Genomic DNA, 576,716 nt, shown 5'->3' on the forward strand with positions numbered 1-576,716 from the left:
TTCTCCCTAAGACTTTATCTGGGCTGTTGACTTTTTTGTGGAATTTCCCTTTGAGCTAGTGCTAGCAAATCAAAGAGCCCTAGTGCAAACAGAGATCCTGTGGCCATCACAGCTTCAGGAATTTTATATCTACTGGTAAACACAATGCTGAAAGTGGTGTCAGCTGCAGCGATTCTGTCTACATGGCGGCTCTTCACATTCTAGCTCCTGTTCAACAGACCCAATATATATGAGAGTGGGGAAATTTTCACCCAGCATAAAGAAGGTCTAATGGGCTGAAGAAAAATCATAGCTCCAGTCCCCTCCCTGTCCCTGGAATATGGGAATGTTCAGATTCAGACTTTGCTACTCTGACCTCTTCCTTATGGACACTTTAGGGTAGTAGGGTTAAACAGGCACAATGTAATCACTTTGTTTCTTCTCACACTTCATATCATATTAGCTTTTATTGCTGTTGACTTCACTATTTGCCTGCTGCTTGAATTTTGAAGGAATTGGACTCTGGTTCAAAGCCCATAATGTCAATGGGAGTTTTTCTACTGACTACAATGAGCATTGGAATAGGCCTTTGAACTGCATAAACATCTAATGTTCCTTTTGTCTGCATGTAGTTGTATTACATGTGACAATATCAGCCCTTCAGGCACTTGCTCATCCCTGGTGACCTCTCTTCTTCCAGATATTTATTCATCTTTGTTCTCATTTTATTGAAACCTAACTTTAATCTTTATATTATTTCCGTAGTTGGGATGTATCCTTGTTTGGAATTTAACTCTAGCTCAGGAGTGGGCAAATACCAGCCTACAAGTTAGATCTGGTCTGCCAGGGTTAGCCCCTGACGGGCCACCACCTCTATATTTATCTGTGCGTCCGCAGGTACCAATGATTGCAGCTCCCCTTGGCAAAGGATCTCCATTTCTGTGTCCCATTCCACATCACTTCCCACAGCTCCCATAGGCCAGGAACACAATCTGCAGCCAATGGAAGCTGCAATCGCTGGTACCTGGGGAGGCACAGGTAAATATAGCAGCAGCCCACCAGAGGCTAACTCTGGCAAACCACTGCTTTTTAATTTCCCACCCCTGCTGTAGCTTGTGTTTCTAAGGCCCTGCCTGCTGTCCTGGAATGGAAGAAACAGGACCAAGTACAGTGATCCCCACTTCCTGCTGCCTCCCACCCCAAGCCTCAAGAAATCATGAATTATATTTCCAAAAGGAGTGTTTCAGATAAGTGACTCTGACAAGGTGCCTTCTCTGACTTCCTACATGCAAAAGAGACAAGCTGCTTAGGGTGACACATAGCTAGGGGTAACAGGATGAAAACGAGGAAAATAATGGCTGAACTTTTCAGAAAATTTTGCAGTACTGACTGCAAAATGCTTTCTGAGTAGAAGTTATGGGAGACCCATTATATGAAACAATCCGATCTAGACTGGGAAGAACACTGAACCATGCACTGCAGGGGAGAAGTGCCCTTTGGCATGGATGACATAGATGACTTTGTATCTGTGGTTCTGGGTCCTACCAGTGCAGGGGTCTCTTAAAGCCCTGACACTCTGGCATGCTGCTGAACCTGAAGTTAAAATGTCCCCCTTCACCTTTATAAAGTAGAAGGGTGGTGAAAGGAAGTTGTGTTCTCTCTGCATCTAGTTGCTCCTGCCTCAGCAGGAAAAGCACATGCAACAGTGTCCACCTGGTAGGGAAAGAAGACTCTGCAAATGTTCAGGAAATGGCTTTGCAAGAGAATGTAAGGCTGAAAGTACAGGCAGTCCCCGACTTACGCGGATCCGACTTACGTCGGATCCGCAGATACGAACAGGGCTGCCCCAGAGTACACGGACTGCGGGACCTCGCGGTCCTGCTGCCCGTGTACTCTGGGGCTTTCTCTGCGTCTCCCTGGTCTGCAGACCAGGAAGACGCAGAGCAAAGCCGCGGAGGGGCTCGGGCAGCCCAGGGGTGCCTGGGCTGCCCGAGCCCCCCTCCCCCACCCCCCCCACGGCTTTGCAAAGCCGCGGGGAAGCCGGCAGCGGGACAGCCCAGACGCCCCGTGGCTGTCCCGCTGCCGGCGTCCTCAGAGGCTTTGCTCCCCATCTCCCTGGTCTGCTGGTCTCCAGCAGACCAGGGAGACTGGGAGCAAAGCCGCGGAGGACCCAGGCGGCGGGACCGCGGTGCGTCTCGGTCCGCCGCCCGTGTCTTCCTGGTCTGCTGGGGTGGGAGGGGGGGGCGCAGCTAGTACGCCCCCCCCCAGCAGACTAGGCTTTTCTCTGGACACCTGTGGCAGAGCAGCTGGGGTGCTGCCGGTTGGTCCCGCAGTGCCGCTCTGGGCGCTACTGGTCCAACCCAGGAGCACCCCAGCTGCTCTGGTCCTGATTCAGCCACTGCTGGTCAGTTTCAGCAGCGGCTGAATCAGGACGCCTGGGGCAGAGCAGATGGGGTGCTGCTGGGTTGGTCCAGTAGTGCCGAGGAGCGGCGCTACTGGAGCAACCTAGCAGCACCCCAGCTGCTCTGCCCCAGGCATCTTGATTTAGCCGCTGCTGAAACTGACCAGCGCTGACTACAGGAAGCCCGAGGCAGAGTTGCTCTACCCCGGGCTTCCTGGAATCAGCTGCTGATCAGTTTCAGCAGCAGCTGACTTGGGGACGCTTGGGGTTCTTAAGTTGATTCTGTATGTAAGTCAGAACTGGCGGTCAGTTTCAGCAGCGGCTGAATCTGGACGCCAGTTCCGACTTACATACAGATTCAACTTAAGAACAAACCTACAGTCCCTATCTTGTACGTAACCCGGGGACTGCCTGTACATGGAAGGCAATGACAGACAGATGAGGATAAGGAAAGAAGGGATGTGGAAAAGACTGCAGAATGGGAATCAGCGCTCTGGGTTAGTTCCAGTCACTGGGTCATCCTTCTTCTCTGTTTGCTTCTGCTTCTAGCTAATGGATGTAAGGTCAGATTTTAAAAGGTATTTAAACCCTAAAGAGGCAGATAAGTTTTTAGTGGGAATAAAATCAGTAGGAGTTCGTCACTTCTGGCAATCCTTGTAAGCATTTGTAGGTTTTAAATACCTTTAAAATATAGTCCTGTATTCAAGTGTTACAATTCTATGCTTGACACTAGGGCTGCGTCTAGACTGGCATGATTTTCCGCAAATGCTTTCAACGGAAAAGTTTTTCCGTTAAAAGCATTTGCAGAAAAGAGCATCTAGATTGGCTCGGATGCTTTTGTGCAAAAGCATTTTTTGCGGAAAAGCGTCCATGCCAATCTAGACACGGTTTTGCGCAAGAAAGGCTCTGATCGCCATTTTCACCATCGGGGCTTTTTTGCACAAAACAGTTTTTACCTGTCTACACTGGCCCTCCTGTGCAAAAGCATTTGCGCAAGAGGGCTTATCCCTGAGCGGGAGCATCATACTATTTGCGCAAGAACACTGACAATCTTACATTAGACCGTCAGTGTTCTTGCGCAAATTCAAGTGTCCAGTGTAGACAGCTGGCAAGTTTTTCCGCCAAAGCAGTCACTTTTGCGGAAAAACTTACCAGTCTAGACACAGCCTAGAAGTCTGATAACAGCCAACCAATAAGCTGTTCTTTTCAAACCCTTTCACTGCTGGATGTGCATATGCCTCAGAATAACTCATTAAACATGCTGTCCTTGTCTAATGTTTGTCTCTCGGCTGGTGAGAGGTGGCAGGCTGTTTAGTATCTTGTAGTCCCGGGTTGGTTACAGAAGAGTTTCAGCAGTAATGAAAGTTTCTCTCCTCCCACCATAGTGCTTCAAACATAGACTGATGGCACTTCCCTTGGTGAGAGAAAGTTATCTGTTCTCCATGGTTCATTTAATGCTTGGCCTCTCAGCATGATTGTCACCAGGGATGCAATGTGCATACACATATGTATATCCAAAGGAAAATGTACTCAGACCACCAATAGCATTGTACACAGCACACAGAAATTTTCTCTACTAATCAAACAATATGAATTTACAGTCAATGTTGAGCTGAGGTGGAGTTAAATCTAACAGCAAATGGCTGTATACCCACTTTGCCATCCAGTCATTTACGAAATAATATTTTCATAAAAAAACACACAAGAAAGCATGCTCTGAAGTTTCAAAACAGTGAATTCAAGACCTCTGGAGAACAGGAATAAGGAAAGTTCCCATTTTGTTGTGCACAGAACTTTAGTGGTACCACAACAATAATATGCGCAACAGCTTTGTGCTCTTGAGGTTACAAAAGGCGTGGGTGTGGGAGAATGAGATTTCATTGAAACATTACATCTTAAAATATAGTACACATAAAAAGGAATTTTATAACATAATTACATTCCCATTAATATGTTAATCTTTCATACACAGACAGAGAGAAGCAAATACATTATTTTAAATAATTAACTCTAGTGAGGCTTTATTGCCGGAAAAGGAGATTTCTCTACGGCGGGGTATTTAACATTTTAATTAAACTCTTTTTGATAGATGTTTACTGTTGCTTCTACTTCTGCTTAAAACAAACCCCTACGATTAAAAGGAAGTATAATTCTATCATGAGAAAGAAACTCTTTTTTTGGGAAGGGCTGGGAAGCCACAGTGAACTTTCTTCGGTCTGCTGTGTAGATCACTGTGCACAACGTCACTGCTTACTTTGAGATACCTATTTTTCCCATCCAAAGGCTCCAGAGGGCTTTCTTTACATATTTTTATATGCTTTTAGTGACACGGCTTGCTTGACTGTCCTTTGAAAGAGGCAGGACTGTGCCACAGAAAAAGTAGCAGCAAAGACCCCCCTGCTAGAAATAAGGAGGGGAATCACACGAGATGCAGAGGTGTGAACATTGCTAGTTCATTAATGTCTTCAGACTGGTGAGGGGAGCCCACAAGAGTATACAAGCTGCCCCTTCAGGACAGGGAAGGACAAGGACTTAACTAAGTACAGGGGACAAAAATGGGGCAAACAGACAAGGGGTGATGAGCATGACTATGAAACAAGGGATCCAGAGGAGGATACTGAGCAGAGAACTCTGGAGAACACCTGGGCTGTCTACATTGGCGGGTTCTTGCACAAGAACAGCCATTCTTGTGCAAGAACTTGCAGAGTGTCCACACTGCCCGCCCGCTCTTGCGCAAGATGATTTACAGTACGGCATCAGAAGACAGGGCTTCTTGCACAAGAGCTATGCTCTTTTCTAACAAGTGTGAGCCCTCGTGCACAAGAGCTCTTGCACAAGAGGGCAGTGTGGACATGTAGCAGGGTTTCTTGCGCAAGAAAGCCCTATGGTTAAAATGGCCACCAGAGCTTTCTTGCACAAGAGAGCATCCACACTGCCATGGATGCTCTTGCACAAAAGAACATGGCAGTGTGGACATGTTCTTGTGCAAGAGTTCTTGCACAAGAATCCTTGCACAAAATGTTCTTGCACAAGAACCTGCCAGTGTAGACATAACCCTGGTGTTCTGAGAGGAAGTCCAAGAAGTGATCAGATTCTGTTCAACAGGTAAATTGACAAAAGAACAGGCTTGGAGATTGACATCTGCTGTACAGCTACAAAATAGATGCAGCTGAGCAAACTTCCTCTACTGCTGCTCCTGATGTAATGTGCAGGGATGATCCCTAGGAGTGAGAAAGAAATGTGTGGTCTCCACAGACCTTTCAGTCATCAGCCTTTCTGATGAGGCTGCCAAATGGGGTGTCAGCTAGGATGATTGTTTTTGTCCCATTAGGAAGTGTACTAAGAGCCAGCCGTTCATTTCATATAGGCTTCAGAATAGCCTATGATGCTGGCAGACCAAGTGCCAACTTATGCCACAGTCCCCTTACCTCATGTGGACCCTGACAAATACATAGCTAGAATTAATGTGGCTTACCCATGTTACTATTGCTAAAGTCCATATTTGTGTTATAAAAATGTGCCTAGCATTAAGACTTTATTGAATACTTGTAAACTGCTGTGTGTGTTAATCGCATAACATCTGTATCCCATAGTGTAAGGCAATATTTAAGCATTTGCATTGTAAGCCTCTATAGCTGTGTAAATCACCAGACAGGAGAGAAACATTAATTGTGAGAAATGATGGCCTTCAACAAAAAGTGTTATGTCCTTCCCGATAGGGAAGGCCTATCAACACTAGGTGAACTATTGTGGAACATCAGAGGGCAAAAGATTTTGTTGACTGCTTTTCTCCCCTACATGCCTGAAGAAGAAGAGTGATGCAAATAAATTATCCCCATCAGCTGAGCTGTCAGCTCAGAGAAGGGGGAAAAATAATAGAAATTCACAAGAAGAAGAATCTATATCTCTGTACTGCTTGTACTTTCAAGGGCAAGATTTTCTAGGCATAAGCAAGAAATCCCCCAGGCTATGTCTACACTGCAGACTTCTTGCGCAAGAACTGTTTTGTGCAAGAGTTCTTGCGCAAAAAGTCTTGTGCAAGAGCGTGTCCACATTGCCACATGTTTTTGTGCAAGAGCGTCCATGATAGTGTGGACACTCCCTTGTGCAAGAAAGCTCTGATGGCCATTTTAGCCATAGGGATTTCTTGCACAAGAAACCCCTGTTACCCATCCACACTGCCTTCTTGCGCAAGAGGGCTTATTCCTCGTGGGGAGAGGAATAACTCTTGAGCAAGAAACCCTCTGTTCTGACACTTTACTGAAAATTTACTTGCTCAAGAATGCACATGCAGTGTAGATGCTCTGCAAGTGAAGACGGCCATTCTTGCGCAAGAAACCTGCAGTGTATGTAGCCCCATAGTTTAGCCTGGGTTGTTCCTAGGGAACATGCAGTGCTTGCTTATTATAGAAGCTTCGGCACCAACAGCCCTTTGTTTTGTCAAGGGACAGACGGCCAAACACCGAGAAAAGGCAGGTGGGACTTATACCACATCCCCTAAACTGCAGGATGGAAGGCAGAACAGGTGTCTGGGACCCAGGAGTGGGACTGACCCTGTCACACCACATTGTTCATGGGGTATGGATTTTTCACACCCTTGAGTGAAATAAATATATATATACACACACACACCTTGGTTTCTGTTATTTCCACACCAGCTCATCTGAAGAAGTGGGTTTTGCCCATGAAAGCGCATGATAATAGATATATTTTTGTTATTTTTATCTCTCTAAGGTGCCACAGGACTACTTGTTGTTTTTAAAGTTACAGACTAACATGGCCACCCCTCTGAGACTTTTTAGAAGGCATGCTCTGGTATCAATAGAGTGACTGGTACAATTACTCTATGGATACTTCACTGGGAAAATATTTCTTTAATAGTCTCAAAGTCCTGTAAATAAGAAATACAAGACTCCCCCACTCTGGGAGCAATCTAGACAAATGCATACACAAAATCTGTGATGAATAATGTATATGGGAGCTCTCAGTTCCATTCAGACACTGGGAACAGCTGTGGGCTTTATTCAACAGCAGTTAGAGACAAGCACTTACACTGGGGCTATTTGCCTAAAAATGTGTTAAATAAATAAATATGAGAAAGTTGAGCTAAACAGACATGAAAAAAAAGGCTTCACTCTGGCTATGTCTACACTCGCGGATTCTTGCGCGAGTAATATGCAAATGAGGCTAAGGGTGGAATATCACCGAGCCTCATTTGCATACCTAATGAGCCACCATTTTTTTTCAGAAGAGGCTCTTGCGCCAGAAGGAGTGTCTACACTGCCCCTTCTTGCACAAGAAAACCCTCTTGCGCAATGCCGTTACACCTATAACCTTTCAGGAAGAACGGCATTGAGCAAGAGGATTTTTCTTGTTTCTACTTTGCATTTAGCTCTCTGTACCTTTCCCAGACCTGACAAAGATCTTTATGTGGGTTAAAAGTTTGTCTTTCTTGCCGATAGAAGTCAATCCAATAATAGATATCACCCCACCCACTTTATCTCTCTAAGGGTATGTCTACACTACCACCCTAGTTCGAACTAGGGTGGTTAATGTAGGCAACCGGAGTTGCAAATGAAGCCTGGGATTTGAATTTCCCGGGCTTCATTTGCATGTTGCCGGGCGCCGCCATTTTTAAATGTCTGCTAGTTCGGACTCTGTGCCCGCAGCAACACGCGGCACGAACTAGGTAGTTCGGATTAGGCTTCCTATTCCGAACTACCGTTACTCCTCGTGGAACGAGGTGTACCGGTAGTTCGGAATAGGAAGCCTAACCCGAACTACCTAGTTCGTGCCGCATGTAGCCGCGGGCACGGAGTCCGAACTAGCGGATATTTAAAAATGGCGGCGCCCGGCAACATGCAAATGAAGCCCGGGAAATTCAAATCCCAGGCTTCATTTGCAACTCCGGTTGCCTACATTAACCACCCTAGTTCGAACTAGGGTGGTAGTGTAGACATACCCTAATATCCTGGGACTGGCATGGCTACATATATACTGTACAGACAGTACGTTGGCAGGTGTTATTCTGGGTCCTATTAAAGAAACTGATCTTGGAGTCCATTAAGATAGGGAGAGGAGGTAGAGGGAAGTCACAAGATGCAGGAGCAGGGGGAAGAGGCCATTGCTGGTTTACCTGAGGTCTCAGTCTGTTGAACTGGTAGATTTGAGTGAGAAGTTTAAGGAGGACTTTGCTCCCACAGACTTTCTCCCGCAGAAACTTATAAGACAGACAAAGGATCTCCTTATTCTTGGAACAGGCACTGGGCAGTGCATCTCAGACATTGACTTCAGTTTAATAGGTAGTCTCCTGGGGACATATATTCCCCTTGAGTTTGGAAATCACAGAAGTTGATTACCACAGCACTTCATGCTTTGTATCATCTGTCATCATATCTATCTCCATCTGATGCAGCAGCGATGTCATCCTACGACTGCAGAAGCATTGCTGCAAGCCAGATTGGCACCGTGGAAAGTTCCTGTGCCATAAACGAGTCCTTTTCTTGTGTTGCACTGCAGACAGGGAGTATATCCTGAGGGAGTGAGCTTCAGTCATGGATATTGAGCACTTGTTCACTGGCTTAAATAAACCAGTTTCCAGGGTAAGATGTTTCCTTGTGACAAAAGGTCAAGTATTTTTATCTGCCTCTCAATCTTCTCCTGACTCCTTGCACATTGTCTATCTTCATTTGCTCCTCAGTCATATCAGGGTCCATTTCAATACTGCCTTCTGGGTGGTGAAACCTCCATGCACCTGCTTCAGCCAACTTCACAGATATTGTCTCCCTCTGCTCTCCTCTTGCTCATATGGGCCAAATCCTAGCATCTTCATTCAAGTTAAGTTGTTCCTCAGGTAGTCCTGTTAATTTTAATGATGTTACTGATTGAGTAAGGGGCAACTCATCCTAGGAATGAGTAGTAGAATCTAGTCCTTTGAATCAATTTTCTTTCTGTCCTTCCCGCAATTTCACTTCTATTGGTATGAGAGCCTTCTTCTCTGCAGCTTTTTCCACGTGGAACAGCCTCCTTGTAGTTCTCTACACCTTTACATTATTATACTATAGTAGTTCTATTTCAGTAGTGATCATCGCATTCAGATCAGGCTCCCCTTGTGCTAAAACACGTTGACAGAGGCAGTCTGATCCGAAGTGTACAATCTAATCTGAGGCAAGAGGTACAACAACTGAATTGCCACAGGACCTTTGCATGTTCTTGTGGTAATGTTACAACCCCCTAACTGTGCGAGGGTACTTAAAATGAGTTGTCTGCCATTTCATAGTAATAACATACATTAAAATGAAATATGTGGCACATCTTAATGAAAAAATAAATTTTCCTGATGTTAATATTGAACCTTCAGCAATAATACTGAGCAGCAGGTCCAACAGCTACCAGGGCCTGAGGTCAAGGTGTGAGTGTGTGTGGGGGGGGGGAGTGGGGGTTGAGCTCTGCACCCTTGGAAAGGGTGGAACCAAGGGCAGAAGGGGTGGGACCAAGAGCGTGGTGCTGGGCCCTCCCTCCAGCTCTCAGAGCTCTGCAAAGGGACCCAGGGTATGGCAGCAGTGGTTGGGAGCTCCAGGCCCCTTTGAAACACCAGCCCCCTGTGCAACTGTCTCCTTTGCTCCTCCTCCCCATCAGTAGGCCTGATACCAGCCTCTTAAGTAGCATTTTCCATCAATAGATCTCAGATGTCAGTATCATTGTCCTTATTTGTAAAATGGAAAAAAAAACTGAGCCACAGAGAAGGGCAGTAACTCATTCAAGAACAGCAGTGGCAGAGCTCGGACTTGAATGCATGCCTCCTAAGTCTCATTCCAGCAGCCAATCCACCAGCCCACACATTGCTGTTGTTTAACCCCATTGCTTTAAAAAAAAGGGTAACAAGAACCCATTTATAATTGGGGGTGGGATGACAAGGTATTCGAGCTGTTTCCAGCTCTGATATGGTTTTGCCAGGTGAATTGGGTCAACTAATAAAAAAAATCTCTCTGCCTCAGTTTCTTTATCTGTGAAATGGGGATGAAATGATACCTCAAGCATTTTAGTAAAATTGAATGAATGTTCATGAAGTTCTTTGAGCTTTTCAGATGAAAGACACTACTGAAATCTAAAGCTCCTTCATGCTTATATTTATTAACGTTTAAATATCCTTCCTTTGAATTTAACCTGTAGAGAACTTACACAATGGAAAATATTTAGAAGATGGATTCACTGTCTTTCTTGCTTGGTGGTTCTTTGTGTGTGTGCGTATGTCAATTTTCCTCCCTGTTTCTTCCAAGTGTCATTGCTACTTCATTGGGTTTAGACAAATGTTAACTCAAGCATGCAGTGAAGCCTTAATGCTGAACAGGCAGTACCATAACCTTTCAGGAGACATGAATACATGAACCAAAAGCTGTATGAGATGCTTCCTGATTGGCCCAGAAGACCGTGCCTGAGCCAGAAAATATATGTAATAGGACAAAAAAGAAGTGTTTAAAAATTCATAAATACATACCTAAGTGGATTCAAAATATTCATGTGCAGAAGCCAGAACACGATATTCTTACTGAGAATAGGTCATCTCCTGGGCAAGCATTGCATGTTTTGTAACCTTCTGTGGATTGTTTGGTTTTGCTTTAGGAATAAACATGAAACTCAGTGGGGGAAAAAAAATCTACATTTCATCGAAATATAAGCAGCAGCACTGAAGCCTTGATGCAAACTGACAAAAGCCACGACATTACAAGTCCTCTTGCCACACACTCACTCACTCCTTAGCTCATGTGTCTAATGATAGCACGAATCCATGTGACAACAGACAAAATGTGGCAGGTGAGCTGTAAAACTCTGATTTTACCCAGATATATTGTTAGATTGAATGTTGCTTTGCAACATAAGCTGCTAGATCCGAAGTACTGCAGTTGGACACCCAAGTGTAAAACAATCATGTATATGAATCTAATATTATCACTGGGGCTAAGAAGCCCCAGTCATGAGCCAGGGACCCACATTATGCTAGATAACAGATCATGGTGTATGCAACAATGAGGACTTTGATGGCTGCTAAGTCCAATGTACAGGCAACAATCCCATAGGTAGGACATACCCATGCACTAGCAATGCTCTGAATCCAAGTAGCAAATTCTTTTCTCCTCTGACATCGATCATCATAAAGATCGATCTAGTCTAAGAGATTGAGTCTTAAAAGATTGATGCCACATTCAATCTGGAGGTTGACTCCACCAACTAGAGCAGCAGCCCTTTTCCAATAATCCACAAACATCCCAAAGGGTACAAAATAATCTTTGTAAGCATCCTGAAATCCGTGCAGCAGTCTGCCTCTCCTTCTAGACACTTTGGCTATGTCTACACAGCACAGTTATTTCCAAATAAGCTATTCCGGAATAGTTATTCCGAAATACCTTATTTTGAAATAGAACATCTACACTGCAGGGAAGCCTCAAAATTAGTCCGAGGCAGCCTTCCCTAATGTAAATGTGATATTTCGATTCAGAGCCCCAGGAGGAATAACTTAGAATGGCCCTGGTGAGGGACTATTTCGAAATAGCAGAAGTGGAGTGTCTATACAACCCCTATTCCAAAATAACTATTTTGGAATAGGCATTATTTTTCATAGAATGAGGTTTACAGAGGTTGGAATAAGCTGTCCATTATTTTGAAATTATTACAAAATAATGGAATTGCTGTGTAGATGCTCGCATAGTTATTTTGGAATAACTTTGCTGTGTAGACACACCCTTTGTGAGCTCAGTATAACATACTCTTTGGGATCCTGTAATCCATCATTCTCTTGAGCTGCCCAAACCATCTGAATCTTTTCTTACTAATCAACATTCCAAAGAATATGACATACCACCACAACTTAATATTCCACATTTGCCTCACTGTCAGGCCATGTTGGTCAAATAATTTTACACAAGCATTTGATTTGAAAATTGTTCAGTTTTTTGGGTGTTTGGCATAAGTTGTCTGTGTTTCTGAGTCATGCAGAAGAGTGGATTAAACACGTCTTATAATTACAGATTTTCACTTTCGTTGCCATTTTGTTATTGTTTAAAGCTCTATCTTACAAAAGGCCAAAGTGCATGCCTGTTCTGCTGATTCTACTATTAAACTCAGCCTTGAGATCTATGTTGCTATAACAGTAAAGCCAAGGTAGCAAAACTGGTCAATATCTAGATTAAATTGATTTTTGCAATTGGTTCTGAAGAGACTTGATGCATAATAACAGTCTACTTCAAGCATATTGCTAGTGCAAAGATATTGAATGAATTAGAAAACTGGATAATAAGATATTGTAGGGTATCAACACTATGTGCCACAAGGGCTGTATCATCTGTAAACAAGAAGTCCCTTATGATGATCTCCTTCACCTTCATCTTAGCTTGGAATCTTGCAGCGTTAAACAAATCTCCGTCATGTCTAATGCTAAGACAGACAAACTCACAAACATTTGGTTCCTGCTTCAACATAATTTCTGTGAAGTAAATATTAAATAGGTCAAGAACCAATGTGCAATTTGCTTCCCTCTATGGTTGATGTGAAATGAGTCTGATCTTGGTTTTTATACATTACAGTTGCCTTCATGCCATTGTGAATGGATTTCACAAGGTTTAGCAATATTGGTGGCCAATCAAGCTTCCTCAGAACAATATAAAACTCTGACAAGTTAAGTGTGTCAAAGATTTTTGTTAATCCATAAAAGTCATATACATTGGAATATGCTTCTCTCTGCACTTTTCCTGGGGTTTACTTATAAAGACCATGGCTATGACGGAGCTTCCTGAGCAGAAGTCACCCAAAGATGCTTCTTTCAGCTGAAGTTTGATGTCTAATTAAAAGAATACAACTTAAAATTTTCCCCATAATGGTAAGAAGAAAGATACTTCTGTAGTTATTACAATCATTTTGTTTTTATAGAATTGGATGAAATAAGCATCCTTAAAATCTTGAGGAACAGTTGCTTCCTTCCAATAGAATAGCAATACCTCTGGCATTCTTTGTAACAAATCTTTGCACATTTGTAGATTTCAGCAATAGTCAGATCCTGAAGCTTTGTTGCTGGGAATCTTTTTGATGTTTTGTTCAACTTTCTCCATTGTGGGTTAGGCATCCAGCACCCAACAAAGGCATAATTTCAAATTCACGCAATTTGTCTGACACACATTGGTCTACTACAGACTCCCTTGATTATATTATTCCATAGTCTTCAGTGCACCTCTCCAGTTCGTTTCTTCTTATCAGTTATTATATTGCCATAAAGATCTTTCCATGGAGCTGTCTTGTTCATTATCAGTCCAATGGCCTTTCTGTTGCTCTTGTGCACCATCTATTGTCACCGGATTCAGCTACCTGTTGGATGCTGTTGCAGACACCCAGCCAAAATTTTTGAGCACAAAAAGCTATTTGACCAACCTTCTGAGCTTCTCTCTTGGAGTACGAGGAAAAATATCGACTGGTTCATAGACCATTCTGACATACTGCTGCCACTCATTGGGAGGAAAAGAGCCACCCTGATCACCTACAAATCTACTCCTAGTAGGCAAGGTACCATCAAGGCTCTCCAAGACAAGTGCTTTTAGGAATCAGTGAGTTAAGTCTGACAATACCCTTGTCATTTTGAAGTGTTGGGTTAGCTGTGTTGGTCTCAGAGTGTTAGTGAGACAAAGTGAGTGAGGTAAAATCTTTTACTGGACCAATTTCTGTTGACAAAAGAAACAAGCTTTCAAGCTATGCAAAGTTGTGTAGCTACAATGCTTGTCTTTTTTCACCACCAGCAATTCATCCAACACAAGATATCATCACACCCAGCTTGTCTCTCTAGCACCCTGCTGAGGTAACTATGATTATTTCTCCCATTTTACAGATGAGAAAAACAAGACACAGAGAGACTGAAGGTAACACTTTCAAAAGTATCCAGTCTATCTGGGTGCTCAATTTCAAGTGGCAGCTGATTTTCAGATGTGGAAAGTATGCACTGCTACTATTGACTTCAGTAAATAAGGGCATTCAGCATTTCTGAAAGGACAGATTCCAGCAAAAGAATTCATCTCTGTGCCGGTATTATGAACTTAAGGGAGCAACTCGTGCCTTCCCTATGTAGGGGCTGCTGGTTCAGTCCATGGCGCAGGCAGAAGTAGCCAGAGATGGCCTAGCTCAGTGGTCCCCAATGCGGTGCCTGAAGGCGCCATGGCGCCCACCGTGGCATTTATGTGCACCTGCCAAGTGATCAGGGGCGGCCCAAGCCATTCTTGTGCCCCAGACCCCAAGCACGTGGCACATGCGTGGCCCCACCCCTGGATGTGCAGAGCATGTGCGGCCCCACCCCCCAGGCGCCCGGCAGCTCCAGAAGGTTGGGGACCACTGGCCTAGCTTATGCCTCTAGCTGCCATGAAACTGACATGATACAAGAGTGCCCTGGCCTCATTGTGCTAATCACCATCTAGATCCATAGTAAAATGCCATAAGAAAGGGTACACAATCCCTATACTAGGCAACACAAGCTTAATGATCTTTTGTAGACTTTGTCAGTCCCACTCTGTAATACCTGTGGGAAGTGTCAGAATTGGTTGGAAGAGCTAAAAAGGGAAGAACACAAAACAAGGTAACAGAGCGGTGCTCCAGGCTTCAGCTCCTGAGACACACCTGGCTGCAGTTAACAGCTTCTTGGATGACTACTGCCTGGCAGTTTCCTTCCTTCTGAGGCTTTCTTGTTATGCTTTCTAGAATGACCAGGAAGCTGAAAATGACTCCTTGTGCATCCTCTGTACTTCAGGAGCCCAAAGTAAAAACAGGGATATCAAGTTTAAGCCAGAACTCTCTTTATTAAATACTTGATAAGATGGCTTCTATAGACTCTGAACAAGTATACTCTGGATGTGTCTGCTCCAGACACCTGTATCACCTGTAATACCATTAACTCACAAACATCCCACTCTCCCTACCTTTAATATCAGCAATTCACAGACACTTACCTTCCTTCCTCCCCCTTCCCACCCCCCCGCATCCCCCTTCTGTTCTGCAATGTGATTTGTCCTTTTCATATTTGTTCATTTTTTTTAATTGTATCCTTTGGTATATATGGTTGTGACTACTTTCTTCCACTATTTGATCTGAGGAAGTGGGTCTGGCCCACGAAAGCTCATCATCTAATAAACCATCTTGTTAGTCTTTAAAGTGCTACATTGTCCTGCATTTTGCTTCAACTACCCCAGACTAACACGGCTACATTTCTATCACTATTCTGCTCCATGTGAGAGAACCCTCTTAATGGGAGGACTTCTGGTTACCACCACACATGATTGAAGAGACAGTACTAGCTCGGTCACTCTGGTGATTTACCAGGGCTCTCTGAAGAAAGAGAGCCCTACCATGCACCTGTGAGAGTTCATTGCTTTGTATGTTTGCTAATGGCCTTAGAAAGGTTGACCTATCTGGGATTCAGCTTGAGGGCTTAGCCACTTATGATTGTGATGGAGTGGCTGGATGTTACAGACCAGAAGCAGGAGAGTGCGTAGGCCTGCCTTGACCCTTGGGAAGATGAATACTGTGATATGCTTACAAATTTAGTTTAAGATGAGATGTAGCAGGTGGGTGAAACACAAATAGAGTGAGCTGGGGGGAAGGAAAAGGATAGGGTAAGACTATTATGAGCATTTTTATAGACAGGTTGTGCACCTAATTTGTGGGTAGAGAGGGATTTTTTTAGAGGGTAGGATAAGTGGGTAGGTGAGTAGCAGCAGTCAGCTCTCTGCTTGCCTCGCTATTTTTAGCTGGCAGTGTTCTCCGGCCATCACACTAGTCATGGACTTTAAGGAAGCTATGGTAGTGGTTTTACTGATCTTTTTTCAGGGTATTTCATATGTGAATCAGGAGGGTGGGGAAGGGTTTTTGAGAGAGCCTGTGCTCCTGCTGTTTGTGTCCTAGCTACAAAGAGGCCTTCACTCTCCAAGCTGACAGTCTCATTTCACTAGCACCAGATTAACTTAAAGCAAAGAAACCATCTAAGAAAAGAAGTTAGGATTTATGATGAGCAGATTTCCATCTCTGGTGTAAAATAAGACTTTATAAAAAAAATCCGAGTTCCATAGGTGAAGCTGAGAGCTGACTGACACTGGCTTCTGGCAGCACATCAGAGATGCTTTTGGATAACATGAAAGCTTGGCAGACAGGCCAGAAGAACAAATAGGACTGAGGAAATGATTTAAGCTGCCTGGAAAGGTTTTTGATCCTCTTAAGGATCAGCAGTAGAAATGAACAGACTATTCAGGAAGAGACTATTTTCTAGTGGGTTTTTATTTAGCAAGTATTACACGTTTCACCACCCCGTGATGGAGCCTGAAGGCAAAACTGTACCTGCCCTCAGTGACCACCAAACTGAAGAGCTTGAAGGTGGCACTGCTGCCTGGATCTCAGAGACAGGAATTGGTTTGTTAGGGGCCCTTGGAGTGACAGGCACAGTGAAGAGTGGATTCTGACTCCTCAGTTGCTTCTTCCACTGACATAATTCCCCAGTTAAGGCCCTCATCCAGCTAAGTATTTAAAAACACGAGCAGCTTATCGACCCACTGGAATCAATAGAACTACTCAGTAGAGTCAGGCTTAGTACTTTTGCCCCTATGCCTGCAGAGAAAAAAAATGGACATGTATGTTTTTAATAAAAAATGTTTGAGGTTTTGGGGAAACAGCAAAGCTCTTGAAACTAAATGTTCTGCAAAAATGTCTAGTGTTGACGAAAATGCTATTTTTTTGTTAAAAATGAACATTTTGAATTAAAAATGTTGAGCAGCCCCACTACTGGTGTGCTTAAAGGACTTTGTTGGATCTGTGCCTAACTGGGCCTGGAATGCAAATCTCTTCTGCTTATTTAATACTATATCACTGCCTAGAGACCCTCCTGAGATCAGGGTTCCGTTATGGTATACACTGTATAGGATCATATTGAAAGACAGTCCTTCCATGAACAGTTTACAAACCAAGACAGACAGAGAAAGGAAGTATGATTTCCCCCACATTACAGATGGGGAATTGAGGGACCATGAGAAAATGACTCACCCCAGGTCCCACATAAAAACTGTGGAAGAGCTGGGAACTAGACACAGATCTCCTGAGTCCCAAGTTTCTTAACCACCATTATTTCCATTGATCACCTTAAGTTCTCTTTCCCTACTACAGATGCCTTATGTCCACCTGTCCCGCTGTCTATTCATATATTGCTGCTTCCCGATGGATCATCTCTGCCTCGTAGAGTGTTTATCATGCTGCTGACAAAGTCACATTCATTGATCTTGGATTCTTTCCAGGACAACTGGAGCAGATCTTCATGACACCAGGTCAAACCACTATAACTGGTAATTAGAGGTATGAAAGTAGACAGATAAGTGTTGCTTGTGTTCTTATGCAATATTACCGACCTCCCCTGCTTAGCCCTCAAAAGATCTACTTTGCTAAAAGCACCTTCTAAATAAGAAGTGGAATTCTGATCCTGCGTAGCAGAATCAAATATTCAAGAAAAATATCCATTGATAGCTGGCTTTGGATGTACACATTGAACCAAATGTGTTTAACCAAAACCTAGGTCAAGATATCCCAGAAATGCAGGTTGAGATTTGGATTTTGTGGGTTAGCCCCATTGTTTTCTAGCAGATAAAATAGCAAGACCTAGAGCCTGGGCCTGCAACTATTATGTCAATGAAAACCCATCTATCTAAAATAATGAAGTTTACAGGCCAAGTCCTCAGCAGTTGTACATCAGATAGCACTGCTGAAGTCAATAGAGCTAGGCTGATTTATACCAGTGGAGGATCAGCCCCTCCACTTTTATTTGTAATCCCTTTTCTTTAAGCTGTTAAATCTGAGAAGCCAACAATATGCTTTAATTAAATACTTGCTCTTGTCCTTGATAGAAAGCAAAACCATCACAGTCTGTACTGGAGCTGTAAAGTAATAAGTACCAGCTCAGTTAACATTTACAGTGCTAAGCAGGCACAATGTAAGAGCAGATTGTTTCTGCTATGTGGATTTATATAGTCTATGGAAATTGGGCAGCACTTAGTAATAACTGCCAAATCAATTGGCCTTCCTTGGTATTCAAGGTAATGTTATTAATCATGGTGAATTCTTTTTTTGATGCCTCCATGGATATAATAAGCAGCTGTGGAGGAAATACATTCCTCTTTAGCATTCATTAACGTTCCAGCCTCGGTGTAATACAGGGGCAGTTCTGTGCTGACAGGCCACCACAAATACAAATAGTTTCTAGTCATGCAGAGAGTCAGGATGATAGTCAATGTTGCAGGATAGGGCAAGGTAAAAATAATAAAAGCAAACTCACTTTGCTTGAGGGGAGAGATGAGGAAAATTCACATTGCATTGCATTTCCCAGCAAGAGAGTGGATTTTTTTTAATATTTATTTTTAGATATAAAGAAATCCAGGCAAATAAGCATTGTATATGCAGATCTATCCTTTGAAATGCAGTGTCACACCATATCCTGTCCTAAATGATGCACATGCATTAATGCACCGTTTCAAAAGCCATGAAAATGGAGGGACCTGCAATTCATCACTACAACTGAATAAAGATGTTCACCGATAGTACGTCATCCAGATCTGAAACCCTGAGGCAACTCACAAAGACGATAAAAACAACAACTCTGTCTTCCGCTTTGGTCCCATATGAGGAGAGATTAAAGAGACTAGGACTTTTCAACTTGGAAAAGAGGAGACTAAGGGGGGATATGATACAGGCAGGGCCAGATTAAGGGGGGGGGAACTAACCAGACAGCTGCCCAAGGCGCCAACCTATGGGGGTGCCTGATGGCAGCTGCAAGGGGCGCCACGCACCCAGCTGCACGGCGCCCCTTAGAGCTGCCATCAGACATCGCACGCCCGATTGCAGCTGTAAGGTGTGCAGCCCGCCGGGGGGCAGGGCTGTGCATGCGTCGCATGCCCGCTGCTGGGGCACAGGAATGGCTCAAGCTGGCCCTGGATAGAGGTCTATAAAATCATGAGTGGTGTGGAGAAAGTGAATAAAGAAAAGTTATTTACTTCTTCCCATAATACAAGAACTAGGGGCCACCAAATGAAACTAATGGGCTGCAGGTTTAAAACAAATAAAAGGAAGTTCTTCACACAGCGCATAGTCAACATGAGGAGGTTACAAAGACTAGGACTATATCAGGGTATAAAAAAGAGCTAGATAAATTCATGGAGGTTAAGTCCATTAATGGCTATTAGCCAGTATGGGTAAAGAATGGTGTCCCTACCCTCTGTTTGTCAGAGGGTGGAGCTGGATGTCAGGAGAGAGATCGCTTGATCATTACCTGTTCGATTCACTCCCTCTGGGGCATCTGACATTGGCCACTGTCAGCAGACAGGATACTGGGCTGGATGGACCCAGTATCTGACCCAGTATGGCCATTCTTATGTTCTTATGTCTGAAGCAACTAATACTGGCTATGGGCAGAGGTAAGATGATGGACAGACTGATTCATGATCTGATCCTGTATGGACAGTCCTAACTTCACATCAGTACTGTAAAAGAATTCTGGTGTCTACTGAGCTTGACATCTTTATTCACTGTAGATGTTCACCCCCATGCTGAAGACTAACCCAACGTCTATGAACTAGAAATGTTCAAAAAATGAACTTTGGAGGTGAGGGTGGTGGAGGAATTGTTTTGGGTTGGGCCAAAACCAAGAACTGTTTGTGAATTAACCAACTGGAAAGAAGGTTCATTTCAGGTTCAACACAATGTCTCATTTTGACAAAATCAAATGTTTCATTTCCATTCTGATCACGTTTAACATTTCTGATTTTAACAACATGAAAGGAAATTCTGTAACAAAGTTGTTTCAAATGGAAAACATCAAACTTTTTTTCAAATATTCTGCATCCCCTCCCCAAATCATCATGTCAATGAAACCACCACAAATTCACAGAAAGTTTGTGTCACCACATCTGCATTTTTGTTTTGTTTTTTTCTGAAAAAATTTTTGGTCAGACAGTTTTGGTCAGATCTAGTATACTCCATGGACACCCAAAAGAGGGCTTAAGAAGAGTGTGAGTACTGCTTAGGCCTTGTGTGAGACCTCTGCACAGAGATGAGTTTCACCCTTAGATCTCTAGCTCTTACCAGCTTTGCCTAAATGTGTCTGATACTGCATTATATATAGGCTTTTAATACTGGCTATTATCAGTATCTGAATGCCCCTCATCAAATCTTGTTATCCTATTTAGCAGGACAATAGTCCTCAGTAAGAGCTATTCATCTACACAGTTTCAAACATCCAACCTCAGCAGTGTTAGCCTCATCTGAAAAAATAAGTTTAGATTTATTCATTTATTTTATTTTAAAATGGGCTATATGACCTCTTTTTCCTCCCTTGTGCGGACAGTTTGAAATGGCTGAATAGATTGTGTTGGAACCTTCTAAAACTTCCCTTTTGGACTTAGACAAACTATGAAACATTTCTTTCCACAGGTGGAATTTCTCAGAAAATTATCAGCACACAAAATCTGGGGCTTATAACAAAAAATCTTTTTATAAACTTTATGATAGTGTTTGCCATCAGACTAATTCTGTAATAAAAAAGTGGGTTTAAGACTGTGAAGCCTGATCAAAGCTGATATGCAGTTACTTACTCAAGCTATCCCGTTGATTTTAATGGCACTGAATGTATGAGTAACTGGATGTTATCTTGAGCAGGGGTCATAGTCTGGCCCAGTATTAACATACAAAAGGCTCTCTAAGAGGTTTTATGCTAACATATTCAACACCACCACTTCTAGGGTAAAAACCGGTTCCCATCAGAGACTAGGACTATGCATCAATGGGAAGGGGGAATTTTGGTCAAGGAAATATACATTTCTGAAATATGTCATAGGATCTTTAATACTGAAAATAAATTTATTAGCACCTACAAAAGTTTCTTACTGTGTAATAAGCAAAATGGCAACCAATAATAATACTTCCTAGAATCTTAAAGCATGTTAAAAGTATTGTTAATTAAATTAGACGTCCAACATTTCTGTATGATAGGGTATGTCTACACAGCCGTTATTTCAAAATAACTTTACCAGCATCTTCACAGCTAAACCACTATTTCAAAATTAAATCAAAATAGCGGAGGGCTTATTTAGAACTTGGTAAACCTCATTCCATAAGGAATAGCACCAATTTTGAAATTTCTATTTCGAAATAAGAACTGTGTAGACGCTTATTTTGAACTAGGGGGCCTCCAGCCCTTCCTAGGGTGCCCTGGTGGCCACTCTGGGTACAACTGGGAAAACTGCCCTCCCTCTCCCTCTCTCCAGAGCCCTTAAAGGGGTAGACTCTGGCCACAGTGCCTGTGCCAGCTCCAATCCTGCCAGCCCAGAGCCAGCAGTCACTGCACCTGACCCAGTGGCCCCAGCATGAGCCAGGCAGCCAGTCCCAGCCAGTCCTCCACCGCTACCCAGGACCAGTCTGCCAGCTCTCAGGAGCCTGCCAGGGGCCGGAAAAGGCAGGCACCTGCCTGGTCCAGTGCAGAGATCAGGAACCTAATTCAGGTTTGAGGGGATGTCTCCAATGTCCATGATTTCCACACTAAATGGAGGAACACAACTGTCTACAGGTGGATAGCTGCCACCCTGGCCACCAAAGGCCACATGCGAACCCAGGAGCAGGTTCACATGAAAATAAAGAAGCTGTGGCAGGATTATGCCAGGGCCACAGGGGGCAGCTCCCAACCAGGGGCAGGCCCAGATCCCTGCCCCTATTGTGATGCTGTGGACCACATCTTGGGAGGAAGGATGGTCCATGCCCCCAGGTGTCATTGACCCTGGGGCAGAACTTGCTGCGTCCTGCTGCTCCAGCCCCTGCTGCCTCCCCAGCTACCGCTCCTCCTCCCACTCTTTCTCCCACTCCCACTTCTTTCTCCCCACCCTCCCAACACCCCCAGGGATGCTGAGGCCCCCGCACCCATGGTGCTGGGAGACAGGTGGGCCAGAGAGACCCCCATCCTGAGCCTTGAGCTTCTCCTCCCCCTTTCTCCCCTTGCTCCCCCTGCCAGCTCCCTCATCCCAGGTTTCCCCCTCTCCTCTCCCCCCTGCCTCCTCCCCCCTCCCACCTTCTTTCCCCAGTCTCACCTCAGTTTCGTCCTCCTCCCACCCCAGTTTTGTTCAATACAGAGGCTTTATTGTAATGAACACGTGTCTTTTATTGTACAGCAGGAAGGGGGGTTAGGGAGGGGTAAGTAGAAGGATGTGAGGGAGGAATGAGGTACAATGTGCCCAATGGGGCACACCAGGGAGATTATTACTACCTGCAGAATATGCTGCCAGGCTTGTAGCAACACATCCAGGAGCAGCACCACAGTGCCATGGGGCAGCTCCAGCTCCATGCTGCAGAGTGCTGTGGTATCCTGAGTGAGGGCAACCAGAGTATACAGAGAAAAAAAATGCTTTGTTGTCCCTCAGTGAGGTAGGCAAGCAAGCAGGGAAACCTTGGAACTGGCTGTCCGGTGGGGGGGGAGGGGTCCTTTAAGCACAGGTATCAGATAGCCTCAGGCAGCAGCCACACAAAGTAAGTCCTGACCTGAGGCCCTGCCAGAACCAGTTCTGGCCGGCCTTAAATGAGATTCAGCGTCCTATCAGTGTGGATGCGCTATTTCGAAATAGCAAAATGCTGTTTCAAAATGTATTTTGTGTCTAGACATGTTATTTCGAAATAACGCTGTAGCGTAGATATATCCATAGAGTAAAACACATGTACACTATGGGTATGTCTAGACTACATGGCTCTGTTGATGGAGCCATGTAAAGTAGTTTACTCGAAATAGTCAAAGAAGCGGGGATTTAAATAATCCTCGCTTCATTAAAATAAAAATGGCCACCACGCTGTGTCGACGATCAGCTGATCTGCACAGCACGGCAGTCTAGATGTGGCACGGTCGACAAGGGAAGCCTTTGTCAACCGCTCCGGTAAACCTCGTTTCACAAGGCATACCGGAGCAGTTGACAAAGGGTTCCTTTGTCGATCACGCCACGTCTAGACTGCCGTGCTGTGCTAGATCAGCTGATCATCAGCACAGCGTGGTGGTCATTTTTATTTTAATGAAGCGAGGATTATTTAAATCCTTCTTTCTTTGACTATGCCGAGTAAACTACTTTACATGGCTCCGTCGATTGAGCAATGTAGTCTAGACTTACCCTATATCTGCTAGTAGAGTACAGACAGAGAAACAAAGTCACAGATCCTCCAAGGAATTTAGAAGCCTAAGTCCCATTGATTTCAGTGGTAGGTAGGCACCTAACTGGACTAGAAAAATTAAGTGAGTCACCCCACATCATGAGCTTCAGGGGACAGCCGAGTTAGTCTGTTACAGAAAAAACAGCAAATGGTCTGGTAGCACTTTATAGACTAACAAAACATGTAGATGGTATCATGAGCTTTCGTGGTCATCTGAAGAAGTGGGCTATGCCCACGAAAGCTCATGATACTATCTACTTGCTTCGTTAGTCTATAAAATGCTACCAGACCATTTGTTGTTTTTACCCCACATCATGATTAACTGATAGACACAAGAGTATGTAAAGCCCGAATAGTGGATAGACACCAGGTGAGAAAACATCAATTGAGGGATTATCCTTATTTATGAGGGATCCAGTCCAGCAAGAAACTGACCCAAGAAGTTTTTCATCTTAAAGTAGTAGTGCTACCTACTGAGCTGAAGAAGCAGCTCTTTATGTGAAATCGTTAAGAGCAAACACAGAGAAGCAACAAAACTTGGACCTCCAGCTATTCACAGCTGGTCGTTCATCCAAAATGCTAAGAGGACCAAACCTGCTTAGCCATTTACACTGAGATGAAATCTGGTACATTCAAGTTGCTTGCTCTCTCACAACCAAATCTATTTCTGTTTCTTGGTCATGGCCCCTTGCATGCGACCGACATTATGCAGACCAACGGGTAACTCACCCATGGCACAAGGATGGAGATGGCAAGTTGTGATTCTCTTTATCAGGGCCAATTCAGCCTCTAGGACAGGCTAGGACACCCCTGAGTGTAACCCTAATTCTCACCTAATTGAAATAACACTTAGATACCAGCAGTGCAAAATGACTGGGGTGTAAGAACACCAGAATTGTCCCTAGTGTTAGCTTTGCACTGGCTACAAGTCTCCGGTGCTGGGGATATTTCCTGAGAGTGGAGCTTATGCCTGCCTTATGGCCAATTTGTTCCAGCTCAGGCCTGCTGATGGGGCAGGGGGTGGAACAGCAAAGGGAGCAATTTCCCCAGGGCCCAGTGATTCAAAGGGGCCCAGCACTCCAATTGTCGCAGTAGCAGTGGTAGCAGCCAGAGCCCTGGGCCCTTTAAATTGCCACTGGAACACTGTGCTGGAGCACCAGGCTGCACTCTCTGGGCAAAGCTGAGGGCCAGTCGCCTATGGCCCCACCCCTTCTGGGAGCATGGAGCTGCCCTCCCACATCTTGCTCAGAGGCCTGTTGAGCCTGTTGGCTTCACAGTGCCAGCCTAGCTGATGCAAGGTGGCTGTAGGCCAATGATGAATCTATCCCTGAATGCACACCTGGCATATATAAAATGGCCAAATTGATAGAATAAGCATAGATCCAAATCCTGTGTTTCTTACTTAGGCAAAGTGTTTATTCAAATCAGGACTCTTGTCAACGGGGGTATCATCTGACTGTAGACTGTACACATTAGAATTGTATTGTAATAGTGTGTGTGTCATAGTACCTATTAATAATTGGCAAATAGAGAAGATAAGGTATTAGCTGCTGTTCCCACTCTGGAGAGGTTTATTTTAGCTCTGGAAGCAGAAGCCCATAGTTTTTGGAGCTAAAGGACCAGGGTTTTTGTCCATGTTCCCCAGAAGCGTGTTATTTATCAGGTAATTGTAGCACAGATTTGTTACAATGTGTTTGAACTCTATTTGTGTCCAAATAAGGACTTGAACTTCCAAATACTGAGTGTCCTCAATTCCCATTGAGTTTATTTAAAGGTTTATTAAAACTTATACTTGCTATTTCATGTAGTTTGTGAATCACCATGTATTCATACTATGCCATAGAAATAGGATTGGAAGAGTTCGATGTTTTAAATAATTTCAATGTACATAATTTGATAGCATCAGAGTAGAGCAAAGTGTGTGATTTTACATTTTTACAGCTGCAAGAAATTATGGAGGGTCAAATTGCTAACATATACAAAATACAAAGTAAATAGTTTTTAATCAAACTCTAAGTTCTCTGGCAACATTTTTCTGACATTGCCTATCACTACATTTTAATCTACAGTGAAAGCTTTGTTATCCGGCACTCTGTTATCCAGAAAACTTAGTTAACAGGCATTACCCCAAGCCACAGCATCTCCATGTCTTCTGGCATGCTTGCCTGATTACGCCTGTCAAGCCTGCTGTTGTGGGGATTCTGACAGCAGCATGGCCGACTGTCATCATCAGCTGGTGCCTCCTTCCCTCTCGGCCAGCCTCTAACTGCCAGAAGTCAGATCTCCCGGAAGGAGCAGAGCAATAATCTTTGTTATCCAGCACATTCAATTAACCAGCAACCCCCATTCCCCATGAGTGGCAGATAACAAAGCTTTCACTGTATTATCAATGGAAATATTTCCCCATCAGTTTACGTGTTTGGTGAAATTGACTTATCTAATCCTTCCAATCCTACATCTCAGTAATAATTATTGTATTATTTGCAGGGCTGCCTGTTATTAAAGTTTCTTGACGTTTGCCATAAGTTCATTATAACTTTGTCAAATAGCAGCCATTCTAGCTGAAATTTTCCATGCCAGGTGTTGGCCTCAGGCTGAATCTCTGGAAAATTTCAGCCAAAACAGTTTGAGAGTCTCATAATGCATATACTGAAGAAGGTCAAATTAAGGCTGCATTGGCATTCTAATTCTGACATTTATTAACTGCTGGGTACTTGAATTTGCAGCCTTAATAATGTATTTGTCTGTTTTCATGTAATTCTATGAAGTGTTATTTTCAATAAGAGCTGCGTGAAGCAGCAGCCGGCTGTTCTGGAAAGAATAGTGGATGTCTAAACAGCACCTTTTTGTTCAGAGACTCCAAAGCTTTCCATAAAGTATGCAAAAGGGACACAAAATCCACTTTATAGAGAGGTATCACACCGTCACTGAAATGCATCTGCCTCTTAGATGGAACACTGTGATGGTGAAACAGAATACAGAAACACCATACAATAATTGGTGCAAGTGAAAAAAGCATAACCAGCTGAACGTACGTGGGAATTTTTGGTACCGAAAGGCAGGATGTCACTGTCCAATTAGAATTTAGTCAGAAAAGCAGAATTAATGCTCCTACTCCATGGGCGGTGATGTGCTAGCAGGCCGTGAGATGGTTTTGTTTGTTGAGCATTTGCAGGCACAGGCCCCCGTAGCCACAAGGGCCCATGATTCCTGCTCAATGGTAGCTATGGGAAGTGGTGGCCAGCACATCCTGAAGGCCTGCACTGCTTCCCACAGTTCCCATTGTCCAGGAACCATGAACCACAGCTCACACTGGCCACGGAGACCCGTGCCTGCAGATGCTCAGTATAAACAAACTGTCTCAAAGCCTGCCCTCAGATAACCCTAACAGGCTGCGAGCAAGGCTTCACGACACCTGCCCTACTCTAACAAAAAGTGTCCCATGTCTTTAACGGCCAAAAGTGGCTATAGCCTTGCATTTATAATTCTTTGAAAAGACAGCACCCCAACAGCATACCGGTTGCCCACACACTTCTGGAGCATTGGTTTGATACTGATTCGGCTGGAAGATTGTCTATTGAGTCACCAGCACTGCTTCCCACAGTGCCTTGAGGTCTCCCATGTAAGCATCAATTCTGCTCAGTTTAGGCTGGCTGACAAAAATCACAGGCAGGAGGGTAGTATAGCTGCAAGCAAACAGCTGGCTGAGCCACAGCTGAGTTGTTTCCCAGTTAAATCTTAAATAATAAGGGGAGGGGGGAGAGGAAGCACAAACAATCCAGTAAGAAGGAATATTGCAGGGAGCCATAAAAATAAACAGAGCTGAGTTAAAAAGAGTCATTTGCAGAGTAAAATGAAATATCAAAAGTCAAATTGCAGGAATGATTTTAAGGTAATCATAAAGGAGTTTTCAGATCTATTTGTCGTTGAGAGCTACAGATAGCAAGAGAGAAAATTGGACCACTTTAAAAATAATAATAGTGGGGAATTGGAAACGAAATGTAGAAACAGCAGATCTATTAAACAGGCTTTTTCTTCTACTTTTGCTCATCATGAGGAGACAGGTACGCAAGACTAAGGTCAGATGTCATTGTCTGATAAGCTAAGATTCTGAGACTGTGTAGAAAATTAATGCCACGGGGTAGAAGAAAAGTGGAGTCCCTTAAGGAGAGACAAGGATACATTGCCAAGCTCTCTAACAGCCAAAATCTCTAGGTTTCTTAATGATGTGTCCCTTTGGCTAATTAGGAACATACAAAATTGATGGAGCAGCCACACCAGTCTCTTGTTTCTGCCTCTGGCCAATGTCAAGAAATAGGACATCAGAGGCATAAACCTCACATAATGGACCAAATTTATGAATGACCCCAAGTGGAGTGGTGCAAGGACCAAGAAGAAGGGGCAAAGATAACTTGACATGGCCTTTTTTCTTCCCTACATAGGAATTGCCAGAAGCTGGTTCAGACCCCATCTCTACTTGTGTCTGATTGTTAATGGCCCTTATAGAATGTCACAGTCACTGGTGTGGCTGCTCCATCAATTTTATATGTTCCTAATTAGCCAAAGGGACACATCATTAAGAAACCTAGAGATTTTGGCTGTTAGAGAGCTAGTGCATAGGGATTCTCTGCTATGCCTTTGCCCACTGAAGAATACCCCATGGGAGAGGCAAGTCAGTTTTAAAGGGTGACTCTGGCCTTGTGTGTCTAATCCAGCAGTGCTATCTTGGAGTAGGCCTACACTTTAAATTCTGCATTGGCACAGCTGCACTACTGCGGTGCTCAAGTGAAGGCCATCCTATACCAAAGAAAGAGCTTCTCCTGTCAGTGTAGTTAATCCATCTCCAGGAGACGTGGCAGCTACATTGACTGGAAAAGCTCTCCCACCAACATAGTACTGCCTACCCCAGGGGGTAGATTGGTTTACATACATCACTAGAGTATGGATTTTTCATACTGCCAAGCAACACAGCTGTATGGGTAATCCATACCGGAGATCTGACCTTGTTGAAGAAAATTACTTCCTGGTCCCTGCTGATGATTGGTTTATGCCCAAAAGTATGAAGATTCCTCTGCCTGCATTAAATCTGAATAAATGGGCTCCTTTCAGGAAATTAAAGTAATACCCCAATACAGCTTCTGCAGACACAGTTCCTGCTTCTCCAAGGAGAGTGGTTTCTGGCTCCAGGATCCATTTGTCCTCTTTCAGCTTGCTATACCTCAGCACTAGCTTATTTTGGGCTGGCGAGTAGCTTACTCTGCACAGTGAAGAGTGCAGTCCTATTCCAGTGACGTGCCCTTTTCATATGACTGTAACTCAGGGGAAGGAATGAGGCAATGTCCAAGTTTTTCCAGGACAAGACTATCTTTCTTATCCACTGTTTCAGGTTATTGGAGTTCATGATGTAATCTTTTATTTAACAGGAAATTACTCTCCAAGAAATTGCACATTAAGCTCACCAAGCTGTCCTGGAGCCACTCAACACTGTGAGTATCCACCTCTGGGCAGACTGCTAGGAACCAAGGTAAAACCTCCATGATGGCAGTGAGTTCTATACTCAGCGTAGGCCTACACTTAAAACACTGCAGCAGCTATAGCATTTCAGTGAAGGTGTGATCTATGTTGCTGGAAGGGCTCCTCCTGTTGGCATAGGGGCTTCATCTCCCCAAGAGGTGGTAGTGAGGTTGATGGGAGAATTCTCCCATCAGCTTAGCTCTGTCTACACTGGGGACGAGGTCATTTTAACTGCATTAATTTTTTTCATACCCATGAACAGGGCTCGACAAATAATACAATCTACTCGCCCATGACAAGTAGATTGCAACCCGGAAGAGCCGGGTTCAGGCGATCTGCGCATGCGCAGATCGCCGGACAGTGCGCCTGGCGAGTGGAGCTCGCCGTGGTTTGGCAAGCCCTGCCCATGAACAATGTATTTATAGGGTGTGTCAAGACTACATGGCTCCGTCGATGGAGCCATGTAGATGAGTGTACTCGGCAAAGGGAAATGAAGCGGCGATTTAAATAATCACCGCTTCATTTACATCAAAATGCCCCCCGCACTATGCCGATCAGCTGATTGTCGGCACAGCGCAGTAGTCTAGGCAGGAATCAGCCAACCCCAGAACCCTTTGTCCTCAGATCCTGTAAGCCTCATTTCAAGCCTCTTAAGTTAGTTGTAATGGGATAAGAGGGAAGGTCCTCTCATGGACTGATAACTTGTTAGAAGACGAGAAGCAAAGGGTAGGAATAAATTATAAGTTTTCAGAATGGAGAGAGGTAATTACTGGTGTTCCCCAAGGGGGTCCATACTGGGACCAATCCTATTCAACCTATTTATAAATGATCTGGAGAAAGGGGTAAACAGTGAGATGGCAAATTTGCAGATGATACTAAACTGCTCAGGATAGTTAAGACCAAAGCAGACTGTGAAGAGCTTCAAAAAGATCTCATCAAACTAAATGAATGGGCAACAAAATGGCAAATGAAATGTAATGTTGATAAATGTAAAGTAATGCACACTGGAAAAAATAATCCCAACCACACATGCAATACGATGGGGACTAATTTAGCTATAACTACTCAAGAGAGAGATCATGGAGTCATTGTGGATAGTTCTCAGAAAACATCCACTCAATGTTCATTAGCAGTCAAAAAAGCAAACAGAATGTTAGGAATCATTTAAAAGGGGATAAAGGAGTAAGACAGAGAATATCTTATTGCCTCTATATAAATCTGTGGTATGCCCACATCTTGAATACTGCATACAGATATGGTCACCTTATCTCAAAAAAGATATATTGGCACTGGAAAATGTTCAGAAAAGGGCAATAAAATGATTAGGGATTTTGAACGGATGACATATGAAGAGAGATTAAAAAGCCTGAGACTTTTCGTCTTAGAAAAGAGGTTACTAAGGAAGGATATAATAGAGATCTTTAAAATCATGATTGGTGTGGAAAAAGCGAATAAGGAAAAGTTATTTACTTGTTCCCATAACGTAAGAACTAGGGGTCACCAAATGAAATTAATGGGTAGCAGGTTTAAAACAAACAAAAGGAAGTTTTTCTTCGTGCAGCGCATGGTCGGCCTGTGGAACTCCTTGCCAGAGATTTTGTGAAGACTAGGACTTTATCAGGGTTCAAAAAAGAACTAGATAAATTCATGGAGGTTAGGTCCATCAATGGCTATTAGCCAGGATGGGTAGGAAAAGTCTATTTGTCAGAGGCTGGAAAAGGATGACAAGAGAGGCATCACTTGATGATTACCTGTTCTATTCACTCTGTCTGGGGCATCTGGCATTGGGCACTGTTGAAAGACAAGATTCTGAACTAGATGGACCTTTGGTCTGACCCAATATGGCTATTCTTATATTCTTATGTAACACTAACATACAAGTGACCCAGACTGATTTCCTGCTATGTGTTTGTCAATGTTTAGTAGAAACATCTTGGGAACTTGGGCTTGTGCTGGAAAGTGGTCCACTGGCATCACATAGCCTATTTTAACTTTTCTTCCTTTCTGTCTTTCGGAGAGAATGTAAAAGCAGCAATTAGACAACTTCTAGTGGCTATACAAAGAATTATAAATGTGCTTTACAACTCAAGATACCCCTCAGGGGATTGAGAGCTTCATGGGCATGGAAGCTGGAACATTTATCTACCTGTTTCCTCCAGTTCTTTCTCTTATACTCTGTCGTTTCAATAGATTTTGTGTCTAGAAAGAAGAATTCTAAAAGTGTAGCCTGACCTGCTGCATAAGACAGGTTAGAGAATTTTTCCAAGCAATTCCTGCTGAGAAGGGAGTTATTCAATTAGGCTACATAAGCGAACATGCTAAAACCCAGTCATTTGTGTTTACTTTTTTTTTATGGCCACAGAAATAGAAGCAGCATGGTGGAATATTAATGTAAAGGGTTAATTTTCCTCCAACATGCTACAGTGGGAAAATTCACACTGTATTCTAGGAGAAATTAGGACTAGCGGTCCATCTAGTCTCGTATTCTATCCCTGACTAATAGCACGTGCTTTGTTGGCAGGTGCGAACAACCCAAATTCAATAATTAGGACCTGATCCACTGGAGGGTCCCATTGGCTTTGAATCAGGCCATTATAAAATAACCTTTTCACAGGGTTTATTCTCCAGAGATTAGCAACATTTACCCCTTAGCCAAAGTCAGTTTTCCAAAAGACTAGTTGAAATCTCAGTTTTCACCAGTGAAAATTCAAGCTTTGCTCATCTGGTCATAATATATATACCTAACTGACCAATTTTGCGTGCAGCTGCTTATACCAGCACGGAGTGTGGAAAATGTTGCTAATGTGTTGCTTTGTAGCACAGAAGCTTGTTGCTCCCCTGCCTTTGCTTCCCCCAGCCCTCTCTCCCCCTTTTCCAATCCAGGTAATTTAAAAAAAGTATCAAAGGAAAGTACCACTGTCTCATTACATTCCTCATTTATGCCAGACTATGTTTGGAAATGATTTCAAGCACAAATGAAATAGAAAGACTAGTTTAGCTGAGGTTCAGGCCAGCACTGCAACTCAGTAGATAACAGAATTGAGACCTAACTCTTAATTAACTCTAAAAGAAAAGCACCCCCTCCCCCCACCAAAGCCAGTAACATTAATGAAAATAAACAATTCCAATAATGGATGTTACATATATTGTTGCAACTAACATTCTGTGCAACTTATTTTTACTGTAGGTATAAATTAAGGTCCCTAATCGTATAGACGTTTTATAATGGCTTACACTTTGCTGTACTTCGGATCAGAGTCTTGTCCTAGTAATTACTCATTTGTCAATGTTAAGTGAATTCATTTAACAACGCCTGTGTCAAATTAGTAGTTTTCATTTTGTTAATGTAAAAAGGAAACTTATTATCAGCTTGCCAGCACTTGTTGCCCAAAAATGTGTGTTACTTAATGCAATAAAGTGGAAGCACTAACAGCAAGGAAAAAGGTATGGTGTAAGAAAATTATATAGTTTCACAACTAGAGGAGAAAGTTTAATCTCTGCTACTGACTAGCTGTGTGATTTGGGGCATTTTACATTTCTGTACCTCTATTTCTCCATTTGTAAAATCAGAAAAACAGTCTTTTCAATGCAAAGTGAAATACTTGCAGCAAAAAGCAACTGTACTGCAAATGGGAATGAATGTGCTTAACTTTATTCCTATAAGAATCACCATGAAATCAATGAGTTGCCACATATGTGTACAGTTAAGTAGGCAGGTAAGCATTTGCAGGATATGGACCAAAATTGCAAAAATAACTTTTTGAATTGCAAAATGGAGATTTTTCACTCAAATCTCTTCTTTTTTAGCAGGAAACGTTGAATATCCCCTCCCCCCCCCCCAAAAAAAATATTTTTTTTTTTTGCCAATGGTCAGTTTTCACATTGAAATACACAAAATAGATTAAAGTGAAATTTTCACTTCAGAAAAACAAAAGGTCAGTTCTTTAGCTGGTGTAAATCTACTTAAATGGGACAACACTAGTTTATACCACGTGCAGATCTGGCCCTGAAAATTTGTGGCTATAAAGTAGTTTGGAAGAAAACATAATAATTGGAAAAGAGATTGGGCTGTGCAAAATTGGCATTTATCTACCTCATAGAGTTGGGAAAGGCTGTGACATTAGGCTTCTTAAAAATGTTATATTTAATTGTATTAAAAGTAGCATCTAAAGTAATGAAACAAAAAGCTCTGAAGAGATTACAATCTGCATAGAGACTAATATTAACTGGAAAGGCTTTCATGAAGACAGTCTGTTAGATTTATATATATATAATACTCCCATATATCCAAAACTCTATCTATTATCCAAACCCGCACGTTATCTGAATCCCTTTCTTATCCCCCTACCATTAGATGCATGCCCTCTGCAGTATAGATCTCATGCTGAGAGCTGAGCCGAGCCAGCACTTGGCGTAAGCAGATTAAGCAACTGCTTAGGGACCCAAGCAGCTCAAGATGGTCTCCACTTGTTTTCTTAGTATGTGTTGTGTGTGGGAGGGAATGGAGGCAAAAATATTGCTGATCTGGGCCCCCGCTGAGCTAGCACTGCCCCTGGAGACAAGAAAGGGATTTGGATAATACAGAAGTTCAGATAATAGAGCAGAAGACTGCGAAAAGGAGAACAAGCCCCCAGCCATGGGGGAGGCCGTCCTGCTACCGAATGGCTTCCTGTGTTGCACTGCCACTGACATAGGGTAACCAAGGTTTGGTTTTCAAATGGAACACCTGCTTGAAAAGGAGCCCTGGCATTTCCAGTCCTCATTGCCAGTCAGGCTGTTTAAAGTCTGGTCAGAGATGCTGCAAGGCTAAGGCAGGGCTAAGGCAGGCACTGCACTGTACCCAGGAAGCATCCAGCATCTGGCTCCTGGATGGGGTTCCATGGGGCTCCACATGCTGCCCCTGTGTTGAACACTGACTCTGTACTTCCAGTGGCTGGTTCCCAGCCCATGGAAGCTGCGGGGCAGTGCCTATGGTTTCTATGCCTCCTAAACCCCTTGATACCTAGGTGCAGGACCTGCTGGACACTGCTGGGGTGCAGTACAGAGCCAGGACAGGCAAGGAGCCTGCCTTAATCTCACTGCACGGATGACCGGGAGCCACCAAAAATAAGTCCATGCCCTAACCCTGAGCCACAACCTCCTGCCCTGGACTTCCTAGGCAACTTGTGGTAATACCCAGGAGGTGTACTGCCCCTCTATGTCCCTGCCAAACTTTTGATTGGTGAATGGGTTTCTCCTTCATGCCCCCTGCCTAATTCTTTGGGTGGCCATCTCTGGGACAAGTAGCCTAGGCCAGAGCACCCTCCTGCATCCCAAATCCCTCATCTCTATCTCACCTCAGAGCGCACAACCCCCCTGCATCCCAATCCTCTGCCTTAACCCACAGCCCCCTCCTGCATGCAGAATCCTTCAGCCTGGAGCCCCCCCCCCCCCAACCTGTACCACAATTGCCTTTTCTCCAGCCCACCCCAGAGCCAGTACCCCAGCCCAGGACCTCACCCCCTTCTGTACTCCAACCCTTGCCTCAGCCCAGTGTTAGTGAGAGAGGGTGGGGAAGAGTGAGCCACCAGGGAAGGGGGAATGTAGGGGAAGGAGCCTTGGAAAAGTGGTGGAGCTAGAGTGTTCAGTTTTGTGCTGTTACAAAGTTAACAACCCAACACCTGATACCTGCTGTCCTTGTGGGGCAGAGCGGAGTCCTGGTTGGATTTGTCAGCACCACCTCTCCAGGACTGCAGCCCCTCCCCACTTCAGTAGCTTGCACCTGCAGGGCCTGGGTATAATCAGCCCTGTGGGAGCACTGGGAGCCCTCTGCAAACCCACGGTCACAAGAGTGAGTGAGCAGGGCCCATGGAGACAGATTGGGGGGGCAGACCCCTCCCCCATTTATTATTGAACATAAGGCCAAAATTGGGGCAGAGAGGAGTGACTGGACCTTAGGGGACAGGTGATGTGAGGGACAAGAATCTTGAGAGACATGGGGAGCTAGGGCCATGGCTCAGAGACCATATACTTTTAGGATACATCTGCTACTCCTAAATAGGCCAGAGCCAGAGACGTGAGCTGGAGTGCAAGAAGGAGAATGCACCTCTGGCCAAGGGTTAGTCACTCAGCAGCTAAATGGTTTAGTTCTTTATTATCCAAATAAAATTAATTTCCCCCATACTATGTGGATAATTGGGAGTATATTGTATCCCTCTTCTGTGCTTACAGCCCCAGTAATGCAAAACTACTACAGGACGGGCAATCCAGATAGCTAGATCCATTGGCCCATTTTCATTGCCGGTATGGAAGGCATTTGACACAGTCTCACATGACCACCTTATCAATAAACTAGGGAAATACAATTTAGATAGGGCTACTATAAGGTGGTTGCATAACTGGCTGGATAACCATTCTGAGAGAGTGTTTATTAACGGTTCACAGTCATACCGGAAGGGCATAAGAAATAGAGTTCCACGGAGGTCTATGATGGGGCCAGTTCTGTTCAATATCTTCATCAATGATTTAGATCAGTGTTTCTTAAACTTTTTAAGGCTGAGGAACACCAAACAAAAAATTTTTTGATGCGGAACGCCAAGGATTTTTTGTTGAGCAAAAAAAAAAAAGTTGCCTGCCCTTTAAGAGTGGCCATTTTGAACTCTGTTCTCTGCAGCACACCTCTGACTGCCATGGAACACAGTTTAAGAAACACTGATTTAGATGATGGCATAGAGAGTATGATTATTAAGTTTGCAGATGATACCAAGCTGGGGAAGGCAGGGTTGCAACTGCTTTGGAGGCTAGGATCAAAATTCAAAATGATCTTTAAAACTAGAGAAATTGTCTGGGATAAACAGGATGAAGTTTAATAAGGATAAATGCAAAGTACTCCACTTAGGAAGGAACAATCAGTTTCACACATACAGAATGGGAAGTGACTGTCTAGGAAGGAGTACTGCAGAAAGAGATTTAGGGGTCATAGAGGATGACAAGTTAACATGAGTCAACAGTGTGACACTGTTTCAAAAAAAGCCAACATCATTCTGGGATGCATTAATAGGCATGTTGTGAGCAAGACACGAGAAGTCATTCTTCCGCTGTACTCTGCTCTGGTTAGGCCTCAATTGGAGTATTCTGTTCAGTTCCAGGCATCACATTTCAAGAAAGATGTGGAGAAATTGGAGAAGGTCTAGAGAAGAGCAACACTGGAATAAATTGCCTGGGGTGGGAGGGTTGGAATCTCCATCTCTGGAAATATTTAAGAGCAGGTTAGACAGACACCTGTCAGGGATGGTCTAGACAGTGCTTGGTCCTGCCGTGAGGGCAGGGGACTGGACTCTATGACCTCTCGAGGTCCCTTCCAGTTTGAGTGTTCTATGATTCTATGGAAAGTTAAAGACAACACTGATAACAGACATGGCGAATAATCAGTGAATTTTCAAATCCTGTCACAGGTCAAAAGTTCTGTACCATGGATATAAGAGCTGCAGAGATAGTTTAAGGTAATATTTTAAGAAACTTCCATAGTCTAGATAAAAGTGCTACCTATAATAAAACTACTATATAAAATCCCTGGCCATATAGGAAGTAGATGGTTGACACTAGGCTGCATGACATGATCCCTCAGAATTTAATGGCAAGAGTGAGACTAGAACTCACTCTTCCTGCTCTAAAAGAATGAGCATGCACCACTTGTTGCAAGCAGTCTAGAGATTAAGGCTCACTGTTCTGATTCCAGAACAACATTACAACAGAGCAATGGGACACATACATACAACTTACTTCATCACACTCTTTGTATGGTAGAAATCACCAAGAGTGTGGGGGAAAGAGAAGACACAATATTATGATATTGCTTGACACTGTGCTTTTCCTATATTAAATTATAAAACAAATCTCACTGAGAAAAACATAACATCCTCAATGTGGTTATTAGGAAACGGTTGCTGCCTCTGAGACAGTGAAGGATGGACTGTCCAAACCAGAGTGCTGCAGTGGTTGGTAAAGTCTTTCTCAAATCCTTTAAGCACATGCTGCTAAACAAGCCATTAATTACAATGTGACAGGGTGTATGCAGGGCCATTCCCGTACCTTTCTGAATAGCGAAAGAAGTCCGATTTTCTGCTTTGCCAGCTAACAGCTCCCTGCAGGTTGCCTAGACACCTTCAAAGGAATTATGGGTGGGAATAGTGGTAGATGCTGCATTGTGGCCTCATTAGTGTTTGCTGGGAAACTTTTATACTGGTTGAGAGACAAAAGAGTGATGCTGTCCTCCATCAGCCATGGGGCATGCAAAACTAATGTGCTTAGATAGCATGTGTCTGGTAAGAGAAGTGAGGCACAGGGAACAAAAAAATGACTAATGCAGTGAGGGTGGATGACAACATTAATCCAGGTGAGAAGAGTGATTACTTACGTTGCTGCCTGAAAGTCATTTGCTGGTAGTCTTGGAAGATGAGACAAGCAATACAATGTAGTCAGCTTCTGGAATTTACAGGACCAGGTGGGACAGTATTATGACCTGTTATCCAGTTACAGGTAGGCATTTTTGAGTAGCTATTTTACTGTGATGACCTGCTCTTCCACCCTTAACATAGTAACATTTCCTGAAGCCACTCAAAGATACTGACACACCTACTAATATACCAAATTGCTTTCTTTTAACTAATTTTTGTGCTGGAGCTGGAGCAATGCCAGTGACATTAATTTAAGTTTAAGGACCCACTGATATAGACACTATATGGAAATTCTGTAAATAGACAGTCCCCGGCCCAGTTTAGGTTATGACAGAAGGTAATAGGTGGTTCTGAAGTGGATAAAAGAGGAGAGAGAAAAAATGTATCCCAAGGACAAACTGTAGAGACATGGATAAAACACAGTCAAGCTTGGATACCATTTTGGAACTGTGGCAAGACTAAGGGTATATCTAGACTACAGAGTTTTTTCGAAAAAACTGCCCTTTTTTCAAAAAAACTTCACCTGAGTCCAGACTACAGTTGTGTTCTTTTGAAAGTAAATCAAAAGAACGCAGTGCTTCTTTCAAAATTAGTAAACCTCTTTTTTATGAGGAAGAACTCCTTTTTCGAAAGAAGTCTTTCGAAAATAGGAGTGTGTGGACATTGGGGAGGCAGGTTTTTTTTTTTTTTTTTTTTTTTTTTTTTAAAGGCCTGTCAGAAGTGGTTCCGGGTACCCTTTTTGCAAGAGAGCGTCCTAGCAGTCTGGACGCTCTCTTTCGAAAAAGCGGATCACTTTTTTGATCCACTTTTGTAGTCTGGACACACTCTTTTGAAAGAAGATTTTTTTGAAAAATCTCTTTTGAAAAAGCTTCTTTCGAAAGAAGCTTGTAGTCTAGACTTACCCTATATAAACACAATAGGGCTGTGTCTAGACTGGCAAGTTTTCCCGCAAAATCATCTGCTTTTGCGGAAAAACTTGCCAGCCGTCTACACTGGCCACTTGAATTTCCGCAAAAGCACTGACGATCTCATGTAAGATTGCCAGTGCTTTTGTGGAAATACTACACTGCCGAAAGTTTCCGAAAGTTTCCAAAAAACTTTTGCGCAAAAGGGCCAGAGTAGACAGCAGAGATTTGTTTTCCGCAAAAAAGCCCTGATCGCGAAAATGGCGATCAGGGCTTTTTTGCGGAAAAGCACGTCTAGATTGGCCACGGACGCTTTTCCGGAAAAGCATCCTGCCAATCTAGATGCGCTTTTCCAAAAATGCTTTTAACGGAAAACTTTTCCGTTAGAAGAATTTCTGGAAAGTCATGCCAGTGTAGACTTAGCCCATGGGTCAAATTCTCTGCTGATGCAAATGGAATAGCTTTAATTAAAGTCAATGGAGTCACAACATAATTTGTTTTCCTTTTGTTTTAACAATTTATATTAGAGAGAATGGATGAAGTAAGTACATTTGACTCTCCAGTCACCAGCTATGTTTGCTCAGTTGTGCCACATGTTCTTAAAGGAAAAGAACCAAATGGTGGTTTTCTGGCCAAATAAAAAAGATACAATTCAGGTCAAACAATGTTTTCTGTGCCCTTAAATAAAACACTGTGGGGAGGGGAAAACAGTTAAACATTTATGTGGGGTTTTAGTTAAATTTAGGGAAATTTTAAAACAAAACACGTTTCTGAAATTAACAGTGTTTCAATTTTTTTCAGAAATAGCCAAATGAACCACTTTGAAGCTTACAATTTTTTTGACTGAATAGTCAAAAATAGTTTTCTTTCCGCTGACAAAGGCAGATTTGGGGTGATCAGAATGAATTGTAAGTTTGAGTTGATTTGGGGAAATAAACTATTTTCACAAAAAAGGTTGCCTCTCTCTACCAAGCTGTACCCAGCAACCAACTCTGCATAAACAGTCTAATTCACTCTGGCAAGGGATGGTGCACAGCAGACTTTAAAGAAAGAAATGTGCTGTGTACTTGAAATGATGTGGTCCCTGATCCTATCCAAGAGGAGACAGATTGATTTCTGCCTGACACTTAAGCTCCTTGTGATCTTTTACAACTGTCTTGACAAGAGTTATTTCACGCACAGCAAATTGTGCCAGCCAGAGTTAACAGGGATGATTCTCCTCTCGTTTACACTGGTATAAATCAGGAGTAAATGTACTAACATCAGTGGAGTCACAGAGCATTGTAAAATGAGTGAAGAGAATCAGGCTTAGTGTTACTATCACCTCACCCAGTGCAACTGCGTGTTGAAGCTTAAGCAGGAGTTGGTAAATAGGGCACAGGCAGAGTTGATTGCCAACAGACTCGGCCTAGGAGGGTTTGTGCTCAGGACCTGTTTAACTGCAGTGTAGATGTTTCAGCCTAGGTTTGAGGATGATGGGAGGGCCCCAGAGCTTGGACGGTAGCCCGAGCCCCAGTATTTACACTGCAATTAAACAGCCTCATGTGCCCGAGTCAGCTGGCACTGGGCTGCTGTGGATTTTTAATTGTAGCATAGACATATCCTCTGGGGCTAGTGTGCAGTTGTATTGTGAAGTGTCTGTAAAACTGGCACCTTCTCACGAGTGCATCTGCTCCCTCTGAGTAATCAGTCAGTTCTAATTACTTTAATGGCAAAAATAAGACATTGTCCCGGCCATTAAAGGAAAACAGCCAAGACACTAGGAGTGTGGTTTAATTGAGCAATAATCTTACTATGTAACACATCAGGGACCTTTCTGGCAATAACTTGTCCAGAGCAGATGATTCTTTCTTTATAATCTGGGTTACCGGGCTAAGGGTTCAGTTTGGCCCTCACCCTACTAGCCTAGTCCTGGCACCAGTGGTTGGAGCCTACCAGTGTCCCTTTCTACAGAGGTGAAAAGGGAGAGGAAGGGTGTGGTCTCTTTGCTGTATCAGACACAAGGAATCCCAGCCCCCTTCCTCACCTTCTTTAGCTGATGGTTTCTCCTGATCTGTTCCTGTTCTGGTTTATCAGGGAACTGGACCCCTACTGAATGGATTACCTGTGTACTCATGCAGTGGAGGCATAAGCAGTTTGCTTGGCTGTCTCCCTCCAACCTCAAATTGTTAGCCATTCCTTCCCTAACAGTGGCCAGAATCATATCCACCTCCCAGTCAGAGAAATGTACCTGCCCCTCTTGTTTGATATCCAGGTGCTTTGGATATGCAATTTCTTGATAAACATTTGCTAGCCTTTCCTACTGATATAATTTTAGCTGCTAATCAACTTACCTCTCTTCTGACGTTGCCCAGGCATCATGACCCAGCAGTTCTCCTGTCAGACAATGCCACATCTAAGGCCAGGTTACAGTTACCCCTGGGAAGACCTGACTCCACCCCTATTCTTTGTCCTACTGCTCCATTAAATTCCTAAATTGTTTTTCCCTAGCTGCACACAGATCCATTCATATGTCCTTCCCTTTCCAATAAACTCAGGAAGGGTATCTGTTGACCTCAGAGCTTGCCCCCCATCCATGCCCGCTCTAGAATTGCTTAAACATCAATGTCCAACAATGAAATTCTCTGGGGAATGGGCCTGCTATATATATACCCAGTGCACAATATTGTGCTTGCACATTGTTGCCAATCCCTGTGATCCATCCATATGATCTTGAAGGATGAGATCAACAGGAAGAAGTTGGCTCTTTCATACACTGAATTATCTTCCTAACAGGAGACTCTAGATTTTGTATGCATTCAGATGGTACCTTTGGGCTGCTATTCCAAACTATGTTGTGGATTTGACCACTGCAATTCTAGATCCCATTCCACCACAAATACCTCAACAATACATGCTCTTTGACACCACCATGAGTTGAAATGTCCTTTTCTGAGGTAGCGCTCTTCGCTATGAGTAGATGTGGTCAGCAGCCATCAGCTTCCACTAAGCAGGTCTTCACTTCTCTGACTGGATCAATTGTAGTCTTCCTCCCACTCACCATCCTTTAATTATTTGTTGACATTCTAAAAGTCCAGATTTTCGATTTCTTCCCCTTCACCCCCCCTCTGACCTGAAACTCTAAAACCCCATCTAAATCCTCTCTTGTTGACCCCTTATTCTGCTGACAGAAACTGTCCCTCTAGTAGACTAAGGCCAACCACCTCTGCTACTGCAGGAATGGTGGCAGCCTGAGCCCTGTGTCCTTTAAATTATCATCAGAGTGCTGTGTGGCATGCTCCATTGGCTTTCAGGGCTAGCTGAGGGGTAAGAGGGGGTCCAGCATGGCACACCCTGTGTGTTGTGTTCAGCCCTGTTCCTTCTGCTCAAGGCCCTGCCCCTTCCAGGAGCATAGAGCTATCCCACCCTCCACCTGGCCCAGGGGCCTGGCAAGTCCATCAGCCTCCCTGCCCACAACAACTACACAAATAATTCTATATACTCTACAATGAGTAGACAAATAAAAGGGCCAAAAGGTACTAGGTACCTGTAGTTCTAACCCATCTCTGAGGATGTGGGAATCGTATCTTATTTCAGGTGCATTGGCACTGTTAATTTTCATATTTTCATTATGCAAACTGCGTGGCTAGTGTAACTCCTGGCCTCATTGGTGATAGATCTGCACATCTGCTTGCTTGTCTAGCTGTGATCTCTCACTTTCCACTTTTTTTCTCCAGTCTGTATACACTGAGGGTGTGTCTAGACTACATGCCTCCTTCGACGGAGGCATGTAGATTAGCCAGATCGGAAGAGGGAAATGAAGCCGCGATTAAAATAATCGCGGCTTCATTTAAATTTAAATGGCTGCCCCGATCTGCCGATCAGCTGTTTGTCGGCAGATCGGGGCAGTCTGGATGCGACGCGCCGACAAAGAAGCCTTTCTTCATCGGCACAGGTAAGCCTCGTGAAACCAGGTTTACCTGTGCCGATGAAGAAAGGCTTCTTTGTCGGCGCATCGCGTCCAGACTGCCCCGATCTGCCGACAAACAGCTGATCGGCAGATCGGGGCAGCCATTTAAATTTAAATGAAGCCGCGATTATTTTAATCGCGGCTTCATTTCCCTCTTCCGATCTGGCTAATCTACATGTCTCCGTCGAAGGAGGCATGTAGTCTAGACACACCCTGAGTTTTCAATCTGTGTATTGAAACATAGGTGTGGCCATCTCAAGCTTCACAATTGTCACTGTTGAATTGTCACTGTTGTACACAGCCCCATGGCAATTCCCAGTTTTGCTGCAGGGCTAGAGTTCAGTTCTTCCTCCTGTTTAAGCACAAGTATCTAAAAGAGATTTTCCATTAGCTGTTAGCAATGTAGGACTTCTGACATCCTGTTAAGCAGTTACCATGCCAAGACCATCTGTTTGCAGTCTCACCTTAAGCAAGTTGTTTGATTTTTCAGTGTCATTTTGTGCATTGTGAAAGTAGAAAGAATTATACTGTAAGAGAAAGATGAATTGTGCTGTAATAATTGAATAAGTTGAAGGAATTCTGTTTGTCTTTTAAAAGGAAGAAGAAAAGTATGTTAATGTTGATTGTAGGTATGCAGATCAAGGTGCTAGCCAGATGGGCCTAAGTTTAACAGGAAAAGGAACATTAGGTGTTAGGCAGAAAGCAATTCCAGATAATCAGGGAGATATAGACAGGAGATTGCTGTGTGCTTGATATTGAAATGAAGATACTTAACCACACTGATAATGTGAAGTTTTGCCCCTCTTTTGATCCTGTTAACTTGGCCTTTTGACTGTATAAATCAAGGGGTTTGAACCTTGTATGGTGCTCACATTTTCTGGATGCATTTTAGCAGAGCTTTGCTGAAATAAACAGAGCGGTCTGACAAATCTGTGAGTCCTGTCTGACTTTGACAGCATCTACAAAATGGGTTCATTGGTACCTCCTTTGGTCAAGCCCTCAAGTGAAAGTCACTATGGGTATGTCTACATTGCATTCCTCTTTTGAGAGAGGAATGCAAATGCAGCTGAGCGAAATTGCAAATGAAATGCGGATTTGAATTTCCCATGCTTCATTTCCATAATCGCATCTGGGAGCTATTTCAAAATACCCTGTTTTGAAAAAAGAAACGCTGTCTAGACGCGGTTATTTTGAAAGAAAACCCTTCTTTCGAAATTACACTTAAACCTCATTTTATAAGGAGTAAGGGTAATTTCGAAAGAAGGATTTTCCTTCAAAATAACTGCATCTAGACAGCATTTCTTTTTTCGAAATAGGGTATTTCGAAATAGCGCCCGGACGCGATTATGCAAATGAAGTGTGGGAAATTCAAATCCGCGCTTCATTTGCAATTTCATTCACCTGAATTTGCATTCCTTTCTCAAAAGAGGAATACAGCGTAGACATACCCTATGACCTAGACCATCAAAGTTTAGATGCCAAAATATCTTTGAGGATCTGGGCCCATACAAAAATCACAGCCTGCGCAATGGGAAAATTTTACAGGGACTTTTGCCTCTAAGTTGGTTTTTAATTATATCCAGACCGTCCCTTGCCTCCAACATTTTTTTCCCCAAGTACTTCATTTCTCACAAAAACTGTGCAGCGAGTGGTGTGGAGGAGAGAAGTCCAATAAAGCACACAGGTGCCAAAGGACTGGATATTGACTGATAAAAGTAGTAATTCATTCACTGCGGGACAGTTTTATGGATGACAAACACTATCAGTGCAATTCATTACTTGTTAACCCTCATGTCTTTCGAGAGGTAGGAGGCCTTCTTTGCAAGTGGCACTTTCAATCATGAAGAATCAATATTTGGACAACATACAAAAATACCTTTCAATATGCTTAAAGGAAAAAAAACTAATTGATTTACAGATGCACCCTGCATAACTGCACAATTTGCAGCCACCACAAGTCATGCTCTAGTCATCTGCTTTTTGCTTAGGTTTCTAGGGGGTTGAGTGGCTAGCTCTTTGAGCCTTTCTAAATGGAGTTGTTTAATCCATCCGTCCCATCCCTCCACAATTAGAACAAAATATCTCCCTCTTTTTATCCAGACTTCTCTCTATAGTATTTGTCCATCCTTGTAGTGCTCCAACTTCGGAGCAAAAGAACTTGCAACCCACCCTGGACACACGCGATCAGAAAGAGAGCTATGCTCTGGCGTATGTGACCTTTAAAATACCTCAGGGTCAGAATTTCTTCTGATGATTGGCATGTTTATCACCAGACAACTAACCACAACTGTGAGTGGAATGTTTGTTGAAGTGGCATCTGAGGTGAGTTTTACCCTTTGTGTAATGAAATGCCTCCACTTGGAGGAGCAGGGTCATACAAGGTTTGTGGGAGAGTACAGTCAAACAATTGGTCAGACTAATCCCTGGTGCGGAGTCTATGGATTTAGCTCTCACATAGCTTCATAATGTGTATGGGATATATGGGGGGGGGGTATTCAGGAATGGTCATACCTCTGTCAGAGGAACACAATGTGCTTATTAGGGTGTAGTTCATTGGCTTTAGTTCCCAGCTGCACCCAGCTCTCACCTACAACTGTTTGCATGTGACAGCAGCCACACCCCAGGAAACGAGTTAAATGAGCAGGGAAAACCAGATGAGGGTGCCTGATGGATCTTTTACCCATGGCAAGATAAGGAAATTGTCTTTCTCTAGGATGCAAAGACTGTTCTGGTGGACTGGGAGGAGGAAATCAATTTGTGATTGAGGCCATGAGGGTGGTTCAGCAGTATGCTGTGGGGTGCGCAGAGCATGAGGAGGCATCGACGCCAAGGCAGTCCCCAACCATACCACTGACATTAGGCTTCCACAGCAGAGTGGAACTGCACCTGTGAAATAGCTTTCTCACTCAGAAATTTCCCACCCAGGCTTTCCCACAAATCTTGCCCCATTAATGATGACAAGATTGGATGAGAGGATATTAACATCATAGCATTAATATCCAAGTCCTGCAGTGGAGGGAGCATGGTGAAGCAACAGGGAGACCACCACTAGCAGTTGTAGCCCCAGTCCTGCACTTAGGCAGCTAGTGGCCATTCAACTCCATCCCCAGGGGAGCAGAGAGGTTTGGCAGCATACCAAATGACTGAGCAGCCATTTTACTCACTCTTTTTAAGGGAAAGGGCTAGAAAAAGTGTCCTAAAAATTGCCTGGCCCGTAATATAGCTACAAGATTCAAGAAGGTTCATACAAATCACCTGTCTGTTCCACAGCCACCAAGCTCTCCAGTGGTGACTCTTGCGACTTATTCAGAATCTCAAATGCCAGGCTGCATACTTGCTTTAGTGCTGTTCAGTTTGTTCATTGTCTGTGTCCCCATTCAGGCAACAAGAGACTTCCATCATAGCCTTTACATCTGCTACCCATTCAGGGGCTCCATCTTTGATCTCCAAATACTCAGCGCTAAGACTAAGATGCTGGAGAGACTTCTTGTTGAGGAACATTTTGCAGATGACTGTTTTGATGGCTTGTGCGACTATGTGACATGTTTGCTGAAGCATCCTAGCTCTTTGGCCTCACCCTCGGTCTCTGGAAGGCCAAAATCTTGTTCCAACCTGTACCTTATTCACTGCCTCAGTTCCAGCCGTCATCATCCAAGGCATACAGCTGATCAATGTGGATTTGTTCAAGTGTTTGGGCAGTACCATCTTGAATGACAATTCTCTTGATAAGGTAATTGCTTCTAGAATCAGTAAAGCCAGCCAGGTCTTTGGCTGACTCAGAACAAAAGTCCTTAATGAACACAACACCATTACCTCTCCACCAAATGGAAGATCCATAGTTCAATGGTCCTAACATCTCTCCTGTATCGATCTGAGGCATGGACTCTATAGATGGCAAATTAAGCAGCTTGAGCAATTTCACATATGCTTCCTCTGCTCAATAATGAGCTTTTGCTGGCAGGACACAATGACCAATATTAAGGTCCTTGAGAGAGCCAACACAATCATCATTGAGGAAGTGCTAGTGAAAGCACATTTTAGATGGACCAGACATTTCATCAGAACTGGAGAGCATTATCTCCCCAAACAGATCGTGTGTGGGTAGCTGAGGCAGGGCAAAAAAAAGATGGGTTGTCAGCACAAACACTTCAAAGATAATCTGATGAGCAGTCTCCAGTAGGTTGTCATGAGTCTCAAAGAACTTGAGCAAATGGGTCAGAATAGCACTGTTGGGAGGTCTCTGACAAGATTAGCGTACAACAAGTTTGAGTGAGATTAATGAAATTTTCTGCAGGCTGCATGTGAAAGGTGCCACTGGGTTGCAACATCAACATTGTAGATACAGGCTTTCAATGTCCTCGGTGCAGCCAGCTCCGTGCATCAGTGTTCTGACTTCAGAGTGATATTATGTGCAGCTATCAAAGGGCACATCTACACTAGGAAATGATTTCAAAATAACTTATTTCGAAATAATAACTCCCAAAATAATAATTTTGAATAGCATGTCCAGACTATGGGGAAGCCTCAAAATTACTCCAAGGCAGAGTCTGTTAATATGGATGTGCTACCTTGACTTACAGCCCCAGGAAGCACTAGGGAGTAATTACTTCGAATTACTCTGGGGAGTAGTTATTTCAAAATAGCTGAACTGGAGCATCCACACGAATGCCATTTTGAAATAACTATTTTGAAATAATCATTATTCCTTGTGGAAAGCAGGAGTTATTATTTCAAAATAACCAGCCTGTTATTTCAAAATAACGGACATGGTAGGATACATCTACACTGCATCCTTACCTCGAAATAAGCTATGCAACTTGCGCTAAGCAAATTGTAGCTTATTTTGAAATAGCTTATTTCGAAGCTTAGTGTACACAGTGCCAAATTTCAAAATAAAGCGCTATTCTGAAACATCTCTTACCTCTCGCGGAACAAGGGCTACAGGGATGCCGGAATAGCGCACCTGTTATTTTGAAATCTATTTCAAAATAATGGACAGAAAGACACAGAATAGCTATTTCGGGATTGTGACAGGGCGTTCGCCCTGCACTGGCCCTTTAAGAGCAAACCCCGGCCCGAAGCAGGGTCTGGGAGTTTGGCCCCAGCTGAGGCCATGTTAGATGATTGGGGCCCAGCTGAGAACCATATAAAATGATGGGCTGCTGCTCCAGTGGGGGGAGGCAGTGAGAGCCTGGCTGCTGAGGGAGGAGGCGGCTCTCTGGAGCCAAGGCAAGGCAAGGCAAGGCAAGGCAAGGCAAGGCAAGGCAAGGCAAGGCAAGGCAAGGGGAGCTCTGGCTAAACAAAACCCCAGACTGCTGGGCCTGAAGAAAGGCCCGCTGAGGAAACAACCACCCCCGGAAGGGGGGCTCAGAGACTGCTGTGGGCACTGCCGGAGGGCGGTGTCCTGAAGAGGACGCTGCGGCTTGAAAGAAAGAGGGGAAACACTGCTGGAGGGAAGGTGCCCTGACACCGGAAGGAGCTAATTCTGTGGACGGACTGCCAGGGGTGCTATGGTGGTGAGTGGACCCCCTCACAGGGATACTCCCAGTATCCCAAAATAGCTCTGCAGTGTAGATGGAGCCCTAGTGTGGATGCTCTGCTTGTTATTTCAAAATAACTCCCCAGGGTAGATATGCCCAGAGATAATTGTGTTATTGTTATAGTCAGGGATGGACTATCAACAGATTCATAAGCTACAAGGCCAGAGGGGATCATTATGATTATCTAGTCTAGCCTCCTTTATAGGCCATAGAACAGTGGTCCCCAACCTTCTGGGGCTGCCGGGCACCTGGGGGCGGGGCCACTCATGCGCCAGGCACCCAGGGGCAGGGCTGCACACATGCCCAGAGGCAGGGCTGTGCATGCAGGGCCACCCATGCACCATGTGCCTGGTGCTGGCGTCACCCATGCACCGCACTGCTGGGTCCGGCACCGCTCCTATGCTGCACGCCATGAAGTGGGGCTGCCCATACGCCACATACCCGGGGCCGGTGCCGCTCCTGTGCTGCGCACCCGGGGGCGGGAATACCCATACGCCGCATGCCCAGGAGCTGGCAGCGCCCATGCGCTGCACATCGGGGGCTGGCGCTGCTTCTGTGCCGCGTGCCCAGGGGCTGGCACAGCCCTTATGCTGCGGGGCCGGGGCCACTCCATGTTGCGCACCCGGAGCCGGCACAGCCCTTGTACCATGTACCTGGGGGTGGGGCCGCCCATACGCTGCACACCCAGGGGCTGGCACCGCTCACACGCCCGGGGGTAGGGCCGGCCCAGATACCTAGGCGGGTGCACAAAAATGGCCCGGCAGGCACCACGTTGGGACCACTGCCATAGAACTTCCCCAAAATAATTCCTAGAGCATCTATTTTAGAAAAACATCCAATTGTAATTTAAAAATTGTGCATGATGGAGAATCCACCACGGCCCTCGGTAAATTGTTTCAATGGCTAATTACCATGAAGATTAGAAATGTCTGCCTTTTTTCCAGTCTACATTTGTTTAGCTTCAACTTCTAGCCACTGGACGGTGATATACTGTGCTAGATTGAAGAGCCCTATATTAAATATTGATTCCCTTATTAGACTGTAAGCTAATCACCCCTTAACCTTCTGTTTGTGAAACTAAATAGACTGAGCTCTCTGTATCTTTCACTGTAAAGCATGTTTTCTAATCCTTTAATCATTTGCAAGAATCTTCTCTGAACCACTCCAATTTATCAATATTCTCTGGAACTGGGAGCCCCAGACATGATTTCAGTATTCCTGCTGTGGTCGCACCAGTGCCAACATCAAAGTTAAAGTAACCTCTCTTCGTATACTTGAGATTAATGTGTCTATGCATCAAATGATTGAATTAGCCCTCTTGGCTATAGTATTGTCCTGGGATGTACAGTCCTGATTCTCAGCTCTTCAGCACTCTGATTTCCAGCTCTGTGGAGTCCTACAGAACACGACATAGAGGTAAAACTCCCATTAGCTTAAATGGGATTGCAGGATTGTAGGGGAGGTTCTTAAAGTGACAGTATATTGAGTCACATTAATCTGGATATCGTATTAAGTAAAAATGCACCCAGTACAATGTTCATGTGCACAGTTATCTGTACTCAGTGCAAACTAAAATGCAACACGAAAAGATGCCTTTGAAGTGAAAATATCATTTTTCCAGAAAAATCAAAATAAGAAGCACATTCTATTCTCAAGAGAAACACTGGGTGACTGGGCTTCATTTGGATTTGCTTATTGATAGAGGTCTGCACTGAAGGCAAAAAGAATGAGCGGAAGCACTTCTGGGCTGTCTTGCCATGCTAATATTGTCTGCGGTGACTAATATCTGTTGTCACATATTCCCACAAGGAATAGCATCCAAGTCAGTGAACTCAGAACGTGCCAGGAATACTTTGGCACTTTTCTTATTCAAACAGAGTTTGGTTTGTTTCTGAACTAGCAAGCAAATAAAACATCCCCTGCATCTCATTTCTCCCCAGTCTAGAAATAATAAAACAAGGCCACAGTGGCCATTAATTCCCCGTCCTGTGAATCTCCCTTTTCCCTGACTAGTGGAGGATTTGTTAATAGTTCTGTCCCCTAAAAGCTGCAGAGAGCTGTTGCCACTCTATGGTTTGTTTGTTTGTTTGTTTTGGGGAGTTGTTTTTGTTAGTGGATATATATTTTTAGGTGTTCAGCTGCAACTGAGTGGCTAATGGGACTTTTGCTGACCAGGGTAAATCTTGCACCCAGCCTGAGTCATGGTGCTGCAAAGGTTTATAATCCAAAGAAGAGGTGATGGGCTGTAATGAATTTCAGAATTAACTGTTTTCTTTGAGTTTCAGAGGGATAGCCGTGCTAGTTTATAACTTTAAAACCGAGTGGTCCTCTAGCACTTTGAAGACTGAGGCTATGTCTACACTACCAGGTTATTTCAAAGTGAGTTATTTCAGAATAATAACTATTTCAAAGTAAGCTTAATCTTCTTCACAAGCAGGAGTTGTTATTTTGAAACAACAAGACCATTATTTCAAACTAAAAAGCTTGGTAGTATGGACACTTGCCTTGTTATTTTGAAATAAGACATGTACTTACTAACTAACTAGCTAACTAACTAACTATATTCTTGAAAGCTCATGATTCTCTTTTTCTATCTATCTATCTATCTATCTATCTATCTATCTATCTATCTATCTATCTATCTATCTATCTATCTTGTGACAGACCAGACCAGCTAGCTGTCTGCCACTCACTGGTGGAAGGAATACATGCTGGAGCTTGGGTGAACAGCTTTCTCTTTCCTGAGTGGAAAAAAATGTCTAAGCCTAAGTCCAGTATAATCAGGGAGGCACGTGGAGTCAATTAGAACTTGCTAGAAGCCACAGGCTGATTAGACACCTGCAGCCAGTTAAGGTCTGTGGTGCTTCCTGGCCCAGGCAAGGAAGGAGGAAAAGAAAAGAGTGAAAGACTGGAAGGAGGATGTATGGTATAGAAGAGCTGTGTGGGTGTGAGTGGAGGACTGATGAACAGGTGCCAAAGGAAAGGTGCAGGAAGGGATAGTTTGGGGAAGTGGCCCAGGGAAAAGCTGCCAGATTGAGAGGGGCAGTAACATTGCCTGTTGCTGCTGCCTTGGGGCCCCTAAGCTGGAACCTCCTCAGTAGGAGTAACAGTAACCTCATTGCAGGAGGAGAAATGGTTGTTTGAATGAGGAGCTTTAATTCGAATTACCTAGCCCATGCCGCATGTAGCCACGGGCAGGTAGTTCGAACTATGGGGCATTTAAAAATGGCGGCGCCTGGGAACATGCAAATAAAGCCCAGAATATTTAAATCCTGGGCTTCATTTGCAAGTTCGAATGACTACATTAGCCACCCTAGTTCTAACTAGGGTGGCAGTGTAGACATACCCCCAGAGTGCTCCACTGTGACCGTTCTGGAGAGGACTTTTAGCTCTGCTGCATGGTTGGAAGGGCTCACCTCATATTGCAGTCAGCATTTAAAAATGAGGGACAGTACTGACTGTTTGTTTCCTTTCCACCCCAACACAGTGATGCTTTTATAACAATCAGACTGTTTGCAGATCTTTTATGGTGATGCCCATCCTTAAACACCATCCAAGTTGCTAATGGGAAAGGACGTGTGCTCATGCTTCATGGCCTTACTTAGCATGGCTGGCAGCAAAACGACTCTTACAGTAGCCAGCATCTCTGCTTACATTGTTCTTTCATGGAAGTGCATTGCCTGTTTCCTTTATAAAAAAAAGATTTAACCTTGTACCAGAAACAGTGTAAGCACTATCAGTGCTACCCTTGTGCTTTGTATTCTTTACAGCTGAAATCTTGTTCGTGGGCACATCCTCCACAACAGGACAGAGACTTTCCAAGATAAAAGGCAGAAAGTAGAAAACAGAGTTGAATGAGTTACGAGAGTGCTGAGCTGGAGCTCAGTGCTTGGAAGATTGCACTGAGAGCCTGCACTGTGACCGCAAGGACAGGAGAACACACAGGGAACATGAGCATGACCTGCAGGTTGAGATGGTGGTTGAGGCTCAAGAAAGACAGCTGGATGCTAGAGTCCTGCTGTAGCACTGGTTGAACCAGCTGCCATCATCGCTAAGTTCCACATCCTACTTTCCCAGTTGTCCAGGATGCAGGGGAGAGAAGACTCCGGTATCCCTTGTACTCCGGAGGAGAGTACAAGAAGCAGAAGGCTCCCATTCCAACACCTTTCATTGTTGTTGCAGTGCAATTGGAAGCAAGCTGTCCTTGTTTCCCCACCTCCACAGTGCCATCAGCCCTTTAGCCCCGAGTTAGTCTGTACAGGATAAACTTAAAAAATAACAAATAGTTTGATAGCATTTTATAGACTAACAAAACATACAGATGGTATCATGAGCTTTTGTGGGCACAGCCCACTTCTTCAGATGACCATAGTATTTAGTTTAGGATGTCCAGACCCAAAATAAATAGGGGAGAAGGGAGAGGGGGGAAAAAATGGAAGGGGGCGGGGAAACAAGAAGCAGAAGGTATGTAAATATCAAAGGGAAAACCAAAAAGGCAAAATTGCAAACCACTTTTTTTTCGGAAGAGGCTTTTTTGAAATGTGGCCCGTCTACACAGGGCTGGCCTGAACCATTCGGGCGCCCCAGACCCTGGGAGTGCGGCGCCGCCCCCGGGAGTGTGATGCATGTGCGGCCCTGCCCCCGGGCACCTGGCACATGTGTGGCCCCACCCCGGGCGCGTGGAGCATGCATGGTGCCACCCCTGCCCGGCCTGGCAGCCCCACGCGGTGCCCCCTACAATGGGGCACTCTGGGCGGTAGCCCAGCTGGCCCATACCTTGGGCCGGCTCTGTGTCTACATGGGGCCAAATTTCAGAAAAACCTCTTTCAGCACATCACTTATTTCTCATACAATGCCTCCAGTATCCCAGAAAAGCTCTGCTGTGTAGACATAGCATGAGGCCTCCCACCAGTGGAATCATCCTTACTGAATTTCATTCACACATTTAAAACCCATCAAGTATTCCCTACTCCATTTGTCTAATTTTACACACAAGAACGATACATACACCAAAAGTAGGAATAAGAGATCCTCCGGAAAAGGGCTTTATTCCGGAGGATCGGGCCAGTCGAGACGCTTTTTTCCGGCTTTTCCCCAAGCCGGAAAAAAGCGGCGGACATGTTTATTTAAATCCCCCGCGGATTTCCCTATTCTGAAGTTGAAAATTAGCATGCCCCTTTTGGAAAAGGGGCCAGTGTAGACGTAGCCATCCAGTGGATGAAGACATGAAGATTGATCGGTTACATGAATCAGTGTGTCCAAAGCATCTTTGAGTTATGTATATTTGTGTCCAGAAGTCCATTTCATAAAGCATGCGAGGTGGATGGGGGCAGTCCATCACCAGGACAATTACCCAATAATCTATCACTTATTAGCACTAGACTAGCAGCTAACATCCCTTTCCCCAATTGGGCCTCACAAAGACTGTTGCCTAGGCCTCTAGGATCCTGTGTTCAGACTATTTCTTCCCCAGTTTGGCCTATGCTCCCTGACTGATCTTCCCAATTCCCTCACAGGACTACTCTGACTGCTACCTGTTTAATAATATTACCCTGCAGTTAGTTAGATTTGATGAACAGATAACGGAGCTCCGCCTCTTGAAAGGCACAGCACCACTATTAACGAAGGAGAATTGTCACAGATCAGCCCCTCAATCTTTCAGTTAGGCCAAGCATACATCCAGGGTTACCAGGTGTTCATATTTGTTTTTCACAACACAATTGATTCTGCTTTATGATATTTGCCGCATCTCACTGAGATACTGTTTCAGTGCCATCTGATACCATGGATATGGGTATATACTATCTTTACAGATAACATTTCCTTTATCATCACTTTGATACTCTGTGGACTCAAATAGCACAGTGTGATTAGGCTGTATTGTCACATTGAAACGCTGGAAACAAGCTCAGGATACAGTTTCATCTGGTTGTGCTTCTGTGATCATCTTGTTAATTTCAGGCAGGTGACAATTTTCCTTCTGTGGAGTTAACTCTGTGTTCCTCTCCCTTTATTTTTCCCCTTCCCCCCCACACAACAGAAAAAGGTCATCCTTCCTTAAAACCTATAAAACATTTATATAGCACTGTAACATTTACACAGAACTTTCCACTGCTAAGACACTCCCTTTCCTGGAGCTCTAAGTCAAGGCAAATGCACAGAAGAAAAGGCATGATTGTTGAGTACTGCTTGAAGAGGTTTTAAGGGGGGATTTGAAGGAAGAGTGGAGGAGGAATTAATTTTTTTACATCATGCATAAGGTGCAGCATCATGCCAGGTATGAAGCTGAGCTTGGGGAAAGGAGATGAAGGTTCAATTAATTCCATATGCCAACAAGACCAGGCTGATGAAAGAGCAGGCGGCATAACAAAGCAATGTAAACTGGGGAGCACCAGATGTCTAATTAGCCTAATACATTTTTAGTGCACAGCCATTTATAATGTCCCAGAAGAAATGGGATCTGTTTACTGGGCACCATTACTTGTTAATATAGCAGAGTCATTGTGTTTAGAGATAATAGGGGTCTGTTTCACTTCTTGGGTACACTCATGTAAATCAGTTGAAACCAGCAGAGGACACAGTGTAAAAACAGTGTGAGAAGAGAACCAGGCTCTAGGTCTGGGCTGCTTTGAGGCTGGATGTTTTCCTCTGTTTGAGCCTTACACTGATGAAGATCATAGCTTCCGCTGTGTGCAGTCCCATAATACAACAGCAAGATCTTTCGGTGATATTAAGAATAGATGCATGAAGAGTAAAGTATAGCTTGTTCATAGATTGGTGGTTAATAACAATTAAGATTAATGATTAACATTGATTAATCTATTACATCATAGTGGTCAATCAAGTTTCAGCCTTCTGAAGGCTACAGGATCAGAAATGCTATCTGTATTATTAGATTAAGAGACCCTAGAAGCACATGAGAAACAATTGCAATGGATCACAAGTCCCTTTATTAACAATCCATTAAACAGATTAACAGTGCCAAAAAAATTGAAATACAAGAGCTGACAGCAATAGTCTAGGGTTTATCCAGCTGACTGGCATCACACCTCTCATGCTGGGTGACATGGATAAGCGTCCATCATTATCACCCAGGTTTGTCATTTCCCCCTTCCAACACACTGGCCAGGCAACACCTTTTTATCCTGAGTGATACTTTAGCCTGCCGGGGCTCAGATATATGGAGGAGGGTTCCAACTCCTTTTTCTTTATCCACACTTCCACACTCCACTAATTTGGGGATGCCCCATTTCTCACTGCGTAGATCTTTAGTTTCCTTTTATTCTCATTAACATTTCTGTCAAATAGTTACCATAGCAGCTTGTGGTCATGTTAAAATTCCTCACGTTTTCTTGAGGGAAAACGTGGTCATCTTGTGATATTAACTGCAGTGTGTTTTTCAAGTCTCTTGCTGTGTAGTTTCCAGTTAATCAGCATCTAATACATCTTGTACTGTCATCTTATTCTTTAGTGGTACAGGGTTATCTCTCAGTTAGCTAATCTTGCCAACCTGTTTCAAGCCTAAGGCCCTTCTGTGACTAAGCTGAGTACCTGACCAGCCTGAAGTCTGTAGGCCCTGCATTACAACATTAACAAATTCTTATAGTTCATCTGTATTTGCTAAATATATATAACTAGCCAATTAGCCCGTCATAAGACGGGATTTTCAGATCTCTTCTCCACCTTGGTCTTCTCTCCTGAACCTCCGGTCTCTCGTGCCATCTCTCTCTCTCTCTCTCTCTCTCTCCTCCTACTGCCTCCCCCTCTCTGTCTCAGCTCTCCTCTGCCTCCTGCCTCTGTCGCCTTCTGCCTCTCTCTCCATCTCTTTCTTTCTCTTCTCCCCCTCCTACCTCTCACTCTCCCTTTCTCTTCTCCTCCTCCTCCTGCCTCTCTCTCCCTTCCATCTCTCCCTGCCTTCTTTCCCCTTCCCCTTTCCCTTCCCCTTCCCCTCCCGCCGTGGCGCTTGGCTGAGTGCTGCCTGCTCAGCAGGGCTGCTGCGAGGGAGGGGGGCGGAGTGGTAACGTACATGGCCAGGAGGCAGGGCCGTGTACATCACCACCCCACCCCCCCTTCCCCTCCCGCCATGGGAGAGCCCAAATGGCCCCTTGCACCGCTGGTTCCCCCGCGGCGGCTATGCTGAGGGGCGCAGCACACAGCTGAGCACCACAGCGAGAGAGGAAGGGGGGGCGGTGACGTACACGGCCCCAACCCCTGGCCGGTTACATCACCGCCCTGCCCCCTTCTCCGCCCTCTGTGGCGGCTCGGCTGAGTGTTGCGTGCTCAGCTGGGCCGCCACAGGGGAGGAGAAGCAGGTAGGATTGCCAGGTGTCTGGTATTGTACCAGACAGTCTGGTATTTGCATGCTCTGTCCGGTAAAAAAAAAAATCAGAAAATACCGGACATGTGCAATGTCGGGTATTTTCTGATTTTTCCATCTGTGCACTGGACGGAAGCCTGGCGTGGGAGGGGAGAGCGGCTGGGAGTCCCAGCTGGAAGGCGGGGCCACGATTGCCACTGGGATCCCTCAGTCAGTTGAGTGTGAGGAGGAGGGGAAGCCCCCTCCTCGCTCGTGCGTCACCGGGACCCTGCGTGGGACAGGCAGCAAGTGCCCAGGTCAGTCCCGCTCCCCGCCAGCCAATTTGCTCACCCCCCCTTCCTGGCCAGCCAGTTCTCCCTCACTTCCCCGGCCAGCCCTCCTGGACCTTCCCCCCCCAGCTCTGCTTCCCGCCGGCCTGTTCCTCTTCCTGATCTCCCCGGCCAACGCCGCTGCACCTCTCCCCACCCCCCCTTCCTCCCAGCCACCCTCGCTGCCCCCGATTTCCCCCAGCTGTGCTTCCCACTCCCCCTTACTCTCGGCCAGCCCCACCCCCTCCAGGCCGGTGGTCTCCCCCCCCCCCCGATATCCTGCAGCCAGCCCCGTTCTGCCCAACCCCCCCCATTACCAGCCCTCCTTCCCATTGGCCCCCCATCTCTCCCAGCCAGCCCCATTGGCCCCCCCCCCCATTAGCTGTTTCCAGGCCTCCCCCCTTCCTGGTTAGCGCCGCTCCCTTCCTGGCCAGTCCCCCGATGAAGCGGGTTGCTGCAGGGGAGGAGAAGGGGGATGGGGCACTGATGTACACGGCTAGGGGGCGTGGCCGTGGATGTCACCGCCCTGCCTCCCTTCTCCTCCCGCCGTGGCGCTCAGCTGAGTGCTACTTGCTCAGCTGGGCCACCATGGGGGAGCCCAAATGCGGGCCCCAAATGGCCGCTTGCTGCTGCTTGCTCCCGCACCGTGGCCCAGCTGAGTGGCGCAGCACTCAGCCGAACCACCACGGAGGGAGTGGAAAGGGGGCAGAGCGCTAATGTGCACAGCCGGGGGCTTGTCCATGCACATCAGCGTTACAGACTCTCAGACACTGGGCTACTATATATATGATAGCTGCAAGACTGCAAGAACACATTTCCACGCAGCTTGTAATAAGTTTGTGGAGTTCTCAGTCCCAAGAGATATTAGAGTCAAACATGGAGGTCTAGAAAGTAAAAGGGCTGAATAATATTATACCCAGTAACTTTTGCAGCTATACATTTTAAGCTAAGGATTAGGTGTAATCAATTCACATGCTTCAGGACGCTAACACATCTCCTCTGGGTGTCAAGCAGGATCCAGCAAACAGCATTACACAACTGTCTAGGTATAATATAGGAAGACTTACTTTTCTGTCGACCACAACTTATGATGTATTAAGTGCCCAAAAGCACACTAAGGGCATGTCTGTACTAGGAAACTATTTCAAAATAACTAAAATTGATTTAATAACTCCTCAAATAATAAAATTGAAATAGCATGTCCTCACTACAGGGAAGCCTAGAAATCAGTCCAAGGCATGCTCTGTTAATGTGGGCGTGGTACCTTGATTTAGAAACCCATTGAAGCACCGAGGAGTAATTAGTTTGAATTACTCTGGGGAGTAGTTATTTTGAAATAGCGGCATCAACACATCCACACTATCACTGTTTCTAAATAACTATTGGGAAATTAGTGTTCCTTCTTAAGAAAAGCTGGAGTTCAGATTTCAAAGTAAGTGGCCCATTATTTTCAAATAATGGGTTTGATAGTGTGGACGCTCCATTTATTAATTCAACCTAAGAGTTTTTTTTTTTCAAAATATAGTCCTAGTGCAGACCAGGGCTAGGTGTCCTGCAAACAAATAGAAGAGATGCCTTGCTCTGCAGCATGGGATGGGGGTCACTTGTTAGATTCGTCGGAGTATGTCTCACTTGTATCATTTCCTGCCTTTGGAAAAACCTGGGGCATTGCTTTTCCTCTCTCCCTTCTCTTCTGTTTGGCTATGTCTGCACTGCAGGCTTTTGCCAGCAGAGAGTATGCAAATGAAGCGCTGATTAGCATTTTATTGCACTTCATTTGCATAATCTATTCGAGCCATTTTTGCACAAAAACAAGCAGTGTATATGTTTTCTTTTTGCCAAAAAAAGCCTTTTGCGCAAAAAGAAGACGTCCAGGGATAAGGACCTTGCACAAAAAGGGCTTTTTGTGCAAAAAGGAAATGTCCACACTTCTTGGTTTTGCGCAAAAACTCTGCGCAAAAAAGGCTCAAATAGATTATACAAATGAAGCACAACAAAATGCTAATCAGCCCTTCACTTGTATACTCTCTGCTGGCAAAAGCTGGCAGTGTAGACAAATCCTAAGTGGCATACAATAATTGGGTCTGCTAAGGACTATAATACCTTTGACCTAATTCTGATTGTTGATTAGGTGGTGTTTCATGCCTGTGTTACACAGAAGGTCAGACAAGTCCCAGCTTGACAAAGCCCTGACTGGGATGATTTAGTTAGGGTTGGTCCTGCTTTGGGCAGGGGGGCTGGACTCGATGACCTCCTGAGGTCTCTTCCAGCCCTATGATTCTATGATTTGGTGGTCTCTTCTTGCCATAAAATCTATAAATCTATTTGTTGCATCAACGAGCTTACAATTTATGTATTAGGCTATGTCTACACTACAAAGATAAATCAGAAAAAGAAACGTATATTTTTCTGATTTACTTCCATAAAAGGCTTTTCCAAAAATTGGCCTGTCTACATGGGACCAAACTGCAGAAAAAAAAACCCTACTTTGGAACATCCCTTCTTCCTTGTAAAATGAAGTTTATAGGGATGCCGACAAAACACATCTGCTTTTCTGACTTTTTTTTTGAAAAAGTAGATATGTCCCTTGGACATGGCAGAACTTTTCCGGGATACCGGAGGTATCGCGGAAAAGCTCTGCAGCCTAGACATACCCTAAGGAACAAACATACCAAGACAAGGAAGAAGTGGAGTTGGGGAGGATAGACAAGGGTTCCAAACATAAGCTCGTAGAATTATAGAGTTGGAGGAGACCCCTTGAGGTTATTGAGTCCAACCCCCTGACCAAAACAGGACCAATCCCAACTAAATCATCCCAACCAGGATTTTGTCAAGCTGGGACTTAAAAACCTCTAGGGATGGAGATTCCACCATCTCCCCAGGTAACTCATTCCAGTGCTTCACCACTCTTTTAGTGAAATATTTTTTCCGAATATCCAGCTTAGACCTCCCCCACTGCAACTTGAGACTACTGTGCCTCATTCTGCCATCTGTTACCACAAAGAACAGCCTTTCAGCCTCTCCATCCTCTTTGGAACCCCCCCTTTAGGTAGTTGAAAGCTGCTATCAAATCCTCCCTTACTGGTCTCTTCTGTAGACTAAATAAGCCCAAATCCCTCAGTCTCTCCTTGTAAGTCATGTGCTCCAGCTCCCTAATCATTTTTGTTGTTCTCCACTGGACTTTCTCCAGGGCATCCACGTTCTTTTTGTTATGGGGGTTGAGGGGTGGGCAGAATTGGACACAATACTCCATATGTGGGCTCACCAGTGTCAAATATGTGGTTACATTGGTTTATGCTCATGTCTTGCTGGTTCATTTTATGTTTCTATAGAAACATTTTTAAGACTGACATAACTGTGGTATCTAGAGCCATCTGAAACATCAGGTATTGCCCCACTGCTTGTGGCAGGATGGAGCAATGGTCTGACCCAGTATGACAAGCATTATTTGTCTATAAGAGATGGAATGCAAGTGATGAGCTGTTTGTGCCATAGGCCCATGTGAACAGCATTTTAAGCATTAGTAGCATGCAGCAGGAGGCGACGTGCCATCCATCAATTGGATTTTGTTGGCTGAGTTTCCTAGACATGTTTGTTTCTTGTGCTAAATATCATCTACTCTGTCTTCTTCCTTGCCCTTGAAGTACAGTAAAACTCTGCAGGAAGCAATACATGAAACCGGCAGTGCAGCACTGAAAGTGCAGTCCTAGGCTGTACCTGAGGAGCAGAGGTCCCACGTGAGGTGAAACCACAGGAATCCGGGCGTTCCCAGCCACTGTTTTTTCATTCACTTGTCCTCTGAAGAGGGCATCTCTAGGGACTATTATGCTACCTTTTAAGAGCTTCAGTTTCATTTCGAACTACATGTTCAGTGTATCAGCCGGACTGCATTGAATTGGCTCAGAGATGTTATTTAAAGTAAAAAAGGCAAAACATTCGCAGGATTCTCAGCCTAAGGAGACATTAGATAAAACTCAAAATACTACTCCTGTTTTCACAAACCTCTGCTCTTTCAGAGCTAAATTCATCACCTAAATTGAATGTTGCTACCCCAGGAATGAATCTGCCCCTGGTTTCCACATAGCCAAAATCCCACAAAGCAAACTTCTGTCAGAGACACCATCTTTACTAAGCTGCCAGCTGCCTTGATCCATAAGCAAACAGTCAAGATATCCCCAGAGAAGCAGGAGGGTGAGGTAATATCTTTTATTGGACAAGTTTATCTCTCTCACCAACAGAAGCTGTTAGTCCAATAAAAGATATCACCTCACCCGCCTTGTCTCTAACATCCTGGGACTGATACAGTTACAATGATACTGCATGCACAATATGCTTAAGCAGCTGATGTCATCAGAGAACCTGCATTAAGTGATTACCTCTCCAGTGGGATCAAAACTGGCCCAAATGAGTCATCCCCCTCTCCTGCAGGTCTGAGCACTTTAGACTTCAAGGCCTGAACTAGTTCACTCCTTGTAACCAGGGATGTCCCCTTAGAGAGTTAGAAAATATCTAGAACTGCACATCAGTCTCTTGTAATAGGCTATTATCATGGCACTGGGCATAATAATCCACAATTCCAGAATTAGGTGCCCAAATTCCACCACCCACCTTACAGCTTTTAGTCCATGTACTTTAGTACTTGCCTGGGATGAGTGAGATCTTGAGTTTATTAACAGTTAGTAGCTAATTTCTATTAATGACTATTAATTAACTATCTAAACTATTTCTCCCCCTTTTTTCCTTCTTCCCCCATCCCCTGTTTATTTAGAAACTAGACCTTTAATAACTCCATTCATCTGAAGAAATGGGTTGTGCCCACAAGCTCACAATACCATCTACATGTTTTGTTCGCCTCTAAGAGCATTTGTTTTTATTACATTATGGGGTTTTGAAATAATGTTCCCAGTCACCCCTGAATAAGATAGTGTTAGTTGTACAATGGAATAGCTGCTCTCTGCATCAGTGCAAGTTGGTTAGTGAGGTTGCACATCACTCACATAAGGAGCGTACTGTGGACACACAAAGAGATTTAATAAATGCTGCAGCTGTGTGGAAACATCACTTAAGTAGGATGACCCTATGTCCTGACTGTTTTGGTAAAACTGGGCATTTGTCCCTTTTCCTCTTGCCAACTGAGCATCGGGTGGCAAAAGCAAATGGGAGAAATACCCAATTTTGCCCAAAAAGTGGGATGCATCCCCTAAGGGATGCAGAGGAATATTTTGGGATACATGGTCACCCTAAACTTAGGTGAACATACATTGTAGCATGGACTTCCTCTTACTGAGCAGATTCCTGTGGCTGTACCTTACAGCTGTTAAAATTCTGTTTAAAGCTCCCAATGTATCCCAGAAGCAAAGTTTAAAAAAGGAGAGGGAGGCTGATTCTCTACTGTTATGTGCAGTCATTTGTACCAGTGCAGCATGCTCATGATGCAACATACTCTAGTCACCCGCCTTGCACAGGTGTGTGTGGCTGCTGTGAAGCTCAGAGATAATTTATCCAGCTTCGGTGTGTCTCTGAGCTTATCTGAGTCTGGAGATTCTTGGAAATGGATACATTTGGCAAGAGAGCTAGAGAGGGGTGCTACAGCCTGGTAGAAGGTGGGTTATTTATTTGTGAGTGTTATCTGAATTGCCACTCTCCCCATTTATTAGCATTTAATAGCACAGTGGTTCGCCGTGTTTCCTTTTCTCTTTGGATTTCTGGGAAGTCTTTTTATTATCTTTGATCAAATGCCCAAGAGTAAATGAAGTACGAAAGAGGAAAACAGGAGATGTTTTATCTCCTGCATATATCTTTGTGCTGCATGGCTACCTCATGGGAGGGATTTTTAATCAATGTCAGTGGTGATTGCTAGCTGGACGATAACATGTTGTTTTTATTTGCATTTCAAGAGGAGGAGTGGATGTCTCAGGCAATATTAATGGGATAGAAAGTCTCTCTTTTCTGGGCCCTTATCTGCACTACAGGTTACTTCAGAACACCTTATGCCACTCAGCGGTGTGAATGACCCACATGCCCTAGCAAAATAAATGATAATGACATAAGCACTGGTACAGACAGCACTATGTCTCAGGAAAGTCTCTCCTGATGACATAGCTACTGCCTCTCATGAACGCAAGAGTTGTTAAGCTGATGGGAAAGCTTTCTCCCAATGGCATGGAGCGTCTCCACCACAAGCCCAAGGGTGGTACAACTGCAAGTTCTGTAATGTAGATATAGACGAGGTCATTTAATAAAGTTAGTGTGATGAAAAGTGTCACCTTATTTGGGGGTTTTGGAAAAAATGAGTTGATGGTGTCAGTAGTTGTTGGAAGGGCAGTGTGGCTTAGTGCCTAGCACAGTGGACTAGAACTTAGGACACATAGGCTATGTCTACACTGGCGCGATCTTGCGCCAGAGCTATGCAAATGAGGCTAAGCGTGGAATATCGCCAAGCCTCATTTGCATATCGAATGACCCTCCATTTTTGCGCAATGCTGCTATGCTGACTATTTTCAGGAATAACGGCATTGCACAAGAGGGTTTTTCTTGCTCAAGAAGGGGCAGTGTAGACGGTTCCTTGCGCAAGAGCCTCTTCTGCAAAACTGGTGGCTCATTAGATATGCGAATGATGCTTGGCGATATTCCACACTTAGCCTCATTTGCATAGCTCTGGTGCAAGATCGCACCAGTGTAGACTTAGCCGTGTTGTAATCTTGGCTCTGGCCTTGACCTGGTGGGTGACCTTGGGCAAGTCACTTCACCACTATGTGCCTCAGTTTTCCCATCTGTAAAAGGACTAATGATGTTTACTTATATTGTAAAGCACTTTGCATTCTCTGGATGGAAAGAGCTATATATAAGAGCTGGGTATTACATTTATTATTAAGCAGCAAAACTGACATGATTTGTGGCAGACTCAGCAGGAGCCAAGGATTAAAGACAGAGCACTCCTTTGCCACTAGGTGGGATGGGTCAGATTCATCCCTAGGGTTATTCCACTCTTCAGTGATGATTTTGGCCTTGTTCATTCAGGTCAGTTTGAAGCAAATTGGCATGACAGTGTCTATGATGTGGAGGACACTTTTATTGCTCCTCCTGGTGTCCATATCTCTTTTGCCATTGTAACACCAACAAAACAGATAACACTTTCCTCAAACTACTTGATTGTCTGTCATTTCCTGCAACCTGGTCATGTGACCATGTTATTTAAAGTGGCAGCACATTAGCTTATTCAGACAGATTGCATCTTTCATCACATATGCAGTGCTTGTGAGTCAGCAGGCTAGTGGCTGAACAGTGGTACCAACGGGTGGTCACATAATTAGACCTAGAGGCTAGGAAGGTGTCTTTGCATTCCTGGGGCCAGTTTCCCATTCTGGCCTCATGGCAGCCACTCTTGCTCCATGCCCACCTGTAGACTGGTGGGGTCATCCCTCTGCATCTGTGTGGGAGCCTCCTTGTGACTGCTAGAACCATCTTGGATGAGAACAAGAGGGGGCAATTAGCAACAACAAGGGGAGACAACTTCAAGCGGGGCAGGCGGTACGCACTGTGGACTCTGACTGGTAACCAGAGCAAAGATCAGCTGTCTATCCATCCAGCCCTTAGGCAGTGTGGGCTGCTACCAGTTAATATTGGGCCTGCAGTCTGGATGAGCTGCGATAGGCTAATTCCACAGTCTTTAAATGGGGTGAGGAAATAATCAGTTAGGCAATTGCACAGGCCTCCTGGCCTATAGACAGGGAGTACTGCCATCCCAGAGTGGGATGGCAGGGGGGAATATGGGCCCACCCACCTCCACTATGTCCCAACCCAGAGCCCTATCCATGGTGGAGCAGTCTGCCACTGAGTGAACAGAGATCTGCTTGCAACACTCTGAACTGGTTTCAGGCTTGCTCTCTCCCAGCCCACTGCCTGGTCCTCCTGGATTGCTTCCTTCTCCTCCCTCTCGAGTGTGCTCAACCTCCTGGCTACACAGCCAATGGTAATGTTAGAAGCTCCTCTGTGCTGAGATTTCTTAGAAGCTTCTGGTGGTTCCTGGGGCCAGTGTTTTCCCTAGGAATTGAAATTGGGGGAGGGGGCGGTCAAATTTACAGTCGGGGAGTGTCAGGGCCTATGAGGGGTGATACCATGAGGGCTAAGATGGGCTGTATGGCACTATAGTAAAAACTGAAAAATGTTTCATGACCATTTTATTAGATTTAACTCATGTTTTAAAATCACACAAATTAAAGTTGGCTACTCAAGCCTTCTATGAAGCACTATGTCTACATCCTTCTTGATTTCTTGTTATAATTTTGCACAACTCTGTTAATGAACTTCTCGAATGCAATGCATTCATCTTTGGTGGCTTCTCATGTGTCTGATACTTCCATTCCTTCAATTGATATGCTCATTAGTTCATTTACATGATCAGGCAGAAGGCAACTTCTTTCAGAACACAGAATTCTATTCAATGATGAAAAAGGATGCTCAACTGTAGCTGTTGTGACTGGGAGTAGCAAGAGATGAATTCCTACTTCTTTCATCCCAGGAAACATCGCACAAAGATCCGGTCGAGCCACTAGTGATGATAAAAAAGAAGTTGAAGTCAAATCTTCATTCATTTGTCGTATGATATTCCACTCTGGCTATGTCTACACTGCACCCCTTTTCCGGAAAAGGGATGCAGATTAGACACTTCGGAATTGCAAATCCATGGGGGATTTAAATATCTCCCGCGGCATTTGCATTTACATGGCTGCCGCTTTCAAGTAGGAATAAGAAATCCTCCAGAAAAGGGCTTATTTTCCGGAAAATCGTGTCTAGACTGGCGCTTTTCTCCGTCTTATCCCCAAGCTGGAAAAAAGCGGCAGCCATGTCAATGCAAATGCCGCGGGGGATATTTAAATCCCCAACGGATTTGCAATTCTGACTCGTCTCATTAGCATCCCTTTTCCGGAAAGGGATGTCAATGTAGACGTAGCCTCTGTGTTCAAATTCTCTATTCTGTCCTGAGCACATGGCAGCCCCACTTCTGGTAGTGCCTCACTCCACTCAACTGTCGGTGTTTTATAGGACAGGCATCTGTAAAAGCTACGTAGAGGTTGAGTAGAATCTAGACGTCGCTGTTGTCGATTTTTAAGAATCAAGTCTGTGTACTTTTTCAGTTGTCTTAACAAACACTTCTTGTCCTCTTCACTTAAGGATTCAATAAATAAATGCCTTCATTAGTCAACTTCTGGACTGAAATCTTTGCTTCTTCCAGGACTTTTTCAATGGATAGCTCTCTGATTGAGCCAAATGTAGCTTCTATTGCTAGATAAAGATCTACTATTGTTGTTTCAACAGTAGATTTATGAGAGAGAGAATGGTAATAGTCTTCTCTGAACGTAGTAGCAAAGTAATCAACCAGACTCACTACTTAGATCCATCCCATCTTGGTAGATACTGTCCAAAGCCAGTAATAATGGCTGTAGTAATTTTAAGACAACAGCCAAGGATCGCTCATGAGAAAGCCAGTGGGTTTTCCCAGGTTGGACTAATTTTAACTTCAGGCCCAGTGTATCTTCTATAATTTCCAAGATATTCAGTCTTTTTGAATGCTTGCTGAAAAAAGAATATAATGAAGACATTAAATGTATAGCTTTTTAAATGTCTTTTGAAGATTCTGCAGCTCGTACTAGTACTAGTTGGAGTAGATGGCCTCTGCGGTGTGTATAGGAAAGATTAGGGTTACACTTTTCTCTGAGCAAAGCTTGTACTCCACCATGTCTTCCAGAGAAGTTTGCAGCTCCATCAAATGCACAAGCAACCATCTGACTGGGGTCCAATTGACAAGCATTTAACTCTTCTAAGATGTGGGTTGTCACAGATGCAGCTGATGTGTTTTCTATAACTTAAACATCTAGAAACGAATCTACTGGACTATCACTGACATCAAGATAATAACGTACACAATGACTTAATACTTTGATGACCATTTTCATCGGTACATTCATCAGCCATGTATGCAAATTTTTTGAATGTGGTGAGAGTTCTTCACTCAGTGATTTCAGCTGAGCTCTCAGTGGGGGAACCTTGCTGCTAGTTCAGTCTGGGCTGTCTCTTACACAAAAACACTGTACCCACAGGAACACTAACCACTTAGACCTGATTATAAGCAACATCAGCTGTAGTGGTCACTTAACAAAACAAAAGGCTATATATGGAGCCTAATAGCACTGTCTTTAAACAGTGGAGAGGGGCAGGTCAAATAGTACTTGTGACTCAGACAGACCATCAAGCAAAACATCTGTCCCCACCCTCTCTCTTGATGCCCTCCATCAGTACAGGTTAAGTACAGTTCTATTGCCCTTTACTCATACAATAAGAACAACAATATTTCACCCTCCCCCCCCCCCCCCCTCAACATCTATGACCTCAAGCAGCTTCCTTCCAGCTGGGATGGCCTTTTATAGTTACTCTTGTGCAGCCAACATGCAGGTGTGGCCCTCCTGGCTCCTCCCACCAGGTGGCTTGTGGCATTCCATCTGCACCCAAAAGGGCCACACCTCAGGACACAATAATCAAAATATTTCCCTGTAGAAGACACTCTGCAAATGACAAATGCTGTACCCTCCCTGCTTTTTCTAAACCTCCCCTCTACACGTTTTGATCAGTTTGGGATACCTGCTGCAGGACTGTAAGTCCAGGGGAACCCCATTGCTACCAGTGGAGGTGCTCAGACTATACAGCCTTGTTACATGATCAGAAGCTGCTACAATCAGTGTAAATTCTGCTCAGTGGCACAGGAGTTTAGTGCACCAACCTTTGACACAGATCTGAGTTTATAGCTCGGGTTGGATCAGATGCAGTAATAGCCATAGGGCTTTCCTTCGGGCTCCCATCACATCACAGCTAATACAGTTTAGTGCATCTATCACTCTGCTCAGGAGAGGCCCGTATTTGGAACAGCAATGGTTGTCATAGGTCACAACTGAGGTTTGTTGGCAGGGTTGCGAAGGGTCTCACCTCAGGAGTGGGAGTGAATTCTGCATGTGAGGTTCTTTGGCAGAGCTGGCTGGGGTCAAGGACTGGAGCAGCTGATGGGCAGCACAATTGAGTCCTACATTATACCTTGAGGAGATAGGAGTTATACCCTATGGGCCTGTGACGATAATTCAGCAAATGTAACCCCAGCCTCCACACAGACAGGGGTCCTGAAATACCCTAAGATCCTAAAGGTCCTGGGAATTGTTTTGAAATTAAAATCCATTTTTACTGGAGAACAGTGGTTTTATAATAGCTCTTTATAATGGCTTTAGCTGCCAGCTGGGAGCCTAACACAGTGTACACTTAGTGGAGTGTTTCCAATGCTAATCTGCTTTCCCTGTTTTCTGCCAGGGAACATTGGGTGAAAAGACCCTACCCTCATATCATTCACATGCAATTTTGGAAAAACCCCTCTTTTGGAAGAGCATTTCTTCCTCATGGGAGGATAAAGACAAGGCTTCCAAAAGAGCACATCTGCTCTTCTGCAAAAAAAAAAAGTCTAGACATAGCCTCTAACAGTAGCCTGCACCAGATTCTTCAGGAGAACCTATAAGAAAATTTGCATTAGGCAAATTTGGGATAATCTGCCTCCTATGAAAGTTTCATCCTAATCCCCAATAGTTAGAGGTTGTCTTAAACCTGAATCAGGAAACTTTATATCCATTCCAATATTATTTTTTATCATTAACTATTATAACTCTGGATATTCTTATTATCCCTATATATGTCAAATAACTCTTTGAATCTTGGTAAATTTTTGGCCTCAATGGCATCATGTGGCATTGAGTTCCACAGTCAAACAATGTGTTTTGTGAACAAATATTTCCTCTGCCATTTCTCATTTTCCACAGATCACCCCTTGTTCTTGTAGGATGAGCCTAGGAGCATCCAGCCTACCTTCTCTAGAGCATTCATCTATCATTTATTGATCATGTTCCTTTTATTAATCTCTTTTCTAAGGTAAACCATCCCAATCACTGTCATATGAGAATGTTTGCCAAACTCTTGATTGTGCTTGGCATTCTTCTCTGAATCCCCTCGAGTTTAGTAGCCTCTTTGACAAAGAATGACCAGTACTGTACAGAGTGTTCCAGATAAGGTCTCAGTATCGATTGCTGTAGCAAGTTCTTCATGTGATTTAAGACCTCATTGTCTGTATAAAATAAAGAAAGGGACATTTAGAGATGGATCTGACCCTGAATGTTGAGTCCAAGTTCTATTACACTCAGGATAATTTGGATTCGTATCAAAGCTTTCTGCCTCATGCTTGTAGTGTAGTCAGCAGTTCCCTGCCTAACTGCTGAGACTTTTCAAGGATTGACCAGTGGGACCTTGCGTGACTGCTGTAATCTGCCCTGGAAGAGTGCCCAGTCCTGAGCTGGCCAAGGATTAAGGAGCTGAGAAGGTTACTTAAAGTCACCCTTATCACCCTAGCACAGCCTGTAGCACAGCTCAGCCACACCAGAGAAGCCATCTATTTGTATTGGCTTCATGCTTGCATGGTGCAGTGGCTACACCTCTCATGGCTAGCCGCTCCCCTCCATAACCAGTTTCGAGGGGTGGAAGGGATTTAATCATTCATAAGCTTTGGGTCTTACTGTTAATCCCCTCTGCACCAGTGTCCAATTTAAACTGCATGTAACAATTCTCCCCTGCCTTGCAATGTGTGTCATCCTCCGCACCTGTGTGAAGTGGGGAGGCAACACGATCATTCTGTTGTTTTACACCTGCTCTGTACAGGCATAAATGGCTGTCAGATTTCAGGGCAGGGAGAAGCAGAACCAGACTGAACAAACAAATGTACATGTGATGAGCTGAAGGTCAAACCTATTCTATTTGTTCACGGTGGAGCCCATCCTGCACTGAGGCCTAGTAAGCCAACCTTTGATTTCACTGATCAGAGACTTCGTGAACAGAGTGTGTTGCCTGCTCATAAATCTGATCTTGTGCTTACTTCTCATGTACAGTGGTTTGTATATTTTGGACTGGCTTCTCCACTGGCACAGGCATGTACTGATAATGAACAGGGCTTGTTGGGGGCAGAGGTTCTGCTTGCCTGTTGCTCATGCAGGGTTGAGGTTTAAGCACATTGCTATTGAAATGCATACTTAGCCTTTGGTGGGCAGAGGGAGTGTTTTAGGAGGATGGTTATGGAGGTCTGTCCTAAGCATTTCCTGTTCTCGCTGACCCAGCCAGATTTGTGTCATCCACAGTCTCCCTCCTCTTAGCCCTGTCCAGAGGCAGATTAAGGTTTTGTGGGGCCATGGGGCAGAGGAGGCCCAATTCTGTTCTGTTCCTTCCCCTTGTGGCTCTGTCGTCCACCCATGGTCTGCCCTATTCCAACCTGCCCCCACCCCACATACTCCAGTCCCACAAACCCCTTTGCTCCTTTCTGCCCCCCACAATCCCAAGATCAGAGAAGCTCTTTCCACTCCATCATGGCCCCAGGGCCGCAGTGGGGAATGAGAGCTCCCCCAGCCATGGGTCACGGCAGAGAGCCAGAGCTCCGCTACTCCTGTGGTCTTGGCAAGGGTCTCTGGGTGTGTGGGTCTCCCTGGCTGCACCTGGCTTTCCTAGCAGGAGTGGGATCAGAGCATGGGGGCATCTCTCACATTGTTCCACCTGCTTGATGCTTCTGCCAGTGAGTAGGTCTGGACATGAGGACACCCAATTTTTCAGGGCCTCCAAATTGGCCAAGGCCCCGTAGCAGACCAGGCCAGTAAGCAGATTAGCATAAGAGTAGAAAAGAAGTGCTTGTGCAGGCCCGTACACAGGGCAGTGTGTGTGCCCGTGTGTGTCAAGGTTGCAAATGCACCCCTCCATGCATCCTTCATGGTCTGCCATGGGGCCGATTCCAGCTGACCTAGGGAAGGCAGAGGTGGCTCGTTGCCCCAGCCTCCCTCGCCTGTGCTCCAACCGGCTGGAGGAAAGCTGGGAGGTGCACTGCCCCCGTGCTCCAGCCATCCGGGGAAGGCTGGGGCTGATTCCCCCCTTCCTCACCCAGAAGTGACACTAGGGGTGGGGGCTGGGCCGTGATGGGGGGGAGGCACCACCAACCCCTCCCATGGCTCGCCCCCCCTGAAATTTCTGCATACTGGCCCGTTGTGTCATGTCTCCCATCCAGTAAAATCAGAAAAAAATCCTTCCTTGCCCCCTACTTGTTGATTATTTATAATGCGGTGTGTGTGTGTGCAGCTGCTGGAGGTGACAAAGGGTGACAAAGGGTATCAAAGGCTATCTGGTGCTATCACAGGCTTCCAGTATGACCTGAGCCAAGTCACTGTAATCTCTGTGCCCCAGTTTTCCCATCCACAAAACAAGGATAATGATACTTTCTTGCCTTACGCAGGAGTAAGGCTACACACATTCCTGTATGATTGTAAAGTACTCAGACATAACAGGGATGAGAGCTTGTGATAATAGAGTATATGCCTCACAGCATTACTCAAAGGGTTAAAGGGAACCTCAGAACTCAATCAACATTCCTTTTGATACCTGGAGGGGTGGTAAGTAGGTCCAGCTGAAAAGGAGTCTAGTTTCCTTAACAAGACACAAGCTCAGTTAGGAGGAGCCCTAGGGGAAAGGAGGTAAGTTCTTGCTCTCAGAGAGATGTAAGAAGTTGTGTATTAGGAAGGCTTGTGAAGGACTGAAGTGAAAGTCCCTGAAGGCTAAAGTGGTTTAAACTTGTGATTTTGTTTTGGAAATTTGTTGGCAAGCTCTAGGAGAAAAATCTTGATAGAGATGGCCCAGAGGGCGGGATGAAGCCTGAAACCTGTGAGACCCTGCCTGAAATAGACATATTGGGTCTAGGAGGGAACTGTGGGAAAGGGCTGTTTTGCAAGCTGAGGGAAAAAAATTAAGGAGGCAGCAAAGAGAGGGTCTAAACATATGCACCTTGCCTGTTTTTACAGAGATATCTACAATGGAATCCAGAGGAGAAGGAGAGTCTTGCTCCCCCTACTAGCCACTAAGGAACGTGGTAAGAAACCCCTCGGTGGGGAGGAGATAAGGGCTTCAAAAGCCAGGGGATGAAAGTGTGTAAGCAATCATGGAGTCCAGACTCAGAGACCAAAACCTGAGGAAAGGGCTCTGGACTTCCTGTTGCCCTGAAAGGAGTAAAAACAAAATGTGTTCTGGGATGAGGCATGAGAAGAGGCAGACACTGCAGGACTAGAGTGACCCTTGTCATGGTGCATGGGAGGAGAGAGCCTGCAATACTGCTGCTGTCTGTGATGAGACATACCTGTGGTGAGTCTACTTTTTCTACAGGGCTATAAAAATATTAAAGCAGAGAGAAAGTGCTATGCCTGTGGGATTTAGATATGTGCCTTGCACAATAATCTTGCTCTACAATCAGTTTCAAATTGTCATTGTCTGAGACTCTGCCATGTGGGTTAATTAAAACACTAGGGGCTTGCTCTGTTCCTATTGAAAATACAAGCCTGGACAGCAGGGGAAGAAAAAATTCTTTGTTCCAGCTAATGTCCCAGTGGTGTTTGGTGCCCAAAATAACTGATACCTGCAACCTCACAATTTTTTTCCCCTCTCTCCCTCCAAGTTTTTATTTTCAAAGTAGAAACTGGGACACTAATTATGGGGTGTCACTGTCAAGCATGGGGGGGAATGACAGGAAGTCTGTAGATCATATCCTTTTCTGCCACCTCTAGAAAGAAAAAGTGGGACCAAAAATAGCAGGGTTCGGGAGAAGAGAGGGGGAAATCGGTCATCCCTCTGTAACCTTTCACAGTTTGCTACTAATCCCAAATTCTCCCCCTGTAATTTAGCTCTTATCCTGCTCATTTTCCTCTGCCACTGTGTGTGTCTCAAACATAGTCAGTCATTAACAAATTGACCTGCTTGTTTGCTATACTCAATGCTATTTTGCTCTGTTTTCCAATCAAATTCATTTTCCCCCCTCCCAACTTGGAGGCTCCCAGTCCCAACCCTCCTCAACTCCCTCCAACTCCAACCCCATCTTCTCAGGTTCATTCTTAGCATTGCCAGACCCAAGAGTTTAAAAACCAGGAGTCGAGCCCCCAAGCTTGTGGAACGGTCTTAACCCTAAAAAAATCCCACATTTAAAAAATACTGTTTCCCTTTGGAGTTTTTATTTTTTTTGTCAGCTCCGGGGATTAGAGAATGTTTTCATGAAATCTCACAATTCTGGGAGCTGAGACATTTAAGGAAAACACACTCAATATTACAAGATTCACAATAAAACTGTCAGTTAGGAAGCCAATCCTTCCCCTCCAACACCCAGGTCCCCCTGCCCCTAAGGCAGTGAACCACTCCTCTTCCAACTGCATCTCCATAACTCAGCCTCCCCAGCCCCTTAGCCCTCTCATATCTTACACTGCCAGGCTTAGGGTCTGCTACCTCCACTGTGCTCTCTTCTGGTCTCAGAATTCTCACCTTTGCTAGCTAACAATGACTTTGCTCAGAGGTAGTCCTCCTAACTGTCTCGCCCCTACCACATAATTGGTTCTGTAGCTCTAAAACACTGGAGCAGAGGCCATAAAGACTATTCACAAACTTCCCTATGGGTGTGTCTAGACTACATGCCTCCTTCGACGGAGGCATGTAGATTAGCGAGATCGGAAGAGGGAAATGAAGCCGCGATTAAAATAATCGCGGCTTCATTTACATTTAAATGGCTGCCCCGATCTGCCGATCAGCTGTTTGTCGGCAGATCGGGGCAGTCTGGACGCGATGCGCCGACAAAGAAGCCTTTCTTCATCGGCACAGGTAAGCCTCGTGAAACGAGGCTTACCTGTGCCGATGAAGAAAGGCTTCTTTGTCGGCGCATCGCGTCCAGACTGCCCCGATCTGCCGACAAACAGCTGATCGGCAGATCGGGGCAGCCATTTAAATGTAAATGAAGCCGCGATTATTTTAATCGCGGCTTCATTTCCCTCTTCCGATCTCGCTAATCTACATGCCTCCGTCGAAGGAGGCATGTAGTCTAGACACACCCTATATGCTGCCTCTGTGGGAATGGCCACATCAAAGCCTACTCTTTCCCATCTCCTCAGTCCATGGGCCAGCAGTCTGCATCCTACACAACTAAAAGTACCTCAGTGGCTGCAAAGCGTATGAGAGGTGGAGCTGCTCCAGCCTTGTTAGTGGCAGCAGATCCTGGTGTGTTCCGCAGTACTTCTGCTTGTGGTATTATTTGTGGGGTTAGGGTCCCAGAGACCTTAATAACTAGCTGCAAGTGCCTGGCCAGGGCTGTATTTAGGCATCCACAACATATGCAGCTGTGTAGAACACCCCTGAAAATTTGGGGCACCAGTGGGATAGCTGGTAAGCGAGGGCTGGCTCCCACACACCCAGTGTGCACTGCAGTTTCCTTAGGTGGGGTCATATTCACAGAGCCAAATGTGCGGGCACAGTGCATTCTGCGTGAGGGAGAAGGTGTGGAGATCTCTGTGGCGGGCTGGGTGATATCCTTTGCTGCCTCCTCTAAACCCCCTTGCCCCTGGGCTGTGAGCCTGGGCTGTCACAATGTCTACTCCATACAAAGCTCTGTGTTATATCAGCAATGTGAGGTTTCTTCTGGGGATGCCAGTTTAATCATACTGAGTAGGGCCCCATAAATCCTAAGGATAGCCCTATGTCTGCTTGTACTCCTGCTACACGCAGCAGGGTGTGTTGAATTGTTGACATAGGGCATGTCTACTCTACCTGCTGGATTGATGCAGAGCAATTGATCCAGCAGGGTGAAGACCCAATTAATCAACTGTCGAGTGCTCTCCCATTGACTCCTGCTCCACCAGAACAAGAAGCATAGGCGGAGTCAATGGGAGAGCATCTGCCATCAATTCACCATAGTAAGTAGATCTAAATACATCAGCGTCAGCTACATTGTTCGTGTAGCTGAAGTTGTGTAATTTAGATCCATGCCTGTGGATGTGTAGGCCAGGTCTGAGAGAGATTGGGAATAGCTGGCTTTTTTTGCTGGGTACACTGTTGCTTTGGTCGTGAAATACCCAGGAATCTTTCTGTGCTTAATTAAAAGCTGGGTGCATCTTGGAAAAATGCTTTATTTGATTGTTGGTGAAGGGGGGGGGAGGGTTCCCCCTTAACCCTCTTCTGGATTGGTTTTAAAAGTCAGGGAGGCACTGTTGAATTTAGAAATGTCCAGGCTAGATGTTAAGCATAGATGTCAAAGGTTATAGCCCTTAAACCACTGGGCTCAGTATCCCCAGTACAAACAATCAGCATGAAATTCACTCTTGCTCTGCAAAGTCGAGTATGTTGAAAAATAGAGTGGAATTGACTTTCCTCCATACAAACAGGTAGGGCTTTGAAGAGAGCCACATAATGTAAACCTACAAATAGGTCTCCGTAGTTGAAACTCTACCCTTATCCCAACCCACAAGGCCAAAAAAATCCATCTAAACTGCCTTGCCAGGATTTAGAGTAAATCTAATTCTGCAAGTACATAGATCCTATCTAAGTAGCTTTTAAAATATTAAAAAAAAATCCAGATCACACCTTTCATCAGAGGATCACCAAGAGCTCTCCAAATAGGAATGAAAATAATTCCTTCAATATTCCCATTGGGTATCCTTGTTTTCAGAAAGGGAGACTGAGATAAGCAGATGTTGGGGAACTTGCTGCAGGTAGCACAGTGAGTCAGTGGGAGAGTTAGGCATAGAACCCCCACTTCCTGGTCCTTTGCACTAACTACTGCTTTAATAAGGGAACTTTGAAATGTAGTCTCTTGGGTAAGTGACTGCCATTGCTCTGTTTGATTTCCCTTGTATGTAACTAAGTACTAACTTGCAATGTAACCATTCCCAAAGAATAGCATTTCATACATGTTAAACTTGTACTTCCAACTTTTGAGTGTTGGCTAAATACTTCAGATGAATAACTTTGAACTGTGGTCTGGGGGAGAAGGGGGATAGCTGCAAAAATAATGAGGAGTCCTGTGGCATCTTACAGTCAAACATTTATTTGGGCATAAGATTTTGGGGATAAAAACCACATTGTCAGATTATGGGTTATCCAAGAGCTTCTCATTTTCGCTAGTTAGTATTTGGAATCTCTAGTCACGTGGTGGTGTTTCCAGTCCCTGATTGGCTGACAGATTTTTTTTTTTTTTTTAAGAAATCAAAATTAGTAGTGAATGATAAATAATGCATTATTCATAGGGACTTTTGGAGGAACCAAGGGTCATATTTTGAAATGTCTGAAGCTTTTGGGGGTTTGCAAACATTTTTCAAAAGTCCTCCACTCTCATCTGGATGCTTGTGAATAATTTATCGTGAACCAAATTCATTGCTTGTGTATGTTTACTATTCAACCAACTGTCCTATTTTCTAGGATAAAAATGATAATCATGCTCAGGATTCATAGTTTAGGATTGCAGCTGGTCAACTTTGGCAGGGGGGAGAGTAGTCTGGAAAACATTTCCCATTCTCCCCCTATGTAGTCTTATGGCTTTTTCTGAAGAATTCAGTGTTGGCTGCCAGACACAAGTTTCTATACTAGATGGACTGTTTGTTTGTTCTCACATTGCAGTTCCTATATTCAGTGTACTACTTTTCTAGTCCCCCATCCTTCCTCATTTCCTCACTCTCACATACTTTGTGGCTTTGCATTGGTTGTTTCTCAGACCACTCAATGAACACAAAATGAAAATTCTTTCGAGTGCTCTGAAGATGAGCACTCCAAGAACGGGGCTCCTTCGGGCTGGCTGTAATGTGTCACAATGGACGGACACTTCTGCCAGATTGGACTTTGACGGTAGGGTATTGAAACTTACTTAGTATAACTGATGACAGCAGGAGGAGAGTTAGATGAGTACTGAGTGCTTCTGACAAGTGAACCCTAAATGTTCAGAATGATCCAATTGTAATGTAACTGGGGCAAGAAAACAATCTCAGCCTGCAATACAAGTCTACCATCACCCATTTGCTAAGTAAAAAATGAATTACTTTAAAATTCTCTGCAAACATGTTGATGCTTCCAATACATAATGGTGTTTGTTAAACACCAGGCAGAACTTGGGAAGGGCAGTTGGGTGGGTGTAGGCAGTTCAGTGACTCCTTTTCAGTGATTCAGAAGCAATCCTTTTGTATTTCATGATGCACTGCTTTGCTGAGTAAAGGGGAAAATAAACTTATATGGTTGTTTTTAGTTATTTTGCCAGTCTCTGACAACACAGCCAAAGAGTGGGTGACAGTAATCTCTCTGCTTATTATATTCAGAGAAATTCTGCAGTGCTATGTGGCCTCGTTATGCCAAGGGTACTTAAAGCATTTAAACAACTACAACACACCTTCCTGGGAATTCTCCCACTATAGGAAGTGTTCTAGAGTAGCGTTTCTCAAAGTGGTCCATGAAACCACTCCTGAGAAACCTGCTAACTGGCTGCTCCAGTGTGTTTATTTACCAGTTCCATGGCCACAGAGCTTTGTGGCTCCCATTGACTCTGGTTCACCATTTACAGCCAAGGGGAGCTGTGGGAAGTGGCGTGGGCAAGTTCTACCTTCAGTTAGCTGGTTTCTCTGAAGTTTTGTGGCCCACTTTGAGAAACACTGTTCTAGAGGCATGGTTGGGAGGTTTCCATGCCCCAGGTATTCTACTTTGCTCCCCTGAGTTACCTATTTATCTAAGGTGGCTGTAAGCCCTCACTACTGTGGTATCTGAACACCACAGAACCTCCCTATGAAGTAGGAAGGTAGTGTTCTCCTTGTTTTACAGATGGATGAACTGTGGCACAGAGACAAGGGCTTGGTGTCTAGCTAAATATCCATGGACTCGAACATGGGTCTAAGGGCTGTAACCACTGGAATATTCATTAGGCCAGAGGGACTCAATACTCAAGTTGTGGAACAGTTTCAGCAGGACAGATTGTGAGCTCCCAAAATGGTTAGAGCATTCAGCTGGGGTCTGGGCTAGGGTCTCTGCTCTGAGGCATAGTGAGGAACTGAACCTGGTTCGCTCACATCGGGTGAGAGCCCGAAGCAATGGGTTGTTAGATATAAAGGTGACAGTGGTTTTCATTTCTGTGAAGAATGACTGACGGGGGCTGTCATAGATGCCTATCTCAAGCAGAAGGTTCAAAGACATGAATACTGAGTGGACTTAGGTGCCAAACTTCCGTTGAGGGGTGGTATTTAAACAACACCTCTCTCCTTGGCATTTCACATGGCTTGTCTGCACAGTGCAGCAATGTGCATTACAGGGGGATAATTTCTAAATGCACATAATTTGGTCTGTTTATACTATATACCAACTAAAGTTCCTCAGCAGGGTCAACAGAGACCAAATAGTGTGCAGCATTTCAATGTGCAGGGCTAGACCATAGAGACAAGCCATTACTGGCTAGTTTAGTTTTTCTGGCTTCTATGAATCCCTCTGAGTTAAGTGTCTAACTCTCTCCATGCAATGTATAGGGAGCCCAGGTGTCTGACATAGTGAGCCTGAATTCTACAAGGTGGTCAGGTGCCAAGCATTGTAATGACTTGAAGGCCTCCCTAACCGGACCCAGGAGCTTACATATCCCCACCAGTTCTTTCTTTTTGCTCCTTGTGCAGGGATGAATTGAGACCATAGTGCCTGTCATTTCAGAGAATCCATGAAAGGTCTCACAAATGGAAAAAAATGATGCACTACGTATGCCCTAATGATGCACTTCATCCTCCACTGAGTTGCATCCACTTCTGGCACAGAATGCAACTGATGATTAGATGCCCTAAACCTTTACGTATTTGATGTATGCACTGTTAAAGGACTATGCCCCCTCCCCCCCTAGCAAGCACAAAGAGCTCTCTGAAGCTACCCTGTCAATGGCAGGTAGTGTTGTTCTAATCTAATACAGTTTGGTGGAACCATTTCTGTTTAGTGGCATGTGTGTAATGAGTGGCTAGTATGTCAGTCTAGTCTGCATTGCTCTTTTTGTGATGTGTATACCTCTCGGCTACCACAGCTGCTGCTAATTGTTCCTCTGTAAATAGCATCAGCAAAATAACTAAGGAATGAACAGGCTTTAGAAACTAAGCTCCTTTTTCTGCTCTGGAAACATTTTTTTTTTTTCTGGTCATGGCTGAGGCAAATGGGCTTGATGCGATTTTGAGTAAGTTCCTTCTCATTGTACTGCACCTTCCTTGTGGATAAATAGGGATTAACTCTGCAGGGATGGCTATTTGGCACTATAAACCATCCCTGAATTCTCTCCAGTGTGTGTTTTTAAACATTCTATTACTTATTCTTAATTGAACCCAAGACTCTGCAACATTTGCTTCCTTGTGTGTGAATTTTAAAGCCTTCCCTGGAAGCTTCATATACATACAAGGAAATGAGCATTAAACATTTGTGCATTGAGCAATTAAGCAATGTTTGTGATAGCTAAGAGGCTCACATGTTACAGCTATGTTGCAGAGGGGCACGGTGTTAGGTGGGTCCTTTAATGACCAATTGTCCATCATTCACATGTCTCATGAGCTGTCAATAGTAAGTGGCAGCAACAGAACTTTGGTCTTTGCTAGCAAAAATTAATACTGTTTAACTTAATGTGTGGGGGTGTTTTTTTGTTAAGGCTTAACTCAATTTGATAGTGGAAGCTAGTAAGAGCTGTGTGTGTGTGTGTGTGTGTGTGTGTGTGTGTGTGTACCTGTGCAAACCAGGTGAGAATGCCTCAAGTATCTTTTCAAGACGCTTTTTTGAATATTAAGTGTCTATTATGCAAAATGCAGCCTTTGCTTATTCAATTATAACAGAGTTCATCTGAAAAGGAACAATTCACTCACTTTAAAAGATTTAAAAATAGTCATCTTAACTTTACTGGGGGTGGGGTGGGGAAGAGACCTGAAATATTGACTGCTGACAGATTGCATTTAAAAGAAATCTGCCCTTGTGACAGGGTGGACTAGGTCCCGAAGGAACCTGTTGGAAGCAACTTGCACTCAGCAGGGGGCGGGGGCATTCCTGTGAGGTAAGTGCCACCCTATTACAACCCCCCCAAACTCCATTCAGTGGTACAAACTTAAATTAAAAGGGCTGGCCACACAGCCATGGAGAACAACGCATACTATTTAACTACAGCAGAGCTATAGGGAAGGCAGCAGCAAGAGTAACTTCCTTAATGCGACTTAAGGGAATAGTTCTCAGCAAGTAACACATTGGATGAATGAAACCTTCTCCTGCAGAAAACTCAGGAGCAGATATCATGGTTTCCTTGAATTTATTCTCTGGATCAACCTTGACCAGTTCTCTGCAAGGACTTGATACTTGCTACTCGATCTATGTTGATCATTCTGGTTGGTGTTTTCTGCCTCTTGTTTCTGATTGAAACAGTTGTATCCATGTCTTTGAAGTTCACTTGGAACAATTATCTGTGCCAGTAAAACCTGGTTGAAAGAAAGTGCCTCACAATTTGAGGCTGAGACAGGTCAAAGGGAATTCAATAAAAGTACAAGTGGGTAGTTGCAATTGCAAATGGAAAGATCTGTATGAAATCAATAGGCATTGTGTAGACATTCAGTACATATAATTCCTGGGGGATGTAGGGGAAAGAAAATCACCCAATAGAGGTCAGTAGCAGTGCTGTCTTCTCCTATTGAATTCTATAGGATAGTTTGAAAAGCCTACAGAAGGATTATTAATTTCTATTAAAATCTGTAGAGCTAAACTTATCTGGAGTTCACACTCTAAATTGAAGCGGGAAAGTTCAATCTTCTTTATCCAAAATGGACCAATAAAAGATATTGCCTCACCCAGTCTATCTCCTTAATATACTGGGACCAACATGGCTGCAACACAGAGGCAAAAGTAAGGCCATCACATCCCCAACTTGACTCCTTTACTACCCCACATCTCCAGCACTCTGTCCAGACTTCTGCACCCCCTCCACCCTAACCCTCTTCGCTGAGTACCCCACACTTAAATGTCTTCCAAATCCTGTTGTATCGCAGCGCCATCACCCCCTGCCTTGAGGGCTCCCCAAGGAAGGGGGGTGCAAATAGCATTTCGACTAAATGAAAGCTTTTGTAGTGGGGGGGGGCGAGAGATCAGTTTTCATCAAATCTTCAGACTGGAAAAAAAACTATTTTTGTTTTATTTGGGGGAGGGGAGGTGGTGTTTTATCAATCTTTACAATTTTGAAAGTTGACAGGGGTTTTTTTCCCCCCATGGGGAATAACTTTCCCAACCATTTGTAGTATTGAGGTATTTAACTGAGAACCAGTTCCTAAAGAAATGGACCAAGTCACTGATGGCTCTTATGAGAGAACTAGCCAATTAGTCCGTCATAAGATGGGATTTTTAGGTCTCTCCTCCACGTCGGTCTTCTCTCCTGAGCCTCCGGTCTCTTGCTCCATCTCTCTCTCTCTCTCTCCTCCTCCTCCTCCTACTGCCTCCCCCCACACCCTTCTCAGCTCTCCTCCACCTCCTGCCTCTTACTCTGTCTCTCTCTTTCTCTTCTCCTCCCACTCCTGCCTCTCACTTGGGGGACCGCGGAGCCCAAATGGTTGCTTGCCCCACTTGCTACCATGCGGCATCCTGGCTGAGCAGCACAGAAGTCAACCGAGCACCACGGCGGGAGGTGAAGGGGGGCGGGGTGGTGATATTCACGGCCAGGGGGCGGGGCCTGGAGCCTCTGTCATGCCACACGTCACTGCCATGCCCCTCTTTCTCTCCCGCCGTGGCACTCGGCTGACTTCTGTGCTGCTCAGCCGGGCTGCCACGGGGGAGCAAGCGGTGCAAGCGGCTGTTTGGGCCCCGCACTCCCCATGCAGCATGGGCTGCCCAGAGGGAACAGTCAGCATTTCAGCGTTACAGATTCACAGACACTGGGCTACTATATATATATATATATATATATGAAATGACATGATTTCAGTTTAAAGGCCTGCGTCTAAAGTCTAGTATGCCAGAATATGCATCTCCCCATTGGCTTCAGATTAATTTGTTAATGTTCAGCATGACCATAGCTCAAGCTTTGTGTTAAGTTGGGTGAGTAAAATCACAAGCCACTTTTCCAAATTCTGACCTTAAATGCGTATTGTTTTGCATATGTGGTGCTACAATCTGTCTCTTCTTTGTAAAGATGGGGATGGCTTGAAAAATCTGCCAGTAGTTCTGGAGTGCAATATTTTAGAGAGGTGCAGATTGAAGCTTTTGGCTCATGTGCAGAGTTACAGGTCAGCCATATAGTTCAGCTTTGGACTTGAGCATGTATCAACTTTTTAACCAAAAATTAAGGGATATTTAGATGTTGGCATTTCTTATGGGCCAACTTCTATATTAAAATAAAAATCTTGAACTTTTTAAAGTTCTAAAACCATTTAGAGTCTGGCTTTGGAGGGAGGGATAAAGTTTTAGAAATGCTGTTAATCTAGATTTGTTTCTTCTAGTGGATTCTGAGCACAGCCCAAGTTCATAGTCCCATTGTATGTCTTTCTTCATGTGAGTGGTGTTCCAGTTAAATTTCCAGTTACAGTAGAAGTAATCTACAGAGGAATGGAATGTGAGAATTGTCAGACTGGTTCAGACCCTGGTCTAGCTAGCTCAGAATCCAGTTTCTCACAATGACCAGCAGCAGCTGCTTCAGAGGAAGTTAAGGAATATCCTGCCCCCAGGAAAAGCTTCCTGTGAATCCTATTAATTAATGTCTGGCTTATGTTCTGAACCATGGGCCTTTTTCTTTCAAAACTCTTGTTTATATTTTTAATATTTGCTATTCTAATTCTGGGTGTTCTGATTGATATCAATGTCTAATTATTTTTTTAATCCTGCTAAGCTATTGGCTTCAGTGATATCTTATGGCAATGAATTCCACCTGCATTATGTGGAAAATATTCTGTCAAGGGGTGGCAGGATTCTTGAAGGAGAGATGTGACTTGCTTCTCTTGCCTCCCTAGGTATTGAGAATGAAGAATATCTCATGACCTACCTGTCACGTGACTCAGTAGGTTTCTGGGGTATAGAAAAGAGGCCCGTGGAAAAGATTGCAGGAAGGGGAGTCATCAGGCAGGTGGTCAAGCCAGGATAGGGCTATGTGTGACGAAGGCTTGACTTGTCTCCTGGGGTGGGATGTCAACTTTCTAATTGCACAAAACCTTTCTCTGCACTTTCTCCAAGGACCCAGGTCCACTCACTCCATACCCCCTTCTTAACTTTCCCATTTTCACTGAGCTGGGGAAGAGGATTGGGTTGAGGCAGGGAATAAGGTTCTGGCTGGGGGTGCAGGCTCTGGAATAGGAGATGAGGGGTTTGGGGTGCAGGAGAGGGCTCTGGGATAGGTGGTGGTGCCGAGGGGTTCAGAATGTGGGAGGGTGCTTAGGGTTGGGGTAGAGGTGAGAGATGCAGGTTTCTGGCAGTACTTTCCTCAAGTGGCACTTAAGAGATGGACAGACATGCTGGCCAGTTCCCAGGGGTAGGAACGCAGCAGGGCCAGTGTTTGCGGGGAGAGGGGGTGGGAATCACACAACCCCCTTCCCCCTGTTACCAGACTTGCCCAATACTCTGGGGTATGCTCATTTATCAGGGTTACCCTTATGGGACTGGGGGAAAGTTAACAATTCTATCAGTGTGCTGTTGGTGCTTACTTGTGCTCTCATATGGAGCTGAATTCTCCCTGCTGCCAATTCCCCCTCCTACTGGGGCTCTCCTGCAGGAACTAGGTTCCTCAGGATGGGGTTCTTGCCACCTTGGCAACACACACAGACACTCACCCACTAACAGAGCACGTCTGAGAGGACTGGGTACTCAGCACTCACAAGCTGACCCCCTCATATGTCCCTGGACTCAGCTGGCTGGGTTTCACAGCAATGCCACACTGCACCCTCATATGCCTTTGGACTCCGTGGGCTGGATTAAACAGCACTTTAAGGTGCCATCCTCATAAGCCCCCAGGTTCAGCACCCCCTATCGCCACTTTCACACCACAGTCATTCACTGGTAAACCACACGATGAGCAAACCCCACAGGATTTTGGGCACTACAGGGATCTTTTGCTTGGGTACAAGAAGCGTTGTTGCAGAGCAAATGGGGAAGCCAAAACAACACCCCTTAAGGAAGAGTGAGCAAAAGAGAAAGAAAGAGAGAGAAGCAACCAGCTTAACAATGGAAGTGATTTATTTCTAAGTAGTGAATAGATATCAAAGTTACAATATTAAATCTAAATTGAAACTGATTACAAATGTTAGGTAGGGAGAGAGGGAGGGAGAGGGAGAGCTCTCTCTCTCTCTCTCTCTCTCTCTCTCTCACCATGAAGCTTGCACTGATCAGGGTTCCCAGATGATGATGGTAGCTGGGGGTCCAGAGGGCAGGAGACAAGCAGGACAGAGCCCCCAGCATGATCAGACAGGTGATGATGAAGTCTCAATGGAACTGATGCAGTTTAAGTCCTGGTATCAGAACAGTTTTCTTGGGGCAAGGATAGGAGTTTTTATAGGGATAGTTCAAAAAGAAAGAGGTGAGACAATAGAGACTGATCACCCCTGGTTATGGGTGATGTTCCTTGAACGAGCTCACAATGCAACTAGGCAGTTTCAGTATTTTAGATGTCAATAGGATCGTTACTAGAATTGGTCTGATAATGACTAATTTGGGTGTGAGCAGGCCTAGGTTCATTAGCATCTGGAGCAGGGATTTCCCATCAGGCAGTGCTTCTCTGCTTTCGGTGTCCCATAGTTCACTGCGGTTCTTGCCTTGAAAGAGCTGCTCTCCATTCTGCATGCTAATGAGATGTCCCTCTGTTCCATCTTTAATGCAAATGAGGCTGGGGTGTTTCCTTAATTGTATCACCCTTGTCTGAAGCCATTTAGGTGTGTCTTCCCTGGCCTTTTCATTGCTTTGTCTGATTCCAGCAAAGGCTAAGGGGGGGGGGGGGGGGGGGGCAGGCGATGGTTTTCCATGAATGTCACTCCCTGGCTCCCAAAAGCACAGGGCTGGTAGGTAACACCCCCTATGGCTGCTCATATATCTAGGGGCTGGAGGAATGTGCTAGCTGCTTCCTGAGACCCACTCAGAGCCAGGTAGGGAGCCTACCCAGCCCTGTGCCAACTGGACTTTTTAACAGCCCAGTATGAAGGGATGCCAACTCTCCCACTCTCACTGGGAGTCTCCCAGCATGACACCCTGTCTCCCAGAGGCTACTGCAGCCAATCCCGGAGATTTTGAAGGCTAACAGTTCAGCAGTGCAGTGGTGCTCATGCAGACTCTTACCTGCCTTGACTCTGCACCACTCCTAGAAGCAACTATAGCACCATACATGCATCCCTATGTGGCGGGGGGAGGAGGGGCGGGCCTCTGTGCTGTCCCCACCCTAAGCACTGATTCTGCAGCTCCCATTGGCTGGGAACTGCTGCCAATGGTAGCTGCAGTGGCAGTGCTTTGGACAGCAACATACATTGACTCCTCCCTCTCCCTGCCTAGGAGCAGCAGGATGGGGGGAGCAAGCAATAAAGGGAGGAAGAGTGGAGCAAGGAATTTTGGGTTTGCATGATTAGGAATGTGGCAACTATAGAGGGCAATAGGCAGTGCTTGCTGAACCTGCCATGTCCCTCTTCAACCAAATGTTCTGGTAAAAAAACTGGATACCTGGCCACTGTCCTCCTGGGAGAAGCCATAGGCTCCATGTAGAAAGCCATGGGAGGTGCTGTTGGGTTAATAAGCAGATAAATCCTCAAGGAATGTGACTCGGACACAGGTGCCAGAACCTTTGTGCAATGAGGAGAGTGGGGGAACCAAAGCCAAAGTGACCCCTCCCTCTGGCTGCTCTGGAGTCTAACCAGCTGGTTTCTCTTGTGGCACAGCAGCCCTTGGTGGGCAAAAGGTGTAATTGCAGAGCCTTGCCAGCAGAATTTATTATTCTGCTGGCAGCAGAGGAAATCTGTGGGAGACATGAATTCTGTGCTGCTTTCCTTTGTTAAAAAGGGATGTGCGTGTAACCTGTCCTGTTCTGGTTGGCTCAGAGAGTGTCTATTCTGAGGGTTTAAAGAGGGCCCCTTAACTGACAGGAGAAACCACATTTAGACAGATGAACTTTATTTTGTGGTAACTGATGGTATTTGGAACTCTGTGGCTACGTCTACACTGCAGTGCTATTTTGGGATACCAGTGGTATCTCGAAATAACTATTCCACGTCTTTTGAGCACGCTCATTATTTCAAAATATAATGGGCTTGCTATTCTAATGTCTCTGTAAACCTCCTTCCATGAGGAGTAAAGGATGTTTCGGAATAGTGATTTATTTTGAAATAAGTGCTGTATAGACGGTGCCAAATTTCAAAATAAGATCAAAATGAGAGATGCAATTTGAGCTGTGCAAATTGTCTATCCCATTTCGACCTACAGTGCAGTATAGATGCACCCTGAAGGACATAGTCAGCCAGGTCACCAAAGACAGTATGTCTGTATTTTGAACTTTATTTAATAAACCAGCCCCCGAAAGGGAGGTATTAGAGCCTTTGTGGGATTAATGAGCCCAAAGGAGGAAACTGAGGTAGCAAGAGGCCTTCTGATCACACCTTGTGATGAATTCTGTTTGTCAGTCTTCAATTTTTCATCTTTTAAGCTTCACTCAATATCCCCTTGTTTTTGTATTATGAGATCAGGGTGAACTGAATTTTCTGATCAGGTTTTCTACGGCACTCATTATTTTGTATGCATTTGTCACTTCTCCTTTCTAAACTCTACTATCTTTTCCTTTTCTCTTCAAATAAGTGCATGTAGTCTGTACATCACAATACACGTTTTGCGTAGTGATGGGCTCCATCTCTCACTATGCCAACTCAGAATTTCCCCAAAGCTTGGGGTCATTCTGATGCAAGGATAATTGGGGGGATAATTGTTTTCTGTTAAACAGCAGAAGCAGAGACAATTACACCCCACTTTGATTTGTGCAATGTTTACAGATACTTGGAGCATCATTGAGGGCAAAATGTACCCCCAAAATATTCTGGCTTTAGTTTTTTCCCCAGTATTATGGTTGGATACTTTCTCTTTTAAAAAAAAAAAAAAAAAAAAATCTTACACCAGACCCCCATATCAACCCTCTAATGCTTATCCATATATCCTATTCTCATAGTTAGAATAGAATTGCTCACCCTGCTGGATTCTGTCCTCTCTAACTCTGTGAATCATGTACTATTGCCCAGTTTGCCCTGCTGCACGTTCCTCCAGGTAAAGTGCATCAATCAATCCTGTTAGCACAATACCACCTGTGTCTCTGGCCAATTGATCTAGCTGCTTTAAGCAATCAAAAGTTATGGTGCTGTTTCTTCATCTCCTCCAGCTCCACTTTCCCTTGGTCTGCCAGTTTAATGCATTGACCCAATATGCTTCACATACAAGCTGTTAGTCAGATCACAAAACAGCAATTCTTTGCAAAGATGTCATGTTTTGCCATGAGCCACTTCTTTGCCATAGGCTGGGCTTTTCAGGGCTCTGGCAATTAGACATGGAAAAGGTCATGTTGCTCAACATAGTCCTCCACAAGCAAAGCGTGCCTGTAGGCATTGGCATTATAATCAGCAATTGGTGAGTGTGAGAAAAGTCTGCAGAGGTTGACATCCTAAAGGGCAACCCCTTGCAGCAGCAGCAATATGCTGTAACTAACAAGGAAAGCACAAAAGCTCAAGAGGAAATGGCTGTTTTAAGTCAGTACTGCAGGGCACATACATGATACTGATATACATGGTGACTGCATTGCTTGGTGAATGCAGCTTAAATAATATCCCTGAATACTCCTCTACAGAGACAGCAAGAGAGAGGCGAGCAACAGTGTGGAGCTATAGCTCCAAACCAACAGCTTTTTGGCTGATGTTACCTTTTAAAATAGTTCTGCTTGCAGGCAGCCCTTGGCACGGAGAAGGGTTTTGGAGACAATGCTGGAGGAAAAGCACTAAGGAGACTCCTGAAGGAACTATGTGCTGAAAAAAGACATGTAAACCTTAAGAGTCTGCTGTAGCTGTGACAATGTCTAGTGTGACTGTACATATACCCAATAGCCAACACTAATGTGCCTTGAAGGTATTCATCATGCATATTGTATGGGCTATTTATTTATAGGAATCTGCCACTCACTACATAAGTGATGTGTGCCAAACAGATAGCGGATCTCAGCCCCCAAGGCACAATACAGAAAATGCAGTATAATATACATTGCTTAAAGAATATTAGCTTCTCCCTCTCCCTCCCCCCTGCCCTCCCCGAATATGTCTACACAGAAAAGTTATTTCGAAATAACAGCCATTATTTGAAATAGCGGAGGGCTTATTTTGAACTTGGTAGGCACTATTTCTCGTGGAATGAGGTTTATTTCAAAATTGCTGTTTTGAAATAAGCTCTGTGTAGATGCGGAATAGGGGCTAATTCGAAATAGGGGGGCTTCCAGCCCTTCCCAGGGTGCCCTGCTGGCCACTCTGGTCCCAACCAGGAAAACTCCTCTCCTTCCCCCCTCTCCTGTGCCCCCCCCCCCCCGCCCGGAGCCCTTAAAGGGGTAGAGTCTGGCCACAGTGCCTGTGCCAGCTCCAGGACTGCCAGCTCAGAGCCAGTATTCACTGCCCCAAACCAGTGGCCCCAGAATGAGCCAGGCAGCCAGTGCCAGCCAGCCCTCCACCACTCCCCAGGACCAGTCTGCCAGGTCCCAGGAGCCTGACAGGGGCCGGAGAAGGCAGGTGCCTTCCTGGTCCCGTGCGGAGATCAGCTTGTGACTAGATATTGTCCTGTATCATACACTCTTGTCCTCTTTGTACAAGGTTTAGGCTTTATAAAGTCGCATTTGAAAACCCATAACTTGCTGGCCAGTATCATCTCGATAATATATGTGGCAACTTTGCACGTGAATTTGTAAGCTTTCCCTGTATATTAACCAGAATTCCAAATTCACGCAGCCTTGCCCATATAGATGCTGGCCAACAAGTCTGTCCTAAACAAATGAGTGCTTGTCTTAATTTGCATTTCAGAAGTAAACAAATTGGGGAGGGGGGAGATTTCAAACAGGTCACAGAAACAGAAGGACAAACCTTGCATAGAAACTCTTTAGCTGATAGGTCTCAGCTGGAAATAGCTTGCCCCCCTCTTGAAAACCATCTAAAAAAGAGGGAGACACACTCTAGAGTGTGCACACCTCTCTCCCCCTCCATATCCCTGCCCTTTGCAGGACAAAAGGAAGCAGCTATTGGATTGGGGCAGGAGAGGTCATGACCTGAAAAACTTGGTCCATGACCTTACAGGAAACATGGTGAGAGCTTTCTTTCGACGAAGGTGCTTTCGTTAGTAGATTTTTTTTTTTTTTTTTTTTTTTACTAAAATCATCTGTCTCTTTCTTGAAACCATTTCTGATTCTTATGCTTCATTGACTACAAAGAGATGGATTTTGAATATAAATAAAGTTTTACCATTTTTATCTAATTCGTTTTTTTTAAATTGAAATGTCTGGAAAACTGGATAGTAATAAATTGGTATATTCTATTAAAGGAGGGGGGTGGGCACTACCGGATATTCCTGGGGAAATTTTGAGATTGTGGATATGTTGGGGTCACCTAGTAATATCACCAAGCCCAGGTTGGTGAAGGTTAAGATCTAGCTGGCAGTCTGCTACTACACATAGGGTGTAGCTTGCATGCTGGAAGGCTGTATGTGGGTAGACCTAGTGGAAGCCATTATGGGCAAAGCACTGTAAAGGACCCAAGACTGCAGCGCCAAGGTGACATAGTCGCTCTTCCCCTAGTCTGGATTGTGCCCCAATATGTTGTAGCTTCATTGTCTTCCACAAAGCTGCGCTGATCTACAGCATCTGGCCCATAGGCATCAAAAGTGGGCAAAGGAGACGGGAGTGGGGAATGTGAGTGGCAGCAGGCCTGTAGGTCGGTGAGCTTTGAGTCAAAAATATACAGGGAGGAGAAATGCCCTAGAGTAAAAAGGGGGAGAGGCTAGCGGTTAGGATACCTGAGTTAGTTTTTATCCTCCTTATTCTTGTTTACTTCTGAAGTTCTTTCCATTTGGACTATGAAACTGCACTGGCCATTTTCAGTGTCCCTGTCCTTGTTACACGGGGTGCATATTGGCATAAGATTCATATGCTTATTGTTGATGTGCAGTAAATTCAAGCTTTTTTTTTTAACTTTTACTTGCACTGGTAAATAAAGGGATTTTATGAAACTGCTGGGAAAATCCGTATTGGTTTCCTTCTGTTTTTAAATGCCTCTTAACACATCTTCTTTTCTTAGACTCTTTTCCCCCTACAAGGCTGAGTAATGGAACAATGGGAAATATTTCATTGTGATATATGAATAAAATTTTTTGTTTGGATATTTACTACTCCCTAGCAGTTGATAAGAAAAAGAAAAGTATGTTTTACGGCTGTCAAGCGATTAAAAAAAATGTGATCACGATTAACCGCGTGCAACTCCCCTTTGAAATACTGCAGCGGTGTTTCAATGGGGAGCGCTGCATGGAGCCCGTGATCAGCTGGAGTCCCCACTAAGGCACTGGAGCAGCATGTCAAAAGGGCAGCGCAAGCCGAAGTGTTGTTTTGGTGCTTTAAAGAGGCAGTGCATTCAGCCTGCAATTAACCGTTAATTTTTTTAACGCATTAATCCTGTCCTGTGTGAATTGCAGGCATTAATGCAGGTCAACTGACAGCCCTAGTATGTTTCATTGAAAACATGCAAAAGAAATGAACTTTTTAGTTTGGTTTGTTGGAAACGTATACTCTTGTGGTGGGGGGTTTTTTCCTCAAAACTATTTTTTTCTGAAAATTTAACTTTAGTGGTAGAACAGATCCTGCCCTCCCCTCTGAAAGCAAACTTTTTGGAAAAACTTTGATCAAAAGGAATTTTTTATCAAGGAAAAAAAGTGAGAAATATTTGTGACCATTTCTGCTCTCCAGACAAAGCCTGTTTCTATGCACTGCCATTGGGCAATGGCGCATACAAAGTGATGACGGTCACTTGTGGATGACCTTTCTTTGGAATTAATGACCACCTGAGGGAGATGACCACAGCTGATCTGAACTTTGGATGGTTCCCTTGTTGACATGCTCAGGAGAGGAACCAAGGATTGAATGAACCATGACTGGATTGCATCCCACGCTAGATTTGGCTGTTTGTCAGAACTGAGGCAAACTGGTAGGGAGCCTCTGTGGTCATGATGCTCTGGTCTGTGGGGCTGTCAATCAGCCCTTTCTCTGTAGCACTGTGTTAAAATTCATATTAAAAACCAAATTGAGGGGAAGATGATGGAATATGTGGGAAGACAAACACAAACAGATTTTGTCCAGAAACAACAGTCACGCTTATATAGTCAGAGCAAATGCCTGCAGAGAAGGTTAGAGAAGCTTGAAGAAAGCAGCATGAAATAGTTGACAGCTTGGGTCAGCTGTCCATACCTGAAGTTTAAAAAGACAAAACCAGAAAGGAAGCAGGTGGAGGAAAGAGAAAAGGAGACTAGGGCACAATACATGGAGTATAATAGCCCATCATACTAGAATCTAGGCACAATAGATGACAATTGAAACGGGGTTCCATTGTTTTTGTTCTTTTGCAGACCAATCCCTGAAAGCTGCATGACATGAGCAATGCAGTCCCAGTGTTCGTTAGTGTGCACATCTGTTGTGTGTTTATACTTCTTTCAGCAGGAGCTGCTTTAGTGATCCTGGATTATTCTTTCAAAGTCCACAGTCATATCTGAGACTAGCTTTTTTTAATTCAAGGGGAAAAATAATTACAAATTAGGGCCTGGTCCATACGAAAAGGGGGAGTTCACTTCATCTACATTAATTATGTAGCTGGAGCCGACATACCTTAAATCATGTTTTTGGGCCGTCCATGCAGCAGATTGACAGGAGCAAATACTCCTTTCGACTTTCCTTTTTCCTTGTGATTAGCAGGACAACCATTGACGACGGGGGCACCCTCTCAGTTCAAATTAGCGGGTCTTCACTAGCCCCATTAATTTGAATGCTAGAAGGTTGGCCTCTGGAGGGTTGATCTTCTCCATAGTGTAGACAAGCCCTAGAGAGTGCAAGGGCAAGGTCAGCAAGCACCTAATTTGACTGAAGATCAAATTCCATTCTTATTTACATCTTTATGAATTTGGAGTTACTCCACTGAAGGCAGTCTGGATTTGAGCTGTTGCAAGTGAGAACAGATTCTGAACCTTAGTTCTGTGTCTAAAATGTGGCCCAATACACTGGACGTAGGGGTCACTTTTTGTTAGAATATCACATAGGTCCTTGCATTCTTAAGTAATTTGAATATGATTTCCAAATCTTACCTACCTGGAAATGAGGTAAAAAGCATCTGCAGTATTACCAGCACATTCATTTCTCCTTTTCTGCTGCCTGCTACAGTCATTTGGGGTCTCGAAATTTTTTTGTGATCAGAATTGTCATATAACTTCTGTCCTGGAAAGGGGAATACACCTGTTCAAGTTTCAGCCAGATGGTAGTTGGCATGTGCTGTAGTATAATGTGGGGCTAATTTAGGGATACCTGCATTTGTGCCAAACTTTGGTGCTTTCTTATAGCACCCAGAGATCATGTTAGGCCTGACACAAACTATAAAAGCTCTAACCCCAAAGTACTTGGATTGTATGTATAAGATGAGACAATAGGCGAGCATTTTTTTTTAAAAACCTTTTTCTGTGAATGCAGTTTACAGTTGTAATTAAAGTTAGGTATAGTATTGGTGGCCCTCTGCATGTTTCCTCTACACAGCTCTGTTAATAATTCTCAAACCTGACCTGCAACCCCCTTTTGCTGTGTCGACTTTAACCCCCACAAATCTGACAATGGTCCTCACTTATATCCTGCAGTACCCCTGCTATTTCAGAGTGCATGATTCTGCAAGTGAGTTTCAGTCCCGGCTGCAAAGCATCCTTTGCTGTGCCAATCTAAGCCTCCAACCCATTGCAACATCTCAGCTCAGCCCTTTGTCCTTTCCCCTAATTTCTCTGATTAACTCTGCCTGTGTCTCAGACCTGAACAATATCAATCTTAGCTCTCTTGTACTCTACTAAATGCACATTTCAAACTTTTTTTAGAATGTAAATACTTCCTATAACACTGCCACCATTGTGATGCATGATACTTCATGCAGGTGTGACAGCACTAAATAGATGCAAATGCCTATATAAGGCTAAAATGACCCTCTTAGAATTTGATCCCATCTTGCTCTCTGGATGGACACCAATCTGTTGGGATGAGATCCAGCCACTGTATCCCCTGAGTCTGTGTGGCAGCTGGTCACTGTTCCTACCTCTAAGTCTGTCAGCTGCATTTCCAGGTGCAGAGTTTGACCCTCCTCGTGGGCGGTGAAACCCTGCAACCTCACTTCTGTAAACTCAGAATATCCTGGGACCAACAGGGCTGGCTACAGCAATACTGCAGTCAGCAAAGAGTCACTCTCAGTTGATGGCACTCTCATTAGCATTCTCACAGCTGTCCCCCATCCTGAGCATTTAAGTTGCTACCCCTCCTGCTTCACAAGGAGTCCCCCAGAATCATGCTTTATCTCCTGAAGGCTGTTGCAGCCAACCAAGGAGATTTTCAGCACTAACAGCACGGCAGAGGTACTGCAAGCTTCCTGTCCAACTTCACTCCACACCGATCCCCGGGCAGCTGTCACCACATCCTTATGGCCTATGGAGGGTGTGTGGGGGAGGGTCTCTGTGCTGCCTCTGACCTGTGTGCTGATTCCACAGCTCCCATTGGCTGGGAGCTGGTTGGGGGGGATAGTGCCGGCAGGCAGCAACATGCTGAGACCCCAGTACTCCACCTAGGAGCTGCTGCCACAGGGGTTTGCTGGTCATTTTCAGGAGCTGCCTGAGAGAGCAGCACCTGGCCAGAGACTGGATCTTTCACCACCACCTCCATGATAGCCTTCGCCCAGAGCCTGCACTCCACACCCCCTCCTGCACTCCAATGCCTTGCTGTAATCTGGTGAAAGTCACTGAATGTGTGTGAGGGGGTGAATAGAGTAAGTGTGTGGGGGGACGACAGGGCATTAGAGAAGAAGTGGGCTGGGGGCATGGCAAGAGTCTATGGGTCAGTGCGATTTGACAATTGGCAACTCTATTTAGCATTAGCATTGTATCCAGAAAAGACTGTCCTTGTTACCACCTGACAGGTTTCCAACCCCACGTGGATGTTTGAACTCAGGGTGAATAAATGAAGTTTACAGGGATGCTTACATTCAAAACAGCATTCACCGAGCAAAATGGAATGTTCAGTTCGGCACAGACACTAAACTAAACCAGGCTCTCCTATTATAAATCCTCCTTCTCGGTTATTCACCAGCAGGCTGTTACTGTTTGCTTTCCAAAAGGGGGGAAACACTGAATTTTAGCAAGATTTTCCCACTCCCCCCACACTCCTGCCAAAAAAAGACATGGGTGGGGTTGAACAACAGGAACACAGAAGTGAGACTGCAGAGTTTTGTGCGGAGCTTTTGCCCTTGGTACCTTTTGGCAGATGTTTGCCCTTCTTGAGAATTAATCAGTCTCATTTTGGAAAACACATGAACTGATCCCCATGCCATTACACTGATTAAATGCCATTGGTGTGACACTGATACAATTCTGCAGGGAATTCCGGGTCCAGTTCAATGAAGTAGTAGTATTACATGTAGTGTTTGATGTTAATATCCTCAGTGAGAATGGTGACTTTAAAAAGTCTATGAGATTCTTCTGAAGGGGACCAGAGCCATGGCTTTGTGCATGCTTGTACTGATTTAGTTAAAGATGTGTTTTTAGACTGGTTCTTTATGGCTATAGACAAAGTTTTATATTCTCTGTCCCTTTTATTTAAAAAAAAAAAAAAGGGCAACTCTCGCCTTCGTGCCAAGAGGCTAAATGTAGTATTCTTCCCCCGCTCTGCCCCACCACCATTTTAGGAAACATGAGGAATAATAGCCAGTTGTTCAAGGTCATAGCTCTGGTGTTACTAATGGGTTTCCCCTATGGATTTTTTTTTAAAATATAGTTCTACCAAAATCTCTCACAATATGTTTTGTTTAGTGTGAAACTTAGCAGGTGTGATTGAGTAAAATGTATTGCAGTCTTCCATTTTATTAGTCACTTCTAAGCTTTTGCAGTCTATACAATCGTGGTTGAGGGGAGCTGGGAGGAAGACAATTTGGGAGGGAATGGGAAGAAGCATCAGTATTAGCACAATGGCTCTTGATTACTTCTGTTGGTGCCTTTTCCTTCATTCTTGCCTCAGACCCTTGCTCAGTTGGACTGATAAAATGCACTTAAGCACACAAACATACAAAATGTGCTGAACAGGCCAATGATAACTATAATCATAGTCTCTGGATGATCAATAGGATCCAAGTAATAACACTTCAAACAGGCAAGGAAGAGCTGCAAAAAGGTAACTGATTGGCATCCTAGTTAGTTTCCCTCTGAATGCACATCCGTGTGTAAATCCCTCTTATGCCTGCTAGGAATTCCGGGCCATACTGAAGTCAGAGTTTGGCCACTGGGCAAAGCTACTGGGGCAGGATTTTTCTTTAATGAAGGAGTAATTGTCTAGGATCCATTGCTATAAAGCCAGAACATTTTAAAATGTATCTAAAACCGTGGTGTGGAAATTGCAGGAGATTAAACAATCATTATGTTAAAAACTAATTGGCTACGTCTAGACTGGCATGATTTCCGTTGAAAGCATTTGCAGAAAAGAGCATCTAGATTGGCACGGATGCTTTTTCGCAAAAAATGCTTTTTGCGGAAAAGCGTCCGTGCCAATCTAGACGTGCTTTTCTGCAAAAAAGCCCCGATCGCCATTTTTGCGATCGGGGCTTTTTTGCGCAAAACAACTCTGAGCTATCTACACTGGCCCTTCTGCGCAAAAGCTTTGCGCAAAAGGACTTTTGCCCGAACGGGAGCAGCATAGTATTTCCACAAGAAGCACTGATTTCAGACAGTAGGAAGTCAGTGTTCTTGCAGAAATTCAAGCGGCCAGTGTAGACAGCTGGCAAGTTTTTCCACAAAAGCAGCTGCTTTTGCGGAAAAACTTGCCAGTCTAGACACAGCCATGGTGTATTATCCACATACAACCAAGTCTAATTCCTCATGCTATGTTTGTTTCTTTAGTGCTTTAAAGTGGCCATGTTTTAAATCTCAGCTCATGGTCAGTACAGCAAGAAATCACTTGAGGATTTTTAGTATATGCCTACATATGTATTGACAGGAGACAGTTGTAAAGTGCCTCCCAAAAGGCTGCCACAGCTAATTCAACCTTTAATATGCTTTTTAAAAACTAATTATAAATGCACATTATTCATCTGATAAACCATGGAAAGAAATGCTCTTGTCACACATGAATAAAACCTGCTAATTGTAAATATTGTTTGGATGAAGAAACACTCAGCACCCAGGATTGTTAAAGAAAATCCTGCTGGCTCAGGTCATTGCATGAGACATTCCGCGATAGATCTACACTGCAATTAAAAAAACCACAGCTGGCTCAGGGGCTGTGCTGGGAATCCTCCCACCTCATGCTCCCTCACACTCCAATCTGTTATCCAGCCCATCAAAGTTCTCAAGATTCTGCCAGGCCTTGCTTGCTTTACAGCTAATTTGGTGCCTCCTATTCTTGAGCCCCTTAGGGACTGGGTGCTGCAAAGGGATGCAACATCTACACTATAGTTAAACAGCCCCTTAATCTGAGTCCCTCCAGCCTGAGTCAGCTGGCACGAGTCATCCGCAGGTTTTAATGGCACCGTAGATACTCCCTAGGCTAGATTCAGAGGGATTTTGTGGGATTTGTTTATAGTATTTCAACAGGGATTTGTGTGTGACCCCTGGAGGCTGAAAGAAATGTAACGGAGGGTACAAAAGGGGATCAGTGGTAAAATAGAGCCATTCATTAGCATGTAAAGTTAATCATTAGACTGTGCTATTGAAGCAATAAATTCAGCTTGCTGTGAAAGAGACAGTGCAGCACAGTTTGGTTCTTTTCATGGGCTCATGATTACTGAATAACTAATAGCAAGAGATGTAGGTTTTTTTTTTTTTAAATTAAATTGAGTATGAGCATAGATTACAGTCAAGATTGAGTCATTTAAGTGTCTAGTACTTGCCTTGCAAACTAGTGCTTGGAAATGGTGTTTGTTTACTTCTTCAGGCAGTTGCATAGTTCAGTTAAAAACATTTTCCCTTGTCAAAAAGCATTTTATGAACGTTAAGAAATTAGCTCAAAGTAGTGATTAACTTTGCCTGTCATCAGTAGCTTGTACGTGAGACATTTTCTTGGGGCATACAATACTGCGTGTGTGCGTGCGCTTGGGGTGTATGTGTGCACTCGCTCATGCCTGCTGAGCTGAATCTTCTCCCTCAGACTCTAATCTGTTAGCCAGCCCCTCAAACTCTGCAGGGCTCTACCAGGCCTTGCCTTGCAGATAACTGTCAGTGCTCTCTATTTCTGCGCCCTTGGGGGCTGAACACTGCAGAGGGATACTCTTCTATCAGTGGATACTCACAGGAAATACCAAGTCTCTTGTTTCAAATGCACCCCAGCCTGCTGGCTCTGCTGAGCATATACCCCTCACGTAACTATTGCAGCACTGAGCTGACTTTATAATCAAACAAGAATACATTTTAATAAATAGAGATTTAAATGATCCTGAGACAAAGCAAAATGACCATGCTTTCTAGTGACTAGCCCTTGACATGTTACAATCCTAGTCTAAGATAGCTTTAAGTAAGAAATTTACTTCTCAGCATCACCAGCCCTTGTAACTAGGAACCCACCATTCCTCAATGCAAAAAGCATTTATTCGCTTTGTTCCCTCAGCAGTGGATAACAAGGTCTTCTGTTGTTTATACTTCCCAAAGTTCACTGGCATTGTCTCAAGAATCAGAGTGGCTGTCTGGAGTTCAGTCTGCAAAATGTTCTCCAGGGTGCTGATGCCATGCTGTTTCCTCATTATCCTGAGAACTGGTGTTTAGCGTAGGTGCACACGAACTGTCCATCTGTCTTTGGCTCCATTCTGCTCAATTATGAACTTAGAACTTATTTCAGTGTAATTTTTATGTTGCTCAGGCGTGTGACTCATCCACACATCTCAGTGATGTAAATTATATTGCCCTGAGCACCGATGGAGATAGCAATTTGTTGGTGGGGGCTAAGTTGGCAGGAGAAACCCAGTCCCCTTTTGTGGGACGTGGAGGAACTGAAGTTGTTGGTTTAGAGTGTTCATCAGGAGCAGCACAGCTGCTGTCCCTGGAGCACTTGTAGTGTAGCCCTAGACACAGATGAGGCAACATTTCTTTCTCTAAGACAAACTTGTTTATCCAGTCTGCCCCACAACGCATTCTCAAAAACATATTTCCAGCACACACACATACTTTTTTACACTCCAGCCATAGATGTCACACGATATTAATGACCAATGTGTTCCCAGCTTTTATTTGATACTACACACAACACTCTTTACAGACAAATACTATGACAGCAGTGTGGTGGCTGTACTGAGAACTCATAGCAAGGAGCACAGTAAACACATCTCATTTGGCACCAAGGGGCTCTTGGGGTCATAGTGTATAGATATGAATTTTTCACTGACATTTTTTTAATGTCATAGGGTATGTCTACGCAGCGAAGTTATTTAGAAATACACAGCCAAACCACTACTTTGAAATTAAATCGAAATAACGGAGGGCTTTTCAAAATTGGTAAACCTCATTCCACGAAGAATAGCGCCCATTTCGAAATTGCTATTTTGAAATAAGCTCTGTGTAGACACATCGAAATAGGGGTCCTCCAGCCATTCCCAGGGTGCCCTGGTGGCCACTCTGGGCACAACCAAGAAAACTCCTCTCACTCCCCAGAGCCCTTAAAGGGGTAGACTCTGGCCACAGTACCTATGCCAGCTCCAAGCCTGCCAGCCCAGAGCCAGCAGTCGCTGCACCTGACTCAGTGGCCCCAGAATGAGCCCGGCAGCCAGCCCTAGCCAGCCCTCCACTGCTCCCCAGGACCAGTCTGCCAGCTCTAAGGAGCTTGCCAGGGGCCGGAAAAGGCAGGCACCTGCCTGCTCCAGTGGGGAGATCAGACCTAATTCAGGTTTGGGGGGATGCTTCCAATGTCCATGATTTCCTCACTAAATGGAGGAATGCAACCATCTACAGGTGGATGACTGCCAGCCTGGTGACCAAAGGCCACATGCAAACCCAGGAGCAGGTTCGCATGCAAATAAAGGAGCTGCAGCAGGCATACGCCAGGGCCACATGGGGCAGCTCCCAACCAGGGGCAGACCCAGATCCCTGCCCCTATTTTGATGCCATGGACCACATCCTGGGGGGCAGGATGGTCCATGTCCCCCAGGTGTCATTGACCCTGGGGCAGAGCTTGCTGCCTCCTGCTGCTCCAGCCCCTGCTGCCTCCCCAGCTACCGCTCCTCCTCCCACTCCTTCTCCCCCTCCTGCTTCTTCCTCCCCACACCCCCAGGGATGCTGAGGCCCCTGCGGTGCTGAGAGAAAGGTGGGCCGGCGAGACCCCCAACCCTGAACCCTGAGCTTCTCCTCCCTCTTCATTACCTTGCCTCCCCCTGCCAACTCCCTCCTCCCAGGTTTCCCCCTCCCCTCCCCTCTCCCACCTTCTTTCCCCAGTCTCACTTGGTTTCATTCTCCCCCCACCCCAGTTTTGTTCAGTAAGGAGGCTTTGTTGTAATGAACACATGTCTTTTATTGTACAGCAGGAGGGGGGTTAGGGAGGGGTAAGTGGAAGGATGTGAGGGAGGAATGAGGCACAATGTGCCAAGTGGGACACATCAGGGAGACTGTTACTGCCTGCAGAATGTGCTGCCAGGCTTACAGCAACACATCCAGGAGAAGCACCAGAGTGCCCGGGGCGACTCCGGCTCCATGCTGCAGAGTGCTGTAATGTCCTGAGTGAGGGCAACCAGAGCACTCAGAGGAAAAAAATGCTTTGCCGTCCTTCAGCGAGGTAGGCAAACAAGCCGGGAAACCTTAGAATTGGCTGTCGGGTTGGGGGGGGGGGGGGGGGGTGTTCCCTTTAAGCACAGGTCTCAGGTACCTTGTGTGACTTCTGCCTGAGGCTAACTCCTGACCCGATGCCCTGCCAGAACCGGTTCTGGCCGGCCTTAAATGTGATTCAGTATCAGTGTGGACGTGCTGTTTCGAAATAGCAAAACACTATTTCGAAATGCATTTTGTGTCTAGACGTGTTATTTCGAAATAAGCTATTTTGAAATAACACTGTAGTGTAGACATGCCCATAGTGATCTATTGGGCCAAAGTGATGAGAAATCTCATCAACATATGGAAAATTACCACAGGACAAATTTTGTGTTTACTGTTGGCCTCATAAATTGATCTTTGTTTCCCGATTCCCACTCCAATGTTGTAGCAAGAAAACCATTTTTTCTCCCAAGTGATTTCCATACAGGTAATGAACAAAGAGAAGATCCTTATCTTTCTCTCTCATATAACATGCATACACAGACCCACCTTTCAGAGTTTCCCTAGAAATAATAACCAGTGGCTCTCATATAATATGCATACACAGACCCACCTTTCAGAGTTTCCCTAGAAATAATAACCAGTGGCTCTCATATAATATGCATACACAGACCCACCTTTCAGAGTTTCCCTAGAAATAATAACCAGTGGCTCTCATATAATATGCATACACAGACCCACCTTTCAGAGTTTCCCTAGAAATAATAACCAGTGGCTCTCATATAATATGCATACACAGACCCACCTTTCAGAGTTTCCCTAGAAATAATAACCAGTGGCTATCTAACCCATATTTAGTCTAATGCCAGAATATAGCATCCAACTGATCTATATTCCTAAGCCTGAAAATACTTCAAGTCCCACTTATTTTCCACTTATACAAAATCTTAAAAGATTTCCACCTATCCATGAGCTGAATCAGAACAAGGGGGATATTCTTCAAGGGTCAAATGGAAATTGGATGCTTAATTCTCACTGATTCCCAGTAGAAGTAGGTGTTTAATTTCTATTGGGACCTTTGCAAATCTCCCCTGGAGTTTGTGTGGCTAATTTCACTTATTGGAAGGAACTCACTTTCTAAGATACAGTACATCTCTACATTGGAGAATGTAGAAATGTACTCTAAGCTATAATCCTTCTTAGGAGGAGGAGGGATGAATAGGATGACTTAATAGGTTATTTTCTTTCTTAATTTCTACAATACCATGATGATCTGATTCTGTCTGAGGACTGCTATGTATAGCAAAGTATCACTGATATTTTTTTTAGTCCATAATAGCATAGTCATGTATTTTTCATAAGCAAGTTAGGGTGTGTCTAGACTATAGGGTTTTGTCAACAAAAGTGGACTTTTGTCGACAAAACTATACCTGCGTCTACACTGCTGCTGAGTTCTGTCGACATAACGTTGACAGAACTCAGCAGTTTTGTCGATGGCGGTAAACCTCATTCTACGAGGAATAACGCCTTTTGTCGACAGAGTTGTCGACAGAAGGCGTTATTGCATCTACACTGTCCTTTGAGTCTAGACTCTCATGTCGACAAAGCGGCTTGCTTTGTCGACAGTATCAGTCAACAAAAATTCTGTCAACAAAAGCCTGTAGTCTAGACGTACCCCTCAGTTAAAAAATGCTGTAAAGGTGAGTCCTGAAGCCACTCCTGTACAGGCAGTCCCCGGGTTACGTACAAGATAGGGACTGTAGGTTTGTTCTTAAGTTGAATTTGTATGTAAGTCGGACTGGTACATATTGTAGGGGAAACTCTAGCCAAACATTTCTCCAGAGCTCAGTTTTATTCTCCCACACCTCACTTCCCTCAGTCCTTTATTCTCAAGCTGAGGTGTCTGCTGAGAAAAGCCGCTCCGCGTCTCCCTGGTCTGCTGGGGGGAAGCAGCTAGTGCGGGGTTGCCTCACCCCGTTTGTAAGTAGGGATCTGATGTAAGTCGGATCCATGTAACCCGGGGACTGCCTGTACTGTAAATTTCTGAACCTTCCATTAGTTTGAGTTTTATCACAGAAATCCCACTTTTAAACCCTGCATGTAATAAAAAATGCCTAGATATCTTCACACGGTGAGACATATACCACAACATAGGAGATGCACATACATGGAAAAATTCAGCTGCTTAGCTTCCTGGTACTTTTTGTACATGCATGCTGGCTCTAGCTGTAAGAGCACCTGGACTTGTCGGTTGCTGTTCCCTCTCCTCAAATGCCACCATGCAGTGAGTCAGTTCTCCACAAGAAATGGCTGGCAAGATACAGAATGTCACATTAGACAGGCTTAGCATTTCTCTATTTTACAAAGACATGGTAACTTTCTACCTTGATCAATCAGCCATGGATGATTATCTCAGCAGTAAGGTTAAGGTCTGATTTAAAAACAAGCTATCAGCTCCCTCCATCTATTAGGTTTACCACTTTCATTTTGTTTTCAAACTCTGAAATCTCTTCTCTCCCCTTCCGAATTAATAAGGAGGGACGCTATACTTACAGCACTTTGCACCTGTTCTGTTCCTACATAAATGAAAGCCTATAAAATGATAAAATGATAAGAGCCATAAAGCAGATCTCAGAGAGACTGGGTGAAGTTTCTAATGCTTCTGCAGTCAAGAATGGAGCCCACAACTTAAGCATGCATGACAATATACAGACTGTGATTCTGGCAAGCCAGGTGCCAACTCTTGCCTGAGCTGCAAGTGTTAGCTAAGAGCTAACAAATTCATAACTGGGGACTTAGTTCTCCTGTGCTAATTTTGCTCAAAATAGGTATTAGTATTATAAGAATGTATGTAATGTTTAGATCTATTAAATCTATGTTGCTGCATGTTTTAATCTCACTTGTACTATTGGTATTCCATGCTAAAGAAAATAGGAAAGGTTTTTTTTTTTTTTTTGCTTTGAAAAATCTGAGGGGTAGCCGTGTTAATCTGTAACTTTAAAAAACAACAAGTAGTTCTGTGGCACCTTAGGCAATACAATACAGCAGCATTATTTTGGAATAACTAATGTTATTCCAAAATGACACAGTCTGCATCCATACAGGAAGCAGTTGTTTCGATATAATGTTGAGCTGGAGGATTGCTTACTCTGACTCCTGTAACCCTCATTTTACGAAGAATAAGGAAAGTCAGAGGAAGAGTGCTCTTTCACAGACTTCCTGCTGTGTAGTCAGCACCAAAAGCTGAAATAAACTATTTCCGTTTAAGCTATGCAATTGACGTAGCTCAAGTTGCATAGCTCATTTTTCCTTTAGCCCTGCTGTGTAGACATGCCCTTGACTAACCAAAATATATAGAATCATGAGCTTTTTGTGGGCAAAACCCACTTCATCTGATGAACTGGAGTTTTCAAAATGCTTTGCTATGACCTTGTGAACCCAGGCATGGGACTCATCCCGCCCACTCCCCCCAGTCCAGAAGGACTATCATAGCCAGATCATAAAAAATGACCACAATACAAAGGATTGGGTAATGGCCCTATTGCACCTTGGAAATGCTAGCTACATGCAAGAAAACATGACCTATGGACTTGGAAGCTGAACTAAGAAATAAAACACAATCCCAGGAAATGTTTCCCTCTGTTTGGTAGTTTGAACTTTCTCAGGGCTATAGACACCAAACTGAAGCCACATCTCCAGGGACTACTTCCAGCTCCTCCCTGAAAGACTTTGAAATTAAATGAGAGATCATTACAACTCTCTCACTCTTAGGAATTAGCTATCTGGTAACTCACTTGTGTGCATGGTTGTTTCTTTTAATCTATAAATAACTTATTTCCTTTTCACAGGTAAACTGTTAATTACAGGCTTGGCTACTGGCTTTGCTTGTGGTGTAGGATCTAGGGTCAGGTTGATCTGGGGAATGTAAGGCTATGTCTATACTACATGGTTATTTTGAAATACCTCCTGAAATAAGTCCTGCTTGTGAAGAGGAATAAGCTTATTCAAAATAGTTATTATTTTGAAATAACAGGCTTGGTAGTGTGGACACTTGGCTTGTTTTGAAATAAGGGGAATTATTTAGAAATAACTCCCCAAAGTAGACCTGCCCTAACTGATCTCTTGGGACAGGAAATAATTTGAATGTGGAGTGATTTTAGTTAGCTGTAGGGACCATTTAGCACTAAAGCCAGTTTTGGATGGCAAGATAGACAGGAGAATCTAAGAAGACAGCCTCTGACTCCCTTAAGACTTGTTCAGTGTTCCAGGAGTTCCCATTTTGTTACTTGCTCAGTGAAATCCAGTTATAGAACACCTCATTTGGAGTGTCTGTCCTTTTTTTGACATTCTGCTCTGAGGTAGGGATGTTGTGGTTAACTGACGGACAGGCCGGAGCAGGCCCTAGTCCCATGGCAGGCCCGGCTCGGCCCGGCCGGAGCATCCTCCCTCTCCTCTCCCTTTCAAATGTTTAACCTGCTAAACATGTTTAACCTGTTAACTGGCTAAGTGGGATTTTACATCATACCCTGAAGTAGGCACTCACTGTTATGAACCAGACAGCCTGGCATCCACATGCATCACACTGAGAGCCAGAGTGTGATTCCCTTACTCATGGTGGGTACTGCCTTACTCTACAAGTTATCTTAGTGTCTTTAGTGGGAATGATGATGGGGTAAGATATTGTACGATGTAAGGCTATTACGGTCCAAGTCCTAAGTATTTTTGTTCCTTATTCTCTTCTGTCTACTGCATTCCCAGTGCAATCCTCCCCTAAATCTGGAATAAAAAGCAGCGAGAAGAAGACACCAGTGTTGGGAAATCCTGTAGTGGCCACATAGCTAGAGCAGTTCTATATGGAGACTACATCTGCCTTACTGCAATAGTCTGGGGTTTGGCTTGTTGTTGTTGGGGGTTTTTTGGGGGGGGGAGGAGAGGGTTGGGTTTTTTTAATGTGTGGCAGGTGTGTGTTCTGTTGGTTTTTTATAAGCTTATTTAAGCTTATTGTAAACTAATTCAGGCAAGCAGAGGTACCTACAGTTGTCAGGTGTCCGGTATTGTACCGGACAGTCCGGTATTTGCACTCTCTGTGATAAAAAAAATTAGATAATACCGGACATGTTCAATGTCCAGTATTTTCTGATTTTTTCCGGCTGCGCACTGGACAGAAGCCTGGCATGAGCAAGGGGAGAGGCTGGGAGTCCCAGTTGGGAGATGGGGCTGCGATTGCCACCAGGAGCCCTCAGTTGGTTGAGTGTAAGGAGAAGGAGGGGAAGCCTCCTCCTCGCTCATGCATCACCGGGACCCTGCACGGGACAGGCAGCTCCCCGGGATCTCCATGTGTCCGAGTCAGTCCCGCTCCATGCCGGCCAATTTGCTCATGTCCCCCCCTCCCTTCCTGGCCAGCCGGTTCTCCCCCACGTCCCCTCCTGATCTTCCCTGGCCAGACCCCCTGCACCACCCCCAGCTCTGCTTCCCACTAGCCTGTTCCTCTTCCTGATCTCCCCTGGCCAGCCCCACTTCCCCTCCTGATCTTCCCTGGCCAACCTCTCCTCCCCCGCCAGCTATGCTTCCCTCCCCCCCGTTCCTCCCGGCCAGCCCCACAGCCCCCCCCCCCACTCTGCTTTGCGTCCCCCCCTTCCTCCTGGCCAGCCCCGACCCCTTCCCGACTGGTCCCCCCCCCACTGCCCACGATCAAGTGTCTGGTTTTTTTGGGGGGGTCCACCTGGTAACCCTATTTGGTAGTGTTCACACAGTGTACAGAATAGGTACGTATGGCAAATCCAACACACCCCAGCTCTGGGCATATGTGTGTTTGTGTTCTGTTTATTTGTATCTCAAGCACCACACCTTCAGGAGGGGTGAAGGTACTAAGCCTCCAGACGTATTTGTTTTGGTGTTTCCCCCCTATTCTTTCACATGTGGGAGACAACTCCACTTTAGTGGGGAAATGGAACTGATGTCCTCTTAGGCTTTTTTAAATCTCTAATTCCTAGGGATAAGGTCCCAGAGTGTAGAGAAGGTGTAAATAATTCCTTTAAGTGTGCATTTACATGTTTCAAATGCACCTCATTAGATGCTGTCAGAGCGGAGCGGGAGTGTGATAAGCCTAGGCATTCAGAGGGTCAGCTTGCTTTCTCGCTTGATTTATCCCAATAGCGGAGGCCAAAGGAAAAACCTAAGGAGAATTATCTCCATTTGAGTAATGTGAAAAGCATCCTGAAGAGTTTAACATAGCAATGCTGCATTTCTATAGCAGTTCCCATCAGAGGCTGTCAAAGTTTCAAAGATACACCTACACTGATCTACACCAGTTGAGGATCTGGCCCTTTGTGTGTGTGTTTGTCTTCCCAAACACTCAGCATTTGTTTTAAATCTATACTGGAAGGGAAGGCCGAGCAGCATACTGAAGCTTTCCAGACTATATTTATCACTCCTGTGGCTAACTAAATCTTCACTTCCTTGCCTTATTAATGTGGCACTTTTCACCAACACTAAATTCACTGGAAGAAAGAATCACTAACGCAGCACGAAACAGATGAATGCAGGGTAGGTCTGATATATAAAAAAACTGGGGGTGTTTTTTTCACACCTCTACCATAAACACAGTTTTAGATGCAGTAACTATGAAGATCATTGAAATTTCTTTTAATTCTTTCTTTGTTCCCTGTCCTCTTTCTCCTCACTCTCTCCTGCAGGTGCATGCCAGGTGCACAGCACAACACCACCCTAGCCAGTTTGGGCATAAAGACACTGTAAGGCCACAGTATAAATCTGTATAAATAGAAACATCTCTGAGGTCAGACCGCATTAGTAGAATATCATAGGTCAAAACTGAACTATTTTGCTATGTAGGGTTGGGTGTAATGTTAATAAATGGTTTCACCTTTGTGCTTGCTTTTTTTTTTTTGTCTTAAATATACTTCAGCAACTCTCTAGCTGCTTTTCCAATTGAATAGACTGTTTCTTCCAGAGGTTTTTTGTAACAAGAGTTGTGGATAAGTAGGTTCTTCTGGTTCACAGGACCTGCAACCCCACAAGTTTAGTTTCTGACTATACACTGTAAAAGTCAAAGTGAAATGTAGTGGCAGCCATCAAGATTTGTGCTTCTGGGGTTGAAAACAAAGAAATCCTTGTAGTCCTTTCAAAATGCTGTTCACAGCTGTTGGAAACTCAAGTCAGAGAAGCCATTTTTTACAGACCCTAGGACAGTGGTTCCCAACCTTTTTTATACTGTGGACCGGCAAACCCATTCACAAACTTTTGGTGGACCGGTAACATCTATTTGCATATTCATTAAGCAAATAATGAGTACTCAAATATGAAAATAAAATGTTACCTGTCCGCCAATCCACTTACTCACTGAACCCGTATTGTTACTGCACATCCCTCTACCTCTGATCCCATCCAGCCAAACCTGGTACTCTGTATCTCTGTATTACTGGACCTGCCAAACACATCATCTGATATCCCCAATATCCCACTAATCCCTAGCCCCAACCCACCACTTACTCCCCAGTGCCTAACATCCTTTAACCCCCACCTTATGCCCCATGCCCTTTGATCCTTTAACCTCTGACCCCTGCAGCCCATGCCAACACCCTCTTGCCCTGTGACCCCACTACGCCATCACCCAACACCCCTTTTCCATTTGACCCCCCATCACACCACCACACTCCCCAGAGCGAGACTGCCCATTCTAGGGAGCATGGTGGCTACTGCCACATGGGCAAGGGGAGCAGCCATTGGCAGTGCTTGTGCTCCCTCCTTCACGCCCCCTCCATGCCAAAGCACATCTTGTGCTCCCATGGGTATTGGTGAGGGGAAGCATGGAGTCCTGGCTGGGCCACCATTGTACCTGGGTGGGAGAAGGGAGGAGGAAGGAAGGTGCCTTATGTTCCACCTCCTCCTGCTGCCTCAGAACCAGTGCTGCCGCTGGGCAAAATCAGCCGCCACAGCTGCTGGAGTTGAAGCCGGCTGCTGTGCAGTGGCTCAGGGGGCTGGAGTTAGCCTTGGCTCCCAGAGCTACTGCAAGCAGCTAGCTTCAGCTCCAGCAGCTGCCATGGCCTGGCAGCCAGTGGTTCATGGCCCGGCACTAGTCTGCAGACCGGCGGTTGGGAACCGCTGCCCTAGGATACCTCTACCCTGCAGTTAACCCAAGCTGCAGGTCTCTAAGGGTACATCTACACTACAACGTTAATTCGAATTAGCTTAGTTCGAATTAGCTTAGTTCGAATGAACAGATCCAGACTAAAAAACTAGTTCGAATTAGCACTTTGCTAATTCGAACTAGCATGTCCGCATTAAGTGGACCCTGAACCAGGCTTAAGGATGGCCGGAAGCAGTGCCGGCAGGGCATCAGAGGAGGACTTAGAGCGTGGAGATGCTGTGTCAGGCTAGCCAAGGGCTGTGCTTAAAGGGTCCCGACCCCCACCCCGGACAGACAGTTCTCAGGGGAGCCCCGCTTGCAAAGCAGTCCTGGCTTGGATTGCCCGGAGTACCCACACTGGGCACATCACAGCACTCTGCCATCAGACTGGCTGCACTTGCCGCAGGCTGCCATCTGGGGAGAGGGGGCAATTGAGGGGCTGCAGGAGAGCTTCCACCCCAAAAGCCCGCAGAGCCAGCCCAGTCCTCCCCATCAGGGGCGCATACCCCATTCCTCCCTCACCTCCTTCCACTTACCCCTCCCTAGCCCCTCTTCTTGATGTACAAAATAAAGGACAATTGTGTTCAAAAATGGAATCTGTCTTTATTGAACAAAACTGGGGGAGACTGGGAAAAGGAGATGGGAGAGGGGAAGAGAGAGGCTGGGAGAGGGGAGGGCAACTAAAATGATCAGGGGTTGGGAACAGGTCCCATATGAAGAGAGGCTAAAGAGACTGGGACTTTTCAGCTTAGAAAAGAGGAGACGGAGGGGGGACAGGATAGAGGTCTCTAAAAGCAGGAGTTGGGTGGAGAGGGTGCATACAGAAAAGTTCTTCATTAGTTCCCATAAAGAAGGACTAGAGGACACCAAAGGAAAGGAATGGGTAGCAGGCTTCAAACTAGTAACAGAAAGTTGTTCTTCACAAAGCAAAGAGTCAACCTGTGGAACTCCTTGCTGCAGGAGGCTGTGAAGGCTACAACTAGAACAGAGTTTAAAGGGATGTGAGATCAAGTCATGGAGGTTGGGTCCATGGAGTGGTATTAGCCAGGGGGTAGGAGTGGTGTCCCTGCCCAAGGTTTGTGGAAGGCTGGAGAGGGATGGCACGAGACACATGGCTTGGTCACTGTCTTCGGTCCATCCCCTCCATGGTCCCTAGGGTTGGCCGCTGTCGGCAGACAGGCTACTGGGCTAGATGGACCTTTGGTCTGACCCAGTACGGCCATTGTAAGCTCAGGGCTCAGGGTCGGGGGTCTCAGTGGACCACCTTGATTTTCATGCACACTTGCTCCTGGGTGGCCAGGCTGGCAGCTCTCCTGCCCTAGCTGGCCACTTTCCTGTGCCTAGTGTGGAGGTCGTGGACGAGGTCCACGATGTCCGCACTAGCCCAGGCAGGTGCCCGCCTCTTGCGGTCCCGGGCAAGCTCCCGGGAGCCGCCAGCCTGGTCCCGGGAAGAGGGGAAGGGCTGGGGGGCATTGGGTGGGTGGCTCGATCCGTGCCAGGTGCAGGGTCTGCTGGCTGGGTGCTGGCAGGCTTGCACCTGGCACGGGCACCGTAGCCAGCCCGTGCCCCTTTAAGGAGTCCGGGGCTGGGAGGGGGGCAGTAGAGTTTCCCTGGTGTTGGCCAGAGTGGCCACCAGGGAAACCTGGGGAGGGCTAGCCTCCCGCTAGTTCGAATTAAGGGTCTACACAGCCCTTAATTCGTACTAGTAAGTTCGAACTAGGCTTAATCCTCGTGGAATGAGGATTACCTAGTTCGAACTAAGCGCTCCGTTAGTTCGAATTTAATTTGAACTAACAGAGCGCTAGTGTAGCACCTATGAAAGTTAGTTCGAACTAACGTCTGTTAGTTCGAACTAACTTTGTAGTGTAGACATATCCTAAGGGACTGTTTAATTGTGGTGTAGACATTAATGCTCTGGCTGCAGCCTGAGCTCTGTGACCCTCCCACCTTACAGAATACTAGAGATCAGGCTTCAGGCCCAAATGTCTACAGTCACAATTAACCCCCGAACCTCAGTTAGCTGGCATGGGCCAGCCCATGGATTTTTAATTGCAGGGTAGACATACCCAGTGCATACTTTAAATGATACTCTGACCATTCCCTATAGTCATTGTCACAATCCCAATTTCAAAGGCAAAACTAAAAGAAATGGTTCAACGTTTAAAATGAAGAATGAGCTCCAGGCCCGGTGTGGTCACAGTTGAGTAACATAACCATGCAAAAGAGATTTTAGCACTTAAACTCTTGTACAGAAGCTCATCTCCATGGGGCATTTTTGTAGCATTTGAGGAAATGAGGAATCACGGATTGCAGCAAAATGGTTTTTTTATTTAACCGTTACATCAACAGCATAATGGATAACCAAATTCAGTTTCTTACCCAGGAAAAGCCCTAACCTCTGTCTCCATTAGGGTGGCCTGGTGTCCTTTTTTTTTTTTTTTTTTTTTATATCAGAATGCCTGGTCAAACAGACAGTGGTGGGCCCAGTTGGCAACACCAAAGGGGCCACTCAGTTGGCAGTGCAGCAGAGATCCATGGCTAAGGAAAGTGCCCTAGCTATCGTGGGTCCCTGCTGCCCCCAGAAGCAGCTGCCAGAACCCATTGGCCCGTAGGTGCTGGGGTGTCCTGGGCCTGGGAGGCTTTCCCTGCTGGTCTTGCCCCAAGTGCCAGTTCTACATCTCCCATTGGCTGCAAAGCACAACCAATAGGAGTTGCGGGGTTTGTATTTGGGGGTGGAGGCTGAAGGTGCAAGGACCATGTGTGAAGCCTCCCTGGCTGCCCATTTACTTAGAGGCCATCAGGGCCTCGGGGTTGTTCCCTAGGAGCTGTGGTAAGTGTCGATCTGGCACTGCAGCTCAGAGTCCTCTCGTCCACCTCAAACACCCCATCTCTGTCTGTCCCAGAGGCTATACCCTCAAATGGAGCCTACACTCCCTCCCACACTCTGAACCTCTTGGCTCCAGCCTTGAGCCCCTCCTTGTGCCCCAAATCCCCAGCCTTGTCCCATAACCTTGACCCATAAGCCCTCATTTCTGGCCCTGATGGAGCCTGCACTCTCAGCCCAGAGCATGGACTTCTTCCTGTTCCCCAGCCCTCTGCCCAGCGAATGAGGGAGGGGAAGAGCAAGCAATGGGGGAAGGGATGGAACGTGCGGTGGGGGGGAGGGGGAGTCCTTTCAGAAAGTCAGGGCAATGGTGGAAACTCAGAGCAGGGTTTTCAGTTTTGTGTGATTAGAAAGTTGGCAACCTTGGTCTTCATGTTTCTCTCTGTGTCTAGTCTACTTCCTGTTAAACAGGACTAAGGTCTACAGGATGGCCGACTGTTACAGTTCTCCTGACTCCAAAACCTAATCACTATCACGTCTCCTGTGTAAATTACTGATCCATTTCATCGGCTGGGTGGTCCCAGCGTGAAGCTAGAAATAACTGCAACATACAAAGCAGCTGGATGTGCTTTAAAGGTAGCAGGGATTTTTGTCCCACATGTCTACCCTCACTTTTCCTCCTACACAGGAGTTTGTGTAACACACACGCAGTTACACAAGTTACGGATCCTTGGTCATGTTGGACAAAATATATGGGTCTAAAACTTTTCTGTTTTGCTGAGTTAAATCTGAAGTGAAGAGGGAACTTGGCTCATTATCCTAAAATGTATATAGATTCTAGATAATCACTGTTACACTATTCAAAAACCTCTCTCAGCTGAGTTGAGATTTGTGAAATCCACAGTAGTAGGATTATCTCTTACAGTGCTAGCTCAAATAGCCAAACCCTGGCTAATCAAAATTATTGTGTCCCCATAACACATGTATCCTTCAACGTCAGTTAAAAATCAGAGGTACTAGCAATGGGGCTCCATCTACATACTTAGAAGGGTACTGCCCCTAAGGAATTTCCCAAGAGTTCCTAGAATTTGGAATTTTCTCCCCTTGTTGGTTTGCCAGAGTCTAAGTTTGTTAATCTTTTTAGGCATGCTGGAAAGTGTCCCCAGTCTTTAGGGTAGGGGGTTGTAAGAGGAGTTTTATAGAAGAGAGAGAACTGTGCATATGTGACTATATGTAGCTAATATAAATAGTGCCATTCACTATGGAACTTTGTGGAGCCAAATGTTGCTATGGTACTCTGTGAATGGTTCTGGATTACATAGGTCTTAACAGAGATGGACTGAGGGCTGAACGAGTTTGGGTTTATTTTATTATGTTTACTGAAGCTGGTGTTCAGGTGGAATGAGCAGACCCTTATACTATATTGCTACCTGTACTGTGTATTTCAACTTAAATAACGGGGTGGGGAGGACTGCTGCCTATAGAAGTTTTAGAAATAGAAGAAGAGAGAGAAACACAAATTTCAAATTGCCTAAAATGTTAGTTAGAAATAATTCCCAGATATGACAAGATCAAAGTAAAGAATCTGACACTGGATCTGTTCTGATACAAAACAAAAGCGCTTTTTTTTGGGGGGGGGGGAGTAGGGGGAAAGAGGGATTTGCACCTGGCTAGTTAGCTATGATGTTCTGGTGGCAATCTTTTTGATTTGTAAATAGTCTACATTTTGTATCACTTTCCCCCCTCTTGACTTGTATTTTATAGGTTGGATAACCAGCTCTTTTGGGCAGGGACTGAGTCTTACTAATATTTGTACAGGGCCTAGAACAACAGAACACTGATGTTGGTTGGCCTTTAGTTTCCCACGCTATAGCAACTGGAAAAGAAATACCTTTTTCAGCATTCAGTAACCATGCAACAACCTCCAAGCAGTAGATGATTTTGGTCTCCAATCATAAATCCGACTCATTAAATCTCATTGAAACCTGTTTATTCTGAGTTAGAAACAAAAATGTTGTATAGGCCTAATGTTCTTGAAGTCCAATCCTTCATTCCTTATGAATTTTGGGTACAGAAGAAAAGCAGGTTATAATCCTTAAACAATACCATTTTTCTGTAGCTTGAAGTCATCTGGCATACCTTGCGCCTGTATGGATACATGTTTTTGGCACAAATTGAAAGCATTTATGCTGATTTAGCTTTAAATTAGAGAAGGGTCAGAAAAATAGTTTATTGGCTCATTCTCCATGCTTTTTATAATTGATAATGCTCGACAACCAGCTTTGGCCTTCTAGTTAATAAGAAAGCTTTGCAGTTCATTACTTCCATATAAGTTAGACTTGTCTGTTGTGACAAATTGTTACCTTAGAAAAGTATCTGCTGTGTTTGCACAGAATAATCTTTGTCAACTGATGGCCAGGCACTAGAGCAGCTTTTATGCATTAAGAACTCCTGTCTGCAGCCATTGCTCCACAGGTGATGACGACTGTGTAAAATCTTACAAGCATACAGGCAGTCCCGGGGTTACGTACAAGATAGGGACTGTAGGTTTGTTCTTAAGTTGAATCTGTATGTAAGTCGGAACTGGCGTCCAGATTCAGCCGCTGCTGAAACTGACCGCCAGTTCTGACTTACATACAGATTCAACTTAAGAACCCCAAGCTTCCCCAAGTCAGCTGCTGCTGAAACTGATCAGCGGCTGATTCCAGGAAGCCTGGGGCAGAGCAACTCTGCCTCGGGCTTCCTGTAGTCAGCGCTGGTCAGTTTCAGCAGCGGCTGACTTGGGGACGCCTGGGGCAGAGCAGCTGGGGTGCTGCTGGATTGCTCCAGTAGCACCGCTCCTTGCTTCTTGGCGCTACTGGACAAACCCAGCAGCACCCCAGCTGCTCTGCCCCAAGCGTCCTGATTCAGCTACTGCTGAAACTGACCAGCAGCGGCTGAATCAGGACCTGGGGCAGAGCAGCTGGGGTGCTGCCAGGTTGGTCCAGTAGTGCCCAGAGCAGCGCTGCAGGACCAATCGGCAGCGCCCCAGCTGCTCTGCCCCAGGGTCCGCAACAAAAGCCTGGTCTACTGGGCGGGGGGGCCACACTAGCTGCGCCCCCCCCCCAGCAGACCAGGGACACGGGGAGGAGAGCCGCAGCGGCAGCGGGGTGCTGCGCCTCTGAGGCTTTGTTCTGGCAAAGTCTCAGAGGCGCGGGACCCCGCCGCGGCTGCGGCTTCAGTCCCGGTGCCCCTGGTCTGCTGAGGACCGTCTCCAGCAGACCAGGGGCACCGGGAGCAGCTTACGAACGGGGCTTTCTCGCCCCGGAGCTCGCAGGCAGCAATCCGCCACCTCAACCTCCGGGGCGAGAGAGCCCCGTTCGTAAGTGCGGATCCGACATAAGTCGGATCCGCGTAAGTCGGGGACTGCCTGTACTTGGAGACAATCAAGCAGAGTCCAGATTCTACATCAGGTAGGTTTGGAATTGGCACTCTTCCATTGGAAGGGTATACACAGCCCTATCTCTTTCTATCTGCTTTTTTTATAAACAACGAGAAGTCCTGTGGCACCTTATAGCCTAACAGATAGCGACGTGCATCTGACAAAGTGGGTCTGTTAGGCTATAAGGTGCCACAGGACTTCTCGTTGTTTATGCAGATTCAGACTAACATGGCTACCCATCTGATCCTTTTTTTATATAGTTACTTGTGGTGCTCTGAGAGACAGATGAAGGTTTATTGAGGCCCTGAACACAATGGATGTTGGGGCCCCCTATACTCCAGGAGCACTGGAAGTAGAGGGAATGGTGGGGGGGTGGGAAGGAGATGGCTTGCAGACTTTGTAACGTGGGTGTCGTAGCCTCAGGCAGTTGCAAAGTGGTGGCAGTGGGGGCTGCGCTTTGTGGTAGGGGAGCAGATAAGGTGATCAGCTCCCCCACTGTGAAGTGCACCCTCTCCTAGCAATGCCAGCCTTTTCCCAGAAGGGGGAGTTGACATGGGCCTTTCCTCCTTCTCTCCTTGTTTCACACATACAGAATGGGAAGCGATTGTCTAGGAAGGAGCACTGCTGAAGGGGATTTAGGGGTCATAGTGGACCACAAGCTAAATACTAGTCGTCAATGTGACACTGTTGGAAAAAAACATGATTTGGGGATGCATTAGCAGGCGTGTTGAGAGCTAGACACGAAAAGTCATTCTTCCGCTCTACTCTGCACTGATTAGGCCCCAATTGGAGTATTGTATCCAGTTCTGGGCACCACATTTCAAGAATGATGTGGAGAAATTGGAGAAGGTCCAGTGAAGAGAAGTAAAAAATAATGAATGGTCTAGAAAACATGGCCTATGAGGGAAGACTAGAATAAATGGGCTTTTTTAGTTTAGAAAAGAGAAGGCTGAGAGGGGACATGATAGCAGTTTTCAGGTATCTAAAAGGGTGTTACAAGGAGGAGGGAGGAAAAATTGTTCTCCTTGGCCTCTGATGATAGAACAAGAAACAATGGGCTTAAATTGCAGCAAGGGAGGTTTCGGTTGGATATTAGGAAAAAGCTTCTAACTGTCAGGTTGGTTAAACACTGGAATAAGTTGCCTAGGGAGATTGTGGAATCTCCATCACTAGAGATATTTAAGAGCAGGTTAGATAGACATCTATCAGGGATGGTCTAGATAATACCAGGTCCTGTCATGAGGGCAGGAGACTGGACTCGATGACCTCTTGAGGTCCCTTCCAGTTCTAGTATTCTATGATTCTGCCCAAAGCCCCATTCCCTGGCCACGCTGGAAGCTGAAGCTGGACAATACTAAGAGCTGCACATACAACCCAGGCCATTGTGGGGAGCCTCAGGCTCTCCATCCACAGGCCAGGGGCTGCTCTTAGGCAACTCTCTCCACCTCTGCCCCTCAACTCAGGGCAGGAGGAGAATCTGGGAATCTCCACAGCGGCCCAGCTCTAGTTTCTGAAGTAGCCAGGGGCAGAGCCCTAGGAAAGAGGAGTAAGAGGTGGTGGGAGCACAGTGACAGTGGCACCCCCATTTCTACACAAGTTCTGGTGCCCCTCTTGGGGTGCACACATTGGCTAGCATCCTTGCGCATGGATCCTGTAAGCCTGTGCACTAATCCACCACTGGTTGCTCTGTCCAAAGCGCACACAAGTCCATGTATTTGCATATATATTAGCTAGAACACCATAATTCAAGTTCATTTGCAATAATCCAGGGCTCTGTTCTCTAGTGAAAGATGGCCTTTAATAATTCTGTGCAAACGGTCTGAAATATTTTGTCATTCTGTTGTGGCAGGTTACAATTTCTGTGGCTGCTTCATTTGTCATGTTTAAAAATGGTGGTAATGAATTAATAGTTATTGTTCATTTTTATATATGCGGTAGAGTAGTTCCAGTTTGGTTTGTCCTTATCAACTTCATTTTTTTTTACCATGACTCCACATTTCCCTTTGCTGTTCTATGTTTTTTATACTGAGAACTCCTGCCCAGCACTTACATGTTGTCAGGAGAAAAACTGGAGTTTTGGGCCCCGAGCTGGGAGAACTTCTTCTGGTCTCTGAGAAGGCAATTTGGGTATTCTAGATGATGGCATTTGCGGATATGTCTTCTAAAAAGAAAGATAATTAATAAGTTGCATTTAAATTTCAGCATCATAGAGTGAGGTAGTCCAAACCTTCTAAGCATTATTGTTTCATGATATTCACAGACTCCAGTGGATGATACTGTTTGGTTACACTCCGCTCATGTTATCAAGGTTTTCTTCACAGCTCTGAAATTAACAGAATAATACATTTGGTTTGAAATGAAAGCTTTGATTTCCGCCTCCCTTCCCCTCCCCCCCCCCCGGAAACACATTTTTCTAGGTAAGGGTTGTATTTCTCTTTAAATCCTATGACTGTTAGATTGTGCAATAGAGGGCTATAGTTCTCAGTGGTCTCCTGTCTATTTAAAGTAATATAATCATTATTGCTTAGCAATTGGATGGCATAATTTCCATGTACAGAGGGTTTTTTTTAATGCTGAAATAACTGAAGCCACATTGTGGGCATTTATCTTTTCAAAAATAGCATGTGAATTGCAGGTATGAAGATAAAACCAAAAAAAAAAAAATCTTTCAAAGAAAGTGCACTGTATGAGCATAAGCATGCAATTTGTAAAGGAAATTATGCTTACCCGATGGCTAAGCATTACAAATTATATGATCATGGTAATGTGAGTATTTTGAGATCTATGGTTATAGGAAAAAGTTGCTAAGGAGCAAGAGAATGTAATAAACATAATAATATAACATTGTTGCAGGAAGAATCCACTTTGGTTTTTAAAATTAAACATTTCAGTACCTAAGGGTCTAAATGTGTCTGTGGCTCTTTCATTTCCTGTAATGATGTTGCCATTTTAATTTGTGTTAGTAACTGATGAGCACTTCTGAAAATGTGGGCGGGTCTGTTTGTGTTGTGGAGGCAGATTTGCCAAGTATGTGCAAAATGAGGCTTTTCTAGCAAAGGAATAAAATACTTGGTAACAGGCTTAAACATGAAATGGTCCAGTTCAGCTTTCACTATGGTTTAGAATGTTTTTTAGGTGATAAGTGCCCCTGGGCAAGACCCTGTCGTTGTGGTATGGTACTGTGGTATTGTACTAATAAAAGGTTACAGTGACACTGTGTTATTGCGCCCTCCCCTTCCTCAATCTTTTCTCAGTCTTCATTCAGTCAAAATTCCCATCCCAACAAAGAGTTTTGCAGAGGAATTGCTAATATGTCCCTTTGTTACTTTTAGGGTTGACAGATGGTTTCAACAAAAATACCAGACACGCTTGACATTACATCTTTTTAGGAAAAAAAAAGGACATTTCTATTTTCTCAATTTGTTTCCCGAACAGAAAGCTCAAATACTGGACTGTCCGGTTCAAAACCGGATACCTGGCAACTCTAGTTACTTTCTGCATGTCTCCAGGACATTATCACAGCAGAGACTTAGACTGGATCCTTCCTAGTGGCCTATAGACATCTGCCAGTGAGGCAAAAGGAAACCCCTCTGACCCAGGGTACGTCTACACTACAACGTTAATTCGAACTAACTTATTTCGAATTAGTTAATTCGAACTAAGCTAATTCGAACTAACGCGTCTAGAACTAAAAACTAGTTCGAATTAGCGTTTTGCTAATTTGAACTAGCATGTCCACATTAAGTGGACCCTGAACCGGGCTTAAGGATGGCCGGAAGCAGTGCCGGCAGGGCATCAGAGGAGGACTTAGAGCGTGGAGATGCTGTCTCAGGCTAGCTGAGGGCTGCGCTTAAAGGGACCCGACCCCCACCCCGGACAGACAGTTCAGGGTGCCCCGCTTGCAAAGCAGTCCTGGCTTGGAGTGCCCTGAGTGCCCACACTGGGCACATCACAGCACTCGGCCATCAGACCGGCTGCACTTGCCACAGGCTGCCATCTGGGGAGAGGGGGCAATTGGGGGGCTGCAGGAGAACTTCCACCCCCAGAAGCCCGCAGAGCCAGCCCAGTCCTCCCCATCAGGGGCTCGTACCCCATTCCTTCCTCACCTCCTTCCACTTACCCTTCCCTAGCCCCTTTTCTTGATGTACAAAATAAAGGACAATTGTGTTCAAAAATGGAATCTGTCTTTATTGAACAAAACTGGGGGAGACTGGGAAAAGGAGGTGGGAGAGGGGAAGAGAGAGGCTGGGAGAGGGGAGGGCAACTACAATGATCAGGGATTGGGAACAGGTCCCATATGAAGAGAGGCTAAAGAGACTGGGACTTTTCAGATTAGAAAAGAGGAGACAGAGGGAAGACAGGATAGAGGTCTCTAAAAGCAGGAGTTGGGTGGAGAGGGTGCATACAGAAAAGTTCTTCATTAGTTCCCATACTAGAAGGACTAGAGGACACCAAAGGAAAGGAATGGGTAGCAGGCTTCAAAGTAGTAACAGAAAGTTGTTCTTCACAAAGCAAAGAGTCAACCTGTGGAACTCCTTGCTGCAGGAGGCTGTGAAGGCTACAACTAGAACAGAGTTGAAAGGGAAGTGAGATCAAGTCATGGAGGTTGGGTCCATGGAGTGGTATTAGCCAGGGGGTAGGAGTGGTGTCCCTGCCCAAGGTTTGTGGAAGGCTGGAGAGGGATGGCACGAGACAAATGGCTTGATCACTGTCTTCGGTCCATCCCCTCCAAGGTCCCTAGGGTTGGCCGCTGTCGGCAGACAGGCTACTGGGCTAGATGGACCTTTGGTCTGACCCAGGATGGCCATTGTAAGCTCAGGGTCGGGGGTCTCAGTGGACCCCCTTGATTTTCATGCACACCTGCTCCTGGGTGGCCAGGCTGGCAGCTCTCCTGCCCTAGACGGCCACTTTCCTGTGCCTAGTGTGGAGATCGTGGACGAGGTCCATGATGTCCGCACTAGCTCAGGCGGGTGCCCGCCTCTTGCGGTCCCGGGCAAGCTCCCGGGAGCCGCCAGCCTGGTCCCGGAAAGAGGGGGAGGGCTGGGGGGCATCGGGTGGCTGGTTCGAGTCGTGCCAGGTGCAGGGTCTGCTAGTTGGGTGCTGGCAGGCTTGCACCTGGCACGGGCACCGTAGCCAGCCCGTGCCCCTTTAAGGGGTCCGGGCCCGGGAGGGGGGCAGACGAGTTTCCCTGGTGTTGGCCAGAGTGGCCACCAGGGAAACCTGGGGAGGGCTAGCCTCCCACTAGTTCGAATTAAGGGGCTACACACCCCTTAATTCGAACTAGCTAGTTCGAACTAGGCTTAATCCTCGTAAAATGAGGTTTTCCTAGTTCGAACTAAGCGCTCCGCTAGTTCGAATTAAGTTCAAACTAGCGGAGCGCTAGTGTAGCACCTATGAAAGTTAGTTCGAACTAACGTCCATTAGTTCGAACTAACTCTGTAGTGTAGACATACCCACAGTCAGTAGAAGCTGTGTTGAGCCTCTTTCAACTAGAAGTCTCCTTGCATGATAGTTTTGGCCAACTGTGATTAAACAGTTCCAGGTAGCTAGCATCTAGTTTTGATTTTTCTACTTTTTCCAGTTTGAAACAATTGTATGTAATTAAAATTAAATGTACACTGTTCTAATAGCTTGAGCAAAGGGGATGGGCCAGCAGGGTAAACCATAGAATTAAAAACATATATTTTTTAAGGTCATTTTCATTGTGAATTTTTTTTAATTGCAAAAATATACCTTCAGGTACCAGAGCAATGAAACTACAATTGTGATTCTGATCACTCACACTAGTATGACATGGTGTAATTTCACAGATTTAAAGTTATTTCAATAAGAAAATCAGATCTTAGATGTTTTCTTTTATTATTGCACTAGCAATGGGTTTGAACCAATTCCAGAGCTGAAGCTATTCAGTGTTTTGAAGTCGAGGGGTGGTTGATATGGCTATATGTCCAAATTTTACCAATGGCTAATATTATTTCAATGAGCTGAAACACATCCGAGATCTGAAATTTCACAAAGTTTTGCATGTTCAAAATTTACATTTGCAGTTGCAGCCCTCTCTTCCTGGAGAAAACAATTCCATAACAGAGCTGGTTGGAAGATCAGGGGCTTTGTTCATTCTCACCAATATCAGCGATAAAGCTCTAATAGACATCAGTCTTCAAAATCAGGCTTATAGTGAGGTTCATATCTGTCCCTCTTACAGGTTGTGTGCGAGCCCTCTAGTCATTGTGTGCATGTCTAGACTACATGGCTCTGTCAACGGAGCCATGTAGATGAGTTTACTAGACATAGGAAAATGAAGGGGTGATTTAAATAATCACTGCTTCATTTACATCAAAATGGCTGCTGCGCTGAGCTGATCAGCTGTTTGGTGGCACAGCGGGGCAGTCTGGACGCTCTGCAGTTGACAACGGAAGCCTTTGTCGACTGCTTCAGTAAACCTCATTCCACAAGGCATAACGGAGCAGTCAACAAAGGCTTCTGTTGTCGACTACGGAGCATCCAGACTGCCCCACTGTACCGCCAAACAGCTGATCGGCACAGCGCGGCAGCCATTTTGATGTAAATGAAGCAACGATTATTTAAATTGCTGCTTCATTTTCCTATGTCTAGTAAACTCAGCTACATGGCTCTGTTGACGGAGCCCTGTAGTCTAGACATAGCAGTTTGGGGCAATTGGCAAATACTCAAAGCTGCCTGATGTTGTAGTAGCAGTCTCTAGGAAGCTCTTTTCTCCTCTTTGTCTGCTGAAGAAAATGCAACCATTTCACTGGATACTAGGTTTATTATCATAGTTCATGTGTTTGTCATTTAAGACTAGATTATTACAGCATGCTCTACATACCTTGAAACAACCTGAGAAATCAAGTTGGTTCAGGAAGCAGCAGCTGGCTTGCTAAACAGTGTGTCTTTTTTACAGCACATACCCTCAGTGCACCAGTATCTGTACTGGGGCAGTTGCTTTCCATGTGCAGTATTTTAGTCCGGAATGAGACCATTCACGTGGAGATTTAACATATCTCAAGTTACTCTTAGTGATTTTCATACTTTTAGTTGATTTGCCTTAGCTTTCTTAGGTGTCTGAATGTCGACAAGTTCTTAGATGTCCTCGATCAGCAATCTCAAACTCCTGGCCCATGGGTCATTCCTAGCCGGAGTTCTTGCACAAACTGGCCCAGGATTCCCAGTGGACTGGGGAGAGAGGGCTGTCCGTTACTTGCCCCCAAGTCCTGCCCCTTCTCACCATTGCTTCACCCTCTCACCTCATGCTGAGGATGTGGCTTTGGGGATTACTGGGGGCTCTTTACATATGATTGCCTAGATATTGAGGTGTCCCAGCATTGGAAACATGCTTGATGACTTTCCTTTGCACATTTAGAAACCATAAACCATTCCGTACTCCATGTGTCTAACTTTGCACACAATGATACATACACCAAAATAAGATATTCAGACCCAGCAGATTAAGACATGACAATTGATAGGTTACATGAGGCAATTTGTCCCAAGCATCTTCAAGTTATGCATATTCGTGTGCATGAGTCCATTTCAGAAAGCATGGGGTGGGGGGCGGGGTCTATCACACACTCACTCTGCTGCGCTCCACTTCCCTGCATCTTCTGCCACCATGGGGAGTTGCAGGGGTGGGGGGTAGGTGAGTGACCATTACCTCCACACAGTGCCAGCCCCTTCTCAGTGATCTCCAAAGCCACATTCTTGGGAACAGGGTACCTTGGGGGAGAGGGTGGGGTAATGGCAGTAGGGAGTTGGGCTTAGGGCCTGGTAACAGACAGGCCCTCGGCCTGCCAGGAGACCTGGGATAGATTGCACAAATGCTCCCGCTGGCAATTATCCTGTGGGCTGGGAGTCTGAGTTCCCATATCCTAGAAGATTCAGGATCACATCCTCGTGTGGTCTACTTATCTTTTCATCTTCCTAGTATAGGTGCAACCACTTATGTGTATGGTGATTCTGGGTAGCACACCCCTAAATGTAAGTTTGCTAGCAGAAAGGGTTGGGAGGAAATTCAAGATGGGATATTTTTACAGAAAGGAACAAAGACTCTGCTTGCTTTCCTTGAGGCCTTATTGTTGTATTTTCCTTATTCTACCATAAGCAATTAGAATAAAAGAATGTGTTTTGTTCTTTGTATGTGGAACACACATCCGAGAGGACAATGGGACATGCCATCCTCTGCCACATCTCAGATTTTTACTTGCTTCTTGTTCTCCCCCTTCAGTGCCGCTAGAGATGTCATTCTTTCCCTCCCCCCTACATCTAGTGTCACCCCATAGTAGGAGTAGAATTGGTAGCAAATGCTATTTTTCACCCAGTGCTCCAAAATCTAGAAGTTTTTGACCTTAATGTCCTGATTTAAAAAAATATATATGAGAAATTAAAGCCAAGCATTTTTGGAATCCAGTTTTTGGTTTCCCCTCCTTTCCCCCCTGCTACATGTTGTTGCTTGAAAAGGGAGGCAGGAGATGGGGAAGAATAACTGAAAAATCAAATGTCTTTTTTTTCTTTGTTGTGAAATTTGGATTTTTTTTTTTTGGCTAGGCCATTTTTACCTAAAAATAAATAAATAAATAAATTTTGAATAAAAATCCTCATCTAGGGCTACACAAGAATGTTATTTCCTTGCCTGGGCACATGACTGTCAGATCACAGATCATATTTATAAAGCCACAAAGCACCACAGTGATCATGGAGTCTGACCTCTTGGGGAACACTGCTCATAAAACTCTTCTGAACTAATTCTTATTGGAAGCAAACCATTTCTTCTAGAATAACATCCAGTTTTGGTTTAAAAGTGGCCAAGCATGGAGAATCTACCACAATCTTTATTACATGTCAAGAGGTCAGGATTTCCAGTTGATGCTGCTACTTCCCCAGTTTTCAGAATATTTTTAGCATGCTTCTACAGAGAGTCTTTGAGTGGTGTTCAGTTGGCTTGTGGGTGGGTTCGTTCAGTTAGACCGGAGAAACTGAACTCTTGATCATTCTTTGTTCTTAAGTTCTGTGGCATTAGGTGTAAAAGCAGGTGTTTGCTGTGGTGCCTTTGTCCAAAAATGCAGCCTTCCCAATCCTCAATCTTCCAACTAAATCATCCCAGCCAGGGCTTTATCAAACTGGGACTTAAAAAAATCTCTAGGGATGGAGATATCCCTCCAGATGAGGGTGGGGTGGACTGAAGGAGTACTTCTATTTCTTAATGTAACTGTGTGTTGTACTTCTCCTTGCTAGTAGATATTTATCTTTGAGTTTCCTGCAATATAATTGTCACACCTCTCATGCTTTATGAAAATTGGCTTATGAATATACATAACTCGAAGACACTTTAGACAAATACCTCAGTAACATCAATTTTAAAGGTACAGGCTGCTGAATGTGTGTATCCTATTTTGGTGGGTGTATTTTTCTGAGATGTGAAGTTAGAAATATTAAGTGTGAATCTGGTCTTAATTCTAACTGTGCTAATGAGGGCCAGTCAGGCTATTTTTAGGATTTCAATGAGTCAGTATTCAAACAGAGGACTGTGAATAGGCTTGTTTGTCCAGTAAACCCAAACTGTGGTAGGTCCTAGAAAGACACGTGACCAGGCCACCTGATGGTGAGACTCATTTTGCATCTTGTACTTTTCTAGTTGAGGTGAGAAGTTTGAGCTGAGCACAAAGAACTTTCACCTTGGGCAGAAGGGATATATAGTGGGGGAAGGGAGAAGGAATGACCAATAGGGACAATTGCTGGACACCAACCTCCTCCCTCCCCTTTACCACCTAAGATGCCTGCTGAACTGAACAGAGGGAAGGATCAGGTCCAAGCTAGGAGGCTGCTTAACTTGTGAATGAGAGATTTGGAATAACTGTTTAGGGTAACTATTTTTCAAGTGTCCTTTTCCCTACACACACTATGGTTACAGTATTCTGGACACACTCTAAAATACTTAGACACAAACATGCAGTGATTCTAATAGGTGTTTTGTATCAGAAAAGCACAACTGATTGTCTATGATGGCAAATTTAATGATACTGTACGTCAAAATTATGGCTTTCCTGTCTCATGGTTATAACCTTGTAAATTACATCCTGGATCTGTAGCATGCTCTCAGCATGGTAAATGGATGTTTAAATTGTTGTGTACCTATGGCTAGGCATGGTAAATCATCTGTAAATGCTAGTTAATTAGATGTGAGTTTGCCTTGCAAATTGTCCAACACATGTTAGTAGTTACACCCAAATACCTAGCTTAAAAGTACATAGAAGCCATGTCAGGTCTTGAGCTGCATGAGATAAAAATGAAATAAGCATCACTACCTTTATGTACAGAGCTGTTGTTCCTTGACGCACTTGAGCAGCAATAAGCCACAGCACCAGGAGCAACTGATGAGGAAGGATGCAAGAGGGGCATCAGCTGCATGACTGCCCCCCTCACATGACTCTTTCCGGCACCGCCACCTCCACACCAGGTTCTGCTCTGCCTTTGTCCCCCAAGCTCCCTGCCCCAGCGATACACTCTGGGGGACTAGTGGGGTGGCCTGGTCAGTCCCCCTGCACTCGCTGGTGCCAGCAGGGAGAAGTGGAGAGACACAGCCCTAGTGAGATCTGCTCCCACAGCTCCTGGCCATATTACTGCCCTTCCTGCTGGTGAATGCTGGGGGGAGGGAGGGGAAGGGGCGAGAGAAGACAGCTGCCCCTTCCCCGAGTGACACGGATGGGAGCCTGGGGCGCGGAGCCACATTGCTTCTGGTGAGTGCGGGGGGAGGGAGGAAGGGAACCCAATCCCTTCTGCAGATGCCAGGTACCTATTGCTAGTCCCTCACGCCACCCTCTGGGCCCTTGCTCCTCCCACCCATGGCATTTGGGGGGCATGTGCCCCCTTATCTCCCCCCACTCGTCACTCCTGCTCGAGTGCACTCATAGCTTTCTCATGACATTGGTGTAAGTTATTCCTGTTAATCTATGGCCCCTTCATTTTGACGTGTGCAGTGTGTCTACTGTGGAAAGTAGCTCACAGTGGAACTGAAGGTAATCAATTTCTACTCATTCACATGTGTGAAAGTCCCACAGGCATTGCCTGAGTAAGAACTTCAGGATGTGGCCCATTATTACTTAGATATCTCCAGAGATGGGCATGCCACTTGAAAGAGGGGAAAATAAGAGAAGAAACGTGATAATGAGTAAAGAGAAGAAAGCATAAGAGGCAGAGATCACTGGAGAGAGACACAAGCTGGGCTGAGACAGGAAGGCAAAGTAGCTGGCACTTCAAAAGGAGCAAGGGGAAGTGATCGCGTCTCCTGGCAGGCCCTCTGGTTTTTTTTCCCCCTACCATTGTGCTTTCTCCAGTTCCCTTGCGTTTTATTATAAGGACCAACCCTCTTATTTCCCCTCCCTCTCATGACACTCACCCAAGGCCTGACAGGCTGCTGCTGCTCAAGGTCCAGCCAGGAGAAGCTCTCTACCATCAGAGTCAACTTGTTGCCTGCCAGGTGTGGGGGCTGCCATGCGCTTCCTCCCTCTACAGGCAGAACAGCCACCTGAGCGTGTCCCCGGCCAGTGAGGCAGTGCAGAGCCACAGGAAGCAGCCATTGGCTGCACAAGCAGGGTTGGGAGCAGTGCTCAGGGGAGGCACGTGGAGCAGCAGGTGGGGCTAGGGGAAAGACCTGATCCCAAACATTGGTAGAGCCAGGCCCCTGAGCCCAGAATATTCCTGGAGCCTGGGCATCACAGGCCCATACAGCTGCTAGGGTGAGAACCTTACCCATAGGAGCCCACCACTTGATTGGCAAGTCTTACTCCTGGGAACCTTAACCCTGTCTCTCTCACTTACCAGAGGAATGCATACCTAGATAGGAGAGTCCTGCCCATAGGAACCTAGCCCTGGCTCCAGGATCGCCAGCGATAGGAATGCTAACCTTAGAGCAGCGAGCCCTATAACGATGTACTCTATCCTTTGATCCAAGTTCCCAGCCCATGAAACCCCACCCTAGCTACAAACACAACTTGTAGGAACCCTAACTCTTTTCTCTTGTCTGTTAACCCTGAAGACTCCCACCCTAGGTCAGATGGCCCTACCTATGGGAACTCCAACTGTGTGGTTATCCCTAATTGTAGGGACACTAATTGTGACTGCAAGTAGCCTAGCCATGGGAAACTTAACATTAGCTCCAAATCCCCTGCCTATATGAACCCGAACCCTAGAAGAGCCTCACCTCTTCCCTTCCTCTCCCCCTGAGAGCACCCTGTGCCCTCCGGAACACCACAGATCAGCTGTTCACAATGATACAGAAGTGCTGGGAGGCTGTGGGAGGTCTGGAGTAGGACAGTGGGGCCACCAGTAGGCAAGAGGCATGAAGGGGGCAGCTTGGCTTCATGCTCAGCACCCACTAATTTTTCCCAGAGGGTGTTCCAGCCCTGGAGCTCCCACAGAGTCAGTGCCTATGGCAGCAGCAGGCACAAGGAAAGATTACAAGGTTGCGGAATCTCCTCCTGCCTCCTCCATCACAAAGGGAGCTTCGATCCCTTCCTCACCCCGATTTGGAAGCACAGCATCTGTTGTCTCCTTGTGGCCATCTCAGCCAGGGGGACCTTCTTGTGAGCATCGGGGCCAATAGTGGGGGTCTTAACTCACTAAGGTGGTCTCAGAGATGCTTGGGAAAGTGGTTATCTTTCTGGCATCAGTGGCTGCTGCCCAAAAGGTGGCAAAGAAAGGCCTTTCAGTGAGGGGTCTTAACATCTCCCTTGAGCCTCTGGGAGACCTGGGTGTTGTCTTTCCCAATGTTACCCTCTTGATTCCCTTCTCCTAGCTGGGGAAGCTGATTTTTGCCATCAGTCCTCTCCCACTGGGTTGGAAGGACTCTCCCCCTACCACATCCTTTCATTCTGCCACTGCTGGCATATGGTGGGAAGTGCCTGAAGAGGTCCTTCCTAGTGGCCTTCCAGGAACATTACTCTATGGGGGACACCTGATGTTTCCTCTGTTGCACTGTGGAGCATGTCCTGAGGAACTGTCCCTTGACCAGCAAGGAGAATGACATTGGGGGTGTTATGCTTATAAAAAGCACACGGGATCTTTTTAGGGGGAAAGGCAAGACCCCAACCTTTATAAAGAATACAATATCAAAGCAGCTAGCATATGTTTAATAAAGACAAGCGCACGCACACACGTACATGTACACGTGTTCTACAGATGGTGTATAGTTTTCAGTCTGTCGTGGCTCAAGTCAATCTTATTGGCTAAGTATGGTTGTGCATGAGTGAGGAGTCGGGGTCTATGTTTTCTGTAAGCTGAATGCTTATACAGGTGCCCAGGAGAGATTCAATTTTGCCCTGCTGATTAGCAGAGCACCACAGTGCCAGGAGCCAGTAGCATGTGTTTCTAATGGTGGTGTACATCTGCACATGTCTTGGTGCACATAAAAATATTCCACACATGGATGGAAAAATTTAGAAGGAACATTGGGCAAAGTTTATTGATCACAATTTGAGGCTCCTCGGAGACTTGGCTTGCAGGACCAAACTGAGAGTCGAATGGCAAAAGCTCCCATTTTAGATTCAAATGGGAACTTACATGTATACATGTTTTGCAGTGTCATGCTGCCATCATTCATCCTTAAATGGTGTTAACTGTGGGAAATCCTGAGATTATCTTTTGATGCTATTGTCTGGCTCCCCATCATTATCTTGTTTATGTCTTGCTCTTGGGAGTCTACCTGTCTCCAGGATTCTATCGATTCTACTAACTTAAATCAGCCTCAAGCACAATGGATGTTTCCTGGTTCTCTTCAAGGTTCCCACTTCTTCTTGACCAGCTGGGCATTTAGACAAGCCCTACCACTGATGCCAGCTTTTCGATCAGCCTCATGGAGCAAGGAGGTGTTGGGATATTTCCAGGCCTGGGAGAGGCCCTCTTAGAGTTACAAAGAACATTCCCCCCCGCCCCCCCCCAGGTCATGGTTAAGCCTGGGGCCAGTAGGCATAGCTGGGCTGGGTTAAAGTTACAAAGAGTAGGGTTCCCTGAGCTAGGATTAAGGCTATAAATAGAAATCCCTTTGCTATCGTGAGAGGTACAAAGCTGCGCATTCTCATGACTTTGTTAGTTACAAAGGGCAGAGGCCCCAGACTTGGGTTAGATTTTAGGGTAGCAGGGCATTGTAGGCTAGAGTTAGGGTTGGAAAAATATAGGGTTACTTTAACAATGGATATTCTCTGGGCTAATGTTACGCCTGCATCCAGTAGGTATCCCTAGGCTAGAGTTAGGGTTAGGGCAGAGGTCCTGGGACTAAGATTAGGACTGGGCCTCAGGGTTCCCCAGAATGTAGGTAGTGTTGCAGAGGCCAAGGTTCTCTGTGCCAGAGTTGGTCATGAGGCCATTAGGGATGCATGACCTAGGGCAATAATTATAAAGGGTAATCCTGCTTAGTGTTAGTGTTAAAATGATAGGGCTCCCTGTGCTGGGGTTAAAGCTACAAAGGCGTGTAGGTCCTATGGCTTGGGTTATGAGCAGGGTTTCCCCAGAATTATAAATGGTAGGATTCCCTGAGATACAGTTAGAATTAGGGCTGGTAGGGCTCCCTGGGCTACTGTATAGTTACAAAGGGTAGGGCTGCCTGGGTCTGTGGGGACCTTGGACAAGGGTTAGAAAGGGTAAGGATCCCCGGGTTTGGGATAATTCAGGGGTCATTAAGGTTCCCTGCATTATGTTTTGGGCTCTCTAGTCTAAGGCTGGGGCTATACGATTGGACTCCCTTGGCAAGGGTAGGGATCCCCCAAGGCTACAAAGAGTAAGATTCCCTGGCTAGGTTTATGGTTACGAAGGTAGGGCTTCCTGGTCTAGGATTGCTTATATTGTAGATGCTTTTAGAGAACCAATTTGAGAACAGAGGGTGAACTAAGAATGGTGCTAACTCAAGTGCATCTTGAAGTACTTTGTAGCCCAACCTCTCCAGTTCATCGCTTGTTTCTAAAATGATTGTGGATCGTAGGGTCTCCATCTGCTCTTCTGTGTGTCTGAGATGACCATTTGGGTACCAGATCCGCGTGCCGATTTCAAACACCCCAAGTGTTGTGGAGGTTGGGGGTTCACGCTCATCTGTGTTGCAGGCATTTTATTTGTTTTTTTTAAGGCTCAGTTCTGTATGTAGCCTCCTACCAAGGAGTGTGAAGCAATATTTTTCTTAAAGCTGCAAATACCATTTGGAGATGGGGGACACCTTAAGTTTCCATTGAAGCCAATGTGATTTGGGAATGCTCAACTCCTTGTAGGGCCTGGGCTTGGAAAGCTCAGCATGAAATAGTTTTGTTCTGAAAGGGTGAATGATCCCTGCTACTGTGGAGTGGAGCCACCAACAGAGTAGAAAATTATACTTTTATATTCCCTTGTGTCTGGCTTCCTGTGGATACATAATAATCTTTACTTCCTGACCAAAGTTCTTCTGTAGTACTGCTATGCACTGTTGATAGCCTCCAGGGGTGAGGAAAATAGTTCTTTATATAGAAAATGGTTTTATGGCACTATTTCTAGATTAAATGGTCTATAGAATTGTAAGGTATTTTTATTATCTGACCTGACTCCATCATTAATTATGATCTAGAAAGAGCTACTTCCAGATAATTGAAGATTGCCAAGTGCACAGAGAATTAGAAATATTGCTTTCACTCTTTAAAAAGCCCAGTAGCCTTTCTCTTTTAATTAGTGTTTTAAAATCTATTGTCAGTTGTGCTTTCTGAAAATGAGGTCACAAGACAAGTCCAGCTTATCACTTGTGACCACTTGATATTTATTTAATAGACCCCTTAGCCATGGCATGAATTATGTCTCACAATATAAGTCAAGGCTGTCCAGCTTTATCTTAAAGATTAATATGTAAAAGTTAGAGACTGGAAGTGTTTGAGCATTGAGTGCCAGCTGCATATTTAATAGTTTATCTGTAATTCAAAAGCCTGCCTCACTGTTATAAATCCTGCAGGGTTAAGTCTGTTCTGAAATCTAAAAGTGCCATGCCAATTGATTCTTTTCCAGTGGAAGTGTATCTCCCAGGGTACTATTCTAAACTCAGTGAATCAGTCCATCCCTTTACATATCTGGCAGGCAGTCCTTGGCCAAAAGTTGGTGGAATACTTGCCACCCTTGCATGATTTTCTTGTTCCTTCTATGTCCACCTTTCCATCACCTGAGCTGCTCTTGGAATTATAACAATCCTGGCTTTCAGTTTTTCAGTATGGATCTGAAATGAGGACATAACAAGTCCCCAAAATGGTATCTGCCCTTATGTTCACCCAGGATCCTTCTGCCTGATTCTCTTGTTCATTATAACAGAGATCTCTGAAGGACTTGGTGTATGGGAGCTTCCCTAGTCAGGCTGAGAATTTCAAAGCCATCCAAGGGGACACATCCACCATTAAAATTCCCTAAATGGATTTGAAAATCTCAGGCAGAGCATATTGTGGCTGTGCACATTTCTCTGCTCCCTTCAGTAATAGGCAAATGATGAGGAGATATGTTGGGGCAACACGACATGAGAAGAACTCATTAGAATCTAGTCCTCTTGCTTCAGATTTTCTGAATATTCATTCTCCCTGGACCTTCCCGCATCCCTTCCTCAGAGCTCTTAGCTTGCCTCCATTCAGCAGACAGGGATAGAATACTCACTCCTCCAGCAGTTAACATTTCTTTCTGGGGGCTCTGGTTGTTGCGTTGAAAATATTCAGAAAAGGCCTCTTGTTGGATGAATGAACTGGAAATATCCTATTGGGTAGCACATGCGTCTCCAGGGACAGGTGTTTATGCAGACTTTAAGATCATTAAGGGGAAAGAGACTTGTAAGGAATGCTGAAAATCTATCTTCATGTTAATTCACTAAAATTAGGGACAGGCAGATGTCAGATCTTTAATTTGCATAAATCAGCATAACTCCATTGATTTCATTGAGGCTAGGCTGGTTGATACCATTCAAGCATCTGGCTGCAATTGCAGGCTGTAGACAGAGGTATCCTAATTTTTAGACACTATAGTACCTCTTTCCTCATTTGGGGTTTATAAATAATGATATTTTTATCCTTTAATATTTTGTTTGATTTAGTGCTCCTCTGGACTGAATGCTGTGCAAGCCAAATAAAAGCCACCTTTATTACGAATAAAATGAGGGAAGGTCACACAGCTACATAAAGTAGGGAGAATGACTATCAGATATTGACTGTAACTGCCAGAAATTAATATCTGTTTGCTGACAGAAAGGTATAAATGGGAACTGAAGTCAGAGCATAGAAGCTGGGCAGAAAATATCTTTATTCTGAAACCTACTCCACTGTAACCAAAACAATCACATTTGCCTAAAAAGAAGGTAGTTTAGATGTCAAAAAGGAGAATAAGATTTATCTATCAGGTTGTGCCAAGCAAAATGAAGAGTCAGAAAAGGTAAAAATTCTTTTTTTCGTACTAGTAATAACTAGGGTTTGGAAATAACACTTTTTCCTGCCTCTGCAAGCAACTCATCTGAAGGCGCAGAATTCCCCTGACATGCATGTGCACGTGTGGTAATGCAAGACCTGTCCCAAACAAAAAAAAGTTTTCCTTTTTTTTTTTTTTTGCCTGCATCAATCACGTTTATTAATATTTTGTTTTACAGCTCATGTCATCCATAATTTACAAACAGAGGTAACCATAATGGAACATGGGAAGTGGGCAAAACAGAAATATCAAATCAAGACCAATATAAAAAATGCCACTGTTTGGAATGTGAACTTCTTGCATATCAGCAATTGTGATTTTGAAGGTGAACACTGCCCTGAGATGCATGTAAAAAAGAAAGCTGAATGGGCATATCCAAAATAAAAAAAAAATTGGTCAGTTGCTTTTAAAAAAACAAATGTAAAATAGTGCATTACAGCCTCAATTTTTCAAAGGGACTAGTGATTTTTGGGTGCCTGTACATTTAGATGGCCAAACTCAAGATGCCTTCAAAAGGCCTGATTATTAAGTACTCTCTGAAAATCTGGCCCCTTTCAGACATCTCAAGATGGACATCCAAAATCACAAATCACTTTAGCAAACTTAAATGGAATTGATACAAACAAACCTAGAGCTCTAAGTATATTTCTAGATATTTAGATTATGTTGGAAATAATCCAGGACAGTCTGGATGGAGGTGAAAACAAGCGGAGGATTTATTATACACCAGCTGATGGGGTGACATGCAGGAGTTACCCTGGTGAACACTGGTTAATTAACACAATACAATAGGTTATATAGTCAGCAGGTGGACGGAGGAAAAATGATTTGATAGGTCTATCAGCAAGACGAAATGAGCACATAAGCCATTAGAACTACTAAAGATTACATAATATCTCCGCTCATTGCAAAGTAACAACTCATTAATTAATATACAGGTGGTTATTGTTCAAATGCCAAAACATGTCAGCAAAACAGTAATGACATTTTAGTCTGCATAGATAATGATGTTTCTATAGCAGGTGGGTATGGCCTTGAGTTGGTGCAGCGTTTGGTTCTCAGGCTTATTATCTAGGAGTGAAGCAAGACAGTTTAAGCAAATTTTATGAATGTTATCTTAAGCAAAATGTGTTACGTTACCAACTGGGACCCTGTCTGAGTGTTTTAGAATGTGGTTGCTTTGGTGTCCAGGGTCTTTTACTGCCTGCAGCTCTTATCCTTACTGTGGTGTTCTCAGGCTTGATCCCAGGATGGAGTCATGCTGTTTAGAGGCCTACTAGAACATTTAGGGCTGCCTCAGTTTACCCTACAGATTACTACATTTTTGTTGCTTATATTGCACACCTAGCTGTTCCAGCAATAATAATTTACTATATATTTGAAAGAGTCTGCAAACTCATCTGTTCAAGGACTCCTCCTAGCTGGGAAGAGCTAGGACCAACAAATTTGGTATGTAGCTTCCTCCTATCATTGCTTAAAGCAAGGTCAGGGTTTGGTTGTGCCAGGAAAATGCAATATGCCTAGAATGGGATTGTTTCTCATAAAACCATTTTAAAAGAGACAGACTCACCGGACAGATGAAAGGGGCTAGCTGGGAGAAATTGGTAGTCTATATTCTCTTTATAAACAAATAAAATCACACCAAAGTTCTGTGTCTCTGAATGTAGAAGGAATCAATTATCAGGAAACAGTTTCTGTTCCTCACAGCACCAAGAGCACCTTTTAACCTACAATCCTGTTCAAAAAACTTCTTCCCATGTTTCTTGCAGGGTCAACCACTATTTTTTCAGTTGTCCTTTCAACCTGTTCCCCCTTCTCTGTTTTTGTGTCTCTTCCCTTGCTTGCCCACCACAACCCTACTCAAAACAATACTTAGAAGAGATGTGTGCCTTTTGTTTTAGGTAGGGGGATGTCCCAGCTGGGGATTACTCTCTCTGGGTCAATGCTCATCATTGTGGGCGGACCTATACTATTTTCGGCCGCCGCCCACCCTCTTTGCCCATCGCCAATGTCTCTATGTGCTCCCCACAAATCCCGTACCCACACAGTTAAGTCTCAAGTCTCTTGGACAGAGTCAATAGTCCACAATATTGCCATGGTGCTTTTGTAGGGGTGTCAGGGGGACTGGTCCCACCCCTTCTCCAGTCCTCAACCCAGGACCCTAAGAGCAGGGAAACCGATCCACAGCTCAGTTGGTGGGGACTCATCCCACAACGCACCAACCCGTGGGGGGGTCAACAAGGCCTTACCTGTGACCTGACGTCCATTTCCGCCCGTCCTGCATTGCTTCCTACTCCCTTCGCCATGGTGCTCCATCTTTAGACTGATGGAAGCGTTTCATCTCTCGTGAGGGAGTTGCTGGTCAGCTGCCCATCTCTCCACTCCGTACTGCCCCTGTCCTGCTGAGGCCGGTGATTCGCAATCCTCACCTCCTCTCCCTTGGCTGCCAGGGCCGGTCTCTTTTCAAAGCCTGCACCATCACTTTGGGACTCTGGTGCAGGTGCCGTCCTGCTGGCCTACGAGCCAGCCCCAAGCACTTCTGCAGATGCACCAGTGGCAGCCACAGAAGAGCCCCGGCACAGCTGCGCGGGAGTAACTCTGAGAGCCCAGAGCGCCCCCGCCCCCTGCTTGCTAGTGTGGGATTCGAGGAGCTTTGCCACGTGCGGTTCTGACACCCGTTACAGGGGGTAAAGTTTACAGTTTTGTTAATTGAAATCAGAGTTCATACATATCCATTTCAATGAGGTCTTAACTCATCCCTTAATAAGGTTTCACCTAACTCATTGAAGTACTGTGACTTTACATATTGCTTTTCATCTGTAGATATCAAAGCACTTACATTGGAGGGTTCCTCCTTTGTTATCACATTTCCCCCTTTTGGTTTCTTTTTCTTTTTTGCAGCAGCACCCAGAGGTCCTAATGAGATCAGGACTCCACTGTGTATGGGACTGTACAAATTCACATGTGTGTGTACATAGTCCCTGCTCCAAAGGGTTCTCCATCTCTTGCAGTGTTTAAATGAGGAATATATGTCTTTCAGAAAATATGGTCCAGCTCTAATGGAGTCTCTGGGACTGGCCAAGACTTTCTATTGCCCAGGGCCAAAGCAAAAACCCCAAATCCACTACCCAAGGCCAAGCCTGAGAGCTTCAGCCTGGGCAGTGGGGCTTGTATTACAAGCCCCCTGCCTGGAGCTGAAGCCCTTGGGTTCTGGTTTTGTCTCTGCCATCTCGGGCAGAATGGCATGGTCAGGCTCAGGCTTCAGTCCTCCAAGTCATCTTTATTTTTATGTACATACTAGAAAACTTACCTGGCACTGCTCAGGTCCTTAACTCCAATGAAGAAAACCAAAAATTAATTAAATTATTGCTCTGAGTGGGTTTGGGGTTCAGTATGCAGCCTGGCCTAGGCAGAGAGGACTGTAACAGCCCTGTCTTGCCACAGCAGCTTGGGGCTTGGTGAGAAGTGTCTGTCCATGTCTGCTGCAGCTCCAGAGGCCACAGCCAGTGGAGGCGTGCATATCCCCTGGCTGTGGCAGGTCCTGGTTTGTTTGCCCTCTGCACTCCCCAGCCAGAGTGAAGAATGGAGCAAACTGTGCACTTCCCCTCACGCCCTGACAAAGGGGAACAGCCAGCAATGTCCTCATATGAATCAGGAGATGGAGTATCTTTTCCCCCCAGTCCTCCCTAAAGAGGGCCTAGCTAGTGGTAGGCTTGGGGCTGGGGCAGTCCCAGATGGTGGGTGGGTGCCCCCACCTAGACCCTTTCACCTACCTGGTGCTTGTCTCTTTACTGTATGGTTTTATGAGTAGGTTGCCAGGTGTCCCATTTTCACCCAGACAGTCCAGTATTTGTGGAATCCATCCAGTAAAAAAAAAAACAGGAAATACCGGACATGTGCAACATCCAGTATTTCCTGTTTCCTTGGGACAGAAGCCTGGCAGGAACAATGTCCCCCTGCAGCATCTGGAGGGGGTGGGGAGAGAGGAGCGTGACAGAGTCTAGCGAAGGGGGCAGTTGCCAGGCACCACGCCGGGAGGCGCTGGGCTGGGGTGGGAGTGGAGCACACGCTGCTCTGGCTCACATGACCAGCAGAGACCAGGAGCTGGCCACATGATGCGCCTCTCTCTCTACAATGTGAGCCAAGGCAGCCGGGCCGGGCACCAGGAGCAGCCACTTTAAAAGTCAGATTGTTCCTCTGTGCCTGGCTCTGCAGGGGGGGAAGGGGAGGAGGGGTGGAGATTTCATTGAAGTGGGGGCTCCCGACACTGGGGATGCCTGCCTTAGGGGGAGGGGGGAGTGCACTGGGATGGGGGGGGGCACAAGGGACTCTCGGGTCTGAGGCAGGGGTGAGTGCATTGAGATGGGGGGGCACTATGGGGACCTGGGTCTGAGGCAGGGGTGAGTGCATTGAGATGGGGGGGCACTATGGGGACCTGGGTCTGAGGCAGGGGTGAGTGCATTGAGATGGGGGGGGCACTAAGGTGACCTGGTTCTGAGGCAGGGGTGAGTGCATTGGGATAGGGATTCTGGGGGGCCTGACTCAGGGAGAAGGGTGGGTGCATGGGTGGTTAGTGTGTGGTCCCAAACTGGAGGGAATAGTGCAACTTTTGCTTAACAACTTTGGTCTCCCCCCCCCCTTTTTTTTTCCTCCACAGAATTTTTTCCCGGTGCTTTTTTGAGGGGCAGAGGGGGAGGGTTTTCAGTATTTTTGGTTAAACCATCTGGCAACCCTATTTATGAGAAGCAAACCCATTCCAGGCACATCCTATTTTCCAGGCACAACCAACCCCCGGCCTTGCTTGAAGTTATGATGAGAGGAAACTGTATACCGCATTTGGTGTTCCTAGCTCTTATTGTTTAAAAGTTCTTGAACAGACAGATGGACACACAAGACAACTCTCTCAAATGTATAGTAGCTTCAGAGGGGTAGCTGAGTTAGTCTGTAACTGGAAAAACTTAAAAAGCAACAAATAGTCTTGCAGCACCCTAAAGCCTTACAAAATGTGTAGATGGTATCATGAGCTTTCGTGGGCACACCCCACTTCCTCTGAAGAAGTGGGGTGTGCCCACGAAAGCTCATGATACCATCTACACATTTTGTAAGGCTTTAGGGTGCTGCAAGACTATTTATTGTTTGTTTTTTCTAAATATATAGTAGATTAGGGCTGATTGATAACCTTAAAATGAAACTGTTACCTGTAGGAAAATGCAGATTCATTAAAAGTGACAGTTTATCTTCTGAAAAGATCAATTTTGTCAATTTTTCATCAGGAAAATCGAAGCAGTTTTTCAGTACAGGTCAACACTGATGTCTGCCTGAGCTGCTGCAGTGACTGCTGAGAGTTGTTCTGAGCCTCTCATGTCCTCCATAGCTATTATAGGCCTTCCTCTCCAGTCAGACAGTGCATCATAAAAGATGTTATGTATGATCTCCTCTTGTGGCTAAGCCAACAGCAAGAATCTTGGGCCTCTGAGGAAAACAAAATTCTGTTTAAAAACAAAACCAAACAGCTTCTTGTCCAGATTCAAGATAACAAATGTCAAAATATCTGAATTTCCCATGGGATGGAAATTGTCTTTTGATATGTACTAATGTTACCCAGAGCCAGAAAGGTCTAAGCAATTTGCAAACTAATTGACCTAGGTGCAACTTTTAGTGACATATTGATAATGTTTGTTTTTCTGTGTGCGCAAATATATATTTAGGAGGTAATCAAACAGTTCCTGTCTTTTGCTCTATTCCATTCAGAGATCAAAGGAAGATATTAACATTCAAATAAACTGTAAATATAGCAATATCACTATCTTGAATTTACTTTGAAGTATATAGCAAATCACCTGCAACTGGTGGGGAATAGGCAATTGCCTAATGTTAATCCAAGTAGCTAATTACTGATGATGCTTAGGAAACAGATTACTTCAAAAGCATATTTTTCACCCAAGGACTGGTAAGGTCAAGAGGCTGCAAAAAAATCTATATAGAAACTCTTGGAACCTGATGCTTTCATCTCAGAACTACTTAAGTTTTATTCAGGGAAAGATTGAGTCATAAAACTGATATCTCCAGTCCTGTCTGGACCATCCTGATATTGAATATTTGGACTGTAATGAATTCTTTGCTTCTCCGGCCTTTATAATCCTGTGGTGGAGAGGGAAAGGAAGGGAACTCTGGACCTTTTTTCATGCCCTGTGAATACTAAAGGGATGTAATTCAGCTTTAGACTTCTGATAGTTGAGGTCCTCTTAATGATATGCATGTGAATTGAATGTATATTCAGCACACAGTCAGCATGGTGGAAACAATCAATACATATTAACACAGTTTGCATATAAAATCTTAAAATATAGAAAGGCAGGGGAAAGGACACAGCATGATTCAGCACCATACTGGTATCTTCACCACTTGAAATAAGTTATAATAGAGGAACCCACTGCTTTAAGTTAATTCAATTGATTTAATGAGCAACTCAATTGACTGAAGTGGAATTACAGAGCATAGCAGTGCAGCCTGATTTACTAAGCTGCCCCACCTGCCATGATATTGTAGCAGTGTTGTGGGCTCTTTCCTCAGTGAAGTTCTGATTTCCAGTAGTTTTTGTTTTCTGAGAAATTTTTGTGCCCTCTTCTTCATCTTCAGTATCTGCTCTTTTGGTTGTAGCAACATAATAACAGAGCCCAGTTTCATTCATTCTCAAGTACTGTGAAGGACGATCCTCAAAAGGATCAGAGATCAGACTCAGGTGAGATAAAAACCCAAAAGTTCAACTACTTAAGCTTATCTGAACTTCAGATTTTTAGTTCCTGAGAACTGGGATTGATTTCTTCAGAGGTAGGGAACCTTTTTTGAGTCAGGGGCTACTGAAAAATCAGTTGGGGGCTGCACACAAATGAGAAGCAAAAAAACCCCCAAACACAAAAACCAAATCCTCACTGCATGGCCTCTGACTGAGAAGGAAAAAGGCACTCCCCCACTCATATTCTCACCCATGTTCCCTTGGTACATCAGTAGATTGTAAGTTTTAGCCCCACAGGAGGATGGCAGAGGCTGGACTGGAAGACACCCACATGGGGGGCCACATCTGACACACACTGGGAGTTGAGGTCCCTGCATTTCTTTGTAGCAACACCAGCTTATACCAACTGAGAACTTTGCTTCCTGAGTCTGCTGACTTGGCATGATAATGTTACCAAAGTAGGCTTCCTCATAATAATCTGATGCACCCAATTTTCTATAGAGGGTTTATAAAATATGAAGGACAATAGATAACTTTTCTGCACCTCCGGAATTAAGGGACGTCTTATTTCAACAGTGGGTAAACTCGTCTCTGTGTTGTTTTGCCAAACTTTTTTGTCACTCAATCAGGACAAATATTTGAACCCAAAGTTCCATATTTTCTCTAACTTACTTTGCATAGAAGTAAACTCTTAAATGTACCTTCTGATTGAAGACATCTGCTTGCCTCACGCTAACTAGTTAGACATCACTACAATGCTGTGGGGACAGAGGGTTTATTATCTCTGTCATACAGACAGGAAATTGAGGCATGGAGTGCTTAAGTAATTCAAACGAAGAAAGTAAGTGAAAAAACAGAGATGCAGTTAGAATTTAGATCTTCTGACTCCTAAACCTGATCTTTCACTGTCCAACCCTCTTTCATTTTACTATGTAGATGTTTCTATTGGGAACAAATCTGCCTTAGCCAAGGGGTGTCTCCTATGAAATACATTTTCTTTTCTATTCTTACCAGAACAATATTTCCCCCCTCATTAAAAAATAGCACTTCCTGAAGAAAATAAGGGGCTCATATACTGAGATAAATTAGTGGTGCTTTTTTTTTTAATTCCAGCAAGTCCGTTTCTGGACGAACAGTTCAATATGGGTATGTCTACACTACCCCGCTAGTTCGAACTAACAGGGGTAATGTAGTCATCTGCAATTGCAAATGAAGCCCGGGATTTGAATTTCCCGGGCTTCATTTGCATAAAGCCAGCCAGCGCCATTTTTAAATGCCGGCTAGTTCGAACCCCGTGCCGTGCGGCTACACGCGGCACAGAGTAGCTAGTTCGGATTAGGCTTCTAATCCGAACTAGCTGTACTCCTTGTGGAATGAGGAATACAGCTAGTTCGGATTAGGAAGCCTAATCCGAACTAGCTACTCCGTGCCGCGTGTAGCCGCGCAGCACGGGGTTCGAACTAGCCGGCATTTAAAAATGGCGCCAGCCGGCTTTATGCAAATGAAGCCCAGGAAATTCAAATCCCGGGCTTCATTTGCAATTGTGGATGACTACATTACCCCCGCTAGTTCGAACTAGCGGGGTAGTGTAGACATACCCTATGTGAGTTTGGATGAACTTGGGAGCAAGATTGAACTGAGTAATAATGTTAACTTCCAGGATTCTCTCATTGGGGCCTACTGCCTTAAGTAGTTGTTGTTAAAAATTATCTGCATCCATGCTGTCTGGGTGTAAGACACTTTTGATCTCTTATCATAGAAAGCCTTGCCAGGATAAAATGAATTGCAATTGTGCCATGCTGATGTTTGCTATTTTAGGTGGCTGGAGTGCTCTGCACTAGGCTGTTAGCTGTGCAATGAAGGCATATGCTTAATGTATTTGTAGCTGTTGTTTAATGTAATGTAGTTACTGGAAACAAGCAGGTGGAACCAGCACCATGTGATCAAGCAGCTCTCTCAGACACTAACAGGAGCTCACTGGGAATTATTTAGTCCTGGATGGGCAGCAGTTTGAGACCTTGTCTCCTAGGGAGGCCGTCTCTCTGTCTTCTACTGTTTTTCTCAGCAGGGTCTTTTTACTTTGAGGCCAGGCAGATATGTAAATGCATTAGCTGTGGGCAGCTCTGATGTTAGGAAGCATAAATGTACAATGTTTCGTAACTGGAAATGATTTGTGTTTCACGCAGCAGTGATGTAGCTAGAAGGGGCCCCAATTTCAAGAGGGTGGGCAATGATGGGGGGATAGGCATAAGCCCCAACAACTCAACCTTGCTACTCAGCCACTGAACTGGGTGGAACAGGGCAAGCCCTGGCACCCAGGTCCCTCTCCCTGGCTGCAGCACGGGGCGGAACAGGCTAGGATAAGCCACCACTGCTGCGCCAGGCAGAGCAGGCCAGGATCAGCCCTGGTGCCTTGGCCCCACTTCCTGTTTGGAGCTCCGGGTGGGCTGGTGGGAGAAAGGTGGGCCTGGATACACAGTGAACGGGAAACAGCCCATCTGTGACTATGCTGCAGCAGCCAGGTGATGTCTTTAGCTCAATTCTGAGGACTTATCACAGATTGAAGTGTCACTAGAGGAGGTTTTGGAATTAATTGATAAACTCAACAGTAACAAGTCACCGGGACCAGATGGCATTCACCCAAGAGTTCTGAAAGAACTCAAATGTGAAATTGCGGAGCTATTAAATATGTTTGTAACCTAGGGTATGTCTACACTACCCTCCTAATTCGAAATAGGAGGGTAATGTAGGCATACCGCAATTGCAAATGAAGCCCGGGATTTGAATTTCTCGGGCTTCATTTGCATAAGCGGGGCTCAGCCATTTTTAAATCCCCGCTCGTTCGAACCCCGTGCTTCCTAGCACGAACTACCTAGTTCGTGCCCCGTGTAGCCGCGTGGCACGGGGTTCGAACGAGCGGGGATTTAAAAATGGCGGAGCCCCGCTTATGCAAATGAAGCCCGGCAAATTCAAATCCCGGGCTTCATTTGCAATTACGGTATGCCTACATTACCCTCCTATTTTGAATTAGGAGGGTAGTGTAGACCTACCCCTATTGTTTAAATCAGCTTCTGTACCCAATGTTGGGAAGATAGCTAATGTAACGCCAATATTTAAAAAGGGCTCTAGAGGCGATCCCAGCAATTACAGACCAGTAAGTCTAACGTCAGTACCGGGCAAATTAGTTCATACCATAGTAAAGAATAAAATTGTCAGATACATAGAAAATGTAATTAATTGGGCAAAAGTCAACATGGTTTCTGTAAAGGGAAATCATGTCTTACTAATCTATTAGAGTTCTTTGAAGAGGTCAACAAACATGCAGACAAGGGGGATCCGGTAGATATAGTGTACTTAGATTTCCAGAAAGCCTTTGACAAGATCCCTCACCAAAGGCTCTTATGTAAATTAAGTTGTCATGGGATAAGAGGGAAGATCCTTTCATGGACTGAGAACTGATTAAAAGACAGGAAACAAAGGGTAGGAATAAATGGTAAATTTTCAGAATGGAGAAGTATATCTAGTGGTGTTCCCCAAGGGTCAGTCCTAGGACCAATCCTATTCAACTTATTTATAAATGATCTGGAGAAAGGCATAAACTGCTTCATTTCCCTAGGTCTAGAAACCTCATCAACATGGCTCTTGTCGACGGAGCCAGGTAGTCTAGACATACCCATAGTTATTACAAAGGTCATGCTCACAGCAAATTGGTACCTACATATTAAGAACATAAGAACGGCCGTACTGGGTCAGACCAAAGGTCCATGTAGCCCAGTATCCTGTCTGCCAACAGTGGCCAGCACCAGGTGCCCCAGAGAGGGTGGACTGAAGACAACGATCAAGCGATTTGTCTCCTGCCATCCCTCTCCAGCCTCTGACAAACAGAGGCCAAGGACACCATTTTATCCCCTGGCTAATAGCCTTTTATGGACCTAACCTCCATGAAATTATCTAGCTTCTCTATAAACTCTATTATAGTCCTAGCCTTCACAGCCTGCTGTGGCAAGGAGTTCCACAGGTTGACTACACGCTGTGTGAAGAAGAACTTTCTTTTATTAGTTTTAAACCTGCTACCCATTAATTTAATTTGGTGTCCTCTAGTTCTTCTATTTAGGGAACTAATAAATAACTTTATCGGCCCTCTCCACACCACTCATAATTTTATATACCTCTAGCATATCCCCCCTTAGTCTCCTCTTTTCTAAACTGAAAAGTCCCAGTCACTTTAACCTCTCCTCATATGGGACCCCTTCCAAATCCCTATTAAGACCCCTGGCCAAAGTTTGAACCACCTAAATTGTCAGATATTTGAGAGAATTCTTTAAGGTTGAAAAAAACAATGCTTATGTTTTTTGATAGAGTTCGGGAAAGCTATTTGTCTGTTTCCCTGAATTTTCTGATTTCAGCTGAATCTGAAGTAACATGAGCAATGCTTTTCTTATTATATTCCTGATCTAGTTTGAATGTGTACATATTAAACTATTTTTCTTTTATTCAGTGTGAAATATTTGCAAAGAAATTCAAAGAGGCTCAAAATGTGTTAATTTGGGGTTACATTGCAAATTCCCACTGGTCCCATTTTTACTTTCTAGCAGAACTGCTTTCATTGTGAAAAGCAAGTCCAGAGTTTCATACATTTTATAACCAAATTACAGTTCTCAAAAACTTTCATATGAAAGGGAAATTTTAAAATGGTGAAAAATGTCACAACGCTCATTTTATGTTGTTTCACAGGCTGATTTTCACACCACAGAAGTTAAATTAAGCTTTATATTAGCATCTAAAACAAAATTGGACATTTCCCCCCCCCCAATCTTCTTCAGGTCAGCAAGTGCTGCTGATAATTACACAGGGCTTGTGAAATAACTCACACCACACATACCGCTTATATTGCTAATCAGACAATGACCCAATACTGCAAATTATATTATACAAACCCAGTGCTGTATGTGTTCTTGATTAATCAGAAGTTTGAGCAAGGAAAGACCCTTTGCTGGGAAGTAATTAAATTGAAATTGAGGTCAAAGAGGACCTGTAGGAATAGCATTTGGTGAGAGGGCATTAAGCAAACAGGGTGAAAAGAAAAACTTCAGAAAGGCCAATAATCACATTATGATTGAAATTTAACCTCCAGAGTTTCATCCCTTCTGCTATTAACTTGTGCCAGAGTTTGAATCCTGCTCAGGAATATCAGACCATACACCAATATAAACGGATGTGAGAGAGTATTTTTTCCCCTTTATTGCTCCCTGAGCTCAGAGAGAACCTAGAATGATTACTGGCAACAGTACGAGGAATTGGAGGAAGAGGGATGCTTCATTTCAAAATTCTATAAGTACCAGTATAATATACCCACAGTCCTTTAAAAAGATACAAACAACCCTTTGTTGCATTTGTTTGCTTACAAAAAAATTGATCGGTTCTGTGTTCTTGCCACAGATCTTCTGCTGTAATAGTGTTTTTCCACAAAGCCGGCATAGCAGCCATCAGAATAAAAAAGGCAATTTGGAGGAAAACAAGACTGTGTTTGGGTATATTTTAAAATTAGAAGAGAAGTCCAAAGGGAAATCTAGTCAAATGAATGTGGCTGGATGCCAAGAGAGTGCTTTGGAGGGGGTAGTGTGTAAATTCAGGAGGCAACCACAAGTACAAACTTTCTAATAAAACTGAAGCAAAGTCCTTATCATAGGCAAGAAATCAGAGGATGTTCAGCTCATGAGCCACCTTAGAAAGGTAGGGTTTCTTACCACCTTAGTTTTCTAAATGTTCCACTATTTTCACTGCCCACAAATGCAATGAATAGACACAGTTTGCTATAGACACAGTAGGTCTGTACAGAGACCCCATCAGAAGTGGTGGAAGCATCATTGATTCAGTCATTTAAAACTCCACTGACAACACACTGGGAAACACACTAAGGTGAACAGACCTGGACTGATAGAGGGAGAGAGAAGACTGAGCTGACAGCCCAGTCCATCTCCACTTTCCATGTACAGACAAGTTTAGAATGACTAGAATGCAGACCTCTCAGATGGCAGAACCAATGTGATTTTCCTGTGCAAGGAGTGTGAGATGGCTTGCCTATGGAGTGTGCATGGTGAACTAGAAAACCCAGCTCTGAGAGAGACACTTTTGGGACAACCTAAAGGCAGCACAAGGGAACAGGCCAGGTCAAGTATAGATGGGACCACCACTACATAAATACCTCAGACTTACCTATCAAAGGGGCTGCAAGGCCTTCCACAGCTGTTGAGCTTTCAGGAGTCCAATACTCGGACTGGCAGAGTTTGGTCTTGCCTCCGAGACACAGCCTAAGACCAGAGAGACTGATATTGCCTGGCCAACTGAGGAAGCCTGCCTGTACCAGGACTGGTGAGCATAAGACTGTGTCCTTAGCATGTGTATTCTGCTTGTTTGGGAAATGTCAATAAATAGATGATAAATAGATAAGGATATTACTGTGTAAGGCTCTTTCAGTGGCTAAAGATCCTGCCAACCCATAGGAATATGTGCCCTGAACCATAGGAATTGGGTAAGGGTAGATGTGTAAATTAACAGGGATGTGTGTCCCTACAGTGTGGAAGGGATAGAGAAATTTGTGTGGGTAACAGAGCTGGAGGAGACCCTGTGCAGCCCCACAGTACATATTTTTCATGGGTTGAGTTGGGGGAGGGGGGATGAGGGCGGTTTTCTGCATTGTCCCCTTGCACATATACTCAAAATGCAGCAAACATACTTGGACTAACTGCTGGGTGGAGGATTGTAGCAGGGATATGTATTGTAGGTCAATAGCTTTTGTGTGTATATTGTGTGTCTGTGGGGTAGGGGTGTGTGCATACCTGTGCGCACATCTGTATACTGAGAACTGCAGCAGTGTCTAAATCAAACAGCATAGCTAGGTACTCTCTGTGGCTGAAATGCACCCCATGAACAAGATCAACACAAGGCCTATGTGCTGCTTGAGCTTTGTTGCAAGGACATACCCTCTTCTGGGTCCAAGATAAAGTTACAGGGCAGACTGACGTAGGCAAACGTCTACATAGAATCTAATGAGGCAGTTCTTCACACCACCTTGAACAAGGGATGCCTACAATAGTGTCATTAGGCCCTTCAGGCCTGTCCCAGGAAGCCTCTGCATATACTCTCTTTATTATACAGTTAAGAAAGAGTCCTGTGAAGAAAACTCACTGATTCTATGCAAGGTCTGCTTTCCTCCACAGAGTCCTGGCAGTCAGCAATCTCTGCAAAGGAGCTTCAATTATCCTTTTCTCAAGAAACAGGACACCCTCTCTCCCTCAACAGTCAGCTCGCTATGGAGCCAACTATCCCTTTCCCTTGTTTTCTGCCCCTTCTTTATCAGACAGTGAGCACAGGGGTAGCAAGGCAGCACTAAGTGGGCCAAAAGCACTCATTAACCCTTGCTGGGCAAGGGTGGAGCTAGCAAACTCCAACACAGAAAGCTCAAACAGTACATAGGCTCTCTGCATAGTGAGGGGGAATTTTATCCTATAAAGATAAACTTGACAGGGAGTTTGGAGTGTTGCCAGCATCTGCTGCAGTTGGATTATGAACCAATTGAGTCATTCTATCAACATGTATTACAATTATTTTTGTGTATCCTATTTATGGAGTAACTGGCAACCAAATGTAATAAAAAAAAACACACACCCTCTCTCACATTGCTAAAGAAGCAAAAGCAGACCATATGTTAAGTCTGATTTTCATGACATTTCCTGTGCTTGTCGATTTTAGTAGGATCTAGGGAACACATTTGATTTGAACTTTATTAGACCTTATATTCAATTTTTGTTGTCACTCCCAATATAGTTCTATTGCACTCATAGAAAAATGTCCTCTCTCTCACTCTATTTGTAAAAGCTAATGCCAAATGTTGTGCAGTAGATAAAGTGCCTGTTTTATATGCAGAACTAACTGGGACTTGTTAAAAAACATAGATTGTTACCGTCAGACTAGCTTGAAATCAGAGTGAGGCAGAACAATGGCTCTCAGTCCTTTTTCCTATTGAAGAATCTATACTACAGCTTAACCCTTCAGTAACTGAACATTTGTCGCAAACTCAATATCATCTGTCAATGGAAGGAACACTGTAGGAATTTGTATTCCTTTTGTTTTTTGTTTTGTTTTTTTGGTGTTTTCACAGTTGTTTGCCTTTGCTTTCATGGAACCATTTGGGCTCCTGATACAATGATTACATACTGATTTCAGCTGTTCATTTAAAACCCATGGGCTGTGTCTACACTGGCATGAATTTCTGGAAATGCTTAAAACAGAATAGTTTTCGTTATAAGTATTTTGGGAAAAAGAGCGTCTACATTGGCAGGATGCTTTTCCAGAAAAGCCCTTTTTCCGGAAAAGCCTCTGTGGCCAATGTAGACGCGCTTTTCCGGAAAAGAGCCCCGATCGTCATTTCCGCGATTGGGGCTTTTTTCTGGAAAAGACTACTGGGCTGTCTACACTGGCCCTTTTCCGGAACAGTGTTCCGGAATAAGGACTTATGCCCGAGCGGGAGCAGAATACTTTTTCGGAATAGCGGCTGATTTTGTACAGTAGAGCGTCGTTGCTTTTCTGGAAATTCAAAGGCCAGTGTAGACAGCTCACAGCTTATTCCGGAAAAGCGGCTGATTTTCCGGAATAAGTGGCCCAGCGTAGACACAGCCCATATGCAGTCTGGAAGATGAAGAGCCTGAAATGTTTTAAAAGCTATGCCGTTCATTTAAAATGATAATTTCCAGGATTCCTTTCTCCTTTGCAACCACATCCCTATACACTAGCAAATAGAGCACCATATCTTCAACACTAAATTATCCAAAATGTATGCTAGCTTTATTTATTGGCTAAGTCAGAAAAATCATGAGAACAGCCTCTTTCATGACACAGAAACCAACCATGGTCCCTCAGGACTGTACAGTTCTGGCTCTGCTGCTTGCAAGAGTCCCCCAGATCATTGTGGCAACAGCAGGGATAAAACTCAGAACTCTTTGCTCCCACAAACACAGGTCTCATCATGTGTAGGAGAGGAGAATCGCCATGAATTGGTAGCATTAGAGAACAGATTCCATGCGCAGGGAGCAGAACAACAGGTTTTTGGTCAGTTCTACTTCCAGTCCCCAGATGAAAGCAGGTGAGCACTTGCATTTCAAATGGAAAAATTCCTGGCCCCACAAAAATGTTGCATTGTTCCATCTACAAAAGGAGCTCTTCAGGGTAGTGTGAAGGCTGGGCAATACCCAGCTACAATAAAATACAGAAAATCACGTGCAAGTGAGGGACAGAAAATGAACTGCTCATCAGAGGGAAAGAGCTCAAATATTCTCTGAGTTTCTCATTGATACCAGGGGCCATATCCTTGTAGTTCACAGTCAAGCTATACTCAGCTCCTCCTTGGCTGTGCGGTGGATGGGGGGGGGGGGTGCAAAAGCATCTTCCCCCTCCTTGCATCCTAAGTAGGGACCAGGGCACAATTATAGCCTCCACAATGGAGAGGCATCAGCCAGCCTGCAACAGTCCAGGAAGAAGCAGAGTCATGGCCCCTGCCTATAAGGGTGGCTGCAGCAGGTGCCTATCCCTACTGCATGCTAGAGAGCTCCAGCAGGCACCATCGCGCCACAACACAGACGCCTCAGGGAAATATGTTCAAAGCCACAATATTGCGGTGACCTATACATATTCCATGAAAACATTCAATTGAGAAGCTTTATGTATTTGTGGGAGAGGAGGTTAAGAACATAAGCACAGAAGAACGGCCATACTGGGTCAGACCAAAGGTCCATCCAGCCCAGTACCCTGTCTGCCGACAGTGGCCAATGCTCACAGAGCCTAGGGACACCATTCCTTGTCGACCGTGGAGGGTCCAGACTACCGTGCTGTGCCACCAAACAGCTGATTGGCACAGCGTGGCAGCCATTTTGATGTAAATGACGTGGTGATTATTTAAATCACCGCTTCATTTCCCTATGTCTAGAAACCTCGTCCACATGGCTCCGTAGACAGAGCCATGTAGTCCAGACATATCCTGAGAGTGGGATCCACAAAGGGATTTAGACTTTGGGATGCTGAATGTCACAGCACCTAACTTATAAGTGCCTAGAAAATCATAGGATCAACATTGTGATCCATAATGCTGAGTTAGATGCTGAGATTTCCTATACAATGATGGGGTGAAATAAGCACCATAGTGATCTTTCTGAGTCACACAAGCCTGCACATGAGCCCAGAAGCTACCTAACTTTGCCAGTGGAAGATGCTGGTGAGAGGGGTATGTTATAGAGTCTGTATTTCTCTTGGAGATAGGTGCCCCCCTGCAGCTCAGACTTAGGAGCGCATCTCTGCTAGGGATCTGTGAATGGGAACTTGCTGCTTGCAGTCAGGCAGCTTAGGTGATTTCCTGTGGAAATGAGTCAATGCCTGCCTTGCTCCATACAAAACGGAGGGTGGAGGAGATGGTGTTATTACCCACCTTATACATTTTAGCACCATAGTTAAAGTGATCATCCAGGATGTTGGAGACTGAGGTTCAAATACCCTTGTTCTGCCAGAGTAGGGTTTCTCACCTCTCAGGAGGGGGTTCCAACCACTGAGCTATAGGAGAGACTCATGTGGGGGCTACCTCCAGTTTCACCTGTGGAGGTGTTTTCCTGTGGATAAATAATGGAGTGATCAGAATAGGGGGACTGAACTCAGGGTCTCCCACCTCCCAGGGGAGTGTCTTAGGCACTGGACTACTGAGTTATTTGCGCTTGCCTGCTCTCTGGCCCACTGACTGTTCCACGCTGGATTAATAAAAGTCATTATTTATCCTCAGCAGAACAGCTTCAATAGGAGAGGCTGAGCACCCTGCAACTGAATATTTTGTACTTCAATGGTTAAAGCTCTTTCCTAAGAGGTGGAAAATTATGTTCAAATTTGTTTAAAGAACTCCAGACCCACATGCAAAGCCATGCATTGGAATTCCCCACCCCCGAAAACTTAGAGATTTACAATGCCATCTCTGAGCTTTAGGTGTCTAAATAGCTTTGTAAATCTGGTCTGTTCTGCCTGATTTTCAGAGGTGCCAAGGACCCCCTGCAAAAACTAAGCAGAAGGGTTGTCAATTTGACCACCCAGAAATTCAGGCATGAAGATCTAGTGACAATTTCTGAAAATATTGACTATATTCTATGAAGCTGAGGCTAAATTGAATTGTAGTGGAAATGAAAATAGTATAAAGTACAATAGATAAGAAGGGATTGGGGGGAATGACAAGATACCTATAGTTATAAATTAGGGATGTTAAAGTGCATGTAATTAAGTAGATGTGTAACCACTGGAAAATTTCAGTGGTTACATGCCTGGAAGGGGCAGGGTGGGAAGGCCGGTACATGCTGGGGTCCAGCTTTTAAGCAGTCTCCCCGCACGTACCAAAAGCCTGCATTTAAAGGTGAAGGTTAACCGATGAGCCTGAGCTCATTGGTTAACTGTGTACATGTTTACACTTTTGCATCTAGACAATTAGCCTGTCATAAACTAGATAATTAGCCCGTCATAAGACGGGATTTTCAGGTCTCTCCTCCAGGTCGGTCTTCTCTCCTGAGCCTCCGGTCTCTCACTCAGTGTCTTTATGGGTATGTCTACACTACAAAGTGAATTCGAACTAACAGCCGTTAGTTTGAATTAACTTTAATACGGGCTACACATACAAACCGCTAGTTCAAATTTAAATTGAACTAGTGGAGCGCTTAATTCGAACTAGGTAAACCTCATTCTACAAGGACTAACACCCAGTTGAAATTAAGTAGTTTGAATTAAGGGCTGTGTAGCCACTTAATTCGAACTAGTTGGAGGCTGCCCTTCCCAACTTGCCCTGGTGGCCACTCTGGGCACAACCAGGGAAACTCTTCTGCCCCTCTCCTGGCCCCGGAGCCCTTAAAGGGGCATGGTCTGGCTACAGTACTTGTGCCAGTTGCAAGCCTGCCAGCCCCCAGTCAGCAGACCCTGCACCTGGCACGGCATGAGCCAGCGACCTGCTGCCACCCAGCCCTCCGCCTCTTCCCAGGGCCAGGCTGGCAGCTCCCAGGAGCCTGCCTGGGCTGCAAGAGGTGGGTGCCCACCTGGTCGTCTGCGGAGGTTGTGGATCTCATAGAGGTTTTGTGGGGAGGCCTCCAACGTCCACGATCTCCACGCTAAGCACAGGAATGCGGCCGTCTAGGGCAGGATAGCTGCCAGCCTGGCCGCCAAAGGCCACATGCAAATCCTGGAGCTGGTCTGCATGAAAATCAAGTTGGTCCAGTGAGACCCCCGACCCTAAGGCCTGAGCTTAGAACATCAGAACATAAGAACGGCCATACTGGGTCAGACCAAAGGTCCATCTATCCCAGTAGCCTGTCTGCCGACAGCGGCCCTCACTAAGTACCCCGGAGGGGATGGACCGAAGACAATGACCAAGCGATTTGTCTCATGCTATCCATCTCCAGCCTTCCACAAACAGAGGCCAGGGACACCATTCCTACCCCTGGGCTAATAGCACTCCATGGACCCAACCTCCATGAATTTATCTAATTTCTCTTTAAACTCTGTTATAGTTCTAGCCTTCACAGCCTGCTGTGGCAAGGAGTTCCACAGGTTGACTATGGACTGTTTGAAGAACTTTTGCTTATTAGTTTAAAACCTGCTGCCCATTAATTTCATTTGGTGTCCTCTAGTCCTTATATTATGGGAACTAATGAATAACTTTTCTTTATTCATCCTCTCCACATCACTCATGATTTTATAGACCTCTATCATATCCCCCCTCAGTCTCCTCTTTTCTAAGCTGAAAAGTCCCAGTGTCTTTACCCTCTCTTCATATGGGACCTGTTCCAAACCCCTAATCATTTTAGTTGCCCTTTTCTGAACCCTTTCCAAGACCAAAATATCTTTTTTGAGGTGAGGAGACCACATCTGTACACAGAACTGAAGATATGGTGTACCATAGTTTTATTCTTCCTCTCCTCCTTCTTCCCCTGGCTTCCCCCTTCCAGCTCCCTCCTCCCAGGTTTCCCCCTTCCCTCTCCCACTTCCTTTTCCCAGTCTCCCCAGAGGTTAATCCCTCCCCCTCCACCTCCCCCCCCCCAGGTTTGTTAAATAGCGTCTATTTTTGAACACACACGTCCTTTATTTTTTACATCGGGAAGGGGGGTTAGGGAGAGGTAAGTGGAAGGAGGTAAGGGAGGACTGGGGCATGAGCCCCCGATGGGGAGGACTGGGGTGGCTCTGCAGGCTCCTCGGGGTGGAAGCTCTCCTTCAGGACCTCCTGGATCTTGACAGCCCCCCAATTGACCCCCCCGGATGGCAGCCTGCAGCAAGTGCAGACAGGCTGATGGCCGAGTGCTGTGATGTGCCGAGTGTGGGCACTCCAAAACATGACTGCTTTGCTATCCCTCATCGAGTTAGACAAGCAAGTGGGGAACCCTGAGAACTGTTTGTCCAGGGTGGGGGTCGGGTCCCTTTAAGCACAGCCGTTGGCTAGCCTGAGGCAGCAGTTCCACACTCTAAGTCCTAACCAGATGCCCTGCTGGCACTGGTTCCGGCCAGCCTTAACTTCGGTTCAGGATCCACTCAATGTGGACATGCTATTTTGAATTGGCAAAATGCTAATTTGAATTAGTTTTTAGGTCTAGATGCACTAATTCAAATTAGCTTATTTTGAGTTAACTAATTCGAATTAAGTTAGTTCGAATTAGTGCTGTAGTGTAGACATACCCTCTCTCTCTCTCACTCTCGCTCTCTCGATCTCTCTCTCCTCCGCCTCCTGCCTCTCACTCGGTGGACCGCGGAGCCCAAACAGCCGCTTGGGCATGGTGCTGCATGGGGAGCACAGAGCCCAAATGGTCGCTTGCACCACTTGCGCCCACACGTCGGCCCAGCTGAACGGTGCAGAAGTCAGCTGAGCTGCACTGCAGGAGGTGGGGCGGTGATGTTTATGACCGGGGACGGGGCCTGGAGCCGCTGTCACGCCGCACATCACTGCCCCATCCGCCTTAGCCTCCTGCTGTGGTGCTAAGCTGACTTCTGCACCGCTCAGGTGGGCCGCCAAGGGGGAGCAAGTGGAGCAAGTGACCGTTTGGGCTCCCTCTCGGCAGCCCGGCTGAGCGGCACAGAAGTCAGCTGAGTGCCATGGCGAGAGGCAAAGGAGGGCACAAAGGGGGGCGGGGCAGTGACGTACATAGCCAGGCCCCGCCCCCTGGCCATGTACGTCACTGCCCCTTCCCCTTCCCCTCCCGCTTTGGTGCTCAGCTGACTTCTGCGCCGCTCCGCTGGGCTGCCACAGGGGAGCAAGCAGCACAAGTGGCCGTTTGGGCCCTGTGATCCTCATGCAGCACCCCCATGCTGCATGAGGACCATGGCACCCAAACGGCGGATTGCACCGCTTGCTCCCCTGCAGCGGCATGGCTGAGTGGCACAGAAGTCAGCTGAGTACATAGGCAGGAGGCAAAGGACGTGACTCAGGCAACAGCGCCGCCCAGAGGGAACAGCCAGCATTTACAGAGTCACAGACATTGGGCTACTATATATGATATCTACGGTTCTGGGAAGCGTTTTAAGATATACAGTAAAACTCCAATGGTCCAGCACTCCTGATGGTCCGGCACCATCAGGAACCCGGAACTGCTCTGGGCAGCCGGACCATTGGAGCTGCTCTGCCCCCAGCTTCCCCGATTCAGCTGCTGCTAAAACTGACCAGCGGCTGAATCGGGACACCTAGGGCAGAGCAGCTGGAGTGCTGCCGGGTTGGTCCCGTAGCGCTGCCCCTCGGAGCTGCGGGACCCAACCCGGCAGCACCCCAGCTGTCCCCCATTCAGCCGCTGCTGAAACTGACCAGCGACTGACTTCAGGAAGCCCAAGGCAGAGCTGCTCTACCCCGGCTTCCTGGAATCAGCCCCTGATCAGTTTCAGCAGCGGCTGACTTGGGGACATCTGGGGCCGAGCAGCTGGGGGGCTGCTGGGTTGGTCCGGTAGCACTGAGGGGTGGCGCTACCGGACCAACCCAGCAGCACTCCAGCTGCTCTGCCCTAGGCGTCCCAGATTCAGCCGCTGCTGGTCAATCGGAAGGGGGGGGGCTATGAGGAGTCTGGGGTGGCATCCCCCCATCCCACCCCAGACCCTTCATAGCCCCCCCTTCCGATGGTCAGGCAAATCTGATAATCCGGCACCCCCTGGGTCCTAAAGGTGCTGAATTATCGGAAGTTTACAGTACTTGCATCATAAGAGAAATAGCACGTCATCATAATGCTAGGTAGGCATTACGATACAGACAGGGTGCAGATTTGTAACTTCACTTTGTCACGAGGTCATGCATAAGCTGATACAAACATTCCCTTCCCGGTGTACCCTTTGTTCTAGTCTGATGTCTTTGTAGTAATTTGTGCTGCTGGCCTAAATCAGTAACAAATGATAGCATCCTCCAGGGCAGCTCACTTTTGCTGCTTAATGCATCATGGGAGTGGACATAAGGCTCCACCCATTCCCGTTGTTTTGATGCACAACCATGTACTACTACACGTGGAAACAAGGTCCACGTAACCAACCCAATAGAGTGAGATCAGATGCCCTGTGTGGGCATCTAGGCCAAATCGCAATGTAGACCCTCATGTTTCTGAATAACAATTTTGGAAAGGAGTGTCTGTAGGACTCAGAGCTATCATAGTCACATACTCGCATGTCTTGGCCCAGCCCTGAAAATTTCCTGTAGAATTGTGCAGACCTTTTTCAGTGCTAATATTCTTTGAGCAAGAATGCCATGCTCTTTAGCCAGTGCCGGTGCTTGGCATCAGTGCAGTGCCTGGTACCATGCATAGGCACGGTGGGCAGGAATGGGTAGACCTAATTATTACACTAAAGAAGTGATAGGGCTGCTTGGGGAAATCCAGAATTAAAATCTGCTTTTCCAATTTTAGCATTTGTGTTTTCCTCAGGCATATTTAGGAATGGCATGTTGGATCAAAAGAAATGCATTGCATGGAAAAAAAACAACCCTTAAAATCTCTCTTGTGACTACATGCCCAAGAAACGCACCTACACAGTATGCAAACAGAAATAATTTCTAGCTTGATGGTGCATCAGGCCCCCAGTGTACGTTCTTATCTGACCTGTAGGAAACATTCTGGATTTACTACCAAGGGGGATTTTTGTCTTTAATTTTGTTTAGTAAGGGGAATGCTTTGAATTCCATTAAGTATAATTTCTCACTAAAATATCATTTTGAATGCCGGGGCACAGAAAATGCATTAAAATAAAATTTCACTTTCCCAGCTCTCCTAATCTCTGGCAATGATTTTAAAGGACTCATCTTTCCCAATTACCTCTGGTTGGTTCCTGTAGCACAGACTGGCTTTGTTATATTTATTGTTCAGAAGCACCTATGATGGGTTCTAGACACCTATGCCAAAATACAAGACTGAGGGAATGAATCCAAACTGATGGCTTGTTCAGTCCCCTCTCAGAAGTGGCCTCTCTTGTCTGAGCACACCATAGCCATCAGCTCAGCCCACACTTGTAGCCCTGTAATATGACCATGGCTTGAGCTAACCCTCTGAGAGTAGAGTTATTCCAGCTCCAAAGTTGAGGGGGGTTGCCAGACAGGAACCCCCCCGTAACATCCATCTTTGCTTGCCTGGAAGCATGCAGGCCACACAGAGCAGTAAGATCCTTGACAGAAAGCCTGGATATGCAGGCTGCTGTGACCCTGGATGGCTGTAAACAGAGATACGCCAATTGCTGACCAAGAGGCTGCCAAGGAGTGCCCTTGACTGAAACCTATATTGATACAAACACACACTGTCCGGGGGGACAAATCTCCCGCCCAGTAAAAAATGTCCAGTACTCACAATTTAGTTATCTCTCTTGCAAGTGTAAATTAAGTTGAAACTCACTTGTAAGAACGCGCATCACAAAGACGGACCAACATAATTTGGCATCTTAGATAAGAAAGAGAATACGGGCCCCTATGGGTATAAAGATGGGTCCAGCAGCACATTTTCTCTGAGTGTCAATCTACCATCTATCTACTGGTTGGGCTAGGTGATTGGCCTCCCGAGGTTCCACAGGGACGCCCACCTCGTATTCATCTTTCCTAGGAATTGAGGGACCGGCCCTGGCCTGATATGCTGGAGTCGAGAGGCACAGAAGGGGGTAAAAATTGTACCTGGATGTGTCCTTTGTCTTAAGTGTACACATAGACTTAGAGCTCTTTAAAGATTAAGCTGTCACTTGGTACCATTATTTCTATTTTCTATCTTTATTTTCTTTGTAACCATTTTTAAGATCTAAATTTGCTAGCAGTTAAGAAATAGAGCAATAGCCACTGTAACCATATGATTTATAAGCTTCTTTAATAAACCTGTAACTGTTTAAGCTTTAACCTGACTCCTTCAGTTGCTGTAACAAAACCAAGCACAATTTAAAAGAACTTCAGCCAGTCATAAGGGACAGATATAGGAAGAGCTGGGGCATTTGGATTGTGTCACTTCCAGAGGGCAGATCCGTAGGGGCATCTCTCAGTCTTCCCTAGGTTGCCCGCTGCGAAGGGATCCTGTATCCTAGCAGTTAAAATCTGAGATGTAATAAGCTCTTCCTATAAACTCTGGGGCGTCTGTCAGCCTGTTGGCTGCCCTCCGCAAAGGGATCCCGATCCTAGCGGACAAAGACACGGACGTTAAACTCCTCGGGGTGCCCGTCAGTCTCTCCTAGACTGCCCACTGCGACGGGACCTTGTGTCCCAGCAGTTGAAGACTCGGGTGTAACACACACACACACTACCCTGACCATCGGCTGACGGGGACAGGAAGCTGGCTCTGCAGATGCTTTTTGCCCCCTGCTGTCTCCTTTTCCTGGTTCTCCTCAAGTTCTTCACACCTTCCTTATTCTGTTTTCCTCACTCTGACTCTCCCTGTCCTTCCCCTGTATATTCCCCTTGTCTCCTTTCCCATTACTTAACCCCGAGTCCTTCCACCTATACTTCAAATTCTCACTTCCGTTTGGCTCCCAGCTTCACTGGAGTTCCCCCTCGACTCAGTCTGATTTCCCCCATAGTCCCCTTTCTTTCTACCCTTGCACGTGTGTCTGTCTGTCTGTTGTTTTCTTTTTTGCTTCCTTTTTCATTTTCCACCACCCCAGGAACTTGTATTGAACTATGGAATGCACTTTGGGAGTCTCTTCCTTATACTTTTTCATGCATGTGGGACCTGAATTTAGGTTCTCTTTCTCAACTATTTCTCTCCGTGGTGGTGGCTGCCTGTACAGCTTGCTGTTTCATTGTTCTCGAGTGACTCTCAAGGGGAACGCAGAGAGGGACACAGCTCTGGGCACTGCTGGCCTTGCCTTTTCTAAACTGCCACCTTCCTTCTGACTCCTCTAGTGGGCGGACAGTTCTGTAGTGCAGAGAGGGGAAGAGCAGTAGGGATGGCTGCCTCTGTCTTACATCCAGACTGCTATGCAGTGACAGCAATTTTGCTGGGAAATAAAAATGGGACCAGTGTGAGTTTTCAACTCATGGGGTGAATGTGTGAGCTGGAATCAGCGATCCCTCCTGAAAGGTGCCCTGCCTCCCAGAGCATGCCACACAGTGCTCTGGCAGTGATTTCTAAGTCCTGGGGCTCTGGCTGTCACTGCTGCTCCAGAAGCAACAGCCAGGAACTCTGGGACCTTTTGTATCACTAGGCCCCAGGGCAGTTGCCCCGTTGTTCCCCCATTGGTGGGCTTGTCGGTGCTGTAGTTCTAGGGTCTGACTGTAGGGAGGCATACCTGAGCTTGCTTTAATCTGATGCTTCCATGACAGCATGAGCTTCAACAGCAGCCTGTACAAACCTGCTGGGAACCCTGGGTAATTAGTCAGAGGGCTGATCCTGCCAGTGTTTCAGTGCTCCAGGACTAGGGATGTTAAATATCCATTAACTGAATAGTTGATTAACCTCATGAATTGTTATTGGTTACTCAACTATTTTATGGTCCCCATAGGGTGGGGACAGCAGCCAGTGCGCTCTGACCCCACTCCTGAGGAGCCCCTTGACACTCTGCGCTGCTGTCTCTGTACCAGAGGCAGCAGCATGGGGTGCCAGATGGGAGCTGCTCCATGACGGGAGCCATTTTAAAAACCAGCTATCCTCGTGGACTGGCTGCCTATCGCCCCATGCTGCTACCTCTGATACAGAGGCAGCAACTTGGGGTGGCAGCAGCCCTTTCCAGGAGAGGGAGCTGGGCTTCTGAACCCAGCATGAGCTAGGACTGAGCTATGCTGCTGGCCAGCCTGCTAAAAAATGTACTAGCAGGGGGCCGGGGGAGGGGTAGAGGGACGAGAGAGAATGCTTGTAGTCTATAGCAGTAACCTATAAGCTTTTGCTTATTGGTTAATCAGTTAATCAACTACAGTATTACATCCCTATCCAGGTCTGGAGCTAGCTAGACAAAACTTAGATCTCTATGTCTGTTCAAGTTGTAATAATATCCTGTGAGTACAACATAGATACACTCTGAGTGGTGGCTAGTGCCTAAAGCACAGAAACCCAATGTAGTGCATTATCTGAGCAAAGCACTGCTTACTGAGGGCCTGATCTGCCGGGCTTTGAACTGAATGGAAAGACTCCCACTGACTTCAGTTGGCACTGGATCAGGCCCTGTGTGGCAAATATGTTCTGCTTTAACTTCAGTTTCTAGTGGTCTCTGTTGATCCCTGGAGCCTTGTATCTCTTTGCTCCCAGAGCTACCATATTGATGGAAAAGACCATTAAAACATGTAATCACCTTAATCAATAGACACTGTAGAATTAATTGTTCTCTAGTATGAGCTGACTTTGTCCATTCCAGCCCTCCTTTGGGAGAACATTACATGGCCTTAATTAACATCATAGTTTAAACATCTCCAGAGTAAATATTTCATTTGGCTTAATTTCTTACAATAATTCCTAACTCCCTTCTTCAATCCCTCTATCGGTGCCTCTCCATCCTTGATGTTTACACCATTCAGATGCTTGTGTACACCACTATCTTACCCCCATCATTTGGGGAAAGCCATAGGGTAATCCACTGGTCAATGTGTATCCTGTAACACACATTGAACATTATGACACACGGAGACTTAATTCTAGTAATAACTCTTCATGAGTTAAGCGCTGGAGGCCTCTTGTTCAATCTTCAATCATAGATAAAAGATGGTCACCAAATACCTTTTCATATAAATTAATCCCTCCGGTCCCTTGGTTGCTGTTGTAGCCCCTTCATACCATTCTTGTTTGACTTTTGGCTAATATTTGTCTGTGCTGTTGCTTCAAACCCAGGTTGTCCTCCTTTCCCTACTATTACAGCCTCAACGTCCTTCCTCAAGTCCCAGACTTTTTCAGGAGGCTGCCTCCCCAAAATGTCACTGTGCTGTGGAGACCATGTCCAGTCAGTAATCAAACCAAATCCTTTTTTATTTTATTATTTCTTTACCCTGACCTGAGGAATGAACTTGGAAGGAACAGTATTAGATACGTATGAAATCTTCAGAGATAGTTCAGAGAGTAGCAGGATAGGTAGAACAAGGGAGGGCTCTGTGATCTTAGACGAATGACAGTACAAGCAGCTCATTTAATTTGCCTTCCTGTATTTCTTTATAAGACATTAGCTATTCATAGCTGTGTCAATCAACTTTATTCAGTCCCGCGCTCCAGGGAGTAGTGATTGTCCTAGTGTTGTCAATGTTTGGATGAGAGATTGAGGCGGGGAAACAGAGAGGCTCATCCCTGAGCTCCCAGCCTCTTATGAATAAACATTAATGTGGGGTGAAGAGTGGGAGGGAAGCAGAGAATCAAAATAACATGCTGATGCTTTCAACCATTTATTTTAAAAGCTGAGTCTCTAGGGTCTTCGTATTGGATATGACAATATTGAAGTATTGAAACCAGGCCTGTTATTCAGCAACCACGCATGTTTTGTGATATGGACTCCTTAAATGGCTTCTTTGGAACCTGTGAGCAAAACTATGCAATAGATAGAAATCTCAGGCTTGATAGTGAAATGGGCTCAGTACCCATAAGTCCCACTGGATATATCTACTCTGCTTGCCCAGGTCAGACTCAGAATGATGGAGCCCCGCTCCACCATACAGTGCCCACATGAAAATCTTTTCACTTAGGTCCTGAGGGATTACTGACCTGAGCCCTGGGACCTATCAGAGCCAGAGTCCAACTGTGCCTGAGGCCTGATGAAGTTTCCACTTGGGTCCCTAGAACCTGAAAGGTCTGTTTTCAGTATGGATGTGTCCATATGCATGTGAGACCTGGATCCAGCATTTGTAAACTTGGGTTTACACTATAGTATAGACCTACCCACTGAGGTCAATTGAAAACTGAGAGCACTGAAGAAGGTATTAAGTATCTCTTAGGATCAGACTCACGATGTACTGTGGTTGTCCTTAGAATACAAGTGTGCTACTTTACCATGTTCTTGAGAAGAATGATGGACTTCTAGTTTAGGCTGTGCCCTAGTAATCTGATTTTATTCTTGGGTCTGTAAAAGGCTGCCACTGTCAGCCTGGTCAGCTACTTAATGTGTCAGTGACACTGTTTACTGTCAGTAAAATGGTTATAATCCTTCCTTTCTTTCATTGCTGGGTCTTGTCTGTTAAGACTGTAGGCTCTCTGGGACCAACAGTCTCTCTTACAATGTTTGTACATAGCCTTGCTCGGTGGGGTCCTCACTTCAATTAGAGTCTCACTGCTAATGATAATCTGAAGTGCCTTACTATTTCCCTCTTCAGACAAGAAATGAATTGTGCCATGTAATGGTAGCTTTTGGTCTTTCCTGCTAATCCTCATGGTCCAATGGCTTTCCTCATGTCACTGCTGATGACAGTCCATATTTAGGTTAGTGGCTTGTGTCAACTGAAATTTCCAGAAGCAGTAGCATTTTCTGTCTCATGTCTCTTCCAAGAAATAAGATGTAGACATGTTTCCACCTCATTCTTGATCCTGGGATGGAGAGGAGGGAAGGAGCAGCTTGTTCTAGTCCCAAACGTGCTGCTGTGTGCAACAGAACACTCTGGGACAGACTAGTTTGAGTGGAGACAAGAGCACAGCTCAGCAGCTAAGTGGAGGGAGTACCAGACTCTTTCAGCAGAGAAGATGGAGGAGAGAATGCAGATGGCCTCCTATTGGTTGGAATCTCAAGAAGTAGGGAAGAGCATCCCATGTTCATCCAGGCTTGGAGCACAGAGCCGAGGCAGAGGACTCCCATCAGCTGCTCTCCCAGTGGTGGGGAGGACTCAACTGCTGAGAGGCACCCTCTTCTTAGGAGACTGGGTCTAATGGAGGGTGGGGGGAATAGATAGCATGGAGGGGAGACAAGGTGATACAGAACTTAGGAAGAAACTGGGTGGGGTGTCAGAACAGAGGGAATGGTAGAGGGGGTATAGAACCCCAAGTGAAGATCCAGAGGATGGAGAGAAACTGAGAAGTGAGGAACAATACTGTGGCCGAGTTTACATTAGGGGCAAAGTCAAACTAAAGTACGCAACTCCAGCTACGTGACCAGCGTAAACTCTCCCATTGACTCTCCTTACTCCTTGTGACCTAGTGGAATACCAGAGTCAACAGGAGCATGATCAGCGATTGATTTAGTGCAGCCTTACTAGACCCGCTAAATTAACCCCCAGGAGATCAATCTTCATGGTATCAGTCTCCCAGTAAGTGTAGACAAGACCTAAGAGGACACAGCACTATACATGCACACAGGTGCATAGACTTGTAAATGCTGTTCTGTAGAACCAACCTATTCCTGCACCCACCCACAACTTTGAAGCAAAATTACTCATTTGTCCCCTAAACCACCTTTTCATAGTATTTTGTCATAAATTCTAAGAACGTTATGGTCACTTAGTCTGAACTTCTGCATAACACAGGACACAGAACTTCACCCAATCATTTCTACATGGAGCTTGTAACTTATATTTGAACTAGAGCATATTGGGATGGGGAATTTTATATTTATGGGAATACACTTATGCATATGACATAATTGGAACATGCTTTATGCAACATACTTCATGTGAGATCTCATTGGAAAGGTTGTAATCTACTGAATATGATTATCCCACTTGTATGCATGTTTCATTTTTGGAGATCAAGTTAGGAATATTGAACTGTGTATCTGTAATGGCATATTCACTACTTTGGGTCACTCTCACTGATTACACTTCAGGGCTCTTATGGCCAATTAGCAAGAAACAATGGATCTTAACCTTCCTACAGACAGGTGGGTCACACAATGAAGTATGGAGACGGGGCTTTGCAGAGATATGTGACCATGTCACCTGATACTGGAATCCATCATAAACCCTATACTTTTCCATGAGAAGTTGGGAGGGGTTAAACTGAAAAAAAAAGGACTCCTGTCTTTTGTAAATCCTATTTTAAGATTGAGAAATGAGGTAATCCTGATCATCAGTTCTTCCTGGGTACCCCACCCAAGATTACTCCTGAAAACAGTTAATATTTGAAGCGGGGGAAGGAACAAGGCCCAGGCTAGAAAGATGTCTGATTTGTGAAGACATTTATGAGAATACTGTTCAGGGTTAGATATTACATGTAACTAGTTTCTTTAGTGTATTATGCACAGTTTACATGTTTTGTTTTATTTTGCTTAGTAACCTACTTTGTGCTGTGTGCTATCTCTTATGATTATTTAAATCCTATCTTTTATACTTAATACAATCACTTTTGCTTATTAATAAACCCAATGTAAGTCACTGTTACCTGGGGGAAGGAGGGAGTGCAAAGAGTTTGTGCATATCTCTCTTCTCATTGAGAGGGGGCAAATTTCATGAACTGTATAGAGTTCTATAGTATATAGAGCTCTATATGGCATAAGACAGATTTTTATAGGGTTCAGCTCCCAGAGGCACTGTGTATTTGGTGCTGGGAAAAGGTCTCACACTGCACTGCATTCAGTATATGACTGTAGCCTTGGGAGTTTGACCCTGTCCCAGGCTGTGTCTAGACTACACCACTCTGTCGACAGAGAGATGTAGATGAGGCACGTCAAAATTGCTAATGAAGCACGGATTTAAACATCCCGCACTTCATTAGCGTAAACATGGCTGCCACTTTTTTCAAAATGGAGCTTTTTCGAAAAAAAAGGCAGTCTAGATGTGGATCTGTCACAAATAAACCCTTTTTCAACAGATCAGTATTCCTCAAAAGGGTTTATTTTCGACAGATCCACGTCTAGACAGCCGTTTTTTCGAAAAATCTCCATTTCAAAAAAAGTGACAGCCATGTTTATGCTAATGAAACACGGGATATTTAAATCCCTGCTTCATTAGCAATTTTGACGTGCTTGATTTGCATCCCTCTGTTGACAGAGGTATGCAGTCTAGATGTAGCCCCAGTGTCTTTTTTGAAGCAGGTGGAAGAGCTGGGCTCAATAAGACAGGGCTACAGCTCATCTGAACTGTAAAGGAAAGCAGGCTCAGTGGGGTCTCAGCACATCAGGTGATAGTCCCAGGAGGGTAAACGACCCATCACACACAGGCCACTTCTTCACTAAATGGAAGATCAACGCTGCTGCAGTCGATCTTCTGGAGTTCAATTTAGCAAGTGTAATTAAAACTCACGAAATTGAACTCAGAGGGCGCCCCCGCCCCCCCTCCGTGTTTGGTATTCCTGCTTCTGTCAGGAGTAAGGGAGGCCAACAGAAGTGTTTGCTGTTGTGAGGATGGTGGGTAAACTCAAAACAAGGTACATCAGCTCCAGCTACGTAGCTTCAGTTGAGTATCTTGGTTCCCCCCCCCCTTCCCTTTTAGTGTATACCTGAGCATACAAGTAACGGAAAACACTAAAACAGGGTGGCGGACAAAATCCATTCAACAAAAGACTTTGAGGTTTCAAACTCTAGTCTTGTTCTGAATGGGAATGAAGAGCAAAATTTTTAAGTCCTTCAAAAGAAATCCCCCCCCCCCATTGTTTTTCTCTGAGAAACTTAACATTTCATTTTGATTTCTACTTCTATTTTCTAATAGTGTGTAATACAATACAAAAATATTTTCAAAAGGAATATAGTTGTTTTTGAACAGAAAATCAGTTTCATTCTAACAGTGTTGAACATCCGTTTCAATATTGTTATGCTCCGTATTTTGGGTTTTTTCCTAAGTAACATTCCAGAAAAATCTACTTGATTTCACAAGATGTTTAGATTTCAGTGGAACTGTATATTCTAATGGAATATGTCTGTCAAAGTTTCACCACTCACCTCTAGAGAATCCATCATATGCCTAGGTAAGTTGTTCCAATGAATAATTACTCTAGACTATGTCTACACTGCTGTCTTTTACCAGCAGAGAGTATGTTAATGAAGAGCTCATTAGCATTTGTCGCACTGTCATTAGCATATTCTCTGCCCGAGGCTTTTTGCACAAGTGGTTTTTGGGCAAAAACAAGCAGTGTAGATGGATCTGTTTTGCACAAAAACTCCCTTTAGCGCAAGATCTGTATACTTCCTTTTTTGAGGCAAAAGGATTTTGAGCTAAAGGAAGTTTTTGTGTAAAATGGATCCATTTACACTGCTTGTTTTTGCGCAAAATACCTCTTGCACAAAAAGCCTTGGGTAGAGAATATACAAAAGCTGGCAGTGTAGACATAGCCTAAAAGTTTTAAAAAAATCCTTATTTCTAGTCTGAATTTTATTCATAATGGCCTATGACTAAGGTGCTACATTAATTAAGGTGTTACATTTTTAGTCTGACATTGTCTTTCTTCAGCTTTCAGCCTTTTGAATTTGTTATGCTCTTTGTCCGTTAGACTAAAAGTATTATGCTATCAGGAATTTTCTTAAGTAGATATTTATAGAGTATAAACAGGACACTTCTTAAACTTTTCTTAGTTAAACTACTTTCAGGTAGATTACCTGAAGGTAGATTTTTCCAAATGTCAAATCGTTTGTGTAGCTCTTTTCAGAACCCTTTAAAAGGATGTGCGCAAATGGGAAAAATGTGCATTTCAGAACGGGACAGTGTTCTAGTAACTTGTTTCTCTAATGCCATTAGAACAGCCATAATATCTCCCTATTTAGACTTGGTATTCCTTTCAATGACTGCATCTCTGCAAATGTTTGTCTTCTTTTCAAGGATGTATGGCAATGGCTTTACCTTGAAAATAATCTGAGACTCGGATGATCTCATGAAAAGCAAGGTTTATCAATAATATATAGAGAAAAACAGATTAAAAAAAGAAAGCCATGGATGACAAATCGAACCTTAAGCTCTGAAAAAGCTATTCTAGATAGACTCTGTTCATGTGGTTTCCAGAGGAATAAGCCATCCTTTTGGAATATCTGTCCTTTTTCTCCAGCTTGTCCCTTTTGTCCCTTACTATTGTTTATGATATAATGTCTAACAGCATCTAGCATCATATTATCCCTCTTTTTCATACATTCCTTTATAGTCTGTTACCCTTTTTGATATTAGAGGTGTGATTGAATTCATTACGGAGTCAGGTATGCAGGTATAAGTTGCATCAGTTTGCAGAAATGGGATGTTTGATCAGGTGTAGATGGAAAGAGATTTGATAGGGCTTTCTTCTGCACAATAACCATTTCCTCTGCCATCTGCTAAAACCTCCCCATTTAGATCTGTTATTTCCCAAATTCCCTTCTCAAAACCAAATACTTCAAAGGTGTCTTTGAGTTTGCTTTCACTACAATCAGTCTACGTGCCAGTACCTAGTCTGTACTCTCTAGTAATTTACAGTCCTTTGGAAGGTGCAGCCACACAAATATTTATTTTCTAGCTTATCCAGGCATCCCCTATTCTAAAACTGCTTGCTCTTTTGTTTGAACCTAATGACTAAAATTTTGCACATTAGGTGCACTAGACAGGGCTTATATTATGTTGGTGTAACACTTACAATTAATCTCAAAGAAATATAAATTGACAGATAAATTCTGGTCTCTCACAATCAGATATTGTGGAAGGGTAACTGCTGGCAAATGTTGATTTGTCAGTCATGGCTGTTGTAGTTTTGGTTCAACAACTAAGGGGTTTTTTTAAGTGGAAAATTTAGCCATTCCTTTTTGGGCAGAAAACACAAATGCAGCTGTCTTTGGAATAGTGCCTGAGTATTGAAAAGTGAAATAGATCATCAGCAGGAAGTAGCTGCAGAATTAACAGGTCAAAATGTTGCTAAAGATCGCACCCTGTGACTAGATGGGAACTGTTGCTAACAGTGGATCCTCCTGCCGGGTGACAGGTATATGTACCCTTTGCAACATTGACCTATTTGGAGTAACTAGGGCCAGGGAATAAAAATGAGTCTATTAGCCATGCTTGTGCCTGCCCACTGGGTGCTGAGCACCATGTGTAAAGATAGTTGAGGGCAATGAAAGTCTTAGACTGTAAACAAGATGGGGGCAAATTCCTGTTCTCTGCCTGTCAGAATGTAGAATGTCATTGCCTCCTGCTGTGAAGAAAAGTAGGTGTTTCTCCAAGAAATGACAGGAATTGAAGTGCTGCCAAAGATGCTCTCCAGTTTGATTAACACACCTGTGCAGAAAAGGTGGCCATTATTAAAAGCCTTTCAAGCAAATAAATTGTGCTGGTGTCAAAATGCACTCTTACTCCATGGTAAAACAACTCCATGTGTCTTGGAGCAACACCCACTTTTTCTTCTCTCCACATTTGCTGGGCAGAGAAATCCAAATACAATAATCACAGTTAGCACTCTGGGCTTTTCTGGGCAATTTGCTAGAACTTCTTCTTCAACAAAATAAGGTGAGGATTTTTAACAGAGAGGGTAATGAACCATTGGCACAATTGCCAATAGAAAGGGGTGAATTCTCCCTCAGAAATCTTTAAGTCAAGACTGGATGGGTTTGGTGCAGGAGTCACTGGATACATTTATATGGTCCATATTATGCAGGGGGGTGGGCAGGTTTATTTGACTACCATGATCCCTACTGGACTTTAAGCCTATTACTCAAATAGCATTACATTTCACCCATTGATCTGGGCATGTGACTGTGTGAATGGAAACACATACATCCTCCTGTTCGTAAGGTCTGGCCGAAGAGAGAGAGAACCTGGAGAGAATACCTTGAGGATAAAAACAAGGCATGCTGTTTCTTGCAGAGCATCTGAGAAGGTGTTTTGGAGCCTTCTAATTTGATCATAAACATCTTAGTTATTTGAAATTAAAGGAACCCTTGGGTTGTTAATGTTTAGTTGATTACAGAATGATTGTTTGTCTCTGCAAACTGCATACTTGAAAAACTCTTGGTATTCAACTTCAGGACCATCCTTAGAATATATGGGGTTCTACACACACCCTCCCCTCACCCACGTGGCTTGTTTCTGCCCTCCAGCCCAGGGCTCCCTGCAGTCCTCCCTCCCCTCCAGATGGGATGTTTCCTCGGAAAGTCCAGCAGGGAGGGGATTAAATGCTTCATTTGGCTGTTGCAGAGATTGTCACTCAGCTCCATAGCTTGCTGAGAATTAGATGGTTCCAGCAAGTGAGGAGCTAGGCTCGGGGGAGCAAAAGGACAGCTGCCTCAGGTCTGGCCATTCAAAAGGGTCTGGAGCTTCCGGCCATCGCTGATGGTAGTTGCCAGAGTCTCAGACCCTTTAAATGACCCATGGAGCACCGGGTAGCACAAGCCAGGTGGTGCTGAAAGGGCGGCTGGGAGCAACTAGTCCCCGGCCCTGCCACTTCTGAGATCAGAAGCTGCCCGCTCTCCTTTGCCCAGGAACTTGGCAGTTCCATATAGAGCCCTGAGCTCAGGCAGCCTGGAATGGCAATGAGGTAACTCTTCCCTTCCCTCCCTCCCTGGACCCTGTGCACTCTCACGCTGCCAACACTTGCCATAATCTGGGGCACCACTAGGATATCAGGTGAGAGCAGGTTGGCTCCTGGACATGCACATCGGGAGCTAATCTACTTTTGCCTGCTATCCCTGTGAAACTCCAAATTTTTGGGTACCTTACACAGCTGCATTTTCCATGTATGCTTAGGGACAATTGCATGCTACATTTTTTCATCTTTGCCATCCTGGATTTCAAGTACTTCAACCAATCAAAGAAGTCCTCAGTTCTATTTAGCACACCAAACTATCCATATTTCTGAAGTGATGTGACCTTTTTAATGCTGTGAACCCTGCATCTGGCAAAGGCAACAAGCCATGATTTGTTACTAACAAGAAAAACACATTGCAACAACCTACTAAGGTCATAACTGGAGACTAAACATGGAACCCTTAGGCACAAATCCCTACCAAAAGTGTTAAAGGAGAAGTCTGATACCGGTGAACAAGTAAAGTCTGTTAAAGGCTCTGGGGCCAGCTTGAGGGTGTTACTATCACAGTGAAACACAGTAAATGCCAATGATTAAAGATACCAGGTTAGCATAAGTTATTTGGGATAGGGGCTGTCTCTTTTGGTTCTGTGTTTGCACTGTTCCTAATAGAATGGGGCCCTGATTCATGACTGAGATACCTAGGTACTCTGATAAGACAATATGGGAAAGTTGAACTCCATTTTAGAGCTCTTAGCTGCAGAGGATGATTCCTTGAAGCATGGGTCTGTGCCCATGATATTGCCTGTGAACGTGCACACTTCTCTTTAGATATACCATGGTTTGTTTTAAGCAAGAGGAAGAAGAGAATAGTGTTAGGGGAATCTCTCAGAAATCTTGAAATTTGGGGTCAATCCACCTCAGGAGCAAAATGATCTGGGACCAGATTCTCAATTTGTTTTCATCTTTACAGCTCAGTTGAATTCAGTGGAGCTGGAACAATCTGTCAGCTGATGATCTGTCCCTGATCATTTTGTTTAGCATTTGTTCTGTAGGGTTAGGCTGGAAATATTGCAAGAAGCTTTCTTGAATAACTTTGGACATGGTGGCTTCAGTTCTGGTTGGAACCCAAATAAGCTTGCCCAATCAAGCAAATATGGGCAAAAATCTGATCCCGGTCTCATTTAAATAGATGGTAAGTTTGCCATTGGTTTCACTGAGAGCAGGAGGAGGCCTGTGAGAAATGAAAAAGTTGTCTTTACCTTTCAGAGCTTCAGTATAAGGTTTTTCTGGAACCGACACAGCTTTAGGGGGCAAAGAGAGGTATCTTTATCTAATCAGAAAGTTGGAGCAAATTCTTAGCACAGAATTTTTGTCCAAGTAGCTGGTCAAGGTGCTAGGGACATACCTTCCCCTGCATATCTTGTTGCTTCTGCTCTTCAACCAAACCTGATGAGTGACTGCAGAACTTTACTTTGGCAGCCATGCATAAAATGACTCCGCATCACATGCCTTTCCAGATTCCCCCTGTGTAAGGAAGATTCATGCAAGATCCTGGAAAACTCATGTAACAGTGACTCTTCTGTCTCTGGCCCTGCACTGCCTGTGTCTCACTGACACTTTCCTTGTGCAGCTGAGCTCTCTGTGCCCTGTTCCCTGTAATAAAGTCCCTTCCATTGCACGGTGGAACTGGTACTTGCTCTGTGTTGAACAACTTTGACTGCAGGCTGGAGGACTGGATTTTCCTCCAAATGAATTGCCAAGAAGAGAGAGGTGTGGATGGACAGCATCCCATCGCCCTTGTGAGGCTTGAGGTAGTGCTGTAGGCACCCTGCCCATAGTTCCTTGCAATGCCTCACTCTTAGGCTGGAACACTTCAACAAGTAGAGGCTTATTTTACTGAGTCTCTTCCAAAACATTCATTCCGGCCTCACTCTTCTTTAATCAGGAGTCCCACTGCCTTCCTTCCTGTGGTCTGTAGTTTGGATTCACTGCAGCCTTAAACTGGCTTCTTCTCACCTAGCTCAGCTCCTTTTCTCTCTGAGGTGAGAGAGGCCAGTGCACTCTTTGGACAGGAGAAAGAAGACAGCATATATGCTGCCTTTCTTGCTGGGGCTCATCCTGGTTAGCTAAAAGGCGAAGCTTTATCTCCATGGTGTACTTCAAGGATCCAGGTCCTGGGCCCTTAAAGAAATGGCAGTGAAGGTCCTTTCTCTCAACCCCAAAAAGCACTAACTGTTCCCCCAGGACCATCTTTCTTTCTCTCACCATCTGCCTCTGCCCTTCCCTTTGGTCCTCACGGAGCAGGTGAAGACACCCTGATGGGGACACACTGCTATCCTTAAAAGGGACAGTCACCCTGTTAAAGAATGACATGTTCAGTTTTGTGCTCAGACTCATGTGCTGTTTAAAACCCTAGGAGAAAAATGTTATCCAGATGTGCACACAACTCTCTCAATGGTTCATACATTGCTCAGGTGCGTGTTGTCCAAGTAATTTGTAATCTCTACTAGTATCTCCCATATTCTGATAGTAGATGGGTTTATTTTTATACCAACCATCTAGTTAGTTCTGTCAACACAGCCATTGGTGGGCTGTCTTTGGACCAGGGCCGGATTAAAGGGGGGGCTAGCGGAGCGCCTGATGGCAGCTGTAAGGGGCACCGTGCGGCTGGGTGTGCAGCGCCTCTTAGAGATGCCATCAGGCACTGCGCGCCTGAGGCCCGGGGCTGCACGGCGCCCCTTAGAGCTGCAAACAGGCGCCACGTGCCCGATTGCAGCTGTAAGGTGTGCAGCACGCCGGGGGGTGGGGCTGCGCATGCGCCGTGCACCCAGAGGTGGAGCTGTGCATACATCGCGCGCCCACTGCCCGGGGCGCAGGAATGGCTCAAGCCGGCCCTGCTTTGGACCAGTCCCCCAATAAATAAAGTAGTTTGGCAAACATTGATTTAACACCCACTTCAAATCTATGAAGATGAATACTACAGTTTGGGTTTGGTTTTTCTTGGGGTTGGGAGAAGGAAGTGGAACTGCATGGTCTCCAGATGTCCATAGCAGATTGCACTGTCAGTCACAGTGACAAAGACATCTGCACATGTTAGCTGCATGGTCATGAAGATGAGTGATGTTTGCAGCAGATGGAATCATCTGGGTGGCTGCAAATGTATCTTGTTTGTTTTGCCCTGATATAATCTAATTCAAACCTCCATTGGGTGTCGACCCCAGATGTGGCATTGCACATCAAAAAAGAAACCTTCCTCTTACCAAAGTTCAATGTCCAGCTAACTTCTTTTGGTTCATCACTGTTGTATAAATCAACTTGTATAAAAGTATTTTTCCTTTAGGGATCAGCTTGGCCGTAGTTGGTAGCTGGTGAGAGATTGGTAGGGACTGTACAGATTTCTGGCATTGCAGGGACACTTTACTTTCAAATCCGACACTAAGACATTAGTCACATAGATTCTGGCATCATCAAGAGAAGTGGCTTCTGTCAGTGCTTCCCCACATGGGTACGTCTAGACTGCAGGCTTCTTTCAGAAGAAGCTTTTCTGGAAGAGATCTTCCGAAAAAACTTCTTCCGAAAGACAGCGTCCATACTGCCAAAGTGCATCAAAAAAGAGATCTGCTTTTTAGAAAGATTGTGTCCATTCAGTGTGGATGCTATCTCACATTTAAGCTCTGATTCCTATGGGCAGAGTGGCCACCAGGGTACCTGTGCTTTTTCCTCTTTCCTCTTGTTTTGAAATAACTCCCTCTTCCCTGTTTCCACCCGCCTTTTTCCAAAAGAGCTCTTTCAGAAAAGGGGCTCTTCCTCATAGAAAGAGGTTTACCAATGTTGGAAAAACCCCTTTGTTCTTTCGATTTTTTTTTCTTTCGAAAGAAGGCAATAGCAGTGTGGATGTAAGTGAAGTTTTTTCAGAAAAACAGCCATTTTTCCAAAAAAACCCTGCAGTCTTGATGCACCCACCGAATCTTTTGTAGGAACCATATATGATTAGGGCTTGGGTTTAACTTTTTTTCCATTTGAAACATGTGAGCTGAGATTTTTCAGAAACTGGTGTCTATTAGATGCTTAAATCCATGTTGTAGGGATATAAATAAGTAGCTTGATTTTCCCCTTCCCACCACCAACCCCAACCCCAAAGAACTGAGCAATGACTTCTCAGCATCCTTAAAATGTCAGGTCACTGACTTAGATGGTTGTAGGTATGATACCCATTATTGAAAATCTTGGTGTTGGTTCTCTGCAGAGCCCCTCAGTGTTGTTTTTAGAAGGTGTCTGAGGGAGGAAAGGGGATGCAGGGAGGGGACGTGAGCAGGCACCCTCTTTAGCAATTACAATTTTGGAGGAGTCATAGCAGGGCTTTGCACCACAAGGTAAGGGGCGTGGGGGAAGGACAGGAGGAATGGATATAGCCACACAACAGATGGAAGATGGTTGAGCCCATGGTCTTAGCATGTTTCCACTTTGCTGCTGCTATCTAGATCAAGTCAAAATTTATGACAGAACAATTTTCCATCAGAAAATGCTAATTAGATTAAATATAAATGTTTTGCAAGAACATATTACATGTGTTGATCTTTTTGATGACAAACTATCAAAATGTCTTGTTTTGATATGCCCGATTTATCATTCTGACTTTGATGTTGTCAGTATAAGAAAATGTATGATTTACTATTAATATCATATTATGAAAAAATATAGAATTTACTATTAATATAATGCTGAGGCTTGCCTCCCCCAGCCCTACCAAATTTGCAACCATTAAAAATGTATCACAGAGCATGAAATCTAATCTCCCCCCCTTTTGAAATCTTGTCTTTTGTGTGCTATTACCCTATACTGTATACAGATTTTATGGTGGAGACCAGCATTTCTCAAATTGCAGGTCCTGACCCAAAAGGGATTTATAGCGGTGTTGCAAGGTTATTTTAGAGGCAGTTGTCACACACACTTTTTTGCTGCCTTCAGAGCTGGGCAGCCAGAGAGTGGCAGCTGCTGACTTTGTGCCCAACGTGGCAGGCAGCAATGCAGAAATCAGCGTGGCAGTGCCATACCATCCTTACTTCTGCATTGCTGCTGGCGATGACTCTGCCTTCTGAGTTGGGCGCTCAGCCAGCAGCCACTGCTTTCCAGCTGCCCAGCTGTGAATTCAGTGCTGTTGCCAGCAGCTGCACAGAAGCATGGGTAGCAGTACCACAATTCGCCTCCCCTCCCACACATAATAACCTTGCAACTCCCACATGACTTCTTATTGGGTCAGGACCCTTACAGCTACAACACCATGACATTTCAGATTTAAATAGCTGATATGATGAAATTTACTATTTTTAAAATCCTGTGATATTGACTAAAATGGACTGTAAGTTTAGCAGGGCCATGTGTATCATACAAAGAACTCCCCTGTGTGGAAACTGCATGGTGTCTGCTATGATCACCTTTTGTGTAGAAAGGGCTCCCCCAGGAAGTCAGGAGAAGAAAAGGCTATTTGGGTTTAAACTGGTGTAACTCCACTCAATAAGAACAAATTCAGACCTTGTGTGCTATCAGAATGGGAGAAGGTGGTTATTCTCCAGAGCATAAGCAGCCACCTTCTTAGTGGGGGTTATAGAGAAACGTTTTGCATTTTCTGTAAAGCATATGGTACTGGCCACAGTTGGAGACAGGGTACTGGGCTAAGTGGACCCTGGATTTGATCCATCACGTGATTCTTATTTAAGATGCCATTTCAAGTCTGTGCTTAGCCCTTTCGCAAAAGAAAGACTATAAATCAACCTTCTTCTCCCTAGCTCCTGTTATAATCTAGCATTCTGCTTTCTTTGAGATCCTTCAGAGAGACTTCCCTAGATGGTGGAGCAGAAGAAAGATAATTCATGATTGCGGTTTAGGGGGAAATCGATTGGCTAGTTGAAAGGGCCATCCAACCCCCCACATGATGATGGTGATGATATTTGGACATTCCTGTGCCATTTAGTACAAAGGAGGATCTACTTGCAGCCAGCAGCATGCAAAATAAACTAAAATAATCCCTGTGTGTATTCCTTTTGTTGGCACCAAAGCTACCTACATATATCCAGGAAAGATTCTTCCTCTTTGTATTAAACAATGTGACTGGAACTGGCAGTGCTATTAGATTATATTGTAACTACCTTGGTAGTAGTGTTTTTGGCACAGCTGCCATTCAACAGCCCTTTGCAGCCTGTGTCTGACTCTGAAATGTCACCTCTCCCCCCACCCGGCCGGAGAATTGACATGCTTTCTGCCAACAAATGTTGAATGTTGCTTCTGAGGATTTAGCATGTCAGGCAGTGTCTGCACAGCTTAGGATTCTATTATTATGCAATGGCTTAGGAAGGCAGTGTGTTGCCACATAATTACAGAGCCAATCTGTGTCAGGAGCAGGGGCTTGGGTGCACTTTTGGCACCAAGTCATCTTTGCCCCTCTCCCCCACCCAAGATCCCCCATTACACTTTATTTTCGAGGAGTTTATTTTTAGCATGTATTTTTTCCATTTTTTTTCTCCATTGGACATTTTGTTATTTCAGAAGTAGTAGGAGCATATTGACTTGTGTCTGCCAGGGTTCCTATGCAGCATAAAGCAGTGGCTGTATGCTACATCATCAGAAGAGGCAAGAATTCCTGAAGCTGCTTGCTAGGGTGGCGTGTGTGGATTATTACTTTTTTTTTTTTCCACACGGCTTGTCTTACAAGCTGTGCAGGCTCTGCCATCTAGAGCACTTTGTGAGATCACTCCAGTTTGCTGTTTTTCCTTTTTCCAGCTCTGCGTGTGTGTGTATCCCTCTTGCTCGCCCCCCTGTCCTGCCCCCTCTCCCCCAGTGCATACACATACACACACACACACAAGATGAGCTTGCTAATATGAACGTGAAGATTTGTACTGCCAAAATGCATGTGGTACTTTGAGATGCACTGGGATCAGAATCCTTGAAAAGCCTGAAGACTGATTAGCCCTCCAAGACTGAGGTTTTTAAATCAAGCAAGAAGCAGCAAGTTGGGCACTTCTGTACATATATATATATATATTTGGTGTGTATGTAAGTGTGCTTTGGATTTTACTGAATAAGGAGTCTCAGGGATTCACTCACTTGGACTTCACTGAATCAGGTTCCAGCTGCCAGCAATGCTATTCTGCGATTTGGGAAGCTGAAGATCAGCTCAGGATTTGTCTGATATTATCTCCTCTTGAAAAAGGATGCGTGGCATAGAAAGAGAGTCTAAGTGCCTATCTGAAATTATTGTATCGAACCAGGGATAAATGTTACTTCTCAAAGGTAAGTGCTAAGTTGTTTGTTTATCTACATAGATACACATTCATATATCTTTATAGACATAGCCATACCTCTGATGTTAGGGAACCCTTCTATGATGGATTTTAAAGACATTAGAGAAATGTATAACTTTATGGTTAGCCTAGATGACAACATTTCTGTGGAAAAATGAACCTCAGTTTGGTTTTTGCTTCCCCTCCCGGTATGGAAAGAGAGTCCAAAGGAATCTTTTTAGTGGTAATGACAAATTTTTGTTTTAAATCTCCAGTGTGATTCAAATTGAAAGAGGTTTAGAGGGAAGAAGAATAATGTGGTTTAGATGTGAGGCAAAACTCAAAAACGGAGTAAGATGTCAGTCACTTAAGCTTCCCGGAGGAATAATAAATCCTGTAAAGCTAAGGAGGAACTTTGCTGGACAGATCAACTCTGTGTATAAAAACATAGAGTACAAGAACAGGGACCTCAGCAAATGTCATAGAAAGAAATGGAAGAAACAGATGGGGGAGAATAGGAGGGAGAGAGGGGGGGAAGCTGGAACCAGATTCAGTGTCTTGTCTTTCAGTGCTTGGTGGTGCCACCATTGCCAGGCATCCAAGATTGGCAAGGTGGACAGGTGGGGGATGGGTACTCTGGCAGGCATATGCCATGTCATGTTGGTCCGATGTCATCAGATATTTCTGACTCCCCGCAAGAACTGGCAAGCTGGGAATTTTGAGAGGCACGTACGTGATACGGAGGAGCAATACCAAGCTCACACATATGTAACACCACTAACTGCCATGCTAGAATTTAAAAATAAACAAGTGGATATCAGCCATATAGTCAGCAGGCTGAAACAGAAAGAATGGACACACTGAAACACTTGTTCTTTTTTAAGTTCTGGAACTCAGTGTGAATCTCAGCTGCTTCACACCCAAACCAAAGAACACTGTTTTGCAGCAAGAATCATTTTTGACAGGGGCTCATCTCACCTCTTTTCCAGGGAGGTGCCAAAAAGGCACCATGTATAACAAGGCTATTTTCCATACTCTATGGTAAATACAGAGGGTAACTTTACACTGTACTTAAAGAGGTGACAAGCTTGAGAAGACATAATATTAGTAGCTTAAGATTTGGTGCAGTTCAACAAATGCATTGGTTTTTTTTTTGTTTGTTTGTTTGGTTTTTTTTTTGTCTACAAGGAATTAACTTTATAATACAGTCACCATCGCAAAGTCAACACTTGCCAGCAGGTATCACACAATTACCACAGCCGTTTCCTATCCCTAGGGGGAAACCATGCCCCCTCAAATACTTCTGTGCTGTAGGTGTTGACTTTCCAGTGGAGACCATTATATGCAGAGACTGCCGTAATGAAGACTTGAGGGGACGGTGAAGGAGGGAGAGGCTGGTAATTACTTTTACTCACCTCCTGTCTGGGGTTTGTTATGGTTTCACTGTCATCGCTCCTCCTGTTTGGGTGATTAGTTTGCTGTGCTTACAAATTGCCACATACATGGTCTGTGTCATTTGCACATACTCTGTGTTTACCTAGTTTCATCACAGTATTGTTTTTTTGTTTTTTTGTTTTTTCATCACAATAGTGCAAGGCAAAAGCAGCTTCAAACCTCATCCAAATTAGCCAGCAGTTTGTGGGAAAAGAAGTATTGCAGTAAGATTGTGGGAAGGGAAGGAGATCATTGCTTGCTCCTCTGACACTTTCTATATTAATCCAGTTTATGTAATCTGCAAAGTCTATATGATATATATAATTCATGTATGCTGTGCTATTTTCTTTTCTCTAGTACAACTATTTTCTCCTGCATCTTAATGCTGTACAGTCTAGCTATGTGCTGCTTAACATGCCAGTATATCCAGGGAAGGATGCAATAGAATCAATCCTCAAACTCACCATTTGCTGCTTTGTTCCCACCCTCTCCTACTGTTTAGAAGAGCATTAGTGATTCTTGTTTACATTAAAATATGGAGTATAAGCCTTTTGTTTCCCCCCTCTGGGAAATATAAACAACACATTTCGCATTGCTGCACCAACATCCGTTTTCCCTGCTCTTCAGAGATGGGATCAGAACTGACAGCTCTCTGCCAGTTTCTCACAAGTCCTATCTGTCTGTCTGTCTGCAAAGTGTGTGGTCTGTCTGTCGACTGAAGTTTGAAATGCAGCAGGGGGAGATCCATTTTGGAGAATGTGCCAAAAAGAAAGATTTGTGCTTCATGATGAATTTTGTATTTATACAAAGACCATATGTCCCTGTGAGTGGAGAAGCTGCCCTGAGAAGCTAACTAAAATAATCGCTTTTTAGTAGGCATAGGCAGGATTTTTTTATATTTTAAAGTGAATTAATATTGAGAAAAGTACCCAATTCACAGCCTTGGAGGCTGATTTTTGCCATTTATCCTCCCAAAAGACACAATATGGGCATTGGCAGTGCAATCCCCTCTCCTTACTGTGTCAGTCCTGACTTCAAGGATCATGTAGAGGAATAGAAAGGCAATTCAATCCTCATTCAGTCCACTTGTTTGGTTCTCTGCTGAGACTTTAAGGATGTCACCGTAGGTTAGTTTCAAGTGATTGCGTGTGTGTATTTGTTTTGTCTGTGTATTGTGGGCACCTATTCAGTAGGACTAGGTTGAAAAGCAGCAACACATATCTCAAAGACCACCAAGAAGCCACCAAATGGTAGCACCTTTTAGCTGCACCTATTAACTTGAACCGGTGACCTAAAACCAAAAAGCCCATCACTGCTGTATCCCCTTACTTCTTCCCCAAGCCTTCTAAGGTTTGACTACTTATTAGACTCAACTGGATATTGTATCCAGTTCTGGATGCCAAACTTCAGGAAAGATGTGGAAAAATTGGATAAAGTTCAGAGAAGAGCAAAAAAATGATTAAAGGTCAAGAAATGCAATTTATGAGAGATGATTGAGAAAAATGTTGCAACAAGGAGAGAGAGAAAAAATGTTGTTCTTAACCTCTGAGGACAAGAAGCAATGTGCTTAACTTGCATCAAAGGCAATTTAGGTTTGACATTAAGAAAATATTCCTAACTATAAGGGTGGTTAAGCACCAAAATAAATTGCCTAGGGAACTAGCAGATTTTTAAGAGCAGGTTAGATAAATACCTGTCAAGGAAGGTCTAGATCAGTGTTTCTCAACCAATAGTATGAATACTTTTAGGGGTACTTGAGTGAAGTCTGGGGGGCACATCAACACAACTAAAATTTGGAGAAAACTAAATTTTTGTTTTAAGTTTTACAGCACTTTATTTTTTTTACTTTTTACACCCAAAAATATCATCGCCTGCCTGGCTACAATTAAGTTGTTTAAACAAATGTGTTGCAATGGTAGAAAAAAATGGTGTGTTTGAAAAATGTAGGTACTGGGGGTACTTATAATTTTTTTTAAAAGGGGTACTTTATAAAAAAAAAAAAAAGGTTAAGAAACTGGTCTAGATGGCCCTTAGCTCTGCCCTGAGTACTGATACTGGACTAGATAACCTTTCATAGTCCCTTCCAGTCCTATGATTCTGTGATCGTCATAACCACAGCTCTAGACTCAACTATCTGGATTTATATCTTTGTAGCCCAGATAGATAAATAATGGCAAAGTACTAATCAGCTTTTACTATACAATGTTAGTTTTCTCTGAAACAGGGTGGGCTAGCAGAACAGGGCTGTGTAATAATAGTAAAAATCAAGTCAACCTCAGTGTGACAAAAAACTTTTTCTGGCACCAGCTGTCACTTTTCCATATAGCTTGCCTCCAGATTCAGTGGAGAGTGGGGGGACTATGGTAGATTCTTCTGATTCTAAAACCCAAATTACCTTCTGTTTGGGAGGTTGCCAGGGCCCTGCATGATACTAGCAGATGTAAACATGTCATTAAAAATCCTACAGTGAGGCTGCACAGAAACCTGAAAAAATGTCTTTTAGAGACATCTTTGCTTCTCCAGGAGCATCTCTTTCCTCCCCCTCTGTCTGCATGGAAATGGGATTTTAAAAATACTACTTCACAATCAAATCTCTTCCTGCTGCCTTATTTCCCACCTAAATGTTTATGACAACATCTGCATCTCTGCTCTCACTGACAGAGGGTTTGGTCTTCAGGTCGGAAGTGAGTAGTAGCCCAAACAAACGAACCTGTGCCAAACAAGCAGCATCTTCCCATACAACGTGTCTATAAAAGCCAGAAGAAGAGACCCACAGAAAAGTGATAGAGTGCACAGGCTGCTGCCACTGACTTTAGAAGGAGGTGAGCGAGGAGGCTTGGCACAGGATCAGGGCCTCAAAGCAGAATTGTCTTGCCAAAGTTCTCTGTGGAGTGTCAGTGGCTCGTGGAGTTTTCCTTCAGAATGCTGGCTTCAGCTAGGCATAACTGGTTGTGTGTGCTAAGTGCCACTAGATCAGCTGAAGGGGTGACTTGTATGGATGCTAGGATTCTGGATGTAGTAACTATGGCTACAGTAAAGGCTATAATAGGGTGTTTACAAGGCCTCTGGGCATGACTTCTCGGATAGGAGCTGGCTTCTAATCCTCCCAGCAGGTGTTTGTGCTGGCACAGTGGTTGTGATGGGCTGGGGCAAGATAAGGAAACAGACAGATACTGGAATAGCAGTCAAAACCAGAGGCATGGATTCTAGTTGGTTACAACGTAAGAGGCTGGACTGATGCATCCCAGTCCATGTCAGTGTAGTGCCTAACAAGAAGGAAAAGCTGGATTAAAGATGAGGTCAGTAGAAAGTAAATGATGGCTAAGAGCTGCAACTGCGTTTCAGTTGTTGTTTAATGTTGCGCCAAAAAGCTGCTTTGAAAAAGTATGTGAAAGCTCCTTGCAAGATAATATTGGTTCCAATCTTTCTCTTGATGCCCAGGGAGTTATATCAGCACTTAATATAGTCTCTTTATGTGCAAAGCTGGATTGAGATCCTGCAATGTTCCATTTAGATATGTGTAAGGAACTTGTCTGAGCCCTTTGATTTTCACACAGTTAGGTAAAGGATAGATTTCTAAATGCAGCAATAAGCTCTCCCACTATGTGGACTGGGGTGAGAGGCACTGGAGAAGTGGCCATTTGACACATGGCCAACCTATAGGAAGTGATTTGATCTTTCACCCTTTGCATCTGTGTTTGCATTCATCTCCTCTGACAGGAGAAAGTCCAGACTAGCCTCAGATATGCAAATTCCCTACCTGTTCTCTAGCCATGCTTGTCAGAAGAGGTTAAATAGACAACGTATCAAGAAGAAGTAATAATCCTCCCTTTGTGGCTGCCTGCTAATGAGAATGAGGAATGGGAAACAGGGAGACAACTTCAAACATAATCATCTGTGGCAAAGGAAGAGGTGGGATCTAGTATTGGTGGGTGGATAGTGTCTGTATGTTGAGGAGGAGATACTCATTGTGCTGTAAGTGATTTCACCTGTCAACATGTAGATTTAATAATAGGTCCAGTAAAGGTCCTTCAGGTGCTGAATGAAAACAAGGAACAATTAAGTGGCAAAGGGAGAAACTGAAACATCCTGTGTCATGGTTCTTTCAGTGTGCTCTATCCGGTTTGCAAACAACCCGTAACCAACATCTGCTGCCTCAGAGATACAAACCAAAACCTTCCCAAATATTTCGATAAACTTTGATCCTTTCCTTCCATGCTTATTGATGAAGGTAGGATTATATGTCTGATGTCTGGCATTTGTGTACATTCTATGCTAGGGGTTGGCAATAATTTTTGATTGGGGTCACTCCAAGATTTTGGTAAGTGGTCAACTGCTGCACGTTTCTATGGGAGGGGGCAGGGTATGGGATGGAGGTTGGGTGCAGAAAGGAGCTCAGAGTAGGGGACTGGGTGCAGGAGAGTGTGTGGGCTGATCTGGGGGCTAGGATTAGGGTGCAGAGTGTGGGAAAGGGTCTGGGTACAGGAAAGAATTTTGGTCTAAGGGAGAGGTATAAGGGGGAGGCAGCTTCTGGGAGAGATTCGTGACTTCAGGGAGAAGGGTCCAGAGAGCTTGAGTGGTGACCTGTGATAGAGAGTTGGGTTGTGGATGGGCTGGGGTGCCAGAGGCAGGCTCTGGCTGGGAGCCACTTACCTAGAAATGCAGGCTCTCTGCCTGCTGCAACCCCAGGCTATTCAAATTGACTAAAAGCTCCTTGTGGCTCTCTGTTCCAGGTGCTGGGGTGGACTGAGGGAGGGGGAGGAGGCTTGGCTTCACTTCACATGCTGCCATCAGCCCTGTCTCTCAGCTCCTATTGGCCTCCCCCTTTCTCCCCAGCACCCAAAGCAGAGAGCCATAGGGAGCAGTGAGCTGCTTAAAGTGGTGTGAGACTACTCTGTACCTGAGGGTGCTGGCGGGGAAGCCCACAGGGGCTGTATCTTGCCCACCCCCATTCTATACTCTAAACGCATGTCTCAGAAAGATACATACAGAAAAAATCATATTGACAGAGCATAAATTACTAGGATGGAGACAATTTTGATAGGTTTCTTAAACTGACTGCTGACTGGCATTGTGGTTGAGTTAGCTCCGATGCAAGTGAACATCGCTGCTGCCTGATATTTACTGTATATTGGTTTTTAAATTACAATACAGCATTGTTTCTTTGCTCTGAATGCTTAGCAGACTCCCACCAGTCAGGTCAGGTGACTTATCTGTGCTAGAAGTGTATAGCTAAAAAAAGAGCCCATCATCTCTTGAGGAACTGAAATCCTCCTTACGATAATTAGGTTTTGCAGGCTCCCTATGACCCAAAGATGTGTGCTTATTGCTCAAACAATCTCAGTGCTCAAGGAAAAACTGTAGGTATTTTATAATCTCACATGACCAAATAGCAGCCATGAATACTTGTGTTCACTTATACTTGTCAAGTCCAAGACAACTTTTTCTTTTGGGGGTGAGGGACCTCGTCACAGTATTCAGATCTGCTGTCTCTCACCTCTAATTTAGATTACTTCAGGGTAGTCATCGTCAGGGTGGACCTGATTGATGACCATTCAGCCATGGCAGAATGTGGCCATGGCTCTCAGATAGATGAGTTTCTCCCCTTCCCACCCTGAGACCAGATGACATCTGTGCTTTGTGATCTGAAAGTTGCTGATTGCCTTCAAGTCAGTGGAGTTGAAGGTGCTAGCATGTCTTGGGAGATATGCAGCTCTTTGTGGGCTGGGGGCCTTTGTATTGAGTCATGCATGTGCCAGTTGGCATAGTGGAGCCATGATGCCATAGATGCTCTGGAGAAGAGAAAGCCAGCTTGGTAGTTGCTCAGAAAAGCAAGAGAGTCAATCATGGGTTAGAGATGTGAACGGGATTGGAGGACAGACTAAAAAAGAAATGGGAATAGGACGGGGGAAGAAAGTTATATGGCCCTTATCACCAGCATCTGAGCACTCGGCTAAGCCAATGAAGGACTTAGGACCTCCCTTTTTATTAGTTGCATTATTTTGTGCATCGCTCATCCCTGAGGCTTGTTTTATGTGTCCCTTTTGCGTAAGTTTGTTTACAAACATGATGAATGCCTTTTAATGCGTTGTGTGTTCTCCTTTATTCCCAGCCTTTCCATCTTTCCTTCCCCTGATTCAGTAAGAGGAATGAATGGGATTATTTATTTCCCTTCTCTGGACATAAAGGGTTTTTATCATCAGGACTCAGATGAGTCACTGGTTAATAATGCCCATTTTTTAAAAAAGTCCTCAATCCCAGTAAAACAGGGTTCCAAGTTAACAGGAGACAGGTCCTTCAAAACATGGCAGGCCCATCTATATACAGTGTCTTGTGTCTGTGCTTTTCCGGGCAGAGTGACAGTGACAGGCTTATAACTGCTAGCAATCAAATACCTTGAATATGTGCACGCTGCATTTAAAAAACAATCCTTCTCCTGCCTAATTCTGCAAATGGTGTAACAAGGGCCCATGAGTCTGGCTGTGTCAACTGCCACAGGATGCCTTCCCACTAACCTCACAGGCTCTCCAAAGGTGCAATTCACAACACCACAGAGGACCAGTATGAGTTCTACCTGTACTCTCAAAACAGAGATCAAGTGTCGCATAGGCCTGCTGGGGGCTTTCTGCACAATAAGCAATTTCTCCCCCTTTCAGTCCTCTTCTCCTCCCACACCCCCTGCACCCCGCCTCTGCAGGATGAAACTGTTCAGGTAGCAATTACTAGCTCAATTTTAAGATTTAAAGAAATAAACCCCAAACTCTTATCACCCAAGTCAAAATGTCTGCTGCATGCATTCCAGTGGGGCTCGCTGGTCAGTTCCTAACACCCTGCATTGTGGTAGGGCAACATGATGATTTATATCTATTGCTGATTGCTTCTTAGTGATCTAGCTGATAATGACAGGGACAATTGTGCTAGGCACTGTAGAAACACAATTAAAGATTGGGCCTCAGCTGGGGTTGGTGACAGAGCTGAGAGCACAACTCGTAGCTTCTGATTTCTAGTCCACTATTCTCTAGAACCTACTGTTTTTCTGACCCTTCCTGACTGAGATTTTAATTGTTGCCTTTAATCTAACATTGTTTGAGGAAAATATTGTCACTGCTTTCTTAATGCCATATGCTGTACTACCGTAGGACTGCAATACCATTTTACTGGTCTAAAAATGAAATTATTTCATAAAAGTTTTTGTTATATAAATCATAAGGCTGCTATTTAAAAATAAAGAACGTTAGTATGTGTAGTAGGTCTGTCTATCTGCTTTTATTGATCTATAATATTAAAAACCAATGAATTCTACTGCCAGCTATTCTTCCCAAGCATGACTTGCAGTACCTACTTTGGGAATGGTGAACTTTTGGCCTTAAAAAACTTTGATTACCATACTTCTGCAGAATATGTAAAGTCCTGGAAACTTAGATTCCTCTTCAAAAGTCTCTTTCCTGATTCGTATTGTTGCAAGGAGGGAATCAACAATGTAAAAGTCCAAATGTGCCATGTTTTGTTTGCAGAATCTTTATTATAGGTTGTGATGTTACTGAAAAGAAGAGAACACAGCTTGATCTGTTTTTTTTTCTTTTTCTTTAGATTCTCAGTTTATTGAGCTGGCAGTTTGAAAAATTAACTTTTGGCTTTTAAATTGAGTGCCATTATTTTTCATTTGGCATATGCCATCTGGTCAAGCTAAGCAAAACAAAAAATGCTGCTCTGTAAGAATAGATACAGAATCACACAACATCCCCTTGAAAATCACTCTTCTGATTGTAATCATGCACTAGCATTTTTTTAACAAAACATGTTTAACATTTTCTAACTGCTGAATAATATATCAGTAGCCAGGGTCCTGGAACAACGTGCACAGTGAGATGCAGGGAACCACTGAACCAAACTGTAAGCCCTGTATATCATGGAAACTATTTAGCATCTATGCTAATATTCTAGGGGTACATCTCTGGTGTCTGAGCATTGTTGTATTCTCACTTGGAACAAGATAGAGTTGTTCACCTTTGCTTCACAGGGTCCTTTGGACTCAACAGGGCTCCTGATATGACTAATGTTTAAGGTGAAAACAGACACTGAGTGCAGATATAGTAAGTTTTGAACTACAAGTCATAGTCGCATCACCATTGATGAGTGGGCTAATTAGGGAGGGAAATAGGGTTGCCAGATGGTTTAAGCAAAAATACCGAAAACCCGCTTCCCCTCCCCCCCCAAAAAAAAACCTGGGGAAAAAAATCTGTTGAGAAACAAAAAAGGAGGAGACCAAAGTTGTTGAGCCAAAAAAAAAAAAAAAGTACATTTAAAAACAAAACAAAACAGCATGGCCCCTTTAACAAATGCTTTTAAGACTTTTTGGCCCTAACAGGCTGTCTGCCATCTTGTCTTCCAGCTCTGGGCTAGACACCTCCCCTGCGGAACCAGGTAAGCACCTGATATTTTCACCTCCTGGCCAGGAAAAAATCAGAAAATACTGGACATTTTAGGTGTCTGGTATTTTCTGATTTTTTTTACAGGACAGGAGGTGAAAATACTGGACTGTTCAGGTCAATACCGGACACCTGGCAACCCTAAACCCTAGAGGGAGAAAAGTTATGCATAATTATTTGAAGGCAGCAGACAGCCAAAAACAGGCTACTTGTGAAGGGTGGAGCAAAGGGGATATAACTAGGGTACAATTTAGTACAAGTTGCACCTCTATAGTCAAGGCATTCCTGAGGGGGTGTGTGGGGCCTAGGGTAAACCCTCCCAGTGCTCCAGACATGGAGACCGGGGCAACCTCCACCCGGTCACTGACCCTGCCCCCACCCCACCTTTTCCCCAAACCCCACCCCTGTTCCACCTCTGCTATGTCTCTTTGCTCCTGCCTCCAAACAACATGGCCCAGGGGGTTACCTCGCCCTAGCATGGTGGCAACAGTCCCCCCCCGCCCCACCACCACATGGGCAGCAGGAACAGTTGGTGGGGTTTTATCACTTCCTGCCGCCATGGAGAAGCCGAGTGCAATGGGATGGACAGGCTGCTGGGCCACTCTGACTTCTTCTATCTGCATGGTGAGTACAGGGGAGAGACCCCAGCTGCTGCCACCACACCAACCTCTTACCTCTGTATTTTGCCAGTTTCCTCACATCCATAAGGTGGTTGGGGGGGGCCACTGCGGGGTCCCCAAAAGCACAGGGCCTGAGGCAGCCGGCCCAATTTGTCCTATGAATGGGATGGCTCTGTCTATAGTTGGGACTTTCATAGTCCAACAACATCTGTGGTTTGGCATCCCTGTGGATGCTCTTGGGCTGGAGCACTCATGGGGAAAAGCCTCCATACTTAATAACTTCTCCCCCTCCCTTCCAGAGCTTCTGGAGCACTGCATGTAGCTCATTTGCAGTGCTCAAGTTCCAGGAGGTAGAGGGAGGATCAAGGACTGAGGTGGGAGTGCTTGGGAGGAGAGGCAGGGTGGCTGTGAAGCCCCGTGGCTAAGGGCCAGGAGCACTGCCCTACAACCATGGAGTTTGGTGCCCTCCTGCAGGCTCCTCTTCTGGCTCCCGGACATGGGGCTCCACAGCCACCCTGCCTCTTTCCCCTCAGTCCCTGCTCAGTCAGTGCTGGACCCTCTGCTACCTCCAGAGCAGAACCCCACAGCCAGCGTCAGTAGAAGGACCTAGGTTGACCTCCCCGGTTCAACACATTGCTGGTTCAGGACCAGTCTGGTCTCAAAGGTGTTAGGACCAGGGAGGCACAACCTGTAGTGCAAATTAGCAGTGCTGTTTAAATAAGTCCTGATCTAATTCCATTGAAATCAATGGGAGTCTTTCCTTTGGGTCAGGTCCATATTAAAACAAATCAAGAAAACGATCAAAAAATTCATGTGCATTTTTTGTGAATTAAAAGCAGCATGTCTGGTTCACTATGATTCATAACTTATCTTCTTTGTCATCCAGATGACTGAGCTCCTTTATCAAACCACTTGTGAATCTCAAAAGCTTCAAGAACTCTTGCCCTGTGGTTATTAGCCTGAAAATGTGTTCCAAAAGTGATCACTTCCTTTTTTGAGAGGCGGGGCAGAGTGGGGGAGTTATTTTTTCCTGTTGTCAGAGGCATCAGTCATTTAGTCAGGAAACAGAAACATTATACCTTGTGATGTCGCGGAGAAACTAATCTAAGAAAAGCAAATCCTGACCCATAATAATAATAATGTCCTGCTCTTATATAACACTTTTCAACAGTAGCTGTTAGAGTACTTCACAATATGCCAAAACCATGCTGAAAACTATTTTTAAAACTATTTGACAAATAATTATGACCAGTTGATATGTATAACCGAATTGGAAAAAAATCACAAATCATTTGTTATACAAATACAGTAAAGGCTAAAGTAATAATGAATATTGATTGAAATCAATGGCTTTGACAAATACTAAACATTAAGCAAAAGGCTGTACAGAAAGAAACTTATCTTAACAATGAGATCCATTAAACTGTGGAGTAATCTCCAAAGGAAAGGGCTGGCAATGCCATCTTGTGGGATATTTTGAGACAGATGAGAGAGAGAAGGATGGCTTTGTGGATAAGGCTCATGCCTGGGACTCTTTAAACACCACATCTTGGTTAATGTTCTGATGTTGCAAAATGTGTAGTCTTCCTGTGTAGTCTTAGGGAAGTAGTTTAATTACTGAAAGTCTCCATTTCCCACCTGTAACTGGGGATAATTCTTAAAACACTCTCCAGTAAAGAATTAATATATCAGCATCTTCAAGATCCTTGAATATTAATATAGACATATAGAAATAAATAAAATATACAAAAGGAACTATTATGTGCTCACAGGGAGATGAACACAACTACCTAATAAATAATACTGGTAAACATTTTTTTTTCAACCAAATAATGCTCCTGATTTAGAAAATGTGTTAGAAATTGACACTTTGCAATTAGAGAATGTCAGTTTCATCAACAATGTTTTTTATCAAAAAGTTTGAAACAATGTTTTGTTTGGAATGAACATTTCCCCACGTAAATGTTTTTGAACTTGTTTTGTTGCCATGATTATCACTATTTCATCTCTGTCCTGTTTTGGCAGCAATTTTGAAATACCGGAATATCCCATGGGATAGAAATTCTGATTTGGAACTGCACTGCTAATAATCTAACATAGCCAAAACGCTTCCCCCAACTCCTGCTCAAATTCAACTCTGATCTGAACAGTCTCCATGCTGGTTTGGGGAATATCAGTCATACACAAAGATTCTTATTCCACCTGTGTATTTTATTCCATCCGTCTCATTCTTCTTGCCTTAGTGAATCTGTTCCCTGTGCATGGTTATGCACAGAGAGGAATATAAAGCTTAACTAGTTCTCCACGTTGTAAAAATACTGCTGAGGTTGCTTTATGGCTGAGAGGGCTACTGAGTGGAAATGGCTGCTATGAGTTTGGGTCCCTTCTGTCAAGGCAAGAGAGGCTGGTGATGGTCCTTTCTAGCCTCTGGGGAATTCTGCCCTTTGAAATCTACCTGTACTGAGGTGGAGAGAATGATGAGCAAGGAACTTCAAAGTGCAGACACAGGGCTGAATAGCTGGCTCTGCTGTGTGGATGGATCAGAGCTGGAGAAGATTGCTGGATGCAGTCCTTCCTGAACCTCAAGAATTTAGCAGCCTCTATATTAAAAAAGCATGTCTGGGGCATTATCCTGCAATTGAAACAAGAATGTCAATCCCAGTGCTATCCCATTTTAAATGTACCAGGGGGCATCTTTAGCAACTAACACAGGTGATTCCATCCCTCTCAGCCAATGGAAATGGAGAACCAGCTGCTGTAGACTAAGCTGCCCAACCCAAAATCTCCACAGCATGAAGGGCTTTTCTGGATTAATGTTGAGACATGACACCAGCACCATATTGCAGTGATGACACTTCACGCTCCTGGGACATCTGCTACTGAAGGCTCCCAAGGTGCTTAACAAATATTGGTGAATTAATCTTCAGTAAACTCCCTTTGAGAGAGGTCAATATCATTGTTCCCATTGTAGAGGAGGGAAATGGAGGCCAAGAAGTTAAGTAACTTCCCAAAGTCATACATTGCATGTATGGTGGAGCTAGTAATCTGGTCTCCCTACAGAGTTTTATACTAAGCTATGCTTCTGTCCCACTGCTTAACCTTAATGCTTGGTGCTCTAGTTTCAACCTAGCAAAGTAGGAGCTTCTTTGGATGATGAGGGCACACTTTCCCAAATAGTAACTAGAAATGACACACACACCCGCTGCCTGCCAAATGCAACCCCTAAGAGCTATATTTCAGTCACATTGCACCGGATGTTATAGGCGTGCCACATAGTCATAGAGTTTTATGGCCTGAAGCATCCACCAGATGATTCGGGAAGTTTCACTGAAGTCAGCTTGAACTGCATTTGTGAAGCACGTGCAGAGTTTGGCATGCTAGTACTTCGCTCTTGAAAAATTGTGATCCATATTGGTGATACATAGAATTTGTATAAAATTTGTACCTGCATCCATGGCTGTATCTGCAAAAATGAGCTGTGGATATCCACATCCATATCTGCAGATAAAGTGCAGATAACTCATGATGTTCTGAACTCTACATATCACAAAGCTTTGAGCTGCTATTTTATTCTTTACAGCCCAAGCTTATACCTCTATCTGGTCACCTAATTCTGGTCACCTCGTTCTGTAGTATTTTTTTAACTTCCCCTGTCTCCAGAGAGGAAGAGAAGTTGGTGAAAAAGCAGCAAGATAAAATTTACATTGAAAATCAGAAGAAAACACTTCCCAAATAAAATCTACTAGGTTGTAGAACAGACTAAAGAAAAGTGGTGGGAGTCCCATCATCTGAGTTACTTTAAAATGTCACTAGATACTGTACTTGACAACATACTATAGGACACCCTCTTGCACTGGCAGACAGATGATGTCCAACTGGATCCATAGTTGGGTTAGGTTACATTACTTTGATCTTCTTGCTTAAGAGACTGCAGCAGTTACTGCATTCAGTCCCTGCAAGTTGGCTTTGTGTTGCTTCTAAGGTGAAATTAATCTAATAATACACGCTACAAAGGAGTTGCTTATCTGTTTCCCAGACACATGCTCACATGTAAACTTTCTATAGAAAGGAAAAAAGTTCAAGACTCCGAGCTAAATTCTACCGTCTAATACCAATACATGTACACAAATTTTCTAAACTGCAGCAGCAACACACTCAAATTTCCAAATTGCAGACAGGACAGTTGTGCAGGCATTCATCTGAATTATGAGGATTAGAAATCAGTCTCCAGTGATGCAGTATACATGGCAACCTCAATTATTCACTCAAAGCAGGATCTTGTCCCTTAATGTCTATTAGTTGCATTGATAATTCACTTACTTACTCAAATATATTGAGTGTTCTGCCTGACATTCAGGTAAATAAAACTGCAGGCTGGAAAGCCTCCCATTTCTGACCCCTCTGCTCTCAGTTTCCTGGACTTGGCATGTAGCCAACAAAATGTCTTGTTTTCTCGATTTTTTTTTTTCCAAAGGCTGCTAATAATGAACAATAGTAAAGATGAGAAGCAACTATAAATCTCCTAAGACAACCACTGTGATTAGTATATGCAGTCCATAAGAGAAAACAAGTATAGTAGTAATAAAATATAGAAGATTTATCCTTGATACTATCAATACAGGGTAATTTGTGAATCTCTGGGGTCTGTTATATCATTCATTCATGACTTCATTTAGTTTCCTGTGTGACTTAACAAGACTTGTGGACGGGAAGTAATTTTGATGAGTAATTGGCAATTCACAATGTAATCATTAGTGTTGTAATTAGTCATACAAACTAGAGATGGAAAAATGTCTTTGTGTTATCAGGTCTATCTCCCTGGGCCAATGCAGGAGTGACACTGGCCACATGCTTCCTGGTTTTCTTTCCAGTCTAGTTTTTAAAAAAAAACTTTCCAGCAAAGATTTTGCCTGCTGATTTTTTTTTTTTTAAACTTACAATATGTAAGCAATGTCCCCTAGTGGAAAGAGCACTGCGCTGGGACTCCTACCTGGCTTCTATTTCTGGCTCTGCCACTGGCCTCACTCATAGACTTTGGGCGAGTTTCCTCCCTCTGTACCTCAGTTAGTTTCTCTATAGGCAGAATGTGCATAATGATACTGTGGAAAGAAGAGGTTGACTAGCTGATCAGAGTTATTTATTTAATTAATTAAGTCTTTAATAGTCACACAGGAGCCCTCACACACTTGGGCATGCTGGCATCTTCGTTCTTTGTAGGCACTCCCTGCTGTGTTGTGTACTTTGGGTTGTAAATGTTTTACGTCCGGAAATATTTCATTAGTCTCAGCACCCTTTGAGTTGTGATATGCAAATAATGACAGATGGTTTACTCATGACAGCAAAATAACTAATTTTACTGCGTGACTGGGCATCCTATCCTTTTCCCAGTTTTCACAGGGCAGCCCGTTTGGGCATTGAAGGTAAAAGGCTTAACTTCAATGCTCATAGGGTATGTCTACACTACCCCGCTAGTTCGAACTAGCGGGGTAATGTATGCATACCGCACTTGCTAATGAAGCCCGGGATTTGAATTTCCCGGGCTTCATTAGCATAAGCGGGGAGCCGCCATTTTTAAATCCCCGCTGCTTCGAACCCCGTGTAGCGCGGCTACACGGGGCTCGAACTAGGTAGTTCGGACTAGGGTCCTATTCCGAACTACCGTTACTCCTCGTGAAACGAGGTGTACCGGTAGTTCGGAATAGGCACCCTAGTCCGAACTACCTAGTTCGAGCCCCGTGTAGCCGCGCTACACGGGGTTCGAAGCAGCGGGGATTTAAAAATGGCGGCTCCCCGCTTATGCTAATGAAGCCCGGGAAATTCAAATCCCGGGCTTCATTAGCAAGTGCGGTATGCATACATTACCCTCCTAGTTCGAACTAGGAGGGTAGTGTAGACATACCCATATTGATGCTATTAATAAAAGCAAGTGATTTGTGAATCTCTTCTGGCTTGACTCAAGATATCAAGTTTACTCCAGGACTGCCCCTGTTGATATTTAGTTCCACTCCTAGCAGGACACATTCTGAATCTGGTGTTTAGAAAGAATGGCACTGCGTTGGGGAAGCCATAGTTAAATACGTTGTCCTGGGCATGAGACAGAAACCAGTTTCAGTAGCATTGGGCAGTGGAAATATCAGTACTAATTTGACTAGCTTTAGCAGCATCATTGATCATGAGCTGGTATTGACATTAACATGCTCTGTGGATGGAGTGGATAATAAGTCCTTTTATGGATTCACTCTTTTTTTTTTTTTAGATGGAAGTTATACTCCCCAGGTACTTGTTTCTCTATAAACTCCTATTTGACTTACCAGGCTGGTAAGTGCTTAAATCCCTTTAGACAAAGAAGCTTAGAGTTGTAAGCTGGTTAGGCATTTCGACGTTGAGCTCAGCAATGCCTAACTTACCTTTAAAAATCTGGGCCAAAGTCTTTTGTTTCTTTAGCAACTTCCATCCAAGGATCAGAAAAAACTTCACAAACATTAATGAATTCAGCCTTTCAACTTCAAGGGCATGACAATATCCTTTATTAAGATAAATTTTAAAGATACTTTCCCAAGATAACCAAGAAAGCCTGGCAAAGTTGTGAATGGATAACAGGTCTCCTGACTTCCAACCTTTGTGCTTTAACTATAATCTTTTACTCTCCTGTTATGAGGTTGGACATTAGAAAAACGTTCCTAACCATCAGGGTAGTCAAACACTGGAATAAATTGCCCAGGGAGGTTGTGGAATCTCCATCTCTGGAGATATTTAAGAGTAGGTTAGATAAATGTCTATCAGGGATGGTCTAGGCAGTATTTGGTCCTGCCATGAGGGCAGGGGACTGGATGATTTCTCGAGGTCCCTTCCAGCCCTAGTATTCTATGATTCTATGAGACTTGTAGGTAAATAAGAAATGAAAAATAATAGCAGACATATATATTTACCCATGATCCGAATGGTTCTGATATACAAATATAATTGAAAATGCTGTGTCATTAGACTACTTCTCTTCCCAATAATTCCATGGATAAGTCTCTCCCTCATTAGGTTTCATAACTCTTCAGCTGTTGTTTATTTACTGTACAAAACCAAGCAAAGACCAAGTCATGCTATGTGTGCTCCTAGGAACCAAGAGGGAATTTCTTAGCCTATGAACTGTAATGTCTTGTGGCTGACTTGAAGTTCTTTGAAAGAACTGAAGCATGCACACAGGGGAGCTGGCCTGTGATTAGACACAGGGTGTTAACCATCACATCTTGACCTTGAGCATGTGAATGTTGGAAGGATTGGCTCTACTGCCTTCTGTTTCCTGGGGGCACCAAGTGTGACCTCTAAGGGTATGTCTACACTAGAGCATTATTTTGAAATAGTTAATTCGAAATAAGTTATTTCAAAACAATGCATCTACATACAAAATGCATTTTGGAATAGCGTTTTGCTATTTTGAAATAGCGCGTCCACACTGAGTGGACGCTGAATCGTATTTAAGGCTGGCCGGAACCAGGTCCAGCCCGGGCATCAGGTCAGGAGTTACTTTGTGTGGCTACTGCCTGAGGCTATCTGAGGCCTGTGCTTAAAGGGATGCCCCCGGGCAGCCGGTTCTCAGGTTTCCCTGATTGCTTGCCTACCTTGATGAGGGACAGCAAAGCATTTTGTCTCTGGTTGCTCTCACTCAGGACACCACAGCACTCTGCAACATGGAGCCAAAGCTGCCCCTGGGCACTCTGGTGCTTCTCGTAGACACGTTGCTGCAAGCCTGGCTGCACTTGATGCAGGCTGCATCTGAGAGGTACATCGGGGGGCTGTCAGTATCCAGGAGGCCCTGCGGGAGAACTTCCACCCTGCGGAGCACTAAGAGCCTCCCTGGTTTGCCCCACTGGGGGCTTGTGCCTCATTACTCCCTCACGTCCTTCCACTTACCCCTCCCTAACTCCCCTTCCTGATGTAAAATAAAATACACATATTTTCATGAACACAAACTCTATTTAACAAAACAGGGGGCGGGGGGATGATACTCTGGTGAGAATTGGGAAAGTAGGTGGGAGAGGGGAGAAGAGAACATAAGAATGGCCGTGCTGGGTCAGACCAAAGGTCCATCTAGCCCAGTAGCCTGTCTGCTGACAGTGGCCAGCACCAAGTGCCCCAGAGGGGGTGGACCAAAGACCATGATTAAGCAATTTGTCTCGTGCCATCCATCTCCAGCCTCTGACAAACAGAGGCCAGGGACACCATTTCAATCTTCTGGCTAATAGCCTTTTATGGACCTAACCTCCATGAAATTATCTAGCTTCTCTTTAAACTCTGTTATATTCTATAAGAGAGGGTGGGAGAGGGGAGGAGGAAACCTGGGAGGATGGAGCTGGAAGGGGGAAGCAAGAGGAAGAAGGGGGAGGAGGGGATCTGGGTTGGGAGTCTCGCTGGATCAACTTGATTTTTATGCAAACCTGCTCCTGGGCTTGCATGTGGCCTTTGGTGGCCAGATTGGCAGCTATCCTGCCATAGACGACTGCGTTCCTCCGTCTAGTGCAGAGATCATGGACATTGGGGGCATCCCCCCCAAACCTGAATAAGGTCCATGATCTCCACCCTGGACCCGAAAGGTGCCCGCCTTCTCGAGCCCCTGTCAGGCTCCTGGGAGCTGGCAGACTGCTCCTTGGGAATGGTGGAGAGCTGGCTGCCAGTGGTTTGCTGGCTCATGTTTTGGGGCCACTGGGTCGGGGCAGTGACTGCTGGCTCTGCAGTGGCAGTCTTGGAGCTGGCACAGGCACTGTGGCCACAGTAAACCCCTTTAAGGGCTCCGGGGAGGGGGGAGGGAGAGGAGTGTTCTTGGTTGAGGCTTGAGTGGCCACCAGGGCACCCTGGGAAGGCTGGAGGCCCCCTATTTTGATATGTGTCTATACAGCACTTATTTCGAAATAGCTATTTCAAATTTGGCATTCTTCCTCATGGAATGAGGTTTACCAAATTCAAAATAAGCGCTCCACTATTTCGAATTAATTTCGAAATAGCGGTTTGGCTGTGTAGATGCTAGGAAAGTTATTTAAAAATAACTTTGCTGTATAGACATACCCTAACTCTCTTGATATATCTCCAAGCAAGATCAGGGACTTGTTTTAGACTCTTTTGTAATTAGGTGTCAAAAACCTCATGGTGCTCCACAAGCCGCCTGTGCTGTATCTCTTATTAATAGGACTATCTAAAGAAGTGTTGATGCCCCCTAGAAAACACAGACCTAGAGTTCTGCTTAGAGACAATAACACTGAGGCATCTGGTACAGTTTTATCTTATTTTCCTGAAAAATCTAAGGGACAGAAACACAAGCTTTAGGCTGAATATCAGGAAAGATTTTCTGACTGAAATTTAATAGGCAGTGGAAGAGTTTTCCAAGGGTGCTGGTGGAAACCCCATTGCTTGGGACTTTCAAAGCGGACTGGTAGATAATCACTAGAAAATGTGCCTCAGGGCAAAACCTTGCATTAATAGAGACTGAGAAATGGGCTAGATGGCCTGATTGGGCTCTCTTTTTATATCTAGTGTCTACCAATGTGTCCATGGAAACAGGAGCATTATTGATTAGCAGTTCACCAGCTTGCTATGCTTATAAGAACATAAGACCAGCCACACTAAATCAGACCAAAGGTATATCTAGCCCAGTATCCTGTCTGCCGACAGTGGCCAATGTCAGATGTCCCAGAAGGTATGAACAGAAACAGGTAATCATCACGGGATCACTCCCCTGTCACCCATTTCCAGCCCCTGACAAACACAGGCTAAGTACACCATTCCTACCTATTTTGGCTAATAAGTATTGATGGACCTAACCTCCATACATTTATTTAGTTCTTTCTTGAACTCTGTTAAAGGCCTGGTCTTCACAACCTCCTCTGGCAAGGATTTCCACAAGTTGACTGTGCGCTGCATGAAGAAAAACTTGCTTTTGTTTGTTTTAAACCTGCTACCTACTCATTTTATCTTGTTCTTCCCTCCCCTCCCCCCCCCCCCCCCCCCCGTTCTTATGTTACGGAAAAAAATAATTTTTCTTTATTCACTTTCTCCATGCCTGTCATGATCTTATATATTTCTATCATTCCCCAGTCCCCCCACCTTAGTCTCCTCTTTTTTGAGCAGAAAAGTCCTAGTCTTTTTTAATTTCTCTTCATATGGGACCTACTCCAAACCCCTAATCATTTTGTTGCCCTTTTCAGAACCTTTTCCAAAGCCAATATATCTTTTTTGAGATGAGTCAACCACATCTGTATGCAGTATTCAAGATGTGGGCATACCATGGATTTATATAGGGGCAATAAGATATTCTCTCTCTTATTCTCTATCCCTTTTTTAATGATTCCTAGCATTCTGTTTGCTTTTTTGACTGCTGCTTCACATAGAGTGGATGTTTTCAAAGAATTATCCACAGTGACTCTAAGCTCTCTCTCTTGAGTGGTTATAGCTAAATTAGTTTTGTATGAGTAGTTGGGATTATTTTTTCCAGTGTGCAATACTTTGCATTTATCAACATTAATATTCATTTGCCATTTTGTTGCCCAATCACCTAGCTTTTTGAGATCCATTTGAAGCTCTTCAGTCTGCTTTGTTCTCAACTGTCTTGGTGGGGGACACCACTAATTCTCTCTCCAATCTGAAAATTGACCATTTATTCCTATCCTTTGTTTCCTGTCTTTCAACAAGTTATCAGTCTATGAGCGGACCTTCCTTCTTATCCAATGACAGCTAAGTTTACTTAAGAGCCTTTGGTGAGGGACCTTGTCAAAGGCTTTCTGGAAATCTAAGTATATAATATCCACTGGATCCCCCTTGTGCACATGCTTGTTGACCTCCTCAAAGAACTCTAAGAGATTAGTAAGGCATGATTTCTCTTTACAGAATCCATGTTGATTTTTTCCCAACAAATTATGTTCATCTATGTGAGTGACAATTATATTCTTGACTATAGTTTCAACTAAATTGCTCGGTGCTGATGTTAGACCTACCAGTCTCCAATTGCCAGGATCCCCTTTGGAGTCCTCTTAAAATATTGGCATCACATTAGCTATCTTTTATTCATTAGGTACAGAAACTGATTTAAAGGATACATTTTAAAGTACTGTTAATAGTTCTGCAATTTCACATTTGAGTTCTTTCAGAACTCTTGGGTGAATGCTATCTGGTCCCAGTGACTTCTTACTGTTAAGTTTACAAATTTGTTTCAGAACCTCCTCTAATGACACCTCAATCTGAGACAGTTCCTCTGATTTGTCATCTAAAAAGAATGGCTCAGGTTTGGGAATTTTCCTAATAGTCTCAGCCGTGAAGACCAAAGCAAATAAGACTGAGGGGGAAAAACAGCTGAGGAGAGTTGACTGTTTTTCAAAGGGACATTGTTAAGGGCCCAAAAGCAAGCTATTCCGCTATGTCAGAAAGAAAGAAAATATGGCAAAAGACCATCTTGGCTTAACCACGAAATCTTGCATGATCTAAAAATAAAAAAGGAGTCTTATAAAAAATGGAAACTAGGACAAAATACAAAGAATGAATATAGGCAAACAACACAGGAATGCAGGGGCAAGATTAAATATCCTGGATATACCCTCATATTTAAACAGGATACCAGGATATTTAAGGTGTCAAGAATCTTTATCCCTGCATCCCGTCCTGAGGAGAGGTGTACCCAGTCAATATGGGAATAGTTGAAATCTCCCATTATTAATAAGGTTTATTTTATGTTTATAGTCTCTCTAATCTCCCTGAGCATTTCATAGTCCCTATCTCTATCCCAATCAAGTGGTTGGTAATAGATCCCTACTGCTATATTCTTATTATTAGAGCATGGAATTACTATCCATAGAGATTCTATGGAACATTTTGGTTCATTTAAGATTTTTACTTCTTTTGATTTTACATTTTCTTTCACATGTAGTGCCACTCCCCCACCAGTTCTGTCCTTTCACTATATTTTGTACCTTGGTATGACTGTGCTCCATTGAATGTCCTTATTCCACCAAGTTTCCATGATGCCTATTATATCAAAATCCTGTTTAAATATGAGGCACTCTAGTCCACCCATTGTATTTTTTAGACTTCGTGCGCGCGCACGTGTGTGTGTGTATAAGCACTTTAAAATTTTGTCATTATTTAGCTGTCTGCCATTTCCTGATGTGTTTGAATGGTACTCTTTTTCATTTGTTTCTCATCTGATCTTAGCCATATTTTATTATCTTTCTTCTTTTCCTTACTAGAACATAGAGAATCTCTATTAATAGACTCTCCCCCTAAGAGATGTCTCGGTCCGATTCATGTGCTCCTCTGCACCTGTTGGCTTTCCACTAGCCCCTAGTTTAAAAACTGCTCTACAACCTTTTTAACTTTAAGTGCCAGCAGATTGGTTCCATTTGATTTAGGTGGAGCCCATCCTTCCTGTATAGGTTCACCCATCCCAAAAGTTTCTCCAGTTCCTTATAAATCTAAACCCCTCCTCCCTATACCATCATTTTATCCATGCATTGAGACTCTATATTTCTGCCTGCCCACCTGGCCCTGTGTGTGGAACTGGAAGCATTTCAGAGAATGCTACCATTGAGGTTCTGGATTTCAGTCTCTTTCCTAGCAGCCTACATTTAGCTTCCAGGATCTCTCTCCTACCCTTCTCTGTCATTGGTACATATATGTACCACAACCACCAGCTCCTCCCCAACACTACACATAAGTCTGTCTAGATGTCTCAAGAGAGCCGCAACCTTCGCACAAGGCAGCCAAGTCACCATGCAGTCCTTCTGGTCATCACAAACCCAGGTGTTTTTCTTTCAATGATCGAATCCCCCATTACTAACACTTGACTTTTCCTAATAATTGGAGTTCCCTCCCTCAGAGAGGTATCATCAGTGCGAGAGGATACTACATCATCTGGAAGGAGGGTCTCAACTAAGGGATCATTTCCCTCTGCTCCACTTGAATATTCTCCTTCCCTGAGCCTTTTGCCCTCCTCAACAGCATAGAGGCTATCTGACCAGAGGTGGGACAGTTCTACAGTGTCCCAGAAAGCCTCATCTATATACTTCTCTGTCTCCCTTGGCTCCTCCAATTCAGCCTCTCTGGCTTCCAAAGTCTGTATGCAGTCTCTGAGGGCCAGGAGCTCCTTGCACCAAATGCACATGTATGCCACCTGCCCATAGGGTGAGTAATCATACATGCTACATTGGGTGCAATAAACAAGATAACACCCACTGTGCTGCTGGGCTTCTGCCTGCATTTTCTCCTACAAACAATTAGATTCTTGATAGAGTTTTTATTATAATCAAGTAGTTTGGATTTATTTCAGTTTAAAAGAAGTTTTTAAAAGTGCCAAGTGTATCTAGCCTGCTTCCAACTCCCCCTCTAAACTCCCTCATGAAAATCCCAGTTAGCTGCTCCTGTTCAATAGGCTTCCTGGTCGCTTCCTAGCAGACTTTATATAGCCCTTGTCTGTCTGATAGCCCCACTCCCTGGTTATACAGGTTGAACCTCACTAGTCTGGCACTTTCTGGACCTGACCGGTGCTGAACCAGAGAATTTCCCAAACCACAGGAGGTCAATATTGTCTAGCAGCATTACCAACACTTTCACTGCTTACTGGGCTCTTGGAAGACATTTAGGGGTAAATTAGAGCTAAATAAAAGCACAGAACACTGAGAGCCAGGACTGGTGGCTGTAAACAAACTTTATGGGACTGCAGGAAACTTGACCACACTCATAGGAAGGGGACATCTGTCTAACTAAAATCATGCCAGACCCTGGATGTTGCTAGACCAGGGAGTTTCAACCTGTATCATATTACAAATGGGAAAATCCCAGTTATTGCATTATGCCACCTGCTAAAGAAAGGAGTCATTATAGCATGCAAGAGGAGAAACCTGAGAACTAAGGAACCAGCTGCCCCTTTGCTAATACTCATGAGCTGTTTTGGACTGGTTTCAAGGCACTTGTGCCTTATCCCAAGTATATAATTCAGTGGGCAGCATGTCATGTCATGTGTTCCATGTCATGACACAACATGTTGACTTCATTAGTGGTGATATAAAACTTGTACCTATGGGGTGATATCCTGGCCCCATGGAAGCTGATAGGAGCTGAGTCAGAACTTCACTGGGGGGGCCAAGATTTCACCCATGTTGCTTAAATACAGCATTGTCTTTGGCTGCTTGGTTTGGTCAGCCTTATTGCTATTGTTAGTTGAAGTCATGATTGTCATTGTCCACCTTGTCCTAAAAATAGACCAAAGGGTTTAGAAATGGCTGACTCAAAGCAAACTCTGAGATCACATGTAAAGGCAAGAGGAAGTGAGCAAGTGAGTGTCACTTCAAGAGCAAGTAAGTTTCAAAGCAACAAAGTGCTTCAGTGGGAGTTGCTTTGGGAGATAGCTAGAGGCCCTAGAGCGTACACGCATATCTCTGGACTAAGGTCGATCCTAAGGTATGATTTTTTTTCAGAGTTGTATAGCATCTCCCCATGAATGTAAAGTTAATGGACACTTGAAGAGCAGCACTGCTGAAAATATGGCCCAGTTTGTGGGCAATTCCTGCAGTTGAGACTTTTAGCTGCAGATGGCTGTTGCTGTGCTGACCTGACTATGATTTATAATGCAAAGAACTTTCTGCTTGAGTCAGAAAATATGTGCCATGTAACTAAATTTGCTCCTAAATACCCTTTTTTTTCCCCTTCAAAATACTCCAAGGAGTGTCAGTGGTGCTTTGAGGAATATTTTCAATGCTTATAACCTCTGCTAATGAGGTGATGATACTGCTTCAATTATGTGCTGCAGGGAAAGAAGATGATGTTAAGTGCCATTCAGTTTTAAAATTATCGCTGTAACTTTAAAGTAGCTTCCCTTCCTTTCTCTTTAAGTGAATTCATCCCATCTCCTTTGACAAGCCAATGCTGCCATCAACAGCTAGGAATGACCTCCTTGTGATGATCGCTTCCTTCATGGAGCTTCTTTGCTTCTTTGCTTGATATGCGAATCAAGCTGGCTTAATTCACCTGGCTTGTACTGTTTGGTGGCTACTTTCCATCTTTGTTTGTCATGAATGATTAGGAGTCTCAAAAGCTCAATCTTTTGCCTTGGGTGTGCACTATTTCTAAAAAAGCCAGCACTGACTAGACCTGTTTGTGTGTTTCTGCATGAGATGTGTCTCACTAAATGGAGAGGGAAAAGATGCATCTCATCCCTGAGACTAGGATTTTGAACAGTTTGTCCCAAAGTGATTATAAATTAATTTCAGCAAAGTACTGCTTTGCTGGCGCTACCCCTCTGCACTGAGGGGAAACAGACTGCTACAGCACTTCATAATGTGCAGCATGCTTCTTCCCTTGGGTCCCACTAGCTCCAATAGCTAGCAAGCAGAGATAAGAGGGAGGGAGCTATTCCCCAACCTACCTTCTGGCCCTCTTTGCCCACATTCTCCCTTGTGGATGGCACATTGGTCATGCTCTACTTCTAGAACCTAAGGCTTTACAACCAGGCATTATAAAATTGAGTTTGGCTTACACAGCATGATTTGTTTTTGCAAAATAATACATTTTAGGCTCATTTTATTAGGTTTCTCAGCCTTTTGGGTGCACATAGATAATGTTTTTAAGCTTTTCCTCCTGTAATGGAATGTTAAACTGTGTAATACTTCTGCTAGGTGGTGCTGTGTAACATACACTACTTTAATGCGCTGCTAGCTATGGCTGAGGTTCATTTAAGGATCTTACAATGTACCCATCTGGTGTGTAATAAGCAAGCTCTGTGACCAGTCTCTGTCTAATAAAGAGGAACATAATGTCTCCCTATCCATGAGGGCTAAACTGTTACTTTAAAAAAAATGAAACCTGAGATTCTCTCTTACTTACACAAATCCAGGAACTGTGGCTTCAAGAAAAAAAACAACTAAATATCATGAGACTCAGGATAAAAACCACGAGTTGACAACACTGATTTTGTTGTCTGCAGTCCCTCTGCACCTATGCTGACGGCAAATGAAAACAAGCTAGGAAGTCTTGCTATTTTTCAATTTTCACTCTATTTAAAATTCAAATAAACATTCTCTTTGTTTTAGTAGCACAGAGCAAATCTGAATGCAGGTTAAGTTGAATGAGTGAAACTTTATTAAACTCTGTGCAGTGCTCTATCCATGTGGCTGAGTTACTTCCAGAGTAATGCCACTCCTTGTTTTCCTGGCATCCTGTTAATAACAGCCCCTCACGGGAACATGGGCCATCTGAATCTAGTTTCACTCACCATGGGCTTCATTTGCAACTTTGAATGACTACATTAACCAGCCTAGTTCGAACTAGGGTGGTAGTGTAGACATACCCATGGAGATTGTGGAGAATCACTCCAACAAAACATCTTCAGTATATTGTAAGTTACAAAATTCTGGTTTTCTTCTTTTCAATACATAATATCTACAGCTTTGTGTTTTCTTAGATATCAAATGGGCTTTGCTAATGACACCAACCAGTGCATGTGTGTTGGGAACACTGTAACATTCAATAAATATACCCTGGGTAACTAATTGGTATTTATTCACCATCCTAGTAAATTTCCATGAAATGAGTGGCTAAGTGCAGTGATAACAGTACCTGATTGGTTTAATATGGGAGGTTGTTAGTACATAACTCAAGATGATTGTGACCCTCCTGCGCTTAAGGTAGTTTGGTCTGGAATGCCTTATTTCTGATGTTTGCACCAATCCTCCCAGGATTACTTCAAAAAGTTTTATTGCTAAGCAGTAAACCGAATTGGGAAGAAAATGGGGAGGGGGATCTTGAATTTTGCTGCTTGTCAATCTACTAATCTGTACTGCACATGTCATAACTTTAACTTACGAGACCTGATTATCATTTCACAGAGAAGCCCTGTACTTGGTGGTACTGCAACTATAACGAATATTATCCAAAAAACAGTGATGCATCCAGTCTCCCCATGTATCATTCAGTGATTATTGCTATTAAAAGTGGTTTTTGTTTATTCCATTGAAGGTTTCAAATGAAAAGAGAGATCCCTGGAGGCATGAGGTCCTCCTGGTAAAGAATAGAGTAATGGATACAAGTTTCTTTTTCTCACCCAAACTCACTGGATACTCCTTAGTTTGTGATCAGTCCTCATTGGCATTCTTTAGTGTTCACTTCATGCATAGAGGAACATGCCGATACCTTGCGGCAATGTTTGTAGTCAGCTCTCAATGCCAGGATCATTACACGATGCCCCTTCTAATTATTAGAAGCCTCTAGATTTATGTCAAAGTCAGAGAGAAGCCAGAAAAAGCTGTCAGATTAATGATTAGTAGTAGCTTTAGGAAAGCATCTACTCTACAGAAAACAACACTATCAGCTGACTGTAACAGAGTTAGACATATTGAACTATCAACAGTAATTTACAAACAACTTCTACAAGCAGGTTTTCTGAATTGTCCCTCCATCCATAGGAAAAAATCTCCTTTGTGCCGTGTCAGTTTCCCCATCAAAGCCATTCTCTCATCTCATCCTTTTTTCTGGTCATCAGGGAGCCCCTTTTAAATGTTGTCTTTTTTAGGGAAAAAAAATTGAATTCACGGTAAGGCTTTGACTACCCTTCTCCCCATCTAGACAAATGCTTGCTGTAGGTGAAATTCACCCTGGTGTAGAGGGAGAGTGTAAATTGGGTTTAATTTCTTCATAGATCTTGAGCTCTCCCTCTGCATGTATCAAAAAGTATCTAAAAAAGTGTTACTATTTTTCATTATCTTTAGTTTTCAAAAGCTGCTACACATCCTGCCTACTAATGAGGCCAAAAGGCAGGTGCTGAAATCTCACGAAACAAGTTACTTTCTTGGTATCTTAAAGTCAAGAAGCAAATACTAAAAATGACACCATCCAGAATGTCCATCCTGCAGGAAATTTCACATTTATTACTTTTTTTTTAACCTTCACAATTTGACCAATGTACAAAAAATGTGATATTTTTCTTTTTCTCCCACAGGACTGAAAATTTATGAAACTTTCATTTGCAAAGAACCAAAATAGAAGTTTTTGTTTTTGTTTTAAATCAGGACAGGAATCCAACTGATACAAGCAGCCCAAAGAGCTGGTCAGATCGTTGTCTGGCCAGCAATGGAGCTGGCTGCATGGGGATTTGATTAGTCTATGAGAGCCTTCCTGGTTTGGGTCAAAATGTTGTAGGTAGAATTGGCATGTTTTCAAGAAAAAAACAACTCTTCCCCTGTTTGTCTTATGATGTGGTGATTACCTGGAGAAAAAGCCTGTTCTTGTCAAGAGTCAAACTCTGCTGCAGTCCCAGGTGGTTCAGATGAGCAGTCGAAATTGTAGATTGATGCTTAAAGTGAACTGTCTTATTGCTGCTGGTTTGTGTGTGTGTTGGCATGCACACCACTGCTTCTGCTGACAAGGTTCAGAACTGCCCAGGTAACTCTTGTCCCTCTTTATCCCAGACACCCTAATTCTTCTGAGTCAGGTGTGCTATTCTTTGTGTTCCACTTCTGTGGGTTTAGCAGATGCCCATGCTGCCTGAGTAGGGATGAGGCTGCAGATTTATTGTTGCGCCACTTTTGTGACTGTTTTTTGTGCAAGGCACACATGTCTCCAAGGTACTGACCAGTGAACAGAGGGTAGCAATCTCTGCTACCTGGGAAAGATTCTGGCCAAGGTTCCATCAGGGTTCCAATCCCTTGCCGAAGCTGGATCTTTCAAACTCAATGATCAACAATTCTGATAATGCAAAACATGTTTATAATAATTGTGGATACAAGGGACAGCCAATAAAGGTGTCGGGAGTCGTTCTCTTTTTTTAGGTAGGAAGAGAAAACGACACCTATATTGTAATAAAACTGTGACCACCATAGTGGTTACCATTCTGAATGCCATCGTGGCTCAGAGTTTCAGGACAACAGCAAGGAAAAAAACATAGGGCCTCCTGCATATAAACAGAGCCCCTCACTATCTGGTGTAAAGGAGAATCACCATTTGCTGGTAGCTGTGTAATGCCAACGAAATCTGCTTTCGTGGTTTTGGTTACATCCAGAACAGAGTAGTGGTGTCAAACACACACATTCACCAGCTTATTCCAATATGTAACCAGTAGGTAGATATTGTATGTACAAAGCTGTTAAAAGTACTTGGTGATCCTTCAGGATGAAAAGTAAGCTGCTATTATGAATGTACGATATTAGTGTTAATCTGCATGAGGTTTGCCATACCTTTCATTCCATACCTGTCATTATCTCTCTCTGTCTTCCCTGCAAGGCTTCAGTAATGCAATATTAGGAACACTCAAATTATGATACCACCTGACCTGATAAATGGGGAGTTAATAGCTTGTTTACTGTCCTCTCTGCTCTGTAGGTCAGTACACTTCTGAAACTCAGCTAAGGCATGTGGAGTTGAGTGGCAGGTCCAGTTCCTATACATCTCATGCTGTAATAAACAATTGTATGAGAGCCATGAGTCTGGTTTCCCTACGGGCCTTTCTGCGATATGGCTAAGTCAATGTAACCTACATTTCTCAGGGTTGTGGAAAAAAAAACCCACACACCCCCGGCGATGAAGGTTACATCAACTTAATGTGGTGTCCACACAAAGCTAAATTGGCAGGAAATGCTCTCTGACTGAAATAATTCCACTTCTCCTTGGGGAAGGAGGTGAAACAATTGGGGTGAAACAATTATGCTAATGGTAGAGTGCTCTTTGTGTCTTTAGCAGATGTACAGCAGCAGCATCAGTGCAGCTACGCTGGTGTAGCATGATAGTATAGACTAGCCCGCTGACTGTCAATGTCTTATGTTTCTGGACTATTTGTAAACATAGAAGAAATCTGGAGTTGCAAATGACTGGCTCGTTATGAAAGGGAAAGAAAGGCCCCACCCAATTTCCCCTTTCAGAGTAGGTGTTGGAATTGTATAGATTCAAATAAATGTGCTGGCAAGCATCCAATCTCAATTACCTGCCTCTAAGCCACTGCAGTGAGACCCCAGAACTTATCCAAAAGAGCCAAGTCAACAAAATAAGTGTAGCTTTCCACCTCCCCACAGCACGTTAAGCTCACTGACTGAGAACGAAGGGAAAAAGTTTCCCATGAAAAGCAGGTGATTATAATATTTTCATCTTTAACATCTTCCTCACCAGACATTACCATGCTCATGGTATAAGATAATTGATTCCTGAGGGAAAAGAGAGGAGTTGGACATGCAACCCATTGAAAGAACTGGGCTTGTTTAGTTTAGGAAAGAGAAGACTGAGAGGAGACACGATAGTGGTTTTCAAGGATTTATAAGGGCGTTAAAAGGAAGAGGGAGAAAAATTGTTCTCCTTGGCCTCTGATGATGGGACAAGAAGCAATGGGCTTCAATTGCATCAAGGGAGGTTTAGGTTGGATATTAGGAAAAACTTCTGTCAGGGTGGTTAAACACTGGAATAAATTGCCTAAGGAAGTTGTAATCTCTATCACTGGAGATATTTAAGAGCAGGTTAGACAGACATCTATCTGGGATGGTCTAGACCAGGGGTCTCCAAACTTTTCTGCCCGAGGGCCGCATTAACTATCAAACAGCAGTTCGGGGGCCGACTACACACTTGAGGTCCAAATAAAAAACAATCAAAACATGGATGTTGTTTTTAATTATTTATTTAATATTATTTTATTCAGTTATTATTTAATAACACATTGATACACTACACATGAACACCTGTATTAGTGTGAATGGTGAAATTGTTTCCTGGATGCCAAAATAGAGCCCAGCCCACTAGTGACCTCATGAGAGAGCTAGCCAATAGGATAAGAACGCACTGGCCAATAGGGAGCAATTGTCCACGCCAAGTCCCAACCCCTCTTGCTGTGAGGGACGCACAGAGCCCGGGCTCGGCCGTCGGTCCGCAGGGCGTGTGGCCGTCCGTTGGCGGCTCCGATCCCCCGCACCCCCGGCCGGGGAGTCTCGCTACCCAGGGCAAGGGCTGCGCGGGTCCAGAGTCCCTCCTCCGTCCCGCTGGCTCCTCCGGCTTCCCTCTCCTGGCTGCCTGCCCAAAAGAAAGTGAGTGCCGGCCGCCCCTGTCCTTCCGGCCCCTCCCCCTTTTGAGCCGGCACGCACGGGGCGTGCCGCTCACCCTGGCGTCCCTGCCCCTTCTCCTCCTGGGTCCTGCCGCCTTCCTCGCCTGCCGCGCCTGCGGCTGTGCGCCCTCGCTCCCCTCCCCGTGGGCTTTCCCCTGGGCTCCGCTGCGCTGCGCCGCTCGGCGCTTCTCCGGGGGAGGGGCTGTTAGTGCGGGGAGTTTCTTCCCCGTCACAGTCTCCACGGGCCGGATGAGAGGGCCTCGCGGGCCGCATCCGGCCCGCGGGCCGTAGTTTGGAGACCCCTGGTCTAGACAGTGCTTGGTCCTGACGTGAGGGCAGGGAACAGGACTCAATGACCTCTCAAGGTACAGTTCTGTTATTCAGTGATTGCATATTGACCTGATATGGCAAACTGGATTTGCCAGAACTGAACTGCATGCAACCTACTCTTCTTCCTGCCTCCTATTTGTGAACATTTGATCCTTATCTTCAGCACTGCAGGAAGCATTGTAACGTGAGGCTGTATTTGAAGTTATTTGCAATCCAAGTTTGGTTTCTGTAATAGGTGTTCTAATGTATATTGCCTTATTCTCCTCCAAAGTGCTTTGAGATACACTGGAATATAGCATCCAGAGTTGCTTGTCTGTTTTCCATCAGCAAAGAGAGGAAGAATGGACCAGCTGGTAGGAGTTGGGAGACAAGGGTTCAATTCTGTGCTCTGTCACCTACTTCTTGAGTGACCTTGAGCAAATCACTTAGCCTCTTTGTGTCACAGTTCCCACATATAAAATGGAGCCAATAGCAGTGCATCACTTGGGTGTTGTAAAGATAAACATATTACATATTGCAAAGCACTTTGGGATCTACTGACAAAAAGGTGTTATAAAATTATTTATTACAGGTTGAATGTCTCTAGTCTAGCACTCTCTGGTCTGGCAACATCCCATGGTCTAGCATGAATTAATTAGCTGGATTTCCACTTATTATGGGTGTGACCAAGTTTCCCATGGTCCCATAAAGTTTGTTTTTATAGCCACCAGTCCTGGTTCTCAGTGTTCTGTGCTGTTATTTAACTCTAATTTTCCCCTAATTGTCTTCTAAGAGCCCAGTAAGCAGTGGAAGTGTTTGTAATGCTGCTAGAAAATTTTGTCCCCTCATGGTCCAGCAAATTCTCAGGTTTGGCACCAGGCAGGTCCCCAGGGTGCTGGACTAGAGAGTTTCAGTTCGTACTAAATTCGTAAAATGTTTTAAAATAGCTGGACAGGGGGGGGGGGGGGGGCGGTGAGGCACAGATAATGGCTATTTTAAATAATACACATGATCTAGAATAGAACATCATTATTCAACGCATTATCCTATTTCCTATCAGTCACAGTCTCAAAAGAGGTTTTGTAAGTGCAGAAAACCTGCACTTATGGTAAATAATGTTTTTTTTCTGAGAGCTTTAATGCATGAGATCTAGAATACAAATTGTTCAATCAATGTCTATTTTCAACTAAGGTAACTTACTCTGTTTGCTAATGATACATTGTTGTTTCAGCTTGATAAGACATAAAATAGCTTGGTTTTGGTTTTTGTAAATAAATGGGAGAGAAGACTCATTCAGGGGAGAGGTAAAATAGCCTGACCCCCATTTAAAATCTCATTGAAGTGAACCCAAACCTTCAATTATGGCTTGACAGTGGTTGGATAAATGCTTCCCTTCTCTTTTGCTGATTTCCAATGGACAGTCCTACCTCTGCTGAAAATCACCCCTCGACCTCAGCAGAGCTACAATCTAAGCTAATATGTTTGTCACCTAATCTCATGATCAGAAGGCAGGGAAGAGACGAGTGTTTACTGAGTGTGGTGTGTCTGACAATTGGAAACTCCAGAGGATGTGAGGGTTGATTTGGAGAAGCGAGGTAGGCAGAGTCCAACAAAGAAGAAATTTTGGCCATTTAATCCTTTCCTCCCCCCACCCATACGCACAATGTGATTGCATTATGAGGAAGAGATGTGCAAAATGCCAGAGGAGAAAAGGATCTGAGTTAAGCATCAGGGGACTTGTTAAGGACAGAAAGACCTGAAAAGTCAGAAGTGTTGCTGAGAGCAGAGGGTGAAATTCAGCATCTTGCAGAGGACCCACACATGATGTTTCTGTCCCAGCCCACAAGTGAAAGGTGTCAAAGTGATGTTCACCAGCCTTGTTACTCCTTGCAGGATGACACCAACAGTTCTTCCAGCCTTATGTGTCCCAAATCTGTGTCTTCTGACTTCTTAACTACCAGATATTTGGATTGTTCTTCTCTGGTTTGTTCCACACTGGCACCCTGACAGTGTGAAACCAGCTCACTAGTTATTAGTTAACCTTGGTGCACACACTCCACACAGTTTGCAGCACAGAGACCTACGTGAAACAAAAGATAAACCAAAAGTGTACCAAAAGATACACCACATCTAATTCTTAAGCATTCCCAAGGCTGATTAGATATGCATAGCAAACTTACCAGTGGATTTAATGGATTCCCTGACTCTTCTCTCTTTTCTGACAATTATTTTCCATGGTATAAAACAGGCAATTTACACTCATTTGCTTGAAGATGCTCATTTCCAGACGTGGAGGCACCGTATTAGGGTAATAAATTTTGGCTGCTGTGCATCTGTATGGGAAGAAACACTGCTTTAAAAAAGTATGCCACTTTGCTCTTGTTTTAAAGAACCATTTTGCCATTAACTAAAGCAAATGCTGCACAAACTTTCAGCTATAAGGGCTTTTACTGTGATTTAGCAGATGGATGTGCTTGTTTTTAATAGGGTTGTTTTGCTTAGAGTGTCTGCATTGTATCACTTCTGGTTGAGCACAAGCGGACTGGCAAGCAAGTAGATACATGTCAATGTGGCCCACCTGCAGGTAGGAGTATGCTTCTCAATACTACTACAGTAGGCACTAGTGTGATTTGTCTGACTGTACTGAATCATAACAATTGTGCCTGAGCCTCACAGCCATGGGGAAATGCCGGACATAATGCACCTGCCCCTAGCTAATGCTACAGTGCAAGCGATAAGGGGTACTGCAGTGGCAGCATGCTCGCAATCTTCAGCTGCGACATTAACCAAGGTCGGCTTCTGTCTTTCACTGCTACCTGTCTAGGTGGAAGCCGACACTCTGTGAAGAGTTGAGGATAACCCCAGGTTTCTGGTGACAGGTCCCTTTCTCAGTAAAATGGCTGATAGTGCCTGAGGCTGCATGTGAGTGATTCCTGAGTACAGAATGGCTGCTGCATTTGCCAGCCACACTTGTCAGGGTGCCAGCGTGACTCATCGCTGTCTATGGAGCTGTGACATATCATGAACACCACTCTACAAAGCCAAAAGGCGTTGGGGACTCCTTGGACTCCAATGAACAGTGTGTAGCTGTGCTTTTTGTGGAGTTCTCTGCAGCACTGGGTTGGGGGGGGGGGGGGAGACTCCTCCTCCTCAGTCTGTGGAGTAACAGCAGAGCTGCTCCAATGGACCTCCAGGAGATCCCGGAGTTCTTTTGTTTCTGTTCTGCAATGGGTAGTGGCTAGTGGATACATAGAGCATCCGATCCCATTGTCTCTGCCCTGGCTTTGCCTATGCCTCACCCTCCAAACCCCACTGCATGGGATGCAGAAGTGAGTTCCATAGCATGCAGCCTTGTTGGGCCTCCACGAGGGGCCCTGCTCTGTGCCCCTGGAAGGGGCAGGGCCTTGAGCAGAAGGGGCAGGGCTGAGCCAGGCAGCCCTCAGAACTGGCCAGAGAGTGCCGTGCTTGCCCTAGGCAGCCCTCAGAGCGTGCAGTGCTCTGGTAGCAATTTAAAGGGCCTGGCATTCTGGGCCCTTTTGTATCACCGAGCCTCAGGGCACCCCCCTCTCTTGGCAGGACTGCAGGAGGGACACCGCCTTTGTACGGGATCCACAAATCCACAGTGGAACAGTGCAACTGTGCAGAGTCTAGGGAACCTTGAGGTTCACAGAATAGTAAAAAGGATTTGCCCCAAAAGGCAATGGCTCTGAGTAGTGCACAGTTATGCTGGTCACCCATCCTGTGCAATCAACCCCTCGCAGTGGCACTGGAACAATTTTTATAGTGGGAGCACCATTGAACCAAACTGTAATCCTTGTATAAGATAGACGCCACTTCAAGCCAGGAGGTACTGCAGCACCCCTTAGGGTTGCCAGGTATCTGGTTTTGAACCAGACAATCCAGTATTTGAGCTTTCTGTTTGGGAAACAAATTGAGAAAATAGAAATGTCTGGTATTTTCTAAATAAGATGTAATGTAGATTGTGATGTCATGTCAAGTGTGTCCGGTATTTTTGTTGAAACCATCTGGCAACCCTAGCACTCCTCAATCCAGCACCCCATACCATCTCTGCATCTGAGCAACAAGGGGGGACAGTGTGAAGGGGGTGATATCTGGAAAGGAATCAGAACCCTGCACCAAGAGATTTACAAACTGTGCTGGCATCCCTTCTCGCCATTTAACAGAGCAACAGCAGCCCTGGCTGAATATAGCTTTACACTGAAGTTGTTACGGCAATGTGGCTGGGACTCTGAGGTAGGGAAAGGGCCATGGGATTTTTTAATGACCACAAGCAGCCAGGTTGTTAGGTGTAGGTCTCCTACCGAATAGGGCATTGTCAGTAACTCTGCACCTCCGAATGCTATGCTGGAGCATTAGTTCAGTGCTGAGTCTGACATAGCTACACCATCAGCAGGAACACTTGCTTTTCCATACTAATCATGGTGTGGGTCACACAGATGCTATGCACTATGAGACAGGAGTGCAATTCACAGGTAAGGGTAACCTTTCTACCTTGCACCCTCGGGTTACAATCACTTAGCAGTTCTCATGCTGCAGTCACTGGTGCACCTGTCAGATAAATCTTCCTCAAGGCTTGATACGATATCTCTTTTGCCACTTAAACAGGGGACTTGGTGACTGAGGGCTATAGTAATGTGATACTTAGACTTTCACCTCTCGTGCATATATGCCTGACTCTAGGCTGGTGAACGACCATTATGCTATATTAAAGAAGCGGGTTGTTCCAATTCAGTCTCTAAGAAGAGTGTCCATATCTCTCAATCATCTGCCACAACTGGTACTGATTTGCATCTCTTTGGCTATTTCAGCACTAAGGGCAAAGAGATAAAATGGGCCTTTGAGAACGTATCTAGCTAATTGAGTGGCATTAGATACCAATCTTCTGGCCTGCTTAGGATATTTAACTGGTCTTCATGAAAGACTGAATCTGCACTATTCCAATTTCTTTTCTTTTTTCCTTAAGAGTGAGTTCTTAGTCCATGTTATTGCAAGAAAATCTTCAATGGAGTTTTACCTGCAAAAGAAATGGAGTAAAACAGTAGTGAATTGGGCCTTGGGGTGCTATTGTGTACCTAAGTTACAGTTCATTGCAACTTTATCTGCATGTAGCTGCCTATGAAAATTGCCTAATGAGAAGGGGCTGGCGATGATGGTCCCAACATTTCTTGGATCATTTATGGGGGATGCCGAATGCCATAGTAATTTTATCACCTAAGCCCCAGTCACGACCTGAGATTCACTAGCTCATGATCAAGGCATATAAGTCTAGTCAGTTTATAAGGACCATTCTACCCTTGGTCTATGTGTAGGCCTCCTATGGTTATCCATGGAAGCTTTACTGTGGACGGAAGGAGTACGCAGGCCTTACTTGGCCCAGGACCTGAGTTGCTGATCACCCACAAATCCAGGTGAAGTGCATATAAGCTGAACTCACTCGGCATTTTTGAAAATCAGATGCACAGCCCACGGAACTGACTTAAATATGGAAACTGGCCCTCTTTACAGAACAAGTTTATTCCCCTTTCTATAAGCTGCCTATTGCAGATAAACCATTTGCAGGGCACAAAAAGAACTTTTAATAGTCCAAAGGGCCAGCGCAAGAACAATGCTACATATACTTGAGCTCAATTTACTGACACTTTAGCTAGTAAATATTTGAATATATACAGACAGTGCTTGTGTATAGGATACTCCTGCAATGCCTAATATTATTGGGTCTAAACCCCCTGGCAGTTTTCACCCACCAGAGGGTCCTTTCATATCATGGTGGAGGAACATTGGTGGTGTAATATGTGGGAGGCTTGCTGTACCATAGCCTGTAATGTCACTATTCTGAGACTACATTGAGAGCTTCCGTCTCCAAGACAGTCCGGTATCTTTACCGACAATAACTTTACTTGAAAAATAAATTATAGCAAAGTTTTGTGTGTGTGTGTGTGTGTGTGTGTGTGTGTGTGTGTGTGTGTGTGTGTATTTTTTTAATTCCAAAGTCAAAATGAAAGTGAAAGAGCAAAGGACTGCAAAAGCTTGTGCCCATCGTCCCGATGTAATCAGGGAGGGTTTTTCTCTTTGTGTTGTTATATTTTTGCTGTAAGGAGCCTGGGGAAACTAGCTAATGCTCTCATTAAGGGAGAGGTCCCTCTGCCCTGTGGAATATCTTGAGGTAGTGTCTTTCTCTTATTATTCAAACCAACGGATTCTGTGTGTTCAATCATCTTGTCCATTGGTGAGTGACAGGTGCCACTCACCTGTGAAGAGCTTAAATTGGGCTCTGGGCATCTTATAGACTCTGTAGCAGTGAGAAGCTGCCTCAGCGGGGTTTTATATTAGCAATAGCTCACTGAATAAAGCTCTTGTTAATGTCTTTATTTTTGTTTCTTTCTGCTGGACAGAATGAAAACTAATTAACGTTCCAGGCTCTTTTGAGTTTAATCGGAACCTTTTCTTTTAATCTTGTATCTGTCCAAATAGAGGCGACTTGCTCACTTAACAGGTTGTGAGACTATCTCATTTCAGTTTAGTGCTGAGAAATAAAATCCCCATTTTTCCCCTCCCTAAGTCTCCTTTTTCCCATCTGCTGCAGCCATCTCTGGGCTGACCACTAATCTAGACAGATGCTGTCTGTCTAGCTCTCCTCTGTCATGCAGCAGAATATTAATAGTTGCTTCTTTCCACTGTATGCGATAGCTCATAACAGCACAATTAGAGGAATGCCGCTGCTTATTATTTAAGTGAGGGGTCTGTTTTGGGGAAGCTTTGTGACCTAATGGTTAAAGCAGACGATGGTGACTCAAGGCAGTCTAGCATGCATTTTCCATCTCTTTGCCTGACTCACATTGGCTATGTCTATACTGAAGAGTTTCTGAAATTCTCCCAACATTGATTTCGTACCTTCTAACCCTCTTCCAGTTCACTCACAGAACCACTGGTGGCTCCATGCCCCAAAGTAAGTAAGACTGTTCCATCTAATTTTTCTATTCATGAGTGGAATGAATTTTAGGTACATTAAGGCATGTGTAGATGTGACCCACCGATAGAATCACATGCTGTTGGCTGTAGGTGCTCTGCTAATCAGGTGGGTGGCATTTGAATATCTCCTGGGAGGCTGCCCAAGTGTTTCACTTAGAGGGAACCCTGAGCCTGGACAGTATTGGTATCTAGCCATAGCCACAACCACTGGTGTCTGGCTGTCACAACAGGTCTGTCAGAGGACTGAATTCTGCTCCTCTTAAAAAGAAGTCAGATGCTTGTCAGTGTGTTTCCCCAGATGCACATAGATACACTTTGCCTGCTTGGTGCTCCAAAAATTGGAAGACCAAATGGCTCCAGGATCTGCTGGGGGATGATGTAGGCTGCCGTTCCTGCTTCCACAATGCAGTGCGAAACGTTTAGAAAATCCTTTGGAATGAATGAGTTCACATGAGAGGCATTGCTGCTTTTTGGTGAGTAAGGAAAGAGAAAACTTTAGATGTTCAATTGACTGAGCCTCATGGAAAACTTTCTTTGGCTGAGCTCTGCTGATTTGACTTGTCATATTGGAAAGTCAGGTGGATTAAAGGATCAGGTCACCTTCGGCCTCAAGAAAATAGCTGAAATCCTCAATAGCAGCTGCAAGGAGTTCTCTGGCCGGGGCAGCTGGCTGAGATTTGTACCAGTAAGGGGGAGGGAAGGTTTCAAAGCTGGTGTGTGCTGCAGATCAAGCTGAAAACACTCTTTCAGACATGGCTTGTGAGGGGGAGCATGTCTTGCTCTCAGAGATTTTCATCTCATTAACTATGTTTGATGCTGCCATGGCAAGACAAAGCCAAGCATGATCGGTTTAAAGTGTTACTAGGGTGCAACATAGAGAGAAAATGCCAAAGAGGTTTGTCTGCAGTGGGACTTTTGAGGTGTGAATGTGTTGCTTGTGAAGGGGTGTGTTTGGTAAGGATCTTGACCTAAGTCACGCATGCATGCAAGCGGATGATGAGCGGGAAGAGGGGAAGAGGTTTGCTGTACCTGCACACTGTTCTGCCAATCCACAGTTCTGTCTGCTTCTCTTTTCCCCCTTACCTCTGACTGTTTTGCTCATGCAACTCAGTCCTTACTTGCAGTGGCCCTGATTTCCCACTCCTGATGGCTATCCCTGCATTTGCCCCTCCAATGTTTTCTTACTGTGTGTTCATCATGAACCTCGTCCCCTCTTGCTCTAGTCCTGGACTCCCCATGCTGCTAATGCACTTCAGCCCTGAACTCCCAAGAATTTCTGCTCTGCTTGTTACTCCCAGCTGCATAGGTTCACCTCCGTGTTCTGTGCTAAAGCATCTCATTTGTAAGCTACCTTCTCTCTTGTTGATCTACCCTCCCCTCCCCACACACCCACACTGCCGTTCCAGCCCCAGATTCCCCTCATGCTATTCAGTGTTCTTCAGTCTAAAACTGCAACATCCCCTGTTACTGCATCCCTGAGATTGGGGGGAGGGGGTCTTTTTAAGGGAAGAGCAGTCTCCTGCAAGCCTGGAATTTGCCAAAGTTGTCAGGGGCAGGACAGGGGCTTATGATCTCTTGGAGTGGCTTGAGGTGTCTGATCTTCCTCCTTTCCAAATGTTCCTAATACGTTTTCTCTGATCTTCCTCTCCCCTTGCGTTCCAAATGAAAGTTACAAAAATCAGTGTGTCATCTCTCACCAGCCTCTCTACTTATTCTGTTCTAGAGGGTTTATGGTCTATTTTAAAAGGCAGTATGTAAATTGCTTTATAAACAAGAGGCAATCCAAAGGGGAAAAGGAATGAATACTTTGGGGGTAAAAATAGACACAGTTTGTGCCTAGTCTTCAGAAGTACTGGTCACTTTCAGTTCTCAGACAGTGGGAGATTTGGGTGTTAAGCATCTTGAAAATCAGAACTTTTGATGTAAACTAGTAACCCAGTGTGGCTAATGTCAAATGCAGAATTTGGCACATTCCCTTGTCAAAGGACACACTCTGCTTTGCAGAATAAGGTAATCATTTCCATCTTTACTGTGTCTTATCTACGATTTAACTCAGCTTTTAGGGTTATGGTTGGTTTAGGGGATGGAATAATCCCCTGAAATAGAATATAACAAAGTGCAGTGTTTTTCTAGGGCAGAAATGCCCCAATTCCTTGTGTCTCAGTGTGCAGGTATCTGTGGCCATTCCATTGTATACTACAGGAAGGATGAAAATGTGCATATCTACAGCACCTGTCTTTCAAGGATTTAAATACTTCATAAGCATTTAATGGATTAGGCTTCACAGTTGCTTCTATGGAATAGGTCAGCATTATAATCCTTGTTCTAATTTCCTGTTATGCAGATCAGGAAACTCAAGGCCTAGTTCTGTCCAAATCAAATTTAATTCCTTTGAAATCATGGGAGTCAACCAATGAATAATTGGTATAAGTAAGAAACGAATCAGAACTTGAGGCACAGAGAGGCTGGTGGCCAAATTTCAAAACTGTGCCAACCAAAAATACAAGCCACTCCTGAAAACTGAAGCCTATATGACTTTCCAGCACTAACACGGTGAGCCATGGTGGAACTAGAAACAAAAGAGCTGAACTACAATAAGGTAAAAAGTCTCTGAGGGGTAGCTATATGGAACAATAAGGTAGACTGCTCTGGGGGTGTTACAGGCTCAAAGGGAAGCCAGAAATAGCTGAAACCTCATGAGAGAGTCTTCTCGCGAGATGTCCATTCCAGTTTTGCAGAGCGAAGAGGAGTTGGCAACATTTGGTATGAAGAGCCAGTCCCCCTCTCTGGCTCTGTGCTGGATTAATGCAGATAGATCATGTGTGGGCTGATAAAGATGATTCCTCTCCATCTATCATGGCTTTCTCATCAGCAGTATATACAATAGGCCAGATCCACCGAAGGTAGTGTCAGGAGGTGTAAATTACAGCTCCCTGGGTACAAGAGAGGCTCATCTGGGCAGGCATGGATTCCATTGTCTCCATTCTCTGGTAATTCTGTCAGGTGCTTTCAGCGCACGCATGCGCGCGCACACACACACACACACACACACGATTATGCCCCACCCCAACTGGCAGTGCTCATTTTAACAGTAATACTAACCCTATATGGGCAACCTGCCAGAGGGGAGATTATACCCACTTTCTACCACACCAGATTCCACCACAACAGACTTGCTGCTACCCATGTAGATGCTGGATCCAATAATGGACATGCCCTTTGAAATAAGCAAGAGGCAGGTCCGAAATGGTTTTACGTTATTTATTAATGCTTTAAAACCACATGCTGCTGCCACTGATGAGTGTATGGGAATCAGCATGAATAGTGTGTACTCTATTCATTCTTATGAATGGGGTGTTAGCTGTCCCTCTAAGCTAGAGGTAAAAAAGACAAAACACTTTTCAAATGGTTTAATATTGCCCTGGGTTTCCTTTTTATAATGAAAATACCATAGTATTTTGTGTTCCCAATAATACAAAAGATCCATGGGCAGCTTGTCAACCCCTCTGGGCTATAATATTCTTTTTCCCGCTACCTTAGGGTAGGTACTGCAAGCCCATTGTCATCAGAATTACAAAGTAGGGAAATACACACGCTCTCCTGGTGGTTGTTGTCAACTGTGGTGTGTAGGGAGACAAGCCACCCAAGAAGAGAGATGTGCCATTTGGTCTTCCCAAAGTGGTGCTGGTGTCTGTAAAAGATGGCATGACATGCCTGGGCCTTTGCGCATCTGGCTTTGTTTCTGGAAATAGGAGTTGTGGCTTGGGAACCAGGGTTCCAAAATATGATACTGCTGCAATCAGCACAACTTGCGAGCATCTCTCAAAAGGTTTTAAGATTTAACGTAGAGCAACATCCGATGTTCATCTTCTGTTTTCATGATCTGGGTTCTTGGTTTGAGATTCCCATGACCAAAGTTTTTCCATGAAATTTTCTGCACAATGATCTCAGCAGCACATCCACTCGTTTCAGATGCATCAGCTACATATTGGCTTAACCTGTGTATGGTTTTATATAGTTGTTGTACACGTGCTCGTGTTAACATTGTCTTAGGAGTAGATTCTGGTACCTTGGCTCATGCTAAACCATGGAGTCAATGGGCTACTCCTCGAGTACAGTATTACTCAGCATCATTAAGTGATGTGGACACTTCCTGCTTCTGGATCCTGGAGGTATTTTGTGTCCCCTTCAGAGCAAAGAACTGAATAGTGAATTCTAACTGTAATGTGACGGGCTTCTCACGATGGTGGCTTGGCTACTGAAGTAAGAGATGGGATTGGGCCAGGGCTAGTAGATTTTATAAGGTTGGGACAGGGCAGAGGTGGGGAGTGTCCAAACTACATGAAATTCTTTACTCCTTAAATGCAGCCTGTAGTAAGTTGTGCAGCTTCGTCCCTCATGTTGTGAAACCTCCCTGGGGCAGCAGGGGGAGGCTCTCGACAGCATGACTCCCCCAGGAAGAGTACTGTTGAGGTACATCAGATTAGCCAGAGCAAGTGACCTCCATGCTGATACCCTGGGGGATGCAACTCCTAGGTTCTTGCACGAAAGGAGGACAGCCATTGTTCTCCCTGTGCAAGAATTCTAAGTACCTGAGTTGGATCTCATGGAGCTTCACTTCCTTACAAAGGAATAACCCATAGAGAGGAATAACTGTCATCCTCAATCCTCGCTCATTGATTTCACCAGGCAGTACTTGAATAAGGATGTGGGCTAGAACTAATAATACACTGCACAAATAGGAGAGGAGCATTGTAACTGGCTAATTTTATAAGACTCCTCCCCAGGCATCAATGAACAATGCATTTTGATTCTTAAGCAAATTAAAAATAAAACTTTTAAGCTTAAATATTTATTATTTATAAATGAAAAATAGATGTAAATTACACTGGCTGCTAATAAATAATAACAACACATAGACAATTATCTGTTGGATATGGATGATCTTTTTAAAATATGGGCAAATATGATTGCTTTAATTTTTCATCATCATAGGTGAGTAAAAGTTCATTGTAGTTTCTCTGTATGTTTGGTGAAGTGGTGAAGGCAAAAGTGAGACTTGACTCAAGAAATGTCTCTGAAATGACCCTGAGTTATACATTGATAGCCATGCCTGGATTGCAGACTCATTCCCATCCACTCCATACACAGTTCAGAGGTGTCGGATCATATCTCATTCCACTGAGCCAAACTAGCAGGGCAGAAGTAACCTCACCAGGGTAAATGGAGTGATGTCAGGTTAGGGCCTGTCGCTGTGGTGCAGCAATGTGTGTAGAAAGGTGGGATTTCTAAAGTGCACTGACTAGCCAGTAAACCTTACTGGTGCAATGCACACATTTTATTCACCCCAGCAGAGGCCACATGGACCAGTTAGTGTGCAACACATTGGTACACTTTAGGAATCACAATCACCCTCGTGTGCATTGCTGTGCTGCATTGAGAGGCTGTGGGGTGACAAAAGAATCAGGCTTCTAGTGTAGTTGAGATCTTCGGTAATACTCTCATACCCGAAGAGAGGAAACTGATATAATAATCCTGTGCTGGGCTATCAGATGTTTCCCTGGTTTAGGAACTCTAGATGATGTTAGTCTACTATATTTACAGCTCTCTTGTAGCCAGACTTGATAGGTTATTTGCCCATGAACTAGAATGATTACAAGCTCTTTAGAAACTGACACATGAGACTGATTCTTGTTTACACTTAGGCCCCCTTTACGCCATTTTGACAGTCTAAAGGGATGTGAGTGTTAATGAGAAATGGATTAGAGCACTTCCTTGTATGAATCAAAACTGGGATGTTGTTCAATTCTCACTGAGGGTTTATTTTCCCTTTTTTGGGTTTTAGTTTGGCAGCTTTGGGTACCTTGTTCTAAAAACAGCCAGTGCTGAAGATGAATAAGCATGGACAGGTTCCTTCTCTGCTTGGAGCAAGAAAAGGAGTATACTTGATACAATTTTCCATTGTGTGGTTTGACCACAGGGTTTACAAAGGTGTATGCTTACGTGCTGCCCAATAGAGAGAGCCTTAATGCCACTTTATAGCTGGTTATATGCACTCAATCATAGGTCTCTCATGGTGTTCTGAACTATGATGAGAGGAAATCTGTCCTGTGGGTATAAGAGAGGTCACACATAACACAGCACTTTTTTCTGAACACTGCTGGCTTTGTTGAAGGTGTAGGTTTATTAGAACCTTTATTAACACGCAGCTCAATGCCTTCCTCTCTCCCAACCACACTCATTTCTCCCTTTTTCCCCACGCCAGAAGCCATCTTTTCATGGCACATTATTTTGCGGGAGGGTGAGCATTCATACAATGGATCAGCATCTTTGAGTTGCTATCTGCATCTGTGCTTTGTTTTAGTTTCTTTCTCAGCACTTATTTAACCTACCCCCACACACATTTTCATTCCCTTCCTCCCTCTCTCTCTCTTATGCCTTTCTTGCTCCGTCCAGTGTACGCACAGATCTAAAAGTATGTGGATCAAGTTTGGTGTAACCCTGGGCAAAACTTGGTCCATACCACTCACTTTTCAATGTTGTCTGTGATATTTTGTCAAGACGAATTTGGCCTGGTAGTTATAAAGATGGTTGAGTGAACCCCCAAGTCAACAGTCTTTTACATTTTAAGCCATCCTCATGATTTGTGATTGGTTAGGGTGTGTTGTTATAGCCATCACATGCCAGTGTTTGGTGCACAGGGCAGACAGTCATTTCGTCCATCTTTCTGTCATTAGCTGCACATTCCATCTTCTGGTTGATGGTGAGATTGACTACTCCATACTCTCTGCTAAGAGTTCTTCTGAAAGTATCTTTTGGGCACCCTCATTTCCTCATGCCAGTTGCTTTGAAGGGAAATCTGTTTGTTATCCTGTGAAGCTCCTGCCCAAACACATACTTTCTGATACTGGTGGAAATGAGCTGCCAAGGGCAATTCGTTGCATCTCTTCCTTGGTGAGGAATCAATATCCAAAATCTTTTAAAAGCACTTATTTTTGAAGGGTTCTTCTTTCATGTTTAACATTTTTGGTAGCTTCCCCTGTCTTGCTGCTGTATGCCAGTTCTGATATCACAATTGGGCAGAAAAATAATCTGTTTTTTTCTTATGCTAGAGATCTTTGATTTGCATACATTGTTTTAGTAAACGCTGTGTATGCTTGTTCTATCTTAAATGTCACATTCTTCTTTGAGGCCTTTAGTGGGCTATGCAATGGTGGCCAGATAGATGAATTATTGTATTTTGCTTGATAGTTTTGCCTTCTAATATGATAGCACACACATCTGCCTTTCGGGGACCTTTGTTTTAGTAGAACCAATATTGAGCCCTACGTGGCCTGCTGTTTTTGCTAGTTTCTGTCTTTAGTTAGGTTAGGTCAGGGTTGGCAATATGTTTTTTATTTGCCAAAAATGTTGAAAGATTTAATTTTCAATTAGATTTTTTTTCAAAACTGTCAACAAATGAAGCTGTCAATCATTTGCACAGCTACCTAAATCGTTTACCTAGAGCAGTGGGGCCTTGATCCCTGATTAGGGTCCTTGGTAACTAACACAATATACATGAATAAGAAGAAATAACTAGTGTTAGTGATTTCAGGGGACAGATTCCAGCTGCCTCAAGCTCCTTAGTAAATGAATACTGTATGGAAGGGATTATTTGTTAGTGTTTTTACATATTTAGTACTAAGCAAACTTTGGAAGTTTTGGGAACTCAGTTCAGTTAAGATGATCTAAATTGAATACCTTATCCAAATAATATCCAAGGTTTAAATTTCTGTAGTCTAATATCTAGGCCAAAATGTTTCTGAGAAAACAGCTTCCCACGAGAATCCCACTGCTGTGAGTCAGAAATCCCACATGATAGTTTTTTCTAGTATAATGTGGGTGTTTCCATTTGTAGGAGAAATGCCTGTTTCCCAGTGGAAGATACTGGGAGTAAATACGATATTCCCCAGCTATGCAAAGAGCACATTGCTGCAGAATACACGGGAAGAAAACACCCACCCCAGCCCTCGCTCAGTGTCTTGAGTAAGCAACAAATAACTCTGCTAATGTATTTTAAATTACTCAGTGAAAGATGTTTTGCTTTCCTAGAACAGATTTATCAGCTAAAACAAGCCTTTGTGGAATGTTTTTTGAACCTGAACTACATAACAGAGGCTAGTAAATACATCCCACCAGCAAGGAAAGATGGGCTGTGGGAGCCATTAGAAATATAAATTATCTGGTTTTACTGCAGTGTTCTGCTGGCAGGTTCTACCTAAGTTGATTTAAAATGAATTCTTCATCCTAACCCTTGTTGCCCGCTATATTCATGTTTTTCTGCCAAAGTCATCAGGAAGGTAAGCCAGGTAAATCAAATGGTTTCTGCAACTCTTTAGCAGTCCACTTGTATTTTTCTACCACTGCAGCAAATGTGTCACATTTATTGGGCATAGTATAGGACTCAGAATTGGAAATCTGGATTTGAAATTTTATCCTAAGACAATAAATACTAATAAAAGGGGAATAGTGATAGAAATGTAGCTGTGTTAGTCTGGGGTAGCTGAAACAAAATACAGGACTATGTAGCACTTTAAAGACTAACAAGATGGTTTATTAGATGATGAGCTTTCGTGGGCCAGACCCACTTCCTCAAATCAGAGGAAGTGGGTCTGGCCCACAAAAGCTCATCATCTAATAAACCATCTTGTTAGTCTTTAAAGTGCTACATAGTCCTGTATTTTGTTTCTAATAAAAGGGGAGTCTGAGTTGACTATATTAATGCTTAGTCCTCAGTGGCTGTCTAATGACACTGACTTGACATTATGCTCTGTGGAGCACCTGAGTTTTTTAAACTAAAATGCTGTTAAATGTTGTTTTTGTTTTAACTCTTGCAAATTATTTACCACATTCTGTCTGATATAATCGAACTTGTGTCATGTGAAAAAATGCCCCTGGCTTTGGAAAGTAAAATATTTATTACAGGTAGAATGAATTACAGAATGGCCTATAATTTAGCTTTACACAGTATTCTTTACACTGACGGGATCCCCAAAGCATTTTTCAAATTAGCAAGTTGGAGACCAACTGGGGCCTGGTTCTAGGTTTTTCTAGTGTAACACAAATGACTTCATTAGACTTGATTCTGCAAGCAAGATCTGAATCATTTAAAGACTATAGGCAAAAACAATAGCTTACGTACTCAGCAGTATTTCATATCCAGTCCGGAATGTTTAAAAAACTATTTTACTGATGGAGAAATGAAGGCCAAAGCAGCATCATATATATAGTAGCCCAGTGTCTGAGAGTCTGTAACACTGAAATGCTGGCTGTTCCCTCTGGGAGGCCCTCGCTGCATGGGGAGTGCAGGATACAAATGACCGCTTCCTCCCCCAAGGCAGCCCGGCTGAGTAGCGCAGAAGTCAGCCGAGTGCCACAGTGGGAGGCAAAGGGGGGCGGGGCGGTGATGTGTGGCATGACAGCGGCTCCATGCCCTGCCCCCCTTCACCTCGCGCCGTGGCGCTCGGCTGACTTCTGCGCTGCTCAGCCAGGCCACCACGTGAGAGCAAGTGGCGCAAGCAACCGTTTGGGCTCCACACCCCTCATGCAGCACAGGGAGTGCGGCACCCAAGCGGCCATTTGGGCTCCGTGGTCCCCCAAGTGAGAGGCAGAAGGGGGAGGAGAAGAGAAAGAGAGAAACAGAGATAGAGGCAGGAGGCAGAGGAGAGCTGAAGGAGAGAGAGGAGGAAGCAGGAGGAGGAGGAGGGGAGAGAGAGAGACACGGAGCGAGAGACCGGAGGCTCAGGAGAGAAGACCGACCGTGGAGGAGAGACCTGAAAATCCTGTCTTATGATGGGCTAATTGGCTAGTAGTTATATAGCAGAGGAATGGAATGATTAGTTTCTACCGGCATAGCAGTTCTGTTCCTGTGCTCCCAGGGCTAACTCTACCAACAGTGCTGCACCTTCACACAGTGGTAGCAATCCAACAGGGATCATTTGCCAACTGTTACCAAATAGCTGTATTTCTCCTGGCGTAAATGCATCTATGCTTGGATTCTGGCCCACATAGCTATATCTGCAAAGAGTCACATTCCTTAATGCCAAAGTAGTTATGTGGTAAAACTTAATTAGAAACCCGGCTTTACTTCCAAATTCGTAAGTGCTGGAGGTGTGCACATTGGATTGTTTTAAGATTGCTGGGCAGCACACACTAACTTCTTGCAGCTGATTACATATCATGAGGCACTGCGGTGTGAGTCAGGACACCTGAACACTCTTCCTGCCTCCGCCACTGAAACAGCATGTATCTATGAGCAGGTCATTTCGCTCTCCTGGGCTTCATGTATCCATAAGTAACCAAGGGGTAAATACAGGCAGTCCCCGACTTACGCGGATCTGACTTATGTCGGATCCGTAGTTACGAACAGGGCTTTTCTCACCCCGGAGGACGTGGGCGGCGGGACCGCCCAGACGCACCGTGGTCCCGCCGCCCACGTCCTCCGGGGCGAGAAAAGCTGCTCCGCGTCTCCCTGGTCTGCTGGGGGGGGGGGGGAACCCGCTGCCCAGGTCCTTCGCGGCTTTGCTCCGCCCAGCAGACCAGGCTTTTCTCGCGACGCCTGGGGCAGAGCAGCTGGGGCACTCCTCGGCGCTACTGGACCAACCCGGCAGCACCCCAGCTGGTCTGCCCCAGGAGTCCGCAAGTCAGCTGCTGCTGAAACTGACCAGCGGCTGACTACAGGAAGCCCGAGGCAGAGTTGCTCTGCCCTGGGCTTCCTGGAATCAGCCGCTGATCAGTTTCAACAGTGGCTGACTTGGGGACACCTGGGGTAGAGCAGCTGGGTGCTGCCGGGTTGGTCCCCGCAGCGCTGAGGTGCTGCACTGTGGGGACCTACCCGGCAGCGCCCCAGCTGCACATCCCAGGCGTCCAGATTCAGCCGCTGTTGAAACTGATCAGCGGCTGATTCCAGGAAGCCCAGGGCAGAGCAGCTCTGCCTCGGGCTTCCTGTAGTCAGCCGCTGGTCAGTTTCAGCAGCGGCTGAATCTGGACGCCAGTTCCAACTTACATACAAATTCAACTTAAGAACAAACCTACAGTCCCTATCTTGTACATAACCCGGGGACTGCCTGTATCAGAAAACAGGAACATTTTTTATTTTAACAGAAAAATTTGAATTTTCAGCAAAATAAAATACTGAAAATTTTCACTTTTCAGAAATGTCTCACAGTGTCTCATGAGAGCTGTATGGATCACTCATTCGGTCAGTTTGCATGGTGGGCCAGACTCCCTTGCCATGCTATATCTCCCAAGATGCACCATGATCTTCTATGTTGGGGTATGTTGACACAGTAGCATTATTTTGAAATAACTGGCATTATTTCAAAATAACATAGTGCACGTCTACACTACAAGGCGTTATTTTGACATAATGTCAACATGGAGGACTTCTTACTCCAACTCCTGTAACTCTCATTTCACAAGCAGTAAGGGAAGTTGTAGGAAGAGTGTTCTTCCTTCAACTTCCTGCTGTGTAGTCAGCACCTATGCCGAGTTAAGCTATTTTGACTTCAGCTATGCAATTGACGTAGCTGAAGTTGCGTATCTTAATTCGACGTTTGCCCTGAAGTGTAGACATGCCTTTGCTGAGCTACTGCAGTGCCTCATAAAACAGTCTAGTTAGGGAATTCAGGCCATATGAAAAAAGAGAACGGGGAGAGGGTGAGGGATGAGACACCTCTATTTATTTATTTATTTATTTTACTGTTTGATGTTTGCTTTTTGACAAATAGTTGAAATTTTTGTAGAAAACAGATGCTAATCTCTAAAAACATTTAGTCAAAATCCAGTTTTTTAAGCAGTTTCAAAGGAAATGTTGACCACCCAAGCGATGACACTTTGTATCTTTTGTGAATTACTTGAAAACTGATGGACAAAAAATACTTATTTAAAAGCTAAGTATCATTACTGCTCCTTATTATTACACATGCTGATAGACCATACTAGTCTGTTTGACCTGTCTTACTACTTAGGTCCATTAGTATGCTCCTCAGCACAATAGCTAAGGTTTGTGTGTAAAAGCTGAGCAGTTCATATTTATTTACTTATTTAGGAAAATAAAGGTGGCCTCCAGAAGCTTCTGTTTTGAAAAACAAACATTGAAAGATTTACTAGCGAAGATGAAACTAGCAAACTGGTAGAAGTGGAAAATCTGTTTGAATTTTGAACCTCTCAAGTTTTCCTGTGCTCCTTTGATTTAGATCTTTTGCATGGCCCACTGGAAAAGGGAATAATCCCACGGTAAGCATCTGATAGATGTGGTAATGGAAATAGACTCTGCTGTTTTGAGCACGGACACAGCAAGACGTTCGGAACATATGCAGCAGTAGAGTGCCCCGGAGTTCATTTACATGAGGTTGGCATTTGGGAATCGATGTACTGTGATCCCCGCTGTTTCTATTGCCTTGCAATATGGATACATTACCATTTAGACCGATAAAAGGTAAAAGGGACAAAAAAAGAACTCTGAGGAATCAGAAACATCGTATGTGTAAGACTCACTGCTACAAGTGTTATCTGAGCGAGGTCACAGCTAGCTATGAGCAAAGCGATCCTAATGAAATAAGACCTGGAAATGTAAGAAACCAGAAGCTCAGAGCTAAACTTCCCAAAACTTTCAGGGCATTTCAAATCAGAACCCAGGTCACGTGCTGAGATTTTTTTTTTAATTTTTGTAATGTATCTGCACTTCCGGGTTCCAGCCAGAGCCAGATCCTGGAGATGCTGTCAGAAAGACATATTTGCAGCGTTAGCAGCCTGCTGAGAAGAAGCCATCATATGACTTCACATGAAAAAGCCTGTTGTGAGAGATCTAGCTGCATTTTGCATGCCTATGAGTTTTGGAGAAATATTGACTATGGGAATGCCGAGCTGTACTGAACCTCTTTTTCATGCATCTCTAGTCACAGCTCATCAAAATACTCATTTGCTGTCCCCTGATTATCCAGGCCTCAATGTTTATTTAGCTAGTTCATAGACAGAGTCAGACTGCACTTGGGCAAGTTGAGGGCCTGTTGCCTTCATGCCTTCAGAGCTCCCAAAATCTACTCAGCTGAAGTTAAACTCCTCATTAAAGCAGGGAAGCATCTATGGATGTTTTTTGAATCTTTGAAAGACTGAGGGAGAAAAACAGAAAATTATAGACTTGAAACAAATAGGAAAGAAAATGTGGGGAACAGCTTTTGACTACAACCCTGAAATTTATGCTACGAGATGACAGGAATTCCATTAGGAGGCAGAATACTTGGCATTTGCTGAGCTAAGCTCTTATCAAAATAATAGGCTTTCATCTCAAACTCTATCACTGTGGCATCTAAAAATGGATGTGTTGCCTCTTTGTTTCTATTTTGTTCTCTCTCTGTCTCCATTTTATCTCAAGGGTCCTTCAGGTCCCAATAGCTTACAGTATTTCAGCACTATTTACGGTGTATGATATATGTTTGTTCACACACCAATGCTGTTATATGGCACCCTCTTTCAATGCCAAGTTGGTTGTGAAAGGCTCTTGAGACAGAATGGACGGTCCCACATCCCTGAAATCTTAGAGTTTTGCTGGTAAGAAGAGTATCTTGTTAATAGGAACTCAGGCTTATCCACTAGATCAGACTACACAATATTAACCTGGCCTAAAAAAACCCGAGTTCAGCCTGTAGGCAGGAAGTTCTGTATGTTACAGATGGATTTTTAAGAGGTTTATCGACATGAGCTGGATATGGTTGCATTATTCACAAGTAAATAAGATAGCTCCCTTCCCCTCCTACTCTCCCCAGATGTGGCTATCCATGAGACTATGTGGTAGGTAGAAGGGGGGCTCCTTAGAACAGATGGTTCAGTCCTGACCATGCCATCTTACTGAAACAGCAATAGTGGCTTTGTCTCTTCTGGCACTTACGTTTCAGGCTTAAGTGAGAAGAATGCTGTCACCACCACAGTGGCACCTCTACATATGGGCAGTTATGCTATGGATCCTACATATGGACCCCTAGACTTTTTTCTACCATATCTCTGATCATAGTACAGTGTTCAAATCAATTCCATGTGAGAACCTGCAGCATTCCCTTTTGCCAACTGTGGTGTTGGGCCTGGCTGTGAAGGAGGAGACCATTCTCTGTGTGGCACAGATCCTCATGTACCTGTCTTGCACAGCCCACCCATCTCCCTGAGCTGTCCTGTCTTGCAGGGCCTAATCTCGAGCTGCAGACGTAAGCCCTTTATCCTCTGTTGCATTGCTCTCAGTGGTTCATCTCCATTTAATCCAGTGTCAGCATAAAACCAGCTTTCTCACTCTGTGCAGAGGCATTCAGCTGCCTCTAGTGGAATTGGCACAGCCAGGCCTCTCGGAAGCATAGATTACATAGTGCCAGAAGACAGCAGGTCTGCAAGTTGAACTTTAAGCCTTTTGAGTAGGGCACCGTGGTGGCAATGCTTTGCATTTCCCATTTCCTTTCACCTGGGGGTATCCAACTGTGCTGAAACATCTCTCTGTCACTCCCCACAACACCGTTGTGAGGCAACACCACTATTGACAGTGCAGTTTTGCAGATGGGGAAGCTGAGTGTTTAAAGGCAAAATTGTCAAAAAAATAGACTGATTTGGAGTTTCTTGTTTTGGGTGCCCAGACTGAAATATTTAGGGCCTGCTTATCAAAAGTGCTGAGCAACTTCAGCTCTCAGGCTATGTCTACACTATGAGGCTTTATCAGAAAAAGATACGCAAATTGCATTCTGCAATTTGCATACCTTTTTTCAATTGTTTTTCTGAAAGAGGCTTTTCTGAAATTTGGCCCTGTCTACACGGGCCAAATTTTGGAAAAACCCCTCTTTCGGTAGAGCCCTTCTTCCTCATGGGAGGAGGAAGACAGGGCTTCCGAAAGAGCGCAGCTTTCAAAAGAGCAAAAAAAGCAGAAGAGCAGATGCGTTCCCTGGAAAACCCCTGTAGTCTAGCAGAGAAAACCCCTGTAGTCTAGACATAGCCTCAGTGTTTTCAACAGGGAGTGTGAGCACTCAGCAAATATAAAAACTGTGCTGCTTTAGTATATCTTAAAGGCTCCAAGTCAGTGGCTATTTTGGAATATGTTGACCTTTGTGATTTTGCTAAAGGTCATCCAATGACCAGAGCTGGGAATAAAACCCAGGAGTCCTGATTCCTACTCCTTTAACCACTAATTCATGTCCTCTCCCAAACTTAGTAAAGGACATATCTGTATCAAACACCACAAAGGAGAATTGTTCTTCATTATAACCAGACTTTGCCACATTTGGGGTACTGGGTGCTTTTGGTGACTACCAATTTGACAGAAGAGTAATGGAGTAGAATAGCCACTAGTGAGCCACTGGGTCATTTGTGTATCCAGTTCAGATAAACATGTGGAAGGTCAAAGCGTTATCAGCAGCTCTTCCGATGTCCTTGGTTGAGAAATCATGAGGCAAGTGTGTTTTCAGGAGTTCTGAACACTCCTATTCAAGTGGCACTCGGAAATATCATGGGGCACCATTTTGTGGGGTGTTTTGGGACTTACACATCCAGTTGTTATCAGGACTTTCAGTGGTGCCAACAAGCCCATTGAGAGAAATTTGGAGGCCTGGTACTTCATGTTTGCTGAGGCTTCGCCCACCCATTTTCCTTTATCTATTCACATGTGTTGGGGATCTCTCTGAGCTCAGGGCCCTACTACAATTGTCCTTCCTTTCCCTCTTCTCATCAGAGCTGGGTGCCAACTTTACATGTAAATAAGTAAATGAAGTGGGCTGCTGTCACTGTTTTGCTCCTTGACACATTTTCCTACTTTGGTTTAGCTTTAGCCAAAGGAGTGGGCTTTTTGTTGATTATTCATTCATCGCCCAAAAGTGTGCTAAGCTCTTTAGACATGTATAGCACCTTACTGCAGCTGACTCCTGTGTGGGGAGAAATGGGGACTCAAAAGGCCTTGTTCCCCTCCCGCCACAGAACTCAGTGAGAAGAAAACTCTATCACAGCTGCTGAGCTGTGGAGAGTACAAAAGCTGCCCTCTCCCTGAGCCAGTGAGAGTTAAACAGAGCAGCAGCAGGCTCTGCAGTCAAGGAGATGGGCAACTAATGGTCAACAAACTGCAGCATCCAAAAAGAAGGTGCCATGTTTGCAGTAACCCCAGGAGGTAGGACAGGGCTGGTGCTTCCTGAGGAGCATCCTTTTTCAGAGCTTTCCATGGGGTAGTATAGTCTGTGTCACTCTTAATGCAGGCATGTGCCACATTCTGGTCCTTCATAAAATAATCTGAGTGTGTTAACTGTGAAAAGAACAAGTTCTGCTAGGTGCTGAGTACCCTCAACACTGTTTGCTCAGTGAGTGGTAAGCAGCATTCAGCACCTAATGCCCTAGGAGAGTCTAGAGATTGTATAGACTTCTGAGAATAGAATCTACTTAGAGATTGTATAGACAATGGAAAAAGCTAGAGGATGGAGGAACAAGCTTTTTGCTTGTTTTTCTTTCTCGTTCTTTTGCCATTTTCCTCCTTAAGCCTACACTTCTGGTTCATTCAGAACCAATTCACTGATAGCTGACTGCTAGGCCTTGTCTACACTTACAAGAGGATCGATGCTCCAGTGATCGATCTTCTAGGTTTTGATTTAATGGGTCTAGCAAATGCTGAGATTGCCCCTTTCGACTGTGGTACTCCTTGCTGTCACAAGAAGTAAGGGAAGTCAGTGGGAATGTTTCTCCTGTTAACCTCTTGCTGTGGGGCCACCCGAGACAAGGTATGTCGACTCCAGCTACACGGTTCACATACCTGTAGTTGCGTATTTCGTACTGATTTTCTTCACCATTGTAGACCTGGCCCAAAAGAACAGTGGTGTCTTTCTCCTTGTGTGAGTGGCAGTTGTTAATATAGTGCACCAGATTGTTATACAGACTATGTCTAGTGCTGTGTTCTCTGTGCTTGACACTGAGGGTACGTCTAGACTACCGCGTTTTGTCGATGGAAGTTTTGTCGACAGATACTGTCGACAAAACTTCTGTCGACAAAGAGCGTCCAGACACATTGAGTTCTGTCGACAAAGCAAGCTGCTTTGTTGACAGAACTCCGTAGTCTGGACGCAACATTACAGGCAATAACACCTTCTGTTGACAGAGTTCTGTCGACAGAAGGTGTTATGCCTCGTAAAATGAGGTATACCAGCGTCGACAAAACTGCTGAGTTCTGTCGACGTTATGTCAACAGAACTCAGCGGTAGTGTAGACGCTGGTATAGTTTTGTCGACAAAAGTCCACTTTTGTCGACAAAACTAGGTAGTCTAGACACACCCTGAATGAGTGTCAATCTTAAAGGCCCAGATTAATGAAATGGTTTCTTTTCCTGTTCTGAAATATGAGAATGCTTTTAATCATAGACAGCTCTTGGGTCCGTACAGGAACATAACGCCATCCCCTGCATATATGGCACAGTTTAGCTTAAAGAACCTCCCAAACTTCTCAGAACCTCAAAGAAATTCTCTGTCACCCAAAGTGGCAGGAATTTTTGACAAAACGTATCTGTTGATCAAACAGATGACTAAACCTGAAATAATAGTGTCATGAAAAGCAGAGATGCCAGGAACCTACTCAGATATCATAGTTTGGGACACTGTAGAAAACCCTAAAATAGATTTAATCTATTCTGTTTCTACCTTCTTCCTTGGGACCATGAAGATTGTTCACTACACTGCATTCTCTAGCACTTCATTCTGTTTCACATACGTGAAATTAAAACTATGAGTAGTCCTGTGGCACCTTAGAAACTAACCACAAATATGTTGGATCATGAGCTTTCATGGGTAAAACCCAGTTCATCAGATAAGTTGGAGTGGAAATAACAAAATCCAAGATATATATAAACAGCAAAAGCAGTTACCTCTCAATTTTAGGACCAATGTTAATGAAGCTAATTAAGCGGGCGGGATGTGTCCCATTCATAACTTTTTATGTGAAAATGTGACTGTCAAAGGCAGGGAAAATTGGCTTTGTAGTACGTTAACCAATTAGTATCTTTATTCAAGCCCAGGGTGACAGAGTCCAATTTGTAAATTAATTCCAGTTCAGCAGTCTCCCTCTGTAATTGGGTAGTAAAATTCCTTTGTACGAGAGTGACTACTTTTAAATCCATGATTGCGTGACCAGGAAGGTTAAAATGTTCCCCTACAGGTTTAGGTGTGTTACCATTCCTGATGTCTGATTTATGTGCCTTTATTCTTTGTCGCAGAGACTGTCCAGTTTGGCCAATATACATGGCAGAGGGGCATGGCTGGCACTTGATGGCATAGATCAAATTAGAGGATGTGAAGTTGTATGAGTCCCTGATGTTGTGACTTATGTGGTTAGGTCCTGTGATGATGTCACTTGTATAAATATGTGGACAGAGTTAGCAATGGGGTTTGTTGCAGGAGTAGGTTCCTGGGTGAATGTGTCTGTGGTGTGATGTGTGGCTGCTGGTAAGTAATTGCTTCATGTTGGGGGATTGGCCTGTCTCTCAAGGCCTGTGAGAGTGAGGGATCATTTTCCCGGATAATTTGTAGATTGTCAATAATGCTCTGGAGGGGTTTAAGCTCCAGTCACACACTGCACCATGCCTCAGATACACTTCACTAAATAGCCCTGTAAGGAGGCAGCATGGCCTTCTGATGACCCAGAGGAGGAAGTTCCCCTAAAGACTCCTTGGTGGATGGTGCCAGAGCACCCCAGCCCTGCCCAATGGAAGCAGAAGGGTGGAGCCAGAAGTATAAGAGAGGGAGCTCCCAGTTTAGTTAGAGCCCAGCAGCCAAGCAGAGAGGAGGCTTGGCTGAAGCTCCAGAGGCAATGGAGAGCCTTACCCCGCCAATCCCAGCGGGATGACTGGGTTGGGCCGCCAGGACCACTGCTGTGCCCTGGGGATTGTTCCAGGCTACCGTGACCCCTGTGGGAGCCCTGTAACTATGAGAGGCTGCAGAGATCCCTGCTAAGGCCTGAGACCTATCCGGGACCCCCAGAATCCAGACCAGGCCCAAAAGAATGGGCTGGACCCCCTGGACCTCTGTCTGAGACACCTCCAGAAACTATGGATACCCTGCTAGCTCCTTTGGCCCCCACAGAGCTTTCCGACCAGATATGAAGCCAAATAGGACCCCAGGGAGAACCAGGAAATAGCCCAGGAGGAGCCAACCTAGTGTCAGCTAAGGACATGGAAATCAGCTGGGCTGTGGGTTGTGGTCCAGACCTCTGCTAGCCCACTGACTGGACTGGCGTGTTGCGGCCAAGATCCCTGCCAACCCATTGGCAGCTGGCACTGCTACTGTTAGGGCCTTAGGCTGGGACATAGTGGAGTGGGTGGGCCTGTGTCATCACCCCCCACCCTATTCTCTTAGGTGTCAGTTTCCCCCTGAAGGGAAAAATCACCTGTGCCTGTCAGCTCTCTGCCAGCAAGGATACCCAGCCCCTGGCTCAGCCTGAAGACAGGCCCATGCCCGGGGAACTTTTTGGATTACTTAACTGTTTGTTTGCCTTGCCCTGATCCCACAACGGGACTCTGAGACTAGTTGTAGGGAGGAAGCGGGCCACCCACAGCCCGAGAGATTACACGCCCTTATCCTAAGGCCCCTTTACACCACTCTGCTCTGACTTTAAGGCTCCTTTCCATTACCCAAACTACGACATCCATTTTAAAGACCTTTACGCTTCCACTGCTATAGTATAGATAAGAACATGACCCATCATGTTTAGTTTCTGGCCAAAGCTTTAAGGAAGGTCAGGTTGAACAAGCTTATATTAAATTAGACCCCCAAATGTCAGCCATAACTTGAACCCTTTTAAGGTTTGAAAAAGTTCAGCTGTTGTTTTAAACTTTTGACATTTCTCCTGTTCTGGGGTTTGGCCTGGACTCAAAATGGAGGTATAAAAAAAAATCACAGTGAAGGCTGCTCACATGAAATCCTCATCCCGGGATGAATGTTGAGTGTTTTGTCGGCACCAAATCTAAGAGCCATTTAAGTGCACCTGATATCATTTTCAGGGTAACTGTTCCAGAGAGCTGAAAGAGATGGAATATTTGGGAGACAAAGGGGGGGGGGGGGGAAGTGCTTCAGAGAAGCAGAAGTGATATTGAAGCTTTTGTTTATTTTAAATAGGCGATTTCAGAGTCTCTCTTACTCACTTGATGAAATGTTTTCTGTTAAATCCCAGAGCATCTGGGAAGTGATGAACTTGTGTATTTACAGCTGGCATTCATGACGAATGCCAGGTCAGGTCAGAAGGCACCAGCTGTTCTGTGATCTCAGTCATTTCTCAGTATGGCTTTTAAAGCCCCAGATTGGAAGTGCAGAAGGAACAGGCAGCTCTAATGCACCTCTTACATTCTCAAAGGCAGGAAACTGATCAGTGGGGAAGTATCAGTGACTGATCCCTGCTCCGCAGGCAGGCCATTTTTTCCTTCCAGTGTCATCTGAGGTGAAAGAGAATCCTTCTTGGCCTCAGATGTGGGAATCCATTTAACCCTGTGCCACAGGGATAGAAATGGCCATAATTAAAGGCCTAATCCCATAATTTCTGACACACAATTGCTATCTAATAATTCTCAATTTCTCCTTGAATTCCAGTTGAATGGATTATACTGGGGGAGGGGGTCTTAATAGAAATTCAAGCTTCATATATATTCATGTCCAAAGGAGTGCAAATGTTTTCAATCAGCCCCACTATCATAGTGTTAATTGATACTCTAACCGGCTTCCCCATCTCCACTAGCTGGAGGGCACTGGGGGATTGTTGGAGAGAGCAGGTGGGGGATGGGAATGGACACACCCAAGATGCTAGAAGCTTGCCAGCTTGTTCACATGGTGGTGGTGGTCCAGGTAGACACTGCTGTGTGTGGACTGTGGCTGCATTAGTGTGTTGTGTTTTTTAGATGTGGTCTCACCTCATTCCTTCAGCTGCCTCCAATTGTTACAATATTTTCCTCAGTGTTTGTGGGAGACAAGTGACCTCCCAAAGGTCTGATGTGCCTGAAGAATTGGATACTGGTCTGAACTAGCGAGTAGTGATGTTAAATATCAGTTAATTAAGTAATTGAACAGTTGATGGAATTTCCATTGAGTACTCAGTTGATAAGGGGCACTCCCGCTGTGGCTCTGCATTTTAAATGTAGTAAGAACCCGCCCACCAGGAGCTAACCCCCCTCCCATTGCCTTTACTCATCGACAAATTGAGTAGTCAATGTGCATTTAAAATGCAGAGCAGCAGCAGGGTTAGCTCCTGCGGGTGGGGTGAGCCGGGATTGAACAGTCCCAGTTTGTGCCACCCCTGGAACCACTGCTGCTCTGCTTCCCCTGCCTCCGCTACATTGCGGAGATGGTGCTGGGGGAGATGGTGTTGGTTCCCCCCAAAACTGGCCCCTACTTCTCCCCCTCCCCTAAGTGGGGGCGGGGGAAGCAACTAGTCGAGTAGTCACTTGACTACCTAATAAGCCTATGCTTATCGGGTAGTCGACTACTCAACTAGTTGCTTACATCCCCTGCTAGAGAGCGGCCTTCTCTTTGGAGGATATGCAGTGAAAGCTTTGTTATCTGGCACTCAGTTAACCAGCATTGCTCACAGCCACAATATCTCTGTGTCTTCAGGCATGCGCTCCAGACTCCCACCTGTTGCAGGGCTTCTGACAGCTGACTTTGACATCATCAGCAGGTGCCTCCCTCCCCCTCAGCCTGTCTCAAGCTATTGGGAGCCAGATCTGCCAGTAGGCAGCAGGGGCAGAGCAGTAAGCTTTGTTACTGGCACATTGACTTAACCAGCAACCCCCGTTCCTCATGATGCTGGAAAACACAGCTTTCACTGTGATAGGTTATAGAAAAGAAAGCAGGTAAGATTCAGTTCTGCAATCAGATCCATATAGGAAGAACCTTGACTTCTGGGCAGCACCAGATAGCTCTGATTGTAGGCTCATGGCCTATGTTCTCTTCTTTCAGCCTAGTGCCTTAACCATTCAAATGGTTATTTGTGAACTTTTAAAATTGTGTATGTAGGGGAAGTATGTGCTTACGGACGACTTGCTACCATGGATTAAGTCCCCAGTAGTTGCTAATGCCTTTTTCCCTGAGCTGTTAGGGCATAGCATATAAATGCCTATTTAGAAAATGATTAAAAGAAATTCTAGTATCAATGGTAAACATTCTCCTAGGTAGCTGTCTCACATGCAGAGTAGCCAACATTAAATAACTCAGCAGTAATACCCCTTCTGTTCCTCCAAAGTGCTCAAAATTATTTCAACTTTTTGCATGACTAATCAAAGAAATTAGCATTTGAAAAAGCCTTTCGATGTTTTATCCCCCTTTCCCTGTGCCTGCCTACCCCACACCATGCCTTTTTAAAAAAACATGCTCTAGATCATAGGCTTGATGCAGAAATCACGGAGTAAGGTTCTATGGTCTGCATTGTCCAGGAAGCCAGACTAGATAATCAGAACAGTGCTTTCTGGCCTTGGAGTCTAAGTGAATGAATTACATTCACCAGCCTTTTATCCAGAGTAGCTTTAAGTGACTTAAGCAAAGGGGGCTGCCAGCATCACTTCCCCTGAGAGTCTATTCGGCAGTCTCATAAACTTCAGTGTTAGGACATCTTCCTTGATATTCATCCTACATTTCCCTTTGTTCAAATTCACCCCATGAATGTCCTCTTGGGCCCTCCTAAACTAATGTTCTCCCTTCTTGTGATTTTAAAACCTCAGATAATTGCAGTCAATTCTCCTTGCCTCCTCATCTTTATCTTCCCCCTTCACCATTATGAGGTGAAATGCACCCTTGTGGTATAAAGGACCAGCATGGCACAGGTCCGTCTCTGTGCCAGTCCACCGAGACGATCGGTTTATTACAGTCTGGAGGTATAGAGCCTTGGTTTTTAGCTCTGACGTCCCCAGTTCAATCCTGGTGAGTTGGCCAGGAGTACAGCTGTCACACCAACACAAGACTTAAGCACCACTTAAATCCACTTAATCCCTGAGGTAACATTTGGCTGGAATTTCTGCTCCGGTGCTCCCATCTGGAGCACTGAAAAGAGGGCAGTGCAGAGCCCACACAAGGGCTTTGTAGACCCTCTGCTTGGAATTGAATTTACCTTTCGATGTATCTTTCAGTCAGCTGAATTTTTTTTAACCAAATCTACCCATGAGTCTTATAGGTGGCAAAAGAGAAAATAGTAAAAACACGGGAAAGGTTTTATAGAAGAGAGTAGAAATAGCTGAACTATATTATCTTTCTGAAACCAGACAACAGAGATTTTCTCCTGGGCTCAGACCTTTCTGTGCCAAATTTCAGCCCGGAGCACAATTTCTCGGACTGTGTATTGTGTTTTTGTTTGGACGGATCTCTTCCAGTATGTCAGCAAGAAAGCAGCCCTTGGGGTTCACATTTGGCTTCATCAACAGTGTCTGAAAGTCTGTTCCCCCTAAACGAGTCTAGAGTAAAGGTTTAAAAACAGCCTGGAGCATTTTAATTATTTTTGTGACATGACAGGGGGGGGGGGGAGGAGAAACAGGATTGGAGAAGGGGCAGAGGGAAGTAACAATCCATAATGTGATATTAAAAAGTGAAGAGAGAACGGGGGAAAGCAATCTAGGCTAGCGAGTGCGTTGCATCAGTTGCCCTTCTTTATCTCAGTGGGCTGCAAGATTGTCATAACCAAAATGGACTCTCGGGATAGGGTAGTTTGCTAACTGCATTTACATACCGAGAATTTGAGGGGTCTGCTGACTGAACTATAGCAGCTCTTGGACTGTATGCAGAGGAAACACGTGGCGCTCTCAATGCTGTGTGCAATCAGTACACACCTCACTACACAGGCTCTTGCTTTATGTGCGTTTCACTTTTGTAATGCCGGCAGGGAAAAAATGTGTTGATGAAAACTAGCAAAATCTGGAAACAGTAAACATAATGTCTCTTAGGCCTCACACAGAACCTCAATGGCCTCATGATGCCCTTAGGCCACAGGTTACCAAATACCGATTTAGACTTTCTGTTGTGCTGATTTTCAAATACTCTAATTGCAACATTTAGGCTATGTCTACACTATAAGGTTTTTGCACCAAAACGTCCATTTTTGCTCAAAAACCAGCAGCACGTCTACACCTCAAGTGCATTTTTGCACAAGAAAATCAACAGAACAGAGGACTTTTGCTGGTAGAGTTATTCCTCTCCCCACAAGGAATAACTCCTTTTTGCTCTACAGCTCTTGCGCAAAAAGGCAGGTGTGGACACTCCAGAGGGGTTTTTTCCACAAGAAACCCCTATCAGAAAAAGCACAGGTGCTCTGATGGCCATTCTGTGAATGGCAATCAGAGCTTTTTTTGTGCAAGAGTGTCTATATCAGTGGTCCCCAACCTTTTCAGGTTGTCGGGCGCCAGGGGGCGTGGCCGTTCGCCCGCCGGGCGCCAGGGGGCGGGGACACTTGCCCGCCCGGGGGCGGCCCCCCCCCAGCCGCATGCCCGGGGGTGGCCCCCCCCAGCCGCGCGCCTGGGGGCGGCGCCCCTCCCATAAGCGCCGCGCGCCCGGGGCCGGCACCCCCCCCGTAAGCGCTGCGCGCCTGGGGGCGGGGCCAAGGCCGGCGCTGGAGCCGGCAAGGGCACGTGCGGCCCCCCCGGGGGCGGGGCCAAGGCCAGGGCCGGAGTCGGCAAGGGCACGCGCGGCGCACCCGGGGGCGGGACCGGCCATGCGCCCGGGGCTGGCACCTGCTGCACGCCCAGGGGCAGGGCCAGCCCAGATTGCTCCGCGGGCGCATGTGAAGAGCCCGGCGGGCGCCATGGCGCCCGCGGGCACCGGGTTGGGGACCACGGGTCTATATAGTGTGGATGCTCTCTTGTGCAAAAGCACATCACTTTTGCGATGCGCTTTGAGGTCTGGATGTGCTTTTGGGCAAGAAGTTTCTGCGCAAGATCTCTTCCGCAAAAGGCTTCTTGTACAAAAATTCTGCAGTATAGACTAAGCCTCAGAGTTAGTCATTTGTAACTTATTTCTACTTAACACATGGCAGAGATAATAAAACACCAATACTGACTTTCTTTGGGAGGAGACATGGCAGTATCAGGAAAGCAGTGCCTGAGAGGGTGGAGGTGGGAAATAGGCCACAGAGTGCAGTCAGTACTTTGCCTGAGAAGTCATATCCACGCTGGCTCTCCAGTCATAATCTTTAACCCTTACCAGCTCGGTGCCTGAGCCACACTCTGTGTTTCTCTAAGTTGTGGGATATTCTGATTGTAGCCCACTCATAGAATCAGCCAGTCCTGGGACTGTTTCAGTCCTCCCACTCCCCTAGCTTTCTTGTGGGCCAATAAGGTTTTTTCAGTGGGATGTTTCAGTCTGATGGGCTTGATGAGGTAGATCAGAATGGGGATCCTCTCAGGCAACGCACAGAATCCTTACCATTCTGAACAGTCTTCTTCCTAGCACAGCCATTAGCTATCAGGGAATGTGGGTAGGTCTGTCCTATTCTCTGTCAGGGCAGGTCTACACTACAGGGCAATATTGACCTAAGGTACACAACTCCAGCTCCGTGAATAGCGTTGCAGGAGTCAACTTACCTTAGGCTGAGTTGACGCAGTGTTTCTGCTGTGGGGTCAACAGGAGAAGCTCTCCCACTGACTTCTCTTATGCTTCTCATTCTGAGGGAGGGCCGGAATCAGCAAGAGAGTGATTGGTGGCCCATTTAGTGGGTCTTTACTAAACATGTAGTTTAACCAGTTAACATTTTAAATGGGATTTTATATCCCTACCGTTTACAAACACCTTTTATACACACCTTTCCTCATCTCTGAGATCCCCCAATTTCTGGTCCGCAGACCCATCCCTCTCGGCCTTTTCACACCTTTTAATTCATTTGCACCCAGCTACTTTCCCTCCTTATTGCAGCCTCCATCATTCCCCCTTATCAATTGCATCTATCCTCCATGGCCATTGTGGTCCACTACAGTAGCTTTCTGACATCCTTCTCCCCTTTATGCTATTTCCCTTGACATCTTCAATCCTTTCCATTTCTCTAGTCTCTTGCACACATTCCCAGTTCCATGCCCTGTACCAAGCAGGAACATTCTTCCCCAGCCTTTATGCATCCTGCCTTAATGGCTACACAGCTTTGCTTCTGCAACAGATCCCCAATCCATGCCCCTCATCCAAGCACACACTATCTCTCCCTATTCTTGCTGCCTGTCACTCCCCAGATTCCCACAGACTTACTAAAGCATCAACAGCGGGCATCCCAAATTAGTGGGCCTGCTAGGGCTCTTCATCAAATAGAGAAGATGCCTGCATAGCAAAACTATTGGCACTGATAAACACTACACTGCAAGTCTCTTTAAATCCTTTTCCTCCCACTCCATGTCCTCTATTGCTGGTAGGGACTGTGATATGTGGGAGAATAATGGAGGGGAAGATTTAGAGTCGAGAGTTTAAAATCAGAAGGGACCACCAGATCATCTGAGATGACCTTCAGTATATTTGAAGCCATCAGCACCATCTAACACGTCCCCCGCCCCCCCCCCCCCCACACACACAGAGACCAAAGTATGGATGTAAAAACTGCCTACAATAGTTAACCAGTTAAAGGATAAGGACCTGAGCCAAAGTCCAGTGAACTCCGTGGAAGTGTTTCCATTAACTTCAAAGGGCTTTGAATCCGTCTCTGTATGTTTTATGGATTGTGTAAGTGTTGATGCAGGAGAACTTTAATATTACCTACCTCCTCCTCACTGTAGGAATCTGAAATGTCTTTATGTACGCCAGCCTAAGGGTGAATTATTTTTCCCATTCTTCAAATTTCACTAACCCGTGGCTTCCTAAAACTTTAGACTGTCCTCTTTGACCTTTGTAAAATTGGGTTCTGTTGAGTATAATGTACTACATAACTCTTGGAGGTGGCTGCTTGTTCTTGGTAAATGGCTTCCAGGGTTTTATTTGTCAGTCGGATGCCCCCTTTCTTAGTTCACAGTTGCACTGTGCTTGTTCAGTAGGAGCCAAGTGTTAGCTTTCTTGCTCTGTCTCACCAGTGATGGTGACCTGCATCATTTGCACACTTTGCATGGCAGCAGGTTAAGATAAGGCAATGCAGACTCTTGGCTGGGGTTTTGGCAGAGGCCCATGAAAGAAAGAGCTCATGGTGTGAAATCAAAGGGCATGGCTTCATTGGGGTTTACTATAAATAATTCTCAGAGAACTCCGCATTAGTGTAGTTCATACAATTGCAGCAGGGTGCCAGAGCCAAGTGTTGGCAGCGTAAATACCCATTCATAATATGACAAAGTCTTGAAAGACCTTCTGCAAGCAGCATTAGTCAGTCCAAGTATTCATTGGGATATATTTGTTACGAAGCTAGTCTTCTTTTTTTATTTAGATGAAATCCATTTGTGTGCAGAAGGCCAGCAGGATTTCCCACTTGAGCCTAATTTTAACATTGGTGGTGCACAAGTCATATGCTTCACTCTCTGCACAGGGATGCATTTCAACCCTTGCAAGTTGTTTGTGACCCAATCCTGATGCTCTTTTGAAAGCAATTGTTACTCCTGGATAATCACCAAAATGCTTGCAGGAACAGTTTCCAGCCTATGGGCTGTTCACTGGGATGAAAGGAGATGCACACATATATTGTTGTTAATAATCTAACTCAAATAATAATTGAGGTCAGTGGGGGGTATTTGAACTTGAACATGATGCTCTTTAGATTGCATAAATCAGAGCCTTTAAAAATATTCACTCTGTGCGTGATTGAGTCATCTGAGATTTGAAAAGCAAATGGGAACCTGCTACAAAATGCTCTGTCATTGACTGGGTTTTCAAAATCCATTTATTTGTCTTTTCTCTCCTTACGTTCTCTTCCCTGAAAGCCTCCATCCACATCACCTAGAATCAGAAAAAGTAAAGGACATGCCTTATGTCTGAACCATGAAGGGTCAGATTCTGCTCTCTGTTTCAGTCATGTAAATATGGAGTGACTTCATTGACTTCAGTGAAATGAGTCTGGATTTGCAATGGTGTATTAGCTGAATTTTCCCCTGTTCCTGAAATTCATAGTGAGTTAAAGCTTAGAAACTCAATGACTTAGCACTGGGGTGGGCAAAATACAGACCCTCTGGGCTGGAGAAAATATCCCATGGTCCGGTAGAGCACTAGGGAGGTTGCCTGCTTGCTGTGGCCACAGCCATGCCATTCCTGGAAGCACCATGCCTGGTTGCTGGGGCAAGCTTGTCTCTGTGTGCCTCTCTTGGGGGTAGGAGGCAGCATGTTTCCGTGTGCTGCCCCCACTCCCAGCACCATTCTTATAAGTTATAGCTCCCATTGGCCAGAAACCAGACATTGGGAGCTGTGGGGGCGGTGCTTGTTGGTGGGGTCAGTGCATGGAGACCCATTGCCCCCCACCCCAAGAGGCACTCAGAGTCACCTTTGCCCCAGAAGTGCAGCAGCTGGCAGCGGTGTGGGGCCACCATGGCATGCAGTCAGAGTGCCTGCCTGAGTGTCTCACTGTGCTGCCAGGCAGGAACTGCCCATGGTAAACTCCTCCTGACCAGGGCCAGAGCCTGCACCTGGCACCCCCTTCCACATTCCAACCTCCTGCCCCAGTCACAATTCCCTCCCAGACGCTGTTTCCCCTCCCATATTCAAGACCCAGGTAAGAACCTTCTCCTGCACCCTAACTCCTTCCCTGACCCCACACCTCCTCCTGCACCCAAAACCCCTGCCCAAAGCTCCCACCTGCACACCAAGTCCAGCCCAGACCCCACACCCATTCCATTAATAGAATAGAAAAGTGCAGCCTATGACACCAAAATTAGAGGACCCCCGCAAAAATTATTGTCCACCCCGATATAGCACATGCTCAGGGCTGTATGCCTTGTCTACAGGAGGCCTTTAAAATGTGATAATTAGCACTCCAATACCATACCTATAAATCCTGGTCTAGAGAATGTCGGAGGCTATTTACAGAATTGTACCATGAAACTCAGTGAAGACTCTACAATACTGTCAATCATATGGATAAGTAGGGAAGGAACATTATTGGGCACTGATTGGATTTCTAAGAAACACTCCAGATCTGAGTATCTCTACCTTTTGCTTCCGTACCTAAAATTGCTTATTTTTGTGCAAATTGTGCAAACCATTTCCTTTTTTAAAAAATCAGAAAATGGTGTCATTTCAGAAGGTTAATGGATTTGCTATGAAGATGTACAAATTCCCCATATTTTTCCTGAGTTCAGTGTAATAACCCCAATTTTGTCAAATTTCACAAAAAAGAGAGATTGTGTAGACACAAAAGAAATTTGCAACAATTTTCATGAATAATGTAAGGACAAATGTTCTGAATTATGCATGGTGTGAAGCACGAAAAGGAGAATTAAAGTGTTTAAGAAATGATTTCTTGCTTTCACATTTTTGCACCTAGTTTTTCTTTTGGTAAAAACCATCATATTTTGTTTACTTTTTTTTTCATTTCTGGGATGTGAAACGATAACATGCAACCGTGACGGCTGCTTGAATTATTTGCTCTGTGAAGTGCCCAAACTCCCCGGATCCTCACAATTATGGAATTATTAACCTTTCTTGGACAAAAGATAAAAAACAAGGCAATAATCTTAGGTCACTTAGGGTGCATGCACACAGCACCCTAAACTCAAAATAAGATATGCAATTTGCGCTATGGAAATTGTGTATCTTATTTCAAATCTATTTCAAAATAGCTTATTTTGAAATGTGGCACGTCTACACAGGGCCAAATTTCAAAATAATACACTATTTCAAGCCATCCCTTATCCCCCCCGTACAATGAGGTTTACCATGATGCCGAAATATCACGCCCATTATTTTGAAAAATACTTCAAAATACTGGGTGGCTTGTGTAGATGTGGGGTAACTATTTCAGGATACCTTCAGTGTCCCGAAATAGCTGCTCAGTGTAGATGTATCCTTATTTCAACCTTCAATTAAAATAAACTTGATCTGTGGTGTGATGCTGTGTGCTTTGACTGTGAGCTACCTTCTGGGATTAATTCCTGCAACACTCTACATACTGCTCAGTTTCTTTACAGGGAAATGACATGTCATATTATGTTGAGGTCAATTGCAGTTACTGTTTATTTTTTTGTTTCAGTGTTGCTCAAATGATCGTTTTCTTCTCCTCCCCTTTCCCAGGGATTTCAAAGATCCCCATCCATCTACTCTTACCTTCACTTTTATCTTGCAGTGTCTCCACAATGAAGGAGCATGTGTGAAGAAAGGGAAGAAATATGAAGTGTCAAAACATTGTGACGTGCATCACAGCACACAGTGCAAATGCTAAGCTCCCGTGCAAGTAGAGTGCTACCCACTCATTCTTGGCAGGGTGTCAGTGCAGCTTAGTCTCTCTTATCCCATGCAGGAGAGAAATAAGTAAATAAATAACCCAATGCTTATTATCAAGCTGTAAAGCGTGTAGCAGCAAAAAGCAAGGGGGAAAGGAAGGTGCTCCTATAGGGTATCTTTGGGAAACAAGGCTGTGTCAGCGACGAGGAGTCCTGGGCACCTTATAGATTAACAGATTTATTGGAGCATAAGCTTTTGTAGGCAGTGACCCACTTCATCAGATGCATGTAGTGGGAATTTCCACTGCATGCATCTGACGAAGTGGGTCGTTGCCTACAAAAGCTTATGCTCCAATAAATCTGTTAGTCTATAAGTTGCCACAGGACGCTTCATCGTTTTTGCAGTTTCAGACTAACACGGCTACCTCTCTGGTACCTGAAAGCTGTGTCAGTTTGCTGGCTAATAATGCTTCATTAAGGGGCCCGAGAAAGTACTGTAAGTGGATTTATCTCCTATATTATAGTTTATGCAGTGAAATTATAAATGAGTCCAAAACTTCCCATTCACTCAGGTTCAGAGTTTAGCCTAATGAATAGGTTGGTTATAGGCATTTGTTGTGTGTATAGAATTGTATCTGAGTAAGGGCTTGTTCACGTGTGGAACTATTCCAGAATAGCTTTCCTGATTTACTCCTTGTATGGATGCTTTCATTTTGGAATAAGAGTTCCTGAAGGTAATTCAGAATAAGGCACCTTAATTTTGCTATGAGTGTCCATGCAGGAAGTTAAACGGGAACAGATATTCTGATTTAAATTCCCATCCTATCTTCATTACAATGAATTTCCCTGTGTAGCAAGTCCATAGTGCATGGATCATGAACCACAGCACTGGTGATAAAGATACTGAGATTGTGATGTGGGAGGAGTTTAATTTGCTAGTTCACAGTTTGTTCAGACAAGACAAGGCCTGTTGTGCTAGTATGGCCAAAGGCAGCTTCCCTTATTGGAACAATTGTAGGATTTCTGAATTCCTGGGGTCCCCTACCTCTGCATAGCTACCTTCACATGGCACACATAACAGGCTGTCTTCTGTGGGGTGCAGTTCTGTCCTCCAGCTGACATTAGTGGTGCCTATGCAAAGCCTGCCATAGTGGCCATCCACTGGGAATGCAGTGGAGTCAGGAGTTCTCTTGAAGCACAATGAGGCCCAGGCAAAAGAATGGGAGTGGTGGCAGCTTACAGCTCAAGAGGGTGGAGGTAGCAATATCCAAGCAAAGATCTTTCTACAAGTCAGGGAGAGGCTGAACCCCTGAAGATTCAGTAGGTTCCCTCAGCATTTTTGAAAACTGGGCCTTCATCAACTCAAACACCCCAGTCAGGACTGGAGCACGTAAAAAGACATGAGCTTCTCCAAAGAGCTTGTAATTTAAGGGCAACATCTGAGTTCCATTGAACTCTATGGGCTTCAGCTGAGACCTGAAGACGACAAGCAACGTATGCAGGGTGGAGAAGATGTAGATGGCTTTGCAAGGTGGAAATTTTGATTCTATCCCTGTTGCCTGGTTTGTGAAGTACATTGGTGCAGCATGTGCTGATTATTTGACTACAACACTCCAAGCAGGAGTTCCTCATGTTAGTTCCTAATAACACAACCCCAGCATTTATTAACAAATGAAATAAGGAATGACTAACAATAGGCTAGGAGGGAAACCTGCTGACTTGACCACCCAACTGCAGATTACGAGTGAGAGCACAGAGCTCTGCTGCTCCTAGGGTAGATGTGTGCGGGAACTGGAGATGTAACTTCTGGCTGTAGTAGATGAACTCAGGCTAGCTGTGATTGAGCTAGCATGCTAAAAATATCAGTGTCACTGTGGCTGTGTGGGCGGTAGCACAGGCTGGCCACCTGAGTACATACATCAGGGTTCAGACAGTATTGTACTTGGGGAAGCTAGCCCATCTCTTGCCCATGCAGCCACAGCTATACCACTCTTTTTGTTGTGCTAGCTCACTTAAAGCTAGCATGGGTCTGCCCAAGCTGAAAATTAGCCCTCTAGTGCCTTGTAGACCTACTGTCAGTGTGCCAGTCTGCATGGCAGACTCCTCGTCTTGGCTGGCTTATGGGAACTAAAGCATTGAGAAATAGGTGAGAGGAAAAGAAAACTCCCCCTGAATAGTCTTGGTTGGTATAAATTCTAGCTCTATGGCTTCGATGGTGCTGTGCCAATTACACCATCTGAGGAACTGTCCCAATGAAAAGAGCATCTCCTCCTTCTCCCTAACTTTAACAGCACTGCTTTTGCAAAGTTAATCCCTCAAAGTAAAAAGTGACTGGGAATTCTTTGGGTCTCCCTTCAAGTCTGTGCCAGACCATTTCTAGCCCCATTAAAAAGAATTGCTTGGTTGATTCTGCGCATTCAGCTGAAATGGAATGATGCTTCATGGAATTTGTCTACTTTGATCAACAGGGGCTGAGGAACCACTGTTATAATTAAAACAAATCACTGCAGTCTTCCTGTAAATATTTGTGTAGCTACCCTGTGCTGGCTGTCCAAACTGGCTTCCTGTTGTAAAATAGCAGTATAATTGGTGCTATGGACAAGACACCTATGCAACCATGCAGAGAGTAAGGAGTCTCCCTCTGCATTGCACAGCCTGTATAAAGGCCAGCAACTGAGTTTCTCAGCCCTAGCAGCAACTTCCTTGAAAGAGAGCAAGGAGTAGGGAGAAGGCAGAGCAGGCCAGCCATACAGGGAGGGTGGAAGTATGTGCACTGCTTAAGTGTGTGTGTGTGGGGGGGGAGAGTGGGTGTAATTGTAGATTGTTCATGCTCCCCTCCCTTCTCACATGCAGCAGGAGAGCTCTTGAAGGCAATGTGCCTTTGAGGCAAAATATCTCCTGATGTTGCTCCACAACGGGTACAGCTTTTTATTGGTCTTTAGAGGAAGGCTGTGTCTAAATGCCATGCGCTAGCCCTCTCTCTGAGGAATAAACAATCTCCATGTGGAAAGTGGAAGTTCTAAACAGCAGCTCAGCATGCAGTACTGTATATAAGAGCAAGAAATATAATAGTCACTTTGCTTTTTGAACATTGACTCACTAAACCACAATAAGTATGTTTTAAAATAATCATTGTTTTAGTCAGAGTGAAATGTCTCGTTGAGTCTACTCTTAAAAGTGCATTTTAAATTCATCTTTTCTCTGAAAGGCATTTATTTGGCTTAATAGGACAACTTGCAAAGTGCTGAGATGCCCAGACTCGGCAGAGAGAAGATAACCTCCCAAATAAACAACAGATGGCCAATGGCCTATTGCTTTGCTTTGGGTGAACATGACAGGGATTTATTTTTTCAACCTGGAGAAGGATCCAGAGAGAGGCTGAAACTTCAGAAATGTATAGCACAGGGGCAGCTTGGGTTTCTCAGAGGGATTGAGTCTAAGCAGATGGTATTAGAACACAGCTATGTTATTAGGCAGCTGTTTCCCATCTTAGATGTAGAAAGCATACGACTTAGAATAAATTCCCTCAGGGATGCTTGTTTGCATGTGCCACTCTGCATAAAGAGATGTCTTCCTTTAAAAACCAGCCAATGGACCATTTTCTGACATTGTTATCAAAGGTGAACATCTGGAGTAACTTTATGGACTTTAGTGGACTTACACCAGTTAGCATCTGGCCCATATTCTCATTTCAGAGCTGGCTGGCCAAGCATAGGATATTTGCTAAGGATTAATACTTTTGTTTTGCTTGAGTGTGTGTGGGGAGGGTCTTCCATGGAGACAAAAATAAGTAGATGAATTATGTGATCCTTGCGACTAAGCACGAGTAATCTTTATAGGAACATAAGAACGGCCATACTGTGTCAGACCAATGGTCCATCTAGCCCAGTATCCTGTCTGCTGACAGTGGCCAATACCAGATGCTCCAGAGGGAGGGAACACAAGAGGTAATCCTCATGTGATCCCTCACCTGTCACCTACCTCCAGAGAAACTGAGGCTAGGGACCTTTATCAGGTTTCCTTTCCTGCTCATCACCTTTGATCTTGTGCTGTGTGACATGAAGCTTTTCATGACAACCTATAGTATTTAGGAGGAGAAGTTCCATTGACTTATGTTTCTACATTTTTCTGGCACTTTTGATACTCACCTCTTATTTTTTCTGGTGCAAAACACTATGAAGATTTTCCATTTTGGCTGGAAAAGTAACTTTTTGTCCCCCAGGGCTAATTCTCTTTTCCCATCTAGCTCATTTGCATTTCCCTAATAGCGAAAAGGTGCTGGAATCTGGCCAGAGCTGCCCTGTGGGAAGGTTCTCATTGAGTACAGCCTGCTTCTCACTCGACAATTCTGCCTCTAATTGCATGCAAGGGATTGGGGGGTGGGGGAAAGAGGGGCATACCACACATCCACTCTGTTCACTCTCCCTTAGTGATTGTATACAACTGACATAAGTGAGAGCAGGCCCAGGTGAGAGCAGGCCCAAGATGGTTGTTACTCGTCTGAGGAGTCTCACAAATTGGTCCACAGAATCCGCGAGCCATTAATAGCTCCCAGAGATCCCTTTCTTACAATATTTTGTGCCATGCAGTTCTCAGTGCAGAAAGGAATCTGCCCTTAAAAGTTTGATAGTGTTGCTGATTCAGCACTGAGTGAGCAATCCCTGTTGTGTATGTAGTGTTACATTATCTTCTCTGGAATATAGAGTAGATTTTGATCAGATCAAAGGAAATAATTTAGCTGCTAATTTGTAATTCTCTAAAGCAGTTTCATACTTGCAAAAGATTCTCTATTAATAAATAAACATTTTGGTTTAACAGGGCTTTCAATTCTAAAAATCTAAGGAACTATACTTTCATCACATTCATTCTTTATCCGTCCGCTGCTTACTGCCTTCCAAAAGGCAAAAATGGGTTATTTGTAGGACTTTGCTGATATCTTTGTTTATGGGATTTATCTTTTGCTTTTTGAATGCAAAATGACCTGGGGTCTCAACCAAATCTGATCACCCCTAATCTGGGGGACGAGGAAGTCCTAAAAATCCAAATATTGATTTAGGAGACTACTTGTCCCTGTTCTAACAATGGGCTGAAAATAAAGACAGGCTCAGAACTATATTTGAATTTTGGAGTGTTTGAACTCTGGATCCAAATTTTGTGGTTGGAATCGATTTCTAATTATTGACTACATAGTGGTTGAAATTCATGTCTCTGAAGTGGGTCAACACAAGGCCTCAGCATCACTTAATGGTTCAATATAGAGCTTACCTGTGATTTAAGGGATCTATAAGCTTTATGCTGCCCCCCTGCACAGGGGGGAATTTCACATTATTCTTTTTTTTGTCTGCATTAGTGCTTTAGGTTAGCTAACTATTGTGCCTGTTTGTCATAGGGGTGAAGGAGATGGGAGCACAATAGCAGCTAAATCACCTTTCAGAATCACTTCCTTTGTAAGGAACATGCATAGATGGTGAGTGGGGGACTGGGTTAGGCAATAAATCTGCTGCAGAGGATGAAATATACTGCCAGTAAAACCAGCTCAGTCCTGGAAAGGTCATAATGTCCAAGACCATTACTAGACTCCAGAGCCCTTCTTACAATTGAAACGTGAGCATTTTTATTTGTTGTGCCAAAAACCATTCAAAGGGGAAAAAAAGGAGGGGGTGGGAGAGATTGTCAAATAAAGCCATTTTCATGAAAGGGGATGTGAAGAGAAGAGAAAATTGCCTCTTTTTCAGCTCAATTGCCTTAAAATTGACCTAATGCCCCATTTTCTAAGCTTAACCTATCATTATCATCCTAAGAAATGGTTTATGTTCCAGGTGCTTTTCTTCTTATAGAAGAAATGTTTAACATTAAGATGATGGTGATTTCTGTTTCCTAGATATTTAAAACTGACTGTTGTTCATCTTCTCACAGCCGCCTACTCTTCTGGAAGACCCTTAAAAGTGCCTCTCTTCTTAGCATTCATACTCCATTAATAGTGTCTCACCATCAGATGATGTTGACAAAGTAGAATGTCTTTACCTTGTTAAGGAGGTGCTGTCAGGTTGGGAAGTGCCCTACTCGTTAAAACAAAATGGGGGGAGGGGAGGAAAGAGAGGGAGTGACAGATGTATTTTTTTAAATGGAGATACTTTCATGAGGTTTTTTTTATTATTATTTCAATGAAAATGGGAGATTTTGAGGGACATAATTCTCTAAGTAGCTGAAATCCAAAAGCACCAGTATGGTGTCAAGTCAGATACCTAGGGCCTAGAACGTGAAACTGCCTAGAAAAAAAAATGGAACAACATGAGTCTAGTTTCTTTGTCCAAACTAGGTGCAATGTGAGTGACAAACCCAGAGGATATGGTAAAAAAAAATCGACTTTCTTTTAAAACTTTCAATTTTAGTAACAGTGGTCTAAATCTTGAAGTATTTTCTCCAGACCTGATCCTGCTTATCCTTGTGAATATCTTGAGAGAAAAGTAGATGAGACTATTCAAGGAAGTAAGATAATCTTTGTTGTTACTCTGCTTCAGTGTTATCAGAAGTGTATAAACAACTGCGTGTGCCATCTGCCTGCAGCTATTATGAAAAGGCCTTGGTTTCAATTTTAGTATTGTCAAATGTATCTCTGTCCCTTGTTACGTGTTTTATGACCTGTCTGCTGCCTTGGGTGTATAACAAGCAGGACCTCAATTCATATTTTAAAATTCATATTTTATATGCTTTATAGGATAAGACACTTTGCCAGGCCTTGGGGGGAGCTAGCTTTGGGCCCCTGGAAGAAATGGGACCAAAGGGGCATGGCTGGGGGTTAGCCACCCCTAGCCAGTCCTTCAGTGCTGCCAGGGCTGCAAAAAGTGCACTGCTGGGGACTCTGGACACTATTTAAAAGGCCTGGGGTTCTGGCCATGGCCAAGGTAGCAACAGTGACAGTGGCCAGGAGTCCTGGGGCCATTTTAAATTGCAAGGTGCTGGGGCAACTGCTCCCTTTGCCCCCTTCCCACCCTGTCAGCGGCCCTGACTCATAGATTCAGAGTTAAGTCCACCAAGGACCATTAGATCATGTCTGATCTTCTATATAGCACAGACTGTTGAATTTCACCCAGTTAGTTCTCTATTGATCCTAGGAACTTGTTTGGCTAAAGACCTATCTTCCAGAAGCACATCCAAGTGCAATCTGAAGATTCCAAAAGAGGGACAATCCATCGCTTCCCTGGTGGTTTGTTCCAATAACTAATTGTAACCCACACACGTTAGGTGTGGTGTACTGTCCCCCCAATGGCAACTGAGAATATTGGTTGTGCTCTACAACCTTTGCTAATAGCCAGCTGGCTTTTAACTCATGCACTAGAGGCTCACGCAGTAAAGTTCCAGAGATTCCAGGTTTGATTCTCCCTGTTGGCATTACATAATCACTGTTAAACATTTGTGCCTCATACCTAGTTTAAGTTTGTCTGGCTTCAAAGTCCAGCCATTGATCCTTGGCTTGCCTTTCTCCTCTAGATTAAAGAGCCTCCAATACCTGTATTTTCTCACTGTAAATGTACTAATACACTTTAAGCAAGTCTCCTCTCCATCCTTTGGATGAAGAGTTCTGTTTTAGTTTCTGTCACACTGGAATACATTTACTCTAGCCTTTAAATTATTTGTATGGCTCTTTCCTGCAACTGCTCCAATTGTTCAACATTTTTTAAAATATGTCCACCAGAACTGGATGCTGCATTCCAGTATCAGTCTCTGTATCTCAAGGTAAAGTCACCTTCCTATTCCTGCTCACTACTGCCCTGAGTATACATCCAAAGATCTGATTAGACCTTTTTTATGCAACATAGCGCTGGGTGTTTGTTTACTAGCTTCTCCATCATGCTTCTCCATTATACTTATCCCTAAGTGCTTTTCAACCTATTGGTTTTTCAGGATACAGTCTCCCATTCTATAGGGAAGATCCTTCTTTATTCTTAAATTAATTTGGCTGCATTAAAACTCACTTGCTAAGGTAGAGCCACTCAAAGAAAGGCTACAGATCACACTGTGACTTCTTTGTCCTCATTATTTCTTAATCTTCCAATTTATGTGTCATCTGCACATTTTATCAGCAGAGATCCTCTATTTACTTCTGACTCACTGATTAAAAAACACTGAATAATATCAATTACCATGACAAGAGGTATCAGAACAATAGAATTAACTCTAGACTTAAGTGTTGTTGGGAAATACAGCATATACTGTGAAATAGGCCTGAGGTGCAAATTTTGCTGTGCCTCAGATTTTTCCAGGAAAGTGGGAGTCAGTAAAGCTGACTGAAAAATGGGAAATTTTTATGAGCATTTCAGGGGGGAAAATGTGAATGTTGAAACTTTTCAGCCACCTGTGGGCACGTCTACACATCAGGGCAAAAGTCAAATTAAGGTACCCATAGTCAGCTATGTTAATTGCGTAGCTGAAGTTGAAATAGCTTAATTCAGCTTTTGGAGCTGTCTATACGACAGGAAGTCGAAGGAAGAAAAAGTCTTCCTTCAACTTCCCTTACTCCTCATGAAATGAGGGTTACCATGAGTCGGAGTAAGAAGTCCTCAAGCTCGACATTATTTTGAAATAAATGCCTGTAGTGTAGATGCGCATTATGTTATTTCCGAAATAGCACTGCTGTGTAGACATACCCTGTAAGTCGTATTTTCAGGACTGCCACTCGCTCACTGTGTGACCCTGTGAAAGTCTCTTTGCCTCTCTGTATTATTGCCCACCGTACATAGCCGTAAATAGGGAAAATACACTAGCTGATGCAGTGAGCATTTTGAGAGCCTAAGGTGCAAAGCGCTGTATACAAATAAATTGTGCATGAAATGTTATAGAATTGAAAAGAATATGATTAAGGTTACAAATTTTGAATGGTCACCACCAGATATGACACCACACTAGTCTGTAGTGGGGGGAAAGAAAACCAATCTGGAAAGAGATTAGAACATTTGAAGAGCCTAGTAGGGATCATTCTTTGTCTGTGCCCCATTGCCTCCCCAATGAAAGCTTTGCAACTGAAAAGGAAAGAGACCTCTTCTCCGCAAGTGTGTTTGCCTTAGTGCCGTGAGTTTCTATTGTTTGTTCATGCTCTCTATAGCAGGGAAGACCTATTTTCCTCTGAAGAGCCTATTTATCCTGCTTTCTAATTTTCCATCTCACTGACTTTATGACTTGTACTTCAGTTTTGCTCCGTTTTCCCCACTAGAGGAATTCTCCTCTGTTCAGCTCAAAGCCACAACTTGAGAACAAAGTCCAATGTAGATCTTAGTTCAGATGAAACTAGGCCAAAGGTACAAAGGATTAATGCATCTTCCCAACTCTTCTGTAGGGCTGGGAAAGTGTTTTCAGCTTCATTTAATGCCTGATGCAGCAGGAATAGGTGGAGAATAGAATGCCTTTCTGTCTTGTCTTCAACATCCAAAATGTAATAAGAGCTGCAGAAAACAATGGATCAATCATTTCCATGTGTGTAAAATTGGGTGTAAATATTACCAGTCTGATGTGGTAGCATTTGGTAGACTTCAAGGTACAGGGCACTGGAGAACCAGGCCTGTTATGCTATGCAAAAATGAAACTATTTCATATGAACACTGGTCCATTTGGTTAACTTTTTAACCCTCATACACCTCAGCTGCGTGGTTTGTGTCTGTATACTGATAGAACAACTCATATTAAACCATTTCTGACTAGAACCATATGAATAACTCGTGGCTCATTCAACAGGACTTAAATTGGAAACAGTGCTCATTTTGAGTGGTTCCGAAACAAAAAACTTTTTTTTTCATTGAACCGAAAGTTGAAAATTCATTTTGAGTTGCATTTTGTTTCATTTTTTAGATTAACTCCACTCCCCCCCAATAAATGTAAGGTGAATTTCACAAGGAAAAATTATTTTGAATTGAAAAAAAAATCAAAATTTAATCCAGAAGATATTCAAATACCAAACGTTTTAGTTCTGAGTCCTCTGGAATCAGGATATGCGAGAAATATTAGAATGAACTCTCTTGCTGGAAGAGGGCCTTCCCACCTTCTAGAACACACAGTACAGATGGTTAAGTCTCAGATGAATCTCTGAACTTATTTTTTCATGATTATCCATTAAACCAGGGGTCTCCAAACTACGGCCCGCGGGCCGGATGCGGCCCGCGAGGCCCTCTCATCCGGCCCGTGGAGACTGTGATGGGGAAGAAACTCCCCGCACTAACAGCCCCTCCCCCGGAGAAGCGCCGAGCGGCGCAGCGCAGCGGAGCCCAGGGGAAAGCCCATGGGGAGGGGAGCGAGGGCGCACAGCCGCAGGCGCGGCAGGCGAGGAAGGCGGCAGGACCCAGGAGGAGAAGGGGCAGGGACGCCAGGGTGAGCGGCACGCCCCGTGCGTGCCGGCTCAAAAGGGGGAGGGGCCGGAAGGACAGGGGCGGCCGGCACTCACTTTCTTTTGGGCAGGCAGCCAGGAGAGGGAAGCCGGAGGAGCCAGCGGGACGGAGGAGGGACTCTGGACCCGCGCAGCCCTTGCCCTGGGCAGCGAGACTCCCCGGCCGGGGGTGCGGGGGATCGGAGCCGCCAACGGACGGCCACACGCCCTGCGGACCGACGGCCGAGCCCGGGCTCTGTGCGTCCCTCACAGCAAGAGGGGTTGGGACTTGGCGTGGACAATTGCTCCCTATTGGCCAGTGCGTTCTTATCCTATTGGCTAGCTCTCTCATGAGGTCACTAGTGGGCTGGGCTCTATTTTGGCATCCAGGAAACAATTTCACCATTCACACTAATACAGGTGTTCATGTGTAGTGTATCAATGTGTTATTAAATAATAACTGAATAAAATAATATTAAATAAATAATTAAAAACAACATCCATGTTTTGATTGTTTTTTATTTGGACCTCAAGTGTGTAGTCGGCCCCCGAACTGCTGTTTGATAGTTAATGCGGCCCTCGGGCAGAAAAGTTTGGAGACCCCTGCATTAAACAAACCTTTGGTTCTTTAGGAGTTGAGCTGATTGTTCAGTATATATCAATAATTGGGGAAAAATCTCTCTCTGAAGTACCAAAAACTTCAAGGGGATAGCCGAGTTAGTCTGTAACAGGAAAAAAAACAATAAATGGTCTGGTATCACTCATGCTACCATCTCCATGTTTTGTTAGTTTATAAAGTGCTACCAGGCCATTTGTTGGTGTTTTCTGAAGTACCAGTCCTTTTATAAAATGGTAGTAATTTGTAGGGCAGGTTTTGAGCTGGTTCAGAACACAGAAGTGTCAGCATTCCCGGAAGACACACGGACCTATTCCTGATCTGCATTACAGAAATGCTCATGGCAGCTTGGAAGGGTAGGGGGAAAAGTATCATTAAGCCACTTTTATGACCTTCCCCCATCATGGGATTAGCCAGCAACCAATTTGGTCTCTGATGTAAAGTAGAGGGGACTAAGGCTTCTCTTCTTGACACTGGTTTCCCAAAGCTCCAAAGGGCTACTCCAGAAGTTAGGGATCACTAGGCATAGAGATGGCCCATCCATGCTCCCTTTCTCCTTATCCTATCCCTTATCCTGGGTGAAGCATGGCTTAGTAACTGGTATGGAAGCTTTACATAACAACTGCTCCATGTGGGAGAATCCTCAGGTTACGAGACCTTGTTCATTGGCTTTCCAGCTGCTCTTCATTGCTAGAGCAGCTGTCTGAATCTATTTTAGAATCATAGGATTGGAAGAGACCTCAGGACATTGAGTCCAACCCCTTGCCCAAAGCAGGACCAGCCCCCAACTAAATCATCCCAGCCAGGGCTTTGTCAAGCCAGGACTTAAAAACCTCTAGGGATGGAGATTCCACCACCTCCCTCGGTAACCCTTTCCAGTGCTTCACCACCCTCCTAGTGAAATAGTTTTTCCTAATATTTAACCTAGACCTCTCCCACTGTAACTTGAGACCATTGCTCCTCGTTCTGTCATCTGTCACTACTAAGAACATCCTCTCTCCATCCACTTTGGAACCTCCCTTTCGGTATTTAAAGGCTGCTATCAAATTTTGCCTTACTCTTCTCTTCTACAAACTAAAAAAGCCCAAATCTCTCAGCATGTCCTCGTAGATCATGTGCTCCAGCCCCCTAATCATTTTATTGCCCTTCGCTGGACCCTCTCCAATGTGTCTACATCCTTTCTGTAATGGGGAGGGAGGCCAGAATTGGATGCAGTACTGCAGATGTGGCCTCTCCAATACCGAATAAAGGGGAATAATCACTTCTCTAGATCTGCTGGCAATGCTCCTCCTAATGCACCCAAATGTTCCATTAGGCTCCAAGTTCACACCGTTGACTCATATCCAGCTTCTCATCCACTGTAATCCCCAGGTCTTTTCCTGCCAAACTGCTGCCTAGCCAGTCAGTCACTATCCTGTAGCAGTGCTTGGGATTCTTCTGTCCCAAGTGCAGGACTCTGCACTTGTCCTTGTTGAACCTCATCAGATTTCTTTTGGCCTAACCCTCCAATTTGTCTGGGTCACTCTGCACCCTATCCCTACCCTCCAGCATATCTACCTTTCCCCCTAGCTTAGTGTCATCTTAGTGAACTTGCTGAGAGTGCAATCCATCCCCTCATCAAGCTCATTAATGAAAATGAGGAACAAAACTAGCCCTAGGACTGATCCTTGGGGCACTCTGCTTGATACTGACTGCCAGCCAGATAATGAGCCGTTGATCACTACCCATTGAGCCTGACAAACTAGCCAGCTTTCTATTCACTTTACAGTCCATTTATCCAATCCATATTTCCTTAACTTGCTGGCGAGAATATTGTGGGAGACCGTATCAAAAGCTTTGCTGAAGTCAAGGTATATCAGATCCACTGACTTCCCATATCCACAGAGCCAGTTACCTCATCATAGAAGATAATCAGATTGGTCAGGCATGACTTGCCCTTTGTGAATCCATGTTGACTACTCCTGATCACTTTCCTCTCTTCCAAGTGCTTCAAAATGGATTCTTTGAGGATCCCCCGCCCCCCCATGATTTTTCCAGGGACTAAGGTGAACCTGACCAGTCCATAGTTCTTTGGATTGCCCTTCTCTTTTTTTAAAAAGATGGGCATTACATTTACCTTTTTCCAATTATCCAGGACCTCTCCTGATCACCATGACTTTTCAAAGATAATGGCTAATGGCTCTGCAATAACAGCTGCCAACTCCCGCAGCATCCTCAGATGCATTAAATCTGACCCCATGGATTTGTGTATGTCCAACTTTTCTAAAAAGTTCTTACCTCATTCTCTCTCCAGTGAGGGCTGCCCACCTCCTTCCCTCACTGGGCTGCCTAGTGCAGTAGCCTAGGAGCTGACCTTGTCTGTGAAGACAGAAGCAAAAAAATCATTGAGTACTTCAGCTTTCCAGCTTTCTGATGTGGCAGACATAAAATTTCTCCTCTTTCAGCTGCTAATCCCTGTATTTGCTGCAGTGTATAAATTACAAGCAAAATGAGTTGTTCTCTTATCTGCTCCCCCTGTGTAATCTCTTGCTTGCTGACTTTCCAGAGCAGTGCTTCCAAACCTGTTTTATACCACAGACCAGCAAACTCATTCAGAAACTTTTGGCGGATCAGCATAGAAATATTTGCATATTCATTAGGATAATTAATTAATTTGCATATTCAAGCCACACAATCCTGGAGACAGCGTGAACCGGGAGTGCTTGGTCCCAGCTTTCTCCAACCCAAGGGCTAATGCCGTTGCAGCTGTGAGAGCACTCAGCCTCACGGCACCTCCTGGTGATTACTATGGGAATCTGCTCTCTTGCCTCAGAGTGCCCTGTACTGGTCAGCATCTCAGCCTCTGGTGCAGGTCTTCTGCTGGCTCAGCTCTGTGTTCCTTCCTGGATGCAGTACCCTTTCCTCCTTAGACTGCCCTAGGTCAGTGCCCCTGCATTCTGGCATCCTCCCCTCTCCTCCCAGGGAATCCCCAATTCTCTTCCATCCACCTTGCCTCAACGACCCCCTGCCAGTCATCATCTAGCCCAGTGGTGGAGAAACTTTTTTGGATCTGGGAGCCTCTGACCCACAGAAAAATCAGTCAGGGGCCCACAGAAGTGAGAAGCAAAGAAAAAACAAAACAAAAAAACCGCTCACTGACTGCGAAGGAGAAAGATACTCCCCACATTCCTCTGGCATAACAGAGCTTAGGAGGCCCAGGCTAGTAGATTTTATGTGCTCTAACCCTGTGGGGGGGACAGCAGGAGATCTGGAATGCCAGCGTGGGCTCCCCAATGCTGGGGGGAGCCCTGAGCCCTAATGACCAGATCCAGACAAGCCAGGGGCTGAATTCGGCCCCTGGGCCTGAGGGGCAAACTTAGCTCAGGGGCAAACTGCAATCTGAAATGGCCATTCATCATTGAGAAGGGGTATGGCTGTTTCCCCACAGCCCTAGTACTCCTCAGGCCCTGCAGCCTGGGAGTGAGGTGAGGCCCCAGCTTTGCCTGCCTTTCCCCAGCACTGCTCTGTCTTGGGAAGCCTCCAGCTTCCCTGGCAGCCAGGTCCCTCCTGCTCCCCTTATTTATATAGCCCCATCTGGGCCCTAGTTAGCTGCATTTGTCTCAGCTGCAGCCTCCACATTCTCAACCTTCTCCCAGGACTGGGTTTTAACCCTTAAAGGGCCCATGTGGGGCAACAGTGTCTTAGGGAACTTCAGTACATAGGCACTGACTTTTCCAGTAGCTGGTGCTCCATGCTCGGCCTGCACTCCATCCCTTCCCCCAAACCCTGCCCCCACTGCATCCTTTTCCCCTGAGCTCCTGCCCCTTCCCACTCTTCACCTGCCTCACCTCTTTCTGCCCCCTACCCACATCCCGGAGCCTTCTGCTTGCTGCAAAACAGTTGTTTGTGGCAGGAGGGGGGGAGGGGGAAGAATTGATCAGTGGAGCCACTGACAGGAGAGAGGTGCTAGAGAGAGACGTGAAAGAGAAGGGAGCTTGGCTACCAATGGCGGCTGGGCACCCACTAATTTTTCTCTGTGGGTAGTACCACAGAGCTAACACCTATGCTTTAGTGCATGACAGCAGCATCCACACAAATAGTTAGTGCTTGGCAGGCTAGCGTAAGGTGAACTTATATCCCAACTGGCCACATATTAACTGCTTCTCTAGACAAGCTATGGGATGGCCTGCCTGACTGTATTATCTGCTGCTTGGTCCTTCCCCTACCCAAGCTGTGGCTGCACTGTCCTGTTCTGGACATGTCAGGGGGAGAGGTGATTATGGGCCAATTGTACCACTGCACCAAGCAGGTGAATCTCCATGTTCTCCGAGAGAAGGCTGAAATTAATTGCACACAGAAATTCATTCTGGCTTCCCCAGTTGTACGTCAGGGTTTAAATTTTAATAGGGAATGGTGTGGTGTATATAATGTATAATTCCATTTCAGGTAATTACATTCTGCCTACTTAAAATTCCCCCCTGTAGTTTCCACTGTGATAGCAATTCTTCACTTCCACCTCCTGCACCCGGCTTGCTAGGCAGCATGGCTGTCGCAGAATGGCCTCCCTGCACACTTCAGAGCGGGATGATTGACGCCTGTAAAGACAAGGTCAAATTCTGCTCTCATCTATACAAACATCAACTGGAATTGCCTGGGTACAATTGAGAGTGAAATCTGGTCCATGTTTTGAAAAGTGTACTGTCATTCTTGAGGCTCATAGGGGCTATATAAATGCAATTCATTATTATCTGTTAATAATCATTCTTTGTACATATAGCACCACTTCTTTATGGATTCTGAACCACATCACTTAATTTGGCCTCAGTCTCTGTGATACAAATAAAATATGATTGGCTCTGTTTTATGGATGGGTGAATGAAGGCACTAAGGGTATGTCTACACTAGCTCGTTAATTCAAGCTAGGTAGGCAAATGAGGTGACCGGAATTGCAAATGAAGCCCGGGATTTAAATATCCCAGGTTTTATTTGCATGGTCCCGTCCGATCGCCATTTTGAAATTTCACTAGCCCGAACTAAGTGCCGCGCAGCTACATGTGGCAGTGAAATGTTAATTTGAACTAAGTCCTTAGTTCGAATTAACTGTTACTCCTCATGTTACCCTCCCATTAAGCCACAGCACAGCCCAATGTGCTGTGTGTTGCAATGCTAGTATTCACTTCTTCTCATCTGAGATTGCCTTGTTTCTTCACTCTCTGAGCTGTTCTCACCTCTTTCTACTCCCTCCCTGCTGTGTTGTTTTGCTATGTGGGTGGGTCGCTGTCCCAGAGCCTGATTGGCAATAGGAGGAAAGGAAGCTAGCAGAACCAAGTGTTCCTTGTGCAGATTCTGCTACCTAAATCCCCCACCCCATCTTTGGTGTCTTTCCAATTCTGCTGCAAACGTTTCCTTCTAGAGAGAGATTTACATTTTATTCATGACTCTGTCAGGATTAATTTCACTGTTTCGTGCTGCCTGTGACTCTTCATGTAATATGAATGAAGGAACAGCTGCAACAGCTGGTAGGCTGGGTATTCCAAGGGCATGAACACTGCGGCGTCATCAGCATCCTCTTACCAGAAAGGATTGCAATGCCACTACTGCCTGTGTAACATGGATAGACTCTGGTCCTCAGAGGGCAGGTTCGAACCTGGAACCTCTCTGTTTCTAAATGTATGAGTCGCTACTGCCTGACCCAAAAGCCAAGTGCCTCTTAGATAAGGCTGTAGAACAGATTCATTAATCACCGTAAATGATCTCGGTGCCACTAGATGGAACAGAACACCACACTCAGGTTTTGACCGTTGCCAACATCAATTTAATGACACTTTCCAAAACTTGGGACATTACCTCTTGTCCTGGCCCAAGTCTAAGATGAGGGATTATTACATGCAACCTACTTATACCTAAAATTCCCCACATCATTTTCCATTGGGTAGAGTATTGTTTGTCGCTTGCCATAGTATGATGCAGTGTTCTTACGCATTGTTAAAAGTACAGGACTGTATTTCTTGGGTGGGCAAGGCGATTCATTTATATAGGTTGGGATTGATCTACGTAACTCTAAGGTGTCTTCCATTATACAAACTTTTAGATCATCATTTCTAAACTTTGGAAAGATGAGCCCCTTTAGGAAACTAAATCAACAACATTCACTCTTGTATCCAAACAGGTAGTTAAAGGCCTTCTTGTCAGTATCTCCAACTAATCTGTCATATCCCGCACTGTGGGAAAGTCTGAGGAAGTGGATTTTGCCCACAAAAGCGCACGATACTAATATAAATACACACACACACACACACACACACTAGGGGAGCTCCACTCACTGCTCACTATGGTCGCCAACCCCCCTCTTGGGGAGGGGAGTAGGCAACTTTGGCTCTGCCCCCTGGCCACCGGGGAGGGCTGGGCTGCGCTAGGCAGCCAGGGCCCCTCTTCATCTCCTCCACCCGTGGCCATACCAGCTCGGGTTCCTTCTTTCCCCCCCTGTGCCAGCCTAGGGCCTTTCTCTACCTCCTCCCTCCCTCCACCCACCCACTGTACCAAGTCCAGCTCCACAGTGGGGGAAGGCTTGGCTCTGCCCCCAGGGAAGGCTGGTCCATGGTGACCCAGGCCAGGCCCAGCTCTGCCCCCGGAGTTTGGGGATGGCCGGGTGGGACATGGCTGCAGGGCACCAGGACCAGCTCTGCCTCCAGGTTCTGGGGAAGGCTGGGCCAAGGTGCGCCAGGCAGTTCTCTCCATGTGGCTGCTGGAGAGAGTTGGGCTGGCAATGGGTAGAGCTTGGCTGCAGGGACAGGACCTAAGGTGGGAGAGGTGGGGCTGGGGGCAGGGTTTTACCTACCTGTGTCTGTCTACCAGCTTGTGGAGGCTGTGATGTGATAACATCACTTTGTTGTCCCACAGTGGAAAAATTATATATATATAGAGAGAGAGAAAGAGATATTAGTCTCTATGGTATGACAAGGGTGCCACAGGGCAGCTCTGGCCAGACTACATTGATACTGGGAAATGTGACTTCAGATGCTCACACACCTCTGATACTTAGCAATAACGTCGTCCTTTTATAAAGCCATTGGATTCCTAGTATTGAGGGAGAATATATTCTTAGAAGCTCATATCTTATTAATCTAACTCTCCTTGAAGAGGCCATTTTCTTGCTGAACACATCCAAGGCAATGACATTCTTCATATTAATGCCTCCCTTATTTTCCTTTAATTTACTTGGATGTATTGATATCATGCTGCCACTAGCTGCTTCTCTTGGGTTGACTGCATGATCCCAATGGTATGGAAAGCAAATCATTTATCATTCCATCAGGGAAGATCACCTGAAAGTCCTTGGGTCTGTCATTCTAGACAGTAAACAGAACAAGTTGCCAAGGACAGCGCACGTGCCTGTAGGTACATTCAAAATGCTCCCAGAACCCAGCTAAGAGACCAGAGCTGCATGTCTCATGACCTGGCTCAGGAGTTTGAGAAACGCTCCATCGTAAGGAAAATGCATACAATCCAAAAGGAGGGAAATTAGTCTTGACTTTTCTGCTTTAGCGTGGGTGGCCTAAATCCATCCCTGCTGTATCCACATACACTTCAATGGCCTCAAAGAGATGCATTTGTATTAGTAGTTCAATGAGGAAAGACAGACACTGCACAGTGCTTTTGGAGGGGATTGTATCTTTAGCCCTGAGCAAGGGTATATAGATTCAAAAGCCAGGAGGGGCCACGGAGGTCATTTAGTCTTCCCTGCTTCATGACACAGGCCAAAAGCCCTTAGAGGGAGCAATCATCATTCCCCTGCCATCGACACAAGGGGATGTCAGCCCACAAGTGCAAGTATCACAAGTAGAAGCCATGCACCAGCCCCACTTGGCCAGATGAGGAGTAACACGCAGGCTGTGTTACCCCAAAAATGGTCCTGAGGGGGAGGCACCCCTGTGCAGCATGCTTCCTTCTTTCTGTGCCTATTGCTTGGGACTGGTAGTATAGGTGCCGACTATGTGGGTGCTCTCAGGCTGCAGCACCCACTGGGGAAAATTAGTGGGTGCTCAGCACCCACTGGCACCCAACCTCTCCCTCCCGGGCTGTGTCTAGATGGCAGGGTTTTTTCGAAAAAAGTAGCCTTTTTTCAAAAAAACTTCACCTGTGTCTAGACTACAGCCGCGTTCTTTCAAAATTAAATCGAAAGAACGCGGCTTTTATTTCGATGGTGGTACTCCTCATTTCACGAGGAAGAATGCCTTTTTTCGAAAGTGCTCTTTCTCAAAAAGGCATTCTTGAATGCAAACAGGGCTTTTTCGAAACAGAGCATCCAGACTGGGTACTCTCTTTCGAAAAAGCGGCTAACTTTTTCGAAAGAAGAGGTTGCAGTCTAGACGCTCTCTTTCGAAAGAGGCTTTTTCTAAAGATTCTTTCGAAAAAGTCTCTTTCGAAAGAGGCTTGTAGTCTAGATGTACACCCTCTGTGCATCTCTTGCCCACTGGGGCCCAACTGATCTACTCCTCGCTCCCCTCCCAATGCCTCCTGCCCCTGTGAAACAGCTGTTGCAGAGCACTTAGAAGAGCTAGGAGTGAGGATGTGGCATGCTCAGGGGAGGGGGTGGAAAGAAGCAGGGTGGGGGCAGAGGCTTGAGAGAAGGGGTGGACTGGAGGCAAGGTGAGGGCAGAGCAAACACAGGAAGACGGGATGCAGGGGCGGAAGTTTTAGGGAAGGAGTGGAGCTGGAATGAGACCTGGGGTGGAACTGGGGGGGAGGGTCAAGCACCCCATGGCTAGAGCAGAAGTTGATGATACAGTAAATTACGGCCATCTTTCAAGGAAGGTAATCTTCTTCCCTCATGTCTGATCAGCTACCCTGGCCAGAGATTAGGAGGTTTACTCACCCTGGCTCAGTCCCTTGACCACTTGCTCACAATAGGCCGTTGTGGAGAGGAAAGCACAGGCTTCATACTAGACCTGGATCTTGGATCTGGGCACCCTCAACCAGGGACAGTGGGGGCTTTACTCCCCATTTCAGCCAAATGAGAAACATAATCCAGCCCCGAGACACATGGTAGAAAAGGCCATGTGTTCTGCTCAGCACTGTGGAGTTTTTAAAAAGTGGGCTACATAGTGGGTGAGTGTGTCAGTCTTCCGCTGCTAAGAACTGGCTTCAGGACCATTCAGAATACTTCAAGTGAAATGGGTTGGTGGCAAGTCCCCAATCACAGGTGCTCAAGCATTCAACTCGTCATTGCCTCACATTAAGCACCTTGTTTCACTCAGGAGAGACTAGGGTTGCCAGTCCTCTGGGATTAGCCTGGAGTCTCCAGGAACTAAAGATTAATCTTTAATTAAATATTAGATCATGGGATGAACTCTCCATTAATATATCCAAACAAAAATTGGCACAAACCTAGGAGAGACCTAAAGTAGAATGAGTATAGAGACTAGCAATGGGTGAAACTCAGCAGTTCAGAGCTTCGGTTTGGATAGGCATCTGGATGTTTGAATGAGTATGTAAATCTTATTTGAAATATGCAAATGCTCTGGCTGGAAATCTTGTAAGATGCTGATGTCTGAGGTTGACAGAATCTCCATTTCAGGTCCCGTCTGGAAGTCAGAATAAGAACAAATACTATGGGAGGGGAAGTTTAGCCTTAAAATATAACGTTCAGTTTGGATTTGGTTTGGCTCAGGTTAGAGGGGAACCAGCACCCAAACTGCGACCCAAAACTCAGTCTCCTCTGACAGGCCCACCGACAGGGAGAGGGGCAACTGCCCCGAGGCCCAGTGATTCTGTGGCAATGGAGGTGGCCAGAGCCCCAGGTCCTTTCAATTACTGCTGGAGTGCTGCATGGTGCTCTTCAGGCACCACTGAGGGCTGCCTCCCCCCAGCCCAGCTCCATCTGCCCCAGGCCCTGCCCCTTCTGGGATACAGAGCAGGGCTCCTCCTGCCTTGCCCAGGAGCCTGGTGAGGCCATTGGCTCCACTGGATGGGGGATTAACTATTTCCCGCTGCATAAAAAATGTTTCTGTAGATCAGGGTGGAGCTATTGGAGCAACATAGGGAAAATTTCCCATTAAGTTACCTAACTCTGGCTGGGAAGAAGGTTCTTTTATGAAAGACCATGATCTTATTTCGTATTTCTCATAATCCCTCATCAGAATCATTATAAATTAAGCAAATTTGTTATGAATTTATTGAGAGAGAGAAAGAGAAACACAGACCCTTCTGATTCCAGGGGTATTTTTCAGAGTACACCAGTGCTCCAGAGACTAAGGGCTTGATCAAGATTTCCATTAAAACTTTGTAAATGCTGAGTACCTCAACGTTAAGTTACTGTAGATGCAGTTGTTGCATCTGAGGATCAGAAACTTCTTCGTTATATACAAGATGCTCTACTTTCACAGGGCTAAACCTCAGTTTAATAATTGCTACCAATCCTGATATTACATTAAAATAAATGCGGCTCATACCCCAGAATCTTTGTTTGTATTGAGTCTTTTCTCATGCAAGATGTTGATGAACATTTTGATGGAATAAAAAAGTGTCAAATCCAAAATACCTCACTGCCCCTCTGTCTTTTTAAACCTAGGTTGCATTTAGTTGTCCTAATTCTTGAATACAATGTGTTCCATACAGAAAAATTGACTGAGACATATTTGTTGAACTGTAACAACTGTTTTTCTTCCCAATAAAACAGCTGCAGTTATGCTTGCTAAATGCAATCAAATCTTATGCTTCAGGGTGTAAGTTGATTGCCTGTGAGGCAGAGGGGTCAGGAAGCAATTTTTCCACACATGTAGGGACACTACACTATTTCCTGGGTGAATGAGGAGGGAATTATGCTGTTTTCTACAGCATAGATTATTGGCTACCATCAGAGGCAGAACTTGATGGACCACTAGACTAATAAGAAAAGACACATACTATATAATTATGGGACAGATTTGTGTCTCCCTTGGTACTACGTGGTTGCATAGGGAAGTAATGGGTAATAAACTCCCTCATCTCTCCCTTGTATGTAGGAGCTTCAAGAATCTTGAATTTGGTTGCTGGGGGAGAGCAAGAGACTGTGTCTCAGGATGAGTGGGTGGAAAGCAGTGGAGAAACGTTGAGTGGGGAACAGGCAGAAACAGGCCTGCTGCCAGTGTGGGGCAAAGGGGACAACTGCCTAGAGAACCAGAAATTCAAAAGGGCTCGGGGTTCCTGGCCAGTGCTACTGCAGCAGTGGTGGCAGCCAGAGTCCTGGGCGCACTCCAGGTGGCTCTGAAGGCTGCTTGGAGGGGGAAGTGGCACGCTGGGGGCTGGCTGTCACAGCCCTGTCCCTTCTGTCTGAGGCCATGCTCCTTCCAGGAGTGCAGAGCCAGCCCCCCAACCATGCTCAGAGGCCTGGCAAGTCATCGGTCCCATTGGGCAGAGCTACCAGTCTGACACCTAACTCCTGGGGTCAGCATATGCTGGATGAGTATGATGGGTTTTGCAATGGCCTGCAGTACATTACTTCTCCCCCAGAGCAATGAGAGAGCAGGGAAAGAACTGTATCTTGGAATAGTTTCTTCCCAGTGCTCCTCCTGGGGTGACACAGCTGTTCACTGCCTCTTTTTCAAGCCGGAGTTGCACAACCCCATATAGCGATAGCCATAAAAGCGACTTGTTACATAGCTACCTTGGTAGGTACATTATACACACATACACCCGCCCGTGGGCACTAATTAGCTTTCTGTGGTCACATGTTAAACTATGAAGCTCTTTTTTAAAAAAAATACTATCTAAAATTATAAGTCAGAGGGGTCAAATTCTGCTGTCATTTGCACCAGATCAAACTTAGTTGCAGCCGAGTTACTCAAGATTTTTACTGGTTTAACTAGGAGCAGAATTTGTCCAAGTGACTAACTGTGAACGATTAGAGAGGCAAATGGGATTTAGCAAATGTCAAGTTGTCAGAGACCTTCAGAGGAAGGATCTTCATTAGTGAGATTCCCTCCAGTGATCTGAAGGGTCATTGTGTCCTGGAGAGACCATAATATTTTCATGTTTTCTTTCTTCTTCCCCAGAGGCATTGCACCGAGGAGTGTAGTTCTGCTGCCACATAATCACCAGTTTCCTCCCGCTCCCCACAACCCATCCTTTCTTCTCGACACTCGTTCATCATGCACAGCAATGACATTGTTTTATATTTCATTGTGCTTTCCCCTTCCAAGATTCTTTCATCAATCTTTGTTATAAAAACAAAACCTCCAGAGGGGTTTGATCACTGAAACACCTGGGGAGTTTAGTGGATTGACCTTTTCAGCTATTGCAAGTCTAAATGAACTCCACACTCAGTGGGACAAGAGCAAAGAATTAGATGAATGCTAATGGAGAGGTGTGCGTGCTGTAAAAAGAGACACTGCTGCTGGCTCGTTTGCGTATTGACAATGATTATAGACCCAGAGATGGTGAATTGCACATCACAAAACTTTCTAGGGTAATTGCTCATGGCCAATGCTGCTGCAGCAGGCCTGCTCCAAGAGGGACTCAGTGAAGGGACACAGAGAAAACAATAAGAGCTAGAGGCTAAGGAGATGTGGTTTCTATTCCTGTCTTCACAACTGGCAAGTCACTTTACCTTAATTGCAAGCTCATTCAGGCTATGTATAGACTACACAGTTTTGTCAGGAAAACTGCCATTTTTCCAACAAAACTTGAGTAACGTCCACATTGCAAGCATGTTCTTTCAACAGTAAATCTAAAGAACTGAGGGCTTTTTGCGCAATTGGTAATCCTCATTCTACGAGGAAGAAGCCTTTTTGCTAAAGAGCTCTTTCGCAAAAAGGCATGTGGACCAGGAGGAGGGAGTTTCTTCAGGAGAGGGAAGAGGAAAAAGCACAGGTGCCCTGGTGGCCATTCTGTCCATAGTATTCACTGTTTACATGCGAGATAGCATCCAGACAGTCTGGATGCTCTCTTTCGAAAAAGCACATTGCTTTTTCGATGCTCTTTTGCAGTGTGGATGTGCTCTTGCTCTAAATGTTTTTGCAGAAGATCTCTTCCAAAAAAAACTTCTTGCACAGGAAGCCTGTAGTCTAGACGTAGCCTCATTGTGGACCTCAAAGGAGGTTTAAAACAGGAATTTGAAGACAAAGGTGATGGTTTGGCGAATGTGGATGGGCTTCATGCATGGAATGGGAGCAGATCTATGATCATTGTGGTACAGCTGCTGGGCATTTGAATTCCAGTGCTGCTGAGAATCTCTGGTTTCCTCTACATGCAAGTCTTTCAGTACACACAGTATCTCCAATAAATTTAATTGTGATAACAGGTCAAGGGCTTGGAGTGGGAGGTGATGACTGACACAGCCAGGATCTGGTCCACAGAGGACCAGGAAGCTCAGGATCACAACTTTAGATGATGCTGGTATGGGAGATGGAGCTAGTGAAGTATGCAGAACTCATGTATGTGGAGGAGGGGTGTCTCCCTGAAACTACAGTGATGAACTTCTGTAATGATGAAGAGGAATGCAATAAAGAGAACTGAAACTAAGGGTTTGGCTCTATGGTAAATCAATGCATGGTAAGCCATGGGTGCTCTGCTAATCAGCTGGATGGCATTTGCCTCTCTCCTGAACGGCCGAAGGAGCTCACAGTTTACAGAGAACACTGGTGTCAATCTAAGCGCACTACTTGGCTGCTCACTAATTTGCTGTGTAGACAAGCCCTTAGAAATGGGCAAAGAGCTATGGGATTGAGAACAAGGAAGAACAGTCTTAAATCTTAGTTCAAATGTAAAATTAAATATGTAATATTAAATATTCTGGCCCACAGATGTACAATTTCCTGTCCCAATCCCATTCTCCATTTCCCACCCAGCTTTGTTTCTTTATCAGTGCCTACAATGTCTGGACATTCCTGATGCTCTAACTGTTGTCTTCATGTTTCACTAATTCCAGGGTTTCTCTGTGGGTCAAAACAGAGGGGCATCTCTTATTGGGAGCAGTCTGCACAACGTGAGATGGCTAGTGTATGTCTAAACTGTGAGCTGGAGGTATAGCAGGAGGAGTAGGAGGAGGATCTACCCTCACCCCAAGTACATACATAGTGTCTTAGATGGGGTACATATTTGGGGAAACTAGCCCCTCCTGGTGCTTGTGTTGCTATGGTATTTCTGCAGCTGAGAATTATACTTCTTGCTCAAAATGTAGTTATGCCTTTGAAGCAAGTAACAATAATTCAGCAAGGTGAAAGCACAGAAATTCTAGCCCTATGTTCCTGGCCTCTTGCAGACAGAGGGCATGTCTAGACTGCGGTGTTGTTTTGAAATAAATCCCCTTATTTGGAAATAACAAGGCAAGATTCCACACTACCATGTCCCCTAATTTCGAAATAACAGCATTTCTCCCAACACTGCCAACCTTGACATGCTCCTACAGCTACTGTTCAGATTGAGGACAGAATCTCAAAGCTGATGAGCCTGCACACCCACAGCTGGTTTGCTAGAAGTATTTCTACTATGGGATCTTCTGTGCTGGAAGCAGATAAAATACATGCATTTGTGTGTATATTCAACTGCACCACTGAAATCCCAGGGTTTGTCAGTCAGTGTTTGAAGAGTTTATCTCCTCCGTACACTATACTATCTGCTGACTTTTCCAAGTCCGGTTTTGCATGCTTTGGCTACAGACAGCAAACATATTGAGCAAATTCCTAATGAACTGATTACTCAGCTTAGCATTTTAACTGCCACATTTAACATCCTCTCACCCTCATAAACATATTGAACTACTAAAGGGATTATAGCTTCTGGGCTTATAGTGTCACTCTTTAAAATTAACCCCGGGATGTAATCAAAGACAAAATCATGAAAAACAATAATGAGATGGTGAGTTTTAAAAAATTAAGTTTTTTTTCTTTTTTAATCATGGCCTAGGCACCTTGGTTTTAGAGGGAGTTTGTTGTAAAAACAAAGATTAAGTTGCAGATTTTTTACTAAAATTAACCTATGAAAATATATTTTGTGCTTTTAATTTTTAGCACATGTTCTCACAGAGGTTCTTTATTTTCTACAGGTTGGACCTCTCTGGTCCAGCACCCTTGGGACCTGACTGGTCCCGGATGAGGGATTTTTTGGGACCAGGGGAGGTCATTTCTGACCCTTTGCTGCTAGCCATCCTATGCTGTCCCTCCTCCCCACCCCAGACTTTCTGGCTCCCGCACAGCCCAACTGAGCCACATGCCAGCTCTTTCCCCAAGCCTAAGCCCAAGCCCAAGCATACTGCGTGCTGGCTCCTGGCTACCCTCTCGCAGCCCAAATGAATCACAGTCTGACTCCTGCCCCCACCCGGCAGCCCAGCTGTGCCATGTGTTGCCCTCCCCTGCAGCACACTGGGACTCTCCAATCCTGGAACATCCAAGGTCATGCAGAATCACAGATGTTGCCGGACCAGCAAGTCCCGGATTTTAGAGGTGCAACCTGTAGTAAATTTAGGTCAGGATTTTTGAATACATTTACCTAAAGTTAGGTACCTAGGGAGACATGCTTGGCCTATTGAAGTCAATGCAAAAACTCCCTTGGACTTCAGTGGAGTGAGGATTTCACCCTTAAAGAGTTGGAATCTACTCCTGTGCAGAGGGGCAGCACCTGCCCCATGTGCCATTCATGTTTCACTGAAGATCTCAAAACAGGTCTTATTAGGATCCAAGTGGAGGTTATCTGCCAAGGGATCAACTTCATCCCTAAATCTGTATCTAGGCATTGCTGACAGAGCAGTGCACAGAGACTTGGGAGACCTGGTTTCCATTCCCTGCAACTAACCTGCCAAGTGACCTCGGGCCAATCATTTTGTATCCGTGTCTCAGTTTCCTCATGTCTAAAATTAGGGTAATGATACTGAACTTCCTTGTAAAGCACTGTGAGGTCTAATATTGAAAAATGCTATTTAAAAGTGAGCTGGTGATGTTAAAGAAGTAAACTGGTTTTCAGCGGTACTGAGGACACACACATCTTAATCATTTCTCAGTAGTTATCATGACAGGTGAGAGAGCTTGCCAGCCTGGAGAGAGAAATCCTTTGCTTATCTACCATATATGGAACAGCACTGGAAGTGACGATACCTACACACCCATTTGTTTTGAGGGGACTATTCCTAGTAGGGAAAGGATGTCTTCCTCATTGCAGTCCTATGCAGCCATTGTCTCCTGTGCGGGGATACTATCCCCTCTGTGTCAATGATGCTGATAGTTTTAGCATCTTGGCTGTTTCTCCCCTATGAAAGGGACAGAGACCCACCCACCTGTTTCCCGAAGGCCACAGAACAGCCAGGGGAGCAGGAAAGAGACTGGAGCAGATTGCTGAGGCCACCCTAAAACTTGTTCCATTTCCCACATTACAAAAATAATCATCCATTGTCATAGCAACGGCTGAGTCTCAAAGTGTTATTTCTTGTAAAATCTTTGTCTTTGGTTTGGGAGGAAGACCCAGATATCAGTGGAGACACATTAATCCAGACCATCTGCAGCAAGTGACAGTAATGTGCAAAGCCCTCATTTGGCGATTATCAAGGAAGATACACTTCGGCAACTGGTTATAAAACTCACTCACCAACCAGATAAGCTTTCAGTAATGATCAGCACAGCTAGGGCATGATCCAGAGCCCACTGGAATAATCAGAGAGACCTCCCCTGGCTTCACTGGATTCTAGAACAAGCCCTTATATATTTTTCCACCACCTCCACTGCCTCAGCTGATTTAGTTGGAATGTCGAGAAAGCTTGGGGTGCTGTTCCACTTGGCAGTCAGCGATGGCTGTAGATAGGGTATTTCTTTTGTCCTCTTCCTTCTTTCTTGGTGAGTAGAATCTCTTGGGTTTTGGGACATGTGGTTTATGACCAAAGTCAAGTGAATAATTTGTGGGGAGTAGTTTTACACAAACGTACTAGTGTATATATGCAGGTATCCTCCCCCCATTCACACAGTTTTATGAGAGTAAATTGTAAAGCAAGAGGGGGGATCTTGCCCCTGGCTGTATGGTAAAACCGCTACTGACTTCTGTGAGCAATGCATAATGTGAGAGAGGGGACAATACTAAAGCATGCACATCATCTCCCATTTCGATTATTGTGTTTAAGGATGAATGTTTGCCACAGGCACAATCAGAGTTGATAATCTCTGTTCCCCAGGTGTAAATGGGGATGGATAAAGATTAAGGCCAAAGTTCTCTCAAATATCCACTCATACGAGGTGACAGAGACTGTTTTTCAGAGTAATTATCATTTTATCGCACTTTGTATGTTCAAAGCATGGCTCTCTCTGACTTCACTTGCATCTGTGAGCGCTCAGCATTTCTGTAGAGCACGTGCTATGGTTTCAAGTGGGGACCAGAAAGCAAGGAACACAGTGACCATGAGTAAAAATGTTGGTTTGCTTGCCAGAGAAAATCTGTGATCGAGGCAGTGTTCCAATCCAGTTTTCTAGGCGAACATTCAAGTGCTTTAATCATGAAACTATCCCTTTTCTGTCTGCACTTCCTTGCTTCAGTCACTACATACCATCCCACTTCCACACTGAGGTGGGACAGGGGCAGCTATAGACAAACAATCTCCTTCACAACTTTGATTTATGCCCAGAATAGGTTTATTCTGTATACTGAGTGAGGCAAGGGTCTTGTGAAACTATAGTGTGAGATTACATATTGTAATGCATAGGCACAAGGGAGAGCGAAACTGTGGTTGTGCTGGCACTCTTCTGGCATTTCCTAACTTTCAAGTGCTTGATTTTGCATCCTTAATAGTGTTGTTGTTTTTTATTTAAGTTCATAAGATGTAAAAATAAAACAGAAATTTCATCCTGTGGACTCTGCTTGAACGCCTTCCCCCATTCCCTCCCGGGACATCAGGGATTGTTGTAATATGATTTACTGGAGTGGGTGGGCATTGAGGATGTGGGTGGGCATGTAGGTGTGAGCCCTCGGTCAAGAGTGTTTCAATCCCAAATAAATTATATTGGTGCAAGATGGTCTAGTAGAGGATAGAGGAATGCACTGGGAGCCAGGCTACCTGGCTACTATTCCTAGCTCTGACATTTACTTGCTGGGTGACACTGGGCAAGGCATTTCACCTCTGAGACTCAGTTTAATCATCCGTGTAAGAGCTAAGTATTTTTGTGTAGCACTGCTTATTGTATGCTAAAGTTTCTGTCAGGCAGCAGCGTGTCTAGCACTAAATCTTTGCTCTGAACTCTTCTCCTTATAATCTCTTTCACACCCCCAGTTTCTGTCTGCAAAGCATGATGGCTTCTCATTTTTTGCAGTGTAACATGCACCAGTCAATCCCCTTCCTCACCCTGGTTCACACTGTCACCTACTTTGGCGCCAGAAGGGATGTATGCTGCCAAATAGGGCACCCTTCTGTTTTGTCATCAGATGTCAGTTCAAGAAATCTGTCCCTGGCAGATAGCTCTAGGGATTGTTTTTCCTCATGCACATCCAGAAGAGGCCTAAACCAAGAAACAATCTTGTAACCCAAGGGCTATGTGTGTGTTTGGAAACAAAAACAGATTATCTCTCTGCTTCCATCTGTGTGAATTACTGTTAGCAGTGCAGGAAATGTGTTGCATGAAGTGTCGTAAATATGTGTTACCATCCATTGTGTTGTGGGTACAGAGATTCATTATAACACTTGATGAATGTGAAGACCAGAGACATTTCTTGATTGTGCAGGGTCCTATAAAAGTTGATAGGTGTGAGTTCCCAGACTGCCTCCAACACCCTGCATAGTGTCTGAAGAATACAGACTGCTGTGGCAGAGAGGCAGGCAGGAAACACTTGTCATCAGAGTTGCAGGCAGGTGTTGCCGATTGCGACAGTATCACTGAAAGTAAGGGGAAACGGAGGGAACATTTTGGCAGCTGGTATAGGGGACTGGAATGAGGTGTTGGCTGCTAGTGATCCAGGCAGGAATTGGCCACTGAATTAATTCTTCTAAGATTTGTTGAGGAGGGAGAGAGCTGGAGTAGGAAACAGGAGTTATGTGAGGAGAGATGTGTCGACAGTGCCCCAAATAACCTTCACACAGTAACCATTACACCAGATGAAGAATGTACAGCACTTATTACTGTAATCCTCCTTGACCCACATGGTTCAAGGCAGCCCAATGTAGAGAACTGAATGAGTCACTGCATCTATAGCTAATATCCATATGGTTTCACACACGTCCCAAACAACGAACAAGCCTAGAATGTGCCCCTGGGATTGAAAAGGTCAAAATTTGTTTCAGCAGGTATTTCATTCTAGCTGCTACCTGCTGCCGGTGCTATGTACGAAAGCCCAGGTGTGGGCTGTATTGATCGTTTTACTAATTAGCAATTCTCGTATGTTATCACATTTTTTAACTCTTTGTCTGACGATGCCTGGGATATTTTTGCAGAGGCGTAGCGTCACTGTATCAATACATTTTAGTGTGGTGCCCAGTTGGGAATACACAGATTCATAGATTGTAAGGCCATAATGGACTGTTGTGATGATCCAGTCAGACCTGCTTCACACGGGTCAGAGAACCTTGCCCAGTATTTTCTGCATGAAGACCAGAGCTTTCATTGGACCTATATGTTAGCTTTTAGAGAAAAAAAATCTCATTTCGACTTAGCGCCTGCCAAGGAGGGAGAATCCACCACAGCCATAGGCAAATGGTTCCAGTGGGCTAGCTACCTTCTTTTAAAAAAGCTTGCACCTCTTTTCTAGTCTGAAATTGTCACACTTCGGCTTCCAGATGCTCAATCTTGTTTTGCCTCTTTCTCTTAGATTAAAAATCTGTCTTCTCTCAAAATCTTTTCCCAACATCCAAGGCTGACAGACATGCTGGACCCTGTGCAAAGAGGGGGCGGGAGAAGTTCTGTGCCTCCAGAAGGGGTGGGACTTGGGTGGAAGGAGAGGGGCTGTGGCAACCATCCCTCAACGCCACCCAGAGCATGCCTTCCTATATCCCATCCCACCCCTAGCAAATATGAGAGTTGCCCAGAGTACACCACACAAGTTCCGTCAGCATTTTAAAGGGCTCCAGCTACTGACACCCCTGCTTTAGCAGTGGTGGTGGCTGGATGCCCTGCCCTGAACCCCTTTGAATCGCTGGGCCCTGGGCCCGCCTTTGTCCCCCCTCCCCCGCCTGTGCACGAGCCTGCCTGTGTTGGTACTTACATTTCATAGGGCAGGGAATGGGGTTTTTTGCTTTGTGTGTTTTTTAACCCAGTCCTGGTCAATGACTGGAGCTGCTAAGTGTAGCTGTAATAAAAATAATAAACGAAAGCTCTGTCCCCTCTAAACCTATTCAACTGAAAGAAAAGCTTTGGAGAAAGCAAAGAATAAGGTCTAATGGCAGTTTCTCACTTTTTGTACATTTCTGTATCATCTGCAGTGCATCTGTCAGTGCCTTTAGCTTTTCAAAACAGAAAATCATGTGACTCTTGGCATGGATTTTTTGATTGTACAGTGCCTGGGATATTTATGGTCTATTTAAGGGCCTGATCCACCTCTCTTTGAAGTCTATAGATACACCAGGCAAGTGTAAAGCCTAAGTCCACAGACCAGGACTTGCAGAGCTCACGTGACACTGCTAAAAGAGTTGTGGAGACATTTGGGTTCAGGTTGGAGCTCAGGATTTGAAGCACACACACCTCTCTGTGTCTCAGCTATTCTTAACCCTGTAACAGGAGCTCCACCACCCTGAGTCTGTAGACACAGGCTCTTAGATTCACTGCTGTGGGCTCCTGCTTGCTGTGCAGCTGTACCTAGTGTGATCCTTAGCATAGATTTTGCTGGGAGTTGGATCTGTTTGTAGATGATTAATCAAGTATAGCAGCTAGTCCTGGTGGAATGGAGCAGGTATGACTAGATGCAACCTCTGCTTGGGGGCTTCAGGGAAGCTTAGTTAGGGAAAGAATAGAACCAAAATCAAGATTGGGGTAGTTCTTCCATTTCACTGAGCTGGCTTGAATAAACCATTTAGTTTAATCCTACTAACTGATTGCCTGCCACAGTCAAAACACCACATCACAATGCAAATAACCCTGTGGTGATTTGTAGGCAATATTTGTGTGATTTTTATTTTAAAAGATTGTCTCTCTAGGTTTTTATATGGCCCTCATCCTCATCAAAATATATTGCATTTTCCTTGAACTTGGTCAAAGTATATCATGTACTATACAAAACGCCTATGACTAATATACCTGCCTCTTGTCTAAACCAACTGTAGGTTGGTTTTTGCTCACTCTTTTTAAAGGAGGAGGTTTTCTTTGGATGATTGGTAATCAACTGATTACATTTAAGCCAAGTCCCGAACATTCTGCTACTGTTCCCCCATGAGAACTTTTTCATTAAGGAGAGGTCTGGCTGATGGTCAGCTAGTTCTTAGACAACTCCTGATTAATTATTAATAGTAATTATATTATTAATAACAAATATTACTTTGCACTTAGAAACTCCTCCTATCTTTGGACAGCAAAGCACTCCAATCAGTACTAAGGCTCCTGGGAGAAAGATAAAGATTAACACTTCCACCTTACAAATGGGTAAATTGAGGCACTCAAGGGTGGATCCTGCTCTAGAGAAATCAATGAAAGTTTCACCCATGTCTTTTTTTAGTGTGGTGACTGACCAGAAAAATCCTGAACAGCAACCAGTTCACTTGAGCCCAAACAGAATTTGTTTTTCATCCTAATGTGAAAATCTATTAAAAAAATAATTCGGACAAATGGAATGGTTCGAATATCTATTTGAATCAACCTTCTACACAAAGATAGTTTGCTGAAAAAAACTCAAAATTCAGCATTTCAACCTTTCTGATATTTTGTCTTCAGGGATTTGTTTTGTTTTTGTAGCTGAAATTTATTTTCAGGTTTGACCCAAATAGTTTTGAAGCCCTGAAAAAATGCATTTTTTTGGTGAATTTACTATTTGCTGGAAAAAAAAATTAGTCAGCTCTACAAACAATCGGCATAGTTGCTCCAGGGCACATAAGAACATAACTGATTGATGTTGACCCAGTTTGAAACCAGAGTAACTCAATCTGTATCAGTGGTGACTTTCCTGGTCTCCATTTGGTGTCCACAGTCAGATTGTCTCACCCAGTCATAACCTGCATTGGCACCACTGCATACTGCAGCAATCCAGTTTGCTTTGGCCATTCAGACTGCAGTACTACAGCCATTCCCTAACACGATCTCCATTTCCTTTCATGTGCATTTAAGGAATGATGCCTCTTCCCTTCTATTTTCTGTAACTTCCACTCATCTGCACTCCGTTCTTTTCAATGGATCATTTCTATTTGTGGCATCCTGCCACAGCTATGCCGGTGAGGTTGTTTAATGAGGAGATGTTCCGGTTCTTTCATCAGGAAAAATTACTCAGCCTTACAGTTTATCCACATAGCAAACAGATTGTCAAATAAAATAGCGTATTATGTCCTAAATAATTAAATAACCACCGAGAGCCTTGTCATTTTATTGCTTGGCAAACTGCTGTTGGCTGCTAAAGCAGCTATCTTATTCCAAACGGTGTTGGCTTCCCTTTTTAAAGGGTGGTTATAGATGGGAAAGCAATTGTCAAAGAGACATTATTGTTCAGTTGATAAGTTGAAAGATGATTTTTCTACCTGGCAGCATTGCAGCCTTAGCCTTGGATTGGAAAATCACACTGGTATCTTTCTTACATGACCACCAGTAAAGACTCTGCACTCAGAATGTAGTTGACAGTTTCATTGATGCATGAAGCAAAATAGAATCTTGCTCACTTTCCTGTAATGATACTGGCTCTGCAGGGCTAATAGGAGTAAAATCTTTTGTGTGTGTATGTCAGCACATGCAACAAATAGAAGTAAAAAGCCTTGCAGGGAGTTGATGTAGAGAGTAAATAAGTGCTATTCCCAGTGTTGCTTTGTAATGCTTTAATGAACAAACTCCGGGAGATATTTATATGGTTTGGTGTCTGGGGCGTAGATAATCCACTTGGGCAATTCATTCATTACTATATATATTGAATTTTAAACAAGAAGTTGCTGTTTTGGGAATTCAGCAGTTTCAGATAATCCAGCAGTACATCTGCACATGGACAATGAAAAGTCCTGAGACACAGGCCCCATATCTCTGATACCCATGAATGTAAAAATCTATAAAATCTGCCCAGATTACTGCCAACTTTTCTTTCCCTACGTGTAGTTTCTTTACCAATTTCACTGGCCTTCAGGTAGAAAACTGACAGATTTCAATTCTGTACCAGTGACAGCTTTTCAGGTCAGAGAGGTGCCTTATCAGGGATAGAAACCCCTGCCATAGCCCACTGGAGGGAAGGGAGGCTGTAGAATGCACAGCATGGCCTTCCTTAGCTCTGGCAGGTTGTGTGAGCCATCTGATCTTAAAACTGCAACATCCTGATTTGTAGAAACTCTAGTGTAAATAATTTTTAGAGGAATACAAAATGCATAAGTGTTGACTTTCTATCACTCCAAGAGCTGTGGACAGGAACTAAAGCACCTGGCTTTTACAGGCAGAGGAGACACACACAAAAATAGTAGCAGTAAAGATTTTATAACTCTGAAACAATTTTCTCTCCCTCTAAAATGTGAGGAAAATGTAGTACATGACAGTGTGGTATGAGGGTTTTATTGGCATTTCTGAGTAATGCAGCCATCCTAAAGTCATGCCAATAAAAGCAACTCCTGCTGCCATTGTTCAGGTGAGTAACCCTGTCAGCTTCAATGTGGTAATATGCATGAGTAAATTGAGCAGACTTGGATACAATATCATCATAGCACCACTGTACAGAAAATTAAAGATTGTTTACCTGTGCTACTGATGACAATTGAGACAATTAATCAGAGGGCATTTAAAAATCCAATTTATGTTTTTTACCATTGATACTATTTTTTTTACTTCCTTTATACTTGGGTTGTGCCCACGAGAGCTCATGATACCATCTACATGCTTTGTTAGTCTTTAAGGGCACGTCTAGACTACATGGCTCCGTCGACAGAGCCATGTAGATTAGGGTTGTAGGCAAAGGCAAGGGGCTTCATTTAAATTAAAATGGCTGCCACGCTGTGCCGATCAGCTGTTTGTCAGCACAGCGCTGTAGTCTGGACACTCCATGGTTGACATCAAAGGCATTTGTCGACCTCCCCGTTATGCCTCGTGGGATTAGGTTTACTGGGGAGGTCGACAAATGCCTTTGTCGGCACAGCGCTGTAGTCTGGATGCTCTGCGGTTGACATCAAACAGCTGATCGGCACAGCGCGGCAGCCATTTCAATTTAAATGAAGTGGCCATTATTTAAAACTCTGCTTCATTTCCCTTTGCTGAGTAAAGAAATCTACATGGCTCCATTCATGGAGCCATGTAGTCTAGACGTGCCCTAAGGTGCTACTAAACGATTTGTTGTTTAAGTTCAACCTGAACAGTGAAACTAGATGAGCCAAGTTCATTCTGAGCTAGATTCACAAGTAGAGCTGAGCAAATAATTGGTGTTTGTTTTTGGTTTGGTGGCCAAAACATTTTTGAGAGACCCCAAATATTTTTTTCATTTTGTTTCATTTAGGTTTCATGTTTATCATTTTCTAAATAAATAAATAAAAATAAACTAGCTAAATTTCAAACTAAAAACAATTTTGAAATGTAAAGTTGAAACATTGTTTCTTGAAAATGTCTAAATGAAACATTTTGGCTTTTTCAAACATTACTTTTTCTGTATGAAATGATTCAGTGAATTCAACTCAAATTGAAAAATAGTTTGGGGCACCGCAAAACCCCTTTTTTGGTGAATAAACCATTTTTGTCTGAAGAACTTTACAAAACTCTAGTTGCAAGAGGAACTTAGCTCTTACAGTACTAAGCATTGTAGCACATAAAATTTAGACACCTTGCTGCATAGTAGCATTCACAGCTGTGAGTTCATGCCCAGGCTTCCTATACAACTCAGGAGTAGTTAGGCACCTAAAAATGGAATTCACAAAAGCCAGCATTGCAGATGGGAAGGCACCTAAGCTAGCTGGTAGGAAATACTGGGGAGAGATGGGTGGGGGTTAAGCTCCATGCCTCAAAGGGAGTTAGGTGTCTATCTCTGGCCTACATTCACCAGGAACCCTTTAATACCTAAACCAAGTCAGTTCTTTCTCAAAATTATCCAGGATGAAATGGTGGTGATCCAACCCTCTCATATATACATATCATCAGAGTTTAAGTTAAACATCTGCTTGATGTATAGCAGGGATTCAAACTCAAGCCTCCCATGCCTTAGGTAAGTTTCCTAACTACTAGAATAGTCTAATATGGGTCTTTCTCATGCTCTCCTTCTGAAGTTGTTCCACTTTAGATAAATAACTAAATATTAATTGGCCCAGAGACCGAGAACTATATGACCTGGTCCTTAGGGCACTCACCTGGGAGATCCAGATTCCAATGTCTGATCCAATGGATATTTTAGTCTTTTATGCAAAGTGGAACAGATGCAAGGTAAGAAACCCATCCTACAAATCCCACAATTCAGTGGTGAGGGCATGCATGTAGGACATAAAAGATTTGGCTTCAAGTCCCAGTTCTAATTTAGGTACACTAGGGACTCCCCAGCCTAGGCATGTGCACTAACCTATATGTTTTGTGTAGGGTCCAAGGGAGTAGGCATGTTTCTAGGTAGCCAATTAACACACCTATGGGGTCCTGTTCACAAAATACATTGGGGAATGCATGCACTGGTAATCCTGCCAGAGCATAGGTATGAAGTACATGCCAAGCTGCTCAGAGCTGTGAGGACTTAGGCAGCCGTGCATGTGCCTGTTGGCAAAGGCACCTAATATTGGCAGCTAAGGAACTGGAACTGATAGGGTATGGCTACACTAGCCACCCTAGTTCGAACTACGGTGGCTAAAGTAGTCATTCGAACTTGCAAACGAAGCCCGGAATTTAAATATCCCGGGCTTCATTTGCATGTTCCCGGGCGCCACCATTTTTAAATGCCCGGTAGCTCGAACTACCTGCCCGCAGCTACTCCTGCAATGAGGAGTAACAGTAGTTCAAATTAAGAGTGTTAATTCGAACTACCTAGCCCATGCCGCATGCAGCCGCGGGCAGGTAGTTTGAGCTACCGGGCATTTAAAAATGACGGCGCCCGAGAACATGCAAATGAAGCCCAGGATATTTAAATTCCGGGCTTCATTTGCAAGTTCGAATGACTACATTAGCCACCCTAGTTCGAACTAGGGTGGCTAGTGTAGCCATACCCATAGATACTTAAGCACATAGGGTATGTCTACACTACCTCCCTAGTTCGAACTAGGGTGGTTAATGTAGGCAACCGGAGTTGCAAATGAAGCCCAGGATTTGAATTTCCCGGGCTTCATTTGCATCTTGCCGGGCGCCGCAATTTTTAAAGCCCCGCTAGTTTGGACTCCGTGCCTGCGGCTACACGCGGCACGGAGTAGGTAGTTCGGATTAGGCTTCCTATTCCAAACTACTGTTACTCCTCAAGGAATAGGAATAGGAAGCCTAATCCGAACTACCTACTCCGTGCCGCGTGTAGCCGCAGGCACGGAGTCTGAACTAGCGGGGCTTTAAAAATGGCGGCGCCCGGCAAGATGCAAATGAAGCCCGGGAAATTCAAATCCTGGGCTTCATTTGCAACTCCAGTTGCCTACATTAACCACCCTAGTTCAAACTAGGGTGGTAGTGTAGACATACCCATAGAGAGTTAAGGTGCCCCAGACTGCACAGAGTTTAAGTGCTGTGCAACGGTTCTTGGAATATGGGGGAGCCTAAATGTTGGATTTAGACCCCAAAAGGGGCAGTTAGATGCCTCAGCCCTGTGGAACATCTAGCCTTTTGTGTTTGTAGCTGTTTTCACTTTCCGGTACCCAGATCAGTGCTGGAGTATTCATGACTCTTTCACACTGGCAACGTTCTGTTCAGTGACATATTTTAGTTTGGATGAAAACCTTTTAAACATCGTGCTGTGGGCCATGGATCATCCCTGCACTGGCATCTGCAACAGGACAGATGGGAAGCCGTTTGCATCACTGCAGTTCCAGGGCTGCTCAAAGCCAGTTTGGCCCCTACCACAAGTGAAGTAACCTTACAGATGCACAAGCATCAAGCCATGTGAACGCTCCAGATACTCCCTCTTTGGTTACTGGCTCACCCTGCAATATGCCCTATATGGGGTCTGCCTATGAGAGAGGGAGAGACCGAGCCAGCAGAGTTGGCTCTGAAGTTTTTAACGAGTGTCTCTTGTACCTGGGATGTTTCTTGGGGAGGCCTTTCCAGATACTCAGCTCTGATGCAAAAGTACTGAGGGACAGCTGTGAACCAGATTCATTGGGCTTCATAGTCCCCACATCTGATTCCTTGTGGACACCATAAAGCTGACACTCTTCAATTAGTAAACACACACCTCTAAATGAAGGGAAAGCATCATACCCTCCTCCCCCTCCCACCCCCATCACTTTTCCTGCTTCAATCACCTTAACCCATCAAACTCCTGCAGTCTGTCATTAGCTAGACACCTGTCAGTTATAAGCAATCAGTCAGCTATTTGATAATTAGTGTGGGGGGGAGGGATTCATTTTTTTAATCCAAATGTTTAAAGTGGTGATCTGAGAAACAATAGAAAATTGCTGCACCCTGAGAGACTGCCACAGTTCAATCTCCTATGTCAAACTTAACATTCTTGGCTATGCCTTGTAATTTTTATTAATAACACAGGAAGAGAATACACTTGATATATTTGCTCTGGTGTTATGGAGTTTAGTTCTGTGTATTTGTCTAGCACAGCCACCTGAGTGGCTTCATGTTAGCCTCGTGTTAAACTATGAATGAATGCCTTTGCATTCGTTCACAAACAATGTGGAGTTGGGAAACTTAAAAATAGCCCCCAGGAGAGAAATAGCTATAGAGATCCTGATTCTTCTGTCACTGGCACTGGTGTAAATCAGGAGCAATTCCATGGACTTTCACTGGTGTAAGGGAGAGGAGAATGAAGCCTAGAGCCTCCTGACATCTCCTTTTGGCAATTAGTCTCCTAAATCTAACTCTGGTGGATAGGGCACACCTTGTAGTCTTGCTGCGTTGTTATATTTCTGGTGGACACGTTTCCAAATCTCACTCTCATCAATATTTCTCCATTTGAATGTTCACTTGTGTAAATCATGGTAGAGACATGCCCCTACAACCCTTTACTTGTTTGCATATTAAAGTAGGTACAAGAAGACCCAACTGGTACTGAGATTCCATTGTACTAGATGTTGTGCTATAAACAGTAAGTGACAGTCCCTGCACAGATGCAATTTAGACAGAGGCTAATGGTAGGACGAAGCAGTAGAGCAACAAACAAATTTACTCAAGGTCCCCCAACAGGACACTGGCAGAACCAGGAACAGAACATACATCTTCTGAGTACTAGGCCTGCTAGACAATTCTATCTTCTCTAATATGTCTACACTACAGAGTTTTGTCAGAAAAACAGCCATTTTTCTGACACAACCTGAGTTATGTCCACACTGAAATTGCATTCTTTCAACAGTAAATCAAAAGAACAGAAGGGTTTTTCTGGTGTCGGTAATCTTCTTTCTATCAGGAAGAAGCCTTTTCCCCCAAAGAGCTCTTTCAGAAAAAGTTGTGTGTGGACAGGGAAGAGGGAGTTCTTTCGAAAGAAGAGGAAAGAGGCCATTCCTCCCATAGTAATCACAGATTAAATGCACGATTGTGTCCACACTGAATAGACATTATCTTTCGAAAAAGCAGATCACTTTTTCGATGCACTTTTGTGTGTGGACGCTCTCTTTCAGAAGAAGTCTTTTAGGAAGATCTCATCCAGAAAAGCTTCTTCCGAAAGAAGCCTGCAGTCTAGACATAGCCTAAGACAGTAGCATAGAATCATCAAGGTGTCAAGTCCAGTCCCCTGCATTCACAGAAAGACCAAGCACCATCCAACAACACCTTCTTTTGCACCAGCATATGTTAATACTTTCTCATTATGCCCCTCCTGGGTAATATGCTTCCTGATCTCTCCCAAATGCTCTAATGTGCTGAGGCAAGAATCAGACCCAGAGTTGTGTTTTCAACCTCCACACAGAGAAACGATATATTGAAAGTCAGCCAGACTGGCCTCTGTGCTTCTCCTTTAGATGCTCCATTGCCTTATACATGTGATGTAAGCTGTCTTTTTAATTATTATGCTGCGGAAAAGCGTGAACAGGTTTCAAATGTTCACGGTTTGTTGAATAAATTGTACATCCTGTATACCAGTAAATAACATCTTGCAGCATTGTCTGATAAATTAAACATTTTTTTTCTGGGGTTGAGATGAATGATTTCTGTCCCCAAAGATGGGGAACAAACTGCCTTGATGTTTAATATCCTCTTGTCAGGCCTCTTTAGCAAATGTCTTTTGGAAGAAATAATGAATGGAAAAACCAGGTTACATGTGTGTTTGCAGGCAGCCGTTTATTATTCTAAACTGGATGCTATCAATAATACAAAATCTTTACTCTTAGGAGGCAGATGCGGAAGCCTATCTCTGTAATGGGAAGACTCCCGTGGTTCCCCTGACAGGAAAATAGTCCCATGGTGTCAGTGATTTTTTTTTTAAAGTCAGCACCTGCATCTGGAGACACAAAATATCAAACTCTTAATGAACAGAAAGATTCCATAGACAAGCTGGGGGTAAAGGAGGAAAACACAGGGAACTGATTTTTATTTTTACCATATAAGAAGGATCTTAGCTGGGCACATTAATCAGAACTTCAGCTGGCTCTGATTTTCAGTTCCTTGAAAGACTGGTATGGGGGATTGTTGACAAGTGGTTGAGATGATTTAGAGTATGACATTCTGTTGTCCAGAGTCCACACTAAATAGCCTAGTATTAGGGGTTACCGAGCCGTATTGGAGGTTCCTCTCCACAGGAAGTGTTAACTGGATCCCTACCAGCAGATGGATTAGGTATGTACACAAAGACAGGGTGAATATGCCCTAGACAAACCTTGAGGTCATTTTCAGCCCTACCGTCTACTTGGGCTATCAGAAGGAGAGGGAACACGTGCATTCCCCATTTTTTTTCTCCAGGATAATTGACTTAGACAGGGCTTTTTAGAGCACACGTACTAATAGCCAAGTGAAATTGACTGAAATCCTGTTAACTTAAGTGCCCTGTGCAGGTGCAGCGGAAATTAAGATCCTTCGCCAACTTCCCTCAGCAGCACAGCAGGAACGTAGGAAGTGAAGCAAAGACAGAATGGTGGAGAAGGAGGAGGCTGTGGGCAGTGGGGAATGACAACTCAGGAAATACTAATAGTTTTGAGATGTGCTCTTTCACTCTAGACACTTTGCAGACCCGTTTTTACTCAGAGGGGCCGATTCTGTGGGCCAATTAGAGGCATGGCCATGGATGTGCTGAAAAATGTGACACGCCACAGGCCTTTTGGATAATGCAGTTGAAACTCAGCCACCTGCCTGGAGTATGACATGATGAAGGATGTGTGACCCAAATGTTGTTAAGTTAAAACCCTCACATCCTCCACTCCATGCTGGTATATCCTTGCCATACTACCTGACCTGAATTTGCAATGAACATTGTTTGAGATTCAGAACAGTGAATTCAGTCCCTCAGCCCTGCCCATTATCTCCCCTTGTTTCTGCATCACTGCACTTCCAGATGCATCCAAAAGCAAAAGAGCAGAAGAGAAGCTGTTCTCCTGAGCACTGTGAAAAGCCAGAAGTGCTAAGAGATCCCATGAGAGCTTGTTCACAGGAGAGTCTCAGGTCAGCTTGAGAGTTTATTTGTGAAAATGCAGTGGGAATGGTCCAGATAGCTAGTACTAAATGCTGGCTGGAAAGGACTTGTTTATGTAAAAACAAGGAAGTTTAAGCAATGGAAAAACTGCTGTGATTTGTGCTTTTTTTTCCTGCTATCTCATCTTGTACAGCTAGAAAAATGAAAAATGCCAAGAACTAGTATGAAAGATCTGAATGACTTAGCCAACACTGATTTAATTAAGCTTCACAACAATACATGAAAGGAGGCACAAAAGGTATTATTAGCCCCATTTTACATTTGGGGGAAATTGAGGCATAAAGAAGGTAAGTGACACATCCAGGGTCAAATAGGGCAGCAGCTGTGCTAGGAGAGAATGCAGGAGTCTTGACTAGACATGACTGCAAAACTGACAATTCCATTTCAAGAAGACTTTCATGCTTTCTACATTTGTTTTTGTTCTGATAGAAAATAAAAACCCAAAACTCTTGAAAGTTTTTTGTGGGACAGCATTTTGTTGAAATATTTATTGATGGAGCAGAAAACATGGGTTTTCATTCCTTTCTTTCATCAGAAGTTAGCAAAGAGCCCTGGATCTTAGAAACCAGCCCATCAAAAATGTTGTTGACACTGATATGTTGCTATAAAATGGTTTTGGCTTTGATGAAAAATGGCACTTCATAGAGAGTATTCCTACCAGTTCTAATCATGACTCTTAGCTGTGCTGTAACCACAAGTCCGGGGTGGGCAAAATATGGTCCATGGGCCGGTTCTGGCTCACCACGCCTTGGGATCCAGCCCGCCAGGACTCTCAGGCAGGATCCCTGTGTGCTGCAGCCCCAAGCTTCTCAAAGTGGATAGCTGCTGGGGTCATGTGCCTTTAGGCACCATGCACCCCTTGCGGGGGGAAGGCGGACGTCACATGCTGCCTCTGTCCCCCCTGCAATCATTGCAGAACCCACTGGCCAGTCTCTGGCCCATGGGAGCTGCAATGATTGTGCTGAGCATAAGAGCAGCATGCAAAGTCCCTGGAGTTCAGCACGAGGAGGCACAAGTTTCCAGAAGCCAGCCTGTTTGAGTGACTTGGGGCTATGCCAGGCAGGGAGCCTGCCTGGGGTTCCTGTTGGACCAATGACTGGGAGCTACTTAGTTAAGTGCCTCCCAGCCAGAGCCTGCACCTTGTGATCCAGCCCCTTCCTCTCCTAGGTCACCACCCCCTCCTTCATGCAAACTCCCTCTCAGACCCCACGCACACTCCTGCACACTAGTCTCTTATCCTGAGCTTCCTTCTGTACCCAACCTCTGTTCCAGACCCCACGTCCCCTCCTTAGAAAAATGCAACGCTTGACCACCTTAGCAAAATTTTGGCATGGCTCCCCCATCAAAAATGATTGCCCATCCCTGCACTACACACCCCTTTTTCTCAGATGAGAGAGAAATAATATGCCCAGTGCAATAACACACCTTAAGTGTTCTGTCCAAGGTCTCTGCTGCCTCCCTCTGGGAGTGTGTTGACTAGAATCAACCAACATCCATATCAGTCAAACTGAAGGTCAGCATCAGGTGGGTTGCTCTTGTGGACTGCTTTGAAAAGGAAGCAAGGGAGGTTTTCCCAGCTGTCATGGCGACAATGATCCTAGTATTTTATATCATGTTGAAGCTTATGGCTCTGGAAAGGAAACAGATGGCAGCTTGAATGGGCAGCCAAGTGATGCCAGTGTGCCCTGGGGGAGGGGAGAACTGTGCTGTGGGTCAGATTTTCACTGCTGATGATGTGACATAAAAAGCAGATAATTGACTATTGATACTAGAATTCTTCAGCTCTTTCTCTCCTCAGAGAGATTTTGAGTGTGAATGAAAAAACCAGCGGATCAATTGAAGTTAGACTAACTAGTCTAGTTTCCCTGCTCCTCCTTTCCCCCCCTTTTTAAAGACAGACACTCCATTAGCTCTTCTCCAGTCTTTCAGGTCTTCATTTTTTGTCCTTGAGATTGTGAAATTTATTGCCAGAAAATTTCAAATATTTTTCCTCCATGAAGTAGTATGCTCATTTTTAAAGTGCATCTTGTACTATTCCTGCTAATTTTGGTGAAGACAGATGAATCAATACAGTGGGGAATGTGTGTTAATTATGGCAATTAGAGTGTCATAGCACCAGGAGGTACTGTGTGCAGTACAATGTGGACACTTTGTCTAGGAAAGGAGAAATGCATGGCTTGTTCCCTCCAGGCAAGTGGAAAGATATAGTCAAAGCAGATTACTTATAGCTAGAACAAAGAACTTGGGGCTAATGAGGTATGGAATCTTTTAGGGTTAGATAACCACTTCAATCGAGGCCAGAAGTATCAGTGTCCAAAGTTATTAGTGTCATGTTTTTTCATATATACATGTATAAAGTGTGTGTGTCTGTTTTCTAGACTAAGTCTACTTCTGTTTCTACCTTGAGAAAAGCAACAAGAAAAGAAATGTAGTGTCATAGAGAGAGGGAGAGAGAGAGCAGTATTTGCATCTCCTCTGGGAAAGATTTCAGTGACGCTGAAGATAAAATGACTGCAACCCCAGGATAAAGGCAGAGTTTGTAGAAATTCAAAGACAGAATTCACAGAAAGCAAAGTCATATATTTATAGCCACATCCATCACAAATGTAATTTGAGCTGATTGGAAAAAAATCTGTTGAAACAACTGTATTTTAAAGAAAAATTGAGTTTTAGACAAATTCGGTTTTGTAAAAAGTGTATGCTTTCCATGGACAATTTCAATTTTTGACAAAGAAGCCAGAATATTTTGAATGAAAACCAAAATATTTCAATTTGGAAATTGAGGTGCCTTGTGGGAATTTTAGTATGGTTGTCTCCTGTCACTGTTCTTTCCATGAGCCAAGCTCCTCAACCAATTTAATCTCCCATGAGGTGCCATGGCTTGAGATTCCCATGGTACACAGTCCCAAGAGGGCATCTCATGGTGCATGATGGTAGTTGTAGTCCAGTTAGGAAGTCTTGCTGTAGAGGAGAATGGCTACTAACCTATCACTCACAGGAGGCACAGTAGTGGCATTTCTGTATCAAAGTATTTAATTTTTTTGCCAAAAATTTCCATTTTTCAATTTTTTGTGAAGTTAACGTTTTTTTGTAGAGGCACATTTTCCAACCAGTTGTGTATCTAGATATGATATACAGGGTCTGTGAATCCTCCAAGCACCTTGTTCTATTGTGTGCTATTGTCTGCATTTTACTGATGAGAACAATGAGACCGAAAAAGGACAATATGTGACGTAGACAAGGTCACATCCGATACCAGTGACAGAGCCAACAACAGCATTTGGATCTCCTAGATTCAAGGCAGATGTTCTAACCACAACATCCTTCCTCCATAAGCTATGAAAACTCCATAGACCAAGAGACATACATGTTGGAGCCTCAATAAAGAAGGCAAAAATTTAATGATCTACAAAGGATATAGTTGTGGATTTTTGACGGAACTTTTCTCCACTAAAAAATGTAGTGTCGTCCAAACAGAAACGGTTTTCAGGAAGATCATTTATACTAAATATCTTGACTTAGAAAAAATTAAAAGAAAAGTAAAATTTAAATAAGAGATTGGCCGGAAATATATGCCAATGATTGACTGAAAAATAAAGGAAATTCTCATCTGCTTCCAAAACTTAATATTTAAAAAGATTTTAATATATTGGAAATCCAGTTAAACTGATCTTTAAAAAGAATTAAAACTGATAGTTAATTCTTAGTTCACTGTGCTGTGCATGAGCATTACATCATTTATGCTTTGTAAAATTCCCCATTGCTCAATATCCAATCCAGTGCCTTGGAAATTTAGTCTTAGTAGAAATGAAAAAATGCATTAGCAACAAGCCATCTTCTCTATCTCCAGAAAAGGATGATAACACTGAACTAATGATTTACTCTAGTTTACTTCTACCAATTTAAGATGATGAGGATCCTACCGAGAATTGGATATGAATTTTTTTCCCCATTTTTCAAGTATTTTCAAGAGTTAGAAATTTTTTTCCCCACCTGTAATTTGGACAAAAAGTTTATTTTTTTTTAAATAGTCATAAACCAGTGCAATATTTCATTTAGATTTTGATCTCTAATTTTTTTGTCTAAATAACTTACATTTTGAAACAGTCCTTTTAATGAAAAAACCTGAATTTTTCATTTCAAAATATCAAAATGAAAAGTTTCAACAATTAAAATGTTTTTCCTGTCATTTTTTTTCAAGCCAGGATATTTCAACTGTTTCATTAACTGAATTTTTTATGAAAAAATGATTTATTGAAAAATTTCCAAGGAGCTATTCTTCTACTCCAACCTTACAAAACTTTTTCACAGTCTAATTAATCTCACCATAAGAAATTTCTTCCTGAAATTCATTGAATGTGATTCATAGTTGGTGTTCTCCTCTTTACTCCTAGCAATACCTTATTGCACTACCCTTTTTAAGATCTTTCCCTCACTCTTCACATACGTGTAGATGGTTGTCATATCCACTATCTCAAAAATTAAACACACTTTAATCCAAATTAATCTTGGCTGTAATTCCCATGAAGTCAATGGATTTGATTATTTTGACTCAGTATGTCTCTCTTTATTATGTATTTCACTTGTAAGGTGATTTTTGAAACTGAATTATCTCCAGAGAAGGGAAATTATGGTTTGAGTTGTAGCTAAAATTAGCATTGACATTCCCCTAGAAACTATTTTCTCATTCCCCAAATCACCTCCAAATGTGATGCTGTTTACAATCAATATAGTATACCCTGGGAGTGCAGAGGTAGGTATTGTGTGGGGCAGGTCCCAGTTGCATTTTCAGAGCTGAATGTGGTCACCAAGGTCTGGAATAGCAGGATGGACAGCAGGTCATCATGACTGTTACATTTCCAGATTCTTATCAATAGGACACAAAATTACTGTAGCAGGGATGCTGTGGCTGAAGATTGTGGTTAATTTGCTGGGGAAGGTGTGGGGAGCCCAAGACTGAAGTGGTGGTTGTGGCAAATTAAGGCTGAGAAACAAAGAAGGAGAGATGGGAACTGGAACATATATATATATTTTTCTTCTTATTTGGATGAATAAGTGTTTTTTGAAGCAAGATTTAATGCCGGCTTCTAACATAAAGATGTCACCAAGAGAGCACTGACTCTCAGCTTCTCCAAATTGAATCTGACAGGTCATCCGTGGCTTCACAATATGTTTACAGACCAAGAGTAGACTTAAGTAGCTTAGGAGGGTTTTGTTCACCTGACAGCCTAATTTTCAAGACATTCCCTAAGGAAGGTCATAGACTACCTATGTAGCAATACACTCTTGCTCTTGCCTTCTCTGTCCTACTGTTCAACTTTCATTTAATGTGCCAAACAATGCAACAGAAAATGTACAATAATCCATTATTTCCTTGTTTCACAAAGAAGCAAAGAGATTTGATGGTTAGAGTAAGGGAATGGGAGTTTTGTTGATTCTGTTCCCAAGTGTACCCACCTCTATTGCATTCAGGTCACTCAGGGTGAGATTGACAGCTGTGCAGAGGACCAGAACAAGTCCTCTACACCACTTAGGAGCAAAGAGTGAATTACAAGGAGGTAGCCCAGTTCATCATTTAGTACATTCAGTACAGTACTACCTGGCTACCACACAGAGAGCCTTGGAGGCTCATTTAATGACTGACTTAGATTGCTTTGAGATTCTTGGATGCAGCATTTTTTATGAATACAAAATGTTAACTCTGATCCCCTGCAAAATTCTGCATGGACTTTAAAATTCTTTGACTTCCATTCAAAGATCTGGGTAGCACTGTGACGCACCTTGGACAGGATCCTCTCTTGGCTGGCAACTCCTCACATCCTGCCCATGGGAATCAAAACAGAATCCTGTTTGGATTTCAGTGTTGCTTCCCTAGTGGAACATCTGTCCGAGGGTGGGAGTGCTATCTGCACCAGTGAACTGAATTCCCCTCTCAGGCACTGCTGCTCGTAGGGGCACAGGGCAGAAGTCATTTGAGACTTCCCAGCCTTCAGGAGTGCATCTGGCCCAAAGATTAAAATCTCCCAGCTGGAGCAAGTTCTGTGTCTCATTTCAAATTGTCTAAAGTAATAATGTACTAACATTTATTTAATGGATAAAGATTGCACGTCAGGTGTGTCAGTCTGACATTTGCTCATCCTCTGCAGGAGAGCAGAAGCATTTACAAAGCATCTGGCCTTTTCCTCTTTATTTTAATCTCCCAATGAGGCATACAGGCTTGTCTGGCATCTGAAGCAGATGGAACCGTTGACAAATGCTACAGAGGAGCAAGAATTACTCTAGTAATTCTCTAGGGGAACTAGGCATAAAGGTCAGAACTTTCCTTTTATGTTGAGTTTCTGTTGCTTTTCAGTGAGATCCTCTAGGGTTCGCTGACCTGTTCTTGTCTGTCCAGGCATCAGCCAAGTTAACTTACCTCTCCTGCTCTTTCCCTGAAGGTTACAGAATTCTGTTCAGTGGGTGTTCAAGATGACTATCACATAAGCATAGTCTTGCATAGCCCGCTGCTGCCCTGTTTATATACCTCAAGGCCTCCCTGAAGCAGGCAGCTAGTTGCAATGATACCATGCATTGGTTTTGTGAGTGCCCAGGTTGTCTCTAAGATAAATTCACCATTTGCATTCTAAGGCATGTCACCATTTGAGTAACCTCAGATGGAAAGGTAGCAATAATTTGGATCCATGTCTTCCAGGTACTTCTCTGGTATTGGAGTTCTGTGAAACCTTCATATGCACCCTATGATCAAAATCCTTAGCTTCCTATCTAGTGTTTATTCCACTTCTGCTCAGGAAGCAGTCATATTCACTTCAAAGATGTGCCTCTGTAAGGAATGACAACAACCAGGCTCCCTAGCTTTTATGTATTGCTTTTCATCCATCACTCTCTCAGCACTTCACAAAGGAGGTCAGCATTGTGAACCCTATTTTACAAAGGGCACAGAGAGTCACCCAGCAGGACAGTAATAGTCTGTGAAACCCTAGTACAACATTCCCTTCCCCAGGCCCCGCTGCCTATCAATAGGTCTGGTTGAAAACTAGCAAGTCTTTTCCATGGAAATCCTTTTCAGGGTGGAGAAGGGGGGCGTTTTGCTCATAAATTTTCATGGAGTGGGGATTGGGGTTTCTTTGTTTTGTATCTGTATTAAACGAATTCAAGCAAAATTATTTTGTTTCTAGATGTTGTTGTTGCTTCATTTCACCTTTAAGAATCTCCCCCACCCCCTTTCATTTCTTGCCAGTGGAAAAGGAGTGGGGAACGGAGAAAGGGAGACAAGCAACAAAAACAACAAAACCCTGACAACAAACAAAAGGATGGATTTGCAATGAGATAATGAAAATAATACCTTGCTGCTCTGAACAGTCATCATCAGTAGACCTCAAAGTGCTTCATAGTTTTTCATGTGTTTGTTCTTCCAACACCCTCATAAGGCAGGGGAGAATTATTATCCCTGTTTTACAGATGGGGATTTAAGGCACAAGAAGACTAAGGGTATGTCTACACTAGCCCCCTAGTTCAATCTGGGGAGGCTAATGAGAGTGACCAAAATTGCAAATGAAGCACGGGATTTAAATATCCTGTGCTTCATTAGCATGTTCCCAGCTGGTCGCCATTTTAGAAATTGACTAGCCCAAAGTAACTGCCCGCGTCTACACACAGCAGTGAAATGGGATTCCAAATTAAAGCCCTTAAATCGAATTAGCTGGTAAACCTCATTCCAGGAGGAATAACAGCTAATTCAATTTAAGGCTTTAATTCAGAGTCCCGTTTCACTGCCATGTGTAGACGCAGGCAGTTACTTCGGGCTACTCAATATTTAAAATGGCGACCAGCCGGGAACATGCTAATGAAGTGTGGGATATTTAAATCCTGCGCTTCATTTGCAATTTCGGTCGCCCTCATTAGCCTCTCTAGATCAAACTAGGGAGCTAGTGTAGACATACCTTTAGGGACTCACTCAAGGTTACACAGGCAGTCAGTGGCAGAGAAGGGAATTGTGTCTTGGTCTCCTGAGTCCTATCTTTTTTGTGCAAGGTCACACATGGAGTCAACAGCAGAGCAGATTCTTATTCCAAGTCCTCTGCCACAACTAGTAGTTGTGAATCTCTTAAGGGTGCATCTACACTGCACCCTTAGCTTGAAACAAGCTACACCATTTGAGCTACACAAATTGCATACCTTATTTTGAGTTAATTTTGAAATAGCTTATTTCATAATTTGGCGCTGCCTACACTGTCAAATTTCAAAATAAAACACTATTCCGCAACGTCCCTTAATCCTCATGCAATGAGATTTACAGGGACATTGGAATAGCATGCACACTATTTTGAAAGATATTTTGAAATAACGGGCTCACTTCCAAGATGCGGAAATGGCTATTTCGAAATACAGGAAGTATCCTGAAATAGCGCCGCAGTGTAGATGTACCCTTAGATTGCTGGCATACACCAAAACATACATGACAATTCTCATAATAACCATAGGTTCAAAATAAGTTGGCATTTAACTATGATTTGCACATCTGTATTGACAATGTATTCAATCCTTTTAAAAATAGTCCAATCCACGATTATGTACTTTAATACTAGATGGTTTGTGGATGTGAAAGCCCATAAAAATGAAATTAAATAAAGTAACTATAGACAACTAATCCTGGCAGCAGTATTAGCATGAACAAAATGAAGTGAATATGCTAGGAGATAGAGCTGAGGCGGGGGGGGGGGGAATAAGAAAGCTCCAGAGGTGTATGTGGAGCCCACAAATGCTAGTTCTAATCCATGAACACATTGCAGGAGGTAATGTCATATTTTAATAAATGAACTATTGTATTACACATTTAAATAACAAGGGATATGTACAATATCAGGCATTAACCAAACTCAGTGTGAAAAAATGACAGTAAAGCTGTGGAATTACTAATGAATATTTTGTTGGAGTTTCAGTATTGCTAACTGTAATCTCTGGAATATTAATCTGTTCGTGGAGCCCTGAGTTGGGTGTGCAGGTTGCTGCAGGAAGCACTGTTTATTAAAATTAGAACTGCAAAAGAGAAGTCTCCAAAATGATTGTTTTAATTGCACCAATTCTGGATTAGAAAAGCTGTCCTATGAGGGTTGCTTTCATATTTTTCAAACTGAACTAAGGTGGACAACTCACTTAATGGAAAACCACAGTGACGATCAAGCAAAAATGTGTGTAGAAGATGACATCACTCTCTGGGTTAGAACAAAAGCAGTATCATAGCCTGATGTTGTGAGATGTATGCCTGGAATCCTGATCAATTAGCATGGCTCTTCTAATCAGTACTAAGGAATTAAGATGGGTGTCTATCTGTGTTCCACTTTGGTATTTCCATTATACCAACTCAAAATTCCCTGTGTAGTTTCAATTTGGTTCTTTAACAGTTCATACCTTAAACAGTTAGTTAGTGGTGCTATGCACTGCTGAACAGCTGCCACAGTTCTCCACAGAGGTGGCTCACTGTCGGTTACAATGTACTGAGAGTTTTAAAATGCTTTGGATATTCAGGGGGGTTATCATTAAATAAAGTGAGGCATGGGGTGTTTGGTTGTTCTCCTTTTATGGAAACTTGGATCTGATGTTGTTAGCGTATGCTTGTTCCTACGCATGATTGGGAAGAGAGACCTTCATGGGAAATCTGAGGGTGGTACATGAAGTGGTGTTTGGTGAGAAAACAGGTGGTGCTTTTTCTTTCCTTATATATTAATACTGAACCAATGCTTCAAGGAGATGTGGTGGCATTTGTTCCTTCAATGGTTGTTTAGTTCATGTCTCCTCCCTAAATTTCAACTCAAGTATTTACTTTCTGCTTCACTGAAATTCCCTTTGCAGTTTCAACAGGGTATGTTATTCCTTCCTGTCCACCTACCCAAAATGCTGTACAACAGCACTGGTGCAGGCAAATCATATATCCTATTCCTCCCCAGAGGTAGCTGCTTTTCCATGGTGAGATTCAAGGTGAAGTTATATATATATATATATATATATATATATATATAGTTTATGAAGTACCGGGGGATCTATTTCTTCTGGATGAAAAGACCAGTAAATGTAATATATTATTAGCACATGATTTTGTAGTAAGCCCACCCTCAGGCCACATTAAGGTTTTTTGATGTTTCTCAATTGCAGCCTCTAAAGGGACCTTAAAATGTTTCTATCTGAAAAGTAAAGAAGAAAAGGAAGGAGGGGGGGATCCTTGTTTATTTAATATAAACATGAAAATGATCACATACTACTTTTCATTTTTAGTTGGAGCTGACAGTCTGTTTAAATCATGGGTGGGCATCTTACATTTCCCTTTTAGAAGTTGACCATGATCTTTTAAAAATCATAAATTAAAAGGTCTATGAGCTGAGAGGAGTGATCTCCATCTTCTGGAATTCCAGGGATAGCTCCTGCTAGGGAACATAATATCATGCAACATTAAATTGACCATCAGGGCCACACTGATAAGAAGTATACTCACCAAGGCCTTTCTAACATTCAGCTACAATGCAACTTGTTGGTTTCTTTTGTGTTGAAAATGTCAATAAATGCCACCCAAGTTCTTCTACTTTTCTCTTATTTTTGACATGTTATTTGATGTGTGCATGAGAGTGTAGGTTACATTAAATATGAGGGAGGCTATGCTCCAAGTAACAGTGAGAGTGTAAAGTTGTACTGAAGAATGGCTTTGTCTGATGTCTGGCCATTTTTTTCAGTCTGCCTTCCTAAATTAATCCCCTCAGCCTCTATTTAAATCTGCTGGGATCCATCTGTGAAATTACTCTCTTAAAACATTGAAGGCTGTCCATTTTGCCCTAGTGAAACACACAGTCTTTGTAACTGACTGCCCAGAACTGCAGTGAGAGCAGATTTGACAGATGTTAAGATGCCTGGCACTAATTCAGCACCATGAACAGTAGCCAGCATGGTTTCACTTCAAGGCAGCCCAGTGAAGAATGCAGAAAAACAAGGCAATGAATGGTTAAACATTTATCTAGTTCTTTTAGGACACAAATGTTCATTTTTGCCAAGAATTCTGCCCTCAATAAACAATCATTTGGAAATTATTTAAACAAATATTATTTATTTTTGATCGGATCTGATTTAAATAAATTAAGGGGAAGTAGAACCTGATATTTTCCTATGTATTCTATGACTGGGATCCTCAACCTTTTAAATACTGGGCCCCCACTCCCTTTCCAGGTTTCCACCTTAGGTATGTGGCTCCCCCCCCCCCCATTTTGCCATACTGGAAGGACTGGGTGGTCCCACAGTCTGGTCATGACCTCAAAGGTGACAACACCCATTCTATGCATAACTGTGGGTAGTAAATTTTGTTAGGCTGGCCCAGTGGGTTATTTTTTATTTTATTATGTGAGACAAGGCTTCAAATATAGATTGTTAAACAAAGCATTGAAACCTGATGACCTTACCACATCCTTAGTAACGTCCAGCTTTATTTGAAATCAATGGGCCCCATCGGAATCAATTTCAGGTTTTAATCAGCTCCCCCACCCCACAATTTGGTAAAATCCAGTCTTTAGCAAATGCTGATGCCATACCACCAATACGCTGCACAGCTAGCTGCTTCTCCCAAGGAGACAGCAAGCTCTGAAAGATCAGGGAGTGCTGGAAGTCAGTGAGTTAGGCACATGGGCAGAACTAGGAGGAGCATGGCAGAGAAATCTAGTTCCTTCCAGCTCTTTGGCCTGTGATTAATCTTGTCTATGCCCTTGATAAACAACAGGGAATATGTTGAAACATAAGTCCTGTCTCCAGACTGAGCCCTAAGAAGCCCATAGTGTTTCGATATATTTGATGCTGTGGGCAGCAGTTTCAGGAAACCATTTAACTTGAACTGATAAAAGGTCCTTCCTTTACTTTTGTTTTAGGATTGCATATTCCTGGAAATCCTTTGGCCCTAAGGCATAAACAATTTATTCCGAGACCTTTGCTTTCCTTTTATTTTTCAGCAAAATGCCTGAAGATGTTAGGGTTTGAATTAAATGAAAGTGGGGAAACATATATTTTGGCTGCAAGACTGCTAGATACGGCTCTCTCCATGCTGCATGCATGAAATGGAATGTATTGTGAGAAGCTCTGGGATTGTTTGGCACTTAAATGATGAGGTATCTAGTACATGAGGCAGCACTGAAAGTGTGAGTTTGCCTCCAGGGACTCGTTGCATTAATTTTGATGGAATGAAGGGGCCCAGATATGTTAATGTGACCCTTTCACCGTCCAACATTAAACAGTTTTAAACAAGGTTTGCTACATAGTGACCTCAGCCTGTTTAGTACAATGGCAAACACTCCAATACAAATCTCTTTAACTATTTGTTGGAGGAAAAAGGAAAGCCAGTTAAAGCATTAGAACATTTAAAGTACAGGCAGTCCCCGAGTTATGTGGATCTGACTTATGTCGGATCTGCAGTTACGAACGGGGCCCTCCCTCTCCCTGGTCTCCAGCAGACCAGGGAGAGGAAGCAAAGTGGAGGAACACGCGGGCAGTGGACAGCCCAGACGCGTCTGGGCTGTCCGCTGCCCGCATGTTCTGCCGCTTTGCTCCCCGTCCCCCTGGTCTGCAGACCAGGGGGACAGGGAGCAAAGCAGAGCAAAGCCGCGGAGCCTTGGGTTCTTAAGTTGAATCTGTATGTAAGTCAGAACTGGAGTCCAGATTCAGCCGCTGTTGAAACTGATCAGTTTCAGCAGCAGCTGAATCTGGACACCAGTTCCGACTTACATACAGATTCAACTTAAGAACATACCTACAGTCCCTATCTTGTACGTAATCCGGGGATTGCCTGTATTACATAATGCTTTCATTTTAACAGTACCATGTGTTTTTGTTTTCTCTTTAGCTGTAAAAAGTTTTTAGAGGGACCTCTCCCCATTTGACAGTCTTTAGATGGTATTAAAGATGGTAGTAATTATTTGTTGGGGGGGGAAGGGAGAAGTTAATTGAGATACACTGGAGCTGTTCCTGTTGCTGCTGTTTTTAAAGTCCAGTTCAACTTCCCAGAAGACAAAACATGACAAACATACACAAGAGAGAGAAAAAAGAACAGCAAAGATAGATAATGCAGCTTCTGTCCCTAGTGTTGATCCCAACTTGCAACCTCACTTCTGAAAAAACACAGGCACAGCACATTATCTATAAGCCACTTTGTGCCCAGGCAAACTTGTACAAAGAGAGACATGTCTACACAGCAAGCTCATTATTTTAAAATAATTTCAAAATAACGGTCTTCTTACTTCAACTTCTGTAACCCTTATTTCACGAGGAGTAAGGGAAGTTGAAGGAAGAGTGTTCTCCCTTTGATTTCCTGCTGTGTAGACAGCGCCAAAAGTCGAGTTAAGGTACATCAGTTTCAGCTACGCAATTAACGTAGCTGAAGTTACATATTTTAACTTGACTTTAGCCCGCAGTGTAAACGTACCCTAAAATATCAGGTTTTGGTCCACTGATTTCCAATCCCACAATTTTCCTGTTTAGTGGGCATGACCTTAACACTGTCCTTGAATTATTTCAGTAGGCTCTTTTTGTTTGTCTTAATGCAATCTTTCGTTCTCCCTTTTTCACCTTTTCCCATCAATATTTTATTATAGGATATTGTGACACTTTGTGAACTTTTACTGACTTTTTATAATTAAGTGTGCACTTAGAGTAAATTTATAGGCTCAATTATTACAACATACTTTATACATGAAGCAGCAATTAAATAGTTAATGGGTACTCTTAAAAGTAGTGTCTACTGTATAGTACACGGGTTTTTAACTCATGGGTTGGTATATTCCTCTATTTCTCTCTAATGATTCTAACGAGCCTGGCTCTTGTCAAGATAATTAGTTGAGCACCTGCTTTGACATTTGCTGTGTTCAGACTGATGGGTGTTCTGTGTCAGGAAAATGACCCTTGTTAGAGGACCTTCCCTCCACCCTCTCCCCAGTTCTTGTCTGCAGACAGAAAGCAGAAGGCCAGAAGTCCGAGGTGCAGACAGTGCAATATTTTTTGGAGTTAGTTCCCAGCAAGCATATCCATAAATCTGACAGTGCAGAGGCTTGGTTTCCAGTGTCCTGTTCTCCTCCCTCCTTCGCAGGCATATTTGAAATGTGTGCCCTTGTTCCCACCCCTTACAACCACCTCAAAACAGCACATGACCATAAATTGTGAGTCTGGAGTATTTTTCCCATCTTTTGTGTCCAATGGGAGGAGTAAGAAGTGAGGTTGGACTAACAGTCGGGGACAGCCATTTCTTTAGCCTTATAGTGTTTTACACCTTTCCCTTCCCCCAATCTCCCTTTGCCCCTCCTGACTGGTTGCTTGACTTTGCCTTGAGATTGGAGTTGAGGCAGGCTTAAAGTGTGTGCTTGTATATTATACTCCCAACATGCCCAGTTACATTTATCTGTTCTTATCTGTTCCCATTATGCTAACATACCCATCTGGCTAGGCAGAAGCAACATACACAGTCTTTTCCTTTGTTTACACATATTAGTAAGGATCCCTTTGTTCACACATATTAATAGGACTATAAGTAGCTAGTATCAAATGAGCAAACAGGACCTAAAATACTTTCTTGGGCAAAAATGCAGTCTTGAATCTTCCATTGTTTCTAATACTCCTACCAATCCTGAATCTCTGACTGGTTTCATTCTGTTGTCTAGATATTACTAAATTGTCCCTGCCTTGACTGGCTTTTAATCTTGTCTCCCAGATACTCCTTAAGAAGGATTTTGGGGCAGGGGGGGGTGTTAAATGTGATAGAATCCGTCAGATGGCACAACATGATGTGCATGTTGAAAGCCTGTCACCAGAAGCACAGTAACCCCACATCATACCAGAAAAGAGTTTCACCCTTTGCCCACAACATTAAAAGTAACCTGGTTGAGATATAGACTAATTCTGCAATGTGGAGAAGTGCTGAACCTCTACCATGGTCAACACAGAAAGTTATCTGAGATAGGACAGTCAGCATGGCTGAATTTGATATCCATTAGTTATCTCTGAGCTGTAGAAAAGCCTGTTTACTCATTGATTTGCCTTCTCTGCTAAAAGTAGAATAAATCTGCACCCCTCCCATAAAAGGCAAGCTTGTGCAGAAGTGAGACAATGACAAGGCACTCACAGCCACTATTGTCCTAAACTGCAAAAAATTGCGCAATTTCAGTTGATTTCCAAAGTGAGTGATCAGCACAGATCTGGGACCTCTGCTTTCCTGGCTGTTGTTCAGTTGCAATCACTCAAGTCAATTTGATAGAGGATTGATTTCTGAGAATAATTTTACCATAATTCACCAAGTAGCATGATTGAATCTCATCTTTATCTGTGGAATATTGAAGATACAGAGATTGTGTTTCTTCACCTTTTGTTGGTACCTAATCTTATGGCTGTAAAATATGATTGATGGGGAGGAGAGCTGCTTGCAATATTGAGGGATGTTTTGATTTAATGATCTTCACCAGAAGTGGATTACCTTAGTAACATGCTTCATTGTTACCATAGATGCTCTTGGCTACCTGCTGTCTTCTTAGCCTTCCAAGTCTCTTCTGAAAAGGATACACTGTTCAGACTCTGTATTCTAGTTGTGCACTGGGTTAAGACCTCCCCTTAAATGAAAGAAACTAAGATTTAATATCAGTCTGCATAATGTGAGAAGTGTTTTATTTTAAATCTTCATTTAATTGTGTCAACTTTGGCAGAAATCTGACATTTGCTATTCTGCTCACTTCTTTCTACCTCTTGAACTGTGCCATCACAGTGGTATCTGAGATTCTACCTAGTCAATCATGGTCACCTTTTTGGTATGCTGTTAACTTGGAATGTTAACACAAGCTTGCACACCCATTCACACTTTGTGATGTTCATTTTTTGGGAAATAAGCTGTACCTCTGAACTATATGGATTGGACACATTTACAAAGCCAAGAAGTATGTGCATATATATATATATATATATAACTAGGCAGCATTCATGGTTTTCCATGAATTTAGCCTCACATGAAACCTTGATTTCTCATGCATAGACAGAAACAGTATCCCCTTAGAATGACATTCAGTACTGGACTAGTCTATGCCTTCAGATTTTATCAGTGGCCCTTGATGCTTCCAGATTTGTTTTGTATTTTATTATAGGACTGATGTTGAGACTAAAGCTCAGTCTACACTGGCACTTTGCAGTGCTAAAACTTTCTGGCTCGGGTGTGTGAAAAAAAACACCCTCCCAAGTGCAGCAACTGACAGCACAGTAAAGCATCAGTGTGAACCAGACTACAGCTCTGTTAGTTACGGGAGCAGCTGGACGATATCTCTCCCAGTGCTTCGGCCGTGGTTACACTTTCCATTTAAAGAACTGCTGTGGCTGCACTTTTAACTTTTAAGTGTGGACAAAGTATAAGATTAACTTCTCATTATTATGCCTTGTGCTATGGGAGACACAGGTTCCAACATCACATTTTGTCTCTTCCTCCTTTAACTGGCTGGGGATAGGACCATCATAGAAGCAATAGTTGGTGTCACACTCTAGCACCTTTAGTGTCTGACCCAGGAAAGGTTTTCTCCAGGCTCCAGGTCAGCCTGCCTGTCCATAATTAGAAAAAACTGGGTGAGACATGTACGGATAAAAGGTGGAATTATATGGAGAAAAGGTAACTTTTGTTGAATAGGCGGCAAAAGAATTAATACAATCAATAATAGTAATGTATTTGGACCCAGAACCTACAAGGTATTTAAATGTCAAACTCCCATTGAAATCAATGGGATTTACACCTCTGAGTATTTGGGCATTAGCTCTTACATAGCACTTTTTTATCTGTAGGTCTCATAGTACTTTACATAGGAGGGTATCATTATGCTAGTTTAGCAGAGAAGGGAAGTGTCTTATCCAAGGTCAGTGGTTGATTAAGGCATGGAATCCAGATCACCTACCTATGTTTCTCAGCTTGATGTCCTACCTATGTTTACCTTAAATTTGGTCCAATTCAGTTACCATTTGGTAGCACCAGGGAGGTAAAAGCCACTAGCAGTAACATCTCGCAGAGCATGACTAGGTCAGGAAGCAAGATGATGCTTCTGTGTGTGCCAGAAATCCTGAAGGAAGAAAAGCCAATTCTTTGGGGGAGGAGGAAGGAAAGGAAATCATCTCTGAAGCCAAGTAACACAGAGTTCATCCTCACAAAAGGCTTCACTCTTGTGGTCATTTACTGCCATGCAGCTGACTTGTGGTTTTATGAAACTTGTGTGTGCATGCAAGGATAAGGTACTTACTGGCATCCTCTCAGTGACTGCCATAGTGAGCAGTGTCAGTGGACATTACCAAGCTCTGCCATAGAGGAAAACAGGATTGTGCTACATGGCTCCTATTTAGCACAACTGCACAGGGAAGCTTGGAAACTGCTTTTAGTTTTTTGGAACCTTTAAAAGAAGCTAGTTACTGAGGGTCAAACCTTGGAGACTGTTCTCAGATTTTACTCAGGCCAAATTCCCACCCAGTTCAAGATAAACAGGATTTCATGATTTGGCGCAGAAATGAGTAACACCCTCCAAAAGCCAATCAGCAAGAGGCATGTTGAGTGGGTGAAGATGCTCAGGAGAAGCAGCAGCTATTGACCAACTAAAGAGGATATACACAAGTGTGGTACTTGTTATGTATCAACCAAAAAGTGGAAGAAATGTTGAGGTTGGTTCAAGGTGGGCATAATGGGGCGACTCTGATTGCAAGAATATCGCAGCTGAATTTCATGACATGCTTGCTGGCTGCTGCGAGATATTACCCCGTGGAAATATCTGCTTAAGAGAAAAGATGGGAGCCCCATTAAGTGGCTCATTTACCAATAGCAGGAACAAAGCACCAGAGAATATAGGAGTACAATATGGAATCCAAGTGTTGTTTTCCATTTCTTAATTATGATTCTTTGACTCCTCCCATCTCTTTCCTAATGTAAAACTTAATCTTCTCCTGATATTTTTTTTAAATAGCTATGGCATGGCTTTTTAACTGTGTGAACAGGTTTAGAGGGAGTCTTTTTCTCCTGTACTTACCTAGAAGTGGGCTCAAACTGAAACCTCACATCACCATGTAAGGTAACATGTATGAGGTGGTTGTTGGGTCAGTTACTGGCAGAGATTCTCAACATCTCTCTTTGGGTGCCAGCATCGATCACACAAGTGATTATGAGGTATAAGAAACCATCCCTTTATGCTGGCAGTCACGCCAATAGACATCCTGTGTCTAGTCTTCCACCCTAGAGAAAAGATATTGAGATTTTCATGGTACAGCTCTGGCTTTATCTGGGATCCTTAGAGACCTCTGTCCCCTTTAAATTTGGTCTTAACCTAGATGGGGCACAGAGGTTGTGGTGATCTAGTTAGATGCTGTTATCTGGCCGCAGACAAAGGCAAACATAAGATCCAAATAAAACAGCATGGACACATCTGCCTTCACTATAGTTGACATTGCTGATGCACCTGCAAATCCTGGCAGAGGGAGATGGAGTTGCAGTCTTCTCTCGAAGAGATCCCCAGGGCTCTTATTTGGAGTCCTTTCTCCTCTTTGCAGTTCACTGTATATATGAGACTGCTGGGAGACACAAGGATATAAGTGGTGCTGGGTCACCAATATGCTGGTGACACACAACTCTGCATCCTATTGGAGCTTTGGCTCCTCTTAGACACCACTGGTCACCAGGCATACTTTTTTCCATTGCTGCTTGCCTGGAAGGCTGCAGCCTTTCCTCTCTGAGGGTATGTCTACACTACCACCCTAGTTCGAACTAGGGTGGTTAATGTAGGCAACCGAAGTTGCAAATGAAGCCCGGGATTTGAATTTCCCAGGCTTCATTTGCATATTGCCGGGTGCCGCCATTTTTAAAGCCCCGTTAGTTCAGACTCCGTGCCCGCTGCTACACGCGGCACGGACTAGGTAGTTCGGATTAGCCTTCCTATTCCGAACGACTGTTACTCCTCGTGGAATGAGGTGTACCAGTAGTTCGGAATAGGAAGCCTAATCCGAACTACCTAGTCCATGCCGCGTGTAGCCGCGGGCACGGTGTCCGAACTAGCGGGGCTTTAAAAATGGCGGCGCCCGGCAAGATGCAAATGAAGCCTGGGAAATTCAAATCCCGGGCTTCATTTGCAACTTTGGTTGCCTACATTAACCACCCTAGTTCGGACTAGGGTGGTAGTGTAGACATACCCTGAGATGCAGCTCATAGCTCAGATTTCCATAGTGCTCTCAAATGCAGATGGATGTCTGCTATGTTGGACTGCTTTAAACTGGACTCCCCTTGAAGGATGCTGAGGAACTTCTACTAGCACAGAATGCAGCTGCATGCTTACTTAGACGGCTTTCTCTCATGCAGCATATTGAGTCAAAGTTCTAGCACTAGCCTACAGTTGGGTGCAAGTGCAGTGAAAGGTCCTCACTTTGATCCATAAATGGTCTCAATGGCTTGGCTCCTGGTTACCTTAGAAGCCATGTCTCTGCCTCATACAAACCGGTCAGATCAGCCAGGACACAGTCACCAAAAGTTTATCTGATGCAGTCTGTTCTTTGAGGACATGGTCCTCATGAGGGAATGGGAATTATTGTTGCGAGTTGGGCTGCTCTTTTAAACTGAGACTGTGCATTTAGTTTGCCTTCATTTTTTATTTACTTACATAAATCCAGAGACCAGGCTGGGTGCATCTTATCTGCTGAAACACGTGAATAAATAAATACCATCAAACACTACTATGTTTGAACCATCCTGGAAAAATAATACATGGCAGCCTCTTTTGTCAAGTATCCAGTTAGAAATAGGAAGCATGTGGATTTGACCCTGGATCAGTTAAGGAAATGTCTCACATAAATTGGGGCCACAAAGGTCAGTTGTCTAAAAAATGTAATTAAATTGGGCTTAAGTTTGATGGCACACTTCCAAGATATCTGCGATCAAATGATTGCAGGAGCTGGTGGTGAGATGCAAAAAGGGAGACCAAGAAAGGCAAAAGGAGGCTATGAGGAAGAAGCTCCAGAGCTAGTAAGCAGAGACTGATGCCCAGGCAGAGGTATAAACCAGGCTACTTAGCTGGAGGTAGATGAAACCAGCAAAAGGTTGAGACAAACAGTGGGTTGTGTTTGCATACACTAGAAAGCAAACAGCATAACGAGTAACAATAAAACATGCAGAAAGATGTGTTAGGAATGCAGCAAGAAAATCCCTGGGTAATGGAGCCTGTTGTTTGTAATATAAATTTAAATGCAGTGTATAGCGGCAGGCCAGTCTTATCTGATAAGACTGTCATCCTGTGGCTGGTGGGAAGGAACTGCCAAGTAAAGTAGAATGTATATCAGAAATACATTTTATTTTAGCATGTTTTCTCTTCCTTTTTTAGAGAGAGAGTTGTCAGATCCCCCCTCCCCCCACTGCAGCCCCTTTAGTGCCAGTGGAAGATGCCATGTTGAGAGCTCTGGGGGGAGAACTATGTGATGCAGCATTTGTAACAGCAGCGCAAGTTTCCCCCATCCTGCCCCTCACTAATGCTCCTCTGGTTTCACCCGGACACACCGAGGTTACAGGATCTTTTGAAATGGGGCTTTATGTAAATGAAGCGTGGGAAATTCAAATCCCTGCTTCGTTTACAATTTCGATATGTCTAATTTACATCCCTTTATCGAAAAAGGGGTGTAGTTTAGATATACCCAAAATGACAATAAACAAAAGATGAACATGACCAGTCTAGTATCATCATCTAAACTGAGTGAAAGGTAAAAACATAAACTGCATCAATGGTGAAAAAGTTATGAGAGTACTTAAAGTTTTTTTCAAGATTAATAAAGACTCGAGGGGCACTTTGGTCCACTGAAGAAGCACAGGGTTGGGAGTCAGGAGATTTGTGTGTTATTTCCAGCTCTCCCACTGATGCATTGTATGACCTTGAACAAGTAATTATTTAGGACACACTTTTAGATGTGTCCATTCTTTTGGGTGCCTCAGTTCTTGGGTGCTCGTGATGAGACATTTAAGGGTCTCTTAAATTTGGCATTCAAAGACCTAATGCATCCACTTCTAAAAATGTTTCCCTTTTCCTCCATGTGACTTGTTTTTCTCATCACTAGAATGGGGATAATAATACTGACTGATCTTTCAAAGGTGCCTTGAGATCTAATGATAAAACAAAACTATAGAAAGATAAAACAGGATTATTTATTAGCAATACCAGTAAGAAAACTCCTCTAGTGTGTGATTTATTTTTCCTGACAGTGTCTATTAAAATATTGTTTTACACAAGAGCAAAGAAAAACTGTAGTGTGCAGTTTGTTGAAAAGAACAAATACAGCCTCTGAGAAACTCTGTTGGAGATTTCCCATAGGGGTTAGCTATGAGTTAAGAAAAGAAATAGCAAGCACAGATATCAGAAAGGATCCCAACCTTAATCGTCTCCTGCTTTGAAGTGGCTTGGAAATCACAGTACATAGAGCCATTTACGTGAATTAGAACAAGCCTGTGATAAAGGGCCACCTGTGGAGTTGCTGTTCCTTCTCAGAGCAGCAGGGAATTAGGCTCACGTGATGAGAGCAGGCTCTGAATTGGCTACCCTGAGAGGAAACAAGGTCTGACTGATGAGTAATCACAGGTCACAGAGTGAGGGGATGCTTCTGAGGGATCCATCACTTGATGCCTTTGCTATTTATCTGGGTAAGTGAATAAGGGCCACAGTGGCCATTTTTCTGTGGTGCTGACAAAGCGAGAGCCAGGAGGGCTGTAAAGCATCTCATAAATACATGAAATGGATAAATAAGACAGAAATGGGGCTCAAGTAGGGCTGACTCACGAGACCACAGATATCAATCTGATGAAGGAACAGTAGATGCACAGTAATCCACATGAAGTAATAAACCAATGACCTATGCTCAGGGGCATTAAATGAAATCTAAACTGTGAGAGTGACAAAAAGCGAATTTATCTGCAAATGGTCTGGGAACTAAATCAACTCCCTTGCAGCAGATGCTATGGAAAGTAATACTTTGCACTTCTTTCATGGGAGGATCTCTGTGCATGTCAAATCCTGGCTGCGATATAGGATGGCCAGTTTTGGTTGGATTTATTCCTGGAGGTTTCATCACATGACACGATCTTTAATTAAAGGATGATCTTGAATTCCTGGAGACTCCAGGTCAATGCTAGAGGGTTGGCCACCCTACTAAGTTGAACAAATAGGCCTTGTGGAGGGAATCTCTGCACTAGCTGGAGGAATGGAACGGGTCTCTAGGCCAGAGATTACCAGCAGTCATACTTTCCAGGCTGCTACTGCAACCATGTCTATATTGTCGGATCAGTTTAGCAAAGGCAACCACAATGAAGACTGGTGTAGTCAGTTCCCTGGTATCACGGACAAGCATCTTGTAATTTGAGAAACTAATGGGAAGCCTGATGTTCGTGTCAGGGTCTAGAGATGCTCCCTATCATTCACCTGCCTATGGCATATCATAGTTTATCCTACTGAGGATTTTTATTACTTTCATCTAATTTCAGTTGTCTAATGGAGGTGTGCTGGATGGTGCTATGAGTTATGGGAGGTCAGGCTGGATGATCTGATAGTTCCATGGGGCCTTGAATTCTAATTCTCTCTCTCACTTACAAATCTATGTATGAACCCAGATTTTTAGAAACGGCCTCTGTCTTTGCTGTCTCTCTGTCCTTGTATGTAATGTCAGACATAATTATTATTCTCACTGGACAGCTAGCCACCTCTTTGCATCATCAGATCAGGTGACTGGAAGGCTAAGTACCACGGCTTGTGCTCTCCGCTCATGGAAGCTGAAATCTTGTGAATACAGTTATTTGCAAAATCATGCCTGTTGAAACAGTCTGTTTCTGATAAACAGAGCCATAGAGTGCTGGTCACTTCCATATCTAGGTATCACGTGCGGTCCAATTTGCTAGCTAGGTTTTCGCACACGTGCTGGGCAGTGTGTACAGCAATGCTGTGTATACTTCGCTTTAGAAGTCCGCTCCCTCAGACCTATCTAAGGAAGGAGTCTTGTCATTCAGATTGAAACCAGTTAAGTTTGTTTTTAAATACCCGCTGCTGGGGGAACAGCTGATAGGCACAATATATGTGGCTTAGTCACACTGTGGGATTGGATTAACTTCAGTGCTATAAACAACATCCATGATTTAAACATTAAACCTTACAACTTGGGGAGAAAGATTGGTGAGGCTGTCTTTACTTTGAAGGTAAATGTCATTCTAGCATAACATTTTTCATCTTTTGTAGCATTAGAGAGAGAGGCAAGGTGCTGAATAGAATTTCAAGCTTGTATTTATTTTGTTTGTCCACTGTGTGTTTCCAGGATCAAAGTCCAAGTTCTAAGTGGTACCACTGAAGCAAATACAGGGTGTGAACATTAATTATAGTGGGGAAGTGGCTTGTAGTCAATTTTTCTAAATGTTCTGAGGGTCACATGTATACTCAGTGCCATAAAATTTGCTGTGCCTCCTTGGCTTTGTGGGTAGAGTCTAAATTTGGGGTCATACATCTGTGCTGGGCATTCTTGGTGTGAGGCCCAAGCACAGACGGATGAGATTGTGGTAGCAAACTGAGCATGGGAATGCGCTGTGCACGCACTAAGGACACAGTGCTGAGAGGAGGTAAGGAACTGAGATCAGGCATGTTTAATACATAGCATAGGGCCACATGTGTAGACTTCCTGGGATGTGAAAACACCCACAGAGATGAATGGAGCAGCTGCAGTTGGCATTACCTTAACTTTGTGGTATCTGTTTTTCAGAAGTTTAAGTTGTCACTCTTCACACTCAGGAAGGGCATGAGGCAGCACTTGGCAAATTTATTTCTGGCAAGGGTGGCGGGTCTCATAGGCATTGCCTTCCCAAACCACCAGGCATGACTCTGCCCCACTCCGCTCCACAACACCTGCTGTAGGCGTACTGGGAGGGGGGGGAAGTTGCTTCCCCCCAGCGCCTGCCCTCCCTGTGCTCTGGGGCCAGGGAAACTGGTGCCATGTGCCCTCCTCCCTCCCCAAGGTGCTGGTGTGGGAGCTGTGGCCGCAGGCCACCCCACCTCCCAGTGGTGTTGGAGGTTTGGGTGCTGGGCACAAGGGGTGGGGTTAGGGGTTCTGACAGTTAATTTATTTGAAAAGGAAACCAAAAGGTAATGTGACATTTGTTTGACTGTAAATAAACAGGGCAACTTAGTGCCACAATTAAGTCCTCCCATTCCTTGTCACTATGCAAATATAAATATGCATCAACAAAGGTAGCGCTCTGGACACAGCATTTTGCTTCTCTTTAGGGCTGATGCTTTCAAAACTTCCACCTACATTTTTATATGCTAATGATGGTTGAAAAGTTTTGTTGATGGAATTTGCTGATTTGTAAAAAATCAAAATTTTTGGTAGCAATGGTTTGATTTGGATGCTATTCCGATGGACACTAGACAGTGGTCCAGTGGAAACTCCTTGTGAAGCAGGTTTCCTCTCAGCTCACCCATGTGGCTTTTCACCAGTCCTCCTGCTGAATTGCTTAGGTGTCAGTAGGCGCTGGCGCAGCCAAGTATGTACACAACCCTGAAGCTAGTGCTCCAATCCATTCAGGAATTTAGACATGTTTGGTTTTCATTATAAATCAGAACAAAACAAAACTATGAAGGACAGAAATCCTCCAGTAAATTGAACGATCTGTTTCCGCACTGCCCTGTTACACACACACGTCCCTAAAATATCCCCTTGAATAAGATCCCCATGCACCACAATGAGTAAATCTGGACATGAGGGATGATTCCAGTATGTGTTTCCAGAGGTCACTTTCACCATTCAAAGGTGAAGTGCCCTAGGTTTGTATTTGTATTTGAAATGGGCCAAGGCACCTAACTGGAAAGGGTTAACTATGCTAGCCCATTAATAAATGGATTGGTGCTTCTAATGTGCATGGAACATGTTGTGGTAGATACAGCGAATTTGATGCCTCAATAGACTGGGAGACACAGAAGGCTGAAATCATTTGTCTGCATTAAAACTGTGTGGCTCCCCTGCCAGAGATGATCAGTGTTACATTCTTATATTCCAGCAGAAAAGCTACGATCAGGTCACAGCTTCCCCAGCCGAAACCCAGCGGCAACTAGAACTTTGTGGTGTATAAAACAATGTAAGTTCCACCAAGTTGATAGTCTGGTACTTTAGCACTGTCTAGCTATATCTGAATTACATCTGACCCATGCCTTCCCATAATCACATGATAAGACGAGCTTTTGGAATGTATTACACTGGTTTTGGCCTTGTTGGTAGAAGTGGGGTGAGATTAGGGCATATAAAAGCCAGTGGTCATAGCTAAGGGTGGGGAAATGCTGTAAAATCTTAATAGAGATACACAGAGTTTGTCAAGTGTTTACCTGAGACCAATCTCTTAATTTATAGGTTATCCATGCTTAAGAATTTGTTGTGTTCTTATGAACTCAAACCAAGCTCCCCAGACCTGAAGTTGGCAGCTTTCTACTATTTTTGTGCTGGCGTGAACCAGAACCCCTGCTCTAAACACCTCCCCCACCACACACCCACACAAAGAATTTGTGTTAAGTTTGTACCTGGTTCTGAACTTAATGACTTAGGGCCCCTTGTAGTAAATGCATTTTAGGTTCCAATAAATGTCACAGAAACTGTCCTATATTACAAATCACTCCATGAACTAACTTTATTATTCTGCACGTGCCTCCTCATACTCTGCCCAGATCGATCATTGCATCCCCAGATGCTTCCAGACCTGCTGCCCACACTCAGGCAGAATCCCAAATGTCTTCAGCTGTGTCCATAGTAACTAAAGGATTTCACTGAGGACCAGTTGCAGAAAGATGGGAACAGGGAAGCCAAATTCAAATGAAGCAAATCGCATCAATGACTCCCACAAGAGTCTGGGCAGCTATGAAGTTTTATTGTCATGAGTATGCAATGACTACATTGTTCACAAGCAAGTCTTGCAGAGGACAGCATACACTTTGCGGTCTCCCACTTGTACCTATAAACTACTATTGTTACTATTACTTATTTCTTTCCTTTTAATAGGCTTTTGTGGGGCTTTCCAGACCCTTCCTGTGGCATGTTTTTTTAATTATTTCTATTTGACACGTTTCAGTTACTATGAAAATATCAGTCACATCGCAAAGGGCAGAATTTAGTAGTGAATCCCACAAGTGCATGAATATATTTCTCCATGATTTGCAGATTATACAGAGGTTGGAGAAATAACAAAGTTCATGCAATTAATGCTGTTAATTATTTTGTATTGTACTAGCCCCATTGCACTGCACATAAACATAGTTAGAAGTGGCCTTTGCCCCAGTGAGCTTATAGTCAAAATAAGAAAGGCAGACAAAGAGTGGGAGAAAGGAGCCATTATCTCCATTTTACATCTGGGGAACTGAGCCACAAAGAGATTAAGACTCTTGAAATGCTTACTTACGTGCTTAACTTTAAGTACTTGAGTTGTCCCCTTGAAGTCCGTGAAACTCCTGACAGGCTTAGGCTGTGTCTACATTGGCACCCTTTTCCGGAAAAGGGATGCTAATGAGACCAGTCGGAATTGCAAATGCCCCAGGGATTTAAAATTTCCCCGCGGCATTTGCATGAACATGGCTGCCGCTTTTTTCCGGCTCGGGGCTTTGCCAGAAAAAAGCGCCAGTCTAGACAGGGATCTTTAGGAAAATAAAGCCTTTTCCGGAAGATCCCTTATTCCTACTTAAAATCAGGAATAAGGGATCTTCCGGAAAAGGGTTTATTTTCTGCAAGATCCCTGTCTAGACTGGCGCCTTTTTCCGGCAAAGCCCCGAGCCAGAAAAAAGTGGCCTCCATGTTCATGCAAATGTTGCGGGGAAAATGTAAATCCCTGCTGCATTTGCAATTCCGACTGGTCTCATTAGCATCACTTTTCCAGAAAAGGGTGCCAATGTAGACACAGCCTTAAAGTATAGCATGCGTATAAGTGTTTGTAGGGATTGGAGCCTAACTGACTTGACAGGGTCACATGCAAATTCTGTGGCAGTGCCAGGAGCTAACCAAGATTTGTGTCCTGTTCTTGGTCTGAAGCACAAGACCACCTTTCCCATGTGCATAAATGGTCATGTTCTTGGCACAGGGACATAGTCATAGATTTTAAGGCCAGAAGTGCCAGCTTGGTTAGAGAGCCTGAGCTCCTATATATCACAGGCCAACGGCACCCTCTCACTACACCCAATAACCAAAATTAGATCTAAGTATTACAGCTCACAGAAGACCCAACTATTGTGTGATAGGAAAAGAGTAGGAAGGATGGAGGTGGCCTAGACCCCTTCAGTGGTAGGCAAATGTCCATACAGAAACAGAGACATATGCATATATTATTCTGCAGTAAATAAACTTTGGCTCTAAACTTCATACAAACACAGGGTTTCGCTTTCCTAAGTGTTAGTTATTTTGTTGGAGATCGTTAATTAGAATAATAGATTTTAAAAACAGAAGAGACCATCATAATCATCTCTTGTGACCTCCTGTAGAACATAGACTAAAGAACCTTACCCCATAATTTCTGCTTCAAATACATTATTTCTATGAGTTCCAGCATCTCTTCTTTTTTAGAAAAGTATCCAGTCTTGATTAAGAGTGATGTAGAATCCACCACATCTCCAAGTAAACTGTTAATGGTTAATAATCCTCTTTGTTTAATATGTATACTTTATTGCTTGACTGAGCTTATCTGGCATCAACTTCCAACTTTTGGATCTTGTCATGCCTTTGGCTGTTAAATTATAGATCACTATCTGAAAACTCTTCCTCTGTTGGTACTTTGTAGACCATGTTGAAGTCACCTCTCAACCTTTTCTTCGATAAACTAAATAGATTGAGCTTTTTTTAGTGTCCATTGTAGGGCAGGTTTTCCAGACCCTGTATAGCTCATGTGTAACTATTTCCAAGTTTTCAACATCTTTGAAGACCAAATGCCAGAACTGGACAAAGTCTTCTGGTAATGGTCTCACTAAATTTTTATAAGCAGGTAACACAAGCTTTGCACTACTACTTGGTATTCCCTTCCTCATATGTCCAAGGATTGCTTTTACTTTTAGTTAACCACAATCCCGATGTGATGTGGTATCTACCTTGACCCCAAAGACCTCTGCAGAGTCACTATCTTCCCCTCTCATTCTCTGAAGATCCTGTTTACAGCATACATCTAAACAGAGGTAAATATTCATTCCTTTGTTTAGGATAGACTTGTTTTAACAACTTTTCCCTAGGCAGGACTATATGATTTTGAACATGTTCTAATAACATCTCATAGGGGAGGTTTCATAACTGAATGTTGCTATTCACATTTCAGCATATTTTTGGCTAGCTAATTATTAGTTTTCAAATGATACCTCTGAAGGCATATTTTTCACAAAGATTATGCAAGTGCTGCATGGGGTGTGAATATAGGAGTGCTTTTGCTCGCACAAGGCTAAGTCAATGCCAAGCTATATTGAAAATCCCACCTCATATCACAAAGACAGAGATTACACCAGAGCTGTGAAAGACTGGATCCTTGTGTCCTCTCCATTCTCCCTAACTCTGTCATTTCAAAGAAGGCGGTCCGATCTTGCCCTTAGACACCTTAACTCTTGGGTCCCAGCAAATAGCAGGCAGAGATGCCTTTTCATCTCTTTTTCTTGTATACAACAGTCCCAGCTATGAATAGACAGTTGTCTTATAATGAACTGTTCCACTGTATGCAAAGGCTATTAGAATTCTGTGCAAACTCAATGAATATAGAACTAACAAGTGCCTTGGAGATGGTCCTAAACTGAGATGCCACATCTCATGAGTTGTGTCTTTATAAGGAAAATTTGAATATAAAACGCCAGGGTTTATACCTCATGCTCACATTAATTCATACCATAAGAGTACTAAAGGGGTTATTTTTCATCTTGTAGCGAGACAGGAACTTTGCCAGATTTACAGACTTGCCGGGAGGCTGCTGCTTTTGCAGTAAATCAGTGCAGGGAGATACCATAAGGATCTCATCAACATTCTGTGAAATGGTTGCGGCTGGATGTAAGTGGAGCTGGAGGACATAGGAGATTTGAGGTCTGCGCCTTTTGGAGGAGCTTGAGTAAAACAAGAATGAGCCCAAATTTTGCCCTCAGCCTAAACTGAAACCCCACAAGAGACATAGATTTTGGGTTGTCATTTCCAGTAATATTGAACCTTTCTATTTTTATAGGAAGTGAAATTCCAAACTCGCTCTCTATAGTGGGGGAGGGTCAGTATAAGTTTTAAAGTTTGGAGCAGTAAAGTGGGGGGCCTGGAGGATAGCCCCCACTTTTAAAAGTGGAAGGGCTATGCCATCCCACCCTTTATCATCTGTAAGGACAGGTGGCAGAGTGAGTGAGGGGCAGGGTCTTGGGGGGAAGAGGCGGTGCAGGAGTGGGGTTTCTGGGGGAGGGGCAGTGTAGGAGTGAGAACTTGGGGAATGAGGCAATGTGAGTGTGGATCCTCAGGGAGAAGGGGCAAGTGGAAGGTGAGTACTGAGGGAGAAGGGGTGATATGAGGACAAAGGCCTCAGGGGCAAAGGATGCCATGGGGAGACAGGGCCACAGTTTGGGCACCTGGCCCCCCTCCTCTTTTAGGAACCCTCTGCTGCTCCTGGTTTGGAGTGGTACTTATTTTACCCAAACCCATTGGTTACTGGAAGTGGAATCACCAAATGTCATGAAGAGGGCACTTCTCATTGTTACATTCACTGTCTGAAACCAGGAAGTACCAAGGACACCATGGCTACGTCTAGATTGCATCCCTCTGCTGGCAGAGGGATGCAAATCAAGCACTTTGGAAGTGCAAATGAGCCCGGGATTTAAATTTGAATACTCACATTCAGGTGCTGTGCCAATCATGCGCCCTTTTGAAAGTGAAAGTAAAGTGTAGCGTGGCTCTGCCGACAGCGGGGAGCTTTTTCGGCAGATCGGCAAATCTGTACTCTCTCATCTCAACCCATGAGAGAGCCTGGACCCATGAGAGAGCCTGGACCTTATCTTTGGATAAGGGTTAGATACTGTCCATACTCTTGCAGCTTCATCCCAGTCACAGGTTGGAATTCTCCCTTCCTCCTGTTAGACAAGACTATAGGGTAGGGTAGGGAACTGAGTGGGGATCTCTCATAAAACTCTCTCCCTGAGGAGCCTCATCCATACCTTTACTGACTAAGAATGCCCGTTCTAGACTCATATGGAGCATGCATAAAAAGCTTGCCTAGCCACTGGATTCCTAGGGCTCAGTAGGGAACAAATGCCTGTGTCCTGGAACCCTGCAAACTTCTTGCTGGGCCTTGCTGTTGCAAGAGCAGGCTAAGCTCCATTAGCCAGCACACAACTGAATGCATGCTAAAGCTTTGGGCTCCAGCTTAGCAGCTCATCACTAAGACCCCAATCAGCCACTATCATTTATGAGTGCTCACCGTTCTCACACAACCAGCACCTTTAAAGTCTATGAAACTATTCATACGGGCTTGCTACTCTTCAGTAAAAATGACAGAAATGGGCCCTAAGGTAGGGCATCAGGAGGAAGTCTATGGTACCAAAATACCAGTGCTGGTGATATATAACAATGGTTGGGTCTTTCTACTGATAAGTAGCCCACAAGGCATACTACAGTCAGAATGACAGCTGCCATGATCTGTCACTTCTGATAAAGCTGCTATTGATCCTTCTGCTGGTAAAAGCATTAGCTTTCTCTCCCTCACACACACGCACATACACACACTGCAGATGAGCTGTCAAATCTTCCACAGATGGTTTCCCCATTGGGGTTTGCATTGCCATTTAGAAGCTTCTACTTCACAGACTTCTCTGTGTATCAATGCCTGTTTTTCATAATTAAGTTCTATTCCTGCCCCTGTTTTTGCATCTTCTTCACTATAATGCTCTCAGTCAACTGTCTCTCAAAAATTGGTGTGATATTTAACAGCAACCGAAAAGGGAACAAAAAGGTGGTTAGGTAAATGAGTTGCTTAAAGGAAAGACATTGCTCCTAAGTGTGCATTTAAATTCCCAAATACATGTTTGGGGATTGGAGATGTGGGGGAAGAAAGAAGCTGGGGAAGGACTTGTTTATAATTAACTGTATTGATCTTTCACCAAAATTGTTTTCCAAGCTGCTTTCTGTTTGTTGTTCCAAATGATAGGGTAATGTACAAAATTAAGGCCTCACAACACAATTAAAATTAAGACTTAAAAAGCCCATTGTCTGTAAAAACTACCAATTGATGATAATATAAGGGCTATTTATAGAGCTTTGCTATGCCATACTGATTTGCATCAGTAATCTTGTAGCTAAGCCTTACCATAGATCTTTTAACCTTTGCTTCCTTATTTAATATACATGGCAAAATGGCACCAAGTCCTTTAAAAAAATACCCTCACTGACATGTTTGTAGTGCTCAACAATCACTAATGCTTCAATCCTTCCCACTCTACAAAATAATAGCATATACATGATAACAATCCCATCATTAAAGAAAAAAATTCCAACTCCACCTCCACACTGTGAACAAAAATCCCTACTGTGTACAGCCCAGCTCGTGGGATACTTTGCATTTACATCACTCCTTTCTTTCTCTGCTGATTTACATACTTTATTAAGGAGGGTACAAGAATTCTTTTTCCCACTAGTGACATGCCGCCACCTCTGTGCAGAGCGCAGAAGCTATTTTCGGTGCACATGAACACTGTATTACAACGTAGGGCAGAAGACTCTGTAGCCAGTTGAAGCTGCAGGAACAATTTAAGGAGGAACACAGGTATTCACATGCCGTGCTGATGAGAGCAGAATAAAATCTCCATAGATCTAGGAGAGTTGGAATATGCTTAATCCCATTATTAATTTGGGACACCTCCCAGTGCTCCAGCATCCAAGTGGTCAGAATTTGAGTCATGTTATACCAATGATTAAAGGAGCCTTCCGATAACAAGTGTCTCTGGGCCCTGATTCTCATTGACTGTAATGAGAGCAGGAGCTGTTTCTCAGAATGAGAATTGCAAACAGACCCGCCAACAGGCCTGTTTTCCCAGTTTCCCCAGGGCCCAGTGATTCAAAGGGGCTTGAAGCTCCGGCCTTCACTGCTGCCTCAGTAGCGGCGGGACTCCTTTGAATCAATGCCACACATTGGAGCACTGCTTTGCGTGACTCTGAGGGGGGCGGGGTAGCTGCAGTCTGGGCTGCACCTGGCCTTGCCCCTTCTGGGATGAAGCGCTACCCCTCACACACCTATTTCGTCCTGTGGTCCATGGTGGCTGTCAGCTCCACTGGTTGCAAAACATTCATTGATGTGACACTTTGATTTCCAATGCCAGAGACTGATTGTTAACCAAGCTGGATCTCTTTGCATTATACTATGATGGTTGGACAATGGTCTTGTCAACTGTGGGGTGAGGTATATATACATTCATAGTTAACTGTTCTTATTGAAAAAAGCATTCCTCGTGTCAGCTCTTCAGGGGCGAATGGCATCTCAATGCTAATCACTGCAGCTCTTTGCGGGGCTCTGTGTGAAATCACAGTGTGTGCACTGGCAACATCTCTCCAAGCCATTTTTAGACTCAGATGATTTATTTACCACCTACAAATATTCAGAAGCAGAATTACTCTGGGTAAATGTTTCAGAGTGGAATCTTCCCTCCTTCATTAAAGCTTGATTTACTTCTTCCTTCAAAGCACACAGTGGAGCACAGTGTTTGACGTTATGCAACATAAAAGATGATGGGCTGTAGGGGAGGTATGCCCAGACCCAAGCATCAGATAGCCAATGCAGGGATCTGGGGGTATTTTTATTCTCCTGCCTACAGAGGCATCTGGTTCCAGGAACGAGTTGCTTTTTCTAAATCAGTCTCTCAGTGTGGGGATTTTTTCTTTGAATTCATGTTCCTAGCAGATCAGGATGGCAAGATATGTTTGCACATGAGATGTGAGAAACAGATGGAGGCGGTGAGGCAGGGAGACACAAGAAGGATGTTAGGGACAGCAAAAGAAGCAGGAGAGAAGGCATTGACATCAACAGACTGAAGAGATAGAAAGGAAGATGGTTCTGGATTATGAATGGGGAAAAGAGCAGGGGAAAGAAGGGGGAAAGAGATGAGGTTCACATAGAAAGTTGGAATGAGTTCATGATGTGTTTTAGAGTAGAAATCACAATTCTAACTACTGTACAATTAAACACTTTAGTAACACTTTAAATTTCAAGACACTGATGTCTTGGATCCTGTTTTTACTTCTTCGGTAATGACAAGGATCTAGATAGTTCCCCCTTTTCCCCTGAAAGTTCTGCATGTGTATTTGTGTGAGCGGGGCAGGGGATTCTATGCATGTGCTTTTCTCCTTTCCTGCATGGAGGGGCACTTGGTCGCCTTCACAGCACAGTTTCCCTTCCTCAAGTCTCTACAAAGCCCTTTGTGTAGATCTATAATCTGTATAGAGGAGTGGTTTCCAGCCTGTGGTCCGCAGACCCCTGGTGGTCTGCAATGGTACTGTAGGGGGTCTGCCAAAAGTTGGGAGCTGAGGCTCCATGCCAGCAGCCAGCAAGTCCCTCAGCCCATTCTGCTTCCCAATTGGGCTGAGGGACCCAGCTCGGGAAGCAGAGCAGGGTGAGGGATGTGCAGACTGCAGGCACAGCTATATTGTTTGGGGGTCTGTAAAATGTTAATAGATTGAAAAAGGGTCGATGTACTGGGAAAGGTTGGGAGCTACTGGTATAAAGGAAAGGGGTGGAGACTGGCTGGCCAAAGGGAAGAGGGAAGGTCTGAGAGCATGTACATGGTTCCATTCAGGCCCAGGGGGCCATCCCAACCCGAGAGGATATGCACTGCAAAGGAGCCAAGGCAATGAGAAGTTTGCTAGGGGCAGAGCTAGCACAGATGTCCTACAGATCCCTGGAGATCTCTGAGACCTGCTGTGCCAGGCTCTGCAGCCTTTCCCACAGAGGTGACCTCCTAGTGGGACAGCATAGTGGGGTTGAAGGGAATTTCCATGCAGTGAGTTTTCAAGGAGTCTCCTTCCCCCTGAGCTGCCTCTAAGGGGTTTAGCCATGGGTAGGGATAAACTAGCCTTCTCCATGGATTGGCCAGATAATTACACTATAATGATCATATAACTGAAGGGGAAAATGTGGCTATTTTTAGCCTCTAAACTGGAACTTTTGACCCTAAGTTTAATTCTACATTATTATGCAGGGATATGTAATTGCTAGCAGGCACCTTCTGCCCTTGGAGAAATATGCATAATTCCCATTGATGTTACACTGATTTTAGGTAAGATCATTGTCCAACAGTAGGAAATGTCCTCATGCAGCTACTTACTATTTAACTGTAAACCCTCTTATGTTTCCGTATAGCTAAAGAGCAGTTAGTTACCAAAACTCACGAACAGACATACCCCATTATGTCTGTAAATATGAATGATCATCTTGGATAACAACTTTTTTTCCACCCCAACATGAAACACCACCATCATTATCTGGGAAAAAAAAGTATATTATCGGGAGTGGGGGGTTGATGCTGTAACCACAGAATTAGCACCCCTTGGGCATGTCTAGACTGCCTGCGGCTTTCAAAAGAAGATATGGAAATTCTGTGCAAATTTGCATATCTTCTTCCGATCCCGTTTTCGGAAGAGTTTTTTCCCAAAAAAGCCCAAAACAGTTTAGATGCAGTTCTTTTGAAAAAAATCACCCTTTTTCAAAAGAATCCTGTACACTTCATTTTGTTAGGAAGAAGGGATCTTTTGAAAAAAGGTGGGTTTTTTTTGAAAGAACCGTGTCTAGACTGCTTTTATTTTCGAAAATCTCTTCCAAAAACGGGATCAGAAGAAGATATGTAAATTCGTGCTGAATTTGCATATCTTCTTTCGAAAGCTGTGGACAGTCTAATCGTGCCCCTTGTTAGGAAGGGTGGATGCTAAAGATAAGAACAAGCACACTGGTTTAGATCAATGATCTATCTAGCCCAGTATCCTGTCTTCTGATAGGGTATGTCTACACTTGTACCCTAGTTCGAACTAGGAATGCAAATGCAGGCATTTGAAATAGTCAATGAATCGGGGATTTAAATATCCTGTGCTTCAATAGCATGATCTCGCCAGCATGTTACTCTGAATGCCAGCTATTTCAAAAGTGAAACGTGTTACTCCTCATTTTTTGAGGAGTACCGTTAGTTCGAACTAAGGGGTTTGGTTCAAACTAACACATCCCGGCGTGCACTTTCACTTTCGAAACAGTTCGCATTCAGAGTAACGCACTAGCGAGATCATTCTAATGAAGCACGGGATATTTAAATCCCCGATTCGTTGACTATTTCGAATGCCTGCATTTGCATCCCTAGTTTGATCTAGGGTGCAAATGTAGACATACCCATAGTTACTACTGTCAGATGAGTCAGAGGGAATGGACAGACCAGGGCAATTTCAAATGATCCATCTCCCTTGTTGTCCAGCCCCAGCTTCTCTCACATGATTGGAAGAGGTTTCACTGGGCTGATTCTTTTGGGAAGATAGGGGAGCTGACAGGCTCTGAGGGCCCCTGAGTAAGTTGAGGGGGGGCTGGCTCTGCATTCTTGATAGGGATGGGACCTCAGGCAGGGGAGGAGCAACCAGCCCTTCGTGGCACCTGGAGCATGGCTCCCCCCCCAGCACTCAGAGCCACATGGAGAGTGTGGTGCCCCAGCAGTCATTTAAAGGGCCTGAGGCTCTGGTAGACAGACACTACTGCAAAAGTAGCAGATGCTGGGAGCCCTGGCCCCCTTTGAATCTCCAGGCCCTGAGACAACTGCTCCCTTTGCCCCTCCCACTCCACCCCCTGCTGGTCAGTGGGCTGACAGAAGATATTAGTTAAGAGCCATTATTGGCAAAGTCTCTGATTCAATAGTAATTCTTCCTTTCTTGCAGGTCCTGCTGCGTGATTTACCATGGAAAAATTGCTCTGCAGCATCCTGGTGTTTGGAATGGCAGTTGTGGTTAATGCTTGTCCCAAATACTGTGTCTGTCAGAACCTGTCGGAATCACTTGGCACTCTGTGTCCCTCCAAGGGCCTCCTTTTTGTACCACTAGACATAGATCGAAGGACTGTTGAACTCCGACTCGGCGGCAATTTCATTATTAACATCAGCCGACAGGACTTTGCCAACATGTCTGGCCTTGTTGACCTCACGTTGTCCAGGAACACCATCAGTTACATTCAGCCCTATGCTTTTGCTGATCTAGAAAGCCTTCGGTCTTTGCACTTGGATAGCAATAGGCTACCGAGCATTGGAGAGGATATTTTGAGAGGCTTAATTAACCTTCAGCACTTGATAATAAATAACAACCAGCTGGGCAGCATCTCTGACGAAGCCTTTGAGGATTTTCTGCTGACATTGGAAGACTTGGATCTTTCCTACAATAACCTGAAAGGCATCCCCTGGGAATCTATAAGGAAGATGATAAACCTACACCAGATTAGCTTGGATCACAACCTGATAGATTACATTACAGAGGGAACGTTTGCAGATCTTCAGAAATTGGCCAGATTGGATCTAACCTCTAACAGACTTCAAAAGCTCCCCCCAGATCCCATCTTTGCCAGATCCCAATTATCTCCATTAACAACAACTCCATTTTCTGCGCCACTGTCACTTAGCTTTGGGGGCAACCCACTGCATTGTAACTGTGAGCTGCTATGGTTAAGGCGGCTTGACAGAGATGATGATATGGAAACGTGTGCGTCCCCTCCAAATCTAAAGGGAAGATACTTTTGGTATGTACGGGAAGAGGAATTTGTTTGTGAGCCACCTCTCATTACCCAGCATACTCATAAGTTGTTGGTTTTAGAAGGGCAAACTGCCACACTGAAGTGTAAAGCCATTGGGGACCCATCCCCAGTCATTCATTGGGTGGCTCCAGATGACCGACTCATTGGGAATTCTTCAAGGACAGCAGTCTACGATAATGGTACCTTAGATATCGTTATCACTACATCCAAGGATTATGGAACTTTCACCTGCATAGCAGCCAATGCTGCTGGAGAATCAACTGCCACCATAGAGCTCTCTATTGTTCAGCTCCCACACCTCAGCAATGGTACAGGCCGTGCGGCTCCACCCAAATCCAGGCTTTCTGACATCACCAGCTCCAGCAAGTCCAATCGAGCAGAGACGAAAGGTCCACCCGAAAGGACTGTCTTGGTGTCAGAGGTGACGACTACCTCGGCTTTGGTCAAGTGGATGGTGAGCAAGTCGGCCCCCAGGGTTAAAATGTATCAGCTGCAGTACAACTGCTCGGATGATGAAGTTCTAATTTACAGGTAAATGTGACCACCAGTTTTTCCTTTGAAACTTGTATGGGTGGGCAGATGGAAGGGATGGATGGGTAGGTGGGTGGGTGGAGGAAGGGACTGGATTAATAATGGATTATGTCGTCTTTCATTATGTCTCTGATTTGGATCTGACCCAAGATGGTGGCGACAAAAATCCTTATGATTTGTTAGATCTCGCTATCTAATCTAGCTACATTTATACAGTACTAATCCGTACGGTGTCTAGACTTTGGACTGTTTCATAGTTAGTTGGTGTCCATGATAGGGGGAGAAATATCACCATTGCAGGTGGCACCCTTGTCGGTACTCTTGGAAAAGAAGGCAAAAATGTCTCCGATTGGAGATTAAATTCCTTTCCGCCAGGTAGAGGTGCTGCCTTGCTACCTCAACCAGGATCAGAGTTAAAGCATCCTGGAATGGAGGGATACAGTGTGGATGAAGGCTTATCCTGTCTGTCTGCAGCCTATGTTTTATCTAGTCCGAGGAAAAGAGAAGACCTCAAATTCCATGAATATCAACTTGGCATATTTAATCCCTAGTGGGGCTTTCTTTTCCTCTCTCACCAGTTTTACACGCCTGTCACTGATATTGTCACTAGAGCTTTTTGTGATTTACACCAGTGCTTATAGATAAAGAAACCAGACCCATAACTTTACTCCAAAAATACAGGGCCCTATTACCCAAAATTGCTACTCTGTGTTTCCACCAGTTTTGATTTCAGTGGCATTCCATTGGTATGAAACAAGAAAGCGGAAAGTGAGGGGAGCAAGCACATGAAAAGGAAAGATGCTGTAAAATGTAGGTGTTAAAAAAGTAGCAGGATATGCCTTAACAAAATAGAAAAAATGTTACTGTGTTTCTCTTCTCTGGGAAGAAAGAATGTAAAATTGATACAGTGTATTTATGCTCATGATGAAAACAATCATTAGGAATACTCCTTTCTGCCTTTCAGCTGCAAAGAGAACAATAGCAGATGTACTGAGCTAAATTGTACCTACTGGGAAACACCTTACCAAAATACAGGGGTCATGCATTTTTTTTTTTTTGGTCTGTGGTGAGGGTGGTGAATTTTATATTTTGGCCCTTTGCTTCTAGGCGGAGTCCTCACCTGCCTGCTTATAGCTAACACAAGATCTGGTGAATGCTCACTTGTGTTTTTCAGTCTCTTTGTGCTCACATCCCTGTTTGTCTCTGATTTCAGTGTGGCAAATGACCCTGTTTGTAGAGACTGAATTTTACATTAACACATGCAAGTACTTGAGTTGAGAGGTCTTACATGCTCAGCCAACCAAGGAACAGAAACATTATCTTGTGATGTGCCTGGCCGCTCGCAACTGAGTGACACAGGTCTAAGTTTGGATACTGGAAAAACAAATGGAGAGAGTAAAAAATGTGAACGAATTCAACTGCTGAATAAATCTGAGGAAATCACAATCTGCTCATATATTTTCTCTGATCAAAAATATGTTGAGTTAATCAGATCACTTACTAGATAGACTATTTGTTTTGCTCTGGCTAATGTATTGTAGAGCTGGAGTTCACCTTGGGTTTCGCCACCATGTGAAAATGGGTAGAGTGACAGGGGAATAAAAAACTTTCCCTGACGAACCAATTCCAGAGGAAAGACCCTTGGCCAAATGCTGGTTGTATCTAAATTCTTGATCCCCTGGGAAGTCTGAGAGAGCAGCTCTGGAGGCAATACAAACAGGTGGACATTGAATGGAAGATTGTCTTTTGATTCAAGAGCTAGCCATGTAGACTGTCTAATGACAATAAAAGAAAGGGCTGTTCAGAAAAAAAATGAAAATGATGCAGGAAATAAATCTATTGGCTAGCGGAGCAGGGAATGTGTGATTTGGTAAGAATAGGAGGAGTAAAGATGATGGTGGAAATGGTGTCTCTGGGATGATCTGAAGGAATGAACAGAGACTTGGAAGTCAGAAAGTCCTGAATTCTAATAATGGCTGTGCTGTCAGCCTGGTGAGTGGCTTTAGAAAAGTCACTTTGCTGCTCTGTGCCTCAGTTTCCCCATCTGTACAACGGGGACAATGGCCTTTGCTTTCTCTCTGACAAACACTGTGAGATGCAATTAGCTCTACCTAGCACTTTTCTTTCATAGACTTTAAAGGGTACGTCTACACTAGCCCCCTAGATCAAACTAGGGAGGCTAATGAGGGTGACCAAAATTGCTAATGAAGCACGGGATTTAAATATCCCATGCTTGATTAGCATATTCCCAGCTGGTCACCATTTTGGAAACTGACTAGCCCGAAGTAACTGCCCGCATCTACATGCGGCAGAGAAGCACGATTCCGAGATAAACCCCCTTAGTTCGAATTAATAGTTAAACCTCATTCCATGGTTTAACTCGAACTAAGGGGTTTATCTTGGAATTGCGCTTCTCAACTGTGTGTAGAAACAGGCAATTACTTCAGGCTACACTTTCCAAAATGTACCCAAAGTGTTTAACAAAAGAAGGTAAGTGCCATTAGTCACACTTTAGAGCTAGGAGAACTGAAGCATAGCAAGGTGAAGTGACTTGCGTGAGGTCACACAGCCAGGCAGTGGTAAAGACAGGAACCAAACCCAGGATTCCTGAGCTCCATTTCAGTAACCTGTCCACTTCTCATAGTTAATTTGCTAACGTTAGTTAGCTCTTCTTTTAATAGGTACTCACATGGCATAATCATGAGAATGGTAAATAGTAAACCCCGAAACATAGAATTTTTGTGCCGTACTTGGATTACATTAAGTGTTGTGTAAGTGCCAAACAATATTTCACAGTGATGAGGACTTTATAATCACCTCAGAGATATAGAAAGGGTTGAGACACATTTGAGTGAAAACTATTGATCTCAATGACAATGGCATGCAACACTGACCATGCTATGCCTTTAATCTGCCCGGTGGGCCTCTGCTGTCTCTTCAGGGTCACTCTACCCATGTTGCAGACTGTGCAAATGGGATATTAGGGCTCCAGTGACCTCATGAAAATTAAAAGACCTGGGAAATAATGAGAAATGTTTTCCATCCGTTCTCCTGACTGAATGGAGCAAAAGGTTATCAAAATCCAAATCTCAGCTCTTGATTCATTAGTGCTGGCATTATTAGGATTAATGGGAATTGCAGCCCAGTGTTCTATACGTAACCCTGTAATTTCTGCCTGGGGCCTGATTCTGCTCCCATCAAAATTAACAGCAAAAGACCTATTAATTTTAATGGAAGCAGGATCAGGCCCTTGATGCACAGCTGCAGAGAAAGCAGCTCTTAGTCAACAGTCCATTAGCTGTGTTCTACTGCCTTGGAGTACTAAGGGCAAGGTTGAGAGAACAGACTGGCACCCGTGGCAAGGTTATTGCACAGTGCTTGAGTTAACAGACACAGAGGGTTTGGTCACTTAATTTGCAATTATGGTTTTGGCATTGCCTCCGGCATTTAAAGAGCAACCTGCCTTCTCTGAGGTAAGATGCCATATGCTATCATCTCTGCATTGCTCTGATCATTATCCCAAATGTCCTTTTTGTCAGTGGCATTTGTAAATAACTCTTCACACCAAAAAGTCTCTGATTGGCTTTGCACTCAGCAACCTGCCACCTTGCAGGTGGAAGAGTATTTAAAGAGATGCTGGCACTGGCATTGTATGGTATAGTCCCTGCTTTGCAGATGGGCACCATTAGCCTATTACTCCATGCACAGATGCAGTAGCCACTGTCTTTCCTTTGTAGCTTGACAGCTCTTCATTCTATCAGTGTCAGTTGGTGGAATTCCTCTGGTATATTCTGATCAGAACCAAGCCTTCTGTCTCTCTAGCCTGGTCCTCAACATGCCAAACAAATGAGGAGAGAAGCACAGGATGCCCAAAGGAACTCTAGACATGATTTCAATCTTTTTTTTCTCTTTCCTCTGTCTCTCACCTACAAAATTGTTCAGCATCTTACAAGGACAGAAATATTGGGCCCAATCCTTAGTGGGTGTAAATTGGTGTTGCTACAATTAAATCAATGACACTGCATTGCTTTACACCAGCTAAAGATCTGGCCCCTTGTTTCACATTTTCAGTGTGTTGAATGTCATGTTACTGTAGTTGTCTTGGTCCCAGGATGAGTAGTCATGTTAGTCTGTAACTAAAAAAACTTAAACAACAACAATGGTCCATTAGCCCCTTAAAGACTTACAAAAATATATAAATAGTATCATGAGTTTTTGTGGGCACAACCCACTTCTTCAGATGACAAATATTATAGAGCAAGGGGCACAGATTTTGAAATATAACGCAGAAAAAGAAGAGGTGTGGGGGAAGGAGAAAGAAATAACTGTCAATTAAAGTGTCCATGCTAAATGAGGCTAATAGAATAGGCTACAAGCATTAACATGCCTGGGCACTCATTAATGGATTTAAATGTGGTTATTCTGTTACAAAACAATTTCAGGAATCAGCTAGAGAGAGTCTTCAGAGCTAGCTTTCATAGGCACATTTCATACTCTCTTGCATGGCTTGGACAAAGACATGAATTGGATGGGCCATTATATTCAACACCCAAATGATATCAAAGGTTAAGTATCAGGCACTCTCAGCCTCCCTCTGTGCCCCACTGCCTTACTGGTTGGGAGTTGCCAGAGGTAGGCCTGTGCTACAACCCCATACCCCAATCCTCTGCCCCAGCCCTGAGCCCCCCAAACTCCTGTCCTGCAACCCAAATCTCTCAACCCTGACCCCACCCCAGAGCCAAAAACCCCATCCCAGACCCCTTACTTGCCTGCACACCAAACTCCTCTCCCAGCTCAGAGCCCCCCACACACTCTGAACCCCTCATTCATGTCCCCACCCCACAGCCTTCTCACCCCTGTACACCAAACGTCTGCACCAGTCCAGAACCGGGTCACCAGGAAATAAGTCTGAAAACTACTGAAGTAGAGGATTCTGTGGGAAGCTCTGCTAAGTATCCCAATAGCATGTAAACTAGCAGTGACCTCCTTGGACACACACAGCATCCAAGAACGTGTGCTGTATAGATTAGGAGAACCATCTAGGTTGCCTACAATTCCTTTTCTGATTCCTACCAAATTAATGGTTTTAACTGTAAGAATAATTATAGCTCTGGTTCTCTTTGCTTTCCACATTTGCACTCTTTCCCTCCAACCTGTAAAGGCATCACCTTCTGCTGGAAATCCTCTATATCTCCATAAACAAGCAGAACAGCACCTGCTGGCTGGAAGTGGGACGGAAATAATCATTGCTTCAGGGCTTCAGTACCCCCGACTGGGACAGGTGACGTGCTTCACGCAGCAGCCAGGGTGAACAAAGGTAGCAGCAGCTGGCACGGCTGCCTACTTGCATTCTGACAGCTAATTATTTGAAAAGTGAGCAAGAATTCTCATAATTGCCATAGCAGATAAAGCCAGTGGGGATTACAAGGGCAGGAGTCAGACGACTGTGGGGATGTTTTGAAGTCTATGTGAATCTCTCTTCAGCATCCAGATCCTTCCCCACACTCATGCACACAACATAAAGCACATTTAAACTCCATTTCTAAAGCAAACTTAGATCAGAGGAACCATTATGGGCTTTTATATTACAGTAGACTTCAGTGCGCTCAGTCAAGATCAGGGTCCCATTGCACGTAATACAAACAGTCTCTGTCCTGAAAAGCTTACAATCAGCAAAGGGAGAGAGGGCAAATAATAACACAGAGAAGAAAACTATTTGCCCAGGTGAGTGACAGAGCTGGAAATAGAAGCCAGGTTTCCGGAGTAGTGCCCGACCCATATCCAGCAGGTAAGGCACTAGCCTAGGCCTTGGGAGACCTGCATTCAGTTTCTTGTTCTGCCTCAGACTCCCTGTGTGTGCTTGGGAAAAGTCATTTAGGGTCAATTTTTCAAAAGTACCTAAGTGACTTAGGAGCCCAAGTCCTATTTTCAAAAGTGATATAGGCATGTAGGAACCTAAGGGTCCCACCAACAATAGGACTTCAGTTCTTAAGCTAATGAGGTGTTACCCTTAGTCTTTCTGGACCGCTCTCTGGATCTCTGTTCCTTGTCTGTAACATGGGCAAAAGTACTTCCCAACCCCACATAGGGCTTGCAAAGATAAATGCACTAAAAACTGAGGTACTCAGATACTAGTGCAGGCTATATAAGTAAGAGGCATATATGGATATCCACTGGACCTCACTGCCTTTCCCAGTCTTGAAAAAGTTTCTGGCCTGCTCTGCTACATAATAGGGCACTGCATGGCTCAAAGGAAAAATAATTGTTTCCCAAGCCTTTTATCCTTTTATCAAGCCTTTTATCACTGGCTTGATCAATCCATATCCACTCAAAAATCACTGAAAGATGGCACTATCTGATGCCTCTGTAGTGACATACAGAAATGATAGAGGTTTAAAGTCCAGTTCCTAGCAGATAGGTGTCCACAACCTAGCCTTCAGATGTAACAAACTTTTTGGTGGAAGTTTTAGTTAGTAGGCTGAGAACTGGCTATGCTAGAAGAATGTAAATTCCCCTAGAAATGGTTCTTCTAGATAAATGCCAGGGCATACTGGAAAGGTGGTATTAGGGAAAGTCATGCTACTGTTATCTCTTATAGAAAGAAGGTTCTAGTCTCGAGGACTGTGCACTCTTCATTAACCCTTAATTTCTTTAAATAATCAAAGGAAGGAATAGATGAGAGACAAGATGTAACTGTAACACATGGAGATGGAACAGTTGCTTTTACAAATTGGCACAACGGGTGTTAATTTTATCAAAAGTACATTTCACAGATGAAATTCCAGTCAGTTCAAACTTCAAGTCCCAGTATGCAGTTCCCCCCAGCTGGCAGGAATGGCCTCCTGCCTAAAAGAAGCTGAAGTACAGCATGCTTCCGATAGTGATCAAGAAAGATCAGGCTAGTGCACTATGTGGCCTGTAATGTCTGAATTATAAGAAGCCATTTGGAGCAGAGATTTTCTCTTTTCTGTGTTTGTGCAGCATCCTGCACAATGGGGACTGTGATTCTATTTTGAGGCTGTGGGCACTATTTTAATGTAATATTAACAGTCACAACTACTATACAAGATGAGACTATTTGCAAGTATTGCTGTAGAACGTCTCAGGCCACATTTAGCTTGCTGCTTTTATTTGGATTAAAGCAATGATGATTTGACAGATGCAGCAATTTCCTGCAGTATCCTTGAAAGCCTTGTTTCATATATATTTAGTTACATATTACTCTGGGCTGGAGTTGCAATGTAACCTCTGGAGTGGGGAGATGTGACACATATTGCTTCCTCCTGCAGTATCTTTGGAATCCACTGGTTCATGGTTTATGCATGATTGTGTTCCACTCCATGGCTGTCTCAGTTCCATCAGGAAGCAAAAACAGTGGGTGAGTGATAGGGCAAATCAGCCAGGCTTCTCCTCCTTTGAGGGGTGTCCCGGTGGGTGCTCCACCTTAGGGCTACATCTAGACTGGCATGATTTTCCGCAAATGCTTTTAACGGAAAAGTTTTCCATTAAAAGCATTTGTGGAAAAGAGTGTCTAGATTGGCACAGACGCTTTTCCGCAAAAGCACTTTTTGCAGAAAAGCGTCCGTGCCAATCTAGACGTGCTTTTCCGCAAAAAAGCCCAGATCGACATTTTCGCGATCGAGGCTTTTTTGCGCAAAACAAATCTGAGCTGTCTACACTGGCCCTTTTGTGCAAAAGCACTTTTGCCCGAACTGGAGCAGCATAGTATTTTCGCAAGAAGCACTGATTTCAGACAGTAAGTCAGTGTTCTTGCGGAAATTCAAGCGGCCAGTGTAGACAACTGGCAAGTTTTTCTGCAAAAGTAGTTGCTTTTGCAGAAAAACTTGCCAGTCTAGACACAGCCTAGGTGTTTGGGCACTGCTGCGTGCATAGATGGAGATTTTTGGTGGTAGTGCCCTCTGGTGGGCTGCGCATGTGGAGCAGACAGCACTCGCAGTGCCACTACTACGTATGCACAGCAATCGTCCTCTCGGTTCCTTCTCTGCCGCCGCTGGCATTGGTCAGAACCACTTTGCTCTTCAATATAGAATTCTGGTCCAGAGCAGTATAGACCTAGTTACCTGTTACTCATACCTACCAGGCAGGGACAATCTCAGCAGGAATTTCAAGGAATGGGAAATGAACACGACCATTCTACACAAGAGCTTTTTAAGGAGTATACAGAATACTTACCCACCTAGCAGGCCTCCTACTCCGGCATGGGACCATAACTTGGTTCTGCAGGCTCTCACTTCTAATCCATTTGAACCTATGGTAACGTGCTCCATGGTCTACCTATCCATGAAGGTGGTCTTGCTGGTAGCACTGACATCTGCCAGCAGGGTTAGTGACAAGATTGTTCTCCATCCTCACCCAAGGTTCCTCTTGAAGTTCCCCACCCCCTTCCACTATAAAAAGCCCATAAATTTATCTGCCTGGGGCTTCAGGAAGAAGGCAGGTAAATTTATGGGCTCGTTACAGTGGAAAGGGGTGGGGGTCTTCAGGAAGAACTTTCGGTGAGGACGGAGAACAATCTTGTGGTTATGGAATATCGTCAATACAGGGTCTGCCATGAGAGCACCAATCTCACTAGCGCTCCTGGCAGATGTCATTACCTAAGAGAGGTGATGAATAGGAGTTGGAAGCCTATAGTTACAGCTGGTGACCTTGGTGGACCATGAGAGGAGAATACAAGTGCAGTTATCCTGAACACCTACTTAAAATGTATGCATTTGAAACACTCCACAACTATTATATATAAAGATTTAAGCCTGTTTTACTTTGCAGTATTTTGTATAAAGGGTGATATAAACAATAGTACAAATTATGAATTTCTGTAGCATTGCACTCTAACTTATAAATTCACCACTGAAAAATGTAGTGTATATAGTCCTGAACAAACACACACACATATACTATTATTGTAGGCAGTTTAAACTCTGAAATATGAATAAATGGTTACACATCTTTCCTATTTAAACAATCAGAATAGAATAATAGAATACTAGAACTGGAAGGGACCTCAAGAGGTCATCGAGTCCAGTCTCCTGCCCTCATGGCAGGACCAAATACTGTCTAGACCATCCCTGATAGACATTTATCTAACCTACTCTTAAATATCTCCAGAGATGGAGACTCCACAACCTCCCTGGGCAATTTATTCCAGTGTTTGACTACCCTGACAGTTAGGAACTTTTTCCTAATGTCCAACCTAAACCTCCCTTGCTGCAGTTTAAGCCCATTGCTTCTTGTTCTATCCCCAGATGCCAAGATGAACAAGTTTTCTCCCTCCTCCTTATGACACCCTTAGAGATATCTGAAAATTGCTATCATGTCCCCCCTCATTCTTCTCTTTTCTAAACTAAACAAACCTAATATCTTCAGCCTTCCCTCATAGGTCATGTTCTCTAGACCTTTAATCATTCTCGTTGCTCTTCTCTGGACCCTCTCCAATTTCTCTGCATCTTTCTTGAGATGTGGTGCCCAGAACTGAACACAATACTCCAATTGAGGCCTAACTAGCGCAGAGTAGAGCAGAAGAATGACTTCTCGTGTCTTGCTCACAACACACCTGTTAATGCATCCCAGAATCATGTTTGCTTTCTTTGCAACGGCATCACACTGCTGACTCATATTCAACTTGTGGTCCACTATAACCCCTAGATCCCTTTCTGCCATACTCCTTCCCAGACAGTCGTTTCCCATACTGTATGTGTGAAACTGATTGTTCCTTCCTAAGTGGAGCACTTTGCATTTGTCTTTATTAAACTTCATCCTGTTTACCTCAGACCATTTCTCCAATTTGTCCAGGCCATTTTGAATTATGACCCTATCCTGCAGCTTAGTCGCAACCCCTCCCAGCTTGGTATCATCTGCAAACTTAATAAGTTTACTTTCTATACTAATATCTAAATCGTTGATGAAAATATTGAAGAGAGCCGGTCCCAAAGCAGATCCCTGCGGAACCCCACTTGTTATGCCATTCCAGCAGGATTGTGAACCATTAATAACTACTCTCTGAGTATGGTTATCCAGCCAGTTATGCACCCACCTTATAGTAGCCCCATCTAAGTTGTATTTATCTAGTTTATTGATAAGAATATTATGCGAGACCATATCAAATGCCTTACTAAAGTTTAGGTATACCACATCCACCGCTTCTCTCTTCTCTGCCTCACTGCCAATGGTGGAGTGGAGTGGATTACTCTAACAGTGTACTAATGCTTTCCATTTACACAACTCCTTTCTTTGCAAACATTTTACAAGCTGAGTGAACAGAGCTCCTTAAACCAATCACTGACATCCAGCCACATCTCTGTTTGGGTGTAGCACCAGAAAGCCAATGCGCCAATGTTTTAAAATTCAAAAGCAAAAAATAATGTCAGCAAATGCAATTTATGGACACTTCTAGCTAGGCAAGAAGTAATTAAATGTTAGAATTCCCACTGTCTGTTGGGACTAAGACATCTACTCTTTCATTTGATGGACTGTGAATAACAGTTCTTAGAGACTATGAGGATCGTGTTTTAGAATGCTGAAAATATGTAGGAACTTGATATTGTGTTTTAGCTGTGTAGCAGCATTGCACCCCCAAGACCAGAGAACAGCAGTGCCCCAGAGAAGCATGCCAGCTTCCAAATTACTAACAGCATTTTGTGTTAGGCATGCTTGCGCCATGGAGATTTCTCCTCCTATGCTTGCCTTTGTTTTACTGTGTAACAGATGACTGGCAACATTTGAGGATATATCTGTAGATTTAGTACATTACAGCAGTACCTCTGAGCTCTGCCTCAGGAGCTGAACTTAGAGACAAACGGCTTGATTCTGACCTCAGTTACTGGAGTGGCCCTCAGGGGCAAGTCCACCAAAGTCAGTGCTGTGAGACTGATAGAAGTGAACCAGAATTTGTTCCAGAATGTTATAAGATAGAGAGGCTCCTCTTTTTTTTAGCTCTATGGCTAATTATTTATATAACTCATCAAAGACAGCATTTTTACTTGGAAGGAATTAAGGAGAATTTTCTTGCCCACAACATCTATCATATTCCCTCTTAGCTGTACTGATCCCAAGTGCCGAGGGCTGTCATCCTCACCTATGATGATGATGATGATAATAATAATAATAATAGAGTTTGATGCTTCTCACAATGAGCCATTTTGATTAAGCTTCAGGTAAGCTTCAGCATTTTTGTGTCTAAATAAAATATACATATTATTTGTGAATATAGGTTGACCCTTTCTAGTCCAACATTCTCAGGACCTCACTGGTGCCAAACCAGAGAATTTGCCAGACCATGGAGGTCAATATTGTCTAGCAGCATTACCAACACTTCCACTGCTTACTGAACTCTTAGAAGTCATTTAGGGGTGAATTAAAGCTAAATAACAGTACAGAACACTAAGAGCTAGAATTGGTGGCTGTAAACAAACTTTATAGGACCAAAGGAAATTTGGCCCCAGCCACAATAAGCAGAAATCCAGCTAACTAAAATCATGCCCAATCATGGATGTTGCTGAACCAAAGAGTGCCAGGCTAGAGAGGTTCAACCTGTATTAATTAGCAAGCCCATAGTTACTAGTTTTTCCTAGTTTACAAACAGCAAAGAGTTATGGCATCTTATAGGCTGCTGTGTGTGGTAAATGTTGCAAAATTCTGGCTTTTTATTCATAATCACCTCCCATACTCTCATATGCCTGAAAAATAATAATACATAGCACTGACACAACTCTTTACAAACACAAACTAATTAAATATTTACTAATGGCCTGATCCCAAGCTTATTGAAATCAGTGTGAGGACTCCATGTCAGTGGGTTTTCAATCAGCTTTAACCTTTCGAGATGTGGATATTCTTATTTTATCAATAAGGAAACTAAGGCACAGTGTGGTTAAGTGATTTGCCCAAGTGAGTCAGTGGCACAAAGCTGAGAACAGAATCCAGAGAATAGTAGAACAGAGGAGAAGCCAGGAGCTGTAAGCATATTCCTAATGTACCTATTCCTTCTCAGACTTCTGTTTTTTTGAAGTAGTTCGGCATTCTGTGCTGCATAGTTGTTATATTTGAATTATGATAGCACCTAGTCATGGATCAGGATCCCATTGAGTTAGGCACTGTACACACACAAGAGAAAAAGATGGCTACTGTCCCAAAGACCTTACACACAAATTAAGGTGTTTGATTTTCACATATATTTATAGCTTATCTCTAAACATGCAAGGAGTTCTCCTAGGTTCCTGAATAAGCCTTAGTTTTGGCTTCTTTAATGATCCATCATTGTAATTCCATCACTGAGGTTGAACCATAGTTATCTGTAAACTGAGTCCTAGCAAGTGGATGATTCTTTTATAACTCCCCCGTATAACACTGAAATACATCTCTGAGAGTGAGACTGTAGTTCACTTCACATTTTGACTGCAGCACCATGTTTCAACAGTCCCCAGACATCATTTCTCTTCCCTTAAGCCACCTGTGGGTAATCTTTTTATCCATTCTAAAATCCTGTTGTTCAGAGTTCATGCCGCAAGATCCCAGGCATTCTGAACATGGCAACCAAACCTGATCAGACTGGTTTATGCATTTCTCCAGATAATTTCTCCTCTTCTCACAATGAATTCTTACTATTGACCCTTTGAGAGCATGGCTAATAAATTCTGTATACAAACTGCTCTTTGTATGTTCCTGCTGGGTTAAATCCTTAGCTACCTTTTAAACAGCAGTACTTTAACCACCTAACCTACATGTTATATAGATATATAAATTGACAAAAATATATAGATAATTCCCATTGTGTGCACAGTTTCCATCTCAGGATGAGTTCAAAACAATGGAATCCCATCACAATTGGGGTCTTTTGGTGGTGTACAAGGAATATTAAAACAAATTAGTGATGCTGCAGTGAAAGCTGAAGTGTACAGTGTCAACTGAAGCATCCTCCTTGGGATACCCCAGAGCTTGACCCACTGTCAGGCCCATTGATGCGAGAGGGAGAGGCTAGCAGCCGCTCCTGTCCTGGGCCCTTTAAATTGCCTCTGCAGTGCTGCAGGCTTGAGGTCACACATTGGGGCCGCCCCCACTCCCACTTTGCCCAGGGATCAGCTCCTCTAGATGCCGTGTTACCTCTCTGCCTCGGCAAGAGTTAAGTTTTGCTGGTGAGTAGGCCATATGTCAGGTCCCTGCTGCACCAGTCACTCTACCTCACTAGAATACTCTTCAAGGATCTCCTGGCCCAAACTTTACCTGGGAAGATACCAATCTATGAACTCTGGTCTCCAAGCCCCTCAGATGTTTCTCTGAAATGCGCAGTTCCTATCACTGTGCAATCATGGAAGATATTAAGTTGCTCTGAACACCACAATGTACTAATTTAATGGGAATAAATACAGCCTTCTCTTCAAATATAGCACTGAATTGGTTTACAGTAAAACTAACTCAAATTTGTTAACAAAATTGCAAAGATTAAGTGATGTCATGCAAAGGAGGTAAAGACAGCAATTGTTATAAACAAAAGTGAAAGCACACATCTAAAAGTCTAAAACTTAATCTAGCACGTTAGTCTTTGTTCAAAATAGTTTCTTTCACACAGTCTCCTTTCCAGCCTTCTAATGGCTAGTCTCGCCAAGACCATCACAGAGATCAAATTGCTTGGTTTCTTTGGGTATGTCTACACTAGCTCATTAGTTCGAGCTAGGTAGGGTAATGAGGGCAAGCGGAGTTGCAAATGAAGCCCGGGATTTAAATATCCCGGGCTTCATTTGCATGCTCCTGGGCGCCGCCATTTTTAAATCCCCCTTAGTCCGAACTCCGTGCCCACGGCTACATGCAGCACGGAGTAGGTAGTTTGAATTAAAGATCCTAATTCGAACTACCTACTCTGTGCCACGTGTAGCCGCGGGTACGGAGTTCGGACTAAGGGGGATTTAAAAATTGCGGCGCCCAGGAGCATGCAAATGAAGGAGTAACAGTAGTTACTTATGGAATGAGGAGTAACAGTAGTTCAAATTAGGATCTTTAATTCGAACTACCTACTCCATGCTGCGTGTAGCCGCGGGCACGGAGTTCGGACTAAGGGGGATTTAAAAATGGCGGCGTCTGGGAACATGCAAATGAAGCCTGGGATATTTAAATCCTGGGCTTCATTTGCAACTCCGCTTGCCCTCATTACCCTACCTAGCTCGAACTAACGAGCTAGTGTAGACATACCCTTTGTCTCCTGAGGGAAAGAACAAAGATGGAGTCTCTCTCTGTTTCATAGATCCCGAAAGGAATTGTCTTTGTTTTACAACTCAGGAAGGACTCTGGGGGGATTGTCTCTTGTGTCTTGCTGTAATATAGAAGCATGTTAATTCTCTGTCTCTTGAGGTCAGGATAACACCTGCTGCTTTAGCTTTGTCACTAATATGTAAATTGAGGTAAACCCATAGTCTTCTGTGTAGGACAGGATGTTTATCACCTTTATCTAGGTTAGTCTGTCTTTTTGAAAAATATTCTAGTAACATGATACAGAGGGAATTCATAACTTCACACATAATATTAACAGCTGCATTTCACACATGATATTAATAAACAGTATGTTATCAGCTTGCATCTGAGACCTCACAAGACAGATTGTGCACAAATATTTACTGTAGTAGTGTGGAAGGGCTGCATACAAGGTGCCAAGGGTCATATCAATCTGCCTGAATGAGGAAGCATAACACAAGGTCAGGAGACAAATGAGAGAGTGAAAATAAATGGGATCCAAAACTTCTTCATTGCCTCTGGGACAGCAAGAAAGCCCAAATGTCTTTATTATACTCAAGTGGCAGTCAGAAACACTTGCCTTTAAGGGCACATCTACACTATGAGATAAGGTACAATCTAACATGGTCAATATCTAGGCACCCAGTTTTCAGAAGCTGAAGAACTGCATCCTCACTCCAGGCAAGAATTGAATGTTGTCCAAAGTAACTTGTCCACATTATGCAGCCTACCACAAACTCACAGAGCAAGGCACCATGGGTAGGTTGTCAGTCTTGCCTATGCTCCTAGTATCTGCTGGATCCAAAAGTCAGCAGCAGGTGGTTAGAGGGGCATATGGAGAAAATTATCTTGATATTTTTGATGCTAATAAGATGTTTAAAAGAAGAGGATAATTAACAGAAAATAACATTTTCAGACTAGATTACTTTTATTTCAGATGGAGGAAAACAAGAAAAGAACAAATATAAAGTCTCCATGTAAAAGCAAATATGAGTGAGAGCGCAAAGCAATTCACACTGCAAAACACAAAATGCAGACAGATTGCCTTGTAGCCCAAGAGCTGCATATACTGCATTAGTATACTACATTAGTTACTTCATTGTTGTTATTTGTATGGGTATGTCCACACTACAGCGCTAATTCGAACTAACTTAGTTCGAATTAGTTAATTCGAACTAAGCTAATTCGAACTAATGGATCCAGACTAAAAAACTAGTTCGAATTAGCGTTTTGCTAATTCGAACTAGCATGTCCACGTTAAGTGGACCCTGAACCGGAGTTAAGGATGGCCGGAAGCAGTGCCGGCAGGACATCAGATGAGGACTTAGAGTGTGGAGCTGCTGTCTCAGGCTAGCTGAGGGCTGTGCTTAAAGGGACCCAACCCCCACCCCGGACAGACAGTTCTCAGGGGTGCCCCGCTTGCAAAGAAGTCCTGGCTTGGATTGCCCAGAGTACCCACACTGGGCACATCACAGCACTCGGCCATCAGACCAGCTGCACTTGCCGCAGGCTGCCATCTGGGGAGAGGAGGCAATTGGGGGGCTGCAGGTGAGCTTCCACCCCCAGAAGCCCACAGAGCCAGCCCAGTTGTCCCCATCGGGAGCTCGTACCCCATTCCTCCCTCACCTCCTTCCACTTACCCTTCCCTAGCCCCCCTTCCTGATGTACAAAATAAAGAAAACGTGTGGTCAAAAATAGAATCTCTCTTTATTGAACAAAACTCGGGGAGACTGGGAAAAGGAGGTGGGAGAGGGGAAAAGAGAAGGTGGGAGAGGAGAGGGCAACTAAAATGATCAGAGTTTTGGAACAGGTCCCATATGAAGAGAGGCTAAAGAGACTGGGACTTTTCAGTTTAGAAAAGAGGAGATGGAGGAGGGATAGGATAGAGATCTATAAAAGCTTGAGTGGGGTGGAGAGGGTGCATCAAGAAAAGTTCTTCATTAGTTCCCATAATAGAAGGACTAGAGGACACCAAAGGAAAGGAATGGGTAGCAGGCTTCAAACTAGTAACAGAAAGTTGTTCTTCACAAAGCAAAGAGTCAACCTGTGGAACTCCTTGCTGCAGGAGGCTGTGAAGGCTAGAACTAGAACAGAGTTTAAAGATGTGAGATAAAGTCATGGAGGTTGGGTCCATGGAGTGCTATTAGCCAGGGGGTAGGAGTGGTGTCCCTGCCCAAAGTTTGTGGAAGGCTGGAGAGGGATGGCACGAGACAAATGGCTTGATCACTGTCTTCGGTCCATCCCCTCCAGGGTAGCTGGTGTTGGCCGCTGTCGGCAGACAGGCTACTGGGCTAGATGGACCTTTGGTCTGACCCAGTACGGCCATTGTAAGCTCAGCGCTCAAGGTCGGGGGTCTCAGTGGACCACCTTGATTTTCATGCACACCTGTTCCTGGGTGGCCAGGCTGGCAGCTCTCCTGCCCTAGACGGCCACTTTCCTGTGCCTAGTGCGGACGTCGTGGACAAGGTCCACGATGTCCGCACTAGCCCAGGCGGGTGCCCGCCTCTTGCGGTCCCGGGCAAGCTCCCGGGAGCCGCCAGCCTGGTCCCGGGAAGAGGGGGAGGGCTGGGGGGCATCGGGTGGCTGGCTCGAGCCGTGCCAGGTGCAGGGTCTGCTGGCTGGGTGCTGGCAGGCTTGCACCTGGCATGGGCATCGTAGCCAGCCCATGCCCCTTTAAGGGATCCGGGGCCGGGAGGGGGGCATACGAGTTTCCCTGGTGGTGCCCAGAGTAGCCACCAGGGAAAGCTGGGGAGGGCTAGCCTCCCACTAGTTCGAATTAAGGGGCTACACATCCCTTAATTCGAACTAGTAAGTTCGAACTAGGCTTAGTCCTCGTAAAACGAGGTTTACGTAGTTCGAACTAAGTGCTCCGCTAGTTCGAATTAAGTTGGAACTAGCGGAGCACTAGTGTAGCGCCTATGAAAGTTAATTCGAACTAAAGTCCATTAGTTCGAATTAACTTTGTAGTGTAGACATACCCTATGAGAGTAATGCTTGCAGGCCTTTACTGTCATCAGGGCTCTGTACTGGGCACAGAACAGTTATATGGTGAGTCCCCTTCCCAAGGAGCTTTTAATCTAAAATAGATGAAACAGATAAAGGGGAGTAGGGGGAAACAGAAGGGGATTGACTAGCCAGAGGTCACACCATATCAGTGTCAGATTTGGGAGCCAAACACAGAGCTTCACTCTGAGTCCAGTACCTCATCCACCAGAACACTCAACCTTTAACACCCCCTTCTGGCTTTCCTGATGTATCCTGTATGCCAGACGTATAGCAGATATGTTCTTGGAGACAGAACCTGCTTTTATTTTGTGCCTTGAGCACATTGCTGGAGCTCAACAAATAATAACAACAGTGCAATTCATTTCCCAAGTGAAATGGTTGAAACATGTCACTTGTGAGGCTTAAAATTAGGTAGGACAAAGCCCCAGGGGGAAATAATGAAGCTGAGGTGGGGAATGCTGACTTCAGGAAAGAAGGTGTGCTTGCTCAGAGTGGATGATAATCATCCCTCTACTGAGGGGCCAGCACAAGACCTATTCTCTATGTGTGCCTTAAACCCTATTTTGAGGGTGTAAGTGAGATTTTATGGTGGCCTAGGCTTTGTGCTAACACTAGAATTTCACCTAATTCGGGGAGCTTAAATCTTGAAGCAGTAAAGATTCATGCTAACCATACCATTACAGGTTGTGTGCTTGCAATGTCCAATGAATGGTTTTATGACAAGGAAGACATTTCTTCTATATTGTGCTAAAGTCAAAAAGTGGTCTAAAATTTAGACAGTGAAGAAAAAAATATATGAGGGAACTGGAAGGTTCTAAAGCTTCGCAAGAGAGTATTCTTCTTCTCATATAGTTGTTGCATCCAATTGTTGTCTTTTGTCTTACAATCTAACAACAGCATAGTACGTTTGGAACCACATGGTATCTTGCTCAAATGAATCCCAGTGTATCCAGTGTGTTTAGGTACTACTGTAATCCAAATAAGCAATAACAAAAATACTTATAGAAAAGTTTTCATATTTACAGTAAAATGGAAAACATTTTATGCAAGCGTGGGGGAAAGGGAATGAAACATTCTCTGGCATCTTGTCCAAGGTCACTACCCAAACCTCTGCACCCTAGTCCCCTATCCCAGGTCACAACTGCTTCTTTAGCCCAAACTCCCTCCAAGATCCCTCACACCGTCTTGCACCCCAACACCCAACCTCCATCCCAGACCCTACCCCTCCTCCATTCATATGGAAGAGTGTGGCCCTTGACCACTTTCCAAATTCTTAGTGGCCCCCCCATCAAAAATTATTGCCCACCTTTGTTCTAAGCTTTAAGTCCCAGAAAGTGATCATGTTTAAAATGAAAGTGGAGGTAGTTTCATTGGTTAGGACAAGTGTTTTGCAGAAAGTAAACAGCATCAATAGGGGAAAGTATACAGGTTGAACCTCCCTGATCTGGCACCATCAGGATCTGACTGATCCTGAATGAGGGAGTTTGTCAGGCCAGGGGAGGTCAATTCCAGCTTCCCTGCCATCAGCTCCCCAGCATGGCTCTGTTCCCAGCCCCAGTTGCCATTCCTCTCTCTCCCCTTCTCTCTCCCTCCCCCCCACCCCCGACAGATGTTGGCCCCATTTCCAGCCCTGGCCAGTCCACTTACATATGCCAGCCAATGGCTCCCTGGCAGGGTTCCCTGCCATCAGTCCTCCTGCCACTGGACTCCCACCCACTGGGGCTCTCTGGTTTGACAGGACCATGGATATTCCTGAACTAGAGAGTCTTGGTTTAGAAAGGTGCAACCTAAACTATATTTTAGCCCAAGAAAAGGAAAGGGGTCTGTGTGGCACCATTCACTCAGCTTCTCAAGTGTGAAGAAGCCTGCGCTCTGGAAAAGTCTCCAGATCATGGAGAGACGTCACACTTCTTGTATGCTCTTCATCTTCTCACATGCTTCCTGCTGGCGCAGAACAAAAAAGCACTAGATGGGGCAGTCACAGTCAATAGTGATACAGTGCAGTAGGGAGTTTTTGTTACCATATTCTTAGGGCCCTGCTAAATTCATACCCATCAAAAATGAATCATGGACCACGAAATCTAGTCTCCCACTGTATAATTTGGTGTTTTGTGTGCTTTTACCCTATACAGATTTTATGGGGGAGACTAAATTGGGGGTCTGACCCAAAAGTGCATCAGAAAAGGGGTGCACAAGAAAGCGTCCCGACTGCGTGGACGCTCTCTCGAAAGTAAGCTCTGATTGCCACCAAGACACCTGTGCTTTTTCCTCTTTCCTCTTTTTGCACAAAACCCCCCTCTTCTCCGTGCACACACACCTTTGTGTGAAAGAGCTCTTTCGCAAAATGCCATTCTTCTTTGTAGAATGAGGAATACCTATGGCAGGAAAACCCCTCTGTTCTTTCACTTTTTTTGTGCAAAAATGCGCTTGAGGTGTGGATGCTCTGCAAGGTTTTTTTGAAAAATGGCTATTTTTCTGAAAAAAAATCTGTAGAGTAGACATAGCCTATAGTGATGGTGAATAGGAGGCACATGAAAGTTTTGCAGAACTAATGAAAATGTTTGTTTGTGGATCAGTGTGAAAAAAAAAGAAACAGAAAAATTTTTACTTATGAGAGTTAGAGAGAGAGATTCTGGGTAAGAATACAGAATGAAGGGGAGACTATAGAGGAGTCTATCATATACTTAAAATTAAAAAGTCAGTCCTGTGAATATGACCAGTGCCGGACCGAGCCATACTTGTGCCCCGGACAGCAGGCACACAGCGCATGCGTGGCCCCGCTCCCGGGCGTGCGGTGCCCCTTACCACTTCAATCAGCTCCCTCCATAGGTTGGCGCCCCAGGCAGCTGCCCAGCTAGCTCCCCCATTAATCCATCCCTGAATATCATATATTAAAAGGCTCGCATTACAAATAAGATTGTAAGAGAGTCTCTGAGCAGTTACTAAGTGAAACGGGTGTGAAACTAGAAAGGGTAACATGTATATGCAAAATAGCAGAACAGAAACACAAATAAAAAGCCTAGAAATAGGCACAGAGCATATGATTGTGAGTACCAAAACTAAACTGGCACAGGAAAAGTTCACAGAAATGAAATTGGCAGCAAGGAAACAATCTGAATGAATATAGGAAATTTTCAGCATTCAGGGAGATATGTAGAAGCTGTAGTAAGCCAGCCATTATACTGAAATGTACACAGAAAGAAGGAAAGTGTATGTATGAAAATATGGATTTCTCAAGTGAGGAGACAGAGTTGTTCTTAAATAAAATGGCAGAGGAGACTAACAATTAAAACAATGGAAATTATAAAATGTGCATAAATGGCACTTATGTGACATAGAAGACAGACACTGAGGCCCAAGTAAATGTCATAATAGAAACTGAAAGAGAGAGATGTAAGGAGCATGGAGAAGTGTAACTGAATTTAAGTAACTGTGTGCACTTTCCTAATGCCGAATTGTTCCTTCATTATAGTCTTTCATATGCTTTTTTGGCAAAGAGAAAAAGATAAACCACTAATCTGTGGTGGTACCCAGAGGCAAGCAAGCAGTCTTGGGCCTACAAATATATGAGGTGCTTGGTCTGGTTCAGAGACTGTGTGACAGAGAGAGAGAAACACAGAACCAGATATTAAAGTATTAATAAGATCATATGAAGATGTATCCATGAGAAATGGGTGCCTCCCAGTAATATACTAGTAAGTTAAGAGAAGATGAAGAATCTGTGGTGCCTACCACATTGCGGGTACAGAGGCATGTAGATTAGACTACCTGGCATAGGAAATGAAGATTAGACTACCTGGCATAGGAAAATGAAGCGGCGATTTAAATAATCGCCGCTTCATTTAAATTTAAATGGCTGCCGCACTGAGCTGATCAGCTGTTTGTCGGCTCAGCGCGGTAGTCTGGACGCTCCGCGGTCGACATCAAAGGCATTTGTCGACCTCCCAGGTATGCCTCCCTAGATTCCCAGGAATCTAGATGTATGCATGTAGTCTAGACGTACGCTAAATGTTCCACAAGCCTTAGGAAAAAAGCGAGGAGCTGGAAAAACAGGATAGCAAATAGTACCATCTAGAGCAGGGCTCGGCAAAATACGGCCTGAGGGGTGGATCTGGCCCACCAAGCCTCAGGATCCGGCCCGCACACCACCCTGCTGGGACCTTCAGGCACGTACAGCTGCCACGTTTAGCACAGACCCTGCATTTCTCTGCTCTGCAGAGTAGGGGAGGTTTCATGAGATCTCCCTGTCCCAACCCAATCCTCAGCTCCTATTAGCCAGAAACAACCGGCCAAAAGGAACTGACCTCGGCCAATCTTTCAACTCTTATTGGCTGAAAACAGCCAGCCAATTGGAGCTGAGAGATTGGCCTGAGAGACTGGGGCAGCCGGAGTTGAGAGCCACGTAGAGGGAGCAGTCTGTATTTTCAAGCAGACTGGGGCTGCAGGCCAGGAGCCACTTGTGTAAACTCCTCCCAGCCAGTGCCTGCCTCTGGCACCCCAACCCATCCTGCACCCCAACGCCCTCCCTCAGATCACTATCCAAATCCTTTCTACGCCCTGACCCAGGTGATAACTTCCTCCCAGACTCCATACCTCCCCCTACACCCCTTCCCCAGACCAGAACCCTCTCCTGAACCCACACTCCCTCCCTGACCCTACACCCCAATCCTCTGACCAAGATCACAACCCCTTCTCCACCCAAACACCCTCTGAGACCTCACGCCATCTCCTGCACCCCAATCCCTTATCCTGTGCACCCTTCTGCACCCAACCTTCACCCTAGACCCTGCACCCCCTCCACAAAAAAGTGCGGCCCTTGACCACTTACCAAAATCTTGGAGTGGCCCCTCACCGAAAATTATTGCCCACCCCTGAACTAGAGATGAGAAGTACCAGCAGATTAGGTTCATGCCTTTGTAATCACAGAGAAAAAAGGTGAAGACTTGTGGCTGCGTATGGATGCTAAGGAGCTGAACAAGAACCTAAAAAGGAAAAGTTCCACTTGCCTACAAGCAGGAGAGTATTTTCTGAGATAGCAGAAGCCAAATTCTTCAAAAAATTAGATGCATTGGCAAGATTTTGGCAGATCCCCTTGGTCAATCAGAGCTCCAAGATCCACACTTGCAATACACCTTTTGGCAGGCTTAACCGGTTAACCAATTAACCAGGATTTTATATCCCTAATCTTAGTAATGCAGAAGCATGATGTGACTCTGGAATTCCAGCCTGGATGTCACATAGTGTCACGGTGCGGTCTCCCCCTCAGGATTACAGCCCCATCATCATCGGGGTCGCCTACACCCAAAGTCACCACCCTACACCCGTGTCCTATAAGTTCTTAACCGCGTGCCGGTCCAGCGGCTATATCGACCCCCCGCTCTGGTGCAGCGAAAGTTCGATTATGACCAGTCACCCAACTAACACCAGGATTCCCCCGTCAAGGCGGTGGGGCGGGGGATAAGGGGGGCCCGGACCCGCCCTCACTCACAGGCCCCAGTCCAGGGCCCTAAGGGTATGGGTCGGCTCAGACCCGTCCCAGCTGACGGGACTTCCTGCCGTAATGCGTCAGCCCACCAACCCGCGAGGGCTCTGCCCTGGGCTGCTTCCTTTACCCCGCCGCAGTGTCTTACCGTGGGGAGGCTCACCTTCCCTTTCGTGGCCAGACTGCCGGCGGGCTCACCTCCGGCCAGCAGACTAGCGCGCCGCAATATCCCTGGTCCTGCAACGGCCCTTCTGGCTTGGCCGTCTCTGCGGGGAGCTCCTCTCTCTCTGAACTCCCCCCCTTTCTTCTTTTCCTCCTCTCCCCCCCCCCCCCCCCGACTATGGCGGCAGCGTTTTAAAACGTCCCGCCGCCCTTGCACGTCACCTGTTGGGAGGGGGCGGGGCCGACATCCTTACGCCGACCTTCACTGCGCCGGATGTTCGGGGGGAGGGCAGGACCCTCCGCGCTGCCCCCGCGCTCCCTGACTGCCGCCCGCACGTCGACCAGCTCCGCTCTCCCCGGCGCGGCTCCGGAGCATGCCGCGCACCGCCGGACTGCTCCCCCTTTGGCAACGAGCAGCGCCTGCTCGGTGGGAGGCATCGTGCGGGGCGGGGATGCCCTGTCACACACAGTAATAGCAGTTTCAAGAGTATATCCTTCATTTGATAATATGCAGCCTGATGATCTGGAACAAGCAGTAATCATACATGTGAACATGATAAAAGTGCCATGTGTGGTATTTCTAGGCACATCGGATGAATTGGAGACAGAAACAGCTAAAGATCATAGAATCACAGAATACTAGAACTGGAAGGGACATTGAGAGTCATCAAGTCTAGTCCCCTGCCCTGAAATAATGAAATGCAAGCTGTGATAAAAGTAAAGGAGGGGAAATAGCATTTCCCACCTGCCTATTCCCACTACAAAACAGCTTTCAGCAATCGCAGGAGTGCTGTTGAGGGGCACACAGATTGTGATTCCCACAGTGACTGGAAAGGAAATCATGAAATGTATATACAAAAGGCATCCAGTAATGACCAAATAAAATAGGAGCACTAGAAAAGTGGTTAAAGATAAATAATTACATCAAAGAAATGTCAGTGTGTGGGTGTGGAATGTGTCAGAAGTAGAAAGACACTCAGCAGAAGGGACAAAGGATACCAGTGCACAAGCAACTTGGCACTCCATGGGGCAAAGGTGGAATTGATGTGTTCGACCTTAGAAAACATGACCACCTGGTTATAATGGACCTACTTTCCCAGTGTTCCGGAAATAGTTACACTTGAAGATACCAAGGTGGCAACAGTTATCAGGCACATTAAATCTGTATGTGCACATCATGGAATTCCAAGGACAGTTCAAGAATAGGGAGTTCCTGGGCGTTGCTAAAATGTCTGACTTTTATCATCAAAGATTGAGTCCTAGATAGCATTAGGATAATGGATTAGCTGAATGTGGAGCATCTATAGAGAAGAATCAGAGGGGTAGCCGTGTTAGTCTGAATCTGCAAAAGCGACGAAGAGTCCTGTGGCACCTTATAGACTAACTGAAGTGTAAGAGCATAAGCTTTCATGGGAAAAGAAGAACTTACTCAAAAAAGTTCTGGGATACAACAGATCTGTTCTGGGCACTACATTTCAGGAAAGATGTGAACAAATTGGAGAAAGTCCAGAGAAGAGCAACCAAAATTATTAAAGGTTTAGAAAATATGACTTATGGGGGAATATTCGTAAAAAAATCGTGTACACTAAATTAGCATATATAACCCGCTCACAAGTATTACCCACACCCGTGTATTACCCGTGGTTTTTCCTGATTGAGTAAAAATCGTTGTGTATACCCCGTGCACATGTATAGCCCACAGTAGGTGAACTGTGGGTACTGTTAATGAAAGATAACAAAGGTAATTAACTCAGGCATCAGGGTCTGAGCCTGTCGCACAGAAGCATTTGAAGCATTTGAGCTCCCAGATACACAACTGCGAAAGCACAGAGTAGATGGCCGCAGCCCGACAGGGCAGACAGGCTGGCTCCCCCCGGGGTGAGCTGTCTGTCCCAGGATGCATGGGAAGGTGACTGGGCTTACTCCTCACACTGTCTCCAACTCTCCCCAGCTGCCTTCCGCCCATGCTGTGCACTCCCCCGGGGTGAGCTTTCTGCCCCCAGCAGCCAGACCCAGGAGCTGAGCAAAGGAGCTATGTCCTTAAACAGAGCACCTCTCCCCCCCATGGAGAGCCAGCCATGTTCGGACAGACACAACAGAGGGAAGAAAGGTCGCTGGGTATTCCCACAGCAGGGGAATCGCCTCTCCCTCCCCACAGCTGATTACCTCTTCCCTGAATTCTCATCCCCCTCTGCCCTGCCTGCTTGGTCCCTCCCTGTGACGGCTGCTCAGGTTACAACAGCGATTCTGATTCAGCACCTCAACCATCACTGAAGTAAATAAAAAAACCCTATATTACACGCAGACAAGTATACTCTGTGGGCGGGGGGGGGGGCAGGGTTTGTAAAACTTTGCATAACCTGCGGGTTATCTAGGCTAAAACATGGTAGTCTGGACAAGAGAAAACTGAGAGGGGACATAATAGTTTTCAGGTACCTAAAAGCTTGTTATAAGGTGGAGGGAGAAAAATTCTTCTTGCTAGCCTCTGAAGACAGGACAAGAATCAATGCAGTAAAGGTGGTTTAGATTGGAGATTAGGAAAAACTTCCTTACTGATAGGGTGGTTAAGCGCTGGAATATGTTGCCTAGGAAGGTCATGGAATCTTTATGCTTAGAAATTTTTAAGAGGAGGTTAGACAAACACCTGTCAGATACTTGATATTTAGTTTTGCCAGGAGTGCAGGGAACTGAACTAGATATGACCTCTCAAGGTCCCTTCGGGTGTGTCTACACAGCAAAGTTATTTCGGAATAACAGCCGTTATTCCTAAATGATTATGCGAGCATCTACACAGCAATTCCATTATTTCAAAATAATTTCGAAATAATGGATGGCTTAGTCCAGCTTCTGTAAACCTCATTCTATGAAGAATAACGCCTATTCCGAAATAGCTATTTTGAAATAAGGCGTGTGTAGACTCCCCACTTCTGCTACTTTGAAATAGCCCCTCACCATGGCCATTCTAAGTTATTCCTCCTGGGGCTCTAAATCGAGATAGCACTTCTCCATTAGGGAAGCCTGCCTTGGAGTAATTTTATAGTAAAACTGTAGGCTTCCCTGCAGTGTAGACATGCTATTTCAAAATAAGATATTTCAGAATAACTATTCCGGAATAGCTTATCCTGAAATAACTGTGCAGTGTAGACATTGCCTCCCAGTCCTACGATTCTACAATAAAGGCTTTATCTTGTCACTAGTCTGTTTATCGCAATGGTATTATGGAGCCTACCCAGTATGTTCCACAATTAGGGTGAGGAAGTTAGGTTGAGAGCTAGAGTGGGCAGGATGGAAAGTCTGCAGTATAAACCTCTCTATGGAGCAGGGGAGCTAAAAAAAGCTGAACATATTCAGACTCCCCTTTTGCTAGGGAGTGAAAGGGGTAGTAGGTAGCCGAGAAACCAGTGGGATTATGGCAATAGCGTGATATAAAACCACTAACTGTTTCTTCCGGTAGATTGCCTAAAACAGGAAGGCTCCACAAACCTCTGCTGGTTCCATATGGGATTGGGCAGGGGGAAAGTATATGTCTTCTCTTCCACAGTAGAACCATGTGGAAAAAACTCATTGCAGTGCTCAGATACTATGGTGGTGGTTGGCAGTTTAAAAAATTAGCCCATATAAAGGGCACAATGCAAAATCCAGCCAGGCTATTGTATACATGAATCGAAACATCTCAATTAAAAATATTTGTAGGAAGGAGGGAAATCCAATAATTTTTCTGAAGGAAAACAGCTTGACTTGGCAGCCAAAACATCCTCGTTGATATTGAATTTGTACTGAGGTCAATGGCAGTTTGCCTGAAGTAGTATGGAATAAACATTGTGGGTGAAATTCACCCCCATGCAGAGAGATATCGCATGGCGTAGGTGCTATATTGGTCCTGTGCTAAAGCCTAGGCACCACATAAACCCCACTTCAGTATATAGGGACTAACTGACAGGGTGGTTAAACACTGTAATAAGTTGCCTAGGGAAGTTGTGGAATCTCCATCTTTGGAGATATTTAAGAGCAGGTTAAATAGACATCTGTCTGGGATGGTCTAGATGGTACTGGGTCCTGCCATGAGGGCAGGGGACTGGTCTTGAAGACCTCTTGAGGTCCCTTTCAGTTCTAGTGTTCTATGATTCTATGATTAGTTAGTGCCTAGGCCCCTAAAGCAAAATGAAGATGCTCAGCTTCGTGCTGTGTCTTTACACAGAAGTGAATTCTTCCAGTGCTTGCTCATGTCAATTCCATTCTAGCTGAGTGTGTGGCCACATGCAAGGCTGTTGGAGATTTTTGCCTTAGTGGTATCTGTAAGGTTGGCTGTAGCGTCTTTGTGAGTGCCGCACATATTAGGCACCACCAGTCCTATGTCCTCTCAGTTCTTTCCATCCACCTGTGGTGGTTAGTTGGGGCACCTTTTCCTTGCTTAGCAAGGACTAGCAGTTTTTGTCTCTTCTGACTTAGAGCTTTGTAAATTGTTTATAGTAGCTAGGGTTAAGTAGCTGTTAAGTATAGTTAGAGGTTAGAGTCCCAATGGAGACTTCATCCCAGTGGGGTATGCTCTGGTCTCTGGGGTTTAAGCCCTGCTCATACTGCAACAGGCCTGTGCCTGTTAATGACTTATTAATGACCCCCACAGAAGCTGCCTGAAGTGCTTGTGGGAGTCACATGTGGAAAACAAATGTTGCAGTTGCAAAAACTTTCCACCCAGGGCCCAGAAGGAGGTCAGAGGTGTGGGTAATTTTTGAAAAAACACAGACACAGAAGACACTGTGCAAAAGATGATTTTTTTTTGGTTGTTCTTGCAAGGTAGAAGGATACAACTTTCCTTCCAACAAAGAAAATAAAAATCATTTTGATTTTAACCTTCTTAGGACTTTAAAAGACAAGGTTTGTGTAAATATATGGAGCCTCTGGGTTTTTCCACAGTATTCTTAAATGAAAAGAGCTAGTATTTCCTTGCCTGTGTTAGCTTTTCACTATGTAAATCTTACTATGGCTACCATAGGCAGATTTAGATGAATGTTGAGGTGTCTGAACTAGACATTATAGGCAAATGTTTTCATAACTGTATCATCTTTATCTGCCTAGTCTTCTTTCAAAGTTCTGAAGAATAAGAGGTGTGAGAGGAAAGGAACACATGAAACTAGCTATGGAGAATCAGCCATACATTCAACAGAATTATTCTGGGCTGACTGTTGCATGCATTTCTAAGGTACCCAATACTGTAGCATGCAGAGGCACAACATAAGCTGTCTCAACTAGTGCCTATGTCACTTGATTTCTGGCAAGTCAACTTCAAATTTCAGAACAGGTTATATATAAGGTAGAGCTGGCCAGAAACTAGAATTCCCATTGCACAGGAAAGTCCAAAACTTTTTTTAAGGGAGCAATGAAAACAAAGTCTGACATAAAATGGGAATTTCAAAACTTCACTTAGAAACATTTTGAACAGTTTGAAGCAAAATGCCATTTTGTCTTTTTCAAAGGCTCCTCAAGCTTTCCAAAACCTGGGCAGCCCTCTGGGTAGAGAATTGGGCAAACAGGAGATCCCTGAAAGAAGTCCCGGCCCTGAGGTAGTTTACCTGGGAGGCTGCCTAAGAATCAGGGAACCTGGAATTTGGGACTTCCCAGGAGCCTGTCAGGTCAGCTGTACCTGCCAAGGAGTGGGAAAGATTTGACACTGGAAGTGATCTTCCAATGGAAAAATCCAAAATTCTGTCGAACACCTAAATTTTGCAGAAAGTGAAAATTTACATCACAAAACCATTCCAATAGAAAATTCCTGACCAACTCTAAATTAAAATATAGTATAGATAGTATACCTGGTAGTATAGCATGGTCCCCGTTCATGTACATAGTTAAATATGTAGCAGTATATCTTAGTTTTTTCTAAGGTACCTATCAACATGTTATAGGTTGGACCTCCCTGGTCGGGAATCATCGGGACCCGGACAGTCCTGAAGGAGGGAACTTGGCAGACTGGGGTAGGTCCCCTGCCTGCCACTGGCCACCCAGCCTTCTGCCCCTCCCCACAGCCAGCGCTGCTTTCACCCCAACTGTCCCTCCTGCCTCTGGCTCGGCTTGGTTGCTGACCGTGGCCAGGCTGCCGGCCGCTGGCCCTCCTATCTTCAGCCCCAGCCACTCCCCGCCCCTCCCCATTGCCAGCCTGCCGCTGCCACCATCTCTCTTGCCACTAGGCTCACAGCCCCAGGACTCTCTGGTTGAGGAACATTCATGCTCCTACTGGACCACAGATGTTGCTGGACCGAAGAGTCACACTTTTGGGAGGTACAACTTTTGTCTAAGCAACACACAGCTACTGAAGACAGCACTGAGCGCTTCCCTAATAGCAGCATTCTTCCTGTCTCCCTTGTTCCCAGTATGCATATTTGGAAGAGATTTTGTGTTTTGTTTTTCTTATTCTTTTCTTCTATTTTCTGTCTCCAGTCTCCTTAGTTGTGATTTGGTCTTGGTAGAATGCCAAGGTATTATGAAAGAAGAGTGGGGATTGCATTGAGATCTGAATGTGTTCAGTATCGGATCCCATCTGCTCTCTTCTGGTAATGTGTCTCATCCTGCCACTGAAAATGCTCTATTCATTGCACCTGAAAATCTTATTCTGAGCCTCTTTTGTGGAAGTTCTTAGACATGCTCTTGCCAAGAGTGGACTACCTGGGAGATAGAGCTGTCTGAGCGCAGTTTCCACAGGGCCTTTATGCACCACACCCAGTTTTCATCATTACTTGTATTTTTCTAATTTAGAAGGGCCAAATATGTAGAGGAAAGAAAAAGACTCTGCAAATAGCAAAAACAAGACAACATTAATTTTCTGCTTAAAGATGTTGTTGAGGGCCACTAATAGCAAGAGACTTACAATCAAAACTCCCCGCCTCATTTCCTGGTTTTGGCCAAAAACTCACTCCTGTGCGATGTTGGGTAAATTTGTTTATTTTATGGGGCTAGACTTTCAAATAGCATAAAACCCATCATGCCCCAAATTTTGAGACCTGTTATTGTGTTTCTTAAACAGAAGCTAAGCTCAGTTTATCCACCCAAAAAAGAGGTATTTGTCATGTGATGGCAAATAATCACAAGAGTTGGTTTCCTTTAATGCTGAATAAAAAGCAGAACAAAATCTACTCTTATTACTATAGCTACTCTGAATTTTTGTCCCTGGGGAAATTTCAATGTTGCAACATTTGGTTTTGTCCAGAATGAAGATAAAAAGTTGAGCTATCAAATTTTTTCATGTAATGAAAATATCAAAACAGCGTTGTTTAAAAATGTCTTTTGGATCATCATTAATCTTGCGCCTGTGCCAGTGCAGGGCCTCATGGGAGCTGTAGTACTCAGTTCTTCATGCCTCTTTTCCCATATGGGCCATTCTGTCCAGAGGGACTAGATATCTCATCATGCTCCATAGTTGGGTGTGTGTGTGTGTGTGTGTGTGTGTGTGTGTGTGTGTGTGTGTGTGTGTCTCACCGCCCCATGGTGGAGCTGTGATAGTGCATTATGGTAGATGGAGAGACTACAGCGCATAATGAGAAATATTGTCTAGCAAGGAGAAAGGACCATAGTACAGAATTGAGGCACAAGGCATCAGGAAATACAACTCCACATGAAGATTCTGGCGGGCACCAAAATTAAACACCCAAAATTAAATCATCTGATGGAATTTTCTGTCAGGAAAATCAAACCAAGAATGATCTTTTCCGACAAAAAAAATTTTTGATTTAGAGGAAAATATTTCATTTAGCTTTTTTCTACCAACCCTATTCTCTCTATACTTACCCACCACACACAGGTATTGTGAGGCTATATCTGATATTAATGCTTGCAAAGAGCTTTGAGATCCTTGAAAAAGATCGTGATATAAATGTGTAATATGAGAAGTATTCCAAAAGTCCACAGAAATAAAGCCTTGAATTGGAATGAATAACATTGCTGACTAATGGATAGGATCAGAACTGCTCACCTATGGGTTGAGATGCTATATCCCTTGCTGCCAAGATACATTTAAGGAACCATCATGATTCTCAGCACTATCCATTTGCAGCATTAAGTCAGGGAAGGATTGTGTTACACATCTTCAGACTCTACAGATTAGTTGCATGACAAAAAAATCACAATTAATCTCATGATTAATCATGCTGTTAAACAACAACAGAATAATAGAATACCATTTATTTAAATGTTTGGATGTTTTCTACATTTTCAAATATATTGATTTCAATCAGAACACAGAATACAAAAGTATACAGGACCCACTTTATATTTATTTTTATTAACAAATACTTGCACAATAAAAACCAGAAGAACAGATTTTTTTTCAATCAACCTAATATAAGTACTATAGTGCAATATCTATATCATGAAAATTGAACTTACAAATGTGGAAATATGTACAAAAATAACTGTATTCAAAAATAAAACAGTCTTAATTCTTGCTCAGCCAATTGCTCAAACAAGTTTGGTTACAATTTGTAAGAAATAATGCTGCCTTCTTCTTGTTCACAATGTCACCTGAAAGTGAGAACAGGAGTTCACATGATACTGTTGTAGCCAGAGTCACAAGATATTTATGTGCTAGATGTGTTAAAGATTCATGTGTTCCTTCAAGATTCAAACACCATGCCAGAGGAGATGCATCCATGCTGATGAGGTCTGCTCTATGATAATCTGTAGCATGTTCGTTTTCATCATCTGAGTCAGATGTCACCAACAGAAAGTTGATTTTCTTTTGTGGTGGTGAAGTTCTGTAGTGTCCACATTGAATGCTGCACTTTTAAGACTTCTGGGAACATGCTCCAAATCTTGTCTCTTCAGATTTTCAGACCACACTTCAGATACTTGAACCCTGGGTCGAGTGTTGTTGTTATTTTTAGAAATCTTACATTGGTACTTTTGCGTTTTGTCAAATCTGCTGTGAAAGTATTCTTAAAACAAACATGTGCTGGCTCATCCTTCGAATCTGATATCACATGAAATATATGGCATAATGCAGGAAAAATAGAACAGGAGACATATTATTCCCCTCCCCTCCCGGAAGTGCAGTCACAAATTTAATCAGTTCAATCATTAGCAAGAATCATCGGCATGGAAACGTGCACTCTGGAATGGTGGCCAAAGCAAGAAGGGGTATATCAACATTACCATCCCTGGCACATAAATACTTTGCAACGCCAGCTGGAAAAGTGCCATATGAAAGCCTGTTCTCATGTTTAAGTGACATTGTAAATAAGCAGGCAGCATTATCTTCCACAAATATAAACAGAATTGCTTGTCTTAGAGATAGGCTTAACATGATATATGAGGGTATGTCTACACTACCACCCTAGTTCGAACTAGGGAGGTAATGTAGGCAACCGGAGTTGCAAATGAAGCCCGGGATTTGAATTTCCCGGGCTTCATTTGCATATTGCCGGGCGCCGCCATTTTTAAATGTCCGCTAGTGCGGACTCCGTGCCGCGCGGCTACACGCGGCATGGACTAGGTAGTTCGGATTAGGCTTCCTATTCCGAACTACCGTTACTCCTCATAGAGTACTCCCATAGTGTAGCCGCGCGGCACGGAGTCCGCACTAGCGGACATTTAAAAATGGCGGTGCCCGGCAATATGCAAATGAAGCCCGGGAAATTCAAATCCCGGGCTTCATTTGCAACTCCGGTTGCCTATATTACCACACTAGTTCGAACTAGGGTGGTAGTGTAGACATACCCCGACTGAGTACAGGCAGCCCCCGGGTTACATACAAGATAGGGACTGTAGGTTTGTTCTTAAGTTGAATTTGTATGTACATCGGAACAGGTACATATTTGGGGGGGGGGACGGGGAGCTGGAAAAGACCCTGATTCTCATACAACTTCCTTATTCTAAGAAAAACACATGCTGTTTTGATATGAAGGTTTTTTTGGTTGATATTTTAATTAAAAATTGATCATAAGTTTCAGTGTTTCATGCTATATCCAAATCTTCCTTTTGGGGTACCTGAAAGATCCCAGTTATTCATTTAATAGTCATAATCTTTGTTTTTTATAACTAAAAAAAATTTACTCAATGCATATTACTGTTCCAAACAGAATTTGCTACAGATGGTTCAGTGAAATGGGTATTAAGTGTAATCAATAGTCATTGGAGAGCACAGTGAAATATTGATACAATCAAAGCTGTTGTTGTATTCTGCTGAGCAGAAAATGGAAATCCCTTCCTGTGAAATTATCCACAGGATTAATTTTAAAGAAAAATTCTGTGTTGGGAACAGGAGTTTAGCCACAGGTGGGTCCTCATTGTCCACTCACCCACTTTGCAACCAGACCCATCCCCTTGGGGCTTACCCTGCTCCGCTCCAAGGGTATGGGGTTCGGGCTTATCCCCTCTTCCCTTCTGTCCTGCTCCTCCCCATTATTGCCCACCCACACCACTGGGTAATTTTTCAGCTTCACCTCTGCCAGGCTGGAAGGGACTTATTAATTTCACGTGATGCTATCAAGATACTTGCAGCTCTAGTGCTGAAGAGGGAAAGAGCTGTTGCTCCCAAGATGGGGACGGTAACACAATGGGTCACACTGCCCGCTGCTCCTGCTGTTCCCTAGGAAATTAATTTTTCCACTCTGGAGTGCCCCTTTTGGCTGGTGTCTTGTTCCCCCCAGCAGACCTGCGTCCTCCGCAGCGAGAAAAGCCGCTCTGCGTCTCCCTGGTCTGCTGGGGGGAAGCGCCCCCCGCGCCACCGGAGGTGTCGACAGTGGGGGAGGCACCCCGCACTAGCTGCGCCCCCCCCCGTTTGTAACTAGGGATCCGATGTAAGTTGGATTGATGTAACCCGGGGACTGCCTGTAGCCTTATAAGCTCTAAAGTTGCATTTTGTTTTGTTCTGAGTGAAGTTATGTAACAAAATTTCTAGATTTGTAAGTTGTACTTTCACTATAAAAAGTTTACTCTATAGCACTTATATGAAGTGAACTAAAGGATACTATTTCTTTTATCATTTATAGTGCAAATATTTGTAATTAAATATTAAGTGAGCCCTGTTCATTTTGTATTCTGTGTTGCAATAAATATCAATGTATTTGTTAAATATTTTATTTGTTTTTCTACATTTTCAAATTAAAATTGGTATTCTGTTGTTTAACAGTGTCGTTGTGATTAATTTTTTAATCACAATTAATTGTTGAGCTAATTGTGTGAGGTAACCACAATGAATCGACAGCCCTACTTTTTCCTATTTTTGTGTCATTCCTCCCTGGGTTTTGGTTATAAGGAGGGATGCTGATAGAGCTGAGCCAATAAATCACAACAAATCATTTATCTGGAAATGAGACCCTTTTTTTGCTTGTGTTTATATCCATGGCCAGATTTTGATTTTTCCAGATTTATAATTTATTCACAATTATCTGACTGATTTTTCAGATAATGATTTCAATTATGGATTCACTGTTGACAATTCTGCATAGATAGTCATTGCTCGAGATCAGTTAATTGTATTTGGCGAGATGCTATCTCATTAGAGCCCTGAAAATCTGTGGGTATCCGCTTTCTATCTGTGGACCATTTTTGTGCATTGCAGCTCAGATGCAGCTAAAATTTTGTGTTAGTGCAAGGCTCTGTAGCACACACTCATGCCAATGGAACACCTGTGTCACTGTCCACAGAGTCCAAATCAGCTCTCTGAATTATGCAGCAATGATGGGACTAGCTTGCTGGACATTCCTGGTGTGTCTAGACTGCATCTCTCTGTTGGCAGAGGGATGCAGATTAGGCAGGTCGACATTGCAAATGAGGCAGGGATTTAAATATCCTGTGCCTAATTTGCATAAAAATGGCCACCGTGTTTTGCCAACTCAGCACTTTGTCGGCAAAAAGTGGCAGTCTAGAGGGGGATCTGGCAAGAAAGAAAGCCTTTTTTCAACAGATCCTGTAAACCTTCTTGCAGGAGGCATAAGGGATCTCTCAAAAAAGGCTTTCTTTCTCGACAGATCCGGCTCTAGACTGCCACTTTTTGTCGACAAAGTGCTGAGTCCGCAAAACGTGGCAGCCATTTTTATGCAAATTAGGCACGAGATATTTAAATCCCTGCCTCATTTGCAATGTCGACCTACCTAATCTGCATCCCTTTGCCAACAGAGGGATGCAGTCTAGACATACCCTCTGAGAGTTGCAGTCCCCAGCTTGTTTTGATGGAGGGGGATAAACTACAACTCCTAGAAGGGAGTGGGCCAAGTGCAACTTTGAAAGAGGTTTGGTTGTAATATAAACTAGCGGGCAGCAAGGACACATGCTATGAAGAAAGGAGTTGTTGCTGTTCTCTATCCAGGCTGGGTCTGCATGTGTTAGAGCACCCGCAGCTGCACAGGGCTGTCCAAACCCTTCCTTCCCACTGGGAGGGTGTTGCTGCACACAAAGGCCTAGGATTGTATTCTTCCTATCCAAAGTGGGGAAGGTGACACAGCCGGGGCAGGACATGAGGTCTCCGGGGAGAAATGGGGGGCTGTTGGTTCAGGGCCTGTGTTACTGCTATGTGGTGACCTGTGCAGTTGTTTAGATGCCTGCAAATCCAGACAATTTTTGTGAGTCATGAATCGGGTGTGAATGTATATTTTTGTGTCTGCACAGGGCTCTAGCTATCATTTTTTACCTGATTGGATGATCACCCAAATTCTTTTGGGAGAAATAGTTATGGATGCCCTGTGGAGAAAGTGAATAAAGAAAAGTTATTTGTATTGATGCAAGGCTCTTCAGCACACATTCAAATTATTTACTTGTTCCCATAACACAGGCCTGCACCACTTAGAAAGCGGCGAGGGCCATATTACTCCAAAGAAAACAGCTGTGGGCTGCCAGTAGGGTTGCCAGATGCTCACCCAAAAAATACCGAACACGCGCCGCACTCCAACAGTGCCAACCCCCGTGCTGCATGGGGAGCACGGCGTTCTGACAGAGATCTGCGCCGCGCAAGCAGCTGCCCAGCCAAGCGGCATGCAGGGGGGCTGAGTCCTGGGATGGGAGCCGGAAGCAGGGGCAGGGGCACACGCAGGTTGAGGGCAGGGCCAGAGCGTGCGTGCGTCCCTGACATCGGGGGAGAGGCGCTGGCACAAGAGAGCACCGCATTCAATAGGGGAGTAGAGTAGAGGAGAGAGGAAATATTATTTCCGAAAGTTGTCGCGGGCCGCACAGTGAACCCCTTTGGGCCTGCAGGCCGTATGTTGTGCAGGCCTGCCATAACGTAAGAACTAAGGGTCACCAAATGAAATTAATAGGTAGCAGGTTTAAAAAAAAAAAAAAAAAAAAAAGGGGGAAGTACGACACACAACGCTGAGTCAACCTTTCCAGAGGATGTTGTGAAGGCCAGGGTTCAAAGAAGATCTAGAAAAATTAATGGAGGATAGGTCCATTAATAGCTATTAGCCAGGATGGGTAGGAATGGTGTCCCTAACCCGTTTGTCAAAAGCTGGGAATGGGCAACAGGGATGGGATCACTTGATGATTCCCTGTTTCTGTTCATTCCCTCTAAGGGCACTTGGCATTGGCCACTGTGGGCAGACAGGATACTGGGCTAGATGGAGCTTTGGTCTGACCCAGTATGGCTGTTCTTATGTTAATTTTAAATATCTATAGGTAAAGTTGATTAAAAATATTTAAGTGACTAATAATAAAAAAATCTTTTTGATTATTTTTAGGAGAAAACTTTTGTTTTTTTATTAACATTTTTCAGCTTTCCATTAAAAATAGAAAAACTGAAACCCTTTTTTTTAATTCTTGGTTTTTCAAAGCAGAAAATATTTCAGGTACTGGTTTCTCAAAGGACACATGGAAAATGCCTCAAAAGTTAAACGGAACCAAAAAAAGTTTATCTCAAAATTTTTTAGGGAAAATGAAATACATTTTCCAGTCAGCTCTGTGTATAGGTATTATTATTCTGTGTTTTGTGAACCTAGACCTAAAAGAGAATCTTTTAGTAAAATAAATTCTATTCTGACAAGCGATTTCAAATATTTAATTTTAGGGTTCCATGTTATCGTCTCTATTATTCCAGAGCAAATCTGCTCTGTTTATAATTTATTTTTCTGACAGACCTACTAATTCATTGCCCAGAATCTGAGAGTCAAGCTGCCTTCTTCCTGGCTTATGCGCCAAATGCAATAAATATTCTGCAATTACAACAAAGTTACAATTTGTTTGATGATGCCTAAGTCGGATGAGAATCCAGATCACTAACAACTAAAAACTTATTTTAGTCACCATGCTCACTGGATCTGATTCCTAATGATGCGACTGATAGTGCAACTCCCAGAAGTCGGGTCTATTGCATAAGAAGATGAGATTTTTATAAAGACGGGGTTTTTTTCAGAGAAGTATCAAAGTGTGATTTTCTGCAAAACTGAAAAAGAATTTACCTCGCCAGCCACAGATGCAGTTGAATATATATGATGCCTTTCTGCCCATCATTACTTCTCCTTAAAAGTGACTAATAATGACAGTATATGACACTAATCAGTCAGTTTTGCTAATGCATCCTTAATATTTTCCTTTAATTTTCAGTGTGTGATTTGTGTCCATCCTCCTGTGTGCACACGTTAAACAGAAAGCTATTGTCTGAATCATAAAGAAGCCTCTAGAAAGCTGGCAATATTTTGGTTGGTTAGCAATTATTTATGGGTTTATTTGTTCCAATGATAATCCATCATTCTCGAACACTGAAGCACAGAGTGAGTTATGGCTCTGAGATGAGTGAAATACTGATATTAATCATTGACAACCCTGGGGTATCCCTTACTCAGTGGGCAACCTAGGTCACTGTCTGTAGATCACTCTTACGTTGCTGACCTTGACTCAAGAAAAGTGAAGAATAAAGGTCATCTTTTATTTTATCAGAGCAACAAGAGCTTTGAAATGTCATGTCTTACTGTGAAGGCATTTAAGACTCTACTGCACTAACTCTTGTGCTGAGTGATACCAATATCCCCAACAGACCCGAGGACAGGAAGAACTGTGGTATAGCACCTTAAAACGTAGCACCACAGTAGACTTACATTTAATGAGCATGTTAAAACATGAAGAATTATCTTTTTGTTCTGTGTTTGTACAGTGCCAGGCACAATGGGGTCCTGGTCCATGACTGGACCTCTAGGCACTGAATAATAAATATAATAATAAGTAATAATATAAACATGCTTAAGCTCCTAAGACACAGCCACCTCCAGGTTTGAGAATGCTATATTCAAAATACAGGTAGTAGGAAGAGAGCTAGAGACATAAACCCTTGTATATGAGCCCATTTGACATAAATATAATGATCTCGTGGCAAGAATATAAGCTAATGGAATTCAGTCAGAATTGGAATAAGATGCAACTTTTTACATTGATGGTAACTAACTATGAAAACAAATATCTAAGGAGTGTGATGGTTCCTTGCTGTCTGAGTCTCAATACCAATGCTGGATGTGTGGTAGCTCAACCAGATGTTATGGGTGTAAGTGTAGGAATCACTAGGGGAAATACTCTCATCTGTGTGATACAGGAGATCAGACTAGATGACCATAATGGTCCCTTCTGACTTTAAAATCTATGAGGTGGCCACTCAGAAATGTGCAAACTTAGTATCAACCAGCTTCTCAATCTATGACATCTCCTGAAGTCAACAGATTCAGTGAAACTGAGCATCTCATACAAGCTTGCTCTTTTATGCAACAACCGTATGCGCTGAACCTTCACCTTCTTAATCATTTGTGAATAGGAGTGACTATTATGCTATGTCTAGAACTGGTAACTATAGGTACCTATGAGGTTAAGGCAGGTTTGTACTCAGCATGGCTAAACCATTGCCCATGCTACTGTGATTCCACTACTCTTTATATTTGTGATAGCTCTCATTCAGCTAGCCCAAGTGTGTGTACACAATCTGGGAACCACATCCCTATTCTCAGTGTACATGTAGCCTTTGTTTCACTTATATTTAAGCCACAGCAATCATATGACTAACAGGTCTTATTAGCTCTGATCAAATACTGGTATCACATGATCTTTCCTTACTTGATGATACAACAAAATCACCTTTGCCAACACAATTATAATAGAAAATTGTCAATTTGCCAATTAGCTGATACCATCATGCTCTACTCCCGGCCAAAAATCTGCAGTGCATGAGACTAATGACAACACTGTGGACTGTGGGTCAGATCTTGCCAAATACCAAACACTTCCCATAGGGAGTAGAGAGCACCTTGAGAGATTAGACACTCTCTGGCTCATTTATCACTTGGGTAGAGCAATTCACAAAGCAATCTATTAAATCAGGCCTTAGGCTATTTCTCAGGAGGCCCATTAAATGGATCCTAGCAAACTAGTATCCATCTTGAACAGACTATTTCTTGGTGTACTTGCAGTTTAGACACAGGGCCAGAGGCTTTGCTGTGGCCAAGGAGTCTATATTGCCGCTAACGAGGAAAGGGTCGAAAATGTGGTTTCTTTTCTCTCCCGCTACTGGAGATTCTCTCTGCTATCCAGTCCTTTGGTCAGTGGCAGCTGGGGATCAGTGGTGTGTAAGGAAACATTGGCTACATCCTTTCCTCCAGCAACACCCTATATGCAAGAAGCCACAATGGTACTGGAGTAAGAGCTGCAGCATGGACATTGTGCCAGCCAATGATCCACCTATACAGAGGTGAATTTCCAGGAGCCAATCAGATTTAGGGTTTTCTTGCACCTCTGGAATTGAAATGTGTCCAGAGACCGCTGAGAATTGGGATAATTGCCTTTTGATTTTTTTTTTTTTTTGCCCAGTTTGCATACCAATAGAGATTACACTTGTTGGACACAGCAACATGACCTCCAACAACATTACATAAGATTATTCCTAATTCTTCAGACATTAGGAATTTCCCACTTACGCTCTCCCAGAAAAGTGTGGAGCCTCTTTGGACAAAGCAGTCATACAATTTGAGAAACATGCTCCGGGGATCAAATAGTTTATGTCCATCTCACATCTCAAGCCAGCAGCCATGCTGAACTTCCTAAGTTCAAAAACAAAACCTTTCAGAAACAAGCATTTTAGGCACCCGTCTCCATAGGTGACTTGTGGTAATACTTGGGAGGTATACATACAACATTTTAATTGCTAAATGAGATACCCCCATGTGACCCCTTTCTAGCTGTCTGAGTGACCTTTCCTCCATCCTCTCCCCCTGCAGGCACCAGTCACTAATGACTGTCTCACTAAGTCTGACTCTTTCTGGAGATGGGGATGAACAAATACAAGATTACAGACAGGAAAAAGAGACCACTATATTTTCCTTACCGCTTGTGAGGCCAAACCCTCCACCGAGGCTGCAGAGAAACCGAATCTGTGCAGTTCTGTTGAGTCAGGGTTAAAACACCCGCATGTTGGAGGAATGCTCTGTGCAAGTCGTGTGCGTCCTGGGATGCAGGGGAGAGGAATGTGCCTAGCACTGGCAGGCAGGGCAAGAGGAAGAGTTCCTGCTTGCTACAAAGATTTCATGTCCTCCACCCCATGCAAGTAGAGGAGGGAGGAACATATAAGAGCCCCTACACCAGCTATCTTGCTATATCAGTCTCCAAAGAGTGGCTCCACTGTTGCTCCACAAACTCTGGTGGAGGGTTACTCCATGCAGGCCCTTGTGTATTTCCTCAGCCTGGCTTCTTGGGGTGGGTGCTGCTTAGAGATTTGCTCCCAGAGCTTTCAGGTTTGTGGACTGAATAGTAATGAGAGAACCCTGAAAAGTTCTAAACTGCATCCAGAATGATCCTGTGCTACCACCAGAGAAAATGGCAAACCTCCTGCTAACTTTGGAGAGAGCAGCAGCAGACCTAGACTCCAAGGCCAGAAGGGACCATCATTAACATTTAGTCTGACCTGCTACACATTGCGGGCCACAGAACCTCACCCACACACTCCTATAATTGACCCCTAGCCTCTGGCTGAGTGACTGACATCCTCCAATTATGAATTTACATACAGAACAACTCCTTTCCTTGGGAAGTCTGTGACAGAGCAGGCATTTGAACTCAGCTCTCCCAAGCCTTTGCCTAGTGCACTAACCACAGGAGCATCCTTCTGGGATATTTATTGTTTGACATCTACCATTTGCATAGTGTTGGCACATCCTATGCTCTTTAATGTGGTTATGTTACAGATGCTAGTCATAAAAACAAGTAGTCCTGTGGCACCTTAGAAACTAACATATATAGATATCATCATGAGCTTTCGTGAGCAAAACACTCTTCTTCAGATGAGAAGATCTTGAGTGGAGAGTTGTCACTTAATGCACTTTTAGAAGGTGTTCACACATCACAGGGACAGGCATAAGATTAAAAACAGAATAGAATATAAAGAGGCTGGTAGTAGTAATGAACTGATGCAATGCCATTCTGGTAATAGTCATTCCCACTGAACTGTTGGGGGCACTTGTCCCATGGTTTGAGGCACGCAGGAGCTTGACAGGGTCAGGTCTACAATTGCTGTCTGCAAAACCATTAGGGCACATAAAAGGCAAATGTCACAGACGAGGACTGGAAAGTTTATAGGACACATTTTTGCAGAGCAACTCTCCAGAAAGTCTTGCAGGGGAGCCCTGGACATTCAAGCATGTTCCCAAATATTTGTGTATATCTTCACATGGAAATGGAACCAGGAACTGTGGTGGCAAAAGTGTTACTGTCCATTCTCTTCTTTAGTGTTACCACACACACACAAATGACCAGCATACTCCTTAAAAAGCAACTGCTATTTCTCAAAGATACCTGTGAAGTTTAACCATTACAGAACAAGCCCTTTGCCACTGTCGAGGTGCTAATGCTAATTAAATACCCTTTTAATATTTTGTTGGTATTTAATCACCGCGTCTCAGAATTATATCATCATTAGGTGTAACAAAATACAGAACTATGTAGCACTTTGAAGACTAACAAGATGGTTTATTAGATGATGAGCTTTCGTGGGCCAGACCCACTTCCTCAGATCAAATAGTGGAAGAAAATTGTCACAACCATATATACCAAAGGATACAGTTAAAAAATGATGAACACATATGACAAGAACAAATCAAATTTCAGAACAGAGGAGGGATGCGGGGGGAGAGGGGGGAAGGTAGATATCTGTGAGCTAATGGTATTAGAGGTAAGGAAATATCTGTGAGTTAATGGTATTAGAGGTGATAATTGGGGAAGCTATCTTTGTAATGGGTGAGATAGCCAGAGTCTTTGTTGAGACTCAAGTGTAGAGTGTCAAATTTTAGCATGAATGACAGTTCAGAGGATTCCCTTTCAAGTGCAGATTTAAAAGGTTTTTGAAGTAGGATGCAGATGATTAAGTCGCTGAGGGTATGTCTACACTACCCCGCTAGTTCGAACTAGCGGGGTAATGTAGGCATACTGCACTTGCAAATGAAGCCCGGGATTTGAATTTCCCGGGCTTCATTTGCATAAGCGGGGAGCCGCCATTTTTAAAACCCCGCTGGTTCGAACCCCATGCAGCGCGGCTACACGGGGCACGAACTAGGTAGTTCGAACTAGGCTTCCTAGTTCGAACTACCGTTACTCCTCGTGAAATGAGGAGTAACGGTAGTTCAAACTAGGAAACCTAGTTCGAACTACCTAGTTCGTGCCCCGTGTAGCCGCGCTGCACGGGGTTCGAACCAGCGGGGTTTTAAAAATGGCGGCTCCCCGCTTATGCAAATGAAGCCCGGGAAATTCAAATCCCGGGCTTCATTTGCAAGTGCGGTATGCCTACATTACCCTCCTAGTTCGAACTAGGAGGGTAGTGTAGACATACCCTGAGACTGTGTCCTTTCTGGTTGAAATGGCAAGAAACTGTTTTTTCTTTGTGATCCTGTCTACTATCTGTTTTGTGGGCATTGATCCTTTGGCGAAGTGTCTGAGACGTTTTTCCAATGTACAAAGCAGACGGACACTTTCGGCACATGATAGCATACATTATATTTCTGGATGCGCAGGAATATGTGTTCTTGATCTTATAACTCACTTGGTTAGGTCCAATAATGGTATCAGCAGAGTGAATATGTGGACAAAGCTGGCACCGAGGTTTGTTGCAAGGGAAGGTACCAGGGTTGGTGTTAGTGTGGTATGTCCTGTGGTTGTTGGTGAGAATCATCTTGAGGTTAGATGGTTGTCTATAGGAGACTGTGGGTCTGTCTCCCAGAGCCTCTTGAAGTTTAGTATCCTGTTCCAGTATGGGCTGTAGTTTATTGATAATGTGTTGGACAGGTTTAAGTTGGGGGCTGTAGGTGATGACAAGTGGTGTTCTATTGTTGGTTTTGTTGGGTCTGTCTTGAAGTAGTTGGGTTCTAGGTATTCGTCTGGCTTTTTCAATTTGCTTTTTTATTTCTCCGGATGGGTAGTTGAGGTTTATAAATGCTTGATAGAGATCCTGAAGTTTCTAGTCTCTGTCAGTGGGATTAGAACAGATGCGGTTGTATCGAAGGGCTTGGCTATAGATGATGGATCGTATGGTGTGTGCTGGATGGGAACTGGAAGCATGTAGGTAACTGTATGAGTCAGTGGGTTCCATTGTTGATTTGTACTGTGGTATCCAGGAAATGGATCTCTCATGTGGAATGGTCCAGGCTGAGGTTGATGGTGGGGTGTAGGTTGTTGAAATCTCTGTGGAACGTCTCCAGTGTTTCTTGGCCATGCGTCCAGATCGTGTTGTTGTTGTTCGTCCATCGTATTCGAAGAGGACCTTGACATCTAAAGGGTTGTGGACTGTCCACGGTGTGTCCGCAAATGGCTGATAAGGCCGATACGGGCACGGAATGTTCTACCACATGTCGGGCAGACATGTGTGGGCACCACTGTTGCAGCTTTTGCAACTCTGGCTTTACAGAGTGCTCGCTTCTCTTGTGCTATGGTTGTCCTTCTGGCTTTAGATGTTTGACAGCCTTGGTAGATCAGTGTGTGCCATGTTGATCGGTCTTGTGCCAGGGTCTCCCAGGAGATGGTGTCAATATCCAGGGACTTGAGAGAGGCTTTAAGTGTATCTTTGTATCGCTTCTTTTGTCCCCCGTGCGATCGCTTCCCTTGAAACAGCTCACCATAAAAGAGCTGTTTAGGGATGCGATGATCTGGCATCCTTGCAACATGGCCTGCCCAGCATGTCTGAGCTTTCATCAGCAGGGTGTAAACTGACGGCAGGCCTGCTCTAGAAAGGACTTCTGTGTCTGGCACCTTATCCTGCCACCGGATCCTCAGAAGTCTGCGGAGGCAAATCGTGTGGAAGTGGTTCAGTTGCCTAGCGTGCCTCCTGTATACAGTCCAAGTCTCACTGGCATACATCAGGGTAGTTAACACTGCTGCTCGATAGACTTTAAGCTTTGTAGCAAGGCTTATTCCACGGCGGTCCCACACTTTGGTCAGCAGTCTGCCAAATGCAGAGCTTGCCTTGGCGACTCTGCAGTTGACCTCGATGTCAATTGTCACTGCGCGGGAGAGGGTGCTGCCAAGATATGTAAATTGGTCCACTGCTTGCAGCTTTTGTCCCTTCACTGTGATGGTGGACACTTGATGTTGAGCTTTCGGAGCTGGCTGGTGCATCACTTCGGTTTTCTTTGTGTTGATGAGAAGGCCGAAGTTGTCGCATGCTGCTGCGAATTTGTCCATGCTGGCTTGCATTTCCTGCTCTGATCCAGCATTCAGGGCGCAGTCGTCAGCAAAAAGGAGATCTCGTAGCACAGTCTCCTTTATCTTGGTGACAGCCTGGAGTCTTCGCAGGTTAAACAGTTTCCCATCGGTCCTGTATCTCAGTTTGATTCCCAAGGAACTGTTCTGAAAGGCGTCTGACAGCATGGCTGAAAACATTATGCTGAACAGGGTCGGTGCCAGCACACACCCTTGCTTGACGCCGTTTGTGATGGGAAAGGCCTCTGAAGCTTCTCCATCATCCAGAACACGAGCCGTCATGCCGTCGTGGAACTGAAGTACCATCAAGATGAATCTGTCAGGGCACCCAAACTTCGACATGATGCGCCACAGACCTTCGCGACTGACAGTGTCAAAAGCCTTGGTGAAATCCACGAAGATGGTGTACAGTTCACGATTCTGCTCTTGACACTTCTCTTGGAGCTGTCGGGCTGCGAAGATCATATCCACCGTGCCACGCTCTTTGCGGAAGCCGCACTGTGTCTCGGGTAATAAACCCTGTTCCAGGTGGTCAATCAGGCGATTCAGCAACACTCGTGCAAGGATCTTACCTGCGATGGAAAGCAGTGATATTCCTCTATGATTATTGCAAACTTGTCGATTTCCTTTCCTCTTGTAGAGGTGTACGAGGGACGCATCTTTCAGTTCCTGAGGAATAGATCCTTGATTCCAGAAGGACTGGAACAGCTGAGTGAGTTTGTCGACAAGCACTGCACCACCACCCTTATAGACTTACGCTGAGATCGCATCAGATCTGGGGCCTTGCCACTGGACAGCTGTCTGATGGCCTGTAAGGTTTCAGTCTCTGATGGTGAGACATCCAGGCTGTGGTTGATATCCACCTGGGGCATTCTATCAATCGCCTCGTTATTGATAGAAGATGGGCGGTTCAGTACGGATTGGAAGTGCTCAGCCCAACGCTGTAAAATCAGAGTCTTCTCAGTAATGAGAGTTGCACCATCTGAGTCCAGTAGAGGGGAACTCCCTGAGGGCTGAGGTCCATACAAGGATCTAAGGGCTTCGTAGAACCGTTTGGCATCATTTCTATCAGCAATCTCTGTGAAATCTCTGTGGAACATCTCCAGTGTTTCTTGGCCATGAGTCCAGATCATAAAGATGTCATCGATGTAGCATAAGTAGAGAAGGGGTAAAAGGGGACGGGAGTTGAGGAAACGTTGTTCTATGTCAGCCATAAAGATATTAGCATACTGTGGGGCCATGCGTGTACCCATTGCTGTGCCGCTGATCTGGAGATATAAGTTGTTCTCAAACTGGAAATAATTGTGGGTGAGAAAGTCATTAGGTGTGTAAGTCAGTGGAACAAAGGTGCAAATTCTGTCCTTGGATACTTGCTTGTGGTTTGGTGAAGCTGATTAAAGAGGGGCAGAGGCATTCTGGGCACGGCCTGGATCTGTCTATAGTAAGTGTAGTTTCTTCTGCCTGACTTCAATTAATTACAGTGTATACACAAAGCACATTAGACTGCAGTGTCTGTGGGAATGGGAGCAGCTATAACAAATTTACGCAGTATCTGGACTGGCTCTGTTTCACGCTTGTTGCATGGTGGCTGTAGACCTACAGTATAATGGTAAGTAGCGGTGTCAAAGGCGGTGATATGGAGCAAAACATGTTCTCATTGTCCATATGCATACTATTGTGCAAATGCACGTACACAAGTACACTGTACATAGCCACATGTATACACTGATACTGTCTTGTTGGCAGTTTGTTAAGGAAGTGGACTTCACTCCACTTGGACATCAGATTTATCCACATATATAATCTGCTGGTGATTAGAACAGAAGTTTTATACTCATCCATTTTCACTTCTGTTCTCTTTATGTGCTTTCTGCACAGCAGCATGGATATTCCATTCCCAGAGGCCTGGTCCCAGCTTATACTCTCCTCTCCCTATTCAGCAAATGTTGCTATTCATCAGTTTTGCCTGTTCCATTTCTGCTGATTGTTGTTCTGCCTCCCTTGTCACACAGATGAAGCATGAGAACAGAAAAGGATTAATTAAACTTTTAAAAACAAAAATGGAAAAAAAGCCAAACCCCAGAAGAGATTCCCTGGTGAGGAAGTGGGAAAGGTTACGCCATCAATTGGAGTGAAAAGACTCTGTGTAAAGTTTAACTCTCTAATGCTCATTTTCTCTTTAAGCGCAGAGGGATGTAAGGTACCTTCCTAAGACAATCATGCTCTGGGGCAGCCTGAAGGTGGTATCACCCCAGTAGGAGCTCTGAGATGTCTGGTGAAAACACAGTAGGTCAGATGCTCAGTTATCCTTAGCATACTTTGAACCCCCTACACCAGGCTAAGGTGGCCCTGATGCAAGAAAGTATTTTACGACAACAATTTCCGCTCTTACTAAAGCTAAACATGAGGTGCGGACACAGCCAGTGTGCACTGTGCTGCAGCTATTTGTTTTCCAGAGCTCCAAAGATGACATGAAAGCTAGGATGTAAATCAGAGCTGGCTGCTCTAATTTACATCAGGAACAGGGTAAGCCTTGTACAGCCACACAATATAGGAAGAAGAGTTTAACACTTAACTATCTGAGGGTATGCCTACACTACAGCCGTTTTTTTTAAAAAAACCTTCAATTGTGTCCATACTGCAATCACGTTCTTTTTAAATAAAATTGAAAAAACAGAGAGGTTTTCCTGGCATTGGTAATCCTCTTTCTATGAGGAAGAAGCTTTTTTCCAAAAGAGCTCTTTCAGAAAAAGGCGTGTGTGGACAGGGAGTTCTTTGGGAAGAAGAGGAAAGAAGAAGAGGAAAGAAGAAAAAGCACAGGTGCCCAGGTGGCCACTCCATCCATAGTAATCACAGTTTAAATGTGAGATAACATCCATTCAGTGTGGATGATATCTTTCAAAAAAGCAGATCGCTTTTTCAATGCTCTTTGGCAGTTTGAATGAGCTCTTTTGGAAGAAGTTTTTTTGGAAGATCTCTTCCGGAAAAGCTTCTTCTGAAAGAAGCCTGCAGTCTAGAGGTAGCCATAGAATCATGCAGCTGGAAGGAACCTCAAGAGATGCAGTCCTCTGCACTCATGGCAGGACTCCACCTCCCTCCCCTGATCTAGGCTGTCCCTCTCAGGTGTTTGTCTACCCTGCTCTTAAAAGTCTCCAATGATGTAGATTCCACAATCTCCCTAGGCAATTTATTTCAGTGGGACAGATGGGAAATTTTTCCTAATGTCCAACCTAAACCTCTCTTGCTGCAATTGAAGTCCATTACTTCTTGTTCTATCATCAGAGGTTAGGGAGAATATTTTTTCTCCCTCTTCCTTGTAACAACCTTTTAGGTACTTGAAAGCTATGATGTCCCCTCACAGTTCTCTCTTTTCCAGACGAAACAAACCCAGTTCTTTCAATCTTCTCTCATAAGTCATGTTTCCTAGACCTTTAATTATTTTTGCTGCTCTTCTCGGGACCTTCTCAAATTTGTTCACATCTTTCCTGAAATGTGGCATTCAGAACTGGACACAAGGCTTAATCGGTGCAGAGTAGAGCAGAAGAATTAATTCTCATGTCTCACTCACAACACTGAGCCTGTCTCAAACATGAGAGTGGAACAGTAGAAAACTGGGCCCATGGATTACGGGGAGCATGGTTCTTGAGTGACCATTAAAGAAGGCTCATCACCTACAAACTACTGCTCCTATCCAACAGCAGTTGGTGTAGAGGCTGGTTTGGGAGTATGGGCTCAATCCTCCCAACTCACTGTCACCTCTGGCAAAAGTAGTAGAAGCTGGAAGGAGACAGGCTCTACCTCAATCCCCATAAATGTGCAGGCAGGGATGTTCTTCACTTTCACCTAAAGGATTGCTATTGGCTATTGGATCTGATTAATCCAAGACCTAATATAGAACACATGATCCTGTTGATGAAACACCCAATGGCAAGCTGGATCATAGAGCTGGACCATGAGCTAAAGCATCAGAATCTTAAAGTACACTGCTTAATGTATTCATGAAGAAGCAAAGAGTCTTGGGTTTCAGTTAGATGCTTTTGTTTATTTATTACATCAGCATGTAAATGGATATGACTAACAACCATATTTAGTGTCTTATTCAGAAACTCCATAAACTCTGCCCATGTGCTTCTTTCCTCCTGCCTCCACATTTCCTGACAGATCCATGCAATGCCAACAATGCTCCATATTTCATTTTATTTTATATTTTTAACATAAAATACATCAAGTCTACCAATCTTTCCCAACTTCTTCTAATTTTAATATTACTCTGAATATGAGGCTCTTCTTCTTTATTTGAAATTCCAGACTAACTTCCAAACTAGAACTATTACAGAAAGGATGTTGACACATACCATTACAGAAATGGTGTGGACTCATTGGAGAAAGTCGAGTGGGGGGCAACAAAAATGATTAGCGGACTGGAATACATGACCTATGAGAGGCTGAGGAATTTGGGCTTGTTTAGTCTGCAGGAGAGAAGATTGAGGGAGGATTTGATAGCAGCCTTTAACTACCTGAAGGGAGGTTCCAATAAGGATGGAGAGAGGCTGTTTTCGGTTGTGACAGATTGTAGAATGAGGAGCAGTAGTCTCAAGGGAGAGGTCTAGATTGGATATTAGGAAAAACTATTTCACTAGGAGGGTGATGAAACACTGGAATTGGTAACCGGGGGAGGAGGGAGGTGGAATCTCCATCCCTAGAGGTTTTAAAATCCTGTCTTGATAAAGCCCTGGCTGGGATGATTTAGTTGGGGTTTGTCCTGCATTGGGCAGGAGGTTGGGCTCTATGACCTCTTGAGGTCTCTTCCAACCCTATGACTCTATGATTCTAACTAATGTAATCTATCTGCCAGATAGCTCTGGCAGCAGCCAGGGCTGGGTTCAATATCTAGAGGTTCCTTTTCATCCATCCCACACAGTACTGGCTCGAGTCCCCACCCAGTAACCTGGGAAATTCACACACATCCTGGTGCCTCTGACAGGTAATTCTTCCCCGCTCACAAGCACGGAGTCTGAGCATAGAAAAGAAGCTTTTAATGAAAGAGGGAGAGAAGTAATGTGGCATTAACTTGGGAAAACACCACAGACAGAGTTCATAACCAACCCACGAGTAAACATCCCAGCCCAAGTAGGTTGGGCAATGTCCTTTACCTCTCAGGCTCACAAGTTCAGCAATGTAAGTGTCCCATTCACATGCCCAACCTTTCTCTGCACCCCACTCACAGTTGCTGCCCTTAATCAGGGCAGACCAGAGCTCAGAGGTGATTTGCAGAGCTCACCTCCCATCCTGAGTGGAAAGTAGAAAGCGTCTCACCCACTCCGCTGGTCACTCGCCATCCACCTGCTCTCTACTGCTGACCACTCCTACCAGTTGCCTGCTGGCCACTCGCCACTGCTCCTGCTGGCTGCCTACTGCTGCTCTTACCATCCATTTGCTCCTGCCAGCAGCCCCACTAGCCACCCCCTAGCTGCTTGCTCCTGCCATTGGCCGCCTGCTGCCACTGACCATGTAATTTGGGACAAACCTAGTGATTTCAGCTCTCTGTGACTCCAGCTGCTCAGTAATTTCAGCTCTTGACCCACAGCGCAGGCCAGCAGAAAATAAAGAGACTCCTTATGGAGCCTGTTTTAATTCTATCATTAGAACGGAATGGGGGGAGGGGAAAGAAACAGGTTTAACCAGTCTTACAGCTCATTCTTGGAGGGTATGTAGCCTGCTGGGTCAGAGCTCTGCTCTTCCCCCAAATTCACTTCACTGAGTCTGGAAGGGAAAGCCTTGTCCATCTGAGATTCTTTACTGTGACTGGTGGTCATATTTTACAATTCCTACATTTAGACTTAACATGATTTGTGACCCCACAACAGCCAAATTAGTTACAATAGGCAAAATGCCATTCTAACAATTGACTATCTATCAGGTATATAACATTGACTGAACTATATTTACATAACCACACCCAGGATTTCTTTCCCATTCCAGCTGGCTGCATTGGATGCATTGATTCAGACTCTGTTTACACTAAAATAAATGTCATCCTGATTGGGAGTTCTTTTCTCCTCCTTAGAAATGGGAGAGGCTAGCTTAGTGGTGGGCAATTTGCAGGCTGTGGCCACATGTGTGACATTGGGGTTCTGTGTGTGGCCTCTGAGACATTTTCTTTACTGTTGACCATGCTAAAGGTTCCACTAGTTTCTCCCTGCATAGTTTTTTTTCCTACTGGTACAACTAATGTGACACACATAAATCAAGGACACATGAAATGAAGTGTGTGCTGATTGCACAAAACATTGACTGAGGACCATGCACTCCCTCTGCATCCAGTGAAAGCTGTTATGATTCAGTTGGCACATCCTCCAAATTCTAGTTATGCAAGCTCAGTCAGCAAAATTATCCTATCCCAGGAGACTGTCTTGGTTACGACAATCTTGAAGCTCATCAAGATGGACGGGCACTCATGCAGCCCACTCACTAAGCTAGTTCACTGATGGGCAACCTAGGCTAAAGTCCAAAACAATTTCTGAGGCAATGTAATTAGATTCTGATAGCATGGGCCTTAGCTGTTTGGTGTCATGAATCAAAGGAACAAACCATCCTCTTTGCTCCTCAACATGAATGAGTTTTTTACAAGCTTCTAAGGATGACATATTGCTCATTTTTATAGAATGAGTCCAGCATTCCCAGCCCTGGCTGCAGGGCTGGCAACATATAGTGCAAGATCCTCCAACTTGGAAAAATGTAGTCTTTGCATCATCATGGTTTTTTTATCTGCATTTTCTTTCATTTTCTGTTGACATAACTAAAAATAAGGTACAAAACACCATAAAAATATAATCCTGAACTAGGGCAGGGAATTTTACAGCAAATTTCCTGCAAGATAAATAGTTTTATAGGCATTTCGCCTGACGATCTATATATAGTTGAGCAGTAGGCCATTAATATCTTTTTATGCAATGTTGTTATAGCCATGTCATTCCCAGGCTATTAGAGCAGTGTTTCCTAATTTTATTTGACCATGGAACCCTTTTCAGCTTTTCAAGGAACCCCCTAGGTTTGTCAAGCAAAAAAAAAAAAGGAGGGGAAATGCATGAAAATCACTTTCCTTCCCCAAGACCCCACCCCTTTGTGGCCTCATCCTCTGTTCCCCTCCTCTCCATCATTTGCAATCCCCAGCCTTTATACAGTCTCACTGGGCTGAGACAGGAGGTGCGGGCTCTGGGTTGGGAATGAGGGATCTGGGTGTGAGAAGTGCAAGTTCTGGGAAGGAATTTGGATGCAGGAGAAGGAGATGTTGGGTCAGGGAGGGGGCTGCAGGCTGGGAAGTGTTGGGATCAGGTGCAAGGTTGGGGTGCCGAGCAAGTCACAGGCTTGTGGATGTGACAGTGCAGGAGTTTGGGTTGGATATGTGAGGGGCTCAGGGCAAGGAGGCTGTGAGTATGATGGGCTCAGGACACAGATTTGTGATGTGTGGATGGTGCAGGAGTATTGTGGCAGAAAACCGAGAATGTGGGGATGCAGGAGTTTGGGGATGAGAGAGGCTCAGGAAGGGGGTTCCAGTGTATGATAGACTCAGATTTGAGGTCAGGTAGTGCAGGAGTGTTATGATGCTGCAGTGAGATGGGGATTTGGCCCCAATTTGGGGTATGTTGGTCAGGCTTCATTTTGAAATAAAATATTATGTCAAAATCAAAAGGTTTTAACATCATCTTTATTTATGAGAGGGGCGGGGAACCTGTTTTGAGTCAAGAGTCATTGATCCACAGAAAAGTCAGTTGGGGCCACACAAGTGAGATGCAAAAAAACCCCTCCAAAACCCCCAAGCCTCACTAATGTGGTCCCAACTGTGCTGGTGGGGGCAGGTGACAGGGTGCTAGTGGGTGCTGGTGCTGGGAAGAGGATGCTGCTGGGTGGCAGGATGCTGGCACAGGTGGCAGGATGCTGGGGCAGGATGCTGGGGCCAGAGACATTGTGGTGCTGGGTGCTGGATTGGGTGGCAGGGTGCTGGGGCTGGGGACAGAGTGGTGCTGGGTGTTAGGGTGGATGGCAGGGTGCTGGGGCCGGGGACAAGGTGGTGCTGGGGTGGGTGGCAGGGTGCTGGGCACAGGGTGGTGCTGGGTGCTGGGGTTAGTGCTGGTGGGGGCAGAGGACAGGGTACTTGTGGGGAGTCTAGGCAGGGGGCAGGTGATGGGGGCAGCTGGGACCAGTACCTGGCAATCCTGCAGCACCTCTGGGTTCCAGGAAGTGTGTGACTGCACTTCCCCTCCCCAAACAGCTGACGTGCGAGCTGCCTGAACAGCAGAGGTGTTGCACTCCAGCAACTTACTTCCACGATGCCGTCCTGCGGGGGGGGGGGGGGAGGGAAAGGGTGCAGGGAGTCCAGGGCAAAGAGCGCTGCCTGCACAGTCAGAACTGTGCAGACCCGGGTCTCCTGACCTCCCTCCGCCCCCACCGCGCAGAAAGGCCATGGGACTAAGTTACCAGGTGCCAGCTGTTCAGGCAGTACGTGCTGGCTCCTTTGGGAAGGGGAAGTGCTTCCCTCCACACTGTGGGTCACATGGGGTCACCCCTGTCCAGCACCCCCCTAGTGTGCTGTCTGGGAGCAACTGTTCCCCTCTGCCCCGCCTCGCTACGCCTCTGTGTCATCAGGGAAGAAGGGGAAACAAGTATGCTGCTTCTTTAAGAAGCTGGCTAGCCGGCTCTCTCTCTTTCAGAGGGGGCGGGGAAGTGCCGAATCCTCACAGAACTCCTACTTTCACTTTGCGGAACCCCAGGGTTCTGTGGAGCACCAATTGGAAAACACTGTATTAGAGAGACAAAGTGGGTGAGATCATGTATATTATTGGACTAAGTACAGTTGGTGAGAGAGACAAGCTTTAAGCTACAGAGAGCTCTTCTTCAGGTTGACAAAATCTTTGTTGCTCAAAAGTTTGTCTCCATCACCAACAAAAATGAAATATTCCCTTACATACATTAGTATCTTTGGCAAATGTTTTCCAGGCTCTTCTGTCACTATTAATGGCTTTGAAAGCTTATTTCAAGTAAAGATGAAAACACTTTCTCTTTACTTTCTGGAGAGTATAGAGAAGCTCTTATGTGTTTGATTCCACCATGTGTAAAGAATCTTTCAATGAAATTACTCACAAATTTTTCTCCATTATCTGTAAGGACTTCAAACGGATATCCATAATGCGCAAAAAAACTTCCCCAACTTTCCTTCTAATGCTGGAGGAGGAAATATCTGTGACTGTGAATGCCTTGGGGTATTGAGACTAGTAGTCAATCAGGGCAAACAAATAAACCAACCAGAGCTGGATCTAATTTTATCCACAGACTGCAAAGCATATCTGAAGTTTGCAGTGGCTGGTCATCATGTACAAGGTGATTCTTTATAATTAGCTGTTCAATATCTATATTCATGAGGCCTCAAAACTAATTATGCAAAATGTGTTTAGTTTGAACAATATCAGGGTGAGTCTCATGAAGCAGTACTCTTTAATCTTAGAGATTGGAACCATGCTTCAGTCTTCTCTTAGTACAATGTCTTTAATCATTCATTTGTACCTCTGAAATAGACTGAGTTTGTCCACTGTTGATTTGGCCATTTTACCACCCATACAATTTTATAAAGCTTACTTAAGAGGTCATATTGCTGAGAAGCAGTCCTTAGCTCCTCCACAATTAATGCTGACAACTCTGCTGTACGTTTTAAAACTATCACATAATCATCTGCTGTTGGGTCAGAGGAGAACTATGTAAGTTCATAGGCTTGTGCAGAGCATCCCTGCTATACGTCACCCCAGTATATATTTGTTCTGAACTAAAGACATTAATGTTTGTAGGAACTGATGCATTATAAATCCTCCCATTCTCCGCTCTTAAGTTGCACCAAAAATTTTTTAGCACAAATGGAAGTCAGCCGTGGGGGGAAAAATTCCCCATTTTAAGTTGTTTCACTATAAGTCCAAGTTTTTTGAAACGCATCTTAGATTTATAGCGAAGACGGCCTGTAGGTGTGTATAGCGAAACAGATAGATATAGTCAGTATCTGGAACTTGACAAGGACTTGCCTATGTTATTTTGACAAGTAGAGGACTTGACAAGCCTTCCCCATGTTATTTTTGTGTAGTGCGTTCAGTGTTGTGGCCTAGTGAGCAAATGAGATTCAGGAGGACTATGTTCCCAACTCTCCCATTGGTCTGTTGGGTGACCTCAGGCAAATCACTCCATATCTGTGTCCCAGTGCCATGGTGTAAGGAATATGTCACAGTATTTGGGCTACTGGTGTGACTTTGTCAATTTGCTATAACCTTGTGAGAATATCTATTAATTTGTCTGAGGCTTTTGAATAAAAGAACATATTCCTGGACAAGACTATCAAACTAGCTTTAGGTGTTTAATTCTCCTTATCTCCCCCCTACAGGATGTGTAAATTAAAGCTGCTTTTTTGACCTAGTTGGGCTTTAACAAACCTTTCAATAGCATATCACCCACCCCCATCCCCATATTATGTTTTCCGACTAGTCTGTGCTTTGAAATGTTTTCTCAAAGATTTCAGTGAAATGCTTTCTTTAACTATAACTTCCCAAAGTGAAATGATGAAATGTAGGCACTTTTTCAGTAGGGATGTAAAATTAAAAAACAGCAACAACAACAAAAAGCTCCAAAACTAACTGTGTAACTGACTGGTGGCAGCCAGGAGTTTAACTCTTACGTCCCTATTATTCAGGGAATACCTGAATTCTGCATATTTATGTAAGAGCAGCCATACTTGGGCAGACCAACCCAAATCTGGGCAAGAATTCTGTCTTTCAACAATGTCCAGTACCAGATGCTTCAGAGGGAATGAATTATCAAGTGATAGTTATTCTGTTGTCCATTCTGAGTTTCTGGCAGTCACAACTTAGTGACACACAGGGAATGGGTTTGTGTCTCTGACCATCTTCGCTACTAGCCATTAATGGATGTGTCCTCCATGTAGTTATCTATTTTTTTCACCCAGTTATACTTTTAGCCTTCACAGCATCCCCTGGCAACAATTTCCACACATTGACTGTGTGTTGTGTGAAGAAATACTTCCTTAGGTTTGTTTTAAAGCTGCTGCCTATTTTCATTGGTGACTCCTAGTTCTGCATCATTCATGTCTATCATATCACCTCTTGTCATCTCTTTTCTAAGATGAAACAGCCCTAATATTTTTTAATCTTTCTTCATATGTTCTATAACCCCTAGTCATTTTCTTTGCCCTTTCTGTACATTTCCCAATTCTAATATATTTTTGAGATGGGGTGACTAAAACTGTGCACACTATTCAAGTATCCTGGAGGTTCCTAACACTCTTTTGGCTTTTGTAGCTGCCACTGCACACTGAGCAAATATTTCAGAGAACTATCCAGGATTACTCCACTGTAAAAACTGACCATTTATTACTACTTTTTGTTTCACATCTTTTAACCAGTTAGTAGCCCGTGAAAGGACCTTCCCTCTTATCCCATAACTGCACATCATAGAATGCTTATTTTCTTAAAAATCTTTTATGAGCTTTGTTAAAAGGACTTCTGGAAATCCACGTACACTTATATCTGCTGAGTCATCCTTGTCCATATGCTTGTTGATGGCCTCAAAAAATTCTAAAAAATTGCCAATGATGATTTCCCTTTTCTAAAGCCACATTGACTCTTTCCCAACTCATCCTGTTCATCTATGTGCTTGATAAATTTTGTTCTTTACTGTATTTTCAGCCAATTTACCTGGTAGTGAAGTTAGACTTAATGACCTGTGAATGCCTGGTTTGCCACATGAGATTTTTTTGTTTAAAAAAAAAGGGGGGGGGTTACATTAGCTATCTGCCAATCATCTGTTGGCATCACAGAAACTTGGTGGGATAATACACATGATTGGAATGTTTGTATAGAAGGGTACAGCTTGCTCAGGAAGGATAAACAGGGAAAAAAGAGAGGAGGTGTTGCCTTATATATTAAAAATGAACACACTTGGAGTGAGGTGGAGATTGACATAGGAGATGGAAGTGTTGAGAGTCTCTGGGTTAGGCTAAAAGGGATTAAAAACAAGGGTGATGTCATGCTAGGAGTCTACTACAGGCCACCTACCCAGGTGGAAGAAGCGGATGAGGTTTTTATTAAACAACTAACAATATCATCCAAAGCCCAAGATTTGGTGGTGATGAGGGACTTCAACTATCCAGATAACACAGTGGAACACAGACTATCCAATAAGTTCTTGGACTGCATTGGAGACAACTTTTTATTTCAGAAGGTCTAGAGAACATGACCTATGAAGGAAGGCTGAAAGAATTGGGTTTGTTTAGTTTAGAAAAGAGAAGATTGAGGGGGGACATGGTATCAGTTTTCAGGTATCTAAAAAGGTGTCATAAGGAAAAGGGAGAAAACTTGTTCGTCTTGGCCTCTGAGGATAGAACAAGAAGCAATGGGCTTAAACTGCAGGCAGGGAGGTTTAGGTTGGATATTAGGAAAAAGTTCCTGACTGTCAGGGTGGTTAAACACTGGAATAAATTACCCAGGGAGGTTGTGGAATCTCCATCTTTGGAGATATTTAAGAGTAGGTTAGATAAATGGCTATTAGGGAGGTTCTAGACAGTATTTGGTCCTGCCATGAGGGCAGGGGGCTAGACTCGATGACCTCTCGAGGTCCCTTCCAGTCCTAGTATTCTATGATACTGACACAGTGGCTGATTTGAACTTTAGATTCTGTACTTACAGGTCCTTTACTCCCAGTGGTCTACTTTTGCCCATTTGATAAATAACCATTTCACTCATGAGTTAAAGGTAGATGGCTACTCTGTGTGTGCAAGTGAATTTGTTTCCAGATTAATTCAGCTGCCTTAACAAAGGTTCTCCAATGTCACAGGATGCATGTTTAGCCTATGGTCTATGACTCATAGACTTCACTGGCAAATGAGAGCTTCAGCACAAATCCTATATTGTGTGTATATGACAATATATACAGCTGTGTAAGAAATAAACATTCACAGCCTGAATGTTTGTGTGTCCTTGAATCTTCCTTAGTATATCAATCAAAACTATGTGTTGTGTTCAATAGCAATGAATAAAAACCTGCAGCTGGTCAGTTTTATCTTCAGCCTGAGGCCACAGGAGAAGGAACAGCTATTAGCTTCCTTTTATAGGACTCTGCAGGTTTAATTCATCTTCCTGGCCATGCTTTGTGCACTCATTTTTGTAGCAATAGCTTACTTGTGTCCCACAACAAAACATAAATACTTTGCCAGAATCTTTAATGTAAACACCTTGGCTGCATCTAAACTGGCAAGTTTTTACGCAAAAACTTGCCAGCTGTCTACACTGACCGCTTGAATTTGCGCAAGAACACAGACAATCTAATGTAAGATTGTCAGTGTTCTTGCGCAAATACTATGCTGCTCCCGTTCGGGAAAAAGCCCTCTTGCACAAGTGTATTTGCGCAAGAGGGCCAGTGTAGACAGCTAAAAACTGTTTTGCGCAAAAAAGCCCCGATGGCGAAAATGGCGATCAGGGCTTTTTTGCGCAAAACCGCGTCTAGATTGGCATGGACGCTTTTCCGCAAAAAGTGCTTTTGCGCAAAAGCATCCATGCCAATCTAGACGCTCTTTGCCGCAAATGCTTTTAACGGAAAACTTTTCCGTTAAAAGCATTTGTGGAAAATCATGCCAGTCTAGATGCAGCCCTAGAGTACTAACCATTCAGCGAACCTCTCTACTAGGGTTGCCAATTTTAGTTGGACGTATTCCTGGAGGTTTCATCACGTGATATGATCTTTAATTACAGATTAATCTTTAATTCTTGGAAATTCTGGGGCAGTCCTGGAAGGTTGGCACCTATACTCTCTACATGGGTGGCACTTTCCTAGATGAATTGGCTGGTGCATAGGTACTCTGCTGTCCTCTACTGGGTGGAATCAGAACTGCTCAATTCTGTGTTGCTAACAGTTACTGGAGGTTCTCCTTTAGTTCATGTGTCATGAGATGGTGCTATTGAAACAGGAGGGTTTACGTTTCTTCCATGCTTTGATGTTCTGAGTGTGTAAGGTTTGTAGTATAGTGACAGCCATGAAGTTCCTAAGGAGAGATGGGTTTGGTTCCTGTTCTAGAAAGCTTATTTTTTCATGGGAGTATTATTGATGAACATTAAAAAGGTGAGTTACAGGTTAATTCACACAGAAAATGAATAATGAGATGTTTATTCAAACATCTGTGATCACTTTTGTTTGCTAAATGAGGCTGATCTTGAGGTCAGCCTGTTCTGTGGGATTCTGCTTCCAATTGGACTGGGCAGGCCCTCTGGCAGAAGCTCTGGTATTTCCATGTAGGAATGCTAGAATTACTATACTAGATGAGATGAGGTCTGGCTGCATCTAACCTAGTAGCCTATCTCCAACTATGGCCCGCTCTAGATGCTTCAGGGTGGAGGTGCAAAAAACTCGACTTTCTCTGAATACCAGGAAGTTCAGAGAAGCTTGGAATGACTAGGTTGAGTGAGACAAGCTTGGGCCTGAACCAAAAATCCAGAACCCAAACCACCAAACTTGAGGAAGAATAACACCAAAGAGCTGAACACCATTTCCCAGACTTATGTGTATGCAGACTGTTACAAATAGTGAATTTTGTGGCTCCTCATATACTCAAAAGTGGATCTCCAGCCCAGCTGGTATGTGGCTCCTTGTTCCAGGCGAGAGTCTGCATGGGAGAAATTCTAATGGAGGAAATGTATCATAGATCAAAGGAACTCACCAGGTCGTATAGTCCCATTCCTTAACTAGTGCAGGATTGTTCCCTAAAGGCCTATGTTATGTTCTCCGGTGCTTTATTCTATGCCTTTTTAAATGTCTTTTTCTGCTTCCCATGGAACACTATCCAACAGCCTAACATTAATGAATTTTCCCTAAAGTACAGTATCTGATTTACTTTTCTTCTTCCCTGGAGCTCAGGAGGTGAATCTCTGTTTCTTTCCAGTTCATTTTTTCACACTAGGCTTATAATTTGTCGTTACTCTTTCCTTCTCCCCTCCCCCTTCTACCAAGTGAGCAAAGAAAGCATAATCAAATTAGGATGTAATAATGAGATGGCATGTACTATGGGGCTCATCTGACAAAATACATTTCTGAAGTGTGGCTGGATATGTAAGAGATGAGGAGAGCGGTTTCAGAAAAATGAGGAGAGATTTGGCTGTCGTGATGATTGTTCCACTACAAGACAAAATTAAGGCTGTTATAAAATAAGAAAAAATATTAAAAGGAAAAAATTTATGAGTGTATTGGTGGGTGGCTGAGCAAGTGTTTTCTGAAAGGTCCTGGATGAAATGTCTACTTTAGAAAAACTGTAAACCGCTCACCATTCAGCCATATATTTCTGTACAGGCAGTCCCCGAGTTACGCGGATCCGACTTATGTCGGATCCGCAGTTACGAACAGGGCTTTTCTCGCACCGGAGGACGGGATCGGCGGGACGCCCAGATGTGCCGCGGTCCCGCCTCCCGCGTCCTCCGGGGCGAGAAAAGCTGTTCCGCATCTCCTTGGTCTGCTGGTGGGGAAGGCCCCCCCCCAGCAGACCAGGGAGACGCGGAGCAAAGCCGCGGAGCATGTGGGCAGCGGGACAGCCGCGGCGCGTCTCGGCTGTCCCGCTGCACACGTGCTCCGCGGCTTTTGCTCCGCATCTCCCTGGTCTGCTGGGGGGGGGGGCTCCCCCCAGCAGACCAGGAAGACGGGGAGCAAAGCCTCGGAGGACGCCGGCAGCGGAACAGCTGCGGCGTGTCTGGGCTGTCCTGCTGCCCGTGTCCTCCGTGGCTTTGATCCGCTTCTCCCTGGTCTGCTAGGGGGAGCCCCTCCCCCCCCAGCAGACCAGGGAGATGCGGAGCAAAGCCACGGAGGATGCGGGCAGGACCGCGGCGCGTCTCGGCAGTCCCACTACCCGCGTCTCCCTGGTCTGCTGGGGAGGGCGCAGCTAGTGCGCCCCCCCCCCCAGCAGACCAGGCTTTTCTCGCCGACGACGCCTGGGGTAGAACAGCTGGGGTGCTGCCGGGTTGGTCCTGCAGCGCTGCTCCTTGGCGCTACTGGACCAACCCGGCAGCACCCCAGCTGCTCTGCCCCAGGCATCCCCAAGTCAGCTGCTGCTGAAACTGACCAGTGGCTGACTACAGGAAGCCCGAGGCAGAGTTGCTCTGCCCCGGGCTTCCTGGAATCAACCGCTGATCAGTTTCAGCAGCGGCTGACTTGCGGACACTTGGGGTAGAGCAGCTGGGGTGCTGCCGGGTTGGTCCCCGCAGCGCTGAGTTGCGGCGCTGCGGGGACCTACCCAGCAGCGTCCCAGCTGCACTGTCCCAGGCATCCAAATTCAGCCGCTGTTGAAACTGATCAGCGGCTGATTCCAGGAAGCCCAGGGCAGAGCAACTCTGCCTCGGGCTTCCTGTAGTCAGCCGCTGGTCAGTTTCAGCAGCAGCTGAATCTGGATGCCAGTTCCGACTTACATACAAATTCAACTTAAGAACAAACTTACAGTCCCTATCTTGTACGTAACCCGGGGACTGCCTGTACTTTAGTGTAGATGGCAGAGGTACACCCATCATCAATAATATCAGATGCCGCTTCCATCAGGCTCCAGATGGGAGTGGACATAGCAAGCTTTTTGCCCTGTCTTTTGTGTACAATGACTCTTATAACAGCCACTGCTGAAGCTCCAAGTCCAAGCAGCTTCCTACAAGCAAATTTCTTCCTCTCTTTCTCCTCATTTCTTCACCTTTTTCCTGTCTCTGCCTGCCATTCGCAGGTCTGTGCACCACTTAAGTTCTACAGGCCTGAAAGGCCTTGTAGGGTACGTCTAGAAGACAGCACTATTTTGGGATACATCCGGTATCCCAAAATAATGTTTTTCACGTCTTTACAGCACATCCATTTTTTTGAAATGCAATCAAAATAACGGGCATGCTATTCCAAAGTCCTGGTAAACCTCATTCGACGAGGATTAAGAGGCTTGTGTAGACAGCCCCAAATTTCAAAATAAACTATCTCGAAATCAACTCGAAATAAGCTACACAATTTGCATAGCTCATTGTGCAAGGGTGAAGTTCATTCTCTACTCTCCCACTATCTCAGCCTAATTTTTATTAATCCAGTCTTTTCCAACCTCAACTACTTTATTTCTCTCATACCTTCTTCTGAACCTGTTATACCACAATCTGCCATTAATGCAGCCCAAATTCTTCATGTGGACTCCATCCATAATGCTGCACACTACCTTGTTTATATCCTCTTCAAGGCTCTCATGTACAGGCAACTGAATTTTTTCCTTGCCAAAAATGGGTTTTTGCCAAAACTGTAAATTTTCATTGGAAACTGTCATTAACTAAACTTTCTTTCTGAAGGAAAACTCAAAACAAACATAGTTATTTAGGTTAAAATAGTTTTTGTTTCACTTCTCAAAAACGGGGGGGGGGGTGATTTAATTTGGGCTCTGCCACTCCTTCCGCTCCCTTATCTGCTCTCTTCCAACTCCTCTTTCTCTTTCTCATTAGCCTCTCCCAGCACAGACACATTTTGGAAGGGGAAGAAGAAAGAGGAGGAAAAGCGGGGGGGACAGAGTAAGGGTGTGTGGGCATGTAAAAATAATGAAGACAAGTCATGTGAAGGCACAGTGATATTAGTGCTATTACACTAAATGATCTAATGTGTCTTTTCCTCTCCTGTTTCTATTGGTAGGATATAAGGTCTTAAGGGGAATCTTACTGAGGTGCAGGGAATATACCTCTTAGGTTAACACTCCCAGGATTCATATTGGAGATATGGACAGTTTATTGGACTAGGACTCAAAACGGGGCTTTTGAAAAAGAGATGTCTTCATCGCAAGAATGGATAAAGCTTTGAGACAAACATATGTTTGGCCAAACTTTAGCCTTCTTGCATTCATTAGCCTTCCTCACTGATGCAAGCAGTCTTGCATTCCCTCAGACTTTGCCCTGGGAAATGTTGCACCTATATTTGACAAAGATCCAATTAGTCATCAAATGCTTCTCCCTCTAAACGTTCAATCATGTTCAGGGGCTGGATGTTGGAGCTTAAGTTCTCTGATTACTGCAGCCAATTTCAGGATAAGAATAGTTGGTATCTTATCCTTTGCAAGATGGAAAGTTGGAAATAAATAATCTACTCAATGAGTCTGATCTATCTTCCTCCTAATCCATCTACTCGACACACACATCAGCAGGAAAGTTAACTGCTAAGTTCACCACAGGTACTCCCTAATGCTTGAAAGGAGGGGTTGGGGACATTTGCACGTTATGTTATTGTATGGAAGAACTATGCATTATTATCATATCTTTATCAGTAGATCTCAAAGTGCTTTTGAAGGCGATCAATGTCATTGCTCCCAATATACAGATGGGGAAATTGAGGCACTGACTGTTGGAAGAGGCTTGACCAAGGTCACCCAGTAGACCAGTGGCAGAAAAGGGATTAGAACACAAATCTTTGGAGTTCCAGTTCAGTGCTCTAGCCAAAAGGCTACTTGGTGCTTTTAGCCAAGAATGAAAGTGAGGCCCATAGCAGCTCTGGGAATTAACTGTTGCTGCTGGCTTTTCAAAGTGTTTTATTTCCTAATTTGTTTAACTGAAGCCACAGGAGTAACCACAATATTACAAATCAGTTTGCATTATGCTGTGTCTACAAGATTGTCTGCTATTTACAGAGCTGGGGGCAAGTCAAGGCTGACCTCAAAAAGGGGAGCCAAGACCCCTGGGGAGGTGAGATGTCTTTTTTGTTTTGTGTATTGTAATCCATTCATTTTAGTAGTCATGCAAAATAAGAGATTAAAGCATGGGACCAAGGAAGGCATAATCCAAGCAAATGTTCCTCTTTGCCTCAAAGATTTACCAATGCACTTTCATCTTCCCCTACCGCATCTCTGCTATTCCATTCCTGCCTCCCATAACACTTGCCACAATGTGCCACAATCCTGTCCTGTAAAACCTCCTGTGATTTCAGTCTTTTGCAATCCCAATTCTAAGACGTGCAAACTCATTTTATTTTAGAAAGAGCTCTTCCAACTGGGTAGCACCCAAATTCCATGTGGGAGTATCTCCTAATGTCCTGCGACTTTTTAAATCCCGAGTGACACCCTTTAGTAGTAAACCTAAGTATCAGTTATCTACATTCTTGTATCAACATGATGGAATCATTTCCCTGCTCTTCCTACCCACAGGGAAAAAGGCAGGGGAAGAAATATAGAAATCATTTGAACAGCAGAGGTATTTTGAGGCGTATGGCTCGTAGCAAAGGTTTGGCAGGGAGAGGGGTCACTCTGGCCAGTGATTTCCAAACTTGTGGTGGTTATAAGTAGGGATGCAATAATGGAGTCGATTAACTGATTAACCAATAAGCAAAAGCTTATAGGTTAATGCTATAGACTACATGCATTGTCCCCCCCAACCAGTCCATTTTTTAGCAGGCTGGCCAGCAGCCCGGCTCAGTTCTGGCTCACGCCAGGTGTGTGACCTACCCTGCTGTGGCTCTGCATTTAAAGTGTATTACAAGCCGGGTGGACAGGCAGCCCGGCTCAGTTGTAGTTTGCACTGGGTCTGGGAGCTCAGACCCTGCACCCCCACAGACAGGGGCTGCTGCCTTTTTATCAGAGGCAGTAGCACAGGGCAACAAGAGGAGATGATTTTTAAACTGGCTTCCCTCATGGACTAGCTCCCACCTGAAACCCTGTGCTGCTGCTGGCCCTGCCCCCAGAGACTATAGAATAGTTGACTTACTAATAAGAATTCATGAGATTACTCGACTATTCAATTAACCGATATTTAACATCCCTAGTTATAAGTACGCTGCCCGTGGACCCCTATAAAATAGATTGGCTATCCTGGAATGAGCAATGGTTAGTTGTAGATTATTCAACATGACATTTTATACTGTTATGTTTATTTAAAGAGACTGAACTGTTAGTGTAGCTGAGTGTTTCTAGCCTTCTCCAGAGTGTTTATGTCCAGATTTTTAAAGGCTTAGACTTCAACTAAAAATAAATGCATAATAGCAAACTTAGCTTAAAATGAATACAGTTTGTGGATAGTTTATTTCCTTGTACAGTGGTTGGCTTTTTCAGTAACGGGGCCACTACAGGGTTTCAGATTTCTACAGAGTCCTCCATGCTTCTTCTGTGATGTGGCTCTCAGCTCTGCAAGATCTGTAACTCTTTCTAGCTCTCTCTGTCCTACAAAGGTTAGGAGCAGTGTAAGATGCCCAGCTTTCTGCCCACTCTTAGGCTGTGTCTACACTGGGCCACTTATTCCGGAAAATCAGCCGCTTTTCCGGAATAAGCTGCGAGCTGTCTACACTGGCCCTTGAATTTCCGGAAAAGCAACGATTCTCTACTGTACAAAATCAGCCGCTATTCTGGAAAAACTATTCTGCTCCCGCTTGGGCATAAGTCCTTATTCCGGAACACTGTTCCGGAAAAGGGCCAGTGTAGACAGCCCAGTAGTCTTTTCCGGAAAAGCGCGTCTACATTGGCCACAGACACTTTTCTGGAAAAAGGGCTTTTCCGGAAAAGCAGCCTGCCAATGTAGACGCTCCTTTTCCGGAAAAACTGAAAACAGAATAGTATTCCGTTTTAAGCATTTCCGGAAATTCATGCCAGTGTAGACACAGCCTTAGGGTATATCTAAACTACATCCATTTTTTGATAGGGGGATGTAAATTAAATGTATCAAAATTGTAAATGAAGCTGGGATTTGAATTTCTCATGCTTCATTTACATAATGGCGGCTGCGGCTTTTTTTCGAAAAGCAGCTTTTCGAAAAAAAGTGGTCAAGACGGGGGATCTTTCAACAGAAATGCCCCATTTCGAAGGATCCTGTAACCCTCCAGGCTCTTTCAAAGTGGGGCATTTGTCAAAAGAGCCCCTTTTTGACTACGTTTTTTTTTTTAAAGCAGCTTTTCGGAAAAAAAAAGCCAAGGCCGTCATTATGTAAATGAAGCATGGAAAATTCAAATCACGGCTTCATTTACAATTTCGATACGTCTAATTTACATCCCTTTATTGAAAAAGGGATGTAGTTTAAATGTACCCCTAAGACACCACTACATGCAGTATTGAAAAACACACTGACTCCCTCAACTATTCTTTATCACGCAGAGTTTTGAAGCTTCAGAGGTTGCCCAAGTCAGCCATTCCTGTACCTTACATTGCCCTGATGAGCTCTTTTTTTCTCTTTTATATTCTGCATAGACATCATAAAGTATCTGCCAGATCACGTAGATATCATGAGCACGCATCAGAAAAGCAGTGTTTTATACTGGGAAGTAGTGCTTTTTTTGTTTAAAAAAAAAAAAAGTGCCGGTACTCCAGGGAACAAGTTGTTGATCTCTGACTGGAGGTGCTGGCACTGCGTCTGGAGGTGCTGGTACTGCGTACCAGGCAGTACCATCACAAAAAAAGCACTGCTGGGGAGGTACTACTATGGGCATTAAAGGATCTGCATTCATTTCTGGATTTGTTTCTGAACAGATGTGTGATTGGGACAAGTCACTTTAGTCAGTGTTTATTTCTCATTCTAACTTTTCTTTCTTGATCACTTATGCCCCAGTCCTGCAAACCCTTATCCACATGTTCAACTTTACTACCATGAATGGTTCCAATGGAATGGGACCCTTGACGGTGGTAAAGTTAAGCATGTGTGCCAATGTTTGTAGGATCAGGATCGTATTCCAGTGATTCCCAACCTTTTTGATACCGGGAACCAGCAAACCCATTCACAAACTTTTGGCAGACCGGCAACATTTTATTGGCATATTCATTGCCCCGGTGCCAGCCTCCCACCCTCAGAGCTCTCCAGTGCCTGTCCCCCATCCCAAATGCCTCAGTCCTAGCCTCCCACCTTATTTATTTATTTGAATAGTTTTACCCTGACTCTCTATTTAAAAATGTTTGTAAGCCGCCTCAAATATTTTAAACGAAATACAAATATATATAACAATTTAAAATACAAGACCCCAGAGGGACATAATATCTGCTAAAAAATATTGAGAAGAGGAACATACACATATAGAGTCAAACACCAATAAAAGAAAAACTAAAAAGGACCCCCCCACACCAGACCCTCCCCATTATCAGCCTCCTGTTTCCAGAGCCCCACTGCACCCAACTCCCCCCCAAACCTCCTCCAGTGCCAGCCCTCAATATTAGCCTGGTTCCCAGAGCCCTCCAGTGCCAGCCCTGCCCCCAGAGCTCCCCACTACTAGCTCAGCCTCCAGAGCCCCCAGCACTAGCCCTGCCCCCTCTTAAATATTTCTGAGCTGCTGACTGCATCGTGGTGGTTCTGGGGGCTAGGGTATACCACCTAGCAGCTTCTCTCCCACGACAGCTGTTGGGAGAGGCATGTCCTGCCTCGCCTCTCAGCCAACCAGCCCCAGGCAGGTGCGGGGTCTCCTCCAGCCACAGAAGAGCAGTCCCTTGTGTGGCAGGAGGGCTGCACAAGCTCCACGTGGCCTTCCCCCCACGCAAGGGGAGTGCTCTTCCATGGCCCGAGGAGACCCTGCCACTGCCCAGAGCTGATTGGCTGCAAGGCAGAGAAGGACACACCTCTCCCAACAGCTGCAGCGAGAGCAGTGTACTTACTGCAGCTCTGACCCCCAGAGCCACCGCAGCCCAGCAGCAGGCTGCAGCCCAGCAGTTGGGAGACACTGCCTTAGACAGCAAGCTCTTCTGGGCAGGGATGTCTAGCACAATGGGGCTGTGAGCTCATTTGGGGGCACTAAGTACTATTGGAATATGAATAATCAAAATGATAGTAGGCCATATGGAACTTCATATAGAAAGTAGTTGATCATTTTTGTAAATAGTTCTCCCACCCATACTTTATGCTCCTAGATTTTAAGGCAAAGGGCTCTATGGCTATGTCTACATGGGCAGGTTCTTGCACAAGAAAAGCCATTCTTCCGCAGAGCATCCACACTGCCCGTCTGCTCCTGCGCAAGAAGATTTACAGCAAAGCGTGGGAAAAGAAGGCTTCTTGCGCAAGAGCTACACTCTTTTCTAACAAGTGTAAGCTCTCTTGCGCAAGAGGGCAGTGTGGACCCAAGGCAGCGTTTCTTGGGCAAGAAAACCCTATGGCTAAAGTGGCCATCAGAGTTTTCTTGTGCAAGAGAGCGTCCACATTGCCAGAGATGCTCTTGTGCAAAAGCACATGGCTGTGTGGACGTGTTCTTGTGCAAGAACTCTTGCACAAGAAGCCGCCAGTGTAGACATAGCCTAAGTGACGTTTGAAATGGTATAATCATGCAATTTTTTGGCTTGAATCCCCCCAAAATTAGATTAGAGTAAAATTTCTTTGTGTCATTAATCTGTATCTCTAACTTTCAATGGCATGGCAGAAAAATAATCTACTGTATCTTGAAAGTGATCACAAAAGTACTTTTCCTGTGCTAAGTTCCTGAAAGATCACACTCTGCAGGGACACTGGTACATTTCAAAGCTGGCACGCCGCAAGCAGCCCGGGGCCAGCGGGAAGTCCCACTGATTCTGGGCTCCACTCGGGTGCTTTCGCTTTGAAATGCACACGGAGTTCCAACTTTGAAATGCACAAGATCCCCTGCTGGGGCTCTTGTACATTTCAAAGGCATAACGCAGAAGTGCCTATTGACTAGTCGAGTAAAGCGGAATTTCTATCAACTTCTCAACTAGTAAATTAATCGATATCGTTATTCAGTCTGAACTAAGGATGTTAAATAGTGATTAATTTACAAGTCGAGCAGTCAATGGAATTTAGACAGTGTAGAGCACAGACACACTAAGTTCTACCCTGTCTAAATCACCAGAGAGTAGCTGATCAACAGGGTCATCTCAAGAGCTATCTGCCACATATGTACCATTGAAACCTCCTTTTGAGGAGTTTAAATGGGACTTAAGTCTTGTATTTGTCAGGTGCAAACACAGGTGAATTTCATCAACAGAGACCATAACAATTATAGTTACAGATAAGCATTAACAGCTTTACTTGTTTACAACCTATTTTCTTCGAATATGGACCAGACAAGAATTTTCAAAGAGATTTAACTGTGTAGAATGTGTGAAGAGGTAGCAATTAACTATTTAACCTAGAGTGGTACAAAGAAACATAAGGAACACATCAAAACTTCAGTATAGGGCAATTTATTAATAATCTGGGACTCAAACACAGTTTGGTTAACTTTCCAGAAAAGAAATCACAGTCTTCCAGGGAAATCTAGTAATTTTTATACTCGGTCAATTTTGGTAGGCACAGCTGTAGCTGTAGAGAGGCTAATAATAGGCTTATAGGAACCTGGTTGCAACTGTACTTATGGAAGGGTGATCATCTTTCCATAATACTTCTAAAACCGAGGATTACCTATGGTTTTATAAATGTACTTCAAATATCCCACCCTGCATGACATTCAAAAGAATGCTACTGAAATGGAACAGCTCGGTGTGGAAATAAGTAGTAGATTCAAGCACTGTAGGGGTTAAGCAACTCAAAACCAGTTCTTGTGCATCTAAAGGGGTTGATTTTTGTTTTCACAAAGTTACCCAATCTTTAAAGTATTTCATGATGCTCACTCAGAAACAATCCTCCTTCCCCCAAACTTATTTCTAGTTTGCAGTGATTGATGGCAGCACTTCAGAGTCCCCAAATCTAAAATCAATATAGACACATTTTCACTGTGGGATATTGATTACTCTTTGATTATTTCCAACATGGGTAGCTTGTGAGATGCCACTTCAATCTTTGCTTTGCTCCATCAAAGGTGGGGAATCTTGCACAGCCGCTCTGAAGTTGGAGGCCCTGTTAATCACAGAACACCACACTCAATGGTGAGGAGTTTGCACAGATCTAATAGGACTCTAAAACTCTAGCTGACCAGAATCCCTAAAGCTCCATGTAGGCTAATAATGGTCTATGATTTGGTTTAGACAGCAATAGTGATAGTCTGTTTCACGGGAGGAGCTGAAAGTACATTGCCAACATCAGCTGGTTTCTGTGCCTCACCTCTTCTGCATTCAGAAATCAGACTCACTGAGATGTCTTTGTGTTTTTTGCAAGAGATCAGGCTTGCCTATGAGACTTGGACTATGTCCTTGCTTCCACATAGGCCAGGAATTAGGGATGTACAATCCCATTTAATCAGTTAACCAGCTGAATGTTTTGTTTAACTGGTTAACCACTTAAATGGGAGTGGGAGCTCTGGCCAGGATGGAACACCCAGGCCTGCACGGTGCTGCTCCGGCCAGGCCGGGCCTGCCATGAACAGGTGTTGCCATTCACATGCCTACCAGGAATAGGGTAGGAGTGATGGGTGTAAATACTTTGAGAAATACATTAATGACTGACACAGACTCTACCAGAGAACAGATACAGTATTAGCCAACAAGAGTAACTGGCCAATATGTATATAAATGTGCAAACGAGGCTACTTAGCAAAAGGCTCTAATGGTAAAATCTGAACTGATGAGTGCTCCCATTCCTTGCTGTGGTTTTTTCACTAAAATTATTTATATGGTGGTTAGCAGTCTTCAAAACACAGAAGATGATGAGATTGCTGTCCCAGTGGCCTTGTATTCTAAGGACTAAAATACAGCTATAACAGGCAATGGGCTGAAACATTTATTTAAGAGGAACATTGCCCAAGTTGTGATGATTTGGTTGGATGTACAATGCCTTTAGAACCATGGGGACACAATCAGAAGCAACTCTCACTTGACCATGTGGCTGTCATTGAACATTCTAGAGATGGCAGGTTCAGAACGCCTGAGTATGCTGCCTTTGTCTGCAGAACACATCAGCTCTGATGCTAGAGGCACCAAGGATGTCTAGGTAGAAATTAGAAAGCATCTGCTAGGTGGTCCAATTTTCCAGACCTCTTTGAGTGATACTTAATTTGTCTGTTGAGTGTTCTAAAAGCAATGAGCCAGGTCTTCTGCTATGGCCAAATTGCAGAGACACAAGTTGTTATGTGTGCATACATACATGGACATGCATGCAACGGTGGCTTCATGCTCACCTTTACACTGCTCTGATACCATTGCTTCTCTAAAAGCAGCGAGGAGTCCTGTGGCACCTTAAGACTAACCAAAGTATTGGAGCATAAGCTTTCGTGGGCAAAGACCCAAGGCTTCGTCAGATGAATGTAGTGGAAATTTCCAGAGGCAGGTATAAATATGCAGGCCAGAATCAGGCTAGAGATGACGAGGTGAATCCAATCAGGGAGGATGAGGCCCACTTCTAGTAGCTGATCTGGGGGTGTGAATACCAAGAGAGGAGAAGTGCTTTTGTAGTTAGCTAACCATTCACAGTCTTTGTTTAATCCTGAGTTGATTGTGTCAAACTGAAGATGAACTGTAGCTCAGCAGTTTCTCTTTGAAGTCTGATCCTGAATTTTTTTTGCTGCAGGATGGCTACAGTTCATCTTCAAGTTTGACACAATCAACTCAGGATTAAACAAAGACTGTGAATGGCTCGCTAACTACAAAGGCCAAAATAAACTGGAAGATTGGCATGGTTCAGGAGCATGACATCTATACCACCTTTCTCCTGGCAGTGCCCTTTCCCCTGCTACACTGGCAGTGGTGCAAGTTCACCTGTGTCTGCTCCACCACAAGAAGGTCATTTTGATCCTCCCTGAGATGGTTACACTGGCTTTAGAGACAGGTTTCCCCGACAGTGTAGAACGAAGCAGCCAGATTGCACCTGAGATTCTAGCCCAGCATGTTCAGGAAGAACACACCTTTTTGATCTGCTATATAAACAGCCAGGCTCAGGCATGAGCCGCAAACCATACAGTTGATTATTACATGTATGTGTGGCTGCACACCTGTACTATTGTTTAGTGTTCCAGGAATACTCTGCAGCTACCATTGTCATCAATTGAGTGCTAGTGGGAAATGACAGCTCAGGTGAAGAAAGGCCACCGTGGAAAGACTTGAATGAATTCCTCAATCATTTTCTGTTTTTAACCTTGTCCTCCATGTCCAAATGCTAGAGATTTGTTGGGAGGAGGGCCGCACAAAGGTTGTTACTGAAGGTAATGAGGTGACTTGCTGCCATCAGCTGTTTCTGTTGAATATAAGGTACAAAGTAAATACCTTACATGGAATTGTTTCTGTTCTTTGCCATTGTGGTATCAGTGTCCCACTTGCTGAAGCTGCTGAACAAAGGGGAGAAGGCTGCAGCAGGCAAAGTCTTCCCTCTTATCTAGATCTGAGTCTGCTGAAGGTCTTAGCTTTGATCCAGAGTCACACAATATGATAACATAACAATATATAACTGTCAGCAACAAACCTCAGCCAGGAGTGCTTAAGTAGATGGTTTCTGGCTCCATAGTTTTATATTTCAAATCTTAGGTCACGATGGGTGAAATCCTGATCTTCTTATTCAGTTTCTACTCGGTCCTTATTCAGGCAAAAGTCAATATGGATTTTTCCTGGACAAAGACTGCAAGATTTGAATGGCTGGATCCAATTCTCTTTTGTTTCTAAGGCCTCTTTAGAAACACTTTAACAGTGTAAGTGAGCCTTAGAGTGGAGTAAGTTAGAATGGCATCAAGTGGCCTGAGATGTAAAGGCTATTCAGGCTGATTATATTGAATTTAACTTTAACCTAATATACCTTTTTTCTCACTGTTCTAAACCATCTGTATGAAGAAATTGAGGAAAAATGCAAAGGCTGCTTTGCAATTTCATGTAGGACATATAAACCAAGCATAACCCCGGTTCTCCACTGCCCTGCGCTTTATACCATACTGGTGGAAAAAGAGTGCCAAGTGGCTGTAGAAACTTAAAAAATGAATAGTCTAGCAGCACGTTAAAAGCTCATACCACCATCTGCATGTTTTGTTAGTCTTTAAGTGGCTGTAGGTCAAGGGCCACTTCACAAATTTCAGAAGGGGTGGGGCCTCAGGGGAAGGGGCAGGGGTTGAAAGCTATCCTACCGAAAGCTTTGCTTGGCCTGGGGCCCCTGCACCTTGACTTTTGGCCAATGGAAGGGTGCTGGCGGGCTAGCCTCCTCCCAGAGTTGTCTGAGGTGGAGGCTTAGAATTCACACAATAGGGCTCGCAGCTCCTGGCCCCCGCTGCTAACCTGTTGCCTAGCAGCCACTCGTCTGGGCAGCTTCCAGGCAACAGGCCAGTGGGACCGAGAGCTATATGCCCTTTCAACTGCTTCTATTTATAGGGTTCACGCCTTCCCCGTAGCTGCTAAGCAAGGCATGGGGAAGGCGCTAGCCCTTTAAATAGAGGCAGTTAAAATGGCTCTTGTGTCTCCAGCTCCCAGGCAACGCGCTGGGGGCGGGGCCTGGAACTGCCTCACGGGCCAGATCAAAGCCCTAGGCAGGCTGATTCCATCCTGCTGAGAGCCTTTTGCCCACCCATGCTCTCGGTAGAACACTATCATTCTGATCTACATCTACTTTGTTCCAAGCACGTCTTTTGTTTTTATATCTTATTCATTTGTTATAAGGTTGGGACTGCCTGGTTTTGAAAGGATTTACAAGCAAAAATTGCTCTTATAATTCAATCTGAAATCTTCCACCACTCCTCAACAAATATTGCAGATAATTTTTTCCCCACTCATCTAAGAAAGGAGGTCACATGCAACATTTCCAGCGGATAAGTTCTCTGCACTAAAAGTATTCATCCTTCATAGTGTAGGCAGAAGGAAGGTGATGGCTGCCTACTACCTGTATGCATCCAAAGCACAGACTGTTGTAGGCTACAGGAGAGATGGATCTGAAGAAAAACCTTACCTCTGAGCACCTCTGACTTTGGGGAAGTTTGGATCTAGGTTTGAACTTTACAGCTCAGGCCCATTACTACTGGTAATTAACAATGGGGGATTAGTTTCTCATTAAACCTTAACCTACTTTTGTCTTTTTCTTGAAGGATGATCCCGGCTACAAACAAAGCCTTCGTGGTGAACAACCTTGTATCTGGAACTGGCTATGACCTCTGCGTCTTGGCCATGTGGGATGACACTGCCACGACACTCACAGCCACCAACGTTGTGGGGTGTGCCCAGTTCTTCACTAAAGAGGACTATCCTCAGTGCCAATCCATGCACAGCCAGTTCCTGGGTGGGACGATGATCTTAGTCATAGGAGGCATCATTGTGGCGACTCTACTGGTGTTCATCGTCATACTCATGGTGCGGTATAAAGTTTGTAACAATTCCCAGGGGAAGATGGCCAATGTCAGCAATGTCTACTCACAGACTAATGGAGCTCAACCTGTTCAAAATGGGGTCCTGCCTCAAGTGAACCCCAAAGTGGTGGTTAGGAATGAACTCATGGAGTTTAACTGTGAGTCTGTGCAGAGTAGCATCTCCTCCTCTTCTAGTTCAGCAAATAGCCACGACTGTGATGACTATAGCCTCCAGAGTGAACAAGGCACATTGTCCAGTAAGTGGAGACCTCCTTCTAGGTCAAAACATAACATTGATCGATTAATGGGAGCTTTTGCCTCCCTGGAACTGAAGTGTCAGAAAAAGGAGGACACGGTAGACTCCAGAACTTCCACAGTGGCCCACCATTCGGACAAAGAACCACTTTTGGGCCAACAGGAGTCAAAATTCCGTAGCCTCCTCATGTTACCACTGGAGGGAAAAACTAAACGGAGTCATTCTTTTGACATGGGGGACTTTGCCACATCTCAATGTTGTACCTACCCAAAAAAGATAACAAACATTTGGACAAAGCGCAGCCTCTCGGTGAATGGCATGCTCTTGCAGTACGATGACAATGACTTAGCAGGGGCAAAAGGAACTTATGGGAGCTCAGAATGGGTAATGGAAAGCACAGTGTAAATAAGAGCTTTTCCCTCTTACTTCTCCCCAGTTACATCAAATGTAATAAAATTTGGTTTTGTTGAAAAGCCATGAAAAGTGGGGGAGGGAAAACATGCTCATCTGTGTTGGAGAGACGATATAAGGAAGGGAGAGGTAAACCAACAAACGAGGAAAAGGGTAATGAAATGCTAATAAGCACTCATGACCCAGTCCCAACAAAACTGAGTGTGAACGTTTCAAAGAATCTACCAGTTGTATTTAGCATTGCTTTCCAAAAGTCTCCTGCCCTCCGGTGACCTAACAAACAAGATGAAATGAGGATTAAAGTGGGTTTAGCAGCACATATTCAATTCAAAGAGTTGGGGGGGGGTTCCCCTTCCTTTTTTTTTGGTAACTTGTGAAGTATGCTCCAATGGATAGAACATCACTGGCCCTGAAATAGCAAGTGTCATCACAGAACTACAGTAATTGCCTTTGTGGTAAAAGAGTGGTTTTTCAGCTTAATCTCCTGGTGTGCTTTCTCCTCTGCCCCTCTTCTTGGTTGAGGCGAGTTTTGGTTTGTTTGCATTGGTGTTTTGCAGGAAAAAGGGATGTTTCTTTTTTTTTCTTTTCTCATCAAATCTCTGTGATGAAACCAAGGATATGTACAAAGATAAAAATCTCCATATATTGTATAACCTGCCTTCAACATCACCCTTTACGTCCTAGGAAAATGAAATCTAGGGGGTTAATAAATTTTAAAAAATAATCCTATTTCTTCCATCTCCTTCATGGTCACTACTTGTCAAGGCAGATTGCAGCAGCTATTCATATCTGTGGGGGAGTGGTTTGCTGTCCTGGAGGCAGAGTGGGGAGGAATTCAAGATTTCATATAAAAAGGCAAGAGAGAAGCAAAAACAAAAGCTGCTTTGGTGAACTCTCCACATTATTAATACAAATTGCTGCTGGCCAAGGTTATTCTGTCACTCTGTTTGACTGACAAAGAAAATTAAGTCTTTAGCTCTATTGCAAAAGAAAGTTTTTTGTCCGGTCACTTGTCACAACAAGGTGTGGCTGTATCATTGCGGGAAATGCAGATTTTGGAGCATTGAAGGGAATTATACGTGCAATGGGGACATTCCTCTTTAGCCACGGAAAACAAGTTAGGATTGGCGCTCTCAGAATAAATGGTCTCCCAAGTATCACTTGTATCTTTACCTTCACCCACTCCCAGACCTCTGCCCCATCCCTTGCCAAGGTATTTGCTACCTGAGACCAGTGGCTCTTCTGTATGGCTTGTAACCTGGTTTTCAAGTTCCTGTTGGGGAAGCATCGCTGCAGTTCTAGGACAACTGTGGATGCCCATGGTCCACCCACCTGACTCCATTGTCCTTAGTGCCGTTAACGTGATTGCCAATATTTTGGTGGCTACAGCAACCATGTTTATTTAATTTGTTTATTTGTTCCCAGTGATCTGTCATCTGGGAACCATTTTGGAAATTGCACATTCATATTATTTTATAACATGTGTGGAGAAAGGTTGTAAGGCACAGAGAATAACTACAAAAAAGTATGTATTCTTTTAAAAAAGATTCAGAGATATACTGTGACATGGCTGTGTACTTGATCTTGTATTCATCATGTTTCCTACTTGGCATTTTAGACAATGACATCCCTGTGATCAGAATGTTTTTTCCTTTTAATTTCTTTTCTACAAAATGTACAGTAAAAACAAAACATTCTTGGGGGAAAAAGCACCTTCTTTTCATTTATTGTAATGGCCTGTGTTTTGCTTTGAAATATAAATAAGCAGCATTCATATTTTTAAAAAAAGAAAAATCTTGACATGATCTGAATTTAGCTATGTTGCTTAGGAGTGGGATGTTTTTGGGTAGAGCGACACTGCATGTGGGAAGCATGATACCCAAGTGAACTTTGATCTAGCTTGCTTGAGTAACAATAGGTGCGATGCTGCAACAGCTCAGGTGGTGTAGTGGCATAGTCTAACCCCTTGAGTATGTACCCCTATCTTTGCACCTCATTACTGTTACTACCTAGATCAAAGCTAGCTCGGGTATACATGGTTATATATGAGACAATATAAACACAGTTATACTAATGTAGACAAACATAAGATGTATAGTAGGCCCGATAGCATAGCATCATTCACATCATACTTAGATTTCCAGCAAGCATTTGACAAGGTCCCTCACCAAAGGCTCTTGTGTAAATTAGGTTGTCATGGGATAAGAGGGAAGATCCTTTCATGGATTGAGAACTGGTTAAAAGACAGGAAACAAAGGGTAGGAATAAATGGTAAATTTTCAGAATGGAGAGGTGTAACTAGTGGTGTTCCCCAAGGGTCAGTCCTAGGACTAATCCTATTCAACTTATTCATAAACGATCTAGAGAAAGGGGTAAGCAGTGAGGTGGCAAAGTTTGTGGACGATACTAAACTGTTCAAGATAGTCAAGACCAAAGCTGATTGTGAAGAACTTAAAAAAGATCTCACCAAACTAAGTGATTGGGCAACAAAATGGCAAATGAAATTGAATGTGGATAAGTGTAAAGTAATGCAGATTGGAAAAAATAATCCCAACTATACATACAATATGATGGGGGCTAATTTAACTACAACTAATCAGGAAAGATCTTGGAGTTATTGTGGATAGTTCTCTGAAAACATCCACGCAGTGTGCAGTGGCAGTCAAAAAAGCAAATAGGATGCTAGGAATTATTTAAAAACAGATAGAAAATAAGACAAAGAATATCTTACTGCCCCTATATAAAACTATAGTACGCCCACACCTTGAATACTGCATGCAGATGTGGTCTCCTCACCTCAAAAAAGATATTTTGGCATTAGAAAAGGTTCAGAAAAGAGCAACTAAAATGATTAAGGGTTTGGAATGGGTCCCATATGAGGAGAGGCTAAAGAGACTGGGACTTTTCAGTTTAGAAAAGAGTAGACTGAGGGGGGATATGATATAGGTATATAAAATCATGAGTGGTGTGGAGAAGGTGAATAAAGAAAAGTTATTGGTCCCATAATATAAGAACTAGAGGACACCAAATGAAATTAATGGATAGCAGGTTTAAAACTAATAAAAGAAAGTACTTCTTCACACAGCACACAGTCAACCTGTGGAACTCCTTGCCAGAGGAGGTTGTGAAGGCTAGGACTATAACAGAGTTTTAAAAAGAGCTCGATAAATTCATGTAGGTTAAGTCCATAAAAGGCTATTATCCAGGGGGTAAAGAATGGTGCCCCTGGCCTCTGTTTGTCAAAGGCTGGAGAAGGATGGCAGGAGACAAATTTCTTGATCATTGTCTTTGGTCCACCCCCTCTGAGGCACCTGGCACTGGCCAGTGTCAGCAGACAGGATACTGGGCTAGATAGACCTTTGGTCTGCCCAGTATGGCCATTCGTATGTTCTTATCAATAGAGCTAGACCAATTTACACCAGCAGAGGACCTGGCTTAGAAAGTTTCATTATTTATTATCAATAGCAAGATTGTTAGTGAATGCCCAGAACAGATTTCAGAAAGATTGGCATTTCCCTGACTCAATATCACTGATTAATGTGGGTGTTTCACCAACTGGGAACTGACTGTTTACTTCCACTTCTTTGATGGAAGGCAATTCTGATAACAGTTTAGAGTGAAAGCTTGACCTTATTGAAAAGAATGGTAAAATTCCCATTAAACTCAGTAGAACCAGAATTTCACAAGAGAGTAGGACTCAAGCAATTCAGATTCCTTTAGCATATAGGAGGGGAACCAGAGAAGTGGTAAATTAAAAGCTATTTTTTCTAAAGGTTAATGTTACAGGTGCATATATTACCAATATCTTTTAACAGTGGTCTAAGAGCATAATCCAAAACCTACTGTCTTTCTACTCATTTAAATAGGTTTGGGATCATGCCCTATACAGGCAGTCCCCGGGTTACGTACAAGATAGGGACTGTAGGTTTGTTCTTAAGTTGAATCTGTATGTAAGTCGGAACTGGCGTCCAGATTCAGCCGCTGCTAAAACTGATCAGTTTCAACAGCGGCTGAATCTGGATGCCAGTTCTGACTTACATACAGATTCAACTTAAGAACCCCAGGCATCCCCAAGTCAGCTGCTGCTGAAACTGATCAGCGGCTGATTCCAGGAAGCCTGGGGCAGGGGCTTCCTGTAGTCAGCCACTGGTCAGTTTCAGCAGCGGCTGACTTGGGGATGCCTGGGGCAGAGCAGCTGGGGTGCTGCTGGGTTGGTCCAATAGCGCCGCCGCTCCTCGGCGCTACTGGACCAACCCAGCAGCACCGAAGCTGCTCTGCCCCAGGCGTCCTGATTCAGCCGCTGCTGAATCTGACCAGCAGTGGCTGAATCAGGAGCCTGGGGAAGAACAGCTGGGGTGCTGCCCGGTTGGTCCAGTAGCGCCCAGAGCGGCACTACGGGACCAACTGGCAGCGCCCCAGCTGCTGTACCACAGGTGTCTGGAGCAAAGCCACGGAGCACGGGGGCAGCGGGACAGCCCAGACGCGCCGTGGCTGTCCGCTGCCCGCGTGCTCCGCGGCTTTGCTCTGCTTTGCTCCCCCCCCCCCCCCCTCCTGGTCTGCTGGAGACCAGGGAGAGGAACCCCGTTCGTAACTGCGGATCCGACATAAGTCGGATCCGCGTAACTTGGGGACTGCCTGTATTGTCAGTATTCATATAACCAAAAAAAAATTTTTTTGGATAACTTTACAACAGCTTTGAAAGTTCCTGCTTTGCTCATGCATTCAAAATGGAAATTGCATTTCTTGTGTTAATCTAAATAAGCCAACTATCCAGATGATGCTTCCCATTGATTGTTAATTATACTAAATTTTAAATTGTATTTAAGACACTTAAAGAATTTGTCTAGCAATTTAATTTTCTTCATTATTATATGTAGAGGTTAGACTATTTTTTATTACATTGCAATTTCCCTTTAAACCTGGCAGCTGGAATGCTTCAAATTCAGCTGTCAAGTTCATTTGCAATATTAATAGTGTTCACCTCATGAAAAGTCAAAAGCAGTATCCAACACACACCACTTTATTAAAGAATTAAAAAACCCTTCTATTTTTGCATACAAGATTAGAAAAAGTAACTCAACAGATACTGGCTTGAAGAAGTGGATGCATGCCAAAAACTCAGGATCTAAGGTCCACAATGTAACAAACCAGACCACCAATTTTTATTATTATTTTAAATCCGTTTATCACTAAAGCTGAGGCTCAACACATTTGCAAATACTGATTAAAAGGTAAATAAGACTGGCACACATAACAGATTCTAAGATCTTATAAGTTCAGGATGGGACAATATTTGACTGGGATACCACCATGTAACATGTAGGTGCTGAAGATGACAGTAGCACTGTTCGACTCAGTCCTAAATTAATGCTCCTGCATGCCAGGTCAGTGAAACTGTGTTTCTGCAAAACCTGTCTTCTGGATTAAATGTAGAACCAATATTCTCATGATTTATACACACATTAAAGATCCCATGGGCCTTTTCACAACAGCATTGGTTTTGAACCCAGTATCCTAGCACAGCTCTGATCAATCCTACCCCACTTTAGTATAGTTTTCAGGTGAGTGCTTCATTTAAATGTGTATGGACTGCTGCTGTTAAAACTGCCATGTTCCACCTCTGAAGTGGCTGCATTTCAGTGAGAAGTGAAATTACACACACACACACACACACACACACACACACACACACACACAAAACTAACTTTGGGTTGGAAGAGCACTTCATGGATCATCTGATCCAGCCCCTATAGAAATCAATAAAACATCCTCCACTAGCCTCTGTCCCCTCCCCTTGTGCCTTCCTCATCTACCCCTCTCATCACCACAGGAGCCCACCACGGCCCACAGCCACAGCACTACTCAGCTGGGGGTAGGGAGGCAAGGCCTCAGCCCTCAGTGCTGCAACGTCAGCACCCACAGCTCCTGTGTGGTGCGGCTACAGCACTCTGTGGCTCTGAGCCCCAGAGCAGGCAACACGTCCATCCCTGTGAAAAGTACCCTGGCCTGGGAGGAGGGGGGGGGACTTTCCCAATAGGTTGTTGGGAATGCTCAGCCTTTCCCCTGCCTATAATACCCACCCCCCATGCTAGTATATCAATACTGTATGAACCCAAAAATGAGCCAGACTGATTCCAGCTTTGTGTCTGTCAGTGTCCTACTGAGACATGGAGACCTTAGCATGAGCTGGCACCTCATCTGCCAACACCACAGCACCTACTTAAGGAAAGACTTTTGGCTTTATAAATAAGCCAGTGGGCTTTCATCTCAAGTGGTAGAGGCTCATGCATGAGGTCTCAGGTTCGGTTCTGCCTGTCATCGTTATACATGCACGCACCCATTTTACCTTTTGTTGCACAGAAGGGCAGCTTGGAAACATGAAGATGCCTTTGGAAATGCTAAGTGACAGCTGCACATCTGAGCATGTGTGCTTGCATGTAAATCTTGGAAGTTACATTTTTTTGACATCTTGCAGGGTGAGAACATAGATATTGTTTCTAAAAATGTGCCATGCCCTTTATTTGAAAGAACAGGACAAGATTCCATTCGGAAATGCAGCCCACGCTCTGTGATGCTGAAAAACAATGCAGTCATGCATCATCATGCAGGAAGCACAGATGCCCAAAATTGAGTGAGTTGCTCCATGAAACCTTGAGGGGAGCCTGAGAGCTGTACATCATATTCTTGTTGCTGTCTACACATTTGTGTTTTAGTCAAAGCACAACTGCATTATTTCCTTGTGATTGTATATTCTCTGATGAATGATACTTTGTGCTCGTCTGAGTTTCCCAGCACTAGAAAATTGCAGAGGATTTGCTTTCCCTTTGCCCTATAGTTATACAGAGAGAACATTTGAGAATTCTTCAAGCCTCACTTAGTGCTTAAATCTCATTTTGGGTGTCCAGTCGCAACACCAGCCATAAGCTACCAACCACACGTGATGCCAGCACCTATAATACCACACAGGTGAAATACAGCCTGGCCTTGCATGATACAAGATGGAATGGCACCAGCGTCCCTATACTCAGAGACTACATCTACACGGTGAGTTTTCTCTGCAAAAAATATGCCAATGAGGGACACAAGATCCTTATGCCCCAAAAAAGGTTTACCAATCTTGTAGAAAAACGGGTTTTGTGCAAAAAGAAAACGTCCACACTGCTTGTTTTTGCGCAAAAACCCCAGTGCAAAAATGGATCAGCAGAAAATATGCAAATGAATTGTGACTCATGCAAATGAGTCCCTCATTAGCATATTTTTTGCTGCAAAAACTTGTAATATAAATGTAGCCAGAGGCTTCGGCTACACTGCATGTTTTGCCAGCAGTGAGTATGCAAATGAGGCACAGATTAGCATATTGCCACAGCTCATTTGCATAATTTATTCAGGGTTTTTGCAGTGGGGGGAAGTAGCATGGAGGGGGGGTTGCGCAAAACCAGCATGCAAACATTATGCAAATGAGGTGTGGCAATATGCTAATCTGTGCCTCATTTGCATACTCACTGCCATCAAAACTGGCAGTGTAGACGTAGCCAGATTGTTATACCTTGGTACAGCAATGGTTTTCCTTCAGAGTATGGGCAAGAATATTCAGACAGATTCTGTTTAATGTATTTCCCCCCTGTATCCCAATAGGCAAGTGCCAAAGTCAACTGACCAAACATAGCCCCAGGAAGTGTCTGGGCAAGTGATGTAAATCACTCCAGTATCAATGATCTGAGCACTTTCTAACCCGGGGGCTGATGAATAATTCCATCTGAAAACAAAAAATGATTAGTCTTTGAATAGCATTGAATGGCACATCTGTTTCCAATGCTTTATACCCATTAACCCATGGAGAATATACAACTCACCATACAGTGTATACCGGGGTGGGCAATAAAATAACAGCGGTTCACCAGGTTTAGCCTCTGGTCGGCCACTGCTGCTATATTTACCTGCATCTCCACAGATAAATATGGCAGCATCAAGAGCTAACCCTGGTGGAGTGTATCTAGCCCACAGGCCAGTATATGCCTGCCCTTGGTGTATACTGTACCCCTAACTAGTTGTTGCTACATATTTTTCTGGAATTTGCTCTAGTATTTCCACCATGCAGGTATGAATTATTATTAGAGTGATGCTATATATTTGACAATACTGACCATAAAATTAACAGGCCTCATTATTAAGATCCAACATAGTTAGGGTACTTTCAAAGCAAAACATACTTCTCTCTCCTCCACTCTCTTCCAATCCTTAAACTCTTGTAAGGAAGGCTGTTTTCAGTTCTTTGGATAAATTAAATTAAACTAGACTAATTTAACAACAGACAGTGCTGCTGCTTAATACTTATAATACATTCCATGCCGCTACTCATGGAGTGTATCCCTATAACAGAAATAAATGGTTTCTTCCACGGGGTTTAGCACATTTTAAAAGTCATCACTTTATCATTTATTAATAGTCCCACTTCTCTTTCCTGGAATGAGCCGCACAGGAATATTTTCATACCATGCAGTTAATTACCAGTTGTAACATTTTATGAGTCAAGCCACAAGACAGGTGTCTGAGAAGGAAGACTAGACTATATTTTTATAGGGATGTTGGCCCTGTTTACACTGTCACTGACTTCACAGAAACTTAGCTGTTATGTCAAGACAGAGAAACAGAAGAACACACCACTATATTTGCTTGTTACCACTGTGGTAATGCACATGCTTTTCCTTTTCCAGCTAGCACCAGATTGAGATCCTGATTTATGGATTAAAATTGCAATCCATACTTATTCTGAGATAATTTATTCCTTCAAATCCAGGTCACAGACAGAGAGAAGCATGAATCCCAAAGCAGGTAAGCACCAGAAATACACCAGGAAGCAGAACCTCACTATATATCCAACTAGAATATGTACCCGGCATTGCTCAGGACCTTAACTCAATTTTTTCTTCATTTAAATCATTGTTCTGGGGTAGGACTGGGGATGAGGGGTTCAGTATGCAGACTGGCCCTGGGAGAGAGAACAACCCCAGCCCTCTCTCACCTCAGCAACTTGGGGCCAGATGAGAAGCACCTGACCATGGCTGCTGCAAACTGCAGAAGGCACATATGGGAGAGGGGTGCAAACACACAGATAAACACATACAAACAGACAAACTCTCTGAAATACATATATTAGCCAGGTGTCCGTTTTTCCACCATGGACCCAGATGGCCCAATAGGGTTAAAGCTGTCCCAGCCCCCATCTCTGGCCCTTTGCTCCCCTCCCCCATAGTCATTCTGCAATTTAACTCCCTCCTACCAGACCTCTCCCTTTCCATTTTATGAGAAAGGATCACGTTCCAAGGACATCCCATTTTCCTGGCATCACCAAACCCTGACCTTGCTTTAAGTTATGGTAAGAGGAAGCAACATACCAAGTTTGGTGGCCCTAGCTCTTGCTGTTTAGGAGGAGTTCTTAGACTCACAGATGGACAGACAGATGCACATTTCTATAATCTGCTGCTGCAACAAAAAGTAAGACCCTGAACACCTTGATTTGCATGGAAGGATGCCCTCAGCCTGAACCCAACAGATCACAGAAATGGCAAAGTGTTACCTGCAGAACTTAATCACCAAATGAGATTATGGTCATACAGAAACAGACTGACTTTAGAAGACCATAGGAACTGCCAGACTGGCTCAGATGTGGTGCCCACAGAGCCACATGCTTCATACACAGGGATAAGAAACCCTGAGGTGGACTGTAACAGAAAACCCACAAACCTGTGCTCCTAATACGTTACAGAGAAATGGGCCCTCCCGATCCTGTACTTTTGGTATGTCATAGCCATGGAAAAGCGAAATACTCTCTTTCAAAATCTGTACTCAAGCCAAAAAGGGAGTAGTGAATACAGAACTAAATGAGCACTGAGTGACTCATCTTGTTCTCAGTTTTCTATGTCAGAGTTTGCCAAGACGTGCTTTGAGAAACCAGGCCTTGCCTCCTGGGAGTAGAGTGCCTGAGCAGAAAGAAAAACGTAGCATGTATTTGTGCATACTTTTTGCCATAAAAACACTTCTGATTTAAGTCTATGCAGTGTGTTCTGAGTGGCTCACGGAGTCCCATGCCACAAAAGTCAAATGGAGATGGGGAAAAGAAAGAGATGTTATTAATCTGAAGATCCAATCTTTTAAAAAGCCCTGAGGAAGTACCTTTCTTATATGGCTATGCAGAGTGTAAGAAACCATGATAAATATTCTCTGTGCCCCATGCACTATTTGCATTTCGGAGGAGAATGTAGACCACCAGGCATGAAGAAGAATGACACTGCTTAACACAAAAGTTCACTACACTATACAAATAAAAGGTGTTTGGCAAACACAGTAAGAGTAGGTTACTGTGTAACAAGCATTTGTAGATTTTTAAGACCAGATGGGATATTATCTAGCCTGGCCTCCTGCTTAACACAGCTCAGATACATTCACCCAGTGCTTACTGTATTGTCGCACTGCCATACTAAACAAAAATGAAACGCCTAAGCAGCTGCCAATGAGCAAAACCTAACTATGCACATGCCCCAGAGTGTTGTCTAACAGTTAGCATAGGGTAGCAGCCGCACACGGGTGGACAAAATATGGCTGCTTTTGTCCGCAAGCATCTGCATTTAGCATTGAGCCAAAATCACCACATTTTGTTTGGGCTCAGTTGAACAGTTTTGATGGTAAGGCTCATCCCATTTTAATGTCCACCGGAAACAATATTAAGCTCAAGTTTGCATGAAATTGAAGCCAAGCTTGTGTAACCCATTAGTGAGCATAGGCACCAGGTCTCCTTTGGTGTAGCTCACAGAGGCTAGGGGCCTGTCACCGCCCTAGCTAGAGACCTTTAGCTCAAGCTGAAGCATGCATTTGGGTTAGAAAAGGTCTGGGTGGGGCTAGTCAGGACTTCTGGATTCTATAACAGCAGCTCTATCACTAGATGAATTTAAGTAAAAGCCATTTTCAACTCTGGTGCAATTGGGTTGGACGTCAGTGCACCTAGCACAATGCTGGTACTACACCAACTATAACTTCCTTGCTCAGAGGTGAACCCTTTCCTCCCTACACATGCACCCCTGAGCGCAGCAAGTTACAGCACCATAAAGTGCCAGCGTAAACAGGTTACAGCACAGTTAGCTACTCCCCTTGTGGAGGAGGTTTACATAGAGCACCAAGAGAGCTCTCTTCCAGAACTGGTGCCCTGAGCACATGGCCACATTAATGTGCTTCTGCGGCTGTGCTTAAATCTTACAAGTGTAGACAGAGCCAAAGACTCCAGCTAGGCTGAATTTGACTGATTATTTCACTCTGTTACCCTAGTGCAGCTCCACTGTTGACTTCACTGACTGATGGTTGCAATTAGAAATGTCTGAATTATTCAGGGCAAGCAAATGACCAGATGAATTGACGCCTTTTATCATTCACAAACCTTCCCAATTTACGAGACTGTTTTTAGTATCCAGAATTCCCCAAAGAGCTGGGGTGAGTAAATTTCAGCCTATGGAATGTTTTCAAACTATTTGCTCCTGCTCAGTAGCTCCAAAAAGATCCAGTTGTGGAAAGTTTCTTGAGGCTTTACAGGTTAGTGACCTGAACAAGCTATTTGGTTGAGCATACTCCCACAGCCTTTCAGGGAAGAATGTCTCAAGTTCAAGTGCACTGTGACATTACCTAGGGTACAATCTGGACTGATGGACAATTGCAACCCCTCGTTCTCCAGCATGGGGTGCATTTTACATTGCTTTGCTGTGAGAGCACCCACTCTTGGTCTGCTCTCTGAGGGTATGTCTACACTACCCTCCTAGTTCGAACTAGGAGGGTAATGTAGGCATACCGCACTTGCAAATGAAGCCCGGGATTTGAATTTCTGGGCTTCATTTGCATAAACTGGGCGCCGCCATTTTTAAATTCCTGCTCGTTCGAACCCCGTGCCGCGCGGCTACACGCGGCACGAACTAGGTAGTTCGGACTAGGCTTCCTAGTCCGAACTACCGTTACTCCTCGTGGAATGAGTCATAACGGTAGTTCGGACTAGGAAGCCTAGTCCGAACTACCTAGTTTGTGCCGCGTGTAGCCGCACGGCATGGGGTTCGAACGAGCAGGGATTTAAAAATGGCGGCGCCCAGTTTATGCAAATGAAGCCCGGGAAATTCAAATCCCGGGCTTCATTTGCAAGTGCGGTATGCCTACATTACCCCACTAGTTCGAACTAGCGGGGTAGTGTAGACATACCCATACAGACTAGCATGTCAATCATTCTCAACTATACTATATTAACATTATAACCCACCACTCCTTAACTACAGCGCAGGATAACATTAGCAAACTCCCAGTACTAAACTTTCCTCCAGAAATGAGTGTTACTGCTCAGCATCCTCCTGGATAATACAAGCTCAAATAAAGTCCATCATTTATTAATAGAAAATGATATGCACAAATCTTGTTATCCCAAATGGAGTTTCCCAAACACATCAAGCCAAACACAGTGGTTTAGATAAAAACTATTTTTCAGTGGTTAATAAATTTGTCCTCTTGTTTTAAGTGACTACAGGCAATGAGGCATATAAATCAGATTTGGTTACAAGGAAATGAAATGTAAAACAAACTAATATGTAATTTAACAGAATAAATACAGAGCCAAGGTCTCTCTCACCATGTTCCTACTATCTTACTAGCTGAACCTCTTTCAGGTCAGGCTCTCCTCACTGCCCCCAACTCAATGCAGCCTCCTTTGTTCTTCAGGAGTTCATGATGCTGTGGGTAGAGCAAGAGAGAGATAGCTAGTGGCATCTTCCCTCTCTTCTTGTAACTCTTTTCTCTTGTGCAAGAATCATCTCCAGCTGATGTTCAGAAGACAGAAGGTCACTGTGGCTAGGAATCTTAAGGTGCTTCCCTGTCACAATATAGAGCTTTTGCCCACATCCTTTCTTCTGCCGAAGAATGGCCACTTAATTGGAAGCAGGTCTATTTTAACCCATTGATACCTGGTTGAGTCATTGGCTAGCCTTTTTTCTCTGTGGAACTTTGCCCTCCAGAACAGGTTGGAACATGTCCTGGACAATGTACAGTGGAATCTTAGATCTTTACACACAAGGTTGCCAGACATTTTACCAGGACACTACTACTCAGCAAATCATGAATTTTCAAATGATAGCTTACACAATATGCTTTGTACAAAATGTAACAGTCTTGTGAAAGGGGTCCAGCCTGTCACATGCATGCCTTATATTTACTGAAGGCTCCTATACCTTGTGTCCTATTTTTCAGAGTGCCAAAAGCTATATCAGCAATGTCAGGTAGGTTAGATTTACAGCTAAAGCAACTGCACGTAAATTGCATTTGGCATTAACATGGATTACACCACCTGGTATGAAGCTTCCAGGTCAGCCTCCTGAGCAGGTGACCTGGATCTCATTTCAGAAAGGTGAAGCATTCATATATGTCTAAGGCCTTATCCTCTGATGGCCAGTTTCCAAAATACCTTCTATTCTAGGCCACTCAAGGGGTTACACCTTACCACCACAACATCCGCAGGCCTTCCCCAAATACATTAAGCAACAGCACTACACATCTGTCATGAGGAAATCCATTCTCTTGTCCCCTCTGCAGAACAACAAGCGTATGCAGTCAAGCGACTTAATGGTTTTTTGTGGGTGTGAATGTGCGTTAAATATATATCTTGCTGTGCATTTATATTAGAGAAGACAGGGTCAAAGAAATCCCCCTTGCACTTGGAGTGCAAAATGGCAAGATTTCTGATGGTCCTTTGTTCCAAGGGAAGTTCATTCCACAGTCTTAATCCATAACCTGAGAGGGTTCTCTCCTCCCCTTTCTCCCCTCCCCACACACGTATAAGCTCTATTCTTATTGTTGAGAGTTGCACTCAGCCAGAGGAGTGGAATTGTTAATCATTGTCTTCATTCCAGAACTCCAAATGGTCTGATAGGTATCCTGGGCCCAGTCCATGGAGAGCTTTGATGATCAGCACTGAGCTCTTGAATTTGATTCACAATTCTCTAGGAAGCCAGTGTAGAAAGCAGAGGCCAGGTGTGGCATGCTCGCTGTAGCCCGTGTTGCTGAGGAGATGGGCTGCAATGTTTTGTACTAACTGGCACTGAGGGTTGCATGCCCAGCTATAATCACATTGCCGCAGTCCAGCGGAGAAGTGATGATGGCATGATTTACTGAGGCCATCAGCCTGCCAGCCAAATGGAGATGGTAGAAAGCTTCATTCGGGGCCATTGTGATGTGAGTTCAGCGTCAGAGGGGAATCCAAGGATACTCTTGGGTTGCAGACTAAATTGACCAATGGTGGATGTGAGCTTTCAATCACAAGAAACTGCACCATCGCTTCAAATTCCTCCAGACACTTTCCTCTGGCCCCCAGTATCACTTCAGCTTTGCCCAGATTCAGATTCAGTCAGCTGTTCTCTATCCACAAGTTGATCTCATCCAAGCACACGGTTGTTTTGATGGTAGCTCTGCAGTCATATATGGTGAAGGATAGATAGAACTGTGTGTCACTTGCATATTGCTGGCCCTTGAGCCCACGTCATCTGACCAGTTCACCTCATGGTGATACAGGAGTGTTGAAAAGGACAAGAGAGAGAGAAACGATCCTCGTGGGACCTGAAAGTGAGGAGCCCGATGGAGCAGTTGCCATTTCCCACCACTACTGCTAGGCTGCAACCCTCCAGAAGGACTCAAATTATTTTAGCGCATTACTTTGGACTCCTGTCATCTCTCTCAGGCGAGACAGCAGTATCTCGTGACCAACAGTGTTGAGCTCAGCAGAGAGGTCCAGATGGGTGAGAAGAGATGTCTGTCCTCTACCCACTGGCAAGAGGACACCATCCATCAGTTCTGTGAAAGCATTGCCAGTTCCATGTCCTGGCCTAAATCCAGATAGTGCCAGTTCCCTGGGCATTGGCTTCTGTTACATGAGCTTTGCAGTGGCTTAGCCCTCTGCTGTGCCCCTGCCTGCAGCATGGTATCAATGGGCCAATCTAATGCTCAGCATTGAGCCCAATTTTTTTCAGCTACACAAATGGAAATCTGGAGTTACTTTGGATTTTAAACTAGTGTAACAAGCCCCTGTGTATACTGGGGCAGATACAGGACTGCTCCATCTTATGTCCATTCCAACAGCCATGTAGGAACCTCAGGACTGCCAGAGCAACACATGTCCAGCCATGCTTCTCTCACACAACAGTAATGCCCCAGAGGTGCTAGGAGCAGGTGACAAAGCTGCTATGCCAGCTTCATGCCACCCATGGAATGCCGTGTCCATAGGGAATTTCCAGCTGTCACTGCTTGGCAAAGGGGATGGGCTAGTGCAAAAGATCTTTCTCAGAGAGAAGACGTGGACTGTAAACACTGCAAAAGCAAGGGCTTGATTCTCCACTGCTTTCTACCTTGTGCCATTGTATACATCTGAGTCAAGTGTGTGGAAACTGGATGTAAACCCTTCCAGACTAAAATTCTCCGCTGATAGCAGCATATAACACCCACTTTCCAGAGAAGTCAATGACCGGACCAGGAGCAAGGCAGAGGAGAATCAGATCAATTTACTTTGAGATTCTGTGCTGCATCTCTCATCAGTGCAGCAATAGCACAGATCTTGCAGCTGAAGGACAGGGCCTGTGCAAGTTTCCCCTGCCTACCCTTTTACCTGGTCCAGAGGTTCTCAAGAGGGTGAAGGATCTTGCCTCCAGTGTTTGTGAAAAACACTCCAATTCTTAACATCTGTGTGCATCTAGCGTATCCCTTGTTAGTCAGTATTCACTAACATTCACCACTGATGCTTTGTGTTGACAGGAATGCAGAGGAATGGTTGTTCTTCCTGCATTATGAATATTTGCAAACCACTAAATTCTTGTATGAGAAAAAATGGTCACTATTCATTATTGGTGCTATTAGTCACCATTTCTTTGGCGCTTTCCATCTATTTAGAAAGGTGTCTATCATTCAGCCCCCAGAGGTGAAGAGCAACAAAGTGACCAGTGTATGAATAACCCGTGGGAATGATAGTCATTCATCCAGATATGCACAAATAATGAAAATATTTGCTAGAACTAGGATTAGTCAGGGACCAATCTGTTAATTTTAAAAACAGACTTCATTTATTGGCTAATTTATTTGCAATAAAGAGTTCTAACATCTTTGAAGGTAAGCAGTTAAGATTCCTTAATTGTAGAGGTCATTACTGCATTGCTCAAGAGAGAACGGCCCCCATTTCTGCTGCTACAATACAGCCAAAGCAACACTTCCCAACACTGTATTCATTTCTAAAATGCAGAGGAAATTTCTGCAGGAGGAATGTAATTACCAGAGATGGGATTACCTAATAATTAATCAAATTGAAATTCTAATTAGAAAGGCATTTCCTTGCTGTCATCCCATGGGGGTATGTACCTTAAATGAATCTCTAAACCGGGAGGGGGAGGGGCAGAGGGGAAGAAACCGTGCATCTGTAATTCAGGTCTTGTGCTCAGTTTGTTGCTATTCTCAGATTAGAGGAGATTATCACAGATCAAACCCCCTTCATCGAAAAGAACCTTTTAAATCCACCTCAGCATTGCCCTTATTAGAAATGAAGGAGAAAGGCTCCTTCCACTGGGAATAAAAAGAAGCCCTTAATTCATAACTTGTCAGAAGGAAGGTGCTTGCTTCAGCACTGAACCCAGTTAGTTATGGCTCTAATTTACACAACCACAAGTCATCTTGGCGAAAGAGACGATACCTTTAAGTAATAATGAACAAGCCTGCATCGGCAGAATAGTAATTGCGGAATGAAAAGGTTAGAGCCAGGAACATGGTGAAACTCTAAGTGCCTGTTTTAATTCCGCTGGGTACTGTAACAACAGGAGTTGGGAACTGCACTTACAATATAAAATAACATTAGTATGGCAATTAGGACTTAATGGGTTGTGGAGGGAACTCTGCAAGACTTTAGAAAAACATCCCAAATAGGCTGTATACGAATTGGACTTCGCTCTCGGTGTTTCTGTCTGTATCATCAGCATCTTCAAAATGCAGGCTTCTCTCAAGCGACAATCTGCAACAATAGAGCCATCAGGCCAGATCCTCAGCTGTTGTAAACTGGTCTGATCTCAACTGAGGAAGGTCAATTTACCCCCGATGCAACATCTGGCCCATAGACCATGGGGAGGAAATTGCTGACCCTGCAAAAATCCAACTGGCCTTGAAAGCAGGGGTAGATCCACAAAGACGACAGACTCAGTATTTCAGTTCCTAACTTCTAGAAGCCCTGGCACCCAGTGGAATCCACCACCCTTAGTTAGATACCCAGGCTCCCTACACCAGATACGGAGCAATGTAGGTGCCTAAGAATGAGATTCACAAACAGCCCACAACTGATTGGTGAGCTACCCACACAAGCCAAGAAATGCTGAGGACAGCAATTGGGCTTAGCCCTCACCCCTCAAAAGAAGCTAGCTGCCTAATGGGAGGTGCCTTCTGTTGTGTGGGATTCACAGCCATGAATCCTCTCTTGGAAGTAGAGGTGGCCTTCTTATACCCAATAGCCTAGTGGCTAGAGCAGTCACTCTAATCCCTGTTTTGCCTGATGAAGATGAGGGACTTTGAACACACATTTCCCACCTTCTAGGGACGGGCTCTCTCAATCTCTCCTGTTTGTATAAAACATTACATAATCTCCCAGGAGCATGTCCTAACCACCATCCTATAGAATCATTTTCTCTCTCTCTGGCCCAATGAATATTTGAGCACTAACTGCTCTAATCACTGGTTTAAGGGAGGCACTGCCTCCTCCCCCATCTGTGTGGGGCCCAATCAGTTAGGCATGCTCAGAGATTTGTGTTTGTGTGTGGCAGAATTGGTTTCCGAGCTCTGGAACTTGTGTCCACAAGAGAGTCAAGCAACCACAAATCGCAAATACAGTTTTAGAGCAAAATACAAGTCTCAGTTTCCACGATAACCAAAGATAGCAAGAGGGAGAGTGTGACGGGGAAAGCGTACCCCGCACTGAAGGAAGGGGGGGCTAAGACTCTGTGGGCAGAGGAAGTCCCACCCCTTTTCCCAGACAGGGATAAGGGATCTTTCGGGAAAGGCTTTATTTTCCGAAAGATCCGCGTCTAGACTGGCACTTTTTTCCAACAAAGCTCCGAGCCGGAAAAAAGCGTCAGCCATTTTTATGCTAATGAAGCGGGGGGGATTTAAATCCCCACTTCATTTGCAATTGCGATATGTCTAATTTGCATCCCTTTTACGGAAAAGGGATGCAGTCTAGACACAGCCATATAGAACAGATGGTGAAATGAAAGAGAGAAGGCAATGATTCCACTCCTATAGCATTCAACCACATTCCCCTTGTATTCACATGGTATGACTTACATATAGGGATCACGGTTCAGAACCTGTTGAAAGCAAATTTTAGAAATCCTGTTGATTGCCATTGATTTTTTACTTCTACACACTTTCGTATTGACTCCAGTACTCCACCAGGACAAGAAAAGTATGGGATAACATCAGCTGTCGACCTTCCTGCATGGAAGACACCTCGGTAAGTAAGTCAAAGTAAAATGAGTTCAGCTACGCTATTCACTTATCTGAAGTTGCTTATCTTAGCTCAATGGAGGGTGGAGGAGAGTGTAGTGTGGACTAGGCCTTAGAGTAAGAACTTGCCTCAAGGAGGTATTCCTCCTCCCTTTCATTTGCACATCAGGTTTATTGATTCCTGTTCTGGGGATGGAGGCTCTGAGACACCAGTTGACTACATGACCATATACTAGCAGAGGATTTATTTTTTTTAATTCCAAAGGATAGGCTTCAAAGGGCTTGTTTTCTTTTAGGAGAACCTTGAGGGAGGTGACTGGTACCAAAAAATGACTTTCTAATGATGAAATTTTTGTTTTATTTGAGTCGTTTCCAAATTCATCTGTATGTTTCTTAACACAGAAAAAGCCCACACAAATACATGAAAAAAGAAAGAATACAACAACAACAGCCCCAGCATTAACTAGTGAAGAGGGAGAATATTTACTAATTAAAAAAAAATCTTGCAGCAATGAGAAAGCGAAGACCTTGTAAGAGAGTCTTCAAATATGTTAAAGTCTGTTATACATAGGATAGTGATCAACTGTGCTCAGTGTCCACTTAAGGGTGGACAAGAAGTAATTAGCTTAATCCACAGCAAGGGAGTTTTACGTTAGATATCAGGAAAAAAAAATTAACTCCAAGCCAAGCTAAGTGCTGGAATAAGCTTCCAAGGGAGACTGTAGGCTCCCTGCCTTTGGGGGTATTAAGAACAAGCTGGACAAATACCTGTCAGGGATGTGCTAAGTTTACTTGGTCCTGATTCAAACCAGAGGGCTGGACTAGATGACCTCTCATGGTCACTTCCAGGCCTACATTTCTATGATTCTACAACACACCATCTATATTCTATAGCAAATGTGGCAGCAATTGGCATAATAACCATAAAAAAACAGCAGAGAAGACCACATCCCCAGGCCAGTGTCCAAGGTAAGGGGAGAATGCAAGAGTCCTGACACACTAATCTGGGACTCTCTGTAACACTGCTTGTCTAGTTAAACAAGCGGTTTCTATGTGCCTTGTCTATCAGAGCTGGCTGAATGTCAAGGGTCCCATTGACTTCCAAATCTTTATCATCCAGAACCGCCCCTTCCCACTGAAAGCGGACGTCTGATATTAAAAAGACCTAGTTGTTTCCACTCCAATGCATGATCCTCTGTTGGAAGCAGCCAGGCAAGTGCAAGAGAGAAAAACAGCCAGAAGATCAAGGCAGACCTGCTGGGAGGATTTAAATAGGAGCACAGCATCTAAATTCCTTGCAGGATCTGGCCTGCACTTCTTATGGGATGGCAAGATATGTGGGTAAAATAAACCTCTCTCACTGATCTCTGCCCAGCCACATTCTCTCACATGCCCATCACAGCTCTGGCCCTGGGCATTTCTAATATGCCTATAACTGCAGCTCTAGGCATTAGCCTGCCTCCTCCCCAGCATAGTGAAGACACAAGGGCAAGCTAAAAGCAAGGTGCTACTGCTTTGCTGAAGCACAAGAACAGAAATGTACTACGCATCTTCCATTCTACGGTCTACTGCCCTGAGAATGGAACATGTCACCTTGGGCAACCATTCCCTATGGACCCTCCTACCATCTCTTCCCTCTCCCTGCCTGCATGGAGCTCAGCTTCTCTGTTGTGGCAGGCTGCTGCTTGGTAGTAACCTTTCCCTGTGATGGTGGTCTCTCTCATTATATGTATTTTCCTTCATGCTATGCACAGGAGAAGAGACTATGGCCCTCAGTTAAATACAGTATCAGTGAGTACATTGTCCCAGAGAATTGTCCGTTTGGTGTATTTGATAACTGAGTGCCAAATGTATCCCTTTATTGATACTTTCCTGCTTTTCACTCTGTTTTCTAGGGAGTACAACAGAAGACAATCTCTTAACCAGGGCTAGTTCACTAGCAGATAAACTCCTTTAAGTGGGTGCCACTCAAACAGAAGGGATCAATGTATTAAATGCCAAAGCATTGTGCTGCCACCTTTGATTACTGAATCAAGGGAAACCAAAATAGCATTGTCCACCCTAACTGCTCAGCACATGATCTTGCATGTGAGCTCTGAGGGCTAATGCCTAGAGCAGAGGAATGTTGGTTTGCTTAGTCTTGAGAAACTTCAATTTGTTCTCCTCGGTTTTCAGTACAGGGACTAGCATGACTGGGCATTGGGAAAGGCGATGAATCTGGTACAAACAGCAGCAGATGCACTTTGCCCCTGGAGCAGCAAGTTGCATAGTGGCCAGAAGGCCCATAGCCAGGCATTGTAACAAGATAGTGGTAGGGCCCACATGCACAACATATGTATTAAAAGACTCTGTGGCCATACCTACAAAGATATCATGGCATCCGGTGCATCCAGCAGTTTAAGATGCATGTCCCCAATCTGTCAAAACATTTGCTGGCTTAGATGAAATACTGAATTACTCCTTAGGCAAAGAGCCGGTGGGCTGGCTGCAGGAGAAGACATGGCATGCTCCCAGCTGGATTCCCGGGGCTGTCCAGCAAGCTGTCATGCTAAGCAGCAGACAGCCAGGCAGGTAAAAGGGGTGGCTGGGAGCACACTCCCTACCAGTCCAGAGCTGCCCTACCCCCAAACCTCCCACCCTTGAGGGTGTCATTTAGGGAGGGCAGAGGGGACTATAGCTCCTCCCTCAGATTTGTATGGGGATCTCATCTCTGTCAGGGAGCGAGGGGAAAGTGCAGAGATTGCTGCATTCCTCTCATTCTGAGTGGGAAGTACAAGGGGCACATGAGCCGTGTACTATGCTCTCACTTCCTGACAGAGACAGAAAGCAGAAGACCAAGCAGCATTGGTATGAATCTCAAGGGGGCTTCATCCCACCCAGGCCCACCAACCCCCTACTGTAAATCTCCAGACACCTTGCCTCCTGTCCTAACTCCTGCACCTCTCCACACACACCCAACCTTCTTCCCTGTGCTCCTCCTCATACTCAAACCCTGACTCTTACACCCCTACACACCCAAGTCTCCTGCCCTGAGCCCCCACATTCCCAACCCTCTGTCCTGACTCCAGCACCTCCCACCCCACCCCCTTCTGCACATACCCCCATACCCTGAGACTCCTCAACTCCTGCCTTGAGCCTCTCACATTCCACCCCATGTTTAAATTTCTTACAGGCACTGTCATATCACATTCCTCCCAACTTCCCGCCCGGAGGGCCCACTGGGGTGGCTGCAATACAAAAGTACCTGCAAGAAATGGAAGTTACTTTCACCCCAGCTTGGCTTCTTCTGGCCTGAACCCTCAGCAGAACATTGCTCACAACCCTATATTCTATTTCCCCAGCTTCCTAGAAGAGCACACTCCAACCTGTCTTTTGATGGCTTTGCCTTGCTCATGCCGGCTTTCATTACCTCTCTAGACCAGATCTCCACAACTCTCTTTACTTTGGTCTCGCAGTATCAGGGTTAAACAAACTGCAACTGGTTCACAATTCAGCAGCCTGCTTGCTGAGTAATTTGGGTCTCCTTAGCTGCACTGCGATCTTGGGGCCAGCTTCTGAGAGATATTTAAGCTCCTAAAGATGAAGATAGGAGCCTAGTGGGAATTTCACCGAAGTGAGTACTGCGAATACCTCACTGCTGTTGTCCTTGCATGACCTGCTAAGGTGCTTCTGAAAGCCTGATGAGTCATTTAGCTGTAGGCACATGAACACATCTATATATCTGGCCTTTAGTGTCCTTTTCACCACACCCTCAAAGTTCTGTAACCTGGACCCTAAGAGGTGCTATGCCTGCCAGATCTTTGCCTGCCCTCAACAGCTCTGCTCCTCGAGAACAAGGGACATGGCTATCTCAAAGGTGAAGCTCAAGTATAGAACACAGGGTTTTACTTGGGGGCTAGCTAGACTATGTGCAATTGATTCCCAGGATGGAAAGGGGACCACCACCCAGACCACCTTCAGATCGAAATGTAGTTAACAGAGGGAATCAAACCTGGTTGGGACCTCTGGAGATTAGTGCATGAACCTTTACTGCATGAGCTAAAGGGCAGCTCGCTCTCAGCTAAGGCTGTAAAGCAGGTCCATTATTCTCTCTGTAAATGGTCTCAGTATCACTAGATGGGATAGTACACCACACCCAGAAGGTACATGGGTTACACAAGCATAAAGTCTCTTTACCTAATTTCCAACAAAGAAACTCAATCGATTAGAGCACACACAACCAGGTTAAATTCACCAGATGAATTGGAATGGAATTTACAGAGGCAAGAGTATATATAAGGACAACAAAAGAACTCTCATTTACACAAGTACCCTCTTTCTTTAGTTGTCCTTATATATACCCATGCCTCTGTAAACTCCACTCCAGTTCATCTGAAGAAGAGACTTTACCCAGGAAAGCTTATGCCCTAAAAAGTTAGTCTCTGAGGGTATGTCTACACTACCACCCTAGTTCGAACTAGGGTGGTTAATGTAGGCAACCGAAGTTGCAAATGAAGCCCGGGATTTGAATTTCCCGGGCTTCATTTGCATGAAGCCGGGCGCCACCATTTTTAAATGTCTGCTAGTTCGGACTCCGTGCCTGCGGCTACACACGGCACGGACTAGGTAGTTCGGATTAGGCTCCTATTCCAAACTACCATTACTCCTCATGGAACGAGGTGTACCGGTAGTTCGGAATAGGAAGCCTAATCCGAACTACCTAGTCCGTGCCGCGCGTAGCCGCGGGCACGGAGTCCGAACTAGCAGACATTTAAAAATGGCGGCGCCCAGCAAGATGCAAATGAAGCCCGAGAAATTCAAATCCCGGGCTTCATTTGCAACTTCGGTTGCCTACATTAACCACCCTAGTTCGAACTAGGGTGGTAGTGTAGATATACCCTAAGGTGCCATACAATTCAAAGGACTGTCAGCCCTTCTACTTCAGGGCATAAATATCCCCATGACTGTATTGTAAATCTTGCTATATCTGGAGACTTTCTGAAAGCCTGAGCTCCTGGAGTCATGCTAGTCTGACAACATCAGCTTCATTGAGTGGAGAACCTCAAGGCTAAAGGCTCAAGGACCAGAAAGCAAATAAAAAGAGCCCCCGAGTCATTATTTTTAAATGTCTCATGATGCTGGCAGGGGGGAGGCCAATTTATGAATGCTTGAGGTTGGTTATTTTGTTCATTAGGTCAGGCCAGGAAGAAATCACCTCTCTTCTCTCCTTTTCAGAGCAGAGCACTATAAAGTCAGAGGCATCCTACTGGCCTGCAGGCTTGTGCAGCGGGTGGCAGGGTTGGAGAAAGGCCATAGTATCATCTAGCAGAGAAAGATAGAACATGATCCAATAGCTTGGAAATGGAAGCTAGACAAATTCAGAAAGGAAATAAAGCATAACGTGAGAGTAATTAACTATTGGAACAATGTATCTAATGTCACAGTGGATTCACTGTCACTGACAATTTGAAAATCCAGATTGGATGCTCTGCTCTAAGAAATATCTGAGGGGGTAGGAGTTCTGTGACTTGTGTGATAGAGGTCATATTAGATTACCATGATGGTCCCATCTGGCCTTGGAATCTATGAAATTAGACATTTAAAAATATGGTAGATCGCAGTCCATCTCTAGGGCAGTGCACAGCACATTCCCCAGCGCTCTGTCCAATTCAGTGTTAAATGCCACAGGCTTTGGTGTGCCCATTATTTTCCATTGCCTGTTAGACCGCACCTCTTTGCTTAGTGCAATAGACTGCACCTTGGTTCTGAACCAATGTGGCATTTCCCGTATTCCTACGTTCTAAGCCACTAACTGGATAGCTTCTTGCCTCCTGTCCTTAAGGGACAGGATTTCACAGGACAGAAAAGGTTTAAGGTTAACTAACCTCTTCAAGGAGATTACAAGTAATGCAATGAGACATGCCTGTTGAAAAGGGCCTTTGGACTCCTGTAAATGGGGGCAGCTTGGCTTAGCCTCTGGTCACTTGGAGGATGGACAGGCATGTGGGGGCGTGCCCTGCTCACTCAGGAAGACTTTGCCTTGTTTCCACCTGGGTGTGTTTTGGAGCCATCTGGTGTGAATTAGCCAGGATTAAAGATGCAATGTGAGTCAATCTCTCCTTGCTGTTTGTGTGCGGTTTCTTCTTTGTGACAGGTAGCTTAGAGAGTGCCTTCCTCCTATGCTGCAGACATTCAAGCTGTGAGGAGAATCGGTAAGAGCAAGGGAAAGAAATTCCCCATGAACCCACTTCACAAGATCAGCCTTGCTTGTGAGAGCCCTTGGATGGTGCACAGTACCACAACAGGTGGGAGCGGGAGGAGGGGCACCACCTGGGCACACAGAAGGATAAGTACAGCCAGCTACATTCAGCAGCAGTATGTCTCAGATCCCGCTCCCTCACACACACACACACACACACACACACACACACACACACACACACACACACACACAAATGGATAGGACATAATAGGAATTGCTTTTAAGCCTTTCGCTGTACATACCCATAAAGCACACCGAGGAGTCCTGTGGCACCTTATAGACTAACAGTTAGTCTATAAGGTGCCACAGGACTCCTCGTTGCTTTTGCAGATTCAGACTAACATGGCTACCCCTCTGATATAAAGCACACCGCTACCTGTTCCCTCTTCACTTTCCTCATTGCTTGCCTGGTAGCAGGAGTAACAGAATAGCAGCCCTCTTGTTAACACAAGATTGGGATCAGAGGTGTAGCGAGGGTGTTATGCGTGTGGGGGCAAAGACAAAATTTGCATGCACACACACACACTCAGCTGCCACACAGCAGGGCCCCAAACCTTGTGCATGGCTGAGCCCAAACCTGGGAGGAGGAGTAGAACTTGTACCACATCTTCCCCCACCCCCTCCAGTTAGGGGCTGGGCCCCTGCATGCACTAACCCACTGGTGGAGTTGGAGGAGGGTCAGGCTGGGGTGGAGAGGAGGCTCCAGCCAGCAGCGGCGGGCGAAGGAGGAGCAGGCATGCCGAGGGATGACAGGGGGAGTGGAGGGGAACTAAATTGGTGCTCCCCGCCGAGTGTGGCACCCGGGAGCAACTGTCCCTCCCAGCCCTCCCCCTCGCTATGTCACTGATTGGGATCCCATGCTGTCCCACCCTGCTCACCCCTTATTACCCTTGTGCTTGTATACACACCTTTCCTCACCCAGGGAGTGCAAGCTCTAGCTGTAATAATCAGACACACCCTCCCTCTACCTAAATTCCCCTACAAGTTTTACTTGCAGTAATGGTCTTCTGCCCTGGTGCATGGTAGCACTATTGCTAGTTCCATCACAGAGGTGGCTACATTTCATTGGTAAATGAGGATTTACAATTGATAAGGAGAGAACAAGGTTAACCCAAATCTGACACATACAATATAGGCCTGATTTTCAGAGAAGCTACAATTCCACAATTCCATTTGATGTCAATGTAGGGACTTGAAGCATCTGAAAAAATCCGGTCCTATCTGAGCCCAAACACACAAGTACGCAGATAATTGAGATAAATGGCCATAGTGAAACTGAGTCAAATTATGCTTTTAGAGTGAGAGTTTTCCATGCTTTTTCATGGCTGAGTTATTTAAAAAAAAAACAACCAAGGTGAGGGTCACTCATGCAGATGCTGGTGGATACATGAACATAAAAAGGAAACACAGAAGCAGAAACACTGAAGATTGTGGAGAATAAATAAGGCTCAGAAATGTCACAAAGTAGGCGAGAAATATTTTCTCTCTTTAGGATTATGTACAAAAATAATTTTTAAACACATCACAACCGTGATTTAAACAGCATTTAACACTTGCATGGTTTCAAGCAACATTTATGAGACCAGATTCTGATTTTGCTTAAACTGCTATAAATGTGAAGTAGCTGAAGATAATGGAGGTATTCCAGATTTACTCTTCTGCACCAGAGGTCAAAATCTAGGCCATGAGATGCGTTATAATTGTAGTGGGAGATATTTGGGCTCCATTTTTTCCTCTAGAAAAAGATACAGATTTGGTGATTCCTGGGTATGTAGTAACTAGACAAGTTTTCATTTTGAAAACATTAAAAGAAAAAAATATAAAAAGTGTCAAAATAGCTAGTCGTGATATTCTCTAAATGATTTTTTTTAGTTTTCTGTTTGAAAGTAATTTCCTTTATTTTTATTTTAAAAATCATTTTAAAAGCTCAAAATCAAAAAAAAAAAATCACTGCTGTTGAAACAAAACATTTCATTTGAGTTGAAATGATTTTCTCTGGATTTTCAATGATTTTTCATTCCAACCCAAATCTATTTTTAATTTCAAACTTGCCAACAAATAGAAATATTTATTTTTCATCCAGCTTTAATGACGTCAATATATACTCCTTTCTGCCCTCCAAATATCACTGTCTTTCTTCTCCTTTAACTTTGTTGGTTTGTGCATATACCTTTAAGTTTGGGGTCTGAATTTATTGTTACAGCTGATACAGACAATTTATCCACGCTGGTTTAAATCACTATAGCACAATTGAAGCCAAAGTATGTAAATCACTATACATCAGTAAGGGACCTAGTCCCCATTTTGCACCCAGACAAAAACATTTCAACCATCTTTGCGCATGCTTACTACTACTACTTCTACTATTTCTACTTCTACTACTATTTCTACTTCTTCTGAAAAAATTGTCAACATTTCCATTTTTTTCACACACAAAAAATACATACCAAAAACTGACATTGTGGTGTAAAAGATTCTGGGGTTTGGAAACAAATTTCAGGTTTTGGTTTTTAAAACCCAATTATTTTAAACCAAAACCAGGAATTTTTTTGTTTGGCTTTTCATCAAAATGCCTAAAATTTTAGTGCACATTTTTGAAACAATGTAATTTTTAAAAATATCCCATTGAAAGAAGTTAACAGTTTTTAACTAACAGTAATCTTACACTTTCATTAAAAGAACAATAGCCATATAATATCTTTTTTTGACAGGTACTATATTGCAATCTGTCATTTGCTTTATGGTGCAAAGTTTATGATGACCTGTAGGTGTGTGTCTGTGTCCACAGTATAGTTTACATATAATTTGATCACTGAATTACCCAATTTAGTTAAATTGGTGCAAGTTGTCTCTAGACAAGCCATAAGATGCAGAAGGTCTGTTTAGTCCAGAATCCTATCTTCCCACAGTAGCCAATGGATCATGATAGTTCTGGAGTTTACCTGCCTTGACACCCGTACATGCAAGTGAAACTTTCAAAAATCCCCCTTTCTTTTGCAACAAATCCCAATTTTACTTAAATTACATAAATGGGGTACTCAGACTGAATGACAATGGATACTTGTGAATACATGTAAGAAGTAAATTTTAAATTAACACAAATGAAATGTGTAAGGAACACAGGAATTGTCATATCAGATCAGAACAATGGTCTTATTCTAGTATCTTATCTTTGTAGGTTCCAGCTTCTATTGTTCACCCACATAGTTACTGCAATCCAATCTTAACTTCCCTTTTCTTTCTGAAGATAAGGCCCTTTCCGACAAGGTGCTAAGCACCCTCAGCTCCTGCTGAAGTCAACAAGAGAACCCCATCTATACCGTGGAGAATAACGCTCAATGAAGTTTTCATGTGTGTTGCTTATTTTAAAAAAAGAGGGAAATTGGCCCCCTGCTATCCACTGAAAAGTGTCTTTAGACTGTATAAAAGCATTTGTGGTCTGTCTCCAATTTTATTAAGTAGCGCTTCATAAGACTTTGTTCAGTCATCTATTACTTAAGATAGATAATGGCCAGCCTTGACCCTTAATAACATTAAACATCAGCTTTGTGGGTATCTTTCTTAATTCTTAAGCTCGTGGTGTCTGAGAGCTTTTTCCTCCTCTTCCTTCCTCCTTGTTTATTTCTCTCATCTCATTGTTGATCCCACTTCTGATGGAGAAATGGCAAAACAACACATATCACAGTACAAATTATCCTTTGTAGGGAGGCCAGCCAAAGGTTGTCATTGACCTAATGAGCTGTGCCCAATCAGCATGAAATGCTGCTCCATTTCTGTCCCCTATGTGGCAACCACTTCATAAGAGTGGTCAATTTTTGGATGGTGTAAAATGGGGAAACAAAGAAATCTGCATAATCGCTCTGCCTGTGTAATCTACTGAACAGCTGTGGTGAGGAAGGGACATATATAGGCCACAGGGGAGAAGCCCAAGGAAGTTTGCAAGCTGAGATCATTAGCATATTCTGCCCTTGGAATACCACCATCCACTTCTCCTCTTTAGCATTCACACAAGTGCCAAGGGATGAAGGGATTTTGATCAGATCTGCTCCCACTAAAGGCATTGACAAAACTCCCACTGTCTTCAAAGGGAATAGATCAGGCACTTCTTCAAGCCTCTATCACCTGTGGCCTATTCTTTAGTTTGGGCTCAGAAAGGGAGCCTGGTCCAGTGGTAACATCAGGGGTACGTCTAGACTACAGGCTTTTGTCGACAGCCTGTCGACACAAGCTTTGTCGACAAAGAGCGTCTAGCCTATATTAAGCGGATCGACAAAGCGATCCGCTTTGTTGACAAAGAGCGTCCAGACTGCCAGATGCTCTGTCGACAAAAGAAGGCACCCAGAAGTGCTTCTGGAAGGTCACAGGGGCAGCCTTAAAACCCAGGCACTGCTGCATGCTCTCTGCAGAGACACGTGCTTAAAGGGATCCTCTTGGACAGCCGTTGTTCTGCTCCTGTGTCTGGCTTGCCTACCTCCTCGAGGGAAAGCAAAGCTGCTGCAGTTTTTGCTCTGGTTGCCCTGCTTCCTCAGACACCACAGCTGTTTATTTTCAGGTTTGGTTTTTGGCTTGTGTGTTTGTTTTATTGGTTTGTTTTTTTGTTTGTTTGCTTTTTTGGCCATGGAGCCTGAGCTGCCCCTGGGCAGGCGATGGCCACACACCGTGCTGCTGGAAGTTCTGCTGCATGCTCAGGAGAGCATCATGATGTTTGCGGCAGAGCTGGATTCTGAGCTCAGCTTTGAGCCCCTCACTCAGGCTGCAACTCTGCTGCCCTTGCCCCCGAACTTATTTATGAAGAGGCGAGTTTGGAGGCTGGACACCTCCAAGTTCTGACTGGTGGGACCGGCTAGTTATGCAGCAGTGGGACGACGACCAGTGGCTCCAAAACTTCCGGATGCAGAAGGCCACCTTCCAGGAGCTCTGTGCCTGGTTCTCCCCTGCCCTGCAACACCAGGACACCTGCTTGCAGGCTGCCATCCCTCTGGAGAAGCGCATAGCCATTGCCCTGTGGAAGCTGGCCACCCCAATAGCTACCGCTCCATGGGGAGGTCTACCGTTGGGGCCGTCTTGATGGAGATAAGTCACCCTCGGGGGACAGTTCAGGGGGGCAGGGGTGGGCAGACAAGGAGGATGGTCAGGACCGGGCACAGGGAATGGGGGATGGGGTGGGAGTGGTGGAAGCCTGCCTGGCCTCACCCTGCGGGGATGTGGGGGACACAGAGGGGTTGCCTGAGGGGGGAAGGGGGCTCTTGGGGTCTGGAAGGGGGAGAAGCACCTCTTATCAGCTGATCCAACCCCTCTAATGTCCTGTTCTGTGTGTTTCTATTTGTCCCGTTCTGCAGGTGGTGACAGCCATCAGCTCAGAGCTGCTTCACAGGACCGTCCTCCTGGGAAACCTGGATGCCATCGTGGCCGGATTTGCAACCCTAGGATTTCCCAACTGTGGTGGAGCTCTTGATGGGACGCACATCCCCATCCATGCACTGCCCCACCGAGCAGCATAGTACATTAACCGAAAGGGCTACGTTTCGATGGTGCTGCAGGCTCTGGTCGCCCACCGGGGACAATTCACAGACATTTGTGTTGGGTGGTAAGGCCGGGCACACGATGCCCGCGTATTCCAGAACTCGTACATGTACCGCAGGCTACATGCTGGGTCCTTTTTCCCAGAAAGAAACTTAGTGGTGGGGGATGTGCAGATGCCTATAGCATCATGGCCGACGCGGCCTACCCCTATATGCCGTGGCTCATGAAGCCATTGACGGGACACCTGGATGCGAGCAGGGAACTCCTTAACTCCCACCTGAATCAGGCTTGCTACCAGGTGGAGTGTGCCTGAAGGCTGTCTGAAGGGCAGATTTAGATGCCTGCTCACTCGGCTGGACATGGGGGAACACAACATCCCCGATGTGGTTGCAGCATGCTGTGTGCTGCACAACCAGGTGGAGAGGAAAGGGGAGGCCTTCCTCCCTGTGTGAGGGACGCTGCCTGATGTGGAAGGGAGGCACTTTGAGCAGCCCTGGACAGCAAGCCCACCAGTTAGGATTGCAAATCTGAGAAGCCCTGAGGGAGCAATTCTCCCATGGAGGCCAATGAGTTTCCCCAGGGCCTTCCCACTGTGGGATTGCCCCATGCCCCCAGTGCCTTCCTCCCCAAAGCCCCTCCCAGCCCCACATTCACACATTCTACTCCTTCCTCACACAATGAGAACAGAGACAGGTGTGGGTGAAAACATTTCAACTGTTTATTGCACTGTTGGTTTTTTGACAAAATTAAATAAGAAACTCTTTTTTTCAGAGAAAATAAATTGTTTGCTAACAAAATAAAATGCTTCCCTCAGTTACTCTCACTGGTGGGAGGGGGGAATGTCAGTCAGGAAGGGGGGAGGGAGGCTCAGGGGGCTGCCTGGAGGAAGAGCCCCTGACAGTTTGGCTGCGGAGGCCTTCTTGCACCCAGCTGCGCGTGCAGGCTGCGACAGCAGGGGTCTGGGCAGGAGGTGGGGTTGTACCTGGGTCTGGGATGGCAAGGGATGGGGGGGGGCAGAGGTTGAGGGGAGACAGAGGTTAGGGAGGGAGCAGGACCAGGCACAGAGCCAGGGAAGTCCATGGCCTCCCGGATCGCAGCGTAGATGTCTCTGCACTGCTGGGCAAATTTGTTCAGCAAGCACCGGCGCCACTCGGCCTCTGTCTCCAACCTCCATTGAGTCCATGAGTCCTGCATCCGTTGCAGGACTGCGGTGTGCTGGAGCACCAGGTCTAAATACATGCTCCAGTGCTGATGGGTTCTCTGCCGCCATCTGGGTGGTGGGGCAGGTGTGGCACCCCCCTCCTGGTCAGCTGGTCCGGCTATGGAGGACAAGAGGAAAAAGCTGTCAGTCATGCATGCTCACACTTTCCCTGAGAGGGCATGCCCTCCTTCTTCTCATCAGGCAGTGCCTGTCCTAGGGTCAGAGGCTGCTCATGTGCGTCTCAGTAAGGCATGGTGTGGCCTGGCCTCCGTGGAGCCCAGAAGGTGTGCAGGACACCATCCTGCCCCCCCTCACACACACCCCATGGCCGAGCAGCACAGACAAATGTCAGGCCACGGTTGGGATTTCCGCAGAATGCTGAGAGGCCTGTAGCTGTGAGGCAATCCCTGTGTCCCTGACTCATGCCTGCACCTGGCATCACTGCCTGCAGGAGCACATGGTGTCTAGCAGCTGTGCGGGTGCAGGGGTAGGATGGCCCTCCCCGTGGGCAGCCATGGGTGAGCCCCCTCCCCTCCCTGCCTGTGATCAGCATGACATGTCACAGCACTGCACCATCCCCTTTGCTCCCGCCTGCCCTGCCCTGCCCTGTGTTGTGGGGGACCCTCACAGCACTCACCTGATGTTCCACGTTTGTTGACAAAACCCTGTAGTCTAGACACACCCCAGGAGACCAGAAATTGGAAGGTTTGTGTTCTGCTGGCCAGTGACACACTAGGGCCTTGGGCCTGCCACGATACCTGTGTCTGCATGGAATTCACTGCAGGATCTGGAGCTACGTGAACTTTGGTAAGTCACCTCACCTAATCTCTCAGTGTCCCTGTCTATAACATAAGGATAATGATACTCACTCATTTAGGCCCTGATCTAAAACCTGTGAAAGTCAATTTAACTGCAAGCCCCTGGAGGGAAGGGCTCCTAGGTGCCATGTTAATAACAACTTGGAGTCTATTTTGTCAGTGGGCTTGGATTTGACCCTTATAGAACCTGACAGGGAGGTGTGCCATTGAATCACTCATCATTTGCAAAAAGCTTTGAGAGCCTCACATGAAAGGTGGTAAGAGTTCAAAGCATTAGGATAATGTACGTGAACAAGAAAATGCTAACTAAAATACCGTAAAACCAGAGCAAAATCTACAGGCGGACACACAGCTATCAGTTTATTTTCTCCAATATCTCAGCTCAGTCCTACTCTCACTTCTTATGCTCCTCAGGTAAAAGCTCAATAGTATGGCTACCAAATTTATCCTCTTGAATAGATCTCTCTCTCTAACTCAGAAGTAATTTTTAGCCTCACTAAAAGTACAGTGTTGCCAGGTCTCCTGCTTTCACTGAATAGTATAGCTGTCCCCAAAATGGCATTTTCCTTTTAGCTAGAAATTTGTCATCAACTTTCCATTTCAAATTGGATTGAAAAGTCAAAATATTGAAAATTCTTCACAATGGAAAGTTCTGAATCGGAACTGTCACAGCAGAAAATTGCATCATGTTTGGTCTGAAACCATTCAATGTGCTGAAGTGATATTTTTTCACTTCAAAATAAAATTAAACAAAATAGTAGTTGAAAACAACACTTTTTGTTTGGATTCTCCTAATGAGAAAATGGAAACATTTAACTGAAATTGGTTTAGGCAAAAGCACGTTTTCTAAGGAAAAAAATTCAGAGGGGGAAAAACTTCAACACTCTACTAAACAGACTGGAAATATTTTTCTCTTTCCCAGATGAGGCTATTTTTACTTACAGTAGAGCCTGTATTAGTTGTCCATAGGATTGAAGCTTTAGGTTTGACCTCACAGCCTTACTTACTCATCCTTCTCTCCTGACTTTTTTTCCATCTGACCCACAGCCCTGTTTCACTCTTTTTCTCTCTATCTAGCTTCTGTCTCTCTTTGAACCGTTCAGAATCTATTTTTCTTTCCCCTTTTGAGCAAGGATACAGACATGTCTGGTCCTATGTATATACATCACTGAGGAGGCCTCAACAGAGACCATCTTTTGCCCCCTGTGAGAAGTCTAAGCAAATAGTCTTGTCATTTCAAGGAATATTTGATTCAATGTTCTCCTTACTCTTATAGAAATAGTCTGCCTCACTCCTATGGTGACCAGATAGCAAATCTAGACACTTTTTCTCCCTGAAGGGTGAGGGTAGTACAGTTGTGTACGTAACACAGAGCCTCTAAAATCAGGATGTCTGGCCACCTTACTCATGCCTAAACAAGTGTAGGAATACAGCCATTAGATCTACTGGGCCACCCCAAGTGCCATTTGAATGGCAGAGAGGCCCTTGTGTTTTTTATCCACACACTCCATAATTCCTCTACCCTCTCAGGAGAGGTGAAAACCGACAAATGGCTTCTGCTTTACAGTGCGACAGAATGTCACTGAACCAATTCTGCTTCCATTGAAGGTGCTGGCAAAATTGTCACTGATTTTGCCAGAGGGGGAAGAATTCTTCCCCTTACAGAGGGACAGAACAAATTCTGTGCCTCACTTAAACCCCCTATGAGCTGTAATGGGTTTATGTGGGGCATAAGTGTCTTGCTAGCTCTCTCAATGGACTTGGAGTGAATTTCAACCTGGGAAGAGGACTGAGGCCTCATTACCATATATTTCTGCATGCCTTTCCTTCCAAAGGGTCCCACAGCACTTTACAAACAATATCAATTCTCATCCTTAGCCATGCATTAACAAAGGTTTTTTTGAAGCGATGGGGGTGGGGGACAATTGTGCCTCCAGTTGTAGAAAAACTACTCAATTATCATCAATAATGAATTGACTTAACCAACCATACGCTAACGTTGATGCACAATGCAAATAAGATCTGGCTCCAGCCTTTTTCTTTTTAGAATGCTTCCTTTTTAATAACCCATTAAAAAAAGATACCTGGAGATTTCTAATTAGCAGACACCGCATCCCCCTGTGCACAATGTTTAAATAAAGTTTGTTAGAATTACAAACTGTGCACATGGTAATAATGCTGCGAATGCTGACCTGGCAAAGCACAGCTCTGTGCTGTATGAATCACTCATCACAGCCTGGAGCAGGCAGGGGAAAAAAAATCCTGCAGAGATACTATCCAGAGAACAGAGCCAATCAGAGGTACTTAATGAAGGCAAGACACTGCAAAGCCACACAGAATTTATATTATCAGGAATATAGATCCTGATTCTGCACAAAGCTGAGTGCTTTTGAAGTGCTTAACTCCCAGCAAACTCAAATGGGAACTGAGAATATTGTGTACTTCTCCAAGGATACTTGGCACACTGCAGGATCAGGTCCTGAAGATTGAATCCACTGGTCCTACTTAAGCCCACCCACACATAAACCTTGCGCTGCAAAGATTTCTGCCTAAGGGTGAATTTCACACCAAGGGATCAGGATGTTAACTATCTCATCACCTATTGAACCATCTTGTTAGTCTTTAAAGTACTACATAGTTTTTTCTCTTTGTTTTTAAATATCTTGAGATTTGCCTTGTCACATTTCCACATTCAAACTTAGCCCATCTCCTGACCAATTGGAATCTCCTCATTTACCCTCCAAATCGCATGTTTGCAAGATTTCCAGTTTTGGTGGGAATGAATTAGATGAATTGCCTGCTAAAAGAGAAGGATGCACATCAGTAATGTGTTTTTCAATAAATATCCTTCTACTTTCAGTCCGAATGATTGTTATTAGAGAAACAAAGGAAACATAAGAAATAAGCAAAATACAAGAACTTCTCAAAAGAGCACAGCATGTGCTATTCCTTTATAATACACTGTGGCTGAACTGAACATAAAATGACAGCTGCCTCCAACAAATAGCACGCTTCTAGACTTAATGTGGTGCAGAACAAAAAAAAAAAAAAAAAAAAAAAAAAAGCATATCAGCTCTATACCTACATGCACCACAGTTAGAATTTACTGACATCACAATTCCTGGGTAACTGCTTTTACCAGTACATGCCAACTGCTTTTTAACAACAAAACATAATAGATGATAGTTCTGGGAAAAGCACGTAGGACCATAGCAGGTAGAAAGGAAGAAGACCTATTATAAATAATTACAGTAACAATATACAAAATACAGGACTATGTAGCACTTTAAAGACTAACAAGATGGTTTATTAGATGATGAGCTTTCGTGGGCCAGACCCACTTCCTCAGATCAAATAGTGGAAGAAAATAGTCACAACCATATATACCAAAGGATACAATTAAAAAAAGTAAATACATTTTTTTTATTGTATCCTTTGGTATATATGGTTGTGACTATTTTCTTCCACTATTTGATCTGAGGAAGTGGGTCTGGTCCACGAAAGCTCATCATCTAATAAACCATCTTGTTAGTCTTTAACGTGCTACATAGTCCTGTATTTTGTTTCAGCTACACCAGACTAACGGCTACATTTCTATCACAGTAACAAAATACTATTTTGCATTTCAAAAAGCATTTCCATTTCAGAGATTTACAGAAATCAATGACTTATTAAAGTTCTCAACACTGCTCCGAGGTAGGTAAAGGGAGGCAAAGAGAGGCACAGATGGAGAAGTGATTTACTCAAGGTCAAACAGGAAGGTGATAGCATTTCTAGGGATTTCATTGATCGGCCACAATTCCTAGACGAGAGTGGGGTAAGATGAGGACTGGGGGCTGGATCTGGCCTACCTAACACTTTGATCTGGCCCATAGACTGCCTCTGGCCACTTTCTGATTATAGCCTGCTGCTATAGAAGTCCAGTCAGCAGTCATGTGTTTATGCTTGCAAACTCAGCAGTACCCCACATTCACCACAAGGTGGAGACAGTGTTGTCACGTCACTTCAAAGTATTTACCCAAAATCCTGACAGCAGTTCAGGATCATGGGTAGATGACACATGTTTTAAGTATGTTTTAATGCGGATTTAGCTAATAGACTGGAAGAGCTCAACTGAGTGCATGCTTTTTTAAACAACTGCCTAAATGCTTTTTGTATACCCACGAGAACAGCATGGCATCTCAGCTGCTGTTTCAATCTAGCATGTAAATAACATTACAAGTTTTATAAACTGCCATAGATCAGTTTTTCTTTAAACAAACTAGATAACTACATAGGCTCAGATGACTGGTAATGGGACGCAACGGCTTTCTCCCCTATGCCACTGCTTTGAATTTTCCCTTATTTGTCCAAAGATTGAAGGGGACTTGCACAGATTTACCTTCTTCAAGATGGTCCTGCTATGAGAGGGATAGGACATACCAGGAAGCAACTTGGTAAAGCTAATATAACACACAGGCAAACTGTATGTCACATCTCCCTCTAGTGGTCAGTTCATTGAAGTAAAATAGCCTACTAGTGCAGATGTTGGTTCTTTGGCTTAAGTAACAGAGGTCCATGAAGAAGTGTTGAAAATCCCTATGGACGAACCTTGCACTACATTATTATACTCACACTTCTGCTTCTCAGGTAGGTGGGAAAAATAGGAAATTTCCGTTTCTGAAGATGTTAATACAGCAATGTTCAGTCTCTAGTATATTGCTTCATGTTAGAGTAAGGTGGTAGATGCACAAATCTCTAAAATATATAGATACAGTAAAATGATATTTTTCTCTGTCTGGGAATCTGTTTGTTCAAGAACTGCTCCTAAATGGCAAAAACTAGGACCACAAAATTTGGTATGTAGCTTCCTCTTATCCTAACTTAAAGCAAGGTCAGGGTTTGGTTATGCCAGGAAAATGGGATATGCCTGGAATGTGGTTGTTTTCCAGAACATGGAAAGGGAGGGGGCTGATCGGAGGGATGTGATACTGCACAGGGACCACTCGGGGCAGTGAGCACAGGGGACAGTTATACTGCAGTGACCACTAGGGAGAACTGTATCAGGAAGGGAGTGGCTGGCTGGGGATGGGGCTCGCCATCTTGACGGCCACTGGTGGCCCCTCTGTTCCAACTGCCCCTCCCCGCCAGCCTTTGGCTTTAGCGCCAGATGGCTTTAGCGCCAGCCTTTGGCTTTAACCTGTCCAGCCCCTTGGCCACAGCACACACATCCCTGGGGCCAGGTAGCTTAGCTCCTTCCACCCCAACAGGAGCCACAGCCTGCCCAGTGTGGCTGTGCCAGGCAGGACTGCATGCCCCCCAGCCGGGGAGTGCCAGCAGAAGGCCTGCCTGGCCTCCTCCTACATCCCTGGGCTCCTGAATGATGAGTGCCAGCATTAACAGATTTGCTGTGCAGCTTCCTCTTATCACTGAAAGCAAAGTCAGAGTTTGGTTGTGCCCAGACAATGGGTTATGCCTGGAATTAGATTGTTTCTCATAAAATAGAAAGGGGCGGGTCTGGCAGGAGATACAGTTAGACTGCGGAATGACCATGGAGCATGGGGAGGGGGCAGCAAGGGGCCAGAGATGGGACCAGGACAGCTATAACCCCATTGGGCCAGCGGGGGTAGGGGTGGAGAAAGGGACAGCTATCACTATATATTTCAGAGAGTTTGTCTGTCTGTGTGCATTTGTCTGCCCCCCAGTTGTGAGACATGCATCTCTCCCCCAGCTGTACCTGCTGCAGCAGCCATGGAGAGGTGCTTCTCAGCTGGCCCTAAGCTGCTGCGGTGAGAGAGGGCCAGGGTTGTCCTCTCTACCCAGGGCAGCCTGTACACTAAACCCATCATCCCCAGCCACATTCCAGAACAATGACTTAAATGAAGAAAAATAAACGTTATTTGTGTTAAGGACCTGAGCAACACTGGGTAAATCTGCTAGTACTAGAAGGAAAAGTTGAGACTGGAAAAAATTGATCTAAAACTATACAGTCCTTTGTTACGCCTACTACCCTCCATCTTCTGCTCATGCTATGGGGTTTTTATCTCCAGCTCTGCATGGAGGAAAGCACAGGGATCTAGCTGTTCATTAATGAGCATCATGGAGCTAAATCCTCACCCATTACATTGAACATTTTCCTGGGGGTGTCAGCCTCAGATTTCAACTTGGTGGCTTTTTACTTGTGTGTCTCCTAACATTAATCTTATTTCAACACTGAAAAATCTCTCACTCCTCAAAGGAGTAAATAGGCTCTCCTGTACTATGGTGATATATGCCACAGGAATACCTATAAAGAATACTAATAAATGCATTTGTTGGTAGTGGTCTAGTGCAATGGCATTTTAAGGAGGCACCGATAATAATACCTTGCACTTTTCTAAGTGCTTTTTATCTAGGTTGTGTTTAGACTACATGCCTCTGTTGGCAGAGGCATGTAGATTAGACACATAGGCAAAGTCAAATGAAGCCGCGATTTAAATGATCGCGGCTTCATTTAAATTTACATGGCTGCCGTGCTGAGCCAACAAACAGCTGATCAGCTGTTTGTCCGCTCAGTGCGCTAGTCTGGACACTCCCCTGCCGACATCAAAGCCCTTTGTCGGCAGCCCCATTATTCCTCGTGGGATGAGGTTTACCGGGGCTGCCAACAAAGGGCTTTGATGTTGGCAGGGGAGCGTCCAGACTAGCGCGCTCAGCGGACAAACAGCTGATCAGCTGTTTGTCGGCTCAGTACGGCAGCCATGTAAATTTAAATGAAGCCGCGATCATTTAAATTGCGGCTTCATTTGACTTGCCAAAACAACAAATCTACATGGCTCCGTCGACGGAGCCATGTAGTTTAGACGTACCCCTAGTAAGGATCTCAAGGAAAAGCTTTAAAAAATTGGGGAGACCCCTTCTTGGTCTAGCCTATTGAAATTGAAAACTCTTCAGGTGGTGGAGCATTTCTTACTGTATTTATATATATAGTGGGGTTCTGAGCAAGGCTGAGGCCTTTACCACTACCAGAATACAAACATATATAATGTTAATTGTAATTAAGGCTGCTATATAGGCCCTTTGTCTCACCAGTGCCCTCCCTGGCCCGGCTGAACGCCCTGTTGCTTACAAGTTCCAGTTCTGGTGGGAATCTCTGAAGCTATGTCTACACTCACGGCTTCTTGCGCAAGAAATATGTAAATGAGGCTAAGCGTGGAATATCGCCGAGCCTTATTTGCATATCTAATGAGCCACCATTTTTTTCAGAAGAGACGCTTGCGCAAGAAGGAATATCTACACTGCCCCTTCTTGCGCAAGAAAAACCCTCTTGCGCAATGCCGTTCTTCCTCTCAAGTAATAGGTGTAACAGCATTGCGCAAGAAGGTTTTTCTTGGGAGCAAGGAAGACGAGATGAGCTCTTCCAAATCATTGCCATTCCCTCTCCTCCTCCCTTGCAACTGGGAGCAGCTCCTGTCCCTTTCCTCCAACACTGTGTCAAAAGGCTGCCGCTGGCCACATTCTGGTGTGAACCCTGGCAAAAATATGGGGAAGTGGCATGTGACCCTGCTTCACCTCTCTCCCCAGGCACACGTTGTCTCAGGCAGATGTTGTGACAGGTACCAGGAAAGGTAGGTCCACCTTGGGGGCCCAGCCAAGCATGGAGAGTGGAGAGCGTCGGGCATGAAGAGTTGAGTCAGTCAGTCACATGCCCCTGTGAGAGGGGTGTGCAGGAGTGGATGTCACCCCTCCTCATCTGAGCACTACAGAGTTAAAGATAAGGTAAATAAAAATAATTCAACTATGCAATGTTGCTTTTTAAGAGGGGCTCAGTCAACTTGCTGCCATGGGAATGTTTGTATGATTGATTGCCATTGAACCTGCTTGAATACGACTAATTGCACCAGGTGTCCTGTATTCAGCACAGGGAAATATGGTCATTCTAGAAGTAAATACAATTATATGTACTTTAAAGCAGCTTATGCTGGCAGAGCAATATGAAGGGCATTAGTGTGAATGAGAATCTGTCAAAATATCTCTAAGGGATGTCATCAGATGGTCAGCAAATAAGCTACTCAACTCCTTTAAATGCAATTTTGATACTCCAGGGACCCTCCCTTTTAGATCTCACCCACACCTAACAGTATCAAGAGTGTTGGAAGCTTCAGCAAAGTTACGCTGCCATTGATATTTTGTTGACAAAACCTGGGCAAAGTAAGATCCTGTAAGTCACTGACAAGAGAGCTGTGTTTGGCAAAGTCGTTTCTGCTGCTTTGCCGTTGCCTTCCAGATATGTCATATTTCATACTCGGTGGATTTCCGAATGCAGCCGCAGTGTAAATGTGCACAGCTTTTTTCCCAATGTAATGCATTCTAATTAATCAATTTCAGTTTGGCATCAGCAGTCTGGGGAAGGCTGCTGGGCCCTTCTGTTTAGAACCAAGTAACTGTTTATTTTCCCCAGACCCATAATGTAAGAAGGAAAAAATGACAACACGTCATAAACAAGATCTTTAATGTTTCATTTTATGAGTGTCAGCTGTTCTCAAGCAATCAGTCACATAAAATCAGCTTTTCAATTAAGGCCACAGTGGATAACCATATAGAGGAGATTACTTTAGAAAACTATTGGAATCTTTTACAATGTGGAGCAATCCTAAGGTCTGGGTTTTTAAAAGAACCAACTTGAAGTTTGTGGCACAACTGCAGGTGCAGTACATAGCATTTAGGTATCTATATGCTGAATTGCATCCACAAACCAGGTAGTTAAACATTGTTACTCAGTGTTATTGTGATATACTAGTTTACTGTGTAAAGCAGGTCACCCGCTAATGACTGGATCAAAGTCTATGCTAACTTGTTAGTTACAATTACTGGAGTCACCTCTTTAGTTCAAGTGAGACAGGCCTTTGTTCTGCTCCCCAGGGACAGCTGCATTGTTTGTATAGTGAGTTTGGAGTCATTAATTTTTAGATGCAAAGTTATGTCCATAAAATGCTTCTCAAAAGCGGGTCAAAAAGCTGCACCCAGCTTTCCCTTTGCAAAGGTATTTGGCTCCACCAGGGTCCTTTCTGAAATCAACTAGAAAAGCAGAAGACTTGGAAGCAAAGAACTTTTTGATTATTTACTTGGCAAGTGCCACAAACTCTGCTGTAAACATGCATACATTTTTATTGGGACTGTCAAGCCATTAATCATGAAATTAAACAGATTAAGCACATGATTAATTGTACTGTTAAACTATAGAGTAACATAAATATGTAGATATTTTCTACATTTCAAATATATTTTTCAATTACCACACAGACCATGAAGTACATAGTGCTCACTTTATTTTGATTCCAAATACTTACACTGAAAAAATAGTATTTTTCAATTCACACAGTACAGGTACCATACTGACATCTCTTTGTCATGAAAGTTGAATTTACAAATGTAGAATTATGCATCAACAACTGAATTTAAAAAAATAACAATGTAAAACTTTAAGCTCTCTAGTCCACTCAGTCCTATTTCTTGTTCAACCAATTTCTCGAACAAGTTTGGTTGCAATTTGTAGGAAATAATGCCTCTTGCTTCTTGTTTACACTGTCACCTGTTTACAATGCCAAGTTTTCTGCAGTCCCATAAAGTTTGTTTACAGCCACTAGTCCTGGCTCTGAGTATTCTGTGCTGTTATTCATCTGTAATTTACCCCTACACGTCTTCTAAGAGCCCAGAGAGCAGTGGAAGTGTCGGTAATGCTGTTAGACAATATTGACCTCCCATGGTTCAGTAAATTCTCTGTTCAACTTGTATAATGTATACGGCAGAATGTGAGTAACGCAGAACAGGAGACATACAATTCTCCCCCAAAGAGTTCAATCACAAATTTTAATTAATGCATTATTTTTAACAAGCCTTATCAGCATGGAAGCATGTCCTCAGGAGTGGTGGCTGAAGCATAAAGGGGCATACACATATTTAGCATATCTGGCACATAAATACCTTGCAATGCCAGCTATAGAAGCATCATGCAAATGCCTGTTCTCACTTTCTGATGAGATTGCAAACAAGAAACAAGCAGCATTATCGCCTGCAAATTGTAATGAAACTTGTTTGTCCTCGCAACAGGTTGAACAAGAAATAGAACTGAGTGGACATGTAGGCCGTAGAATTTTGCATTGTTTTGTTTTTCAGTGCATTTATGTAACAAAAGGACATTTGTAAGTTATGCTTTTATAATAGAGAGTTTGCACTAGAGTGTTTGTATGAAATTAATTGAAAAATATTGTTTCATTTATTATTTTACAGTGCAAAAATTTGTAATAAAAATAAAATAAAGTGAGCAATGCACGCACACTTTGTCTTCTGCGTTGTAATCGAAATAAATATATTTGAAAAAACAGAAAACACCTAAAAATATTTAATGCCAATTGAAATTTATTCTATTGTTAAATAGTGTGATTAGTTTGAGTTCATCTCATGAGTTAACTGATTATTAGGGCTGTCAATCATTAAATAGCATGCCCATCTCTAAAGAGTATCTGGGATGCTGTGCATAGTAAAAATTAAAACAGACTGGGCTAAATGCCCAGAGGGGAGAAAAGACAAAATTGAGACAAAAATACTTGAGAAAGGGGCTGTGGATACAAAGTGAGGCCAAAAGTGGGTAAGACTCATAGATGAGTGAAAGTCACCCTAGGCAGAGAGGTCGCACAAGGCTTACTGCACCACTTAAGAGCTACACAAGCTCTGATATTCGTCCTTGTACAAAGGGCCTAAAGACATCAGTGGGTCTAATGTGGTACGTGGCTTTTATACGGATCTTCTGCATGCAGTCAATTCAGGGTTTAGGTGGACTTTCATGATGCATAGGCCTCATGCTGTTCCTCTGCAGAGAGATAAAATGTACTCTTCTTTGAATGGAAAAATCAAAAAAATCTTACTGGGAACTCCAGCAGACAGCTTCAGAGAATGAGTTGCTTAGGGTCTCTCAGCTAATTCCAAGGGTCAGATTAAGTTTTGAGACAATGGCCAAAGTAGGGGGCAGAAATAATGGGCGTGATTCACCCTTGGGTTATTTCAGATTATGTCGGTGTCACCAAGGAGTAATGGAGTGTGAATCAAGCCCTTTGACTCTATTCTTCCTGTAATACTAGGCTCTATTCATCCTGTAAACTAGAACTGGAAGGAACCTCAGGAGGTCCTCAAGTCTGGATCCCTGCACTTATGTCAGGATCAAGCACCATCTAGGCCATCACTAACAGATGTTTTTCTACTGTGCTCTTAAAAATCTCCATTGATGAAAATTCTACAACCTCCCTAGGCAATTTATTACAGTGTTTAACCATCCTGATAATTAGAAAAATTTTCCTAATGTCCAACCTAAACCTCCCTTGCTGCAATTTAAGCCCATTACTTCTTGTCCTATCATCAAGAGTTGAGGAGAATAAATTTTCTTCCTCCTTCCCCCTTCTAACAACTTTATACATACTTGAAAGCTGCTATTATGCCCCCTCTCAGTGTTCTCTTTTCCTGAGCAAACAAATCCAGTTATTTCCATCTTCCCTCATAGGTCATGGCTTCTAGACCTTAAAATCATTTGTGTTGCTCTTCTTTGGATGTTTTGCAATTTTTCAACATTTTTCCTGAAATGTGACACCCAAAACTGGACAAAATATTCTAGCTGAGGTCTAATCGGTGCATTGTAGAGTGGGGAAATTACTTCTTGTGTCTTGCTCGCAACACTCCTGTTAATTCTTCTCAGAATGATGTTTGCTTTTTTTGCAACAGTGTCAAACTGTTGTCTCCTATTTAGACTGTGGTCCACTATGACCCCTAGAGCCCTTTCTGCAGTACTCCTTCCTACGTAGTTATAATTTTGTGTGTGTGCAACTGATTGTTCCTAAGCGGAGTACTTTGCATTTATCTTTGTTGAATTTCATCCTATTTACCCCAGACCATTTCTCCAATTTATTCAGATAATTTTGAATTTTAATGCTATCTTCCAAAGCACTCGCAACCCTCCCTGCTTTGTATCATCCAATAATATTATTAATGTTCTCTCCATGCCGTTATCTAAGTCATTAATGAAAATATTGAACAGAACCAATCCCAGAAACTAATTCTTGCAGAACTCCACTCATTATTCTCTTCCAGCATGGCCCCATGAACCATTGATAATTACTCTGGGAATGATTATCCAGTTATGCATCCACCTTATAGTAGCTTCATCTAGACTGTATTGTCCTAGTTTATGCACAATGTTACACGCAAATGAAAGCTACAAAAGACTATTTGTTGGCCTTGAGATTGATGGTGGACATTGCAGCCTCATTTTGTCCATCAAAACATTATACATTGTCCCAGTCTCATTTCAATATCCTTATTTTGTCGCGTGACATTTGCACAACTATGCAATAACTCTGAGCCCATAGACAAGAGAGTCATATGCAGCATCATGACATGGCAATGTGCTGCATGAGCATGATACTACACTATGGCTGTGTCTACACTGGGCCACTTATTCCGGAAAATCAGCCGCTTTTCCGGAATAAGCTGTGAGCTGTCTACACTGGCCCTTGAATTTCCGGAAAAGCAACGATGCTTTACTGTACAAAATCAGCCGCTATTCCAGAAAAACTATTCTGCTCCCGCTCGGGCATAAGTCCTTATTCCGGAACACTGTTCCGGAAAAGGGCCAGTGTAGACAGCCCAGTAGTCTTTTCCGGAAAAAAGCCCCGATTGCGAAAATGGCGATCGGGGCTCTTTCCGGAAAAGCGCATCTACATTGGCCACAAACGCTTTTCCGGAAAAAGGGCTTTTCCAAAAAAGCAGCCTGCCAATGTAGACGCTCCTTTTCCAGAAAAACTGAAAACGGAATAGTATTCCGTTTTAAGCATTTCCGGAAATTCATGCCAGTGTAGACACAGCCACCAATTGTAGTGCACTAGCCAAAGGTAGCCTTTCCTCAAGGGTTTGCTAGGGCCCGAATGGTGAGAGCGTGTCAATTATAACACTACATAATTAAACAAAAAGGATACATGTTTCTATGGAGTTCAGTTGCTGGCACCATTCTAAGCACCTCATAAAACTGCTAAGACTCTGTTGCCAGTGACAACAAACCTATCATGAAAACAACAAGAGACAAAGATGGAAGCTTCACTGCCTAGTCTGTCAAGGTATAAGCCAGCAGCAGTTTTGCCTGACTAAATACTACAGGGTTTGGTCCTATTATGGGCGACCTTCTCTACCCTGCTCTCATGCCAGTCTCTGTTTGTGGCTGTGACAGAATAAAGGAGCCAAATATCCTGGAGCAGGCACCGCATACAATAGCTGTTGGCTGCCCTGGGCAGTTGTCCTGGCAAACAAACAAAGTATGGGGGATAGTAATAGAAATGTAGCCGTGTTAGTCTGGTGTAGCTGAAGCAAAATACAGGACTATGTAGCACTTTAAAGACTAACAAGATGGTTTATTAGATGATGAGCTTTCGTGGGACAGACCCACTTCCTCAGATCAAGTAGTGGAAGAGTATGGGGGGAGAGACTAGGTTTGGGTAGGGTCTGGAGCTATAGTGCATTTTTGTATGCCCATTCTGAGCAGCACCTCTTGTTTTTGGAGCCAGAGGCAGCCCGAGCTAGGCTGTCTTGATTTAGGGGGACTGTGAGTGCCCTGAGTGATGCTCTGGGACACGTAGGCTTAAAACACTTTTGTCCCCCCTCCCAGTGGGCCATATCTATTTATTCTCACATCACCCATTACATATAGTTGACACTGTCAATTATGGGCAGAGAAAAAGATGGTAAGGCATCAGAAGCCCTGGATACTGAAGTCCTTGTTTTATCCATAGAACGGAGACATTTCCCATCCTGCCAGGCCTCAGCTGTGACAGGGCAAGACCTCTCTGAGTAAGAAGGAATGTCACTTTCCATGCCCTGGAGGAGCAGGCTGCTAGGCTCCCACTCTGATGGGAGATTTTGCAATAGGACATCAGCCAACTGGGATGTGGATTAAGATCCCATTTCACACTAAGTCAGCAGCCAGACTGATAACAGTTCCTAGACCAGGGGTAGGCAATAATTTTTGATGGGGAGGGCACTCCAAGAATTTGGAAAGTGGTCAAGGACTGCACTCTTTCATGATATTAATGGAGGAGGTGTGGGGTCTGGGATGGAGGTTGGGTGCAGAAGGGAGCTTGGGGTAAGGGAAGGGAGTTTGGATGAAGGAGGCTGTTGTGACCTGGGGCACTGGACTAGGATGAAGGGGGTTGGATTGTGACATAGGGCAGGGAATTGGGGTACAGGAGGAGGTGCAGGGGTTTGGGTTGTGAGGTAGGGAAGGAGGGGACTGTGATCTGGGGCAGGGGATTGGGGTGCCAGATCTAGGAGGGGGTATGGGTTCAGATGATTTGGGTATGTGAAGTAGGGGGAGCAGAGGTTTGCAGAAGGGGCTGGGGTGCCAGAGGCAGGCTTTGCCCAGGGGACTTACCAGCCAACAGCCTGTTTCTGAATCAGGCTCTCTGACTGCCCAGGCTCTGCACAGGCTGCAGCCATGTGCTCTGTGAATAACTACAAGCCTCTTTTGCTTCATGACTGCCTGTTATTGAAACAGGCAGCTCTCATTGGCCTGTTTCTAACCAGAAGCCAGCCAATGGGATTATGCTGGGGGTAGGAGCATCTCCTAAAGCTTTCTTCCCTCCCGTCCGGGCTCAGTTTTTCAAGTGAAACTGCCCCGCAGCCACGTTTCTGAGAAGTATGTGCGTGGGGCAATGCAAGCAGGGAGCCTGCCTGGGGCTCTCCACAGCATCCCTGGGGCCAGATTTGGTCCACAGGCTATGTTTTTCCCAAGCCTGTTCTAGACCTAAACTGGATTCAACTCTATGACCAAGGTGTGAGACTCCATTACACATAGGCTGTGTCTACATTGGCACCCCTTTCCAGAAAAGGGAAGCTAATGTAGACTTCGGAATTGCAAATTCCGCGGGGGATTTAAATATCCCCCGCGGCATTTGCATTTACATGGCTGCCGCTTTTTTCCGGTTTGGGGATAAGCCGGAGAAAAGCGCCATTCTAGACGTGATTCTCCGGAAAATAAGCCCTTTTCCAGAGGATTTCTTATTCCTACTTTCAATGAGTTACTTTCAAGTAGGAATAAGAAATCCTCCGGAAAAGGGCTTATTTTCCGGAGAATCATGTCTAGACTGGCGCTTTTCTCCGGCTTATCCCCAAGTCAGAAAAAAGTGGCAGCCATGTAAATGCAAATGCCGCGGGGGATATTTAAATCCCCCGCGGAATTTGCAATTCCGAAGTCTACATTCGCATCCCTTTTCCAGAAAGGGGTGCCAATGTAGACACAGCCATAGTGGTTACATATTCCATATAGAAAGACAATGATGTAACTCCAACTTAATGATTTAGACCATTGGAAAATAAGACAATAATTTCTCCACAACCAAGAGCACAGTGCATCTCACCTTAGGAACATACTGCAGTTGAACTGAGCAGAAAATGGCAGCTGCCTCCAGCAGACTCAAATATAAAGATACAAGAAACAGAAAACAAAGTCATAACATTTCCAAACAATAGCTATATAAACCGCACTTTGCAGCACCGTGAAGTATTTGATTCCCTAAAGTAAGAGTGTAGTCTTAATGTTGGCTTGTAATGGGAAGAGCTCAGTTCAGACATACAGTCAAATGCCATAGAAAACTGAAGTAAAGGTCCATTGACTTCATCTACTTTTTAATATTCAGCAGAGGCAGCAGCAAGGGATTATCCACAGAAAATAAAGGATCAGAGCTCATACCAGCTATGAAAGTATCTGCAACACAAGCCCAATCCTGTCTCACACAAATGATGACAAAACTGATAAGCACATTTTCTCCTTACAGTCAGAATTTATAAGTTGAAGTGGTTGTTATAACAGAAAAGTAAATGATCCCCTAATACTCAGATCAATCTTGTGAGAAATAACCTGAATAATGAGTTACAATTGCAAGAGATGAAATTAAGACAAGAACAGTTAAATAGGAATCTAAAGTAACAGATAACATTTAGCATGATGTTTGGAGCTGAAATTGGGCTTTAAATGTATGCAGAGTTAGAGAGAAAGGGAGAAAATAAGGAATTGGAACAACGTCTTCAGATAAAGGGGAGCCTTTTGATGAGGAATAATCAAAAGCAATTTCATACTGACAATGTTTGAGAAACATGGGGAAAGTCCCTTCAAAAAGCATTTTTTATGCAAATACCTTTGAGAGCTTAGGAGACATAACAGGATCTCAATTTGAAATAATATATAGCCCCAAAATTATTCTAACGCAAAGCAGTTTTTTGCAGATATGCTTGGAAATAGCTTCCAAATTGAGACTATCATTGGCATAGTCTCATTTTAGAGACTGTCCCAATGATATCTTTGAGCCCTCACAATCATTAGTGGATTTTATTCTCACAACACCACAATGTAACAGAAATATTAGGCCCATTTTACAGCCAAGTCACTTGCTTCAGGTCAGTTGAGGTGACAGTGACTGAACTGTGACTTGAAGTGAGGAGTCCTGCAGCTTAAGCTAGTGCTTATCATAGAATTATTCTTATTCCTAGCATTGGAGCCAGGTTTTGCATATATCCAAACAGTTACGCACAGCCCATTACAGACAAAGGCACCAAGGGCCTCATTCTCCATTCCAGTTTGGCAGCATTTTCCACTCACTGTGCATAGGTGTAATTGAAGGTGTAAGTCAGAATCAGATGGGATGAGTTGGAAGCCATACAGATTTCGTAGCTATAGAATAGCGTTGAACAGTGTTTCAAAGGGGGGTTGCGTCAGTCTCAAGGGAAACCAAGAAACATCTATTGCCTGGGACATTAAAGCAGTGGCATAGTAGAGAGTGGAAATTTGGGTGGGCTCCGACTTTCAGGTGGATGAGCAATGACAAACGGTGCTAGCTCAGCTTTCTTCCTTCTTCCTCTAGGGGGCTGTAGGGAAAGGGCTTCACCTGCTTCACTGGGCACATGCAAGGGGCAGCTTAGAAAATGGAAGAGCAGAGCTGCCAGAGGAGAGCTTTCTGACGGGCAGGCACATAACTCTATTCTGGAATTCAGGTGTTCAGTGATGCTCTGGACCCTGGAGGCAGCACTACACCCTTGCTTAGGTTTGAGTAGGGCTGAATTTCAGGTATGTTGACCGTAACCCACCCATGCCCGAGCGTGGCTATACCTCTGATTTGAAGTTCAACTGTGTGATAAATGGGAGGACTACTACCCTTTACCGAACATCCCCACTATTCTGTTAACTAAATTGCCTGTAAGGATTAAGCCCAGAGACAGTAGGTTCCTGAGAATCTCCAAGAAATGTCAGCAGAGAGCCAGGACAGTCAATGGGAAGAGAGTGAGAACTCTGAATTGAAGCAGTGATCTGCCTGCAGCAGTCTTTATGTGAGTTCAGAGGAGAGGTGGATTAAGCCAGGAACGAGACATAGCATTTCTAGCAATATTCATGCTTAAGAAGAACTATACCTTGGAACAACAGAGAGGTAATTGAACAAGGAATATTTAGTTAGATGCAATCAGGTTATTTTCTTTTTTTCTCATTTCTAAATTCCTCTGTGCTGAGTCTGTGCCTGCTCCCCCAAACCCTGTAACTTTTAAACTGAGTCCCAGAGAAGCAATTCTCGATGCTTTTAATCTGTGGTGTTTTTTGGGTGGGGGTGGGGGTGGGGGGGTTGTTGTTTTAGGTGCTCTGTAACACCTACCAAGAAAACATGCTTTTCTAAGTAGGTCATCTTTGTTTTGTTAATATAATTACTTTTTAAAATACTATAATCTAATTCCTGTGTCTTAGAAAGCAGGAGGTTCTATGTGCACGTACATGCCTTAGATTGAAAGGTCAGTTATTAGGAATTACAGTTTGTCTTTATGCTCTCTCCTGAGGGATGATTCAAGAGCTTGGGTAAAATTCTCAGGTGCATCTTCCTGAGTTCTCAAAGGGCTTTTTTGCATTTGGGTGGTGGCAGCATTCCACCCATAGCCAGGGATTCTAGGACCTTGGTAAGATTTTTTTAAGCAAAAGCCATTAGTGGCAGGGTTCCTCACCTTCTGCCCTTTAAGTGCCAGAGTGATAATCAGCCTTGACAGATTTGCAAAAATTAGAAAAAATCCTTAAGAACATTGTCCTGCATTGTCATGGAGGTGGACTTGATGAGAACAAATCTTTATGTGAGCTAAATGGCCACATAGGTATCTACTAACCTCTCCATAGTATTTCCAAGGACTCCATCGCCTTGCTATCTGAGCATCTGATCTAATGCTTGTGATTCTATAATGCAGACCAGATAATAAAAAGTTAGAGGAGGGTTAAAAATGCATTGCTTGACTAGGGAATTACTGAATGTTTAGAAACAGAGAGTAGAGAATTCAGATGGGGTAAATTTAATCTTCTCCGCAAACTCAGGCAGACATGGCTGTATCAATTACACCCACTTTACATTTCCAAGGTTTTCTGTGCTGCTAGGATGGCTAGAGAGTTAAAAGCAAAATCAAGCTAAGATTTTAGAGAAAACCTGTGAGGAGTAATGGCTTCTACTTGATTCTACTTGAGGAGGTGCACCCACACTTTGGGAAATACTGACTTCAGATTTTTTTTCGGGCTTGGTGCAAAGCCTACTGTATTCAATGACTGTTCTTATGATATAATTTTGATTATCTAAATGTCATGCAGAACCCTACAGGTTTTTTCCTAATCAAGCTCTCACCTAATCAAAGACATTTTTAAAAGAACTAACTATATATCAGGAGACATGATTTTGTCTCATGTCACAGTCCATTGGTTTTGGGGCAGGGGGATATCAAAGCTGTCCTAGATTTCATGTTATTCTTCACAGCTGTTGTATAATCTGACCACATTTATGTGCTGTGGATTTTTTTAAAAAAGCTTTTTATTGCTATTTTTAATGATTTGCCTGGCAACTAATGAGCCTCCCTCAACCAAGGGAGAGGATTTAGAAATAAACTAAAAATAAATTATAAAAAATAAAATCCACTGCTTACTTAGTTAGCCCTTTTTATTCCAGGAGCACAAGGTACTTTATAAACACTAATTAAGCCTCACAACAACCCTATGAAGGAATTGTTTTTTTATGTCTCCTTCACAGATGTTTAAAAGACCGTCTCCCAGATTTTGCAGCAAGTCTGTGGCAGCAACAAGATTGGAACCTAGAGCTTTGGTTCCCCAAAAGTGTGTTCTAACCACACTCCCACTATTTCGCCGTTAGAGCTGTGTGTTTTCTTTTTATAAAACAATGCTAGTGCATTTTTCAGTGGTTCAGCCCTTTCCTAATTTAAAGACTTAAACCAGCATCAAACCTGGGAAGTAGAAAGGAATAACCTCATTCCTGCTAGCTGTTAAATCAGCAGCAAACAGGCAGTGAAACGCTGGATAAAAAGGAAGAGACTGGTGGGATCTCAGCAAGATTCACCCCATGGTTTAGATTTCACATCAAGAGCAGGGCTTGTTAAGTACAATAAGCTTTAGCCAGTATCATACAGTGCTGGCTAGAAACCAGCTAGGGTTCTCTGTAGCCACCATATGGGTGCTTAAGTTATAAACACATCAGTACATGAAAGGCAATCGTAGGTGTGGTGGCAAAAGAGCATTTCATGAGCAGCAAAAGAATTTCTGAAGAAGAGGAAACAAAAAAAAAATCTGTTATGCAAATTGCATTATACATAGTTTGAGAACATAAAAAAGAGAAATGAACTAGGAAAGAGAAAGAGAAATGAATAAGCATAAGCTTATCAGGTAGTCGACTGAAGTATCGACTACTCACTCCCCTCTTGCTGCGTCTATGAGAAGCAGCTGGGGGAGCCAGCTTAAAAGCCAGTTCCCTCTAACACCATCTCTGTGGTGCTGCCTGCTCCCTCCTCCACCCCACCTCCACTGCCTCTATCAGAGAACGTGTGTGTGGGGGGGATAGAGGATGCTGCTGCAAAGCAGCCTCTGCCTATGGCAGGCTGAGGCTCGCCACGGGCAGAGGCTGCTTCAGCAGCAGCCCTTGTCTGCAGGGACCCTAGAGGGGAGCTGGGCTCCCTTGTGAACAGGGGCTGCTGCTGCTGCCAAGCAGCCCATGTTCACCATGGCCTGGGATGACCACCACAGATAGGGGCGGTTGGACTCAGGGCGAGCCGGGACTGAGCAGTCCTGAATCGCACCATTCTGGGATGCTGTGCCTCTGCATTTTAAATGTCCTAAGACCCCGGCGGCTTTTACTACATTTAAAATACAGAGCCACAGTGTAGGTGCCTCCCAGAGCCAGCACAAACCAGGACTGCTCAGTCCCAACTCAAGCCAGATCCTGGAACTACTCCCACTCTGTCTCTGCAGAGTGGTCCTTATCAACTAATCGTGTAGTCAATACAAACTGTATCAACTACACGATTAGCCAGATAACCTCAATTTAACATCTTTAAAATGAACCTGCTCTGCAAAATAAAGACTCTGCATTAGCACAGACAGGATTGCAGTGTATACAAATTGATACCAAGAGAAATGACTACTTGTGGATTGTAGCACTAAGCTTCCATATTTTCTCACCGGTTTAAGGCTGTATAGATGATCACTTTTTTATAGTGTTTAGCAGCAGTAAAAGATTCAAGATTAAGATAAAGGATATTTGTGGACAATAGGAAGTCTGGGTCCTATTGCTGACTCTACCCAAAACTTCCAGCATGCCTTGGGCAAGGCCTATAGCTTCTTTTTTTCTCAGTTGCCTATCTGGAAAATGGGGATTATTAATTGTATCCCAGTAATGTATTTAAGCCCCACTCTGATAGAGAGAGTGCTTGCTCTGCAGAGCTTATGACCCAAATAAACAAGGCAGACAAAGGACGGGAGAGGAAGCAGAGGTAAAGTTACCAAGCCCACCTCAAAAAAAGTCACACCAGAGGTCAGCATCAGAGCTGGGAGGTAGAACTCCAGTCTCTTGATTCTGAGTCCAGTGCACTGCCTATTGGACCATACTGTCTTTCCAGGACCGCATATTGGCCAGAATCCCAGGAGAGTTATAACATAAGAACAGACATACTGGTCGGATCAAAGGTCCATCTAGACCAGTAGCCTATCTTCTGATGGTGGCCAAGGCCAGGTGCCCAGAATAAATGAACAGAACAGATGATCATCAAGTAATTCATTCCCTGTCACCCATTCAAAGCTTCTGACACACCACCATCCTGGCCAATAGTTATTGATGAACCTCTCTTCCAGGAACTATGGGTATGTCTACACTACCCCGCTAGTTCGAACTAGCGGGGTAATGTAGGCATACCGCACTTGCAAATGAAGCCCGGGATTTGAATTTCCCGGGCTCCATTTGCATAAGCGGGGTGCCGCCATTTTTAAAATCCCGCTCGTTCGAACCCCGTGCAGCGCGGCTACACGGGGCACGAACTAGGTAGTTCGAACTAGGCTTCCTAGTTCGAACTACCGTTACTCCTCGTGGACATACCCTTATCTAGTTCTTTCTTGAACCCTGTTATAGTCTTGGACTTCACAGTGTCCTCTGACAAGGGGTTTCACAGGTTGACTGTATGTTGTCAACGTTGTAAGGATTAACACATATGAAAGGTTCAGAGATCATGAGTGTCATAGAAATGCCTTTCAAAACATTGAATGTCACTGGATATTGACATTATCCATTCATTTATATAAGCATCTTCATGGCACTGCATCTCAACTCAGACTCCAAAGGCCACATCACAGTAATTGGCTAAACCAGGCTTTGTGGCCTTTTGGATGTATGGCTTCTTTTGAAAGTAGTAACAAGGGAGATCGTTAATTCCAGTTGCCCGTCACTCAGGAGTCTCCATCACACACACACACACACACACAAAAGAGGGAGAGAGAGAAAGAGAGATCATGATCATCTTTCTCCTCACTTTGTCGGCCATTTGAGAGAAAACACTCAGAGTAGGATGGGCCAAGGTGACAAAGCTCCTCTCAGATGAATCAAGGTGGTAGCACCATCTTGGAGTTTAGGCATGTTTCCAGGGTGGCATTTGGGAACCTGGCTCTGTCACTGTGCATTCTGGACCTGTTCTTTAGGTAAACAGAGGACCTTGATCTCTACAGTTGTCTGTTTAGCATAATTTGCCATTAGCATTAAATTCACTCTGGAAAAGCACAAAGGGGAGGTTGGCAGATGGCAGCACCTGGAGAAATGGCCTATTGGCTATTTGTAGATAACAGCCCATTTCCTTATGTACAGTTGCTTAAATCTGTAAAAGCCATGGGCACGGAGATGGTAACCTAAAATTTAGCAGGGAAAAGTAGATTTACCATTCATCCTCTCTCTTACTTCAGGGAATCTTTCTTCCAAACCCCAGCCCTGAAGACAGTAATTCATAAAGTCATTTGAATTACATGCACTGGGAAAGGTTTTAATCAAATGACAAATACAATTTTTGTTAGCTCCAGTCTCATTTATTTCCTGAGAGAAAAGGTTAGGAGCAATTTTGCACCCTATTGCATCATAAATCCTAATTTGTATATTTTATTTGTGGCACAGGAATGTGGGAACGGGGGATGTAGTGAACCTGACAAGAGTTTAACTAAGCCACTATCCAGAGAGAAATACAAGACTGAAAATGGCAATGGGCCAAAACCAGGACTCTAATTATGCTTCCCTTAGAATTTCAGATTGATTGATAGTTTCAGTTTCCAACTCCCAAATTCATACTCCAAGTCAGCTTCAATGGGCAGAAAAAGCCCATTTTTCACTTGATTCAAATGCAGCTGCAATCCCACAGGAAAGGCCTGTGATGAGGTATGGTAATAGAGGCCCCCTTAAGAGTATCCTAATCATGCCATTGATGCCCATCTTGCTTTCAGAGCCTATGTCTAGATTACATCCCTCTGTCGGCAGAGGGATGTAAATGAAGCACTTCGAAAGTGCAAATGAAGCAGGGATTTAAATGTCCCGTGCTTCATTTGCATAATCCCGTAATGGCGCTCTTTTGAACAAGCACCATTTCGAAAGTAAAACCACAGTCTAGATGCGGTTCTTTTGAAAATGGGGCGCTTTTTCGAAAGTTCCTGTAAAACAATTTAAATATTTAAATCCCTGTTTCATTTGCACTTTCGAAGTGCTTCATTTACATCCCTCTGCCGACGGAGGGATGTAATCTAGACGTAGCCTGAGTTCCCCACCACCTTGTCCTGCCAGGCCAGATCCTTTGCTCTCTCCCAGACAAGGCACAGAGTTAGAGTAACTGCCTTTCCTGCAAAACAATGATGATGCTGAACCCCTTCAGGTCTAGGCGGATATTGTCCTAAAGCACAGCACCCAGGAAGCCAACCCCCAATAGAATCAAAACCGTAAATAAACCTGGCTTTCATTGTGTAACACTTTTACACAAGGAAATTTGGAGGATATTCACCCCCTTTATCAATGAAAAATATATGCACGATGGTTGTTGCCCCTGAGGTAACAATTATTTATACAGGGCAGGATAATAAACACTTTTGTTTATTGAGTATAAACAGAATGATTTAAATGGTTGCAAGTGAAAACATACAGACAGATCAAAGTAAGTTACCAAATTAAAATGAAAAGGAAATGCACAGCTAGTTCTAATTCACTAAAAGAAACCTATTGCATGCAGATTCTTACCCTAAAGAGCCATTCTTTTTTCAGGCATACCGGTAATCCTTAAGTCAGAGAAAAGCTCTTTTACTCTGACTTGGGTCTCCAGCTTTCTTTGTATCCCTTTTGAGTGTGCCAGGCTGTTTCCCCAGGACAGTCAAAGGGAAAGGGCTGGTAGTTTCCCCATTGCTTAAATAGCCTCTCCCCCAGAGTGGGAATCTTTTGTTTTTCATCTCCCTTTCTGTGCAAATTTACCAGGTGGTATGGTCACATGGCTTACTAGTCCAATCACCTTTGGACATACAGGACAAACAAGGCTATTTACAAGTCATTACATTCATCACCCAATCATCAGGCTTCCAGGACATTGGCAATGGCTCTCATAAGCAAAAACTATAAACAGACTCACACTTCATATTTCTAACATCACATACAAGAATGATGAATACACCAAAATAGGATATACCGATCCAGCAGATTATAATATTAAAATTGACAGGTTACATGAGGAATTTTGTCCAAAGCCTCTGAGTTATGCATATTTTTCATAAAGCATGGGGTGGGAGGGGTGTTACAAGGCCATTCCAACCACATTTCACCACTCAATGACCAAAAATCTTCCTATAAAGCTGCGCTCACATCACTACATCATCTTGGAGCAAAATTCCAAGAGAAGGGTTCATGACATTTCACAGCTGTGGCACTTGAACTCAAAGCCTAATTCATCTTTAAACCCAAACCCCAGACTAACGTGGAAAACATCACTGATTTTGATGATTTAGGGCCTGATTCTGCTCTCTTTAGGTGCTGGTACTGCAGCTATCACCATAAGATCTGACTGGCACTTGATTCTCCAATGACGTACAAACTTACAGGGATTGGATATGGTTTAAAGGATCTTAAATCAGACATATAATAAGTTGAAAAATCCAACAAGGTCAAATGTTACATTGGACGTAATAACATGAAATGAAGCCATTAGAGCAACTTGCACTTAAGGATCACAGTAGTTTGAATCCAGTAGTATTAAGAGCAGAGGACAATAATAAAAAATATAAAACATTAGGAAAATATAGTATGAAAGAATGTGAAAGCAGTTGCATATGATCAGTGGGAATTTTATAGACCACAAAAATCAGTGGTGGAAATTTTAGATTCAAACGTAGCCCCTGTAATGGTATTTTCTATCCTTCACTGCCAGTGCCCGTGGTATGAAGTTGCAAGGCATTGCTAAACAGCTGCTACATTTCACCCCAGGGATGGCTGCATTTTCAGTGGTAGGTGAAGTGATTCTTTTATACGCCAAGCAGTTTGGGATGCTTCAGGATGCAAAGTATTTAAATGTATGATAGTATTAGCATAGCAATCAAAATTGATGGTGTAATCAAAAGAGAAGCAAGAGCAACAGAAATCGGTGTGACCAGGCAAAGAAAAAAAGACAAATGAATGTAATGTGATAATTAGAATTTGTTATTATTCCTGCGTAATGAGCCAGAGGGAGGAAAATGCAGAAGAAAATGTCCACTTACAGAGAAGAAATATATCCCACAATATTGCCACTGTGAACAATCACTTCCCTGACCTGCAATTAGATTGGCAATGGGTTTCTATCAGGTCATACTTGCTGCAGCCTTATCAGTCAACAAAAGGAAGTATGTTAGTCCGTGGCTATCTTTGAGCCACATAGGATGAATCAGCAGGAGCCAGCTTTGAACATCCACTTCCCATTCCTTTGGGGTGAGTGTGACTCCCAACAAACACCTTAGTAGCTAGCAATAATGAAGCTGTTTGCTTTGGGCTTTCCACGCTGCATTTCCATTCCCCTTTCTCTGCAGATGAAGATCATATAATGATTCATGGCAACTAATGAGAGAGAAAAAGAGTACATCTAAACTATATCCTTCTTTCGAAAGAGGGATGTAAATTAGACATATTGAAATTGCAAATGGAGCCAGGATTTGAATTTCCCGCTCTTCATTTGCATAATCACATCACGGCATTTTTTTTGAAAAACGCTATTTCAAACGTGAAACCGCAGTCTAGACGCAGTTCTTTTGGAAAGAAAAGCCTTTTTCAAAAGCTCCTGTACTCCTCAAAAAATGAGGTTTACAGGATCTTTCGAAAAAGGCTTTTCTTTTCTAAAGAACCATGTCTAGACCACGGTTGCACTTTCAAAATAGCGTTTTTCGAAAGACGCGATTACGCAAATGAAGCATGGGAAATTCAAATCCCCGCTTCATTTGCAATTTTATTATGTCTAATTTACATCCCTCTTTCGAAAGAGGGATGTAGTCTAGACATAGCTAAAGGAATCAAATGGTCAGTTGTCATTCAGCGCAGCCAATGAGGACCCAGGGGAACTGCAACTTAAACCAAACCTGTGACCCTTTTTTCAAGCATGGAAATTAGGGCTGTCAAGCAATTAAAAAAATTAATCATGATTAATCACCACGGAGTCCCCAGCTGACCCCACCTACATGCAGCACTGCCCCTTTGAAGTGCTGCAGCCTTCAAAGGCACTTTGCACTCCAGCTGATCCCTAGGGACTCCAGCCGATCCCCAGCTCCACATCACAGCTTCCCACATGCAGAGCCGGGAATCAGCTGGAGCGGCACTTCAAAGGCGCTTTGCAACAGGGAGCCAGGGATCAGCTGGGTATTCCAGCTGATTCTCGGCTCTGCTTGCACTGCCCCTCTGAAGTGCCGTTTTGGTGCTTTAAAGGGGCAGCGCATTAGGAGCCTGGGATCAGCTAGGGACTCCATCTGATCCCCGGCTCCAGGTTGCAAAGCTCCTTTGAAGTGCCACTCCAGGGATCATCTGAGCACTCCAGCTGATCCCTGGCTCTGCTTACACTGCCCCGTCGAAGTGCCGGAGAGCACTTCAAAGGGGCAGCGCAGTATTAATGCCTGTGATTAATGCGTTAAAAGGATTAAGGCGTTAATCCTGTCCTGTGTTAATTGCAGGCTATAAAACACAGGTCAATTGACAGCCCTAATGGAAACATTTGGTTTATTTCCTTCCCCATTATTTTTCATTTCTGGGCACCTTTGCACTTCTAAAGTCTATCTGAAGACAGTATAAAAAACACTTGAGCATCATGAGAAAAAAAGTTAATCTCGCTGTTATTTCCAGCTTGGCCTGAAGCAGGAAGCCCCAGAAATCTCATAAGGAAGATGGTTTTCATTAGGTTTTTCTGCCACCCCCAAAAGGATCAGAGAAAGGTGCAATCTTTAGGATGCTTATCTAAACTGAATCGATGAAATTTTAGAAGTACACCTATCACTGGTTCAGTGATGGTGCTGAATGAGCCCATTGTGTTAGCCATGCCAATGTTAAGACAGAAAGACAGATAGAAATGGGTAAACTTCCCAGGAGGCATGGCTAGATTCCGATGCAGACTACATGCCCATGTGAGGGATTACATACCTCTACCTCCTTATAGGCAACCCAGACCTTGTGTTCTGTCATGAGAGGCTAAGCATGGCACAAAGTGGGCAAGAAATGGGTGAAGCCTTGACTCCAGCTTACTGCCCACTTGCTAGCCAGGGAAGGTGAGCTGGGGGCAATTTATTGCTGGTCTGGGCCAGAAGCAATCTACTACCTTCTCCAGGGCAAAGAGAAAGAAGGGATGGGTATTGGGTGCCTGGGGATATGACTAAGATGCTGCTGGAAGCATGCTTAAGCCTAGGACGAGAGACTCACTCTAGCTGGGCTCAAAACAAGCATGTGGATGCTGTGGCTGGGGGCTGCATCTCAGGCTCTCAAACACCCTTGACTCACTTCCAGTTGCAATGCAGTCATATCCAGAGCGTATCAGATACAGGGCTACCCATGGATGCCCCTGGTTTCATGCAGCTTATGCACAACTCACAGGCATGGGCTAATCCTAAAATTAAAAAAAAAATCTAGCCTTTCAATTAGCTTAGAGGCATACATTATACATCTGTATAGTGTAAGATGGGACGTTGAATAAAATGATTGTGGAGAAGATCAGATTTAGTCTTATTCAGGGAAGTAGGAGAACCAAACCCAGTTGCCTCCATCTCCATGTACTTTGTGGTTGAGTTCTGGAGACTGAGTTCGTCTTGGCTGGTTCTTTCTACATGCATCTGGTGCCCTCTTCCTCCTTGAATTTCAGAGACAGACTTCTAGACCTCAGGGCTCTTTTAATCATCTCCCCCTCTTGCTCCTGCAGTTGGGAAACCATCTCCATCCATTTACACTCTGTGGATGCCTTCTAAGAATGGGAGTTGTTCTTTAGATTGGGCTGATTTGAATTTCTCCCTGAACTATGTGCCAAGTCCAATTTCATCTCTCTCCAGAGCAAGCTTGCTTGCATCTGTCCAGCATGACCCGGATTTTATTGAGTCCAAAATATGAGAAGAATAACAGCCGAATATTATAATACTGCTGAATATTAGTATTGCCTCTTTCCATTCCAGCTACAAATCAGGGAACATCAAATCAAAGTGCACAGAATTTTAAGCAAAACAACAACTACAACCCGCCCCAAGCTTACAGCCTAACTTACTGACAGGTCTTCCAACATCAAAATAGGCTTGGAATTTGGGTCATTTCTTTTATCCAAACCCATTATACCACCCTTAAAAACTTGACATCTATGTTATTATTCACCACGTTTATTATGGCCATGTCTAGAGAACTGAGAAGGGCCCATTTTGTGCTAGGCAATCTACACGAATAGTGAGGCAGTTCCTACAGCAAAGGGTTGACAAGCTCAGAGCATGGTCCTAAGAAGTGGCTGCTCACCCTTGACTCCTAGTGATGCCAGTAGGAGGCAAGGTTCCAGAGCCCCTTGCAACAGCCAAATGGATTTTTTCACCAGGAAGATATTGATGAAACCAACATCCCTGGGCTCCCAGCATCTGCAGCTAACCTTGCATGCAAAGATTTGAGGTGTGGGGAAGGATACGGGATGGAGAAAGAGAAACGTTCATGTGTGAGTGAGCAAGCAAGCAGCGTTGTGCATTTTTAATTCCGTCTGATGGTTATTTCATTTCTGTATAGGACTTTTTCCATCTCATTTTTACTCTCTGCGCTTCATGTCAACTAGATCAAATCAACGGGAGCTCTGCTGAGTTCCGAGGACCACATGGGGCACTAATGCTGCCAGCCTCATCAGTACATTCCTTTCCACTGGCAACAGTGAGCTTTGTTAGGAAACAGCACCACTTGAGAAGAAGTAAAAGACTGCGCAAGCACTCTTCATTGTGCTGCATCTCTGACTAGACCAGGCACTTTTCAAGAAGGAAAATAATCACAGGGGCCACTTCAATTTCCCAGGCAGTGTCGGTGGCTTCCAAGGAATGTAATGATTCATTGGGCTCTCTCATATTAGCAATACATTATTCCTTTCCCATCATAGCAGCTTACATGCACAAGGCTGCAGGTAGTTGGTTGAGAATGATAGCCAGAGGAGGCACAAAAATTAGTCTGTGTATTGGTCACTGAGCAGGTGTAAATGAAGCTAGTTATAAATTCTATGGCTCCTCTTGGACCAACAAGATGAAATGTAGTTCCTGCAGGCCTCCGTTGCTCATTTGTAGAAATTCTGCCAACGAGAGGGTATTTTATTGGTCAGTCATTATGTACTCAGAGCATGCAGAACAGCAGGGAGGATGACAGCAGAAATAGTTTTACAAATTGAAGAGGCCCTCTTAACGCTGCACAAACATAGTTTTACCATCCTCTAAGTGTATCTTAGCAAGATCGACTATTCCATCAGCAAGCTCCGACTGGCTCTGGGAAAGCAAAGGCCCCCCATGTCACAAACCAACATTGTGATGCAATGGTGCTTGAAAAGCCCAAATTATGGCAGGGAAGGACCTTCATGTTTGTTGTTTCTCGCATCCATTGTTGTTTTCACCAAGGTCCTGCATTTGATCCACCGAGGCAGGCCCACATGCCTGCACAAATCGAGCTCCAAGACTGGGGTCGTACTATGGCCAAGATTTTCAGAAGTAACTAGTGACTTGCATGCCTCAGTTTGAGATCTTAATTTTTTGAGAGCAGACACTTAGTATTTTCTGAAACTCAGGCCCCTGTTGGGCTCCTCAGTTCTTGAGAAGCATTAAAACACAAGTCACTTTTGAAAGTTTCAGCATGACTGTCAGGGCAGGGACTTTCATCATTATTTATCTTGTGAAGCATGCCACACATCTAGCAACTTGGTAAGTAATAAAAAAAATCATCATTAGGCATCTAAAAGGATTTCAGTTATCATGGGTGACAAAAATGCAACTTGGCTTGAACTAATACATGAGCTTTGATGCAATGGGATTGTACTGTTAATTTTTGCTAAATTTCCCCAACCTTTTTAAGCATATGGATTCTGATTCATAAGAATACTGCAAAGTATGTGCCAGGACCCTATACTACAAGACAGAATCATTAGGAGACACAATTAGGAGGGGGAATTACAAATCCCAACACTCAAATGCAATCCCAGAGCCCCGGATGAACATATGGACAATTTAGAAGAGAATTAAAAACTCTCTCAGCTTCTCAAAGTTCTATATTTCTCCGTTGGCTAAAAATACTATAGAGCAACACAAGAATGGATGCCGGATGTTTTCTGGCAGAGAAGCAGCATATGTACCTACCACATGCCATGGCAGGTGCTGTGGGCCAAGATTTGCTTTGTTAGCTAGCAAGTGACACAACGTGCCAATGAATAAAACCTACACTCGAAGCCAAGGAGTAAAGTAACTGTTTCATCTCCAAATCAGCCTATTTTCCTTTTCAACTGGGTTACTTCAGTAAAACAAAGATTGAGCTTGTGTAGCTAGAGCTCATTTCTTGTCAAACCTCTTATTGAGGATGAGGGCTAGCATGGCTCATGGTGTTCTCATCTCAGGCAGACATGTGGCTCACACCTCTCACCTGGCCTAAGGTCCAAATATGAGGTCTCGCCTGGGATATCAATCAGGGAGAGACACATGTAAAATAAAGATGTGGGAAAGATAACCTGAGTGTAAGGATTAACTTTACGGTCATAAAGCACATGAGTTATAACTTCAGGTCCCTGATAATATGCTTTGGATGTAAATGATCTATATTGTTAAGCTGTGAGAAGACAGCTCTGTAGTGGACGGAGCAAAAATTAGGTCTGAACTAAGAATGATCCTATATTGGGACAATATTTTTTATGCTAACGAATTCATCCAGCAGTGAAATTCAGCTACCTCTGGCGTGGGTTGTGCATGTTGTTCATATATGCAGAGTAACAATACCCGGTAATCAGGACTGGGAGTGAAAAATTATCTTTTAAAGGGTCAATCAATGGCTCATCTCCCAATATCTTCAATGGATGCAGAGCTGGCCCCAAAACACAGGACATCTCTGCTGCCCAGGGGTAAGTCTACACAGCAGGACTAAACTTGAACTAAGCTAGTCAACTTGAGCATCAATTACTTAGCTCAGGCTGAAATAGCTTATTTCGACTTTTGGTGCTGTCTATATAGCAGTTATTTTGAAATAGAGCACTCTTCCCTTAACTTCTTTTACTCTTTGTACAATGAGGTTTACAGACGTTGGAGTAAGGAGCCCATTATTTCAAAATTTTGAAACAACGGGCTTTCTGTGTAGACTCGCACTAAGTTCAAAATAACACTGCTGTGTAGACATGTCCCAAGTAAGTAGCACTCCATAGAAATCTGAGAAACAGGGATTCAGTCTCTTGAGTGAGTCTTGATTGCTCCTATAAAAGATCTAAAGTGCCCCCTTCTTGTGTTCAAGCATGGAATGCTACCGATTGTGTTAACATCCTTTCTAGCCCTCCCCCATCAAAGGAAGTAGCTGCAATGCCCAGTCTAGAGTAAAAAAATACTGTAAGGACAAAAAACTAACCAAGTATACAGTGTGTGTAAAAGTATTTCTGAGTGAGATCCCCAAACCAGTATGACAAATGCTAAAAGCAAAGAGCTGAGGCATTGTGCAGACAATATGCTGGTTATTGTTTTGGCAAAGCATTAATTAAGCCGAGAATCCAAGTACCTTTGTCTGCCTGGAGTATCTATGGGCATTATTTTGCATATTTTCTAAGTTTTCTCTTCAGGGCGCAATCTGCAAACATATTTGCATTAGTGGATTCAAGCTAGTGCACTAAGTATGTATGATCATCACAATTCAGGCTGGCGCATGGGCTCTCAAGCCCACCCAACCTCCTAAATTTGAAAGCCTAAGCCACAACATTCATATGGCTGCCTTTAGCCCACTTGCTTGCACCCTGCTAACATGAGACTGTTCACTTAGGCTTCCAGCTGAAGTGTAGAAATACCCTTTGTGAACCCTTTGTGAATCTGGAAAAGGCTGAAGCCAGCAGATGCCGGTGGAATACTTCCAATACTTCTGGCTAATCATCCAATGAGAGTTGATCTGGAGATATAGTACTACTGACCCATAGCCCATACTTCCTGCATTAAATGCTATTTTATATGCTATCCTGCTGTAGCATTTGAGATAAAGCAAGTCTGTGAAAAGTCAAGGAAATTATGCAGGTCCTCTCAGTTCTTATTACAACTCAGATGTTTTACCCAATGCTCCTCCAGAATTATTTACTTTTGCTCCTGAAAGGTCTGTCCTTCTTGTGGTTGCTTACTGTGAGCCAAGATTAACTAATTCTAGCTAATATCCTATCGAAGGCAAACAACACCTAAAACATGATAATCAATGGCTACATAAGGTTGTCATTATATTGTTATGAATCAGTATGGAGAAAATGAGAACCATTAGAGGGTCCAAAAATGTGTTCACAATCATGTAAGCTGACAGTGAAAAAGACAGACCAGTTAGGCCATTCGGTCAATCAACTTGCCAGCGTACCATAGTACTCAAAAATACATTCTTCAGGGTTTTGTCAATGTTTTGCATAAAAGTGTACCATGGGATGACTTCCATTACTGATCATTTGCCTTTCTGGATTTTGGTGGGGTTGCTGAGGGTGGGAGGAAACCCTGTCCCTGGGGGGTTGTGCCCACCCTCACACAGCCCTGCTGGGGAGCGACCTCACAGGGGGTGGCTTCTGAGGTATTTGAGGGGGGTGGGCACCTCCCAAGATCTCAGGCACTCCCTCGCATTCTGTTTTGTGTGTTTGTTTGTCTCCTTCTATAGGTTGTGAGGGCCATCAACTCCATCCTGCTGTGCAGGGTCATCCACCTGGGAGATCTGGATCTGATTGTCACAGGATTTGCCGCCCTGGGGTTCCCCAGACTGCTCAATGAGTTGGTGCTCAATCTGTGTACCAACTCATTGAGCAGCTCAATACATAAACCACAAGGGCTACTTCTCCATGGTGCTACAGGCTCTGGTCAACCACCGTGGACACTTCACAGACATTTTCATGGGGTGGTCGGGCAGGGTACATGACACCCACATTTTCAGAAACTCAAGTGGCTACAGGAAGCGGGAGGCTGGCACATTCTTCTCCCAGCATGAATTTTGCATTGGGGACATGTACATGTCACTGTGCATTGTGGGAACGCAGTCTACCCCCTCATGCTTTGGCTTATGAAACCATACACTGGCCACCTGGACCCCAGCAGGGACCAATTAAATACACACCTCAGCCGGGCCTGAATCCAGGTGGAGTGCACCTTCAGGCACCTCAAAGCGTGGTTCAGGTGCCTCCAGACCCACTTCAGTATCGGGGAGAACAACATCCCTGAGGTGGTCTCAGTATGTTGTGACCTCCACAATATTGTGAAGGGGAAGGGGGAGGGCTAAGGTTAGGGGTGGGGGACAGAGGCTGGCCGGGAAGGAAGGACCGCTGCCATCCGCCAGGCAATTCAGGTAGGGGTGTCCATCCAGGAGGCCGTGAGGGACAGTTTATCTCAAGGACCCCAGTAACTCTCCAGGCCTCTCCACTAGGGTCCTGTGCCTTGCTCCACTATCCCTTTCCCACCACAACCCCTCCCTTCCCTTCAGTCTCAAACACACCTGTTCTGACTTGAACAAAACGAACTTTGTATTTTTCTTTGAATAAAATAAACTGGGGGGGGGGGGGGGGAGACAAGCACCTGGAGAGAGAATGGAGGAGGGAGGGGTCAGGGCTGGGAGTGGTGTGTGGGGCATCTGGAAGTGCCACCTTGGGTCTGGGGACTTTGGCAAACTTAGGACAACTGGAGGGTGGCCAGAAAGGTGGGCTGGAGTAGGGTCAGGGATAGCAGGGGGCAGAGGCATCACTTGGGGCAACGGGAGGGGGAATGGGCATAGCAGGGGAGGCAGGAGGGTGGGAGCCAGGAGCAGGGAGAGCAGCCAAGTGTGCCATTATTTCCCTCATGATGGCTCAAATGTTGTCGCCCTGCCACACAAGCTGGTCCCACATGAGGCTCCACCACTCAGTGTCCTCCCGGACCTTTAGCGTCAGGGTCTGCTGCATGTCGCACAAGATGCCCACATGCTACCTCAGGAGGTCTTTGCGCACCCTCGCGCGCTTGCAGCTCCTCCGGAGTAGGGCGGATGCCTCAGCTGTCATGGATTGCCCTTCAGCAATGGTTGGTCTGGTTGGGGAGAACACAGAGGGAGAGGTGGTCAGTCATCCATGCAGAAACTGTCCCTGAGGCTGTGCCCTCTTCTGTGAGCAGCGACCAACAGTCCTCAGGCCAGAGGAGGGCGATGTCCTGGGAGCAAGGCCATGTGTGGCCTGCACAGCTGGCCCTGCCTCACAGGGGCTGCAAGGTGCCCAGGGAACTATGCTGCCCGCTTATCTCCCCTTCCCCCCGGCCCACAGACAAGCAGGCAAGAGACGTGTCCGGCCACAATGGGATTCCATGGGCGGCAGAGGGGCCTGCAGCAGCCTGGTTCTCCCTGGGGCCCAAATACACATCTGCACCTGACAGTGCTATCCGCAGGAATGGGTGGTGCCTGACACGTGCAGTCATGCCCCTGTGCTGTGTACAGCACTCCTCAGTCTGAATGAGGCCATGCTTGCGCCCTTGTGCCCAGCCTGCTTCCAGAGGTGGCTAGTGGTGTCTGTGGCCTCCCCTGAGCCTGGGAGCAGAATCCCAGGGGTGCTCAGGGGCTTCCTCCTGAGGCCGTGTAAAACAGACTGGCGCTGCATGTGCTTCCACATGCACCAACTGCAGCACGATGTCCAGGCCAAGTAATGATCACACCCCATCCCCTCTGCGCCACCTCCCCCACTCTGAGTGTGTAAAACTGAGAGCACTCACCTGACGATCCCTCCCCGTCATCAGAGGCTGCCTGCAACACGTCCACACCCTGGGGTACCAGCTCAAGAGTGAGGGTGACTGTGCTGGCCATGTCCTCTTCCTCCTGCACCTGCTGTCCCTCGTCCTCCTCAGCAGCAAGCTCTGGACTGGTGACAATGAACGTTTCAAGCCCCAAGTCCACCACCACAAGTGGGGAAAGGGCTTCCCTGCCCCCCAGAATCTGGTGGCGCTCTTGGTAGCAGGGTCAGTCGTGTGTCCTGCCCCAGAACAAGAGCTGCACTCCCTGGCCCTGGCATAGGCCTGGTGGAGCTCTTTGACTTTAATATGGATTTGTTCTAAGGTCTGAGGGTGGGGGGGTGTCCCTCCTTCACCAAGACCTCGGCCACATGGCCACAGATATTGGCATTTCTGTGCTGGGAGTGGAGATCCTTCAGGGTCTCCTCCTCCCCCCACAGCTTGAGGAGGGACAGGATCTCCGCTCCAGACCAGGAGGGCACATGCCATTTGCTGCCCTGGCTGGGTCCTGGGAGCCCTGGTGTTTCTTCCTGTGAGGTCCAGAGAAGTCTCAGGGGGCTTGTGGCCGGGCCATGGGTTGCAATGCCTGTGGCAGGAAGAGCTGCACAGTTCAGGTGCTGCTCTCAGGTCTGGCTTCCTGCCACAAGGCTTGTCCAGGATGCTGGAAGGAGACAGGAACTATAGACTTCTGATTACTTTGGATGGAGTGTCCACCAGGGCAGCTGTGTTATTTCCTGGGGCTGCTTCTTTCAAAAGAAAAAAAACACCATACACCCTCTTCCTCGTCCACACACGCCTTTTTCTGAAAGAACTCTCTTGGAAAAAGGCTTCTTCCTCGTAGAAAGAGGTTTACCAATATTAGAAAAACACCTCAGTTCTTTCAAATTTGTCAAAAGATCGCAATAGCAGTGTGGACGTAAGAGTAGTTTTTCCGGAAAAACCCTGCAGTGGAGACAGACCCATAGGGTATGTCTACACTACATGGCTCCATTGACGGAGCCATGTAGATGAGCTTTGTAGATATGGCAAAATGAAGCAGTGATTTAAATAATCGCCGCTTCGTTTACAACAAAATGGCTGCCGCGCTGTGCTGATCAGCTCTTTGTCGGCACAGCGTGGTAGTCTGGACACTCAGCAATCGACATCAAAAGACTTTGTCGAATGCCCACTTATGCCTCGTGGGATGACGTTTACTGGGGCGGGCAATAAAGGCTTTTGATGTCAATTGCCAAGCATCCAGACTACCGCGCTGTGCCGACAAACAGCTGATCGGCACAGCGCGGCAGTCATTTTGATGTAAATGAAGCGGTGATTATTTAAATCACCGCTTCATTTTGCCATGTCTACAAAGCTCATCTACATGGCTCTGTCGACAGAGCCATGTAGTGTAGACATACGACTCCTTCACACCAAGCTGTCAGCATAATGGGCTATAAAGTGGTCTAAAGTGTATGTAAATGTAAATGAAAAGTACCTTCACACTACTGGGAACTATCTACAGTGAAAATAGGTGTACTTTCCAGCTTGAGCAGAAATACCCGTTAGTTCTGATCAAGCTAGTGCACAGAAAATAACAGTATAGCTGTGGCAGTGTTAGCAGCAGGATAGTTGGTCTGTGTATGACCCTCCTTTCAAGGTCTTAGGTCCATACTTCTGTGGCTAGCGTCTCCTGCCACACACTCTGTCATAGCTACACTTCTGGTTTTAGCTCATTGATTTATCAGAGCCAACATGGGTATATCCACCTGAGCTGAAGTTCTACCTTCTGCCTCCAGTGGAGACATACCCTTAGGCTGTGTCTACATTGGCATCCCTTTCTGGAAAAGGGATGCTAATGAGACACTTCGGAATTGCAAATCCACGGAGGATTTAAATATCCCCCGCGGCATTTGCATTTACATGGCTGCCGCTTTTTTCCGGCTCGGGGTTTTTGCCGGAGAAAAGCGCATGTCTAGACGCGATTCTCCGGAAAATAAGCCCTTTTCCAGAGGATCTCTTATTCCTACTTATAAAGGGCTTATTTTCCGGAGAATCGCGTCTAGACTGGCGCTTTTCTCCGGCAAAAACCCCGAGCCGGAAAAAAGCGGCAGCCATGTAAATGCAAATGCCGCGGGGGATATTTAAATCCCCCGCGGATTTGCAATTCCGAAGTGTCTCATTAGCATCCCTTTTCCGGAAAGGGATGCCAATGTAGACACAGCCTTAGTGTAAATGACAAATCAGCCCCAAAGAAAGTTTCACCTTTAGGGGGATCAGGAGAGTTGGGCCCAAAGTTTGGATAAATATTTTGGAGAATGTGAACGGAACACCCACATGTATTATGTTCACTAAACAGTGGATCATCAGGGTCACAGGACTGTCTCTCAATTGGTCTACTGATGCATTTCTAAGGTGTCCATCCCCGTAACATGTATTTTCCAGTACCATAGGACTCAGGTCTCCATGCAAACGAAGCAGAGGCAGGGGGCTACACATGGAGCTGGCTGTAGCTTCCTGTCCTGACAGGAACCTTTAGCACAATAACTTTCATGTGCACAGGGACAGTTCTGATTCACAGCACTGGCTGCAAATTAGATCAGGAATTGCAGTTCTCCGCTCCAAGACACCTCTCTCTTTTCCATCCCACTGCCATGGCACCCCAGCTCTTCACATCTCCTTCCTCTCACAGGAGTGAAGGTGCTGACACGAAGAGGTCTTTAGACTAGAGAAACCAGCCTCTGGCATCTGGACACCAACAGCTGCCTATGCTAACAGCTAGCATAAATAAAAACAAAAGCATGAAAGCAAAAACATGGACACTATATATCGTCTCTGTGCTGAGACTGAATGTGAAACTGGCAAACGTGCAACTCATGTCAAAATCAGTATGATACAGGAAGCCTGAGGACAAATTCTACTGTGGGTAACAAACAACAGATTACGAGTGAACCCAAGAGGAAAAAGGCATTGGCAGTGTTCCCCCACCCCACCCCGACCCGCAAGCAGGTGAATGAAATAATTACTGCTGCAAAAGCTTTTTAAAAGTCTAAATATTTCAGTGCCAGTGCATGAGACAAAAGGAGTCATTGAGACCAAAAATCCTTCCCTTCAAAACAAATTTGTAGTGGACGTTCAGAATTAGACGATGGTAGCTCGTCGAGAAGCAATGAAGGGTGACAGAAGGGGGTTATCTGTTATCCAAGCAACTGCATAAAAATAGCAGAGTGAAGAGAGGGAGGGGTAGGGTGTGTGTGTGTGTATGTGAGAGAGAAAATGTGTGAGTGTGGAGGATGAGTGAGAACAGAGTGAGGTGTGTGGGTAGGCATGAGAAAGGGAAAGAATAAAGGGAGTTGTGTGTGTGAAAAGACATAGAAAGAGAGGGAGAGTAGGGGAGTGTGTAAAGACCAGAACATGAGAGAAAGATTGCATATGATTGGTCCGGGGGGCTGGAACCATTTGGGGTATGTCTACACTAGAAAGTTAGTTCGAACTAACGGACGTTAGTTCGAACTAACTTTCCTATGCGCTACACTAGCGCTCCGTTAGTTCGAACTTAATTCGAACTAACGGAGCGCTTAGTTCGAACTAGGTAAACCTCATTTTACGAGGACTAACGCCTAGTTCGAACTAGCTAGTTCGAACTAAGGGCTGTGTAGCCCTTTAGTTCGAACTAGTGGGAGGCTAAGGCTTCCCAGGTTTCCCTGGTGGCCACTCTGGCCAACACCAGGGAAACTCTATTGCCCCCCTCCCGGCCCCGGAGCCCTTAAAGGGCCACGGGCTGGCTACTCACTTTGTGCCAGTTGCAAGGCTGCAAGCACCCGTGCCTGCACAGCCTGCACCTGCCACACTATGAGCCAGCCATCCGAGGGCTCCCAGCCCTCCACTGCTCCCCACGACCAGCCTGGCGGCTCCCGGGAGCCTGCCCGGGGGCGCAAAAGGCGGGCGCCCGCCTGGTCAAGTGCGGAGATCGTGGACCTCATCGAGGTTTGGGGGGAAGCCTCAAATGTCCACGATCTCCGCACTAGCCACCGGAACGCGGCCGTCTATGGACGCATGGCTGCCAGCCTGGCCGCCAGGGGCCACCAGCGCAGCCGGGAGCAGGTGCGCTGCAAGATTAAAGACTTGCGGCAGTCCTACTCCCGGGCCTGCCTGCCAGGGGCTGACCCGGAGGCCTGCCCCCACTTCCATGCCCTGGACCGCATCCTGGGGCCTCATGCCGTCCCTGCCCCCCGGGACGTGATTGACCCCGGGGCAGAGGGACCGCTCCTGGACACCGAGGAGGAAGAGGGCTCTGAGAGCCAGGAGCCTGCCGCCAGCCTTCCCAGGACCCGGGACCCCCGAGGCACCCCACAGAGCCGCTCGCCTGCATCATCAGAGGCCGGGGAGGCGTCCACCTGTGAGTACCCTCGTGTTCCCCTTATGTGTACGGGGGGCTGGGGCGAGAGGGAGCCCCGGGACCGTGCGCCTGGGCCTTGCCCACTACGGAGCAGCAGCTGGGGATCCTGCAGGGGCCCTGGCCTTGCAGAGGGGAGCTGGGTTTCACACACCTGGGCCCCTGGGGTAATTGACCGCTGGTCTTCTTGCACCACAGCTGCAGCACCGGGGACTGCAGGGCGCACCACCCCGCCTGCAGCAGCCGCCCGCGCCCGGGCAAGCAGGACAGCCAGGAACCAGGAGGACTACCAGAGGCGGCATCTCCGGTTCCTGGACCGACAGCTCCGTCTCCAGGACCACTGGGTCCAGGAGGACCTCAGGCTGCGCCAGAGGAGTCTGGAGGCCCTGGAGGAGCAGGGCCGTGCCCTGCGAGGCCACCTCCAGAGCCTGCTAGACCGCTTTCCATTTCCTCCTCCCCCTGCTCCCCCTCTTGCTCCCCCTCTTGCTCCCCCTGCTCCCCCTCTTGCTCCCCCTCTTGCTCCCCCTCTTGCTCCCCCTCTTGCTCCCCCTGCTCCCCCTCTTGCTCCCCCTCTTGCTCCCCCTGCTCCTCCTGCTCCTCCTGCTTCCGCTCCTGCTTCCTCCACACCCCCTGTCCTCTCTGCCCCCCCCTCCACAACCATTCCCCACCGACGCCCCCGGACCCGCAGTGTGGCGAGACGGGAGAGGCACCCAGACTCCCACCCCTGAGCTTTCCTTTCCCTTCCTCCCTTCCCTCCCCTCCCCTTCCAGCTCCCTCGTCCCAGGTTTCCCCCTCCCTTCTCCCACCTTCATTCCTCCCTCCCCCACCCCAGTTCTCTGAAATAAACAGACGTTTTTGTTGGAAAAACAGGTGTCTTTATTTGACAGTAGGTAGGGAGGGGAAAGGGGAAGGGGGGGGTAGGGTGGAAGAAGGCCCCGGTGGGGCATGCAGGGAGAGGTCAGTCCTCCTCCTCCTCCACCTGGAAGCTCTCCCGCAGGGCTTCCCGGATCCGGATGGCCCCCCGCTGGGCTTCCCGGACGGCGGCGGTGCGGGGCTGACCGTAGTGTCCAGCCATGCGGTCAGCCTCAGCCATCCAGGCTGGCAAGAAAGCCTCCCCCTTCCGCTCACACAAATTGTGGAGCACACAACATGCCGCCACCACGGGAGGGATGTTGTGCTCGGCCAGGTCCAGACGGGTGAGGAGGCATCGAAAGCGGGCTTTCAGTCGCCCGAAGGCCCCCTCCACCACGATGCGGGCCCTGCTCAGCCTGTTATTGAAGGCCTGGCGGGAGGGATTGAGGTGTCCCGTGTAGGGCTTCATGAGCCAGGGCTGCAGTGGGTAGGCGGCATCCCCCACCAGGCAGACGGGCATGTCCACGTCCCCGACCCTGATGTGGCGGTCGGGGAAGAAGGTCCCGTCCTGCAGCCGCTGGCACACGGAGGAGTTCCGGTACACCCGGGCGTCGTGTGCTTTGCCGGACCAGCCCACATTTATGTCCGTCAACTGTCCCCGGTGGTCACATACGGCCTGCAGGATGACGGAGAAGTACCCCTTGCGGTTCACGTACCGGGACGCCTGGTGTTCCGGGGCACGGATGGGGATGTACGTCCCGTCGATGGCCCCCCCGCAGTTGGGGAAGCCGAGGGCGCCGAATCCCCGGATGACGGCATCCGGGTTGGCGAGGCGGACCACCCTGCGGAGCAGCACCCGGTTGATGGCCTTGACCACCTGCGGAGAGAGACACAGCAAAGCGTCAATCAGTGGGGCGCCCGGGTGGCTGGGAGCGTGCGTGCCCTGGCAGTGCCCCGCGCCCCACTCCCGGAAGCAACCCCCCTGGCGGCGTGTAGTACGGCCGGGACAGCCCGACCCCTCCGGTGCGGGGCGCTTTCGCCTCCTCCCGCCCCCCCCTTTGTCCCTGGGGCGGCCCATCCCCTCCTCGCAGCCCCCCTCCCCCCCGGCTCGGTGGCCGACGAGCGCCGTACCTGCATGAGCACTGCTCCGACAGTGGATCTCCCCACGCCGAACTGGTTCCCGACGGATCGGTAGCTGTCCGGCGTGGAGAGCTTCCAGAGGGCGATGGCCACCCGCTTCTGGAGGGGGATGGCGGGCCTCATGCGAGTGTCCCTTCTTTGCAGGGCAGGGGCGAGCCACTCGCAGAGCTCCAGGAAGGTGTCCCTCCTCATCCTAAAGTTCTGGGTCCACTGTCGGTCGTCCCAGTGCTCCAGGACGATGCGGTCCCACCAGTCGCTGCTGGTGTCCAGACGCCAGATGCGGCGGGGCACGCCGGTGCCGGGGCGCCGCCGCGGCTCCTCCACGGCCCCCAGGGCGGCCAGGCGGAGAGGCAGGGGGCTGACGTTCCCCAGGTGGTGCCAGGTAGCCTCGAGCCATTGCTGGCAGGCTTGCAGCAGCAAGTCCAGAACGTGCACCAGAAGGTGCAGGGCGAGCCGTGGCTCCATGTTGCCACCTGCGGCGGCCCCCCCGAAGGGAAGCACCGACACAGACGGGCACAGAGACCGACGCTTTGCTGTCCCTCGGCGAGGTTGGCAAGCAAGCAGGAAAAGCTGAGAACCGGCTGTCCAGGGGGGGTCCCTTTAAGCACGAGCCTCAGATAGCCTCAGACAGCAGCCACACAAAGCAACTGCTGACCTGATGCCCTGCCAGAACCGGTTTCAGCTGCCCTTAAATGCCCCCCTGCGTCCAATCAGTGTGGACGCGCTAGTTCGAACTAGCAAAACGCTAGTTCGAACTAGTTTTTAGTTCTAGATGCGCTAGTTCGAACTAGCTTAGTTCGAATTAACTAATTCGAACTAAGTTAGTTCGAACTAGCGCTGTAGTGTAGACGTACCCTTGTATAGCTGAGAGCCATTCAAACTGTAACCCTTGCGTAGAATGGAAACCACCTCAAGCCAGGGAGTGTGGTAACATCCCAAGTTTCATCACCAATGTATGGGTCTGAGAGACTTCACAATCAAGAGGTTCAAAAGAATGGTGTTCTAATCCTGGATCTGCCAGTGAATCATCGCTGTGACCTTTAGAGTCCATTGGGCTTATTGGTCACAGTGTTGCCTGCTTCTGTGACTGGGTGACATTTTGAAATTTCAATTAAACAATTTTTCCTCCAGTTTTCACACACAAATAGCCAACTCGTCTCACAGGCATTCCACAAGCAGCAGCACACACAAAAAGTGTCACATTTCAAATAACTGGTTATAAACTAGCTGAGTTCTACTCTAGGAGGTGACTCAGTTACACATGACTAGACAGAACATTGTGAGAGAGCACATGCACCAGGGAACGTGCACTGTTGGTTTAGTGCAGCGGTGGCCAACCCGGGCTCCCGAAGAAAAAAATTGCAGCTCCTAATGGAACCGAGCCAGAACCGCCCAGGTCAGTCGCTCTCATGGCCAGGCCACTCTAGAGCCACATGCATGCTCAAGGCCCATGATGTTCCGCTCACGACCCCCAGCGCATGACGTCATATCCTACATGTGCAGGCCTGGTTGCACTCAACGTCCCAGCCTGCACATGCTAGCAGCCGGCCACTGAGCATAGGCGGCGGTGGCTCTGGCTCCATCTGCGGTGGAGGCCTGGGCATTAGATTAGAGGGAGAAGAGGGATTGGGTTAGAGCGGGGAGGGGAAGAGAGGAGATGTTTGGCTCTGGAGAAGGAGAGGGAGGAGAGGGGTATCGGGTAGGTAGGGGTGTGTGTGCATGGTGTCCCGGCAAGCACATGATTAAAGCCGGCTGCCCAGCGCCTGTAGAAGGATGCGCATGGTGGTAGCAGCAGCTCTGGCTCCAGGACTCGGGCATAAGGTTGGGGCAGCGGGGAAGGGGATTGGGTTAGAGCAGGGAGACGAAGTGTCTGGCTCTGAGGAAGGGGAGGGGAGGGTATCAGGTTAGGGGGTGCACATGGTATCCCTGCGAGCACATGCTCAAAGCTGGCCACTCAACACATGTACCTAGTGCCTGTAGGGAGAGAGATGTGGTGGTAGCAGCAGCTTTGGCTCCAGGACCCAGGCATAAGATTGCAAGGGAAGGAGATTGTGTTAAAGCAGGGGAGGGGGTGTGTCTGGTTCTGGGGGAGAGGAGGGGAATTGGGTTATAGCGGGGGGGCTAGCTCTGGGGGAGGGGAGGACAGGGGGATTGGGTTAGAGTGGGAGGGATGGAGACGGAGTAGGAATCCCAGTACCGCATGCCAGCTCCAACGTCTCAGGAAGCATGCAGCTGTTGTGCGGAGCAGAGGAAGAGTATACACTTCCTGAGACGTTGGAGCTGGCATGCATTCCCAGGATACTCTCACTCTAACACACACAGAGACAGACACCCCCCTGCACAGGCAGGCAGCAAGAGGAAGGAAGTCCCCAGCCAAGCGACAGACCTGGTGTTTCAGGAAGCATGTCATCTGTTTATGGGAGGGGACGGGAGAAGAGGGGAAGGAAAGAGCAGCCCGCACGCTTCCTGAGACCTGGGAACCCCAGGTACCAGCCAAGCTATCCCTGTCCCCTCGCCCTGGCCACAGCCCCCACACCAGCACAGGGTTCCCTGCCCTCACCAGCACCCTGCCACCTGCCCCAGCACTCACCAGAACCCTGCTTCAGCACCCACCAGCACCTTGCCCCAGCACTCTGTCCTCTACCCCCACCAGCACAGTGGGGGCCACATTAGTGAGGCTTGGGGTTTTCTGGAGGAGTTGTTTTTTGCATCTCACTTGTGTGGGCCCAACTGACTTTTCTGTGGGTCAGTGACCCCTGACTCAAAACAGACTCCCCGCCCCTCTCATAAATAAAGACAATGCTGTGACATATTGTGGTTGACATAATATTTTATTTAAAAATGAAGCCTGGCCAACAAGCCCCCAATTGGGGCCAAGCCCCCATCTGGCTCAGCATCATAACACTCAACAACTTCCCTCTCCCCCACCCCACCCCACCCCAGTATGTGGCTCTTCTCACCCTGTCCATCACTATTTTAGCTCTTCGTCTCTAACAGGTTGGCCTCCCCTGGCTTAGTGTCTATCATAAGCCTATGGCATTAGAGCTATAACTGTTTACACAGTAGAGTCTCACAAATGGGCATAGATGGGGAGGGGCGATGATTTTGCAGTCTGCTTTATATCAGATTTAGCCCAGTGTAACTCCCCTGAATTCAGAGTTACGCCAGATTAAGAGTGGTATAGAGGCTTAATATTTCCACTGAAGAGATGACCCCTCTTCTGAGATGCTCATGAAAATACACGGTGTCACTTTTATTTCCTCACCCGTTTTAGAAACAAGCATCATGCACGGGTCTAAAACTAAAAATAATTCTATTAAAACCAGTTTGATTTCTTTCACAGGCATAGCAGAACAGGTAAGCAGCCTGAACAGAACAAAACACCACACAGTGGGAAATGTATGCTGGCAACAACAATTTTGCATGTGTTAAGTTGCATGAGTAGGTTACAGTCAGGAGCGGGCATGCTGCGTCAGATGGGCTCTGTTACTCCCTCGTGATTGACAAGCGTCACACTTTAAATGCTCCTGGGTGCCCTCCCAGCTGAGGAGGCTGTGTGCTTTACTGCAGGAGCCGAGCAAGTAGATCCTACCATTTCAAACATTATCTGTTGCACTGCGTGATCTAAGAAATCCATCCAACTGTGTGCAATACAAATACTATTTAACGTGCATTCCAGGCCTTTAACTGGCTAGTCTTTGTGCTCCTTTCCCTTAATAGCCAGCAAGAAGCTGTAAACACTAGGGGAAAACACAGGAGCAAGTACATTAAAATTCATAACCACATGGATATAAATTATATGAAAGGTCAAGGTATGGCAGCACAGCAGCCCGCTGCTATAATCTATGGATAATGTTTATGCCTCGTTAAAGGGAATGTATACAAATTGCAGTGGCAAGAGAAAAAGTGCATAAAATACTTCTATTCTTCTTTTCATTTTAAGCTTGTAATCATGCTGACCCCATGCTGTTCAAAAGTTATAGCCAAAGTGGGGGGGGGGGGAGGGAAAGAGTGATAACCATGGGCTAGAAATACGAATTATAAAATGCATCAAAGTATTTTAAAAGGTTCAAGTTTGTTGTAAAAAAATAATTGTCTGGCTTCTTTTTCTCCTTCATTACAAGATCCAGCTCAGGTGATTATTCTGCCTGTTCAATCTGCCCCCTACCCCACTGTAGTGGCTGAATTACTTGTCTCTCCCCACATTGTATTGAATGGCACATGTGCACCCAGAGGTGGGTGGGGTGCATTTCAGTAGTGGATGAAGTGATCCTTGCCTACTAGGTCAGAGTCCTGATTTCACATCATTGATTAACTCTTGACATCAGAGGGGTCACACAGGTGTAGAATCTATGTGAAAAGATATCCGAATGAAGGACCTTTACTGAAGCTGTTTGAAACTAGTAAGGGCCTTTCCTTGATTCTAATGCATTTTGGATCAGGCCCCAAATCCACAAAGTATTTTGGGACTATGTGATATGAAAGATTGCAAAGGAAGAGAGATTGTTCATTAGTGTATTGATATAACAAGTTGTAAGTCCTTTGCTTTTGTAACAAAAAAGGTATTTGTATCATGCCAATAATAAAGTTTATAATGAAAGTTGCTAAAATACATTTAATCTACATAAAATAGCTTTAAAATAAAATGATAGGACTCGAGAAAATGCAGGAATGCGCAAAATACAGCTTTTAAAAACTATACAAGTTCCTAGCTATGCAGAGTACATACAGTCTAATGGAGAGAGAGGGGACTAGTAGCCAGGACTCCTGGGTTCTATTCCTCACTTTGCTATTGGTTAGCTCTCTGACTAGACTCAAAATACTACCGTGGGACTGTTGGCATGGTGTTACTCATTCGAGTCAATTGCTCAGCACTTCCTATGATTAAGTCTTTGTTATTTTAATGTTATGAGTCTGTCAGAAACTCCTTTCATTCGACATGATATATACATTTTGTAATTTTTCTCTGTCAAGGAAGAAAATAAAAAGCTCCCTTGCTGATGGAAGGATGAATTATTTGCCTCAAATAAGATATAGTTCCTCTTGGTCAAACACAGAAACAAATTCCTGGGTTTGGGAACAAAATACCAAGAGCCATCTCATTATTCCAATTCATTTTTATTATTTAAATCAATCTTTTAAAAGACCCCATTAAGAACAGGGCAATACATAAGAACCCCCCCCACACACTCAAACAAGACGTGGTACTCTAACACAACACTCCCATGGTATGCAAGTGGGATTTACCAACATGCAATGTCTTGTATTCAAAGCAAAGTTATAAATGTAACCCATCTGCCAGGTAGCGTCGGCAGCAGCCAGGGCCGTGTTCAATATCTAGAGTTTCCTTTTCATCCATCTCAAACAGAATCGGCTCGAGCCCCCACCTAGTAGCCTGGGAAATTCATACACCTCTGGGCGCCTCTGAGAGGCAATGATTCCCCACTCACAAGCACAGAGTCTGAGTGTAGAAAAGAACCTTTTAATGAAAGAGGGAGAGAAGTAACAGGATTAGTTTGGGAAAATACCACAACCAGAGTTCATAACCAACCCATGAGTAGCCATCCCAGCTCACGTGGATCAAGCAATGTCCTTTGCCCCTCAGACTCACAAGTCCAGCAATGTAAGTGTCCCATTCACATGCCCAAACTTCCTCCATACTCCACTCACAGTTGCTGCCCTTGGTTAGGGCAGATCAGAGCTCGGGGTGATTTTCAGAGTTCACCTCCCACTCTTGGGGGGGCAGAGAGAGGAGGCATCTCACCCACTCCATTGGCCACTTGCTGCTGCTCCCGCCTCCACCGGCCACCTGCCATTATTCCTAGCGGTCACTCCTGCCAGCTGCTTGCACCTGACAGCTGCTTCTTCAACGATGGGTCTGGCTCTGGACCAAACATAGTGATTTCAGCTCTTTGTCAGTTTCTCAATTTCAGCTCTTGGCCCACCACCTAGGCTGGCCAAAAGATTCCAGCTCCCACTGGAATAATATTTCAAAATAGCAAAGAGACTCCTTATGGAGACTGTTTTAGGTCTATCCTTAGAATGGGGGGGGGGGGGAGGGAGAGAAGAGGGAAGAGACAGGTTGAACCAGTCTTATAGCTCATACCTGGAGAGCATGTAGCCTGCTGGTTGAAGCTCCTTCCCTCTAGTCCAGTCCAGTCCAGTCCACTTGAGTCTGGAAGGGGGAGTCTTGTCTATCTGAGACTCTTTACAATGACAGTGTCTCTCCTGCAAGAACTGGTGGCCATATTTTACAATTCCTACATTTAGGGTTAACATGGTTTGTGACCCCACAATAGCCAAATTAGTTACAATACACCACATTCCATTCTAACAATTGACCATCCATCAGGCCTATAGCACTGGTTATGAAGTGGATTACATAACCACACCTAGGATCTCTTTCCCATTCCAGCATGAGCTGTATTTACATATCAACAGTTGATTATCTTGCTGGCTAAACAACTGATTGAGCATAAACACACCCAGGACTCCTTTCCCTTTTCAGCTGGTTGCATTGGAGTAGTGGTTCAGACCCTTGCATATAAATGTCCCTTCTTATGGGTAAAATTACAAATTACACCTATTTTTAAAAGGACAATATCACTTAAAACCCCAAGGCACCTGAAATGGCCTTGTGGTGCTCTTCTGCATGAGGTGAACGTCACCCAACTTGTATCGCAAAGAGGATCTTTCCATGCAGGCTTCTAATGTTTGGTTAATCTTGTACTAGAAATCCATGCTCAAAAGATCAGACCCTTTGGGGAGTTTTGAAAGTATTTTAGTAACATTTTTATTTCTTATTTTTCCATTTCACAAATCCCTATACTCCGGTTCTGGTCAAGACCAGATGAAAACAGTAGCAAAATCTTAAGAGAAGGGCAGTTCTCTTGGTAATTTTGGTGTGAGAGAGAAAATTTCTTTTTCTGGGATCCTTTGGGTAAATTTTTGAACATCTGGGAGCTTATTTCTCTTTTTATTTACTTTACATAAAGTGGTTAATGATTATCTTCTGGGTATGTTTGCAATCTACGTCAACAAGAACATTGAAATTCCAATGCTAATCGAGGATTACGATGACTCCTTTAGAAAACAAAATAAAATCCATACCCAGCCTCTGGAACCTTTAGTACACTGAAATGTTGCCTTTGGAGGGGGGGGGCTAGAAATATCATATCACCAGACTCTCTTGGTTCTTTCCTTCTTCAGCCACAAAAACTGGCATTAGTGTATAGGACTGCACTGGATAAAATGGAGCATAGTGTTTGCCCTACTCAGCCAAACTACTGGTCCACTCAAACTGGTAATTAGAGCAGGTCAGGAATTTTTCAATAAAAATATTTGTTTCAATTTATCTTGCAATGGAAAAAAAAACTTTTGTGAAAAAAAATGGTTTGAAATGGTCAAAACATTCCTCTTCATTATTTGATATGGAAAAAAAAATCTGATTTTCAAGTTTGAAATGACTACATTAGAAACTTTAGGTTAGAGTTAAAAAATTAAAAATAGACCAAGTAGAAGCGATTGAAATGTAGCATTTCAACTGAACCAAACTTTTGGGATTTTTTTAATTGCGCTTTTAAATTGTAGCTTTTTGTCCCTCTTTGGGACAGGAAAGTTTGTAAAATCTCAGAGGAGAGGTAAAGGTTGGTTTGCTGCAATTTGTGAGGCCCTTGAGTTAATTAGGGAGTATTCAGATCACTTTCCTGGTACTCATTAAAGTGTGATGAATTTACTAAGAAGTGATTAAAATGTGTCCTGCTCACTTATTTTTTGATTACAAAATGTTTTGTATAGCCAACAAGGGAGCAAGAAAAACAAAAACAAAAACAAAACCCACCATAACTTGGGTGACATGTAGGAGTGTGTGTTATAATTACAGAACAGAAACAATCGCATATGACTTCAGTGACCAGATAGAAAACCTGAATATAACACATAGTTATAGAAGATAAATCATGAACCACCACCATCTTGAAAATTGTCAAAACTAGACAGTGAATACTCACAAATAAAAGGTTCAATCGAAAAATTCAAAATTAGTTTGCAAATGATTTTCCATCCTGTGCACAGGTAAAATTCCTAATAGTTCAGCCAGCTCCTCTCAATTATCATAAAGCACATGGTCGTAAAAGGTTGAAATCGGTTTGACTTCTCTTATTTGAAAAATCCAGCTCCAGAATTTCATGGAGGTTAAATGGTATTGTTATAGTCCTATGTAGCAGGGTGGAGAAAACATGCAACACCCTTTAAAAATTGGTTTTCTTAACTGCAATTCAATAAAAGTAATTTTGCAGCTAAGACAAAGTAATGACCACATTTCCGAAATCTGTAATACATTGCAGGAGTTGGGCCCGAGGGCAGCAAATACTTATTACTGGCAGTGTGTATGCTCTTTCAATCAACATAAAATATTATGTAGTTCAGTCGGACACAGTCAGTAGACTCTTTGCACATTATACTGCTACAATGAGTCTAATTTCAAGAACAGCTGAGAGCCAGAAGTAAATAAATAACAAAATCATAAATAAAACTAACTTTTAATGGAGAGAAGGACAAGCCAGAATGGTTGTAAATTAGCTAGGTTGTATTATTTTAATTTCTGGTGATCCTCACCCTTTACAGAGCATAAAATTTCCAAAGCCACCAGAACTGGTCATAACAGCAGGAGAGAATAAAATAGCATTTACATTTTAAAACTAGGCAGAAATGGGCTGCCTGTCTTCCAAGGATGAGTTTTATCAAGACTGGGGAGGGACTGCTGCTTCAAATGGCCTCAAATAGCAGCTTGGGAAGGTGTGCATCTGTACATTCAAGCAGCACCAGAACAGGCACTGTTAATTATGCTGTTGCTATGAACATGTTGTCCGAGTTCCCACAGCCAACCCCATTCATTGAAGGCCAACAGCCAAAGCTATTTCTCATGAAGACTAAACACACAGTAGCTCCAAGATGGATGCAGCATCTCTCACAGAAAAGATGGGGATGCAAGGGGATTCCTAATTAGCCCTTGGCAGATATGGGATGATAGTAAAGCAATGAGAGTCTCTTCGTTGGAGGGACTGAAAGCTAGTTTGCTCTTTTGTGCATTTTTAACCTTACAAAGACAGCTCCATGGGCAGTGGGTTAATGGCTGGCTTGGGGAGGCAAGCTCTCTTCAGCCTCACTCCTTCCACTCAAATCCCTACCCCTTCCATGCCCACCAGAGCCCACCCAGCCCCCATTGTAGCCATCGGCCCCTTTCCCACACCCCCATTGAGCTTGCTGGCTGGATCTTGCCAAAGGCTAACATGCTCCCACCCTCCCCTGATTTTGGAGTGCTAGATTGTAGGGCCAGAGGCTACAATGCTGAATGCTTCATCCCCAGCCTTCCTGATCCCAGAGCACCAAGAAGCCAGGAAGTGCAGGTCAGGCTGTCAGATTTGACCCCAGCTGCAAGCCCCAATGCCAGGCCAAGAGCAGCCTCCAGCACACAGAGTGGAGGAGGTCTGATGGAGCAGAGAATAGGTGGGGCCACTCATGTCTATTTGGGCAGGCAATGCCTTCCCTTGATGTCATTATCCACCGCCCATGGACAGCTCAGTGGGACGGAGCAGGTTTTGCTGGGTTCTGCTGAATAAAAGAGGAGTGTGCCAGCTGGTCAGCCACAGCGTAAAGGTGGTTCAGCAACTGGTGGCACCCTGAAGAGTCTGGGAAAGGAGTAGAATGACTGGTGGTCACGTTGTGCAGTGCAAAACGTACCCAGTACTTTTATAAAAAGGCCCCAAGCCATGCAGCTGCCATCCCAGGATTGTTTCAGGGAAGAGTTTTAAGTAGGGGTTAAGGAGCAAGGGCCAGAACTGAGGAGTCTGGGACTAGTCTCAAAGTGTTGATCATTCAGGCTGGCATCTAAACAAACCCTGAACTCTGGCGCTTTGCCCATCCCTAGGTTTGTTTTCTGTCTTCTAACATATGGGTGAATGAGCCCAAATCTCCAAGACATACTTCATTTTTAAAGCTATAGATCAATTCACAGAAGTAGCTCCCCAAATGTACCCCAACATGCTGTGTAATTTCTCAAATAATGAGGACCTAAGCAGAACTGGCTTTCTGTGTTAGTCTTGAGCGGTCTTCCTCTTCACAACTCATACTTATCCTGGGCCCCCTCAGGAGATCTCATACGAGCCAAAGAAACTGTGGAAGAAGAGTTCAGCAAACTATACAATGGACCTGAGATGCCATGGACTATCAACAAAGGGGACCTGGAGAATTGCCATCTGTGAAGGAGGTGATGGGATCAGGCACAGGGAGAGGAATCTGGCTTCACTGAGAGCAATGAGTAGAGCTAGTCAACCTAAAAACAAATTGTCTGAATTTCAAATAAAGGGGGAAGGTTTTTTATTCAACATATTTCAAAAACAGAGGTGGGGAATGGACACCAGAAATGTCAGTTACAATGAATTAAGTGTTGAGTGGCCACCTCCCATTTTGGTGTCATTCAGAAGTGATGTCATCACTATCTCAAATTCCTTTAGTGGCAGACGGGGGGAGCAACCCTATCTAAAAGGGCCACTAAAGCTCTCACATTCTGATGGATAAGGTTAACATGTCCAAGAATTGCATACCACATTTCTCTTGCCATTTCTACAATAGTTAGAATAGCAACTGAAATACTTTATATGAGTAAAATTAATGTTAAGTTTCTGATGATGCATCTTTTGGGGGTACTTAACTCTTTAAAATGTGTGCTTCTAGCTCTTCAAGCACCTCTCCCGATGAGCTAAGAAGCCTCTTTACCTAAGCCACATGACTCTCCACAGGAAGTGAAGAACCTCAAGAACAGCACACACCCCTTGGAATCCAGTACTTGCACTTTTACATCATGTACCTTGGCAAATGCTTATTAATTTATTATGATTAAGCCCAAAACTGTTGTGCTAGGTGCTGTATAGACTGTTGCATATTTAGTTTAATAAAACAAGACTGAAAAATGTGAGGTGTAGGGGAGGGGAAGCTATAACATGGAAGCAGAACACATAACCTGATAGCTTGCAAACATTAAGTTCTGCTTTTTTTCCCCCCTTTTCGGTGGTGGTAGTGGGGGGTGGCGAGTCTGCTTAATAGGAAGGAACTAAAAGAAAACACAAGCAGAATAGGGCACTGATGTACAAAGGATTGGAGGAGCAGGAGGCCTGGATGGAGAGAACATGGAGGGCAGTAGGAATTCCATTGAATGAGGAAGCTAAGAGCTGGTGTGGACAGAGGTTGTACCTATAGGAGTAAGCTTCATGGGGTAGCCAAGTTATTCTATACAGGATAAACTTAAAAGACAACAAATGGTCTGGTAGCAGTCCAGTCATCTGAAGAAGTGGGTTGTGCCCACAAAACATCATACCGCCATCTACATGTTTTGTTAGTCTACAAAGTGCTACCAGACCATTTGTGTTGTCTTTCAAGATTACCCTGTAGGAGTAACAGGGGGTAGCCGAGTTAGTCTGTTACAGAAAAAAACAACAAATGGTCTTGTAACACACGATACCATCTACATGTTTTGTTAGTCTATAAAGTGCTACCAGACCACTTGTTGCTTTTTTCTTCAGGAGTAAGTTTGTCAGTCACTGGAGGAAAAGAAAAACTTCACAAAACACAGTCTGTAAACATACTCAATAGTCAAAGGTTTTCCTTCAACTGCTCCTGCCTAGTATACTCAAATTCCTTCATAAAGTAATAAAGGTGAATTGACTTCATCATGGTTAAGATGCCTATTGATTCTGCTACCCATGCTTAAGCATTGGTTGTACAATCCACAATGAGCCTAGAGCACAATTCAGAGGAATTCTTTTTGCTCTGTCTGGATGAGCAGGGAGTTTTAGACAGTTTTCCAATTCATTTTTTAAGAGAGTTATGTTCTGGGAAGACTGAACCCTTCTGAACTAGAGAGCTCATCACAACTCGGTTTACTTTTAAATTTCCATTTAATCACAGAGGATTTGAACCTGAAACTTAGATCAGAAGGGAATAACTGAAAATACCATCTGATTGAAGATTGATGAAAAAATTCATCAAGACCCTTGTAAAATGATACAACACAGATCTATCCACTGGTCCTCCTCCCTGTGAAGTCCAATGCAATGTTTCCTATTGACTCCATTGATGCCAAGACAGAGTGCCTAACCATTAGTTAGTAACCTGTTTAGAGGAGGCATTACTCTGCTTCACAGGAGAAAAAAATTGGTTCAGGGACAGCACAGAAGCATTGATTTCTCTAAGTCCATTTGATCCAAGCTGGGAAAGATAAATGGCAAAGATTCTAAATGTGCAAAGGTAAGAGTAGCTGGACTAATGGACAGAGCTATGGTTACACCTCACTCTAGGATATTATCTTCAAGTTTATTACTGGTCAACATGAAAGATGAGAGCTAAAATTTTTAAAACTACTCAGTCATCTGTCATGCACTAATGGGGCTCAGAAAAGAAATTCACTGAAAATAGAAGAGAAATTACCTTGTGGCCTCTTCAAAGCCTGTGCTTTAAAGCAATTTTAAGAGCACTTTGCAAAAATTCCTACATCCACCAGCAAACACGAATAGGGAGGCTGCTCAGAGTCAGCAATTAGTGGTGACTGGGAATAACACCACTTTGTACTTCACCTGATCTCCTGCCTTTCAAAAAACATGTAATCTCTCTGTACGAGAAGGCTCTGAGGTCCATTACTGCTAAATTTCCATCTACTGCCACCTTCCAATGCTATCTGAGGCAGTTTGTTCTAGTTATGTGCCTTCCAAAAGGCACATGTAAGGAAATACTGAGATTTTTATAGATAACCATTTTTGCTTAAGGGATTGATAATGGGATACTGAGTCACATTTAGGATTCTGGTGTAAATCTAATCTGATTTCCTTCCTTTGTGCTTCACCTGATTTCCTGATGGCCAGGTCATAAAACCACCAGTACAACTGGCCCCCCATGAGGACTGTCTTGGTACAGAACCTAAAGACAGAAGGACCTATGGAGAGTCAACACTCCCTCTCAGTCCAGTCGTCTAAGCAAGGCCAGTGGCCTATTTTCAAGTGGGAATTCCCATCCCGCCCCCCCAAAAAATCACAAAAATAAGTTTTATCCAGGGATGAAAATAAATATTTTACAGGTACTGTCCTATTGTAACTCCCCAGTTCCCCAGAGGAGTTAGGGAAGGGGGTCAAGGGTGTTACGATAAGACAGTTCCTATAAGAAATTTAAATGTGGGATGGAGTGTGTGCATGGGGGGTCCCTCAGGGAAGGGGGTGGGTTATGGGGAGTGCAGGAGTCAAAGTAGGGGATTGAAGGGTAAAGGGCTCAGGCCTGGAATTATGGTTATCATGCTGCTCAGCAGCCATATCTGGTGCCGGAATACACTGTGGCCACAGCACCTAGAGTGCTATAGCCCCACCACTAGACAACCAATCTCTTATTGGGGCACCATGCCAACTTACTTACAACTTTTGGTTTCACCAAAACCTCACAAGAAACAAGCTACTTTTGATACAGATAAAACACTTTTTCTGTGGGGAAACAAAAACCCAAACCCAAACCCAATATTTTAAGTTGAAAGAAAATTCATATCACAGACACATGTTGAATCAAAATAAAAATTGCTTTACATCAAAATGAGACAAAAATTGTGGGGTCAATGGTTTTTTTACTTGAAGAAACACAATGACACTTTCAACTAAAATTGTCATTTTTTTTCCATGGGAAAATCAAAACATTTTCAGCAAAAACCCAATGAGGAGTCCTATGGCACTTTGAAGACTAGCAGATTTATTGGGGCATAAGCTTTCGTGGGTAAAACCCACTTCATCAGATGCATTTTTACCCATGAAAACGTATGCCCAAATAAATCTGCTAGTCTTTAAAGTGCCATAGGACTCCACATTGTTTTTGTAGATACAAACTGTGGGAGTTTGGGGGGAGTTCAAAGATGGTTTGCATACAGAGGGGCGCAGTGTCCCTGGGTATTACTGGTTTAAAAGGTATGGGGAGAGGGAGTTTGTTGTTACAGGGAACAGCACAAAACTGGCGACTCCAGCGACTGGGAGACCCAGCTCAGATGGCACAGCCAATTCTGGCCAGAGGGAGGACAATGGGCTACAGAGAGAAGACCTCAGTGACCTGCTCAGCTGGTCTCAGCCAGGGAGAACAAAGGAAGGAGGAGAGAGGCGAGGTAGAGAAAAGAGGGCCCCAGGCAACCCTGCTTCCCTAGATAGAAGACAATGGACGGGGAAGGGCCACTATGGGGAAATACTGGAGGCTCAGCTGGAAGAAAGGGGCTTCTGAACGGGACAGCGAGAGAACAGGCAGAGCCCACCTGGTTGCAGGGGAGACTCAGACATGGGAGGCTGAGGGAGACCAGGCCTACAGGCCTGTGAGTTCCTTCGCTGCATTCAAAGCTCAATAAACCCACCTCTTTGAGTTGGCTGAGTGTAGTTTTGGTCTGGAGAACAGGGTTGCACTATTCCCTCTGGGTGTAGAAGCCTGAAGTCCAGAAGAAGTGGACTCTCCTCCACCTGAGAGGGCTCACTGCAGAGATAAGTGTGCTGAAGGCCCTGAGAAATGCCATCCCAGAGACAGAGGGGCAGACCCCAAGGAGAATGCAGACTCCCCAAGAAGGGGCTGTCGCACTGGATGGGGGGGAAGGGTTCTGCTTGGGGACCGACAGGCCAAGTGTGAACACTACCTGTGAGACCGTGACACAAACACACATACCCCTCTGAGAATTTTCAACAAAGGTTTTTTACTAGAAATCTCTTCCTGGTAAAACCCCTGTCTTCCATCTGGCTCCAGTTCTCATCCAAGCAGGGACATATTGGCAGAGCAGTGAGGGAAGTTCACCAGTCTTTCAGCCTGTTGTGTGGTTGAAGGACTTGTCACCAGCATCTCGCACCAGCGCTTGACTTAATCGTGATCACAATGAAATGAATAGCAAAATTCCTCACACACATCAAGGGACCAGAATTCAGTAGAAAGTGTGCCCTTCTCAAATCTCAAAGAACGAGCCCAAGCGTTGGGGCAGCAAAAACACAGAGATGGGTGAGAGAATGGGAAAGCACTGAGGGAGCAGAATAGAAGATTGACATTCATTACCTGAGTGGAGTAAGCATACGTAAAAGAAAAAGAAGCAGAATGATGGTGGAGCATTAGAGGGAAAATCTGCGGAGGTGAGTGAACAAGATATTTCAGATAGGAGGCTGAAGTGAAAACAATTGGTTTTATTTATTTTATTTAAAAAAAATATGTGTTTCGTTTGAAAGGTCGTTTTGGGATGTTCTCCCTCTTAAAAGAAATTGATATGTTTCAAAACAGAATTCTGTTTCAAAATGAAGAGTCAAAACCTTTCATTTCAAAACCATAAACAAAATGTTGCAGTTTGAAGTGGGTGAAATCTTTCATTTTGGAAATGTCAAAACAATTTTTCCAGGTTTTTTCAAGCAAAGTGATGTGTTGAATTTGACCTGTATTTGCTAACAGTTCTGATACCTGAAAAAACACATTTGTTGATAAAGTTGTACCCCACTGTATTTATGAGGGAAGTGAACATGTTTGAAAGGAAGGAGTATATGAGAACAGGGGAAAGGAGGGAGGCACCAGAAAAATAGGACAGAACCATTTGTACATATTTTTGAAAGAAGATTAAGAATACACTGGTTCCAAACAGCCCTGACTATTAGCCCCACCCAGCAGAATTCAGACAGCATCCCAGTCCTATAGTTCTTGCTCTCCCATTAATATTTAATAAATTCTGATTCAGCCTCAGAGCTGCTCCAGACGTCCATTCCCACCCCACCCTGAGCACTGACATTTCTCCATCGACCCAACCCTGCAGATATTTGTACTGCATATTGACCCCCCATGGGGTTCATCTGTGCTGTCCATGGCCTGTTTAGTTTCCCCAGCACAGCCAGGGATATTGACAAGAATGAAGTTAAATTGATTACCTCAGTGTTGACTGCACAGAACTTCCTCACCCCTGTTCATAACAAAACTCCAAAGGAAATTTTGACTTGGCAATAATTTCACAAACAAATTAGCTTGACTTTAACTGCATTATGCAGGCTAGTCTCTCTTGAATTCTGTACCATTTACACAGGAAATGGGCTCATTAATTATGAATTGTGTATACACTTAGCTTCGGTAATTTGAGGAATATGTTAGGTGGTTTGTGGTGGCATTTCTCTTAATCATGTGGGTACTGTTGCAATGTCTTTCCCAGAGTGCAGCACGTTTCTGGATGCACAATAGAGTAACTGACTCTTTGAGGCACTTTGTCGCTAGAGGGATGGGTGGAACAGGATCGGAAAAACAATTGAACTGATCATGCATCTCAATCTCAAACTGAACTTGTTTATGACTGGAGTTCACACAGCTTCCATTAACGTTTGTGTGTTGTCTTCCATTTTTTATGCCCCCTGTCTCATAGTATTTCACTCAGGAATGGAAACAGAATCATCAAGCAACACAGTGGATTGTGCATAGGACTAGAAGATAGGGGCTCCAGAGTCCTAATCCCAGCTTTAATATGGACTAAATGGTTGGCCTTTGGCAAATCCTCCCTGTTTCTATGGAGGAAGCCAAAAACTCTCCAAATCCACAAAGAGAGGTGACGATTTTAGTACAGTGAACTACATTTACCACATTATGGTATAACACAGTGTTTCTCAACCAGTGGTACGAGTACCCTTAGGGATACTCAACAGAAGTCTGGGGGGGGGGGGTTTGTCAACACAACTGAAATTTGGAGAAGACTGAATTTAAGTTTTACACCGCTTTATTATTTTTTACTTTTTACACCCAAAAAATGTCATCGCCCACCCAGCTATGATTAAGTCGCTTAAACAAATGTGTTGCAATGGCAGAAAAAAATTGTGTCTGAAAACTGTAGGTACTGAGGGTACTTAAATTTTTTTTTAGAGGGGATACTTATTTAAAAAAAGTTGAGAAACACTGGTATAACACATTCTGCCATTCTCTCATATAAGTCCATGATAATAAAAATGGTGTCTGAGACAGCAACGGTCTTCCTATCAAGGCACTTCTGTGGAATCTATCACAACAGTATCTCAGCTTCTCAGTCCACTCTGGAATTTATCTTCACAACGTGTTTAGGCATGAGCAGCACATGGCTCTGGTATTTCAGGATGCTAGGACCCCTAAGCACAGGGACTTCTGCCAGCTGGGCAGGCAGCCTAGCTCAGTCCTGGCTTATGCCAGGTACAGGACCAAACCCCACTGTGGCTCTGCAATTTAAAAGGCAGTAGGAGCCGGGGGAGAGAGGAGGCAGGGTGTAGCTGAGGATTAGACCTGCCAAGCTACTCCCTACAGATCCACTCCCTCTGTGTCTTTGCTGTAGGGAGTTGTCAAATGAAATGGGGGAAGAGCACATAGTTCTGTGGGACTTGGAAAGTCATAATGATGGAGAAGAGTTGGTACAGCCTTCTCTCTGATAGTGAGAGGAAAGACCTGTTGACCATCCCCTTCTGTTCTACTAGTGCTGGGCAGAGGAGACTTTTCTAGCCTCTGCAGAGCTTGAGGCTTCCCAGAATAAGCCATCTAAAAGGTTAATTGCTCCAGTAGGGACTATGATGATTTATGAGTAAACTTAGATGCCTGTGTTGTGAAAGATGGTCATTGCCCTTCTGGCTTGTCATTCACAGGGGCTCACCATGGGACAGGGTGTTAGGACTAACTCACCATTGTTCTTTAATGAACAGAGGCTAGAAGAATCTTATAATGGCAAAATGACAGTGCCGGGGATATTTAGGCAGAGAAATTATTCCTTGGTCTTGGAGGGGATCTTTCTTTTCTGTGTGTTTGTCTGTCCTGTGCCCATCACCAGAGCATCTGAGCTCCTTCTACCACCACCCGCCCCCCACACTTTCCCTTGCCTAGGTCTCCTTCCTGTCTCCTATTTCTAAAGAAGAAACCTCTTAAAGAGCTAGCCACATTTATGACTAAGGTGTTTAAACTGTGCTCAGTATTGAAATACCATCCATTTCCCTCCAGCTAGAACTGTCCCCAGAAAGCAAACTGCAAGTGGAAATGCCAAAGGTGCTCAAACAAGCACAGCATCTAATTGATTTTCAGCAGGATCCGGTAGTGTTGTTGTGTTAATGTAATCTTTCCATACCCTTCCAGGGCATTCTCCTCCAGTCATTTCCATTCCTCCTTTTGTTGTGAATGTATCTATGCACATGTTCCCCAGGATCCTCATTTTCGGTTACAATGGCCATACTACTGCCAGAGCTGCTCAGTAACACTTTAAACGGCATCTCAATCGGCTTAACCATGCATGTCCTTTTCACACTGATAATCTCTGGCCTCTGAGAAGTATACACCAGTTGTATGTTATAATACCCAGTATATATTTGTATCTTCTGTAACTGGTGCCCCAGTACATCTATGGTGCATTAAAATGGATGGGACATTATGCAGTATCTGCTCTAGTTAGCAGTCTAGCAAAGGTTCTAGCTACATGGCCCTGGTAGACAATTCCACAGCAAGTGTATACTAATGATCAGTTCTACAGAAATAGAGCAGTGCACAGTACATCTTTTATGAGCAAACTCACAATTATGTATGTCATACCCAGGATTCATGAGCACCCCTTTAAATAGCCACCCAACACAACATGCACAAAGAGCAAACCTACAACAACAAACAGGCCTGCAAAGCTCAAGATTCATAAGCACCCCTATAAAATAATGCAGTATATAGAACCTAATGGGCCCTGAACAATGAACAGGTATATAGAGCTCAGCTCACCCAAAATCTATAATTCTATGCATATGCTCACAGTCCTCCTCTAATCACAACCAAATCTACTGAAACAAAACATGTACTGTGAACAATCCTACAATAACAAACCAGTGTGTTTCACAAAGGAATGAATAATCACTTTGGTAAGGAAAGAGAATTCACACTCAAGCAGCTCTGATCAGCAGCAGCTTTTGGGAAATTGTTTGGGAAAAAATTGGGCATCTTTTTACAAAGGAGAACAGATCACACAAAGATTCAATTTGAGGCCAAGTTTTAATACTCAAGGGAATGATAGAATTGGCTCCAGTCAGGCATAGAATAGCTAGGTGACCTGATGAGCAAGTTTCTGCACAGAACCCTGATCCTGTTGCAGCTGTTCTACTGTAGCCTCTACTCAGCTCTGCCAATGAATGGTAGTACAGTACTGAGCTACAGTATTCTCTGCTGTTCTAGTCCTGAAGCCCACAGGCGATCTACCAATATGTGTCAGTCCTTACCTGCAGCACTCATGGCTATTCACACCCAAAACTCAGAAACTCACCATCACAAGGTGGCTATGCTCACGCTGGGTGGTGCCTCCTTCTGGCTGTAGGTGAGGATTAGATCTGCTATGCTCCTCCCTGCAGATGCACACTCCCTCTGTGTCTTGCTGTGTCAGGGCTCCACTACTCCCACTTCATGGCTTAGCCTGCCAGCCAGGTCACTGTGAGGCTCCCCTTTCAGGACACCAAAGTCTCTTAGGAATCTTCCCATTCACTGTCCCTTATTAGTGCCACTTCCCCTTTGGCTGGCCAGGGAACTCAGGCCTGCCCACTACATTGGCTCGCAGCCCAGAAGCCCTACAACAAGCAATCAAGGTCTACACAGCCCAGAACCTCACTGCTGTATTACTGGGCTATTTTCTGCCTTGCCTTTGATCACCATGAGAGTGAATGAAGCTTTTTTTCCCCCTTTTTCTCCCCACAAGCCCCAGCTGCTGTCAGTTATTCAGCTTTATGAATTCCCTTCCTGTTCCTGTCTAGCTGAGCCTTCACTCCAATTAATCTTTGTTCCCTGGCTCCTCCTCCCAGTGCAACACAGCCAGTTAAATGGCCAACCTGGCCCACTTAATGTCTTCAAGTCTTGTGAGAGTTGGATACCCCATTACACTGACACACACACAAAGAAGTCTATTTACAAAAATAAAAAGAGGCAACAACTATTAGCTGCTGGGTTTTTTTGTTTCAGATGTGCCCCACAGCTCAGGTTTGGTTTGAGTCCTGGTCAGGTTCTTCTTTTAACAACCAGTTCACCCATTTTGAGTGGATGGAGTCCACAGGAAGAGATGGTGAAACTAGACATCTGTTGCTTGAAATGTTTTAGAAGGGTGCAGGCATCATGTCTTTTAGGTGTTTTACACACAAATGCAGCATTTAGGCTTCTCCCAGCTGAAATGACATTGCCCAGATTAGTATCCACAGAACATTCTGCTGGGCAGCTCAGCTGAACTGCACTTGGCAGGCAACAAGATGGTTTGCAAAGAGCACCTTCTGCCTGAGCCAAGTAATTTCACTGGGGAAAGAGCCAAGGCATAAAGGCAGCAGATATTATTTTTCACCCATTTGGGAAGGTTGGTCATGCTGGACACTTAGGCTACGTCTAGACTGGCCCCTAATTCCGGAAAAGTCATGCAAAGCAGGTAAGTCAGAATAGGGAAATCCACGAGGGATTTAAATATCCCCCGCGGGATTTAAATAAACATGTCTGCCGCTTTTTTCCCGGTTTGGGGAAAAGCTGGAAAAAAGCGTCTAGACTGGCGCGATCCTCCAGAATAAAGCCCTTTTCTGGAAGATCTCTTATTCCTACTTTCAAGTAAGAGATCCTCTGGAAAAGGACTTTATTCCAGAGGATCGCACCAGTCTAGACGCTTTTTTCTGGCTTTTCCCCAAGCCGGAAAAAAAGCAGCGGACATGTTTATTTAAATCCTGCGGGGGATATTTAAATCCCCCGCGGATTTCCCTATTCTGACTTACCTGCTTTGCATGACTTTTCCAGAATTAGGGGCCAGTCTAGACGTAGCCTTAGGCTATGTCTACACTGGCGGGTTCTTGCGCAAGAATATCTTGAGCAAGAGCTCTTGCACAAGAGAGCGTCCACACAGCCAGAAGCGCAGCGCAAGAATGATGAGTTCTTGCCCAAGAAAGCATCCATACTGGCGGGATGCCCTTGCACAAGGTGGCGGCCCCAGAACCACTTTGGTCATGGCAAGAGGTCTCCAGCAGCATCTGTGGGCGTGCGCTGGACTCCCACCGGGAAACGCGCTTAAAGGGACCCCTGGACAGTTGTTTTCCTGTGGTTGTGTGCTTAGGAACCTCCTTGAGGGACTGAGAGCCACAGCCACACCCACCAAAGCTCGTCTCAAGACCCCTAGGGCACCACAGTCCCTGGCAAGTGCCCCTGGGCACTCCCCCCCCCCCCCCCCCGTTACAGCCATTGAGCTGGAGGAGGACCCCGGCCAGCAGTGTCCCCTCACAGCCATCATCGAGGCTGTGAAGCCGTTGCTCCAGCGGGCACTGGAGACCGGGCAGCACCTGCAGGCCCTCACCATCAATGCCACAGCTGTGCTCGGGCACCCCCAGACCCCCACCGACAGGCGCCTGTGGAGCCACAACACCAGTGGGACTGGTGAGAGCGCCTGGTGCTGGGACAATGAGGCGACCAGCACTGGGTGCAGAACTTCCAGATGTGTAGGGGGACATTCCACGAGCTCTGCACCTGGCTCACCCCTGCGCTCTGGAAGCAGGACACCCGCCAGGCTGGGGGAGGCCGTGGAGGTAGGGGGAAGCCCCACACCCAGGGGGTCATGCCATCCCTCCCTCACGTAGCCCAACCAGAGGAGAGGGAACCCCTGGGGGAGGGGGCCCTGGCATGCATGGGGGGTGGGCATGCCCCAAGGGCCCATATACCCACCATGTCTCATTCCGTGTGTCCCCTGTGCTTCCATGTGCCCCTTTCAGGTCATCTGTGCCATCAATGATGTGCTGCTCCAGAGGGTCATCCACCCCTGTGACCTGGATGCCACCCTCACTGGCTTCGCCGCCCTGGGGTTCCCAAACTATAGGGGAGCCGTGGACGGGACCCACATCCCCATCCGGGCACAGGAGCACCAGGCGGCCTAGTTCATCAACAGGAAGGGCTACTGCTTAGTAGTGCTCCAAGCCCTCGTGGACCATCGGGGCCAGTTCCAAGACATTTATGTGGGGTGGTCCGGCTGAGCCCATGACACCCGCATCTTCTGGCACTCAGGCCTGTGCCACAGGCCGGGGGCGAGGACCTACTTCCCCCAGCAAGATCTCACCATCGGGGGCATTAGCATGCCAGTCTGCATTGTGGGGGACGCGGCCTACCCCCTGATGGCCTGGCTCATGCGGCCGTACGCAGGCTGACTGGACCGCATGACCCGCCTTCAGTGCTTACCATGCAGACTGGACCTGGCCCGCAACCCTGTGGAGTGTGCCTTCAGGCATCTGGAGGCACGCTTCAGGTGCCTCCTGACCTGCCTGAACATGGGGTGCAGCACATCCCAGAGGTCATCGCGGTATGCTGCATGCTGCACAATATCATTAAGGGGAAGGGGGAGGCCTTCCTCTTGGGGTAGATGGCAGTCAAGAGCCAGGCCTACCAGCAGCCGCAGACAGCTCCCACCTGGCAGGCCAACCGCAATGGGGTGCAGATCCGGGAAGCCCTCCAGGTGCTGCACGACAAGGCCCCACAGTAGGCCACACCTACACCTATAACCACGGGACTCCTCCTGTGCACCCACTTCCTGCTCCCATCACCACTCCTTCCCCTCACCCTTTCCTCACGTCCCAATAAATATCATGCACTCAGTTAACATGTAATGCAGGTTTATTTACAAGGGGAAGGGGGTGGGTTGTGGGGAGGAGGAGGGCTCCTAACAGGGAGGGGGGGCCTCATGGGTGGGAGGGGTGGCCTCTCCCGCCCTCAGGGTTGCAGGGGCACCAGTGCCCCTCGTTCCGGGTTGGTGCAGGCTGCACCAAGAGGTGTTGAGATCGAGGGGCCGTGGGAGGAGGCATGGGCACAGCAGGAAGGGAAGCAGGAGGGGGGAGGCACTGCTGCGCTGTGCTGTGGTGCAGGGCCCATGCGCTCCACAATTGTGCCCAGTAGGGTGCACACGCAGTCACAGCTACTGGCCACACACCCACTCCTGCCACTCCTCATCTGCGTGGATCTTGGCAGCGAGTGAGCACTCAATACGCTCAATCGTGCAGATGTGGTGGTGGAGCAGGTCGTAGTGGTCCCGGGAGTCCTGGCTCCTTAGCACTGGTAGGACGGGTCTGGGGGTTCCCTCGCTGGCAAGGGGTCCTGTTGCAGGGGAGGCAGACGACAGTGAGGCAGTCAGTGAGCCCTGCCCCTTGGTGTTCCAGGCACCCCATGCCCTCCTCCCAGATCCTCATGTGCCACGACGCCTGGGGACAGGTGCGGCCAGTGTGGGGGGATTCCCCTGCAAGCAGTAGGGGGGGCCCGAGGTGGCCCAGAGGTTCCTGGGGGGCTCCTTGTGCCCTCCCCTGGGGCAGCTACTGTGTCCCATGGGCAGCCGTGGTTGCATGCTGTGGGTGGCACCCTTCGGGCTGTGTGGGGTCAGGGCTGTGCCCTTGGGGCTGGGCTGCTCCCGGCCGGCCGCCCCCTCCCTCCCACTCCCAGACTGGGCGTGCATAACTCCCAGGGTCCCAGGCGTGTGCTGGGTCTGGCTGCCACGTCGTTGTGCCACTCGGTCTGGCTGCACGAGGTTGCACATGCTGCATGCCGTTGCACAGCACATGGCCAGGCAGAGCAATGTGCCGCTCCCTATCCCCCACCCTCCTGCCCCCTTGCAAGTAGCAGCCGCAACACTCACCGGAGGATCCCTCGCCAACCTCTAAGGAGGCCCGGGACATGTCCTGGCTGCTGATCCGGGCTGGTGAGGTCTGGCTGCCATCCTCCGCCTCCTCCTCATCCTCCTCCGTGGACCAGTTGCCTTCCACCTCCTGTGGTTCCAGTGGCCGGACCACCGGGGTGGCCACTGCTGAGTCAACCTGTGCCTGCAGGGCCTCGGCCCCCGTGTCCCCCAGGATGCCATGCAGGCGGTGGTAGTGGGGGCAGGCAGTGGTTCTGGTGCCCCCATGCTCACTGGCCCACACTTAGGTGAGCCATAGGTCTTTCACCTTGGCCAGGACCTATTCCAAGGCCCGGGCCAGGTGTCCTTGTGCGGTCAGTTCCTGGGCCATCCTGGAGAAGATCTCTGCATTTCGCCTCCTGACTTGGGGTCCCAGAGGGCCTCCATCTCAGCAGTGCCCCAGCATGGAGCATGCCGCTTGGTGCTCCTATGGGCCTGCTGGGTGCTCTGGGGTGGCTCCTGGTTGGGGCCTACAGGATGTCACAGTGGCTGGGTGGCTGCTATCACTTCCCCTGGCTGCTACCCAGGCTGCGTGTGCTGCGCGGTTCCGCAGGGGGCCTGTGCCTTTAAGGAGGGGCCGGCTAGGGGGAACCAGTGAGTGGTGATTCCGCGTATGGAGTGTCGGAGAAATCACCTGTTTTTTTTCCTGGAGGAAGTTCTTGTGCAAGAAGCCTCTTCCGTGTGTCCACACTGCCATCTTGCACAAGAGCTCTCACACACGAGGGCTTGCACTTGTTAGAAAAGAGCTTAGCTCTTGCGCAAGAAGCCCTGTCTTCCAATGCTGTACTGTAAATCTTCTTGTGCAAGAGCAGGCGGGCAGTGTGGACGCTCTGCAGGTTCTTGCGCAAGAATCCGCCAGTGTAGACATAGCCGTATAAGCCTTGTGTTGCCAGAAACTAAGGAACAGATTTGTGCCTCACTCATGAGCTTGCAGAGATGAAGGAGGCAAGAAAACGTGTTTCCTGCCCCCAGAGTTAGGCTTTGAAAGTTGATAGATTGTCTTGCCACTTTAATAACGGGAGCTTTGAGGATCCTGGGAAGTTCCCAAACCAATGAGTTTCCCTTTGGTTCTGGGGAAAGCCAGAAAATGAATTAAGCCTGCAGTCTCTCCATGCAGGAAACATTTCCATAAGTCATGAGGAGTCTTGAACCCAATCAGCCCCTGAGAATCAAATGCCAGATCCAATGAAATAACTAGCAACATTTCCTAGTGGTATTGGGCATGTATATAACTGCTCTCCATTGCATGGAAGCAGGGCTGCAAGCTGCCTATGGTACTAATTATTGCACTAGCAGCTATGGATTCTTTTCTGTCCAGGTGCTAGGGGTCTGTGCTTTTGTAGAAGAAGTGTCAACAGAAGGTGTCCCCCCCAGAGACACACATTGTCTCATAGTTGCCTCAGTTTCCCCCATTTTTTCTCAATTAAATAAAAAGAGACTTTTAGAAATCTAGTAACAACAATCTCCCTAGTCTGACTTATGAAAGCTTATTTTTAAAAAACCCACAAAGTTTTCCTTAAACTAGGCACAACCCTTAAATTCCCCTGTTATCCTACAGCATTTCCTGCTTTAATAGGCTGAGCCCCTGGCCAAACACCTTTCTCATTCTCTGTTATTTCCCAAGCTCCTGCAGACTGTATAGGGGAATCTCCTGACCCATCCCCAGCTGGCTGTAATTAAACCCCACATCTCACCTCAGTGTGCCTGGCAGGACTAATTGCCTAGGGATAGCTAGCTCCAAGCCTCTGGCCTTTAAAAGGATGGGCCGTCCCATTACAAGGCAGTTCTGAAGAAATGTCTTTCATTCAATTAAGTACCCATAGAGGGACCTTCCTAGCTAACCCGGGATCACTGGGCTTGAGCTGTTTCATTGCTGGGTTGACTTCCAGGCTAAGAGCCTAGGCTTGAGTGCCCTGCAGGAAGGGAGGGTCCCAGAGATCAGACTATAGCCTGAGCCTAGGGCTATGTCTACACTGCAGAGTTTTTGCACAAAAACAGCCATTTTTGCACAAAAAATTGTAGAGCATCCACACTACAAGTGCGTTCTTGTGCAAGAAAAAGTACAGTAAATCACAAGAACACAGGGCTTTTTGCACAAGAGTTATTATTCCTCTTTCTATGAGGAATAAGCCTTTTTGCACAAGAGCTCTTGCTCAAAAAGGCATGTGTGGATGGGCAACAGGGGTTTCTTGCGCAAAGGAGCATCCACACTGCCATGGATGCTCTTGCACAACAGCATACCTCTTGTGCAAAAGCACATTGCAGTGTGGACATGGCCTTGCACAATAACTTTTTGCGGAAGAGATCTTCCGCACAAAGTTCTTGCACAAGAAGCCTGCAGTATAGACATAGCCTAGATGTCTACACTGCAATGAAACAGCCATGCCTAAACCCCATGAACCTAAGTCATTCTGGCATGGGTTGCCCATGGGTTTTTAATTACAATGAAAGTGTATGACAGCGCACAGTCAACCTTTGGAACTCCTTGCCAGAGGATGTGGTGAAGGCTAGAACTTTAACAGGGTTCAAAAAAGAGCTAGACAGATTCATGGAGGTTAGGTCCATCAATGCCTATTAGCCAGGATGGGTAGGAATGGTGTCCCTAGCCTCTGTTTGTCTGGAAATGGGTGAAAGGAGAGGGATCACATAAGGATTAACTGTTGTGATCCCTCCTTCTGGGGCATATGGTATTGGCCAGTGTCGACGGACAGGATTCTGGGCTAGATGGATCATTGGTCTGATGCAGTATGGCCATTCTTATGTATTGTCTCTGAGTTCTTAGTGACCATGATGGGCAACAGAGTGACAATCCAAAAAATCTTATGGCACCACACTTTTGTTACAGTACTATCAAATAGGCTCAAATGACTGGAGGATGAGCAGACAGATGGCAAGCTGAGACTTCCATTTATTATAGTTTCCCGTTACCTTCCTTTTCTTCTTCCCTTCCCAGAACAAGCTGTCATTTTTTTCAACCAAATGATTCATTAAATGGCCTATAAAAGTTCATTGCTCTGTGCCTCAATTTCCCTGTATGTACATTGAGGGAAAAATTCTCTAAAAATCAAATTGAGATCTTTGGATACAATGTGCTGTATGTGCTAAAAAGTTATAACATGATTAGATATGACTTATTAATCATAAATGGAGAAATTATTGTTCTCACCTGATAACAGTACAATGAAAAATATAATTTAAAGTGGAGATTGAGGTGAATTAGGAGACAGTTCAAAAAGCTGTTTTTGTAGCTTGTTTAGGGAACCTTGAAAAAAATAAATATCCACAGTACAAAGAGGCTAAGGAATGCCAGAGATTAAAAGACTATTTGGTGATAGGAAACAAAGAGGTAAGGAAGGTCCCTTAGCAAGAACAAAGGTGACTAGAAATGAGCCCCAAGGGTAGGTATTGAGACCAATGTTATTTAATGTATTAATAATTTGGAGGTGAAAGAGGACAGCAAGTTATTGAAATCTAATATGAGACTTGTTATTTCAGCAAATAACAATGTATGGAGAATAGTGAAAAAAATCCAGTTGGATTTAAATTAGTTGGAAGATTAGGCAACATGATGGGAGATTACATGAATCTTAGTAAGTAGAAACTAAGATGCATTGATGCTCTACAAGCCTCCAACCTTTTCATATGCACTAAGGGACTATAAACCCAGCTACAGGATCCACTGTGGGAAAAGAGACTGAGGAGTCCCCATGGGTGGCTGAGATACTGTGCTGATGAACATGGTGTACATGCCTAGTTTATAGATAGCTCAGTGCAGATGTCTGCATAGAGTTATAGAACAAACAGGTTCATTAAAGCAGGGAAAGACAATAGCAAAGCATATGTTGTGTTGACATGCTATATTGGAAAAGTCAGCTCAAGCACACTGCAAAAAAATTGGTCACGTCACTCCAAGAAATAGAAAAGTAAGATTGAAAATCTTTAGGGAAAGGTTAGTGGACTGGGAGGATTTTTTAGGCTGGAAGGGGAATGTCTAGAATTGAAAGGGGTATGAATGAAGCATTCAAAATTATGACAGGATCAATGAAAATGGATCAGTCCCTTCATTTCATTGTGTGTCTTCATATGAGAAATCCAGGATGACTCAGAAGTAAAGGACAGAAAATGTAGTGTAAAACAGGGCTTGGAATTATGTACCATTGATGGTCATGCCAACTACTATGGCTGGATTCAAATAGGGACCATATACATTAATGGCCAATACCAACAGTTGGGGTTATGTACCTAAGCTAACTTTTAGGCTACGTCTACACTGGCCCCTTTTCCGGAAGGGGCATGTAAATTTCATGAGTCGTAGTAGGGAAATGCGCGGGGGATTTAAATATCCCCCGCGGCATTTAAATAAAAATGTCCACCGCTTTTTTCCGGCTTTTAAAAAAGCCAGAAAAGAGCGTCTACACTGGCCCCGATCCTCCGGAAAAAGTGCCCTTTTCCGGAGGGTCTTATTCCTACTTTGAAGTAGGAATAAGACCCTCCGGAAAAGGGCACTTTTTCCGGAGGATCGGGGCCAGTGTAGACGCTCTTTTTTAAAAGCCGGAAAAAAGCGGCAGACATTTTTATTTAAATGCCGCGGGGGATATTTAAATCCCCCGCGCATTTCCCTACTACGACTCATGAAATTTACATGCCCCTTCCGGAAAAGGGGCCAGTGTAGACGAGCCCATATAGTTCAGGGCCTCAGCTGATATTTTTAAGGGATTCCTCACTCAATGAGCAGCTTTGTACAGTTGGCAAGATACAATTTTGGTAGGTTCAGTTGCTGTTGGCATACCAGATTTTGTCCCCACCCAGAAGCAGAATTATCAATTTAGAGATGGAAAATATCATCTATCATGGGACATTCCAAAGGTTTTATGAAGATATTCCTATGAATATGGCATAACTAGAATATGTTTTATGCAAAATACCCCATGTAAGGTATCACTAGAAAAATTATAATCTACTGAATATGGTTTTCCCATTTGCATGCATGTGTCTTTCCTGTATTTGAAGTTAGAAATATGAAGTATAAACCTATCTTACTAATGTAGTTATGCTAAGTGAGGGCCATTAGTAGTAATCAAGGAACTTAATGATTTAATACTCAGGACAATGATCTGAAAATAGACTTGTTTTTCTTGTAAGTCTGAGAGGAGGAGCTATGGTTGATCCTACCAAGACATGTGGCTATGTGTCCTGATGCAGGGACCCATCCTGAATGCTGTACTTTTCCACTGAAAGTGAGAAAAAGTTTAAACTGAACACAAAGGGTCCCCCCCAGCCCTTTGCAAAACCTAAAAAAAGGTAGGAGAATAAAGGCTACTGCCAATCATCAGGCACCCCCTACTTACCACCCATGATGACTGCTGGAAACATCTAAGATGGAATGAGGGTGAATGATTGGGCTCAGACTGGGAGACTTCCTAGGCTATGAAAAAGCCTTATAAGAATAACTCTGAGGGTGAGATATTACATGTAACCAGTTTCTCGGTGCATTAAGCTTTGCTGCCTTTTCTGATTTATTTTGTTTTGTAACCTACATTGATCTGTCTGCTATCTCTTATGACCACTTATATCCTACCTTGTATACTAAATACAATCACTTTTGTTTATTAACAAACCCAGGGTAAATCATTGTCACCAGGGGGGCAGCAAGGAGCCTGAGAAAGAGGGTGAACATGAGCTTACTTTCTATAAGATTTCATACAGAGTAAGATGGATTTATCTGGGGTCCAGGTCCCATTGAGGAATCATAGAATCATAGAATCATAGGACTGGAAGGGACCTCGAGAGGTCATCGAGTCCAGCCCCCCGCCCTCAAGGCAGGATCAAGCTCCGTCTACACCATCCCTGACAGATGTCTATCTAACCTGTTCTTAAATATCTCCAGAGAGGGAGATTCCACCACCTCCCTTGGCAATTTATTCCAATATTTGACCACCCTGACAGTTAGGAATTTTTTCCTAATGTCCAATCTAAACCTCCCCTGCTGCACTTTAAGCCCATTACTCCTTGTCCTGTCCTCAGAAACCAAGAGGAACAAATTTTCGCCTTCCTCCTTGTGACACCCTTTTAGATATTTGAAAACCGCTATCATGTTCCCCCTTAATCTTCTTTTTTCCAAACTAAACAAGCCCAGTTCATGAAGCCTGGCTTCATAGGTCATGTTCTCTAGACCTTTAATCATTCTTGTCGCTCTTCTCTGTACCCTTTCCAATTTCTCCACATCTTTCTTGAAATGTGGCGCCCAGAACTGGACACAGTACTCCAGCTGAGGCCTAACTAGTGCAGAATAGAGCGGCAGAATGACTTCACGAGTTTTGCTTTCAACACACCTGTTGATACAACCTAGAATCATATTTGCTTTTTTTGCAACAGCATCACACTGTTGACTCATATTCAACTTGTGGTCCACTATGACCCCTAGATCCCTTTCCGCCATGCTCCTTCCTAGACAGTCGCTTCCCATCTTGTATGTATGGAACTGATTGTTCCTTCCTAAGTGGAGCACTTTACATTTCTCTTTATTAAACCTCATCCTGTTTACCTCTGACCATTTCTCTAACTTGCTAAGGTCATTTTGAATTATGTCCCTATCCTCCAAAGAAGTCGCAACCCCACCCAGTTTGGTATCATCTGCAAACTTAAGAAGAACGGCTCTTGTGCAAAAGGGGGTTTTTGCGCAAAAAGACACCGTCTACACAGCGCTTTTTTGTGCAAAAACCTCTTGAGCAAAAGGGAAAGGAAGAGGAAATGCAAATGAGAGTGCTGCATATGCAAATGAGTGCTCCATTTGCATTGCTTTTCTGCAAGAGCCTTGTAGTATTGACATAGCCCATTAGGAAATGGTATCTGATATTTGACCAACATTTTCCTTTTCCCAATTGTATTCCATATTTATTAAAACTTTCTGTCCTAGATAGACCAATGTTCTGATCTGGGACAGGAAACACTTCAAAGCCAAAATCTGGTCTCCAGTTATACTAGTGTTAATCCAGAGCAACTCCAGTTGTGTCAGTGGAATCATTCTGGTATAAACTGGAAACAATGAGAATAGAATTTTCCCCATTTTTCCTGGGACAACAGTATGTCTGTGTGGATCTCATTTCTAAATGAGATTTAGAGCTGTGGAAAACATCACCTGTATTGGGCTCTTAGATTCCAATCGAGGAAAGCATTTAAACATGTGCTTACATGCGTTTTTTAATAAAGAGGTATTGTTGACTCAGTTCTTTATATCATGCAGAATGTTTGCCAGTGGTATCTCATAAATACAAAAAAATCAGGACCCTGGTGGTTAAGCATCCCCTCCTCCATGTATCACAAGCAAAAATTGACAATTCTGCTCCCCACTCTGCCTCACAATAGGACCCAGACTTTTTTCTTTTTCTTCAAAACATGAGGTGGGTGGAAAAGATAAATGGTTTTCTTGCTCATGCTGACTGAACTTGTGAGAATGTCAGGCCTGGTCTCCCTCTCTTTACTCAGGATTGCCTAGATGACTCCCTTTGAAATGGCTCTGCCTAATTTTAGAGCAAGGAGGGAAAAAGGAACTAGAGAGTCCAAAGCAAGATTATTTTTTTCACAGGCTTTGATATATTAACATTCTATGGCAATGGTTTCCTTGCTCTCTTTTTTTCTCCCTGTCATGAGGTACATGTCTCAACTTTAAACTGATAAAGCACAGAGGTGCCTTCGGTGAATGCAGAACCTTCTGTGGAAGGTTGGGCTGGCATGCACTTAGCATGTTAAATTCACTTGCCATTGGTATTTTGCTGCCCACCTCAGAAATATGTATCATAAAGATGATAGAGCACAAGTGTATTGGCTGCACAAACCACATAATGAAAAGTAAAGGCAGTTTCTGCCACTTTTGATAGTTGTGATTTCAGGCCAACCGTTGTTTTCCCAGGGTAACATCTCCTAGTGATTACCACGGCCGTGTAGGACACTTGGCATGCGGATCATGCCATCCAAGACATTGTGGCATGGAAGTAAAATTAGATGAACACTTTAGCTTGTCACTGGTATGGAAAAGCAAAGCAGCCCGTCTGCATACTAATGAACTTCATTAATTAAAGCAAATAGAAATTCCCTACTGACCTATACCGGTGGTCCATATAGTCCAGTATACTATCTCTGGCAATAACCAGTACCAAATGCTTCAGAAGACCAAATCCTGCCATGTGAGATAACTTGCCTTAAGGAGAGTTTCTTCCTCAACCCCAACAATTTGAGTTTGGAATATACCTGGAATATAGCTAAGGATTTACTTTCCTTCCATTGAATACTCTTGGATACAAATATATAATCCATGTTTGAAATCTGCTAAGCGTTTTGCCTCAGTGATATCTCTTGGCAATTAAGCCCCCGGGCTAATTGTGCATTACATAATTTTATTTCTTTTTATCAATGTAGAATTTTCCCATTTTCACCCACATTTTTTGGAAAAACAATTAATAGAAGTTCAATTGATCTTCAGGTGATTTCTTGCCCAATGTTTCTGATTTAGATAATGTGCATAAGCACCTGGACTTTTAGATTCTCTTTTTACCTTAATGACTCTCTGAACTATAGCTAGTCAAAATGTTTCAAATTCCAAAAAGAATGCATGGCAGTTTCAAAACAAATATTTGCAAATCATTCCTCTTCAAGACTTTTGAGCTGCATCCTTCATAGTTACTGGCCTTAGATACTGATAAGAGTCCCTCACCTCCATGGGTACTAACACACATGCAATGATTGCACCAGATTTTTTTGTCTGGCTCAGGCCTGTTGTATACTAAAAATTTAGGTCAGTTTAACTAGGTCAGTCAGGGATGTGAAAAATCCATACTACTAGGCTGTGCTGACCTAACCCACAGCATAGACAGTGCTCAGTCAACAGAATAATTCTTTCATCGATCTAGCTGTCACCTCTTGGAAAGGTGGATTATGTACGCCACCAAGGGTGTGTCTAGACTACATGCCTCCTTCGACGAAGGCATGTAGATTAGCCAGATCGGAAGAGGGAAATGAAGCCGCGATTAAAATAATCGCGGCTTCATTTAAATTTAAATGGCTGCCCCGATCTGCCGATCAGCTGTTTGTCGGCAGATCGGGGCAGTCTGGACGCGACGCGCCGACAAAGAAGCCTTTCTTCATCGGCGCAGGTAAGCCTCGTGAAACCAGGTTTACCTGTGCCGATGAAGAAAGGCTTCTTTGTCGGCGCATCGCGTCCAGACTGCCCCGATCTGCCGACAAACAGCTGATCGGCAGATCGGGGCAGCCATTTAAATTTAAATGAAGCCGCGATTATTTTAATCGCGGCTTCATTTCCCTCTTCCGATCTGGCTAATCTACATGCCTCCGTCGAAGGAGGCATGTAGTCTAGACACACCCCAAGAGAGCCCCTCCCGTGGGTGTAGATGCTGTTTGTACAGAAGCGCTACAGCAGGGAAGTCGTAGGGGCACAGATATGCCACTGTGTTGTTTTAAGTGTAGACAAGTCCTTGACTTTGTCCCTGCACATGTCAGAAGAGGATTGTGGGGGAAAGGTGACTTAGGGTGTGTCTGCCTTACACATGGGTCTGGCCTGTGCCAGTGGATGTGGGATCACAGGGCTTGGGCTATGAGGCTCTTTAACTGTGTCATCAACATTCAGTCTTGAGCTACAGCCTGGGATCTAGGACCCTGCACGGAGGGTCCGAGATCTTGGGCTGCAGCCTGATCACAAACTCTGCCCAAACACTACAGTTAAGCAGCCCCTTCGGCGGAGTCCTAGGTGCCTGAGTCTGCTGGCATAGTATAGCTCCAGTTGTCTGACTACAGCGTAGACATACTCTAAATCATCTTTGTCTGGCCAGAGGGCCCCTGGCACTGGCATGGCCCCCCCCACAGAAGGAAGAACATCCAGAAGGCTCCGTTTTCCTGTGTTTCCTGCCACAGGCTCTCAGCAGTCATTATAGTAGCTAATAATCAATGGAGACATAGACCCAGGGATTTTCACCAGCTGTGCTCCCTGTGCCAACAGCTTGTGTTTGTGTGCAAGGGATGAGAGGGGCAGAAGAGCCACCCAAGGATTAGGAAGGAGGAAAAGACTGGTTCTACCAGCTTTAGGGTTGCTTTTGCCACTGGTCCTCTGAAATACCACTATTGGGTAGTATAATACCTGGCCCTTCTAAAATCTGTAGCAGAATTAGGACACTGCCCATACTTGTGCTTTAAATACCAGTGTATGAAGAATAGATCTACAGATAGATTCTTGATTTTAGGAAGTAGCAGCAGGAATATGGATTCTTATACATTCAATATGTATCTATTCTCCCTGAATTATAAGTAATCACTGCATTTTTCTTATATAGCTCAGGGTATGTCTACACTACAGCACTAATTCGAACTAACTTTGGGTATGTCTACACTACCCCGCTAGGTCGAACTAACTGGGTAATGTAGGCATACCGCAATTGCAAATGAAGCCCGGGATTTGAATTTCCCGGGCTTCATTTGCATAAGCGGGGAGCCACCATTTTTAAAACCCTGCTGGTTCGAACCCCGTGCAGCGCGGCTACACGGGGCACAAACTAGGTAGTTCGAACTAGGCTTCCTAGTTCGAACTACCGTTACTCCTCACCGTAGCCAGACCGTGCCCCTTTAAGGGCTCCGGGGCCACGAGGGGGGCAGAAGAGTTTCCCTGGTGGTGCCCAGAGCCTCCCACTAGTTCAAATTAAGTGGCTACACAGCCCTTAATTCGAACTACTTAATTCGAACTAGGCGTTAGTCCTCGTAGAATGAGGTTTACCTAGTTCGAATTAAGCGCACCGCTAGTTTGAATTAAGTTCGAACTAGCGGTTTGTATGTGTAGCGCCTATCAAAGTTAATTCGAACTAACGTCTGTTAGTTCGAATTAACTTTGTAGTGTAGACATACCCTCAGCTACCTCCATTCCACTCAGTACACAGAATACTAAACACAGTGGCTACGTGTAGACTGGCATGATTTTCTGCAAATGCTTTTAACGGAAAAGTTTTTCCGTTAAAAGCATTTGTGGAAAAGAGCGTCTAGATTGGCACGGACACTTTTGCGCAAAAGCACTTTTTGCGGAAAAGCATCCGTGCCAATCTAGATGCGGTTTTGCTCAAGAAAGCCCCGATCGCCATTTTCGCCAGCAGGGCTTTTTTGCGCAAAACGGTTCTCAGCTGTCTACACTGGCCCTCTTGCGCAAAAGCATTTGCGCAAGAGGGCTTTTTCCCGAACGGGAGAGTCATTGTATTTGCGGAAGAACACTGACAATCTTACATTAGATCATCAGTGTTCTTGCGCAAATTCAAAGCAGCCAGTGTAGACAGCTAGCAAGTTTTTCCACAAAAGCAGACGCTTTTGTCGAAAAACTTACCAGTCTAGACGCAGCCAGTGTGTTGAAGAAACTTTGAAAGTAAAAAGCCACAGAATTAGAGTCAAACAGATAAAATTACTGCAAATATAGATTTCAAGTGAGCTTAGAGATGAAACTCTGACATCCCTGACCTTCTCCTTAGCCAGCTATAGATTAGCTGGCAGTTATGCTTCGCTATGGCATAAGAAGCTTTGGATAATTTATTGCTCAGTTTGTACTACACTTTGTAATGAAACTTCGGCCTTCAAGTCACTGCTATTAAAACTGAAGAACCTGTTGCTTTGGGTTCAGAAGGTACATATGACATCAGAAAGAGTCTCAGAAGCACGTGGAATCAGGATGGGAAGTCCAGATTTCCCACTTGTCTGTCAAATGCTACCATTTGGATAGCAAGAACTTTATGGCTGGAATTTGACTTTTTAAAATGTTTTCCATTAAGCCCCTATCAGACTTGGGGAGCTAATAGTGTTAGTAATTATTAATATTACATAGAAAACAACCCTTCATACTGTGCTCATCCTTGTGACATTTGCTGAACTTCTTCTATGGACAAGCTGCTTTTTATTCCTGTAAGCATCTTTAAAATATTCAGTACCCAGTAGTTTAATCTTCTTTAAGTCCTCTTGAGAAAATCAATACCCTATAGAGAAAACACAGTGACCTGTAAAAACGTGCATGGTCTCAAATGTTCTATGGGGAGAGCATATACAAGATATGTCAGTATTCATTCCTTTAGATAATTTTTCTCAGTGCTGAGGAAAAAGAGTTTGGGGGAAAGGTCTGTTGAAACTGACAGGGTCTCAGAAAAACATTTTGAACTCCTGAGAAGATATGCAGGAGTCCTGCCCTTAAAGACCTCAGCACCCTTCGCTAGGAACAGATTTTCAAGAGCTCTCTGCTGCCACTCAGGCACTAAAATAAGTGGTCAGATTTTCAAAAGATCTCAATATACAGGATGTCGCACATGTGTGAAAATCTGGCCTTTATTGCCACCTACTCAGAAAGGAGCTCTTTGGAAAATCTGGGAGCTGTCCACATGGCATAATTCTCCCTTGAGATCTCCCCCAAGTGTCTTCTTGGGAGTGCACTTAGCAGTCCAGCTGTCACATTACCAGTGTCATGTGCCACAGAGTTCAGCCAGAACTTTCCCCCATGTTCTGTACAGTCAGACAAAGTGACTGTAAAATATGACAAGAAGCCCTCCCATATTTGTTTTCTCTTACTAGCTTCTCGATCAGGACTGTTCCCTTTACAGGAATCAGTGGTTTGAGAATCAATCTGAATTCCCTCTGGATCCTCATAGAAGAATTTAGTAGGTTAGTCTATTCACGGTGCACAAGGAAGGCAAGAGCCCAGCTGACTCACCTAACAGCTTCACTGGTCATGTAGATCCTTCAGGGTTTGTCGGAGATTTTGTCAGTTGGTCTCACAGATGTGATCGACCACACAAAGGATTCAGGTATGATGAGGGAAAAGGCACCATGCTTTGATTCACTGTAGGCTTTAGCTACACTGCTTCACAAAGTACAGTGTAGGAGTTAGTTGTTAGTAAGTAACTTTGCTCACCCATCATGGGGCACCCAGGCTGCTCAATTCATATGTGCTTGCAAGTGTTACCTACAGTGCAGGCTCAGTGACTCTTAAAGGAGTGATTATGATCATAAAAGTGGCCATAGTGATGCCTTTTGGAAGAACTGCTCCTGATTGTGTTATAGAGCCAGCACTACCCGGACCATTGCACCCCACTAGCACCAAGGGGAGCATGCTGCCCCAGGCTCTTAAGCACACCACACAGTACTCCAACAGCAATGTAAAGGGCCTGTGGTATGGCCACCATCTTTGAATTGCTAGGCCCTGGGGCGACTACCCCTCTTGTCCCACACTGTCAGCGGGCTTGGTTTCCTGCAATCCTGGTTTAGGTTTGATCCCAGCCTGACAAAGGCAATCACCCCATAGTTCAATGAGATTTTTGACTGAGTGCAATCAGAATGACAGCATCAGAATTTTGTCACTAATCAGGTTCATTTTTATGATTACCATCTCAAGCAGTGCAGACAGCTGAGGAAGAAAAACGGGGCTAGTTCTAGTCCATATTTTTTGCAATAATTTATTTAATGGCATAGAGGATGCACTTAGAAAATTTGAGGATAATACCCCAAAGTGGGAGGGGTTGCAAGTGCTTTGGAAGATAGGATTATAATTCAAAATAATCTGGCCAAACTGGAGAAATGGTGTGAAGTAAATAGGATAAAATTAAATAAGAGTAAAATGCAAAGCACTCCACGTGGAAAGGAACAATCAGTGTGACACATCCAAAATGGAAAATGACTGCCTAGGCAGGAGTTCTGCAGAAAATAATCTGAAGATCATAGTGGACCATAAAATGAGCATGAGTCAACAGGGTAATACCATTGCAAAAAAAAAGGCAAACATCATTCTGATATTTATTAGCAAGAGTGTTGCGAGCAAGATACAAGACATAATTCTTCTGCTCTACTTCATGCCGATTAGGCCTCAAATGGAATATTGTGTCCAGTTCTGGGTACCACGTTTCAGGAAAGATGTGGAAAAACTAGAGAAAATCCAGAGAAGAACAGCAAAACATGATTAAAGGTCTATAAAACATGACCTGACAGGGAAGATTAAAAAATGGGTATTTAGTCTGCAAAAGAAAAGACTGAAGGGAGACATAACAGTTTTCAAATACATAAAAAGTTGTTACAAGGAGAGAGAAAAAATGTTCTCATTAACATCTGAGGATAGGACAAGAAGCAATGGGCTTAAATTGCAGCAAGGGTGCCTAACTCCCTAACTGTCAGGGTAATTAAGCACTGGAAAAAAATGCTTAGGCAACTTGTAGTAGCACTCGGGAGGTGCACCACCCTCTGTACTCCCACCAAAATCTCAATTGCTAAATGGGGTGCCACCTCCCTGTTCCTCTAAGAGGACCTCCCTGCACCTTCTCCCTCCACAGGTACCAGGCACCTGTGCCTAGGGAGGTTGTGGAATCTGTCATTATAGGTTGTAAAAACAGGTTTGACAAACACCTGGCTGGGATGGTCTAAATCAGTGTTTCCCAATTTTATTTGGCCACAGAACCCTTTTAAACTCAAAAGAATTTTGTGGAACCCCTAATAGCAGTCATATATGGAGCTGAAAAAGTAGACCACAAATAAGTAAGGATAATAATAAACAAATGCTAAACAAGGTCATGAGATCAACACAAATGAAAATTGTTTTCAATAAAATTTATAAATGCTTAATATTAATTATTATTTTTAAAATAATAACATGTTATTGTAATGGATTTTTCTCGCGGAACCCTTATTTTCACTTCATAGAACCCTGTGGTTCCCCAGAACACCATTTGGGAAACACCGGTCTAAATAATATTTAATCCCAGTTTAAGTGCAAGAGACTGGACTAGATGCAATATCCAGCTAAATTCTGGTTCCATAATTTTCACAGAGGTTAGACTGAAGGAGTCAGTAAGAAGTCAGCTCTTCTGAGTCCCTATGTCCATGGCTGTGTGCATAAGGGGCCTAGCAGACCAGGCTTCTGAACCAGCCTGTTGCAATTGAATCAGAATATCGCCCTGTTCCCCATTGTCCATATAATACATTGACTTATGAATCTATTTGCAAATAGCTAAGCAAAAAGGATCTGGAGTAGGAAAGAAGAAGGTTATATGTACCTCATGTCTACCAGTAATGAAATCTGACCTGGAAGACCAGCTAGGCAGGGCTTTGCTTTTGGGAGTCTAGTTCTGGTGATATTTCCTATTGGTACCAATAGGGACGTCACTAAACTAAGTTCTATTCTTGTCTTATTCTCTGTTTTGAAAACATAAATCCTGCTATGCAGAGCTATCACCAATTCAACTAATAGGGACTGTGCTGAGATTTGGGAGCATTTACAGGCATAGTAATACAGTGAATCCCACTTATGAGAATTACCAAGTATGAAACATTTATAAAACTTAATGTCCCGAAATATTTAATGCTCCTCTCAAGAAGAACAGCAGCTCTGAGTGCAATTGCTGTTAAATAAAATGTATTTTAAACTCTGGATTTCTCCAGCGATTTGTTCATGCTGCTTTGTCCTAGCTCCTCCCAAAATACAGCCTTGCAAACTCCCCATCTTGAATGTGCCTTTAAAAGTAGTTCAGTGAACAGAAAATACCTGTAGCACTGATAAGAGTGGGGAAGATGGTGTTAAGAGAGGGCTGGGTAGTGACCGTTATAGTAGGGGAGATGAAGAGCTGGACTAAGGCTTTGTCTATACTTACCCAGCAAGCAACACTCCTGAGATCAATCTTCCGGGGTTTCATTTAGCTGGTCTGGTAAGGACACACTAAGTTGAAAGCTGATGGTGTTCCTGTAAAGAGTAAGGGAAGTCAACAGGAGAGTTTCTCCTGCAGTGGGGATGCCTCAGAAATTCAATTTAAGATATGTTGACTCCAGCTATGCTATTACTGTATCTGGAGCTGTGTATCGTAAATTGAATTTCTCCTGCAGGGTAGACCTGACCTAAGAACACAATCCAAGAATCCTGTGAGGATGACAGTCCAAGTCCATCATCAATACAGAAAAACCCAGACTCTGGATCCAATCCCCTAGAGCCAGATTTTCATATAGGCTCTCCTCCCACTTAAGCACCTAAATATGGGTTAGAGTTTCTAAAATGCTCAGTGCCCAGCAATAGAGTTGAGTGATTTCTGTATCTCTCTCTTTTTCTTTTTTTTTCTTTTTTTTTTTTTTTTTTTTTTTTTTTTGGCAAAAAGTAAATTTGATGGGAAATGTATTTTGGGTGTGTTGTGTAAAGCCTCCGCTCAATGCAATATAATGTAAATGTAAGTTTCAGTATTATGTGAATGTAAATGTTGTGACCTTTTAAGCTATGTAATATTCCATTATGTGAGAAAGAGATCAGGAGTCTTGTGATTCAGCATGATCACACTGTTGCTCTTAGAAATAATTAGAATATAGATTGTGTTATAAAGAAAATATGATGAATGATTCTTTGTATTGAAATAGATTGATACCTTTTATATGGACAATTGTACCCTTTTCCTGTGTGTGAAATGATTGTGTAGTTCCTGGGGGAGGGATGAGTTTGGAATGTGTTTGGAGAAAAGGCATCAAAGTACCATAAACTGAGGCCCAAAACAAAGCAGACCAATACAGGACATTATGGAAGGCCTTGGAGTGTTAAAAGCGAGCACCCTTTTACAAACAAGACAGTCTTGAAACAACACTGGGAAGGAGGCACCAACATACTGATGTCAGCTGGCAAAGAAGAATGACTTCTAGATAAACAGATGCTAAAATGGTGATTGATTAAGAACTGATGTAGCAATATGTATAGCCTAGAATGGGAGAAAAGTCCTATAAAAGATGGGGCGTCTTGCATGAATCTCCAGGTATTGTCTTGTCAAAACTGGAGCATCAGTCCTGACCAAGAGAAGTCCCCTTTCCCCGCCATAGCATTTAACTCACCTGGCCAATGAATTAGTGTGAGCAACAGACTTGTAACTTTAAGCAAAAGCAAGACGGGGTTTATATATTTGTATGAGAGTGTATGGATGTGTGTGTGCAATCAGGTTCAATCCCTTTTCCATTTAATGTTACAGCAGCATTTAATAAAATCTATATGTGTAACCCTGGGTTAGTCCTTAGTGAAAATAAGGTAACAGGATGCACTGAAATTATTCACAAATTTGGGGACAAATGCATCAAATAGACTAAAAAATTGGGAGGAGCAAAATAAGACTCTCAGAGATGGCGGAGAAAGTGTTAAAATGGTTAGTTCCAGACATGCTGAAATTTAACATTTTGGTTTTCATTTCATTTTGACCATTTTTAAAACAAAATGCTTTATTTCAACCTTTTTGAAAGGTTTCCATTTTTTGTTCAAAATAGCACTGCATTTCAAAAATTAGCAAATTTTTTAAAGGGTGAAAAATACCCCAAAATAACCTGAAACAATAAAAAGTGTTCCAGAATGAAACAGTTCATTGAGCCCCAAATGAATTTGTTTTGTCTCACACCACAGTTTCATGTACATATCTGGAACACAGAAGCTTTCCAGGAAAACACCTTTGGGAGAAGAGATTTTATTTACGAGACTGAGGAAATGGACAATACACACTGTGTGACAAAATTTCTCTAGTTTCATTCTCTTAGATTCTGATGGGGATACAGTAACAGGTGTGTGCATTGTATGGGGACAAATTCTGCTCTAATTTATACAGGGAAAATCCTACTAACCTCATTGAGATTGCACTTATGTAAGAATTTGGGTTTAGATGTCCTATTTCAATGATCAGCAGTAGCAGTGCGGTGGTGCTGAAAACACACCCTGAAATGCTTAGTGAAATCTTGTAGATTTATCACATCAAGATGAATCAACAATGCTGATTCAATGTTTCTAATCAATGTCATGACAGTTTTGGAGGGTGTTTGTTGCGGGTCAGAAGTGAGATGCGTTGGCAGAGTCATTTGGATGCTTATCACCACAAGAGTGTGGGAATGGCAGCCATAAAAATTTCCTGTCAAGTGGAGGCGAGGGATGTTTGCATAGCACCAGTTAACATTTTCCATATTTGGTTAGTTCTGAGGGCCAAATCCACAGATGGAGTAAATCAGGGCTGCTCTACTGATTTCAATGCAACTCCATTGATTATATCATTCAATCAGTAAGGGTTCTGACCCTGCATGTGGAAATAATTAGCATTCTGTGATTTGCATGATCATGCAATGACTCATGTAAATTTGTTTTCATTATGTTACTCCCTGAATAAAAAGCCAGAAAGGAAAACTGCTCCCTGAAACACAGTAGGTAAATCAGAAAATGCCAGTAAGTTGAAATAGAAACTGCTTGTGGGAAAGAGTCTTTTTGCCAATTTTTCCATTGAAAGATAACTGGAAAAGTTTTGAATGTTTTCTTTAAAAAAACTCAAAATTAACACATTTTGGAACTATGTTGAAATGATTTTATTTCAAAACCTGAAGCTAATTTATAATTAAAAAAATTAAAAGATCACTAGGGGGCGGTGCCCCTTTCTTGCTACACTCACCAACCCCTGTCTCTAGGGATAGGCCACCCTGGCTCCTCCCCCACAGCTGCCAGGGAGGGCCAGGCCGAGGCGTGTCAGCCCTCACCTGCCCCAGCTCTCTCTGGACAGTCAACAGGCCCTCCAGAGGCCAGGCCAGCCCCATCTCTCCCCCACCCACCAGCTTCTTCCACACCATCCCTGGGCCCTAGCTCTTTCCTTCCCCCCTGGCTGCCAGGAAGAGAGGAAGGAGGGCCAGGGGAAGGCTGGCCCTGCTCTCCCCCCACCCTAGGGGGTGTGTGAGGGAGCTAGGGTGCAGGGAGCGGGTGCAACTCCCATCCCCCTGGATCACCAGAGAAGGGGGAGCCCCCCTGGAGCACCAGGGAAGGGTGGAGAGGAAAGGCTGTGAAGCTCACAGGTTCGGCCCTCTCCAGGGAGGGGGGCCACTTCAGGGCCTCCCGAGGCCCCATGCAGCAGCCAAGCACAGGGGAAAGGGGAGGGAAGGAAGGAGGAGACAAGCGGGACACAGAGTGATGTGATAACTTCACTCTGTCATCCTGCTGGAAAATCTTTTTTTATATATATATAAAGAAGCATTTCAAAATGACCAAATTGAAATATTTTGACTGAACCTCTCAAAAATTCAGATTTTGGTTCATGAAATTGTTCTTGTGTTTTTTGTTGTTTTTTTTTTGGGGGGGGGGGGGGAGTTGTCCTGATTCAAGATGTAAAAAAATATTCAAAATCTCAAAAATACATGTGGGTTAAGAAAAGCATTTCCTACCCAGTTCTGAACAGATCCTCTTCTACAAGCTCCAAATCCCATCCCCTTCCCCCTAGATAATCCTAAAATATTGCCAAATATTCTATCAATAATTAAAAGAATTAACTACCTGCAATTGTGCGAAATGTTCCAAGAACATCTTATTGCTCCACTAAGTTCAATGGACTCTTAATTTTTGAGGACAGGGCTAGTAGCAAAAAAGTTAACATTTTGTCAACGGGACTTTGCCATGAAAGCTCTCTGAGAGTCTTATTTTTTCAGGACACTAGTAAAAAAGAATGCCCTTGAAGGATAATCTCAGAAATCTGTGGATTTACAAAGTGGCAGATGCCTACATCTCCCTTTGCTGAAAACAGCAGTGTGGAGTTTCACTGCTACCTCTTGCATAGAGTAGCTTTTGCCGGTGTCACTGCACTGCACATATTAGGAAATGCAATCAGACCTCAGAAAGTTTAGTTTAGAGAAACAGCCAAAACACGAGAGCCTGAGTCAAAAGTTATCTTTTTCGGTCTGGTTGAGGGATATGTATGCAAGGGTACAGATGAGACATTGTCTTCTGATTATGGCACTGTACTGGGTCTTGCATATATTTAGGTTCAATTCTTTCCTCTCCCACAGCCTTCCTGTGAGGTCTTGGACAAGTCTCATAAGCTTCTCTTCTGCCTCAGTTTCCTATCTCTCAAAAGGAGATAATACTTCCTTTCCCCCATCCTGTATCTCCCTTATCTACATAAACTGTAAGCCCTTCAGGGCAGGGACTGTCTGTGTACTGCCTAGCTGAATAGGACCTGATCTTGGTCAGGCCTTGAGATACATAATGTAATGGCATAATGTACATAAATTATAATAGCAACAGAGAAAACTTGCTTTCCCCTCAACTGGCTAAGCTGCTATCTGAATAGCCTTACCCTTATTATTTTATAACTTCCATGGTAGTAAGGAGCCTATATACCTTTGAGGATATAGGTCTTCATATTTACTTCTAGCCCTAGGCAAACATTAAAGGACAGAAATATGGTCCATAGAAAAGAATATGCAAACAATAACCAGATCTCTCCAAACCCTCAAAGGTCAAACATTTGTGATTGCTCCTAATTTATACTATTTGGTTTGTCATCCTATAATGTAGATGCTACTGCTGTTGAGCCTAATTCTGAGATCATCTGTGCAGATTTACACAGCTCTAACTGAGATCAGAATCTGGCTCATTCTCTTTCTCCAGTCCCTTTGCTCTCTCTGCTGCTCTAGTACTAGCTTTCCTGCTCTCATGCCACTAATTTAGACAGAAAGGTGAGGGGATGGGGGTGATTCTTCCCTGTTCTGCATTATTATGTGTTTATATTAACATAGCGCCTAGGAGCCCTAGTCATGGATGCATCTTACAGAGCCACTTGTTCAAAGTGCACAGCTGTGAGAGGACAATTCTGTTTAGGTAGCATTTTACAGCCATCCATATCTTCAGGAAAAGAGATAAGTTCAGATCAATTGAGCAGAGGACCAGGACAATGTGACTTTACATTTTCCCAATCGCAATCCTACTCTGCTTTGGTCTAGTCCATCTCCAATGGCCTTACTCTGGATTTACACTGGCATGAAATCTGAATTAAGCAGGCAGCTTGTATAAAAAAAAACTTCACAACATTGTTGTTTGCTTCTTTATTTCTTTTTCCCCTTCAGTAAACTCTGCTTTTTAAAGTGGCTACTAACCAAGTCTGATCACTGGAATCAGGACAGGCTAATTATACCTAATAATAAGCTCTGAGATACAGCAGGAGGCCTAGAAGCAGGCACCTTTAGCTCAGCTAAGTCAGAACAACACATTTCATTAATAAAAAATTGGCTTGGAATTTATGTTTGTCTGTCAGAACAGCCGGCCTCATGGAAACTGGGAGGATACCAGCTTTATTAGTTAGACCTTTTCCTCCTCCCCTTGTTTTAATTAAATGCAGACATTTGATACCAGAACCTTTTGACATCTCTCCCAGTCACCTCTGGGGATGATAGGATGCTCATCTTCTGCTCAGCCTAGCCGGCAGTTGCTCAGGGCTGTTTTTTGCTGCAGTCAGCAGTAATGTGTGTCATGAATTCAGACAGTCTTTTGTTCTGATGACTGTATTCACAGCTGCGAGAAACTGCTCAGAAATCAGAGCGTATTGCAAGGGTTTTTCTGTCCCGCGCCCCAGCCAGAATTCTCACAAATATATCCGAGGTAAGTCAGCAGCATATGAAACCAGAATCGGCAGATGTGCGAAAAAATGAATCCTAATGAAGAATTCTTTGCTCATTTAATTGGAAATAGCCTTCTTTATTCGTATTGTCCTTGTCTGCCTTCCGATTCCCAGTCAGCACAAACTTCCTTTGCAAAGCCTTGCCGTGATGACCTCTGCGCCATTCTTATACCTGCTGCTCATGTTGTCTTTGATCTGTGTCTAGGCTACACCGTCAAAGTTTGGAGCATGGACTGGGAGTTTGACTGTATTTGTGCTTCCATTGATTTAAATAACCACAGGGACTTCAGTGAAGTTACTCCTTCACTCTGCTTAGCCAGGGGAGAAGCAGGCTAATAACCTTATTTGTCTAGATAGCACACAATTGGCATGATAATGATACTCTATTGTATTTTTAAGTGGTCATATGACATTCCATATCTGCCAAGGGATGGTTCAAATATACAATAATAGACCAAACTGAACTCTGTGTAGCTCCACTGAATTTCTATAGAGCTACACCAAAGATGAATTAGGTTATTAATTATCATCATTATTATTATGATGTTTCCCCTGGTTCATCACAATAATGAGGTGATTTTCAGATGCAATCCACAAACAGTTGTGTAGAATTCTCAGCAAATAAAACTAATGGTAGCTATACAAAGGGTAGCGACAGTTTATGTAATAGAGTCCCAGTTCAGTGAAGTGCCTACATTCGTGCTTAACTTTAAGCTTTCGCTTATGTCCCATTAATTTCCATGGGACTTTAAGAACAAGCTTAAGCAGTCAGTGAGGCAGCATTGTCACAGATGAGGAGATACAGAAACACTCTGGGTGCATCTAGATTGACAAGATTTTGCGCAAAAGTGGCCGCTTTTGTGCAAAAACTTGCCAGCTGTCTACACTGGCCTCTTGAATTTGAGCAAGAGCACTGACTTTGTAATGTACAAAATCAGTGCTTCTTGCGCAAATACTTTCATGCTCCCACTTGGGAAAAAGCCCTCTTGTGCAAGAATACTTGCACAAGATGGCCAGTGAAGACAGGGAAGAATTGTTTTGTGCAAAAAAGCCCCGACGGCTAAAATGGCGATCGGGGCTTTCTTGCGCAAAATCACATCTAGACTGGCCACGGATGCTTTTGCACAAAAGCACTTTTTAGGCAAAAGCATCCGTGCCAATCTAGACACGCTTTTGTGGAAATACTTTTAATGGAAAAACTTTTCCGTTAAAATTATTTCCACAAAATAATGCCAGTCTAGACGCAGCCTGCATGTTCTCTCATTTCTTCACACTTTTGTGTTTTGGAGGAGAGTAGAAGTACCAGAGCCCCATGAGAAGAACTGATCTTGTGGAATATATGTTTCAGTCAGAAACCAGAGGGGAAAATCTGTTCTTGTGAAACACTCAGCCCAGCATTGCAGACCCCAAAGCTCCAGAAATGCATCTGAGTCTCGCCAGTTTTATGGCAGTGCAACTACTAGCAAATATTAAGTTGCTCCTGATTTACACTAGTATAAGAGAGTAGAATCTGGCCCCACAATTTTTACGTGCTTATCTAAACCCAAGGTTTGGACCTCAGAGTCTTTCCCATTATTATCGTTGCTTGTATGCACATAATACTAGCATTAAAGATCAGCATTGCCAAACATTCACTGAAATTCAGAACAGCTGTTTGATCCCTTTGTTTGCTTTTGACATAATCTGTTTCTCTTTCCTGAACACAGGTTGAAGGAGAATGGGGGTGGTTCTTCGTACAGATGTATTCTCATGGGTAAACAAGGGTATTTTTGCTGCAAATCAAAATGTTCATCTTTCTTCTGATTACAAAGTTTAATTCATCCAATCTAGCAGCTGAAATAATATCTTGTGATTCAGGGAGCCAGACACCACCACAGATGATAAATCAAAATGAACAGTTTGTGAAGATCCCCCAGAATGTTCATTTAGATTATTTGGGTAATAGGTGTGAATAATGAAAACATTCCCTGCAACCAGGACTGGATCATGAATTATTCAGATGAAGAAAAAAGGACTAAACACATCAGAATTTATTCACCTTGAGTAGCTCAACAGCTGGAAATGGAATATTCTTTGATATGGCTCTGAAAGGCTTGAGATGTGCATTAGATGGATTTGTCTTTCTTTTCTCTTCCCTCAGCCTCCTCTCTAAGGGTATGTCTTCACTACAGCGCTAGTTTGAACTTAGTTCGAATTAGTTAATTCGAACTAAGCTAATTCGAACTAACGCGTCTAGAACTAAAAACTAGTTTGAATTAGCGTTTTGCTAATTCGAACTAGCGCGTCCACACTGATTGGACACAGGGCGCATTTAAGGGCGGCTGAAACCGGTTCTGGCAGGGCATCAGGTCAGTACTTGCTTTGTGTGGCTTCTGTCTGAGGCTATCTGAGGCTTGTGCTTAAAGGGACCCCCCAGACAGCCAGTTCTCAGCTTTTCCTGCTTGCTTGCCAATCTTGCCGAGGGACAGCAAAGCGTTGGTCTCTGCGCCCATGTGTGTCGGTGCTTCCCTTTGGGGACACTGCCGCAGGTGGCAACATGGAGCCAGAGCTCGCCCTGCACCTTCTGGTGCACATTCTGGACTTGCTGCTGCAAGCCTGCCAGCAATGGCTCGAGGCTGCCTGGCACCTCCTGGTGCACGTCAGCCCCCTGCCTCTCCGCCTGGCCGCCCTGGGGGCCGTGGAGGAGCCGCGGCGGCGCCCCGGCACCGGCGTGCCCCGCCGCGTCTGGCGTCTGGACACCAGCACCGACTGGTGGGACCGCATCATCCTGGAGTGCTGGGAAGACCGACAGTGGACCCAGAACTTCAGGATGAGGAGGGACACCTTCCTGGAGCTCTGCGAGTGGCTCGCCCTTGCTCTGCGCAGAAGGGACACTCGCATGAAGCCCGCCATCCCCCTCCAGAAGCGGGTGGCCATCGCCCTCTGGAATCTCTCCACGCCGGAAAGCTACCGATCCGTCGGGAACCAGTTCGGCGTGGGGAGATCCACCGTCGGAGCGGTGCTCATGCAGGTATAGCACTCGTCAGCCACTGCACCGGGGGGGGGAAGGGGGCTGAAAGGAGGAGATGGGCCGCCCCAGGGACAAAGGGGGGGAGGGAGGAGGCGAAAGAGCCCCGCACCGGAGGGGTCGGTCTCTCCCGGCCGTACTACACGCCGCCAGGGGGGTTGCTTCCTGGAGTGGGGCGCGGGGCACTTCCAGGGCACGAATGCTCCCAGCCACCCGGGTGCCCCACTGATTGGCGCTTTGCTGTGTCTCTCTCCGCAGGTGGTCAAGGCCATCAACCGGGTGCTGCTCCGCAGGGTGGTCCGCCTTGCCGACCCGGACGCCGTCATCCGGGGATTCAGCGCCCTCGGCTTCCCCAACTGCGGGGGGGCCATTGACGGGACGCACATCCCAATCCGTGCCCCGGAACACCAGGCGTCCCGTTACGTGAATCGCAAGGGGTACTTCTCCATCCTCTTGCAGGCCATGTGTGACCACCGGGGACAGTTCACGGACATTAATGTGGGCTGGTCCGGCAAAGCACACGACGCCCGGGTGTACCGCAACTCCTCCGTGTGCCAGCAGCTGCAGGACGGGACCTTCTTCCCCGACCGCCACATCAGGGTCGGGGACGTGGACATGCCCGTCTGCCTGGTGGGGGATGCCGCCTACCCACTGCAGCCATGGCTGATGAAGCCCTACACGGGGCACCTCAATCCCTCCCACCAGGCCTTCAATGCCAGGCTGACCAGGGCTCGCATCGTGGTGGAGGGGGCCTTCGGGCGACTGAAAGCCCGCTTCGATGCCTCCTCACCCGTCTGGACCTGGCCGAGCACAACATCCCTCCCGTGGTGGCAGCAAGTTGTGTGCTCCACAATTTATGTGAGAGAAAGGGGGAGGCTTTCCTGCCAGCCTGGATGGCTGAGCCTGACCGCCTGGCTGGCCACTACGGTCAGCCCCGCACCGCCGCCATCCGGGAATCCCAGCAGGAGGCCGTCCGGATCCGGGAAGCCCTGCAGGAGAGCTTCCTGGTGGAGGAGGAGGACTGACCTCTCCCTGCATGCCCCACTGGGGCCTTCTTCCATCCTACCCCCTTCCCCTTTCCCCTCCCTACCTACTGTCAAATAAAGACACCTGTTTTTCAAACAAAAACATCTTTTTATTTAACATAACTGGGGTGGGGGGAGGGAGGAAGGAGGGTGGGAGAAAGGAGGGGGAAACCTGGGACGAGGGAGCAGGAAGGGGAGGGAAGGGAGGAAGGGAAAGGAAAGCTCAGGGGTAGGGGTCTGGCTGCCTCTCCTGTCTCGCAACACTGCGGGTCTGGGGGCATCGGTGGGGAATGGTTGTGGAGGGGGGGCAGGAGGGATGGGGAATTGGAAGGAAGCAGGAGCGGGAGCAGGGAGATCAGAAGGGGGAGCAGGGGGAGCAGGAGGAATTGGGAAGCGGTCAAGCAGGCTCTGGAGGTGGCCTCGCAGGGCATGGCCCTGCTCCTCCAGTGCCTCCAAGCTCCTCCGGCTCAGCCTCAGGCCCTCCTGGACCCAGTGGTCCTGGGTGCGGAGCTGGTGGTCCATGAACCGGAGGTGCCGCCTCTGGTACTCCTCCTGGTTCCTGGCTCTCCTGCTGGCCCGGGCGTGGGCGGCTGCTGCAGGCGGGTGGTGCGCCCTGCAGGCCCAGGTGCTGCGGCTGTGGTGAAACAAGACCAGTGGTCAATTACCCCAGGGGCCCAGGTGTGTGAAACCCAGGTCCCCTCTGCAAGGCCAGGGCCCTGCAGGATCCCCAGCTGCTGCTCCGTGGTGGGCAAAGCCCAGGCGCACGGTCCTGGGGCTCCCTCTCGCCTCAGCCCCCCATACACATAAGGGGAGCACGATGGTACTCACATGTGGACGCCTCCCCGGCCTCGGATGACACAGGCGAGCGGCTCTGTGGGGTGCCTCGGGGGTCCCGGGTCCTGGGCAGGCTGCCGGCAGGCTCCTGGCTCTTGGAGCCCTCCTCCTCCTCCTTCTCCTATGTCTCTGGGAGCGGTCCCTCTGCCCCAGGATCTATCACGTCCCGGGGGGCAGGGACGGCATGAGCCCCCAGGAGGCGGTCCAGAGCCTGGAAGTGGGGTCACGCCTTCGGGTCGGCCCCTGGCAGGCAGGCCCGGGAGTAAGACTACCGCAAGTCCTTGATTTTCCAGCGCACCTGCTCCCGGCTGTGCTGGTGGCCCCGGCGGCCAGGCTGGCAGCCATGCGGCCGTAGACGGCCACGTTCCTGTGGCTAGTGCGGAGATCGTGGACATTGGAGGCTTCCCCCCAAACCTCGATGAGGTCCACGATCTCCGCACTAGACCACGCGGGCGCCCGCTTCTTGCGGCCCCGGGCAGGGACCTGGGAGCTGCCAGGCTGGTCCCGGGAAGAGGGGGAGGGCTGGTGGGCATCGGGTGGCTGGCTCATGGGGTGTCAGCTCCTGGGTGTGCTGGCACGGGTGCTGGCAGCCTTGCAACCGGCAGAAACTGTGTAGCCAGCCCGTGGCCCTTTAAGGGCTCCGGGGCCGGGAGGGGGGCAGTAGAGTTTCCCTGGTGTTGGCCAGAGTGGCCACCAGGGCAAGGTGGGAAGGGCTAGCCTCCACTAGTTCGAATTAAGGGTCTACACAGCCCTTAATTCGAACTAGTAAGGTCGAATTAGGCTTAATCCTCGTGGAATGAGGATTACCTAGTTCGAACTAAGTGCTCCGTTAGTTCGAATTAAATTCGAACTAACGGAGCGCTAGTGTAGCGCCTATGAAAGTTAGTTCAAACTAACTTTGTAGTGTAGACATACCCTAAGTAACCCTATAATTTGCCTGCCACCAGAACAGATTTAATAACTTTCATCTCTAAAAACCCTAACCGTTTCTCAATAGCTTGATTTAGCATCTTACAACTTCCACACCCATAATTTGGGGCTTCAGGGCAACAAACATAATACCTTTATAGTCTTCCATTACACTTACTACCTACTAAATGTGCAATTTACTGACACATTTCTGCTTGTTCAATGTGAAAATAGTGACAATTTTATGAACACTAGTAAACAATCCTACATTCTTTCCTTCTCAGTGGGGCATTTCCTATTGATCTTTCTTTTCGTGGTGAAAGAACTGGCTGCAAAAATTCAGTTGGCAACTGCAGTTTATCCAGATCACTATCATCCATGCTTCACCAGTTTTCAAGTATTCTGGCAAACTTTAGCAGGCTGCAGTTATGCAAGAACCACTGAAAGTTTGGCATTTCAGTTCAAATAAGGACAAAATGTACTGTTGGCTTCAAAGGAAACTACACCCCCTTAGGCTAGTGTTGAAATTGCTTCTAGGTTCTCATTTGAAACTTATCCAGATTAGTTTATCCAAGCCTCACCGTAATTAGGAATATGGGAATGGATCAAGGCCCATCTAGTGCAGTATCCTTGAAAAAACACCACAACAGGAAGTCATAGGATGATCCACCCCAACACTAGGTCATATGACCTCTTATGAATTAGAGACTGGTTTACCCCATGAATTTCAAAATATATAATATCCCTTCCAAAATTTTTTTACATTATCACCTTGGCTATAATCTGTTTGTTGTTTTGTTTTGTGTGTGATTAGGAACCAGAATATCCCAAAGCCCATGCTACACATGCATATTTACTATTGGATACTCAGTAAGGGTACGTCTAAACTACATGCCTCCGTCGACGGAGGCATGTAAATTAGCCAGATCGGCAGAGGGAAATGAAGCCGCGATTAAAATAATCGTGGCTTCATTTAAATTTAAATGGCTGTCCCGCTCTGCCGATCAGCTGTTTGTCGGCAGATCGGGGCAGTCTGGACGCGACGCGCCGACAAAGAAGCCTTTCTTGATCGGCACAGGTAAACCTGGTTTCATGAGGCATACCTGTGCCGATCAAGAAAGGCTTCTTTGTCGGCGCGTCGCGTCCAGACTGCCCCAATCTGCCGACAAACAGCTGATCGGCAGAGCGGGGCAGCCATTTAAATTTAAATGAAGCCGCGATTATTTTAATCGCGGCTTCATTTCCCTCTGCCGATCTGGCTAATCTACATGCCTCCGTCGACGGAGGCATGTAGTTTAGACACACCCTAAATGTAAAGAAGCATTTGCCACTCTTGCTCAAATTTGAATATCCCTTGTTGATAGGAGGAGCAAATTGCTTCCTATCACTTCAACCATCAGAGAGGTCTATGTTCCCCCAACAGGAATAGAGGCTACTTCTAAAACAGGTGCCCTATTTCAGTTTTTCTTACTGTATTGTTCATGGGCTGCCGTGCCACATGGGGTAGCATAATTGGAGGCAGAGAAAACTAAAATCTTCCCAGACCTGAAGGCAGTATGACCCTGTGCAGGGGCAGCCCATCCATATAGGCAAACTAGGTGGTCACCCAAGTCGCCAAGTTAAATGGGGCACCAAATGGTGGCACAATATCATTGAGGGGTTTGGAGGTGGGGGCACTGATTGCATGGTTCACCTAGGGCGCCAGTTAGTCTAGGGCCACCCCTGACCCTGTGTAACAGGGTAGACTCACTACCAAGGACACCTCCTGCTGGTCATTTCAGGAATTAGTATTTTTGGTGCTGGAGCAGCACCTCCTTCTGGCTGGTGTCTCACCCCCGTTACTGTTATTCACCACTCTAGGTCAGGGCCAACATCTCTCCCAGACTGTGGCACCCTCCTAGCTAGGTACTGCCCTAACAGTGTCCCCGCACTCTGGAGACCCTCAATCTCCCTATGCCCACTTTACCTAAGTAACCCATGGCCAGTCTTCATCTAGTCCCTACCACTGGGGCAAACTGCCATTTGAAATGGCCACTCATCAGCAAGGGGTTGTGAACTTGCTGCTTTTGCCTATCCTGGCTGCCTCCCCACAGCCCTAGTACTCTGAGACCTTGCTTCAGGCCCTGCAGCCTAGGAGCTTGCCTGGCCAGAGCTTCCCCAGCCCTGCTCTAAATCAGGAAGCCTCTACCTTACCTAGCACCTAGATCCCTCCTACTTTCCAGCCAAAGCAAGAGTGAATTTCTCCCTTCCTTGTTCCAGGAGCCCTTATTTATACAGCCCATGGCTGGGCCCTAATTGGCAGCTATATGCTGCAGCTGCTTGCTCCATGACTCCGGCCCTCATCCGGGCTCCTCATCACTCTGTGATATTTTCTTGTAGCCCTCTCCTGATACACAGTCATTGGCACAGCCAAACCCAATCACTCTTGCCCATGGCTAGATTCCTGCCAATCTGCAATGGGGGAAGACACCTGTGCTAGATAATCTGTTTGAGAAGAGTTTAATCTTCTCCCTGCTAACCACTGAGGCTGTGTCTACATTGGCATGATTTTGCTCAAAAGCTCCTGCTTTTGCACAAAAATATGCTGCCTGTCTACTCTGGCAGGGAGTTCTTGCGCAAGAACATGGACGTTCTAATGTGTGAAATCAGTGCTTCTTGCGCAAGAACTATGATGCCCTCGCTCAGGAAAAAGCCCTCTTGTGCAGCTGTTCTTGCGCAAGAGGCCAGTGTAGACAGGCAACATGAATTTCTTGTGCAAGAAAACCTGATGGCTAAAATGGCCATCGGAGCTTTCTTACATAAGAGAGTCTACACTGGCACGGATGCTTTTGTACAAAAGCACATCTCTTGCGCAAAAGCACATGCCAATGTAGACACTCTCTTGAGCAAATACTTTAACGCAAAAACTCTTGCGTTAAAAGTATTTGCATAAAATCTTGCCAATGTAGACGTAACCTGAATGTGAAATACATCCTTCTTACCAGGAATAGAGAAAGGCTTTTGAGAAAGGGGTTTTATGTGGCAACTTCTTTTCATGGCTCTGTGTAGCACCTGTTGATGAAGAGAGAAATACATAGTCAGGCCTGTGAGATTTTGCAGCAGGGGAACTAACAAACACGGCATCTGAATTCTTAGAAGCCTGGATAATTCTATGGCCACTAATAACAATGGGAATTGTGTATGCTCAGGGTAAACCATGTGTCATGGCATAAACCCATTGCCACAGGATTTTTCCCCTCGCCAGTCTCTCCAATGGACAGCACTGCAAATTTGGCTGGGTTTATTATGGAGGGAGTGAAGTTGCTGTTCTTCTGAAGCATTACATATGTGCAACAGTGAGACAAAGAATTTTGGAGCTGATGGGGAAATAGTCTATGATAGTTTGTCAAATGAGAGGTAGGCTTGTGCTGACAGCATAGGCTCAGGACTCTACAAAGCTGGCACCTGTTCTCAGTTGTATCACATCCTCATCCAGTCCTTCGGTTGATATGCAAAAGGAGTTTTGTCATAGACTTCAATGGTAACAAACCAGATTTTAACTTCTTTGTGACTCAGTTTCCCCATCTGTGAACTGGAATAAATATGCCTGTTTCACAGGAGTGTAAATAAATCAGTTCTGGTAACCCACAGATGTGGATGCATAGATCTGTTATATCTATGTCCCCACCCCCTAGGAATAAGATTCACCCCTATGCAAAGGCCTGAACAAGCTATAGGAATCCTTAAGTGGGCTTATACCAGCCCTCTACACTGGGGTGAATTTCATGTTGTGTATGATTTTAAAGAAAAAACACAGGACACCATCCTCAGATGTATCTCAAACACAACGCATCTTGTAATAAAACAAATGGGTGTGAGAAAGAGAAAGAGAGCTAAGTAAAGATTTTGAAGGCACCAAAGAGAATTGGACACCCAAATCTCATTATTACACTTTAAATTCTCTACATTCATTCTTGCCTGTGATGATTTCTCCATCTCTTGCTATGGTTATTTAGTTTTTTACTCGGTTTTTTTGAAACAGAAAACTAAACCCCTTTTCAAAATTCAAATAATCATTTTAAAAAATAGAAGCCAGAATGAAGTCTGTATCTGACAATAGTTGCTGCTGAGGCACATGGGGAAATGATTGACTCAGTTCATACTATTTCTCTTTTCACAACAGTTTTATTACGGCATTTCTTTTCCCATTTTCCACCTCCTTATTTTTGCATAATGAAGTTTAAACAGTGGAATCTAGTTTATTCCAGCCCTGGGGTCTCACCCGCTCATGTTAAAAATATATCATTTTTCACAATGATGATATATACTCTCCACATACTGATCTCCCACAAACCATTTGCTTTGATTATTTACATACTGAGACGCACTTCAGCATTGAAACATTTCTTGCAGCTTTCCATTGCCACTGTTTAAGTAGGAGCTACAGTGCTTTGTGCTCTGTGATTGGAAAGCCAGAAGAGGTAATGCAAAGCTGTCATCTCTTCCCTGAGCTGACATAACCAAGGGCATTATAGGGAAAACCTAGCCCCACTTCTATCTTCTATGGCTACAAATGTCTCCTGGGTGATGGAACTGATGCTTCCTTTGCAACACTGCTGTGAGGGAGGTGTCAGGCCAAGGTCAAAGGTTCTGCAACAGTAGGACTTTTCAGGCCTGTCCCTGTCATCCCCCCTCCTCCCCACACACACATTTTAATAGGGATGTTGTGGGGCCACAGAAAGTTGCTTTAAATGGGGGTGGGGATTCCTTCCTTTCTTAACATTCCTGCACTCTCACGCACCACCCAGGCTGGAAACTGGGTTTTGGGATTTGGCACCTGGGCTCCAAAGAAGAAAGATGAACCAAAAAAAAGTTGCATTAAATGCCAATGTCAATTGAAATGTAGGGAAAAATAAATTTGACTTATGTTAAGACAATAAAGAGCCTAATCCTGCAACCTGTGGAGCTCCCGGAGTTGCAAGGAATGTGAGATGAGAGCATTCATGTAGAATCGCTAAAATATTGCTTGCAGTGTTGTAGACGTGTCGATTGCAGTGTATTAGGGTATGTCTACACTACAGAGTTTTGTGGTAAAATGGACGTTTTTCCGACAAGACTTAGGAACGCCCACACTGCAATTGCTTTCTTTTAAAAGAAAATCGAAAGAACAGATGGGTTTTTCCGGCATTGGTAATCCTCATTCTACAAGGAAGAAGCCTTTTTGCGAAAGACCTCTTTTGCAAAAAGGTGTGGGTGGATGGGAAAGAGGGAGTTCTTTTGAAAGAAGAGGAAAGAGGAAAAAGCACAGGTGCCCTGGTGACTACTCCATCCATAGCAATCACAACTTACATGCGAGAGAGCGTCCATTCAGTCTGGATGCTCTCTTTCAAAAACGCAGATTGATTTTCGATGCACTTTTGCAGTGTGGGCGCTCTCTTTCAGTAGAAGTTTTTTCAGAAGATCTCTTCTGAAAAAAGCTTCTTCCAAAAGAAACCTGCAGTCTAGACGTAGCGGAGAGAAATGGTGGGTGAGGTAATGTCTTTTACCTGAGAAGAGCTACCATGAACAGAAGTTGGTCCAATCAAAGATATTACCTCTCCAATGTGCTATCTTTAAGAGAGGGCCTTTCCTAACCAGCCAACACAGCTAAAACTCTCATCATCTCATTTCTTGATTATTGCAACATCCTTCTTTTTGCGATCTTGCCCTGTTCATATCCATTCAGAATCCTGTGCAGAGATTGTCCTAACCTAGCCCATTGCTTTGCCTATGTCATGCCTCCCTTTGCAGCCTTGCACTGGTTCTTTCTTTCTTGTCATATCAAGCATATACTACTCGGCTCCACTTTCAGTGCCTTTCACAGTCTAGCCCTCCCTGCTTATCATCTCTCACTCATTTGTGAGAGGCTGACAGCCACCTCTGATTGGCCTGTTGCCAGTTCCATTGCCCACTTGTTACATTTTCAAGCAAGCACTGTCACGTTTTCACCCATGGTGCCCCTCACTCTTGGGAAGAGTTCACTGTGAACTGAACTCATCATCTTTCTTCCAAAACCAGTTTTGCTGTGAAGCCTGTGAAAAACTTGCCAATGGTGGGCACATTTGTTATATTGACCAATATTGTTTCATTGTGCTCTCCTGTCTGTATCCACCCACTGTCTCTTGTCTGGTACTTTGACTGAAAGCTCTTTGGGGTAGGAACCATATTTTTCTTCTGTGGTTGCATAGCACCTTGCACAAGGTGCAAGACTACATCTCCTAAGTGCTACAGGAATAAAATATACTATTAATAATTTGTAGTATTGTCTATGCAAACCCTTTTGCCAGAATAGAATTCACTTAAACATTACAATTACTGTCTTAAAAAAATAGTAGGAAATCAGAGTTGCTTTAAGGCTTCTAAGGGGTTACAAACAACAGAAATAATTATAAATAACACTATTTTTAAGTTGTTCATTTTTCTGCAGAATCCTGGATTTTACTCTGCAAATTTTAACATGAAGCATCAAAAGTTAGGATGCGTTTTCACAAGAATTCACAACTTTTGTCAAAGCTGACAGTTTTCTCCAATCAATCTTGTTTGCCAAGGCAAAAAAAAAATAGACAAAATCCCATGTTGGAATTAATAGGAAAATGTTTACACATGTCATATAAGAAAAGAAAAATATTTCAACTGTGGTAGAGAAATGTCACTGCATTTGCAGCAAAACTGCATGTTTAAGTGTTTGTGTGAACATGCCACTCTTATTTTGTAGGAAAACAAGGAACACTGAGACAAAACCTATCACTTTAAAAAAAAAGACTAAAAGACTAAACAAAGAAGCTCTTTACATCAGCTGTCTTGGCAGCAAGACTTCCTTGCACACAGCTCAGGACCTATCAGTGTCCCCTTTCAACTTAAAAATGTAGAAGATTAATATATTTTAAAATTCCCCATGCTTTCATTTCTTCAGAGATGCACCGTTGGCTAACAATTAGTCTCTACCTGTTTGCAGGCTCCAAGCCAAAGCCCTCCTCCATAAGATGAGGTATTTTAGCTTCTTTCCCAGAATGCAGCACACTTTCTTCAAATTGCTGTTTCCTGGAGTTAAGAGTTTTCTTATTTGTTTTTTGTTGTTTTAAACTGACACAAAGTTGAGTGGTTGAACTAATTATGCTTAGAAACTTTCCAGTTCTCCCTGAGATAGCTACGTGCAGACCATTCCTCCTCTATATTTGCAGCATTCCGTCCACATGCAGCCATTCATCATGGTTTTAATATAGGTACCCATCATCACAGGATCAGAAGCTCAGCGATTCATAGGTATTTTGGCTCCAAACAGCCATCCTTTTTCAGGATTTGGGCCAGAGTGCCTCCTAAGGGTAAAACAATGACAACAACATTGTCTTCCATACACTTATGACAGGAAACGCTATAAATACCGGGACAATTTTACTCTGCTATCTAAGATAGCATTTCCAAATGCTACAGAGAAATTGCTAGTGGTCTGCAGAGAGCTACATTAGTGTAAAGGAATCTTAGGATCTGATCCTAAGCCCACTGAAGTCAATGGGAGCCCTTACATTAGTGCAAATTGCACTTTAAAGAGCATAGCTGATAAATGCTAACTCGCACCTTCCTATTGCCCTCCCTCCTCTCTTTAATTGCTTTTCTTCTCAGACGTCTCTCCTCTGACCGCCTCACTTCTGCTTTGATAGACTCAGCAGGCTGAATGCCAAGGGGATATGTACATGGGGAGGATGCCACACACTGGGAAGCTGAAACAAAAAACAGGACTATGTAGCACTTTAAAGACTAACAAGATGGTTTATTAGGTGATGAGCTACATAGTCTTGTTTTTTGTTTCAGCTACATCAGACTAACACAGCTACATTTCTACCACTAAGAAGCTGGTGCATGTCTAAAAACTGGATTGTGCAGCCAACCTGTACTCATATGCGGGAGCCTTTGAAGTCAGTATGGTTCCTTAGGGGAACAAAAACTCACTCATGTCAGAGTTTCACAGTCTAACCCTGAGCAAGGACCTGCTCCTGCTCTCCTTATTCATGTTGATTAGTATTTTATACAAATGCCCACATGTATAAATATACATAACTTAGCTCTCATGTTACACTGGCACTGCTGCTACGGCATGCATCTCTAAGAACATAAGAACAGCCATCGGGGGTCAGACCAAAGGTCCATCTAGTCCAGTATCCTGTCTTTCAACAGTGGCCAATACCAGATGCCCCAGAAGGAATGAACAGAACAGGTAATCATCAAGTGATCCCTCTCCTGTGAGTGTGTAGGTAGAGAGATGAGTGTACGCATGACATCAATATTAAGGACAAGTTCAGAGATGAAGGATAAATTTCTCTTCATATGGGACCCATTCCAAACCCCTAATCATTTTTGTTGCCCTTTTGTGAATCTTTCCCAATACCAATATATCATTTTTGAGATGATGCGACCACATCTGTATGCAGAATATAAGATGTGGGCATACCATGGATTTATACAGGTTTATACAGGTTTATTCTCTATCTCTTTTTAAATGATTCCTAACATTCTAGTTGCTTTTTTGACTGCTGCTGCACATTGAGTAGCTGTTTTCAAAGAATTGTCCACAATGACTCCAAGATCTTCTCTCTTGGGTGGTTATAGCTAAGGGTCTGGCTACCCTAGCCACCCTAGTTCGAACTAGGGTGGCTAATGTAGTCATTCGAACTTGCAAATGAAGCCCAGGATTTAAATATCCCGGGCTTCCTTTGCATGTTCCCGGGCGCCACCATTTTTAAATGCCCGGTAGCTCGAACTACCTGCCCGCGGCTACACGCGGCACGGGCTAGGTAGTTAGAATTAACACTCTTAATTCAAACTACTATTACTCCTTATTGCAGGAAGAGTAATGGTAGTTCAAATTAAGAGTGCTAATTCGAACTACCTAGCCCGTGCCGCGTGTAGCCACGGGCAGGTAGTTCGAGCTACCGGGCATTTAAAAATGGCGGCGCCCGGGAACATGCAAATGAAGCCCAGGATATTTAAATCCTGGGCTTCATTTGCAAGTTCAAATGACATTAGCCACCCTAGTTTGAACTAGGGTAGCTAGTCTAGCCATACCCTAAATTAGTCCCCATCATTTTGTATGTATAGTTGAGATTATTTTTTCAAATATGAAATAGTTTGCATTTATCAACATTAAAATTCATTTGCCATTTTGTTGCCCTGTCACCTCGTTTTGTGGGATCCTTTTAAAGCTCTTCTGGATCCCCCTTGTTCACATGCTTGTTGACCAGCTCAAAGAACTCTATTAGATTAGTGAGACCTGATTTCCCTTTACAGAAACCATGTTGACTTGTCCCCAACAAATTATGTTCATCTATGTATCTGACAATTCTATTCTTTACTATAGTTTCAACTAATTTGCCTGGTACTGAGGTTAGACTTATTGGTCTAATTGCCAGGATCACCTCCAGAGCCCTTTTTAAATGTTGGCATCACACTAGCTATCTTCCAGACATTAGGTACGGAAGCTAGTTTAAAGGATAGGTTACAAACCATAGTTAATAGTTCCACAATTTCATATTTGAGTTCTTTCAGAACTCTTGGGTGAACACCATCAGATCTTGAGACTTTAGAAGGTATCACAGGAGTTACTGGTACGCAGCAGAAGGAAGACAAAACATGTAGCACTCTGAAAAGGTGCCACAGGACTCCTCGCTGCTTTTGCACGCTGAAAAGTTACATGCTTTAAAATTTAAAGGAGTTTGGCTGCAGCTTTCATTTTGATGATACATTGAGCTCTCCAGCGGTAGGTCATCCTCAGTTATTCTGTTTGTCTCAGAAATAAATACCCTGTGGTTATTAAGTCTTACATTTCCCAGAAAAAAATATCCAAGTGTATTCAGGACTTGAAGTGATGGTAGGAGGTAAAGCTGGGGGAAGAAAATAGAAAAGAGCCTAACTCCTCCTATGTGACTATGTCTGATTTCACATAAAAGATACTCAGATTCACAAGCTTGAGTCCTGTGTGTCTTGTACCCTGACATAATGATGCTGGAATCTCAGGGCCAGCCCAGAAGAGCTTATGCTCCAAGAATTCATCCTATTTTATATGAATGAGTTCACTAACCCCTAATCACTAGAGCAAAGACATGGCGAGAAGATACACTGGAGTGGGTGCTCAGAACAATGTCTCACCTTGGAGCAAGATGGACCATTGTATGATGAACATTAAAGCTTTGGTGGGCTGCTCCTTTATATTAAAGAGGGGGGTGGCTATCCATTGCTCAGTGGGCTGATACTTTGACCAGTGAATTAGGTCATCCACTAACTTGGAACAAAACAAGCATCCCACAGCCTTGTGTCTGAGCCCTTGCTGGAATCTGCAGCTTCCTGTGAACTTTTTAACATAACAAATATGTGAATCTGCAACATACCAGTTCAGTTATTTTGATAACCTTTCCCTCATTGAGGATTTCCAACTGTCCCAGATGGCACCCAATGTAAAAGGCATCTGAACAGGCAGCTTTCCTACCCAGTCATTTTCATCCCTAAGAGTTTTAAGCTCTTTCTTTTGCTGTGCTATCCACAACCGCTTTCCTTGCTGCCAGTGAGGACTGGCATTTCTCACTCATGGTGACGTATTAGTGTAGATAAAGGCAAAGCTGCTGCTTCTTTCTGAGGAACCCATGTGGTTTGGCATTTTGTCAGGGCACAGATGTTCTTCAGTCCCACAGGGGATGTCAGGAGGGAAAAACACTTTTACCAGAAACGTGGCAGAAACAGCTTGAATGAGCGAGCATTGATACACACGAGAGTCGCCAACCTCTGCTCCAGAAACACAGATGGCTTGCTGAGCTGTCTCTGGATTTGGTACATGCTCTGATTCTCCTGCTGCATAGCATGGTGGAGACATCAAGACAACTTAGATGAATCTTGGATAATTCTCTTGCCTCACCTCTGCAGATTTGTTGTCTTGGAAAGTGATGCAGACTCTGGTAGTGCAGCTTGAATCACTTTTGATCTCCAAGCATTGTCTCTGCCAAACCAGTCTCTCCCTGCCTCAAGGGACAAAGGTCTGTTGCAGGAACAGAAGCTGGTAAGGAAGGTCTCTCAGATCTTTCCCACTCTAGGAAGTGAGAGACTGAGTCTGGCACTCAAACCCAAATTTGCTGCTTGCTAAATGTATCTCAGTTTGGCTTTTGCAATTTTGGCAAGGGTCTGAGAGCACGGTGAAAGCCAGGAGTAATGAGAGCAGATGCTCTTCTTTCTCAACACGACTCTGCCAGTGCAAGCTGATCTGCCCTTTCTTGCCACCTCTGCAGTTCCAGTACTGCTCAATCACCATTTCTTCCCCAACAGCTGTACCAGTACTTTAAAATCTCCAATGCTCCCGTCCGAGCCTCTCCACACATAGCAATGCCAGTGCACCTTGCCCTGATTTGTAATAGCCTTCTCTTTTATTCCAACATTAGGTCTCTCCTGAATACATGCTGCCAGTAGATAAACATCTACTAGGGTATGTCTACACTACCCCCCTAGTTCGAACTAGGGGTGTAATGTATGCATACCGAACTTGCTAATGAAGCCCGGGATTTGAATTTCCCGGGCTTCATTAGCATAAAGCCGGCGCCGCCATTTTTAAAAGCCGGCTAGTGCGAACCCCGTGTCGCGCGGCTACACGCGGCACGGGCTAGATAGTTCGGACTAACAAGCTATTCCGAACTATCTGTACGCCTTGTGGAACGAGCCTCGTGGAACTTTCAAATCTGCACTTGAAAGGGAATCCTCTGAACTGTCATTCATTCTAAAATTCGACACTCTTCAAGGGGGGCTCAACAAAGACACCAACTACCTTACCCATTACAAAGATAGCTTCCCCAATTATCACATCTAATACCATTAGCTCACAGACATCTACCTTTCCCCACCTCTAATATTATTAACTCGCATTTACCTTCCTCCCTCCCCCCCCCCCACACATCCCCCTTCTGTTCTGAAATGTGATTTGTCCTTTTCATATGTGTTCACTTTTTTTTAATTGTATGCTTTGGTATATATGGTTGTGACTATTTTCTTCCACTATTTGATCTGAGGAAGTGGGTCTGACCCAGGAAAGCTCATCATCTAATAAACCATCTTGTTAGTCTTTAAAGTGCTACATAGTCCTGTATTTTGTTTCAGCTTCCCCTACCACTGGGTGGGGGAGTCTCACAGCTGGGCAACCTGGAAAGACTTCTGTGAGAAATCGCATTACTCCCAATGAAAGATCCATGTCACTGTTCTGTGGATTATAGTGTTCCAGTTCCAGGATATGGAAACTAAACCATGGGAACAAACTGGCCACGAGCTGATATAAGGCACATAGTCAGTTGTTTATGGTGTGTACAATAAGCATTAGTGAAAATAGGAGGAAGAATCAAGGGTGAAGGTTTGTCTGCCCTCTCATACCCACATCCATCCATGTCCATTTGATTTGACTCTCCTGCCCTGGACAGTAGAATCTCCCAGACACTCTAAGCACAGCAGTGTCATAGCACAGAGAGTGGAGATGATCACACATTTTCCGTGTCTAGGTGGATGTACAAAACTCAGTTAGATTTAAGTGTACTCCAAACAATTCTGGCAATTCTCACACAAAGCAGAGATGGAAAATATTCTGGGCTAGCCAGCTGCAAATATTCTGTCCATTTCAATCAGTTCAGTAGCTGGAATGCATTTGTGGCACAAGAAGATGCCAGCTGATTTCAATCATGGCTATGTGCTCTGGGAGAATACCAACAAAGAATCACAGGTGGGGAGGGGGTGAGGGAGGGATCAGCTAACTGGGCTTTTGATGGGGAAAAATGCTTCAGGATGATGGAAAAACCTCTTATATGATTTTGGAGAAATATGAAACAACAGTAACAGCAACTAGAACCCCAGGACAACGAGGACTCATGTTGCACCCTCCTTGTTGTTTTTACAGATACAGACTAATATGGCTACCCATCTTAGAATATTAAGATCTCACTATATGAAACAGGGAATGGCAGTGATTTACAGCTATGTCAGACTCTGATTTCAGTTATCTTGGTAAAGATCTGCAGTAATGTCAATGAAATAAAAAATTACTCAGGATTTACACTAGAATCCCAGGTAATTCAGCATTTCCATTAAAATATAAACCTCTGTATTTAGAGAGTTCTATTACTTGGTATGTTCTGGGGATTGAATTTGGGCATACAAAGTCCCAAACTGCTCCATCAAAGCCAAATTGGTCTCCAGATTTTTCAGTCTCTCATTTTAAGAAACCATAGTGACAAAGTAGGGACAAACTCACTGCTGCTGTCTGCTGTTTCAGGTTGTGTACCTAGCAGTGTCTCCCAGTGGTTAGTCAGGGTTTCTTGCTTCTTTTTTTCCCAGCTCCACACTGACTCACTGTGAGAACTCAAGCAAGTCATTATTTTGAGAGCCAGTCTAGGACACACAAAACTTCATTTTTCAGGGGCTCTGAACACTGATTCATTTGAATGGCTTCATGGGTGCTCAGCCTCTCTGAAAACCAGGCCTTAGTTGGGCACCTAAACACTGAAACAAGAAAAACTAGTGGATGCTTCTGAAAATATGGGCTCAAAAAAACCCGCCCAAGCCCACTCTGCCTCAGTTTTCCCATCTGTAAAATGGTGCTATTATATTCCGATGGGGGGGGGGGGAGGATTCAATAATTCATGTTTGCAGCACACTTTGAGAGTCTCGGATGAAAGGTGCTGCACAATATAATTTGAGTTCTTATAACATATCATGTTGGAGAAAGACCTGAAAGTGAAGTCTGTCTGGAGACAAGCCCAGTGAGCAACACTCTGCATAAATGTCCTGTTTTACAGACTCTGCAGCCAATTCTCCAATACTTAACATGATTCTCAATGCTGAATAACTCCACTGTGTGCAAGCTAGTGTGTATTTTCTATTAAATGAGTCCAGAGACTCTCCCAGCCTCCAAGCCTCTACAATAGTATTGAATTTTTCAATTAAATTCATTAAATGGATGAGCAGAGAGAAAATTTGTCCAAACAAACCTGAATTCTTAGGGCTACATTTAGCCACCCTCCCTCATGCTAAATTGTATCTAACTCTGTAGTGCTCTTCTTGCGCACAAAGGAATTCCATGCACAGTAAGATACTATTTGGTGCAAGTACAGGAGGCAGAATCAGTCCTATATTAATTTTATTTTCAGTAGCTTATTTCTCCCAGCTTTTTAAATACCCACATCATGCGTTAAAAAACCCATTAGAGATGCAAACAGATTATTTTTATTACATCAACTACACATTCACTAATGAAATCAGATAGATCCCAGCTGCCAGAATTCCTCCTTTTGCAATTCCTCCAACTGCAGCAGCTTGAGTTTTGAAAGGTTTCTGTCTCTCTCCTTTTGCAGTAATGTCATCAAAGTTCTCCAGATGCTGTCAGTGTTGCCTGGCTAAATGGATAATAGAAGAGAATGATGCTTAGGTATGGTATCTCTGGAGTTACCAGTCTTTTAGGATCTTTTAGGGTTGACATTATCCCTTATACGTCCATTCAGGGTTTATCTGATCGCCATATTTGGGGTAGGGAAGGAATTTTCCTCCAGGGTAGATTGGCAGAGGCCCTGGAGGTTTTTCGCCTTCCTCTGTAGCATGTGGTACAGATCACAGCTGGAGGATTCTCTGCATCTTGGGGTCTTCAAAGTATTTGAAGGCTTCAATATCTGAGATATAGGTGAGAGGATTATTCTAGGAGGGGTGGGTGAGATTTTGTGGCCTGCACTGTGCAGGGGGTCAGACTAGATGATCATAATGGTCCCTTCTGACCTTAAAGTCTATGAGTCTATAGACACTGAAAGTCCTGAAACCTGAAGAGATCCCATTGATTTTTCTTCCATGAATACATGATTGTATGTTTACATATTGGCTTCTACATTGCTTGGATGAATGTTTTGATCTCTTGCTTATGATGCTGGGTGTGTCCTTTCTGACTGCAGTAATTTGCAACATGCTGACTACTTTTTCATTTTCCAGATTGACTTCACTTCAAGTATGTCTACACAGCAATGTTATTTCGGAATAACTGATATTATCTCAAAATAACAACATGCACATCTATACAGAAAGCCGTTATTTCAAAATAATATAGAGCTGGAGGACTTCTTACTCCAACTTCTGCAACCCTCATTTCACAAGGAGTAAGGGAAGTCAAAGGGAGAGTGTTCTTCCATCACCTGCTGTGTAAACAGTGAATTAAGCTATTTTGATTTCAGCAACGCAATTAACATAGCTGAGGCTGTGTATCTTAATTCAACTTTTGCCCTGCTGTGTAGATGTACCCTTTGTGAGGCCAATTTTCTTATCCTCTCTCTGATACTCTCACATGACCTCATAAACAAACTAGAGAAATACTGAAAGGGCATATTGAGTGTGGTCCTGCAGGGGTCAGTTCTGGGTCCAGTTCTTCATCAACTTCTTTATCTTTGATTTAGATAACGGTGTAAAAAGTACACTTATTCATTAATTCTGCAGATAATACAAAGGTGAAAGTAGTTATAAATGCTTTGGAGAATAGGATTAAAATTCAAATTTATCGGGAAAAATTGGAAAAATGGTCTGAAATACATAGGATGAAATTCAATAAGGAGAAATGCAAAGTACTCTACTGAAGAAGGAACAGTCAGTTACACACATACAAAATACAAAATGACTGCCTAAGAATGAGAACTGCAGAAAGGGATCTCAGCGTCACAGTGGATCACAGGGAGGGAGAAAAATTGTTTCTCTTAACCTGTAAGGATAAGACAAGAAGCAATGGGATTAAACTGAAGTAAGGGTTTTTGGGGTTGGACATTAAGCAAAACTGCCTGGAACTAATTACCCAGGAAGACTGTGGGATGTTAGTCACTACAAATTTTTAAGAGAAGGCTAAACAGATGTCTGTCCAGGATGGTCTAGAAGTCTCTAGATAATATTTAGTCCTACTTTGTGTGCAGGGGATTGGACAAGGTAATCTCTCATGGTCCCTTACAGTCCTACTACTCTATGATTCTGTGATGTCTTTGCTTGTACACTGTACCTTTCCCTGATGTCTTTGTTTTTCTTGACTTCAGGCTTTTTAGAAAAAGGATTTTGTATTCTGTTTGAATAATGTCTTGCAGCAGCAATCTAAATAATATGTAGCCATCACCACAGACTTCCCTCTGGTATGCAGTATTCCCAGTAAGATGAGCACTTGGGTGTCCACCCAAGAGAGATTCAAACACTGCTCAGCTTATTAGCAGAACAACCACAGTTGCCACAGGCAGCAATATGTGTTTCTGCTGGTAATGTACATCTGCACATGCCTCAGTGAATATAACAATCTTTTCCCGGATGGAAAAAATTAGAGGGAACATTGATTATATGCAGGACTTGACAAACCCTGGCGAGAGCCACTCGCCAGCCCCGCACTGTGCATGCGCAAGACCAGCACTGAGCATGCACGAAGTGCTGGTGAATGGGGCCACGGGCGAGTAGATTCAGTGGTTTGTTGAGCCCTGATTATATGGTATTTCATTGTTCCTAGTCCAGTATATTAAAAAAAAAAATTCTCAGATCAACTATGAGACAGGATTCTTCAGGCAAGTCTATACTAAGGGGAAATCAATCTAAGCTATGCAATTTGAGTAATATTAGTAGCATAAATCAATTCAATATAGCTTAAATCTACTTATTGCAAGGTCCACACCATGGTAGGTTGATGGGAGAAACTCATCTTGTACTGGTGGAGTACTGGAGTCTATTGGAGTATGATCAGCAGTCGATTTAGTGAGTCTTCACTAGACCTACTAAATTGACCCCTGGTGGATCGATCGCTACAGCATGGATACCAGCTGTAGTAGAGACAAGCTCTCTGTAACAATTAGTCACAGAGGAGAAAAGAAATAGCTGAAATACTCTTACTCATCTGGTTTTTTGTCCTTCCTCAGCCATCATGCCTTGCGGCACAGACACAAATGGAATCATAGGGGAGGCTATAGTCGGTCCTATAAAATAATATTTCTCCAGCTATCTTGTTTTTGGCAGAGATGTGCCCAAGAAAGCCCTCACAAGAACATCCCCTTTAGAGGAAGGTCAAATTCAAAGCTCAGACTCAACTTTTGCAGTTAGTTTCATAAGTCTCTCATTTCAGCACACAAATCTCAAAGTGCTTTACAGACATTAACAAATTAATCCTAGAGATAGAATAAGTTTCATTATTCTCTTTTCTGCAGAGAAACAGAGGCATGAAAAGGTGAAATGACTCCCTCAAGGTCACAGAACTAACTACTGACATTGTTGGGAAAATAACCCAGACAGCTCTCTTTGCTTCAGTCCCAGACTTACCATAGACCATGCTCTAAGATTAGAAAAATTGCCTCTTTAGTCATTTTCTTCTTTTTGGGAATAAAAAAGATGAGAAGTTCTGAGAACAGAGGTCTAATAATGAGACTGTTAAGTGTTAATATGGATCTCATTTCTTACAGACAATGACAAAGGAAGGTGCATGACCATCTTGCTGGGACACCTATAGACAGAATGCTCCATATTGCTCTCAATTGACCCTTTCTGGCTGTGGATAAATTAGACTGGAATAGGAGAAGGCCTCTCTCCATACCAGCTGAAGGAGAGCATGGAGCTGGGAAGTGTTGCTCCCCAAAACCAGAAGGGGAGTGGTAGCTGCCCACTGCCCAGCACCTCCTGGCTTCAAACCCTGTCTCCTGGCCATCTGAGAAGAGACCTTGCTGAGAACCATGCCCAACTCTCTTTATGAAATAGCCCAACACAAAGCTATAGGGGAGAAATAAAGCATCATCTTGCAGCTTTCCCTTTTCTCAAAGTGAGCTTCCTTACTGGCAACCCACGGATGCTTTTCAAAGACCAAAGCTTCAGACAAGCAGCAACACGATGGCAGAGCACATTTAATAATTGGACACAAGCGCTTTTGTCAACACTTTATAGGAAAAATAAACCCATGCCTGGCTTTGGGTGCTATGACAGGTTGCTGTTAGGGAGGGAGGAGGAACCCTTTGGCTGCTATTTTAGTACCACTAATATTCTTGTGAGAGAAGCCCAACAGATTTTTAACCAGCACCACCCCAATCCTGCATCAACAATGGATTTGAGGTGTCGTTACTGAAATGCCATCCTCCGTACACATATTCAGCTCATACGTACAACTTTCTCTTATATACACTCACTCACACACATACACACACACATGTACCTCTTTCATACTGCATTCAGGCAGATGCATGCACATTCTATCTCTCTCTCTTTCTCACACACACACACACACATACACACACCCCTTCCTCTCACACTATACAAATGCCATTCACAGCCCACCCATAGAGCTACATTCTCTGTCCTCTCCCGAAGGTCCCCTGTAATGCATGTGAATAAGCTAAAAGTACACAGTCGTGAAACTACAAATGGGAGAGCCACCAGTGTGTAAAAGCATATAAAGAATAAAGCATATCAGTAAAAAATGAATGGAAAAAAGCCCTAAAGACAGTGTTATGGCAGAAGTAATTAGACCAAATAGCAATGAGAGCAGGACTAAATGAGCAGCTACAATATACCATACAGTGTTGGAACTGCTGAAATGTGCCAGACTCACAAGAGGAAAGGTACCAATAAGAAGGCAAATCTCCTCACACTCATTATATCAAAGGAAAATCAACTCCAGCCATATCTGTGGGAGGTGGGGGAAGAAAGATCATGCATAAAATGTGCAGCTGTATATACTAAGCAGGACTTGACAGGGGACAGACAGCTCTAAGGAGAGGCAAATGGCAAACTTCTAGCCAGTTCCCAATTAGAGATGTTAACTTTGGTCATACCCAGGACTCAAAATGCAAGGGAAAAACAAAATAAGACCAGCAGGAAGTGATGGAAACAGACACAGAGATATTCAAAGAATGAGGAGGAATCAGTGATAGTGTTGCCACACATTTGGGGTGACCATATTAGATATGTATACATGCACCCAAATGATTGACGTGGAGATCTGATATGAAAGCAGACAAACTATGATTTAATTGTTAAGTGGAGGGGAACTGATGGAGAGAAGAAAAAGCCCTGATAAGATCTCTTTGGTCTACATATAAAGAACACACACTTGAAGATCACTCATTCGTTCAGGTAAACGACATTGAATTTCAAGCCTGTTGCAGCTTACCTTAAAGGTTGCTATTTCAAAGGGGTCCTGGGCAGCGGGAGATGGAGGACCCAGAGGAATAGTAATGGGATATATTGCTAGAAAAGTCACAGGCTGGAAGACTTAGCAGATGAAGATAGATAGCGTCTAGCACCTGATGGGAAATTAGTTGTGTGTCTGGTTCCTAGTGGCTCACAACAAAATACCAGCCATATAATCATCCTGCTTAGAAGTCTCAGTGGGACCAAAGGCTGGATGGGTCATATTGGGTTCTCTAGATTGGTGATAGGAGGCATGATTGTATCTGAGCACCTCATTCATATCAATCATCCCCCAACTATAGCCTTGTGAGGTAGGGAAGCATTCTCATAATACTAGATCCCTAAGGTTAGTTAACAGCCATACACCTTCTTTCCTCAAAAAAACAGCAGCTCTTAGGGTGCGTCTACACAACATCCTTACCTAGAAATAAGCTACACAACTTCCGCTACACAAAGTATGTAGCTTATTTCGAACTTATTTCAAAATAGCTTATTTCAAATTTTGAAATAGGACGCTATTCCACAATGTCTCTTATCCCTTGCACAATGAGGTTTATAGGGATGTTGGAATAGTAAGATCATTAGATTTCAATATAACGGGCTTGCTCTTAAGTCACAGAATAGCTGTTTCGGGATACCAAAGGTATCCCTAAATAACTCCGTAATGTAGACGTAGCCTAAATTTTCCCAGTGTAACTTCAGGGAGCAATAAAAACCATAAAGGTCTGATTCATCATGCTAATGTCCCTTGTTATTAATAAAAAAACCAAACTATCAGAATAAACCACAAATCCATGCAGAAATTCACTCTCAGCAAAAAATGCCTCTAACCCAAAGTCCTTTCATTGGTTGTCTGCATCACTGATTTTGCTTTTGCAAAGCCTTCTTTAAACCTGAGCATTTATCTATTTCTCCCCGTCCTCATTGCTGGCATCCATATTCTGCTGAGAAGTGCCAGAGTCAGAGCTTTAATTATCAGCTTAGTACTTGGAACAGCAACAAAATAAGAATAAATGCAGCACTGACAAGACAATGCCCCATTGCTCCAGTGTTTTGGATTATTTATGTATTTTTGGCCTCCTGAATGGAAATATTTAAGGGAGTTTTCCTATTCGATCATCTCTGGCTTCATGGCTGTTTCTACTTTCCTTCGCTTCATTTAACCTACCTTTTCTGGAATGGCTTCTTTCGGGGTTTATTCTACCCTAGCATTTTGCCTGTGCACTGCAGAGACCTCTGGAAGTGCTTCTGTAAGATCATCTCAAAGTTTTTCAGAGTGTTCATTTCACAAATCATTACAAACTTTTGACTTTTCATTCTGATTGAGGAAGTAAGGACATTTTGAAATATTGGCTTTCCCTTGGACTGGAGATTCCAAATTTTGAGCAGTTCTACTATAACTTTGCCAAACTTTAGCCATTTAGCTTGAAAATGTCCATGCCAGGTGTCTGCCTCAGGCTGACTACATCTGAAAATTCTCAGCGAGAACAGTTCAGCCATTTCTGAGAACAAGGCTTGGGAGAACACACTGTTTTGCCCATGTTAAAAAATTCTTGTGCCCCGTTCTTTGTGAAGCTTTAATGCCCCCTTGTTTTGAAGAAAAGGTTTAAAATGTGGCATGTGAGAGGCTGGACTTTTCATCAGAGACACTTTTACCTTCTGAAAGAATAATCAAAAATTATTCTTTTGCTGTCTGTAATGCGAGCATAGATAGGAGGGAATACACGTGGTTCACTTCTGTGCTTCTCCATATATCGTTTTCTTTGCAGACAAACAAAGGCATAATTTCAAGCTTTATAACTTTAAAAGTAGGAAACCGTTCTTTCCTGTTCCAATGCTAGTTTAGTTACTAAACATGTCACATTTAAAGTTTTACTCTTTGGCTGTTTTGGTGCTGTTCACACACACACACACACACACACACACACACACACACACACACTTAATTTTTTAAGAATGGGAAAGGGGGGTATAAGGATAGGCCATCTTCCTGGAAATAAAAAGGGAAATAGTCTAATCAGGATTTAGAATGTTGTATCTAGGTGGAAGATACAAAAATATGCAACAAGCAGCAGCGAGTTACAAAATAACAAATAAAAATACCTACTTCTTCTGGATAAGTTTGAAAGTGATTTAAAAAAGAGGTCAGTACTATTTTCTCTGTTTTACAGATAGGGAAACAGGCAAAGAGAAGGAAAATTACTTGCCTAACGTCTAACAGCAGGTCCATGGCACATATGGGAAGAGAACCTGGTTCTCCAGAGTCTCAGCTACAGCCACTTCCCTCTGCTAAATACAGAGTCCCCAGAAAGATATGCTGAATGAAACTGAGTTACTATACAAGAGCAACCTTACAATGGGGAATGAATAGTCATACCAAGAAGGTGAAGTCCTTGCAAATCACAGCTAACTCAAATGGCTAACTTTGTAGCTGTTTACATAACCCAGTAAAAGCTATACTTTGACTACACCTTCAATTTATAACTGAGCATGAAAGACCAAATTAACCCCTGGTGTAATTCTATTGACTTCAATCAAGTTCATGTGGTATATGGACTAAGGATTAAACTGGCCTATAAAACTTCAGAATAAATCCAGGTTTTATGCTTAAGAAAAGATCTATGCAAATTAGAGGGTTAGAATGAAAACTCTCTGCATGCAAATTGTAATACATTTAATTAGTATTATTGGAGTATCAATGCCAAAGTGCACAGTGACATGCAGGAAATGGTCAGTTCCTGCCATAGAGAACAAAGACAGATAAGACATATAGGGAGATTTAGAGCAAGTTATTTTCCCTTTCTCTCATGTTCATATTTCTATTGTTTTGTTTGTAGGCCTCACTGATACACTGAAGCTTTAGGAGGGATTGGCTTGAGCAGAGGCTGGGGTCCTTGCACCCAAGTGGAGCTAGATTATTTTTTGGCTAAATATTGTGTGAGTTTAATTGAGCTAGAACTGGCTTTCTCCCGTAAATCTCCAGACAAGCTTCATGCATATTCTTTTCCCTTCTGAAATCCCCAGTGATGTAGCTTGGCAGCACAATAAGTCTCTGATCTGTTCTTGCAAGCAGCTATCTTTGTGAGCCATCTTGCTGTTAACAATGACCTCATCCCCTGCTGGATAGGAAAAAAAAACCACACAATGTGTCCATTGCTCCCTAAGATGGCTTTTTTTCCATAATCATTTCCATGTCCTGCTTGCAGTCAAATCAACTTGGCTTCTAATGTTACAAACCAAGCATACAATTTTGGAGAATTCAGCAACCTCTGTGTACTTCCAGGAAACAATCAGGGTACATCTACACTGCACACTTATTTCAAAATAAGCTATTCCAGAAGAAATACCGTATATACTCGAGTATAAGTCGACCTGAATATAAGCCGAGGCACCTAATTTTACCCCCAAAAACTGGGGAAAAGTATTGACTCGAGTATAAGCCTAGGGTAGGAAATGAGGCAGCTACTGGTAAATGTAAAAAATGAAGATAGATACCAATAAAATTACATGAATATTTATTTCAAAGAAAAACAATAACCTAGCTCTGTAAGTGCAAAAGGGGGTCAACAAAAACAATATGGTATCAAAATACCGTAACTTTAAAAGTACAACAACCTTAGCTCAATCAGCAACCAAGCTAACACACAAGAGCTAAAATCCTTCAAAACTGGAGTTCTCCTCCTCATCATCTGTATGTCCAAACAGAGCTTCAGCTGGTGTGAGGTTATCAGCATAGACATTGTCATCATCACTGACAAACTATTATGGAGTAGTTTTTTAAGAAAGCATATTGGAATGTATTTAACTCACTTAGAAGCAGTCCCAGCTCTACGAACATCAAAATGCAGTATGTAGAAAAAGTTGAAAGAAAAATATAGTAAATCTGCCCTCTTCCACAACAAGTAAAAATAGCACCTAATGTAGCATCATTGCCAATCTACAGCAGCTATTCAAGTACATGAAAGTTTAAGTAAAATACTTCCAACTTAATCTTAGAAATGTTTTATACCCTTTTAATATATCATTTTTCAAAAAGTTCCTATAAAGCTACATGTGGCATTTCATTTCTTTTCACAAGTTTTAGCAACTGAACTGAGCACTTTTAATATGCTCTGGATTATAAATTCTCTTTAAAAGTTTATTGTGAAATACTGGCAAAACCAATTGTCATTCAACTGGTATATAAACGAGACCCAAGAGTATAATGAATTTCTATCTACAACATTTAGTCAAATCCACCAGGGAAGGGCAGTAATTTCTTTTAAAGTAGAACCCTTTAATTGTTTCTACGTACCTTCCAATATTCAGTTGTATTAAATACATTTCTTCAGACAATTGTCCTAGTATTCAGTCTTTCTTGTGTTTAGTGCACTAACAATCTGGCGTAAGTTACTGTACTAATATGAAACTATTCAGCAGTTTGACAGATTAAATATTTTTAATAAAACAGTACAGGCAGTCCCCGGGTTACGTACAAGATAGGGACTATAGGTTTGTTCTTAAGTTGAATCTGTATGTAAGTCGGAACTGGCGTCCAGATTCAGCCACTGCTGAAACTGACCGCCAGTTCTGACTTACATACAGAATCAACTTAAGAACCCCAGGCGTCCCCAAGTCAGCTGCTGCTGAAACTGATCAGCAGCTGATTCCAGGAAGCCCGGGGCAGAGCAACTCTGTCTGGGGCTTCCTGTAGTCAGCGCTGGTCAGTTTCAGCAGAAGCTGATTTGGGGACGCCTGGGGCAGAGCAGCTGGGGTGCTGCTGGGTTGCTCCAGTAGCTCCGCTCCTGGGTGCTACTGGACCAACCTAGCAGCACCCCATCTGCTCTGCCCCAGGCGTCCTGATTCAGCCGCTGCTGAAACTGACCAGCAGCGGCTGAATCAGGACCTGGGGCAGAGCAGCTGGGGTGCTGCCGGGTTGGTCCAGTAGTGCCCAGAGCGGGCGCTGCAGGACCAATCGGCAGCGCCCCAGCTGCTCTGCCCCAGAGTCCAAAACAAAAGCCTGGTCTGCTGGGGGGGGGGAGCACACTAGCTGCGCCCCCCCCCCTCCCCAGCAGACCAGGGACACGGGGAGCAGAGCCTCTGAGGCTTTGCTCTGGCAAAGCCTCAGAGGGAGGGACCCCGCCACGGCTGCGGCTTCAGTCCGGGAGCCTGTGGTCTGCTGGGGACGGTCTCCAGCAGACCAGGGGCACCGGAGCAGCTTTCGCCCCGACTTCCGATGCTGACTCGAGTATAAGCCGAGGGGGGCATTTTTCAGCACAAAAACTGTGCTGAAAAACTCGGCTTTATACTCGAGTATATACGGTACTCCAAAATAGTGAATTTCGAAATAGCACATCTACCCTACAGGGAAGCCTCAAAATTAGTCTCAGGCAGGGTTCCCTAATGTGGGACGTGCTACCTCGATTTAGAGCCCCAGGAGGCAGTGGGGAGTAATTACTTTGAATGGCCCTGGGGAGGAGCTATTTCGAAATAGCAGCAGTGGAGCATCCACACTACTGCTATTCCAAAATAGCTATTTCGGAATAGGCATTATTCCTTGTGGAATGAGGTTTAGAGAAATCAGAATAAGACATCTGTTGTTTCAAATTTATTTCAAAATAATGGAATTGCTGTGTAGACACATTGTTATTTAGGAATAACAGCCATTATTCCGAAATAGCGTTGCTGTGTAGGTGCACCCTCAGCATTTAACACACCTTTATCAAAGCCAGCCATGATAAATGTCAGTTTTCTTATGACTCAGACTCAGCAGCGAAGGGTGACTTTCTGCAACCAGTGTCATAAAGGAGTATTGACATGCTATGGGTTATTGTGGGGCTTTGACTTTGTCATGAACAGCATTAGGTTGTGTAGGAAAAGAGAAATGCTGACGTTGTCAGGATATCATTGTTTTGTGTCTGTAAAACACTTGTTAAGCATGGTCCTCAGTGCAGTAATATCTGAGACACAGCTGGGGATGGATTTTATTCTCACAATACCCTGGTAAGGTAGGGAAGCTCTATCTCTGTATTACAGGTGAGACACAGAGCTACAAGAGAGCTGCCCAAGGCCACAAGAAAGATTGTGACTGTATTATGACTTATCTATAGGATGTATCTTGGGGTTCAAAACACTTAGGTTCATGTACACAGCAAAAACTATGCATAAGATTGCCTACCCAAGCTATCTTGAATGAGGTTTACAGGATCTTTCAAAAAAGGGTTTATTTTTAGACAGATCCGCGTCTAGATTGCCATTGTTTTTTATTTTTTTCGAAAAACCTCCATTTTGAAAAAAAGTGGTGGCCATGTTTAGGATATTTAAGGATATTTAAATCCATGCTTCATTAGCAATTTCGACGTGCCTAATCTACATCTCTCTGTCGACAGAGAGGTGTAGTCGAGACTATCCCTTATTTCAAGAAGGATAAGGGATCTTTCGGAAAAGGCTTTATTTTTCAAAATATCAGCGTCTAGACTGGTGCTTTTCTCCGACAAAGCTCCGTGCCAAAAAAAAGCGGCAGCCATTTTTATGCTAATGAAGCACGGGATACTTAAATCCCCGCTTCATTAGCAATTGTGATACATCTAATTTACATCCCTACCAAACAGTAGCAACTTCCAAAGAATGTAGTTGGGCTCATGTAGCTGGAAACTCACAAGGACCTTGGTCTATTAGATGGCATCCAAAGAGCAAGTTTCCTGGTAGGTATATTAGATGTATTAAATGGGATTACTGGTGTGTGGTTTTTGTTTGTTTGTTTGTTTGTTTGTTTCATTTGGCAGGATCAGAGGTAGAGAGGGGCCAAACTCAGGTCTCAGTTACAGGCAAATAAAGCTGGTGTCGTCAGTAGGGTTCCTGTGAATTTGCAATCATGTAAATGAGATAGTAACCAAAACCAGCCCAAAGTGAGGATGTAAAGCCCGGATCGGAAGGACCCCTGAACTTAATGAGCACCCAGAAAGTAAGGAGCAATGAGTGGGTCTAAAAGGTCATCTTTTAGTTCCTGTGCTCCCCGGTAATCATGACACTAAAGGAACAGAGTCCAATACTGAGTAGTAAATCCCAAAAATCCTGATGGGAAAAGTTAGCAGGCATAGGGGTCAGCCTGTATCAGGCTGGACTGCAGAAGAAGTGGAGAAGAATGTTTCTGAGCACAGATCAAGTACAGCTGAGGTAAAAGGAGGTGAGAAAGAATGAACCACATATGGCAGATTCTTCTTCTTCTTCAGATTACCCATTACTCAGCACACTATTGGACGGGCCTCAGATATGATGAGTTTGAGGGCATTATAAGAATCTAACTAAAAGAGAATAGAGTCTTTAAAGTCAGATTTACAAATATTTAGAGAAGTGCAGGGGCAGAAGTGGAAAAAACCTACTAGCCCTATACCCCATTCACATTTTGAATAGCCCATGCTTCTTTAGGAAACATTTGAACCCAGTTTTCAAAATTGGGTGTATAAGTGAATGCTTACTTTGCATGTGCAGAACTGTATACTCCGCAGTGTTGTCACCTTGTGCAACATTTGTTTCCCTAGCTGTACATATATGCCAATCCCTCACCAGCACACATATTCCTGTGCAAAATAGGCTGAGAAATCAAGCCCCTAGAATTGTAGGCAATTGTAACCTGTTATTTCTCTGCACATGTTAGGCCTTTTTAGGTTTAAAGCATTACAGGAAATCCTTTAACAATCTCTATTTCAGAGCTCACCTTGTGGAAAGTCTGCATTGATTCCAACACACAGAGAGAGAAAAATTCAATATAAAATCAGTTTCTACCACAGCTTGGAGAGCAGCACTCTGTTTCTGACACACTTGTGATGATATTTCACTTTTTCTTCTTCAGAAGTTGCTGCCATAGCTATGTACATGCACCTTTTCTTTCTCTTTAACTTCTGGGACCCTTTTCCCCCACTCAGGTCTCCTCGTATCCTACACAGAATCGAATGGGGGCCTCGCTGCACTTCTGAGTCCACACAGGTGGAGCACCATTGACTACTAATGCCTGTTTAATCCCAGATGTTTGGAGAGAGGTGGATGCCATTTTGCACAACCTAATGGCAGCACTTTAGAATGGAGCCCATCTCTTCTGTAACTCAATAGGAAGATAGAAAGCAGCTGAAATCCCTTGACTTCTCCTTCTACAGAACTTCAATTTGACTGTGCAATCTTGGTTCCTCCCTAATTTGAAGGTTAAGGCACTGATGCAGCATTTCTCTGGGTCAACCAATGCAATCTTAGTGCCTGATCATGCTGAGTGCTGACCATCCTCAACTACCACTGATTTGCAGCAGTTGGCCCTAATTTTGTATCCCAACTTACTTTACAGAGTATCACAGCAAGGATTTAAATTTTAAAAATTAGCTGGGTGAGAAAGACATTAAGAGCTACTGTATATGTGAAGTCAATAGGCAGTGTACAGAAGACAGTAGGTACTGCATGACTGTACCCCGGGAAAGAATTTGGTCCTAATATGATCAGCATTACTCAACTAAACGCTAAGAGGCTGCCATTTCCAGCTCATAGGCAGGGAAGCAATGATGCTGGAACAAAGTTTGAGAGTGTCAAGATAAAGGGATCCACAAATATTTGGATTTGAAGCTCTATTGTTGCAGCAAACTATTCTGAAACTTTGGCTTAAACAACTTCTGCTATCTGGAAATTACTTTTTTCACCTTTCGGTGTCATCTCTTACGTGTAGCCTTCCCACAGCAGACATTTGCTTTCAATTAAACACAGGATGTTTGTGCTGCCTGAACTGAGATCCTGAAAGACTCTTGGTCACTGCACAAACCAACCTTATCTCAGCTTCCCATGAGTCTACTGTGCATGCTCAGATGGGAGATACAGAACAATTGCCATCTTTGTAACTGAATTCTGCTGTTTAGGGCCTTTCTTTTATTGCTTTCTTTTTCCGAAAACAAAGTTCACCACAACCAATAACAATCACCCAACCTCAGACTCATGCTTTCAGTAGGTCACTGTGATGGTAACTATTACTCATGACAGGGATTCTAATGAAGCTTTATAACAACAACCAGGTCAGCGGACTAGTGCCAGTGAATAAAGTTCCTTCTCATTCCTGTCCTACTGTGTCATACCTTTCTGCTGACAGCAAAAACAGGATTTGTAGGAAAGAGAGGACTGGATGAGTCCATGGATTGGGTAAAGGGGTTTTGATGGAGCCTTTCTTTTGCCAGTTACAATCTAGCACAGGAGAGCAATGAATAAAAGTTGTTACCTTCTGATTGTTGTTCGGAGGATAATGTATGGTTTGCATGTTATTTGAAATGGGTCAGTGCATGTGGAGAAGCAGGATAATAATCCTTAGAGAACTAATCCACTGCAAGACCTAGAGTCAGAGGCGACCCATGCCTAGAGGCAAACTTGGCAGCCGCCTAGGGCGCCAAGTTAAATGGGGCGCCAAATTCCCTGCCACTTCCCCTTCCTGGCGTCAGCCCTGGAGGAGCACGACAGCTTCCCTGCGCTGCAAGAGGGGTGAGTCGGCCCTAGAGGAGGAGCGCGGGAAGTTGGCCCCGGGGGAGGCACACGCCAGCTTCCCCTGCACCACGGGACGGGGGCTCAGCCTTGGGAGAGGTGCGCACTGGCTTCCCTCGGGGGGGGGGGGAATCCTGGGAAGAGGTGGGTGCAGGGGACTCTCTTTCCCTCCACTGGCACCCTGTTCCCTCTCCCCTCTCCCCACTCTCCTGTCCCTAGCCACAGAACTCTCTCCCCAGCCCCCTTCTCCCCAACCACAGAATTCCATCCGCAGCCTCCCTCTCTCCAGATGTGGTGGTGGTGGTGGCAGTTAAAGCAGGATAGCATAATGGACTGTTTTGGATTTGTAATAATACAAATTATAATTAACATTTCTAATGCATTTTTATTTGAAATCGTACTGAAATATCGTCTTACTGTCATGTACAAATCTATTCTGAAAATTTAGTGTCTCTATTTTAATCTGATCTTAGAAACATTGGTTGGATGGACAAAGTGTTTCCCAGTTTACCAAAAACCTCATCCTATATCAGCCCTTGGGGTTGGGGGAGGAGGGGTGTGCCAATTGCATGCTCTACCATAGACTTCCCGAATGATCTTGGCAGATCTCTGTGCATCAGCTCCCCATCTGCAATATAGGAATAATAGCACTGCCCTGCTTTACTGGGAGTGGGGGGTGCAGATACTGAAGATGATCACAACTGGCACCGTAATTTAGTGAATATAACCCGTGAGTTATATTCGTTTTTACAAACCCCGCACCCACCCCCACGGGGTATATATATATATATATAATATATATATGGGGGGTTTATTCACCAGCATATATATATATATATATATATATATATATATATATATATATATATATATATATATATGGGGGGTTTATTCACCAGCAACTCTCCGGGCAGTGAGCGCTCCCCCGCCTGGAGGCTGGTGGTTCCTGTGGCTGCGCAAGAACCAGGCAGTGAGTGCTCCCCCACCTGGAGGCTGGTGGTTCCTGCTCCCCAACCCCTTCTTGCGGCTGCGGAGGAACCGGGGGATAAGCGCTTCCCCACCAGAGGCTGGAAGCTGGTGGCTGCACAGGAACCGGGGTGGTGAGTGGATGGCTAATTCCCCCCTCCCCACACCATAAATTAGCAAATATAGCCCCAACAAATATACCCCCAGAACAGAAAAGTCTTGTATACCCTGCAGGTTATACTCATGCGTGGGGTATACAAGATTTTTTTTACTCAAACAGCAAAAACCGCGGGGTATATTCGGGTGCGGGGTATATTTGCTAAAAGACGGTACTAGCTTTTCCTCTTTATGGACCCTCAACCAAGATGTTAATGACTAAACAGGCAGTCACTTCCCTCTCACTCTTGGAGCTGTTCTCTCCGAGTCATGGTTGAGACACACAAGCAGGTGGGGTAGAGCTTTGGTAGCACAGCATAGCCCTTCAGCTGCCTGTGGTGTGGGTAAAGAGTGGACTTTGTTCTTCGAGTTTGTCATTCCTGTACCTTCAGCTCCATTAACTCCCCCTACTTTCTTTTCTGAGCTGGGATGTTGCTGGGGATTCTCTGAGCAGTGTTCCCTGCTGGATCCCTTGTTTTCTCTCCAAAGGCTCACTTCAGGTCTGTTTTATTATTAATTATTTATTATTATTATTATCTATTGTCCACCATTAGTTGACCCTTGTCATTGGTTTTTGAACTCCTTCATCTGACAGCATCCTCAGATCCACTCATCCTATTCTCTTCATCAAGCAATGGGTGCTGTTTGTGGCTCTGTATCTCATGCTTTTTTTTTTCTTTGCTCAACCATTGGCCCTACTCTTCTTGAGTTATTCCAAGTCAACCTCATTTCCCCCTTAGGCCATCACTGTTGGCTCCAGTGCTTTTTTTGTTTAAGAAAAAAAAAGGTGCCGGTACTCCAGGGGAAAAGTTGTTGAGCTCTGACTGGAGGTGCCTGTACTGCATACCAGGCAGTACCATCACAAAACAAGCACTGGCTCCCCTAACTCCCTTGATCTCTTTCTGGAGCAATGGGGTCCGCTGATCTGTCCCCCCACTGGTATACATTTGTTGTACTTCTTACCGCATTTCTGTCCCTCAGTTTTCACTTACCTCCTGAAATCAGCTGAACCCACTTTCTTCTTGCCCCTCTCTGAAAACTGGCTGTAAAATATACATTCTTCTTCTCACTACAGAATCTGGATTTGAAACATTTTCCATTAAGTAAACCCTGTTTCCCTAGTCACACTGTCATTCCCTGTGGCATACAAACAGTTAAGATTTAAACATTTAGAAAAACAGTCTTGAAGAGATAAAATGTCATCAGATTATGAGGCTATGGGCCTGGTTCCATACAAGCTTTTCCTGTTCCACATCAAAATACTAAATAAGTATTTTTTTTTTTGCTGATTTTTGCTGATATTTCTAATCTCAAAAAGCCATCGCTAATTCTCTCTGGTCTGAATTAATGTTTAAAACTAAAGTAGAGAAATTTCAGTAGCCCACAAAGAGGTTCTGGCATGTTTGAATAAGGTCAAGGAGTTTCGAGATAGGGGCCTTCCCTCCTTGAGTAAAACTGGGTCACTACATTGATGGTAAAACTCTGTAGCTGTAGCTATTATCAGTAAAATTACAGCAGTGGTAAAGTTGATCCAAGGTCTTTATGGGGTTTTTTAGGTAAATGTGCAGACTCTACTCTTTCTCAAAGCTCCATTGCTTAATTGGCTGCATAACATCCTATGATAAATTATGGCCGCTGTTCAACTAGGATACGTCTAGACTACAGGCTTCTGTCGACAGAAGTTTTGTCGACAGATACTGTCGACAAAACTTCTGTCGACAAAGAGTGTCTAGACTACATTGAGTTCTGTCGACAAAGCAAGCTGCTTTGTCGACATGGTAGTGTAGACGCAAAGGACAGTTTACATTCAATAACACCTTCTGTCGACAGAAACTCTGTCGACAGAAGGTGTTATGCCTCGTAAAATGAGGTTTACCAGCGTCGACAAAACTGCTGAGTTCTGTCGACGTTATGTCGACAGAACTCAGCGGTAGTGTAGACGCAGGTATAGTTTTGTCGACAAAAGTCCACTTTTGTCGACAAAACTCTGTAGTCTAGACACACCCCTAGATACTTATGCATGTACCTAATTTTAAAAACATGAGTACAACAGCTGATATCAAGATTATTTAGGTACTCAAAGTTTGCATTTCCTTAAGTATCTTTCTGCATCAGGAGTGAAATGAGACCAAGCTGGTTACTGGGATTTTTGAGGGAATGGCCAAACAAAGAGGAAAAAAAAAAAGGTTTCCTTCAGGCAGTGTGTTCAAAAAGGGGTTTCTCTTTTCCCGGGTCTCTACATGGAAACTTTCAGCAAGAATGGTTAAAACTTGACACTTTGCCTACTCTCAGTTCTGGCACCATAGAGAACCGGGAGTGGTAACTACAAAGTAAGTCCTGCTCAGAACATGATTTCTCAGGATGGAGCACGCTCAGTCACTCTGTGAAGATGGTGCATATGCAATCTGATTGACACCCAGGAGCTGTGCAGGCAGGGCTGGTCCTAACCAATTGGTGGCCCCAGGCAACTGCCCGGCTCACCTGTAGGGTTGCCAGATTGTTTAAACAAAAATTTGTCGAGCAAAAAAAAAAAAACCCCACCTTTCTGGGGGGAGGGAGGAAGAGAAAGGAAATATGGACCCCCAAAAAGTCAGATCAAACAAAAAGGGGAGTTCAAATATTTTCACACATACCCCAGCATTTCTTCTTTTTGCCCATGCCATTCCTAATTCTATAAAAGGGAAATGCTAGTATTTATCTTAGACAGCTTGTTACCTTTTGAAATTCCAAGTCGTAGTATGAGGCTCACTGCTATGCTTCCTTGGCCTAGCAGCTAATCAACATCAAATGTCAGCAAGGATGACATAAGTCAGCACTTATGTGGAAGATCTCCATTCCCCACATAACATATAACATTAGAGTTCTCCAATTAAACAATTTTAAGATTTTTTTAACATCAACAAAACACTGCATTCCATCACACATCTCTCTCTCAGAAATGGCTGAGCAGTTTTTTGCTGAAACTTTAGGAAATAAAATCAGCCACAGGCAGACACCCACATGAGAAATTTCAGTGGTATAATTTTAACAAAGTTATAGGCAACTGAAATGAGAGCCTTATTATGGGAGGTATTGGATGACCTGACCTGATCTACTAGCTTCGCTCATAACATGAGCCACACTGCTAGCATAGCACAGTCCAGAGTCCTCAGAAGATATAGCTATAATAGAGCTTGAGAAAGCACAGCATCATTCACTAACCTTAGCTCAATTTTATTCTCTTCATGGATGGATCTCTGACAATCCTTCTACTGCAGACATGTAGCTTTATTCTATCTCCACCTTTGGGAAGGTGAGCAAATTAATTTTCTACCTGTCACTGTATTGAGTTTCTTCTCTGCCAAATATTGCTTTATTTTAAATAGGAATGGCTAAAATTATTTTAAAGATTTTTTTCTGTAAGAAAGTTGCCTTTCAGTGAAAGAGATTTTTAATCAAAAATTAATTTGACAATATTTTCTAATACAAAACTAAGTGAAGATATGGAATATTTGTTCAAGTTCCTAGACATTTAAAATTACTTTTTTAAAATAGTGGGAAATACCACTCTCTCAGTTTACCTTATTTTCCATTTGGAAAAAACTAAATAAGTTAGACTAAGAAAGGGAAAATAGCTTCACTCTTTAACTTTCTTTCACTCCAAAAGTAAAAAAACCAAACAAACATTAAAAGTGAGGGAAAGTATTACATTACATTCTCTAATTGTTTAAACTTAAAAAATGCCCCTAAAGCTATTTTTCTGGAGAGGGGAGGAAGGAAGAGAAAAGAAAAAAAAATCCGAAAAGTGTAAGTGAAATTTTTCACTTCCCCCCTCCAAAAAAAACCCCAACAAATGCCAGATAAAACAAAAAGGGGTTGTTTTTTGTTTTTTTTTTCAAAAATGTTCACTGATATCCTCAACATTGCTTCTTTTTGCCCATGACATCCCTAATTCTACAAAAGAAAAATCTTAGTATTTTTCTAAGACAATCTTGTAACCTTTTGCAATTCTAAGTTATGGTATGAGTCTCATTGCTATGCAATTCTGGCTAATTAAATCTCAGAAAGAGTAAATTAATCTGTTCTTCAATGGAAGATCTCCACTCCCTTCCCCTATAGCATACTGAAGAACATGATTCACACATTTCCATCTCAGTCAGTCCTGAAGTAGTGCTCTATCATTGTGTCGAAGGATCCCGTCTTTCAGATGAGACACTAGGTCCTAAACACGTAGAGTCATTAAAGACTCTAGATCTTTTTTGTTTATTCATTTGTTGCAGTAATAGAGAAGTTAGGTTCACTCCTGACTGAATTCCTGCTTATGTCACGTACAGCTCGCACGCCTCGTGCAGCTTCAGTTGGATACTCTATTCTCCCTTGCTTTTTGCCTTGAACCTTCTGTATAGTTTAACAGCTGCTGCATTCCACAGAGGGGCAAATAATTGCATAAAGGGCTTCATTTTAGAGAGAGAGGCAATGATTCTTGTGTATATAGCTATTCTATGCAGTGTGCAAAGACCCTTTAGATGAAAGGAGATCTAAAAACACAACATGACATTATTACTCAATCTCAAGGAGACAAAAGATCACAATGTTAATGGGCAGGAGTCAGTGTATTCTAAAACCTGGCATGTTTATGCCCATCATGTACAAAAACACCCACACTATGTCCTGAAATGCCTCTCCAGTCCAATCAGGGAACACTAATGCTATTGTGGATGTTATTAGCTTACAGTTTTTGGATGCTACACAAATTCAATTAGCTTTCAGGAGAAGATGACATAATTTATTTACAATCTGGGCTTCACCGTGGACCAGTCAATAGATGCCAATTTTATTAGATGCAAGTTTTTGTAATAGTGAGATGTTCTTCTGAATCTCCTTGGGTTTTAATGATCATTGTCTTAGACAGGTAATCAATAGCTGCTTCTCTGAAGGCCTGTAGATATTGACATTGGTCTCCAAAAGACTTTATCAAGAGTTGTGCGGGGGGGATACATTCACTTCCAATTAAATTATGGACCGTTAAATCTCATTAGTAAAAGAGTGGAACTAATATTTGACGCCAATGTGCCTTTTGAATTTTTAAATGCAACACAACATTCATGGTTGGGGACAAGGACTCTGCCAAGTTTCTGGGTTATTCTTTTTCTTTAGCAGATTATTTTAACTGTGACCGATTTTCCTGGAGACAGAATGCTGTAGCTTCAGAAGGTGCTCTTTCTGTTTCTCAGACAATATAAGAATCTCCTTTGTAAGAAGGCTGGGTCAATTGTGCATCTGCAGGTTCTAAAGACAAATCACATTGCACTTGGTTACCTTGATATTTGCTTGCTGATTTTTCCCTCCTCCTCCCCATGACTGTTGTGTAGCTATAGGTTGAGAGGATAGATGGAGATGGGGAAGGTCTATATGCTAATGACTATCTTTTTGGTATAATGTTACTTCGTGTGTAACTATGTCTCTTCAGATTTGATGTCAATACAAAGGGGATGTAACCAACAGTGGCTACAAATCGAAGAGGAATGGGCTGAAGACAGAAGAACCAGCCTGGCTGGTAATACACAACAAAATTGAATTTGAGAGGCCAGTAATGTTAGCCCAAGATGAGTCTCTGGGATTGCACTACACCATAGGGGAGTCAAGGGCAGCCAAAATAACATTGCAGAGCTCAGGGAAACTTATTTCTATAAATCACACACAGTTCCACCGTTAGCAACATACAGTTGTCAGATAGAAGGTCATAGTCGCTTTCTTTCCCCACGCTTTCTTTCCCCACAATACATTTGCGGGTAGGAACAGGCATCAACTTAATTGCAGTGATTAAGGTAGTGCAAACCCCTTATCCTATCCTTTCCACCGATTATGTTTTCTACACCTATATTTATACTCGACTTGGTCATTCTAATCATCTCTATCAATCGATTACGTATTGGTAATTACGTATTGTATAAGGCATCTATTATTCACATATTTGGAGTACATTCTGCCACACAGGAGATTGCTAAAACTATATACGTAGTTAACAGTTTCATGGCTATACTCTGTAATTTTTGCTTATCAGAACAGAAGTACCAGTACAAGGTTGCTTGTTGTGTGTTTTTGATGTAGTCTCACTGTACCAGGCTTAATCTTCATTGTTATGCAAAACAATTCCTGACTCTCACAGCTTCCTTTAACCCAAGCCTTGCCTGCCTGCTTTGGCACATCAGACTTGAACCAGGCCTGGGGTTTACTTTTCAAGTCGCGGCAGACATTATTGTCGGGGCCAAGCCATCCAGGTTTCCCTACACCCTGCTCCTCCTTTCTCTGCTGTAACACCAACCCCTCAAGACTGCCCCTCTGTGCCTTCCCTCTTTTCCAAGGCCCACCACCAGGATTGTTTGTGTCTCTCCCTAGGCCCATCCCAGAAAGAGGAAGTCCACTAATTCATTGCTCCTGGGTAGTCCCACTGCTGGGCCTGCCTTGCAGCTTTCACACCCTTCTCTTCTGAAGGAGACCCATCTCCTGTCCAGCTGAATTTAATAACAAGTCAAAGCCTGACACACCGTCTAGATGCCTCAAGTTGGGCAAATTGATCTCTCCAAATCCTGTTAACTTGTGTTGACCTGTGTGGGGTAGACACCCCATCCCAATGCTGAAGGTTATCCATTCTACTCATTGATTTCCCTCAGCATCCAGAGGTCACTTGAGCTCCCTTTGCTTCATTCTGCACCTCAGGTCAGTCAGTCTTATTTTTGAGCCTATGACCCTCTCAAATAGTCATGTGACAGCCACCTTCTCAGAAATGTTGCCCATTACACCGGCTTTGTTTCTTTTCCAGTGACTGCCAGCCTCTTCCTCCCCCACTTTCTTCCTTGTTTTAGCTCCTGACGAACTCCTGCAGCTTTGCTGCTCTAATCTGTATCATCTCCAGTTTTCCAGCTGCCTGCAGAGAGAAGCCAGAGAACAGTTCAAAGCAGGCCTGTGAGAAAGCAAAACTCAGACTGTGCATCTCACTTTTTCTCTCTCTGTCTATACAAAAATGAATGATTGCTGCATATGGGAGTGAACCAGGAAGGGTGTAACAAAATGCAGCAGAAACAGGTGACTTGTAAACATGATATTATTTGGGTTCCAATGTGCTCTTTTTATAGTGCTCTGGCCTCTTCTTAACAGTCATCTTCACACCATTTGGGAGGCGTGATCCTCAGTGCAGGTAGATAGACTTGAGTTACTACCTTAAAAAGAACAATGTGGAAGTTGTGTCAAGGAACTGAGCCCAAGCCCACATGACTAGGTTTGCCAGATGTCCGGTTTTGAACCGGACGGTCTAGTATTTGAGCTTTCTGTTTGGGAAACAAATTGAGAAAATAGAAATGAGAAAATATAAATGTCTGGTATTTTCTAAATAAGATGTAATGTAGATTGTGATGTAATATCAAGTGTGTCCAGTATTTTTGTTGAAACCATCTGGCAACCCTACACATGACTCCCTGTATCTGGGTGATTCGACAAACCTACCACTCGGGCTGCAATGTCCACACTGCTTTTTTTAGCATGCTAGCTCAAATGAGCGCACACAATTCTGTCCACCCAGGCTGGGAATCACGCCTCCTCACGGCATACCCAGAACAACACACAGCTGCTGCGGCTTTCAGATCGCTGCATTTCAGCCACTTTTGCCCATACATCACAAGCGATAAAAACCATTGTCTTTCCCTCACATTCATTTCCTATGCACAAAGAGTAAAAGATGCATTTTCAGGCTGCCTGATAAATAAAGGAAGAACATTATGTCATCAGGGGAATAAAAGACCAGAATGTACTTCTCATTCAAAGATCATCTGTGTTGCATCCTCTCATAGCCCTGACCCTTAGCAGAGAGGTAGGCGGAATTCTTTTAATTAAAGAAGCAGTACCTAGGAAACAGGATCATATAACGCTGCACACCATAATCAGGTTGTCTCTTTGGTGTATCTAGGGATATGTCTTCACTACAGCATTATTTTGAATTAACTTATTTCGAATTAGTTAATTTGAAATAAGCTAATTCGAAATAACGCATCTAGACACAAAAACTAATTTGAAATAGCGTTCTTCTAATTTGAAATAGTGCGTCCTCATTGAGTGGACCCTGAATGGAAGGTAAGGCTGGCCGGAACCAGTGCCAAAAGGGCATCAGGGTCAGACTTAGTGTGTGGGGCTGCTGCCTCAGGCTAGCTGAGGTCTGTGCTTAAAGGGACCCAACACCCCATCCCGAACAGACAGTTCTCAGGCTTCTCTGCTTGCTGGTCCACCTCGCTGAGGGACAGCAAAGCATTTGTGTCTCGGAGTGCTCTGCTTGCCCTCACTCGGGACACCACGGCACTCTGCAACATGGAACCAGACCTGCCCCCGGGGACTCTGCTGCGTCTTGTGGGCAAGTTGCCAGCAGCCTAGCTGCACTGTCTGCAGGCTGCCATCCGGGAGAACCATCGAGGGGCTGTCAGGATCCAGGAGGTCCTGAGGGAAAGCGTCCACCCCGAGGAGCCCTCAGAGCCTCCCCGGTCCTCCCCACCGGGGGCTCATGCCCCATTCCTCCCTCTTGTCCTTCCACTTACCCTTCCCTAGCCCCCCCTTCCCGATGTCAAATAAAAGACACGTATGTTCAAAAATATAAACTGGGTTTATTTAACACAACTCGGGAGGGGGAATGAAACTCTGGGGAGATGGGGGAAAGGAGGTGGGCGAGGGCAGGAGAGAGGGTGGAAGAGGGGAGGGGGAAAACTGTGAGGAGGGAGCTGGAAGGGGGAAGCAAGGGGAAGAAGGGGGAGGGGAGGCTCAGGGCTCAGTGGTGGGGGTCTCGCCGGGCCAACTGCCTCCCAGCACGGTGGGGGAGGGGGCCTCGGCATCCCTGGGGGGATGAGGAGGAGGGTGCGGAGGATGAGGTGGGGGGGTGTGGACTTTGAGGAGGAAGGTGTGGAGGTTAAGGAGGAAGCAGTGGGGGGGCCAGGAGTGGGAGGAGGAAAAGTAGTTGGGGGGGCAGCAGGTGCAGCACTGGCACGGGGCACCTTGCTCTGCAGCAGGGCCTGCAAGTTTGAGTTCAGCACTCGGTCCTGAGCAAGCTGCTCCTGGCGCAGCTGCAGGTCCTCCAGCATCCAGGCCTGGACGGTGCGGTGCAGGGCTCACAGGGCCCCCAGGTGCTGGTCCCAGTACTCCTGCCGTGTGCTGGTGGTCCGGAGCAGGCCGCAGGTGCGAGATCGTGTCCAGGGCGGGGTGGTGCACCCTGCACGAGCAGCTAGTGCAGCTGCAGAGAAAGAAGAAAAGTGATCAGTTCTCCCTAGGGATGCAGTGGATGATGCCCAGCCCCCTCCTCCTCCCCACGACGTGAGGGGGATCGTGCCCTGCACCGTCAGAGCCGATGGTCAGGATGTCTGCCTCTCCCCAGGACTGGGAGCTGCCCCAAGACCACGCCTATGCCCCTGTGCCGTGTATAGTGTGGCCAGGGTGGGGGGGAGATGCCCCCTGCCTCTGTGTAGAGGAGGCGTGTGACGGGAGAGCGTCCTGCTGGGTCTCGCCCCGGGGTCGGGAGCATGTCAGGTCTCTTCACACATGCATGTGGCTATTGGGCCACGGCCCCTTGGTGTCATGCAGCTGGAGCCACCTGCCCAAGGCAGGTGGCTGCGTGATCCATGGGAGGCATGGCCCACGTGCACGGTGCCTGGTCTCCCTCCCCCCCGGGCAGGGGACAGTGCTGGCACATACCTGGTATGGCCTCCCTGGACAACCCTGCTGACTCTGGTGCCAAAACAGCTGGCGGTGGCCCCTCTGGTGCGCCTGAGTCAAGGCCCTCCGGTCCCGGCTCGCTGCCTCCCAGGCTGGCGTGGACCGCTCCATCCCCCCAGGAGTTGTTCAGGGGTGGGGAAGTAGGGGCAGGTGGCAGCCCCTGCTGCAGCGCCACCCCTGGTGGCCCTGGCGTACACCTGCCGCAGCTCTTTGATTTTCAGGCGCATCTTCTCCTGGGTGCGACTGTGTCCCTTTTGGGCCATGGTGGCCGCTATGCGGCCGAATACAGTTGCATTCCTCCACCTAGTGCAGAGATCATGGGCATTGGGGGCCTCCTCCCAAACCTCAATGAGGGCTATGATCTCTGCACTAGTCCACGAGGGCGTGCGCCGTCTACGGCCCCTGGGTGCTGGGAGACTGGGCGGGGGAGAGCTGGCTGGCACTGGCTGCCTAGCTCATCCTGGGGCCACTGGGTTGTGGCAGAGACTTCTGGCAGGCCTGGCTCTGGCAAGTGCCATCTGATCAGAGTCTACCCCTTTAAGGGCCCCGGGGCTGGCGGAGAGGAGAGTTTTCCTGGTTTAGCCTAGAGTGGCCACCAGGGGGAACTGGGAAGGGCTGGAGGCCCCCTAATTCGAAATAAGTGTCTACACAGCACACATTTCGAATTAGCTGTTTCAAATTAGGTGTTATTACTCGTAGAATGAGGTTTACCTAATTCGAAATAAGGGCTCCGCTATTTCAAAATAATTTCAAAATAGAGGTTTGTATATGTAGACAGCTATTACAGTTAATTCGAAATAACATCTGTTATTTTGAATTAACTTTGTAGTGTAGACATACCCTAGAAGAGAGGCTCTGTAATGGAGACCATGGCTCTAGTGTGAACTTAAGGGCTTGTGTGAACAACCACTTCTTTCACTGTAAGATGCGCTGTGAGTTTAGCCCGCAGTAGCCCACCCTTCAGTGTCCATGAAGACCCTGCTGCCACACTCTAAAAGTTCCCTGGGGAACTTCAATCTCCCCTGCTTTGACATGGGATCTCTGCTGCTTTGACAGGCACAGCGGGTAAGAGTGAGGTGCATTCTCAACCCAGCTTGCTGAGAACTAAGGGTAAGGTTACACAAGCCTTCTAGAATTCTCCTACCATATGGAGCAGGTGTCCTCTATTGCTCTGCCTCCTTGACTCATTTGCTTGCTTTTCAGAAACATTCCAGCCCATTCGTACACATCCAGGAGGCACTCAACATGGCACATCAACATCTGATCTTTGGGATAATTATCTTAACGGGACCTCACATCCTAGTTTGGAGCATCCGCCTATCACTGGCACTCCGTAGTATGTTGCGCAGCAGCAGCAGCCATGGCATGCACAAGGTTGTGGGCTAAATCTGGGACCAGGTTGTTTCAAAATTTCTGCTAGCCAGAAGCCACATTCTTTTCTTTCTTTCTTTTAAAGGGAAAAGTCACGAACACTTCACAGTGATTTAAGAAAGAAAATGAGCAAGCAGCCTCACCCCACTCCAGTTAATAAATCATAGCTTGCCTGTGTTGTCCTTCCACACCAGGCTCAGATGTATTCTCTGAGATGAAAATCACAGAAGTAGATGCACCATTGCACCATTTTGGATGTTTTCCTGCCATTTTTAACTGTATCACTGCCATCGTTCCCCATTCCTGACATTCTGGTGAAACAGTGTAACCTAGAAAGCTCAGCATCAAGAAAGGAGGCAAAAGAGGTTAAAAACAAAAGCATGACACTCAGCATGGAGTGTATAAATTAAAGCCTTTCTAGTACAAGCAGAACATATGACCCAAGTATGTGACAGGTGATAGGGGATGCCAGCAAGCATTGCCAGGACAGGCCACCAGCAACTTGCTGGTTCCCAGCAGAGCCGGATTAACAAAAGGCCTTTAGGGGCTACAGCCCATGGTCCCTGGCTAAGGGGAGCCCTGCAGATTAAATGTGGCTTGCTGCATCTTTTCATCTGGCCTGAAGCAAGTGTCCATGCTGCAGGGCAGTCCCAGAGCTTCAGCATCTCCCCTCCTCTGGCCCTGGAGCCTTGAGCACTGGCTCAGCAGCATGTGCCTGCAGCCCCTAAGGGTATGTCTACATTACAAAGTTAGTTCGAACTAACGGACGTTAGTTCGAACTAACTTTGATAGGCGCTACACTAGCACTCCGTTAGTTCGAATTTAATTCGAACTAGCGGAGCGCTTAGTTCGAACTAGGTAATCCTCATTCCACGAGGATTAAGCCTAGTTCGAACTAGCTAGTTCGAATTAAGGGGTGTGTAGCCCCTTAATTCGAACTAGTGGGAGGCTAGCCCTCCCCAGGTTTCCCTGGTGGCCACTCTGAGCAACACCAGGGAAACTCTACTGCCCCTCTCCCGGCCCCGGCCCCCTTAAAGGGGCACAGGCTGGCTACGGTGCCCGTGCCAGGTGCAAGCCTGCCAGCACCCAGCCAGCAGACCCTGCACCTGGCACGGATCGAGCCACCCACCCGATGCCCCCCAGCCCTCCCCCTCTTCCCGGGACCATGATCTCCGCACTATGAGGAGTAACAGTTAATTCGAACTAAGGACTTAGCTCGAATTAACGTTTCACTGCCGCGTGTAGCCGCGCAGCAGTGAGTTCGGGCTAGTGAAATTTCAAAATGGCGACCGGACGGGAACATGCAAATAAAGCCCGGGATATTTAAATCCCGGGCTTCAGTTGCAACTCCGGTTGCCTCATTGGCCTACCTAGCTCGAATTAACAAGCTAGTGTAGACATACCCTAAGAGAGTAAGAAGCATAACCCATAGAGAAAAGATTAGTAGATTTATACATTTTAAAGACAGATGATTGTAAGTCCATCTAGTCCAGGGTGGGCAAAATACGGCCCAAGGGCCAGATCCAGCATGCTAAGCCATCAGATATGGCCTGTGTGGGCCTCCACCAAGCTTCCTGCCTGCCCCATCCCCCACATTGCTCAGAGCCACTTTCTGAATGCTGTGAGTCCAGGAGAAAGGAAAGAGAGGCTTTGTGCACTGTTCCCACCCTCAGCAAAATCTTGTAGCTCCCATTAGCCTGTTTCTGACCAATGGGAACTGCCTATTTGTAGGACAGGCAGCAGGCAAAATGCCATTCCCCCCCTCTGGTTTCACAGTATTCAGAATCATACATGGCCCCTGCAGCTGGTGTAGGAGCATGAAAGGCAGAGACTTAGGCTGAGAAATCAGCAGGGCTGCTGGCCAGGAGCCACCCAGTTAAGCGCCTCCTGGCTAGAGCCTGCCTCTGGGTTTTCCAGCTCCTTCTTCCTCCTAACTCTCTGCCCCCCTTCCACCGCTCCCTACTCCATGTAACTCAAACCCTCTGCATCCCTGCCTCTGCACCCATATCTGCTCCCAGACTCTGCACCCCCCTCCTATACTCCTCGTCCAGGTCACAAGCCCCTCCTAGACTGTGCACCCAATCCCCTACCCCCGATCACAACCCAAATCCCTGCACCTCCTGCTACATTCCTGTCCCAGGTCACAACCCCCTCCCAGACCCTGCACCACAATCTACTGCCCCAGGTCATGACTCCCTCCTTCACCCATACTCCCTTCCAGATCCTACACACCATCCTGCATCCCAGTTCCTTACCTTAAGCTCTCTTCTGCACCCATTCTCCATCCCAGACCCTGTACTCTCTCCATTAATATCATGGAAGAGTGCAGACCTTGACTATTTACCAAATTCTTGGAGTGCCCCCCCTATCAAAAATTATTGACCACCCCAATCTAGTTTGACTTCATGCATAACACAGACCAAAAGACCTCATCCAATAATTTCTGCATGAAGACTGTAACTTTTGTTTGAGATAGAGTATCTCTTTCAGAATGACATCCAGACTTTAAATATAGGCAGCAAGAGATGGCATATCCATCACTGCCATAGGTAAATTATTCCACTGATTAATTAAACTCACTGTTAAAAATTATTTCTAATCTGGATTTATCCAGCTTTGGCTTCCAGCCACTGTGTCTCTTTATGCCTTTTTAAAATATATTTAAGAACCATCTACTATGAGAAATCTCTTCCCCATCTTGGCACTTGTACACTGTGAGGGTACGTCTACACTACAGCGCTAATTCGAACTAACTTAGTTCGAATTAGTTAATTCGAACTAAGCTAATTCGAACTAACGCATCCAGACTAAAAAACTAGTTCGAATGAGCGTTTTGCTAATTCGAACTAGCATGTCCACATTAAGTGGACCCTGAACCGGGGTTAAGGATGGCCAGAAGCAGTGCCGGCAGGGCATCAGATGAGGACTTAGAGCGTGGAGCTGCTGCCTCTGGCTAGCCGAGGGCTGTGCTTAAAGGGACCCGACCCCCCACCCTGGACAAACAGTTCTCAGGGGTGCCCTCCAGGCATGTGAGGAGGCAACGGAACCTCCCTTTCAGACGGCCGAAGGCACATTCCGCCTGGATGCGAGCCTGGCTAAGATGAAAAGCTCCTTGCTCTCATCCAGGTGGCCAGTGTAGGGCTTCATAAGCCACGCCATCAGGGGGTAGGCCGCATCGGCCACTATGCACACTGGCATCTGCACGTCCCCGAACATGAGGTGCCACTGGGGGGAAAATGTTCCTGCCTGCAACCTGCGGTACAGGTAGGAGTTGCGGAATATGCAGACATCATGTGCCTGCCCTGACCACCCGACGCAAATATCCATAAAATGTCCCTGGTGGTCAACCAGAGCCTGCAGCACCATTGAATAGTAGCTCTTCCGATTTATAAATTGGGCTGCTCGATGGGGTGGTGCGTGGATTGCGATGTGTGTCCCATCAAGGGCTCCTCTGCAGTTCAGGAAGCCAAGGGCAGCAAACCCGGCAAGGATGTTGTCCAGGTCCCTGAGACGGATGAGCCTCTTCAGCTGCTCTGCACTCATATCCCTTACCACCTGCAGCACAAGACAAATAGACAGACAGAAACCAGGGTATGTCTACACTACCCCGCTAGTTCGAACTAGCGGGGTAATGTATGCATACCGCACTTGCTAATGAAGCCCGGGATTTGAATTTCCCGGGCTTCATTAGCATAAGCGGGGAGCCGCCATTTTTAAATCCCCGCTGCTTCGAACCTCGGTGAAACGAGGTGTACCGGTAGTTCAGAATAGGCACCCTAGTCCGAACTACCTAGATCGAGCCCCGTGTAGCCGCGCTACACGGGGTTCGAAGCAGCGGGGATTTAAAAATGGCGGCTCCCCGCTTATGCTAATGAAGCCCGGGAAATTCAAATCCCGGGCTTCATTAGCAAGTGCGGTATGCCTACATTACCCTCCTAGTTCGAACTAGGAGGGTAGTGTAGACATACCCCCAGGGAGTTAGACAGGTTACCTAAGTGCTTGGGAGGAGAACCCTCCCCCCACACACACCCTTCCTCTTGTCAGGATGTCCTCCCCCTAGCATCAGTGCAGTGGTGGCCGAGGAACAGCCTCCAAGTGCCACTCCATCCCGCACTCCCTCTTGCCCTTGCCTGGCAGTCCCCCTTTCTCAACCGCTCCCCAACTCAGAAGTGCCTGTCCCCTGAAAATGACTTACCTCCATCAAGACGGCCCCAACAGTAGACCTCCCCATGCCAACCTGGTGTCCCACGGAGCGGTAGCTGTCGGGGGTGGCCGGCTTGCACAGGGCGATTGCAACCCACTTCTGCAGGGGGATGGCGGGCTGCAGGTGGGTGTCCTGGTGTTCCAGAACAGGCGAGCCAGGCACACAGCTCCAGGAATGTGGCCTTCTGCATCCGGAAGTTGGAGAGCCAGTGGTTGTGGTTCCAGAGCTGCATGACAAACCAGTCCAACCAATCCGAACTCATCTCGTGCCTCCAAATCTGCCTGTCCCCAAAAAAGTTTGGGGGCAAAAAGGTTGCTCCTGCATCCTGGAGGAGGGTCTCCTCAGTGCAGTCCGGGTCCATACGGGGCAGGAGATTCATGACGGCATCATGAAGATGCATCATGAAGATGCAGCAGAAGCTGCAGCATGGCAGCATGGGGCCATCACCTGCCCAGGGGCAGCTGAGGTTCCATGGCCAAAAACAGTGGAAAGCAGAAAAAAAACCCTGAAGATAAACTACTGTGGTGTCCGAGGAAGCAGGGCAACCAGAGCAAGCACAGCAGCAGCTTTGCTTTCCCTCTAGGAGGTAGGCAAATCAGAAGCAGGAGCAGAGCAACGGCTGTCTAGGGGGATCCCTTTAAGCACGCGTCTCTGAACAGGGCAGGCAGCAGCACCTGGAAATAAAGGTTGCCCCCATGCCCTGCCAGAAGCACTTCCGGGGGAGCTTTTTTTTTTTTTTTTTTTTGAAAGAGTGTCTGGCAGTCTGGATACTCTTTTTCAAAAAAGTGGATCAATTTTTCGATCCATGTAATGCAATCTAGACACTCTTGTTCAACAGAGACTTTTTCAAAAAAAACTTTTGAAAAAGCCACTGTTGAAAAAGGCATGCAGTCTAGACGTAGCCTAACAGATCTCCACAAAGAAACACCACAAAGCTCATGGCTGCAGATGAAAACTTCTGTCCAAGATATTATAAATGTGTGAATAAAAGAATGGCAAATCCTTTGAGCACTGAATCTGGAACAAGCCCAGGCAACACACAGATACTTATGCACGTTGCAACATGTACTGTGGCCCCACTTGAAACTGCAGCAAATTTGTGCAGTATAAGAAAGACTGGTACACAAGAAATTAAGCAGTTAGTGACCAGTAGCCTGCAAAATGATGAGGTGGACCTCTGTGATCCCATAAAAAGGCACAATTTTAAATTATGTAGTAATTTCAATAAAGTAGTTGGGTATGGGAAGGATCAGATAGCACAAGCAATGACTATTGATTGTCTGATATTCAGCAAGCTGACAATTATTGTCTATCCAGAGATGTCGATATCAAGGGTTTGATGAAGTATGAGTTGGCACCCTTCCCTCTTCAACTTGGATGGATCTCCAAGCAACACACTGTATTGGGCTGGAGAAAAATCCGTCAGTAGTTGAGTTACCAGCAGTACATGGTGAGTCAACACTAGCTATTATTGGCCTCACAATGCTTCTGCAGATAGTACGCACTGACCTTGACGCATGCAAAACTTTTGGGGAGCTGTCTGATTGGCTGCTGAATTTTATCCCTGGGCCTAAATGTCAATCCACTGCTGCTATTGGTGACAATTATGATAAACAAAGAATCGATCAAATCTGGTGAGAGTCCCCTCCACGGGAATGTGCAAATACAAGATTAGACCTGGCCCAGCTCCCCTTTTGACACCAACTCTCGAAGATGACTTCAAATTCTAAGACTAGATCAGACATTGCAAACTTCTTCCTCAGTGACTGGGTCCTGAAGTGTGACTAGAAATTGTTACCTGATTTTGAAGTATACCTTGCCAGTCAGTTTCACAAGAGTGCATGAGCAGTAAAAGGAGATTCTGGCAACCATTCTGCAATACCAAATTTGAGGCAGATCATGGCAGCAGATTCACTCGTGTTCTTGCAGTGAAGACTGGGTGTGCTACCATGCATACAACTGTGCCATTGATGTGTGTTGTGACACACTATTGAACACATCAGACACAACTTCTGGGGAGAAGTGTTTACATTATCTGCAAATTATGGTGTCAATTTGTGTGAGTAAATATGTCTTGTTGGATAGTTGCTTTAGACATTCAAAAACTCATAGTTGCATGTAAGGGTTACATAAATATACAAGTTTATATTCATACAAGATGTTCCATAGCCCTTCTGTTAAGAGTCATTGCTGTTATATAAATAGTTTACATGTATTGCCATTGCATTCAGTGATAGTAAAAAGTTAATTACAATTGTGTCATATATACTTTAGAAATATGTCTCCAGCCAAGCAGATAACACCAAAAATACGTTTGTAATCAAGCGACGGAATCTTGTTATCTCTGCATTGCTTCATAAAAATATCAGATAGAAAATCTTTTTCTTAAATCAGACCATTCTACAAATAATAGCAAATATTTTGATGTAGTACATGGTACAAACAAGCTCATATTATCGTGTAACCACAGACTTCTGCTTTAACCCAGGGCAAAAAAGTACAGCAAAATGTATAAAATACATCACCAATCACTATTTCCCCAAATTTCCAAAACAGTACTATTTTTAGTACTTATTTGCATTATCAATTTATTTGGAAGCCTTCTGTGAATTCTGGTCAAAATTAAATTATGTTTATGTGAGTTTTGACCCCTTTTATGATTTTCTATTTTTGATTGGCTGCCTGATAGATAACTTAAAATATTATGTCATAAAGAAAAGCTGCATCACTTCTAGCATCTACAGCCGCCCATGTGATGATCACCCGATTTGTGCCTAACATTGATAGCAATGACATTTTTATAGCTGATGAGTTGACCTTTAGCGCCCAAAATGGTTCTGGGTTTGCAGACTACTTCTGCAATCTTCACCCAGCTCTAGTCTCAAGCAGATGAGCTCACAAACATATCCCTGCAGACTGTTTCACAGCCTAATAGATTTTAAAGCTGGGAAGTTTCCAGATAGACTAGAGGCATCCGTTCAGCAAGATTTATGGCAAAGTGACATATTCAGTAAAAGCTTCAGAGGGGTAGCCGAGTTAGTCCGTAACACGAAAAACTTAAAAAACAACAAATAGTCTAGTAGCACTTTAAATACTAACGAAACATGTAGCTGGTATCATGAGCTTTTGTAGGCATAACCTACTTACCCACAAAAGCTCATGATACCATCTACATGTTTTGTTAGACTGTAAGGTGCTACTAGACTATTTGTTATATTCAGTAAAGTCATCAATATTTAAGCATCTTGTTTCTTATCAATGTGGAGGGTCAACATTTGTTAGGTTCCTTTGTGTTGCACAGTAATCGCACAGGCGGAGGACTGGTGACCCATTTTTTTTCAAGATCCCATTGTCTTGGTTGAAATGCTTTGCATTTCCGCTCGAAATGGGAAAGTTCTAATGTTTGCTATTACAGGGGCAACAATACTTAAATATTTCCTTAACTTTAACCAAGGGAACAATTTTACTGAAGTCCATGGGACAACTTAGGTATGTGCTTAAGTGCTTTGTTGAATCCCTGTCTTTTCCATTCCATCACTGCTCGTAGTAATCCTAGGGGTCACTACAATGTGCGTCAATGTTTACAACATTCACCAACCTTCTATATTAAAAACATCTGATTTTGTTCAGCATCCATGATCAAACCAAGCTTAACAAGGTAATAATTACAAGCAAATGCTGCAGCTGTCAAATATATTTTAAACGGAGAAACATTTATTAAATGTGAACACTAATGTGGGGAGATCCAGTTACAGGAGCATTTCTTATAAAGAACAGAAGTTGCAGCTCAACACCTGCATGGTCTGATTTGCACCAAACTGCTCTAATTAGCACATTTTGAGCTATGATTAGAGCACCAGAGGAAGCCTTCCAAATGCCATTAATTATGGATGTGATCTTAAATTATTCACTTTGAATATTTTTTCTTGATATGCCCCTTTTATCTTCTACTAACTTTTTGTTGCATCCTAGAACAGAGTCAAATTAAACCTCAAAAGTGAAAGTTTGCTATGCTAAAGAAAGGGCAAACTGAAAATTAATCACACTTCTTTTTTAGGGCATCTGTGTTGGGGGAGGGAGAGAATGGGAAAAATTATTTTAGCTACAAACACCATTCTCTACCACCTTCCACTTCACCCCCACCAGTGCTGGGAAAACGTTAATCCAATAATTTAGTATGAAAATTTGTACTACTCAAAAAAGCAATGTCAGGGAAGACTGGAAGCTGATAGTATAGTCATAGATTTTACAGCCAGAAGGGACCAATCAATATTCTAGAAAGATTAAAGTGGAAGGAAGAATAGGGTATGTCTACACTACAGCATTAATTCGAACTAAATTAATTCGAATTAATTAATTCGAACTAAGCTAATTCGAACTAGTGCATCTAGACCTAAAAACTAGTTCAAATTAGCATTTTGCTAATTTGAACTAGCATGTCCACATTGAGTAGACCCTGAACCGGGGTTAAGGATGGCCGGAAGCAGTGCCGGCAGGGCATCAGGTTAGGACTTAGAGTGTGGAGCTGCTGTCTCAGGCTAGCCGAGGGCTGTGCTTAAAGGGACCCGACCCCCACCCCGGACAGACAGTTCTCAGGGGTTCCCCGCTCGCTTGCCTAACTCGATGAGGGACAGCAAAGCAGTCCTGGCTTGGAGTGCCCTGAGTGCCCACACTCGGCACATCACAGCACTCGGCCATCAGACCGGCTGCACTTGCCGCAGGCTGCCATCTGGAGGGGGGGCAATCGGGGGGTTGCAGGAGACCTTCCACCCTGAGGAGCCACCCCAGTCGTCCCCATCAGGGGCTCGTACCCCATTCCTCCCTCACCTCCTTCCACTTACCCCTCCCTAACCCCCCTTCCTGATGTACAAAATAAAGGACACTTGTGTTCAAAAATAGAAACTCTCTTTATTTAACAAAACTCGGAGTGGGGGGGAAATAACCTCTGGAAAGACTGGGAAAAGGAGGTGGGAGAGGGGAAGAGAGAGGGTGGGAGAGGGGAGGGCAACTACAATGATCAGAGGTTTAGAACAGGTCCCATATGAAGAGAGGCTAAAGAGACTGGGACTTTTCAGCTTAGAAAAGAGGAGACTGAGGGGGGATATGATAGCGGTCTATAAAAGCATGAGTGGTGTGGAGAGGGTGCATAAAGAAAAGTTTTTCATTAGTTCCCATAATAGAAGGACTAGAGGACACCAAATGAAATAAATGGGTAGCAGGCTTCAAACTAATAACAGAAAGTTGTTCTTCACAAAGCAAATAGTCAACCTGTGAAACTCCTTGCTGCAGGAGGCTGTGAAGGCTAGAACTAGAACAGAGTTTAAAGAGAAGTTAGATAAATTCATGGAGGTTGGGTCCATGGGGTGCTATTAGCCAGGAGGTAGAAATGGTGTCCCTGGCCTCTGTTTGTGGAAGACTAGAGATGGATGGCACGAGACAAATAGCTTGGTCATTGTCTTCGGTCCATCCCCTCCAGGGTCCCTAGGGTTGGCCGCTGTTGGCAGACAGGCTACTGGGCTACATGGACCTTTGGTCTGACCCAGTACGGCTATTCTTATGTTCTTATGTTCTAAGCTCAGGGCTCAGGGTCGGGGGTCTCACTGGACCACCCTGATTTTCATGCAAACCTGCTCCTGGGTGGCCAGGCTGGCAGCTCTCCTGCCCTAGACGGCCACTTTCCTGTGCCTAGTGTGGACGTCATGGATGAGGTCCACGATCTCCGCACTAGACCAGGCGAGCGCCCACCTCTTGCGGCCCTGGGCAGGCTCCTGGGAGCCGCCATCCTGGTCCCGGGAAGAGGCGGAGGGCTGGGTGGCAGCAGGTGGCTGGCTTGTGCCATGCCAGGTGCAGGGTCTGCTGGCTGGGTGCTGGCAGGCTTGCACCTGGCACGGGCACCGTAACCACACCGTGCCCCTTTAAGGGCTCCAGGGCCGGAAGGGGGGTAGAAGAGTTTCCCTGGTGTTGCTCAGAGTGGCCACCAGGGCAAGCTGGGGTGGGCTAGCCTCCCACTAGTTCGAATTAAGTGGCTACACAGCCTTTAATTCGAACTAGTTAATTCGAACTAGGCGTTAGTCCTCGTAGAATGAGGTTTACCTAGTTCGAATTAAGCGCTCCGCTAGTTCGAATTAAGTTCGAATTAGCGGTTTGTATGTGTGGCACCTATTAAAGTTAATTCGAACTAATGTCTGTTAGTTCGAATTAACTTTGTAGTGTAGACATACCCAAAGGAAAGACCCCAAAATAAAGTAGAAAGTAATCCCAGAAAAGAGAAGAGAAAGCAGTTCAACTGAAGTATGTTACCTTTGAAAATGTATTCACCAGAATCTTGGACAAAGTCACAACTGAAAACATGCAGGTAATCGCAAAGAAAGTGTCTAAGACGTCCATTTTTAATGGAATGTATCCCCTTTATGGGGAGTATAGAATATTCTCAACCAGGATTATTATCTCTGGCTTCTAAAGGACAATTATTTCCTCAGACTGCACAAAATGTTATCTATTTTCCAAACAGTTGCTAGTGAGTGTCACTGCTGTGCCCTTTGGAAGAGCTGCAAGGGTATGACCTCCTCTACAAATGTTTCTCAGGACCAGATCATGCCCATAATAGCACATACATGCAGAAGGGATCTTCCATGTACAGCTCTCCCACTTCTTACTCTGAAGGAGGGTAGGGAGCAATTTCCCGGGCACTGCAGAAGGATCAGAAAATGGGGAATGTGGAATCATGAGGGTTGATGTGAATCCTCAGTACCCCTCCCAAGTAACAGAGGGAATTAATATAGCATTAGGGACAACTGACATTGAAGTGTCAAAGAAATCAGGCAGTCAGGGATCTAGGGCCAAGCCATCAGGTCACTGCACTGATAGTTCTGTGCTCCTTGCCCATCCCTGATGTCCATGCTGCTGGCCTTGTCTTCCTCGACAGGACAGCAAATCCCATTGCTCTTGGATGGAGCAATTCAGAAGAAACTCTGGAGAGTGAGACCCACATTGATTCCTACCCCCTGTGGGGATATTTCTTCTGTAGAGCATCATCTGGCCCTCAGCTACTTGCGCCTTCATGAAAAGACATTGCTGCATGGCTTGGACTTGCCAGCCTTGCCCTGCATGTGTATGCATGTGATTAATTCAAGTACCATTCTGCACACTCCACAGACAAATAGCGAAAGAGAGTTACACCATATTAAGCCAAAAGCTTTATTTTACCTGTTTTCATACACTGATCTGAGTAGCTGATGACATTTACAGGAAGCAGCCTCATTTTGCAGGGTTAGAAAGAAATCAGCGGAATTCTAAATGTCTACTGAAAAATAAAACCACATCTAGATGCAATCTATATACAAATGATAAAGGGCTTCAGTGCATGTCCTTTGTACTAAGCAGATAGTCATTACATGCAATGGGGATGTTTACTTCAGCATCCTCCTGAATTTTATCTCTTTTCTCAGTCTAAATCTCTCCTTTAAAGTTTCCTCAGGGATCAGTTAGAAGCTCCCAGCACATAGTTGTTTTGTTAAAAGCTGCCGCTAAAATCCAGTGGAGAGTAGAGATTTTAAAAAGGTATTTAAAGTATGTGAGTATAATAAATTATAGACGGAGGGTACGTTTTTCTCCAAGCTGTCGCAGTAGCACTTATGGCTGGAATCACATGCTCCTCCTCAAGCTACACTAGTCACAAACTGCAGGGAGCCACCCTAAGAGTGCACGGTGAGGAGCAGAAATTCAGGCCGCGGTGCTCTTCCCCTGCATTGGTGATGAACTGGCATGGCATTTTGGGTCTGAGATATATCTCACCTCCTTAGATCTGACAAACATAATCTGAACAGGACAGCTGTTGTCCATGTGCGTCATATGTGGCAGGATCTTTTCAGTCACACTTGCAATGGCACAAATGAAACTCCTAGCTGATTATGTCATAAATGATAACCAGTTTGATTTTATCTTAACATTACTGAAACCTCAGTAATGGGATTAGGGTCCTTCCATCTCTGAATCACTGGTCTCAACCTCACCCTGGCTGAAAGTGAATAACCCCAAATTGTTGCCCCCTACAGTGTGTCCTGTGTAAAATAAGGTAGTTTCACCAGTTCTTCAGATGGAAGGTAGTCATGTCACTTAAACACTGTTCCACAATTGGCTCCCTTGTTTGCAATCTAAGCAGACAGATCCGGGGTCGAATGGATCATAGAGACGGAAGTATGTTGCACTCATGTTTTAGAGCTGCAACTTCCAGGCCAAAGATGGGGTGCATTGGCAAAAGATAGTGGCAGGAGAAGCTGCGGACTCCCACTGTATCCTTTCTGTGTGTATACAGGACCTTGGACACAAAGTGGGATCAACCCAGTACCTTACACTAACATTAAGGCTACGTCTAGACTGGCCCCTAATTCCGGAAAAGTCATGCAAAGCAGGTAAGTCAGAATAGGGAAATCCGCGGGGGATTTAAATATCCCCCGCGGGATTTAAATAAACATGGCCGCCGCTTTTTTTCCAGCTTGGGGAAAAGCCGGGAAAAAGCGTCTAGACTTGAAAGTACTTGAAAGTAGGAATAAGAGATCCTCCGGAAAAGGGCTTTATTCCAGAGGATCGCGCCAGTCTAGACGCTTTTTCCCGGCTTTTCCCCAAGCCGGGAAAAAAGCGGCGGCCATGTTTATTTAAATCCCATGGGGGATATTTAAATCGCCCGCGGATTTCCCTATTCTGACTTACCTGCTTTGCATGACTATTCCGTTTTATGGGGCCAGTGTAGACGTAGCCCATATGTATGTGAAAATGATCTGAAAATCTATTTCTGGTGGGAGTCCCTTTTAATCTGCTGCAGCATACCCCATGTGTCTTCACGGGCACCGGAAGAGCAGGAGAGTGGGAAGGGAAGGAGGCTGAATCCAATAAGTGCTGTAAAATCAGACTTACAAAGGCAAAAATGATACATCTGGCAACTAGTACATCAGTCAGCAGGGAGATCACAGGAGTGGTCATGAGCAGCTTTTGATTTTGCAGTTCACTCCAGAAAAAGACAAACAGGCTTTTCCACTTCCTCCTCCCTACCTTATCTATCTCCTACCACTGGAATTCAGCCTGCACAGCTTGGGAAGTGGTCTTGTGGGGAGGAGGGGAAAGGACAAACCTCTCCTCATATTGGGGGCGGATGGCTCCAAGGATTCCAAACAGGCAACCATGCCTAGGGTTGATAGCTCAAATGGAAGCCAGATCAGTGGTGACCATAGGTGGTGATGGTCTGAAAGTCATTTAGGAGCCTATGATAAAAAAATTAGCCACTCTGTATCACAACTGACTCCCTTCTGCCAAGAAATGAAGGAGCCATGGAGATAAAGCTAAATTGTCCCTAGAAGGCCTGGGTTGCATCATGCTGCTGCCATATCTTCTTCACATGTTCTCTAACATGAGTAGCGGAACCGTCACGCTGGCACTTCTTCTCACCCTGTGACTTGTAGCTTCACTCCTGCCCCTGCATTCTTTATCCCCATCATCTGTCAAGTTCTGGGCTTTGTAGCTACTCCCTCAACAGTGCAGATGGGCTTTTTATCATTTTCACAGGCTCTGCCCACCAGTCCACAAGTCAAAGAGGTGAGCATTTATCACCAGCACCAAACGCACAAGAATCAAAACTGCTGCTGCCTAGTTAGAGGAACAAATTTCACTGTTGTCTCATCAAAGCTATTATGTCCTGCTGTCCATTATTCTCTGTAAGTTGTTTAACATGAGACAGAAGAGCTCCTGAGAGTTAAGAATTTCATCATTATCGTCATCAAGTTTCATAATTGTTACATCAGTGATGCAGTGGGGGATGCTTTTCTCTTTCCACCCCTAGGTAGCGCTGAATCAATGCTCCAGTATTTTGTTTGGGGCTGCTGTGCTGCGAGAAATGCCTGTTGGATAGCAGTAATAAAACAAAAGGCCTGACCTCTTATGGTCAATAAAGCTCCCATTGTGCTTTTTAGATCTAGGGAAGTCCACTTTTCTGTAGCTCTGGTAGATGTCACTACAGTAATTAGTATCTTTGTCACCTGTAGGCTAAAACATTGTAATTGACTCCTGTGTGATGCTCATATGAAACCGATACAGGTTCTAGCAGCTACAAAACACATCTGCCTTTCTACATCTTAGTGTAGAGTCAAGAGAATGGATAATATCCTGTATAGCTCCTTCTATTCTGCTATGCTGATTTCTGAAAGCAAACAGATTCCATGTCATGTCTTGCTGATAACATATAGGCTATGTCTAGACTGCAGGCTTCTTTCGAAAGAGCCTCTTTCGAAAGATCGCGTCTAGACTGCAGACGGATCTTTCGAAAGAGCAATCCGCTTTTTCGAAAGAGAGCACCCAGCGAGTCTGGATGCTCTCTTTCGAGGAAGCCCTATTTACATTGAAGAATGCCTTCTTTCGAAAGAGGAACTTTCGAAAGAAGGCGTTCTTCCTCGTGAAACGAGGTTTACCGCCATCGAAAGAAAAGCCGCGTTCTTTCGAAATAATTTCGAAAGAACGCGGCTTGAGTCTGGACGCAGGGGAAGTTTTTTCGGGAAAAGGCTACTTTTCCCAAAAAAACCCC

General features: G+C 44.5%; 1 protein-coding gene and 1 long non-coding RNA gene across 3 annotated transcripts; both read left to right on the forward strand.

The window, feature by feature from the left end:
• The first annotated feature begins 71,462 nt into the window (after positions 1 to 71,462).
• Positions 71,463 to 398,395, forward strand: LRFN2 (leucine rich repeat and fibronectin type III domain containing 2). 2 transcript variants are annotated; one of them, XM_075925387.1, is made up of 4 exons: positions 71,463 to 71,831; positions 173,962 to 174,128; positions 320,917 to 322,309; positions 395,739 to 398,395. In XM_075925387.1, exons 3-4 carry the CDS (start codon positions 320,937 to 320,939, stop codon positions 396,655 to 396,657), a joined length of 2,292 nt encoding a protein of 763 aa, XP_075781502.1. In that variant the 5' UTR covers positions 71,463 to 71,831; positions 173,962 to 174,128; positions 320,917 to 320,936; the 3' UTR covers positions 396,658 to 398,395. The 2 variants fall into 2 exon arrangements, with proteins under 2 accessions (XP_075781502.1, XP_075781501.1); XM_075925386.1 differs by lacking the exon at positions 173,962 to 174,128.
• A 43,637-nt stretch (positions 398,396 to 442,032) lies between these two features.
• On the forward strand, positions 442,033 to 462,308 carry LOC112546186 (uncharacterized). Its single transcript, XR_003089829.2, has 4 exons — positions 442,033 to 442,101; positions 445,894 to 446,454; positions 453,758 to 453,833; positions 461,689 to 462,308. It is a non-coding gene; the product is annotated as an uncharacterized LOC112546186 (long non-coding RNA).
• Positions 462,309 to 576,716: the final 114,408 nt, after the last annotated feature.

This window comes from Pelodiscus sinensis, chromosome 3, assembly GCF_049634645.1.
Source record: "Pelodiscus sinensis isolate JC-2024 chromosome 3, ASM4963464v1, whole genome shotgun sequence".
In the NCBI taxonomy this organism is placed as follows: domain Eukaryota; kingdom Metazoa; phylum Chordata; order Testudines; family Trionychidae; genus Pelodiscus; species Pelodiscus sinensis.

Excerpts from the sequence above, each read along its gene's own strand:
- LRFN2 (XM_075925387.1), top strand. The coding sequence starts at position 320,937 with ATGGAAAAATTGCTCTGCAGCATCCTGGTGTTTGGAATGGCAGTTGTG. Across the intron at positions 322,310-395,738 it reads GATGAAGTTCTAATTTACAG|GATGATCCCGGCTACAAACA; the intron begins GTAAATGTGACC and ends TTTTTCTTGAAG.